Consider the following 463,113-nt stretch of genomic DNA (forward strand, 5'->3'; position numbering starts at 1 on the left):
CCTTGTGATATTAGGCTAACAAACGTATACTCACAAAAAATAATACGTTCTTAAAATCTGCCCTCATAACTTCATAAACAGTGTTATACCATCACTTTTTTTCTTTTTTGTGAAAAATCATTTCTATAGACCTACACATTTTACCTCACTGAAAATTTATCATTATTTCGCCCTATCCAAGATTTGATCTCCGGTATATTTAATCACTCATCGCGAAACGAACGGAAACTTACTTTATTTTATTTTCAGACTTTTGCGGACCACATTAATTCTTACTATCTATTGTTGTTTCTCGAAGCCAACTAACCTCACGCTTGTATGAGGAAACCTCCGCTGATTTAAAGAGTTGTTGTAATTTGACGCAACAGTGGGAAACGAGGTAACGTACGTGGTTTCCTCGTAATGACTATTGTGCAGTAATTCACTGTTGACAACACAATTTACTAAACTGTAATTTTAATAATAGACTCGATCGCTAGAATTTAGACCTTATTTAAAAAATACCTCATCTAACTTCGGACAATGCAGAGTCAGGAAGGAAATAAGTTTAGATTTATTCCCACACATATGTAGCCTATATTACAAGAACGGTCCGGAAAAATATACGGACAGTTGGCAGCCCTGTTTAAGGATGGTTGTCCTTCATGACGCCACATGATTTCTCAAGTGAAAATTCGAACACTTGGTTATTCGGGTGGAAAGTCAGCGGCTAAGCTACTATTTATGGTACTCACTTCCCTCTATTAATAATCTTTTTCCTCCGTGGCCTTCTTTTTAACCTGTTTAATGGAGCCTGTACTCGATTTGGCCCAGTTTTACGGCCGAATGCCATTCCGGAGGCCAACTTTATGTAGAGGGGTGAATTTACTATTCCGTGATACTGTGGTGGTTGGTAGAGTGATGTATTGCATGTAGCTGAAGAGAAGTGTAATATGACGAATTCAAACACCCAGTCCCCAAGACAGAAGAATTACCCATATTAAAAATCCTCGACCCGACCGGGAATCGAACCCCGGGACTTCCGAACCGTAGGCGCCTACGCTGACAGTTCAGCCAAGGAGCCGAGTAATGATAATAAAATATGGGCTGAGCTACCATGTTCAGAAGTTTATAGTTTTAACACTTTACTAATATACGATGAAGTTAGTAAATTGTACTAATTTACTAATATACTAGCGATCCACTTTCCGGCATGGTAAGTCATACTTTTTCACTGATGTATGCGGCGTCATTAAACGCAGCGTGGTTTTGAGGTCAGGTCGAAAGTCTCCTGCCCAGTAGTCTGTACTATCGCTTTCCATGTTGCATCGATCGTTATAGGAGTTGCAGTGCGATGCCTTTCATTCACCGTTATACGCTGTAGTTTTATTTCCTGTCGTGTTTCATTACAACAAAACCAGAGTGGATGCTCGCTCCATTCCCTTGTACAGGCTGGCCTGCAAGTAACTGCAGTAATCCCGCGTGGCATGTTACACATTTTAATTCTATCCAGCATGTTGGTAACTAGTCACAAAAGACCTAGAACTAAGGCTTTCTTTTCTGGTGGAACGCATCGGAACGGCGTTCCGGAACCTCTACATGGAAGTAGAAGTGAAAACGTTATAGATTCGTAAAAATACGTTTAAGCTTAACGAAACGAAAATATAGGCTATTTGAGATTCTCATGTAAAAGAACTCCTGCGCGACTAAATCTGGCACCTCGGCGTCTCAGAAAACCGTAAAAGTAGTTAGTGGGGGGTTCCCGCGCATAAGTATATTTCAGTCTGATTTGCTTTGAAATTGCTGAACATGGCAGAAACTCTTCCATCGTACGTGATATCGCAGATGGACTTTGTTCTTTCGATTCTCGAAACAGAACATTTTCCCACTTGGCGTCGACATCGGTCTGCGTACCTTGCAGGAAGAAAAACTAAGCACACTAGAAAAATATTCTCTGCTCAGTGAAAGGGACGCTATTCGAGCTTTCAGATATTGTCTGAAATGCAGAGAAAATGTCGAATGAAATGTGTAAGTTTCGGCGCACTGTGAATACAGTGCAGTAGCTATTTCTTTAAGTGAGTATTAAAAGGGATATTTCTAAATTAATCTTATTGTGACTCCAGAAAAGTCTTCCATGTTAGTGAAAACAGTAATCTAACTGTTGTTCGTAACAATTGTTGGACACCCTATAATTGTGTTTGACACCGAAATAAGACCCAGATACGAACTGAGGAGGATGGTGTCCTGTCTAAAGTCTGGAAGCTTTTTAAATTGAATGTTTTACTGCCTGAAAATAACGTATGTTGTTTAAAAATACAGCATTGCGGCTAGAACTGTCGAACATGCTACATTACTTACGGAGAGAAAGAAGTCTTCCCTTGTTTTTATTTGATTGAAAAAGTGGAGCTCACATACTTGAGAACAGCTGTTTACAGTATTACCGCTGCTATTCTATAGTTCTTAGAAATGGTTATCTCATTATTCCTAAGGTTTCAAATTAGTGTATTATACACAATTCCTGATGCTAATGCTTTCGCCTGCAGGCTGTTTCCAGAAGCCCAGTAATCAAGCAACAAACTACTTCTTGAGCAGCAGCGATCGTAAAACCGGTTAGACCTGAAGCCAGTTTAGTTTTTCTTCCATGGTAGAACTTTGGGATAATGACTTAGAACAAGAAAGTTCTCTCAGGGTCTCTTCGCTTTATTAAATTGTAGAGCAGCAGACACGGTCGCTGTGTGGCGCTTTAAGCCTGACGGATTTATGGGGCAGAGAAGCTCTGGCAACTGTTAATTGCATTGCTCCGCTCTATGCCTTGCGGTTACAGCCTTGTCCGAGCTTCACGCAATCAGACGAGCTGTGAGAGCTTTTGATATTCCCATTTCTCTTTAGAATGGGCTACAGGTATGCATGTCCTCACAATAAATCGTTCTACCATGTTACTATATCTTCTTCTTTATCGGTTTACCCTCCAGGTTCGGTTTTTCCCGCGAACTCAGCGAGGTATCCCACCTCTACCGCCTTAAGGGCAGTGTCCTGGAGCTTCAGACTCTGGGTCGGGGATACAGCCGGGGGGAATGACCAGTACCTCGCCCAGGCGGCCTCGTCCGCTATGCTGAACAGGGGCCTGAACGGGGGATGGGAAGATTGGAAGGGATAGACAAGGAAGAGGGAGGGAAGCGGCCGTGGCCTTTACGTACCATCCCGGCATTTTCCTGGAGAAGTGGGAAACCACGGAAAACCACTTCCAGGATGGCTGAGGTGGGAATCGAACCCACCTCTACACAGTTGATCTCCCGAGGCTGAGTGGACCCCGTTCAAGCCCTCGTATCATTTTTCAAATTTCATGGCAGACCCGGGAATCGAACCCGGACCTCCTGGGGTGGCAGTTAATCACACTAACCACTACACCACAGAGGCGGATGTTACTATATACTGTATATAAAATTCCCCTTCATTCATCAAGTCATTTACCGAATGAGTGGTGGCGCGGTGCGAGCCGTATAACTCTAAGCTTGCGTTCGAAAGGTGGTGGGCTCTAACTCCACTACGATTTTCATCTAGGCTGTAACTGAATTAAAACCACGTCCGGTTTCATGGCTAAATGGTTAGCGTGCTGATCTTTGGTCCAGGGGTCCCGAGTTTGACTCCCGGTCGGGTAAGGGATTTTAATTTTCATTAGTTAATTCCTGTGGCTGGGTGTTTGTGCCCTCTTCAGCATTAGATTTCATCACAAGTAGGGCCCCATCCCCACCGACGCGCAGGTCGCCTATACGGTGTCAACTCGAAAGACCTCCACCAGGCCTCTCCGGAGGCCACACGTCAGTATTATTTTTATTATTAAGACCACGGCGTAGTCCAAGCAATTTCCTGTCCTGTTGTCGCCGAAAACCTTTATGAGTTAGTTCTCCCAGTGAGTTGGCAGCGTGGTGTGGGTTGCATAGTTGTGAACTGGGCATTCGAGCCTTGCCATTGGCAGCCCTGAAAATGGTTTTCCGTGGTTTCACATTTTCACAGCAGGCAAATGCTGTACTTTAATTAAGGCCACGACTGCTTATTTCCATACCTAGCCCTTTCCTATCCCATCGTCGCCATAAGATCTATCTGTGTCGGTGCGACGTAAAGCGACTCGTCTAATGCATGCTCGTTCCCTCACTCCCCGTCAAAACACACACACACACACACACACACACACACACACAGAAGGATGTCACATCGTCGCCGAAAACCCATTTGAGTTAGTGCGACGTTAAACTGAAAGCCAAAAAATAGTAATATTGAAGTGATATATTTACCTCGTTACGGAAATACCTCAGCTTACAAGTAGGCCTACCGGATGTGGTTTCCTGCTTGTGTCTTTAACATTCCCTCCCTTGTAGCAGGAGACATCCTCTTGGCCCTCGTATGCATATCTACTCCTTTTCTTCCTTATGTTGTTGTCTAACGGTCAGCTTGTCGCCCAGTTAGCTTGGTTCGATTCCCTTCTCTGCCACGAACTGGTTTGCGGATTTGGTAAAGGCTGCACACAGTCTTGAGAATTAAATAATATTAAAGGGAAGGTTACATAAAATATTCCTCTTTGCTCTTCAAGACTTACAGTAGTTTTTAGTAGTTTTCAGTTTTAATACGAGATGAATGTAAAGTAGGACCTCTTTATTTCCAACCCGTTGTCTTCTTCCCCTGTGCGTTGGGAGATGCTGTAGAGTACTGTACACATGCACTATCCGCAATCAGTCGCAAGAGGTGATGAATGCTCCTGGGCTCTCAAACTGAGCGATAGCCACCACTGGAACGATAGCTGAATCTGGCATTGCTTGTCCTTACTTGTGCCAGAACCGGGCGAGTTGGCTGTGCAGTTAGGGGCGCGCAGTTTTGCGCTTGCATCCGAGAGATAGTGGGTTCGAAACCCACTCTCGGCAGCCCTGAAGATGGTTTTCCGTAGTTTCCCATTTTCACACCACGCAAATGCTGGGGTTGTACCTTACGTCGGTGCGACGTAAAAAAAAAAACAACTTGTGCCAGATTCCCCGCTTTCGTATTCCTCATCTAATATCTTTCGATGAACCCTTGTTTACTCAGCTTTGCAATGCTGTGGCAGTCATTTATTTTCACACCCTTCGTGACCCTTCCCTTTCTTTTGCCGATAACTTCATCTTCGGAGTGTCAGGCGTCTTCCATTTTCTCTTGTATTTATTTTTAATTAAAAGGGGATAGTTATCTAATTGTACTTCCCCTTTAACCCAGTTTGTCCTAACCTCCTAGTAGAGGGGTGAGTTATCTTGAGACATATTTTTGCTGATTGCTGGCAATGGATGACTAATCCCTGGTTTATGGTAAGCGAGAGTGCTTCTTATATGGAGATCCTAGGTTCGATTCTTGGGCATTTCGGGATTTTTACCTGGATCTGAGGGCTGGTTCGAGATCTATTCAGCCTGTGTGAGAACAATTGAGGGGCTATCTGACGGGGAGATTGCATCCCGGTAGAACGGCCGAGAGGTTTCTTCGCGCTGACCTCGCGTCATTTCGTCTACAGGCCTTCGAGCTGAGTAGCAGGTGCTTAGTAGGCCAAGACCCATCAAGGCTGTAACGCCATGGGGTTTGGTGGTGAGATTTTCTTCAACATTTGATGTTTAAATGTAAAAGGTCTGTTTGTTTCAGCCGTGTAAACCCTCTGTGGGTGGAGGACACAGACGAAGAATACACCCATGGTGTCCCCTACCTGGCGTAAGAGGCGACTAAACGAGGCGACCAAGGGATTATTGAACTAGAACCATGAAACTACTTTTGGTTAGAACCATCACGCGGGTAACACCATGGGTCGCCTTTACTTGCGAGTAGTACCACTATGTTAGCTACACAATAGGTTTGTGATTAGTAGCAGCAGAGAGTGGTTCGCTGTGGATTTACATCCTGTGATTAGTACCACTATATGAGGGACATCATGGGCTTTCGTTGCTTGTGATTAGTACCATTATGTGAGACAGTGAGAAACACCACGGGTCTGGGCGTTGGCCATGATTAATACCATTATATGAGCGACACCGTTGCGGCGCACAATGTTTGTGAGTAGTACCATAATGTGTGAAACACCGTGAGTTTATGCTACTTTTGATTAGTACCGCAAGATGAGAAATACTTTCCTAGCGATAAGTACTATCATGAGGGGCTGATGACCTGGATTTTGGACCCCTTTAGACAACTACCATCATTGATTCAGGATTGTGCTTTGGAAGCAATCCTTTGGTCAGTAATGCTATTGTTTTAAGATGGTTTCGGGGAAGGTGTGGCATTGCGGCTCTGATCCACTGATTGTTTTAAGTTCATAATCGTTGTTCATCGTCGTCTTTTTGAATTCTAGTCAGTGGATCTATTTTGGAATTATTTTTAATTTTCAGTATTGTGAGTTGGACCCGCTGATTATTTTTAAATTCATATTCATTCATTCGTTCTTCACGATCACCTTTTGAATTCTGGTCAGTGGATAAATTTCGGACTTTTTAATTGTCATTACATTTTGTCTCATTTCCTACATTAGGGGCCGATGACCTAGATGTTAGGCCCCTTTAAACAAAACAAGCATCATCATCAGCAGCAGCAGCATCAGCAGTGTAATATTCACTATTCTGCCTTATCCGTTGACTGAGAAATACAGCAGTAAATTTTGATTACAAAAAAATTATTCAGATTATCTGGGTTTGAAAAGATAATCACCGCTTTAGTTTTGTCCCCGGAATGAGAAATACACGCGCATAAGCTTCACACTCCATAACGTCGTACGTTGCCCACTTCTCTCTCTCTCTCTCTCTCTCTCTCTCTGTGTGTGTGTGTGTGTGTGTGTGTGTGTGTGTGTGTGTGTGTGTGTGTGTGTGTGTGTGTGTGTGAACGGGACTGTCGGCTATGATGTCCTAAGTTCCTTTCGTGAAATAACGACAAATTTTCCCCTTTCTTTCCAATATAATTATTTTCTTTGGGTAAGATAGTGAAGTTTGTTTTGTTGTTGCGTAATCTCTTCCGTAGTCCTTCTAGAATAGCTTCTACGTGTTATTCACACGTGTTGTTGATGACCTTGTAATTTTTCGTATTTCTTATCTAATCTTCAAGTGTGACGCCAATGTACAATTCCTTCGTCTTGTTAAAAGGTATGTCTTGCACTTCTTTTTTAAGACTGTCTGTTTTTAAACGCGGTTAAAGTTATCTCGTGCACAGGTTAGATAGAACTCGCAAACAAAAAAATACTGCGATAAATGACTTCCTTTCGCAGTTCATTTGAAGTGCTTGTCTCCGGGCCAGAAGTTCGTTCTGAATATGGCACTCCTGCTATTTTGTTCGTTTTTCGTATTTTCATTCCCTTTACTGATAACTGAAATAATATAAAATGAATTTGAATGCCCGAATGAAAATCTTTCTAGTTTCATGCGGGAGTTTATCTGTGCTATATTTTGACCCTCTAAAATGCGTGCCGGACTAAACATGTTTGTAATTTTTTTTTTTACTTAGAAAAGGTACAACTGCGTCTACAAATTATACGAATAACCCATTATCATAATTATGTCAAAACAAACTACTGTCTCTTCGGTGTTTCCGAAAAGCCACAGTTCAAGGAAAAGATGTGTTGGGATGATGGTTAAATCAAGAGAGACCGTCGTCGTTGTCTCATGAGTGTGGCCGACGCTTTCCGTTATGTAGTCTTACAGGACAGCTCAGTTCTTTGTTCGGACAAGCTGCAGGAAGTTGGCCAGCAAGCTTAGTGGTTCATTACTGGTGAAAGTCAAAGCGACTACCAAGCCAAATAATCACACAGCCATGAACTCTTCTTGTGCCGCAGTCATCTGTAAAAAGAAATCGTTCCTTAACTACTGTAATTGGAACTGTTGTTGTGCAGAAGACGAGTATCCTATTAATAGAATAATGGTCATCATCCTTGCGAATAAGCTCTTTTAAAAAGGGAATTTACTCGCTCTCTACTAGAGGGCATTCATCGATGCTGCACAGTGTGGCTGTGAAGACACGAGAGAGAATAAATCAACTGTGCGCATCTCGACACGGGGAGCAAACTTTTCTGACTGCGGTTTATCATACGTTTTCCCCTCCCATACTTCCTGTTGGAAAGGTACTTTATCCTAATACTTCACCTAGATAATACAAGCCTAAAAAATTTAAGTAATTGAGAATTATTTGAAACATTAATCTGATGAATGCATAATTTGGAGGGTTGATTTTAAATATAGTCAGCATTTTCCGTTGTCACATTAGGGATTTTCTGGACAGTAAATACGAGGATATGAGAAAAGGAGTATAAATAATATTTTTTGACTAAGGAAGCCTTTGGCCACCTTTAGGTATTCAGCCTTTCAACCCCCAGATCATGTAAGGTTTTGAAAGTCGAACAGACTTATTAAACTTCTGCACTCTATTTTGTCGATAAAATGAAATGGCGTATGGTTTTTAGTGCCGGGAGTACCCGAGGACATGTTCGGCTCGCCAGGTGCAGGTCTTTTGACTTGACACCCGTAGGCGACCTACGCGTCTGGATGAGGATGAAATGATGATGAAGACGACACATACACCCAGTCCCTGTGCCAGCGAAATTAACCAACGATGTTTAAAATTCCCGACCCTGCCGGGAATCGAACCCGGGACTCTGCGACCAAAGGCCAGCACGCTAACCATTTAGCCATGCAGCCGGACATTTTGTCGATAAGAACTCTCAAGAAAACGTTACGCTGTTATCCCTAAGGTAACTGTCGATAAAGAAGATTGCGACGTCGATGCTGGATTAAGGAATATGACTAGGTGCAGAAGTTTAATTAGTAAGTCTGTTCGACTTTTAAATCCTTACATGATCTGAGTTCAGACAGAAGTAAGCCAGATCAGTTTCTGTCTTTTTAGTTATAGGATGTTTTAGTACGAAAGGATCAAGGATTTTCCATCCTACTTATTGCTCATATACTCCTCATTACATTAGAATCAGCAGTAGCAAAAATCCGGCTCCATGGCTAAATGGTTAGCGTGCTGGCGTTTGTTCACAGGGGTCCAGGGTTCTATTCCCATCAGGGTCGGGAATTTTAACCATAATTGGTTAATTACCCTGGCACGGGGACTGGGTGTATGTGCCGTCTTCATCATAATTTCATCCTCATCATGACGCGCAGGTCGCCTACGGGTGTCAAGTCAAAAGAATCTCCGGAGGCCATACGCCATTGTTATTATTAGCAGTAGCAATTATTCAATTATATGGTTTTGACTATTCTAGCCACCCTTTATTGTAGAGAAGTAAATTATGGTAACATATTCAAATCACCATTATCACTTAGTTAACCCCAGTCCTTGACCCCTAACAGGAGCTATTGGAGCTGTAGCAACAACTATGGGGATAATCAAATGATTCCACCAATATAACTCCCTCCTATTCATGGGCCTAACTATATAATTCAATGATGACGAGATACCATACGTACCGCCCGGCTCCATGGCTGAGTGGTCTGTGCTTTGACCTTTGATCCTCGGGTTCCCCGGTTCAGTGCCTGGTTAGGTCGAGGGATTTCAGTCTTAAATCGTTAACTCTCAAAGACTCGGTGTTAATACTGTCCCAAGCTCACACACAACATTATTCTCACGGTAACACGGCAAACGCCGCCCACCTTGGTCGGAGGGTTTGACTATGAGTAGCCACACGAAATTACTGTAATATTACTTAATACATACAAAATGTTTCATATCCAGAAAAGCATTTCGATAATACCCTTTCGAATTTCACACAGAATCTCTTCTAGTACTTCTAAGTCACAAGATCAGCTAAAAACAGACTGCGTCACGGAGATAATATTTTTTAATAAAAAATAGTTGCTCATGGAAACATTAATGTTATTTATAGGATGTCTTTTTTGGGAGAAGGTGGGGGTGCATAATCGTAATCCATGCTAATATGAAAGAGATCAACCTGTGAATGTAATACCTTTAACTTTTCAGTTAATTATTTATGCTATGCAGTTTCAGATGGACGATAATCCAGCTGGAGTTGCTGTTAAGTAGAGTGTTTAATGGTTTATGTCTCTCTCTCTCTCTCTCTCTCCAAGGAGAACCTGTTGTGCTTGCCAGAGGCAGACTTTCCAGCCGACATCTCTGGCGTCATCTATCAACTCACCGCTCCTTCTCTTCTTCTGATAACATGTACTTAGTGAAATTATATCGCATTGCAAGCGGGAATTGGTGATTTATATCCTGGTGAATGATCTGGAGCCGTGATTTCGGCTTTGAATTTTAGTTTCAAAGTTTAGCTGATTATTGCTGATTATCTCTGCTACGGATTAGTTGATGTAGACTCCTGTGTTACGTGAGTCGGCATCGGTAGGCGAGTGTGTGTCTCGCCGATCTTGATGTTGCAGGCAGTTATTCGTCATGGAAGTAGCAGGTTCGTTCTCGGCTGCGCTCGGTGATATAAATGACGGTTTTCAAATTCCTCCAGAACTATCTTCGGCTTCCGTCACGTTAAAGAACTGCAAGATTTCTTGTACTACTTCCTGCCTTTTTGGCCAATTAAGGCGGGTTTACATTCGGGTAGTGTGTGGCTAACTTTCTATATAGTGATGATACAAGTAATAACGACGTCTGTATCCTCTCTGAGCATAGACAGGCAGAGGAGCTCGCGTGAGAGAGGGATGGGAGGGGCTTGTCTTGGAGAATACCACAGCTTTATTCATGAGGGTAAACCTATAATAAACTTATAATGTATATTTAATTACATTCTTTATGTATCCTACGAATGCGCTAGCTGCACAGTTACAGCATTGTATTAGCGTGGGAGTGAATCTTGTGGTCGAACGTTTCAAACAATGGATAGATGAAGCTCGGTCTTGGAAGTCACTTTTGAATGGCACAATGACAAACGGGGAAAAGGTCCTTTAAAGATTTGCAGGTTAAAATGTCGTCTTAAAATGTCGTCTTTTTCCTCCCCCTCCTCCTCCTTCATCTTCTTCTTCTATGTTCTTTACATCCCTTCAACTACGTTGGTGATTTTACTTTAATTCTCAAAACTGCCTTCCAACGAAGGTAGCCCCATATGACTCAGTATACTCAGTAACAGAAATTGTACAAAACAATATCAAATATTGGAACTCAGATGATTAAAAATTTGGCAGGATTACTTCAACACCGTCACTGCAATCTCATCTGTAAGACAGGATGGTGAATCAGATCTCTTCCTAAAATCTTAAAAAATCCTCGGTATGGCAACTCGAGCTCCCAATAGAAGATTATAGGAGACTATATAGTGCTGGGATTAAACCCTGAAAAAGTTTTTTGTATTTTTTTTAAATTTTTAATGCCAGTCACTGACTTTTCGTCACTTCTGAATAACAATCGAGTGTGTTGAAAATCGAAATTGAAACCTTGGTCTGCCGGTAGTGACTGTTTAATCAACTGTTCTTCTCAACCGAACGAGTAGACCTAAAGAATGTTCTCTGCACGGGCCATATAGGCTATATCGAGTTGATCCTAAACGCCATGAACAAAGGTGAGAAAAAAATGTTCCCTGAAACTCTGCCAAGACTACTATTATCCAGCTAGATGGCCTGAAGATATTGGAGTATCACGTCATCAGCGTGACGGCTTCCTAAGTTTTCTGAACCAGATCTCGTGTCTTCCTTTCAAATAACTTCACGTTAAACTCACTAGACTGAGTGAACCCCGTTCCAAATCCTTGGACGAGTCGGTTATCAAACCTGGGGCGCTGGGTTAGTAACATGCGCGCTACCCCTATAGTACGTGGTCGCTTAGACAGTATGGCGACTTCCTCAACGATGTCCTCCTGTGGGTGGGGGCGGAAGAATACATGCACGATATCTCAAGCTTGTCTTAAGAGGCGACAGAAAATGGGCTGAGTCTGAAGTTCGGGGCGTAGGTTCGCGAGCACGGTTCATTGTTTTACTACTTGCGTGTCTTTCCTTTCCTTTCCGACATCCTTGATTAACTTTTGTTGACCCTGATGGTATTACGTTTGCGCGGCCTAGGGAGAAATTCATTTTCATGTCCTTCTTGGTCCTTGTTTTTCTTTAGCCGATACATTCATTTTTCGAACTGTCGGACCTCTTCCAATTTTTCTTCCGATTGGTGTTACAAAGTAGTAGCCCAGTTGTACTTCCTCTTAAAACAATAATTGCCACCGCTCGTCAACGATGTACAGCGTCCATTAATTCCTCTTGGGTGTATTAATGCCAAACACACTTAGCCAGTCTCAAGTCTGGAGAGTGACTTGGCAACCTTCCTCTACGGAACATTCAGACACACTATCACATTCGCGCCGAATTCACATAGAGAGAAAAAATAAGTACCGGTATTCTCTCTGCCCTCCATCGCCGTTCTCTGAACCGAACCGAACCGAACCGAACCGAACCGAACGCTAGTCATTCAGACCAGGATCCAGACAGTGCGTCGATGGACGTAATAGAGTTTAATTGCGTCCAGTGATGCGAAAATAAGGGACGTACGGATAATGAGACGCGATATAGATCGGTGCAAGTGACATCCTTCCACAGGGCATGTCATGTCATGTCATGTCATGTCGGTCTTAGGCTCCCCAGGCTGAACCCTGGTCCGTGCATATCACTCGTAAATTGTAGTGAGGTGGCTAGATTCAAGAAATATCATATTGTTTGGAACAAATGCAGATGTTGAAAGGCGAGTTATGTGGGCAGCTCTTATCTTGTCTGAGGAAGGGAAGTGGGGGCGGATAAGTACATTTGGCCGCCAGCTGTTGAGATGCTGCTGCTTTGTCCTACTGACCTTGGCTGGCAGATCTCGTATGGGCGCGCTAGGATTTCTTAAGAAAATGATCAAGTGACGACCGCACATGAGCACGTCAGTCAAAGAACGTGTGTTCTACTACAGCACAGACAGTTGTTTCTTTTCTGGAGCATAATCGTTTTGTATGATGCAGTAATTTAATTATAACCACTGTCGTGCGCAGAATTTCGTCAATTGGTGGTGGTGTTGGTGGTGGTGGTGGTGGTGGTGGTGGTGGTAGGAGGTCGTTTTTGAGATTGGTTATTCAAATACAATTTATCGTACGCCTTAATTATGTCCTAAGACATTAACAGTGTGTTTAACTATATAATTAAACCTATATAGGTTGATATTGTTATTGTTGTTATTTGAGTCATCAGCTTTGATGCAGCGCCCATGCCACCCTATTCTGTGCTAACATTTTCATTTCTACGTAACAGCTATATCCTACATCTGCTCTAATATGCTTGTCTTGATCTTGGTAGACCTTGGTCTACCCCTACCGTTCTTACTGCCTACACTTCCTTCAAAAATCAACTTAAGATGTGTCCTATCATTTTCTCTTCTTCTCGTCAAATTTAGCCAAATCGATCTCCTCTCACCAATTCGATTCATTATCTCTTCATTCTTGATTCGATCTGTCCATTTCACCTTCAGCATTCTTCTGTAACACCACATTTCAAAAGCTTATATTCTCTGTTTTTTTCTGAGCTAATTATCATCCATGTTTCACTTCCATACAATGCCACGCTCCAGATGAAAGTCTTAAAGAACATCTTTCTAATTGCTATATCAATGTTCGAAGTGAGCAAATTTCTTTTCTTAAGAAAGGCCTATGCCTTTGCTGGCAGGATGCAGTGTTTACAGTGTACTATGTCTGATGGTATGGGCTAGAATAAATTTGTTAATTTCATTGACTTGTCTCAGTCTCATCCTTGGCTTTGACAATATGAAAGTGACCGAAGTATGAGTGATTCTAGTAATACCGTTCCTTATGCAGCCAGTCCCTGTTATGAATGGTGTGAAAATATTGCTCATAGGGTAGGTTGGTGCATGCATTTCAGTGAGCTTGGCAGACTGATATGTAATAGCAACATCTGGCTCAGTGAGGAAAGCAACGGGAAACTACCTCACTCCTCATTTCCCTAATATGCCCCTTCAGTGACTCCTAGGCTATCTATGACAGCTGTTGGTGGAGCTGTAGAGGATGAAATCAGCGTTCGGGCTGAATATCCAACATACAACAAGAAATCAATCAATCAATCAATACTGATCTGCATTTAGGGCAGTCGCCCAGGTGGCAGATTCCCTATCTGTTGCTTTCCTAGCCTTTTCCGAAATGATTTCAAAGAAATTGGAAATTTATTGAACATCTCCCTTGGTAAGTTATTCCAATCTCTAACTCCCCTTCCTATAAATGAATATTTGCCCCAGTTTGTCCTCTTGAATTCCAACTTTATCTTCATATTGTGATCTTTCCTACTTTTATAGACGCCATTCAAACCTATTCGTCTACTAATGTCATTCCACGCCATCTCTCCGCTGACACCTCGGAACATACCACTTAGTCGAGCAGCTCTCCTTCTTTCTCTCAATTCTTCCCAACCCAAACATTGCAACATTTTTGTAACGCTACTCTTTTGTCGGAAATCACCCAGAACAAATCGAGCTGCTTTTCTTTGGATTTTTTCCAGTTCTTGAATCAGGTAATCCTGGTGAGGGTCCCATACACTGGAACCATACTCTAGTTGGGGTCTTACCAGAGACTTATATGCACTCTCCTTTACATCCTTACTACAACCCCTAAACACCCTCATAACCATGTGCAGAGATCTGTACCCTTTATTTACAATCCCATTTATGTGATTACCCCAGTGAAGATCTTTCCTTATATTAACACCTAGATACTTACAATGATCCCCAAAAGGAACTTTCACCCCATCAACGCAGTAATTAAAACTGAGAGGACTTTTCCTATTTGTAAAACTCACAACCTGACTTTTAGCCCCATTTATCAACATACCATTGCCTGCTGTCCATCTCACAATATTTTCGAGGTCACGTTGCAGTTGCTCACAATCTTGTAACTTATTTATCACTCTATAGAGAATAACATCATCCGCAAAAAGCCTTAGCTCCGATTCCACTCCTTTACTCATATCATTTATATACATAAGAAAACATAAAGGTCCGATAACACTGCCCTGAGGAACTCCCCTCTCAACTATTACAGGGTCAGACAAAGCTTCACCTACTCTAACTCTCTGAGATCTATTTTCTAGAAATATAGCAACCCATTCAGTCACTCTTTTGTCTAGTCCAATTGCACTCATTTTTGCCAGTAGTCTCCCATGATCCACCCTATCAAATGCTTTAGACATGTCAATCGCGATACAGTCCATTTGACCTCCAGAATCCAAGATATCTGCTATATCTTGCTGGAATCCTACAAGTTGAGCTTCAGTGGAATAACCTTTCCTAAAACCGAATTGCCTTCTATCGAACCAGTTATTAATTTCACAAACATGTCTAATATAATCAGAAAGAATGCCTTCCCAAAGCTTACATACAATGCATGTCAAACTTACTGGCCTGTAATTTTCAGCTTTATGTCTATCACCCTTTCCTTTATACACAGGGGCTACTATAGCAACTCTCCATTCATCTGGTATAGCTTCTAGTTATTTAAGTACCCAAGTGACAATATTAATCTACTTCCTTTAAGACTTAATGCCCTAATCTAATATTTTCTGCATCATCTAACTTCGTTCGACTGCATTCCATTACTTTTGTTTTGGACTTATTTTAATTTTGTACTCGTTACTCAAGAGACTGTCCTTCTTAAGGTTTTATTTTGGAAAACGTTGTCATTTTGAAAGTGGAGTTTTGGGAATATAACCCCAGGCCTGACAACCATACAGCAGGATGGGTCTGACACATGCTCTTAATATTTGTAGAGATATATCTATTCCCCAGCAGAGGTCTCAGAGCAGCTACCCGTGACGTAGCTCGCTGTAAGGCCTGTTCTATGTTATGTCTCCAGGACAAACCACGGTCCATAATATTAATCCACTATAGTTAATTTAGTTGGTGGGACATAATTAATAGTAAGATAACCAAATTTAGGCCGACACTTGGTGAAAATAATTGCTTGAGTTTTTGTAGGATTTATTCACGCATACATAAATAGTGTCAGGGTGAATGGCCTCAACAGTTGAAGCGCTGGCCTTTTTAGCCTGAATGTTCGATCCCGGCTGAGGTATGGTCTTTGAAGGTGCTCATATACACCACCCTCCTGTTCATAGATGTACTGGCACGCAAAAGAACCTCGCGGGACATAATTCCATTTTCCACAATGGTGTGGCCAAACCAAATCAGCAGATTACGGGAGACGACTCCCTATCGGGGCGTAATGTATTAAACTCTGCGGTCACCACACGGGAACTCCCGATTTCCAAACACGAGGATGATCTCCACTCATTCTTCGGTCGTCAGCACAATTATTCAGTCGATGATACCTGCAAAGATAAAACTGGCGATATTTAGGAAACGGTCCGGTCGGTAGATGCAGAGTGGGTCTCGGGCCTTTAAGTGACCGCGGCTGGAACGTGGTCCAGCAGCTCTGCACTCTGACCGGCCAACCGAGCAGAGGAGGGGTGGCCACGCCTCTACCGTGGCTCTACGCCTCTGCATTCGGGAGACAGGACAGGGCTGGACCTCACGGCTGGCCCCAACCGTCGGCTGTCTTGAGAATGGTTTTCCATGGTTTTCCATTCTCCTGCAGTAAGGCGAATGCCGGGACAGTTCCTAGTATAGACCATGGTCGCCAACCTTCTACGAGTATCTCCTTCACCGTAACAAATCTCCCGGCCAGAGAGACAGCGTCACCGTCCAAGAGGCCCGGGGGGAGGAATGAAAACATTTTACTAGTAGTAGGAGGAGGAGGAAGAGTAGGAAACGGTTCACGATAGGACAAGACGGTTTGCGGCATGAACTTCTCGAAAAAAAGCAAGTGGGAAAATGATGTACCGGATGCCTGTAGTTACGGCGGCACGCCCGCCTCTCACCGCTGGGTTCCGTGGTTCAAATCCCGGTCATTCCATGTGAGATTTGTGCTGGACAAAGCGGAGGTGAAACAGGTTTTTCTCCGGGTACTCCGGTTTTCCCTGTCATCTTCATTCCAGCAACACTCTCCAATATTATTTCATTTCATCTGTCAGTCATTAATCTTCATTCCATTCCTGACCCGGTCATATGACTGGATACGGGTCGTAGATTTTCGTTTTCATGCCTATCGTTCTATTTAAAAGTTGATTTTAAGACGGGGGCGGAGGACTCACATGTGCCCTTGTGTTGGCCCACCCCCAAATATCCTATGTGGCCATTGTGGACTTAAAACACACCAGCCATTCCTATAACAATTCTGTCACCTGACTTTTGGCTCACCCTGAGGTATAATATATTTTTTGTTTGGTAAGATTTCAAACATATATTATGCCATTCCTTGAACAGGAGATGATTATCAAAATTATTTCGGATGCCTTCCTAGCTTCCAAGCTATCTCGGTTCTTCTGGAATTTTTATAGTTAGTGCATTATTTGTGAAGATTTGTATGGTATTGTCCATCGCATGGAATCTTCTTAAAATTGTACATTTTGGTGCCAAGCATTAAAGGGGTTCATTTTCAGTTTCGGGCTTGTCAAGATCTTGGGAATACAAATGTAACACATTTTGTTCAAATCTTTTTAATATCCTTGTTTTGCTAACTGCCACTTGAGCATGTATCAAAAACATGTATCAGTATTAACGCAAAAGTAATTTCAGTAGTAAGGAGTTAAACGATGTTATCAAACATATCACCTGAGAATATGAATTGATGGGACTGTTAATGTAAGATGATGACAACATGGTGGCGTTCTCGAAGAAAATAGCTCCGCCATTTACGGTATATGTAATGCGTGGCTACGAATCAAAACACAAATGTTGCAGAGTTCATGGCTCAAAATCCTCCCAGACTTCTTAGGCTGCACAAAAGATGATGTAAGGCGGACATAACGAAGATGGCCAACAACCAGGGAGGATTCGGAATCGAGGGATAGTTGAACACCGTATCTTGTGAACCCTGCTTTCAACTCATGACGTCATGTCTGACGAAGACATCACACACGAGGCTACAAACAATCCAGTCAAAGAAAAGGGTCGAATGAGGAGTGGGAAGAAGAGGCAATGATGACCGCACTGTGGCTGTGAGCATTAACACCCGATTGCAGTGTTGTGACACGTTACTTGAATGTATGAATCAACAAGACCTATTACAATGACATTTTGCGTGTAACGATGTTCGCAGGGTCGTAGTCATGGGGGGGGGGGGGGTTGTTACTGAGTGTTAGAACCCCCCCCCCCCCAATGGAATGTTTACAAAAAGGAAATAAACAGAAACTGACAATAAACTAAATAAATATTGAGAGATATAATTGTAGACACAGACCGCGCGTCTCGAAGGATTGTGGGTGGTTTGCCGGGCTGAGTGGCTCAGACGATTGAGGCGCTGGCCTTTTGACTCCAACTAGGCAGGTTCGATCCTAGTTCAATCCGGTGGGTGGTATTTGAAGGTGCTCGTATACGTCAGCTCCGCCTTTGCTGGCAGGACCTAGTGTTTACAGTGCACTATGTCTTCTGGTATAGGCTAGAGCAATTTTGTTACTTTCATAGATCTGTCTCTGTCTTATCCTTGGCTTTGACAATATGAAAGTGACTGAGGTTTGAGCGATGCTAGTAATGCCAATCCGTATGCAGCCAGTCCCTGCTATGAATGGTGTGAAAATGTTGCTTATAGGGTCGGTTGGTGTATGCATTTCAGTGGACTTGGCAGACTGATATGTAATAGCAACTCTGGCTCGGTGAGGAAAGCAACGGGAAACTACCTCACTCCTCATTTCCCTAGTACGCCTCTTCAGTGATGCCTAGGCCATCTGTGACAGCTGATGGCAGAGCTGTTGAGGATCCCACCAGTGGCATCGCTGACGGACTAAACATGCAGTACATACATACATACATACATACATACATACATACATACATACATACATACATACATACATACATACATATACGTCAGCCTTGTTTCGGTAGATTTACTGGCACGTAAAAGAACTCCTGCGGGACTAAATTCCGGCACCACGGCGTCTCCGAAAACCATAAAAGTAGTTCGTAGGACGTAAAGCAGTTAACATTATTATTATTGTGGGCGGAGCCCAGATCCATTAGAGCAATTTTAGCCCTTCGGACTTGTTGGCCTTGAGTGCACTTGCGACAATATTCATTAAGTGGACTGCATAATATGGTAAGTGGTGGTACTTACCGGATCTGTAATTCACTTATATTAATGCCCTTGTAATGACGAGTTTTACATGCATCTTCATTGTGTTCTACGATCATTTTGTAAATATACCCACCCCCCCCCCAAATCAGCCTATCCTGGCTATGCTATTGGTTGTTCAGCTTCTTGACTGAATGGTCAGCATAGTTACTCTGTTCACAGGGTTCCGTGTTCGATTTCCTTCCGAGCCGAGGATTTTAGGCGTTTAAGGATATTTCCTCTGGCTCGAGGGCTGGATGTTTGTGGTAATCTTAATTCACAAATCAATTTAATTTCCATGCAACACGTTTCAGTACCAACCATCACAGAAACACTCAGGAGCGTTAGGAAGGGCTTCGGATCGTAAAACTCAGCTTAATCCACAATAGTGTTGACCCCAGATAGTTAGGAGAATACGTAATATGGTGAGGAAATGTTAAATAAGTAAATAGTCCGTGCTTTACGATTTTTCGTGCATATCAGTGGCGTATACTGAGGGCTACCAAGGTTGTCGGTGAAGCTCTAACTTCAAATGAGAACGATATAAATCTAAACCACATTATATTGTAAGCTGTTGCATTTACAAAACATTAAAGCAATGAGATAAAACGTCGCTCCTATTTCTGAGAGCAAGGCATCGGGGAATGATATTGCAGCCCAGGCACTGCATCCTTCCCTCGCCTCACCTCGCGCTGCTTGCTGCTAAATGCCTGATATGTGCGGGGACCGGGGGGAATAGGTGTGCTAGGCTTCGTCCCGTCAGATCGCCACTGCTAAGGAAGGAGAGATAGCTCGAAGACTCGAAGTTCTCCAGAAGTTTCCGTATTGACTCATGCGTTCCTTATCTCACACTTCTGACTTAATTATACAGATAACAGAGTGCTGATATTTCACTCTCGTTTACTTTTACATCCTTGTAGAAGGACGCTGCAGGAGTAATATAGTTTTCTTTTTATAGGTAGATCTGCTAAAATGAAATGCAATCTTTCAAGTTTACTTTCTCTTTGGTTGGTTGGAATCGAACCTGTGATCATGGATCGGACACCACCACTGATCTCCCGAGGAAGCTAATAAACCAATGAACGATGGGTACGACTGCTGGTAATACTGTAAAATTCAAAATTTTAATTTAATAATAATAATAGCAATAATTATAATAATGTTGGTGCATGGCATCTGTATAGACTTGGTGGTGACCTACTGAGGAAGAAAGGAGTGACCAAGACGTGGCCAGGACCCACTCCTCAAGCCAGGGGAATTAAGAGAATTGAACCGGGCCCATCGGACCAAAGGCAAACATTCTATCCATTTCGCCACAAAGCCGGACTTTAATTTGCTAAACCTTAGGCTACCATCTCCTCTGATCAGACGTTGCGTATTGACAGTAACAGAGGACAGGGCAGTAGCTTGTGAAACGGCAGTAACAACACAGCAGGCTCCGTTTGCTATTAGCTGCAGCTCAGAACGCTTAGGGCTTGACATCCATTAAACAAACTGTCGAAAGCGGTATCCTAAGTCTAGTGGTAGCCCACGTCTTGTAAGCCACTGGTGCATGTTCTCCCCGTCATTACCCCGAACAACTGGGAGTTTACTGTATGAGCTTGGAATTACTTTCCACTGAAGCTGTTAGGTAACTTGAAGGTTCTCCTGAACTTTTGGTGAACCATAACTCTTCCTGTGTGTACATGTGCAATAAAAGCATGTAGTCGCGCTGTGTGTCTTCCTTTTGGAACAGGGTGCGCCTGGAACCACCGTAATTATTTCTTGCCAGCTCTGCTGCAACAGAGCACGATGGTCTTTCCCCTCTGTGCCCCGCATTCCCGCCCCGCCCCACAACCAGTCAGTCTCATTCCACTCTTTTTCTCTCTCTCCATCTCTACTGACATTCGGAAGCGACATCAAAGGGAAATAACAGGTCGAACTGGCTCCACACACAGACACACGTAGTGTAAGCTCATACCACTTTCCAAGGTTGCCATGGCAACGTCTCCGACCATGTGGAAGTTTTCGGTCGTGTGCGGAGTGTGGGGGCGAAGGGGAAGTTGAATCCAGCCAGCTAGTCTCCCCTTTCCATCCAAAACACTTCACCTCCCCTTTCCGCTCATCCCATATAACAGGCTCGCTTCCATTTACGTAAGCTTGCCCCTCTGTCTGTCTCACTCTCTCTTTCCCTCATCCCTGTCGGTTCGCAAGACTCTTTGCCTTGGAAACAGTTGCCTAGCAACCTCATGGATGGGTTGAGCTCTCCTTCCGCCATCCTCGCTACATCCACTTCACTCTCTTTTTTTTTTTTTACTGTCTTTGCAAACAAAACAAAGTGATAAGAAAGTGTTTTTCGCTCTCACTCCCTCTGCAGAGCGAGCAAGAAGGAAGTGGTGTCCCTATTTCCGTTCTTTGACAGCATGAAATGAACAGACTGAAGGTCAAGCATTCCTTCTTTTTTTTTTTTCTACGTGGTGTTTTATAAACTCTCCTCCCCTCTCTTGGTTTGTGTATGCATGCACTGTCTACCTCCGGAAAATTGACCTAATGAATTCTTGTTATAAGTCGTTAAAGCACCCTGGTTTTCGAAGGCGAATGGTGTAGAAGCAACCACAGCGTGATGAAATTGTTTGGAGGAACGAATGTGCTTGTGCCTCACCGGAAGCTTGTAGACAGTTTACTCAGGTAGAAATTAGCCTCCCTCGTGGTGTGATCATACCGTCTACAGTTAAATACTAGTCCCTTTGTGTTTTTCTTTTTCTTTTTCTCTTCGTTCTTATGAGTAGAAGAACCTCGCTCATTTGTACCGCATATATATTTCTGTGCTATAAATAGTACATTGAAGTAAATGCTTCAAGATTTTTGGTAGTTGTTTGGGTGATCTTTACCGTCGGACACTTCATATCACCACTGGGCATGTCAGCCATACTTAACGAAAGCAGAAACTTCTTTCCATTCCACTCACCCATATGAAATACCGCCTTTTCCTTCCGCTGCTTTTCCCACACACTGGTCGGGTTGCGTGTGTGCACTGTGTCGTACTTTAAGTTTGACGCTGTGTTACGGCAGGCTGCCCTTCCTAACTCCAACCCTGCCTGGAGGGACGTGTTCACTGTTACATGTTTCTCTCCCTTCCTCTCTCTCTCCGTGTGTATATGTGTGTGTATTGAGATAAACACAAATGCCCAGTTCCTGAGTTAGGAATTACCCAGACGCGGTGAAAATCCCCGACCTAGGCTAATCGGGGAATCGAACTGAAGGCCTCGACGCTGAACATTCAGCCAAGGAGCCGGACACATATATGAAATACAATATCTGTTGAAAAGGTCTTAAAAACACGGAAAAATTCCACTTCGCATTCGTAATTTTCTTTGTTACATGGAAAAAAACATAGAATCATGAATATGCTTTTGGGCTTGAAGACGACAGAGCGAGTTCATATCCATATTTCTATGCGGAAAAAATGTACCAGTCCGAAGTGCGAGTGTCGATAACAGAGTAGGCCCTACAGGAGTGTAGAGGTTCAATGAACTATTTTTCACCAAGCAAGTAGTTGCGCAGTTTGGGTCACGTAGCTAACAGCTTGCATTCGGGAGATAATGGGTTCGAGCCCCAATGTCAACAGCTCTGAAAATGGTTTTCCGTGATTTCCCATTTTCACACCAGGCAAATTCTGGGGATCTACGTTAAGGCCACGGCGGCCTTCTTTCCACTCCTAGCCCTTTCCTATCCCATCGTCGCCGTAAGACCTATCTGTATCGGTGCGACATCAAGCAACTTGTACAAAGATGTATATTTCATTATTCACAATATTTTTCATTATTACAATCGGTATTGAGTACCTCTTCCGACCAGATACAAGGAAGATGCATGGTACATAATTATATATATATATATATATATATATACGAATTGTCCGACTCTCATTGGCTGAATGGTCAGCGTTGAAGCCTTCAATTCACAGGGTCCTGGGTTCGATTCCCGGCCGGGTCGGAGATTTTAATCGCGTGTAATTAATTCTTCTAGCCCGGGAACTGGGTGTTTGTGTTTGTCCCAACACTTCCCTTTTCATATTCAGACACTACACTACCACCCGCCATAAAAGCACGCAATAGTTATTACATCCCTCCATATAGGGTTGGCGTCAGGAAGGGCATCCGGCCGTAAAACATGGCTAAGTCCACATGTCCGCCACAGTTCGCACCCGCGACCCTACAGATGTGGGAAAAGCGGAGGAAGAAGAAGACATATTTACATACAAATTATTTACAAAACTACCGATCATTCACATGGTGAATGTTCCTTGTCCGAAAATTTCCGGACGATGTGATAGGTGTATAACATGACTGCTTTTAGAATTTCTATGTAGTTGAGTGGGTGCAGATTGAGAATTGTTGCGGCTGTTACGCAATGTCTTTGGAATAATACCATTGTAGGCCATGATTCGTGGTACTGTGATAACCTTCTTGGCTCATCACATTGCTTAAATTTCCCCCGACAAATCAGTGCACTGTACATGAATACTTTCTCTGTGTGTGTTGCCTGCTAGTTGCGAGAACTAGGGCGTGCAATATCAATGATACAGTGAGGTATCCTTTATCTTATCAAGTACTACGATGTCTGGTCTCTAACATGGTATCGTCTTCTCAGTGATAATTAAGGTTCGGGTGTTAAGGAAAAGTCATTCTGTATTTCTTTCCTGGACTTATTTTATCCGAAGCTGAAAAATAACTGGGAATGATGAGTCCCTGTCCCCTTTTAAAGCAACTTTATGGTGCATATAAATGCAAATTTTAGGCATTTTTATTGTTTTGGTCGTATTTTGTTAATTTTAGTGATATAAGGTCATATTTGGTTATATTTTGAGCATTGTCATTCAAATCGAGGCGTTTTTAACGAGGTACATGTTATCTGCGTCGAGTTTCCAACACAGGATTTCAAAGTACTGTAGCAGGTTTAGAAGACGTGATTCCGAAAAAGTGATGCTGGACGAACGTACGCCGACAGATACCAAAAAGCCTTCTACTGTAATACTAGGACGAATAGAAACGTATAGTGTGACAGCTTGTGCTGGTGAAATGTTCTTACACTACGCGGCGCTGGTGTACATAGGTAGGGATCAGCTGTCTCTGAACATGTGTTTCTAAATAGGAATTTATGTGATTTGATTCGGAATTTATAGTTTAAATAAATGATTTGAAACTGTGTATTCATTACTGTGATGCTTCAGGATTGTGCATTGTGGTAACTGACTGATGACTGTGTTTATGTGCAAATTAAGATATACTGTTTCATATTTTGAAAGGAATCTGTGAAAAATGCGTAGGAAGTATTGTACAGTTAATAATTTTGTTGTTGTGGCGTACGGCTTTTAGTGTCGGGAGTATCCGAAGGCGACCTGCGCTTCGTGATGAGGATGAAATGATTCCCAGTGTCAGCGGAATTAACCGAGTGTCGGCTCGCCAGATGCACAAACAAAGGTGTTTGATCTAGTGATATTCCTGGGGGCCGTATATGATAAAGTTAATGACACCTAAAATGGACGGAACCCCTACAATAGCTACAATAAATGGTAGAACGAAGTGGAAGGTAAAGAATCGAGTAAGAGTAGCATTATCAACAGCGAATCCCCCCCCCCCCCCAAAGTCACTGTACTAGATCAATACCTAAATAGGGGAGAAGATTGCCAAGTCAACAGAGGCACCAGCATGAGCAATTTCGGAATTTGACTCCCATAGGCGACTTGCGCTTCGTGATGAGGATGAAATGATTCCCAGTGTCAGCGGACCATTCAGCCATGGAGCCGGGCACAGTTATTAATGACATAAGGACATTACTTTAGAAATTGGTCCGTCACTAACGTTATCAATATCTCAAACGTTTGTGCTTAGTTGCGCTAAGTGTTTTTCTAGTAATTCGCCACAAAAATGATTGCATATCAAACTCCGTAAGCCTAGCAATTATCAGTTATAACCTTATAAAAAAAAGATGTCATATGTTTAGTGTACATGCTGCGAAATATATACTATCGCAGTAAACACATTAAACCTTTGCAGGCTTGCTACATTATTCTTATAAATACGTATGTCATGCACATGTAATTGTTAAATAACTACTTAAGTTATATGTTAACATGCTCAGCTTAATCATGAATCTTACTAGTAACTTCCTCTGGAGATGTTTATTTCTCTTTATTGAGATGAATTACTGCTGATTATCAGCACTAACTTCGTGTTATCACCAGCACTAGATCATACAGAACCAGGCGAGTTGGCCGAGCGGTTAGGGTCGCGCAGCTGTGAGCTTGCATCCGGGAGATAGTGGGTTCGAACCCCACTGTTCGCAGCTCTGAAGATGGTTTTCTGTGGTTTCCCATTTTCACACCAGGCAAATGCTGGGGCTGTGCCTTAATTAAGGCCACGCCCGCTTCTTTCCTACTCCTAGGCCTCCCATCGTCGCCATAAGACCTATCTGTGTCGGTGCGACGTAAAGCATATAGCAAAAAAAAAAAAGGGTCATACAAAGCTAATACTAGAGGAGTGCAGTATGGAATAATCATGACTGGAAGGAACATCTGATTTAGTAGATTGGCGTTGACAAGGACATATTTTTACTATGATATGTCAGGGTAAATATAATGGAAGATTTGGAAAAATATGTGGGACAGCGTCACTGTCCCACTTTTTTACCATTAGTAATGAAACTGTCACAGTTTTGGCTAAGTTCGACGGTAAAATGCAGATCGCAGATACGACTTTAATCACTCAAAGGCAGATCTTCTTGTGGAGTAGCCTTTGAACGCTTGGATAACAGATTGGGATCCTTTGGGGTGAAAAAATATTTTTCAGTTGACTGACTGTCGCAACCCGGCTTTTTGCATGATAAATGTGTCTGCTATATTATTGCTAATTACTTGTTGGCAGGTGCAATGTTAGTAATACTCTAATACTTGCTACCTACCCCTAACATGCGTAAGTCATATTTTACTTATTGTTGCTAAGTAATGTCATTTGGAGCACAGACCACAAATCTCATTGGTCACGGGTGACCGATGAGTGATTGTAGCCCATCGACCTGTTACCACTAGTGTCTGAGTGTTATGAAGGGTGTTGGTCATAGGATCAGTCGTGCTGCAGTAGCAACTTCTGGTCCAATGAGGAATGCAATGACAAACTACCTCACTCCTCATCTTGCCTAGTACGCCTCATTTGGGCTCTACCATTGGTTTTTGCGGTTTCCCTATAGCTGCATGACTTTGGTGGATCTATCTGAGGATCCAACCAGCCTCTGGGCTGATGAACTAACAAACAACAGGTCATATTTAGATGGTGTTTTGGGCATATTTGCTTGCAAACTTCGTACTTCTTTAAGTCATACTTTCGAACCCTAGTGATAATACTTCTATCCCAGTAAAATCTACAGTACACATTTTCAAAGATTAACGCTTGTGTTTATATACGTCCAGTAAGGTATAATAATAATAATAATAATAATAATAATAATAATAATAATAATAATAAAATGGCGTATGGCTTTTAGTGCGGGGGTGTCTCGAGGACATGTTCGGCTCGCCAGGTGCAGGTCTTTCGATATGACTCCCGTAGGCGACCTGCGTGTCATGATGAGGATGAAATGATGATTTATTTTATTAATTGACTTTTGGTGGTACAACATTTGGTCATCTTCCATGTACAAGGAACACTCACTGCACACATACAAAAGTATAAACTGTCAGTGCAAAGTACATATAATAATGAAAACCAAATCGGTCACAGTCTTCAAGTAGAGAACACTACACTGAATCTCTCTTCCGGGAGAAGAGGGGGGAGAACAAACAAAACACAATACAAAACACAAAACACTGGCAACAATGCGAAGAGCACAAAGTCAAATTCTTATTTCCGCGGTTTTCAAAAAGCCTATCACAGCATTGAGAACTGAATTGTTTTCACCGTGCAACACCAATGCAGCGCTGGTCGGGAACGGCACTTGTAGATCAGATAGTTCAGATAAAAAGCGGTTTCGAGAAGCTTCAAAAAGGCCACACCCAAAATGTGGTTGAGATCTCCCCGCAAACTGACATCGACAGCGCGGTGAAGCCAAAACTCCTATACGATGGAGATGTGAAGGGAATGATCCATGACTGAGCCGCATTCGGATTACGGAAACCGTTAGACCTCGTGACCGATGAAACTTTAATACCATGGCTTAGGTGGGATTTTGGGTAGTACTAGAGCAGTACCTTTATGCAGTTGAGATGTTTCCCATTCCGTAGACCGTTTGTGAGGAATTTGTTGTCGAATAGTGGGAATAAAATCCATCCATGGGAGTTGCAGGGCTGTAAATAGCCCTTCCGATGCGCCACGTTTGGATAGAACGTCAGCTTTTTCATTGCCGAAAATTCCACTATGTCCTTTGACCCAAAGAAATGCTATGGAGCAACCTGAAGAATAGATGTCAAAAGTTCGCTCCGCGATGTCATACAAGTAACCATGCGTTTTGTAATTTCTTCATAACACTTTGGGAGTCCGTAATGATGAGAGCAGAATCGAATCGCTTGTTTTGACAAAAACAAAGTGCAGCACATATAGCTAAAATTTCCGCTGTATAAATAGAGGTTTCGGGTGGCAGTTTGAAGCTACCAGTTGACCAAGGGAGGAAGACAAAGCCAAGTAGTCTAGCACAAGTAGGTGGAAGCAGTACCAGACTCGCCTAGGAGTCCATGATCGCCAGCCTTCTCTCCTCAACGCGAAAACACGTGATTTCGAATTGATGTAAATTGCCTCAAAGGAACTGTTTTCTTTTTAAATATTGTCTATAAGTAAATTTCCTTACGATGGTGCACGTAAATAGCCTCTCATTTGCCTAGTACCTCGAATCCGCCACCGAATACTACTTGTTCATCCGCCGAAGTGACGTCTTGGCGGGCGACGTTTTAGTATTTGAATTCACAGGCTACATATCAGACGTCGCCTGCTCATCTTACGTGAAGTGAGGAGAACAATCGCCATCAGTTATACGCTCCACTACCAACCACTACGAATCATTATACACTGACCAGCAAAGTTAGTAGAGCACTTGAATTTTCAAAGGAAAAAGCATGTTAAATTTTGAAACATTTCTTTTACTATTTGCATTGATTATTTCAATGAAAACAATATCTAACTAACCAAGAGTAGCAATAACAGACAGATAACATTACTTAGATAATTTTTTCAAGAAAATAATCAGTGTAAATAATAAAACAAATGTTTCACAATTTAACATGTTTTTTTCTCTTAATTCAAGTGATCCATTAATTTCGCCGGTCAGATAATTTTCACTTCATACAAGTTCTTAAACAAGTTTAAACCTGAGAAAGAAAAATGATTAAATCTGTTTGGTGCAAAGAATTATTTTTTTTTCAAGTCAAATACTAGCACTTCGGGAAGACAAGATCACTCGACGTGAGTTAATAAGGGCTGTTTGTTTCAAATTCCTAACCTGTTTAAAGAAGTCGGTATTTACAGTATTTTAAACACATTTTATAGTAATTGCCACGTAAGGAAATACCCCAGAAAGTAAATATCGCCCCCCGATGCTCTTCTTTTCTCTTTTTTGTAATGGCTGATCACTGCTGCCAACCTGCCTGGTTACATATTAAAATCATCAGACATAACCATAACAAACTAACCTCAAACACCGATAATGAATGTTTCCCTACCCTAGTAAATGATAAAAGATAAGATGAAATAAATCAAGATAATTATGAATATCTCCTCAATGAGGAATTAAGGAAATAAACACACTTTCTCACTTAAATTATCTGTCTTTATTTTGATATACAGTAGGCGTACTATAACCATATTCTTGAAAAGAGGGGCGTGTTAAACGATGCAATTTATTTAATAAGTCTTTGCAGTGTGATTTTCGAAAGTTCCAGACATCCAGTGACTTCCCTTTCTTTTGCGCGAATATTTCCTTCTCTCTTCAATACCGGTAACCAGTAAGGAGAGAGATTATTGGGCATATTTTCAGCCAGCCGGCTGGTTATATCTTCAAGCTTATCAGGAAACATATAGGAATACTAATGTGCCAAGCTCCGTGAACGGAATTTAGGTCAGCTTTCAAGTTCACTGCGGATTTGAAAATAATAATGTTATAAGTTCTACTGCCAAAATTTCGTCCCGCAAGAGTTATTTCATGTACCGGTAGATCTAGACATGAGACTGACGTATTTGAGCACTTTCATCATTTCACACAAACTATGTTATTAAATGCATTATCCGAACATGCCAGAATCCTACTTACCTGGTATTAGCCAAATAGATTTACAATCCCACAGAAAAAGAAATTATGCTTTAAATATTCTCGCAAATGTATCACTAGTGACTTTAACGGCGATGCGGTGGCAACACGCACTTCACGCTAGAGCAGTGATTGAACGTTGCCAACGTGCCAGATTAACGGTAAATGTAAGACGTCGTATCGGCAGGTAGGGTCCCTAAACTGTATGGTTACCGACACTGAAAAAGACCCAACAGCAAGAAAAGTAACTATAAATCAATATCTTAATATTACAGGGGAGAAAGGGTAAGGTTGCACCCTTAGGGTACGTCCTTACACGGAGAGGACTATATGTTTTGCCAGGCTCAGGAGCTCGGACGGCAGAGCGCTGACCTTCTGAGCCCAACTTGGCAGGTTCGATCCTGTCTCAGTCCGATGGTATTTGAAGGTGTTCAAATACTTCAGCCTCATGTCAGCAAATTGATTGGCACGTTAACGAACTCCTGAGGGACAAAATTGCGGCACGTCGATGTCTCCGAAAACCGTAACAGTAGTTAGTGGGACGTAAATAACATTAACATGACATTTTATGTTTTGTGAACGAAGTTTCCTATGTCAATCTAACCACTTTTTCTATGCCATATAACATGACTTCATAATAGCTATCATACATATCACATTTTAAACATACACACACCTGGACCCTTGTCTGAGGTCGACCGTGAACCCTGCTATAAAGCAAGTATTTTATCCTAAAGCTATGTATGTGGGTTTTACCTTTATTATTATTGTTCTCTTTCGAGAATGAATGCTGTTCCCGTTCCAACTTTGGGATTGTCAGACGTCTGTTGAAATCCTCTGTGGCTAAAGCGTAACATGCCATCCACTTTTGCCGCTTCGTTGACGAGTTCACTTAATTGTTCTGTACTCACTTAAACCCCTTTCGATAATCGGATCAAGATTCCAGCTTAAGTAAAGCGGAGTTTCTGTATTTCAACGGTACGGCGACGGTACTTGCTAGAGTTTTTTTACATTTAAATGGATTATCTTATGGAATTATAACAACACTATTTTCTCTTTTTATCTTAGTACTTTCTGCCCGTTAAGTCATCAGCCTGGAGGCTGGTTGTTATTGGTTTTATGTTCCACTAACATGTTTACGGTTTTCGGAGACGGTGGAGTACCGGGATTTTGTCTCGCAAGAGATCTGAACGTGCCAGTAAATCTACCTTTAGCTTTAGGATAAAATACTTGCTTTATAGCAGGGTTCAAGGTCGACCTCAGGCAAGGGTCCAGGTGTGTGTATGTTAAAATGTGATATGTATGATAGCTATTATGAAGTCATGTTATATGGCATGGAAAAAGTGGTCAGCTTGACATAGAATAAAAATTCCTTCATAAAACATAAAATGTCATTTTAATGTTATTTACGTCCCTCTTAATTACTTTTACGGTTTTCGGAGACACCGAGGTGGGTATGTTTACGGTTATTTCTGCTTAATCTTTTCCATTTATCGACAGAATGGCATCTCACTGTTTTTTTTTTTTTCTACCTTTAACGGAAGAAGGTGATGTATTTTGTTGAGGGAGTACAGTTTTAGACACTTTCACCTGGCCGCGTAGAAAGCGAGTTCCGCCGTGTATTCGATAAGCATCATTAACCCAGTTTGTTCGCAGCCACGAAACTTTTTTCAAGGCTGCTGTTCTGGAGTGGAGACCAATATAAGAGTTGATAATGACTTTCACTCGCACTGCGATATGCACTCCATACTATAATAATAATAATAATAATAATAATAATAATAATAATAATAATAATAATAATAATAATAATAATAATAATAATAATAATACCGAGCAAGTGGCCGCGCGGTTTGGGTCACATAGCTATCAACTTGCATTTGGGAGATAATGAATTCGAATCCCATTATATGGTTTTCAGTGGTTTCCCATTTTCACACCAGGCTGTCCCTCAATTAAGGCCATGGTCGCTTCCTTCCCACTCCTAGCCCTTTCTTATCCCATCGTCGCCATAAGACCTGTGTCGGTGCTTTTTAATGCAGATTGGAAAAAAAGTTATTGGTCTTACGTTCTACTAACATGTTTACGGTTTTCGGAGACGGTGAGATGCCGGGATTTTGTCTCGCAAGAGTTCTGAACGTACCAGTAAATCTACCGATACGAGGCTGACCTATTTGAGCACCTTCACATATCACGGGACTGAGCCGGGATCGAACCCGCCAACTTGAGCTCAAAAGGCCAGTGTTCTACCGTCTGAGCTACTTAGCCTGGCGGAAAGCCATTCTCAGGGCAGCCGACGGTTGGGGCCATCAGTGAGGTCCAGCCCTTTCCCGATATGTAAGTCTTAAAGGAAGTGAAGACTCTTGGAAGAAATGGAAACAAGGAAAATTAAAGTTCTTTGCCAAAATTAAAATTCTTTGGCCACATATTGAGACACAACCTGTTTTTTGAAGATATAACTGAAGGTAAGACCCTGAGGACGAAAGAGCAAGACATAGACACAAGTACAGTATGGATGGTTTTCAAGAGTTACGGAGAACTGAAGAAAGCAGCAGGGAATAGTTAAGAATGGTTGCAGTGGCTGGGTGTAACCTGTAGTTAATTGTGATAACAGAATGTCAAACACTAAAAAAATACCATTGACAGATATTTTGCTGTATATTGTCTGTCTTTACATCTTCCAAAAAATCCAAAGATACCTTATAAACGTTTTAAAAATAAGCATTTAAGGGTTAACGCTTGTTATTGGCATCGTGTATCGCTGTACGTCTTTTCTCTTAATTTCATTTCGAAGGGAACGATTGTGGTCCATGAGAAAGGCGTCACCGTAGCATTCTTTTGTCGTAAACAAAATAACCTCCCTCCACCAAACCCCATGGTGCAACAGCCCCGAAGGGCCTTAGCCTAGGATGCGACTGCTGCTCAGCCCGCAGATTATTGTGTGTTAGTAGTTAGCGCGCTATTCATGGCTGGGGCCGTCAGGTAGCTTCTCAATTGTTTTCACGTAGGTTGAGTTGACCTGGCAATGAAATAGACCATTGCGAACAACTTAAAATATGGTCTTGTGTAGGTCCATACTTCTGTGTCTTGTGCTTAAAAAGTATTCAGCTATCCCGGTCTGCATTTTCGAAGAATAATAATGGTATGAAGAAAGCGATGAATTGCTTAATCTTCCAGGAAGGTCTATGAAATCCTCAGAATGTGTCACAGGATATAAACACCAGTCGGATGATTTGTTGGAGAATGGAAGGTGGCCAGATCTGTCGTTCAGTCGCGGAACAAGATGTTAAGGGCCGAGATTAAGGCATTCTTGGAGATCAAGGTGAACAGGTAATATAAGTAGTAATGAGGCACCCCGCAGTTTCTGGGAAGTCGACCTACTTGAGAACATGGCTTTATCAGGAGAGGAGAAAAACAAGTAGCAGTGCTAAGGAAATTCTTCCCAGAAACGACACTGAAAAGAGAAGGAACTACTACTATAATGTTTTCATTCCTCCCCTGAATGGGGAAGCGAGCCTCCTAGACGGTGACGCCGTCTCTCAGGCCGGGAGATTTGTTACGGTTAAGGAGATGCTCTGTGAAGGTGAGGGGTTTGGCGGCCGTGGTCTATAGTAGGAACTATCCCGGCATTCGCCTTAGTGCAGGAGAATGGAAAACCATTCTCAGGACAACGGACGGTTGGGGCCATCCGTGAGGTCCAGCATTTTCCCGTCTCCCGAATGCAGAGGCGTAGTGCCACGGTAAAGCCGCGGCCACCTCTCCCCAGCTCAGTTTGCTGGTCAGAGTGCAGAGCTGTTGGACCGCGGACCAGCCGTAGCCACTTGTGGGCCGAGACCCACTCTGTATCCACCGACGAAGAAAAGGAATATTGTGGATCTTTGAATTAAACAAAGAATTTTACGTTGAGGAAACTGAAATTCCACTGAAGTTGCAGACATGACGTTTATTTTATTTTATCTAGTACGTTTTATCCATCGGTCTTTTCTACTTTCTTTTGTAAGTGTCACGATAACGAAGAACAATGTTGTACTTTTTTCCGCTATTTTTAGACATTTCTCTTGAATTCTTCATCAGACGTAGAAAGGTCGTACCAAGTCCGAAAGACTAGCAATATTTTACTTTTCGATTGCTCCTAGGAATTATGTATTGATGTCCCACCTCAGTCGATTGTCACTTAAGAGTGCTTATATGCGAGAGACCCTTAACATTTGGCACGTTAAAGAACTCATTCTCGAGGTTATATATCAGCATCGCACCCTAAATTCTCTTTCATAACAGTTGAAGGGAAGTTAAACACATAATATTATATCGGTAAAAAATATTTTTTGCCGAACAGTTTGTGTCTGTAAAATGACGACGGAAAACATCGGAAGTTTTTGTCTAATTTCATGTTTTCTAGAATATTTTTAAAAATCGGAATATGTTCCGAAATTTTGGAGGATCTGGCAACACTGATGTAGATGATGAGACTAATATGGAGACGGGATACAAACACCCAGTCCCCGAACCAGAGGAAATAACCATACGCATTTAAAATCCCTGACTTCGCCGAGAATCGAACCAAGGGCCCTCTGAATAGTACGCTGACCACTCAGCCATTTTTTCACTAAATATTGCCTTAAATTTTATTAAACTCTAGAAATATATACTACCGGGTGAGTTGGCCGTGCGCGTAGAGGCGCGCGGCTGTGAGCTTGCATCCGGGAGATAGTAGGTTCGAATCCCACTATCGGCAGCCCTGAAGATGGTTTTCCGTGGTTTCCCATTTTCACACCAGGCGAATGCTGGGGCTGTACCTTAATTAAGGCCACGGCCGCTTCCTTCCAACTCCTAGGCCTTTCCTCTCCCATCGTCGCCATAAGACCTATCTGTGTCGGCGCGACGTAAAGCCCCTAGCAAAAAAAAAAAAAAAAAAAAAGAAATATATACTCCTTGATTTTTAATACCGTAATAACGTGTTTCTCCTGATAACTAAGCATACCACTCTCACTATTTGACCCTTTGAAGCGTTACTGCAGCTGTCGTGCTAGGTTTCGAACTGTCGACCTCATTTAAGAATCCACAGAGGTCTGCGACTGACAAACTCGTTCTTACGAGGAAGTTATCCAACAACCGGTTCTTGTCTCCCTCTTACAAAGACCCTTTATTGGTCTCCCTTGAATGAGTGAGAAAGTAGTTACCTACTTGCTTATGTTTGCACTTGGGGCATCTTCAACTCCTAGTCACATTAAAGAGGATGTACTGTAGAAAAATAATGGAGGTTGATCGATGGCTGGTATTCGTGCCGCTGACTATGTTTTAAGAGACAGGGAAATGACACAACCTTCATAAAATGCGAAGTTTCTGTTCTGTTCATTGTAAATATTATTCCGCTGTCCCATGTCGAATTGTTTTGCGCTAGTCTTCACTTTATTTATCTATGTCTTTATGTATTTGTCCAGTTCCTTGGCAGAATGAGTAACGTAGCGGCTTTTTGTTCAGAGGCCTCTGGATTCGATTTCCAGCTGGCATTTATTTATTTATTTATTTATTTATTTATTTATTTATTATTTATTTATTTATTTATTTATTTATTAGGCTTCTTGCTGTATGGTTAAAGTAACGGCCTCCTGTTCGGAGGGCCCTGGGTTCGATTCCCGACTGGGAATCTTAGCCGTGTTTGCTTAAATCTTCTAGATCGAGGAATGAGTGTTTGTGTTCGTTTTAATACGCACGTATTCATATAGTCGCCACATTACCAACCATTACAGTAACACAAAATGGCGGAATACATCTCTATGTAGAATTGATGTCCGAAAGAGCATCCGGCTGTAATACTGGACCAAGTCCACATGTGCGACACAGATCGCACCTGTGACCCCACCAGGGTGTAGGCGTTAAACCAATAATAATAATAATAATAATAATAATAATAATAATAATAATAATAATAATAATGAGGTGGAGGAGGAGGTGGAGGCAGTTGTGAAGGCATCACCTGTGATAAGTATTTCATTGTCTTTTCATTCATGTAACGATTGGACTCGTCCTGTTACGTCATTCTGCAGGTTGCATCAGTTCCTTGGAGAGAATTGTGCCAAATGCTGTGGACGATAGTTTCAGCTCCATGAAATATATTATTGAAAGCTTGCACATAATGAGACATCGGGCTATTCCTGGTAAATGGAACACATTCAAGACACATGGCGCGATAAATCAACAAGTCCATTATAAAGAATGCAGCGGGAGAGCAGGAGGAGGAGGAGAAAAAGAAAGAAACTTCTTCCAAGAAACTTGCGAGAAAAAATAAAATAAACCCAACTTCAAACGAGGAGAGTTGTGATACTGTTGGCGGAAGAAGTCACATACAACGCGCTCGGTCTGCTTCCTGCAAATCTTTCAGGCATGCACCCAACTAACAAGAAGTCGTCACGGCGTTCTGACATGACTGCCGCTTAGGGTGATGTTCGCAAGGTGGGCGTTTACTACACACACACACACACACACACACACACACACACACACACATTACATACATACATACATACATACATACATACATACATACATACATACATACATACATACATACATACATACATACATACATATGATACGAGGCTGACGTATTTGTGCACCTTCAAATACCACCGGGCTGAGCCAGGATCCAACATGCCAACGTGGACTCAGAAAGCCAGTGCTTATACAGTCTGAGCCACTTAAGCCGCCTCTCTCTTTCTCCTAGCGTGTATCCCGGCTAAATAATTAAAAACTGGGTTTAACTGTCATGGCCTTTGTCCTCCTCTTCTTCCCTTATCTTCCATGGTCTGTAATGTTGTTTACGGAATTCCTTCACCTGAAGATCGTTTTTCGTGGTTTCCCAATTCCACACCAAGTAAATACTAGGACTGAACCGTAATTAAAGCTACGGCTGCTTGTTTCCCAGTCCCATCGTCGCCCAAATTCCTAACTGAATCGGGGATATGTTAAAATACTAGCAGTAAATAAGTAATTAATAGCCAGAGGAAGTGTCACTGCAGAAGCATATTACGAATATCTTTTGCATCATATTCTGATGCTATAGAAGGATTCTCCTACCCGTTACTCGATGGGCTGCTGTCCAGTTAGGAATATGCATATGCGTATTTTATTTGGACCTTGGCGCACCGTTGTTGCTTTCTCAGCCTTGAAAACTAAATTGCCAGCTTCAGTTCCACTAGCAACCCAGCGATTAGCATCTCCCCTCTTTTTTGAAGCCAAGCCATTGTGTCATACATTAAAGAAATGATGACATGTAAACCAGATTAGATGAGTATTTTTGGTGCCAACGAGCCGTCCAATTTAGCTTGAGAACGGTGCCAAGTTAAATAAAGAAGCGGTGGAAGTGCACACCAGACACACTCCGTGCGTGCATGCGTGCTTACTGCTCCTGACTGCGAACCTCTTCTGTGGGATGGGTCGTCTCATTTCCTTGACATTTCCGAAACGGCAACGAACTTCCATTTTGAGAACTTGTCAGCTAACTAGGGGAGTCTACAGTGTGGTAGACACCGATTTTGTCGTGCATTCGTAAAGTTGATTACATAGGTACTGTACCCGCTCAAAGCCTGAGTCCCAACCAGCATTATTGCCTAAATGTTTTCAAGTCCCACGATTGGGTCTAACTATTATGTAATCCGTCCCTTAGTTGTGTGACATGATGTCGTCGCTAATGCATCAAAGTTCGTTTTTTTTTCTTTTTCAAAATTAAAGTCACACGTTGCTCAAGTATGATGCAATCAGCCCTTTTACGTTGGGCGCCATGATGTACCCGCTCAAAGCCTGAGTCCCAACCAGCATTTATCTCAGGGAGTGTTACGGTCCGAATCCATCGCAACTAATAAACAATAAAAATTATATATATAGATATAAGATCTCAAACTAAATGTAAGGGCGCCATCCAATCAGTACTACAGAGTTGAACGGGACACTCTAATCTTTAACTTTAGGGCTCATCATCAAACATACATATTATATATATATATATATATATATATATATATATATTCAGATCAAAGGAAAATTATGAAGGCTCCGTCCTAGGAATGGGGACGGATATTTAAAACAGTTCCAGGTTCTTGTTCTTGTAGAATAGTAAACCCTTGGTGACCGTTTAAATATCCGTCCCCATTCCTAGGACGGAGCCTTCATAATTTTCCTTTGATCTGAATATATATATATATAATATGTATGTTTTGTAAAGCAGCAGTATGGATTATATCGATGGATTATATCGAGTAACAATGTTCACATAAACATGTGTCCAATTTGCATTGTGTTTGGACTGACATCTCTGTATATGGTATTATAACAGCCACCTTACAAATATTAAGGACAAACAGATGTCTTAGTGATGCATTTAATGTATATTCGCTCCAAAAATGAGCGCTTGGTATTGTATTCTCCTCGCCTTTAATATTTTATCAAACTTAATTATTATCAAAATATAATTCACCTCCCATGCAGATACTAGAGTTGTGCACTGAGCGAATCTGAGCTCATTCCGTCAGATGATACCTCTCCACTTCTACTACTAATCTCATTTGGTCAGAGAACGAGCCTGCTACTAGAACGGAGAGAGACGCATGAATGAACGAGTCTGGACAGTTTCGAACCAGACTCATTCCTGCTCGACCGAACTGAGGGATATTTGTTCAGGTGCTGTGTGTGTATGAAAACGTAAACTCGAAATAAGATCACAGGGTCGGGATACCAGTCCGCTTAGTAGTTCGGTCATTGATCAGACAGGGAGTTTTTGCCTTATTTTTTCTTCACATTTGTCCATAACGAGCGTTATATACATGCAGTGATGGCCCAGAGAAGGAGGCTGTACACGCATGCACAGAAATGGTGTCCCGACATAAACAGTCAACACTGCACCACTCCAGTCCTGAAAAAGAGGGAAAGACACTGTGTGTATTGCAATACATCCACCACTGTGCCCATTTCAAGCTAACAGTCTTGTCAGTTTAAAGAGGTTTCACTCTCTGTGTAGGCTCTATATCTGTATTTTTGCTAGTGATTTAACAGCGTGCTAATACATCGAGGGTTTTCGCCGATGAAGGATAGCAAGATAGTGGCCATGGCCGTAATTAAAGTACAGCTCTAGCTAGCATTTGCCTGGTGTGAAAACGAGAAATCACGAAAAAACATATTAAGGGCTACCGATGGTGGGATCCAAGCCCACCATCTCTCGATTGAAAGATTACAGCTACGCGGCTCGAACCGTGTAGCAAACTCACTCGGTATTATATCAATTTATTGGAAAGACATAATGTTGAGGCCCTATACTGTACATATACAGTGTTATCTATCTATATATTAAAGGAGTTTACTAAATACAGCTTTGGCAAATCCGTCCGTCCGTTGTACTGGACCGATTTGCTTCATTTCTCTTCTGTTCTCTCCGGAATTACCTGTCGGTGAATCGTGAGACACTGATAGGTCTTTAAGTTCAGCCAACTTCGAGTAATCATAAAATCAGATCATTAAATGATCGCTCCAGTTATTGCAGACGAAGGCTTACCCTAACCCGCAATACATTCTGTACTTAGCAGGTTGCTAAGCGACCACTTTCATTAATATTCTGATATCCTTAGTAATGTTATTGCATACAGCCGTGTTTGATTACAACCTGTGAAGCCAGAGAGTATACACTTCCTCTGATGATGGAAGAATACTATTCTCTGTTAGATACTCTTTGATTCTCTGACCTTCCCCAGCATATGAATATACTCAACAGATGGCAGAACGTTTCTAATAACTTACATGCTGGAAGGATAAAACTGTCTACGTACGTACAGACGGAAAGGTATCAAGTCGAATAGCCATGTGTATGACCATTAATGAAGCGCAGGTACAAAAGCTTGACAAGTGGGTAGTCTACTTACTTGAACTAGTATTCAGTCACGACCTATGTTGCACTATCTCGGGCAAGATCGTTTGAAAATGTTCAGATCCAGATACGGCCCCAATGGTCGAAGCACTGAAAATAGTGAATGGAAAGAAGTATTATAAACTACATTACGAATGAATCAGTCATTATGTACCTGTATTAAACGTTCATAAAACTATTGGAAATGGTAGGCAAAACAATAAGACTGTGACAGGCATATCAAGACTACTTATCTGACCTATTTACAAGGAATGCTACGGAGCTGCACGGGTCCACTAGTATTTAATTACCGAGCTCCATAACTGCAGTCACCTAAGTGTGGTCAGTGTCCAGTATTCGGGAGATAGTGGGTTCGAGCCCCACTGTCGGCAGCCCTGAAGGTGGTCTTCCGTGGTTTCCCATTTTCACACCAGGCAGATGCTGAGGCTGTAACTTAGTTAAGGCCACGACCGCTTCCTTACCACTCGTAGTCCTTTCCTGTCCCATCGTCGCCGTAAGATATATCTGTGTCGGTGCGACGTAAAGCAGGTTGCAAAAAAAAAAAAAAAAAAAAGGATTTAATTATATTCCTCTTCAATTTGAAGAATGCTAGAGCTGTTTATGGGTAATATGTAGTAATGTAGAACTTTCTATCTTAAAATTAATTGCTATTTGTACGCGCAGTAAAGCGCGCGGATACCACTTGTATTACTTTAAATGCAAGGTTATTTTAGCTTGGGTGTATGAAATCAGCTCTCGACGTGGTAATATCCATACTAGGCGTGGTGTTCTCGTGCGAGTTAGCGCAGTAACTTATCGTATGACACAGTGCGTGAGCACAGGAAATGACCGACTTTTATTTTCGTCATTGAAGTTGTTAGTGCTGTAAACGTGTCATTAACCCTGACTCAGCCTGAGAGAGGCAGGTGCTTGACGCGCCATGGCTTGGCCTTGTCAAACACAAGTGCATGTGCAGGATGCTGATTCTTTTGTTTCTCTCTCTCTCGAGTTTTCTAGGACGATGCACTTTCAGGTATTGGATGAACACTCGCCTTGAGACTAGAAGATGCTGAGAAAGACGAGGTTGACCTTGTTCACCTTTCCCTTCACGTTTCTGCTCTAGGTAAAAGGCCAGTCTGATGGCGTTTTCAAGCGAGACAATGATCTGTGTATATGTGCTGTTCCATTTACAAGCTGCGGAGTAGTCATTATTTGGCCATTGCAATGAATGTGGTATTTAGTATTTTCTTTAATTTGCTTTATGTCGCACTGACACAGATATGTCTTATGGCGACGATGAGATAGGAAAGGGCTAGGAGTAAGAAGGAAGCGACGGTGGCCTTAATTGAGGTACAGCATGGTGGGAAAATGGGAAACCACGGAAAACAATTTTCAGGGCTCCCGACAGCATGGTTCGAGCGCACTATCCCCCGAATAATATAACTAAAATTCAAGTCAAGAGCTTAGGAAAAGTATCCTTCCGCACGTCCCCTGTTCCCCCTTCCGGCTGCGTTCTCCATCTCCCCACAACCAGCGTATCATTAACGCCGTGCGTCTATCTGACAAGTACATTCATTCTGAAATAGTGAAGCATCAAACGAAATCACTTCCTTTCACATAGCTGTACTTTGATTACGTACCATACCTATTTATTCCTTTATTGACCATGTAAAACTTGCAGATTACTGACGAATACAGCGGCAAGAGAAGCAAGGTTTATTTTTATTCCATAAAGCAATTTGTGTGAGGCACATGGAGACTTACAACATAAGTATACGATTCCGCTCTCGTGCAACGACTGTTAGTGGCAGTTTCTCACAGTTCAAAAAGCTGAAAAACCCACCCGTGAGTGGGATTACAAAATACAATGTTTCCAGGCATGTAAATATTGTAGTCTCGTCATTCGGAAGGTAAAAACGAACTCATGATCTCCTCATGACAAAATTTCTGAAGGTAGAGGGCGGTACAATTTATTATTATTATTATTATTATTATTATTATTATTATTATTATTATTATTATTATTATTATTATTATTATTATTATCGAATACGCCAAGGATCCTATTCCCACGCCGTGTTAAGGCCCTTCCTGTTTTATTTACGGAGAGTGCATAGTTTGAACTGAGCTGACACATCGACCTTTCGCTGGAGACTTGGATTTTCCGTGGAGTTTAAATTCCAAGCGAGCGGCGTAAACACTGTGCATAGAAACGCCGGTCAGCTGCGCAGCCTTTTTCACGTCTTCCACAGTCCATAGCGGATTGTAATCTCGTAGGCTACTGTAAACGTTTAAAACAATTTGGTTTAGATTTCCTACCTAATTTTTCTCCACTTTTGTTAACTTTAAAGTATTTCACAGGGGACTCAAGCGTCACAGCATCACACACGTCTCACTCACAGCTGGCAGCCATTATGAATACCGAACACGCTGTTGCAGCCAATAGTGACAACAGTTTATTTTGATCCATCTTCAACGTCGCACATATTATGCGAATATCAGCAGTGGAATGAATTCGAACAAAGCTTTACTAAATACACAGTGCAACAAGATATCAATATAATATTAAATTATTATTATTATTTTGGTACATACACCACTGAGAACAATAAATATTCATAGCCATCTACGTATGAAATATAAGAGTTGGTAACGAACCCGAATAACACACAATCTGTTATATATTTTCCATATTTATACAGGGCAAAATTTTTTAATTCGTCAAGTCAGTTCACCAGAGTATCTAACCAAACTGAAGAAAGCTCCTTACTTCAGGAACAAGTAACAAACCTAGAGAACTACTTGGCGCTGCGGAATCCTTTCACCGACCAGAAGTCTGACTAACATCAAAGGGACCGCTAAGGTCTTAAGTTGACTCTCAGTGTAGCTGGCAAGCTGATAACCACATGATCCAAACCGTGAAACCACTTACTCGGTAGTGTGGTATCTTCATAACCTGTGTTATTTTGGTATCTGGTTGTAATGTGTTTGAAATAGTGAACAAGAAGATACAAAGCAAAACAAGAAATCTCCATGGAGGTCCTTGGAGGTAAAGGCTTCCACTACTTGCAACTGCGGCTGTTAGTGGAATAGGGTGGTTAGCCCTATGCCCAGCCACATTTGCCTCCAGGAATTTACCTGGTGCTCATTTTTGTTGCAGACCGAGTAAACCTCGAAACCATGGGCCTCTCCAGATTTGGAAATCTGGTTTCTAAATGTTTAATCTTCCTGACGGGGAATAGAGCCCACCTCGTTTCGGGTGCACGGAGCTGATTTATCGCCTCGACGAGGCAACCCGTAATAAGAATAAAATGATTGCATTAAATATGGGGAGACTCATGGGAGCCAAACCTCCTATGGATGCGATTGCCAGACTACAAACTACCACTCCTTTTTCGTGGCCTTTTCCCAGTTGTCTGGAGTCGAACCTTTCTATGGATTAACTCAGTTTTACGGCCGGATTTACCCTTGTGAAGAGATATATTCGCTATTGCGACTTATGTTGATTAAATATTAGATGGAATAATTGTACTACTACTACTACAGTGCGATCCTCAGTCGAGTGGCGGTTTTTCCCTGTGCGTGTCTGGGTGAGTGGATGATGCATTAGCCGTCTAACCCATATAGTCGCCTTCGCCTAGTGATGTCACGGTCTCAGCTTGTCTGCAATCTGCCATAAGCTTCTGTACAGCATGATTGCTTCTTATACAGCAGTAACTGATCAGTATAGTGCGTTTCATGGCTCCTGAATTAATTGTTGAATAGCATGTGTTCGTGTGCTGTAAAATTTTAAATGCAGTTCACACGGAACAATTTAAGATTTATAAGGCTCAATAAATTGCAGGTAGTGAAGCGGCATACCATCACACGCTACAGCGTCTGTCTAGGGAGAGCATTTTTAACACTTATTGTAACGGGGTAAGTTTTATTGATTTTCTGTCTGTTTTTCAATTTGACTGTCCAGTAATCGAAGTTGGAAGTATCGAAGTATGGAAACGGTGTGACGGTGACACTCCTCTCGTTTGCCGACACGCGCCATGCAGGAGGACGGTAACTCATGCGGGACTTGCCCTTCGGAATGAGGAATTCCGGCTCTTTGGCTTAAAGCTTTGAGTAGTAGCCTTCGGCTCATACTGCCCTGTGTTCGATTCCCGGCTGGGCAGGGTTTTTAGCTGCGTCTGGTTAATTCCTCCAGTTCGGGAGCTGGGTGTTGAGATAGTCTTAATGCACACCTTCATTTACATATAATCGATCACACTGCCAACCAGCGAGCTAGAATATACTACATAGCGTGGCCATCACGCTACCATCTTTGAAGAAAGTTGAACTGGCGAACGCCGTGTCTTAAATGTACCTCATTAGGCGGAGCGCTGTATAAGCGAGTGCGGAACAGAGCGGGAAAATGAGACATTTTCACACAGATCTTATTCATTAGGTATGACAGTTTGAGATTATTTGAGTTGATGACGAAAATATCGGTTGGAAAGCGTAATTATTTGATGCGTGTAAGTTTTTGTTGAGCAGAGGTTCCTACAGAATCGCAATGTACTGTAACACAGAAGAAACAAAATGCGTAAGAATTTGTTTTTCTTGAAGCGATATATTGTTGAAGATGACTAAATCAATAATTGTTTTATCATCGTACAAGATTACGGATTAGGCTGCTTATCTAAACAGCCAAGAAAATTAAACACACTTTAATGAATTATCATCCATTTCAAAGGCAACCTTTCTACGTAACATTTTTATAACATAGACTGGAAATAAATTTTACAATAAAGAAATTGAATTTTATATTGATCTATTAACAGTCACATTTCTCGATTCGAAAAATCTTTCTCACTCACATGAACCGATACGTATTTTCCTAAGAAAAGTATTAATTTTGTGTACATTAGCCATATGGTTACTCCTTTCAGTTCTTGCGTAATAGCTCTGTACCTCTAGGACAGTCTCAATTAAAATGTTGCTTTAAGAGAAGTTTTGCCATGCTGGCGTAATGGGTTTCCTCACTGAACTTGGTAGCAGTAGATAACTTATCGTTACTGTTAAACCACTGCCCTGCAACTGACGAGAGAACTTCAGTCTGTAACTTTAACATAAGGTTTATGTTACATCTTCGCGATGTGACCCTTTTTTATTTTTGTTCTGAACACCTTTTCAGCCACATAACAATTTCACATCATCGTGGGCTGGATATAGAAACTATATGTTATATCTTTCTAGGCAATAAGTTCTTTCTTCTCTTCGGAATGCTGATCAAACATAACCTTCAGACAGTCGTGGCATTTTATTTTCTTTCTTACCCCACGGATGGCATTTCCTGGTATGTACTCAGCAACATTTTCAGATTACTTGGTGAATTACTCTTAATTTGTAGCACGCAATCATGATCAGTAGAGGTGCTGTAATCATTGATAAGAGAAGCATCCCTTCATGTAGATGGGTCAGTCTGTCCCCGTAAACACTTCAGTATGCTGATCTGATTTGCTCTGCATTGGGATTATTTCTATTTCCTCTCCTATTAGGTATGTATAAGAAAGGCTATCTAAATTGTCGATAATGCCTTGGACTGTTTACGTCTCCTATCATTAACTAAACACACGACTCCGTAGACAAACGGAACAAGGGTTGGACACACACACATAGTGTGCTCTTCAGTGTTCTGAACAGAGAGTACTTTGATGCTTGGGATACCACTTGGCTCTCTTCATGTTATTCACCCACTGCCTAGTCAGCTATTTGTCTTCTAGTGTGAATCTGTGACGAGAATTTGTACTTTACAGTGGGAAAAATTAAGATGATCTTTCAATATACATAGCCTTCTTTAGAAAAGAAATGAACTTACCTGAAATAAGATATAATGTTTGTTTTGCTCGAACAAAGCAAGAAAGAGAATGTAGGCATATTCACGCTATAGTACATCAAAGCAAACTACAAAATGATTTCTATTAACGATGAACTTGACACACATGTGAGATTACTCAAATACCTCGAGACAGCTGCTGTTGTTAGCTGGTAGTCTACATTTATATCATGGTGGCCGTAGTGTTCCTTGCCTCCGCCCGGAGCGCTAAAATCGAGCTGCTATAGCCACTCTGTGCATTATTGCCGCTATCCACTACAGAAACACACAATTTTGAATACATTCCTCTAAATAGAGTTGGCATCAGGAAAGGCATCTGGCCGGTAAATTGGATTGAATCTACTTATCACCTACCCCAGATACTTGGTAAGAAAAGATCAAAAAGGAAAAAAAGTTGTTCAGTATAATAATGAAAAGCTGACTAATTTTACTCAAATTCCAACATAGTGACATTGATATAATTTCTGTCCCCGTCTCTGCTGGTTTAATAGATATAAGGGCCTGAAACGGTGTGTAATCAGATCAGATAACATGGTTAAGAAGATGAATGAGTAAAACCTCCGCTCAAGCATTCTAGGCTGTTTTTTTCTTATAATAATCATGTTTCTCACTGCAATTCCAGGCTAACGACAGGATTGTATCCAACATACAGGTTAAACCCGCTGCGCGTCTAATCCTAACACAGATTTAACATGGACGTTCTCCAGTTCAGACTCTCGAACTGCACGGGCTATAGGGCTGACTTCATCTCCAACTAGTTCACGATATTGTTGACTGCGATATTCCTAGTCCCATTCTTGAAACAGCACCAACGGCGCAATAAAATACCGTCTACTTTTGGGGACGCAATGAATCCGACTCGTGTTTCAAAATAAAAGGAGAATAGTACTGTCTAGTTATCAATGTAAATTTTAGAAATGCAGCTTCTATCGGTCTGAAACTGCTAGGAGACAAGCATGTTTCATTCAATAAGAATGACATTCACGCAAACAACCATGCCGTGTCATAGCGTGAGTGTATATACTCATGATAGTTAATTCGTTTACTTGGTATTAGTCTTGTGCCATACGCATGATTACTTCTATCTGTGGTCTTGCCATGTTTAGCAATGTTAATTTTGTTAGTCTGTGCCTCTTTTCATTAGCTACCTGAATATCGGGACAGTCCCTCTTAGGTATAGTTCCTTTAGTAAGGGTAACATAAACCTGAGGTTTTAGAAGTAGTGAGAGTAGAACATTTCCTCCCCACTTTAGGTAGCCATGTGCACAAGTGATATCGGGACAGTTTTTCTGGATTGTTGTTGCATACAGTTGCGAGGGATAAATAATGTCTACGTAGAAGTATGAAGAAACAAGTTTTGTTTTTGTTTGTTCCACGATTTAGCACATCAGTATCATTTTTTACGACTTCGTTATATATCCCAGCAGGTTCTTACCTACAAAACTACACTGTCAGCCGCGCGGCACGGCGGTTCTAGTACATTAAGATGACAGCACTATCTCATCACCCCATGACGTCGTACTGAGGTCAGATTCTTGTTGCTAGAAACATTAGTCCTTCATCTTTAAAATGATACATTGAACACTGTCGTCACACGGGCTGTCTAGAAATGATTTCCATTTTGGAATAGTTCATGTTTATGAACCGCTCACCTGCCCAAGTTCAGTTCCAGAACATCAGAACGACACCAACTTTGAATCAGCTCGTTGTTGTTGTTTTTGTTATAACTTTCAAGTTTCTCCCCATAAGCAAAATCGCGTTTTTATCTAGTACCTTTTTTCGTTGTGATAAATGGCTAACGGTTATATTTTTTGACAGTTGTGTTGACAATTTGCGGCAAACTCTTTAAGTTAGTATTTTAATTGTTTGTATAGATTTTTGGCACGTCATTTAACTCGATTCACAAAATCAGGAGAAACCCGCTATTTCGGGGCGTATGACAACTTTATTCCCAATACTGCTTTCCTGTGCCAGCTATATCTGCGTGGATAAGACGGAAATAAGCTGTTCTTTATCGATTCACGTGTTTGGGTTTGAAAACGGTCTTGAGCGCACATGGATTGGCTGAATGACTTGAAGCAGTCGATCCGTCCCTCGTAGTACACATCCTCATTTACACACTTCTGTACTTTTGCATCCATCTCTTGGCACAGGCCAGAGTAAAGTGTAGCTTCCACCGAAGTCCCAGTCAACATCCATGGCTGTGACAATATGGAAGCTGCTGGGGTATGGGTAGTGCTGAGTAATGACTTTCGGAGCACGACTAGTGCATCTGAGTGTTATGAAAGGTGCTGCTCATAGGGTCAGTTGTGCTGCAATAGTACTTTCTGACCCAGCGAGGAAAGCAATGGCAAACTACCTCACTCCTCATCTTGCCTAGTACGCCTCATTTTGGTGCTGCCAACCGCATAACCTTTGGTGGTGCTATTTGAGGATCCAACCAGCCTCTGGGCTGTTGACCTAACAGACAGACAACCACCATAGAAACACGCTAATGTGAATATTCCCTCACCGAGCAAGTGGCTGCACGGTTTGTCCTCTGTCAGCATGCGTTCGGTAAGTTTCCCTCTAAACACGGTTAGCGTCAGGAAAGGCATCCGACCGCAAAACTAGGATTAAACATAACCTCCACTGCCGATCCCAAATAATTGGCAAAAAGGGAGCAGGTACGAATAGAAGTCTGTTCTAACTGTAAGTGGTGTTCCGAGTTTTCTCCTGCAGTTGCTCCTTTAGGTGCCGAAAGACAAAGTCACGGAGTCGTTGCATTTCAAAACCCTTTCGTCATCCACCGTCAGTGCGAAGGAACCGCCAACTTTCCTACTAACCGACAACGTTACTTAAACCGACATAAATTATTATTAAGCCCATTTTAAGCCTTCGCAAGGTACTTAGAGGCGTTTGTTTACCTTCATTTGTGCCCATATTTCTTATATCCTTTTGCTGTGAGCTGCTTTTCTTTCTGTGAGCAAGTTGTTCCTGTTGATTTTTTCGGCTACTCCTCTTGACCAACTTGCCATTTATACATTTTGACTTGACTACTCTTTCAATAAAATTCGACTGTTTGTTTGTTAAGTCTGTCAGGTTTCATTCTTTCGGTGTATCCGTAAAATTGTAATATGCGTTTCGTAATGTCACTATGAATATCTGTGTATTGCGTGGTTTCCTGTTTGTTTCCGAGTTCGCATTGTTCGCCTGTGAGTTTTGAGCATAGAATTGTTACGATGTGTTATTTCTTCTCATTGTTTCCATTTCACAGTGTGTGTGTGTTCTTGATCCTTAAAGACATTCTGGTTTAATGACCGTACTGTAATGTAATGTAATGTAATATTTGGAACTACATTTTTCTTTTAAATTAGGGGCTGCCTGACCGAGGCGGTAAAGGCGTGCTTGATTCGCCCGGAAGGACGTGGGTTCGAATCCCCGCCAGGAAGTCGTAAAATTTAAGAAATTAGATTTCCACTTCCGGAGGTGCATATGGCCCTGAGGTTCACTCAGCCTACACCAAAAATGAGTACCCCATCAAGTGCCGAGGTACCTTCCACCCCTCCAAGGGCCTTCATGGCCTGTATGGAGAAGACTTTGCTTTGCTTTATTTTTTAAAATTGTGCTCATTTTGGCTAAGTCGATATACTGTTTCCCTTTTTGGTTATTTTAGTTTTGTTTTGAAGCCGTTTTCCTGAATTGTTTCACTAAGCTAATACAATTATGGCAATAGTTTGATTTTGCCGTATTTTGTGACCATATATTTTGGTGTTTGTTGCAGGTAGTATATTCTAGTTGTTTTTTTCAAATGACATCTGGAGACTGTCCTTCTGCATTATTTCTTCTTCTTCCTCTTCTTATTATTAAGTAGTTACATGAGTTCTTGTTTCAAGGTACAGTACTTACAGAGGTTAGACAAGGCTGTATTCTTTTATCTTTGTTGTTCATAGTTTACATGGACCATCTGTTGAAAGGTATTATGTGGCAATTAGGTGAAAATGTAGTGAGCAGTTTGGCCTATGCCAATAACTTGGTCTTAATGGGAGATTTTGCTAAAAGCCTGCAGTCTAATATCTTGAAACTTGAAAATTGGTGCAATGAGCAGGTGTGTGATATGAAAATTTGCTTTTCCAAGACTAATGCGATGTCAGTAGGTAAAAAACCTAAAGGAATTTAATGTCAGGCTGGGAATACAAAGCTGGAACAGGTAGATCATTTCAAGTATTTAAGATGTGTGTTCTCCCAGGATAGTAGTATAATAAGGGAGATTAAATCAAGGTGCAGTAAAGCTAATGCAGTGAGCTCGCAGTTGCGATCAACAGTATTCTATGAGAGAGATTTCAGCTTCCGGACGAAACAATATTTTCACCGGTCTGTTTCCAGACCAACCTTGCTTTACGGGAGTGAAAGCTGGGGTGGACTCTGGATATCTTAGGCTATTCGTAAGTTAGAAGTAACATACCTTAAAGTACGAGAATGATCGCTGGTACAAACAGGTGGGAACAGGAATTATGAGATGAATGAACTCCATGGATGAAGCGGTACGTATTAACCGGCTTCAGTGGTGAGATCATGTGAAGGGAATGGAAGAGAATGTGTTACCTAGGACCATTGTGGACTCCGTAATGGAGGGTAAGAGAAGTATAGCGAGACCAAGACGACGAAGGATTAGACTCAGTTTCTAATTATTTAAGAGGTATAGAACTAAACGAGGCTACACAGCTAATTACAGAAAGAGAACATTATAGAGGTATTTGGTAAATTCACAGATGCTTGCTGACTGAACGTTGAAGGTCATAACAGTCTATAATTAAGTTGTGCGATCGGCGGGGGGGGGAGTACGAATGCAATCAAGTCCATGAGAACAACCGTCCTGAAATCGATCTCGCACAAACATAATACACTTGTCCGATAAGCCTTGTGGTTGTTAATTCTGTTGTGTGTGCATGTGTGTTCTGTGACCTCTTTTCTCGGTACTCATGTATAATTCTCTCTTGTTTCAGGTAAGTCGTGATCCACAAGATGGCCGACAGATACAAGGTGATGCCGTGTCCTGCTGCCACTTCACGGTAACGGACTACAAATAAGTATGATGCCGAATTAATGGAAAGTTATTGTAAAAGTGAATGCAGTGTCAAGGAGAACATAGCTATAGTGAAACTGGACCGTCACAAATGTATCTTTGATCTGTTAATGAGCCCGCTTTACAACACGCTGTTACCATGGTTTATGTAACAAGTCGTGCTTGGTAACCGAAGGTTTTTGTAAGTGGTGACCGTGAAGATTGTACTGTGTTAATACTTTCGTGCAATGTAATTTATACCTATCACACTTCGTGTTCAATAATAAATCAGGTTTTACCTTACAGGAAAGAGGTGTGAGATTATCGGTAGCGTGGTGAAAAAGTGTAACTGATGATTGTAATACGAGATGTGTTAAGCATGCCTATAGATCATCCCATGTTAAGAAAATAGTATTGCTCTTATGGCCCTACAATGAGTGAACACCCTCCCCCCTCTTAGACACCCATAATTCCTCGTGATTAAGGAATATTATACTGTACTTTATATTGTATTATGAGAGAAAGAAACAGGACGAGGCATTTCGTGAGTAAAGTAAGGGTGTATTCTGCCCGAAGGCAGGTCCGAACCTCCGCAGAGGTGTGCCTGAGCCGGAGTTTACGTACGGTAGGGTGTCCAGTTCCTTTCCGCTCCTCCATTCCCTATACCCCCCCCCCCCTCAACCAACAGCGCGTGGCAACCCATCCAAATCTTGACCACGCCCAATGTTGCTTATCTTCGGAGATCACACGGGATCCGGTGTTTGAACACGGCTACGGCCGTTGGCATTTTGTGAGTGAATAAAAGTAAATACTTAACATTCCCTGTTTTATATATACATTCGCAGGGAGGAAGCACAAAGGTGGGAATGCCATCGCTTTGTTGCCTTCCTTCATTTACTGGTACATGTAACGCGTTATCCGTCACGCTCCGAATCGCCGGCAGCTTGTCACTGTTGAAGAGAAGTCATCTGTGTGCGTTTTATCTTTCTTTCTAATATTCTCGTAGATGTTACTGAAGATTTTGATGCTATGGAGTGCAGCGATACATCACGTCTTGACTTGTACTGATGCAGAAATTCGCTGTGATTTTTTATCTTTGTCTGGTTTTCTTATTTAACTGTTGTTTCTTAACTGCATTTTATTTGTACCCCTTTTCACCACTTTTTTTTCTCAAGCGAATTTCATTTTTATAATTCTTTTCGTGGGCAATACGACGGCGCAGTAGTATTCGGTGTTGCCTGGGCAAATTTATTAGATGCAATTAAACATTATCGGTTGTCTGTTTCTGTACCCTAGATTTCAAGAAATATAATTTTCAGCTTCGTTTCTTCCTCCTTTCATTTTTAACTTACATTACCGAGTTTCACAAATATACTTACCACCGTTTTCCCGTGATGCTGTTGAGCAGAGCTGTTCGATTTGACAACTCTGTTGTCGTAAGAGCAACACTGTCTTCTTAACATGGAATGACCTTTTAGTCCTAATAAACATTGAGCGATGTCATTTAGGAGTTATAACCAATAATTCCTACTGTGGAAGTGAATCCAAATATCCGCGCTGGGTAGCTCATATGGTAGAGTGCTCAATCCCTGCTCAGACCGGTCGTATTTGAAGGGGCGCAGATATGCCAAATCGCGTCGGTAGATTTACTGGTACCCCTGCGGGACAAAATTACGGCATCTTGGCTTCTCCGAAAACCATAGAAGTAATGTAATGTAATTTATTTCGAGTTGACGACGTATAGACGACCTGCGTATCTGTAAGATGAATTCTAATGCTCAAGACGGCACAAACACCCAGCCCCGAGCCATAAGAATTAACTAAGGAAAAAAAAAACCGGAATTCTAATGCTTAAGACGGCACAAACACCCAGTCCCGAGCCATAAGAATTAACTAAGGAAAATAAAAAACCCGGAATTCTAATGCTTAAGACGGCACAAACACCCAGCCCCGAGCCATAAGAACTAACTGCGGGAAGTTAAAATCCCCGACCACGTCGGGAATCGAACCCGGGATCCCTTGGACTAAAGGCCAGGATGCTAACAATTTAGCCATGTAGCTGGACATAAAAGTAGTTAATGGATCGTAAAATAAATATTAGTTGATCAGGATGGCAAAGTGACCAAGACGACTTGGTACTGTATGTGGTAGTTCTGGATGCTCGCCTATCCAGGCACTGACCGCGCCCAGTGTTGCTTTTGGGATTGCAGCAGGACTGTACCGATTGGTATATGCAATGACTTGTATGATATGAATTAGTCGAATTTATATGCGTGCCGAGAGCCAGCGATGTGGAACTGTCTTATTTAAACCCAGCCGTGATAGAACCGCCTACCTAGAGAACAAAAGGACGACGACAAACTATGATATAGAAAACGCCCCCCCCCCCCCCCCTAGTCAACTGGAAATTCTGTGAATTACGTAAACTGTAAGCTTGCTTTCTTTTCATTGAGTAATGTGATGTATCTGTTGCTAAAAATTCAAGGTCTAGATTAGCAAGTACGTGATGAAAACACATGTGATAGGTGCTCACCGTGACCGTCGGGAAACTTGCTTGACCATAGTTAGCTGTTAAGTATTTTATATGTAGAAAGTGTTACGATTGCAACTCGTGTCACGTTGCCAAGTCTGGGAGCGGCAGGAGCTGCACCTTCCCCATCCGTGCGAAAATTGAGAATCTGCTATGCTCAGCACGCCTTTAAACTGAGGCAGATAAATTCTTTTTTAGCATATCAGGAGTGCCTTCCTGTAAAATAATAGGAATCTTATGTACGTGAATAAATTTGTATTCTACATTCTCAGAATAAGAGAACATAGAACGATATCACGGGGAAAATGTCGGGCATTAAATTAAATGTTAAGTGTTCGGGCCAAATGTGTAACAATTGATCTTCTTCTTCTTTTTCCTCCTTTCGCACACTTTGTGAGATCGCGGGTGAGAACTGTGTCGCAGATGTTGATTTGGCTCTGTTTACGATCGGATGCCCTTCCTGACGCCAGCCCTATGTGGAGGGATATAATCCACCTTGCGTGTTCCTATAGTTGTTGGTAGTGTGGTGCAGTTATGTAAATATGAACAGGAGAGTGTTGAGACAAACACAGAACGACAGTCCTCGAGCGAGAAACATTAATCACACGCGACTAAATCCCCGACTCGGCCGGGAATCGAACCCGGGACCCTCTGAATCGAAGGCCTCAACGCTAACCATTCAGCCAAGGAGTTAGACATAATAATAATAATAATAATAATAATAATAATAATAATAATAATTTATGTCAGCAATAGTCCTATATAGAATAACGGCCGAGTGCGGCTAGGTCGGCAATAATATCTCCTGCAAGCTGAAAGAACTCGGCAAGGTAACGCAGAGTGCTTTAAATCAAGATCCCGATTACTTTCATTGCTCATTCGAAATTTACACTGTAGTTATGCCAAGATTTTCTATATCCTGGAATTATATACTTTTGCACTTGGTAGAACAGAAGATTCTAGTAGTTCGTACTTGTAGATCATTCTGTTCATTGTTAATCAGCTTTTATAGGGGCTTCCTTATCGCGAGTCTCAACAGTTCGCCGCCGGAACTGATTTGTCCGCTGCTGACCCATCCACATTGTCGTCGCTGCGTTGCAGTTAGCAGTTATGATCTTTCTCTCGTATTATTGCCAACCTTCCCGCACTCGACCTTTATTGTGTCTGTTGCGGAAATAAAGTAATAATAATAATAATAATAATAATAATAATAATAATAATAATAATAATAATAATAATAATAATAGGCCAGATATTATTCTAATCGATAAATCAAAAAGATCCGCATCCCTTATAGAAATTGCTTGTCCAAATACCTCCAATCTGCAAACAACAATAGCCACAAAGATATCCAAATACACAGAACTGGCAATAGAAATACAACGCCTGTGGAAACTAGAATCAGTCACCACAGTTCCAATAGTAATATCATGTACCGGTGTTGTTCCAAAATGCTTGCACAGCTCTCTGGCCGCATTAAACCTGCATCATCACACATACGTAGAACTACAGAAAGCCACCCTCCTGAGCACTTGCCACATTGTGAAAAAGTTCCTAGGAACGACTTTTCCTCTGACTCACGCCAAACAGCATGAAGTTCCAGGCCGCAGTTCCAGTAATACTGAAGAACAGATTCCCAAAACAGGGACATAAGAAGTCTGAAGTTGTTTGTATTTATTGTATAAATGTATATGTTGTAATTATTTCTGTTGTAAATATTTGTACATATATCTATGTACCTGTAGTTTTATAATCAAGAGGGTGATTCCTTGCTTAGGCCGAGTCAGCCCATTATGTTACCGGCACAAGCCGAGCCTTCCTAAATTGATACTAATAATAATAATAATAATAATAATAATAATAATAATAATAATAATAATAATAATAATAATAATAATAATAATGCAATAAATACCAGTTGCTGATGACCGTGCAGTCCTTACTGCCTTCGGTGAAAGGGCAGCAGCATGACACGACTAACTACTGTTTTTTTTCAGTCTGCTTTACGTCGCACTGACGCAAGTAGGTCTTAAGGCGACGATGGGATAGGAAAAGGCTAGGAGTGGGAAACAAGTGACCGTGGCCTTAATTAAGGTAGAGCTCCGGCGTTTGTCTGATGTGAAAATGGAAAAGGACAGAAAACCATCTTCAGGCTATCAACAGTGGGGTTCGAACCCACTATCTCCCGAATGCAAGCTGATAGTTACGTGACCACACACGACTTACTCTGTGGTACTTGCTCAAGATTTTTTTTTTTAACAATCATTTCCTCTTAAAATGCTACTCGTACCACCACGACTGGTCGTGAAGGATGGTAGTTTGCTATCAATTTGTGTAGTTTATTGCTGAATTAGAGATTCGCAGTGGGAATGCCACGCCTCTATCGTGTTTCCACCCCGCAGGATACCGAAACATGTGGTGTACAAATGCAAACTGGAAAATACCATGTTTCACTAGTATCATCATTATTGTTATTACTACCTGACTTTCAGGAAGTATTCGCTGATAGTTGCGGACATTGAGTAACATGTTTCGTGTAGTTTTTTATGTACCTTAATTTTAAGCTAATATTCCGACTCCTACGGCATTTAACACATCCTGTCTCATAAACGGCTGTATATTTGCCTAGAAAGCGATTCATCTCGCATGCAGTGTTTGCATCTTTTTAGCAGAATGAGGAATTTGTAGTTGAAATTAGCAACGTCTACGTCGAGAACCTCATAGCACATTTCAGATAATAATAATAATAATAATAATAATAATAATAATAATAATAATAATAATAATAATAATAATAATAATTTAGTGAGTAATAAACACTCATGTGCTTCTCACAAAATGGGGGAACTGTATTCATTTGAAAGTACACAGCCGATCAATATCATTTTTAAATTATGTATGGCCTCATATGATGAGATCTGATGTTGAAGACACAAACACCCAGTCCCTGAGCCAGAGGATGGTGGTGGTGGTGGTGGTGGTTATTGTTTTAAGAGGAAGTACAGCTGGGCAACCATCCTCTATATAACACTAATCAGACGGAAAGTATGGAAGGGGTCCGACACTTCCAAAAATGAAGATATCGGCCAAAGGAAGACAAGGGCCACGAAGGGCGTGAAAATGAAAGACTTCCTAGCCCTCGCAAACCTAATAGCGTCGGGGTGTGAAAAGAACAAGAGTTGACCAAGGGAGGTCGGATAGGATAGATGAAAGTGAGGAGCCTGGTACAAGTAAGTGGAAGCAGTGCCAGGACTCAGCTGAGGGCCCCATGGTTGCCAACCCGCGTTCCAAATTTCAGAGCCTCTGAGGCCCTTTTTAGTCGCCTCTTACGACAGGCAGGGGATACGGTGGGTATTATTCTACCGCCCCCACCCACAGGGGGACGAGCCAAAGGAATTAACAAACTCAAGTTAAAATCCCCCGACCTGGCCGGAATTCGAACCTGGGTCCCTTTGCACCAAATCCCAGCATGCTAACTGGTTAACCGTGTAGCCGGCAGCTGATCAATGATTTTTATGTAGTAAAACTTACAGATAAGTGAACTATATTTTTTTAAAGTATTGTCAGCTTCAGCGTTTTATGAATACTAAAATATGTTAAGCATACACTATAAAATATGATTTTCATACAGCTTTAGTTGCTGAGTCTGGTGGTTACTGTCCGTCTGTTCCCAAGATAACGGGGTTCAATCACGGCTTAGATAGGTGGGGTTTGAAGGTGTTTAAATTTGATAACTCCGTGTCGTTGATTTTCAACACGTTTAGTAACTCCCACCGACAAAATTTCGACACACTGACGTCTGTTAAAATCTGAAAGAATTAAAGGGACAGTAAATAAATGTCATAGTTTTTCTTCAGAACGGGTTTTCGAGTTGTTAGGCTGTGTCGATTTTTTTATGTTAACTGATGTGTCACCAGCAAGTGAGGATGGCATCTTCAGAATTGGTGATCCAGCCTTTTTCAAAGAATGCATAAATAACTTTCGCCGACCTGAGTGACAAAGTCTTAAGTCCATCTGTTCTTAAGACCACATATCATATCTCGATTGAGGCCAGTGGCATTCAGAGTCACTAACCCCAACCCCATGGCACTACAGCCTGAAGGGCCTTGGCCTACCAAGCGAACACTGCTCACGACCTAAAATACGAAAACCCCTATTGAGATTGCTTTGCTGGCCATGACCTTAATAGGGATACGGCCCCAGCATTTGTTTGGTGTGAATTGTAGAAGCCTCGGAAAGCCATCTTCAAAGTTACCGATTTTTGGAATTGAATTTCGCCATTTACAGTATATTTATTTATTTATTTATTTATTTATTTATTTATTTATTTATTTATTTATTTATTTATGTCCCTTAAATAAATGCGCTAGAACTACATTTTGTTTTCTGCTCGTAAGTGTGGCCGAGGTTGAATAAGGGTGGAAGATTTCCTCAATCGCCCTCGGAAGAAACCTGAAGTTGAAGAGGGAAATAACCGACTACATTTTCATGAAAACTAGTTACTCGTTTCTGAGGTAACTTGTTTAAGTAATGAAAGCATAGGTATTGTTCTGTTATATTTGTTGTTGTTGTTGTTGTTGTTGACCAAAGCCGTTAGAAAAACAGCATTGGGAAGGTAGTTTGTTTATCGAGCAGAATGCCGTCGTTTCGCGTGTGCATTTCCTGCCTTACTGAGAAAAATGACCTACTCACTGCCATCATCAGTTGTGGAGCTGAAAGCGGTGGCTGTGACGGTGGTGATGTGAGAATGCCGGCGAGGTAGCGAACCGCGCAGTGCAGCAGCAGAAAGTGGTCAGGTTGCGTCACACCAACACCGCTGGGATTGAAATCAAGTTCAGACTTTCTCTCCATTGTATACAGAATGCTCCCCATCGCTCCTGTGCAGACACCATTTAACTATGCTATTTACGCGCCTTCACTTCAGAACTTACGACTACTGTAGACCGTAGATTCATATTTGAAGCATCTGAAATAGGCTCTGAAAATTACCAGTTAGGCACTAAAGATACAGCTTTAGGCTCCTTAGATACAAATGCAGGCGGAAAGTTGGATTTTACGCACGTAAAACGTTTATACCTCCTAAATATTGCGATAATTTTAATGATTCAATTAGTATTGAGAATCGACGCTTTCGAGATGACGTGCTATCGAAGAATGCTGCGAATATCATGGGTAGCAAGAAGAACGAATTACTCCATTCTGAAGGAGGTGAGGATGCACACGTCTACTGCAAGCATCTAAAGGTAAATATTGATCATTTTTGGCCATGTCATCCGGCAATATGACATCGCGAAGCATCTCATCCAGGGCAGAGCTGATGGAAGATGGCAGCTAAAGAGTTTGACGAATCTGCCACTTGAAAGTATAATGCACACAGCAGAAGAGCGTGATGAATGTCTACCCCTTAGTCCCGTTTCTTGATACGGGGTCGGGTATGAGGTGACATGAATGTACATAGGCCCTCCAGAAATTTTCCCCATTTATTTTCTTGTAAATTAAACGTATTTAGCCGGGAAATAGGAGCATGCATGACAGATCTATGACGTAGCAATCACATATCGGCCGCACAAGACCTGTCTGATGTCAGTAGCGCAGCAGCAGTGACTCGAAATGACGGCTCGTATTGTTTCTCCCGCCAGCTGCGAGGTTCGGTCTTTGATCAAGTTTCTACGGAAATTGCCGTGGGCCATTCAAAACAAGAGACGTGGAATGCTGAGTGCAGGTGTTGTGCTGATCCATGGCAATGCTCGCCCACATATGGCTCGGCGCTCTGCAATAGGAGTTCGGCTGGGAGGTGTTTGATCATCCACCGTACAGTCCTGAACTTGCTCCCAGTAACTTTCATCTTTTCTTGCATCTCAAGGAATTCCGTCAGCATTTTCACACGGACGAAGAGCTGAAGACGAATGTCACACGCTGGTTCCATTCCATTCTACGACACCGGCATAGAAAATTTGATCCCACGATATGACAAGTGTCTCAATTCTGGATGTGATTTTGTTCAAAAATAGCTCCAACATTGCTGTAATGGGTGTCAATAAAGTTTTTCAGGTATATACGTTGCCTTCTTTTTAAATAGGGCCGGGCTGAGTGGCTCAGACGGTTAAGGCGCTGGCCTTCTGACCCCAACTTGGCAGGTTCGATCCTGGCTCAGTCCGATGGTATTTGAAGGTGCTCAAATACGTCAGCCTCGTGTCGGTAGATTTACTGGCACGTGAAAGAACTCCTGCGGGACTAAATTCCGGCACCTCGGCGTCTCCGAAAACCGTAAAAGAGTAGTTAGTGGGACGTAAAACAAATAACGTTATTATTTTTAAATAGGGAAACTAAAGTATATGGCATGTTTTTACGGTCTGTTGCCCTTCCAGACGCCAACCTCGATTGAGGATCAAATGCAGATGAAGTGAATGATGGCGAATGGAATTGGGTAAGGAGGTGGAAGGGATCGGCTGTGGTCTAGGGATAGGAACTCTTTTGGTATTTACTACATAAAACCATTCTCAGGACAGACGACGGTGTGATTCGAACCTATTCGTCTCCCGAATGCAGAGTTTGGCTGCAAAGCCGTTACGCGTTACATGCGCGGCCACTCCGCCCGTTAGCAGGAGACCGTGATGCGTGGTGGAATATTGTTCATAGAATTGCGTAAAGGGTGACGATGGTCGGAATCGAATCGCGACGAAGAAGTAGATAGCTGTACAGAGTGTCTCAAAATTATAGGTACAAGCATCAGGGGTGAGTACAAAGCAGTTAAACAAGGAAAAATATCGTAATAAACATAGGTCGGAAAAACAACAGTTCCAAGATATGTTATAATCACATTACAAACGTTAGAACGTTGTTTATGCCTTATCTCCCAAATTGGATGTCAACAGCGCCTTGTGTTTGTAGCAGCATTTGAATCACACAACGTGAAGTCTCACTCCGCAGCACGTGTGGCGGGCGGTTCTCTTTCCGGCCTTCACGGACAGACGCCGTAGTTTGTGCAGGCTGAGAATAGGTCATGGAAGATCTACGCACTCATATCTCCTAAATAGGGAAGACATTTCAGTATGTTCTTATGGCATCGTGGGCCACATCTTAACTGTGCGCCGATTTCTCTGGCCTAAGGGTAAGTCCAAGATGCACGCTGGTTTTCTGAGTCAGACAGTCGGCGCTGAATGTCTGACTCCGAGTGGCAGGTGGGATGTGGCCATTATGAAAGCTGGTTGTCAGCGCAGACAGAGCTGCCACAAAAGAAAAGATATGAAATACAACTGATCAGTGTAGCATGAAACTAACAAGAGAACAGGCTGCAGCAAGTGACAATGTTACAACCAAGTTAAAACGAATGAGAAGTGATATACATCCAATAAATGAATTAAGATATATTTACGGGGAGTACAAACACCTTTTTCCACAGTTACTTGTCGACGAAAGCAGATTTTTGAATATTTCAGAATGAGTTCGGATACGTTTTGTTTTATTTTGTTAAAATTTTAACACAGGCTTACGAAGAACTGGGCAAATTACCACACTCAACACGAAAATCAACAGCCTGCGCGGCAGGTTGTCTGAAACCAGAATGAACGAATCATTCCGGTAAATATCTGAGTCAGACTACCAGTGCGCAGGCTTCCTGCGCGCAGGTGCATTATGGCCAGTCCCGCTTAAAAACACAGGACATACTTATGTCGACTCGGCGCCGACTGTCTGACTCAGAAAACCAGCGTGCATCTTGGACGTACCCTAAGACGGCACCACTGCCTATCTGAAATACTCGAACTCATACTAGCCGATGACGGGAATACTGTTGATCTCGTAATTTGCTGTATGTGCGAGAATGAATTAGTCAAGTGCATTTCAAACTGTCTGTTACTCAGGGAACGTTCCCTTTTGATGTGTCTGTGTCCATTTCGACTTAATAACATTTTTATTTCTTTTTAATTAATTTTCAAATTCTTCCCTTGAAAAAAAAAAGTGTTGTTTTACTTTCATTTTTCTTTCCACTTAATTTGTTCAGAGAGGATGGCTATCGAGTTGTGCTTCCACTTCAAACAACAATCACCACAACCTCTTACGTTGACATTATTCTATCGCAAGCTGTTTTTAACAAACTGTAATTGATATCGCTAGGTAACTGAAGGCACTAGTTAAATGCCAAAGTAATAAGTTCAGCGTGATGATGCAACCTCTCCCTGCGGGGGGCCTCGTGCTTCTAGTGCTCGATTACGCACTCTCAGTGAATATATACCATTCGCCACCAGTTACAATCGCTCCCAGTTTAAAATGTGTGACAGGTGACAATCGCCACACTCCCAGTCCATTAGCTGTTTAGACCTGGGTGTGACACAGTCCGGCTCCTTCCCTTGAGACAGTGAACGCTGGAATAACTACTGGAAATTCCACAGGATTGCACTTAACTGCTAGCCCCACTTCTTCTCATTTTCATAGTGTTCTCGTCATAATAACTTAGTGCATTCTAGTTGTGCTTGATATGAAAGTTTCAACGGGAAGCACTAACCTAACCTAACCTAACCTAACCTAAGAATCGGTTAGTTGTCCTGAACACATCTGATTGACTCGTATAGTCGGTGTAACACTTCCCCCGAATCTATCTGTCCTGCCGAACACTGTTGGATTTAAATAGTAAAGAAATATGGTGGGAAAAGCCCTCAGGAATACTCTTTAATGAGAATGCCCCTTCTGGGGGCGATTGTCCATGGTGAACAGCTGACCTGGACTGATAAACTGGGAGCGATTGACAGGACACCTTGCAGCGTCGTAGCAAGTGAACGCATCGAGCGATTTGAAAGAGTCCCGTCTGATTTTGTTCATACATAGGCAAAATAACATTGCAGCAAATACAAGTGCAGATTGTGAAGAAGTGACTGTGACAATGGGAACTATTTACCGATGTTCTGAAAAATCTGTGATTTGCCTGTTTAAATATCGGTTCCGATCAGTCATACGAGGTCCCATTATAATGCTCTCTCTAAGCCCAAGATGATGGTACCCCTACGGTTGCCCTATGACCTTCAACGGCAAAGTTATGCGGGTTCGAATATGTGAGCATTTCTTAATTTGCTTCATATCGACATCGGAATGAAAATTCTGAGCTATGATATGTGTATCATCGAATAGAGAATCTTACATTCAGCATAACAGTACCATTGCGGTAGACTTACGACAGTTAGGACGGAAGTTCCTAGTGTACAAAACTTTGTAAATTGAAACAAATGTTGTGAAACATAGGCTGCTACTGTACGCTCGAGCTTTCATACATATTCATTATAGACTGTTAGACTATCCCTTTCAGCGTTCAGTCTGCAAGCCTTTGTGAATTTACTAATCGCCACCGCAATCCTCGATTTGTGGTCTCGTTTAGTTCTATAGCTTTTATCTTTATATTATTAGAAACTGAGTCTAACCATCGTCGTCTTGGTCTCCCTTTACTCCTCTTACCCTCCATAAAAGAGTCCTAGGTATCCTATCCTCCTCTATTCGCCTCGCATGACCCTTCCACCGAAGCCGGTTTATGCGTACAGCTTCATCAGTCGAGTTCATTCCTAACTTAGACTTCATCTCCTTATTCCGAGTACCCTCTTGCCATTGTTCCCACATGTTTTACCAGCAATCATTTCCTACTGTCATGTCTGTTACTTCTAGCTTAAGAATAAGATATCATGAGTCCACCCAGCTTTCATTCCCGCAAAGTGAAGTTGGTCTAAAAGCAGACCGATGTAAAGACGGTTTCGTCCAGGAGCTAACTTCCTTCTTACAGAAAACTGTTGATCGCAACTGCGAGCACACTGCATTAGCTTTACTGTACCTTGATTCAATCTCACTTACTGTACTACCATTATGGAAGAACACACATCCTAAATACTTTAAATGATCTACCTGTTGCATCTTTGTATCCCCAAGCTGACATTCATTTCTATTGGATTTCTTACCTACTGACATCAATTTAGTCTTAGAAAGGTTAATTTTCGTACGGTACTCATTGCACCTATTTTTAAGTTCCAAGCTACTAGACAGCAGGCTTTCGGCACAATCTGCCATTAAGACCAACTCGTTAGCATAGGCCGAACTGCTTACTATATTTTCACCTAACTGAATCCCCCCCTGCCACTTAATACCTTTCAGCAGATGATCCCTGTAAACTCTGATCAACAAAGGTGAAATATTACAGCCTTGTCTAACCCCTGTAAGTATCTTGAAACAAGAACTCATTCTTCTGTCAGTTCTCACTGCAGCCCAATTGTCAACATAAACGCTTTTGATTGTTTTTAAAAATATAGTTTTAATTCCATAGGCCCCCAGTACGGCAAACATATTTTCCTTCAGTACTCTGCCATATGCCTTCTTTAAATTTACGGAAAACAGCGAGATAAATTGGGTTTTTAAATTATTATTATTATTATTATTATTATTATTATTATTATTATTATTATTATTATTATTATTATTATTATTATTATTATTATTATTATTATTATTGGCTTTTGGCCCCATCAGCCATAACAGACAGCCCAAAACATTAAAAATGGGCATGTCAGCACAACAGTGTATGCATACATATGATGCACACATGAAATAAATTACACAAAAAGCAGACAGAAAGTGTCACCTTGGGACAGTCTCTTTCACACCACACACTCCCTGGATGTTCTGACATTCACACTTCATGATTTGCACTTTTTGCTTTTATGTGACTAAAATCAGTACAGCTTTTTATTAAATGAGAGAGGTAAAAATACACAAATTATGTAAATCACTATTTTTTGAGAATTTTGGCTAAAATCACACCTTCTCTCTAGTTGACAGGAGAAAGAACTGGCACGCTTGTTGGAAATGGAGTTCCAATTTTAATAAATTTTTAGAGCATTGCTGTTCGTGCAACACTGTACTTTGCTAAATGAGTTCGAAATGAATAACGTCAATAACATAATAGCTGTAAATCTGTTAATCAGTTTTTATTTGTTTATTTTATTTAATTAACGTGACAGTTGCCTACTAAGATACGATTCGTCTCTCTCTCTGTAGTTATCATCGGTCACTTGTAAATAAAATTGTACTGAATTGACTGTTTTTCATTTCACCCATATACTTGCGCCGGACAACGTTGCAACGAAAATCTAGGGGACAGTTTCTATCCTGCCCCACTCTTTATTTTTTTTTTTTTTACAGTTTGCTTTACGTCGCACCCACACAGATAGGTCTTATGACGACGATGGATTAGGAAAGGCCTAGGAGTGGGAAAGAAGCGGCCGTGGCCTTAATTAAGGTACAGCCCCAGCATTTGCTTGGTGTGGAAATGGGAAACCACGGAAAAACAAGTTTCAGGTCTGCCGACGCTGGGGTTCGAACCCACTGTCTCTCGGATGCAAGCTCACAGCTAACCGTACGGCCAGCTCGCCCGGTTTTTTCTTTTTTTTTCTGAGAGGTGACAAACATCCATTTCTTGTATTGACAACACACGTAATATTAAGCAAGTTACGTCGCTGTTAATATTGTTATTATTTGAATGTATTATATCATCTGTAATTAGAGAATCAATAACACGGTTGATGATAAATAATCAAATCAAATCAAATCAAATCAAATCAAATCAAATCAAATCAAATCAAATCAAATCAAATCAAATCAAATCAAATCAAATCAAATCAAATCAAATCAAATCAAATCAAATCAAATCAAATCAAATCAAATCAAATCAAATCAAATCAAATCAAATCAAATCAAATCAAATCAAATCAAATCAAATCAAATCAAATCAAATCAAATCAAATCAAATCAAATCAAATCAAATCAAATCAAATCAAATCAAATCAAATCAAATCAAATCAAATCAAATCAAATCAAATCAAATCAAATCAAATCAAATCAAATCAAATCAAATCAAATCAAATCAAATCAAATCAAATCAAATCAAATCAAATCAAATCAAATCAAATCAAATCAAATCAAATCAAATCAAATCAAATCAAATCAAATCAAATCAAATCAAATCAAATCAAATCAAATCAAATCAAATCAAGGCTTAAAATGTTTCATCTCTAGTCTGTGGTGAATTTCTGTGAAACCTATCTGGTTACCGAGCTAGTGGCTGCGTGGTTTGGGTCACGAAGCTGTCAGCTTTCATTCGGGAGATAGTCGGTTCGAATCCCACTTTTGACAGCCCTGGAAATGGCCTTACGTGGCCACGGTCGCTTCCTTTCCGCTCCTAGCCCTTTCCTGTCTCATCGTCGCCGTAAAACCTATCTTTGTCTGTGCGACGTAACTAAATTATTATAATGTTAAAAATCTGTCTGGTAATCCCGTGTTAAATGCCCCAGTTATACAGTCTTCTTTAATTTCTTCTTGGCCTGTTCCCAATTACCGGGTTCGGCACTTTGTATGAATTTAGCCCAGTTTGATAGCCGAATGCCTTTCTGATGCCAAACCTATGTGGAGGAATATATTCTCAATTGCGTTTTTTCTTTGGTGGTTTGTAGTGTAATATGTTGAGTAAATGAAGATGAAGCACCCAGTTCTTGAGTTACAGCTGTTAAGATCCGCGCCCCAGCCGGTAGTCGAACCCAGGGCCCTCTGAAGCGAAGGCCATTCATTCTGACCATTCAGCCAAGTAGCCGGGCTTCAGTATTGTGCTTAGCAAAACGTGCACACTTCTATTCACGGTCTTCAAAATTTGCCGATTAACTTTGCTTGACAATCACATAATTTTGTTGTTTATCAGCGACGCTGTCAAGCGTGTCGCTGGAACTTGCTGTATGTCATTCAGTCGTGTCTAATGATAAATGTGATGGTCGAACCGCAGGTTGTGTTGAAATTCCTCAGTACTGATTGCGTCAGTGCTTTTTGGCCCGTTATCCCCATTCCACTCTTGCCGCTTGTCATCACGCTCTGTTTTTAGGTACTTGTTTTAAAATAGAATATTGTTCTTTTGGTTGGCCTTGGCCAGGGAGGTCGATGAATCCAATTACGCTTGGGCGGGGCTGGATAGCCTTCATGGGTTAATAACATAATGAAGCTCGCTAGCGCGCCCGCCTGCCTGTGTCACCGCGCTCTGTGTGACGGAAGTGCACTCTCCCACCTCGGTAACCTGTCACCTTTCAACAGCTTTTTCTTCTTGTACAGTGGTGATATCCAAGATGTAAAATGAGAGATCCAGTAGTCATTTCATCTGAATTATCTTTCATAAGGAGGGTGAACTATAGACCAGTGTATCGCAGCTTTAGTTAACCAAGGACCGAGCGAATTGACTGCGCGGTTCGGGCCCTTGCATTTGGAAGATGGTGGGTTCAAACCCTACTGTCGGCAGCCTTGAATATGGTTTTCAGAGACTTCCCATTTTGAGCCGGAAGAGCCCACCTGTGTGTTCTTGTGGTACCGAATTCAATCACACTATCACTGACAGAACAGAAGCGTGACTCATCGGAGAACACTACGTTCCGCCATTCCCTCATCCAAGTCGCTCTAGCCCGGCACCATGCCAGGCGTGCACGTCTATGCTGTGGAGTCAATGGTAGTCTTCTGAGCGGACGCCGGGAGTGCAGGCCTCCTTCAACCAATCGACGGGAAATTGTTCTGGTCGATATTGGAACAGCCAGGGTGTCTTGCACATGCTGAAGAATGGCGGTTGACGTGGCGTGCGGGGCTGCCACCGCTTGGCGGCGGATGCGCCGATCCTCGCGTGCTGACGTCACTCGGGCTGCGCCTGGACCCCTCGCACGTGCCACATGTCCCTGCGCCAACCATCTTCGCCACAGGCGCTGCACCGTGGACACATCCCTATGGGTATCGGCTGCGATTTGACGAAGCGACCAACCTGCCCTTCTCAGCCCGATCACCATACCCCTCGTAAAGTCGTCTGTCTGCTGGAAATGCGTCCGTTGACGGCGGCCTGGCATTCTTAGCTATACACGTGTCCTGTGGCACACGACAACACGTTCTACAATGACTGTCGGCTGAGAAATCACGGTACGAAGTGGGCCATTCGCCAACGCCGTGTCCCATTTATCGTTCGCTACGTGCGCAGCACAGCGGCGCATTTCACATCATGAGCATACCTCAGTGACGTCAGTCTACCCTGCAATTGGCATAAAGTTCTGACCACTCCTTCTTGGTGTTGCATTTGCTCTGTCAGTCAGTGTATTTACGAATAAATATGTTGGGGCCGGGCCCTTGTCTTGTAGGAAAAGAATATATTGGGCCGCAGTCTCTCAAAGATCGAGAACCGCTATTCTGAAACACCCCATTTCAATTATTTTTTTCTGTGCTAATAATAATAATAATAATAATAATAATAATAATAATAATAATAATAATAATAATAATAATAATAATCGTATGGCCTCAGCTGCCGTATGCAGACATTTCAATTTGACGCCATCTGGCTGTCTGCTCGTCAATTTCGACGTTCCGTTTTACTTTAGGCCCACTAGATAGCAGACCGAGTAAACCGAAATTCTGTTGGGCGTCCATGGCTGAGATTTAATGAATTTTGTCGGGTAAACATCAAACGTGTCACCAGATATCTTTTACATGCCGACATCGTACCACATGGAGTGTCGAATGAACTTTTTTCCGTCCTTCAAAAATCCGACTACCTCTGCCGGGTTTGAACCCGCTATCTTGTAGTTATTGTCTATAAAAGCTTCTCAGTTGTCGACATGTCTTCAAAAACATTGCTTATATACTAGTTTCCGTTTGAGATGAGGAAATGTATTTTCGTAAGAAAGCCTTTCCTTCCTTATATCCTCCGTATTTCAGTAATCGTGAGTTATTCTACTATTCAAGTAACAGAGTTCGTCAACCTCCTTTTTAAGACTTAATTTCCTAATATTTACTGCATCTCCTGATTTTGTTCAACTGCACTCCATTACCCTTCTTTGAGATTTCGCACGCTTATCTTATATCCTATCCTCATCATTGGGTCGGGACGGTAGAATTCCTCTAGAATATACCCTGCCTGTCGTAAAAGGCAACTAAAAGGGGAGCTAGGTGCTCTCAAATTGGGAGCGTGAGTCCCCATTGTTGGGCCATCCTTTTTTCCCTTCTGATTAGTGTTCAGAGAGGAAGGCTGCCCAGTTCTACTTCCTCTTAAAACAGTAATCACCACAACCACCTGCCTGAGTCTGGCGTTGCTTCCACTTTCCTGTGCCATTCTCCTCACGTGTCTTACCTCCCTTGGTCAACACTTGTTCTCTTCCGGACCCGAAGTGCGAGGCCTAGGGAGTTTTTCATCTTCACGGCCTTCGTGGCCCTTCCGTTTCTTTTGCCGATACCTTTTAGTTTTTCAAGTGTTGTACTCCTTCCATTTTCCCTCTGATTAGTGTTAAGAGTGAAAGGTCCGAGTCCTTGGCTGAATGGTCAGCATTGTGGCCTTCGGTTCAGAGAGTCCCGGTTCTATTCTCGGCAGGGTCGAGGATTTTAATCGCGTGTGATTAATTATTCTGGGTCGGGGACTAGCTGTTTGTGTTTGTCCCACTACTCTCCTCTTCATATTCAATCAATACACCTCACTACCGACCACCACAGAAGCACGCAATAGTGATTACATCCCTCCATATACTGTTGGCGTCAGGAAGGGCATCCGGCGGTAAACAGGGCCAAATCGGGCTGAGTGGCTCAGACGGTTGAGGCTCTGGCCTTCTAACCTCAGCTTGGCAAGTTCGATCCTGGCTCCGTGCGATGGTATTTGAAGGTGCTCAGATACGTCAGCGTCGTGTAGTTAGATTTACTGGCACGTAAAAGAACTTGTGGGGTACCAAATTCTGGCACCTCGGCGTCTCCGAAAACCGTAAAAGTAGTTATTGAGACGTAAAGCCAATAATATTATTATTAAAGCAGGGCCAAATATACATGTGTGACGAAGTTCGCATCCGGGACCCCACATGTTTGCGAAAACCGGTGGAATAAGTGTTAAGAGAGGAAAGTTGCTCAGTCATACTTCCCCTTAAAATACTTCGCTTAAGTGCGGCCAGTATTCGGGAGATAGTGGGTTCGAACACCACTGTCGGCAGCGCTGAAAATGGCTTTCCGTGGTTTCCCATTTTCACACCAGGCAAATGCTGGGGCTGTACCTTAATTAAGGCCACGACCGCTTCCTTCCCACTCCTAGCCCTTTCCTGTCCTATCGTCGCCATAAGACCTATCTGTGTCGGTGCTACATAAAGCAACTAGCAAAATATATATACGGTATATAGTTACCACCACCACCACCACCACTATTATTCAGTAATTTCTCCAGATTTTCTGCAGACTCAGATAACAATATCATGGGCAAATCTTGCAGTTTTGATTTCTTCTTCTTGAACTGTGATCGACTAGTTACGGTGCATGTTGTCTGGCAATGTGCCTGCTGCTCAGTTATCGGCCACTTCGATACTGCAGTACTTCATATCGTCAGGCTCCAGCCACAAATCTTCACTTGTCGACATAATTGGCTGCTGGATTGTATTTTATGTAGCACGACACAGTTGCGGCTTGTCATTGGTTTGGCAGGCTAGCCGGCGCCACACACCTGTCGTCCCTTTCACTGGCCGCGCCGCAGTATGTGCCCGCATCCTCTCTGCTACTGTTGGACCGACAGTTTGACAGTGCAGTTAGCAGGACCTTGTTTAAGGCGAGCCGTGAATTACATTTTGGCTATTTCCTTCAGAAATACCGTTTCTCATTTTGAGCTAAAACAATTCTGCCTCTTTCAAACAAATATAATTACTTTCACCCTACCACAATGCTCAGAGCTAAAAGCAGCCGGGAGATCATGGGTTCGAGCCCCACTGTCGGGCCCCCTGTGGGTGGGGGCGGTAGAATAACACCCACGGTATCGCCTACATGTCGTAAGAGACGACTAATAGGGGCCCGAGGGGCTCCAAACCTTGGAGCTTGGGTTGGCGACTATTGGGCTCTTAGCTGAGTCCTGGCATTGCTTCCACTTACTTGTGCCAGGCTCCTCATTTCAACTATCCTATTCGACCTCCCTTGGTCAACTATTGTTTTTTCCGACCCCGACGGTATTAGAACATTCGAAGCCTGGGGAGTCTTTCATTTTCCCGCCCTTCGTGGCCCTTGTCTTTCTTTGGCCGATACCTTCATTTTTCGAAGTGTCGGATCCCTTCCATTTTTCCCTCTGATTGGTTGCCTAATTGTACTTCCTCTTAAACAATAATCACCATCACCACACCACTGTCGGCAGCAGCCCTGAATATCGTTTTCCGTGGTTTCCCATTTTTGCACCAGGCAAATGATGGGGCTGTACCTTAATTAATGTCACGGGCGCTTCCTTCCCACTCGTAGGCCTAAGCCTTTCCTATCCCATCGTCGCCATAAGACCTATCTGTGTCGGTGAGACAAAAGACAAATTGTAATAAAAAAAAAAGCTAAAAGCGCCATATTTTCAGGAGGTGATCATGCTTTTAGAGAACAAGTCCACGTCTTCGGCTCACTTATATTTTTCAGCACTTCCTCATACACGAAATGCTTCCTTGCATCAATTTTCTATGAGACTTTCAAGAAATATTCCATTATGTACTGTATAAGAATTATAAGTTTCTGTACATATTTATGATTGAGTTAGTAAATATTACTACGGTTTTGCGTCTTAAAACAACAATGAACAAAGTTTTTTTTAAATTTTGTAAGGAAGACAAAATTGAAAATTTGTACCCCTACATTTCTTACCCGGCAATAAAAGATTAACTAAAATGAACGGTAAAATTAATGGATTTTCGTAGGAGAAATCATGTTAAATTGTGTAACATTTTATTATTTACATTGGTTATTTTCATGAAAAAATTATCAAAGTAACGCTATCTGTCTGTTATTGCTACCTTTAGATAATTATGTTCATGAAAATAAACAGTGTAACTATAAATAATAAAACAAATATTTAAGAACTGAACTTGCTTTTTCCTCTGAAAATTTGAGTGATCCATTAAAATTGCCGGTCAGTGTCTTAATTACATATGTGTCAAGTACCATTTGTCCAAATTTAATTTCAGAAAAAAAACTTGATGCATAGTAAAATGCAATAAAACATCCACATGTCAAAAACTAATTGACCAATATTTTCCAAATTTTGTGTGATTATTTCTCATAAGATTATATATTAGTGATTAAAATGTTGCAGTTGTAGCTAGAAAACTTTTGAAGTTCAGTTTATCATTATTATTCCATTTCAGGTCTACTCGAGTCATCTTCAGCCTTCTGTAGTGTGAACTTTAGACGTTAGACTACATCGAAAACCCATCATTCATTCTTCGTAAGATAAAAAACGTATGCTTACAACGCCGTGGATGACCATTCGTTTTCAGATGAGGCACATTTGTTAATTAAATATTTGTTGCACTGAAATGTGTTTCTTTATCTCCACCGTTTTGAGTGGCTCAGCGCTGGCTTTGTGAGCCTATTTGGCATGTTCTATCTTGGCTGAATCCGGCGCGGCGGTTTTCACGAAACTCAAATGGGTCAGTAGAGTTACCAACACGCAAAAGACCTGACGGACAGAAGTCCGGCACCTTGGCACCTCTGAAAACCATAAAATTGATTCAGGCGCCGTAATTTTTTAAAATGCTATTTGTTCGGGGCGTTAACCTATAGAGATCTTTTGCCCCTAAATGAAATTGAACCAACGGCACGTGGTGTTCCCAAGCGGTCACCCATCCCAGTACTGACCACGCCCATTGTTGCTTAACTGCGGTGATCGGATGAGATTCGTGGGCCGTAAATATTATTATTATTATTATTATTACTGTTATTATTATTATTATTATTATTATTATTATTATTATTATTATTATTATTATTATTACTGTTATTATTATTATTATTATTATTATTATTATTATTATTATTATTAAGGCTATTAGAGACCACAATAAGCAACATTTATACATTTTTAGAAGCTTTCTTTGCAGCCCAGTATCGTTGCATTCTCTCTGTGGCAGCCTGCCTCCTTTCTGCTGTTCATCACGAAAGCCGTTGAAGTTTTATTATTATTATTATTATTATTATTATTATTATTATTATTATTATTATTATTATTATTATTATTATTAATTAACACCCATTGCTTTTATCTGTTTTTATTTAAATGTGAAAAAGCTTCCCAGTCGTTCGAATGACTCGCTTCTCCCAATTAAGCAAACACCTTCAGATCCATTAAGTTGCATTTTTCCACCACTGTAACAACTTAACAATCCGTAAATCTATCTGTATAACACTGTATTTGTATATATTTCCTATCGGATACTATTATCCTTCTAGCACCCCTCTGCTTCGCAAAGTTCATCTGACCGGTAGTTGCTCATACATCGATTGTTATTGTGGATTATAAAACTACAGAGAATTGTCTTCGATAGGATACGTTATACTGGTTCACAATTTGAAATAAATTCCACCTAAAGTTTTTATAGAATTCCCTTTTATTGATCAGCAGGTCCCCCATATTCTGATTGAAGGATTACGTATCATTCATTCCTTTCACCCCCACAAGGCAATTAGTGGAACTAGAGCTTAAATGGGATGGGATAGGGTGCGGCTGACTTCAATCTTCCCTGCTGTTCCTCTTTTCAGAGCGCCCTGTAATAGCCTGTTTGAGGTTGTTAGTGTTCCAAGATGTAATTAATTGTTTTATGCTGCATGGAGCTAAGCTAAATCGTTTTTGTTGTATTTTTCTCGGAACAGCACGCATCTCTCCGTCGGAGCAACTTGTGTGGTTTTGAAGAATGGAGGGTGTTATTGTTCTTCATGGGTGCGGTTGTTTCGTGGGATTCAGTGTTATTAGTTCCTTTTGTAGCTAGTTCTGTAGTCTGGAGCCTATAGTAACGGACTACAAATGAATGAGTCACTTGTACTTCTTCCTATTGTCTTCCGTACATTTTACTTTCAGCCTTTTTTAGCCATGCAGTGGATTGGATTGGATTGAATTGAATTATGTGTATATATTATGCAATTTATTGCAGACTTTCATTGAGTCATAACATTTAAGAAACATGATTAAATAGTCATACATGTTTATGACGACACACACCCATGCCTATGGCCAGAGTCGAACTGGCAAACAGCTGTTCGTTCAGTTAAAAGGCCAACGCCTTATCGCGGAGCTGTTCTACCCTATCTTCCTATTGTTCAAAGTACTGTATAATTAACTACGGAATAGACATATTGGTCGATGTATCATAGTTGATGTTCTTGTATGCAGGTAATATCTTTAAACTTTCTTCGTTTCTAGAATATATATAGGCTAGTCCTGTTGATATTCTATATAACTCACTTTTTTTTTTTTTGCTATTTGTTTTACGTCGCATAGTCTGTTAGGTCTCACGGCGGCGATACACAGAAAACGGAAGCGATCGTGGCCTTAATTAAGGTACTGTTACCAAATTTGGCTGGTATGAAAATGGGTATGCACGGAAAACCATCTTCAGGGCTGCCAATATTTGGATTCAAACCCACCTTTTGCCGAATGCAGCCTTTATCACTGGCTCGATAATACTATAGCCAAATTAGAAGAGTTTCATTTTAAAGTGGTACAATTATTTCTTGCAACCGTATTTATCGTTAAGGTGTCAACGAACCAGTCAGAAACGAGCGAGTTGGCTGCACAGTTCGACCCCTATAGTTGTGAGCTTGCATTCTGGAGATAGTGGGTTCGACCCCTACCCACTGAATGTTGATATTGCATTTCGTAATGCTAGTTGAAGAGACCTACAGTATTTAAAAGCCACACGAAAACTACGTTCCACTAACTACTTTTACGGTTTTTCGGAGACGCCGTGGTGCTGAAATTTTGTCCCGAAGAAGTTCTTTTACATGCCAGTGAATCTACCGACACGAGGGTGGCGTATTTAAGCACCTTCAAATACCACCGGACTGAGCCAGGATTGAACCTGCCAAGTTGGGGTCCGAAGGCCAGCGCCTCAACCGCCTGAGCCACTCAGCCCGGCCAGACGAAAACTATCACTTACGGAGGAAATTAGCTTATGATACAGAAATTAACATTAGCATTAACAATAAGCTTGGAACTTAGCTCACCTGGTGGCCGTGATCGTTAAGGCGTTGAAGTCTAAAACGGTCTGACACCGTGGTTAGCCCGATCGAGTCCCGTTCGTCGAAAAGCATGTTTACCGTCAGAATGAACAATTTGCTTTGCGTCGCACGGACACAGTGTAGGTCTTATGGCGACGATGGAATAGGAAAGGCCTAGAAATGGCAAGGAAACGGTCGTGGCCTTTATTAAGGTACAGTCCCAGCATTTTCCCATCAGAATGTTAGTCGGCAGGTTAGAGGAGGTGGTGATATACAATTTATAATCACTGACGCTGTTGCTGGTGATTCGTCCGTCGATGGAGACGTTAAGCCTTGAGCGATCCCCTTGGTGCTGTTCGACAGGAGTAGGCTATGTGCCGTCACCGGGTTTCACCCTCTCCCGTCCTACCATCATATGTCATTAATTTCATCTCATTAACTCCTCTGATGAGGTTGACATCAGGAAGGGCATCCAGTCATATAAACCCACCACGACAGATTCATCTTACCTCAAACAAACAAACAAACAAACAAACAGACAAAAAGCTTGGATTATTTACAAAACTTCCCTCAGTTGACAAAGCATAATGAAACAAATGAACTTCTAATTTTGTTGATTACATTATTCTCATAATGTCTTTAAACTAGAATGATGAAATGGAACCTCGTAAAGTTAACAAAAACTTAGTTTGTAGTTCCGGAACCTCTAAATTAAACTGCTTCCAAAAATTCACAATAAGTTGAGGAATAGTCCCTCGAGCTCCTATCATTAATGTTTAACAGTACTACGGGAGAAAGGCAGCGAGTTGTCTTGAAAACCCAAATTGAAAGATTTCTTGTTCATCTGAATCGGATAGGGATTGAGGAAGACAAGGATTTGTCTAGAAAAATTTATCAAACAAGGATACATAGATAACTAAATAATACGGCTGAGGATATCGTCGCTGCAATACCTGCAGGGTGAGCAGCAGTCATCTTGGCAAGCCAAGACCTGTAATGGACTGTATGTACCCATAATAAACGTAATTCGCTTGTAAATGTTAGTTGGTATTACAAACACACGACACATACACGTAAGCATTGCCACAGTATCATAAGCGTAAAAAAAATCCGGGAATGACGGGAACTGTACAAGCGGGTAATCCATCAGTCTTACTACACATGCGCACACTCACCCTCTTCTCATTAAACTCACGTACACACCATGTTATATTGTATTTTGTTGCCGCTTTGTTATTTGTTGATTGCTTTAAACAGCGTGTACAAAAATGGAAACGTCGATAAATGTAAATTGTTTCCGATTATATGGTCCGATGGTGGATCGCTAAACATTTATTGGGAGTAAGGAGGAATAAAAATAGACGAATGGCTGAATTTTGTTTTAAATTCTCTACTGTGACGAGTTTGACTTCTTTCCACACTCAGAATTGAAAGGAAAATAACACTTTACGCTTCAGTAGCTACTTTCCTTACACTTTTATTTAGTCTCTGATTGGTTGAATTCCGGTTCGCTTTTCTGATTAATTCAAATTTCCTCTCGTATTGATTTTCTGTACTTCCCTCTATGTTTAGAATTTACCTGCTCGATGTTTGTCATTTGTTCACGTACTGTTCAATCGAATGTGCTGGTCACAGCCGCCTCAATCCTGCGTGATTTGGGTAGTGTCAGAATGTATAATACAACATTTAATTTAGGCTAAGGAAAATAGCTATAGTAGGGACGCAACAGCTACTAAAAAGGTAAGTTCATCCAACTCGTATATATACGTAACTATTTCCTGTCTGTATGCAGTCTGTAATATTTTTTTCTTTCTTCTATTTTTCTCTTTCTGAATTTACCTTCAGATCTGCGTGTACTGTGGAACAGTGCATTGCGAATTATCTTCTTTTATTTACAGTGACAAGTAATAAATTGTATGGTTGGGAAAATGGCGAAAATCCTGAAAATGTATTAAAATTTCCAATCGGGATATTATAAGAAGAATTGACACTTTCCTCTGGTGTGAATCGAATATATATATATACACAATGCTGGCGAATATGGTAGAAATCATTAGCGGCAGTGTTATTTCTATTACTTAAACTATACAGTTCAAAAAAATTAGGGGAACCTATTTTTGAACGTATGCCATGCTTTACAAAATAATACCTCACACCCAGGTATATACCAACTAAACCTTTATTCTTTATCGTTGAAGTATACAAAAGAACGTCGATGGATTCGTGTTCATTTTCAGAAGAAAAACGGAAATGTCCAAATAGGGGAGAAAACAAAGTGATAACAGTCCTCCAGGGTGGATTTGTATCACAGTTGGGGAGCTCCACGAGCATTTATCACAGCATGGCACCTACGTGGCATGCTCCGTATAAGTCGACAGTATCAGGTCCCATTCTTCAGTGAGAGTCTGTTCGAGATCTTGGAGAGTCTGTGGTGGAACAGGACGCCTACGAACACTTCTCTCAAGCCTATCCCACACATGCTCGATGGGATTAAGGTCGGGACTCACTGCTGGCCATTCCATCTCTTGAATGTCCAGTTCTCGCAAGACAGCTTTGGTGGTGCGCGCTACATGAGCCCTGGGTTTGTCGTGCATGAGTACGAATTCAGGCCAACACTGTATACAGCAACCAGCACATGCTGTAGCACTATCTGCTCGATGTAGCCCGCATCGGTAAGATTACCACGGACGACGACAAGATCCGTGCGGCCATCAATACTGACGCCACCCCACATGATCACAGAACCTTGTCCGAATCGGTCGCCTTCCTGGACAGCATTTGGTATGTACTGCTCACCACGGCGTCTCCATACATGTTGATGTCCATAATGCTGTGTCGGGGGGAATCTGGACTCGTCTGTGAACAACACAGGCGAAGTTGCCAGTTGACGTGGGTATGGGCAAACAGAAGGCGAGCTGCATTAAACGGGGCACTTGAACAGGACGTTTGGGTCGTAAGGACACCTGTTAACCTGTTCCTTACTATCTGGTCAGACATCGTGATTCCAGTGACCCTCCTGAGGTCTTGTTGCAATTCTCTGGCAGTTGCTGAACGACGCCGCAACGCACAGATGGTTAGATATCGGTCATCTTGGGCGTTGTCATGCGTGCACGACCTTGTCCAACCCTCCTTGTGAACTGGCCTGTCTCATTGTAGCGACTCCACAAGCGTTGAATAACTGACGGAGAGACATTGAGATCCGCAGCAATACGACGAAAAGTCCATCCTTCCTGGATCGTTACGATGTCTCATGGGATGTGCTGGTTTACGTACAATGTGCTCAAATGACCGCAGTAGTCTGTGTACCTCACAACGACACACGGACGCACCGCTGTTCACTTAGTTTAGAGTGTCACCTGACAGTTGAATGCATGGTTACGCCTGCAGATGGAGTATAACTTCTATTTGATATAGGCCCTACCCTGAGTAGCTAAGGTCTCAAGGAATGCTGTACAACCATTGGAACCCCATCTACCAAATTAACGTTCACATAGCAAACGTTACAAAACATGCATGGTCGTTCCACGTCGAAAGTTAATTTCAGAGTCAAAGACTTCAATGATGGTTTACAGTGTTCATTTAACTTTTTGTACATTACAGATCACGTGGCATGACCTATTAATTCTATCGTATTACGGGTACCTGTGTTATTTTATTTCAAGGCGCAATTAATCACATGTTTGCAGAATGGCGCGGAATAGTGCATAGTAGTTTTTCATTTTTCTAGGACCTTAGATCAATTTACAGTGATGACACACGAGTGGGAGAGAGCCTTGTTAATCATAAGGAGAAATTTCAAGTTATGTGATGTTCATAAAACGAAATTATAAGGATCTTATGTTATACGCGTTATTTGGATTGCCTATCTCCGAAAAAATAAGGGGCTGGTGAACGACCCGGTATATTGCGGGCGACCGTCATCAAATTAATTAGGAACCGGACCGGCTGCTTTGAGTGACTCCCGTTAGCTGCGCGGGAGGCAGGGGTAATGCGGGGACTACCGGTTCTAGTTTCGTCTCGCAAAGCAGTTTATTTGAGGTTTTAATTAGACCAACACCTGTGTTGAAAGTGAAGTGAGAACAAATGGAAAATAATAATAGGCCTAATTATTATATTCCACATCGAGTGTTTATTTACGTTTCGTATCTCTGTACAGGATCCGCTTATTATTCAAGAGAAATTCCCGACTTTCCAGTTCCAAGTCGTGGGTGGGATGGTTCATAGATTAGTGCAGTTGTCAAATTTCTTGGAACAGGAAATATTAATGATAAGAAGCGAAGAAGGTGACATTGCTAAGAGAAGAACATCTTGAAGACATTGGACAACGTTTGAAAAATTCTGCTAAGGAATACCTTAGCCATCTTTTTCAGCGCACGGGAATTTCGTACAGTTCCGTACAAAGGGCTAAGAAGTTACTTAAGCTAAAACCCTATAATGTACTTTGGAGCAAAGAAGTTAATCCAGGTAATCCAGTGTGTGGGATCAGGTTTAATGAATGGATTTTGCATAAAGTGCACGACGGAGAAATTGATCCCAATCTCATTCTTTTCTCAGACGAAGCGTGGTTTCACTTACGTGGTTACGTAAATTCTCAAAATAGCCGATATTAGACTGCCGAGAAATCTAATCTGCTCCATGACGACCTCTTCATGACAAGAAATTAGGGTGAGTACTTTTAAAGTGCATTCGAATTTATCAGGCAGTCATTCTAGCTTGCTCTCGTATTACCCGGTCGGCGGGAAGCGATAGCTTGCCGGCCGAGGTCTCAGCTTCACCTCAGCTGCGGTTCTGCTTTATTTGGATTAACCTGAAGGACAGAGCCTCTCAAACGCCTACAATCTCACGCGTGCAAAGGTTCTGTGCACTCTGCATCGGTCCTACTCGGCTCCGTTCGGACCAGCGTTTTGTCTCGGGGTGACTCGGCTAAGCTCGGCTCAACTCGACTGGGATTGTGGAGCGCTGCAGAGCGAGTGAGGAAGGGGGAAACAAGCGGAGCGAGAGAGACAGAGCTATTGCTCAAAAACGAGAAGTGGGGGATGGAGTCTGCCCTTTGGTCAACCTAGCGAAGTCGTCTTATGCACCTTGCGCCGCGCATTGCACCGGTGCATGCACCCTGAGAGGCCCTGCTGTAGGAACTTAGCCTATATACACTTTGCTAGGTTCCAGTTTGCTTTCACGCTTTCCTCTTTAATGTCTAATGTCCACTGTCACTAAAGGAATGTTGAGGGTTGTGCCAAAACATTTGAATCAAGTTCTTCTAGAAATAAATTTAGAAGAAGACTTATCTGCAGCCAGCGCTGTCATGTTTTTTAAGGTTTATTTTTGTAATTATCAATAAGAAGAGGTAGCCTACAGGTAAGAGCGCTCTGAGCACAGACTGTGTGGTATGACTGTCACGGTTAACAGTATCACTAGGGTATTCGAGTGTGAGATTCTTGCTTAGAGGATTATTCTACGATCTGAAACGTGCTATAGTTAGCAAACATTTTTGAGGCCACTGGTTCGATAACGATATCCAGCTCTTCCGACCATTTAAATTTTAGGAGCTAGTAAGTTTCACTGTACTATACAAAATAATATAACAGAAGAAACACGAGACGACAATGAACTTTCAGCTTTAGAAGATACTATAACAGCAGTCCAAACCAAACCCCATGGGAGTACAGCCTTGATGGACCTTGGCTTACCACCCCGAAGGTCTGCAGATTACGAGGTGACGTGTGGTCAGAGCAGTGATTCCTCTCGGCCATTATTCTTGGCTTTCCAGACGGGGGTCGCCATCTCACTGTCAGCTTCTCAGTTGTAATCACGTAGGCTGAGTGCATCTCAGACCAGCCCTCAGATACAGGTAAAATTCCTTGACCTAACCTGAATTGAACTCGGGGCCTCGATGTGAAAGGCAGGCAAGCTGCCGTTAGACCGCGGGGCCGGCTTATGACAGCAATAGAGATGGCAACCATTCTATATTAACACTGATCAGATGGGGGAAAAGTTAGAAGGTGCCCGACACTCCGAAAAATGAAATTACTGGCCAGAGAAAGGAAAAGGGCCACGAAAGGCGTGAAAACAAAAAACTCCCTAGGCTTCGAATGTGCTAATACCGTCGGAATCGGAAAAGAACAGGAGCTGGCCAAGGGAGGTCGGATAGGATGGATGAAAGTGAGGAGCTTGGTACAAGTAAATGGAAGAAATGCCGGGACTCGGCTAAGGTTCCCTTGTTCGCCATCCCACGCTCCCAACTTAAGAGGCCCTAGTGCCCCTTTTTAACAACAATAGACAAGCAAATGCTAAAACAGTAGATCACGCTACTGAATAGGGCAATATTATTTCATAACTGCTGAAAACAAGTTAAAGGGTAATCATTAAATCAGCTATTAGTAAAATAGTACAGACAATCTGGATGTAAGAGACTGTACCTGAACAGTGGAAGTAGGAATTTATATGTCGTATATATAAGAAAGCAATCCTGTTAGAACTTTCAAATTTTCGTGGAATCTGATTATTGAATAATTGATATAAACTCATTTGCAATATTCCTTATGGTCAACTACAACCATATACGGAAAGGTAGGTTCAGGAAAGGAAAATCTACGATTGACCACATCTAGACCATGAGACAGACTTCGGAACATTCGATCAGCACCCACAAACATTCAGCTATGCGACTTCCGAGTTAAATGAAAACTCGAACTGATACACAAGCAGAAAAGGGGAGAAATGTTTGGAATAGTCCCCAACGCTATATTCGTCACTCACGTAATGTAACCACATGGAAAACAGGTAATACAGGAATTCTGTATGTATATCTCTTTATGCTGTAAAATAGGGAGGTCTGACTTTGTATTGTGTGAGATGGCGCTGTCGTGAGGTGGGTGAGGGTGGAGTCGACGGGGTCAGTGACAGACGCGCAAACAGAAAATTAATGACCCGCCATTCTACCCGCGAGGACAGGAGATTCATTATGTATCCCTTTCAACAAAAACAACACGTGCAGGGACACTCGTCTGCAAAACTTTCAACCTGACGTGCCGAATATTTAAGAACCGGTTATACCGGCAATTTATATGAAGCTTTACAATCGTATACCTGTTATTTATAATTCTATAGTTCCTTCTTTTTTGTTGTTGTTTTGTTTGTGTATGTGCAAGGACGTGCTTTGAAGTCTGTGCTGGCAGGTGGAAATTCTTTATAAGAAGCAGTATTTAAATGTAACTGGCTCCTCGTTACGTTATTTGATTGCGGCTCGACAAAGGGCGCTCTTTTTAGTCCTTCTGATCTCTATGCTCTGCTGAGACTTGATTGCTATTCCTGAAACCAGTACTAAGAATTTTTGAAAGCTATTTTAGAATAACAAAGTACAATAAAATGTGTTAATATTTTGGTCTTCAAAGTCAGGGTTCTTCAAATATTCTATTATTGAGGTTATAAATATTCTGTTCCAAGTTTTTTATTTGATTGGCTTTACGTCGCACCGACACAGATAGGTCTTATCTCGACGATGGGATAAGAAAGGCAAGGAGTGGGAAGGAAGTGGCTGTGTCCTTAATAATAATAATAATAATAATAATAATAATAATAATAATAACAAGAGTACAACAAGCAATTCTATGGAAATAAAATATTACAAGGAACACTAGTTTAACATTCTAAATCCAGCATCATCATATGCAATTAATGTACAGCCCCAGCGTTTGCCTTGTGTGAAAATGAGAAACCATGCAAAACCATATTGATGGCTGCCGGCAGCGGGGTTCGAACCCACTATCTCCCGAATGCAAGCTCTCAGCTGCGCGCTTCTAATCGCACGACTAACTCGCTCAGTTTCAAGTTCTTAATTCCATTGTTCTTCACGAAATTTCACTCGTAATGGAGGTATTTGACTTTCGAGAATATTTTTCCTCAGCTCAAGTTCTACATGATAGTGTTATTCGTTTTACGTCTCACTAACCACTTTTATGCTTTTCAGAGACGCCGAGATGTCAGAATTTAGTCCTACAGGAGAATTTTTACGTGCCGGTAAAACTTCCGACCCGAAGCTGACGTACTTGAAAGGCTTGAATATCGCCGGACTGAACCGGGATCGAACACCTCAACTTGTGCTCAGAAAGCCAGTGCTCTGCTGTCTGAGCTATACATCTCGAAAATTTCACTACTGGAGAATCTGCTGCGTTGCTGTGCGATGTATTCAAAGCAACTTATTGTAACACTAGCGATTACAGGTGACTTCATTAAACGTGTTATTATTATTATTATTATTATTATTATTATTATTATTATTATTATCTGATCACTAGGCGTAATTTAAATGAGAAACGATGCCAATTTATACATTCTAGGCGGGAAACAAATCGATTATTCAGTCATACAAACCCTTTGAGTTTATGCCGAATGAAACAAAATAAACTGCTTTAAAAAATCTACAGGTTTTATTAAGAAACATTTGTTCGAATCATTAAAACTGCCATAAAATGTTGACATTTTGTGAAAATGTAGTTCTTGGTATTTTAAGTTAATCAATGTAATTGTATGGAATAATAACTATGTGTGTGGTTAAGTGTAAGAAAGGGCTAAGAGCCCTAACTTCGCCACAGAAAATAAAGGCTTTATCTATCTATCTATCTATCTATCTAAAATGTTTGGATTAACCGCCAGAAAATCGTAATAAAATATAAAAACCTATTTTTTTCTCCGGTGAGCTTCTGTTCTGTTGGAGCCCCATGATCTCAAAAAGTATCTGTTTTGAGGAAGTGAGGAACCTCTGGGTGAGAGAGAACAGTGAATTTTAAAAAATCATTTACTTGAAGTCGATCGTTAACTTTGTGCAGTTAATGTTGAGTCTGTCACATAGAATATGGTCAGGAGATTTAAACTTTGCTGCTCTTGGAAGACCGCGTATGTGTGTATGTGTGTGTGTATGTGCGATAAATAGCTAATAGCTACATTTGGTAGCGGACGTGCGAGCAGCTTGTTGCAATCCAGCTTCCATCCCGCTGGGAGTCCAGGGAAATGGCTGCTCATACATATGTATGAAGTACAGCAGTGGCCATATGATCGCAATCCACTACACCATCTTGTTCTGTGGCCATGGTCTGTTGGCTAGCTTCACTATTATTAATGAGATTCCGCTCCACTGCTGGAATGTCTACCTACTCTCACCACAGGTCTTATTAATTCCCGATAAAATTGTTCTGTTTATAATCTACGATTTGCAGAACACGTAGCTAATGACTGGAATAGCAAGTTTTTCTTCCCTTCTCTGACGTCGTTGGCTATATCCTCAGGCTGTGGCTCACACTGAATCTTGCCCTTCACTTTGTAATGTCATCAGATTAAAATTAAAAGTAGTACTTCTGAAAACGTTTCTTCTTTCTCTTTCCAGCAGAGATCTGACTGAACCTTGGCAGAAACCCTTCTCAAGAGGCTTGAAGCCTGTGAAGTTGACTGATGAGTACAAGCTGCATAGAGTAAGGCAGAAAATAATTTATTGAAACCCTTGTAAACGTGCAGAAAACAAGAAAAAAAAGGCGAATGCTCGATTATTTTGCTCCTGCAGCGGGACTCGCAATAATACAGCATATTGCACAGTAGTTAAAAGTGTAAGAGATGTTTCTTTTTGATGCACTTCAGAAATGTAGCTATCAGAAGAACTTAGCTAATCGAATATGGGAGAAGAAATCTCATGAATGTAGTACTGTATTGTTATTTGCTTGTTTGCCGGCTGTTCCTTGATTCCAAACAACCGTGGAAATGTTGTGTTGCAGAAGGAAAATATTGTTGTTTGTATTCCCCGAGTAGCGATTAGAGCTAGAAAGACGCCTGGGATTTTCTGCCACTATTTTTGATTCCCTTTCCCTCCTACTCCAAGACCAGACAGCTAGAATACTGTCCCTGAAATCACGTGGCTTTCCGTTATTTTATTATAGACACATGGTAGCTGTGTAACTTTCCAAGTGAAGGGAAGATGGAAGCAACTAGTGAAAGTTTCCCCAGGTGCGCCAAAGTAGTCTCATCATCATGGTACCTACAGTAGAGTTATGCTTCGGAGAAGTCGGTAGCTAAGGACATGTAAGAACTGCACGGATTGTGCTAACGCGGTTACAGTGCGAATCCCTGTAAAATAATTATTTCTTCAGTCTCTTCATAGCCTTTTCTGCTAGCTCGTTTACAGCACCCTGACAAATTAATTATTGCATCCAGTGTACAAAATCGGAATTTCGTCTCAAATTGGTTAATAGTTTGGGAAAGAGATTTCTTTTCTAGCATGGCTCAATACTCCTCCATTGCACATAATCTATCGCACCTTGGTGATTCTATCCTACAAAACAAAATTTTATTGTCTTCGTTCTTAAGTGCTGACTTTGTTTCGATTCCCAAGGAAGTAGCCGCGTCACCTCGTGCTAAAATTCTAAAGAGAGGCTATGACGTCCCACAAGGATCCTCCTCTGCGTATAAACATGATGTGTGCGCATGCGTACCGATAAATCACACGTTGTGCTTCTAGGCTCCGAGCACTGGACTACCGCACTAGTAGCAGTTTTTAGCACAAGCTGCCACTTATGTTATACCTTGACATTAAACAACTCAACAGTTTGATTGAAAAAGAAAAAAAAAAAGAAAAAGGAAGGAAACAATACAGAAATCATGAAGGAACTCATGCCTGTAAGGAAATACGTACAAAGCCTGCGAACAACAGTCAAGGCTTGCAGCATATGCTGTGTTTGTTTGTTTGTTTGTTTGTTTGTTTGTTTGTTTGTTTGTTTGTTTGTTTGTTTGTTTGTTTGTTTGTTCACATATTGAGCAGTGATACAGAATCGTGCTAATTTTTGTCCGAAATATTTCTCAGTGTTGATATATTTGATAATTTTGTTCGAAATATTTTTCTTTCTTTCTTTCCACTAGCAGAGATTGGATTTTAATTATTAGAGGTAACTAGCAGTATTCATTAAGCAAATAAAGTGGCATACGACTAAAATACAAATGAGCAAGCAATACAACTGCTTGAAAACTATGAAGTATAGTAAATGCAATTAGATTATAAAGAACTAAAAATACCTTATAACTTATTGTATGTGTGACGGAACACGACTTAACTGTACAGATACTGTATAGAAGTTACCTTCCCATAATAAAAATAAAATACATAACTTATTCAACTTACAGATGGCGCATAAAAAGTGCATCCTTTTATTATCGTAGCATCCTCATTATAAGTAACAGCGAAGTCGAAATCGACACGACTAAGTCTATGATTAAATTATTAACACTCATGGGACGAGTACAAAATGTTGTCTTGTAATATAAACAACCCTTTTAACAAGCGAAAATAAACCATTTTTTAATCTTTTACATTATGAAAACAAATAGTGTGTCGTGAAATCAAGTATGAAAAGTTTTGGTGAGATCTGCCGACACCCTCTGCTCGCAAAGAGCTTAGTTTAATGATGGTTCAAGGAGGTTCTCGTGTAGTTGCTGGAGACATATATATAGCTTCTTTTTAGTGTTATGTGCAGAGTTCTTCACTGAGATACCGCATTTTTCGTGGAAGTTGTAAGTATTCAGTCCAGTTGGTCGAACACAATTTATAATATAATATCTGTTAGGTCATCAGCTCAGTGGCTGATTGGATCCTCAAACAGTACTATCAGAGGCTAGGCGATTTTAGGGAAAGAGCAAAAAGCAATGGCAAAATTAGGCGTACTAAGCAAGATGAGAAGTGAGGTTGCCGTTGCTTTCCTCACTGGGCCAAAAAGTGATACTGTAACATAACTGACCCTATGAACAACATCTTTCATAACACTCAGACGCACTGGTCATGCTCCAAACGTGATTAATTGATTATTCACCACCACTACCCGTACCCCAGCAGCTTCCATACTGTCACAGCCATGGAGAGGACTGGGACTTCGGTGGAAGCTATACTGGCCTGTGCCAGGAGATGGATGCAAAAGTACTATAATATAATATAATATAATATAATATAATATAATATAATATAATATAATATAATATAATATAATATAATATAATATAATATAATATAATATAATATAATATAATATAATATAATATAATATAATATAATATAATATAATATAATTAAAACTTAAGAACTAAAACAATGTTATCAGAATAACATAAAACTAAACCCCATGGCCCAAGAGGGCTATGGCCTACCAAGCGACTGCTACTCAGCCCGAAGCCTGCAGAAGTCAGCACTTAACTGGCCGGGAATTAAACTCATATCCTTCGGCTAAGAAGTAGACACGTTACCACTACGCCACGAGACTGCATTTTCCACATGTCGCAGTGGGCTATTTTTTTTTACGTAGTATATAAGTTTATATAAGGTATTGTATTCATTAGTAGTGCTAGAATTGAGAAAGGTAGCATATCTGTACGCTTCAACGAGGTTATCCTCGCGTGAGAAAAGGAAGAACCTAGAAAACACGTCGCTTTCAGTTGCTGAGTCTGCATTCAAACCGCTGACTTAACGCAATGCAGTTCACGTTCTTTCTCATGAACTGTACAAGTCGGTACTTTAATTTGAATTCTCTAGACCTAGTCCATCACTGCAAAAAAAAAAAAAAAAAAAAAAAAAAAAAAAAAAAAAAAACGGGCTACTGGCGCCTGCAATATCCTTCATTGTGTGCGTGACCTTCGGAAAGAAACTGTTGTCCTCTGGGCAGGCTGAAGGAGCAGCCAGCCCTCTCCGCCTGGGGGGGACAATATTAAAAGAAGAGCGACCTTGATCTTCGTCAGACCGCAGTCCCTTCCTAGAAGTTCAAATGGATGAGTGCGTAGGTTGAGCTGTCGTCATTGTGTTGGATCTGTGTCTTGACCCGACTAGTATAATAGAACGATTTCCCAGTAGTCGATGAGATCACTGGTGTTAACTTCCCGGCACGAAGGTAGTGAAGGCGCAGAAGTGCTTTTGAAAACTAATGGGAGGCGTGGATAAACCAATGAAACTCGGTAAATTAATTTTTAATTTACATCCAAGATCGTCGCTTGCCTTCTGTCTTGCCTTGTAATATCAGGTGTAGAAGCCCGTACGTTTTACCTCGTAGAATATGACCTAAATAATATGTTTTCCTGATGTTGATGATGTTTGTCACCTCACGCTCAGCTCTAGCTCTACACTTCATTATTTGTTAGAAAATCTGTGTAGGGTATTCTGACCATTCTTCTATGTAACCACATTTCAAAGGCCTCTAATGATCTAATCTGTTCTGCGAGGAAGCTTTGACAGTCTAGGTCTCTACTTCATAAAGCAGTGTTGACCAGACGTGACATTTCAACAGCTTTTGCCTGAGTTTGAGATCTAGATCATCATCACAAAAGAATGACCTGTCTTTTGGAAAGATGATCTGGAGTTTACTTGAACCTGAACCTCGCATTGCGATTGCTGCCGCTCGCGAGCGGCAGCTGTGGGTTTGTTTGAGATCCCCGACCTACTTGGTCCTTTATCTCAATTTGATGTGAGGCCCTGAGGGCGTAGACTTTTGGTTTTGTTTGGTAAAATTCCAGTATTTCGAAGGATAGGAGAGGTGAAATGGATCGTTTGAAATGTGGTGGTGGCTTCGATTTGAGACTTCGGTAAAGAGGTTGTCAGTATTTAGGGAGGTGCTCGTGATGTGGTGTGGGATGCGACGTAGGGTGTTGTGGCATGCAGTATTGCTGGGTGGGGGATACTTGGTTTATGCGATATTGGTTAGTAGGAGAAGGAGACTTGTGCCAGGTTCCTCACTTTCATCTATCCTTTCCGACCTCGCTTGTTCACTCTTGCTCTTTTCCGACCCCAATGGTATTAGAATATTCGAGGCCTAGTTTTTCATTTTCACGCCATTCATGGCCCTTGTCTTTCAAATAGGACATATATTGCTAACATAGTTCTTTTATGTTAAAACATAAAACAGCCCAACAGTAAATATTTATGTAAGCCTATATCATTTCGAATTCTGATACTTGTGAAATTACGAAAAGTAAATATACCTAATCAGAAATTCATTCACTTGCAGTTATGTTTAAAGTATACTTATAACTTACGGAAGAAATTCGGGAGGGGTCTGGATCCCCTACTCCTATTCCTCCCATTGAATACGTGCATGCGCCTGATATTGTACTCAGACCAGTCGTGCGTAATCTTCTGCCACCTTGACTATTTCAAAGACTGCTGCTTTTTAGACCCAATAGTTGCTAATGCTGCCGTTAAAGTGCGCTATTCTTACAATGAACATTGAATGCCAATTTGTAAGGGCTCGAGGACCTCATTGGGAAACTTAGGAATGGTCGTAAGCTACACTTTAATAATGGGCCAATTTTAGTAAAATTCAGGTAACAGAACAGAGGTACCAGTACGAAATCATGTGCATAGTTCAATTGAAACGAAGATTTTAATTGCTTAAAACACCATTTTACAATTTCATAAAAGAGTGAAATTAAAAATAAATACTAGGCCTATTATACCTAGGACAACTGAGTTTGAAAGAAGAGCACCCTACAATGTAAGTTCATTTGAATTAATATTTGACAAATTACAAAAGGGAGAAAAATGCCTAAAGATAATCGGAAGTTAATAATGTAGTCAAAACAAAACTGAAAAGGACAATTTAGTGGGAATAGTGTGAAGGGAAGAATGATATACAGTTAAAAGAGCCTAAAATCCCAACAGTGCACTTCCAGGAGTACTGCCCTGAAAATATCTTCAAGTATGCAGCGCTGTGTACCAGCCAGTCCTACCAATGAGAGAAGAACGAAGAATTGAAACCGCTTCTTACAGCAATGGCAATTAAAGTATTTCTCGGTATTCATTGCATGCTTGCATAAAATGTCCGCAGTGAGGTTGGCATGGATCCATAGCCATTTTTATAATGGTTAAGACGTAGTACTCGCATTTGTGAGGGCTCATTTACCGACGAAGTTTGGATTTTATTTTTTCAAATAAAAAATAATCTATTCAGACCAAGTGAATACTTAAAAAAAACGGAAATACCGGTAATATTAAAGAATGGATTAGTTCTGACTTTGGTCTATAAAGGATTTTTGTTTGAGTCATCAGTCCGTAGACTGGTTTGATACAGCTCTCCATGCCACCCTATCCTGTGCTAACATTTTCATTTCTCCATAACTACTACATCCTATATCTGATCTAATCTACTTGTCATATTCGTCTACCCCTACCGTTCTTACCTCCTACACTTCCCTCAAAAATCAACTGTACAAAACCTGGGTGTCTTTAAGAAGTGTTTTATCATTCTATCTCTTCTTCTGGTCAAATTTAGCCAAATCGATCTCCTCTCACCAGTTCGATTCAGTATCTCTTTATTCGCGATTCGATCTACCTATCTGTAAAGGATAACAAAATTAATACATTTTTGAACGAGATATGAAATATTTTTTGTAAATTTTCTTCACACTTCGTAAAATGTTTTTTAAAAGCCCTCGCGGGCCTCAAAGTATGGCTTCGCGGGCCGCATACGGCCATTTGGAAACCGCTGATCTAAAGTGTTTCAAGCGTAAGAGCATGATAGAAGATCGTGATGTCGGATCATATCCGATATGCACTGACATGCCAAAAGTAATGGGATAAGGGTCTAGAATCGTGTCGGCCCCCCTCTAGCTCGACCCAACTCATCTTGGCATCGATTCCATAAGTGGAAGAAACGCCCGTGCAGAGATTCTGACCCATGCGGTTTGGATAGCTACCAACAGCTTCCTGCTATTTTTAGGTGCAGAGTCCTGGGTGTGAACAAACACAATCACCATAAACGCTTGACGTGATTCATATCAGGCGAATAAGGTGGCTACAGCAATCGTTGAAACTCCCCAGAACGCTCCTGGAACCATTTCCGGACAGCTTGGGCCTGATAATACGGTGCGTTATCCTGCTGCAATATTCCATTATTGAAGAGGTATGTGAAGTCCATGCAGAAAAGTAAAGGGGTCATCAAGCAGTTCAGTGTAGCAGGCACTGGTCAACGATCTGTTTAGGTGGATCAGCGCATCCAGCCCGTACCACGTGAACACACCTCGTACCACTGTGGAACTACCTACAGCATATATGATGTCTTGTTCACAATAGGGGTCCACGTCTTCATGGGGCTGCCGGTCCCGTGGTGTAGGGGTAGCGTGCCTGCCTCTTACCCGGAGCCCCCGGGTTCGATTCCCGGCCAGATCAGGGATTTTACCTGGACCTGAGGGCTGGTTCGAGGTCCACTCAGCCTACGTGATTAGAATTGAGGAGCTATCTGACGGTGAGATAGCGGCCCCGGCTTAGAAAGCCAAGAATATCGGTCGAAAGGATCTGTCGTGCTGCCCACACGACACCTCGTAATCTGCAGGCCTTCGGGCTGAGCAGCGGTCGCATGGTAGGCCAAAACCCTTCAAGGGCTGTAGTGCCATGGGGGGGGGTCCTTCATGGGTCCTGCGCCTTATCTGCACCAAGCTACATGTCGCCAATCCTCCAAGGTCCAGTTAGCAACGTCACCTGCTCAGGTGAGACGCTGTGTTCGGTGTCGTGGTGTTAACAGTGGCATTCTGGTAGGTCTTCTGCTCCCATATCCCACTGATGGTAAAAAATACGCTTGGTACCTCCTGCATTGAACGTGGATGTGATTTGAGTGAGTGTGGCTTCTGTGTTACCACGGATAATTCTGGACAGACGCTGCTAATCGCGATCATTAAGAATCTGTGGTCGTCCACTGCGGTGTTCACTGTTGGTGTTAATGCCTTCCACGAGGTATTCCCGATACACACGAGGCACCGTCGATCGAGGAACGTTTGTCGGCACAACTTCGACAGTGAAAAGTTCCATTCATCCGGCTCCCACAATCATGCTCCGTTCGAAAGACTATAATTAACGTCGCCTTGCCACGCCCAGCACAGGCGGTGTTTACACTCACTCGCGAGATCTCAGATCATACCTGGTACAGGTCTGGGCACTTCCGAGGTGTCACGACGCCACCTTTAAATACTGCCATCTCATGACTTCCGGCATGTCAGTGTATGAAGTCCGACTCGTTGGCTGAACGGTCAGCGTACTGGCCTTCGGTTCAGAGGGTCCCGGGTTCGATTTCCGGCCGGGTCGGGGATTTTAACCTTAATTGGTTAATTCCAATGGCACGGGGCTGGGTGTATGTGTTGTCTTCATCATCATTTCATCCTCATCACGACGCGCAGGTCGCCTACGGGAGTCGAATAGAAAGACCTGCACCTGGCGAGCCGAACCCTTCCTGGGATATCCCGGCACTAAAAGCCATACGACATTTCATTTTCAGTGTATGAACGCGAAAGGTTAAGGATGATAATAACTTGATAGTTTCGTTCGTGGAATCAGCACTAACCGCGTTTCATGGACATTTTTACATCGATAATTTTGAAACCGTACACCCGCGGCTGAGAGTTACAAAAACATTTAAAAAATCGAAATAATTTCTAGACAACACGTGCGATGGCAGTATTCAATGACACACAGCGGTGACCGGCCCATAAGGTCATACGGTCACGTGCCCTACTAATACACATAAGGAAGGCGAGTAGTACTTGTAGCAAGCGAAATCTGGCTACAGGATAGAGCGTGCAGTCATATATATCAGCTCCCGGTTACAACGCCTATGTGACCGTAGAGGAGACGTTTAGCCTGTTGAGTGCTACGCCCGTCTATATAACTTTTTCCCCCCCTTTTTCCTGTTAATTTTCAAAGGCTGCGTCTATCTCTGGCACCTCCTGCCATCTCTTGGACGTTATACCGTAATAGTTTAGTTTTGCCTTCAGCTCCCGGAAGTAAATAACAGAGATTTTTGTAGACGTCTGTCGTCTATAATCGGAGTTATTCTGTGATATACACAGATATGGCAAAACAACAAATTCTTCACGCCACGTTGCGATTTTTGATTTTTTTAAATCCTTTAACAGATTTGTTAAAATATGAAACGTTTCTACTTGTAAGTAAGGATCAACATGTTTTAGTTTAAAGAGTTTAGGAAATAATTTTACTTTGGGACGAATGTAGGCGAGAACTCGAGAGATCACATTTTAATTCTCTAAAAATAAATTCGATAACAGTGCAGTTTCTTTGCATTCATATTAAAATAGACCCAATATTTCTTCATATTTCAAGCCCATCGTCCCCGTGATAATTAAATAAATATGACTTCTAATTGCCTACTGCCATTTCTTGATGGATACAGTACTTTTGTATCCATCTCTTGGCACAGGCCAGAGTAAAGCGTAGCTTTCACCGAAGTCCCATTCTCATCCATGGCTGTGACAATATGGAAGCTGCTGGGGTATGGGTGGTGCTGAGTAAATGACATTCAGAGCACGACTAGTGCATCTGAGTGTTATGAAAGGTGTTGCTCATAGGGTCAGTCGTGCTGCAATAGTACTTTCTGACCCAGTGAGGAAAGCAGTGGCAAACTACCTCACTCCTCGTCTTGCCTAGTATGCCTCATTTTGGTGCTGCCATTGGTTTTCCTTATAACCGCATAACCTTTGGTGGTGCTATTTGAGGATCCAACCAGCCTCTGGGCTGATGACCTAACAGACAGACAGATGACTTCTAACTTCTCTTTACTCAGTATTGAGGCAGGAAATAGTGCCCAACACTTGAAAGGTCTCCGAATGATGCAGTTGGCTATGTTTCTTGGAGCTGTAACGAGCTGTAACTAGAGGAGCTCGGTCACGAGCAGACTGCGGTCGAGAAGGGTAACAGGAAGAAATGGAGGAATGAAAGTCACGCAGTTCATTCACTTGTATTTTCGAACGTGCTATTGTTGATAATAATAATATAAAAATACAAATTTACTACTGAGGAAAGAGAAACGTCTGTCCCTACATTAAAGATGACATTTCTGAGAAATTTAACGGCAACTGAGAAGTAGAACATCGCTGGCTATGCTCTCCGTAGAAAAGAGGATGGTCCAAGGAATTCCAGATTTCAATAAGCAAGCAATCAAGAGATTTGCTACAACTAAAGAAAGAAAGAAAGAAAGAAAGAAAGAAAGAAAGGTGGATCTGACATACAGTAAGTACGTATTAATGGTAAGGTAAGCCGAGATGTGCCCTGGCATATTATCCTTGAATGTTTATACTTGCATTTGTAAATATGTGTATGTAGTTTAGACATGGGCCTATTATCCATGTCTGTATTTAACTCATAACGTGCCCTCTTATATGAAACTTCACAAGCCACCACTGGACTGACAAATTTACACCGCAAGAAGTGTCTGACCTCGGCATGACATTGGGTGATGCAAGAGAACCTGCGGAGTGTTAACACGTCGTATGACGTGTCGTGTGATTCGTATTAGTGAGTTTTCTATACTAATATTATAAAGAGGAAAAATTTGTTTGTTTGTAACGAATAGACTCAAAAACTACTGAACCGATTTTAAAAATGTCTTCACCTATAGAAAGCTACATTGACAGGGAATAACATGGGCTCTATTTTATTTTCAAAACAATTCTAGGTGGGAGGCGGGGGTAGAGATATATAAAAATAATAGGCTAATATAGGCAAAAAATCGAATTTGTCGTATAAGGACGAGACAAAGCTCAATTTAATCCTCTTGACGCAAAGATCAAAACTCAGTAAGCCATACGGGCCCGAAAACCATGTTTTAAGGTCCTAAAACCAACCGTTACGGAGATATTGGCACCACACTGCCCCTGCTCTAGGAATCGGATAAAAGAAATGAACTGCCGTAACCATGGCAACGTCAGTTCCAGGATTCTAGAGCAGCGAGATTATGCATGTACGTTTGGGCATAGCTGCCAACCAAAATTTGTACACATAAGACTTACTATCTGGAAAAGGTATACTGTTGTGTAAGGCACTCATAGGACTCCTTTGGGCGGGGATGGAAAAGGGGTGCAGTATAAAAATCTTATCTTACTATATATAAAATGTGTGTGTGTGTGTGTGGGGGGGGGGGGGTAAATGACACATCTCCACCTAAACCACTGGAGCAATTTCAACTAAACTTGGTACACGTATTACTTACTATCGGGAGACGAGCACTGTAGGGGTAAGCCATCCCTAGCGCCCTTAAGGGAAGGGGGTCAGGGGGTTAGTCATAAAAATAATCGAGAATAGTGTCGAATTCATAGTTTTCGGGGTCGCTGAGTTGAAAAGTAATACTCCAGAATTTTTTACAGTCCAAGTTCAGTCCCCTTTTAGGTGGGGAGCGAATGGGGGGTGAGATATAGAAATAATTAAAAACAGTTTCGAATCCATAGATTTCAGGGTCTGTGAGATGAATAGTAATACTCCGAATTTTTTACAGGTCCAAGTGGGGGGTGAAGGGGTGAGATATAAAAATAATCTAAAAACTATATATAAAATGTTTCATTCTTCTTCTTCATCTTCTGCTTCTTACTATATATAAAAATGGATGTATGTGTGTGCGTGGGTGTGTAAATGACATCTCCTCCTAAACCACTGGAGCAATTTCACCAAACTTGGTACACTTATCAATTAGTATCAGGAGACAAACCGCGTGGGGGTAAGACACCCCTAGCACCCTTATGGAAGGGGCGAGGGGGGGTATAAAAATAATTTAGAATAGTATCGAATCCATAGTTTTCGTGGTCGCTGAAATGAATAGTGACACTCCGAGTTTTTTAAGTTCATGTTCCGCCTCCTTTGGAGTGAGGGTGAAGGGGGAGTGAGATATAAAAATAATCGAAAACAGTGTCGAATCTACAGTTTTCGGGGTCACTGAGATGAATGGTGATAATCCATTTTTATCCCTTAGGGGTGGGGGGCGAGAGGGGGGCAGTCTCATTGACAGTTGAAATCCTGTACATCGTATCTATAGTGCGACGGCTAAATACATATAGTTATAACTTATTAATTTTTGACAGGATAAAATACTTCCCAGTCGATTCGAGCTTCTATAAAGACGAAATTTTACTCGAAAATTAAATAATCTAAAACTTGAAAACAAACACATCTAAATAATTCTTAAACTATATTATAGATCGTAACATATCAATCTGCAAGTCAAAAAGTAATTATATAAAAATTCACTTCACACATAACTAACTGGTAATGCAAATCTAAAAGGGAAATATTCAGAAACTATCCGGGCAACGCCGGGTACTACAGCTAGTAGAATTATCAGATGAAAACATTCAAACACCGAGCGTCAAAAGACTAATCGGGTTAATCTCTAAGTAAAGGCGGCCGAGCGTCGTTCCGCGCTACTGGAGCCGCAGCGGAGGACTTCCGCTGCAACAGTGGTATAAAATGATGTGGAACTTGTGATCTTGAAGGTGTGAATTTGTTTAGAATTAAGAAATGTCAGGTAACATTTCAAGCCCATACTGACTACAGCAGATATTTCATTTTGACTATACCTATCACACCGTAGTGTTCTACGTCATTCATTACTTGCGTGACCCCGACACAACCCCGTTCGATTATTATTATTATTATTATTATTATTATTATTATTATTATTATTCTGTGCCCTGACGGGGTACAGGGCCTCTTCTGGTTAATGTATTCGATTAATGCATTTCGGCTGGTTGAAAGACCGTTTTTCTTTTCCTTTTATAGTATCCGGAAATTCCGAACTGGTTCATAAACTCTACTATGATCTGTGTAACAGGAATTTTATTTCTTCTTCCAAGTAAATCGTCCCGTTCTAACTAATGCGTGGGCTGGCTTGCACTGCAGCACCAATTACTGGAATTCTCAAGAGTACAACCTGCTCTCTCCATCTCTCTCCAGTTGTCAGACCGGCTCTTTTTCTCCCTCCTCCCTCTCCCTCTCTTCACTTCCTCTTCGCCCGGCGAGAGTGTTTTGTTCATGCGCTGTCGCTACCTCACTCCATGATGGCCATTGAATTTATATTAACGTCTTTAAAGAGACTCAAGAATGCGATAACAGAAAAGGAACTTTTCCTTTTTTTTCTCCTCTCCCGCTTAATTCAAGTTGCTGTGTCATTCCCATCCATATTTCTCTTTCGAGATAAAGAAGTTTTATCGTAAATTGCTTTTCAGGAAGTTTTAAAAAGATTGGACGTCTAGCGGGACTCATTCTGAATATAGCATTCTTTTTAGTCTCGTACTACTGTTATTAATTCATATGTTTAGCTCTTGGCGTTTTCGAACGTCGTGCATTATTATGGTTAAGGTGTAGTGGTGACAGCTGTAGTGTGACAATTCTTCAGTATAAGGTGTATATTTCTGACGTTCTTTTTTTATTTGACGGTCATTTAACTAACTTATTGACATTACGTGTTATTATACGTCACTGCTTAGATAGGTCACGCTGCTGATCGTCCTTGTCTACTTAAATATTAAGCAGCAGCGTACCATTCCGAACGTTCTCGGCAACTGAGAAATGTGAAGAAACACAACTGGAATTCTGCTTACGTCAAAAACGTTGTTTTGTTGCAATTACTACTTGAAACATTAATGGCGTCTGGTTGGTTGATTGAGTTTAGAACGCCATCATAGTCTAGACAAAACAGCTTAAGACTGCGAAACTTGAATTGGAACACAGTGTTGGATGAGGAATGTACCTACTGTGGGATGAATCTTTGTAGCGAGTTTTACGACCGGATGCCCTTCCTAACGTCAACCTCATCAGTGGTGTTAATGAGATGAAATGAATGACGTGATATATAAAAGTAGGAAAGGCTTACTCCTGTCGGATAGCATCAAGGGGTCGGCTCAAGGCTAACGTGTCCCTTCGACGGACAAATCACCGTTACCAGCGCCATTTGCCCTTACTCCATATGAACATTGTAGAGGTGTTTGGAATTGAATCCAGGCTTTTGGCACGCAATCTAGTGAATAGAAATTGTATACCACCACCTCTCCTACCTTGCCAGCCAACATTTTGATGGTGAAACTTTTGTTTTCGACCAACGAGACTCGAACCGGCTAAACACGGTGTCAGACCATACAGACTTGACGCCTTAATGATCATGACCACCAGGCGAGCCAATGTGGTAGAATGATAGAACAAAGTCGAGAAGAACCATACTTACACGTAACCAGCGCTGTAGTTGGATAATGGCAATTATTATTATTATTATTATTATTATTATTATTATTATTATTATTATTATTATTATTATTATTATTATTATTATTATTATTATTGAAGTAAACTGACCAAGCTGGGTTGTAAATGGCTCAGACGGAGCGTCTGAGTCCTATTTGGTGGGTTTGATTCCGGTTCACTCGGTGGTATTTGATTATTCCCAAATATACCAGCCCCTTGTAAGTATATTTACCGCTACGTAAAATAACTTTTGGGGGATCCAAATTCCGGCCTCTCGGTTAGTGGAACGTAAAACCAATAGCATTATTATCTGATCAGATAATCATTTAGTGTAAAATGAGTTACTTATTTCATTGAAGTTCTTAAGAACGTAGGTATGCACTTGAAGGGTAAAGGAGGCGAAGTCAATTTTTTCTTTCATCATTAGAATATTGATATAGCCTACTAGCCTGAACTGAAGCAAGAAATACCAAGTCGGTAACAAACATGTGGTCCTGGGGAGTTCTTGATTCTATTTTTTTTTATAGTCCAACATCAATCTCCACTGTAAAATTGTAGAGGTCAAGATCGGATAATCATTCTTTAGCAAATCGTAAAGGGTTAGCACAGTACAGTATTCGGGAAGGAGGAAAATTCCGGATCACAAGAAGCAGAGGAGAGAGTATTCGTTGTAATCCAAATTGTTTTGATACATGTTCTTGGTATCTCACGTGATCTTGGGCAATCGAATTACGAAAAACAAGCCCACCTACATGGCATTCGTAGATCTAGAAAAGGCAATCGATAACGTTGATTGGACCAAGCTATTTGAAATTCTGAAAGTGTTCGGGATCAGATACCGAGAAAGACAGATTATCGCATCTCGACCGTAGGAACACGAAATTTGTAATGAGTTATTTGATATTGAATTTCGTGGAAATTAATAATTTGGATTCCTAAGTATTATTCCTGTATACTTGTCTCTATGAGTCAGTTGCGGCTTAATAGGACCGCTTCTGGCGTACTACAGACGTGGGCTGGGTCAATTCCAGTGACGAATAAGGAGTTCTGGCTGCGCAAGTCGGCTCCTGGAAAGTTTCCTTTATGTTTCCTTATACCCTTATTCGCATATATCCATTAATTGCTTTTAACTTGTTGCCGCATAAGGAGGGGAAATTGAGTACAATATAGCTGTCTCATAAATTTTCCAGTCGAGTGTATACTAAAATGTACTCATGGGTTACTTGTTTGTAAGTGTGACCTTGATTTTTTTTTCCATACGACCTCTGGGAACGATATCCTTTCTTCTTTAGAGTCGCGTGAACAATTTTCCATATTCTGTATTGTACACGGTTTTGCTGACATTGTAGTGCTACGAAGCTCGATCGACTTCTTGCTATTCCAACAAATCTCTGAAGGTTTTTTTTTTTTTTTTTTAGAACTTCTGCTTTTATAACACTACTAATAAAAGATTGCCAACTTCCGTGAGTTTCTCTCTTGCTTCCTTAACATAAAGCGAAGTCTGTTCCTCTAAGTCTTCAGTCTGGTTAGATCCTCGAAATATACCACCTAATGTTACGCAGTTATACGGAAACCGCTAAAGCCGATGGCCATTGCTTTACGCACTGGGCCAGATGATTGGCCCCATGAGTAGCGTCTTTTACAACATACAGGCGCAATGGACGTGGCCCGAGTGTCAGTTCTCAAAACTAACCTTACCTCAGCAGCTTTTATACTGTCATGGGCGCAACCGTAAACGACACTCGAGACTTTGGTGGAAGATACATTTTGCTCCGGCCTGTACCAAAAGATTACGAGATGATCCGTGGTCAGAACGACGAACCTTATCGGCCGTACTTCTTGCTTTCTAGACCGGGACCGCTATCTCACCGTCAGATAGCTCCTCAATTGTTCTCACGTAAACAGAGTGGATATCGAAGCAGGCCTCAAATCCAGATAAAAATCTCTTAACTGACCGGGAATCGAATTCGGGGCCTCCAAGCAGGGAAGCTACCCCTGCACCCTGTGCCAGGAGACAGATGCAAAATAATTTATCCATCAAGTCAAAGCATAGTTACAGACTAATGAAAGGTAATTCATAATTGGATCGATGAAATGAAATGGCGTATGGCTTTTAGTGCCGGGAGTGTCCGAGGACATGTTCGGCTCGCCAGATGCAGGTCTTTCGATTTGACACCCGTAGGTGACCTGCGCGTCGTGATGAGGATGAAATGATGATGAAGACGACACATACACCCAGCCCCAGTGCCAGTGAAATTAACCAATGATGGTTAAAATTCCCGACCCTGCCGGGAATCGAACCCGGGACCCCTGTGACCAAAGGCCAGCACGCTAACCATTTAGCCATGGAGCCGGACATTGGATCGATGTACTCTCGCTATACATCTGGAGATTTTCGGTTCGGGTCCCGGTGGTACTGATAACAGGTGTTCTGTACTTAGTTTTACTACCTTTTTATGGATTGCTAGCAAAACCTTACGTCAAGTCCTTATGTGTTTTTATTCTGTATTGTGTATTCAGTAAATCACTTTGTTGTTGTTGTTGTTGTTGATTTATCTATCGAAGAATGAACAACGCAGTTAGGGAAGACAACAAAAACGACACAAGGTCGTTCTAGAGCAGTGGTTTCCAAATGGCGGCCCGCGGGCCGCATGTGGCTCGCGAAGCCATTTTTGCGACCCGTGAGAACACTGTAAGAAATAATGTGAAGGCAAGTCACAAAAATATTTATTAGCTCGTTCAGAAACGTATTAATTTTTATACACCTTATAGACCCAAGTCAGAACGAATTATTCTTTAATACTTGTTCCCCCTTATTCACTTGTTCTCAACAGATTATTACTTTTATTTTAAAAAACATTTAAAATCCAAATTTCAAGTAATAATATTGTTATTTTTGCGTCCTACTGACTACTTTTGATGGTTTTTGGAGACGCCGAGGTGTCGAAATTTTGTCCCGTAGGAGTTTTTTTTACGTGCCAGTAAATCTACCGACACGAGGCTGACGTATTTGAGCACCTTCAAATACCACCGGACTGAGCCAGAATCGAACCTGCCAAGCTGGTGCCAGAAGGCCAGCGCCTCAACTGTCTCAGCCACTCAGCCCGGCTCCAACTTTCACTGTTTTATGCAATTTTAAAATAATGTTGTAAGCAATTAAAATGATGAAATCTTCATTTAAATTGAACTATGCATATTATTTCATAATGGTGCTTCTGTACTATTTACAGAATTTTACGAAAACTGGCCTATTCAAGTGCGGCCCGCGAACATGACTAAAGTTTCCAAAATGGCCCTCGAGCCCTTACAAATTGGAATCCCCTGTTCTAGAGGCTGTTATCAAGAAGTGCCAAATTGACATCGACAAGCGGGAGATTGCAGCGTCTTTCAGAAGGGAATCAGACTTGACCAAGGGTGGTTGAATAGGAAAGATGAACGTGAAGAGCCCGGCTTTAGTAAATGCCAGGTAGTGGTGGCGATGATTATTGTTTTAAGAGGAAGTACAACTGGCTGCCATCCTCTATATAACATTACTCAGAGAGAAAAAAATGGAAGGTATCCGACACTTTGAAAAATGAAGGTATCGGCCAAAGGAAGACAAGGGCCACGAGGGACATTAAAATGAAAGACTCCCTAGGCTTCGCAACCTAATACCGTCGGGGTTAGAAAAGAAGAAGAGTGGACCAAAGGAACCGAATAGGATAGATGAAAGTGAGGAGCCTGGTACAAGTAAGTGGAAGCAATGCCAGGACCCAGCTCACCGGGCGAGTTGGCCGTGCAGTTAATGGCGCGCAGCTGTGAGCTTGCATCCGGGAGATACTGGGTTCGACCCCCACTGTCGGCAGCCCTGAAGATGGTATTCCGTGGTTTCCCATGTTCATACCAGGCAAATGCTGGGCCTGTACCTTAATGAAGGCTAGGGTCGCTTTCTTCCCACTTCTGGGCCTTTCCTATCCAATCGTTGCCGTAAGACGGTGCGACGTTAAGCCAGTTGTAAAAAAAAAGGACTCACATCAGGGCCCCGTGGTCACCAACACACGCTCCCAAGTTGGAAGCCCCTGGAGTCCCTTTTAGTCTCCTCTTACAACAGACGGGGTCTACCCTGGGTTTTATTCTACCGCGCCACCCCACAGGGGGAGCAATGCCAGGCTCGGCTAGAGGTCTCATCGTCCTCATCCGTGCTCTTAGATTGAAAACACCTGCTGTGGGGATTGCGCATTGCATTCACCTCCTACGACAGATACGGAATGCCATGAATGAATTCTGCCGCCCCCGCCCAAAAGGATGTCACATATTCCAGTCAGCCGTCCTACCCACTAATCCGGATCCCGCGTCTTGCGTGTTATCTTCCGGTTACTGTACTGCGTGCCAGCTCAACTGCTATGTGAATGGTTACACAAACAGTGTTGCAGTAATAAATAAGACCGCGATGGATGTATGTGCATCGTGACTTGGCGTGGGGCACGGAACAAGGTGGCCTCGCCTAGCACGACACGACATCATAGCGCCGTAACTCTTAATTTCCTCGCCCCTCCCCTCGCTCGCCCGCTCGTTGTTATCGTCTGATCCTGAATTAGGTCCATCCTACTCTCCCCTTCCTTCATTCCCCCCAGCGATTTGCATACAAAAGAGCTTGCCTCTGACTTTGCATTACATTGATCCTGTGACCAGCCGTTACCACGGCAACCGCCCGACTGCGACCAGGTGCGGTCACTGTCTGCTCGAGTACCAGCTGTGGGCTCATCCTAACGCAACTTGTCTTTTAATTGAGTATTCAAACTCATTAAACCAAGAAAAGTGTTTTGCCTGCTAATATTCCTTTTTATAACATTTGCGATTGATATTGTCTCACAGGTTCATAGACTAGTGTTGTGTTTGTTATGTTAAAGGAAAAACAGTATATCTATCACTCTCGGGACCACATTTTTACACAACCTCCTTGATAAATATATTTTTCAGTAGTACCCCATTCATACGCCAGTTTAGTGGTTTCCTCGTGCCGTCCACCCAGTTACCCTTATTTTGATGTTCAATCATAATGGTAACTTTGTAATCATCGTGTCTGTTGAGTCTTACAAGTGGTAAAATAAAATTGCGTATGGCTTTTAGTGTCGGCGGTGTCCGAGGACATGTTCGACTCGCCAGGTGCAGGTCTTTTGATTTGACTCCCGTAGGCGACCTGCGCGTCGTGATAAGGATGGAGTGATGATGAAGACGATACATACACCCAGCCCCGTGCCAGCGGAATTAACCAGTTATGGTTAAAATTCTCGACCCTGCCTGGAATCAAACTCGGGATCCCTGTGACCAAAGACCAGCACGCTAACCATTTAGCCATGGAGCCGGGCTATATGATGATGAATACACATCGAAAGCAATGTTTTCAGTATGTATCCTGCTGTATGTTTGGATCACTGTGAACTCTGCAGTTCCTGGTTATTCGGTGGTAGGGGCAGGGAGTAAGTATGGTACTGTATTTAATTACGTACAGGTTGATGTTGCTGATTGTTGTTTTTAGGGGTATCCCCTCTTCCATGCCATCAGTGAGCGTTCAGTGCAGTGGAGAACTTCCCTGTGTATGTCCCTTTCTGCGTAGATTACGTCTTCTTGCTAACCCTGGATGTCACTTTGTAACGTAGTAATGGCAATTTTCTGGTGCACTGCAGACTCATTTGTTCACTGGACCTCCCGTAATATCCGCAGCTACTTAGGCTGCGTGTTTAATTTACTCTTGTCTCACCCCTGCAACATTTGCCTACCCTATGTTTCAGTTACTGTTGCTCCAGGACAGTCTCCATTTTCCACTATTATGCATAAAACTTGTCCTTTTCTGCTGGTATGCCAGAGAAGTTTTAACTGCACTTTGATGGCGCACCCGGGAGTAAACATGGCTGCTCTTACGACGCTCCATAAAATGAACCTCGTTATTTAGCACGCTAGGCGAGTCACTTTTTCTCTGTCATTACGACTAATGTTGTTCAGCGTTTTAGAACGACTCATTGTGTAATGTTTAAGGGACATTAATATCGAAGTCACATGACAAAGATAGGACGGAAGATTCCGAGCCTAATATAATAATAATAATAATAATAATAATAATAATAATAATAATAATAATAATAATATTGGCTTCACATCCCACTAACTACTTTTAACGGTTTTGGGAGACGCCGGGGTGCCTAAATTTAGTCCCACAGGAGTTCTTTTAAGTGCCAGTAAATCTTCCGACACAAGGGTGACGTATTTGAGCACCTTCAAATACCCCGGACTGAGCCAAGGTGGAACCTGCAAAGTTGGGGTCAGAAAGCCAGCGCCTTAACCGTAGAATAAGGTCTTGCTTTCTGAGCCCAATTTGGCGGATTAAATCCCGCCTCAAATATTTGAAGGTGTTCGAATACGCAGGCCTCGTGTTGGTAGATTTACTGGCAAGAACTCTTGCGGGACAAAATTCCAGCATCTTGGCGCCTCCGAAAACCGTACCGTAAAATTTGTTAGCGGGACGTAACTTTATTTTATTATATGACCTAATTGATATATTTGAATTATAAATGTAAATTGTTAATAAGTTATGTGTAATATTTCATATTATTATTATTATGTCAGCGTCTTGACTTTCGGTTTCCGAGGCCCTGGATTCTATTCTCGGTCAAGTCAAGGGATTTTAATCTAAACGATTAATGTCCTTGATTCGGTGACTGTGTGTTGGTGTTGTCCCCAACAACTGATATATTACACACGGCATTAGTTTCCACCATACCAACACAACAGACGTCGTCCACCCTCCCAAGTGTAATTCTATTGTTTTATGATTCAAAATAGGTTCTGATGAGATGAATATCTTTTGCAAAAATTATTGGAAACGATTGTCTGAAAATTCATCTTATCTACATTCCTAAAGATACATAATTTATAGGCCAAAATCATAATTTATGTACCGTTATGCTAATGTGACACTTCTGGATGATGTTGCTTATCTGTAACATAATTTGAACAATAATACGTTTTATCTACTACAAATTCTTCATCAGCGTACATTATCGAAGTTATTAAACTGTGTGACCCTTCAGTGTTTTAAAATAAGATTACGGACGGAGTTTGAATGAACGTTAAAATAATCCTAGCAAATTGCACATGACAGATTGTGAAATACGTCAACGTTGATTAACGACGTAGCGGATTTTAGTCGTTAAGTATTCAATAGCTTTTACATCATCTTTATTTCGATAGCTCTCTTATATCTGATGGGACGCTGATTAAGAATTCGTGAAAGTATAAGCTGAAGAATGGGCCATTAATGAGGAAGACACTTACGTACGACCTTGCTGGCCTAATACCATTACGTTCGGGGCTGAACAAACGTTCACATTTTAAACTGGAACCGAGCTTGGTATATTATTGTACCGTAATATATTGATTTAATTTATTCTCGATACGTTGTTAGTACCGTAATAATTGACTTAATTTTTATCGTCTGACTGATTACTTCGGGTAGGATTGTGTGTTGAACTAATGAAGGGATCGTTATATAGAGGACTCTCCATTAATGTGGCTGTTTTAATGTTGAAAACAAAGTAGGGATCCCCATACTATGAAAAAACGTAAAATTAAGCAAATTCCTCATTGTGCCTTAAGTTGAAGGGCTAAATGCCCCGGAAAGGTGTGAGTCTTGGATAGATATATCAAACTAAAAAAAAAAAAAATCGAAAATCACTTCCGGCCTAAATGCAGTTCCGGAAAAACAGCCTAAGATTGCTTGTTTCTTTACTGGTTTTTCTTTTTTATTCAAATTCTAGCCAAATTAATCTATTTACATAATTCTTTTTGTAACGTGTTCCTTGGATCAATACCCTCAGGCGTTTTTTCTAATGTCTATACCGAATATAGTTATAAGGCGTTAAGTGAAACTCTGCATTAACTCACATTAGCGCTCGTAGTGGTGCTTAAGTGAAACAATGCATTGACTCACATTAGCGCTCGTAGTGGTAGAAACTGCCTGCTGTCATTTCTTGATGGATACCGTACTTTTGCATCCATCTCTTGGCACAGACCAGAGTAAAGTATAGCTTCCACCGAAGTCCCAGTCAACATCCATGGCTGTGACAATATGGAAGTTGCTGGGGTATGGGTAGTGCTGAGTAATGACATTCAGAGCATGACTAGTGCATCTGAATGTTATGAAAGGTGCTGCTCATAGGGTCAGTCGTGCTGCAATAGTACTTTCTGACCCAGTGAGGAAAGCAATGGCAAACTACCTCACTCCTCATCTTGCCTAGTACGCCTCATTTTGGTGCTGCCATTGGTTTTTGGGGTTTCCTTATAACCGCATAACCTTTGGTGGTGCTATTTGAGGATCCAACCAGCCTCTGGGCTGATGACCTAACAGACAGACAGTGGTAGAAAAAGGCAAACTGCTAATCTAATCGACCAATAACGATGATTAAGAAAAGGATTGTAATATTCATGAATAAATAAAGAATATATTCTCATACTTTATTATATTTTATTAACCTAAAATTCGTTGCTCATATCCCTAGGATGTCTTCAACATTGAGTTGCTTGCCTCAAGGGGTAGAACTGTGGATTTTTCATATTCCGTGTAAAAGTGTACCCTCAGCTGTTTAGGGTTAGGTAACGTAAGGTTACTTATATGTTTGAAACTTATCACTAGTTACGTAGATCCATTCATGGGAACGACTACATTGACTCTCGAAGTGGATGGACCTTAATGCTGGACCTTGCTGGCCCCAAATTCGAAATTGGTGAAGTTTACGGTGATCGTGACCGCTCTGTTATCATCCTGTAAGTTTTTCTCATACTTCACTGTACGATGAGCACAGCTGAATTATTTACAGTTAATACGTTAATACCAGGAATTGTTCTAAATTATATTGTAAGCGATATTCATCAAGAGCACTCTGAGTCAGCTGCTTAATTCCGGGAAAGCTGATTATGACCTGCGTGTTAGAGGGACAAGTGATGAAAGGCCGCCATTTTCTCTGTAAATCGTACGGCAGAGAACAAAGCAAACCCACACTGCGATAGTGTATTTATATGTTAAATGCGGGTATTGGCATGTACACGTGTTATGGCTAGTACTACGAATATGCATTGGAGTCCAATCGGAGAGATCGAAACAACGTTAAACCTCATTACTTGTAGCCAGGCTGACTAGCTCAGACGATAGAGGGCTGAAATTCTGAACTCGTGATAGTGGATTCCGATCTCGGCATTCCGCTGGTATTTGAAGGTGCTCAAATGTGTCAGCCTCGAGTTGGTAGATTTACCAGCACGTTAAAGAACTCCTATGGGACAAAATCTTGGCACCTCGGCGTCTCAGAGAAATGTTATTTTAGTTAATGAGACGTAAAACAATAAAAACAATAACATTATTGTAGCTATTATTATTATTATTATTATTATTATTATTATTATTATTATTATTATTATTATTATTATTATTATTATTATTATTATACATTTCGGACTTCGTGCTTGATGGTAAATTCCGCAAGTTATCAGAATTTTTTAAAAAGGAAAAAATTAATATAATATTGTTCTTTTTGTGAAGTCCAGCTCCTTGGCTGGATGATGAGCGTCGAGATATTCAGCTCAGAGGGTCCTGGATTCGATTCCCGGCCAGGTCGGGGATCCTAATCGCAGCGTCGTGCTGGTAGATTTACTGCCTCGTAAAATAACTTCTTTCGTACAAAATTCCGGCAGCTCGATGTCTCCGAAAAAAGTACACTGACTGCCAAAATTAATCGATCGCTTGAATTTGAAAGAAAAAATCATGTTAAATTGTGAAACATTTGTTTTATTATTTATATTGATTGTTTTCATGAAAAGTAATGTTATCTGTGTGTTATTGCTACACTTAGTTACTTCGATATTTTTTTTTCATGAAAATATTAAAACGAATGTTTTACAATTTAACATGCGTTTTCCTTTGAAGATTCAAGTGATCTATTACTTTTGGCAGTCAGTGTAGTTAGTGGGTTGTAATAAAACCCATAAAATAGCATCATTGATTGCATGTGTTAGTTAGTCTGCCATTAAGTCAGTCAGTCAGTAACCATTGATCTGTATTTAGGCTGTTGCCCGGGTGGCAGATTCCCTACCAATTGTTTACCAATTTTTTTCTTATTACACTAGTTGGAAATTTATCGAATGTATCGAACAGGTCAATAGCAATACAATCCATTTGACCTGAATCTTCCACTGTATATTAGACAACGCATGTTATCTTTGTTTTTTAACAATCTGTTTTACGTCGCACCGACGCAGATAGTTCTTATAGCGACGATGGGATAGGAGAGGCCTGGGAGTGGGAAGGAAGCGCCGTGGCCGTGATTAAGGAACATTTGCCTGGTGTGAAAATGAGAAATCACGGACAACCATCTTCAGGGGTGGCGACAGTGGGGTTCGAACCCACTATCTCACGGATGCAAGCTCACAGCTGCACGACCCTAACCGCACGGCCAACTCACCCGGTGCATGTTATCTTAATTTAATTATGGGTCGTTTCACATTTGTGATTTTCCTGAACCACACCATTATATTGTGCTGTATTAGACACCACGGCTGTCCGGTGTCCGGGATCACTGAGGTTCTTAATGCATGTAAAATGAGCCAAAAAGAACATCTAGACATTCTGTGCCATAATATGCTGTACGTGATACAAAACAATGTAGAAGCATTGTTGTGGAACATCCATGGCAGTGGTTCAGTGTGAAGCGGTGCTAACGGTACTTCGTACGTCTGCTGTTTATGTACGGCACGTAAAATAATGATCGGCAAAGTGGCACCGTCAGGCTGCGTGGTGTGGTTTTTTTTAACGTGCGGAGTGTTGGCAACGCTGGATGAGTGTGCAGCTGTCGGCGCCCCCGCATGTTTGCTGTGTCCCCCTCCCTCAACCGTAACTGCTTGTAAGATTTAGCATTAATGAAGCGGGAGCCTATAGAGTTCCGTAACTGAGCAAAGCTATTAATTTATTTTATTTCAAAAAAGCTCCTTATCTTACTGGAAACAAATCCTTTTATTCAGGGTGGCAGGAATTTGGCGGTTTAAAGATGCCAATAATAATAATAATAATAATAATAATAATAATAATAATAATAATAATAATAATAATAATAATAATAATAATAATAATATATTTCGACTGGCTACTTCTGGCTTTGATGTCTGCCCTGTACTTCTGCATGCGTTTCCGGTGTCGTTCTTTCCTCTCCTGCGTCCATGCTCCATGCTTTTCCTGTTACTAATTTTGACTTGTCTCGGAAACCCTGGAACGCTTGAAGTTTCTTCTTAAGTGGGACACGCTCCTGAATGTCATTACGTGTGATTCCCATTTCTTCAAGGTCTCTATCCACCTCAATGAACCAAGTCCCTTTAGTTCTCTTCTGCTGAAAGAAGGTAATGATGCTGTTGGCCAGTCATGTTTGGTGCATTATGTCACATGTCCATAAAAGGTATTCTTCTTTTTCGGATGGTTGTACGTGGGTGTATAGTTCGTCGTTATGCCGTCTTCTGTACTCCCCACTGTCTTTCACGGGACCTAAGATCCTTCTCAAATTCTTCCTTTCTTCGGCGTCCAGTTTCTCGATCAGGCCTTTATTCTGAAGCATATAAGACCGGGCGAGTTGGCCGTGTGGTTAGGGGGGCGCGGCTGTGGGCTTGCATCCGGGAGATAGTGGGTTCGAATCCCACTGTCGGCAGCCCTGAAGATAGTTTTCCGTGGTTTCCCATTTTCACACCAGGCAAATGCTGGGGCTGTACCTTAATAAGGCCACGGCCGCTTCCTTCCAACTCCTTCGCCTTTCTTATCCCATCGTCGCCATAAGACCTATCTGTGTCGGTGCGACGTAAAGCCACTAGCAGGAAAAAAAAAAGACCTATGGATGGATGACGCTACAGTAATGCCTCAGCTTTGCTTTGAAAGATATGGACCTTAATAATAATCATAATAATAATCATTGAAACTGTACTAACGAACCGGCTTCGAAGATGGCGGCCATTTGAGGCAAATGGAGGAGGATAGGTTATTTAGGAGAAGAATGTACTCTGCCATGGGGGGTAAGAGAAAAAGGGGGAGACCAAGACGAAGATTAGCCTCAGTTTTTAATGATTTAATGTTAGATTTGGAACTAAACGAGGCCGCAGAGATACTTGCATTATTAAGGGAGGCTTGCAGACAGAACGCTGGAAGGCCTAACAGTTTGTAATGAAGATTTACGTATGTATATTATTATTATTATTATTATTATTATTATTATTATTATTATTATTATTATTATTATTATTATTATTATTATTATTATTATTATTATTATTACACCATGGTGCAACAGCCCAGAAAGCCTGTAGATTTACGAGGTGTCGTGTGATCGGCACGACCAATGCTCTCGGACTTTATTCCTGACTTTCTAGACCGGGACCGCTATCTCACCGTCCTTAGTTTAGTTATAATCACGTTATAATCACGTAGGCTAAATGCACCTCGAACTAGCCTTCAAATCCAGGTAAAATCCCTGACCTGGCTTGAAAGTGAATCCGGAGTTTCCAAGTAAGAATAAGCCCACATGCGACTACGCAAAGTAGATATTTGTATGCGTTTGTGCATATTCCTTTGTGTCAGTATTTCTGTCATTCTGTTGCTGTGGGTTTCATTTCGCTCTTTGGTCCAAGTTCTTCCGGTCGTTTTCTTTGCTTAATCCTCTTGGTCAAATTTGTGAATTTTGGATCTAAAACTCTGTCCGGTTTAGTAGACTTACTGGTATGTGATGCCTGTCTATTTAAGGTAGTTTTTAATTTCACCGATCCATTTCATGGTATCTGCTTTGTCTAGGCTTCTGTTTTCGTAGACCGAGCTCGATAGCTGCAGTCGCTTAAGTGCGGCCATTATCCAGTAATCGGGAGATAGAGGGTTCGAGCCCCACTGTCGGCAGCACTGAAGATGGTTTTCCGTGGTTTCCCATTTTCACGCCAGGCAAATGCCGGGGTTGTACCTTAATTAAGGCCACGACCGCTTCCTTCCACTTCCTAGGCCTTTCCTATCCCATCGTCGCCATAAGACATATCTGTGTCGGTGCGACGTAAAGCAAATAGCAAAAAAAAAAAAAGTTTTCGTAGAATTCGAATATACATGTTACCGAGCGAGTTGGCCGTGCCTTTAGGGTTGCGTAGCTGTGAATTTGCATTCGGGAGATGGTGCGTTCGAATTCCGCCGTCGGCAGCCCTGAAAATGGTTTTCCGTAGTTTCCCATTTTCGCACTAGGCAATAATGCTGAGACTGTATCATACTTCCGGTCACGGGCGCTACCTTCCCATCCTTGCATCGCCGAAAACCTTCGATGTGTTAAAGTGACGTTAAACCACAAGTTAAAAAAGGGGGGGGGGGGCTTGTGTGTCAGTCAAGGTTCTTGTTTTTTTTTTTTTTGATGTGCCAGTAACGTTTTACTCTGTTTTTTCGAATGTCTATGAATGTTTGTGCATTGTTTGATTTCTTGTTCGAACCTACTACGCTGGGGTAGCAGGGGGAGAGGTGATACTCCCACGTGGCGCGTCCCAGAGAGTCCTAACCGACTTGCCGGCGAATGGAATGTGGTGATGCTGGAAATGTTAGGTTAGGAAATGAAGTCTTAAAAGAAGTAGATGAATATTGTTACTTAGGTAGTAAAATGACTAAGGCAGGAGTAAGGAGGACATAAAATGCAGACCAGCACAAACAAGGAAGCACTTTCTTAAGAAAATAGATTGGCTCACTTCGAACTTTCCTATAGGAATTAGAAATACCTTTTTGGAAGTTTCGTCTGGGGTGTCGTATTGTATGGAAGTGAAACATGGACGGTAATTAGCTCAGAAAGAAAGAAAATAGAAGCTTTTGTATGTGGTGTTACAGAAGAATGCTGAAGGCGAGATGGATAGATGGAATCACAAATTAAGAGGAACTGAATCGAATTGGTGAGAGGGGAACGATTTGGCGAAATGTGACTAGAAGAAGAGACAGACTGATTGAGCACATCTTAAGACAGTTCAGTTCATTTTTTAAGGAAGTGTAGGTGGTAAGAACGGCAGGGGTAGACCAAGGATTGAATATGACAAACAGATTAGAACAGATGTACGATTACCTAGAAAAAAGAAGGTTAGCACAGGATAGCGTGGCGTGGAGAGCTGCATCAAACCAGTCTATGAAGTGATGACCAAAACAACAGTAAAAAATAATATTTGCACAAACACTTTCTTAGGATACAAATCTCTACTGAAAATCTCACTCCACAAGCCAGCTTGGTCGGTAGGCATGCCAGATCACGTCAGTAGACCTCGTCATCCGTTTTTATGAGGGGTAGTGTCTAGTTTTATCGTGTTTAAAAATGAAGTTCTTTGTTTGTTTGTTTGTTTGTTTGTTTGTTTGTTTGTTTGTTTGTTTGTTTTCTTTTATCGCTAACTACGCTTTTACTTTTAACTATGTTTTTAGGCATGGTTTGAGAATGATTTCACTTCAAAGGCAATGTCTTATTCAGTTTTATTACATTTTAATGTATTTTTAAATTACAGTATGCTATATGAAAATAATGAATTGCGAATTAGATCCACTGATTATTTTAAATTCATAATCATTTTTAAAAATCCTGGTCCGTGGGTAAAATTTAATGATTATTTTATTCGTTTCATCTCGTACCATTGGGGGCTGATGACCTGTATGTATGTTAGGCCCCTTTAAATAAGCATCGTCATCGTCATTATGCTCTTGAATTTAGATTAGATTAGATGTATTATATTCTTTATTGGTGGTGAAGTTCGGGCTCTAGGCCCTCTGCACTTAACCACTTGTTACGAAAACATTATTAACATCCTGGAAGATAAACAATGCATAGTTTATAGTGATGTAATAATAATATGATAAAAATAACAATAAAATTCTAAAACTAACCCAAATACATAGTTATAGTCTAAGAACAACAAATTTGACCATTTGACCATTCACTCGTACGTTCATACCTTGGGCATCTCACAAGTTTGGCGAATCCAGAAAGAATCTTGGGGGCAATCCACCTTGAATGTCTTAAGGGAAGGGTTGTGTGTTGAGTGCGAACAGTCCAGATTGCGAACAAGGCAAAAACCGTCCAGATTCCGAACAATTAAATATACCCTGTCCAGATTGAGAACAAGAGATTATTGTTGACGTGAGATAGATAAAACAGATAGGGTCTACAATTTTCAAAACAGTCACATATGTAATTTTTGTTCTAGTAGTATTAACATTAACTGGTACATTGGGACGTTTTAGATAACCTGACCATATTTTTTAAAATGTTTTGCTTATTGGAAACGTTTAATAATTTATTTTGAGGTAATCTTTCCATTTAGAAGATTACCCTTTTATTGTATAACATAACTAGAGGGGTAGTTGTTTATGGTGGATTAGTGAGAGTTGTATTATTATTATTATTATTATTATTATTATTATTATTATTATTATTATTATTATTATTATTATTATTATTATTATTACTATTTGCTAGTGGCTTTACGTCGCACCGACACAGATAGGTCTTATGGCGACAATGGGATATAAAAGACCTAGGAGTTGGAAGGAAGCGGCCGTGGCCTTAATTAAGGTACAGCCCCAGCATTTGCCTGGTGTAAAAATGGGAAACCACTGAAAACCATCTTCAGGGCTGCCGACAGTGGGATGCGAACTCACCATTTCCCGGATGCAAGCTCACAGCCGCGCGCCCCTAACCACACGGCCAACTCGCCCGATATTATTATTATTATTATTATTATTATTATTATTATTATTATTATTATTATTATTATTATTATTATTATTATTATTATTATGCCAATGAAAGAAGTGAGAGGTTGCATCGGCAAGGCATTAGCCTTTAGAATATTGATTTATTATTATTATTATTATTATTATTATTATTATTATTATTATTATTATTATTATTATTATTATTATTATTATTATTATTATTATTATTATTATTATTATTACAAATAATACATAAGAAGTGAAATAGTCAGTTTATTTGGAAACAAGTGGGTTTTTCCTTACATGTTTTTAAACTTTTTTGTGTATTACCCAGTATTCCAATTGTGTGTACCAGAACTTGGTGTACCAACTGAGGGTTAATTTTTCTGCAGCCCGTCAAATTGGAACATTTCTAGTCAAGCGGGTTGGGCAACTTGGTATGTCCCACTTGTTCGCAATCTGGACTCATTAGTGTGTGTCAAACACAAATCATCCCCTTCAGGTACCCACTTGTTCGCAATTTGGACTGTTCGCAATCAGGACGACACCAAGGGAAGTCCTTCCCCTAATGTTGGCCGGGAGGGAATTCCATGTCCTGACAGCAGAGATTGCAAAAGAGTTGTTTTAAGTGGTAGTATGGTGTAAAGGTATGGATAGAGAGGAATCTGGTCATATACTGTGATGATGATTTGATGAGAGGAATTTAAAATTTGTAGAAAGTTAATTTGGTTTATCTGAAGAGAGTATTCTCTGGAGTAGAGATAATGAGAGTACCGGTAGTTTATGACGGTCTTTCTGTCCAAGCCATGACAATTTCCTATAATAAGGTATTTTACGACAATGATAAAGTAAATTGAAAATAAGTCTAATGCAGCTATTCAAAGCTCGGAAGTTATTATTGTGTTGAACTATGCTTATTGACACAGTGTCACGGTAGTCAAGGGTAGGCAAGACTAGGGAGCAAGCAAGTTGTATAGGGAAACGTTGAGTAACGTTTCAGTGTATAGAGGGATTGCGTTGTTTTGTTTTTGCTAGTGGCCTTTGCGTCGCACCGACACAGATAGGTCTTACGGCGACAATGGGATAGGAAAGACCTAGGAGTTGGAAGGAAGCGGCCGTGGCCTTAATTAAGGTACAGCCCCAACATTTGCCTGGTGTGAAAATGGGAAACCACGGAAAACCATCTTCAGGGCTGCCGACAGTGGGATTCGAACCCACTATCTACCGGATGCAAGCTCACAGCCGCGCCCCTAACCGCACGTCCAACTCGCTCGGATATCTTAGAAGTGAAGCTTCCACGGTGTGAAGAATTATATAATTTATTTTCCGGGTTGAACCGTGTTGTACTTGTACGCATATCACGTACAGTTTGCCGACGTTTCGAATACATTGCAGTATTCATTGTCAAGGCGACTGAAATACCCCTACTCGATCCGAGGTAATCAGTCTCCCAGGCAGAGTTACACTGCCTCTGCCTTACTCTGCCTGGGAGACTGATTACCTCGGATCGAGTAGGGGTATTTCAGTCGCCTTGACAATGAATACTGCAATGTATTCGAAACGTCGGCAAACTGTACGTGATATGCGTACAAGTACAACACGGTTCAACCCGGAAAATAAATTATATAATCGCTCGGATATATTTATATATATATATTTATTTATTTTTTTGCCAGCTACTTGTTACGTGTTGAGTCCTATTTAGCGCCTCGTTCATTACAACATCTGAGTTTGTCACGGACGTGCTGTAGAGTATGACGTCGTTATTTAGCATAATTGGAGGCACATAACCACGTTTTGGCAAATTCATTTTTTTCTGGTACAGATAATTATAAATCATGATTCATTTAGATTAAGCTGTTTTTATGAATGTAATTCCAGATAACTTGGTTTGTTACGATCTCCTGAGAGAGATTTATTTACGTGTAGCAGACAGGTATTCGCATTTACTTATACCTGTTCTGACCTGCCTCTCATTCGGTTGCTTAATAGCCGTACAATGTTGTATTTTTCCGTAGTACTCCTAGGAGTGCAGGTAGCAAGTAACGGTGTTTCCCACTCTTAGGTAGAGAGGTATTCATCTGGGATAATAGTTTACCAGAATAGGCCTTATATTTCACTTGCAGAGATAAATGAGCAAGATAGGCGAGGGTCGGTGAACTTGCGACATCGGTTCCAAGGAACATCCGGTCTTACTTTGAAACAAAAACAGAGATATTTGTTTGGGAACAGATGTATCATAGGAGTAGAACACAAACGCAACTTACAAATAGTGTGTCATACTTCGACAGAGTAATTCTGAGTTGCTGTAAACTTATAGGACGGTTTTTAATTTGAATAAGCTTTATTTCACCTTCCCCATAACTGGAAGTCAAAGCTTACAATAAAATTACTTTTAAGATATTAAATTATATTTTTAAAACACAAAAAATAATAGAGCTGTTACAGCTAAAAACCACATGCCTAAAACTTCACTAATGTATATGATATTCAGATGACATTAATAATAATAATAATAATAATAATAATAATAATAATAATGTGGGCTATTTTAACCAATTTCCGTGTTATTTTTTAGTATTTAAATGCGATAACTGAGTTATGAAACTCTTACGGTGCAAAATTCGTACTTCCCGGTGTGCAAAGATCGTTAGTACTTAGGACGGCCGGCAAATAAACAAATGAATAAATAAATAAATAAATACATTTTCTGAAAAATCTTCTGAAATATTTAAAACCTTGCTTCATTCGTGGTGAAGGGATAGTAAGCGTTTACCTGGAGACCAAAGTTTTGAATAATAATAACAATAATAATTTAGAGATGTCGATGTGCCGGCACTTTGTCCCGCAGGAATTTTCTATTTGCTGGCAAATCTATCAGTATGAAGCTGGCGTATTTGAGCAGCTTCAAATACCACCGGACTGACCCTGGATCGAACCCACCAACTTGCGCTCAGAAAGCCAGCGCTTTCCCATCTCTTTTTGCCAAAGGTTCGATTCCCGGATAGTTCAAGTAGTTTAATTCTGTGCTAATGGTTGAAGCGAGATTTGCTCCAAGTCGTGTAGTCAGTTGTTGATGTGACGTTGGACTTAATCTGGAAAGCCAAGCAATAGGCTGAAGAAGATGCGACCTGACTGACCACTTGTCGTTCATGTGACTGAACCGAAGTCTTCTTCGCAGGTCACATTAATGTGTCACGTGGTTAATCTGGATATCTGTCTATATAATTAACTATTACCTAGTCTTGTGCCTTATGTAAATTAATCCAGGTTAGTGCGAACGTTTTCTTTTTATATTCATGAAAAACGTTTTACTTGTCATGAGTTTAAACGAGTTACAGTAATACACTTTTCAGGAGGCCTCGCACGAGGGAAAAGGGGGCCCTGATGACAAACGAAGGTTAGAATCCGGTAGCACAACATTTAATGTGATAATTATGTACCTTATTGGAATTTTACGTTAATTTGATGATATCAGGACCTCCAGTTCTACGTAGAATTCTAATCACGGAGACGTGACTTCTAATTTCAAAACATTCACTTGATGAGGAACCAGGTATAAGAGCCCCATTTCCGGGACAGCATTATGGCTCCTCAGTGTCTGTAGCGCCGGGCTGAGTGGCTTAGACGGTTGAGGCGCTGGCCTTCTGTCCCCAACTTGCCAGGTTCGATCCTGGCTCAGTCCGGTGGTATTTGAAGTTGCTGAAATACGTCAGCCTCGTGTTAGAAGATTTAGAGGCACGTAAAAGAATTCCTGCGGGACAACATTACCGCACGTCGGCGTCTCCGAAAACCGTAAAAAGTAGTTAGTGGGACGTAAGGAACATTATTATTATTGAACCAATTGAATTAATCGAACCCGGACCAGAATGGCTGGAAGCTAATAAATTCAGATTCGCTGCTGTGGGGTATCATTTTGTAATAATTCCTGGAATATCTTGCTTGGTGGCACTCCGTGACGTAACTCGTCGCTGCATCAGGGAGTACGACGCGTGCCTTTGTTCGTTGCTCCCAGGGCCAAACATGTCCTAGAATTCATCTCAGTGTATCGTCATTCTTATCTCCGTGCTGTCCTAGAATGGAGTTCAAGTGAGAACATTAAGAAAAATTGCTGACTTGTGAGAGAGGGAGACGGAAGCACATTAAGTTTCGTCAGCGGATATGATCCCTCATGTAATCCTAAACTCCGCTAGCTTGGCGAAAGGAGCTATGACGGAAGCAGTGAAGCTTGCAGAACGCAACTACATATCACGTCTCGTTGGCAAGATTCGTCTCGACTGCCAAGTGCTGAGCGTGCGAAACACTTGGAAGGTGACGGCGCCTTGGCAGGGAGCCGGTGTCTCACCTCAGCCTTGTGAGCTCTCCCGGCTGTAGCGAACTTCATTTGATTTGTAGAGTGAGGAGTTCGTTCTAAATGCTTATTGCTTTCCTTTACAAACAATACACATTCTCCAGATTTAAATTCCTTTTAGTCATTCGTGCATAGAATACGTCCGAACCTTTGGTAAATGGTCACCGCACTGGTAGTCAGTTCAGTTGCCCGCGTGTTCGATTCCCGGCCGGGTTGGCGATTGCAACTTTGGTTAATTCGTCTAACTCGGAAACTGGGTGCTTATGTTCGTCTTCATACACACATTAATTTACGTACAACACATCACACTACAAATCACCACGGAAACACGCAATAGTGATTACTTCCCTCATCGAGCAACTTGACTAAGCGATTTGAATCACAAACTGTGGGCTTGCATTCGGGATATACTGGGTTCGAATGTCTGAAAATAGTATTCCGTGGTTTCGCATTTTTCACCGGGCAAATGCTTGGGGTTGTACCTTAAGTAAGGCTACGGTAGCTTCTTTTTCTATGCCATCGGTGAGGAAAGCAACAGGAACTACCTTCCTCTTCACTTCCCAGTTATGCCTTTTCAGTGACACCTAGGTCATTTATTCTAGCTGATGGGGAAGCTGTTAATCTGCTTAGTATCCAATCAGCCTTTGCGCTGAGTGCTCAGTATACCTTACATCTTAGCAATTCTCTAATGTTAATAATATTACTAAAATATTCAATATACTGGGCGAGTTGGCCGTGCGGTTAGGAGCGCGCAGCTGTGAGCTTACATCCGGGAGATACAGTAGTGGGTTCGAATCTCACTGTCGGCAACCGTGAAGATAGTTTCCCATTTTCACACCAGGAAAATGCTGAGGCCGTACCTTAAGGCCACGGCCGCCTCCTTCCAACTCCTAGCACTTTCCTATCCCACCGTCGCAAAAAAAAAAAAAAAAAACCACATTACATTCAGCCAGGCAGTTTCTGCGCACACCATTTTAGAACCGCTTTTCTAAGTATTAGCATAGTAGAGGATGGTACTTAGTGGCTGCTAACTGTTTACTGGCGAGGCTGTGAACCGAGTGGGATTCGACATGCCTCTGTAGTAAGTAAATGAGTAAGTACTGTAATTAATTAAGTAAAATGACACACCTGATCGTTGCCTTCTATTCAAGTTCGGTAACTACTGAGACGTCAGCTAGTGACATTGCAAACAACAGATACATCAAAGACGGCTACTTCCTGCCAGTAAATACATTATTATAAATCGCTGTGTTGGCATTGTTCACCTTTGTCCGCCTCCATGGCTAAATGTTTAGCATGGTAGTCTGTTGTCCATTGGGTTTCGGGTTATTCCCGGTGGGGTCGGGGATTTTTTAACTTCCATTAGCTAATTCGTATGGTTCGGGGGCTGGGTATGCATCGTCTTCTGTATTAGAATTCACCCTCACAGACACGCAGGTCGCCTGTACGGCGTCAAGTCGAAAAGATCTGCACCAGGCTTCTCCGGAGGCCATACGCCCTTATTTTTACTTTGTCCGTTCTTGTATACAAGAAGTGATCCCTTTTAAACAATACATAATTTCTCCCTCATACGAAAATCAAGGCATGAATATTGTCGATGGACACTTCCGTTTCTTCCAATATTTGTATGGCCTTGATGGGATGCAAGTAGGGTCTACGGTAGTTGCGTGTTCTCTTGGTCCCCCTCCAGCATTATACTGGGAGAGTGGGCGGTCGATAATATCTTCCCGGGAGATCCTTGCTAGGGATTGTGCGACGCGGAAGGTCTCGACGTGAATGACCGGGTTTCCCCGCCCAACTCACCACCTGACAGCTCCCGCCTGAGTTGTGTCGAGGGGGTTGATAGCAGCTGCGCCCTCAGGAGTAGGCTACTGTACACATTACAATACAACTTGCTGCTGCTCCCCCTGCCGCAGACTATCCCCTCTAACGTTCACAATGCTATGTGAAATCCGAGCCATTGTTACCGCCTACATATTAAAGATGCATCAGGAGATAAAATTCTAATAAATATTTCTTATCCAGGAACGTAAATTTTAAGGGTTCTCCGTTATGCTCTAGAAGGGTGAGAATAGTGGCTCTTCGCCCTGTTGACTCAGATTCGATTTTCAGCTTGATGGACTGGAGAATGTTGTACTTTAAAAAAAAAATGCTATTTGTTCGGGGCGTCGACGTAGAGATATCTTTTGCCCCTACTTGCATCATATGTGAGGAAATGGCGGAAGTTGAATTTGAGGAGCAGTCAGTCCCCAGGACAGAGATATTAATCATTTACAATTAAAAACCCTTGACCCGGCCGGGAATCGAGCCCGGGGCCGCCGGGTGACAGGCGGACGCGTTGCCCCCTACACCGCGGGGCCGGACGTGTTGTACTTACCATAGCCTCGTATAAGTAGCTGAGAAGAGGAAAGGTTTTACGGTCATCAAGTAAGTTGTTCTCCCTTAATGAGAGGCTTTCCAGGTATGAACATAGAGTGCTCAAATAAATGTTTTTCACATTCCGGTTAGGTTTACTTTTTATTGTGCTGCGTTTATGTACGTACACTATACAAGTTGTGTCTAAAAAGGTACGATGAATGGACCGAAATCGCAATGCAACGTGCGGTAACACTGCGAGCATGCGCATGTGAATAGAGAAGCGCCACGTTTGGTTGAAGACACCGAGCTGAAGCAGGTTAGTCTACTGCGGCCAGTCGAGCGTAGTGCGTGTAAAGACGCGTGTCATAGAGCAAAGGAGCAAATCACAAATATAAAATTTGATTAGAGATTGGGAAAAACGGCGACGGAGGTGCATGCGATGTTGGTGCAAATGCAAGTGTACGGAACAGAAGTCGTAAGTAGAAAACATGTTTACGGCTGGTCGCTTTCGCGATAGACAGAAAATTCTTGATTATGCGCCACGTCCGGGTTGACTGTCAACAAGCAGACATGCAGAAAACATCGAGCAAGTGCGACAGTTGCTGACACAAAATCGGCGCCTGTCTCTGTGAATTGGGGAGTAGCAAGGACAGTGTGAATACCATCATTCACAACAATTTGGGTAAGTGGAAGATCTGTTCTTCATTTTTGTGTTGCGCACATTGATTGACGAGCAGAATGCAATACGGATTTGCTGGAGATTTCATTGTCCCGAGAGAGAGCGATCCATCTTTCTTGAAAACCATCATCAATGGTGATGAAAACTGGCCCTACCATTTCGATCCAGAGACCAAGCGACAATCAGTGGCATGGTATTCACCGAGTTCCCCATGTACCAAAAAGACATCAAGGCACTGTTGATCGCTTTTTTTCGACAGCAGTGGCAAGACCCACCAGGAATTCGTACCGGAGGGTGAAAGTGTTCGCGCCGCATTTAACGAGAACGTTCGGAAACGATTGCTGCTACGTATCCGACGGGTAGAAGAGTTGCGTAAAGGATTTACTACGTCTCCAGTAGTCGAAGTTGCCCAATCGTCTACTGTACTCGACACGAAGAAAGGATAAAGACTGAAGGGAGTGTGAAAGAAAGTGGTTTGGCAACCTCTCTACACCAAACAAGGATCACTTAGAACTCGTTAACTCAACAGGATGCAAGCGATCACTGCTGGCTTCCAACTCGCTTTTAGGAACTGAGGCCGTCATGTTTTGTCCCCAAGTATAGTGGTGAATCTAGTGTCGAGAAAGTGAGGTACTGAAAAGTGTTGTTAGACATGTAGGATAGTGATACTGAAGATGGAGAACTGTGTAAAAGTAATGTATAGTAAAAGAGGTCGGACACTCCTACTTTATAAAGACTTTACATTCGGACATTATAGGAAAGTGAAATCTACTGGTGAACAGGGTTGGAGATGCTCAAAGAAGTACTGTAATACCAACATTTTTACACTGGGAAGTGATCCTGTTTTGTCTAGGCGCGTGGCAAATCACACTCATGATCCATCTTGAGAAGAGTACAAACGTCTGCTCAGGTTAAGTACCAAAGACTGACAGGAAATCCAAAGAAAGACAAGTATTCATCCAGAAGAAAATAGTGCTATGACAAAATGATGAAATGGACAGATTGCACTTTTTGAAGTGTGTTTGGTACAAAGTTTCGTACAACGCTTAAATGTTACCGTTGGCTTAAAAATATCTTCTGAATAAAAGTACTTGCAATTGACGATCGGTATTATATGGCTTACTGATGTGTTGGGGGGAGTGGTCTGGAGAATATCACAGGTCTGCTGCTAGTTCCGGAGTGCGTGTGCTGGCGGTAAGGGCAGTTTTGGGCAAGTTGCGGAGTTCATGTGAGAGTACTGAACACACGTAAAACGAGACAATTGCTTGCTTTCATCTCTCACCGGACCGGGTTACAAGGAACACTTAGGAACGTGGAGACTTTCCCCGTATATTGGTAATGAATAGTAACGTGACTAGTTGTGAGAAATTTCCTGTCCGTTGGCTGTGCCCGTTCAGGCGAGAGAATGATCGAACACAGACAAAGCTGAAAGACATTCCGAGGCTATTGAAGCAGTCCTGGATGTGTGTGTGTGTGTGTGTGTGTGTGTGTGTGTGTGTGTGTGTGTGTGTGTGGAAATGAGATAGTAGAAATTGTGTTGTTGGGTATTCAGCCCGAAGGCTGGTTTTATCCTCTGCAGCCCCGCCAACAGCTGTCATAAATAGCCTAGGCGTCACTGAAGAGGCGTACTAGGGAAATGAGGAGTGAGGTAGTTTCCCGTTGCTTTCCTCACCGAGCCAGCCGTTGCTATTACATACCAGTCTGCCAAGCCCACTGAAATGCATGTACCAACCTACCCTATGAGCAATATTTTCACACCATTCATAACAGGGACTGGCTGCATAAGGAATGGTATTACTAGCATCACTCATACCTCAGTCACTTTCATATTGTCAAAGCCAGGGATGAGACTGAGACAGGTCAATGAAAGTAACAAATTTGATATAGCCCACACCAGAAGACATAGTGCACTGTAAACACTACGTCCCGCCAGCAAAGGCTTTAGTAGAAATGATATGTAAGTTGTTTAATTTTTGCCAACAACTCTCTGCCGTGATAATGGAAGCTCTCGGGAAATTATAGATCGAAATTCGGTATATTGAGAGAGAGGGAGAGAGAGAGAGAGAAGGCTTGCATTTGGGAGATATTCGAACCTCGCTGTCAGCACGTCTGAAGATGGTTTTCTGTAGTTTCCCATTTTCACGCCAGAAAAATGCCGGGACTGTACCTTAATTAAAGCCAATTCACACATGTCACGCGACTATGTGCTGTAATTTAATATTAATTTCCAGATATGTTCCGTAATACAGCTTACATTTGTATGTAATAGCGAAAGGTGTGGGGGAAACGAAGTCATGCCCCCATGGTTCGGCTCCGTGGCTATGATCACGATATCAGCAGTCATATGAAACTACAAACTTAATTGTTTGGATGAAGGCGCAGCTAGTATGTTGTCTACAAAAAATGGTAGCCTACGTACGTCGCACTATTTTATCGTTTAAACTGTCACAGTGCTATGGTCAACTTCCTTGATTCCGACCGTTGTTAGTTCCTAGGTTACTTGCGAGCGAATCAGAGCATGCCGCCTTCCTGATAGGGACCACTTTTACTCTCACAGGTAACACGCTGCACGAGGCTAAACGATGCAACACACAGAAACACGTCAAACTATCTAGGTACTTAGTAAAAACAACATCCAACATCCACTGTTTAATATTACATATAAAACTTGTAAGGTTTTTGTTACGCGTTACATTTTGAGTCATCCCGTAAAATCTACACAGTTACCACTTCATCATTAGTGTTATAACTTCAGTTTCTTTCTTAGGCACTACCTACATTTCCTCATTCCACCTCGTTCGTGTACAGGGCGAGTTGGCCGTGCGGTTAGAGGCGCGCAGTTGTGAGCTTGCATCCGGGAGAGAGTGGGTTCGAGCCCCACTCTCGGCAGCTCTGAAGATGGTTTTCCGTGGTCTCCCATTTCCACACCAGGTTTTTTTTGGGGGGGGGCGAAGAAATGGAGAGTCCCAGGGCGAAAACTGTGCCCTTTTACTCATCTGTTTCCAAGGAATAGCCGATGAGCCGAAAAATCTCAATCATTGCACTGGCGGGGGTAAAAGCGATCTGTCTTGTAGGTGGAGTGCCTACAAGTCAGAGGAGAAAACCCCTTCGCTACAATAATTTGGAAAAATATACTTGCAATATTTAGTGGCGGTGAAGAGGAAGGAGCCTTCTTAACAAACGGCACTTTTCAGGGTGTAATTTAGAGCTATTTAATGGATTGGAGGTTTAAAATTTGGAAAAGGCCGAAAATATTTTCAGGGCGGATCGTATAAGAGCCAAGGGCCCCGGTACTTACATCGAGTATTAGGCTTCTTGGTCCTTATGACCCGCTTTAGTAGCGAGATGCCCTGATCGGTGGACTGGGCTTGGAGTATTCTAGCCTTGGTCATCTTGGTTAGCTTGTTTATCTGAGTTCCAATAGTCGGAATGCGGACTTCTGTGCGTATCTTCCTATTAGATCTCAGAATGGGGGCTCTTGTCATTTTTCTCAGAATTTTATTTTGGAATATTTCTAATTTGGAAAGTGGTCGCTTCCTTCCAACTCCTAGCCCTTTCCTATCCAATCTCCGGCCGCCATAAGACCTATCTGTGTCGGTGCGACGTAAAGCAACTTAAAAAAAGACCTTGTCTCCCGTTTAGCAACCATTCGAGATTTGTCTGAAGAAATGTACCGTAGAATAGGTTTGTTTAACGAGAACCAACCTTTGTTGCGACGTTAACTGCTGCCCTTGATACAACGTGACATATAATTGTTATTTCCTCTTGAAATGGAAAATAAGTTTTACAAACGTTTATTGATTATTTCTCACAATTTTTTCTGAGGTACGATGCCAGAGAATGAAGCTGACATACATTCCTGTTCTCGATCTGTTCACATCTTGAAGTGTGTCCAGCAATTGCTCCCTACTTATTGCTCTGAACTGAAGCCGAAAATAAGCTGAAATTCTATTTGGAAACTGACCTAACCAACATATCCCAAATAATTACGATGATATGAAGTTTTAATACAGCATCCTCGTTAGCTTCTCGTACGATTGATTGACATGCCGTACTTAAAGCAGCATTCGATCAGTTTCACGAAGTAATGTTTCTACCTCTGTTATTTCTTTATTAATAGTTCTCTGTTCAAACAAGTTCCTGCGCGTTTAACAATTTAAACGTTCTAACTTCACTGCTCGGTCAAAATGGCTTTATGCTGTTTTGTAACAGTCGAGTATTCCGGTGTCTTTGACCTTATTCATTATGATGAACCAGTGTTGTTCCGCGTCTCGCAGAAGTTTTCTCGTTAACAAGAAATCACAGATGGAATTTCAGAGAAGCAGATGTGCGCGCCTGTGCGCTGTATCTGCCGAGGCGCGTATGATGTGTTGCTTGTATTCTGACGATCGATGTTACCGGGTTGGCGGGCGCTTGCGTGCCACAATGTGGGCCAGGGACCGCCTAGGGTCACTCACCCGCACGCCACAACGGTACTCCCACCTCCGTACGTTGTTAAGCCTGAAGGGGAAGGTCGTCGCTTCTCAACTCAGAGCCTCTTTCAGAACACTACTGAGATTGTGCCTGTCTTAAACTTTTCTTATTTCTGTAAATATACCAGGTCTGAGAAGCTTGTTTAATTGTTTGATTTACCTTTTTTCGCCGCGATTGCATCTATTTACCCCTGCTCGTTGTCACAAATAGAAAATACTGATTAGAATCTAAAGGTAACCAAATATTTTTTTAAAATGCTAATTACATTTTAAGACGCTTATTACATAGTATCAGAAGCTTCCGTGGCTCAAGCGACAGCGCGCCGGTCTCTCACCGCTGGGTTCCGTGGTTCAAATCCCGGTCAGTCCATGTGAGATTTGTGCTGGACAAAGCGGAGGCGGGACACTTTTTCTCCGGGCACTCCGGTTTTCCGTGTCACCTTTCATTCAAGCAACACTCTCCAATCTCATTTCATTTCATTAATCATTCATTAATCATTCCCCTAGAGGAGTGCGACAGGCTTCGGCAGCCGGCACAATTCCTATCCTCGTCGCTAGAAGGGGATTTAATTCATTCCATTCCTGACCCTGTCAAATGACTGGAAACAGGCTGTGGATTTTCATTACATAGCATCACATGTTATTGAAGAGCCTCCGTGACTCAGGCGGCAGCGCGCCGGCCTCTCACCGCTGGGTTCCGTAGTTCAAATCCCGATCACTCCATGGGAGATTTGTGCTGGACCACGTGGGGGTGGGACAGGTGTTTCTCCGGGTACTCCGGTTTTCCCTGTCACCTTTCATTCCAGCATCACTCTCCAATATAATTTCATTTAATCTGTCAGTCATTAATCATTGCCCCAGGGGAGTGCGACAGGCTTCGGCAACCGGCACAATTCCTATCCTCGCCGCGAGATGGGGTCTTGATTCATTCCATTCCTGACCCGGTCGAATGACTGGAAGCAGGCTGATGAATTTCATTTTCGCTGTTATTGAGAATATTATTGTTTCATGTAATTTACCAAGCTTGCAAAATCAGGCGTATATTGTGACGTTGCCTGTATCAAGGAATTTCCCGCACGCAGCTCCGTTAAGCTGGAGCACTGTTTTGTTTTGATTAGTTTCAAGTTTGAAAATATTGATTCATACAAATGTATTGATCCAAAGTAAGAATATATAATTTCACTGCATTTCTTAATATAGTTATATTTCTCTCGGGAAAATATCTTTCCAAAATTCTTCTCCTGTTAACTGGGCCTTTAAGAACGGATCACGCCGAAGATTTGTCTCATTCTCATGAGAGGAGGCATTATCTATGAAAAATGTGATGCTGATTTTATAACTTCACCATTCAGTGTAAAGTTCAACTGGTATTTACTGTGGATAGTGCTGAAGTGCTGTTCTAAATCCCTCCCTTTTTAGGTACCTATTGCCTCAGAGACCTTAAAAATAAGGCAGTAAATAACATGCTCTCCCACTCTTCATGAAAATATAAGTCTTTTTAGAAGTACTCGTTTTTTATATCACTAAATACAACAATCTCTGTTATTATGTTTACCAGGCTTAGTACGAATGTCATGCATGTAAGAGTTATACTGTAAATTATTCGATTTTCGGTTATTTGAATATTTCTCTCTCACGAAACGTTTAGCGATCAACCAGAAGTAATGCCGCAACTGACGGATCGATCGCGATCGATATGTTGGCCAAGCCTGGTAAATACCACACAATTATTTCCAAAAATAGTTCATAGATTAGGCCTACACCCGCATGTTACTAATTTGATCTTGATTCCTTATCTATATTATTTATGTATGATTTCGAATTAGTGTTTTGGAGACTGCGTAGTCTAGAGTGTGTAAAGACGTGGTTGATTTAATCCGAAAGACGTGGGTCAAACTCCCATCAGGAAGTGGAGAAAATTAAGACGATACTTCCACTTGTGGGAAGCATATTACCGTGGATTTAAGTCGGCCTTCATCTTAGTTCCTGGGAATAAATGTGGTTAGATGTAGAGCTAATCATCCTGATTAAGGCCATGGCCGCTTCCTTCCAATTCCTAGGGCTTTCCTATCCCATCGTCGCCGTAAGACATATCTGTGTCGGTGCGACGTAAAGCAAATAGCAAATAGCAAAAAAAAAAAAATCATCCTGACTCACACAGTCCGAGAGTTATGAACAGTAGAAACCTCCCATTCCTGGTGGACCTGTGACTACGATTTTTTTTTCAATGCCAAGTTTGTGTCAGTTCGAACCGGGACACTCGGGTTGGCAGCCAAGTGTCCATATAACCGGACCAAAGCTGCCCTCTCCCCCCCTTTGCTCTGAATTAAATTCGCATTTATTTACTTGATAATAAATTGATTTTTTGTTAAGAATGGAATATGTCATGAATCTTGAACTCAGGAGCTTTCGAATACTTGGATGGAGTTGAGCAATAGCGAATATGTGAGGCTTTTCACCAATGTGCCCCCACTTAGAATCCCAGAGAATGCATGTGAGAATTTTAAATATGAATATTCACGTCCTTTGTGGTTTGGTTTGGATTCCCCGTTTAACTGGAGGTTATGTAGCTATGGTCACGATATCAACACGCACATAAAACTATAAGGGCCGCTTCACATTAGGCGACAAGAGTCGTCGACCAGAATCGGCTACAGAGTAGCTCAGGTGAATTCCGTATCGCCTGGCGGTAGCTGGCCGCGCTACTTAACCGCCTTCCCCGGCCTAGTGCCAGTTTTCATAATGAGTTCTCAGGCAGAGGAGTGTCTCTTGCTGCTCTTATTATTGTAGTAGAAAAGAAGAAGGAAAGCTTCGTAGGTTCCATTCACATCCTATATTGAAAGATCGTTTGGAAAAATGACTTTTCTGTATGGAGACGGACACTTGCGCTCCTTGAAATCAAAGATTAAAACCCTACTTGGGCTTGTGGCCCGAAGATGCAGAGGCTAATCCCACACTACTGAGGTGACTAGATGGACAAGTTACAATTAACAACAGTGAAAACAGTTACAAAATCGTAGTCACGTCAAGATTAATTGAAGGGGAATTCGAGAGGGTAACGCACTCTCTATCCCCGGTTTTCAGTTAAGTACTCTTGACTTAATTGAACTTTTACACGAGAAGGAGACAAATTTACATTTTAGGAAATTGACGGTTACATAGTTAAAGATTGAGAACCTACCCCTCGAGTCAGCTTGCGGAGATAACTACTGAGATAGAAAAATGGTGGCCATTACCTTTGCTGATCTGCCTGCCGATGGATGAGGACGCCGCCTCCTCTCTTAAGACACACAGTCAATAACGCGACGATCAATAAGACAAATTAGCTCGAAAGGGCGTCAGCTTTTATACCCGAGAGGGAGGTTCGAGAAGGCTCTGGACTAAAACCAGACACACCCTCTCATTTTATTGATAGATAAAATATTTACAAAATAATTATAATTGGCTGAAAAATAAATACACAAAATTTCTGATTGGCCAGAATCCAAAGTTGGTGGGATAAGTAAGAAGTGTTGCAAATCTTGAAGTATCGAAAACAAAGAAAGTCCATTCAGTTCAGAAAACCTATAAACACAAATTTTTAAAAATTTCTAGTTGTTCTATTTTGCACCAGAGTTTGAGTTTGTTTTTTAATGGGGACATGTATGGAGGAAAGTCCCAACTTCTTGAAATAGCAGTTGTAAACTTTGTGTTAGATAGCGTTCTTCCAGGCGCTTCATTGAAATGCACGGGGTTGAGGTGTACCTCCCGGTACAATAATAATAATAATAATAATAATAATAATAATAATAATAATAATAATAATCATCATCATCATCATCATTCGGGAATCGATCCCAGGATCCTCTGGACCGAAGGACGCTGTGTTGAGCGTACAGCCAAACGAGTCGAACAGCAAAATCTCAGTTATATTGTACATGTAATAAACGTGATATCGCTTATATATGTACAGGTAATTATTTAATTACAAATCTCGTTTCCCTGGGACGTTCCTTCTTTAAAGTCGCTGAAAAACTGACATTACTTCATACTATGTTTTTCTTTTCTCAACTTCATTACTATGGCCTACTCGTCACAGTTTAAGTTCCAGATGGACGCTGCTCAATTTGTATAATTAAATCATTCATACTGAATGTGGTTAGCGTAATTAGGTGCCACCCCCGGAGGCTCGGGTTAGATTCCCCGCTCTGCCACGAAATTTTAAGTGATACGAGGGCTGGGACGGGGTCCACTCAGCCTCGGGAGGTCAACTGAGTAGAGGTGGGTTCGATTCCCACCTCAGCCATCCTCGAAGTGGTTTTTCGTGGTTTCCCACTTCTCCTCCAGGCAAGTACCTCACTTAAGGCCACGACCGCTTCCTTCCCTCTTCCTTACCTATCCCTTCCAATCTTCCCATCCCCCGACAAGACCCCTGTTCAGCATAGCAGGTGAGGCCGCCTGGGCGCGGTGCTGGTCCTCCTCCCCAGTTGTATCTCCGACCCTAAGTGTCACGCTCCAGTACACTGTCCTTGAGACGGTAGATGTGGGATCCCTCGCTGAGCCCGAGAGAAAAACCAACCCTGCAGGGAAACAGATTAAGAAAGAAAGAAGAAACAAAGACATACTGAATAAAATATATTTATTTAGTACAGTTTATAATCTCCTGAAACGGAATACGTAACGAGAAGGTTGAAATGCACAATGACACTGAAAGGTGTTCTGAGTGGAACGCAGCTGGAGGCGAGTAGCAGGGCTACGGTACACAGTCGCCTAGTGCGAAGACTCCAATACAAACCAATGGTTCACCAGCTGTCGCCAGCCGTGGTTTCGGAATCTGCCTCGGCGAGCGATAGCGGGAGTGAGCTACTGCTAGGTCGGTCGGTAGCTCGGCTACTGAATAGCCTAGTGTGAAGGGCACCTCTAACGTTCTTACCTCCTACATTTCTCTCAAAAACTAAATGAACAAGTCCTGAGTGTCTTCAGATGTATTATATCAATCGATGTCTTCTTCAGGTCACCCTTTCTCTAAGTCGTTCTCCTATGTGGGAGGCTTTTAGTGCCGGGAGTGTCCGAGGACAGGTTCGGCTCGCCAGATGCACGTCTTTTGATTTGACGCTCGTAGCCGAGCTGCGCGTCGTGATGAGGATGAAATGATGATGATGAAGACGACACATACACCCAGCCCCCATGTCAGTGAAATTATGGTTAAAATTCCCGACCCTGCCGGGAATCGAACCCGGGACCCCTGTGACCAAAGGCCAGCATGCTAACCATTTAGCAATGAAGCCGGACTCCTCTGTGGGAAATATCGCGGAAAGGATATGAACCTATAACGAAGCAGCTTCCTCCTCCTCCTTCCCTTCCCCTACTCAGCTTCCGCTTGATTCACCATATAATTGGGTAAACGTAGTAGAGTAGCGACAGTGTCGCATTAGCTGCGGCCATCACGATGGAAGTTGGCGCTGTGCATATTGTTCTATCAGCACAGCGCAGGTGCCGCTGACCCGAAGAGAACAGCGTGTGATGAATATCACTGTCATAATTGCTAGCGTCATTTCATTAATTTCCACTGAGTTCAGAACGTCACATGCTAATGACGCTGCCATGCTTGACCTAGTATCGACCAGACTGGCACACTGGTGCAAATTTATCCTCCCTACATCATCAGGATGAGGCATTTGCACTTAGTAATGAGATTTAGGAACGAATCCTGGACTAAAAGCTCTTGCTGGGTTATCCTTAATGGTTCCCCTAATGGCTGGGAATTAAACATCGGGATTTTAAGTATCGTATCAGACTGGCGAATGAAGAGAATTTGACCTTGATCAGTAGTAATGCATTGTAAAACGCGACCTATTATCATATTTTATTTTAATGAAAACCATACAACAGAGAACATGTCTCCAATTACAGTATACTTTACAAATTTAAAATATAGCAGTGCATATTCTAAATGATTGTATTCATGATGATGATCACGGTAATGAGATTAGGTTAATGACAGTGAGAAATAAAGAGATGAATTTAATGATGACAAGGATGGTAACCTCCTGTTATAATCACTACTAACCTAATTGGTGTATAAATGATCAAATTTGTAAATTGCTATATAATTGATCAAATTTGAAACTGTTACTAGTGCCTAAATTATGAGCCTGAGCTGATGAAGAAAATGCTGCTTGTTGCAGCCGAAATCTAGCTCCATATTGTTCACGGCCATCCTGTTATACTTTTGTGAAGTGGTGAGTTATTGTGACTAGCTGTTTTCACATTTTCACAGTGGAACGTAAATGAAACTCGTGTTTTCTTCTGTGGGACATTGATTTAATAATGAAAGAAAGTACAACTGTGTACATAAATATCATATCGCATAAATTTGTACGTGATTTAAAATATTTGAACTGGGCATGTATGAGCAGACGCTCGTAGCTTACATTAAAAGGAAATTCACCATGTTTTCTCATGTGCTCGTATAAGAATGTTAGGAAACATTTCTGGCCTTTTTTATTATTTCGATACCTTTATTGTTACATGGGTTCCATATAACAGTAGTGTATTCAAGTCTAGAGCGTACTAATGTATTTTAGAGTGTAATAATTGTTGTTATTCCTTAAAATGGTTTTACATTACGCATGACGAATCCTAGCATTTTATAAGCGCTGTTAGCTGTTATTTCAATATGACTTCGAAATATTAACTTGGCGTCGAATAATATACCAAGGTCATTATAGTTTATGGACTTTCTTCAACTTCTCCCCTAACCTTGAGTAAGTAACATTTATCGGCACTTTAGCTCTCGAGAAAAAACGGGTTACACACTTAGTAATATTGAATTTTAGGTTGTTTTGTCTTTTTTTTTACGCTCCATTCGCAGATGTTATGTGTCGCGTTGTAGAAGATGACAACCCTCTATTGTTGAAATACGTCTGTAAAATTTCAGATCATCTGCATAAAGTAAACATATGGAATGTCTTATACTGGTACTTGCTTTTAAAACTAGCAAGGGCTTGGGTTGTGCCTGACATATTTCAGTGAAACTTGAAACTTGAGTGAATGTATTATTAAATGGAACGTAAATGAAATGTCCTAATGTATTATTAATAATAATATTAATGATTATTCGTTTTCCGTAAAATCAATGATAGTGTTATAATTAATTGTTAAAATGTTGTTTAGAGGGTCGAAGGTGTTAGCTGCTGATGACGAACATGACCTTGCGTATGCACTGTAGAATTAATTCTCTTTGAATATAACAGAAAATACTTTATACCGAAAATTAAATTTTTGTCAGCACGAACATAATTTTACTCTCTGCAAATCTATTTTATTAACATGTACAGTATATGAATACAGTTGAACCTCATTTATACGTTATTCACTTCTACGTTTTTCGCAGAAGTTAACTTAGCGTCGAATAATATACTAAGGTCATTATAGTTTATGACAACTTCCCCCCTAACCTTGAGTAAGTACCTTAGTACATTAGATCCGAAGATTGGGGTTGGGGGGTGTTACCATATTTTTGGGTGTGTTGTATAAAATCCACAATCGTGTATCAAGGGCCGTATTCTTTGGATCATTATCCTGCATGAATACATAATTACACCCAGAAGTCCCATTTTTTCGGCACTAGATGCTAGATGTTTCTTCGAAATTTCAATATAGTATTTACAGTCCATCTTTCCATTTATGAATTCTAAGGAACCTACTCCAGCTGAGCTCATGCACCTCCAAACCATTAAAAACCTCCACCATGCTTCATTGAAGGAAGCAGATTTTTTTCTTCGAGTTCTGTGTTCTTTTTCCTCCACACCTTTTTTCCATGTTCTTGAACATAGTGAATTTACTTTCACCCGTAAATATAACTCGATCCCAGAATGCTAGAGAAGTATATTTATAGTCTGTAGCATATTGTAGTCTTTTCTTCCTATTTGCTGAGGTGATTAAAGGTTTTCGCCTGGCATTTCTACAATGGTACCCATTCGTATATAAAAACTTTTGAATTGTGGAAGCACAGATATTAAGTTTTAAATCATTTCCTAGTTCAGACCTCAGATTTGCAGCACTGATTCTAGGATTTTTCTTAACTTTGCTCAGGATTAGTCTTTTAATTCGATCGTCTAGTTTGCATGGACGTCCACATCTACGTGAATTTTTAAAGATTTTCTCTCACCGACATGTTTCGCGAAATACTGAAACATAGAAAAGTAGTGAAATGTCTAGCGGCCTATGGGCAATGCGTCAAAAACAAAACAACATTGCTTAACGTTTAAGGTGTACGAGTACTTTTTCGCATGATTGTATCTATGTCGGTGTGACGTAAAGCAAATTGTAAAAAAAGAAAAATCTCATTAATGTCACATTTGTCTGGTTCCCAGGAACGCAACATATTAATTTACTTACTCATGTATACGTTACACTCTCCTGAGGATATGAGAGTCACAGAGAGAAAAGTGACATCTAATCTCATCGAATTCAGTAAGCGGACTCTTTGGAGATAACCTTTTTGGCACTACCTGCGGATAAAAGGGTTGCCGCCGACAATGCGCTTAGCGGGGCGACAGTAGATGCCGACGCTCCGCGTATTCGTGGAACGTGGAACGCATTATCGCTGCGCACGTGTATATAACTGACTGGTGTATGATTGTTTGGAAAAAATTAACCATTTTTTGAAGCAGTGTAAAGCACCGGGTACTCTGCTTGTATGTAAGTACTGTAAGTACAGTACTTTAATCATTGCTGTGTTTGTTTCATTTGTTGCATTCTTATACGGTAGTTTGAGAAGAAATGTAGTAAGTTAACGCAGTTTCATTTCCATGAAAAAATTCACTTGCACGTTTTTTTCATTTATACATTATTTTAGCCGTCTCCCTTTGAAAACATATAACAGGTTCATCTGTATATCAAAATATGATGGAAGCTACATGACATCTTGGTCATCTGTAGGCTGTCCGATGTAAACGTGCTTAAGTTCTTGATGTTTTAACTTAATAGTCATCTTACCAAGGCTTCATTGCAATTGGTCTGATTCAACCTAAGTAGTTCCCTTTCTCGAACTTTTTATCTGTGTACCCTGCTGCCGGGTGGAGTGACTCAGAAGGAAGAGTACTGCCCTTCTGAACCCCATGTTGGCGGGTTCGATCATATCTCAGTTTGATGTCATTTAACCCTTTAGTTGTTATGTGGGATGCTCACAACATCCCAGCATTACTATTTGTTATGTTGTAAAGTTACTAAGTTGGCTATGCTGGTGGCGGGCTCAGTACCTTCTTATAGTGATGGGAATATCGAATGTTTCTAACTATCGGTAGACTACCGATTGTGAAGCGTGACTGACTATCGAATGAAAACCTTCGATAGTTTTCATTCGGTTTGAAATCGGTTATAAAGTACCCTAGTAGTTTTGTACTGCGGTAGTACTAGTAACTAGTAATAGGTCATTTGCTAGTAACTACCGAAATGTGGATTGTTGTATTACACTACCGATTTTTATAGCGTGTTTCTGTTGTTTGTGTTGATATAAGCGGAAATACTGAGACTAGTTACAAACGTTACACACACAATGTTCGAGTGAAGTGATTGGAAACTGAAATACCTTGGTCTATAAAGTAAGATAAAATGACCCGATTAAAGTAATTGTGGTCATTATGTTTCATTTTGAATAAAATGCATTTTTGTGTCCCTAATCACAAGTTAATGAATGTAAGATAACTCTTCATAAAATAACAAATGTTAGGTAATTTCAAACGAAGGTTAGGTTTACACCTTATTGTATTAATAATGATACCACATATTAAAGTAATGTGAATACAGCAAGCTAAACTAAATGAAAAGACACCATGTTTTCCTATGATAGGACCAAGTAATAGTGCATAATTATATTAATTTTAAAATAATTCCATTCATTTAAGGTTAATGTTCAATCATAAGAGGTTCATGGTTAGTATATGGGAAGTATTTATAAAAACCATAACATGATTATCTATTCATAAAGTGCACAATAATAAAATTGCACTTATCATTATACAACTTTGAGTCAGATATCTATTCATTTATAATAAATGACTGACTTCACTCCATAACGAAAGAGGAGGCCGATTTCAGCGCTGACTAGTGGAAACAATTGGAATTTGCGATCCGAATGAAAAACCGAATGCAAACGGAAACAATTGGTTGTAACGGTAGTTGACGACTATCGAATAATTTGGTAGTTTTCATTCGATAGTCCCGTCACTACTTCTTACCGAACATTGTCATTTGAAAGCAGCTCATTGTTCGCCATAAAAACAAACTATTTGAATACTATAAACTTTTATTGACACTGGGTTGCTGTATACACCCCACCTAACAAGTTGTGTAATATCTTTGTTGGCAAAGTCGTTTTTAAATTATAAAGCCAATTCAGTGTGGAAGCTTTGTTTGCCTTGGCATGTCTTCCGAAAAGGAGCAACAACGTATAAGGAGAATGCTTGAAGAAGAAACTGAAGATTCATGGGGCGATTCAGATTTTCAAGATTCAGATGATGGTGAGTGGGTTGATTGTGAACTTTGTGAGCATTTGTCTGAAAGTGAGCAATCGAATGAAAGTGCGGCTAATGAGGGTGAAACGAGTTTATCGTCCGTTATGTTTATTTAGGAGTGACGGAATTTATGCTTGGAATGGACAGAAAAATTAAGTGGTTACGAAATATTAGGATGAACAATAACGTACGCACCAGGTCACAGAATATCATAACACATTTACCAGGTACTAGATTGCAAGCTAAAGTTGCTAAAACACCACACGATTGTTTTAGTGTATTCATGAACGATGTTATAATCAGAACAATCACTCAATGTACAAATATATATATATATTGAAAAAATCGGGGTAGTTACGTTACTCAATAGAGTGCTTGCCGCAAAACAGATTAAATGGAAATTAGATCATTCTTGGGATTACTGATCATAGCTGGGTCCGACCGAGCAGCAAAGTTAAATTTGAAGGATTTACTTTCTACAAATGGCCTAGGAGTAGAAATATTCCACACTAGCATGTCACTGACAAGATTTTTATTTCTTTTGAGATATGTAAGGTTTGACGATGTAAGTGATCGTGCACAGCGTAGAGAACTGGATAAATTAGCTGCGATCAGAGAACTGTTTACAGAGAACTGTCAAAAGTTTTACTGCCTTGGAGAATACACATGCATTGATGAACAGCTTGTACCGTTTAGGAGGAAATGACTCTTCCGGCAATACCTATGGAGCAAACCAACCAAATATGGGGCGGAGAACTGTCAAAAGTTTTACTGCCTTGGAGAATACACATGCATTGATGAACAGCTTGTACCGTTTAGGAGGAAATGACTCTTCCGGCAATACCTGTGGAGCAAACCAACCAAATATGGCACCAAGATTCTAACACTATGATGCGAGAACTTGGTGTACATCATCCATGGAAATTTACAGCTGAAAACAGCCCGATAGTGCTTGAATCTCTAATTCAGCTAAAGATGTCGTCCTCAGGCTCACAGAGCATATCTATGGTACAGGCAGGAATATCACGGCTGATAACTGGTTTACCAGCATACCGCTAGCAGAAGAACTACTAAAGAAAAGACTAACGCTTGTGGGCACCATGAAAAAAAAAAAAAAAACACCTCAATTGCCGAAGACACTGACTGATATCAAGGAAAGAGAAATTTACAGCACTGAATTTGCACACTCTAACGACATCACATGGTTATCGTACGTTCCCAAGAAAGGCAAGAATGTTGTGATGATATCAACCATGCACCCTCATTCATCAGACATTGACCCCTCTACCGGAAACCAGAAGAAACCAGTAATAAACAGATTTTACAACATCACAAAGAGTGGAGTAGACACGGTGGACAAGATGTCAGATACTTGCATTCAGGAAGGAAATCTCAGAGATGGCCAATGGCTATATTTTTCCGGATAATCGACCTAGCATGAATCAATGCGCAAGTGATTTTTGTGGCTATTAATCCTGATTCCACCATTGAAAGGCGATAATTTCCTTCGTCAGTTAGGCCAAGAACTTTTGAAACCTCAAGTTGCGAAGAGAGCACTGTCAACCTCAGTTCCAAAGTTAATTCGGCTGAGGGCAACCAAAGTGTCTGATACAAGCATAGTACCACCAGCTTCCGCAATATGAGAACCGTTGAAAAGGAAGATGCACTGTTTGTCCCAGGAAGTCGGACAAGAAAAACCATACACTTCTGCTACAGATGTCAACAGTTCATGTGCCTGAATCATATGGAGAGTATATGCCGCATGTGCTGCAATGATCCTTCCTCTGATGACACTGATGACTGTTAAAATTTTAGTAATGGTTTCGTGACAGAAGTGTATTGAAAATTCAATATAATCTTTACATTAGCGAGTAATTTTTACATTAACTTTGGTACTAAAGACAGAAAGTTTCCTATTTGCGTTAAAGATGTTCAGTTTCTTTGAAAATTTATCTTTGTAACACAGAATACTTTTAAAATTGTGTTGTTTTATGAAAGTGTGTATGTTTAGGTTTGTAAAAAACAAAACCGAACTTTCTTAAGAAATTAGCCAACGCAAAATGCTTAAAATAGCAACATGTTGAAACAAGCAGCTAAAAATATATCTTCCAAAGGTTTATATTCTTTGTTAATTAATTTATTGTTGTGAGGTTATGCAAACCGACTTAAAAGGATGTGGATAGTATGCAAATTAAGTAAGAAATTTGCTGAAAAATGTATGTCCGAGATACCCCAGCACAACTAAGGGTGATCTCAGCACCCCACCCCACTTACGTAATTTTTAACCACCTAACAACTTAAAGGTGCTCATATACGCCTCTGAGGTCCTCATCTAGTTAATTTAGGACGTGGCAGGCTCGTGGAGTCGTGATCTAGGACATCGTTCATTTTGTTCCTACTGACTTCTGTTTCATCATCATCATTATTATTATTATTATTATTATTGAGTTCCGGCCTTCTAAGGACCACGTTACAGTTTCAATTCTTCCTCCTTAGTTGTTCTTTCCTTTTTCTTCCAGTATTCTTTCATTGTTTCACTGTGCTTCTTTTTCCTGTCTTCAGTCCACTTTGTGGCTGCTTTGTTTTCCTTCCTCCCTTGGAATCCTTCCATTTGTAAGACTTTCTTCCTAAAAATCTTTCTTTCCAATAATTCTTCTTCTCGTATGTTGTTCCTTTCCAGGTCTTTCTCGACTTCTTGAATCGAGGTGGTGGTTGATTTCTTTTCTCAAAGGTACTTGCAGATTCGTTTAGTTATTCTATTGCCATCCATTCTAAAAAAATTTCCAAGAAATAGCAATCTCCTTTTTCTTATTGTTTCTGATATGTTTTCTATGTTCTGGTAAATTTCATTGTTACTTCTTAATTTCCAAAACTCTGCAATTCTTAGAGGACCTAATATTTTCCTTATAATTCTTCTTTCTAATATTTCTAATTTATCAAGCTTGTAGTTCAGTGCTAGACATTCGCTGACATACAGATATTCTGGTTTCACTACTGTGTTGTAGTGCTTTATTTTAAGTTTTGTTGATAAGCACTTTTTGTTGTAAGTATTCTTAGTTACACCGTAAGCTTTTTGCATCTTTTGTATCCTCTTCTCTATAGCAGATTTTTCTAAACCATTTTCTTGAATTGTCTCACCCAAATATTTTAATTTCTTTACCTTTTCTATTTGACCAATATCCGTTACTAAAAACTGTGGGGCACTTTTTATATTCGTCAAAAGATTCTCAAGCCTGTCTTGTTGGCTGTCTTTTCAAGGAGATTAACTTGCATGGCTGCATCTGTAAGGCTTTATTATTATTATTATTATTATTATTATTATTATTATTATTATTATTATTATTATTATTATTATTATTATTATTATGTGTGATGACATGTTCCTCATTCTATCCAAAGATAATTCACCAGTTTCCAGTTTCTCCCATTCGTAGCTTCTTGTTTTAGTTCGCAATACGTCAACTTCCTACCAGTTTTGAGATCATCTGGTATCCGTATCCTCGTTCTTTCTATTCCTCTCTTTCCTTCAACCCGACCGTCAATAATATAATTCAGTAATCCATTCCTTCGCATAACATGCCCCATCCAATTGACTTTTCTTCGTAAAATCTCTTGCAAAATGCTCTTTGCTTGTTGAATTTCAACGGGACTTTTTCTGTTCCTATTCTGCTTGTTTCGGAGTAAAAATTTATCGAAATTTTAAAGACATTTCTGTCTTTCCAGCCTTTTTTTAATTTGCTTTATCTTAAAACATCATTCATAATTTCATTCCTTTCTTCCGGTAATCATCTGGGGTAGTGATTAAATTTGTCATCATTATTTCATCGCGGTTGCTCGAGTGTGAATTTGTGCCGAGACTTCTAGAGAGGTAGAGAATAAACAGGAAAGAGAGCGATCAAAATAAAGGTAATGGAGCAAAACAAGTTACTGGTAACTAGTTGCATAGGTAAGTAGGTCAATAAGAAATACTAGATTTTACTATAAATGGTACGTTTGTTAGAATGCTGAGTCCAAGTTTGTAATGATGATAATTATGATAATGATGATGATGGTGGTGGTGGTAATAATTAACAAGCTGGCGTGGTTTGCTGTTGCTATGAGTGTATTACGTTAGCTGGCCTGGCGTTGGCAACGCGAATGGCAGTGAATCGTGAGTAGCAGGTTTAAGAGTGCAGAAGAGAAAGGCAAGACCACGTCTCGCTTATTAGAATACGAGGCCTTACTCTTCCTGGTATTCAACAAGTTCCGTCCTGTCAATGGCATATTAGGACGTAAATTGCAGATTATTACATTGCCTCTTCTTTTTGAGAATACCAGCTTTTATACTTTTATGAAAAAATAAAGAAAATTGTCTCTCCTATTTGTAAAACATTTTATTAGTCCCTCTTATTATGAAACATCACAACTTCATGTTCCACTGTAATCACAACAGCATGCCATTGGAAGAAAAATAATAGATTGCGACTCTTCCGATCGTTGTTAATTAACATGGACATGATTACATTCCAGTTGTTTCAAAGGGGTGTCCACGAACCTACTACGGTGGCGTAGCAGGGGGAGAGGTGATACTCCCACGTGGCGCGTCCCAGGTGGCGGATAGGGGGGTCCTAACCGGCTTGCCGGCGGACTTGAGGGAAATAAAATACCTCTCGCGGACCAAACACACTACCCACTGCGGGTGGGGGACGCACATGTAGAATACACCCGCGGTATCCCCTGCCTGTCGTAAGAGACGACTAAAAGGGGCGACCAAGGGCTGACTGAATTAGAACCATGAAACTAATTTTGAATCGTACCATCACGCGGGGAACACCATAGGTTGCCTGTACTTGCGAGTAGTACCACTAAATTCGGTACGAAATAGGTTTGTGATTAGTAGCACTAAAAGCCTGGCCTGGTGGATTCCAGTACCCGTGCGTTGTATCCATGTGTGCAACACCGCGGGTCTGGGCGTAGCCTGTGAGTTGTACCACTATATGAGCAGCACCGTGGGTCTGCGTTGCCTGTGATTAGTACCCACTATGTGAGGAACACCACGGGAATACCGGCGCCCGTGTTTAGTACACCTAGGTGGGGAACCTTCTCGGTTTGCGTTGACTCTGAGTTGGGCCATTGTGTGAGACACACCATAGGTCTGCGTTACTTGTACGTATTGCAATACTTGTGAGTAGTACCATCTTTTGTGGAACACCGTGAGTCTTCGCTACTTCTGATTAATACCCCAACATGACACATACCCTGGTTCTATTTTACTCGCGACATGTACCATTCTGTGGGGCCTTAGACGTGGATTTTGCACCCCCTTTAGACACCAAGCATCATTGTGCTTTATAAGTGGTTCCTTGGTCGGTAATGTTATTTTCGATCTGTATTGAGTCCGATCCACTGGTTTTTGTTTGTTTGTTTTGTGTTTTGTTGAGTTCCTGTCCATCCATTCATTCTTCATGCCATATTTTTATTTTATTTTGGTCAGTGGATGCCTTTGCAATTTTTGTTCTTTCATTTCGTACCATTAGGGGACGATGACCTTTGATGTTAGGCCCCTTAAAACAACAAGCATCATCATCATCATCATCATCATCATCATCATCAAAGGGGTGTTGTAAGGTGATCACACTGGTCAGAAATCAGTTTTTTGATATATATTATATTGTACCGACGGATACAGTAGGTCTTAGGCTGATATTACACTATCAAATAAATTGTTAAAGATATTTTGTAAACTATTTTGTGCGAGTTAACTTTTATTAAAGATTGTAACATACAGTCATTGCATCATTTATCTGCATAAAATATTTCATAGTGCAGTAAAAATGGATGAAGGACAGTTGAGTGCATTTTTGGCCACTATTAGTTTTTACTTAAATTATATTGACAAGAGTACACCACATGTAGTTCTACATCTGTCTGCTTTTTCATAGTACTAGTTTAAAACCCACAAGGTTTTAGGTTATCTCATGTGGCTTATCAGTGAAAGAAGTTGCTTTCAGTAATCAAAATTAACTGAATTGGAAGAAATATAGTGTATAATCCAAAGATTATGTTCAGTTTCGGTTTTTCAGCCAAATGTTGGCTACGTAATCCATTCAGTTTCTATTTTACATCTAAAACTGTGTATCCATCCTGAATAGTATTTATCGCCTTCTCTATGTGTAAATACACTTGCAGTCTTAAATGTCTATTTTTTATATTCCTGGTGCCTTGTGTTGTAAAACATTTTAATCATTTCATACTCGAAATAAACAGCTTACTTGTAGCAACATTCGAACTGAACTTTCGATCCGCCATTTTGGATGTAACAAGTCAAATCGTTTGCAAAAGATAGTACGAAGCTCATGCCTTTTATCAAAGAAATTTTATAAAAAGACATTATAGTAAATAAAGAACATCAGTTTTAATCTTTACTATAGTCTGCAAGATATTTTGTCCTCTTTGCACATATTATTACATGATACTTCCCACAGCTCTGTCCACATAGCACACAGTTGCATTCTTCGTTTGGTTCTAGCATATTTTGTGGCGGAACCCATGGATTGCTGCTCTGTTGTAACGTGTCTCTGGCTCTTGTACTCCTTTTTCCAGCTGTCATCCATCATGGCTGAAGTACTGTAGAACTGTAGTCATATCTCTTTTTTCTTCCTTTCTCGGATATTGATCAGTTCCTGATAGGGCCTTGTGTATAGAAACCAGTGCTGTAGCCTGATGTCTTCTACAAAGTAAGTCTCGTTCATGAGTTCGTATACCATTGCGCTGTTTTCCCGACTCCTAATATTCGTTTCATGAATATCGTCTTGACCTTTTCTATTTTTTCAAGTCACTTATCTTCAGTTTTTCCCAGACGATTTCAATGCCATATGTTGCGACTGGCGCCACGTCCATTTTAATAACTGCATTGCTGTGTTTGTTGATAGATTGGCAATGTTTGGGATATTGTATGAGACTCTGGTAGCTGCTGTTGCTCCCTCCTGGATATGCATACCAAAAATTGTCTGAAGCGAACTCCAAGATATGTATAATGTCCTACTACCTGTAGAGGTTGTATAGAATTATACCATCGTCAGCCGTTGTTTTTCCACCGTTTTTCCACATTTGTACTGTCTTGTAGGGTGCTCCTTCCCTTTATGAAACCAAACCGACATTCCGGGATGCTTCCTTCAACGGTTGCTAGTAATCGTTTGTTTGTAATCCATGTCATTTACTCTTGCCCAAGTCTCTAATTTGTGTAGTGCATTTTAAACACCCTCTTTGTTCTTCGATCCTATCACCATGTCGTCTGCATATAGAACTATTTCTGCTGTTGAGTTTTTTTCTATGATGCTTGTTACATCAGCTATATAGATGTTAAACAGTGTGGGGCTCAAAGGGTTACCTTGCAGGACTCCGTTCGTTTGTAAGATTTTCTCGGAGATTTCGACATTGTTGTATATCTGGATGACGTTTCGTTGGGGGCAGGATTCAATTATTGCTCTCACTATAGAATTTCTCTCAACAGTCATTTGCTTCAGTTTTCCAGTAAGTTTTTCTCTATTCACTGAGTCAAACGCTTTCTTGAAGTCAACAAACACTGCATAGTATTTTCCTACTGGTTGTCTCAGGGTGTCTTCTATTTGATCCAGTAAATATTTTACAGCTTGTAGGGTGCTCCTTCCCTTTATGAAACCAAACCGACATTCCGGGATGCTTCCTTCAACGGTTGGTAGTAATCGTTTGTTGAGTATCGTCGTGAAGACTTTAAAGGAGGTGTTTTCCAGCGCCACTCCTCTGAATGAGTCCGGGGATGTCTTCTCTCCTTTACCTTTGTAGGCCTAGATAATCTTGAGCGTTGCTGTCGCCCAACTTACTGGGATTTTTCCTGTCTGCAAACACTTGTTCATCAGGTCTGTCCATAGTTATTCCATGTTATCGAGGGAGTCTTTGAGATGTTCCATGTATATATTATCTGGGTCTGCCGCTTTCTTACTTTTTCTTCTGGTGATTGAGTTCCCTATTAGTTATTAATTCAAAATTATATATGGGCTCTATCTCTTCCATGTCATATGCTTGGTTTTTATTTTGTTTATTCAGTATCCTCGGAAAGTATCCTCCATTACACTGTCATATATTTTACTAAAGATCTTTAATAAATTTCTTTGATAAACTTAGTGTAATGCCAGCCTTACAGCGACGATAGGATAGGGAAGGGAAAGAAGTGACCGTGGCCTTAATTAAAGTACAGCCCCAGCATGTGCCTGTTGCGAAATTGGGAAAGCACAGAAAACCGTTTTCACGGCTACTGACAATGGGATTCGAACCCACTATCTTCCAAATGCAAGCTGACGGCTACGTGACCCAAACCGCGTAGCCAACTTCGCTTGGTGAACTACTGTCTATTTTTATTCGTCTGTTGTAGGTGCAAGTGAGAATTTCTCAGTGTGTAGCGCTATCTTGTGCTTCATAAACAAATAAATAGAGACCGAAAAAAGCAGTCGAGGATGAATTGGAGAGCTACTTTTGACCTAGTATATGGGCTGATGACTTAACCACTTTTTAAATGCTAAATTCTCAGATCTGTTGTCTTCATAAAAGCTCTGAGAAACAGTGAAGAGGTGCTTCATTGTTTTATCTATATAGGCGTGTGGGTGATAATGGGATTATATTTTAATTTTAATTACAGCTTATCATTAGCCAGAAGGCTGGACGTACGTCATCACCCTATCTTCTCGTTTCCGTATCATGAATGAACCTTGTGGAATTTTATGGCAACGAAAACTCAGTGTTGTTGATGTTGCTAACTGATACTGTTATCAATGCCGTGAGATTTGCGGAGCTTATTAGAGAAGAACTGTGATTCATATCTCGTTTCCTCTCAGATAAGAAGGAAAGATGATACCTGATAAAGGACCTCGTATGTAAATAGCGTTTAGAGGATATTTTGTAATTGAAGTAGGCCTACTTCAATTATGTACATGATGATCGAGCAGAGCCGTATTACCACTTAACGTTTTGAAGAATCCGCCATGTGTTGGTGAATTTTATTAACCAATATTGTGTTATCCACTTGATCAATAGATGGAGTGTTAACTGTACGGATTTATTGACTCGATTTCTTCTTGGTATTGATAGTGTGTGCCAGACTTCATAACCTTGGATGGTTTAGTATAGAGACTGGAAAAAACACACAAATGAGCTGCTGAAAATTTCTAGCCAGACTGAGTGATTCTGACGATATACGTTGACTCTCTGAGTCCGTGTTGGCGGGTTCGATCCCGGCTCAGTCTGTTGGTATTTGAAAGTGCTCAAATGCGCCAGCCTCACGTTGTTAGATATACTGGCACACAAAACAAGATTCTGGCACCTTCGCATCTCTGAAAACCGTAAACGTTGGTAGTGGGACATAAAACAATAACAGGTTTATTATTATTTATTGAAAAGTTATAAGATGCCGAGTACAAACATGACGTAATTAATGAGTACATAATGATGGAGAGTTCGTGGTTAGATAATACATGGAGGTTTTCAAACATAAAGTAAAATATATTTGACAAAATTTGTAAAAAAAAAAAAAAAAAATGATATAACGATCGTTAAAACTTTCCTACTTAAAACTAGTTTACCAAATATCATGAGTGCAGTCTTCCTTGTACCTACATGCTATGGGTAATAGCTGTAAAAATATAATTCATGTCACATGAGTCGTTTCGGGGTTAACCCTTCCGATAATGAAGTGAACTTGCAGTCTTAAAAAACATCGCAAGGAATAAACTATCATAAAAATTAACCAAGTATTGTAATCAGTAACTAATAAGCTAATAACAATCTACAGTGTTCATTCATTGCACATGCCAAATTTTGTCCACCTAGAATAAGTATATTTGTCGAAAGTATGATGGCAGAAATAGTTATTTTCCACTACTTCAGTATGGTCTTCATGGACAGGAACTCTTAATTAAGGTACAACATGTGCCTGGTGTAAAAGTGACGAAACATGGAAACGCATCTTCATTGCTGCCGACAGTACCTCTCGAACGCAAGCTTTCAGCTACGTGACCCAAACTCCAAAGCCAACTCGCTCGATATTATTTTATAACACTTTCCCTATAAAAAGGGTGTACATCTGTGATTTCAGAACCTGTTTAAATGATAACGTTCGCTACAAATTGCCCTCTATCATGCTTGTCACTTTCTTAACATTTTATCGGCAAAAGAGTGTAGGCCTGTTTGACAATAATGTTAAGTTATATTTAAAGAGTACGTCAATAACAAGAAACTGGTAAGGTTCAAATAAGAGTATGGTTACGGTGTATGGGACCCTCGCCAGGGTTACATGATTTGAAAGCTGGAAAAGATCCAATCGAAAGCAGATTATTATTATTTTTTAAATTCGTCTTACGCCACATCGTCGCGGACATGTGTCATGGCAGCGATGGGGTAGGACAGAGCTAGGGCTGAGAATGAAACGACCGTGGTCTTAATTAAGGTTTAACACCAACATTCGCGTTGTGTGAAAATGGGAAACCAGAGCAAAACATGTTTAGGGCTCCTGACAATCAATGGCGTTCGAACACACCATCAGCACGACGGAGCGGTATATTGCGAACTGTCAGTGGAGAGATGGCGTAGAATTATACTAGTTGTCGAATAAGCTTGAAAGGATTTTTTAAAAGTAGCAAGGATCATAATATGAAGATAAAGTTGGAATTTATGAGGATAAATTGGAGCAAATATTCATTTATAGAAAGAGGAATTTGAGTAATTTGTCAAGGGAGATATTCGATAAGTTGTCAACTTCTTTGAAATCACGTAAGAAAAGACTAGATAAGTAACTGCTAGAGAATCTGGCACGTGGCCGACTGCCCTAAATGCAGATCAGTGGTGATTTGATTGATTGATTGATTGATTGATTGATTGATTGATTGATTGATTGATTGATTGATTGATTGATTGATTGATTGATTGATTGATTGATTGATTGATATCATTGCGAAAGACGCGTTGTACAAAGTGTGACGCTGATTCTTGCATACAAAAGTAATGTATGCTCAGTCTTTCTTTTTCCCAGAAAGCGTACATACCACGAGGACTACAAATCCTACAGTCCGTGTGTGTTAATGTATTCGAGGAATTTACTGGAATTAAGTCATTCAAACTAACGGACAGTTGTAATAAATATGTTGAAAGGCGTCAGTCAATTTTCGAGTAGAATGTTACAGAGCTAGTTAATACAAACAGTGACAAATGCATGTTATAAAATGTCATACTTCATGTATTCTCTAAGAAAAACATCAAATATTCTTCTTTATAACGGATAATTTTCAGGTGAATAGATACAAAGTTTAAAAAAAAAAAAGAACATGTTTTGTAACGTCTGGTATGTGAACGTTAATTTGGTAGATGGGATTCCAATGGTCGTACAGCATACCTTGAGACCTTACCTACCCAGGGTATGTCAAATCGAATTTATACTCCATCTGTAGGCGTAGTCATGCAGTAAACTGTCAGGTGACCCCTCAAAACAAAGTGAATAGCGGTGCGTCCCTGTGTCGTTGTGAGGTACACAGACTACTGCGGTCATTTGAGCACGTTGTACGTCAATCAGCACACCCCATCAGGCATCTTAACGAGGTTCTAGTCGCAAGAGCCCTCACTTTGATCCAGGAAGGACGGGCTTTTCGTCGTGTTGTTGTGGATCTATGTCTCTCCGTCAGTTGTTCACCGCTTGTGGAATCGCTACAATGAGACAGGCCGGTTCACAAGGAGGGTTGGACAAGGTCGTGGACGCATGACAACCCCACAGGATGACCGATATCTGATCATCTGTGCGTTGCGGCGAAGTTCAGCAACTGCCAGAGAACTGCAACAAGACCTCAGGAGGGTCACTGGAGTCACGGTGTCTGACCAGACAGTATGCCCCGTTTAACGCGGCAACATCGCTCAGCTCGCCTTCTGTTTGCTCGTACCCACGTCAGCTGGCAACTTCGAAAATGGAGACCTGTGTTGTTCACAGACGAGTCCAGATTTCCCCTGACACAGCGTGTATGGAGACGCCGTGGTGAGCAGTACATACCAAATGTTGTCCAGGAAGGCGACTGATTCGGACAAAGTTCTGTGATGATGTGGAGTGGCATCAGTAATGATGGCCTACGGATCTTGTCGTCCGTAGTAATCTTACCGCTGCGGTGTACATCGAGCAGATACTCTTACAGCATGTGTTAGTTCGCTGCATACGGTGTTGGATCTGACTTCGTACTCATGCATGACAATGCCAGGGCGCATGTGGCGCGCATCACCAGAGCTGTCTTGCGAGAAGTGGACATTCAAGAGATGGAATGGCCAGCAGTGAGTCCCGACCTTAATCCCATCGAGCATGTGTGGGATAGGCTTGACAGAAGTGTTTGTGGGCTTCCTGTTCCACTATAGACTCTCCAAGACCTCGAAAAGGCTCTCATTGAAGAATGGGACCTGATACCGCAACGTGACCTCCGTCGACTTATACGGAGCATGCCACGTAGGTGCCAATCTGTGATAAATGCTCGTGGAGGACATACACCATACTGAAGCTCTCCAACTGTGATAAAAATCTACCCTGGAGGACTGTTGTCACTTTGTTTTCGTCCCTATTTGGACATTTTCCGTTTGTGTTCTGAAAATGAACACGAATCCATCGATGTTCTTTTGTATAGATCAACGATAAATAATAATAATAATAATAATAATAATAATAATAATAATAATAATAATGTTATTTGCTTTACGTCCCACTAACTACTTTTGAAAGTCTTCGGAGACGCCGAGGTGCCGGAATTTAGTCCCGCAGGAGTTCTTTTACGTGCCAGTAAATCTACCGACACGGGGCTGTCGTATCTGAGCACCTTCAAATACCACCGGACTGAGCCAGGATCGAACCTGCCAAGTTGGGGTTAGAAGGCCAGCGCCTTAACCGTCTGAGCCACTCAGCCCGGCGAATAATAAAGGTTTAGTTGGTAATATACTTGGGTGTGAGGTTTTGTTTTGTGGAGCATGGCATACGTTCAAAAACATCTTCCCCTAATTTTTTTTTGAACTGTGTATTTAGGACTTGAATGACCTTTAATTATATTTCATCCTAGATAAAACGACAGAGTATAAAACTGTATCCACGTTTTCAAGTTGTTGATAAGTTATCTCACCGCACACGATAACAACAGGTGATAATCTACCTCAGACCTGAAACTTCGCACTTTATCGACATCTCTCAATACAGTTACTATGTTTCAGGATTATCAAATTTAAATTTTACCGGCATTCTTTTGTTGTTATGTGTTTAGTTTTCTTTTATTATTACTTAATTACTGGAATATGCCTTTTCAGTAAATAATAATAATAATAATAATAATAATAATAATAATAATAATAATAATAATACTGTTTCTGGTTTTACGTCTCAGGCTCTGGAAGCCAGTAAGGGCTCATCAGGTCTGAACCGCTGAGGGATATAATAACTAGGGTTCGGAAGTTTATGGCCTAAAGAAGTACAAAATATGCAAGCAGATATGACGTAAAATCTAGCTAAATATGGCCTTTAAAGAAAGGTAAAATATGTCTTAATCGTTTTATGGGTGGGTATCAAGTATTCGATTATTACTGACATTAAACGTGTCAAAATGTGATTAGCATTAATACAGCAGACGCATTTAATCATGCGAACTGATAGAGCTGCAATAGGTACGTTAAAACTTTATGCATTCATTCACTGATAATAATAAATAATGTTATTGGCATTACGTCTCGCTAACTACTTTTACGGTTTTTGGAGACGCCGAGATGCCGTAATTTAATCCAGCGGGAGTTCTTTTACGTAAATCTACCGACACGAGGTTGAAGTATTTGAGCACCTTCAAATACTACAGGACCGAGCCAGGATCCAACGTGACTCAGCCCGGCCAATGCATTCAGTCTCATAGACCCGAGGCGGAGTTCTGTTTTCCTATATTTATAAAGTCGAAGTATTAGCACGCATTTTTCTTAAGTAAACTTGTGCCCTGCTACGGAAGTAGTGCATCTCTTTTCAGACACACTTCCAAAGGAACCGTTACGCTACGAAGGAGTTCTGTACATTTTGGTATCTGTCGTCGTACGTTCGTACAGCATCTTTTTCCCGGAATATTGCCTTGTAAAGCTGCCGCCAGTCTTTTTCTGGGAAAGAAAGAAAAAGTACATCTTCTACTGTATTTGAAAACCCTGTGCTTGAAATTCGACGCAATTAGCATGTACCTTGTTTAAAACAGCGCTCAATTTAGACAAAAATGCTCAAAATACAACCAAACATGACCTTATACAGGGTCTTTATTTATGCTTGGCAAGGACTTTCTCGCTCGACCTTGGCCGCCAGTGACGGTTCAGTTGCCGGCTACCGCGCGTGCGTATGTACGGTAGAATACGGTGCTCAAAATCATCACCATGCATTTTACTCACCATTTTTACAGTTTATGCTGAAAAGGTTCCCCATGCGCTGCCAAACATAATCGGCGTCTTCTAATGAAGTTTTCGGTTACTCTACCAAGTTCTTCAGCACTGATGGATGCAATTGCAGTTCTTATATTGTCTTTAAGTTTGGTGTGTGAGGGTTGTTCCCGAAAACTACATTTTTTAACATTCCCCACAAATAAAAATCACATGTCGTTAAATCTGGGCTACGATGGGGCCACAGACTTTTACTTATGATCTTCGTACCAAGCAGGCTTCAGTAAGGAGATAACGACTTTTATGTCTATTTTTATTGTTTACTGAACTTGTGCGTTTGAATCTCTTGGCCAGTTGTTTTATTGTCCGATTGATATTAATGGGTCTCCATGGAAATTTCGCTCGAAACTTTTGTCTTGTCCTAGCGCACGATTTTCTGCACTTAATGTAAGTATTGTGCAGATATACACGTTCACGTAAGGAATATTTCACATACTTTAACAGCACTATACACAATTACAATAAAACACTATACAATACATCATCATACAGTACGCAGTAGCTTCATTGAACACCCTCCTATCTCGGAGCTCAGCTCTCAGCAACTGTAGGAAGTGCCGGAAACCGCGCGCGCCTTCGGCCGGTAGCGGTCTGTCATCAGCGGCCAAGGTCGAGCTAGAAAGTCCTTGCCAAACATAAATAAAGACCCTGTGTTACTAAGAGGAGCATAATAAGACCTAAACAATAAAATAAATATGCAACATAAAATTGCTGTAAACGAGGTCAGGGACCTATCATTCAGTTATTTTTCAGATTTGGGGTAAAATTAGTTCAGGTAAGAAATATTACTTTTCGTTAACATCCCAATCTTAATAATACATTGCCTGACAAAAAGAAAAAAGTTAAGCACCCAGAAGGAGTGGTCCAGTATTATCCCATTTCGGTATACATACATACCGTTAATGTGTGAGTAAAATGACAAGATTTACAAGGATCTGTAATGTGTAGAGCGTCCACCAGAGTGCATTCGTGATGGCACTGTCCTGTTGTTAAGTTGTTACCAGTCAACTGCTGTGAGTCAGACAGTTAAGCAAGACGTGCAGAGAGGAGTACGTACAGTACGAACCACCCGCGATGCCCCGCGGACGCGTTAGATAGCCTGTCCAGCATTTGACAGAGGTCGCATTGTGGGATTGCATGAGGCTGGTTGGTCGTATCGTGCAATTGCCAGGCATGTGGGCCATTCAGATGTCACAGTGGCTCGATATTGGACTCAGTGGGTACATGAGGACACCCAGTCACGTTGTGCAAGTTCGGGTCGACAAAGAAACACCACCCCGAGGGAGTACCGTCGTATGGTGCGCCAAGCATTGTAGGATCCCATAACTTCGGCACCCGCCATCCGTGAGCATGCACTGGAGACTCTACAACATCCTGTTACCGAGCTCGATAGCTGTAGTCGCTTAAGTGCGGCCAGTATCCAGTATTCGGGAAATAGTAGGTTCGAACCCCACTGTCGGCAGCCCTGAAAATGGTTTTCCGTGGTTTCCCATTTTCACACCAGGCAAATGTGGGGCTGTACCTTAATTAAGGCCACGGCCGCTTCTTTCCCACTGCTAGCCCTTCCCTGTCCCATCGTCGCCATAAGATCTATCTGTGTCGGTGCGACATAAAGCAAACTAGCCTCCTTTCCATTCCTAGCCCTTTCTCATCCTTGAGTCGTCGAAAACCTTCAGTGTGTCCTTAAACCACTAGCTAATAATAATAATAATAATAATAACAATAATAATAATCCTCAGGGAAATCTTAGGACCAAAATGCGAAAATGGAATCTGAATGAAAAAAGAAATGAAATTCAGTCTATCAAGTTACTAATAAAATCACAGATACAATCAGGAAACGGCGATTACAAATGTATGGTCACTTATATAGAATGGGTAGTAGCAGGCTTACAAAGAAAATTTTAACTTAGTTTTATCAGTGAAAAATTACAATAGGCTAAAAGAAATCAGTAAAGATCTAAATTAAATTGGCATTAATGAAGAAACCATTCAAGATAGAATACAATTCAGAACTTTAATTCACAAACACAAATTTTCTGTAAGGCCCACCCTATTAAATTCGGGATGGACTAAACAAAGTAAAACCGGGCGAGTTGGCCGTGCGCGTAGAGGCGCGCGGCTGTGAAGCTTGCATCCGGGAGATAGTAGGTTCGAATCCCACTATCGGCAGCCCTGAAAATGATTTTCCGTGGTTTCCCATTTTCACTCCAGGCAAATGCTGGGGCTGTACCTTAATTAAGGCCACGGCCGCTTCCTTCCAACTCCTAGGCCTTTCCTATCCCATCGTCGCCATAAGACCTATCTGTGTCGGTGCGACGTAAAGCCCATAGCAAAAAAAAAAAACATAGTAAAAAGGAACATAGAGAGAGGATGAGGAGATATTGGGAAGAGAAGAAGAAAAAAAGTGGTGAAATGTTCAAACGCGTTCCTTAGTTGGGCATAACGAATCAGTGATAATAATAATAATAATAATAATAATAATAATAATAATACTTCGTTGAAATATTGATAGTTTCGTCTTTGTTTGTGGTAGAAGAAATGTTTCAGTTCTCCTATACAGCATGTAAGCTGGAATATTCCCTGCCCAAGGAACAAAATATCGAAGATCTATCATGATGTCCTTTCATACATTTCATCGACAGTAGCAGCTGAGTGGCCCATTGTAAGCTCTAATGGCTGCAGTGTAATGTCGCTTGGGGTAATTAGGTGTAAGCCACAAAACCTTTATGTAATGTGTCACTGCTATACGTCTGCCCGTATTGTAACATTGCAGACATGCGATGGCCCCATTATGAATTGAACCCTGCTAAAATGGTTACTGATGTATGGTCTCTTTTGTTACAGGTAAGAAGTTGCTGTCGTTCATCAGGTACGGAGCTTACGAAACCTTCAGTAAGTTCGATAATAGGTAACTAACTTTAAAGGATTGCACTTTAATCTCACACTGCGTTAGATTGAGGATTACTACCGGATGCATGGCTCATAAGAAAATTAAAACATTACGATCATGTTCTAAATTAAAGATGAAGAATCCGTTCACTGTTTTTCTTGGGAATGCACTGTATCTCCTTCCTTTGTTTCTTTATCGTTGCACGGTATTTGAGTCATTGTTTAGAAAGCTAAATGTTCATGGAATTTACTATAATGATGTTGCTCGATGCTTGGACTAAAGCGATTATTTACCGCACAGATTTCTGTAAAATTACATTTGTATATTGTAGTCTTGTAAACTTCAGATGTGCACGCTGTATAAACAGTGACTACCTTGTTATTTTGCCCTTCCTCGTGGAACTCCCAATATGCAAGACATATAAGGCAGCTAAATCTTTCTTTGCCTGAGGTTCCTATCTTTTACTTGTCTTTTCTCCCTTCCCTTGGTAAGCTTTTGCTTTTTTTTTTTTTTCCTCCTCGATGTCATTAGGATTACAAAATCTAGAGTATATTTCCATTTTACTGCCACCCACCTTTTTTCACTCCAACCGGGCTGAGTAACTCGACAGTACATGCTGTCTTCTGACAAGTGAGCTCATGTGGCCCAGTCTTATGTCGGCACTTAAAAGAACTTCTGCGGGACAAAATTCCAGTACCTCTTCCTTACTGAAAACCGTGTCCGACTCGTTGGCTGGATGGTCAGCGTACTGGCCTTCGGTTCAGAGGGTACCGGGTTCGATTCCCAGCCGGGTCGGGGGTTTTAACCTTCATTGGTTAATTCCAATGGCCCGGGGGCTGGGTGTTTGTGCTGTCCCCAACATCCCTGCAACTCACACGCCACACACAGCACTATCCTCCACCACAATAACACGCAGTTACCTACACATGGCAGATGCCGCCCACCCTCATCGGAGGGGCTGTCTTATAAGGGCCGCACTCGGCTAGGAATAGCCACACGAAATTAAATTACTGAAAACCGTAGAAGAGGTTAGTGGGAAGCAAAACTGACTACCTTTCTACCGCGCTAAGCTCCCTTAGTCAAATAATTACATTTTCGTGAGTATCTCAGAATTAACTCGTAGACAGTCAAAATGACGTCAGTTTAAAATGCGGTCACGTGGGAGAGAAAGCCATAATTATTATTATTATAGCAACGATCACTGACTATTCCTCTGATTTATATATAATATCTCGTGAATACCCTTCTCGACATGGAAGTAAATAAATATACATAAATTAATCTCTATAGTTCAGATGCTAATGAGGTGTACATTATTATTGGAACGGCTAGTAGAGTTGCCACACGCGAATGAGAGCAATCAACCAAATGGTTTTGCGGCGCGGAGCACCCTGTTTCCACATTCACTCGGTACACACGAAGATTGAATGGTTTATTGACCGATTGGCTCGCAAAGCATTCATGACCCTCACACAGTTCTCCCTCTCGCAGCAAGCATGCATCTCGTCGTCAACACTTTTCGATCAATAAAGGAGGGGGAACGACCCTTCCGGAAATATAGAAACTTCTCCTTTAACGTATGGTGCAGTTGTTAGACTCATAGTTCGCTCACGTGTAGTCGTAAGGCTGTATCATAACTTTACTTCCGTTAACCGCGCTGCTAATTATAACTGGCATTCATAAAACTATTATTTTAATTGGATGTTCATGAATCCAAATGTTCATTCCCTGTTGAACTCAAAATTAAATTTAGAATTCGATTACGTTTCTGAATTGCATTAGCATTGTTTATTATCAGACTACTCTCGCAACGTATAGATGAATCATACTGTTACGAATAATACGCCGACTGCCTCATTAGACTAATTTAATCTGGGATGGCCCAATCAATACGCAGACATACACACACATAGTCAATTATATTTGACAATGATTGACAGCATTTCACTAATTAGTGGCTATGTACAAAACACTCTTGTTCTCACAGCGGGTAGCTGGTAGTATTTACCTGGAACGGGCGATCCTTCCGTAATATTGATTGACAGGTCTCACCTTTCACATGGCTTCGCACGCAGTATTCACTCCACTCAGCAGCTCCATGCAGAAAGGTTCGAACACCGGTTTGTTGACTGTCACAACGCACTACTGCCCTTCATTTGGCTCGACTCCAGACAAGGCCGATAACTCACATAACTCACGTGACTGCCACACACGCTGAGCTTCTCAACACATATCACTGGGTAACACCAGGGTTCGGTGAGAATGCGGACGTTTTGGTTTCGCCTTCCGGAAATTCCACGGAGACAACAGACGAAAAGCATAATACAGTGAGAGGCCGTTACATGTCCTCAGGCCGGCCGGGAGGTTCCCGGCCTGACTTACTCATTTCTTCCAGGAAATACCGAAGGTGGCTGCAGCATAACTGACAGTCGCATGAGCACGTAACAGTACGATTAAGAATGACGATTTTCTTCATTCCTGTATATCCATCTCATTAACTGTTCGCTCAGTTTTCTTATTATCTCAAAACATGTGTAACCCCCCCCCCCCCCCCTCCCGCAAAAAAAAAAGAACATCGAAAGCATGGTACTGTATTTTCCTCGCTTTTAATATTTGATCAGAATTTTAGTTATTGTTAAAATATAATTTAGCTTCCATGTAAATATAAACCCTGTGTATACCCGCATCTAACATTAAATCTATAGGTACAGTTGTTTCTGAGAAAAGCTTACCTGCGAGGAACTTGCTCAATACCATGGGTCAGTGTCTTTCCGAGTGACTGTACATTGTGTGTATTGCGAAAGAACAAACTTCTCATTCAGTTATTGTTACTTTTGTTATTAGATCATAGATATTAAAAATAGAATGCGTTACTTGAATTCTGTAGTCTAGGAATTTGAAAGCTAATGTTTTTAGCGTAACTTGGTGAATTCGGGCTCTAATGTGTATGGAATGATGCAGCTCGGAAGCCTGGGAGACTATATGCAAGCGGCGAGAAAATGGATACCGTATTACTGAACAAAATGAGAACATCAGCAGATTATATTGAAGTTAAACATGATCAAATATATTAAATTCACATTTACAAACATTTAAGTCTCTGAGGAAGTTACGTGTTTGTTTGTTTGTTTGTTTGTTTTAAAAATTATCGTTAGTAATTTACGAAGGCTTTCTAGCTTTCATTTTAGACCTTCAAATTTATGCGACTAGTATAATGATACTGATACTAGAATAGTTTCCACCGGAAATTCTGACCGTTTGTATTTTATTGCTCTTTTCTACATCCACTTTCATCTCATTACAAACAGGAAATTCGCTTTAGAATTTTAGTGAACGAGAAGATTTTTGCATGTGCATGGTAAAATAAACTAATTTATATTTGTTTGAAAGGGTCGACAGATGTTTTGTTTCTTGTTACATTTTTCATGACACTGCGTCCTTTACAATGCTAATGATGCTATAGCTAACAGTTGTTCATCGTACAACTCTGTGTATTAGACCTACTTTTGAGTACAGTATATTAACATATACCACACGATTTAAAAATATTCACCCCTCATGTGACCCAACTGGGAATATAGTCTTCCTTGACCTCGAACCGAACTGGTATATTCACGTTTGGTTAAGATGTGAGTCACTGTTACTCCCAGCACAACTGGAAGTTACCTTTCATTATTATTATTTATTATTATTCTTCCCCTGCCCCTCCCATTCCGGTTTAGGTAAGCACAATTTTACTTTCTCCACTTTAAAGCCAATAAAGCCTGAGATTTGATCTCGGGGTCGTGCTGGAAATGGACTGAACATATTCGGCTACCGGATCTGTTAGTGCTAGATTACTGGTTTCCGTGCGACCTCACCTTGGAATTCTCTCCCTACTGACATAGAAAAGCCGTTGTCTAGGGATCTGCCAGCCTAACTCGTTTCGAACAAGTTAAACTAGCATGGGCAGGTGCCAGAGGGAATGGCTTTCAATTTTAGACTGCGAAGAGGGGCGATTAGAGGATAGTAAATGGACCAACGGAGCGATTCTTGAGGAAACAAAAGAGAGTTATTCAGCTGAGTCGAGCGAGTCCGATTTGTCTTCCTTGCTCTCATTTTAGCTTCGTCGATGTATTTCGAAAGCTTTTTTTCCTCTGTTTACTTGGCCAAGTCGTTCCATTTTATAATGCTTCACTGTCCTGCCTAAAGAAACGTGTCTTTTTATAAAGAACTGTTGTTATTGTAGAAATTACAGTGATAAAATAATCGAATTAGTAATGTTTGTCATTTCGTTCAAGGCAGTAAAAGTGTTCGTCAGTTCGTTTCCCAGTCAGGAAGTCGAAGAATTGAAAAACAAGATTTCTACTTTTGCAGAGGCACATGACACTGAAGATTGACTCATTCGGCACTAAAATGAGTTTTAGGTTAAGAATTACTTATGCACTAGCCACGTCGTTACTTAGTAAATAAATTTCTTGCTCATTTTGCTCTGATTTGGCTAGTGGAAGGCAGTAAAGAAGAATTCATCCTGTAGTTCAAAGATGAAGCCGTTTTTTATTTTCTGTAAAACATTGCAATCGTTTCGATGCTCATTTAACTATTTTTAATCCTAAGAAATTCCGTTGTTTTACTTATCAACTAGCCATTTACTTATTTGAGTAACACTTCATTATGATCGAGGAGTAGTTGATTATGTATAATATTAAACTATCATAATTACCGACAACATCCACGCCCGGGGCTAGACTCGAACCAGCAACCAAGCGCGAGCTGCGTCGGTAGGCCAGTTTCAAGCATTGAAACATGAATATCAGTATGTAGCATTCATTTTACGCAAGGGTGGATACAAAAACAAAAATTGACATGAATTAATATTGCCGAACCCAGTTAACTGGGAAAAGGCCATTCATTTCCCCTGTGGGTAGAGTCAAAGGATGCATTAATATGTAGCCCTTGCATGTCGTAAGAGGCTACTAAAAGGGGAGAAGACAAAAAATCCGTAGTCGTCATGTACTAAGCCCAAAAATATATCCAGGATTCTACGCTTTTCCATGTATCGGACAAAAAGTACGAGTGGGAAAATGAAAATCCACAGCCTGTTTCCAGTCATTCGATTGGGTCAGGAATGGAATGAATGAAGCCCCCATCTAGCGGCGAGGATAGGAATTGTGCCAGCTGCCGAAGGCTGTCGCACTCCTCTGGGGCAATTATTAATGAATGACAGATGAAATGAAATTATATTGGAGTGTGTTGATGGAATGAAATATGACAGGGAAAACCGGAGTACCCGAGGAAAAACCTGTCCCACCTCCACTTTGTCCAGCACAAATCTCATGTGGAGTGACCGGGATTTGAACCACGGAACCCAGCGGTGAGAGGCCGGTGCGCTGCTGCCTGAGCCACGGAGGCTTTCGTACGAATGGGAATATGCATAAAAACTTATCACATAAACGTTTAAATTGGTTACTAGTTATAGACGGGTCGTGAAAGCATCATTGGCAACATTGGTAACTAATTACACCTGCACTACTGAAAATCACTAGATTTCTGCTGTAAATGATACTTTATTTTGTAAATGCTGTATTTTTCCACGAAGCAATTGTGACCCGTTGTGCGGAGAAGGACCTAAAGTAGGATTTTTCATTTTTGAGATTTTTGTGGTTCTAAAACTGGCAAAGATACTGAGTGGCTGCTTTTTTATTTTTACATTTCTGCTTCTAAGTGTAAATCCTCGTAAAATATTGATTATTGGCTGTTGCTATCAAGAAAACTGTATTTTGAGAAAAATAAATTACAGCTTTCATTCATTTCCTTACCAACTGTACAAAGTTTTCATGACATCCAATGGCAAAAACTCGAATTACTGTGTAACGTAGTTTGTTAAGAAGACCCGTAGTAGCGCAAGAAGTCAAAACATAGAAATGCAATTTTACACTTTTGTTCACCCCTGCTGTAAAATTTCCTTTGTTGAGGCGCTGGCCTTCCGACCGCAACTTGGCAGGCTGAATCCTGGCTCAGTCCGGTGGTATTTGAAGGTGCTCGTAAACGTTAGCCTCGTGTCGGTAGATTTACTGGCACGTAAAAGAACTCCTGCCGGACTAAATTCTGGCACCTCGGCGTCTCTGGAAACCGTAAAAGTAGTTAGTGGAACGTAAAGCAGATAACATTTTATTATTATTATTATTATTATTATTATTATTATTATTATTATTATTATTATTATTATTATTATTATTATTATTATTATTAAATTTTCTTTACCGACTTCAGGTTCCTTTCCGCGTAACAGGTCACGATTTTAATTGTTTCTTCAATTTCTCTTCCCCAGAGCTGTGAACTGATAAATCAACTTGACTTCCAACAGAAACAGTTATTTTACAACATTCCGCATAAATTTGAGTTCCGGCACCTCGGCCAAGAAGAAGAAGACCAAGGATGAGATAGGTTCTGCAAGAAGCCCTGGGGAAGCTTCGGACAGGGGCGACACTGTACGATACCTGGAAGTTATATAAGAATGTAAATAACCGTTGACATCAATGGACTGTTAATCTGTTTATAATTATAATGATGGTGATTGAGTTTAATACAATAAATTGCACCAGTTGTTGAAAAAAACGAGAGAGAAGTGCCTCCGTTGGTACGGCCATGTCCAGCGTGCGGCGTCTGGTACGGTTGTCAATTCCATCCTCAATTTCGGTGTCGAATGTCAGTGTTCCACAGAGCGAGCAAAGCAGCAAAGACCGCGTAAAGTTACGTTCGTTGATCCTAAAAGTGGACTCTGCCTTAACGGGATAACGTTAGAAGAAGAAGAATAAGAATAAGAAGTGACCATTGCCAGGTGTCGGTGTTATTTTTCGATTTTAAGAAATTAGAAATAAGTAACCGGAAGTCAGGCTGAATAGCTCAGATGGAAGAGCACTAGCTTTCTGAGCCTAAGTTCGCGGGTTCGATCCCGGCTCCATCCGGTAGTTTTTGAAAGTTCTGATAAGCCAGTCTCGTGTCGTTAGATTTACCGGAAGGTAAAAGAACTGCAGCGGGACAGAACTCTGGCACCTGGGCGTCTCCGAAAAGTAGTTGGTTGGATGTAAAACCAATGACATGTTTAATTAACCGGAAACCAGCTGCTTTCTTGTTTTTCGTGAATAAGGTAATGTCTTTCAGTACTCTACTTGTGCGGACGAGACAAGCAGCAGTCTTGTATTGCTATCGTCGGTATGTTGAAGTCCATGTGCTAAGCAAGTGTGCGTGACAGTCTGCCGAGCTGCACTTGACACTGCGCGGGGCTCGGATCTCGTTGTCATGAATAAAGCAGGCGCGGGTAATTACCCCAGGTTCTCTCCGGCTAGCATTGGCCGCGCTCCAGCCGCCTGCATCACACTTTCACTATAGTTGACCAGCCTCTTCCAGCAGGAGTCTTCAGGCTCTGAGTCAACATCAGAACCCTCCGTACAGTCTATGTCTAGTCACTTTGGAAGAGTGTATTTGGCTCTTTGAGGGCTGTACTGTTTAACTAGCATTGTTGTTGCCCCATGCCACAGGGTACAAAGATTGCAACTGTATCCTCAACAGCCCCATATATCAAGTCCGCCATATAACTTGTGGTATATGGAATTAATTGGACCTAGGATTGGGAAGAAAGTGGACATGGCTTGTATGTTAGGCCCCACCACCAACAGAAGTAAAGCGGCGATTCATAGGAATGAGAATGTAGAAAGGTCAAGAGTGCTATTTCCTCAGTTCCGGATCCTCTTCTTCATCTTCACATACCATCTTCTTTAGAAGATTAGTTGTGTTCTGTGGATACTGCTGCACGGAAAAGTTCTCCTGTGTTCCTCTGGTACTAGTTCCTCAGGTTCTTAAGCCATGAAGTTCTTCCGATGTATGGGTGGAGCCTTGCACGGATGCGGTTATCCACGGATATCCGCGAAGTTAGTGTCTTGGCGGATGCAAACTGTATGGCAGTGCGGGTAATTTTGCTGATAATGTATAAATAATGAAGTTTATTGATTTTCACTCAGGTATATTTTTGCTTGTGGTTGGGCGACCCTCGACATCGATGTGGAAAAAGAGGCTTGAGACCATAAAGCGGTAAATCTGACCTCTTCTGCCCACAGTTAGTGAAAGGAAGGAACAAAGGTTCCGAAAGACAACCGCTCAATACGACGGTAATTATCGCGAGAGAAAATTCCTCATAAACGTGACTGTAGCGGGTCTCACGCCAAGTATCAGACCTATTGTATTATGTTAACAGATCTACTCGTTTCCATACCTTCGGTGTAATATAGTTAGTTACAATATCCACGGATAACCATTCGCGGATGAGGATGATGAACGAAGTGCGGATGCGGATAATATTTTGGGCATCCACGCAGGGCTGTATGTATGTATGTGATCCACACCAGGATTACTCGATACGTGAACTGGAGGAGATCAAAAGGAAAACAGCACTATTTCTTCTGGGTGATTTCCGATAAAAGAGTAGTGTTACGAAAATGTTGCAAATTTTGGGCTGAGGACTAAGCGGTCTGTTCAGCGTTGCCAGTGAAGAGACCAGTAGACGAATAAACGTGTGTGGAGCTTTTAAAAGTAGAAAATATATTATGAAGATAAAGTTCAAGAGGAAAAATCGGGGCAGATATTCATTTATAGGAAGAGGTATTAGGTATTGGAATCATTTACCAAGTTCCTTGAAATAATTTAGAAAGATACGAAGTAAACAATTTATAGGGAATCTGCTACCTAGGGGACAGTCCTAAATGCAGATTAATTATGATTGATTAATCTTTTTCGCTCACATTCCCGATGTCCTATTTTCTCTTGCATCACCAGTTCGATCCGCATCACGTGTCCAAAATATTCAGTCTTCCGTCTTTAGATAGCAATGCCTCTCTCTTTTTAGTAGGTTATCCATGAAGAGTAAGCGGTTCTCCACCGATCAAGCTGTTCCAGATGCTGTGGAAGGGTAGTTCAACCTGCAACCAGCGTCCGTCATTGTGAAAGGTGTAGAGAAACGTGTCCCGCATTCGGACAGGTATCTGAACGGTGGGGGTGATTATCTGTAGACTCTCTGAAACTGTCATCAGTATGCCGTCGTTTTGATATAGTGTATGTTGTCCATTACATATAATGTAAGTTTCTGGACACCAGTCTATGTTTCAATAGTACAGCACTACTATTTTCCCGGGATTCCAAGCGTGGCCACTTTCCTGAGAAGCCAGGAACGATGCAACGATTATCACACCCTCTCAAGCAGATTCACTACCTCGCCTCCCATTGTTGAAGTGGTTTACAATCGTTGCCCCATTTCATATTCTGGCAAATGCTGGAATAATACCTTTTTCATACCACCTCCATTACCAAATTCTAGCGTACCTGCTTATTCAGATACAAAACTCTGGAGCTGCTACCACTGACATACAGATTACCAGAAAGAGTTGCTGTAATATCGGGCCATTAAATACAATCTACTACGCACGTAAAATGAAACAACAGTGATGTATATTGACCAACCGAGAAGGACTTGTTAAGATAGTTGTGTGACGATTAAATCTGCGTTTTATCAGTTGGAACTCCGTTAACATTCCTTACATAATTTCCAGTCAGTTAAGTGTTACATGCAGCCAACGCCTCGTACAGAGGTGTCTGATAGGCAACCAGTTAATTGAGGAGTATCATTTTCAGGTGAATTAACTCACTGTCTGATGTAAGTTTAGGAAACTGCACCGTTCAGAGACCAGAGTTTGTAATCCCCAAACTTACAGCAGATATCATTTGTGCGATTATTCTATTGCCTTGATTTTTTTACGTCGCACCGACACAGATAAGACCGTATAGGAGTAGGAAGGAAGCGTCCGCGACCTTGATTAAGGTACAGTCCCAGTATTTTCCTGGTGTAAAAATGGAAAACCATCTTCAGGGTTGCCGACGGTGGGTTTCGAGCCCACTATTCGCCGAATCCATGCTGATAGCTACCTTTGATTATAACTGAGGGCTCACTGCATTAGTTTTGCTGCACCTAGATTCAATCTCACTTACTGTTCTGCCATCCTGGGAGAATACACATCCTAAATACTTGAAATGACCTACCTGTTCCAGTTTTATATTCCTGACCCAGCATTCCTCTTAGGTTTCTTGCCTACTGACATCATTTTAGTCTTGGAACTGCAAATGTTCATATCATACTCACTGCTCCTCTTTTCAAGTTCCAAGATATTGCAGGCTTTCAGCACAGTCTGCCATTAACACCAAGTCGTCGGCATTGGCCACAGCCATCTTGATATAGAAGCCTGCTACCAAGAGTTGTGACGTCACACGAGACTTTTCATCGTAATATGGCGAAAGAAACGCAATAATAAGCCCATAAACACATAATATTGAAAACAACTGTATCAAACGAAATTACATACAAATATGTGCACTTAAGGTACAGCTATTACATATTGTAAAATGTTCAAATGAAGGCTACTCCTCTGGATTGTACAGTGAAGGTCACTATGGGGATTGTTATCTCTCAAAATAATGGCATTGTTTTATGCTTGTTTGAGCACATTGTATTGTTATTAATTATTCAAGAATAGTTGTTAAAAGTTTCCCAAAATATGACAAATCTTGGACACAACACTCATTAATTCTACACCAACCGGGCGAGTTGGCCGTGCGCGTAGAGGCGCGCGGCTGTGAGCTTGCATCCGGGAGATAGTAGGTTCGAATCCACACTATCGGCAGCCCTGAAAATGGTTTTCCGTGGTTTCCCATTTTCACACCAGGCAAATGCTGGGGCTGTACCTTAATTAAGGCCACGGCCGCTTCCTTCCAACTCCTAGACCTTTCCTATCCCATCGTCGCCATAAGACCTATCTGTGTCGGCGCGACGTAAAGCCCATAGCAAAAAAAAAAATCTACACCACACACCCACGCTTGCCACAGAAATTGGCCTCTCGATAGCTGCAGTCGCTTAAGTGCGGCCAGTATCCAGTATTCGGAAGATAGTAGGTTCGAACTCCACTGTCGGCAGCCCTGAAAATGGTTTTCCGTGGTTTCCCATTTTCACACCAGGCAAATGCTGGGGCTGTACCTTAATTAAGGCCACGGCCGCTTCCTTTCCACTCCTAGCCCTTCCCTGTCCCATCGTCGCCATAAGACCTATCTGTGTCGGTGCGACGTAAAGCAACTAGCAAAAAAAAGAAATTGGCCATGTTCTTCAACTTTCATTTTCAAAATATTAAAAGAAAAATCACTATGCTTTCCACTGTATTGTGATATAAATAACGGCTGCCCAGGAAATATTGTTGGCACAGCATCGTCACTTAATTTTGGCTTTCCCCTGGGCACAATTGAAACGGAACCGTCTGATCTTTTCGCTGTGTCTACCGGAATTTTTTGATTTTTAGAAAAATGTTCGACACAGACATATAGGCCTACTGGGTTCAAAATTAGCTCGGTGTATAACATGAAGCCATTTATCTCGCTTCTCCTTATCGCTTGGACACGCAAATGTTGAGATTGCCCCTTCTTTATTTGAAGGGTAGTTAGCACACTACACGATCGTCCCATATTCCAAAAAGGGGCTTATACTTGCACATTATAATACTAATCATAATTAAATAATGAAATGTTAAACTTAAAAGTAATTAGACAATAATAGTTCAGTAGGTTTACCTAATTTATCACATAACCTAGAAATGATTCCTAACATCAGGCTGCTCAAATTATATTGCTGTAGTAGCAAACACATACTCTTGCTGAAAATACATCTTTTACTGAAGCTTTCTCGTACAGTTATCATTTGCAAACATCAACGAACAGCTCTAATAATGTTGAAATAACAATAACGTGCTACCAAACCACCATGAAAACAATATTCATGCCTCCATATCGAAGCACTAAAAGTGTGACGTCATCCCTATGGAACTGTCCAGTATAGCAGGCCGGAACTACCTATCGAGATGGCCATGCATTGGCCAAACTAGATTTCCACCCAAGTGAATTCCTCCCGCCTATTTTACACATTTCAGTAAATGTACTATGCATCTTATGAACAACAAAGGTGGAAGATTACAGACTTTTCTAACCCCTGTTACTACTTTAAACCAAAAACTCGCTTTACCATTAGTTCTCACCGCTCAATTTTCAAAGTAAATGCTTATGATTGTCTGTAATAAGTACGGTCAACATCTTTCCCCTTGGTACTCTGCAAGTAACTACAGTATGTAACTCTCTATTCCTCTCGTAACATTTTTCACTTACTTGACGTATACTTAAAATCTGGTCTTGACAGCCCATCTGTGATCTGAAACTGCACTCTTCTTCTTATTCTTCTTCTTTTCTTCTTCTACTTGTTTCCTGGCCGTATATGTACCGGTTACGTCTCAAAACTCACGAGTCTCATAACTCACGGGCTATACTTAAATACTATCAAAACTCACGACTACAAACTGGTGGCTAAAGTAAAGATTCTAAAGAGTCTCAGAATTCACGAATCCGGACAGCAGGTGCTTGCGATGACTGCAGGAGGAATGAGGTGCGCGGTGACTCACGCTTCCCTTCAATCCATGTTTTTCCACCGACTTATGGCAGTCACCCAGGTATCAGATTGCCTATCAGTTGTTTATCTAGTCTTTTCTTAAATCATTTAAGAGCCCCTGGGACCCCTTTTTAGTCGCCTCTTACGACAGGCAGGGGATGCTGTGGAAGTTATTCTGCCACCTCAATCCAAAGGGGAAAAATAATGGTTAGTGAATGAAAGAGGCCGAGGTGTATTATTATCATTATTTTAAAAATATTTTTCTGTTGTCTTAAAGCTAATATGTATTTTTTCCCTTTCACATACATTTTATAATACTGACATGTGGCCTCCGGAGAGTTACATTTTAGAGTTGACGCCGTATAGGCGACCTGCACGTCTGTGAGGATGAGGCCCTACCTAAGATGAAGAATAATGCTGAAGACGGCACGAACACCCAGTCCCCGAGTCATGTGAATTAAATAATGCTAACCATTTATGCATGCAGCCGGACGACATACAATTAAAGTAGGTATATTTCCCGCTACTTCCGGAGGTGCATATGGCCCTGAGGTTCACTCAGCCTACACCAAAAATGAGTGCCAAGTTAATTCCTGGGGGCAAAGGCGGCCGGGCGTGGAGCTAACAACTCCACCCCATCAAGTGCCGAGGTTACGGATAGTGGAAGCTTTTACTTTCCACCCGTCCAAGGGCCTTCATGGCCTGTACGGAAATGACTTTACTTTGCTTTTTCTTCTTTTTATATATTGCCCGCTGCTAGTTAAAAGAAACTGCCAGTTGGTAGTACTGGGGCTTAGTTCCATTATTCGGCCAGAAGGCGTCATTTACTGCAATAAGGAATTTTATTTAGAGATATTAGAGATCAATCAATCAATCAATCAATCAATCAATCAATCAATCAATCAATCAATCAATCAATCAATCAATCAATCAATCAATCAATCTTCTAAAGGCTAATGCCTTGTCGATGCAACTACTCTCTTCTTTCATTGGCTGTTCGTTTCAGTTCCATGTAATTGTCACAACATAACCTCTTCTTGTTGTCATCCAAATACTTCATCCTAGGTCTTCCTCTTCGTTTCTTTCCCAGCACTTTCACTTCAAGAATGTCAGTGATGAAAGTGTTGTGTCTGATGACATGTCCAATAAATTTTAATTTTCTGTTTTCCATTTCCTTTAATAATCTTCTCTCTTCTTTAACTTCCCTTAAGATTTCCAGGTTGATTTTTCTTTCCGTCCAACTCGTTCTGGTCATTTTCCGCCATATCTACATTTCAGCAGCTTCAAGTCGATTCTTTTCTAATTTACCCAGAGCCCAACTCTCACTTCTATACTGCAGTGTATTCCATACAAATGATTTTGCAAAGGATTTTCTGACATCTATATTCATGTGTGTGCTGATTAAAATGTTTTTCTTATCATAAATGCCTGTTTTGCCAATGCTATTCTTCTCTTTACTTCCAGGAAGCATCTGTTATACTCTGTTATCAATTATCATACTACCAAGATAACAGAATTATTTCACCTGATCGATTCTGAAGTCATCAATTTTTATATTGGTTTTAATTGCTTACATATTTTCCCGTACTATCATTACTTTCGTTTTCCGTTTGTTTACTTTTAATTTCCATAGTTTACGAGTGTCTGAGAGGACTTGCAGCATTCTATTCATTTATTTTTCTGAGTCTGCAGATTGCCTATCAGTTGTTTATCTAGTCTTTTCTTAAATCATTTAAGAGCCCCTGGGGGCCCCTTTTTAGTCGCCTCTTACGACAGGCAGGGGATGCTGTGGAAGTTATCTGATACAATGTATCCTGTCACAGTTGACTTTCATTCCCTGTGTCTTCTCCTTCATGATCTGAATAGCTTCCTCAAATGAACATACTAAATAAATACGGTGATATGGGACAACCTTGTCTAACTATTTTTCTAATCTTGGACTCTTCTTCTACCTGATTAATGATTATTTTTGTGCTTTGATTCAGATACAGTTAATTAATCTTTCTTATATCCTTCCAGTCCAATCCAGTCCAGTCCTATTTTCCTCATATTTCTAAACAGTAGTTCCCAATTCACACTGTCAAAAGCTTTATGTCAATGAAGGTAATATACAGTAAGTTGTTCTATTCATTTCCATCCTTCTCTCCAATAACATGCGAAAGGCCAGAATTGCTCCTCTTGTTCCTCTGCCTTCTCTAAGTCCAAATTGGTCTTCTCCAACATACTTATATACTTTTCCTTTTATTCTGTTCTTAACTATGTGAATGAGTATCTTGGAGGCATGTGTTAATATTGATAGTGTTCTATAATTGGTGGAGTTAACTGCCCTTCCTATTTTAGGTAGTGTAATGGTGCTGCATTGTGTGAAGTCTTCTGGCACGATTCCTCTTTCGTAGCATTCGTTTATTACTCTGAATAATTGGTCTTTCACGTTGTTACCTAAAATCTTCAGTAATTCTGCTGTAATGTCATCAACACCGGTTGCTTTTCCTTCTTTCAGACTCCGAAGGACATGTTCAAATTCATGTCTAATGATTGGAGGACCTTGCGTTTCTCTTCCACACTCAATGATGTCTTCAATTAGATTATTTTCATTCTTGAAGTCCTTATCATCGTACAGTTCTTCTGTGTATTATTTCCAGCGAGCACAAATCTTATCGTTGTCTACCAGTAATATTCCTTCTTTATTTTTTACTACTGCAGATTTGGTTCTATTTTTGTACTGAAGGGCACTGATTTTCTTATAAACTTGATCCTGTTTTCCCTTTTTTATATCTTCTTCTATTACTTCAGCAATGCTTTTGGTCCATTTCTCTTTTTCTTCTGTCCATTTGGTTGTGATGTGATTTTTAATCCTTTTGTAGTCATCTACATTGTTTTCCTTCCCGAGCTTATTCGTTTCTTGAATTAGGTTTAGTATCTCTTCTGTTATCCAAGGTTTTCTGGGCTCCAATTTCCTTTTTCCTAACAGCTCATTTGTTGCTTCAATTATCCTCATCTTGATGTTATTCCATTGCATTGGCTCATCACTTCCATTATCTACTTTATTGGTTCGTTCTTCAAAAGCTACCTTTGTTGTTGCTTCTTTCAGTCCTTCTACGCTCCACTACTTTTCGGTAGGTCTCTTGGTTCTTTCAAATCTATTATTGAACTTGGCTAACAGAAGTGTATGGTCACTATCTATATCAGGAGCTGGATAGCTGTGGCATGATTTTATCTAACTGAAATCGTCTTTTGTCTGGCGCCTCCCACGTGTACCTTCTTCTAAGAGGAACTTCAAATAATGTGTTTGTAATAACCATATAATTTTGACTGCGAAAATGTACGAAAGTTTCACCTCTTTCATTTGTTTCCCCCAGACCAAAATTTCCTACTGTCTTATTGCCTGTATGGGATCCCACTATTGCATTAAAATAGCCCATTATTGCGACATTATCTTTTTCTTTAGTTAGTTTTGATAATTCTTCAGTATCTTCATACATAGTCTCCACTTCTTCCATGTCATGAGCCGATGTTGGGAAATATGTTTGAATTATTACCAAGTTCACAGGTGCTCTATTAATTTTTACCATCATTAACCGGTCGTTGACATGGTAGGTACTGCAAATATTATTTGACCATTTTCCTCTTATTATAAGTGCCACTCCATGCTTTGCTCTTTTCTCTCCACCACTATATAAATTACTCTAAACTCATCGCTGTAGAAGTCTCCATTTCCTTCCCATCTTGTCTCGCATATAACTACTGTAATATATCTGTCTCATTCTTCCTCATCTGGTTTTTCACTTCATCTATTTTTCCTGCATTCAATAGCGTTCGTACATTCCATGTTCCCATCTTCATGGCAGTTTTAGAGGGATTTCGCTTGCTAATGACCTGAGAAGCCCTCTTATCTCTCCTGGGGGTTCCGAAATCCATGATCAGCAGTTAACGTTTCCTCATTAATGTCAGCTTCCATGATTGCATTCTGCTTGGGATATCCTTAGGATCTTTAATGGAGTGGTTTCCCGTTGCCTTCTCCATTCTAGCCGTTGACCCATATGTATAGGTTCATCCGACTTGAGGGGCAATTTCTCACCCCAATGTCAAGAGAGTGCCCTGACCTCAATTCGTTCATCCACCCTCGGAGGGGGCTGTTGACGACATTGAGGGGGTGGGCACTTATACCGGTGGCCACTCAGTCCCCTCCCAGTCGCCTTTTACGACAGGCAGAGGTTACCGTGGGTGAATTCTAACCATACCTTCCAAAAATGAACTGTAGAGTAGACACGATCAATAAAATATTCTAAAATATGTATTTTTGATTAGTAGTATCACTTTATGAGAGATGGCAATTTACATTTCTTTATGTTTAATGCTATTTGCAAGAGATGGAGTTTTACATTTTGAGGATTTATCAGGGACCTGAAGAACCAATATAAGCGAAAAGCAGTAGACCTCACCAGCAGTCCTCAGTATTATCTGAAATGCAACTCTCTATTACGTGACAAAAATTTTCGGCGACCAAATACCTAGCACCCTTGGGAATACGAAATAACATATGTATATTATTCTTACAAGAAGCCAGTTCCTCATAAAAAGAATCATGTGATGTCGTTATCGTACCATCTCCTTTAATAGGCTTATCGGGATGATTTTGGGACCAGTGAATACGAAGACCTGTCGTACCTTAACAAATTTATCGCAGAGAGGACAGTTTTATTAACTCAGCGCCAACTACGCAAGAAATTAGCGAATTTCTTAGTAATTTGCACGATGGACACATCCACGAGTCAGCAGTGGTGGTAAGAACCTGAATTTTCACATTTAGAGATCAAGACTGTTAATTCACTCATTTAGTTTCAACATTTGGAGATTCATTTGGAAAAAGGCGTAGTTCTATTTTTGTAAGCGTTCATCTATTCGCTTATTTCAGTCAATTATCTATCCAACACACTTAAACCGAAAAATGTATCCATGACGCATACAATTATTCTGCGCGATATAACTGAATGATATTTGAAACTCATTCGATGTTTTGATTTGATTATTATTTCGATTATTTAAATAATCGGATGGAAGTTATTCGATTATTAATAGTACTCCATTATCGCATCACTAATAGGGTATATATTTATCCATTCAAAGAAGAACTGGCCCTGCTCGTGAGTTTTGAGACTGGCCCAGGTAGAGAAGCTTACTCTTACTAATCCTCTTCGTGGAATTCGTGAGTTTTAAGACTCGTGACTCGTGAGTTTTGAGACGGCACGTATGTACCCATAGAACGACCAGTCCCGAGCTCACTTAGGGTCGACTCATCTGGTTCGGAGAAAGAATGTCCGACGTTCTTGCACCATTTTACAGCACTTCATTTCCATGCTGCCATAGGACGCCCTCTTCCTATCTTCGGCTCTTCCATGGCAAGAGCAAGAGCTTTCTATACTATATTAAATTGTGTTCATTTCTTATTCGTACGTGACCATACCAGCAGAGCTGTTTTATCCTCCATCTGAAACTTCACTCCATTCAAGAAATATGTTAACTTATTACGAAAGATAATGGCACAGAACGAACTATTCAAAGGTCCGCTCATTTTTTGTTAAAACGCCGGACTGAATAGATCAGGCGATAGAGCGCTGGTCTTCTGAGCTCAAGTTGGCGGGTTCGATCCCGGCTTAGCCCGGTGGTATTTGAAAGTGCTCAGATATGTTAGGCTCGTGTCAGTAGATTTACAGGCGCGTAAAAGAACTCCAGGCGAACAAAATTCCGGCACCTCGCTGTCTCCGAAAATCGTTAAAGTACGGTAGTTAGTGGGATGTAAAACGGTTATTATTATTGTTGCCAGTGATGCTTTCACGGCCCGTACTTATAGACATGATAATAGGCTTTTGAGCTTATGCCGTGTCAAGAAAATAAGGTGAAATTCTCCACGTTTCGAGAGAACTGTGGAGAATTTCACCTTATTTTCTTGACACAGCATAGGCCTAAACGCATATTATCAGTTATTATTATTATTATTATTATTATTATTATTATTATTATTATTATTTTGCTAGGGGCTTTACGTCGCACCGACACAGATAGGTCTTGTGGCGACGATGGGATAGGAAAGGCCTAGGAGTTGGAAGGAAGCGGCCGTGGCCTTAATTAAGGTACAGCCCCAGCATTTGCCTGGTGTGAAAATGGGAAACCACGGAAAACCATCTTCAGGGCTGCCGATAGTGGGATTCGAACCTACTATCTCCCGGATGCAAGCTCACGGCCGCGTGCCTCTACGCGCACGGCCAACTCGCCCGGTATTATTATTATTATTATTATTATTATTATTATTATTATTATTATTATTATTATTATTATTATTATTATTATTATTATTATTATTATATGTCCCAGTAACATCCAATGAGCTATGGATAGTCATTAAAACTTCAACATTATTGATTGCTACTCTTCTTGCAGTTATTTCTGTAGCAAAATATTTGGTTTTAAAAATGTTGAGCAAGTTTGTTTGTTATACGCGCATCTTGTAAAGTAGCCGTCACGGAACGTAAACTTCCGGCTAGTTTGTTGAATTATCCCACTCTTCTTCGTGAAGTGTGGCGTTAATATTTATTTTTAACAAAGTTCGACTCGGTCAGTGAAACGAAGCGAACTCCTCTGTGGAACTTGTTTGGAACTGGGAAGTTGAGACCTTGGGAGTTGTAACACAGCGTTCTTCTTGGAGACTTACTTGTGTATAGTTGAAGTTAGCTACTTGTTACAAGTTGTTCAGTTATTTATAATCTTGAAATTCTTGAAGTTATGCTCATTTGTTGGAGCAAGTAAGAAGTGTTAGACTACATTAGCTTTTAAATCTAAAACTTTTGGCACGTTTTTAAAAAATCTCATTGAAAGTGTGCAATAGTAATCGTTTAATACTCATTCATTTAATTGACTCATTTAATCTGTTTCGTCCATTCATACCTTTTCGTGTCATATAATGTAACCCCCTGTGGGTGGGGGACGCAGACGAAGAATACACCCACGGTATCCCCTGCCTGTCGTAAGAGGCGACTAAAAGGGGCAACCAAGGAATGATTGGGTTAGAACCATGAAACTACTTGTGATTAGTACCACCACGCGGGGAACACCATGGGTCGCTATTACTTGAGCGTAGTACCACTATGTTAGGTACCAAATAGGTTTTTGATTAGTAGCAATAAGGAGCACCGTGCGGTCAGGCTTTTACGGTTCCTGTGAATAGTACACTTATGTGATGAAAACCATAGGTTTGCGTTGCCTGTAAATGGCGCCGTCATGTGTGAAACACCATAGGTCTGTATTACATGTTCGAATTTCATTACCTGTGAGTAGTACCATAATGTGTGGAATACCGCGAGTCTACGATACTTTTGATTAGTACCGGGCTATGTCAAATACCATGGTTCTACTTTCCAAACGATAAGTAACATTATGAGAGTCCGATGACCTGTATTTTGGACCCCTTTAGCTTGCAAGCATCATCGATTCATTATTGAGCTATAGAAGCAGTCCCTTGGTCAGTATTACTATCGTTTTCCGTCAGTTTCTGAGACCGAGGCATTGCGGGTCGTCTCCACTGATTGTTTTAATTTCGTATCCATCCGTTCATTTTTCGTCCTCACGCTTTGAATTCTGGTCAGTGGAGGATTTTTGATTTTGATTTTGTCATTGCATTTCGTCTCATTTCGTACCATCAGGGGCCGATGACCTAGATGTTAGGCCCCTTAAAACAACAAGCATCATCATCATCATCATCATCATCATCATCATATAATGTAGTCCCTAGAGACCACCGGTTTAATGTATGTATGTATGTATGTATGTATGTATGTATGTATGTATGTATGTATGTATGTATGTATGTATGTATGTATGTATGTATGTATGTATGTATGTATGTATGTATGTATGTATGTATGTATGTAGTGGTCTTTTTGTAGGAGAAAAGGTGCCGGTATTCACCATGTAGGTGCTGCATATACTCCGATGTACCCTCATCGACACCATCCACTCCTTTCTCCCGCAGAAGCTTTTTTTTTTCTTGCGTTTTGTCCAACGTTCTAGCCAATCATTTTAAAAATCTGCTTCCTTTTGACCCCTTGGATGTTCGATCTTCGTGATCCTATTCACCACCTGTATTTTCGGTGCTAGTTTTGTGTTTTTCAGGATCACAAGTATTTTTGGCAATTTCTCCTTATTTAACCTTCCTTATTTTACTCTTTGTCATTATGTAACTACTGTTTTACTTATTTCGAACAATGATTGCACTGTTTTTACTTAGAATAGATTAATTCAAAATGTACGTGAACTAGAATGGTTATCTGATACTGGAAACAATCGGAAATGAATACAACTTCTTGTTTCCGGCCGCATTACCAACCTATGAAGACTATAAAACATATAAGCATGGTACCAACTTGTGGAGAATCAAAACTGGAAATTCAATTCGTGAAAACAGTGCCATCTAATGGAATATTCATGACACATTTCTCTGTTAATTACCGCCGTCTCAGTCCTATACTGCCTGTTCTATACGAGGCTTTTTGCGAATAGGCTGTGATAGAATTTGTCCTTTAGATGGCAGGCATAGACGCACAAAGTTCTTAATGCATTATTATGACAACAGCCTACAAAACACTATGCAGTATAGTCATATAATGTTCAATGAAGCTCGTAAATTACATCAGCAATATTAAATATCGGTAATATTGCCTGTAGGAAGTCGTAGTTGGACTCTTCATGTCACAATTTAAAGATTTTCCTGGACGAAGGCTTGGAGTGGTAGGCGGCTAATTTTTTTGTGTTCTTGGCAACGCGATACCGGTTAATAATAGAGGTCTTACGAATTTGTTTAGGATAATACCACTAACAGTTTGCTGATATTCTTTGACCTCTCGCTGTAACAGAACACATTCTGAAAGAGAAGAAGTAGCAAGTCCTCGTATTATGCTCGTACGTTTGAAGGACTTCCGACAGTAGGGCACAGCAGCTTCAACGAACTCCTGCAGATGCTTCATCAGAGCAACAAAATATGGTTTTTGGTATCGAAGTCCTCCTCTGTCCTGATGCATCCATTTAGTGGTGTCGATGCTCTAGGCAGTGAGATGTTGCTAAAGTAAATATCACACTTCGTTCTCTCTTCAACAGCACGAACCAAGTACCCGCAAATTAAGATTTGATCTTCTGTTTCTAGATTGACTGGAACATTATCATTTGGATATTTGAGGATGTCCAAAATGTCTAAACATGAAGACGTTTGTTTTGTGATTGTACGTCATAATTCTTATAACAAAGAATCCACTATCCTCCCCGGCTTTGATCACCTTCTGAAATAAGGTGTAAAGCTATAGATGCGAAAGTAATCTGAGGATATCCAACTAGGTTCCTTTATTAGGTCCTTACCTAGATATAGCCTACAGCCACTTTTAATTTCCTTCTAGACAGTATTTCACGGAATTGTATCTCTTCTGGCTGCGAACCACCTTGCCGAGATTTACAAAATGGTACACAACAGTTGAATATTTCGGGGAAAGAATCTGAAGTTCCAGTTCTACAGAAAAATATAACTTGCACAAACGGAAGGAAACAAGTACACTTTTAAAGAACTTTTAAAATAGCTATAAGCATGACATGATTAATTCTTTTCACAGTTCTATACAAAATATCATTCTACAAACGGACGTGAACATAAACGTTTACTCATTGTACGAAATAACTCAGATTTTCACACACATGCATGCATCAATAACACAATGCTACACCAACACTGACGGCGGAGATTGTGCGTCTACGACTGCACTCTTACGGCGACTTGAAAAATTATTGGTATTCGCGTCTTCCTGTGTTTACTTAGGGGCATAGAGCAGGCAGTAGATCGAGACGGCGGTGCTGTTAATAAATGGTAATTCTTTTGTAAAGAATTGTAAAGTTACCGGTCAAATTTAGCCAAATCGATCTCTTCTCAGCAATTAAATTCAGGATCTCTTAATTCGTGATTCATTCTACCCACCTCACCTTCATCATTCTTCTATAACACCACATTTCAAAAGCTTCTATTCTCTTTCTTTCTGAGCTAGTTCTCGTCCATGTTTCACTTCCATATAGTATCACGCTCCAGATGAAAGCCTTCAAAAACATTTTTGTAATTCCTGTATCAATGTTCGAAGTGGGCAAATTTATTTTCTTAATAAAGGCCTTCATTGCTTCTACTAGTCTGCATTTTATATCCTCCTTACTTCTGCAATCGTTGGTTATTTTAATGCCCAACTAACAATATTCGTCTACTTCCTTTAACACTTCATTTCCTAATATAATATTTCCTGCGTCTCCGTACTTCGCTCGACTACACTCCATTACTTTTATTTTGAGATTATTTATTTTTATCTTGTTCTCTTTCCCCAAGACTCTGTCTGTACCATTCAGCAATTTCTCCAGATCTTCTGCAGACTTAGATAAAAATAACAATATCATTGGCAAATCTCAGAGTTTTTGTTTCCTCTCCTTCGATTGTGATTCCCTTTCCAAATTCCTCTTTGATTTCCTTTACCGCCTGTTCCCTATGAACAATGAATCAAGTAATTTATTATGTAATCTTAAGTAGGACTAGAATAAAGGAATAATGAATGATTATCAATATGTCGCTATTTACATATCTACCTCACAAATCACACTATTGAAGCTTTTAATAAGCATTTTTTGAAAAGTATTAAAGCGACATTTAAGCGATGGGGCAAGATCTATTTTGCGAAATAAAACGAAAAAATATTTCCTTTTCGTGGAATCGTAAGTTATATAAAAATCATGCTTCTACGAATAACCTTGATAATGGTACCGCTGTCGGTTGTGAGATCCGGAGGCGGACACTTTACCACCAGTCCTCAGAGAAAGCCTCTGGAACTAATCAACAATAACATTACACTAATTGATTATTGTTAATTGGCGTGTGCTCTATCCTTCTGCCCTCAGCCACCTCTGCTAGATAACGTCGCTGTTGCAATTGTACAAAAACAAATCCATCAACGACGGATGTAGCAGTAATTGTTAGTCGATACTCTGTATAAAGGATTCGCCAAAAAAATGTATACGCACTTCAACAAAAACATTTGTATTCACCTTGAGATGCACTGCAGTTCAGTTTAGTTCCAACAAGTTTCCCATACCTGTATAGCTGAAGTGATTGCCGTTAGCAAACCTGATTATAACGGCAAGCAATTGATTGAGCAACCTCAGTCGAAGTGTTTGTGAGGATTACTGTTCGTGGCCTAGTATAATTTCTTTACGAATGTTCCCTAGCCTACCTGGTTTTCTGCCATACACATCATCCTCTTAAATCTGGTGTCTGTAGTGGGAACTCTAATGTACCTCTTCGTCCTATACTGAGTTTGAACTTCAGCGACTTTTCACACTTGATAACCACTTAAAAATGTAATTTCTTCCTAAAACATCAACCGTGCTCCGGCTATCTTATTTCACTATCATACGTCACGTGATATTACAGCCAGCTCTTGAGAAAACCACGCTGGATATTATAATATTATAATTCAATTCAACGTCTGCAATACACAAATACCATCCGTTAAAGTGTGTAGATGTGTGTGTTTTTTGGTAGGCCCTGTATTATAGATTCCTTATAATTAAGCTTAAATCACTGTATTCATAGCGGTAATTGTGTTTTACAATAATTAGTTCGGGTTTTCTTTTTCATTCAAGGGTTACAAAACCATTCTTATGTATGAATTTTTTTATCATTATCTCTCAGTTCGAGAATGAAATATTCTTGGAAATTATCCTTGTTCCTCAATCTTAGTGCAAGTTCTAATCCGAGAATAATTTTGTTTGATTCACAGTTTGTATTGTTGGCTAGAAACGATATTTTACTAGGACTTTCTACCTACTTCCCATTTTATTTATTGAAGGACTCCGGTATGACTTCTATAGAAAATTGTCCCTCGATTATGGTAGCGTCATCGGCTTCAAGATCCAAAGGCCGCAAAACGTTTACTGTCTTTGACCCTCACTTCCAGAAACTTGACTGTATGCCATAAATTCCTGTTTGTGTTCTGGTAGTGTTGTTTGATCAGGATATACCGGTATATGATGATTTCATAGAGAGAGAAATACTCACTAGCATGGTAATCGAAAGTTAAGCTCCCTATGAACCACTCTGGGAACTAGTATAAAGCGTGTAATTTATGTTCAGTAATTCCGTTTCCATGACTTTGGTTGCACGAAAGTTGTTTTGAAACCATCCTGTGTTGCTTAGAGATCAAAATATCTTGTACTTGTCAGTTGTATTCAGCAATATTACTGGTGAGTAACTGGAAATAAGTTTCTATTTTGTACACATTAGAACACACGCTTATTCTTCCTCTTGGCTTCTTACCAAATACCTTGAGGTAGGCAACACATGTGGATTTGGTCCATTTTTATGACTGTGTAGAGAAGTTTTCAGTGTTTCTGTAGTGGTTGATAGTGTGGTATGTTTTGTGTTTCTGTATGTCAGTCAGGTCATCAGCTTGGAGGCTCAAATAGCACGACCGAAGGTTATGCAGTTGCAAGGAAATTGCAAAAACTGACAACGGTGCCTTGTTGTTTATGTATCAACCCACAGGAAAATATACCGTAAGTGGCTAGACGTAGTTTTACAGGATAGTGAAGAGGCGATTGTCGACTCAGTAGGCTATTATCAGTTTTAGAATGTGGTGTCATCTGATATTCTGAATCTTGAAATACGTAAAGAATTGAGAATAGTATTTCAAGAAAAGCAGAAAAGAACTGAAGTTTTCCTAAAACAGATGGTTGCATAGAAGTATGACTTTTCTATAAATAGGGTTTTAAAAATAGGTCCACTCCCTGTTTCCAGTCATTCGACCGGGTCAGGAATGGAATGAATGAAGCTCCCCATCTTGCGGCGAGGATAGGAATTGTGCCAGCTGCCGAAGGCTGTCGCACTCCACTGGGGCAATGACTAATAACTGATGGATGAAATGAAATAATAACGGAGTGTGTTGCTTGAATGAATGATGGGAGGGAAAACCAGAGTACCCGGTAAAAAACCTGTCCCGCCTCCGCTTTGTCCAGTACGAATCTCACATGGAGTGACCGGGATTTGAACCACGGAACCCAACGGTGAGAGGCCAGCGCCGCCTGAAGCACGGAGTATCTAAGTAGAGTTTTCATAAGCTCAAATTTTAAATACATTCATTTATTGAACTAGAACCCTACTTGTGTTGTTTTGGATTGTACTATCCAGGTCCTGATTACTTCGCAATTTATTTATTAATTTTTTAATTTTTTAAAATATTTTTTACGATTTGCTTTACGTCGCACCAACAGAGATAGATCTTATGGCGACGATTGCATAGGAAAGGGCTAGGAGTGAGAAGGAAGTGGCCATGGCCTTAATTAAGGTACAGTCCCAGCATTTGCTTGGTGTGAAAATGGGAAACCACGAAAAACTATCTTCAGGGCTGGCGATACTGGGGTTCGAACCAACTTTCTCCCGGATGCAAGCTTACAGTTACCCGTCCCTAACCGAACGGCCAACTCGCCCGGTCGCATGTTTTTAGGAACATTCTTTGTTGACATTTAAATGTTCGTTAGATTAGTTATATTGTCCTTTGTGACCTAGCGAATAACAAGGCATGTGAATTCCAAGGTCCCGCATTTTCTAGACCTCCCATGGTGAAGATGAAGGTCATGCGATCGATCAGCTCTTGACCTCGGACAGCCTTAATTGCCTATGCGAATGAAGGAAATCTTTACGTAAATAGACCGGTACACAGGTACAGTGTTGGGGACCCTATTTGATGCTTTTGGTTGTGAATATCATATTTTATTCTTTGGGCAACCGCATTTTGCGGATATGTCGCAATAATTAATTTAATGTTTTGGTTTTACATCTCACTATCGAATTTGTCCCATTGGAGTTTTTTTTTTTTTTTTTTTTTCGTGCTAGAGCATCCGCTGACACGCGGCTGGCGTAATTGTGTATTATATGTTGTGTCCTCAGCCTGAAGACAGGTTGGATCCTCAGCAGCCCCATCTTCAGCTGTCACTGAGGAGGTGTACTTAGAAAATGAAGAGTGACGTAGTTCCCCGTTGCTTTCCCCAATCAGCCGAATGGTGCTATTACACTGAAATGTACACTCCAATCGACTCTACATGCGACATCCATACACCATTCATAACAGGGACTGACTGCATAAGAAATACCATTACCTAGTATCGCTCATACCTCATTAATGTTCATTATAGACATATTCAGTTTGAGACCGAAACAGGTCAATGAAAGTAATAAATATGTTCTAGCCCACACCAGGTGACATACTGCATTGTTAACACTGTCTCGTCAGAAATAGATCTAGTCTGCTGCGTATTGATCACCTAGTACCACAAGAATCCGCCGGAATCGAACGCGCAACTTAGACTCAAAAGGCAGCGCTCTATTATCTGAGACACTTTGTTGGGGATTCGAAAATTCGAAATGAATAGATAAAGACACTACTTTCCACGAGTTACATATCTTTGGATATCCTCCTGTTATGTATGATCTGAGCGGTAGCCATTTGTAAATCATGTAGTCAAGTAATGAAAATGATAGAAAACAGTACGTAAGGTGTATGGTAATTTATCCCCAATATATTCCCAACACACTGGGCCCTGCACATCCTAAAATTAAAATAAGTTTTATTTATTACTTAAGACAGTTTATCCTGATAGTTGTTATCGCCCTGTCGTTTCGGCTAGTTACGGGGTATGTATGCATGATTTACTGTATGTTGAGTCCACAGCTCCCAAGTTGGCTCGATTCCCAACAGCTCCGTTATCAGCTGTAAGGTATAGCCAAAGTATCGCTGAAGAAGCGTACCAGGGATATGAGAAATGAGGTAGTTTCCTGTTGCTTTCCTCACTGAACCAGAAGGTTCGTATCATTTTCTATTTGTTTAACGTCGCACCGACATCGATAGGTCTTATGGCGACGATGGGAGAGGAAAGGCCTAGGAATGACAAGGAAGCGGCTGTGGCCTTAATTAAGGTACAGCCCCAGCATTTGCCTGGTGTGAAAATGGGAAACCATGGGAACCATCTTCAGGGCTGCCGACAGTGGGGTTCGAACCCACTATCTCCAGGATGCGGGCTCCTAACTGCACGGCCAACTCGCCCGGTGGTTCGTATCATTCTGCCAAGCCCAGTGAAATACACACACCAACCGACCCTATAACCGACTCCTTAACACAGTTCATAACAGGGACTAGCTGAACAGGAAATGGTATTACTATCATTGCTCATTCTTCGGTTTATGAGATACAGAATAAAGAACAAGCCGTCGTGTTGCTCCAGGACTTGAGGGCCAATTGATTACGACTGCCTACCTTACTACGACCGTCAATAATTGGCTACACGTGAGTAAACCCTGTTTTAATTTCTCAGAGTCAGGGATCAAACTCGGTCCTTTGTTACGGCAGGTGTTCATTTCGGTCACCGTGTCGTGTGGTGGAGTCGCTCGTAACATATTCTTCCACTGAGTCAACGTTCTCGCCTGTCTTCCTTCTGTTTACTTGGCCGGATAAAAATAATACTTGAAGTCTTGTGTCATGGGCGATCACTGCAGTGTGTGAGTCAACATTTTCTGTGGACGTCAATGATATGTAGATAACTCTCTGTTTCTCTATTTATTTGCTCAAGAATGAACAAGAAGATAGTATGATTGATTGCCGACTTGCAAACATCAGTCTCATTCTCTTGAATTATGTAATAATGTTTGAGATGACGATAACTACGTATACAGATGGGCTATATAAAGATCCTAGCAACAGAATCGTGTCTATTGTATCGGTTAGTGACTTTCTGCATTTCGATTATTATGGGGAAAGTTCGGCTCCATGGCTAAATGGTTAGTGTGCTGGCCTTTGGTCACAGGGGTCCCGGGTTTGATTCCCGGCAGGGTCGGGATTTTAACCGTAATTGGTTAATTCCTCTGACACGGGGACTGGGTGTATGTGTCGTCTTTATCATCATTTCATCCTCATCACGATGCGCAAGTCGCGTACGGGCGTCAAATCAGAAGACCTGCACCTGGCGAGCCGAAGTCCTCGGACACCTCCCGGCACTAAAAGCCATACGCCATTTCATTTTGTTTCATTATCGTTATAAAGAAAATTCCGTAGAAAGTATCCAGCATGAGATCACTCGCACATACACCTGTAGGCTCCACAGAGGCCAATGATGATGCATTAACCGCATCCTATGACGGAGATACAGTAAATTAATTAGATAAAAATAAGTTCCTCTCTTTCCAAAGGAAATATAACTCCTTACGTCGAGTGGAAAAAAATAACAAACATGCGTGTCTGAACGAAAACTAGCTCCTGTGAAGAGAACCTATTCCTGTCTTTATGCAGAACATATTCTTAATAATATTAAGTCATCAGCTGTTTCTCTACCTTACACAATAATCTCACTGTTTCACCTCACTTCCGGCGCATAAATTCACCGTCTGCCTTGTAGTGAGATGCATCATGAAGCATACACCATGGCGTATTGTCAATAAAACCAACGCCATCCAAAACAATATACAGATACTCACATATATATTCGGTCACTCTGATTTTTCACACACTTTTATTGGGTAGTTATTCTTACACTATAATGATAACGTATAATACAACGAATCATGTAGGAAAACATAATAAAAAGTTATACATTGTGATGTAGGTCAAACTCTTCTGACAGTCATTAGTACGCCCTCTGTCGTACATTAAATAAAAGCAATAATTCCAGTGCCATCTCAAAAATATTCAGCCACTACACAAATAAACAACATAAACTCGCATAATTCACAACACTGCTACACACTCAGTACTCTGTTGGTCCACCTTGATGTTTTAGGACCTATTCCAGTCGATTCGGCATACTGACGATAACTTTCTTGATATAATCAGGGCTTAATGCCGTCCATTCTTGTAGCAGTCTCCTTTTCAAGTCTGTGAGGCAACGTGGCCGTCGCAATTGCAGAGCTGCCTTCATTCGACTCCACACATTCTCGATGGGGTTCAGGTCGAGTGATTGGGTGGTTTCAAAACCTTCAGGCAGTTGTACAGCAGCCACTACCTGACGAGTTACAACTTGAGTTTGGGGTCGTTATCTTGGTAGAACTGGAAAGTACGCTGTGTACCAGATTGTTCCGCAAATTGTCACTTTTTTTAGGTTAGCCTTTTTTTGTCAAAGTATGTTCAGTGAAGCTCAGTGCACCAACCCCGTTCGATGCAACACATCCCTACACCATTGCATTTCCTCCACCATTTTTTACCGTTGCTTGTAAATTGCTTGTTCTCAGTTCCTCGTGACGTTTTCGCCACACCAATTGCTTTCCATCGGACCCGATGGCGTTGAACTTTGACTCCTCAACAAATAACACATCCTCCCACCAAGCACTAGGTTTGCTTACATAGGTTTTTGCAAACTCTCGACGCTTGTTTTTATTTACCGCAGTAATGTATGGTTTCCTACTAGCTCTTCTCCGAAGGAACTCGTTTCGGGGCACTAATTTTTGGATTTCGTTTCCCATTCCGAAGCACAAACCGCTCAGCGTTCTTGGTATGTCCGTCTGGGGAACTGAATCAATTCTGTCTTCATGTTTGAATCGTCTTAATATATCTCCAATTGTTGTTCTGCTTATGTTAAGCATCTGCGATATCTTTCTATGCGAATTACCTCGAGCATGATGGAATATCACTTGCTGGCGTTCTTCAAACGTGGTATTGTGTTGTGTTTTGCTCCCCATTTGATACCAGTCCGCAACACTGCAGAAAATGATTTCGGCACGACGTATCTTACGGCACCACATTACTGGACTGAACGTTTTGCAACGCTATCTGCCCTGTCTCTGTCAATGAACACAGCGGCAATCTCGGCCTTTTGGGGTGACCGAATATATTTGAGGCGTGTCATTTCACCCATGTGCACCATGTCCTTTCTTTTACAGCATGCTGTACCTCAATATTACGTGATTCCTCTTCGGCCTAAGCAACCACATGTAGTTCCATTATTTGGACACATTTGTTTTCACATTGTGCTCATAGTTGCGTTATTGTCATAACTTTTTCGCGGATTTTATCAGTGGCCGAATATTTGTGGGAGTGACTGAAATTATTATTCTGTCACTGTGTACAGAAGGATTGGTTATATTGACGTTACAAAATACATAACTGCGGCGACAACTTGTCATCAAGCAGGATAATCACTAGCATGTCTGTCTGCATTCACTATTTAACGAGGTGTCGTTCAGGGACGGTCGCATTGAATTTGCTGTTGCTTATCAGAAAGAAGTGAGTCCTCAGGTTAGCTAATCCTTATTAACTATCCTCAGGCGACTTATGAGCGGTGGAATCATGGGAGATAATAGTTGGAGAACGGTGGAGTATATTGGAGAGTGGTGTTGCTTGTTGTTGTTTCTTGCAAGGGACTTGGAACACCTTGGTCCATAAGCTTGAGTAGCTTACTTTCTGTATGTGTAAAGAGTAATAGCCTGTTTTGTTATGGTCCGTGTACATGGAATTAAAATTTGACAGGGAATAATTATGACACATACCGCAGATGCTGGTGTAATGATGAGATAAATGTGAAATTATTCAAAGGGATAAATGCCTATTTGTGCATTTTCACTATTTTTTCTTTCATAATAAAAAAAGTTGTGATTTTTCTATTGCTGATACTTACGCATTGCATCCTATTTGGGGAGAAAGGGATTATATTCACATCCAAAGCAGACAAGTTTACGTAATCTCCTTTCGCACGTCAGATGTCGATGTGTGAGATGGAGAAGAAAAAAGGGCCTCGAAGATCTTTATTTCTCTGCAATATTTTGAGGATTTACCAAAATCTCGGGACAGAAGATTTACCTGATATTCTTCCAAACGAAGACAGAGATCAAGTAGAAACGTTTTAAAAGCTGCCTGATTTCCATTGTTAACATTTGAAAAAGAAGCACCAATCCAGAAAGGAGTGAGGCAAGTCTGTAGTTTTTCCCCCTCCTTTTCAGTATTTATATAGAACAGGCAGTAAAGGAAATCAAAGAGGAATTTGGAAAGGGAATCGCAATCCAAGCAGAGGAAATAAAAACTCTGAAATTTGCCGATGACATTGCTATTTCATTTGAGACTGCAGGAGATCTAGAGAAAGTGCTGTATGGTATGAACAGAGTCTTGGATAAGAAGTACAAGATGAAAATAAGTAAGTCCAAAACGAGAGTAATGGAGTGCAGTCGAACGGGTTGTGTCCCATTTGCGATCACAGCAAAAGTTGTCCCATTTGCGATCACTTCCATTACAGTGGGAAACAAGAATGTGAAGAAAGACCAGTTCGTGTCCCATTTGCGACCACTGTCAAATTATCAGCAGCCTATCAGGGTTTTCCAACGTCCATGCAGTAGGGGGACTGCTAATTAAGACGTACTCCACACAACCTCTCTCTTGAAGGTTTTTTGAGGTAATATTAGTCTATAGTTTTTAACATACTGAAATTATTCCAGCCGTAGACATCCATGGTTGATGTAGCTTTTATTGTTATGTTGTTATGTGCGTACGACATGCAGGTCATTGAGACGAAGAAAGGCAAGCTTTGTGCTTTATATGATGGATACTTTTACATTAATTTGCGGAAAAGTCAGGGATGATTGATGACATGGGTTTTTTATCGCTGGCTTTACGTCACACCGACACAGATAGGTCTTATGGCGACAGTGGGATAGGAAAGGGCTAGGAGTGGGAAGGAAGCGACCGTGGCCTTACTTAAGGTACAGCCCCAGCATTTGCTTGTTGTGACAATAGGAAACCACGGAAAACCATCTTCAAGGCTACCTACAATGGGATTCGAACCCACTATTTCCCGAATGCAATCTCATCTTTTCGCGCTATCATTACAGAATTCTCATTTCTTCAACTTATTTTAATCTAAACATTTTCTTAACATTAAGTTCTGGAATCTTGTACATCTAATCCGAGCGTACAGACAAAAATTATCATTTTATTTATATACAGTAGGTGAAAGCAGGCTGAGTGGCCGCGCGTTTTAACGCGCTTTGGCTATGGCGCCAAGCATTCGGGAAACACGTGGGTTCGAACTCCACCGTCTATCAGTCACTACTCAACTGCATTTAGGGCAGTCGCCCAGGTGGCAGATTCCCTATCTGTTGCTTTCCTAACTTTTCCTTGAATGATTTCAAAGAAATTGGAAATTTATTGAACATCTCCTTTGGTAAGTTATTCCAATCCCTAACTCCCCTTCCTATAAACGAATATTTGATCCAATTTCCAACTTTATCTTCATATTGTGACCTTTACTACTTTCAAAGACATCGCTCAAACTTATTCGTCTACTAATGTCATTCCACGTCATCTCTCCACTGACAACTAAGAACATACCACTTAGTTGAGAAGCTCATCATCTTTCTCCCAAGTCTTCCCAACCCAAACTTTGCAACGCTTTTGTAGTGCTACTCTTTTTGTTGTAAATCACCCAGAACAAATCTAGCTGTTTTTCTTTGGATTTCTTCCAGTTCTTGAATCAAGTAATCCTGAAGAAGGTCCCATATACTGGAACCATACTCTATTTGGGGTCTTACCAGATACTTCTATGCCCTCTCCTTTACATCCTTACTACAACCCCTGAACACCCTCATAACCATGTGCAGAGATCTGTACCCTTTATTTACAATCCCGTTAATGCGATTACCCCAATGAAGATCTTTCCTTGTATTAACACCCAGGTACTTACTGGGTTCCTTATAAAGAACTTTCACCCCATCAACGCAGTAATTAAAACTGAGAGGACTTGTCCTGACATTTAACCCCGTTTTATCACCATTGTCCATGAACATTTGAAAATTGCCATCCTAGCATTTGCCTATAGTTTGGTTAGATGAACATCGCTGAGTGGCTCAGCTGGTAGAAGCTCTGTCTTGTGAGCCCAAGGTGGCGGGTTCGAACCCGGTTCAGTCCGATGGTATTTTAAAGGTAATGAATTCCTAGGGACAAAATTCGGGCACCTCGGCGTCTACGAAAACCCTAAATGTAGTTAATAGGACGCAATACAAACAGCATTATTATTAAAGGTAATATTCACTCGTGTGTATGTCTGTGGTGGTGGATAGTGTTGAGTATGAAGAGATGCATTGTGGATGTTTACCCATTCTCCAAGTGCGAGGTATTAAACCAAGCACGACCGGCCAGAACCCTCTGAACCGTGACGTTGGCCACTCAGCCAAGAAGCTGTTCTCTCTGTTCTGCTGTGTTTATTTGTATATAATTTAGAATGAAATGGTCGTGGATATTTGAATGTTGCTATCACAGCATTTGCCTATACAGTAGTTGAATTAGGTGAAAATTATTTCAAGGATAGAAATCAAGGAATTCGAGTTCACCTGTATCCGAAGGTCATGGGGTACTTGTCATACAGGCTGGCTTATTTAACGCCTGATGTACTCTGATAGGTAGTTTTTAATTTATTTTCATAGCCTAGCGTAACGATCCATGACCACAACGATAGCTTGCTACAAGATATGCGGCTGCTACGTGCTCTTGTGACACCAGTTATCACAATACTAGTGTAGTGTGGTTCGACCAAGGTCACCTTGTCCACGATTTCCCAGCACGCAGGACGATCAGCTTCTCCTCGAGCCGACGGAAAATAACGCAGCTTCCCTTGTGTTGTTAATGTATGTATGTTTGTGTATGTGAAACTTCGACCTCCGGCTTCTGACGTCATAAGCTCATTGGATTTATCCTAGAAGCGCGCGGTGCGGCCTATGTTTATACATGACTCGATCGCGGGTTCTGGAAGTGTTCCAGATTGCTCTTCACCGCTCTACAACACGCCTGCGTGTCTGTGGCATGGCGTTAACTATCTTGCTACAAACTTTACGATCTGTGAACAGGAGAGGGAATCCTTGCAACTTCTGCGTATATTTTGATAGGACGAGAACTAGTCGAGACAGCTTCTTCCAGCACTTTGGAATGTTGAAGTGTATGCTGCGGAAACATGGATTAAATTCGAGAGTTATTTCACACTAGTTAGTGTATTTCTTCGGTGTAATAATTTCTGAATATACACGATGTTCCCAAAAACGTAGGAAGTGATGCACGCCCCCACCCCCTCAAGAAAAAACCAACAAAACGTTCTAATGAACAATATAATAATGTAATAATGTTATTTGCTTTACGTCCCACTAACTACTTTTACGGTTTTCGGAGACGCCGAGGTACCGGAATTTAATCCCGCAGGAGTTCTTTAACGTGCCAGTAAATCTACCGACATGAGGCTGATGTATTTGAGCACCTTCAAATACCGCCGGACTGAGCCAGGATCGAACCTGCCAAGTAGTGGCCAGAAGGCCACCGCGTCAACCGTTTGAGCCACTCAGCCCGAATCCAATGAACATACATCATATGGTCGCTCATTTACGTGTTGTGATTGTCTTTGTTATCAGGTGGGATGGAGGAGATATTTCATATTAAGTTATCGTATAACTGAATTTCTTCTTCTTCTTCTTCTTCATCATCATCATCATCATCATCATCATCAGCGTTTGTCCCGCAGTGTGGCAAGGTCCACCTTCCTGTTTTTGTTCCTCCACTTGGCACGATCATTTATGCCTGGTCGGGGTGTAGACGTATGATCTTCAGGTCATTACGAAGGATGTCAAGCCATCCTTGCTTTGGTCTTCCTGCTGACCATCTTCCCGCAACTTCCATGGTCAAACAAACCTCTTTCTGAGACAAATGTGCTGTCTGCTCGAAGCACGTGTCCGTACAATCTTAATCGGCTTTCCCTTATCGTCTCTGTGATTGGTGCAATTCCATATCTGCGACGGATGTCATCATCAGTTTCAGTTTCAGGCCCATGTCCAGCGAAGCATTCCGGTTTCCATAACAACAAGTCGATGTTCTACTCCTTTGTTGCAGGCCAACACTCTGCACCATATAGTGCAACTGGACTGATGACAGATATTTTTTAAATTTAGTTACGTATATTTATTTAGGATCAACAATAGCATAACGCCGAATTACAAAGATCCGAGATAGTTACAAGAATTACTAATCTAAAATGAAAGATTTACATTTACAAAGAACACCAATATACGCAATAAAAACTGTACAGTCCTATATATACATGTTTGCATAAACAACGACATAAACAAAGAAAAGTACACTTAAATACAAGAGAAGAAACAGGGAAGAACAAGAAGGAAAATTAAGTTGTATGAGAATATCATGACAGAAGGAAGGATACGATAGAAAGGTATCTAGGTTCTTGTTGATAGATAAGGTATTAAACATTACTGAAATACGTACAGAAAAGGAGCTTTGGGTGAGAGGAAGCCGGGAATAAGGAATATCGAAGAGTGCCTTCGTTCTGGTACTGCAGGATGAGACGAGGAGGGGGAATAACGAATTTTGACTTTAACCGCTCAGGAATATTCTTGTCACAGAGCACACCATTATAACTTAATCTATCTATGTATATGTAAAGTAACTTGTCCTGACTGACTGACTGACTGACTGACTGACTGACTGACTGACTGACTGACTGATTCATCATCGCCGAGCCAAAACTACTGGACATAAAGAAATGAAATTTTGAGGATACATTCATAATAAGATGTAGGTGCTCGCTAAGAGAGGATTTTTGGATATTCCGTCTCTGAGGGGGTGAAAGTTTAAAATGAGTGTATCTATATCTCAAAACGTTAAAGGTTTACAGATATAAAAATTGGTATTTAGAATCTTCCTTAAAAATAAGGAAACACGTATTTTTTTTTTTTGTTTTCGGAAAATCAGAATGGGAGGGGTGAAAAAGAGTGAAATAGTGGTTGAATGCCTTTAATGAGGATACCGGTACTTATATCTCAGAAACTGAACATATTACAGACCTGAAAATTGGTACTTTAGATCTCTTTTAAAAATAAAGAAACACGTATTTTTTTGTTTTTGGAAACTCCAATTAATGGGAGGGTGAAAAGGGGGGTGAATTTTTAAAATTGGTGTATCTATATCTCAAAACTTTGAAAGTTTACAGATGTAAAAATTGGTATTTAGATTCTTCATTAAAAATAAAGAATCACGTATTTTTTTGTTTTCGGAAAATCCCAATAGGAAGGGTGAAAAGGGGTGCAAAATTGTTCGAATGCCTTTAATGAGGATATTTATATCTCAGAAGCTGAAGATATTACAGACCTAAAAATTGGTGTTGGGGAGCTCCTTTAAAAATAAAGAAACACGTATCTTTTTGTTTCCGGAAAATCCAATTATTGGGGGGTGAAAAGGGGGTGAATTTTTAAAATGAGTGTATCTATATCTCAAAACTTTTAAAGTTTATAGATGTAAAAATTGGTATTTAGAATCTCCTTTAAAAGTAAAGAAACGTGTATTATTTTGTTTTCGGAAAATCCTAATAGGAAGGGTGGAAAAGGGTGAAAAAGGGGTTGAATGCCTTAAATGAGGCTACTTATATTTCAGAACATGAAGATATTACAGACCTGAAAATTGGTGTTTGAGATCTCCTTTAAAAATAACGAAACACGTATTTTTTGTTTTTGGAAAATCCAATTAATGGGGGGTGAAAAGGGGGTGAATTTTTAAAATGAGTGTATCTATATCTCAAAACTTCTAAAGTTTATAGATGTAATAATTTGTATTTAGAATCTCCTTTAAAAATAAAGAAACAAGTATTTTTTGTTTTCGGAAAATCCCAATAGGAAGGGTGGAAAAGGGTGAAAAAGGGGTTGAATGCCTTTAATGAGGCTACTTATATTTCAGAACCCGAAGATATTACTGACCTGAAATTGGTATTTGGGATCTACTTTACAAATAAAGAAACAGGTATTTTTTTGTTTTTAGAAAATCCAAATAATGGGGGGTGAAAAGGGGGGTGAATTTTTAAAATGAGTGTGTCTACATCTTAAAACTTTAAATGTTTTTAAAGATGTAAAAATTGGTATTTAGAATCTCCTTTAAAAATAAAGGAACATGTATTTTTTTTCTGTAAATCCCAATAGGAGGGGTTAAAAGGGTGAACAATAGGTTGAATGCCTTTAATGAGGATACATATATCTCAGAAACTGAAGATATTACAGAACTCAAAATTTTTATATGGAATCTCCTTTAAAAATAAAGAAACACGTATTTTTTGTTTTTGGAAAATCCAATTAATGGCGGTTAAACAGGAGTGACAAATAGGGGTGAATTTTTTGAAAGACTATATCTACAGAATATCTGAGAAACGTAAAATGTTACAGAGGTAAAAAGTAGGTATTTGGAATCTCCTGTAAATGTAAAGAAACATAGGTGATTTGTTTTTGGAAACTCCACTTTAAAATGAGAATTTCTACAGTATATCTCAAAAAACTTAACATGTTACAGAAGTGAAAAATGGTATTTTTATCTCTATTAAAAATAAAGAAACGTGTACTTTTAGTTTTCGGAAATACCACTTGGGTGGAGGGGGTAGTTAATAATGACTGAAAATGGTGTTGAATTCTTTTAATTAGGCTACTGATATCTCAAAAATGAAGATGTTACAGACGTGAAATTTGATATTTGGAATCTGCTCTAAAAGTAAAGAAACACGTATTCTCGGAAAATCCAATGAAGGGGGGGGGGGGGATTAAAGAATTGAAAATTTAATTGACTTATTTGTATGAGAATACATAAGCTAATAAAAACTAAAGTTGTTACAGACGTGAAAATTGGTATTTGGATCTCCTTTAAAAACAAAGAAAAAGAAAAACGCGTTTTGGGGGAAACCATCTTGGGGGTGGGGGGGGGGCTGGAGTGAAAAGGAGTTGAATTCCTTTCGTGAGGATAAACTGAAAAAGTTAGAGTCGTGATATTTGGTATTTAGAAGATCCTTTACTATTAAAGAAACAAGTATTTTTTGCTGGAAAATGCACTTGGTTGGGTGGGGAGGGGGAGGAGTGTGAAAGGAAGTGAAAAAAGTTAATTATTTTTATGGGTATACTTATATCTCAAAACTGAAGGTAATAGACGTGACCACATTGGTGTTTGGAATCTCCTTTAAACATAAAGAAGCACGCCATCTTTTCATTCCTTTTTGGGGGGTAAATAGACTTAACGGCGGTGGGGTGTCAAGGAGGGGAGACCAATTGATTTTACTGTTCGCAATGTACTTACAAGGAGCCTCCGTTGCTCAGGCGGCCTCTCACAGCTGGGTTGCGTGGTTCAAATCCCGGTCATTCCATGTGACATTCGTGCTGGACAAAACGGAGGCGGGACAGGTTTTTCTCCGGATACTCAGGTTTTCCCTGTCATCATTCATTCCAGCAACACTGTCCAGTATCAATTCATTTCATTTGTCATTTAATAATCATTGCCCCAGAGAAGTGCGACAGGCTTCGGCAGCCGGAACAATTCCTATTGTCGCCGCTAGACGGGGGCTTTATTCATTCCATTCCTGACCCTGTCGAATGACTGGAAACAGGCTGTAGATTTTCGATGTACTTATTCTGATCATAAACCGATCATTTCTAATCTTTACTGGGTTCGTTTTCAAGAACCACCTTTTCCTTCGGAGAACGTTCATAGATTACAGTAGATTCTCCTGGCATATAAATAAACATTTAAACACATTTGAAATAAACGATAGGAAAGAGATTGACCGTCCAATTGTTCACCTCTATAATAAGGTCAATAATGCACGGGAGTATGTCATTCGTATCGCCAGAAATCCCGCACACTTGCCTTGGATCGTCGTCAAATGTGCGGATCCCGCTGGAAACGGGTCCTGGACGGGTAATGACTAAGAATGCAGTCCGGCCGCGGGTTCAGTACCGCCAAGGCACCCAAGAAGACACCACGCCGTATCTCCTGAAGGATTTGATCCATATTAAAAATGCTTATAGGAAAAGATGGCAAAGATTTAGGGACCCAACTGACCGGGTGGAATACCTGGACCTAGCCGGGAAGTACGAAATCGATTGCTGGAAAGAAAGATTGAAAAATGGGAGGAAACTTGCCGTAATCTATTAGAAAACGAGTCAGATCGCGAATTCTGGCGGATTCTCGCAGTAAACGAGTCAGATCGCGAATTTCGGCGGATTATATATCTACAACAATAAGCATTCAATTATAAATTTCAGTATAATACCGTAGCGAAGCACGGGTATCTTGCTAGTTTACCATATAATAATGAGTTCGATGATATCTACTCTTCCTCCATGGCCAAAATAATGTAAGGATCTCTCATTTTTAACGTCATGCACGATTTCTAACAATATTCGAAAACATGCTCTTCAGTAGCCGAAGAAACACCAGACTTGTGGCACATTTTGTACACTTCTTGTACACAAACATGGCTACAGCTGCTCGAAATAGGATGTGCCAGGTAAGAATAGAACCAATAAGTGCAGTACAGTTTTGGAATATCTGTAACTCATAATAGGACGCACATTCATAGGAATGTGTCGTACTGTTTTGGTATGTAGCCTATCATACACGCCCCGATTATTTCCCACACTCGCAGTTCGAGTCTGCGTGTAAGAATCCATCCCTCCCCCTTTCCCTTTTCCACGGAGCGATTTACCTACGCGGTGAGGAGAGCAAATCGCTTGCATTCGGTAGGTGGTGGGTTCTACCGTCCACTGTCGGCAGCCCTGAAGATGGTTGTACTGGGGTTGTACCTTAAGGCAACGGTCGCTTCCTTCGTAATCCTATCCCATCGTCACCATAAGACCCGTTTGTGGTGGTGCGACGTAAAACATATAAAAATAACTTTCAATCCCTCAGTGCTAGCAACTACAAATACCGTAGGAACGAATGATGTGACCGTACAAAAATATAAAATTTAATAAATGGACATCAGTAAGATAAACATCCACAAAATATAAATTTAAAATTGAATTAGCATTTTTGCTATTTGCTTTACGTCGCTCCGATACAGACAGGTCTTATGGCGACGATGACACGGGAAAGGCCTAGGAGGGGAAAGGAAGTGGTCGTGACCTTAATTAAGGTACAGCCCCACCATTTGCCTGGTGTGAAAATGGGTAACCATGGAAAACTATCATCAGGGCTGCCGACAGTGGGGTTCGAACCCACTCTCTCCCGGATGCAAACTCACATCTGCGTGACCCTAATCGCACGACTAACTCGTCCGGTAAAAAATAGCCTTTAGCAATGGACATAGACTATTACGCAAGATTAACAGGGACGCGAGATCTCCGGACGAGAGCGAAATACTGTATCAACAAAACAAGTCAAAGCCAATTTTATATTAAAAACTTTTCCTTAAAATACAAAATATATCATTATAATTTATCTTTTGACGATTATGTTTGTAAATTATCACTGCTAACCGACAAGGTCAATTTGTAAGTTTTGAAAGATATTGCTCTTTTATCATTCTAACTTGAATATTAAAGTCGTTCACCTATCATTGCATGTGTGCTTACAGAGTAACATTATCGCGAGTTCGCTGTCGGCATATCAAGCAACATAGCTTGATATACACTGCCTGACAAAATAATTAAGCACCCAGAAGAAATGGTCGGATGTCAATGTAACTTCGTACATGTACACACCGTTGGCGGTTATGTAAATGATTGAAGTTGTGTGGCAGGTAGAACGGGCGCTAGAGTGCATTAGTGTTGTTCATGTTTTGGTAGGATATAAAAGGGGCGTGAACAACGTCAGATGTTGAGTGATCACTGTGAAGGACACGGAGATGTCGTGTACTCGTGTGGGACTACGTTAGCAGCACCTGAGAGAGGTTGAAAGGGGCCTCATTGTGGGTATCCATTTGGCCGGTAGATCGAATAATGCAATATCCAGATTTGTGGGGCATTCGGATGTGGCAGTGGCGTGATGTTGGACTGCATGGGAATGTGAGGGCAGGCATACTCGTCTAGGTTCCGGTCGACCACGTCCGACCACCACAAGGGAGGATCGCCCCTTCAGTCTTTGCCTGCCATTCGAGAAGAAGTACTGGACTCCCTGTAACATTCTGTGTCATACCGTGCCATTTGTCGGAAAATAGCTGCAGTCGGTCTAGGGAATTACTGTACCATGCGTAGGCTGCCGTTATCACAATAACATAAACGGCTGCGTTCGGAATGGTGCCGTGACCGGGAAACGTGGACTGCTGATGAATGGCATCGGATTGTGTTCAGCGATGAATCGCGGTTCTGCACCACCCCAGATGACCATCGTCTGCGAGTATGATGGCGACCCGTGGAGAGGTTCCATTCTTCCAATGTTTTGGAGAGGCACAGCGGTGTTTCTCCTGGCGTCATGGTGTGGGGAGTCATCTGATATTACTTCCGGTCACGGCTGGTAGTGATTGAGGAACTCTGACGGCACAACGGTACATCACGGACATCCTGCATCCTCGCGTGTTACCTCTCATGCGACAGTATCGTAGTGCCATTTTTCAACAGGATAATACTCGTCCACACATGCCACGTGTCTCTATGAACTGTATGTGTGATGTTGAGGTACTCCCTTGGTCAGCAAGATCCCCAGATCTGTCACCGATAGAACATTTGTGGGACCAGCTCGGACGTCAACTCCGTCCCAATACCAGTATCCAGGATAACAAGCTCCAGTTACGACGGTTGTGAGCCAGCTTGTCTCAGGAGAGGACACGACGGGGCTTTATGACACCCTTCCCAATCGAATCAGTGCATCCATCTAGGCCAGATGGGGTGCAAGATCATGCTGATGAGTGAGTTCGTACTGCCAAGTTCTTTATAAATTTTACTCGATTTTGTAATCGCATACCCTCTCAACACCTGAAATTTCATTTCCTCTTTCTCTTCTGAGTGCTTCAATTTCTTAGTTACTTGCTCTTTCGTAAGCCTCCCAGCGGGAGTACATTTTTTCCGACAGTCATAACTTCACTTTACAAACCATGGGTGGCCGTCTCCACAGCAGATGATGATGAATTTGAATACAATAACTATTATTTATACTTATTTGATATTATAATATTGTTCAATAAGCTGGTGACAAGGAGTGTCGAGATAGTAGTCTATTAACGGTGTGCCCACATTGTGATTGGGAAACAGGAACTGTGTCGCCTTGCAGTTGCGATAACTCATTTCCGGGTTGGCTACGTCTATGCTGCGCTTCCCGTGCCATAAGCTTGTTCTGCCGTAAAATAAATTACACAGTGAAATAGAAGGTTCGTTTGAGTCTGAAGGTTACTGTGCATGTGGACTTGTTTGCTTGCACATGGAAAGAGAAACATTCCGGAGATAAGGTTATCAGCTCGATAACAAGGCTAGGGAGTCAACACTCTTCCTTTGTACCATGTTCATGCTCGACTTCCTTCCTTGTCTGAACTGTAATGGTCCCTCACATTAAGAGAAGGCTCGCATTGATTCACCATTGACTTTTACACTTCTGAGCGTTCTGCCTGTGATCGAACTATGCGCCTCCACGATTCTTTTATCGCAGCAAGTAGCATTGTGATTCCATCTACTTCTACGTCTTTTACCGTGGAATTAGCTGCGTAGTGTTGTGTTCAAGGTCGCCGGTTCGACCGTACTTTGGCGGATTACTGAAGGCCAGAAATTGCATAGCATGTATAGTCGGACATGTGAAGGGCGTGAAAAAGTCCGTTCTCGCCACTGCATACCGTACGATGTTGGCATGTAAAGAGACATTTAGTGTTCATCCGGTAAAATTAATTAAAACTCATCCAACACAGATCCGTATCTCTGCCATCTGGTTGAGTCAAACGGAACGTCGAAATACATGCAGACAGTCTAGATGGCATCAGGTCAAAATAATAATAATAATAATAATAATAATAATAATAATAATAATAATAATAATAATAACAATGGAGTGTGGCCTCCGAAGAGGCCTGGTGCAGGTCTTCCGAGTTGACTCCGTATAGGCGACCTGCGCGTCTAGGAGAATGGGGCCCTACTTATGATGAGTTCTAGTGATGACGACGTAATCGTAATTAACCAATGAAGGTTAAAATACCCAACCCGGCCTGGAATCGAACCCGGGACCCTCTGGACCAAAGGCCAGCACTCTGACCATGTAGCCATGCAGCCAGACTGCTATTGACGTCAGAAAAGTTGGATGGCGCAGCCACGCGGTAGAATTTTGAAGCTGCAACATAGTGACTGGTGAGATTTATTTACATGGCGAAGCATTGACGTCGTGATGGAAACAGAAAGAAAATTGTCAAATTTGAGGAGGTACTGCTCTGTATACGGTTGCAAATCGTATAAAACGGATGCGAAATCTGTTCACTACTTTCCTGTACAAAAAGTTCAGAGAGAAAGATGGGTTTCCGCGCTGTCAATTGGAAAACGCGTTACGCGATATATGACAGTGTGCAGTCTGCATTCTTGTGAAGACGACTTCTTTCCACAGCGTAGGTATCGGTACTGTTTATTGTACTCATTGATACTTATTGTCTCTAATTTGTATTCACAAAGATTTAGCTACATCAAAAATACTGATAAACTTGTAGCCTAATACTTCTGTGCCGCACATAGAATGTAATCCGCTCTTTGTAAACTTCTTCATATGTGTAACAGCAGACAGTAAATTAACTATCTACATGTGAGTAATATCTTTAACTGGTAGTAATTAAGCGCTGCATTTAAATTGCCTAACAATGAAAGGAAATATGTAGTATTTTTCCATCATAAATTAACTTTTTTTTGCTATTTGTTTGACGTCACACCGACTCAGATAGGTCTTATGGCGACGATGGGAAAGGAAAGGTCTAGGAATGGGAAGGAAGCGGCCGTGGCCTTAATTAAGGTACAGCCCCAGCATTTGCCTGGTGTGAAAATGGGAAACCACGGAAAACCACCTTCAGGGCTGCCGACAGTGGGGTTCGAACCCACTATCTCCCGGATGCGAGCTCGCAGCTTTACGATCCTAACCGCACGGCCAACTCGCCCGGTCATCTTAAATTAGAAGCCATAACCTAATTATTTTGTAGAATTGGACAAACCAAGTATTCTTCAACCCCAAACAGCTGTGACTGTAGAGGTTATAGTACTCTTAAATTATAATTTTCCAACTTTGGTCTGCATATTCTGTAGGTAGTTATAATTTTTATACTTATTATTGTCGGTTCTAAGTTCTAAATTTTGTGCTGATGGTAAAAATGGAAGAACATTAAGTTAATGTGGGCTGTTCCAACACAAGCCTGTATAAAGCCTAGGATTTATTTGCTTTACAACATTTACTTAGTAGAATTATTATTTTCTTTCTTCCCCAAGATTAACTCCCCCGTCACGTGGCTAAGGCTTTGGCATGGACCAAATCAACAAGAAATTACTCCATAACCTCTAATAGTGGAAAATTACAGTAGCTTAACTGTTAAGGTGAATCAGCGTGTCAACGGTAACATTTCTCTGACAAACCCGCTTTATATATACAGTTGCACTTCACATTTTCACCTCCTTGTTCAAGACAACATTAACTTTGTGCGGTTTTGAATCGATGTGGGATGATTGTAAAGACAACGCTACAACACCAGTTTCATCTTCTGTTTCAAACTTTTTACCTACACATATCGAGTAATTACGCTTGAATATTTCTTCCCCTTCTACTAACGGACGCGTGAAATCTCCGACAACTCTCAACAGTCGCGCATACGACACCAAAGACATTTTGAACACTTAATAAATCCTACAGACGCACACCCGATCACTGTCATGTTTACTTCCCGTCACTATCTCGCCGCCATATTGGAAACAGATGACCGTAAGCTCCTCCCCCGTTTCGGACGTCAATTGAGTGTGTCTCATAGTCCTATTTTGGCCATATGTTGTAGTAGAGTATCCTCATTTGGGTTGCTGGAGCTGACCTTAGTGGCGCAGTCGATTAGTTTCTGTCAAAAAGAAAGTTGCCACTGACGTTAACTGGCATTTTATAATGTTTGAATGCGAGAACTCAAGTCATTGGTTTCTGGCACCTGAAATAACTCTTGCCAGGCAAACTTCCAACACTCCGACGACTGTTAAGACCCGCTAGCAGTAAGATCGGACGTTAAACAAGTTACGTTATTATTACATTCACTCTCTCCTTTAAGATTTCTCTTCTGACCCTGAAGCTTTGACTACGCGAATAGTACTTCTTTCCTCATATTTAGCTTTACCTCAAGGCTGTTTCTTCTTATCTTGACATCTTCAGTGAGTTAGAACCCTTACAGGCTTGTTCTTAGAAATTGCTGGAAATTGACTCCACTAATTCAAATTTGAATCAATGACCAAACCTTTCTTGGATAGCATCAGATTGGAGGAAATTGCTGTTCAGGGTATATTTATTATTACAATGTAAAATTTCTACCGTTTAGCCTTAATTTTTCCCCCACATTAAACAAATTATTTAATTTTGCCTCCTGAAAGAACACAAAATACTTTCCTTCCTTTTTACGAATTTTTATTTATTTATTTATTTATTTATTTATTTATTTATTTATTTATTTATTTATTTATTTATTTCAGTGCAACTTGGACTTGAACACCAACAAGTCATTAAAGTAAATATAGATCAAGTGTAGTTTATCTAAGTTTATCTAATCATTAATTAACGGACCTACGTCAAAGAAGTGTAATAATAATAATAATAATAATAATAATAATAATAATAATAATAATAATGTTATTTGCTTTACGTCCCACTAACTACTTTTTCGGTCTTCGGAGACGCCGAGGTGCCGGAATTTAGTCCCGCAGGAGTTCTTTTACGTGCCAGTAAATCTACCGACACGAGGCTGTCGTATTTGAGCACCTTCAAATACCACCGGACTGAGCCAGGATCGAACCTGCCAAGTTGGGGTTAGAAGGCCAGCGCCTTAATCGTCTGAGCCACTCAGCCCGGCTCAAAGAAGTATTTATGGGATATACAGTATATTCGTAAATTATAAATAATTTTGTGACATTCTTTGGTGGGATTATCTTTAATATTGTATATTATAAAAATCTAACTGCAAGTATTAATTATGTTGGTGATCATCCACGATCATTCATTAAAAATAAATGGATAAATATTAATAAAACTGTTCCTTGTAAACGAAGAAAAACATCCATTCTGTTGTAATATACAGTATGTCCTAATTATGTTATATAATAATATTATGGCATTTATTTATCTATAAAAGCCTATTGCAATGTCAGACACGCCACATTCGCAAGCTGCTGTTTATATATCATTTTATTTTCTTTAAAAAATTAATTCGACTTTCTGGCTGGGAATCGATCCCAAGTTCTTCCTGGTGAACCAAGCTGCCTTTTCCGCCTCGGTTAGACAGTGCTCGTAAGTATATTGTAGACTATTCATTTAATTGTGAACTAGATGTTAGTACCAAGTAGCAGATCACAGACGAGTGTGAGTATGACTTGTAATGTACAAGCAGTAGTAACCTTCTTGATCATTATCGTTATGTTGAAACAGACATCAGACAAACATTTCTTTGATTTTCTGGGCTCTATAGGAAATCTGTGATAGACAGTAATTTAACTAATTTAAAATTTCCTAAAGGACGAAGAGTACGGATAAGGAGGAAATAAAAAAAGAATCGTTCCTAAAATATTAAGCAGCTGACAGTTTCTCCTTTTGTAACAGTGGCAGTAACTCAGCCATTAGTTCTCGGAAACGCTGCCATTATCTTATCAAAAGAGGGTAGCCAGAATTGTATGTTACAATCCCATGGAAGTTATGCTCAGTATTTCCAACTTCTTAGCTTGGCCGGGTGTAGCTTACTCTATAGTGAGTGGTTTCCGTAATAGTATGGAGTATTTTAAAGACCGTATTATTCTCAATACTGCCTTGCCAGAGTCTATAAAATAATGAGGGGGCGAGTCGGCTAGCAGAGTGACTAAAATTGTCCATAAACGTACATACCATATGCAATTAAATGCAAGCATAAATAATCACGTATGAGTGTCATGCAATTATCTGATTAATTGATAAAACATTTTCATGAATATTAATCAGCTCGTTAGGATTTACGTGTTTTATTTAATGCACATTTGACTGATGACGTAATGTGAGCTTCTGGCGCAACACTAATATCCACAAACTTCCGCTGGCCTCCTAATATATGCAAAACGCAGCGATTCCCGACCGGGCTCCGCGACGCCGTGTTAGGAGTTCCCCGAAGTTACATAAAATATTTTAAGAACAGTCATGAAATGCAACCGATGTCTTTCTGTGACGGATTTGCTGCTGTCGGTAAAGAAATGCATTTCCTACGATCTTGCAGATAAAGTTTTAGAACTTACTAGTCCAATTCTCTACGTCTTATTTATGCGAATTTTATCTTATTTATTTATGTGCTTGATGGATGGTTAAAATTAAACAACGAAATTGTATTTTGTCCGTAAAAGAACTATTACGTGTTATCCTATTAAAGTTGCAGCCAAGAAGAGACAAGCTGCTATAGATGGTCAGTGGCCAATGGTAACAATAGAGACAAGTCCAAATATCACACTGAACTGTTTATGTTAACAGAATTACGCAAATTAACTTTTTACTTTTTTAACTGAAAGTGAAACTTAAAAAATACTTTGCATCTCTTTATCAGGAATGCTTTCGTATTAAATATAAAAATGCTGCTTTTCTGAATAACAGTTTCGCAAGCAGTAAAATTAAAGTGTATGTCTTTCTCTGAAGAGTATTAAAGAGAAATGTTCTAAAATTATATTGAAAATACGCGAATTGCAATTTAATTAATCATATTTCTAGGATTCCCTGAAAAGCAAAATAAAACAAAACTGGTACGGACGGGGGAGAGATTGTCCTGCCGAGTTTTCGTCGTGACGACGATACTCGGCTCAAGTCTGACTTAAGGTGAAATGAAAGACACATTAGATAGTCAATTCAGTCAGTGGTATTTACAATTGGCCAATGATAACAATGGAGAGAGACGAATGTCGTAGTGGGCAGTTAGCACGCCAATAAATAAATTAATAAATAAATAAATAAATAAATAAATAAATAAATAAATAAATAAATAAATAAATGGTGAACAGAAAACTGGAGCCCATCACAGATTATGGAAGAAGAGAATCTCTTTTTCTTTTTTGGTCACATTATGAGGACACCAGAAACCAGATTACCGAGAAAGATTAGAGAGAAACTCCGGAATCTGAAACAAGAAGTAGCATGGATTAAGGAAATTAGAGAGCATATCGAAGAACTAGAAATAACTCTGGATGATTTGCAAAACAAAAACAGAAAATTTGAAGAAACTGAAAAACATAAACATAAGATTTAAACCACAAATAGGAAAACGAAACACAGTGAAAAGAGTATTTATAGTAGAGGAGCGACAGAAACGATCAGAACGAATGAGAAGCTACTAGGCAATTCGGAAAGAAAACCTATCAAAGAAGATGACCAGAAAATGGTTTACGGAAGTGGTCGATTGAGGCCGTAAAAGCAGAAAAATAAATAAATAAATAAATAAATAAATAAATAAAGTCACGTAAAGACACGGGTAGCTAATTATATAGCCCGATCATATGCTGTTTCAGTGTATTTGCTAATCTACAAAATGTTTGTACCGTGTAACCGTGCAGCTCACTTGCTTGGTATTAGGTCGTGTTAGGCACTGGGAAATGCTTCTAGGAGCACTTAATGGAGGGGGTTAGTTAAATAATTTCAGGACAAGAGGTGTGAAATTAGAGGAGACCGCAGAGCTTTGATTATAAGATTATTTAGGTGATTAGTTCTTTCACAGATGTTTGCAAACTGAACAGTGAAATGAATAAGGGGTGTGGAGACGTCATGACATCTGCTGGTCGTGCACATTATAGTACATCTTCTTCTTTTTCTACCACTTCTCCCACACCTGTGGGGTCGCGGGTGCGAGCTGTGTAGCACATGTGGATTTGGCCCTGTTTTACGGCCGGATGCTCATCCTGACGCCAACCCTATATGGAGGGATGCAATCACTATTGCGTGTTTCTGTGGTGGTTGGCAGTGTAGTGTGATGTATGAATATGAAGAGGAAAGTGTTGGGACAAACACAGTCACCCAGTCCCCGGGCCAGAAGAATCAATAGGAGGCGATTAAAATCCCCCACCCGGCAGGGAATTTACCCCGGGACCCTCTGAACCGAAGGCCTCAACGCTGACCATTCAGGCAATGAGTCGGACTGCACATTTTAGCACATGCCATGTAGAATGTTATGTTTCAGATATGGACGGTGCGGAGTAATGACTTTCAGAGCACGACTAGAGAGTTTTATGTTGCGAAGGTTGTTACTTATAAGGTTGGCCGAAAGGAACCTATAAAAAAGACCTAAAATATCGGAGAAAATACCTAAAAACTGGCAAGGACCTAAAAATGCTATCCAAATCCATTAATAATTTTTGTTTTAATTGCATATTAAATGAAGGAATATAATGTTTGCCAAATTATTGTGGTATGCAACATACAGTGCAGAAATATATGAGTGAAATACTTCTTCCTTCAGATAGTATATATATATGTGTGTGTTTCGATAATTTTAGAAAAGGAATTCCATGTTTGTTTAAAAAAAGTATTTGCAAAATTTAGAATAGAATATATTTTCCACCTACAATTAATTCAGCCAACCCGCAATGGACACCCTGGAGAAAGAAATTCAAATTAATATAACTGGCGTAATATTTAGCTTAATCACATTAGGTTTACAGAAAATGGAATTCGAAAACCTTACCTCAGTTGTCTTTGCAGTATATCACAATAGTCATCTCCAGGTTCTTACGTGTAAAGTGTCGTTGGTGTTCAGACAGCACGTTGCGAAACATGGAGAAACGTATTACCACATCAACTTGAATCAAGTGAGATCTTCCTCTTCAAAAACACTCGCATCAAAATTTTCTCCTTTCATTATTTCACTTATGTTGCATATAATTTGATACCAGTGGTTCTTTTCAAGCGCTAGTTTATTTGTTCATTTCATTTCCTCTCTTTTCAGATATGGTTAAAATATATACAGTAATTATGTATTTAATAGAGAAAAGATGTTTAAGAGGCGATGAATGAACTAATGATGATTTGAATTGAGAATGGCCAGGAAAATGTAGTCGAAAGAAGATGAAGAGGCAAAACAAATCCGTTAACATCTAAAAAAAGGCTAAATAGGACCAATGAGGCAAAAAACGCCGAAAAGGAAAAAAAAGGACAAATAAAACCCACTATTTTCTGGTCTACAATGACCCAGAATGAACATATATTATGTTGGGCCTCGTCTTCGGACACTGGAGAAAGAAAGGGGTTTTCCTCCACTTCCGAGCCCTACTTATAATTCTGGTCATGCTGCAGAAGTATTTTCTGGCCCAGCCAGGAAAGCAATGGCAAACTACATCAGTCATCATCATGCGCAGTACATCTCATTATGGCACCGCACAGCCATTGTTTTTCTACGGTTTGTGTATAACACAATTTGCGGTGGTGCTGTTTGAGGGTGACCCTCTACCTGATATCGCTTCTCCCCCTCTCCGTTGGCCTCTGATAACAGAGAACCAACGCCCCCCCCCCCCCCCAACATTCGCCCTACTAAGGGCACCATCCGCCCCGCAAGGGGCGCAGGCCATATACTGGTCAGTTCGATCCCCTACAAGATTCCACTCTTCACCACATCCGTTATGTTACCAACAACTTAGATTTATGAAATAGCACTCAAGGCCTAAACGGTCGACGGGCTATAATCCCTCACTGGTCCCTAGGGACCTCTGAGTATAGTGGTCTCTCAAAGGGATTAGTGTGGCAATAGCGTCGTGCCGAGGTGCGTGCATTAAATGCGGTCACGTGAGCTGTAACGACGTTATTAACAAATGTGTCCAAACAGGATCAACCTGCTATTATTCTTTTCTTGGCTGTCGAAGGACAAACACCGGTGGAAATCCATCGGAGAATGAAGACTGTGTATGGGGGGCAGCACGTCTGTCGAAAACCACCGTTGCGGAATGGTGCACCAAGTTCCGTGCGGATCGGGTTTCGACACGGGACGCCGATCGATCTGGGAGCCCAGGCTCATCCATTACGGATAACAACAACTCAAGTTGGAAACATTCGAACACCCGCCCTATAGTCCTGACTTCTCCCCATGCGATTATCATGCCATCGGTCCACTAAAAAAGTTCTTGAAGCGTCAACCCTTCCTGTCATACGAGGATTTGCAGCAGGCGATTACGGACATCTTCACACGGCAGGACAAGGTGTTTTACCACACGGGGATCTTCAACCTGGTGCGTCGATGGGATGAGTGCCTCAGTGTCTACGACGATTTTGCCTGATTGACATCCCGATTTAGGACTGTACGGCCATTGAACGGAAACATTTTGATCGTCCCTTACATCTCTAACATCTACAGTATTATGATTAGCACTGAAATATTAGCCAGAAGTTCCTTGCTGCCCTTGTTTCTCCTTTTTGAAACTCGTGTATATTGGCCATATTTCTACAAGTTTCCTTCAGTACGTGTACACGGTATTTGACCATTTTTATTTTCTTATCCGCCATGATCTAGAGTAAGCACTGTAATTTACCACTTAATTGGACCAGTTTCGATTCCTGGATGGTTTGAGAGACGAGTGTTATCCCATTTCAGTTATAGGTGAAAGATGGTATCTAACATTTTGGTACCGAGGAAGTTGGCCGTAGCTGTGAGCTTGCACTCGGGAGACGGTGTCTTCGAATCCTCCCGTCGCTAACCCTGAAGATGGTTTTTCCGTAGTTTCCCGTTTTCACACCAGGCAAATGCTGGGGTTGCACCTTAATAATAAAGCCACAACCGCTTCTTTCCCAATCCTAGCCCTTTTCCATCCTTGCGTCGCTGATAACCTTCAATGCATTATGCAACGTTAAACTACTAGGAATAAAAAAAACCGGTCGAAACACAGAGAATATGGGGCCTCACATAAAGCAACATCAGTCGTTTTTTTGTGATGCTGATTTTTAGCGATGCCTCGCTTATCGCACGAGTCGAGTCGTTCAGCGACTATCTTGTACATAGGTCATGACTTCTTTGTCATTCAAAATCGTGATATTTGAATTGTCAGTTTAAATATTACGTAATTAGAAACATGAATGCGACCAGAGCTCTAGTCTTATCTTGCCAACATCATCTATCTAAATAAATACAATTATAATTTTGTCTGTATACTTCATATCTGTAGAGTCCTATTGGTTTCACGTTGCACCGAGTCAGACTAATCTTACAAGAATTACGGTACAGCCCCATCATTTACGTGTTGTGAAAATTGACAATAAATAACTTAAGTCTAACCTAAAAATCCGTACGTAATTTGGACTGTGCTTCTCGTACTCTGAAATACGAATACTGCCGGAGGTAATATAATATACTACATATTATATGCCTTAATTGTCTTACTTGTGAAGTGTTATTTCAGGAATTGTTTTTCCGATGCATGCAACCGTACGCACAACACGACGACATTATAGTAGCTATACCATAAACTTAATACGGAGACACTATTTTATCTATGCGGGGGATTCTCACTCGCCCGATCGCCTGCGCTGCGAGCCTGTCTCCCACCAAGCACTTTATCGTAATGCTGCCAACGCGTGTTTTCGCACAAGATTTCCTGTACTTTATGAAGGCATTATGTGTATACACACGCTCACGCAATGAAAATGGCATTGTAACAACACACTGAGCTCTAAATACGTGAACACTTGACTAAACTGAATCAGTGATAAAGCTCTCAGCAGACTGCATAGGAGGGGAGTTTGTGGTGCCGAGAAGCGCTTAACGGCAAATTGCTTGGCGGGAGGCAGGCTCGCAGCGCAGGCGACCGGGCGAGTGAGAATCCCCCGCATAGATAAAATGATGTCCTGTATCCCTTTTAAGTTCCAGTTTCGTACTGTGGCGACGTCTGAAAATTCTCGCCATTACAGTCTACGTTAACTTGATTCACTTCAATGAACTAGGATGGTTTTGACTGTCAAATAGGCCTACAACTCGTCTTCTCGCGCCGTCCTATGGCCACGCCCCCTATGTACTTCACTGTCATTGGACTTCACTCTCGGATCTCTCTGTATTCTTTACTTCCTGCATATGATACACGAATCCCCACGCATACATATGTCTTATAATGGCATCAAGCGTTACTGATAAGTCACTAACACGAATTAAAAAATAGTTGGTTACTCTTTTCACGAAATATGTATGTATTGTGTATTCAGCCCGAAGGCTGGTTTGATCCTCCACAGCTACGCCAACAGCTGCCATAGATAGCCGAGGTGTCACTAAAAAGACATACTAGGAAAATGAGTGAGGCAGTTTCCCGTTGCTTTCCTCACTGAGCCAGAAGTTGCTATTACACATCAATGTGCCAAGCCCACTGAAATGCATGCACCAACCGACCCTATGAGCAATATTTTCACACCATTCATAGCAGGGACTGGCTGCATAAGGAATGGTATTACTAGCATCGCTCATACCTCGGTTACTTTCATGTTGCCAAAGCCAAGGATGAGACTGAGACTGGTCAATGAAAGTAACATTTATTCTAGCCCATACAAGAAGACATAGTGCACGGTAAACACTACATCTTGCCAGCAAAGGCATTCACGAATATGACTTCCATTTTAATCCACCTAGAACTAGCCGGCAATTGTTTTTATGTGAGAAGGATTGACCGAGTTGATATTCTGTCACAATCGATCAACTTAAGGCTTTTAATACTAATTGTAATTTATATTTCATGTTTCTGTTCTCTTTGCGTGTCTTAGGCTACTTAAGTCGAAGATCACATTTTAGTAAGAATGGTTTACAGTATGTATCTTCCCGACCCCTGCATTTTACTTTGTCCTTGAATGGTATAATGTGGTAGGCATTACCATGCGGAACACATCACACTTCTCTAGTCATTTGCTGCTTGTTTGCGTGCCTTGTATTCGTAATGTAGGCATTGTGCTTATGCGCTTGCTTGTTACACAGGACTCGTCAAGGTTATTGTACACCAGGCAGCACATTGATAGCGTTACTCCCATTTGTGATGGCCCACGACATGATCCCAATAATAGACCGCCTTGACCTACGTTAGTCAGGGAACTAAATTGACTTTCTCGAGTACAAGGATGTGATACATTAAAATAGAAGTCTGTTGGAAATGGTGGTGGAAACTAACTTTGTTAGTCAACATTATGTTATACTGTCGGCCTGGCTGCATAGCGTAGTTTGTTAGGCGTTCGTCTTCTGTGCTAAAGGTTGTGGAATCGAATCCTGATAGTCATTGAACACTTAAGATTGCTTGAATGTTAGACTCGTGTCAACAAAATTACTGGCTCTATATTCCGCACGGCCTTACTTCTAAATTGAAGTTTCGCAAAACAAATGAGCATCGCCTTCCCTCTGTTGCCAGCGCGCTACGCCTGCGAGAAGAGCTGATGCAATATGACCGCGGTAAACAGCCCTTTTAAATTGTAATACAGTACTCAGTAATACGAATGAATATGGATTGAAAACAAATTCACAAGAACTACACTTTCTAACAATATCTGGCACTAAAATAAAAAAGAATAACAATAAAAAAGAATGAGGAAATAACACATCACTAACGGCTAATGGCTGGCACAGAAAGGAGGTTATGGCCTACAAAGTGAACACTCCATTGATCTCAGAGTCACTGGAACCCTCCAACAATATGAAAAACACGCTAAACATTGAAGGAAAATGCAAAAGATCGCGAACCGTACCGAACAGCATACACGCTGAACGAGATAGGTTAACCACGTGGCGAATGTAAATATTAGAGTTGGCTACTAGGTTTCAAGATCGTGCTCTGCCGATATAAATCGATATGAATGACAGCTTGGGATTGGTTGGATGTCTATGCTTCAGCGCATAACCATCAGACAGAGCCAAAATCTGCTAAAACATCAATTTAGAAGTAGAGTCGTACGGAGCTTAGAAAGGGTCTCTTTTCAGGCCAGTAGTCTGGGATTCCGATACAAACTATTTCTAGTTGAAATTACGTTAAGCGCATATTATTATTATTATTATTATTATTATTATTATTATTATTATTATTATTTGCTAGTAGTTTAACGTCGCACTAACACATCGAAGGTTCTCGACGACGCAAGAATGCGGAAGTGATAGGATTGGGAAGGTAGCGGCTGTAGCCTTAAGCTGTGCCTGGTGTGAAAGTGGGAAATCACGGAAAACCATCTTTAGGACTGCCGACAATGGGACTCGAACCCACCATCTCCCGAATCCAAGCTCACAGTTACACGACTCTCGCCACACTGCCAACTTGCTCGATATTATTATTATTATTATTATTATTATTATTATTATTATTATTATTATTATTATTATTATTATTATTATTATTATTGTCTGTAGTTGTTCATAGTTTTCAAAAACATCGATTATTTTATAAACTGGAACAAGTCCTGACTGGATTTTTAACTTGATGATGTTCCCTTTGTTTTTCCTATTATCCTATGGGCCCTATTCTTGAGGGAAAACCGCGTGATTGTTGCTATTTATTGACACAGGTCAGACTAAAATGTATCTTGTGAGTCAGGGTGTTACTCGTGTTGTCAGCAAATAAATACGGGACAACTCACAGGCAGCCATTTGTTCACTGCTGAGTGACCTTAAAGTACTTAGGCAAGCGTCCCGGAGGAGTGCGTGCTTCAGATGAACGCTATTCGGTCATAAATAATTACATTTATGGGCAATCTTTGGAACCCCAGTGTTAAGTGAAAGGGTAAATAGAATATGAAAATCTGCTATTGAAAAAAGGTAATACTAGAGGTGTGATATTTTATTGATAGGGATCAACGTCTCCAGGTGTACTGGTCGTAGAATGTTTCAGGAGGAATAGTAAATATTTCGGCAGATGGTAGTATGGACTACTTCAATTACAAAAGAAACACGTGTCCGATGTGGAATTACAGCTGTTTGTATGAAACTGCCTGCAAAAATTATTAAAGACACGCAAAGGCTTATTGATGTATTTATCGATGCAAGAACCCTATATAAATTGCAATGACTTATTTATGTAAAAACCTTAAATAATATGTAACGGTTCAACACAAATGACTTATCGATGCTTTTATTGTTCACAAACTTACGTCCACACACATTGGACACATGTTGGTATGAAATAGTCCATAGTTCTGCCGCGCGACACTCTGTATACTTCAGGTTGGAGGATGATATTAAAAGGCTGGTGTAATTTGTCGCCCCCGCCCCCCAACCTCTCTCTCTCTCTCTCTCTCTCTCTCTCTGCCCGTCACGCAGATGATGCAAGTTGGTACATCCAGTGCATGTTGTTTACTTTTCGTTTGACCGTAATGAACTTGTGCGGTATTTCGTTTGGTTTTTTTTTTTTGTTTTTTTTTTTTTTCCTTATTAGGAAGATTTAACGTGACTCGGAACAGGTCCTGGCCAGCCCTATAAATATTGAGCAATGGACGTGAGCAAGCTGATAATCTCTTTGACTTAACTAACCGTGTTATCTCTTCCTTCGTGATGTGACGTGTTTGTCTGCGATAGCGGGAGGCATTTGCTGTTGTGGTCTGATGACCGTACGCTGATACTCTGTGACCCACGTTCTTTGATAAAACGGTGCAAAGTTCGTCACGGCCAAGTATGCCCATTCGTAGGCACTATAAAGTGTGAGCAAAAATAAGAATAAGGCATACCATCACTCATATGGGTAATGAATGGTCTTGAATATATTGTTCACACCTATATACATAAAATTCTAATTTTGTCTGCGCACTTCAGTTGGCCTCATACTTCGCTCTTATCTCTCATAAGAGAGAGAACTCACGACCTGTTTCTTTTTGTAACGACATCGTGGGAAAAGTGCTTAATATAATTTTCTGGAATCTCGATGTATAAGTCAGTGATAGCCGAATGATGCAGTAGGATATACAAGGTGAAAGTGAATTTGTGTGAAATAATTTCGAGACATATAACAACACACATTAAAACATTTTCATAAAAACATGATCCTTAAAATGCCTAATTTTTGAGCAGTTCAGAAGTTTATTCTTGCATTGATTCTTGATGACCATTCAAATAACATGGCTTTCATGTTGTATATGAGATATGTTTTCCTCAGATTGTCATTTGTTTGGTTGGTGGTTTACAGATGATTTGCAGTGACAAAAATATATTCAGATAGTAAAATGACAGATATCCGCTTCATTTATGGACTCTCAGATGGGAATGCATCACGAGGACATGGACATTATGCTGAAATATTATGTATCCCAGTTGGTAGTTAGGCTACCTTGTGCAAGAACATTTTCACGCGTTCACCAGCGTTTGGGAGAGACGCACATATATTTGAGACGAATTATTTTGGAAGACGGAGAGAGGTACGAAACTGTGTGTTTGAGGAACGCATTCTTCGTAAAGTGGACGAAAATACATCAGATAGTACAAGGAGAATTACATTAAGGGTAGGAGTTGGTCACATTTCTGTTCACGATATTCTCCATAAAAAGCTTCTGTACCTTTCTAACCTTCAGTGGGTGCAAGGATATATCGCAACAGATTTTCGACCGCGATGAACATTCTGCAAACGCATACTGCTGCAGGCTTGTTTTACCCGCGACAATGTCTTAACTATCATAACAATCACATCTGAGATTCTGAAACCCCTAAACAATACTCCAGGACAAGCAGCAAGACAGGATCAGTCGAAACGTCTGGATCGTCTTATCGGTCCCTATTTCTTACATAAACGCCTGGCAGGAGCCAGATATCGGCGGTTTCTCCGAAAGGAATTGCACCATTTATCCACCAAATATGGTAACTGCACGATGGCTCTCTAACTAATCTGAGCGTTCGTAATTTGAATCGCTGGATTGGTCGAGGGGGATTCATTGAATGACCCGTCCGATCGCCAGATTTAAATACAATGGATTTTTATTTCTGGAGATATTTGAAGTCCATTGCTAATGTAACTCTTGTACGCTGTGTTGACTTTCTGAGAGGCCCGCCTCCGTAGCGAAAAGGTTAGTGTTATTAGCTGCGCAATGCAAACCTAACACCTGCTATAAAATTTATCACAGATAAATTAGCGCCATACATACGGCATAGCCTATTGCACACTCAAAAGCAATATCTGGCAAGGCTAAATAAAGCCATATGCTGTATATTGTATAAAATCGCTGCGTCAGCCCTGCCACGGAAGAAGACAATCAAGCCCCCAGTCAAATATATCAAACATTAATACGTAACAACTAATTCACATCTTTCAACCCAAATTATTACTTAAAATCATAAACTAACAAACACTCATTACCTAAAACACCGCATAATTACTATTAAAAAATAATGACCGAGAGAGGAGCGCTTAAGCGCACCGGTATCGGTAGCTCCCAAACGACCTATCTCTTCGGAGATACGTGACTCATACGGATGACCAGGGCCGTCTTTGGGGGCCCGGGTTCGATTCCCGGTACTGCCAGAAATTTGAGAATTTGCAGGAGGGCTGGTATATGGTGAATTGGTACATGCAGCTTACCTCCATTGGGGGTGTGCCTGAAAAGAGCTGCACCACCTCGGTATGAGGACTCGAGTTTACTTTTTACTTTCTGAGAGAGCGTATCCTCAACGGACTTAAACAAATACGCAACTCTCCGGGCATGGAATGCATCTTGGTGAAGGCCACTTGTAATATGTTTTCTTAAATTAACGTACTTAGTAGGAGAGCACCATTTGACTTTTCTAGCTTTTTTTTGTTAGCAATAAAGTAGCGTAATCATTAAACTAAGCAGTCTTCACATGATGGTTGTTTTATGTTTTGTTATAAGGAATATAGCCCCAAAATATTTTACACCAATATACAGTTGCAATATTAAGATGATCATAATAGTAAATAACCAATTTTTCCGTCATTATTGGCTGCGTCGAAAACCTGCACATACTATAAGTTGTACAAATTTAATTTAAAATGATTTTTGAAAGCGCTTTTACCGTTTTGGGAATACTAGCTGAAATATTCGTAATTATTCTATTTTCCACAAATTTTCAATTACCGCTGCATTCGGAAATAATGGTTCTATATAAAAAGTTGTAATATTATGAATAGAGCCGTCTGGAGAACTGCCGTAGACCAATCGATGGATTGAATAATTAAGAAGAATATAAGAAATTGTAATAGCCTTCGTAGCTCAGGCGGCAGCGCGCCGACCTCTCACCGCTGGATACCGTGGTTCAAATCCCGGTCACTCCATATGAGATTTGTGCTGGACAAAGTGGAGGCGGGACAGGTTTTTTTCCGGGTACTCTGGTTTTCTCTGTCATCTTTCATTCCAGCAACACTCTCCACTATCATTTCATTTCATCTGTCAGTCATTAATCATTGCCCCAGAGGAGTGCGACAGGCCTCGGCAGCCGGCACAACTCCTATCCTCATTCATCCCATCCCTGACCCGGTCATTGACTGGAAAACAGGTTATAGGTTTTCATTTTCATAAGAAGTTGTAATAATATTATGATACATCTAAGTTCCAGTATTTTATATCAGGAATGTTTTTATTTTACAAGATATAATAATGGAAATATTCATGAATCGTTGAGATTTTTATTACGAATTCTATCAACGGCGAGCATCGCTGACGAGGAACTATCGTTCGTCACGTCAAGAACAACTAGCAGTAGTCATTATTGTTGTTTTAAGCTGAATGACCGCGAGCTCATTGATCACGCCTCTGGAATGATTGGAAGTGAAAGGGTTCTACTGTTCATAGCCTCGGCTGAAGGTGGTAGTGTGTGTTTAGTCCAGTGTCCGGCCGCCTTTGTCACCAGGAGTTCATCTGGTACTCATTTCTCAGTGAACCCGAAGATCATGTACAGTACATCTCTGGAAGTAGAGTTTTAAATTCTAAATTTTTCCTCTTCTTAGCGGGAAATTGAATCAACTTCCTTCCAGGAGAACAGGTTTACTTAATGGTCATTGTTCAGAACTTTTCGGTGATAATCACAGATGTATACCTGCCTCGATAAAACAGGCTCCACCCCAATAATAATAATAATAATAATAATAATAATTATAATAATAATAATAATAATAATAATAATTTAAATGTCTTTTTTAGCTACTACCTCCACATTTTGCACTCTTCGATTGTCAACTCTCTGCTCAAGATTACCTACATCTTCATTATAGACTGTAATGACTTTCAGCGCTCAGACTGCAAGTTTCAGTGATTTACTAAGTTCCTCGTCAAACCTGTATTTGCACCAAGCTTTATGGTCTCGTTTAATTCGACACCTTTTATCATTAAGTCATTAAAAAGTGTCTAACTGTCTTCGGCTTGGTCTCGCTCTACTTCTTTTACCCTTCATTTCGTAGGTTACTTATCCTCCTTTTGCCTCACACGACGCCACCACGGAAGCTGGTTAATACTTGCGGTTTCATCCATCGAGTTTGTTCCTAATATAGCCTTTATCTCCTCATTGCAAAAATGCAAACTCGTGTCCGCCCTTCTACCTTTCTTCTCACCTGTTAGTACCAACAATTATTCTCGCTTTCATGTGAGTTGCTTCTAACTTACAAATAAGATATCCTGAGTGCAGCCAGCTTTCACTCCCGTACAGCAAGGCCGCAGTCTGAAAACAGAACAATGCAAAGTTCGTTTCGTCCGATAACTGATATCTTTCATAGAGAATACACAAGATTCAGTCCTCTAACCTTGAACTGCGGTACTTAGTTGAGTAGTGATAGGAAGTGGAAGTGATGGCGATGTTAAACTCTTTTTGAGCCGGGCTGAGTGGCTCAGACTGTTAAGGCGCTGGCCTTCTGACCCCAACTTGGCAGGTTCGATCCTGGCTCAGTCCGGTGGCATTTGAAGGTGCTCAAATACGTCAGCCTCGTGTCGGTAGATTTGCTGGCACGTAAAAGAACTCCTGCGGGACTAAATTCCGGCACCTCGGCGTTTCCGAAAACCGTAAAAAGAGTAGTCAGTGGGACGTAAAACAAATAGCATTATTAAACTCTTTTTGATGTGGACATTTCCTTTTAGCCTCTATTTTGGCCGGTTATTAATGTTAAGAGATGATGTGAGGTCATCATAGGGATTACAACAACTTTGCTTTTAAAAGAGAAAGAAAACCTGTCCGAATGAAAATGTAGACAGAGTGGTCAGGTGGGTAGTGCGGCGAAGCAACTTCCCGTATTGATTTTGTACTGGGGTATTACTGGTTTTACAACAGCCTATTTTTGATCACTACCGAACAGGTGAAAGTTTAGGTCCATCACCTGCACCTTGGAGACTTCCGTTTCCCGTTTGAAGTTCCATTATAACAGTAGTAATAATTATCGCCCCACTTCGAGTCTCTTTGTCAGCTGGGCTGAGTGACTCAGGCAGTTGAGTGCTGGTCTCCTGAGCGTAAAGTGGCGGGGTTGATCCCAGTTCAGACCGGCTGTATTTGAAGGTGCTGAAGTACGCCAGCCTCGTGTTGACAGATTTACTGATACATAAAATAACTCATTCCGGACAAAACTCCGGCATCGTGGCATCTCTGAAAATCATTAAGTTAATAATAATAATAATAATAATAATAATAATAATAATAATAATAATAATGCCAAGCTGAATGGCTTGAACGGTTACAACGCTGGCTTTCTGAGCCCAAGTTGTCAGGTTCGATCCTGGTTCAGTCCGGTAGTACGTGAAAATGCTCAGATACGTCAGCCTCATGCTTGTGGATTTACCGGCACGTAAATGAACCGCGGAAAAAATCCAGCGCACCGGCATCTCCGAAAACCGTGGAAGTGGTTACTGGGACGTAAAACTAATAACATAATAATAATAATAATAATAATAATAATAATAATAATAATAATAATAATAATAATAGACGACTCTTTGTCAACTCTGGTTTCTATTTGATTAATTACGTCTCTCCTCTCACATCGTAGGGTTATTATTTAATATCCCAATATACGCCAGCGAGTTGAAACTGAGCCAGCGCTTGGAAACAACACTTTTCGTGTATCTTTTGATTGGTGAGGATGACTTAATAGTTCTTTTCAGAAGTCCAGAATGCATAACTCACGGCGTGTCTGAAAGAAAAACAAAGCTCTTTCTTTGTATGAAATAGTATACATCTTGTGTCCCTGGTCTATATCTCAGTATGCAGTGACACATATGCATGAGACTTCAGTGCAAATTATTGTAGCAGAATGTTCCGTTTTCACGATATGATTCTGTTATTCCAGTAATATTCTTTTACATTTCAAACGTGCTTATCCAATATATATATATATACAAGTAAAGCTGATTGCTATTCAAGATGAGAGTTTCTAAGAAGTCCGTATGACTCACACAATTCAATTGTATTATAAAAGAAATATTCGTTTTTGGCATTCGTAGCCTAGTGAAATTAAACTAAGGTTGATAATTAGGCACAGGCCTGGAACTAGGCACGCATCCTCTAGCGTTCATCGTCATCCATCCTTCGTCATGTGTACGGAGATTCATTCACCGCAGAAGCTGAGTGGCGCAGTTTTTCCTTGTTAGTCTTACGGAAGGCTACTGGCTCCCACTGGACCCCGTGACCCCTTAAAGGCCTGAGTGGGATTAGGGTAAGGAGGGGAAACCACCCACAATTTTAGCTAACCAAGATATTTAGTTGGACCCTTCCAGAGCACTAGGCCAAAATTAAACTTAAATATTTGAGCGCGACGCAGCAGCTGCATTCTTTGCATTCGACCATGCATACGTATAAATCACAATAAGAATAGGGTCTTACAATTTAGAACGTACGAAATAACACATACATTCATTCACATTCGTTGCCAGGATACAATCAAAATCAAACGGTTGCGCATTGGCGCTTTCTACACTTCGATCTTAGCCAAGAAGCAGAGACTTGTTACTTTCCACATCGCTGTCTCTTCCTTTTGTTTGAATCATTATTCGATAGACTAGTTGATCCTGTCCTTTGCTAACTTTTCATCTTTGCATTACTGTCCTGACCCTTCCATTTCCTTCATCGATGCCCTGATTTTTTGAAAGGGGAGGACATCTTCCATTTTTGCTCTGTGTTTAGTGTTAAGTTGTACTTCCTATAAAAACAATCTCCATCATCAATCTTTAAAAAAAAACATTTCGGCGAAGAATTCGAGCACTCATGGGTCTCTTTGAAATTAAACATTAAGCACCATTATTATTATTTCTCCCTCGGGCTGTTTTCGTTTGATATTCGGCACAGTCGATGGCAAAAGTGTTGAAGTGAAATCTGCATGTTCACGTCTTTTAAGCTCCTGTAAAATGAGACACTCAGATAGCAGATGTACCTACATCTAAGACAGGAACATACTACTGTACAAATAAGAAAACACATGTCTGTGATGGCTGCATTAAAGCAGTGTAACGTCAGGACTGAAAACTTAGAAATCTCTATTTTCCTTACTGCTTTAGTTGTGTCATCTTGTTACCAGCATATATCTCAATATTTATGTCATGGCAAGTCTTAAACAGCGCTTCAGGCAATATACTGATTTACTTACAGTTAATGATTGACTCGTTTGATTCTCATTGACATTTTTGAAGTGCTGTAATCAAGGTGTGGCACGTTATCATCGAATTCCTACCTTATCTAGTAGAAATGAATAATTCATTTCACTTCAGACGTCTTATCAATTGATGGAGACATTGGTAAATTCGATGTCTATCGATCTAGATAACATCAGGTAAATACTACTGGCCAGCAGAGGCATTGCCTGCCGATATGCAACTTTTAACTTGGGCAGGGTGTCTTAACCTCGAGCCCATGGGCATTTTAGGGATTCGTGGATGAGCTTCATGGGTCCGTGAGGACGTTAAATAAAATGTTAACGTGACCAGCAGAATGGCATCTGAGAAACTGTTGTTAAACGGTAAACATTTATCAAAACAAAAAGTTGAAATCGATTGTATGAGACTGTTCACAAGACAAACGCGTCATACCTGTCGCATGTTTGGAGGAAAGCTGTCTGCATCAGTGGTATTCAAACTTTTTGGTTGGCGTACCCCCAAAATACAATTGTTTTAGCCTCGTACTCCCTGAAGTACGAGTATATTGCGATTATACCAGAAATAACAAAATGATTGTTGCTGGATGCCAAATACCTAATATTAACTATAATCATCATGATCATTTTCCATAGCTTATCCCGTTTGCTCAGGTTGCCGGCATGCAGTGAGGCATGAAAGAGTTGTGGCTTGGGATGTAAGGTCGCATACCCTTCCTGACACCACGGAGCAACACCCGGAATCAAACCAAGGTCGCCAGGATGACAGGCAAGCAGCAGCTAAGCCGCTACACCATTCTGTTCCCCGATAACAACAATAATGTATTGTATATATGTTGTCCATAGGAGTAAAGTTTACAGAAGAAGCCCGAAACTGAGCGGCGAGCAATGGCCAAAGAATTGTTCCTGCCATTTTCAGTGCTTAATGATAGCCCAATCATTCGACTATTGGAGTCTTCCATTCAATTCTCAAGGAACACGGCAAGCCTTCACAAGGCAAATGGAGAAACGTGGTTTTCTCGTAAGTGGAATTACGAGGTTTTCATTGCTTAACAACGATATATAAACAAGTATAATTAGTAATGCAATGATTACTATTGTACTATATGCACTGCTACTAAAGTGCGGCCAGTATCCAGTATTCGAGAGATAGTGGGTTCGAACTCCACTGTCGGCAGCCCGGAATATGGTTTTCCTTGGTTTCCCATTTTCACACCAGGAAAATGCTGGGGCTGTAACTTAATTAAGGTCACGGCTGCTTCCTTCTCCCTCCTATCCCTTACCTGTCCCTACGTCGCCATAAGACTTATCTGTATTGGTGCAATGTAAAGCAACTTGTGAAAAAGAAAAGAAAAAAGAAAAACAACAGCACAGTACTGATACTTGAACTATTTGAACATCCATAAATAAAGGAATGTTCTTAGTATCAAGTTGACGGCGACGGTACGATGCTTCTGTTCGATTGTGCAGAGCTATACATCGTTGCTAGGACAAGAGTATTAGAGAGACCAGTTTGGAGTGCGGAACCCTTAAAAAGCAGGAACCAGTTGAACAGGTACATACAAGTCAAGTATGTACATCAAGGAGCCTTTGCTGTCGGTAAAATAGAGGGGTCTTTACAGTATGTTTTATAATTCAGGGGAGTGGACCTGGAGGATTTCTAATTATTATAAAATTCAACATGAAGGTGTCGCATAAATATCTTGGTCATATATAATCTATAATCTATATATATAAAATAAGAGTTTTGTCTGTACATTGCTCAGAATTTGAAAATAATGGTATTTCTGTATCGGTCATGTCCATAGTAACAAGAAACTGCACTTTTTACTTTTCCGTAATTTCTGTCTGTCTGTCTGTCTGTCTGTCTGTCTGTCTGTCTGTCTGTCTGTCTGTCTGTCTGTCTGTCTGTCTGTCTGTCTGTCTGTCTGTCTGTACACGCATCACTAGAAAACGGCTGAAGAGAATTTAATGAAAATTGGTATGTAAAGTCGGGGGATGAGCCGCTACAATCTAGGCTATAAATCATTTTACTCACTCTGAGTGAAATGGTAGTTTAGGGGAAGGCCTAAAATTTAATTCTCAAATATTTATTTTATTAGTGGTCCTGTCGGTAAATACTACATAACGAAAGTTATATATAATTCAATTTCTGATCATTTATGTCATACATTGTTACCGTAACGGCTTCGATAATACAGATATTCATCAATTTGTATTTTTGTTGCCAAGTCCACATCAACGCCGAGCCACGAGAAAATGGGTTAACAGAATTTAATGAAAATCGGTATATGGAGTCGGGGAATAAGAAACTACAGTCTAAGTTGTAAACAATTTCATTCACCCTGGAAGAAATTGTAGTTTAGGGGAAGGTGCTTAAAATTTCATTTTTAAATACCCATGTTATTGGTCCTACCGAAAAGTACTTCATAAGTTATAGAGAATACAATTTCCGATCATCTATGTTTTATTCAGTTTTACCGTACCCACTATGATAAGAGTGGTGTTTTCAGAGTCGGAGGAAAACTAAATGTGGAGGTCTACAATATTGAAAGTGCATAACAATGATCAACAATAACATTACATTGACCATTGTTTGTTGTGATGTTCTTTGTCTCTTATGCTGCTGCTCAACTCAAATAGATGGGATTACTGCTGCGTACGTTACAGACTGGTTCATCAGAGTATTCCAGCTATTCGATCCCTACACTTAAGGCAAACGCTCACTTAGTAGTATTAGTATGACCTGGTCTAGGATTACAATTTAGAACTAATCCAAATTATAGCACCACAATTCACGAAATAACTCAAAATTCAACCCTGACAAGAGCCGTTTCTTAAGGAAAGCTTCTTCCTCTTCACTTTTATTAAATTCTACATGCATTTCATTCCAAATTAGCAGTGAGGTGGGGTTTCTCCTCTGGCTTGAAGGAAAAATTTGTCTCCAAGTCAGATAGATTTTCCGCCGCCTGCGTAGTGAACTGAGATTTTCCGACTCAACGGGTACTCCTATTAAACAGATTAGTAAGAGGGCATAGTTTTTGCCCTGGGAGTCTCCACTATTCGACACCCCCACTCGGCCGAAGATAAGACGAAGTGTGTTCACGGATCACGGCTCTCTGCGGCTTGGCCATTCCAGCTCTGGAACTTTGAGCTGTTAGATCGGCAGAGAAAATGTGTGGTTTTTCATTTGATCGAGTATTTCATATAAAAGCATTGCTTTTAATCGCGCCATTCATACTGACGTCATTGTAATGACCTATGTTCATTTCAGTTGGGGAAACTACTCAGACAGTCTTTCTGAGGATGTAAAAAGGCAGGTGGAGAGTGAGTGTCTGTCATTAAAATGAAAACTCCTCAACCTGATTGTGACTGATGGTAGGCAAGGTGGCCTACCCTTACAATGAAAATTCCCTAACCCAGTCTTCATATGAGAAAAAACGTTTGGTGACTTCCCCGTCGTGTTTCTAGGGTAACGTTAAGTGCTACGCAATTTAATATAATCTTGCTCACAACGTGTACACTACCTAACCTAGAATACTGTATACAATGTAGAATTCCGTAGCGAAGCACGGGTACATCAGCTAGTACGTGCTAAAGATAACTTATATTGCGTACCGCTGTACGAGAAGAAAAAGCACTCTCTTTGTGGTGAGTACTCTACAGACAAAACACTGCTCGCCCTGTTATTTGTCACTAACTGCTTGTTCAGATCGATGGTTGTAGATATGCGGGCAACATAATGGTACAAAAAAAACATGTCTTAACGTCCTTTGAACTGTTTTTTTGGTCGTTGGAGCATTTGTATTAAAATTAAGTGTAAATTCATTTAATCTATTTTAATTTTAGTACGGTACCTGGTTTACCGAGCTTCGCTCGGGATCTTTGTGAACTTTTATTTATAATTGATGAACAGTGATAAAGGATCATGAAAACAAAATACAGTAATTCATATAAATCACTTACTACTACTACTACTAAACGTTTTCTTTCCTCCCCTGAAGTGGGAGGCGGGCCTCCTAGACTGACGCCGTCTCTCAGGCCAGGCAGAAGATTTATATCGGTGAAGGAGATGTGCAGAGAAGGTGGCCGTTTTGTATACCAGGAACTGTCCTGGCATTCGCCTTAGTGCAGGAAAATGGAAAACCACTGAAAACCATTCTCAGGACAGCCGATGGTGGGGACCAAACCCTCTCCGTCTTCCGAATACGGTGGTGTAGAGCCACGGTAGAGCCGTGGCCAGCCCTCTTCTGCTCGGTTGGCCGGTCGGAATGCAGAGTTGTCGGACCACCAACCAGCCATGGTCACTTGTGGGCCTAGACCCACTTTGCATCCGCCGACCTAAATCACATTTTGTTTCCATTAGAAAACTCCCATGTGTTACAATGAAAGAAGGTAGACAGTAAAACGCTACTGTCTAGCACTGACATCCTGATAATAGTTTACATCAGAAAACCGGCATCTGTTGCTCGGCATTTACATTTCTTGAAATAATCGGAATCGTTTGAGCCGTTTGCGAGAATTCTAGTACATTTATTATGTTGTCGCTAAGTTGGCCAAGATTCGTTACAAAATCGCCACCTGCTGTTCGGTAGTATTAACTTCCTAAATCGCTACAGTCTAGTTGACTTCATAATAAAATGATACATGTCGCTGTCACGCTGTAAAAAAAAAAAAAAAAAAAAAAAAAAAAAACTCATGTGAATGCCTGAAAATTAATTTTCCCGAAAATGAGACCCTGACAGATCGATTTCTAGACCTAGTCCCTTGTCTATGATTTCAATCGAAATCGTTAGAACCGTTTTCGAGAAAGCTAATAGCGAATTGCTCCATTATTAGTATAGGTTTGTGCAAAATGTCATGGAAGTCCCCCGAGCGTTTTAGCCTTGATACCGTGTGTGTGTAAATAAGTCCCAAATATTATGTCAGCTTAGTCGGAAGTTTAGCTGAGGAAACGCTTCGCTATCTATCTGTATAAATGAATTAAGTAAATGAATTCATTAATTGAATTTATTTTCTAAGATTTTTCGTGTGATACTTTATTTGTATGTCATATGTTGATAATCTTCTAATTTTACCCCTTTAAACAATCACCATGTGGATATCCTAAACAGGCAGCTTATATCGCTTTTTTTTTTTTCTCCAAGTTCATTGGTAGTACTACTGGCATCTTATTTATGAATGTACTGACAGTAATAATCGATTCTGATTTAAAATTGGCCCTATAACAAATTGCAACCCTACTTCCTAATATATGTATTTGTTTTAATTTTATACTTTGCGAAATAACACTTGATCTGATCATCGACAGCATAATTTATTTGGTATGTTCTTACTGAACTGTTACTTTCCATATATCCAGACACTTTCTTACGACACTACTATCTCCATACACAATCCAAATTCTGTGCTCCATGTGATGTACTTTACACCAGCACGATGGAAATAGCAACATCTCGGTCCTGTATCTCTGACTTGTCTGAGCTTGTCAGGCTGACATTAGTGAAAACAAATGGTCGTATCCTGACGGTTCATTTCGTGATTTTTTTAGTATTTCTGTGTCCGACTCGTCTGAATGGTCAGCGTACTGGCCTTCGGTTCAGAGGCTCTCGGGTTCGATTCCCGGCCTGTCGGGGATTTTAACCTTCATTGGTTAATTCTAGTGGCCCGGGGCCTGGGTGTTTGTGCTGTCCCCAACATCCCTGCAATTCACACACCACAAACCTTGACAAACTGGTAGCACTTCCATTCCTCTACAGACCGTTTTGTATAATTGAGAACATTTGGTTGATAGGTTGGCGTGTCAGTGGCATATTTATAGTATAGCAAACGTCGAAGCCGCCGTTAACATGTGCTCATTAAATTTATTACAACGACATGTCTAAAAGATTAATCCGTTGCCGTGTTTGACCTAGACCTTTACTAGTTCTGCTTTTTCCATGCTCCAGGTGATGTCCTATACATCGGTACGGTAGAAATACCAACATGCCGGCCCTTTGTTTTTAGTTTTGTCGTCTGCGCATTATGTGAGGAATTCAGCTCCATCTGAGTGTCAAGACTTCATTCATAGAACGTCCCTCACTGTGGGGAAGGGGTTGACACTGTAGCTTCCTGGCCTTACGAGTTTCAGAGACCAAAACGGGACGCATTCGGCCACAAGTAAGAAAAATATAATATGTTAAAATCCCCCTCTCGACTATCGTAGAAGTGATTTTTCGTGGTGTCCCTCTTCAAATCTGGACGAATATTCGGGAATTGGTGCCTAACACACTATAGTTGACGGTCGACTTCTTGCAATCCTTGTCACAATCTGTTACAAATATGCACACTATTACCGATAGATTAACGCAAGGGACACAGGACTGTTGACCACTTTGTTCCAAGCCTCAGCAAGTATAGACGTTGAAAAAGTAATCCTCTTTTCAAAAAATATTAATTCGTTCCGTGTATCATATTTTTGTTCCGTTCCTATCCAAGGAATATAGAAATGTGAGACGTAACGGCGCGTATCATGGTCCTAGGAGTGTTTGGTATTGTTTTCAGTTGCTTATGCCGTGCTTCTCTTTTCTTTCTCTTGTTAACCCTTCCAGCCTGATTTTATTTGGTCAACTCTTGGTTTTCTTCAGCTTCGGATATCCGAGGATTCTTTCATTGCCCGAAATTCCATGACTATTCCCTTTTTGTAAACTTACAACTTTGGGGGGTGGGGGGTAAAATCCTCCTATTTCCTACTCCTGTGTTTTGTTCGATAGACGTGACTTACGGGTTGAGTATCGGAATTCCACATCTTCAGAGTATATCCTATGTTAGTGTAGAAAGAATATACCTGCAGGAGCTCATGCCTGATTAGCTCAAGGTTTGACGATCTTGAGGGAATTCTAAACGGTGTTTGTTGTGTCTGTTGATTCTCTTGGCCTTTTCTTTTTTTCGGAGTCCTGTCTTGTAACTTTCTGATACCCGAAGGCAATATTTTTTCTTCTCCCTGTTTCTTCTTTAGATAGGTTATAACCGTAAATCCTGCGGACAATAGCCGATGTGAAGATCCCTTAAAATAACAATCCTAGTCATCAAGAACCCCTCGTATTGATTGATAAATATATTTGTTTAATAATCACTAATATTTAGCTAACTTCTCCGTAAAGATCTTTACGATTTCAATCTTGGGGGCCGAGCTGAGTGTTTCAAACAGTAGTGTGCCATGGCTTCTGAGCCCAAGTAGGCTCACTCCGGTGACATTTAAAGGTACTCAAATACGTCAGCTTCTTATCGGTAGTTAGTGGGACGCAAAACAACAGTTTTATATGTACATCAAAATCTTCCGAATCATTGGCTTAATGGTCAGCAATGAGGCCTTCGGTTCAGAGGGTCCAGGGTTCGATTCCCAACCGGGTCGGGTGTGATTAATTTTTCTGGCTCGGAGACTGGGTATTTGTGTTTGTCCTAACACACTCATCTTCATATTCAGATAACGCTGTACACTACCAACCACCACAGAAACACGCTATAGTGACTACAACCCTCAATATAGGGTTGGTGTCAGGAAGGGCATCCGGCCGTAAAACAGGGCCAAATCACATGTGCGACACAGTTCGCACCCGTGACCCCACAGATGTGGGGAAAACGGTAGTAGTAGTAGTAGTAGTAGTAGTAGTAGTATTAGTAGTAGTACATTAAAATCACCAATTATTGAATTCGTGTATATCGCCGTTCCCTGTTTGTCTGCCTCATTGATGTTCTGTGACTAGTTACGTTCTCTGTGTTTGTTGAGCTGCGTGTTATTTTTACCTCTCTGTGATAGTACATCGCTGGTTTGAATGAGATGTTAGGGTTGAGCCCGAGATACGAGTTACGAACCTCGACCTCGGTGTATTTGACCGGTCATCTAGAGTAGGCTAATTCCCTAAAGTCGCCTGCGTTACGGGAAAAAATTGAATTGCAAAACGTGTAACATCGTGCGCGAGACTTCTCTGTTGAACGTTGTATTTCTTCTTCTCTTCCTGTTTCCACTTCTTTTCCCATACCCTGGTTGATCGTGCTCGCGGATTGTGTTGCACATGTTTCATGGGCAGAATGGAGCGATGTATTCACTATTACGTGTTTATATGGTGTTGCTTGTGTAATGTGTATATGAAGATATATGTATTAAAGAAAATATTTTCCGCGGTTTCCTATTTTCACACCAGGCAAATGCCGGGGCTGTACCTTAATTAAGGCCACGGCCGCTTCCTTCCACTTCCTAGGCCTGTTCTCTCCCATCGTCACCATAAGACATATCTGTGTCAGTACGACGTAAAGCAAAATAGCAAAAAAAAAAAAAAAATTAATATCCAGTCTCAGATTTAGAGGAATTAACCAGACATGGCTAAAATTGCAGACTCGGCTGGGAATCGAACTCAAGACCCTCTGAACCTGCTGGCCAAGGAGCCGGGCTCTGTTGAGCGTTATATTCTGTTCCGTCCTATATTTGTGACTCGTGGTTTGCATTTCATAAATCTTGCAGATCTGTCGAAAATTATGAGTTTTCAAAACACATTTAATTCAAAACCGAAGTGTAACACTGTATCTAGATTTACAGTACCGTATGTCGTTTTTACACCTGGGAGATTGGAAGCGACCACATTATAGCTGTTGGCAGACTGGCCATATCGTCTGTAGAAAATCAGACAGGTGTATGAATATTCATAAGAAGTATCGCGTGATCACGATGGAAGGTTATCTGCGTTATGTAGCTCTGCAGTAACGGGGAGAGCTATAATTTGCCGTGTTCCCCCACGAGGCTAGGACCTGGAGGTATTTGGAGACTGTATAATAAATAGCTGTTCCTTCCCCAGCTCCCTTCCAGTGCCTGCACGGCGAGCGGGTGTCTTGACCTATCCGTTTACATAATGAAGGTCTTTTTATGGCCGTCATTAAATGTGTTTGTATCTCGGACTGAAAGCTCTTTCACTTCCCCAGCTATTCATTAGGCGGCGACTGAACACTGAGCGTAGGGAAGACCACATGGAATGGCTTAGGAATCCTCTCCACAGTGTAGCTGATAATATGGATGACCTACTTTCTGTGTAATTTCAACTTAAATCTCTTCTTCCGAATGTGGCCTCTCCGTGTACTTGTTTTATTGCCGTGTTTGTATGGTAGCGAAGAATGGGGCATTGTTCTCTCTATCAGCGGCTCGCATTCTTCAGACAGGGACATTAAACTGATTATATGGTGCTTACTTATTATGTAATGTGCAATTTATGTAGAGCCGAGGAACTCGCAGGTGAAAACAATACACTGCAGAGGCGTTCGTCGGACAAAGAGCATGCGCCGCCCGCTTCTAATACTTGGGTAAGTTTTTATGAGTTTCAGGGAGCTTTCAACAAAAGCACCCCAGGTTGTCGCTCACAATCCCTTATTCATCTCGTCAGAGAGAACACAGCTCGATACTCCTTCTGCCGGGCTGAGTGGCTCAGGCGGTTGAGGCGCTGGCCTTCTGCCCTCAACTTGGCAGGTTCGATCCTGACTCAGTCCGGTGGTATTTGAAGGTGCTCAGATACGTCCGCCGCGTGTCGGTATATTTACCAGTACGTAAATAATTCCTGCGGGACAAAATTCCAGTACCTTGACGTCTCCGAAAACCGTCAAAGTAGTTAGTGAGACGTAAAGCCAATATATCCTAACATTATTGATACCACTTCTTCTTCTTCCTGACCTTTTCCCAGTTTATTACGGTCGGGGCATGATGTGGATTGGGCCCAGTTTTACGGCCTGACCCCTCTCCAGATGTTACCCCTACGAGAAGCTATGTATTAGTATTTTGTATTTCTCTGATAGTTGTGTGGTGTGTACGTATATAGATGAAGAGAAGTGTATTAAGGCGAACACAAATATCCAGTTCCCTAGTCAGAGGAATTAACCATACATACGCAGTTAAAAATCTCCGGTCCGCTGGGAGTCGAACCCGAGACCCTTTGACCGAAAGCCAGTACGCTGACCATTCAGCTTGGAGCCGGAGAGGACACATTTTGGCGCTATAACAAAGAAATAAATAGAACTCGTGAATTCAATAACTGTCCCAACACCACGATACTAAATTATTTTATTTTCAAAAGAGAAGTAAACGTACATAACAGAAAACCGTCCATAGGAATAACATTAAAATTTATTCATACCAGTGAGTAGTAAACTGTCAACATTACTTGTGCAAGTGTTGAAATGTGAATGTTTTTTTTATTCTCGGGCCATGGACACCTCTTTATCCTTGATTACGAGTTTTTATAGAACATCTAGCAAATGTTCTTCTAAAATTGAATACACTACGTTCCCTGTCACTCTAGTAACATCAAATTTGGTTTCAACAAGCACCATCCAACCATGATACCTCACCATTCTGACTACTTTTCGCTTCATTTTTTCAACAATGCCATGAATTACAGAACAAGCTTCACTATTATTCATATCATCACTGGCGGCCTTCTTTCATCATTCAAGAAAGAAGAACGCAGGACTTGCGCATATGATGCGAAGCTCTAGTTATTTCAAAATTGTCCCAATTCCTTACATTGGGATGCCATATCAGCATCTCTTCATTATAGATATGGAATATTATGCCTTTCAGCGTTTACTCGGCAAGCCTCTGTGCATTAACTGTGCGCCTCCACAATCGTCTACTTGTTAACTACGTCCATGGCCGCGTTTAGGTTCCTGGTTCGCAGGTTCTTGAAATGTACACAAAATTATGAACAATTTTAAACAGCTGTATGCGTTAGGATGTTTTTGTATGTGTAAATACACGTGATCTAAGCGTTGCTATTCGTATGTGCCATAAAACTGATTTAAGAAAAAGTAACGTGGGACGTTTTTAAATTCACAAGTTCAGATGAATAGTCAACCTCCTCTTCCCCAAACATGCGTGTCATAAGAATACCAGGATGACTAAAGAGAGGTTCGGTTTCAAGTATCAAGATAAATATTTATCTAGCATGCATCAGACCAATTCTGCTGTATGGTTGTGAGGCCTGGGGCTATATTGCTAAAACTCCTCTTTCAAAATTACATTTTTTTCAAAAAAAGACTCTTATAATGATGACCAAAGCACCAATAAGGAAGATACGAAATGAACGTATTCCGACTGTTAGATCTCAGATTAACAAAATAGTCAGGATGACCAAAGCTACAATCCTCCTAAGTCAGTCAACTGACTCTGGCATCCTACTCTTAAAACGGGTTGTAAGAACCAAGAAGCCCAACACTCGTTAAAAAGAAAAAAAGTGGTTATCTCTCGGTGGCTATACAAATCTTGCACTTCTTCACATTTGGAAATGTTGAGGTGGTGTGTGGTCAGCATGTCAGTGACTCTGTCACTGTCAGTTTAGTTTACTTGACGGGGACCACTTCCTTCCGGATCATATTGTTACCGATTTTCCTCACGAGGCTAAGGAAACTCTGCTCCAGATTCCCAAACAGGGATAAAATGTGCAAAAAGCTGCAGCTAGAAGCAGTTTGGTACGCAGTACGAGATTTTTTTATCGCTCCATCAAAATCGAACTAATTCAGTTGAAGCCTCAGCCACCTTCCAGTTTTAAGATGATGTCAGCAGGTGAGAGCTGTCGCACACGTCTAATAATCATGAACTGAAATTGGTATGAAATTAATGAATGGGAGATCCGGGATGAAGCCTCTGCTTTGGCTTCCACTGAAAGTTTTGAAGTGGAATGCAGCGGAGCGAGTTTGACGTTTAATTGTCTAAACAATAGATTCCAAAATTTTCCAGCTTACATTATTACAAACCTTTTTTCTCAGAACGTAGGGCCTATAGGCTATTTGAAAAAAAATATAGAATAAGTGAGATGTTTTCCAAATTCACAGTAATACAGCAACTAATTTTAACAAAAACTCGGATATGTGGTTAAAATAAAAATATACATTGAAATATAAAAATAATCGTACGTCAACAAAATATAAATATCAAGCTGCTACTTTCAATCCAAAGTGTTGGTCTGGAGATAAATATAAATAAATATGTAAATCAACTAAGAGGCCTGTTGGGAGAATGGGTTGGAAGGGGATAACGAAACAAAGTGTACATTATGTGACCACAAAAAAAAGATATATTGGACGTCCGATGAAAAGATGGACCGAGACCGTAACGGACCATATGGTCTGATATAATGAATTCTTATACATAGAAACAACTCTTATTCTTAGCAGCCATTTTTTGTTTGTTTTTAATTTCACAAGAACACAGGTCATCAGTGGTATGGATCACAAGTTGTAATGCCATACATATCTATTAATTTGTCTATTTATCAGGTCACGTGTTTCTGCTCCCCACCCCCCTCAGTTTAGGAAGCTCTGCTATAAACACATAAACACAGCACATTTCCTAAAAAGTTGTACTTTTTACTATCGCATATTATGTGGTCCTTCGAAGCTCAGGGTGATGGTGATAAAAATGCTCTCATCCCGCGTATTGTCGCAGTAACAACGATGACATCAACATGCATGAAAGATTGGCTGTGTCATCTGAAGGCTCGATGTAAGCTAAAGTTGCCTAAACCCCTAAGCTTAACTAAACTAAAAAAGTGTGCTGTTTCTCTGTATTCTCTACGCTCGCAGCAGAAAAATGCTGGAATAGTACTTTATTTCAGAACACTCGGTATCTTTCCCATTCTTAGCCACAATTATGGGTGCCCGTCGGTGCCTATTATGAAAGATAACGGAATTTTTACTGAAGGTCGAATTCAATATTCCCAGCCCTACAATCATCTCATTGTATTGGCTAATATCTTCGAAGCGTTTAGCAGAAGAATGACGCAACCAGAGCAGATGTGGAACGTGACGTGCGAATTTATTTACAAGCCCAGAGAGAGGCAAGCCCGAGGCAGCTAGTCACGGCTTGTAATTTTAATAGAGTGATATTACTTTTTTTTTTTTAATTATGAAACTTTCGTGATGATCATTTTGCACGGATTGTGGTAAGCCTGAACGAGTGATTATTAACTGTCCAAGTTAACTCAGTTGTATCGTACCGGAACAATATACAGTATTATCCGACCAAACACATTCAGCCAGTTTTCAGTCCCCTGCTCCGGTACTCTTCGGACGGATCTTATACTACTACGAACGTGGCTCATTCTAAATATACCAGTGGCGTACGCAAAATTTCGTCTTAAGGGGAGGAGGCATTTTAAGACTGGTTATTCAAATACTATTTACTGATATTTTAATTATGTTTCCTCCTCCTCCTCATCCTTCTCCTACTACTACTACTGTTCGAATTTCGAAGTTTTATTGCGTTTTAAAATGATGTACTAACAATTTAACGATCGTAAATTTTACTTCTAGTTTCCCCTGACTTTTCAGTAGCTTTGGGCCCTTTAGCGCCCTTGAAGTTGCCCTTTTAGAAATTCGAGGACAATTATGAAAATTTAACAAGGACAATTTTTGGTGTAAGAAAACCACTACACAGGCCGACGCACTTTCACTCCGCACAACAGACCACAGACTATGTCATTGATCAATGTTCACGTAATCATGGCACCTGGCCTGAGTGTAATCTATTTCGTGATTTTTCGCAAATATATTTTCAGACCCTATTCCCTGTGAGAATGATTGTGCAAAATTTCGTAACATATTGATAAACGGTTTAGACGTGACGTCGTTTCAGATGACAGACGTAATTTAATTTGCATATAAAGAGATTGATTTGTGTGTCAATCAAACCCGTAACGCAACCTCACATCTTATTGCGTACGCTACTAAAACGTAGCCTGTACATGAACGAGTCTTCTAACCCAAAGCTCTTAGTTTACTCAGGATGGATAAAAAAAATACGACAATTTCATTTGGTCATCACCATTACTACGAGAACACATACTGCGGAGATCTTTCCGTCGTTAGAGTCAATTATCACTAAACTGGCTGCAACATGTGACATGACAAATGCTTTCTGACGTCTTATAACTGTTACTTTTCATGTTACAGTTAGCTGAAAGCAGGTCGCACTTCAAGTCTAGGACATTGGCCCGCTCGCTTTTCTTTTGTTGTCATATTGCCAGAGGAATTCCTGGTGACTTACTTCGATCACGTCGTTCATGTGGAAGACCTACTGTAGTTGTTCGGACTCTTCAGTGCAAACATCGCCCGTGACTGTAATGTAGCAAGTGTTCCGCTCATTTATTGGGTAGTTTTTTCTTTCCATAGGAGCGGTATTGTTTACATTTTAATGCTCACAACACGGTCCGGTAGTTTCTACGGTGAGCACTTTTGCTGATTATTTTTTTAATTCTCAGATGTATACGCTGCTAGTAGGTCTTCAACATTTTATTGCACGGCTTCTGTGAATCTCCCTAGTCTAATTTCTCGGATTATCTTGTAATTCTGTTTACACTATGATGCAACAGATCTTCAATTGTGTTATTTTCCTGTTTGAACGAATTTAGCTCACTAGCTATTTGGTGGTGGTTATTGCCCTAAGAACGGGTGACAATGCTATCATTAGCGTAGACTACCTGATGCATGTAAATAATGTCCGTACAAGTATAATTATTCGAATGCTATGTTGGGAATTGAAATAGGATACCATTTATCGGCAATTAATGAACTTTTTATTATTTTTGTTATTCTGATTTTACGTCAGTATTAATTTCCTCCCCTGTGAACCATGTGAACTTGCCGCGTTGGGGAGGCTTGTGCGTTCCAATGAAGCAGGTAGTCGAGTCGTACGTGCAACCATATTTGATTGGTATCTGTCGATTTGTCGAGAGATCTGACTAACGGATGGTTAATCGAAAGGGAAAGTTGCAAGGGCAGCAGTCTGGATGATTACATGATATACATACATTTAAAAAAGCCAAAGTCATCTCCGTACAGGCCATGAAGGCCCTTCGATTGGTGGAAGGTAAAGGCTTCCACTATTCGTAACCTCGGCACTTGATGGGGTAGAGTGGTTAGCTCTACGCCCGGCCGCCTTTGCCCCCAGGAATTAACCTGGTACTGTAGGCTGAGTGAACCTCAGGGCCATGTGCACCTCCGGAAGTGGAAATTTCGTTTCTTAAATTGTTTACGACTTCCTGACGGGGATTCGAACCCACGTCCTTCCGGGTGAACCGAGCATGCCTTTACCGCCTCAGCCAGGCAGCCCCTGATATACATATAACCTTGTAATAATATTTAACATGACTTAACTGTGTTGGTAGTGTAACACGACTGAAAGCAGCGGGAAACTACAGCCATAACTACCTCGCGAGGCCGTACAACTCTCTCCTTATGAATAAATGATGTACTAATGATGGCTTTCTCCCGGGTAAAATATTCCGGAGTCCCCCATTCCAACATTTTGGTGGTCGGAGCGTGAAATGTTGGTAGTTTGAATCGTTGTGATAGGTTAGAGAATCTGGAAAAGGAAATGGATAGACTAAAGTTAGATGTAGTTGATATAAGTGAACTACGTTGGTAGAAGAGCAGGATTTTTGGTTAGGCGAGTACAGACTTATCAGCGCAAACTCAAACATTGGAAATGCAGGAGTTGGTTTAATAATGAAAAAGAAAATAGGGCAGCGGGTAAGCTTCTAAGACCAACATAGTGAACTGATTATTGTTGTCAAGAGACACTTGCCAATGCCCATAACAAAAATTGCAGACCTATGTGCTTACTAGTTCAGTAGTTGATGATGAACTGGAAAAAGAACATTTAATACAATATGTAAAAAGAGAAGAGAATCAGAGTCGAATTTTGATGGGAGACTGGAATGCAGTGGTAGGCCAAGAAAAGGTGAAACAATTGGAGCATATGGACTGGGATAAATGAACGAAGGAGTAAGTCAGACGGATGGTAGATATCTGCACCGATCATAATTTAGCGCTTGCTAATATTTTGTTCAAACACTATAAACAGCAGCTGTATACGTGGACAAGACCTGGAGACACTAAAATGTATCAAATAGACTTAATTATAATTAGGCAAAGATTCAGAAACCAGGTGTTGGATTGCAAGAACTTCCCAGGAGCAGACACGGACTCTGACCACAACTTAGTGGTCATGTCATGCCGTGTAAAGTTCAAGAAAGGAAGGAATGGAAGGTGGTGGGATCTAGACAAGTTGGAGGGAAGTAGAGTGAGGGATTGGTTCAAGGAACATGTTGCAGAATTAAATGAAAAGGCTGAAGGAAACACAATAGGTAAAGAGTGGACAGTCATGAAGAATTAGATCTGTGGGGCTGCTGAAGAAAAGTTAGGCAAGAACAAGTAAGTATCAGTGGATAACTCGGGAGATACTAGACCTGATTGACGGTTTGTGGTGAGTACAAGAATGCAAAAAAAAAAAAAAAAAAAGAAAGAAAAAAAAAAGAGGAGGGCAGAAAAGAATACCGGCGATTGAAGAATTTCGTTGATAGAAAGTGCAAGGCAACTAAGGTAGAATGGCTGAACGTGAAGTTAAAGTTGAAGTTAAAACTTTATATGGTTGTAGAAAAGGCAGATGCTGCGTACAGGAAAATTAAGAAAACATCTGGAGAAAGGAAAACTAGGTGTATGCATATTAAGAGCTCTGGTGGAAAACCACTTCTAGGGAAAGAAAACAAGGCAGAAAGATGGCAGGAACATATTCAACAGCTGTATCAAGGGAAAGGAGTAGGTAAAATTATGGAACAAGAAGAGGCTGTTAGTGTTGAAAGGGGAGATCCAATTTTACGTCAGAATTCGACAGAACTTTGAGAGTCCTTAATAGGAAAAACACCTGGATTTGATGGTATGCCCTCAGAATTACTGACTGCCTTAGGAGAAACCAGCATGGTGAGGTTGTTCCATTTATGATACAGGAGAAGTGCCATCCGATTTTAGATAGAATTCCCAAGAAAATAGTCGCTGACAAGTGCAAAAACTACCGCGCCATTAGTTTAGTATCTCATGCGTGCAAAATTTTAATACAATGTTATTTAAAGAAGAATGGAAAGACACATTGAAACTGTGTTGGGAGAAGATCAGTTTGACTTTAGAAGAAATACCGGTACACGTGAAGCAATCCTGAGTTTTCTCTGATATAAGAGGATCGAATTAAGGAAGACAAGCCCACGCACGTGGCATTCGTAGATCTAGAAAAGGTATTCGTTAAAGTTCATCGGACTAAGCTACAACTCGATCGGCCACGTTACCTAAGGACGTTCAGAAACAGACATACTGTATAACGTGGAAAAATAGCCCCAAATTCTGTACACCAACATTCATAAAAGGCATTATCATGCAAGTTAATATTATATATGCGCCTAAGTCAGAAGAAAAGTCATATTATGCAATATTAAACGTCCAAATACTCGCCATTAAGTGCAAAATCTTCAAAATATGCATTATGCATGAAATTTCTCCTAAAAAGGTCAAAACTTGCATAAAGAGCGGTCATTTGGAATCGTTAAGCCATAAAATGAATATCTGCAAAGTTTGAGAAGTGTTACCAGCTTATTTAAAAACATGCATTTGCATGGAAATCCGGGCTCTAGTGATAACTTAAAAGCAAAACAAAAAACAAATTTGTCATAATGACTCCCAACTGTATGTCTGTGTGTGGCTCAAGCGATTTGTTTCTCTCTAAAAGCTAAAAGTGAACCGTTGCACTGCGATGTTGCCAGACTACACTGTTTACACTTCGCTCTCAGGAACATCTCTCTTGGGAAGAAGGCAGGCAGGCAGGCAGAGAGAGAGAGAGAGAGAGAGAGAGAGAGAGAGAGAGAGAGAGAGAGAGAGAAGGAAGGAGTTGAGGCGCTTTGCTAATTGGTCATGCATACGTGGAACCTTAATGAAAGCTAATTCCGTTGACGTTCCTAGTTCTTTTATTGACCTTCAGCTTACATAACCTTGTTTTGAAACCCAACTGTCATTTGAGTGAATTTAATCAGTTCATCTATGCTAATAGGGACTTAGCAGTGTTTATTATCTCGGAATGGGTCTAATTCATTCTGGCTATTGATGCAGTACCTGGCAAAGCTAACAGTTAAAACAGTGCTCAAATTACGAGGGCTATGCCGAAAGTTTTTAGCAGAGTGTGAGAAAAAAAAATTATTTGCGGAACAACAATTACAACTTTTCAAAATACTCTCCATTAGCATGTATATATTTTGCCATTCTCTGAAACCACTTAGAAAACGTTTCAGTCCAAGCTTCTTTCGGGATGTCACTTAGTGCACTCTCGTACAGTGCAATAGCCTCTTCATCTGACGAAAACCGCTGCCCACGTATTTTTTCCTTGGTCTTAGTCCATTGTTCTGGCAGCCCTGTGTGCAGATGCATTGTCGCGATGCAGCAGAAGGTGCCTACTCTTGGACTTTGGGTGCTGTGACCTCCAAGTGGAGAGGACTTTGGGAAGACAGTCATTCACATACCATTCAGCATTGACTGTACGACGTGTGTCCAAGGTCACAGAGGTGAGACGCCTTATTTTCGTAAAAAAAAAGTCGCCACCATCTTCTTTCCGGAGCTCCGACTTCGTCGAACTTTTGTGGGTGGTTCCTCCCCTGGAAAGCACTACACAGAAGACTATCTCTTCGTTTCAGGGTCATAATGGTAGACCCATGTTTCATCACCCGTGACGATATTGTAGGTGTCTTCAGACTGCCCTCCATTGAATTTTTCTAGCATGAAATGACACCAGTCCACTCTCTCCTCCTTTTGGCTTTCTGTCAGGGAATGTGGCACCCAACGGGCACATCTCTTGGTAAGGCCTAAATAATCGTGAACGATGGTCTGCGCTACTCTTGACCCAATATTTAAGGTACCTTCAATGTCACAAAATGTAAGATGTGGATCTGCTTTGATCATTTCCCTTACAGCATCAATGTTTTCTTGAGTCACAGCTGTTGCTGGGCGACCGGGACGAGGTTCATCTTCAATTGATTGCCGACCCCTTGAAAACTCGCGAAACCATTTGGCTCTAGAAGGGGCAGCCTCACCAAAAAATGCACAGCAAAGAAGAATGGCATTCTTCGACACTTAATTTATTTTTATAATCATAAAAATCATTGCTCGCAAATCGCGGCACGACAGATCCATCTTGCACCGTGTCTGACTCGGCACTGCCTGTGCTTTCTTCCCTCGCTGTGGAGGAGCTACTGCTAGGAGGGGTTGCGCGCGCATGTTCCAAGGTCGAAAAACATCGCTCTTTCATATGAAAATAATCCCATTGTCCTCAGAATTACGGTTTACGCGCTGCTAAAAACTTTGGGCATAACCTTCGTATATTTCTAGGAATCATGCGTTTTTGTACAATATTGGATAAGTACTGGAACTGTACCTTACTTAAGGTTACGGCCGCTTCATTCCCATTCCTAGGCCGTTCCTGCCCCATCGTCGCCATAAGACCTATCTGTGTCGGTGCGACGTAAGGCAAAAGAAAAAAACAGTGGAAGAAAATGGATTTGCAATTCCTATACTGAATATCATCTTGTATTATTGTGTCTGTAATTATCAGTTGTAGGCCTATCTTTATTTCCTCACCTATCACGTTTGATCCTTAGAATGACGTGTAAACTGTGCAACACTTGGAATTTTCCAGCATAATACAATTCCAAACATTTCTGTGATTTTAGAACCATAGCTTACTTCGCTAACTTTGTAAAATAAAACATTTCTGACGTGGTTCGCAATGGGCTCTGGCAAATGATACGTAACCATCCTGTCCTTGCTCTGCAGATGAGTTCATTGGCAGATGTTACAACTTAAACAAGCTGAATACGAGGTGCTCACACTTCCTTGTTGTCCACCATTGAATTCGCTAGTGATCGACTCCACTCTAGGCCCGTCTGTCACGTCTTTCCATCCGAGCTTGCCGACGGTGACCTTCGTCATCACGGCAGTTGACTCTGGTAGTGATGGTGGTAATTGTGGCGGTATTTCGTAGAAAGCCCAGCACCTGCACAACTTCGGAGATGGAATGACCCATAAGTCTGTCACCGATAATCTGACCGCAATCAAATGCGTAGAGATCTCCTGTCATGCCCAACCTGTGGTCGGCTGTTACACGACCACTAAGAGGTCTGACGATTTCACAGTTACGTGCTAGGCCGTAGTATTACATTTATTGGGCCAACTACTACAGCCCCATTTAGGCGAAATGGCATCTGCTGTATCTCTAGTTTCATTGCTCATCATTGCTTATTTGCTGTGATATCGTGCTTCAATTTTCTTCAGTATTACATTTAGGTAACTATGTTATTCTCATGAATCCGACAACCTACATATTTGTAGACTGCAGCCGCAAGAGTTTATATCCAAAATTAAACATTTTTCCGTGCGGATTTATTTCACTGTATAAGTTATGATTTATTTTATATTTATGCACTTTTATTATCATTATTTAATGCTGGTAGAAACAGATGGGAACAATGACAGGAGGATACTCGGAATGAGGAAATAAAGGCTGTTAGGAATGAACTCGATGGACGAAGCTGTACGCATAAACCGGTTTCGTTGGTGGGGTCATGTGAGACGAATGGAGGAGGCTAGGTTACCTTGGAAAATAATTGTCTCTTATGGAGGGTAAGAGGGGTAGAGGGAGACTCAGTTTCCAATGATTTAAAGATAAGCGATATAGAACTATAAACGAAGCCACAGTACTAGTTACAAATAGAAGATTATGGCGGCGATTAGGAAATCACAAAGGCTTGCAGACTGAATGCTGAAAACAATCTATAATGAAGACGTATGTATGTATGTATGTATGTATGTATGTATGTATGTATGTATGTATGTATGTATGTATGTATGTATGTACTTAAATACTTCTGTAGTTATTCATTATTGGCCGTGCGCGTAGAGGCGCGCGGCTGTGAGCTTGCATCCGGGAGATAGTAGGTTCGAATCCCACTATCGGCAGCCCTGAAGATGGTTTTCCGTGGTTTCCCATTTTCACACCAGGCAAATGCTGGGGCTGTACCTTAATTAAGGCCACGGCCGCTTCCTTCCAACTCCTAGGCCTTTCCTATCCCATCGTCGCCATAAGACCTATCTGTGTCGGTGCGACGTAAAGCCCCTAGCAAAAAAAAAAGTTATTCATTATATATGAGAAATAAATACAATTCGAGCTCCAGATTCTCTCGAGATAAAATTCTGAGGCTCACGTTATATTACTACAGATAATCTGACAATCTACCGAGGAGGTTTCTCAGTGCGTTGTGGTACGACCAGTTATGGTTGGTAGCTCTGTTCTCGGACCATCTTCGAAATGTTTTCCCATGGTTTTCAATTTTCAACTCCGGTAAATGCTGGGATGGTACATTTCTCAAGGCCACGGCCGCTTCCTTCCCATTCCTAGCCCGAACAATTACACCTACACTCATGCAGTAGTAGACTACATGTAGTTCACCGGGAAACGCAGCTACAGAACTGGCGAGCCGAACATGTCCTCGGCCACTCCCGGCACTAAAAGACATACACTAAAAAATATACATACATACATATATAAAGAAAACGTTGTTGCGTAGCGCTTCTAAACCAGTTTCCTTCAGCTGAAGTTTCAATGTCTGTTATTTAGAATATTTTATGTTGACTCTTTTGTAATGTCCTTGGGAAATCTTCCCTGCAATGCAGCGAAACAAATTATCTTTGCATTTTAGTGACCCCATTAACATCTGGTTCTCCTCTACCCTGAATGTTATAAACAGCTTCGCCTTACGACCTACATATTTCGTTGAGACGAGTTCTACAAACTCGGTGTATTTCCTGGCCTGATTCGTGGGATTATGCTCGTTGTGATGGTCCTTCGTAACCCTCTCGATTTCTGACGTAACGAGTTTTAAATCCCTCTTAGACTGCTTGCCATTGACTTCATTTACATTCCAAAAACTTCCAGACTGAAGATCTTGTAACAGAACCCTAGTGTCTACATTTATTGTTAATATATTCATTTAGTCTTAGTAACCATTAACAACAAAGCCAAATCTTGAAGTGTTCGTTAATAATAATAATAATAATAATAATAATAATAATAATAATAATAATAATCGCAGGCAACTTAGGATCCAGAGTCCGATACACCATTACTGATCCACAGAGGGAGCCGGTGTTCATTGTTTAACAGTTTTAAAAATGTGTTACAAATGTTGTAGATTTTAAAACCTAGAAAAATAAAAGTCAGTAAATTTATTATTGGTGCTTTAAAGAATCCCTTTCAGAATTATATTCCGGCATTCCAGCGTCTGGCGTCTGTCAGTTCTGTTACAATTCAGAAGGGCGTTAAGTACAAATCAACCCGTCATTATAAAAACCACAATAATGCATACAACTTTAGCTTTGATCCACCGAGCTCGATAGCTGGAGTTGCATAAATGTGGCCAGTGTCCAGTATTCGGGAGATAGTGGGTTTGAACCCCGCTGTCGGCAGCTCTGAAGATGGTTTACTGTGGTTACCCATTTTCACACCAGGCAAATGCTGGGGCTGTACCGTATTAAGGCAACGACTGCTTCCTTCCCACTCCTAGTCTTTTCCTGTCCCATCGTCGCCATAAGACCTATCTGTGTCGGTGCGACGTAAAACAACTTAAAAAACTTTGATCTATGATGGTAATGATGGTAATCCCAACGGAGGACTTAAACCCTCATTTGATATTTCCGGTCAGTGGTTAACGTTTTCCCGTTATGATACATCTTCTCAATAATGATGAAATCGGTTGCTGGATATTATAATTTGACAGTTAATGTCTGACTTATAATCAGTTACATCAAAAAGGCAAGTTGTATCGGATCGTATCACGTCTTCCGTACGTACAACCGGCTCTAACCGACCTACTTAACAGATCAGAAATACCTTCTTTGCCAATCTACTGTTACTCATTTCCTGACGTTCGTTCCAAGTTATTAGCAGATAAAATTTTCGGATAGTTATACTCCGTAGTGTAGGGGTAGCGTGCTTGCCTCTTACCCGGAGGCCCCGGGTTCGATTCCCGGCCAAGTCAGGTATTTTTACCTGGACCTGAGGGCTGGTTCGAAGTCCACTCAGCCTACGTTATTAGAATTGAGGAGCTATCTGACGGTGAGATAACGGACCCGGTCTAGAAAGCCAAGAATAATGGCCGAGAGAATTCGTCGTGCTGATCACACGACACCTCGTAATCTGCAGGCCTTTGGGCTGAACAGCGGTCGCTTGGTAGACCAAGGCCCTTCAAGGGCTGTAGTGCCATGGGGGGGGGGTATATCTAGAAAACGAACCTGAACACGTTCCTACAAATTCTCAAGTTTTGCCAACACGTAAGACAAATTCTGTGAGAATGGAAATTGTGGTACGAAATATCCAGAAACAGTGGAGGGGGTAAAATGAGAAAGAAGCGGAATATCACTAATACTTCACTAATGCTTCAGAATGCATTTTCGAGCCACAGTGATTACAAACATCTCGTGCATGTGTTTATTATATAATTATGTATATTCAGAATGAAGAATGAATTCTGGCTAGATGTATTCGGGTATCACGGTAAGCTAATAACGTTATGCTGGTTGGTAGAGGGATGTTCACTGAGCGAGCTGTCTGGCTGGCTGAACGGTTCGGCCGTGAAATTGTTAGCTTGTATTCCGGAGATAGTGGGTTCGAATCCCACTGTCAGCGCCCTGGAAAAGGTTTTCTGTAGTTTCCGATTTTTACGCCAGAAAAGGTCACCGTAATTCAGGGCACGGTTACTTTCTTCCCAGTATTAGTCCTCTCCTTTCCCATAGTCCACGTAAGCCTTGTCTTAGTCGATGTGACGTAAAACCCATAACAAGAATAAGAAAACTGGTATTTTGCCAGAGGAGTGTTTCATAAAGCATCGAATGATGCCGAGTATAGATTCTGTAATTATTAGGTGATTTTACTCTCCTACCTCACCTGGGTCAGCCATGCAGGTTGGTGACTCGGGTAAGAACTACAGTATGTCTTAGTCTCATTCTGACCACAGATGTTACAAGTCATCTGGTGAGAGACATTTTACTATAAAACGATTTCTGTAAGATGACGGGCTTACAAAATCGTTAAATATTCTTCACATATTCCTTACATTAAACTAATAGCATATTACTATGCGCGGACTGACATTTGCAAGGTTCCCCAAGCTTCCGTGCTGCTCACAGGAGAACTTGAAGATCACGCTGTCTGTTCGTCTAGACTAATATTTGTTCTGGTTTGAACAAGGATTGGAAACCTGAAAGGTAACTCTTTGTCTTGCTCAACCAACATGCGTGTTAAAAAATAAACAACACGAGTCAACACAGCCTCAATGGAATTAGATATGATGTGTTTGTAGACATGAGACGGAGATATGTGCAGCTGGCAGTGTCACCAGTGTCTTCGTTGTTAGTATAACATTACAGTGAAATTAACTTTCAGGTTTAGTCCATATGCGACCAATTGGCGATATACAAGCCGTCGAAGTAAATTGTGAGGGAAGAGAGAATACCAACAAACAATATTCAAGGATTTTTTTTTTTTTTTTTTTTTTTTTTTTTTTTTTTTTTTTTTTTTTTTTTTTTTTTTTTGCTAGTTGCTTTACGTCGCACCGACACAGATAGGTCTTATGGCGACGAATTCAAGGAATAAAACGACAGTGCTGTTATGTACATTTGTAAAAGAACCTCAAGTCAGTATCACAATACTGTGATGTTTCAGTGATCTCTTTAAATTCAATAAACGTATAATGTTTAATAATTACTAGCTGTTACCCGCAGCTTCGCTCGCTTGAATTTCGTAATTTGATAAAAGTAATCGTTCCTCGGTGTTGTTCTAAGACTTTATCAGAAAACCCTTAATGTATAAAAATTTGCCGAAAAATCGAGTTTAATTTACTCCTGAAGCTCTTTGTAAACCACGTTTGTGGCATTACGTTTATTTCCTTTATTTTTAAAGAAGATTCTAAGTACCAAATTTCACGACTGTAATATCTTCAGTTTTTGAGATATGTATAAGTATCCTCATAACCTATTTTTCGGTTTATTTCACCCCCCTTAAAGTGGATTTTCCGAAAACAAAAAAATACATGTTTCTTTATTTTTAAATGAGATTCTAAATACCAAAATTCACCTCTTTAAACTGTTACGTTTTTGAGATATAGCCTAGGTATACTCATTTTAAAAATTCGCCCCTCTTCACCTCCTTGTGTATGTTGGGTATTCAGCCCGAAGGCTGGTTTTATCTTCCACAGCTCCGCCAACAGCTGTCATAGATAGCTTAGGTGTCACTGAAGAGGCGTACTAGAGAAATGAAGAGTGAAGTAGTTTCCCCTTTGCTTTCCTCACCGGACCAGAAGTCGCTGTTACATATCAGTCTGCCAAGCCCATTGAAATGCATGCACCAACCGACCCTATGATCGATATTTTCACACTATTCATAACAGGGACAGGCTGCGTAAGGAATGGTATTACTAGCATCGCTCATACCTCAGTCACTTTCATATTGTCAGACATGGATGAGAGATTGAGACACGTCAATGAAAGTAACAAATTTATTCTAGCCCATACCAGAAGACATAGTGCACCGTAAACTCTACATCTTGCCAGAAAGGTATTTTACCTCCTTAGTGATGGAATATACCGAGCTCGATAGCTGCAGTCGCCTAAGTGCGGCCAGTATCCAGTATTCGGGAGATAGTAGGTTTGAACCCCACTGTCGGCAGCCCTGAAAATGGTTTTCCGTGGTTTCCCATTTTCACACCAGGCAAATGCTGGGGCTGTACCTTAAATAAGGCCACGGCCGCTTCCTTCCCACTCCTAGCCCTTTCCTGTCCCATCGTCGCCATAAGACCTATCTGTGTCGGTGCGACGTAAAACAACTAGCGAAAAAAAAAAGTGATGGAATATACAAAAATCCTTTCTTAGTGAGCACGTACACTGTAATATAAATCTATTTCCAAAATTTAATTTCTTTATGTCTAGTAGTTATGATGAATCAGTCAGTCAGGATAGTCGATTTGGTTTGTCTCAGGATTGATGATCGTAGAACTTGTTGGAGAAAAAAAAACCGGCGGAAAATACTACGCTGATTTACCAACGTGATTATTTACAAAATTTGTAGAATTCGTGGGTATTTACAAAATTTGTAGAATTGTAGAATCCTGGACTCGGGATATGGACGAGTTCGAATCTCAATGTCAGCCATCCCCGATTTTTTTCCCCGTCCTTTCCTGTACTTTATTCCAAGAAATGGCTCCCATGCTAACTTTCTGAACGCCTCATCCACTTCCTTTCCAATGCTAGCGCAAGCTAGTTGCAGTTCCTTGCACGAATACGGGAATCGGTAATATATAAATGTAACTATCCGGCAGAAATCACTGCCACATTTAAGGTCACAGATCTTTTGACCACGATGTTCTAGCTTCTTAACATGAAGCAACGGTTCGTTTTATTATCACACGGTTATTTATTTGTACTTCCTATAATGAGAGGCTGCCTAAATCTGACGAAGTATACCGTATCATAGCACTTAAATATTGAATGTTTGTTTAAACATGAAGAGTTTTCTGAAGTTATTCCTTCTCGTATGCAGTACTATAGAGGTGATTTCTAACAGTTTGGACGGAGCATTTAATGACCAAGACGGCTAACTACTGGTGATTAAAGAAATTTGAAAGTGTTCGTTTCTCAGTTACACGGCAGCAATAATAAAAAAAAGATAAATGTAACTTTCTCAGCTACACGGAAAACATAGAATCCAAACCAAACCCCATGGCGCAACAGGCCAGAAGGGCCATGGCCTACCAGGCGACCGCTGCTCAGCCCGAAGGCCTGCAGATTATGAGGTGTCATGTGGTCAGCACGAGGAATCTTCTCGGCCGTTATTCTTGGCTCTCTAGACCAGGGCCGCCATCTCACTGTCAGATAGCTCCTCAATTGTAATCACGTAGGCTGAGTGGACCTCGAACCAGCCCTCAGATCCAGGTAAAAATCGCTGACCTGGCCGGGAATCGAATCCGGGGCCTCCGGCTAAGGGGCAGGCACGCTAACCCTACTACACCGTGGGGCCGGCTAAACATAGAATCATGGTTATGTTTTCGGGCTTAGAAAACGAGAGAGCGGGTACGATTCTTTGGTTGTTCCATCATTAGTAGCCTTTTAGGGGGTACATTCCACACACAGGGAAGATAAGGAGTTCCGATAAATCGAAATAGATATGTAGCATCATGATCTACGTCCAACAATATGGCAGCTAATCGAGCACACAATACTCCCATGTCATGTCACAAGATAGCCTCACTTATCAAGATCTACGTCTGTCAAAACAAGTCGCTGATTTAGCCCACAATTTTATGGCCATAAATATCCGCAAGATGATAAAAATTCGGTGACGTTACCGTACGTAAGACGAAACGCCAGCCAGACAGAGGAAACTGTATTCATACCTACTGTATACAGAAGGCTGAGTTCTGGCACGCGGTAATAACGTGAGGAAGGTGACGAAGTCTTACTATAGATGATAACGAACCCTGGTTGTCTGCTTACCACGGTCTCGAATTTCTGTCCACGTAAAATTATCTACGCTAGATTGATGATGCTATTTCCAGACAGACCCCAGACCAAAAACATGTCCATGTTAAAAAGGCACTCTGCATTATGTATTATTTTCAGTAAAATTCAACTACATTTGGTAATACGTATTCATTTGGCCTAGTGTGCGAGCTACATTAGCATAATTCTCAATAGCCTATTTATTTTACTTTAAAATTAAACAAATTCTATTTAGCAGAATTTATGATGATAACTTGGGCTTTCCTGGCCTTTTCTCAATAATTTGGATTAAGCCCAGTTTTACGACCGAATGTCCTTCCTGGCACCAACACTATTTCTCATGTTTCGTGCCTCCACGCACTTTACTATCAACGGAAGCTTCTCAGGCTGTGTTAAAAATATCGCCTTGTTCCTGCATTCATGTTTTGAAATCGTAGCCCGGTTTATGTCTGAGAATGAGTGCCTATCGAATTCCGTTATCTGTTAAGGTTTCTATCTCTTTTTGTAGGCGTATGAAAGAGAAACTTCTAACCTGTCTCGCTGGTGTAGCCGACCGTGATCTCAAGAAGAGGGTCTTCGACATTCCTTTTTTCTCTCGATAGCCCCAAGATCCCTTCTTCCCACCTGCCGTGCCCTTGAGCCTGCAGCACAATGCTTTTCCCGTGCCACGTACAGCTACTTTTTTTAAAACATAGAAACACCGAAGATGCTGGACTGGAGAAGAATGCTGTCGGAAAGAGAGAATAAGGATGAATGAATGATATAGCTTAGCCTGGAATTGTACAGTATTGCGTGGCTAGCAAGTTTGTCACGGAGACCATTTATGCCCAGGCTGTAGTCACGAAAACTAGCTGGGTGCGGCAGAAATGCATATCTAATTCACATCTTCAAATTATTTAGTAAGCATGATGGCAAACATCGAGGAGAGGAAGTAGGATGTGTTGAAACCAGGCGCGCATATTTACCAGCAGCTCGGCCCTGTAAGACATTTGAACAGTCACCATGACCTTCAGTCAACGAGCTCGCATCCTAATTGATGTGGACATGGGTTCGTATGCCATGTTGTATAATCTTGACTGCATTCTACAACTTTTTCGCTCCTTTTAATAGAAGTATAACCCATAAAGCGCGAAAAGGGCGAAAAAAATAAGTTATAACAAAACATGGTATTCGCCCTGTTGTGAAAAGTGACATTTCCACTCAGTGGCGTACGTACAGTCTAGTCAAGTGTGTGTGTGTGTACGTCATTTTTCAGGACTAGTCGTTTATATGCAATTTACCAGTACCTATTGTAATTGTTTCCTTCCACTCCTAGGTCTGAAATACACCGATTAATATATTTGAAATAAACTGTTTGGCTGAATGAAACTCACAAAGATGAAGACAACATGGTGTTGAATTCACACTCTATGAAGATTTCATATATATTGCTCCATTCCACTTTAGCCTATTATTGTGCTGAATATAGTTGTTTATAACAAGTTCAGGTACTTGGTGAAATTGAGGTAGGCGTATATACTTCCGCCGGCCCCGTGATGTAGGGGTAGCGTGCCTGCCTCTTACCCGGAGGCACCGGGTTCGATTCCCAGTCATGTCAGGGATTTTTACCTGAACATGAGGGCTGGTTCGAGGTCCACTCAGCCTACGTGATTAGAACTGAGGAGCTATCTGACGGTGAGATAGCGGCCCCGGTCTTGGAAACCAAGAATAACGGCCGAGAGGATTCGTCGTGTTGACCACACGACACCTCGTAATCTGCAGGCCTTCGGGCTGAGCAGCGGTCGCTTGGTAGGCCAAGGCCCTTCAAGGGCTGTAGTATCATGGGGTTTGGTTTGGTTTGCTCTATATACTTCCGTCACCAAACACGGGGAATCACAATGCAGTGGGCGAAATTGTTGCTGCTATTATTATTATTATTATTATTATTATTATTATTATTATTATTATTATTATTATTATTATTATTATTATTATTATTATTATTATTATTATTATTATTTAGTGCGTGGTCAGCAAATGCAGACAATGTGTCATGGGTAGGTGGAACACTGAAGAATTCTCAGAACGCATCTTCTACTATCTGCGCCCTTTTTGGTGATAGATTTGTGTACGGGTGAGGAGTAAGGAGGGAACACTTCCGGTTCCGTTAGTACTGCCAACAGAACGGAAATGAAATCTCGAATGAATCGATAATATGATCGATCGACATGAATTTTCTTAATATTTGTTATTTTAAGCCAGCAACTGTGTCACACACACATTATAAAACATTTCTCGATGAGAATCTTATTCCTAGAGTGAATTCTATAGTTTGGCTTTGCTGTGTAAATAACAACAGTACTAGTACGTAAAGTGTACGCCAGACGTCGCAGAGCGATGAATAAGCGATTAATAGTTTGTGTTTCAAAGATTGCCAGTACGAATCTCGAAGATTGCCGAGGTCGACCGCTTCAGCACTAGAGTGTAAATCTATCGCTAAAAAGTGCGCAGATAGTACTTTAGCCGGTGACAAAATTGGCAGCCATTGCAGAATCATGATCATCATAAACATGTTTAAAACCAGTTTTACAAATTTTTTAAAAAACTTATTGATTGTCGCTTAAAATTAGAAAGTCATATCGCGACATTCATAATTATACGTAAAGGATAATTACATTGATTTACAAATGTTTTTGTACCAATATTGCCCTAAACGAAGTCGACGACCTGTTATTTATCACTGCACCGGAGAACAGTTTTTGTACTGAAATATGCGTCGCTGTTTCGAAGTCTAGCTGTACTAAGTTAGGTGCAAAGTCAAATCTTAAAGATGAAGCAAAACACCCTATGTTGCCACCTTTCTGCCTTAATTTATTACTCACGGAAGTCGTCGCTTAATTGTTAGTCCACACCAAAGTTAGTAAACAATGTTAACGAAAGACAGTTAATAAACAATGTTAATGAAAACATTTCTCCACATGTTAATAAACTTTTGTTAACAAACTACTTCAACATTGTGACAACACCACAATAGCTGTTTGTGAGGTTACAATTGATAGGTACAGGAAGAAGTAAAATACTTACAGCTACAGCTTTCATTATTTTAGTGAGTACAATTAGAGAAAAGCGCAGGCGCGAAGTGTGGCAAAGAAAAAATACTGGAAAGGCGAGTAGAATTAAGTTTGGAAAGAACACTTAGGTCAGAACTTTTAATTCATGGTGCAGCAGGTTTTCAAAATTCTCTTGAGAATGCCCCCACGCGACTTTCAGTTCTTGTTGACAGTAATTGGATCTGAAATTGCAAGTAATGCTACAGGTTATCGGAAAGCCGGCTCCACTAATGACAGGCTTTTTAAAAAAAAATATAGATAGGCTATAACTTTAAAGATTCCTAGCAACTGGTGAAATTTCACTTATATACCTATATACCTTAAAACCATTTTTACAATTCTTTTTGTACCAATTTTTCTCTAAATGAAATCGACGAGCTTTTATTTATCACTGCACCGGAGTACACTTTTTGTACTGAAATATGCTTCGCTATTTCGAAGTCTAGCTGTTCTAAGTTAGGTGCAAAGTCAAATCTTAAAGATGAAGCCGTATCAAGAGTATAACAACAAGCAGTTTCAGTTATTGTTTCTGAGGTGTTTATACAACAGTATCAAGGAATTAGTAAAGGTACGAAATAAAACAATCTTAATTTAACCTATCTAGTTATGGGAGGTTGGGTTATTCAGCGAGGAGCGAAGCTGGAAATGAAACTACTTATAACACAGCAAAAAGAATATCATACAAAATTAAAGGTACTGTATATTAGAACTTTCGCTTGTGATTTGATAGTCAGTTCTTAGAAGAAATAAAAATCATCGTATTCCGCGCTACGACTCTTGAGTGCCATAATTGCGTCCTTGCGCATGTGCGAACCGAAATGTTAACGAAAATACGAAATGTTAATGAAAAGTTTCATTCACAAAATGAACACGCTATTTGTTTAACATACAAAAATGTTCATGCACATTGTTCATTAACGGTGTTTATTAACAAAGTTGACGAAAACGTCTTGGTGTGGACGCACCTTTAGACAATATATCTTAAAGCCGACAAGGACGGTTTTCCTTCGCTAGTAGAGTTATAACTTTTTAATGGTGTTTCGCTCCTTCGGTATATGTTTAAAAAATGTAACGTATGCAATTGACGTGGATGCTCTTTGTATTTCTTTCCAGCTTCCATCTGTGTCAATAACAAAGATAAAGCTGCATAAAGCACGTCGCTTCTTATATTTCTGGTCGTGTCAGCTCTGCTCTTATGGACAGGAAGCAGCATGACTAGCGTGAGAGAGGATTCAGTAGCAGCGGGCATCACCCCCTTATACGTAGTCACTCGTCTTTCCATTGTTTGAAACTAGGACTCTTCTCCTACGAATACCAGTGATGTGGTGGTTCATTGATGGTATGTGTTTAGCCTTAAAACAACACGCACTATCCACGAAGGAAGATCGTCCAGTCCCTACGAATATTTGAGGCATCCGAAAAGCATTAAGTTACTTAGCATTACCATATTTCAAAACATTGGGATGGCTACGCATAAATAAACGAAGGAATTTTCACCTAATGACACTTGTTTACCAAGTGCTCTCGACGAACACTCCTACTTACCTCTCTTCTAATTTTCGTTTCCTTTCCTCATTCCATGAAATTAGTACCCGTTCTGGTTCCCTACTTGAAATTCCACTAAGTCGAACGAATTCCTACAATCATTCCTTTTTAGTTTCTGCATCGAGACTCTGGAATACAGTCCCAATGGACATTTGGCACCTTACTTCGTCTCATAAATTCAAATCTGCCTGCCGGAAGTTTTTCCTGGGAACATAAAACTGAGTTGTGTGAGTCATTGTGTGCATGTTGTGTGAATGGGTTTTCTTCATTTATTATTATTATTATTATTATTATTATTATTATTATTATTATTGTCACACTAATTTATGTACTGATATGTAGGCTTAACTTAGAATTATCTGTCCGTAGTATTATTTCGTTTTAGAATTTCTGTGTCTTACGTTTATGTTTACATTTTTAAGTTTTATTGTTTATAGTGGTTAAGTGTAAGAGAGGGCCGTGAGCCCTAACTTCGCCACAAATGTAAGTCAGGAATAAATAAATAAATAATAAATAAATAGTCAAACGAGTTTGGTTTCTCTGAATGGTCTTCGAACGCATTGGAAGGGAGAACCATGAGAGACTTTGTGGTCGCCTACCCTGTATTCACTGGTATTCAGTTATAGTGTGTGTATACAACCCTTGTTCCGTTTCTTTGCGAGGTCGGATATGAAATGGGATGAATCTTCGTAATGAGTTTTTACGACCGGATGCCCTTCTTGACGTCAGTATCATCAGAGGAGTTAATGAGATGAAATGAATTACGTGTTATATAGTAGTAGGAAGGGAGAGGATGAAACCGGCATATAACCTACTCTAGTCGAATATCGCCAAGGGGTCTGTTCAAAACTTCGACGTCTTCATCCGACGGGTGAATCACCATAAACAGCGTTATATGCTCTCAATCCATATGAACACTGCGGAGAGGTTCGAAATTGAAACCGGGCTCTTGGCACGCAATCTAGTGATTAGAAATGGCATACCACCACCTCTCCTACCATGCTGGCCAGCATTTTGATGGTGATTTTTTTTAACCCTCGGGACTCGAACCGGCTAACGACTGTATCAGACTATATAGACTTCACGCTTTAACGATCATGGTCACCAGGCGGGCGTATTCAGTTATACAGTAAGTTTACTTAATCATGTTGAAGACAAGCAACAGATTATGCGAGTTGGCTATGCGGTTCGGTCCGTGTAACTGTCAGTTTGCGTTCAGGAGATAAAGTGCAGTACTTCGAAATCATTCGCATCCCGAATACTTTGTTCAGCCTTCGTAAGGGAGCCACTCTTGTTAAGCGAGTAACTTCGTAGGCGTATTCATACGGAACGCCGCATATGCATATTTCCTCTCCCCATCATTTACTGTTGGTGAAAGCTGGTTTGGCAGGTTTTCATTTCATGTTCACTGAACATTAAGATACTTGGTTGTATCCGCGATCAGATTCCAATAGTTTTATGATGTGATTGTTAAAGGGCAGTGTTTGGGAGGTTTTTTTTTTTTTTTTTTTTAAATCACGGCGTTTAGCTTTAAGTAGTCAACATTTACAGAGATCATTTCTCATCCTTCCGTTAACTTGCTTTCTGCTCTCGGCATTACATGGATAGTATAGCATTTGTTGATAATAGTTTTGTAAATATAAGAGCTCGGCCATATGATTTATTTCATTATCAGAATAGCCTGAATTATAAATTTGTCCGGTAACGCTTGGTGCAGTACAGATTGTCACTGATAAACCCATATACCGCTATCTACTTGGCTGAATGGTCAGCGCACTATGTAGGCCAAAACCGTATGTTTACGTTTTGGTGCGGTGCTCACCATACTGTGAATGCACGGGAAAGATTGTCATGGTCTGAATTTATGTGTGATTGATGAAAGAGGTTCGGTTTCACAGATTCATCTGTTTTGGCCTACTCAGCACGACATTCTGAAACATTTGATTCCAGGCGTATTGTTTTCTTTCTGAAGTTTTCCTCCTGAGTAATACAACTGCAAGATGAAACTGTGGAACATTACAGGACGAAACAGTGAGCATATACGTCTGGCCCTACTAGTGAGACAGTTCAAGCATTGGATTTGAACTGAGGTATGTGTTCGAGGGAAGCCAGGGTATTATTCTGTAGTACTAATTGTTTTAAAACTGCGTAGGGTTAAAAAAATGTTTACATGCTTTCTTGTGGTTACAGCGTGCAGTGTTTAAAGAGTCGTCTGCGAACTGCTTGTAAAAATATTTACTCGGGATAGGAGAACTCGGAAGCATTTTAAATCCCGTCAGAAATCACAAAGCTTATTATTGCAGTGGATCAGTAATTCAGAACTTTATTTCATACATGGGAGTTTCATGCATCGAATGTCTTGGCACTTAAAACAGAAAAGGAATAATTCATGTTTACCATGGAAATGACTTGATGTGTGGAACTGGAGAGTGTATTCGGCCGTCGCCACCTTGGCGCTGCGGTCGCTTCACTTGTTGCTGCGCTCGCTGGCAGCGCCTCGTTCAGTCCTTTGTGTGACGCGAGCTGTGGTGTATGTGTAGTGAGAGCCGTATTCTGACTGTGCGTGTTGGTGTAACTTGTTCAAGGTCGTATTTTGTGTATTTTTCAATCCACCGCAGCATCTGGTAAGGAAAACATCCTCCCTCAAGCAAGTGTTGTGTTGTGTGTATCTTCCGTTTATCGATGAATGAAGATAGATTTGTGGTTGTGAAAGTGAAGTACTACTACTTCTGGTCCCAATGTAGTTCATGGGACTATAAGGTGAACGAATAGTTCCGTCTTTGGCGTAAAAGTGAGTGTTATTTCCTTACAGGATTTGGATATATAGTGTGTTAAGTGACGTGTTTTTTTCTGTGATTCCTCTCTGGATGTGGCCACACTTCAGCTCGGGAGTGTAACTATGTCTCAGAATTATTTTTTAGAGCACTGCCTTGATATAGTCTTACCATTATTAATGACATTGTTTTCTGTGCGTATATTTTTCTTTGGTTTACTTCACCTAACCTTGGGAGTTATTTTGCGTGACGTTGACAATTTATATTGTGTTCTTCATTGCTGGCTGTGATAAGACTTAGGAAGAGGAAAATTTTGTCGTTTGCGTTTTGCGGAGTTTAAATATTGCACATCTTTCGTTAGTGTTGTATTTGCTCTATCGTAAATTATGACCACGATCTTCCTTCAGTGTAAGAAAAGAATCATGATTACTTTTTTAGTCGGCTGTGCGACTCGCGAAAGTATTCTGGAGATGCTTGACAATTATTGTGTGTTTGTGTAAAATTCCGTCGTCATTCATTGTACATGCCAATTGGCCGCAGGTGGGAGAAGGGACGAAGTGATAATTCTGTGGGGGAGTAATCCAGAGAGAGGAATGTAGTCTTGTTTCCTCCCTCACCCCGCTTGGCAGACTGTAGCCTGGGGCGGCTATTATTAGCTGGGTCCGGAGGGGAGATGCTGCCCTCCCGCTGCCCTTGTCTTCCTGATTTACGACCCGCCTGGCGCAGCAGGCAGCAGTTCGCCTCGCCGTGGCATTTGGCTGCGCTATCTCTTTTTCCCTCCCCTTCCCCTCCCTGCTTCAAACCCTGCTGTATCTTTTTTGTTTGTCGTTTCTATAACCCGAATCTGGGTCGCCGATCTTACATTCTGCTATGCGGAGGAGCGTCTGTTGATTGATTAAAGCTATTTGGGACTTGTTTGAAAATGTCAGTGATCCATTTCGTAATTTATACGAGATATTCGGGATATTTTTTCCTTCACTACGATATTCAGCAAAACTATCTTGACCTGTCATTGTTGTCATTAATGACCTTGGAAGATACCCGTTACAGGTTTATGGCGAGTAAACCCTTTTTCCGTGCAGTTCAGAGTTTCGCGCATACATCCACTGAATTGCATTAACTTTTTACGAGCGTGAAAGCGACTACGTCATTGACTCTAGTTATGCTTTGATACTTTTTGTTCTTCTTATTGTCTCTGTCAGCGAACTATGACCGGAGGCTATTATTCACGTCCATATCGAGATGACTTCACTTATTGCGACACTGGCGTGCGTACAGTTCAGGGAGTGGGGTTACAATATATGGAAATAATTTCGGGATACTACAGCTTTACGATATTCTTTCGGATACTCTTAACTTATGCTTTTTTAAAATTTCGTTAGTCTTTACATTCTGTTCTAAATTCACTCAGCCAGGGAATTCTTGATGGTTGAGTTTTATCATTGTTATTCAGACATGGTTTCTGGTTTTGATATTTTCCTGTCGGAGCATTGGAAAGTGTGGTTTCTGGATGCCTTTCTCGATATTTTACTTTTTGCTTAATCGCAGTTGTTAATATCGCGTCCCATTTTGCAGATTATTATTATTATTATTATTATTATTATTATTATTATTATTAACTATCTGCTGTACGTTGCACCGACTTGGATAGGTCTTATGGCGACGATGGTACAGGAAAGGACTAGGAGTGGGAAGGAAGCGGCCGTGGCCTTAATTAAGGTGCAGCCCCAACATTTGCCTGGTGTGAAAATAGGAAACCATCTTCAGGGATTCGAACCCACTGTATCCCGAATGCAAGCTCACAGCTGCGCGCCCCTAACCGCCAGACCAACTAGCTCGGTGTTTCGAAATCTGGTTGCAGTTTTCTTCTGATGTATGTTAACTTGAGTTTTGCATTAATTTATTTTAGCCAGGCCTCTTCAGTTACGTATAGTTTCTGGACGAGGACTAAACTGAATTGTATACTCGCCCGAAAGCCAGCTCATTGCATACCGGAAACAGCTTTGTGTAAGTTTCCTGCTATTTCTCTTTTCTTAATGCTCTCTGTTCTACAGATCAAAAGTTCTACTTGGATGGGCTGTTTATCTATGATACGTGTTCTAAAAAAAAAAAAAAAATTCTCCATTGATATGCTCTTATCGATGAATTTGACATTGAATTGAGGTCACGGAGATTTTTTTTTTTTTTTTTGCCTGATCGTTTCTTCCGACCGTGGTATCCTGCATCTGAAATAGCGCGGGCTGTGCCGAGTAGCTCCGACGGAGAACGCTGGCCTGACTACACATTAACAGGTTCGGTATTGGCTCAGTTCGGTGGTAGGCATATGAAAGTGATTAAATGTATCAGTCTCGTGTCGATGGATTACCGTTACCGTCACTTAAAATAATTCTTATGAGACAGAATCGCATCGCCTCGGCGTCTCTGAGAACCGTAAAAGTAGTTATTGGGACGTAAGACATGTAACATTATGAAACAGAAAGGGATTTCGTTGTACTACATTCATAGCATGCCACCAGGTTGACGGCACTTCACCAAAGGGGAATCCTGAGGCTGAGTATACTTGACAAATACAGTAGTTGGCATATTTGTTTGACATGTTCCAGCAGACAAAGATACGAAACTTAACTCTTGCAAGGGCTAACCATGCCTAGTGCTGCTTAACTTCTATGATATGACTCACTTCACTGGGTCTGAACGATTTTGACATACGGTAGGTCTCGTACAGTAAGAATTTTCGATGATTCATGATGCGGTCAGTTAATTGGTTTTTGTTAATGTACGGAAGTTCGTAAGAAAAACCAGATCTCTTGGTCAGTGGAACTATATTCTGACGACCTAGGGACACAGCACGAATGGGATGAGTTAAACATTATTGCCATGTGTTACTGTGAACCCTGGCCTCAAATTCTTAGTTGCCGCGTAGACTCGTATCAAAATTTACTTTCCTCACTTTTCTCTTGGGCAACTCGTGCTCCTTTCGTACGCTGGCAGTATATTAGGTTTGTAAAACGTGAGGAGACTTGTATTTTCACGCCGTTCCCTTTCTTTTGTACACGTTCTTTCACTGCCATTTTTTTATGAGAGTAGGAAGATTTGTTTGTGATTGATACTCCCCCCTCCAATGATCTGATCTGTTTATATTGTCAGGTTGCCGGTGAATAGCTCAGGTGGTTGAGCGTTAGCCTTGTGGGCCTAACTTGGCAGGTTCAATTCTTGCATATTTCGGTCGTATTTAAGGCGCTCAAATATGTCAGCCTCGTGATTTACTAGCACGTAAAAGAACTACAGCGGAGAGTATTCCGGCGTCTCCTAGTTGGGCGTAAAAACAATATTATTACGGAAGTTATTGAAGAACACCATTTAGAGGAAAAGTTTTTAAAGTACTGCGTCAATGACCGCAATAATTACGTAACGTTGAGCATCTGTAGGTGTTGTTTGCTATATAACTTTTTTCAGGCAGGGCATTCGTTGATTGTTTATGAGCATGGAACTTCTCTCCTTTTATCACATACAGTACAATGCACGATAATAACATTTCGTTCATGACTCGGGGATTCATATTTTAGATTAGATTTTACTTGGCAGCACTACAGTAGTAGGTGTGCTACGGATGTTTGGGTTCATTTACTCTATACATGGATTATTGACCCGTCTTTTCCTGTCTTTGTTCAGTTCTTTGTAGCTTGAGCGCAAAATGCTAATGGTTACGCTCATAATTTCCCATTGCTCTCATCCGCTGACCTCAATATTGTTTCGTACATTTCAGTAGTTTGAACTCACGTAGGTATGATATACAGTAGTGGGTACGCGTAGAGCTGTTCTAAACCTGACTTGCTTCCGGCTGCTCATTTAGTTTCGTTGCTTGTTGCCCTTTCGTGTATGAGATGTAAATGGAAATTTTGAAGTACGAGATGTTCTAAGATTATCGGGCATATTTCACTAAGTGGTGGTGCAGTGTGGCGGGGAGCTAAACTTATATCCAGTTAATTTACTGCCAATGGGAGTACAGCTTCGTACAGGTTCAGGTCATCGTATACTTTCATACTTAATGTTGCACGAGATCTTGCTGCAGTGCTATTTTCTTGGGACAGTATGTGATTCACGTTCCAGGCCTCTTGCTTTAAGTTCCAAGACACGTATTCCTTACTGGAGAGGTGGCGGACCAGAACCATGACCGGACTGTTAATTTAACTGGCAAGTTGTGACCCTATTGTTTTCTAATATCTATATTTTGTTGGTTGTAAATCGTCTTTGTATTGCAGTTTACTAGGAGAGGTCTAGTAAGATTGTCCGTACTCTTAAATGTAGGTCGCCTGATGAGGTAATACAGTTGACGGCAAGATGGCGTCTACTTGGAGATTGAGAGGTCAAGAGCATGCGGTGGGATGGGAACGGGTCGTGTTTTACTAGTCTGGGTCGGGGAACCGGTTTCACCATAGAGCTGGTTCTGCAAGATTCTCTCTCCCCCACTCTCTCATGCATAATTCATGCATCCCGTCATGGCTGCGACAATTTATCAGCAGCGAGTGGGCAACTCTAGGGCTGCGCATGGCTCCAAATCAGATCTGTTGTTCAGCTCCGTCCTTCTTTTTCGTCGTGTTAAGAGTCCCTACTTGTTAAACCTGTTCGGAATAATTGTGAGTGGAAATCTAGTCCGGTCAGAATTGTTACCTCCCCTGCTGAATATATTCTGGATTAATGTGGAGGAGGAGGTTGGATCATTCACTGGCTTGTTCTGGCACTTCGCCAGTTTGGCTTACATTCAAACAGAGACACTTCTCTGGAATAACAGTCCAATCCTACTTACACTGTGCTAGAGGCTAATAAAAGGGATTTATTTATATATATATATATATATATTGTGCCATGGTTTTTGTATCGATGATGGATGGTGTAAATTACTGTATGCTATCGATTTACTTACTTGGGTCCCTTTTCACATTTTTTTAAAAAGTAATGTGTTTTTATGAGGTGCGAAGGGTTGACTCCTTTATTGAGAGGCCGATAATCAGTTATTGGCCCTTAAGATAATGATGACTTTATATTTATTTACTTACCTAATACTCATCGTAAACAATGGTGGTAGTGGGTACTGTTTGACCTTCGGTTTGGTCTTCATCCTAGTTTTTCGAATTGTGTTTGAGTGACTTATTCCTTGTGAAATCGAAACGATAACATTGTTCCGTATATCCTATTACTTGAAGCAGTAAACACTCTTTTCTTACATGGTTAACGCACGGAGAGCGAAGGTTCAGATCTCATGTCCTCATTCGTCCGCTCCTGCATCTCCTCATTGATAATCAACACGCATATATTGCCTTTTTTTTTTTTGTGGGTTTTACTCTGCTGATTAGACTTCCTTTTTGTTAACTGCTAGTGATTTGTGATCATCGCACATTTACGATTCTGTGTGTCTGGTTTGTAGGAGGATAATGGGCGTTTCCAAATATAGTAACTTCTCGTGTGCTGTATTGTTTGTGGGTCTTTCCGAGTTGGTAATGAGATACTCTTGCTGTCTACCACCGAAAATCAAGAGATGGAATATTACCGTTGTGTTCGCTACCAAGACTGTTGGTCGACAGTGTGCATTATGTAATGTTAAACTTTCCTTGCTGTAGTATGGTTCTGGATGTACTCAGTGGAATTCGTAAGACTGTTCATCTTATTTTGTTGTCACATGTAGCCGGGGAGTCTGCGTTTTTCTGGAAAACCGAGCAAGTTTGCCGTGCGGTTAGGGGCGCGCAGCTGTGACCTTGCATTCGGGAGATAGTGGGTTCGAACCTCACTGTCGGCAACCCTCAAGATGGTTTTCCGTAATTTCCCATTTTCACAACAGGCAAATGCTGGGGCTATACGTCAAGGCCACGGCTGCTTCCTTCCCCACTCGTAGTCCTTTCCTGTCCCATCGTCGCCATAAGATTATCTGTGTCTGTGCGATGTAAAGACAATTGTCACATTTTCTCGGAAAAATGACCCTATGATGTTATTCTCCGATCGTTGAACCTAGGCAGGTTTCATATGTAACTGGGTGCCAGTGTTGTTAGAAATGAGGTCGATATTAATTACAGAGCTGTCGTAATGTTATTACGGGAGCGTCCTGACCCTCTGATAATTGGCAGGGCGCAACGACACAATCATTGAGATACGGCAATGGTATTCCACCTTTTTTTCTTCACGTTCCCCCAGATGCACTTTTACGCTCATGTTTGCACCCGTGGAGTTAATTATTTCGCATGGGTAGCGTGCCTGCCTCTTACCCGGAGGCCCCGTGTTCGATTCCCGGCCAGGCCAGGGATTTTTACCTGGATCTGAGGACTGTTTCGAGGTCCACTCAGCCTACGTGATTACAGTTGAGAAGCTCTCTGACGGTGAGATAGCGGCCCCGGTATAGAAAGCCAGTTGATGTTTCCATTCCATTATTACAGTATGGCAGGGATGCAGAAATCCCGAGCGCCAGGTCGCTGCGGCGACTGTTTTTGCTCCTGGCGCCTAAGTTTTCATTCCCCCCCCAAATGGATAAAAGGTCTCCCTTAACATATGGCATGAAGTCATTTAACAAGCTTAAAACCACACTACGATCTTCTCGAAATACATAAATGCGAGACCAAAGAGAATGTATATTTTTTCTGCACAAGACCATCGATGTATTGCGATGAACTTAGAGTTAGCACTAATGATAGTGGATAGTCGATATGCACGACGCAGTTGGCCCTCGTCTGTTACAGCAGCACAGCCTTTGGTGGATGAATTGAGAACTAATTGCTTCATAGTCACATGTAGTCGAAAGTACAGCGACTCTGTGGTGGTATGAGTTCAAAGGTTTTGGAAGAGAAAAACAATTGTTTGAACTGTTGGAGTTGGCAAGCAGTGACAGATTTCCTATTCCAGGACAGCTACTATCTGTGAGCGAGGGTGTAGTCAGATGAACCTTAGAGCAGGCAGATTCAGACGTTATGTATGATTTGATTATGTACGGTATAATATTATTGATTCTGCGAGGACTGTGGACCAGTGTTTTTTTTTTTTTTTTTTTTTTTTTTTTTTTTTTTTAGTAACAAGACCGCAAAGCACATCCATGGTCACAAACGAACGTGCGATAGGTAGATCATTAGGCTATTCAGTAAAATTTCAAGTCTATGGTCTGTATCTTCTGAATTTTGTAAAACGAAGCTGACAGTAGCATTTACAGTTAATAGTTTTACTGTAGTTCTTTAGTTTAATATTTCTGGACTGTTTAAATGCTAAAACTATAAAAAAAAAAGTAATATTGTGGTCGACGCTAAGTAGCGCAACTCGATTATTTATAGATATCAGGTTGGTGGGATATTTACTGGCTCCTAAACTTTTGGGTTGGCTCCTCAATTCAGAGAATTTTCTGCACCCCTGCAGAATGGTGGTGAATTCATTGGGTACTCTGTAGGGTAAACAATTCAGATATAGTTAACATGTTGGCCTTTGGTCCGAGGGGTCCCGGGTTCGATTCTTTGTCGGATCAGGGATTTTAACCTTAATTCCTCTAGCTCGGGGACTGGGTGTTCGTGCCATCTTCAGCATTAGAATTAATCTTTGTTAGGTCGCGCCTATAAGACCTGCATCAGGCCTCTCGGGAAGCCATACACCATTGTTATTATTAAGTTGACATGCTGTGATCTCTTCTTTAGTCCACGCTCCTCTGAGACTACTTAAGTAGTGGCCGTTACTTCTAGTAGCAATGCACCTTCGATCGTTTGGAAATAATAATAATAACGCTGTTTGTTTTCTTTCCTTCCATTTGCTGTAGAGTTTTAAAAGACGTTGTAGTACTTTTAACGCTCTGGAAGACAGTGGGCGCATTCGAACTTCGGGTTGACACTGACCTTCGTCAGCTTCGAACCCACGATTTTAGGAATAGAAAAACTACTAACAGACTGCGTCACCAAGGTCGGGTAAAGTGGTTGAATCTAACTGTTGGCGAGTCTTTTGTTTCGGTTGGGGATATACAGTACTTAATTTGGCTGTTGAATGTGATTGCTACTTTAACTTCCTGGCAACTAAGAGCGATCGATTGTGTTCGATTTGGCAGATATGGGGGTGTTGGTAGGGCCACGACAGATAACTGAATATGCTTTCTTATTGCTGGATGTGTTGGTGTGCTGGCTTGTTTACGGACGTACACTTATCGAATCGAAATATAACTCGTATTCATCGGTACTCAATCTATGGCGCGGATGTGTAAGTGTTACCTTGTCGTCTTCGTTTGTGTGTGTGTGTGTGTGTGTGTGTGTGTGTAGCAATTTGGTCTCTTTTCTTGCAACAGTAGTAATGTGGATGACCTTGATTGATGTGATCCTGTTAAACATGTGCATTATGCACATAGGCCTTTGGGGTGTCATTGGTTGCGAATACAGTACTTAACTATAAATGTCCCCTTTATTGCATTTGAATTCTATGTCGCGTGATGATCTTGTTTCCCGTATATGCAGGTTGTGCACATTTTATTAAGTGGAAACATGTAGGGTCACCGAGATGTTTGGAACAGTGCTATCACTACATATTTTTATTGGTTATGAGGGAAGGTTGTTGTTGACTTCTCACTCGGTCACGGATAAGTCTTACGTGAGAGGTCAGGAAATGGACCTTCATGCCTTCCCTGCAGTATAGTAATCATGGCAGTGTATTATTTCTTGTTTATATATCCGAAGGATAATGCCGTTCTGTGGTGTTACTGATCTGGAAGTGCTCTTTTGTTATGACCGGACAGATTGACTTAGACAGTAGAGTCCGAGTTGGAGCCTTCGATCCTCGATTATTACTTTCATTATGCTCTTTGTGTCTTCTGACAGTATAATAATATTTCAGTTCTGTCATACGGTTGTACGGTCTTTTTAGATTCCTTTTTATCGGGTGTCAGAGGTACAATTTACTGTTTGCGCTGGTTAGTGACTTTTCTTTCAGGTGTTTCTCTTTTTAATTTGGAACACTACGCAATCATCTGTTATCAGAGACTGTATTGAGTTTATAGTACCCTTCCTTGCTAACAGTTTTTGTTCTCAACGTAGTGTTTTTTTGCTAATGATGAAATGTCGCAATAACACATTAAAGGATTTCGGCCATGCAAGGGTGGGGAAAGTTAGGATTGGGAAGCAAGTGGTCGAGTTCTTAATTAAGGTATTCAACCTTGACCTTTTTCTGGTGTGAAAATGTGAAACCATTTTCAGGGCTGCCGACGGCGGGATTCGAACCCACCACCTCCCGCACGGCCAAGTCTTTCGTTAGCGCACTGTGTTCTTGTTCTTATTCCTTAATTTAAGAGCGCACTTTTATAGCCTGCCTTTCACAGTTTTTCATTGGATACCGAATGGCCTCACGCTTCAGTGAATATGCTCTTCCCCGTGTAGTTATGTCTGGAATTTGCCATGGCGCAGTGTTTGAACTCCCCCATTTATGACACTTAGATTAGACTGACTTATTCTCTTCAACACTGTTGGCACGCACGACTTTGTTCGCATACTTCCGTTGCAACATTTGTATTAAGGCTCGCCGCTCAGGTGCCAAATGTCGAGGTGAAAGTTCTGGCAACCAGTTCGTTATGTAAGTGGCGTACTGATGTGAAGCCTAGATCCCAGTATTGTTTTATTGTTTCATTAGTATTCCATATTAATTGAAAGAATTTGCATAACCATAATTGAGATCTGGGTTTTATTCTTCTCAATGGTCTTTATTTGTTTATATGTCTTGTTTGACTATGGTTGGATGTCGTCGTAAAAGAAAACCTGTGTCCCAACAACCCCGAAGGCCTGCAGGTCAATTGTGTTTCAAGTGGTTCACATCCTATAACCCCAGATTTTCTGTTCCATTATGCGTGTGGTAGCTCTGTGCTGCACCTTCTGAGTATTCTGCTAATTTTGAGTATGCTTTCAGCCTGTGAAACTCTTGGGATTGCATCTGTGTTAGTTTTGCTAACTGTAGTGGAGGTTGTATCCCACATGATCGCCACGACGAATGCTCTCCGCTGTTATTCTTGGCTTTCTAGACCGGGGCTACTATATCACAGTTGGATAGCTATTCGATTGTAATCATATAGGTTGAGTTGACTTCACCAGCTCTCTCTTCCAATTAAACATCCCTAACCTGGTCAGGAATCAAACCCTGGTTTTTCGAGTAAGGTGCAGACACACTACCCCTACACTGGAGGGACAGGATAGGATTTATTGCTTACGTTTTATTCCACTAGTTTGTAGGAAAAAGGAAGGCATTAACGACGCTCAGAATGAACCAATAGACAGTACTATCGATTGCGAAAGTGGAAGCGACAGTTACTGATTGTTAAGTTATTGGTTACCTGCCTAGCCGGGCCTCGTATTGCTGGAAAGTGAATTGGAGCAATTAAATTGGCTTGTGATGATGATTATTATTAAATGTGCAGTGTTTAAATCTCACTCGGTGGTTTCCTTTCATACTAAACCACATAAGAAAGGCAAGTGGAAAGTGGATCTAGGCGTACCTTGTGTGTAAAATATTTTAGATGCACCAGTTGAGAGTTAATTTAGCTGCGTCTTTTCTTACTTTTTTCACTGAGGACCGACAAGCTGTTGTATTTTAAAGCGTTTCTGGCGTTCGAAATAATGTTTCTTTCGTTGCTTTCCCATCCTACTCTAACGTTTTTTTTTGGAAACACGTCGGGCCTGCTCGATTCATCAGTGCGTCCAATTTTCCTGGAGTTTTAATTTTTTTAATTTACTGTTGCAGTGCTCACTTCATTGTGAGTGAGTGACATTTCGGTATTAGTAATGCCCAGTGTATTTGTTGATTGTTTTCTGACGCCTTGAAATTCAAATTCATTTTTAATATTGAAGAATTTCCAATGCACTTTGACAGCGTGCCCGCTTTTGCCTCTTGGATGTGATTTCTTTTTGTACAGCGACTTGCGTTTACTAGAAAAAGAAAGCCATTGTTTGTTATAGCGACTGAGCAATACTGTATAAGGAGGATCTGGGTTGAGAGGAGATTGGTGGGAAATAGTTTCTTCTTTGTACCTTAATTACTGTGCATTAACCAACTTCACTGTGGTTACTGAGCTTCGTTGCTATGCGATTTTTGGAACATTTTGTATCTATCTGTAGTATCATAGGCCTACTATAATAATGGCATGTGGTCTCCGGAGAGGTCTGGTGCCGCCGTATAAACGACCTGCGCGTCTGTGAGGATGGAGCCCTACATTAGATGAATTGTAATGCTGGAGACGGCACAGACACCCAGCCCTGAGCCATAGGAATTAACTAACGCCGAGGTGCTAGAATCGAATCTGCCAATTTGAGTTCAGAAGGCCAGCGCTCCAACTACTCATCCCAGTTGTGCTAGTTTCTTTCGTGTCAATCCGAGTTCACATAGAATGGTTGATTATGACGTGCATAACCGCCACACTGCGTCCTGTTCGTATTGATTCTGGATATTCCTTTATGAAGGATTTGTACGAATGAATTATGGCACCCTGTTGGATGTTATAGTTTTAAAGAAAAAGAGATGGGTATATTTCCATACTGTTTTATCTCGGTTATGTTGCGCATTGACTAGGCTAATCCTATCATTGAGTTTTAAGAAACGGGTCTGATAAGATAAAACTGGTTTCCTTTCTCGGCTTTTTAATGATAGCTAGACAATAGGCTATTGTCATTCTGGTTTACAAGAACATTCGCAGTGTGTGCCAGTTCCATTTCCTCCTTACTTCTAGTATTGATGCACGTAAACTGTCTTATTCATACATGTTAGTCATGTAAGAGTTTTTTAGGCTAGGCTATTTGCTTTACGTCGCACCGACGCAGAGAGGTCTTGTGGCGACGACGGGATAGGAAAGGCCGAGGATTGGGAAGGAAGCGGCCGTGGCCTTAATTAAGGTACAGCCCCAGCATTTGCCTGGTGTGAAAATGGAAAACCACGGAAAACCATCTTCAGGGCTGCCGACAGTGGGGTTCGAACCCACTATCTCCCGATTACAGGATACTGGCCGCACTTAAGCGGCTGCAGCTATCGAGCTCGGTGAGAGTTTTTTTAAATCACATAATTGTCATGCAAAATATGTCTAGCTTACCCCCGTTTTGAAAAATCTTGTCTTTGACTGCGAAATTAATTTCTTCATGGTTGGGATGTGTTATTCATTTCGGATTTCTGGTGAAAGTACGATCTGAGACTACACCGAAGGTACCTTTATTGCGGCTACTGTACACACAGCATCAAAGTTTCTTGTATATTTTCTAGTTAAACAATTGAATGATACATATGCCTGCCTTGCCAACCCTTCGTATTAATAATTGAAGGGTAGTTCCAGTTCCCTCAATGAATGTACTGGGGCAGAGAAAAAAGAAGACTCTTGGGAGATGGGTGGTGGTGATTATTGTTTTAAGAGGAAGTACAACTAGGCAACCATCCTCTATATAACACTAATCAGAGAGAAAAATGGAAGGGATCCGACACTTCGAAAAATGAAGATATCGGCCAAAAAAGACAAGGGCCACGAAGGGCGTGAAAATGAAAGACTCCCTAGCCCTCGCAAACCTAATAGCGTAGGGGTCGGAAAAGAACAAGAGTTGACCAAGAGAGGTCGGATAGGATAGATGTAAGTGGAAGCAATACCAGGACTCAGCTAAGGGCCCCGTGGTCGCCAACCCACGCTCCAAAGTTCAGAACCCGTGAGGCCCCTTTTAGTCGCCTCTTACGACAGGCAGGGTATACCGTGGTGTTATTCTACCCCCACCCACCCACAGGGGGAAGGGAGATGGGTGCATGAGAATCCTAGGCCTCTCACAACTATTACCATCGAGGTAGAAAGTAGGTAGGAGTTCGACTGGGCACGTCATGTCCGAATGACGACTCAATGAGTTTGATACAAGGAAGATCGGACAGTGTCACAATACCAGATACTGCTGGACCGTAAATTGTCAAGCAAATGGGGACGCTGATCTTTGAATTTACAATATATTAGTAGCATCTTTTCAAATGAAGATCTATGGGAGGAAGCAGGTTAGCAGCTAACTGAAATCCAGATAAAGGAGAGCAAGTGGCGTTGGATAGGCCACATTCGTAAGGAATCCCATTAGGGCCACTCTCCCTCCAGGTATTCGAAAACGTGGCCGTCCGATGAAGACTTGGAAAAAGGCGATTGAGGAGGAGTGCGTAGGAATAGGAAAGAGTTAGATTGAAGTGAGCGAGGAGACTGGTTAATGACTACTAGATGGAAGTGCTCCAAGAAGAGCAATGAAGTTATGTAAGTGGTATCTGCTTGGTAGGGGCGGTGCGTGGTACTGTTGTACGGTTGCACAACTCCCAAGAATTTTGCACTTCATTTGTAGTCTTCTAATGTTTTAGTTTAATAAACCTAACATGTATTCGAAAACATGTTAAAATCAACCATCTTCGGTCGTTCGCTGTGCTAATACTTCGTAACGGACCAACAAACGCTGCTGGCTTCGAATCAAACTCAGGGGGTTGGCTTTCCTACGTCAACTCCTTAGCCGACAGCGCGGCGCAATGTACCTCAGCAGAGACGAACCTAAGTCTGCATAGCATCAGATAGCATGCTCGCCAATATCGGTCTCGGGAGTTGCACTAGACTAGCAAGTCTCCTACCGAGAAACAGTTCCATATGTCCCCGTTAGATTGCGCGGAGATTGATTCATTCCTACTTTCCTCTCACAAAGGCAATTCATTTCCATTTTTTAATTTACAAATGTCATTTACGTTGCACCGACGCAGATAGGTCTTACGGCGACGATGGAATAAGAAAGGGCTAGGAAGCGACCGTGGATTTAATTAAGGCATAGCCACAGCATTTGCCTGGTGTGAAAATGGGAAACCGCAGAAAACCATCTTCAGGGCTTCCGACAGTGGTGCTTGAACCCACTATATCCCGAATGCAAGCTCAGAGCTACGCGACCCTGACCGCACGGCCAACTTAATGGGTAATTTCTTTCCCACGCCATACCAGCCCACACACTTCAAGTATCCTTGCAATAAGTCATTGATCGTGTACGGGACAAGGCACTGTTTTATTCTCAGACTTGACAATTATTCGTGTGAAACGCATCTTTGATTTACTTACTGTACGTCGGCAGCTTCCGTACTGTCGCAGCCCTGAGTGACACAGACATCAGTGGAAGCTTTCTTTTGCACTGGTCTGTATCTGGACATAGATGCAAAAATACTGCACCCATCGAGAAATGGTTACTGTCGGTACAGGTTATCTGTTAACATAGAAGGGGGTCATTATAAAGAAATAGATAATATTATTGTACACTAAAAAAACAAATATCGCAGGCCTATTCTCTTCTTTTTTTAAAGGTTCATCACTGATGTCAACTTGACTAGTTACATATTGAAATCACGAGACATAACCATCAACAAACTACCTTCAATGTAAGTATCAATAATGGAGATTCCCTTGCCCAAATAAGTGATCAATCAGGATATTCGTAATTTGGTCGGTTTTCAAGCTTAGTGAGGAATTAATAAAATACACACACTCACTCAATTTAATGTTATATATTTCTGCCTTTATTTTGGTATACGCATTACTATAACCGTATTCTTCGTTGTTTGCCTGGTGTAAACAATTTAGTTCTCTCCTTGAAATTTGCCATTACTTGTCGGACTTACGTGAAACCACGCTGTAATAATACACACAAGCATATATATTACATTGTGCACATGCTGTAAGCCAATAAGAATACACGGATGCTAATTGTGCAAACCATTCCTAAGTCGTGACAATACAAGGTGAGGTTGATAACAAAACTTCCGTCCATTTCAACTGAACTGAGGTAATGTTACTTTCCTTTTCGGAGGAGTTCTTGCAGATTTTTCTTGCTCCTTACACATCCTAATTTAAATTGGAACACGCCACAATTGTACTTACGTGGTATTCCCCAAACAGATTTACCGTCCTACAGAGAAAGAAAATATGCTTTACTTATACCCGCTTAGAATGTAACACTATTGATTTTCTCAATACAGCAGTAGCAATACATAAACAGACGTGCCAACTCTTCCGATTTATGGTAGACTCTCTATTTCTGATCCTTACTCCCTCTTTCCTGATCGCAGAGACTTATCTCCCGATTTAGAGAACAGATTTAGTAATCCTGTATATTTTTGAAAATCCCAGGTTTTTCCTCTTTCTTTAAGTACCTGGTGAGAATTGATGTTCAGTGAGCACTGGCAAGACGGATGTAATCAGCTGGTGGTGTTCTTTAATATGACAGAATCTCTAACGTAATGCTTTTTATTTTATCATTTCCACGTAACATTGCCAAACGTGACACTATGTTTAGCATATTTACAAGGACAAAAACTCAATTCAGATCAAAGCTTCTCGAAAAAGATTTTTTTTGCTATTTTGCTTAACGTCGCACCGACACAGATAGGTTTTATGGCGACGATGGGATAGGAAAGGCCTAGGAATGGGAAGGAAGCGGCCGTGGCCTTAATTAAGCCCCGGCATTTGCCTGGTGTGAAAATGGGAAACCACGGAAAACCATCTTCAGGGCTGCCTACAGTGGGGCTCAAACCCACTATCTCGTCGCCATAAGACCTATCTGTGTCGGTGCGACGTAAAGCCCTTAGCAAAAAAAAAAAAACCACTATCTCCCGATTACTGGGTACTGGCCGCACTTAAGCGACTGCATCTATCGAGCTCGGTAAAAATAATTCTGAAAAAATAAACCGTAAAAATCGTTCAACGAAACCTGTGCTTTGAGTATAAATCTAGTCGAGAAATTTATGAAGAGGCCTAAGGCAGTTACAATGAAGAGTCATGTGTTCTAACACTCAGAAGCAGACAGTATTTCAGTATTTATAAATCAATGACTTAATTATTAAGAGTAATTACCTAATTGAGTAGTATATTGTCTTAAATATTTTCAGAGTTACGTTATTAATGATGTGTCGTAACATATCGGTACATGCCGCAAAAAACCTCCGAACTTTTTACTTTTGAAAGTTGGCACGTCTGCATAAATCTCGCAAGTCACGTAAAAGACCTTGACTATGTAGTGCCAACGTGCAAGATTAACAGTAACTGTAAGACGTATCGGCAAGTAGGATCCCTAAACTGTATGGTTAGCGATACTGAATCGAACCCAACAGTTAGAAAATAAGTATAAATAACTGCCTTCAGTTTTAACAGGACCGAGCTCTATAGCTGCAGTCGCTTAAGTGCGGCCAGTATCCAGTAATCGGGAGATAGTGGGTTCGAGCCTCACTGGCTGCAGCCCTGAAGATGGTTTTCCGTGGTTTCCCATTTTCACACCAGGCAGATGCCGGGGCTGTACCTTAATTAAGGCCACGGCCGATTCCTTCCCATTCCTAGGCCTTTCCTCTCCCATAGTTGCCGTAAGACATATCTGTGTCGGTGCGACGTAAAGCAAATAGCAAAAAAAAAAAAAAAAAAAAAAAGTTTTAACAGGGGAGAAAGAGTGAGGTTGTACCCTTAGTGAAGCTTACATGGCAGATGTTGAAACTATTGTTTAAAATTGCTTAAAATAACTAAATACTCCGTAAATAGCCGGATATTTCTAATGCGTCCCTGTTGTAAGAGTGCAGAATTCTACATCCTGTCCACACTTGTTGAGACTCTTCGGTTTGTATTTGTTTGAAACACGTGACGCGTGCCCGATAAAATCTACGGTACTGAGTCAGTCTTGGAGTCGGCAATTACAGTACGTTCGAGACATGCTATTCGTAGAGTAATTAAACTGGAGCTCCGTGCACTGTGTGAGTGTATGTGGGCAAGTTGGCCAGAACAACCTCCCTAGCACTAGCACGTGCATCTGATATATGCCTGCCGTGCTGCCTTGTTTCCACAAGGGAGTTGTAACGAGCCTGCATACTGAAAAGTCTGCTAGACTATCTCCATATCACGATTGCAACTTTGAGAGTTATGTCTGGGCGTTGTCTGCTCATTGATATTCCCTATATTGCCGGTCCCTGTACAAGATCAGCGTATATCGCGGCTCCTCGCTAATATAGTTATATAAGGGTTGGGATATTAATGCACTCCTACTACATTCCAACAAAGTATTGTGTTAAATTTGCCAGCAGTACTAGTGGCAGTTGCTTTATAAAATATGAACTACGCTCTTACAAACGTCGTGTGTCCATTTCATTAATTCTGCGTTGCAGTGTGCAATAGCCAACTCTCTGTCGTGCAAGTTCCTGCTCAGGGTGCGGAACAGTACATTGTTCGTAGAGTTGGGTAGCATTTACCTGGGCTGTTGGAATAACATTATTATTTAGCTTCGTATTAACAGAAATAAGGAGTGAGGTTCCCAGAATGTAGCTAATTGTAAATATAGCAGATGACAGTCACTAGAGTTGTGAACGACTCAAATTATAATTATAGTATGCTGTTCCTTCATATGTTCATTATTCTTGGTTTGTAGGTTGTTAGTTTTCTCTGTAACCTTGGGAGTTGGTTGCGCGGTTTGATTGGCATAACCGTGAGCTTCTATTGGGCAGATGGTGTGTTAGAACCCCATTATCGGCAGCCTTGAAGGTGGTTTTCCGTATTTTCCCATTTTCACACCATTGTCGCCGAAAGACCTATGTCAAAAATATTTTCTCTGGTTTTCTTAATTGTTCAGAAACAGATTGCACCGTGTTCTCTTTACTGCTCTCAAAAATAATTTGGCGAAATTCAACCGGCATTATCACAATAGAAGGGGTATTGTAGCTACGAATAATAGCACCCGCATGCTCGTGCTATATTTACACTGAGCTCTGGTGTTTTGTCTTTCTTGTACGATAATTTGACAACTTCTATGATGGGAATGTACTGCGACGGCTAGAGTATAATAATAATAATAACAACAATGCTATTTGTCAATGCGTCCCTCTAACTACTTTGACAGTTTTCGGAAACACCGAGGTGCCGGAATTTTGTCCCGAAGAAGTTCTTTTATGTGCCAATAAATCTACCGACACGGGGCTGACGTATTTGAGCACCTTGAAAGACCACCGGATCGAGCAGGATCGAACCTGTTGGGGCCCCAGCCACTCAGCCCGGCGACGGCTGGAGCGTAAGTTTTCTGGGACCTTGGAATTTTAACTTTTGAAATCATATTTATTCTAGATGTAGGGGCTCGAACATATTAGGGTGTTCGGAATGACGGGATTATGTAATTCTTACATATAATGGAATGCTATACCCATGGAGGGAGATTTCTGTTTCGACTGTAGATTGTAATTGGAAACTTGTATTATGCCTTCCTTGTCTTGGCTGTTCACTGGACGTAACTGATTGTTAAGCAGTTCTTCGCCCGATAAACCTAACCTGTTACCGAATAATTTCATTGTGTCGACGCTAGAAAAATGCACAGAGATGCCAAATATGTCCGATGGTGCCATCTTCCCCACCCCCACCCCAGAAAGATAGAAGGGATAGTGGGTTCGAACCCCACTGTCGGTTGCCTTGAATATGGTTTACGTGGTTTCCTATTTTCACACTAGGCAAGTGCTGGCTGGGACTGTACCTTAATTAAAGCCATGACCTCTTCATTTCCACTCCTAGCCCTTTCCTATCCCATCGTTGCGGTGAGACCTATCTGTGTCGGTGCGACGTGAAGTAACTTGTTAAAAAAAAAAAGACTAATGGCAGACACCATAGTATATTTTTTTTCCGTCCTGGCCAAAAGTTGGGAAGATTCCTGTATGGTCGTTCATAAAAAGTTTACGGCATCTCCAGTATTGACAGCACTCGTCGAGTGGACATTATCTCCTTCGACGAAAAGACAAAGAAAAACGGGTGTATAATCGACCCGACCATCAGATTCGAAATAGAGGCAGCATAGTCAATAGAAATCGGCAAAGGGAGAATCCGTGTATCCCGTAATATCTAAATAAATACCGACTCGAATACTTTCGAGTTGTGGGACTTTCGGTCGGAGTCAGGGACAGGATTGCTCTCCTTTTTTCGACTTTTGCAACAGACTTACGATCATCGATGTTATCAACACCGTCGCCCCCACAGCGCTAAAGGAATCAAAATACTGAGCCATCATCTACATGCATCCTCGTGTTCACAACGCGCTGCAAGGCATTACTCTTTCTCTTTAATATTTATATTTCACCTGTTTTCGTAATCGCTGTAGCTGTTAATAAACTTGCTGTACTTTTCTGGATCCTTGCGGTCACCTGTGATTTCTTACAGATTAATACACCAACTTTGTTCCGAATAATGTCAGTATCTGATGTACTCCAGAGCGTCGTCTGATTTTCAAAAGTAAGAATGGGTGTATACGATTTAAAAAATAAATAGTTATATGTACCAGTAATGCTTGTTTAAAACGTACTCTGTTTTTACTGATCTTCAGTTTACGTGTATGTTATTGTTCTTTGGATTTAATCATTGGTTTTGGTTGGGAAGCGTTTCTGTTTACTGAAGGAAGAAGAAGAGAAAGCTCTAACTGGTATCGTGTATGCAGTAAGTAAGTAGTTCGTGTGACTCATTTGTTGTGCGTTACATAATCTCTAGGATTCACTTTATTTACTAGGGAGTGAGTGTTGTGGCATGATAGTAATGTGTTCTCTCGCTGGCGATGTCGACCTTAACAGCTCGCTGATATCGTGCCAGAATTACATTCCTTTGCGTGCCAACTTCTAGCAATGCGTCAGAAGCTTCAAGTGGGTTCCGCCTTTACGCATGGGATTAACCCGGCTGTCTTTTAAAAGTTTATTTTCTCTTCTTCCTTGTCCTGTCTTTCTTCAGTCTATCACTCTCGTCCCTACTCCCCTCCGGTAATTCCCTTCCAGTGGCATGTTCGATGATTGCTAGAAGAATAGATAATTATACTAGAATGGGGGAGTTGGTTCGATGTCCTTGAGCTTAGCTAGCTCTCATACGGGAACCCATGGAAGGGAGGTATGCGGGCGTAAGCGTCCGGTCACGACTGGCAGAGGTGTTACTGTACCATCCGAAGGTCAACTGGTTTTATCACTTGGTCTAAGGAATTCGAAAATGATTATACTTTCTTTGTTTTTCGCTATTTGGACTGTAATAAAAGACAAGTAAAATGTTGATATAGGAAGATTATTTCTTAATTTATTGTTTTCCTTTCGACTTCTTGGCGTATCGCATGAGACAGCCTCTTCATTTTTCATTTGGACACTAAAATACTTCCGCTAGTGATTACAAGATTGAGGTTTTAGATTTCCGTCAACACTTTTAAAAATTTGAGCCTAAATTCTCCTGCTTCATTGTCTAAATCACCGCAATAAGTAGGCCTACAGAAAGAGAGAATTTCACTTATGTAAAGTTAGCGGTTAACCTGTGAAGCAATTTTTGTTTTGTTTCATAGTTGTAGTGTCACGATAGTTCCACTCCTTGAATTGATCGACGTTTTAATTGAATTGATGCCCAGGCCAATTATTGTAGGAAAATGCTAAATCCGTCGAGGAAAGGTGATGTTGTTTTTAATATGCAGTTTTAGTATTGTCACTTGTAAAGTGAAGAGAACCCGTTCAGTCTCACCAGTCACCTGGATCCCACTGTCTTAGACATAGTAGATGTGCTGCTTGGCCAGAGTTGTGTAAGAAAGAGAATCGTCGTCGAGATCGGAAAAAATTGACATTGACGAAGGGAGGAGTGATGGAAATACTGTAACAGTAAATATGAGCTAGGAACATGTCAGTGGAATGGCATATTGGCCCACACGTGGCGTAGTTGGCATACACCAGGTCAGAACTTTCGACATCTTCTTTGATGTAGATATGAATGATATCGGCATATGAGAAGGGATTCCGCTCTTACAATAGCTTATTCACAGGGGCTTGTAGACTGAACACAAAAGTTCTTAAAGAGCCACTATTAAAATATTGTATCTTCTTATTATAATGATAGTCCGTGAATATAGAATTCCTATTCCAGCTAAGGGAAATTATGTAAATGAAATGTGCTTTGTTGTACTGATTAGGCTTGAATCACAATAAAGTAATTATGATTACGTTCTTGCGTTGTAAGGTTTTAGGGTTGATTTAGTTGAGGCTTTTAAGAATATCCTCCCCTGCATGTGGAGCACTATCATGCTCCAGTTTTCGGGTCGTGATTCTTCCGGGTCGTTATAGGTCTTGTTCACATTCCTGGGCCAAGATTTTGCTAGCTCACAGGACCAGCCTTGGCAGTCGACATGCTAATGGCTGGATGACGTCATAACTACTACCTGGGTCTCCACCCACCCGCGAAATTAGTTGCAGTCCTTGAAAGCATCGCCACCTTTCACAATTCAAGTAGCTAAGGTAAGTTCTACCATTACTAGGCCTACAAGAATTACGGTAGTTAGGCCAGATTCTAAGAGAAGGGCAGTAAGTGATACTAATGCTTTGTTACCTAGTTGCTTCTGTGAATCATATCTGCAGTGTTTTTATTCGTTGCTGTGTTGGGCAACCGTTTACAGCAGTGTAATGTCATGTATGTCTTACAAATAAATGTAAGATGGAAGCCGAATTGTCTCTAAAACTTCGTTGGTATTATTTCTGGTGTTAAAATGCCTCTGTTAATGCTGGGAGGATATAATTTCTCAGTTCATAGCGTGCTTCGCTATCTAGTTCTACTAAACAAATGCAAAGATCTCGTTAATCCTGAAACAATATAATCCTGTCTGGAAATTTATGAACATGGTTCTAAAATAGAATCGGCTATCATCACTTTGGAGCCTGATCAAGGAAGAAGTATGTTGTGTATGGTGATGGTATGGGCATGCATTGCGAAAGGCAAAGCAGAATACTTCAGAGACAATAAATAAAATTATTCCTCATCGTAATCGACCGATTTGGCTTTTTTTTTTTTCTATTTGCTTGACGTCGCACCGACACAGGTAGGTCTTATGGCGACGATGATGGATTTGGCTTTTAGGCGACTCCATGACATTTCAATGTTCTGATTACGGCACGGAAGCAGAACTGTGCTGATTGGTTTCTAAGTCAGATTGTGTGTCAGTTTTTTGTGATCGGCTCTGTACAAGTCACCTTGGGGTCTTTAATATGCCATCATATACCACATTATCATAGTTTTGCCCGCTGCTCAAAATTCGAATACATGTGCCGGGATTGAACTCTCATAATAAACCACGATTTATTTTATCCAGCAAACTGCCTCTGTGGATGTGTATAATGTGGAATATTGACTGCCTTCTTCCAAGATGAATGAAATGTTATGGTATAAATTTTAAAGTGACTTAATAACTTCGAAGTTAATTTATTTAATACACCGTAATTAATGTTGAAAGAACTATTAATATGTTTGTTTCATCAGATTTCTATAGTTTTTCGGGGAAGGGCAGTTTGAAATGTTTTTGAAGGTGAATTTGACGCACAAAAATAGCCCTACTGTTGCAGCTATTTATCTAATTCATATCTTTTTGAGAGGAATCTACTGGAACTAACACTCTTTTTTTTGTGTAAAGTGTTTGTCCAGCAAGGAAAGATGTTGAAACATTTCGAATTCATAAGTTTAGGATCTCGCAGAGACATTTCGAAGTGGAATAGGCTGCTCAGATCAGTTTTATTTCTAGTGGTTTAACGTCGCACTAACACATTGAAGGTTTTTCGGCGCCCCATCTTCAGAGCTGTCGACTGCGGAATTCGAACCCACCATCTCCCGAATGCAAATTCACAGCTACGCGACCCTAACCGCACGGCCGACTCGCTCGGTGGCTTGTGAAAGACGTCCTACAGGCTGTAATCGAAATGCTTCTTGACATTCCATTACCAGTTTAGGGGAGGAAATTAATGTTAGTGAGAACAAGGTCATGAACTGTACTAGACAAAAGTAAACCAGATTGAAAAATTTATGTCACAACAAGTTCGTGGAGCAACTTAGGTGGGGCATTTTGAATGCTTGGGACTCTGTAAACAGCTGATGAGAAAGCGGTCTCTGAAGTTTAAACTAAAATCCAGTTACCAGATAACCTGTGTTACAGCATCAACAGCATTATAAGCAAAAGAGGAAAGGGAACCTGAGAATCTGCTTGGCAGTTTACCTCCTCTCCCAGCTCTTGCAAAGTTAGACATAGCCTAATAAAGTTATGGTACAACCAAATGGCCTAAAAGTGAATTTCTTTCCCTCTCTCTTGAATATAGTTCCACTGAATTCATCCTTTACACATTGCTCAAATGGTAATGTAACAAAAAAAGAGGTCAGTACATTCTGGGTTCGAATTCGGGTTTCAGTAACTGAAGAAGGCTATTCTGAACAGGCTTGCGCTCCCTTGCTCCTCACAAATACAGGTATACCTATCCTATTCTGTGGCTACAGAACACACTAGAGCCGGTCAGGAATTTTTTCTTGGACTTATATTTTGAAAAAGAAGGTACACTGGCAACGCCGTACCATATATTCCAAAGGAGTTTATGGAGATATAATGCGCCACTGGAACCACATTTCTGCATGCATTCTTTAACGACATTGGTTATATTGCTCTTCTTTCCTAGAATTCAGAGAGTGAAATAAAAATAATTCTTTAAAAAAAATTAGCCATACTCAGATGACTGCGGGATCTTCTTTTATAGTATGTGTTGAAGTGTGGTAATCTTCGGAATATTTGTGGCCATTTTAATAATACTGATGGTGACAATACTACTAACAACGATCATGCCATGTGCTAACTCAATCTTATTGACACAAGTCACGGACTTCAACTCACGTACGGTATATGCTAAGGAATGCGTTGCTGTAATATGAAATACAATTAATATAAAGCGTTTTTCTGACTTAAATATCGAATCTCCTTTGAATCAGGTGAGCATCTACTTGTAAGCAAATTAAACTCTACAGGTTCATTTTTTGCTTATCATGACTGTGTTCCGTTGAATATTTTTGTAAAGATGTATAGTGGAGTCAATTGTTCAATACGTGTAGCATACACAAAACATGGTGACGGGCTACGTGAATTTACGTGAAGTACAGCTGTAAGCTTATCTTTCAGGAGTCTTAACTCTTGTTTAACCTATATTTTTATTCGTGCCCAACCAAAGACAGCATTTTTCCCCTTATTTACCAACATGGTTGAGAGGAAGTGGCTTGCTGCTGTTGTCATCTGTTCAACTACACAGATAATACTTGTTTTGGGGATAACTTCAGGGTGTTTTGCTGATCAAGACGTGGAATTTGAACGTTTTTTGACTTTTCATTAAGGAATTGAGAGATTCGATTATGTGCTCATCCAGTCTCTCTTACAGATCCGGTAGTAGTACAGTAAATTATTGATTGTCCGTAAAATCGCGAATCGTAGGAATTGTATTGACAGTAAAGGCTTTTCAGTGGTATTAATGCACTTTAATAGGAACAGTTCTATTTACGTAGGTCTACCGTTCTACAGTGGATTCGGTGTGAAAAAGAAAATCACGTTTCGGTTACTTTCCACTTGTATACTGTTCCTTGATAATTATTGATTGAAATTGCTGAAAATGTTCGTAATAAATGGGGCCCGAATTTTGATGACCTAGTAAATGACCTATAGTATAGAACCTACAAATGAAAAATGGCCCTAAAACAGTATAAACACTACCCAGACATGGAATGAAGTTACTCGTTTAGTCTTTTTTTATACAGTTCTGAAATAACCTTATTAATAATATATTCCCGTTCTTTCTCAAGTATCTCTTCCAGTAAATATCACTGGGTACCTCCATGTTATCGTTACAATAGCATCCCATGGCTGAAAGCTAACGCGGTATCGGATTACTGCTCTCAGCTCTGTAGTGCTCAGTACGTACCTTATTATCCGCAGCAGTGGTTTACGAAGGTAAAGTACCGTCGGACCGAGCAAGTTGATTGCCAGTCCCAGAGTAACTCCTCTCAGTCGCAGCTTATGACAGATAGGGTGCGTGTATTCTACTGCCCCCGCCCACAGAGGATATTCACTCAGACATCAGTCAAACCGACTACAGAGGAATAGGAGTAGCAGTAAGTTATCAGTGGTCACGTTGCAGGCTTGAAATGAAGCCAATTTTGGCTTGCATACGGTACCAATTTTGACGTTCCACACCAGAATGTGTGATTTAAATGCACACATTCCGGCGAACAATCCAGTGACAGGGCCCGATACAGTTAAGCAATATCGGGCGTGGTCAGGGTTTGGATGGGTCACCATCTAGGCTCGGCCCTTGCCGCTAGTCCCTAATTTTTTTTTAGAAATACTAACACAGCCATGGCACACAACGTGCAACGTAACATTTTTCACCCTTTTCGCACTTAACCGTAAATCACGAAACAAGAAAATTTCACCATTTTTATTATTATTATTATTAGCATCTATATACTTATTTTCACAAACAGGCGAGCAGAGGAGCGAGATAAGCGACACCGGTACTGGCACCGTAAAGGCCCCCTCGGGGGTGTCGAACTGAACTATAGGGGAAGTGCAGGGATATGGTTCCTGAGTTAATTTGACGCAGGACACAACAACACTTTCGTCTTGTTAATGCTGATCTTCCTATCACACATTCGGTTATCACATCCGACCTAGTTCGTATAATTTTTCTTATCTCAAATATGATGAACTCTAGATTCAGCGGTTCCCGACGTATTGGACTTTGATTTAACGGACATAATTCCACAAATTCATTGAGTTCCGTTATTTTAAAATTTCCTCTTGAATTTCGTGAAACTTTGAAGCTGGCCGTTGATAACTGCAGTGAGAACGACATTGCACAACTCCGTGTAAAGGAATCGCATTTTATCGGATAATTATTAAAACGGCCATATTTAAGTGTACTGGGCGGGTTCTTTCTTCCAGCCTTTCCTTTGTCCCCTCGCATGCCTAGCAAGAATATAGCGATGTTTATTATTATGAGTTTCGCATATGTCATTGTTTCGTGTAGTTATCGTGGTGTGTAGCCAGTACGATAGGTTAATCAATGGTGGCTTTTAATTGTTTTCCTTTCCGAGTGTTTGGGCGAGTTAATGTACGACCCGTGCCCTTTCCGACGCTGCTAATAATCGCCGGGTTGTGACCTAAATCATAACTGGGATATTTAAAATTGTACTCTCGTTGTCTAATGTTAATGTGATCATGCGAATTACCATATCTGCGACGACGCATTTGTTTCTGTTTCTGGATCACTGAAATCTTTTTGCCAACCGCGTTTTTAAAGATAGTGTAGGTTCGTGGTCACATCTAGTTCGTGAATCATCATGGGCCACGGTTGACTGACCTAGTAGTGGTTCTGAGAGTCGGAATACCGGTTGCTATGGAATACTGGGTGCATCTTGGACATACTGTATTCCGAGTCGTGGCCCTCCTTGTGCTCTCCGTTGGTCCAGTAATGGTTAGAGTGGAGACACTCCCTCGGACTGTGGGACTGTGTGCAAGTATGGTAACATCCCGTCCTACTTCACAGAAATTTACCGACCTCAGAATGCTTTAAGCAAGCCTCGGGCGTGTGGAAATGAAGGAATCCTGCTTCCATTTGTTAGGACATGGACTCCTTGGAAACAGCTTGAAACGAGGCCACTGAGCTAGTTGCATATACAGGGTTGTGGAAGTGCTTAGTTTTTTAAATAAATTGGCTTTCGGTCCGATCGCCCATTTAGCCAGCTACAATTTTGTTTATTTCTTATTAATTATGAATCGACTCTTTGAATGTTGTATGTTTCTTATTAATCATTGATAAAATGAACTTATACATTTTAAGACAGACACAAACACCCAGCCCCCGAGCCGGGGATATTAAACGGGCGAAGTTAAAATCCCCGACCTGTCCGGGAATCGAACCCGGGGCCCCTTGAACCAAAGGCCAGCACGCTAAAAGTGCTTAGTTAATCACAGAGACTTGGAGACGCAGCTCTGGAAGGTATAACAGTGTACCTGTTCACTTCCATTTCAGTATTAATAATGCACCTTTGCTTTAACCGAGATGTCGACAACTTTCTAGAGCAACTAACTTGACCGTAGTTGTACGTGGTAAGGCGCCTGAGGTGATACGTGTGGTGGCGATCGTGGATTACATTCACCGGATGTCGTTGAGCGCAGCATTACGGCGCACAATGTAGACAAATTGCAGAATCTTCATATTCACTCTCCAGGAACTCCTGTTCGCGAAATGGACGACTTGTTCCTCAAGTTTCAACGTTTCGGTCTCCTTCTTTAAGTCATTTTCATTTCGTGTTTTTCCCTCCAGCCATAACTGATCTACCAGTCTAGCCGCCTTGGTAAACTCCTTTTTCGTATATTCTCTTTTGCTTTGTTGAATGAACATAACGTTTGAATTCATTGAAACGTCTGTGGTACCATTCATTAACTTCATGCGATGCATAAATACATGGCTAGATGAGTGATTCAGAAGAAGAATCGCAGGAAGGTTTACATCTTTTATAACTTTTTAAATGTTCATTGGTGGAAGTTTCCCCCTGTGGGTGGGTATTATAGAGTACATCCACTATTTCTCCCAACTGTCATAAAGTGCAACTAAAATAGGTAATCTCCAGCGACTCTGATTCCCGTTGGTCGAAAAAGAAAATCACCATCAGAATGTTGGCCGGTAGGATAGGGGGAGGGAGTGGTATACAATACCAAATCACAAGATTGCGTGCCAAAAGCCTGGACTCAATTCCAAACCTCTCCACAGTGCTCATATGGAGTGAGGGCATATGACTCTTGATGATTCGTCCGTCGGATGGTGACGTTAAAGCGTTGAGCAAGACTTATTCGACAGAAGTAGGTTATGTGCCGGCACCGGGTTCCATCCTCTCCCTTCCTACTATAATATATCTCGTCATTCATTTCATCTCATTAACTCCTCTGATGAGGTTGACGTCAGGAAGGGCATCCGGTCAGTAAACACGCCACGATAGATTCATCTCGCCCCATACCCGACCCCGTAGAGAAACGAAACAGGGGTCGGACAAACACGAACTCCAGGGACTTTGATATTGGGAGTATCAGTTGGCGCCCGTGGGGCACTTTGCTTTCACTTCCTTGCGAAAGTCTCCATCTTACCTACCTGACCTCCCTTGGTCAGTTCTCATTCTCTTCCGACTCGAATGGTATTAGGTTTGCGAGGTCTTTGGAGTTTTTCATTTTTCATGCCTTTTGTGTCACTTCCCTTCCCTTTGCCGACGCATTCATTCTTCCATGGATTTGACCTCTTTCTTCTCTTCTAATTAGTTTTAGGAGAGGCAGGTTGTACATCCTCTTAAAACAATGATCACTACCACCACCACTTGGTGGAACATTCTACTTTCACAGTGCTCACTTGGTGGGGTAGCCGGTCTGTATTTTTACATCTTGAGTTACAGTGGTACCAAACATATCTTAAACTTAGCATGCGTACGGGAATTTATCTTCTGTGAAATTGAAACCAGTAGTTGTCTCAGTCTCATCCTTGGCTTTGACGAAAGTAACTTGAGTTAGGAGTGGTACTAAGAATGCCATTCCTTATGCATTCAGTCCTTGTTAAAAATGGTGTGAAAATGTCACTCATAGGGCTTGGCAATCTTAATATGTAATAGCAATTTATGATTCGGTGAGAAAAACAGTGGGGAACTACCTCATTTCTCATGTCATAGTATGTCTCTCCAGTGACGCCTAGGCCATCTGCTGTATGACAGCTGATGGTGGAAATGTTGAGGACCAAACCGGCCTTCGCGCTGAATATTCATTATACGTAAGCCTGCATACATAGCTGTACGACACTCACGAGAGTAAATGTTCGTAATTACAAAAGCCGTAGAATTTTATCTGTGTTTGATGGTGCCCCCTACAGATTTTATAATGTTTCGTCCGGACCCTGTTTACTTGGAGCAGTCGAATGTGAAGTACAGTAGTTTTAACAATTTTTTTTTCATCGCCGCCATTGTGAGGGTATCGTCCGTGGTAAGCCGGTGCCATAAGCTCAGAAGAGGAAACTTGTTTTGCTGCAAGTTGAGCAGTCTTGTCACGCTGTCCCATATAACGGGTCATTCCTGCTGCCGCTAGGCTTCAAGTCTGTCATGTTTCAGTAGTGAGACTTGACCCTTTTTTTATGCATCTGTTATTTTGTAGTATAATACCTGCGGCCTATATTCGACAGTGGGATTTGTATCAGCCTCGAGCGTAGTTTGTTACTTTAGAGTTCCATGTTTTAGTTGTTCTTGGTCAGCTTGTTTTCTCTTGTAAGTCAGCAATGTCGGTTATCTGTATAGTGTTGAGATTTACCATTGTAAATGCAACTGAAGTTCTCTCAACATTCGGAAAATAGAACTGTTCGTTAGTTCTTTTTTTAACTGAATTTGCTAACATGTGTTTTTTAAATAAAGAGGTTGAACACAATGGTGTGCTTTGAACGGATTTTCTTTAACATTCATGTATGCTATGTATGTACAATATCCAACCCATGTCCCGTTTCTCTACGGAGTCGTGTATGAAGTGAAAGGAGTCTTCGTAGCAAGTTATTATGATAGGATGCCCTCCCTGTCGTCATCCACATCAGAGGAGTTGAATGACGGCACACAGCCTACTCCTGTCGAATAGCACCACGGGGTCTGCTCAAGTCGCCATCCGACGGATGAATCACCATCAGTAGCGTCATATGTCCTCACTCCATATGAGCGCCATGGAGATGTTTGGAATTTAATCCATGCTTTTGGCACGCAATATAGTGATTATATATTGTATTACCATCGCTCCTCTTACCTTGCCGGCCAACATTCGGATGGTGACGTTTTTTTACCAACGGGACTCGAATAGGCTAACCACGGCGTCAGATCACGTAGACTTCACGCTTTAACGAGGCGGCCTTATTTCCTTTGACGTTCCTCAAACTCTAATATTCCCTGAATTTTTAAGTTACCGGTAGCCCCTAGATTAAAAGGTACGTATTTTCTAGTAAAATGTCTATCATTGTGATCCAGTTCTTACACAGTAGTCAGATAAGGCCTTGCTGAGAATTCAATTTTCTTAAACTTGATCATTTCGAGTTTGTCATTGTTTCGTAACTGGAGTTGCCACTTAAACACTTGATCGTGAGAGCGTAGTTGCATGAAGAAAACAGCTTCGTGCAATTGATTGCAAGTATTCCCTCGGATAATGTATTCTCTTTGTCTAAGACACCAAGTCGAGTAATCCGTGGATTGAGGACATCGCACTTGAAGGTAACATGTCGCATGATTAGTACCGTTAACATTCGAATTCTTGCATCTGTCATTTCCAAGACTGATATATCTGGAAAAGAGAATTTCCAAAATAAGTTCTAAAGGAATGATTTGGAAGATGTAAGTGCAATAGAAGCTGCCTCGCCGATGTGATAAGTGTGTTCACCTGGAAGGACATGTGTTCGATTTCCTGTCATGAAATAATATAGGGCCTATATGTGTATACGAGATATCCGTTTCTGTAGAGGCCCATAGCTTCTCTCCTCCCGCACCAAAAATGATGACCAGGTCAACTTCTGGGGGACAAAAGCGGGCGGTCTTCGAGCTAACCACCCTATACCAATTACTGCCCAGGTTACGGATATTGAAAACTTTGTCTTCCACTCCTCCAAGGACCAGCGTAGAGATGGCTTTTGGAAGGGAGAAAAACAGTTGTATTATCAGCTCTTCGTAATGCAAATCATAAGAGAAAATCGAAGAGTTTAGACTCCTCGAAGTACGAGGGGTATTGGCCAAAGAACCACCATAAAATGCCGAAAAATGAAATATCTGTGGTTTGTTATCATGGCTACCGCGGCTCCAGTCCTGGCTTATTCATGTGAGAATTTTGGACTGAAATATCATATCCCTGTGGTTTGATTGCTTGTAAAACTGCCGGTCCTCTGGCTATTCTAAAAACACTAAAATACCCTACAAGCTTGTTTTTATGTAACTAATGTTAACACGAAGGAAATATGAAAAGGAAAAACCGGGCGCAAGTTGTTTTCTGTTGTTCATTGTCAGTTGGGCAATAAGGAGTTGTTATTGTTGTTGTTTGAGTCATCAGTCCATATACTGGTTTCATGCAGCTCTCCATCCCATCCTATCCTGTGCTAACCTCTTCATTTCTACGTAACTTTTGCATCCTACATTACTCTAATCTGCTTGTCATATTCATACCTTGGTCTACCCCTACCGTTCTTACCACCTACACTTCCTTCAAAAACCGACTGAACAAGTCCTGGGTGTCTTAAGATGTGTCCTATCATTCTATCGCTTCTTCTCGTCAAATTGCGCCAAATTGATCTCCTCTCACCAGTTCGATTCAGTATCTCGTCATTCGTGATTCGATCTATCCATCTCACCTTCAGCATTCTTCTGTAACACTACATTTCAAAAGCTTCTATTCTCTTTCTTTCTGAGCTAGTTATCGTCCATATTTCACTTCCATACAATGCCACGCTCCACACGAAAGTCTTCAAAAATATCTTTCTAATTCCTATATCAATGTCTGAAGTGAGCAAATTTCTTTTCTTAAGAAAGCTCTTCCTTGCTTGTGCTAGTCTGCATTTTATTTCCTCCTTACTTCTGCCTTCGTTAGTTATTTTACTACCCAAGTAACAGTATTCATCTACTTCCTTTAAGATTTCATTTCCTAATCTAATATTTCCTGCATCACCTGCCTTCGTTCGACTACACTCCATTACTTTTGTTTTGGACTTATTTATTTTCATCTTGTACTCCTCACCCAAGACTTCATCCATACCATTCAGCAGCTTCTCGAGATCTTCTGCAGTCTCAGATAAAATAACAATATCATCGGCAAATCTCAAGGTTTTGATTTCCTCTCCTTGGATTGTGATTCCCTTTCCAAGTACCTCTTTGATTTCCTTTACTGCCTGTTCTATGTAAACACTGAAAAGGAGTGGGGACAAAATGGAGCCAGGCCTCACTCCTTTCTGGATTGCTGCTTCTTTTTCAAAGCCCTCGATTCTTATCACTGCAGACTGATTTTATACAGATTGTAGATAATTCTTCGTTCTCGGTATCTGATCCCAATCACCTTCAGAATCTTAAATAACTTGGTCCAATCAACATTATCGAATGCCTTTTCTAGCTCTACGAATGCCATGTGCGGGGGCTTGTCCTTGATTCGATCCTCTAAGATCAGACATAAAGTCAGTATTGCTATCACGTGTTCCTACATTTCTTCTGAAGCCAAATTGATATTCTCCCAACTCAGCTTCAACTTGTTTTTCCATTCTTCTGTAAATAATACGTGTTAAAATTTTGCAGGCATGAGAAATGGTGCGGTAGTTTTCACACCTGTCAGCACCGGCTTTCTTGGGAATAGGTATAACAACAATCTGCCGAAAATCGGATGGGACTTCTCCTGTCTCATACATCTTACACACCTTGCCATGCTGGTTTCTCCTAAGGCAGTCATAATTCAGAGGGAATGTCATCAACTCCAGGCGCCTTGTTCCTATTCAGGTCGCTCATAGCTCTGTCAAACTCTGACTTCAAAATTGGGTCTCCCATTTCATCAGCATCAACAGCCTCTTCTTGTTCCAGATCCAAATTATCTACATCTTTACCTTGATACAACTGTTGGATATGTTCTTGCCATCTTTCTGCTTTGTCTTATTTCCACAGAAGTGGCTTTCCATCTGAGCTCTTAATATTCATACACCTAGATTTCCTTTCTCTAAAGGTCTCCTTGATTTTCCTGCATGCAGCATCTACCTTTCCCAGGACCGTACAACCTTCGACATCCTTGCACTTCTCCTTCAGCCATTCTTCCTTAGCTACCTTGCACTTTCTATCCACTTGATTCTTTAGTCGCCTGTATTCTTTTCAGTCCTCTTCATTTCTAGAATTCTTGTATTTTCGTCGTTCATCAATCAGGTCTAGTATTTCCTGAGTTATCCACAGATTCTTAGTTGATCTTTTCTTCCTTCCTTCCTTCCTTCCTTCCTTCCTTCCTTCCTAACATTTCTTCAGCAGCCTTCTGACTTCATTTTTCATAACTATCCACTCTTCCCCTATTGTGCTTCCTTCAGCCTTTTCATTTAGCCCTTTTGCAACATGTTCCCTGAAACAATCCCTCACACTCTTTTCGTTCAACTTGTCTACATCCCATCTTTCCTTTCTTCAATTTCTTCAACTTCAGATGGCATTTCATGACCAACAAGTTGTGGTCAGAGTCCACGTCTGCTCCTGGGAAAGTTTCGCAATCCAACACCTGGTTTCTGAATCTCTGCCTAATCATAATGAAGTCTATTTGATACCTTCCAGTGCCTGCAGGTCTCGTTCACGTATACTGCCGTCGTTTGTGGTGTATGAACCAAGTATTGGCAAGGACTAAATTATGATCAATGCAGAATTCAATCAGCCGACTTCCTCTTTCGTTCCTTTGTCCCAATCCGAATTCTCCTACTGTATTACCTTCTCTTCCTTGGCCTACCACTGCATTGCAGTCTCCCATCCCAATTAGATTTTAGTCACCTGCACTATTGTGGTGGGCATTGGTTTGTTGTCTATTTTGACGACAATAATTCTTTCACTATGCTGGTCGTAGTAGCTTACCCGCTGCCCTATTTTCTTATTCATTATTAAACCAACTCCTGCATTTCCCCTGTTTGATTTTGTCTTGAAATTTCGGTTAGTCGCCTTGCCAAAAATCCTGTTCTTCCTTCCAACGTACTTCACTTATACCAACTACATCTAACTTTAGTTTATCCTTCTCCCTTTTCAGATTCTCTAACCTACCACAACGATTCAAACTTCTAACATTCCACGCTCCGACTCGCAGAATGTCAGTATCCATCTTCCTGATGATCGCCCCCTCTGGTGTACTCCCCACCCGGAGATCCGAATGGGGGACTAGTTTACCTCCGGAATATTTTACCCGGGAGGAAGCCATCATCAGTACATCATTCATACAGAGAGAGCTGCATGTCCTCGGGAGTTAGTTACGTCTGTAGTTTCCCGTTGCTTTCAGCCGTGTAGCAGTATCAACACAGCTAAGCCATATTGAGTATTATTACAAGGCCATATCAGTCAATCATCTAGACTGTCGCCCTTGCAACTTCCGAAAGGCTGCTACCCCCCTTTCGATGAACCATTCCTTATTCTGGTCTCTCAACAGATACCCATCCGATATGGTTGCACCTGCGGCTCGGCTATGTGCTTCATTGGGACACGCAAGCCTCCCCACCGCGGCAAGGTCACATGGTTCGCAGGGTAAGGAGTTACAGTCATTAATCTTCTCGTTGACTTACAATTTTCTGCAGAATGTGGTACTTGCAACACACGCATTTTCCACAATATGAAATAACCACTAGATTATAACACACTAGTTTTTATTCGATTCGTGTTGCTTATATTCTGTTACTTTTGACAGTATCCGTTTATTATTCACGTCTGTAGGACGTCATTTTAAGACAATGTTTTTTAAAACAATAGTTGCTGATAATGAGATGGGGGACGATTCGGTGCACTGATGCGTCCATCATTCTTGAATAATAAGGCACGTTTTTGTAATTTTGTTTATGAAGTTCCTCAGTTATTTTACCTTACTTTTTTTGCTGCCATATCTGGTGGAACGTAACAGTATTGACTTGGGCATAATTAATTTTAAGTCACATACAGCAAGATATGTGTCTTGCACCCAGAATAACGGAAAGAGAAATCGAAAATAGCATGTCGAATGTATCTCTGACATTCAACTATTTTGAAATATCGATACTTCCCTCTTCTTTCTATCCCGTTTCTCGTCGCTGGCTATAAAATATAGAGTTGGCTGATATAAACCTACCGAGCTCGATAGCTGTAGTCGCTTAAGTGCGGCCAGTATCCAGTAATCGGGAGATAGTTGGTTCGAGTCCCACTATCGGCAGCCTTGAAGGTGGTTTTCCTGGTTTCCCGTTTTCACACCAGGCAAATGCCGGGGCTGTACCATAATAAAGGCCACGGCCGCTTCCTTCCAACTCGTAGGCCTTTCCTATCCCATCGTCGCCATAAGACCTATCTGTGTCAGTGCGACGTAAAGCAAATAGAAAAAAAAGTAGATATAAACCTATGAGCAGAGTTAATCCAGCAGACATCTTAGGTACGAGGGAACTACGAACGTTGCAATACAAAATTTCAGGACAGGTACGGCAATGTATTTTCATTTTAGAAGGAGAAAAGCACGTTATGCACAAGATATGTATGCGTATTAAATTATCTTGAAATAAATTATGATCATGCAAATATAGCCTACTGTGATTGAGTGAAAAAACGGAAACAATAATTAAGTTGTAGGCCTGTGTCGGAGTCAACTACACAGTAATTAAGAGTGTCCATAGATTGTAGATCTTTTAAATTAAAAACTAATGGATTGAAAAGGCGTAAACGAAATATATATATATATGTGTGTGTGTGTGTGTGTGTGTGTGTGTGTGTGTGTGTGATTTTTTCCAGGGAGACCAGAACGGAACCTCGGTAAGATAAATGTGTCAGGGTTCAGTCGCACCAACCTGACTGACTTTCACTGCCCCGCGGTGCAACTCATTGCGATTTCAAGGTTTGACGAGCCTCGTGAGCTGACGTCAGATAAACGCTTACTACTTTGTCACGTTCTGATGAAAGAACAGGATTTCTTGTTTTTTTTTTTTAATGACTGTACATAGCGTAACGAAATGCAACTACCATGACGGAAAACAGGAGAAATAAAAGGCAGATAATTGACATGAAACAATCTCTGTCCCTATGTTGTTCTTTGTAGGCATAATGTATCACTTGCACTCCGGCCGTAAGAGATAAAGGTACTTCAAGATATAGCATTTTTTAAAAGGAAAACTGCTTAGAATTTCATAGGGACCTTCTTATAAATGGCAAATTGTCATCGCTGAGTTAAACTGATCTTACTGACAAGTTCTTCTCTTGGTCAGTTGTCTGTTAGGTCATTAGCCCAGAGGCTGGTTGGATCCTCAAATAGCACCACCAAAGGTTATGCGGTTATAAGGAAACCCCAAAAACCAATGGCAGCACCAAAATGAGGCGTACTAGGCAAGAAGAGGAGTGAGGTAGTTTACCATTGCTTTCCTCACTGGGTCAGAAAGTACTATGGCAGCACGAATGACCCTATGAGCAGCACAGTTCATAACACTCAGATGCACTAGTCGTGCTCTGAATGTCATTACTCAGCACTACCCATACCCCAGCAGCTTCCATATTGTCACAGCCATGGATGTTGACTGGGACTTCGGTGGAAGCTACACTTTACTGTATCCATCAAGAAATGACAGCAGGCACCTTGGTCAGTTATAGTATGTAAATATAAATTGTCTTTTTTTTTTTTACAATTGGCTTTACGTCGCACCGACACAGGTAGGTCTTATGGCGACGATGAGATAGGAAAGGGCTAGGAGTGAGAAGGAAGTGGCCCTGGCCTTAATTAAGGTACAGCCCCAGCATTTGTCTGGTGTGAAAATGGTAAACCACGGAAAAGCATCTTCAGGGCTGCCGACAGTGGGGTTCGAACCGACTGTTTCCCGGATGCAAGCTCACAGCTCCGCGCCCCTAACCGAACGCCAACTCTCACGGTAATTATTGTCTCACATTGATAGCTTACTGTTGTTCCAAGGATTCCAAGTAGTAGACCTTCCGGAACATGTGCAACTACAGAATTCTCTGGAGTTTCCGATTTCCCTATGTTATTTCGGCTCACGATCAGTGAAATTCACCACATGGTGTTGAACTTATATGGTGGAATTTTCCTTTGGAGAAAATTTGTAGGTAAAATGTAAGCTCGTGTTCTCGTCCCGAGATGCTACGTATTTTTTTCAGACACACTCCCAATGGAGGTGAGCTGCACGTACCATTTTTAACCATATAGCAGCCATCCTGCCGTTTTTAAATCTGACAGTAGGTACCGAGAATCGAACCCGGGCCATCAAGAACGGTAGCTAATAGAGCTAACTGTTACGCTGTGGAGGCAGTTAATAGATAATAGGTAATTCATCCCTCCTCAAATTGCAAACCAGATTGAGATGTTCTGATTCCTTGAACATTTTTGAGAGTGAAAAAGAATTGATTATGGAGGTTGCCGGAGTCGAAGAAAAAAAAAGTCTGGCGCAGTACGAGACTATATTAAAAGCCTTTTACTGCTGTATACGGTTACTTTGAAATATTTCGCCGAGCGTTTCACAGTTTTAGCGTGAGTGGATTCGAAGTAGTTTATTCGAGCACGGAATATCGCGCTAGTAGCTTAACCAATCATTCTGACAGTTGGTATATCTCGCTATCACCCCTGGCAAATATAGGATGAAATAATTTTCATTGTAGCCATATGACTGAACTTTTCCTGTCCTAGGCTGCAAGTAATTTCAGTTGCACGCTCTGGAGCTATAATAACAGAAAATTAGATACCTTGAATTTATGGAGCTCTCGACCAAGCTCTCCGAAGTGGTCGAACTGAAGTCGTAACATCCGGATGTTACTATGAAGGACATTAGCAATATATTGTTCGTTTACATTTCGGATCCGGGCTCGTACAAGTGGGATATTTAAAACGGATTCCATTTAAAATAGGTGGTCCTGTGGCTATGATCGTGATATTAACATCAAAATGGTAAGCCTGTTTACTCTCCGTTGAGTCAGATATTTTAATGCACTTTCCACAAAAACAGTGCTTCAGCTGTCATGTGATGTTCAGCAATCCCGTGAGACGTTATAGAAATCACTGATTTGCTTAACTGGTAATTAAGATCTGGGTTGTTAAATTGCTGTAAATGTATCCATCGTAGAGAATCGATTGCAGGGAATGTTAACTTCAGGATACGCCACAGAGAGTATATTCGAGTAGAATTGACTGTAACTCGTGAAGAAGGAACGGATCTGAGAGGATGTCATGAAGATATTCGTATGGCATTTGGAATGGAGTCCAGTCGGAGACAATAGTAGGCCTGATGTATTTTATAATTTATTCATTGCTATGTTCAGTTTTATTCGATGCTATTCCGTTGAATAAACCCATGTACCTTTTTTATTTCCAAACTGGACGCTTAATATTGTCACTTCATGGATATGTCAATTAGTGCCCAATGGAAGTAACGAGCAGCGGATATGTTCATCACCATTGTGAATTTTCGTTTAACCTCTAATCGGCTTGGCCATCGTGTATTAATTCTCAGGTGGTTGGATTTTTGTATAGATATTGTTTCCAATTTAAATCCCAGAAAATATTGGAATGGTCTCGTTTTCAAAAAGCCATGGGTGCATCTTTCTTTTCTCCGTGCTATATCACTGACACAAAGAAGAGGAGATCTTGAGTGTTGCACGTGTAGTCCTGCCTCTTAAGGTGTTATGACATACAGGTCATAAGTAGAACCACGTAGACTAGACCAGCAACGCAGCTGACGCATCACCGCCGCACAACACGAATAGTTTCTCATATTGAGTAAGTACACGGGTCGTACAACACTAAAATGAAACAACAGAAACATTTTCAGGGAGTGGCAGATTCTTTGTCCTCGATTTACAGTGCAGTCAGTGTTTCTTTTTTGTCTCGGGTTATGCAATACGATAATCAGAGGAGAATATTTTTATCACTCATTGCTTGCTGTGGGGGTTATTATATACCAGTGATCTTTCAGAACATGATTTGAGATTTATTTCCTTGTAACTATAATTTTTGAATGAATTGTGTACTTTATTGGTAGTGAAACCTTATTCAGGCCTGCTTGCCTGTCTATTTGATCACCTGACCTCTACGGTACACAGCGATTTAACTTTTCATGAGACAATCCTTTTGCGGGAATCAGTGAATAAGGAAAGAAGAATGCCGCCACTTGCACTTAGAATACTGTCTCACCAACTTTCGGGAGCACACTTCTAAGACCTATTATAAGGGGTGCTTCCCTAGCCACGTTTTGAAAGCACTGTTTCACCAAATTTCGGTACCACTCTCTTTCCTCCTACTGCGACTTGATGGTTGTAACATGGATTTGAAAAGCTAGGAACCTAGCTCTTTTTCTGCGTCCTTTTGTTGGTCCAGCGTTGTTTCGTTTGGGGTTTCGCTGTTTATAGTTTTTTTTCATTTTCGACTTGCAACCTTTCTAAGATTGGTATTCTTCAGAAGTTAATAACAGATAATCGTTAAAAAATCCATTAAAACGGCAATACTGGTGGTACTATTACTACGACTACTACTACCGGACTAGTAGTAGTGCCTCTCTATGGGGCTGATCGTTGGTGAGACGTATAGCGGACCACTTATTTGCTCATGGATTATGTCTATAAAATTCCTTACTGTAGAGTGCTTCGGACTCAGAAGTTATGTTTCAGGGACCTCTCTTTCCGCCCATTTGGGTGGTCTTGATCGAACATTCTCCTTGATACGTTACTCCAACCCTTACTCCTCGTCCTATAAATTAATATTTGGCCCAGTTTTTCATCTTGAATTCCAACTTTATCTTCATATTATGATCTCTCCTGCTTTCAAATGAAGATGTTTTTCCGTGGTTTCCCATTTTCACACCAGGCAAATGCTGGGGCTGTATCTTAATTAAGGCCACGGCCGCTTCCTTCCCATTCCTAAGCCTTTCCTATCCCATCGTCGCCATAATACCTATCTGTGTCGGTGCGACCTAAAGCAACTAGCCTATTTTCAAAAGCTCCACTCATATTTATTCGTCTACTAATATCATTCCCCGCCATCTCTTTGCTAACAGCTCGGGACATACCACTTAGTCGAGCATCTCCGTCTCCTTAACTCCCTAGTCTTCCCAACTCAAAGTTTTCAACATTTTTGTTACATGCTGTTTCGCCGGAAATTGCCAAGAATTCGGATCTTTTCCACTTCTCGTATCAAGTAGTTCTGGCGTGGGTCCCGTAAGCTGGGACTATACTCAAATTGGGGTCTTACCAGAAATTTATATGCCCTCTCCTTTGATTTCGCATAAAGCTATAGGTCGTGAGGTGAATGACAAGATTTGAGGTCGCATTTTTTCGTTCTTTCTTCAGTTGCGATGGTGGCGATGAACTCGTCATCAATCGACCAATTAAACTATTAAGCAATTTATGTCAGTAAGGGTATTGAATTTAAGGGGTTTGGAGTTTTTCTTTTCATTCAGCTTGTGATGCCATTGGTTCTTTAGTGGAACATTTCAGTCTGAAAGCACTGGGATCTTAGTGTTCCGTACATTCCTGTAACAGGAAGTCGGAGCTGATCTTAATGTGATGTGACGAGTTGTGGGAAATTTCCTCTTGGCTATCGACGTGATTGGCAAATCATGATGACAGCTATAAACAGAGGAGCTATCTGAAAACTACTTAATGTTATACATCGTTAGCGGAAGGCCCCTGGCGTTATTTGGTAACCCGTGTTTGATGAACGGAATATGGCCACATTTTCTGAAGTTTGGTATGTTTATTCAGAAATAATAGGAAAATCATCAGTATTCTGCTTAGACAAGACACAATAAATAACAATGAAAACTGTGATTTTAAAATATGTTGTTTGGTACCTAGACCTTCAGACGATTGTGAACTGTCAAACGGTACTGACTTACACGCAGTCTGAGTGGTGCTGGCGATTGCGTGTTGTAAGCTCATGATCACATGTTCGATTCCAGTGTAGAAGAATTAGGTTTGTACGTACTTGAATACACTAACGTGTGTTAATTTGTAGGACCTACTCCCGTTATACATACGTCTCCTTGAGGACAGGTGTTTCAGATTCATTAGCCTCATTTCCCTCATAATTCGTTCTTTTGCGTTGTATAGGATGATTTTTATCCATGATCAAAGTTGCTCAGATTGTTAAAGCTTTACCTAATGTGTAGGTGACCATGGACTCGGGAGACAGGTGTGATTCTCAACGTCGGTTGTGCGAGTCCTGGCAAGGCCTTCGTGATATACAGGCCGTACTGTAGCTCTGATGACGTCACGCTTTGGGTGGGAATTGGAGGCCATACGCATGCGGTCCGCTTGAATAACACACTCGTTTAAATTAGTTAAGAAACTGTTAACACCTTATAAAACAAAAAACTATTCATAAATATTTGTTAGTTCTGACATACAATGCATCTCCTTCCCCGTAATGTTCTATTTCTCGCGTATATCCATTCGTTTCCTTGAGTACAGGCTAACACTTTGAAACATATTCTTGCGATTTCTGTTCATTTTCTAGTCAACTGGAACATTCACATCATACACGCTGATAGAAAACAAACAACCCATTAGCAGTACAATATACTACAAATGTAAATTATTTCTGAACCACCAATTCAATACATGCAAGAAAGATAACGAGTATAACCTCCAACAATAACAAAACATTTTCTGTCACTGTCATGAAATTCAGTTATTGTTTTAAAAATATAGATTTTTAAATAGCAAATAATGCTTATACAATTATTTTCATGGAATAACCCTGTTGCATTGCCTATTATATGACATTTGATAGGAAAATCTCAGCAGTGTTATTTCACAGTACATTTCTACCTAAAAAGGTAAAATGAATAAATTGGACTTGAATTTCCGAATACACTGAATTCAAGTAAGCCATAAATCTGATTCCATAAATATAAATCTAATGTTCCGCATTTTTTTGACATAATACGAAATTTTAACTCACCATCTGGACGAGACACACTTATTTCCCTCAGAATTTAGTCTTCAGGAAAGTGGTGTGGTGATTAACTATTGATTTCTGCCTAGGAATAGCCTTCTTCCCTAACCTAACTCTTTCTTCATCAGAAGGAAAAACAGATACTGGAGTGTGCTCTCCTCATTTAATTTTGGCTTTGCAGCCAGGCACACAGCAACTCTTAGCATGGTGATTTCTCTCTCTGGCAAGCTTAATTCAATTATACACACATCGTAGTTCATAATAAAACGCTGACCGAGCTCGATAGCTGCAGTCGCTTAAGTGCGGCCAGTATCCAGTATTCGGGAGATAGTAGGTTCGAACCCCACTGTCGGCAGCCCTGAAAATGGTTTTCCGTGGTTTCCCATTTTCACACCAGGCTGTACCTTAATTAAGGCCACGGCCGCTTCCTTCCCACTCCTAGCCCTTCCCTGTCCCAGAGTCGCCATAAGACCTATCTGTGTTGGTGCGACGTAAAGCAACTAGCAAAAAAAAAAAAAAAAAAAAAACGCTGAATGCACTAACTCAACTCATATTACAGTATGGATATAACATTACACAAACTTCAAAATTAAAACACTGCAGAGCGATATTCTTAACATACAGCCTCACACGAATACACGCTAACACTAAGTTTTCTTCACTAATTCAGTCGGTAACGACTCAGTCTGATGTATATCTGAGTAAACATGAGGCCAACGTTAAAAATTTCAATAAAACAGCGAAGAATTCACATGTAACCCAACTAACTCACGTGCTAAACTTCCCCCCTAACGATCAGCTGATTACTTTCCCGTGCTTGCTACAATACGGCCTGTACTTCACGAAGGCAGTGGTCCTGGTTGTCCATATTTCTCCCATTCCAATTGTAGGAAAATGCTCGAATGGAATTTTTAAAAGGACTCGGCTACTTCCTTCTCAGTCTGAAGCCAGTTAATTGTCAATGTATCCCAGAATTGACACCCCTGATCAAATCAAGGCCCACAATAAATAAACTAGACTGATTATAACATCATCTGCCTTTTATGTCCCCCGCCCATCTTTAACCATCGAGGTCTTAAGTTCCTGCTGCTGTGTTGGTAGTGGTAAGAGAACACATCCGGAGTATCCCTTTCCTGGGCAAAATAAGTTCCTGTACATCATCTCTAGGCGACAGCCAAATAAGCTCTGCCCGATTACTGAGAATAATCCCTTTTTATTATTTTCTGCTTAGTAAGTGTCTAATGTTCCGGTTCGTTCTTTCTCTGTAGGTATGTGGTAATGAGATTTCACTTTTCTTTTTAACGGTTCTGAAACACGAATTGCTGGGCTGAGTAGCTCAGGAGTTAGAACCTTCTGAGTCCAGCTTGACAGGTTCAGTTCAAATACGTCTGCCTCGTGTCAGAAGATTTACTGGCGCGTAAAATAATTCCTGCGGGCTAGTATTCCGGCTCCTCGGCGTGCCCGAAAACCGTGAAAATGTACGAGTTAGTGCACCGTTAAACGAATATCTATTGAAACTAATTCTTCTGAAGCTAACCTCATTTATTGTTTCTAAAGTAAGGTACTTAAAAAAAAAAAGGAAGAAATTAAAGAAAGCCATTTCGGTACGTCATGAAGACCAGCGGAAGCTTGAAATAAAGCTTCTACTATCGACACTGAATGAGATAGAGTGGTTAGTTCTGTGTCTGGTCGCCTTTCCTATCACCTAGACATTAGCCTGGTGCTAATTTCCAGTAAAGAAAAGAAGTCGTGTCCTCCCGAGGTGGTACAACTCTTTTCGGTGACACTTCCAATGGAAGCGAGCTGCGTAGATCCTGGGAAATTTCAGAAGTTATTCTGATTTTTTAAAGATATTCCCGAAGATCATATTGCCTTGAAAATGGGTGCTTTAGTATGAATCAATGTGCTTTCACATGTCAACTCTCTTAAAATACCAGTTGACTACGCTGAGATATCAGCACGAGAGTTATCACGTCATTCCTCAGGACTGTTGAGAAATACAAAATCCACCATCCTGCTAGGCGTTGAGTTCCCACGTCTGAATGGGAATGGTATCTTAAAGACCGGGAAGAAAAGAGTAAACAAATTAATTTAACGAGTGAAAGTGATGCAATGAATTATTTCGCTGAGTCAGTTAAAATATTACTTATTTGAAGCTAAACCATGGACACTGTACATCTCCCGATATTTTGACTTCGATCTTAATAAATTATTTTTAGATCTGGCAACTCAGCAGCCAACTCCCTTTTAAATAGCAGCAACAGCTAATCTCCATTTCCTGTACAATAGCTTAAGTGGAATGCAATTTAATTTACTGTTTTGTCGTTCGAAGTGCTTTAAAAATATTTTCTTATACACAGGTACAACTTTTAATTACCAAGACGTATTTAATGATGGCTGTGCAGTAGTTTTCCACTCTTGTGGTGTAATCACGTAGTATTAATAATTCGAGGTTACGGAGCCCGCAGCCTGAAGGAAATGAACGTTGATGGCATTCGTTCGCTGCATGAGTGACAAATACTGCTGATAATGCCAGCAATGAGCATGACCTAGTGCACTGGGGTAAGCTGCCGGCGTTCTTTCTCTGTTAGTTACAAACATATTAATGCCAAGTGATAATGGAGATGACGTCAAGCCTATTGTAGTAACTCCACTTGCGTGGTCTCTTAATGACTTACGTGTGTGTCACAGAATAACACATCCTATAAAAGCGTGTCGTGTTTTCTCTATTCGTATCACCAAGTTATGATTGCTTGATCCGTGTTAATGCTGTTTTAGGGATTTAGAACTTTGTGGCCAGTTGCTCTCTGAACTTATTGCGAATTGCGTCAGGTGGCTCGTGATGCCTGCTCAGTTGTTTAATGTCTCTTCAATTGAACACTTCATTGCATCGTATAATCCAGGGCTGGACACATTCCAGGTACACATTCGCCATGACGACGAAAATAAATGAATAATATGAATGAATGAATTAAAACATTTCGTTTCCTTAGGAAAGTAGTATTGTTGCAATTCTGTAAACGTCAATAGCTTCTTAGAAAGATGATTCAGTAAATCTACTGGAAAGTAAGGTATGATCTTTATTATAAACAGATGGTATGAATCACCTAATGATCGATACGAATGGCCCTGGCTTAGAAGATTCTGTGCCGACGAAATCAACAGAGCGCAGGTATTTTCTAACAAAGGAAGAAGCTAATGAGAAGGAAGTGATGACGGCTGGAAGTCGTACGGTTGAACTAGTTCATAGGCTGCTATAGATAGATATAGCAAGTACTTTTTTATGCCTGCCTCGTAAGAAAGTTTTTTGCTGGCTCCTAAATTTCTTTCTGATTCTACCAGCCCTGTTATAATTGGATAAACGTCAATTCTAAGTGTTTCTTTTATTTAGTGACTTGGTATGTGAACATCGTCAGTTCTGGCGCTTCTCTTTCTGCATCGGACGGCGCGCTTTTTATCTGTAGGTATCGGAGGGTGTGGGAGTTCCCTCCGAACTAAATAAATGGAACTAGTTTGGATTGTGGATAACTACTAATACAGGGTATTGAATATTTGTGCCATACGAATCAAAACACTGGATCTGGCGTAGACATTGTTGTTTGTGCTCGTAGCGTGAAATCATACCATATTGCCGTCTGTTTTGAATACCTATCCTTCTTTCCTGATCGATAAAGGAGATTCGGAGGGGAAACAAGTTCCAGGAGGTGATTTCACCAGGCGAAATACTGTAATATTTCTTGGAAGATGGGGTTGTATTTGGGAGATTCCCCCTTTTAAGGCTTGTCGTCTCTTGCTTTTTCCTGGATCCTGAGTTGATGTTGATCATTGAAACCTAAAACTCTTCGTTTGTCTTGCTGGTTTTTACTTCTTTTTTTAAGGGAATATATCAGAGCACATTATGATATTTATGACATGTGGGACCGATAGACCATATAAATTATTTACTCCTTTTTTGAATTGATAACTTTTACTAGTTGCTTTACGTCGCACCGACACAGATAGGTCTTACGGCGACGATGGGACTGGAAAGGCTTAGGAATGGGAAGGAAGCGGCCGTGGCCTTAATTAAGGTACAGCCCCAGCATTTGCCTGGTGTGAAAATGGGAAACCACGAAAAACCATCTTCAGGGCTGCGGACAGTGGGGTTCGAACCCACTATATCCCGGATGTGAGCTCACAGCTGTGCGCTACTAACCGCACGGCCAACTCGCCCGGTGATAACTTGTATAATGGTTTTTGGTGGATTTTCCACTTAAACCAAACCTCATGGCACTACAGCCCTTGAAGGGCCTTGGCCTACCAAGCGACCGCTGCTCAGCCCGAAAGCCTGCAAATTACGGGGTGTCGTGTGGTCAGCACGACGAATCCTCTCGGCCGTTATTCTTGGCTTTCGAGACCGGGGCCGCCATCTCACAGTTAGATAGCTCCTCAATTCTAATCACGTAGGCTGACCTGGCCGGGAATCGAACCCGGGGCCTCCGGGTAAGAGGCAGGCACGCTACCTCTACACCACGGCGCCGGCGATTTTCCACTTACATAGTGAAAATATTAAATACTATGTAGGCTATAATAAAAGTTGCCTGGTGTGAAAATAGGAAACCACGGAAAACCACCTTCAGGGCTGCCGATAGGGGGATTCGAACCCACTGTCTCCCTGATGCAAGCTCACAGCCGCGCGCCCTTAACCGCACGACCAACTCGCCTGGTGATTTAAAGGTTTTAAGAGAAATTTGCTTCACTCTCCCTTCTGACTAATCTGAGTTGGGAATAACTCCCTTCTTCTTTTAAACCACTCTGGTTTTTTGTTGTTGTTCTCGTAATTGGATGGTTTTTCGCCCTTCCCATCAATCTGCCTGTATCTCTGTCCGTCTATTATGGTATTGTTGGGAAATGTCATTACTTTCATCATTGCCATGTGCACGGACATTTTTTCTTGATAAATAATGTTTTGTGAAAAGGTGCTATGACTTTGGCGGCTGAGCGTGCCCTTCATTTGTCCTTCCTGAAGCGCTGCCGGCGGCCGAGAGAAGCAGTATAATTTTCTCTACTTCTGTCTCTGTCTTCCCCTTCATTCCTTTCTCCGCTCGCCCCACTCCGTGTACTGTGTTCCCAGACATTATCTTGTCTCGCCCGGATACACAGCCTTGCGAGCGGGCACTCACACTTCCTGGCCCGACCGATTCCCCTCTCCCCGTCCATTCTTCATCAGTCCGTGCGCCGTTGCCAAGTTACTTGTTTTGTTGTTGATTAGTGTTTATTTTGTAACGCGTGACATGCATCTTGAATGGTTCTTAATCACGATAGCCTAATGGCACTTGTACTATCCATATCTTACTGCTGATAATGGAGCATGCCTCACGCCTGTCAATGACCGAACCCGTTAGATGGTGTTCCCATTTATAGCCTACTACTAATAATCCTGCTCTTCACCTTGTATGAGAAAGTATTGTGTTTAAATACACTGAGAAAAAAAATGAGCATTTTAAATTTAGCTCATTATGATTCCATTTGTAACATTTCTCAGTAGGGATCCCCAATCTACGGTAAACGTAAAATTAAGCAATTTTCTTAATTGAGCTGAAAGTTGAAGGGCTAGAGGGCCCCGGAGGGTTTCAAATTGCGAGTCTTGAATAGCCCTATCAATCTAGAAACACATAATTCGAAAATCACTTCGGCCTAAATGCAGTTCCGGAAAAGCAGCCTAAAATCGCTTGTTTCTTTACTCGTTCTCTTCTTTGATTCAAATCCTAGGCACATTAAATTATTTTCATAATTCTTACTGTAATGTGTTCCTTGGTTCAATACCCTCAGGCGTTTTTGGATTTTTTGAAAAATGTCCACACCGAATCTAGTTATAAGGGATTAAGTGAAATTCTGCATTGATTCACATTAGCGCTCGTAGGTAGAAAAAGGCAAACTGCTAATCTAATCGACCAGATGACGATGATTAAGAAAAGGATTGTAATTTTTAGGAATAAGTAAAGAATATATTCTCATACTTATTTAGATAACGTAGCTCATATCCCTAGGATGTTTTCACCATTGAGTTGCTTACCTTGAAGTGTTAGATATGTGGATTTTTGGGTACATTTATTAATTTTCCAACAACTTGCTATGGCACTCCTTGTATTCAAAGGTCATTTTGAATCCACATCTTACCCTAGGGTTTGAATATGTAAATCCATACCAGTTAATCATAACACATGAATTTGACCAGCACTTTTCTTGAATTATTTTAATTAATTTTTTATGTGGGTTTTCTGCATTGACACTCAGTGGCTCTGTCAGATGATGACGTTAGCCCCACTCTGGCTTGTACACATCCTACAACCTTGTGGACATGCTGCGGGTTATGGTCATCAGTCTCTCTTAAGCGATACGAACCCATTGCTGACGTAACATCTCTCAGAGTTAATCGATGTTCTCAAAACACGGTGACGAACGTTTTTACCAATTATGTCCCAATCTTGCTGAATTGGATTGAGATCGGAACTGCGTGTTTGCCAATCTAGTGCCTGAATCCCCACATCGCGCAAGTACTGCGTCAAAATCCGTGCCACGTGGGGACGAGAATAGTCATGTATGAGTTCAATATTTTCCTCAATAAATGGAGCAAAATCATGATCCTAGAGAATTTCCAAAATGTACCGGTGTGCATTCATGGTCGCGTTCTCCACGAAAACCATCTCTGTCGAGACTGATGCCAGCCAATACCATGACGGAACCATCCTGGAATACCATCCTTGAAGAGAAGGTGCAAGGTGAATACCTCTCCAATCCTCCTTCGTAGCCGTCCTCCGACATCAGGTGATCTTCGACTGAGTCTTGACTCATCTGTAAAGATAACAGCTTCCCATTGCTCGCCAATCCACTTATATGCTGACGAGCGAAATAAAGGCGTGTTTGCCGATGTTCCTGGGTTAACGAGGGACCCGTGGCTGGTCTTCCAGAGGTGAAATGTGCTTCTTCTAATCTCTTCTCACACTGACACCTGTTCCAATTGATTTCGAGCTTTTACGGGAAAGATCACAACATGAAGATAAAGTTGGAATTCAAGAGGACAAACTGGGGCAAATATTTATTTATAAGAAGACGAGTTAGGGATTGGAATAACTTACCAAGGGAGATGTTCAATAAATGTCCAATTTCTTCGAAATCATTTAAGAAAAGGCTAGGAAATCTGTCACCTGGGCGACTGTCCTAAATGCAGATCAGTAATGATTGATTGTTTAGTTGTGATTTATTGATGTCACCTCCTATATTTGGGCATTATCCTTGCAACCAACAATCTTTATATACTCCTGACTGAATTCTTCAGCGTTTAGAAAATCCTCACTTACACACTCCCCTTGTTCGTTAATGATTCCTGGAATGCCCTTGGAACCTCTTTCTGCCTTAAAGTGCCTATACATACCCTTCCATTTTTCACTAAAATTTCTATGACTGCCAATTATATTTGCTATCGTGTTATCCTTAGCTGACTTCTTTGCTAGATTGAATTTCCTAGTAAGTTCCTTCGATTTCTCCTTACTTCCACAGCCATTTCTAACTCTATTTCTTTCCAGTCTGCACCTCTTTCTTAGTCTATTTCTCTGTTATAATAAACTGGATTTTACCATTCCCTACCACGTTTAAAGCTACAAACCTGTTTTCACATTCCTCAACAATTGCTTTAAACCCATCCCAAAGTCTGTTTACATTTTTATTTACCGTTTTCCACCGCTCATAGTTACTTTTTAAAAACTGCCTTATGCCTGCTTTGTCAGCCATATGGTTCTGCCTAATAGTCCTACTTTTAAGACCTTCCTATCACATTTATTTTTAACTACGACAGAAATAGCTTCGTGATCACTAATAGAGGAAGAGTGCCATATATGGAATACCTTTTTATTTTATTAAAAATGACGAACTCAATTTTGACTTTTTAAAATTCTAAATGCATGTCACATTGATACGATATGTCTACTTTAGAGCAACTTATTTTCAATCTGATTTAACACTTCATATATTTGCAAATTACAAAATAGAATAGAAACTGCACTTTTCTTGTTCTAAAAAAAAGTGTTCCTAATATGGAATACTATAATTCTACTTGTAAGCCTCTTGTTTTAATGAATGTTTATGGACTACATGTTTGAAATAAGAAACTCATGAACAGAATTTAAAATACAAGATCATTATTTGCAATATTCACACACGAATATGTCACCTTCTGCACTTGAACACTCGGTATGCACTCCAAACACTGAATCCATTTCTCACCGCTTCTATCTCGGGAATATTTGCCGTTACAGTAGAAGCATGTAGCATCTTCATCACTCGGGTCCACTTTTCCATGTTCCTCTATATCAAGATCAGATGATTCATCGCTTCTTCTTCTTCTTCTTTTCCTACCGCTTTTCCCACACCTGTGGGGTCGCGGGTGCGATCTGTGTCGCACATGTGGATTTGGCCCTGTTTTACGGCCGGATGCCCTTCCTGACGCCAACCCTATATGGAGGGATGTAATCACTATTGCGTGTTTCTGTGGTGGTTGGTAGTGTAGTGTGTTGTGTGAATATGAGGAGGAGAGTGTTGGGACGGACACAAACACCCAGTCCCCAAGCCAGAAGAATTAATCAGAAGCGATTAAAATCCCCGACCCGGCCGGGAATCGAACCCGGGACCCTCTGAACCGAAGGTCAGTACGCTGACCATTCAGCCAACGAGTCGGACAGATGATTCATCGCTTATACTGATTAATTCTTCATCCGAAGAGGAACTGTCATCTCTTGTTCTCTTACTTCCCTTTCGCGTAGGCTTAGCTCTGCTCAAACCACTGCACGAAGGTTGACTGAGTTCTTGAGCTATTCTTGCCGCAGTTCTAGGTCTAGCTTTCTTTGAGGCCAATGAGTGGGACCTAGTTCGACTCAGTATATTTTCATCTACGGTATCTACTCATTTGATCACATAATCTTTCCTGCAGCACTACATTTCAAAGATCCATGTTTTCTTCGGAGAAGTGTAACGAATGAGTGATGTCGTCATTGGCTTCCCACCACGGTGACCCTGGATTAGGTCCCGATCAATACACGTGGGTACCGTATTTAAATGAAATTTCATGGCACTGTAGTCCGTAAAACTGGCAGTGAACTTGGTTTTGTACCCTATTTTTCCTGTCCTTACTGCATTGATAGCTTGCTGCATGTCTACTTCCTTCCACTTCTTCCGTACTTTCCCCTCCGAATTGTCCTTCTGACTGGCCATGGTTCTGAAGGAAAGAAAAACTGCCTATAGATAGTCCAAAAATCTGGTCCGAAATATGGAATACTATTCCATAATTGGAACACCACAGTATTCCATATTAGGCACACAGCCACATTTAATTTCCATCTTACAAATTACGTATGTTAGTTCATCAAATAGATTTGACCACTGCGTGGTTTGTATAGTTAATTCACCCTCTATGCACAGCTAACAAGAGTTTTAAAATTTAGGTAAGATCTGGTTTGTAAAGGACTGCAATTCTTACCTTCCCAAAACTTCTTAGATGCTGAAAATCACTCGGTCGACTGTCACGGACAGAGAATACAGCTCAAGTGACTTCCCTCAACTTACCCCCACAGAGCCCTTCCTTGTGCATCTTTCTACCTGCTCCTTGCAGCTCTGCCACGTTTAACTTAGCGAATATTGGGGTATTCCATATTAGGAGCATATTCCATATTTGGCACTCTTCCTCTATAATCTATTACTTCGGTTTCTTTATAGAGCTTATCTGTTTTTAAAAGCTCCACGTCCAGTATATTCTTCCCCCTAGTTGGTCCCATCACTTTCTGAATCAGCTGTCCTTTCCATATTAACTTTTTTGCCTTTTGTTGGTCATGCTCCCTATCGTTCGCATTACTTTCCCAATTGATATTTGGTAAATTGAGATCTGCTGCTACAGTCAGATTCCTGTCCATGTCGTTTCCCACATAGTTGATTATCTTATCAAATAATTCTGAATCAGCGTCAGCGCTTCCTTTTCCCGTTTTGTACACTCCAAAGACATCAATTTGCCTAGCTTTAGACATGAGCTGTACACCTAGAATTTTATGTTTGTCATATTTAACGTTTTCGTAGCTTACAAATTCTTCTTTCACCAGAATGAACACTCCCCCTCCTACCATTCCTATCCTATATCTTCGATACACACTCCAGTTCCGTGAGAAAATTTCTGTAACCGTTATGTACCGTAATTTCTCAGCCATGATTCAACTCCTATTACAATATCTGGCAGGTATGGGTCTATTAAATTACTTAATTATATTCCTTTCTTTACAGTACTTATAGAGTTCAACACTAACATTTTTATGTCATCCCTACTTGACTTCCAGATCCCTTTACCGTTATCACCGCTCCCTAGACCACCCCATTTCCCTGAATGTACCTCCCTATAACACTTCTAAACAAGTTTCCTAATTTATACGTACCATTGCGGTTTAAGTGAAGGCCAGCAGAGCGCAGATCCCTATGTCCTACCCATCGATTAGGATCTAGAAATCTCACCTCCACTCAATAGTCTCTTTTAAATCCCCAATCACCTTTCAGTCAGTATCCCTCCTACACAGTATTCCACTGTTAACAATCTCCGCTTCCTTAAACTTCACCCATGCTGCATTTACCAGATCCCACACATCCCCAACTATGTTGGTACTTATACCATACATACTGGAGCCATTGGCATTATTGCAAATATTCTATAATCAGGGCACTGACAACAGGGGATATTGTGGAGTGGGATGTCTAAGTTCTCACAGGAGATGCTTTCACCAGAAAAATGCCTGGGAACAATCAGGAAATACTTGCATTACACTTTATGCTGATGAAATATTTTTCCTGGGTGTTTTTTTTTTCCTTTCTCAGTGTATTTATTATACCTCAGGGTGATTTTAGAGCACAATAAACTTCCATCGCTCGACATTGACATTTATGATACAGTATCGTGATTTCTATTATAACCTTTCCTGGTCAATCACTTTTTAAATTTCTGGACATTTCAGTCATGCCGTCTGAATTAGTTCGTAAGGTTACCCTCCCTGTTTGGGGGTGGGAGAATATATCAACAGCATCCCTTGCCTGTCGTAGGGCTACCCCGGGGCTGTTAGCTTTGGAACGTGGGTTGGTGACCATGGGGTCCCTAACTGAACCTGGCATTGTTTTCACTGGTGCCAGTCTCCTAACATTCACCTCATCTATCCGACCTCACTTAGTCAACTCTTGTTTTCTTCCGACGCCGATGGTATCAGGTTTGTGTGGCTTTGGGAGTGTCTCATATTCACGCCCTTCCCGTTCGTTTTCCGATCTTCATTCTTCGAAGTGTTGGGACTCTTCTTTTTTCCATCTAATTGGTATTAAGTGAAGATGGTTCCCCAGTCGTACTCCCTTAAATCATCAATCATCACCACCATCATTCCTAAGCACATGGTATAAATACACACCGCGATGCCAGGAATCTAAGTACTTTGATAATAGCTTTGTTCGTGCAGCAGTACGAAACTATCCCAAACGGTCAGGCGCATGCGCACATGTACTTTCCTCTATTTGGAGCGTTCGTGCAGCCGGAATTTGGTATTCTGTCCGCTCATTTATTATTAATATTTTATTAATACAACTTCCCCCATGAGAAGGCTGCCACAAGGACAAAGTGTCGGCTGTTCTTGCAAGCGTGGGTTCCAGTTTCGTACAGTTTGAGAACAGTCAACAGAATTCGGGGATTGTTTTCGGATTCCTAATTGAGGCATGTGCATCAGCTCCCGTCACGCGTAGTTCACAAAGCTAAGACCTTATAAATAAAATTGTTCCATATTTTACTTGAAAAGAAGATTCCTTAACGGCGGTATTCTTAAATACATTCTTAATTAAATGTAGCAATCGCGCATTCTGTTTAAGTAACCTACATGAACGTTTATTTTATTTACTGAATAAAGGGCACCTGAGTCGAGGTTCTTAACGGTGCAGTACCTATAGTACATATCGGTTTCCTTAATTTTAAAAAATCACGAAAAAACACATGGGAACAGTCAACATAAGTAAGTTTAGGTATTGTGGATGAACTAGATACATTTAAATGATCTGTGTATATTTTCAGATGCCAGACATTAGTTTTCTGAGTGACTCCAGTGAATCTTCAACTGATGAGGACAATCTAGATTTATTTGATGATATTAATCTGAATGAAGCAAGGCGGAAGAATGAATATAATTGTATTGTATTATAAATAAATATTAATTCATCCTTGCATCGTATTAATGACACCGATTGAGCTATTAATACTATACTGTAAAAATTGGTAGAAATGACATACTGTAATTTAAACTTCAAAATTAGTTAATGTATTCGTACCTCGCATGTTGCGTGCAAATATTCCTGCTATTCAGTCCGAATGAGTGATATATTTACTATAAAATATTACGTTTAGTAGAACACAACCTCAATCAATCAATCAATCAATCAAATCAAATATAAATTAATTGGGAATTGTGCTGACATCTAACGGCAATATTTATTACTACCTGGTCGTTCGCGCAGGAAATAATCGAAAACAGTTTCCAACTGTTCCTAATCCGCGCAGGCGCTCTTGTACAAATCACTTGTTGCTTGTTGTTTAAAGGGGCCTAACATATAAGGTTACAGGCCCTAAACAAATCAGAAACTATCTCAGATTTGCTGCATGAACAAAGCTAATCTCTTCATTGCGCAGTTTGTTCAGAAATGACAGTGGTTGTGTAATATATTGTTTTACAGTAATTATAACACAGACTGCAATTTCTAGGTCCTCAGTTGTTCAGTTGGATAAGTTCTACACTTCAGTATTCAAAATGATTCGATTCCCTTTCATCCCGACTTTTTTTCAGAATGTTTAAATTGGACTAATCCGGCGTAAAAAGTTCTCGTCGATTAACTACCGCAGATACTCGTAATTTCCTGACATTGTGCAGTTTACCGTACCGGGTGGATGTGCAAGTGTGGCTAACTAACGTTCATATTGTCAGCGAACGTACAGTACTGTATTTTGCTGAACGTTGAAATGACTGGTAGAAATGGGCTATTGCCTTTATGACTTGCAATTTGAAATAAAAATGATGCATCGTGAACACTGTTCTCTTGTTGAGTTCTATGTTGCTTCCGCTTGTGACAAAGTCCTTCTGTCTTTCATCTTTCCTCTCTGACCTCCCTCTATCATGCTTATTCATTTCCGAAATTTACAGTATTTCATTTGTTACGCCTAGAAATCTCTTTTCCCGCCTTAGTTTTCTCCCTCGCTTCATTCTCTTTCACAATCTGCTTTACGTCGCACCGATACAGATAGGTCTTGGAAGTAAACGGCCGTGGCCTTATTTAAGGTACAGCCTGGTGTGAAAATGGTAAACCACGGAAAACCATCGTCAGGGCTGCCGATAGTGAGGTTCGAACCCACTATCTTCCGAATTTAAGCTCACAGTTTCGCACCCTTAACCGCACGGCCAACTCCCTCGGTAGGCCTACCTCGCATTACTAGATACCGTAATTTTTCGACGGGACGAAACTTTCTACTCTTCTTCCTTCTATTAATGGCATTTTGTGCTGATAACCTGGTATTGACCCTTAAACCAATATTGAAAGGGATACTGAGCGAGACTTAGGTCTTGTTGCTTCTCGGAGCGTGTTTTTATTTATAGTTATACCGGTTGTAGTGGTTTTATTGTCCCACTTCCCGCGGATTTACCAGCTCTGTATCAAGTCGCAGCTTCCGCTCGACTGATGGCTATGCTCAACAGCTCATACTAGTGCACCTGTGTTGTCCTCCGGAAGGGTTCATTCCTGATCATCACAACGTCGTGTGTACAAAGAACGTCAGTCAGTTCATATATTTACTCCGTGAACCTTCGCTATCAGCGGATTAGTTGTGATTAATTTTGAAGGGCGTTACATCAAATACTAATGCCTCGTTAATGCGTGGGAATAATATTTGGTGTTTCTGGGTAGAGAAGGTGAAAAACTGTGAAATGTCTCGTAAGAAAAAGCACGCTGGGCAACGTTGTCTGTCGAATTGGAAGTAATCGCAGGAGATATTTAACTGTGAATATAAACGTGGGCACCCTAAAGTCATATTTCAGTGTTTTTTAATTCTATGTATCTTGAAACATATTTTGTCCACACGTTAACAATAAATCCAGTCTTTTGAGTAGGTACTAGCAATAACATAAGCTTACATATCAAGCTGTTTTGTTGAATTACTAAACGACTTCCCTTTTCTTACTTAAACACAGATACTTCCTACAGTATTGTAAAGCTCTATCGATCGTAATAGACATTTGAACTTTGAACGAAGGAGACTTATTTTTTATGCTGAAGGTACGAGGATCTAATCCCGGCGCATCAGTAGGTTTTTAAGAATCGTTATATTTCAGAAATCCACTTCAGTTCACTTTTCTGAACATTTACGGACTCAAGACAAAACTTACGTATTCTGGCGTCTCTTGAAAATGCATGGCCGTCTAAAAGTACGTTCACATACACATTATTTTTATTGGGAACGTTTGTACTTAGTTTTGAGATGAGGCATCACGACACTGTGCACGGTTTGGCCTCTAATGAAACAAGCACATTGGGCAACGTAGTCTGTCGAATTGAAAGTAATCAGCTGTATGATTACAGTAGCCTGGCGGATGAATTGCGGCCATTGCTCCGTGTGCAAATCGATTCGCTTTCGTTTCGCGCCAATTGCAGCTAGCACGAGTCGTCGTCATTTAGCATGCATTTAACAATGGCATGGAAGATCTTGAAGAACTGGAAGTCACAAACTTTCGTTATACTGTGTATATAGACCGTGCTTGAGGTAGACATCGAAGCGCTCTCATTGCGAAAATGGTGACTGTGTAATAGCGCAAAACAGCTATTTTCAGGAGCTTACACGATTGTGCTGTTAAAGATTCAGAACTTTTGACTGTCGAGAGCCACGAACTTGTTAAGTATTGGTTTGTAATTATGTACACGAAATTAGGAACCATGAACTCGAGCCAAATAATTGGGATGAACTAATTTTCAAATAAACCTATTACTTGCGCTGATGTCATGTTGATGATGATTTACACATATCAGCAGAAGTTCGGAATATCAGCATAATGATGTGAAACTAACAACCCTTACGTTCGAGATGATTTGAGTAGGGCTGTTAGGTGTTTGGTATGATTATGCTCTTGTAAAATACTAGTTGTGTAATGACTTGAATAGGCTACATTTACGGTACTACCCCAAATTTTTGTTTAATTATGTACTTCCTATCCACATCACTGCCGTGATATAATAATTTAGTGTAAATCGCCACACATATTTTAGAAAGGTATAATTCCGTTATATTTCACGGTGTAGTTTATAAACGTTGCTAAAAGCATTTCCAGGAATACACGAATATGTCTACGCTTAACGGAGATGACTCATTTCTTTCCTTCTTGTATAACGAGCATCTCTGTTCCCGTGGTTAATTCCACTCTGATCTGACAAATATATGTCGAAAGTACGAAAATCCCGTCCAATAATCACAGGTCTTGATAGACAGAATCGAGACAAAAGAAGAATATAAACCAACGTTCTAACTGGCAATATTCATTAACAGCCACTGACTGAACGTAATTTAATACAGTCTTGCAACCATAAATTATCAGGCGGGAGCCTCAGTGGTCGTTCAGCTGGGTGTCAGTTCTGGTTTTAGACAGAGAGATAGGAACAATGGGTTTTTGCAACTTAATTGCAGTATAAGTCATCGAGGGGACATCTTGCGAGGGAATTTAAGGGACGTTCGGTCCGCCAACTCTAGTCTAAAACGGTATTACGTTTGGCTACTTGCTCTAGTAGTACATACGACAGCACTGTTTTTACTTACGCAGATTAAATGAAATATTTGGATTACCCTCGGATTATTGAGTTCTTCAAAATAGCTTAAACCGAGCAAGTGGCGGTGTGGTTTGGGTCACATAGCTGTGAGCTTGAATTTGAGAGATAGTGGGTTCGAACCCCACTGTCGGCAGCCCTGAAGATGGTTTTCTATGGTTTCCCATTTCACACCAGACACATGCAGGGGTGTACCTTAATTAAGTCCACGCTCGTTTCCTTCCATCCTAGGCCTTTCATATCCCATCGTTGGTCGCCATAAGATCTATCTGTGTCGGTGCGAAGTAAAGTAAATTGAAAAGAAAGGTTTAACCAAGGGTTCAGTTCATCAGGATTGAACAATTGTAAAACTGTTTCTACTTCTGTACCGTAATGAATAAGAAATACAGTACCATCATTGGAAGTTTCAACGTGAGTAACAGTCTCACGCTTTCCTTTGTGCTCTACAACAAGCCACGAAAGACTACGGGATCATAACCTGTGCGAGGGATACTATACATTGAACGTGGGCTCCCTTAGGGTAATAGTAGTATAGGCAAAGCCATATAATTATAGGCCTACACATAATCATTCAACTGAATTTGAATATGTCAGCAGGTATGTTTATGGATAAATTTCAAAATAGTTGGGGATCTGTCGATTTCGAATAAAAGTAGATACATTTACGAATATCAACGATGCAGTTAAAATAGTCCTTAAGATCCAGGGACTAAAATGGCTAACATGTTTCCACCTCCACTAACATTTAAAATAGCTTACGTGTAAGTTCGTTACTTGCCTTTGCTAACGGGACCTACTGTTTACATTGCACTATGTCTTCTGGTATGGGCTAGAGCAATTTTGTTACTTTCATTGATCTGTCTCAGCTTTATTCTTGGCTTTGACAAAATGAAAGTGACTGAGGTATGAGTGATGCTAGTAATGCCATTCCTTCTGCAGCCAGTCCCTGCTATGAATGGTGTGAAAATATTGCTCATAGGGTCGGTTGGTGCATGCATTTCAGTGGGCTTGGCAGACTGATATATGTAATAGCAACTTCTGGCTCGGTGAGGAAAGCAGTGGGAAACTACCTCACTCCTCATTTCCCTAGTACGCCTCTTCAGTGATGCCTAGGCCATCTATGACAGCTGATGGCGGAGCTGTTGAAGATCCAACCGGTCTTCGGGCAAGTAACAAGTTCGTTACCTACAAAAGTCGAATTTCAGTAGTAGGTTACGAATGCAAATTATAGTCTGTATTTTCACTTAAAGCAAAAGCAAATTAGTTCGAAATGCGGAGAATAATGACATGTACCGCTGTTCCACTTTTCGTACCTCTTTTTTTATGTCCATGCTGTCTATGGTTTACATTCCCTGTGTGATAATAAATAAGGAATGTATCCATGCTAGCCAGTATCACTGGGTAAATCAACATCTAGTGCGATATAAAAATTCTGCACTCTCAAATGATTCTTGGTTGAAGTAATTTGTCGGTTTCTGTTATAACATCAGGTAGTAATATAACACTATGTTTGAAGTAATCTATACATTCTCCATATTCTGCACCCCAGCCTGCAAAAATCATATAATCAGCTGATTATGCACGCTGGTGGGAAGTGGCGTCCTAAGAGGCCAACCTTGTTTATAGTTTCACGTTAACGGCATGTGACGGGTTACAGTGGCATTACAAGCGGAGAAGAATATGTTTTCCAGTTAACCCATAAGTAGAGCCCTGCACGGATGCGGTTATCCGCGAAGTTAATATCTTGGTGGATACAAAATGTATGGCAGTGAGGATAATTTTGCTGATCATTTCTAAATAATGACGTTTATTGATTTTCACTCCGGTATACTCTTGTTTTTGCTTGTGGTTTAGGCGACCCTTGACAGTAGTATGAGAGGATTGTGATATATAAAGAGCTTTGAGACCATAAAGCCGTAAATCTGACCGAAGCCTAACTGGCTCCTGCCCACAATTAATGGAATGAAGAAACAAAGGTCAATACGTCTTAGTCGTCGCAAGAGAATATTCCTCATAAACCTGTGGCTGTAGCGGTTCTGGTGCCAGGTGCCAGGCCTACACCTTGGATGTAATACACTGTAGTTAAATACGTATTTTGTATATCCGCGCAGGGCTCTACCCATAAGGCTGAGATAAATATTTTAGTCATAATAAGGTAATATACTTCGAGTGATCAAAGATGCGATAGTCCGGTACATAAAGCCATTCTTTTAGACATTGGAACGATCTGTTCCAATAGATTTTAATATAACTGAAAATATATATTCCCCCTAGAGCATGATGCTATTTTAAAAAGAATGGTAGTAGTAAGGTATACGGATTAAAATTCATTATTATTTTGTTGATTCTGGAATTATTATAGGTGAATATCTTTAGTGAGCTTCGTTGTGGTTGTAGTTAATTTGTTGGGAAGGGCATTTTTAGTTGATGTATTATAATTTGCCAGTTAACGTACGCCTATAACCAGGAGTTATTTTCAGGAAAATGTTATTGGATGGAATTACTTTTGATAAAAAGCCGAGGGGATGAGATTTGACGGTGGTGTTGGTTGTTTACATGTCTTGAGTGAACTTTTTTTTGGGTGCTCTGCCGTGACTGTTTCTCGGTTTGGATGCTGAGCGGAAATTCGTCATACATATTTTCAAGCCGTAGTGGTCGACTGTCAGTGCGGTAGTTGATGGTGTTTAGTTTTACGTACCCCTTGTTTCCACCTTCTCTTTGTTAAACTTGAGAGGAAATCATGAACTCCGGCTGAATCTAGCAGCATACATTCCTTTTTCTTTTTTCAATCTCCTTTCTTTTATCTTTCAACTCTGGTCAACTCTTATTCCCTCCGACGACACCTTTGCCCTGTTGAATTTACCCGAAACCCTCATTCATAATCCACTCAGAAACTTGCCTCTTCCGCCTTATTTCAAGAGCTGAGGCTAATACTTTGGTTGTTATCCCTTTAAAATAACAACCATCACCACCTCCACTCTCTAGTGGAAACGGATAGTCATGTATTTATGTAGATTCCATACTAAGTATTTTTAAATAATTTAGTTGTGTGACACATTTTCATGATGATGAACAGTATTCAATAGAAGTCGTAAACTTGATGCAGTCCTAACATAGTTTTTTCTTATGTTTCAGACCGTGGGTATAGGACCCGGAGGCGTAAAATCGAACCTCGTGGCACAGCTCCAAGTCAAGAAGACGTTGAAAACAAAGGCAATAAGAAACGTACCACTTGTGGGAGTCGCGCGTCCCGCAAGAAAGTACTTGAAGAACCGAACAGTAGTGGCGGTAAGTTAAGGCGTCAGGTACAGGTGCGAGTTGAAGATTGCCTGCAGCGTGTCGTGTGCAAAAAGGAGGCAGGACCTGTGGAGCCACCGCCGCCTCCCCCCAAATCTGAGCCTGAACCTGACCCTGATCCTGGACCTCGATCTGAAGAACCTGAGCCTGAACAGGCTGAAGGAGAGGTTGTGGCCTCATCACCTCAGCACTCGCCGTGTGTTGATGTAAATGCATCAGTAATTATTAGTGAGGAGGTCGTGCTTAGAACGCCCGAAGAGCCTTCTTTGCTTGAAGAGAACAGCAGTAGTAGTGTGGTATTAATTTCCAGTGAGGACAAATCGACCTGTGACGTCGATAAAAATGAAGAAAAGTGCAACATTAGTACGGCCGTGCAAGAAGAAGTGTCTGAACCGTCGGTGATTGTGCCGGTCGAAGAGGAAGACCGCCGTAGTGATAGTGACGTGTGTGAAGTTACGATCAGGACTCAGGACCTGGAGGAGGAGGAAGTTCAAGCGTTGAGTAGTGACGATTGTGTGATTATCGGGGCCCGACGGACCGACTGTGACAGCCCCACCAAGGCCGAAATTGAGCCGCCAGTGCCCGAGTGCTCCAGCCAGGACGACGATGACGTACCGCTGTCCTCGTCCTCGCCTTTCAGTAGGATGGAGCTCACTAGCGACTCCTCAACAACCGCGCTTTTGCGCTTCCCGGACGACCGCTCTGATTCAGGAGTGAGCTCGCTGCGCTCCGGAAGTTGCGCGAGCGGCGATGAGCGGTCGGGATCACGATCCAGTGCGCTAAGTAGTTCTGACGAGCCTCAAACTCAGCAGACTCAGTTACCGACTAATAGGTCACCCTTGTTTATACCAGCGTCCTCTTCTTCATCGTCTTCTTCGTCTTCGTCGTCATCGGGTAGTAACAGCGGAGGAATTACAACATTGGACAGTAAATTGAGTGCTCCGCCTCAAGAACCGGTGCGTGTTTGGAGGGACCCCAATCTCTTACTCGTGTCCGAACCTCAAGTGCGACATATAAACAGTGTTCAGCATCAGAGTTTGCTCATGTCACATCCCGCGGCGCCCGCCAGTGCGGCACCCTCTCCGGCCGCAGCCGCCGCGGCGCATTACCCGCCGCCTCCACCGCCGCTACTCAGCCCCCATCCGCTGCATCATCATCCGCACCCCGCTGTGGCGCATCATCTCCCACCCCCAGGTCTCTACCCGCAGTTGCCGGAGATGTTGTGGAAGCAACGCTATGCTCCACTGCCCGTTGGTACTCATTTGCTGGCTCCAGCACACCCGGCGCATCCTGCTGCTGAGGAGTTACTGGAACGTGAGAGAGCTTACGCCCAGGATCGTGATCGCCACGAACGACTGATGAGGTAAGCCCTTCTAACTTGGCCTACAATGATTTGGTCGGATGCATGAATATATCTTTGAAAATGAAGTCCTTCCTTTAATATCAGTGTCATTTTCTCAAGACGTTTTGGTCTGACAATGAAAACTTTATGCAGTAATCTTATCTATGGAATCAATGTTTGCGGATGTTCGTATATTTTGTAATCGTAGTTGTAGACCCTTGCAATGTTTTCTCCTTTGCGATCGTCAGATTTTCTACTCTCCAAACGACCGAAGCAAAGTCAACTTTTCGGTTGCAGTACATATGAACCTGGAAGTCTTAGCTTTGAGCTCTGTAAGGTTAAATTGTAGCCTGTAACCTCGTACTCCAGAGGGTTGAAACTCTCGGTCAAACCTTTTGATGGGTTGATGAGGTAAACTTCAATTTAGTCACAAATCTTTAATTATTCTGCATCATCGTGCCATATTTACTATATCTCCGAATGGATTCTATTGTTTTCGATATCCTATTACAGAAAGAGAGCCGAATGTTACACGACGTACATTTGCTAATTAGAGTAAACTTGGCAAATATGGGCACTAAGGTAATATGGGCAGAATTAAGAAATTGTTCATATTTCACCCAATGGTAGCGAGTGGAAGAATGCGCTCTGCTAGGTTGGTGATCCTGAAGTGTCATGGCTGCTCAGTGTGTTAAAGGCTGTCTTCTACTGTGCTAACAGAAGCTGAAAAGAACATGTTTTGAGGTAAGTAGACCAGCCTACCCTTCCAAAATCTAGCTGTTATGATAACTCAGTTAATTAACTTAAGGCACTACACGCAAAATAAGTTTATATTTCTAGAAATGTAATTACAGGTAGCTTTCAAGGTTAGTGTAGGGTATGTTGTAGCGAGAGGACACGCGCTTGGGAGTTAGTTCTTTCCCGGTAATGCCAACTTCTGAAATGTGGCACTAAGGCAAAAATGGGCAGTGAAATTGTAGGTAATATAGGCATCATCAAATTACATTGTATTTACGTGACGGGCTCTTGGATAGAATTATTTTTTATTTCTACTGTAATCTTTACGTGTTAATGTTGATCTATGAATATAGCATGTACCTACAACGTATTTTGCAAAAACTAAATAATTTTTATTTTATTTTCTTCCAGATGATGATGCAAAATGAGAATGAACGTGCGGGTATCCGCCAGAAATGGGATAAAGAGGATATGTCGCGTGATGTAATAGCTGTAAGAAATGGCGATTGTAATCAGTTACAAGCATCTAGAACTTCCAATGTGCCTAGACAAACTTTGCAGCGGTATTTGTCAAAAGATGAATTCAAGGTGCCGAGACACGGCCGGAAACCAGAAATGGGAACTGAGGCAGAGACCGAGTTAGAATATAACCTGATTTTGCGTCAAAAATATGTGTTTGGGCTTACTAGGACGGAACTAAGGTGTCTGGCTTTTTACTTCATGGAAAGACTTGGTTTTAATCACCGATTTAATAAAGCCAGCAAAATGGCAGGGTGGGAATGGATGTATTCATTTCTAAAGAGATATCCAAGACTCACTGTTCGAAAAGAAGAGAATATCTCTATAAATCGGGCATTAGGAATGAATAGACTTAGTGTAGGGATTTTTTTTAAAATTCTTGAGCAAAGGATGAAGGATTTGAATCTGCTAAACAAATCGGCCAGAATATTTAATGCCGACGAGTCAGGACTCCAAATGAACACGAGGGGTGGCCATGTTGTATGTGAAAAAGGAAAAAAGAATATCCACTCAATCACTCCTAAAGAAAAGGGAGAAACGGTGACAGTTCTTGCATGCTGTAATGCCATTGGTAGCTTCATGCCACCCACTGACATTTTTAAAGGAAAAAGGCAGTATGCAGAATATCAGGCAGAACTTCCACCCGGCAGTTTTGTATACACTAGTGCTAGTGGCTACATAAACACTGATATATTCTATGATTTCATCAAGAATTTTATCTCCTTCATCATAAATCTTGCTGCTCCTGCAGTACTTGTCGTTGACGGCCATGATTCTCACAGTAGAAATTTGGAAATGCTTCAGCACTGTGTTGATAGTGGTCTATCGCTGTTGTGCCTGCCTCCTCATACTACTCATTGGTTGCAGCCAACAGACAGGTCATTCTTCAAACCACTGAAGAAATGTTACTACTAAGAAGCGTCTGTGTTTGTGCGGCACCATGGTCGCTCATTTACGAAAACTGAATTCTGTTCAATACTGCGCAAGGCTTGGATGAAATCGGCTACGGCTGGAAATGCTATAAATGGCTTCCAAGCAACCGGAATTTGGCCTCTAAATATGGCTGAGATACCAGACAGTGCTTACATAGGTGACACACTGTCCGACAGTGGTGAAACTTTGATGCAAACCATCGATGAAATGCCTACTGAAGCACTGCCTGGCCCATCATCTAAATCTCATCCTGTACCACTATCACGTTCTATACCTGGACCGTCCTCTGGTTCCCCACCTAGAATAACCTCACAATATAGGTCTACGCTTGACTCGTCCTCCCACTCTAACCCTGGACCATCCTCTCTTCCTAAATCTGTCCCATCCTCGCCGCCAGTGAGAGCAGCAGTCATTTTTAAGGAAATTAGTCCAGTTTCAAGACTGAAGATGACGACTAGTAACCGGGGAAGACGTAAGTGTTCTGCAAGGTAACTTACAAATGAAAAAAATCTGGCTTCAGTGCAGAAAAGAGCCAGGCCTATCGCAGGATCCAGTAGAGGAGGTTTAGCCGCAAAGCGTAAAGCCATAAGGAGCAAGACAGTTTCCTGTATTTGACCTCTGTGTAAGGGGAATTATTATGATGAGAATGAAGGGCAGAAGTGGGCTAAGTGTTGTGGTTCATGTGCAGAGTGGTTCCATGAGGAGTGCGTAGAATTGGAAGGCGATTCTTTCTATTGTGATGAGTGTAGTTAAAAACAACTTTTGTCAATATTTATGACTCAGAGTGCTCTCTTGTGATTATTTCTGTTAGATTAATCCTTTTACTTTTCATATTACACACAATTTTGACCAGTTTTATGTTACTTACATTTTCTAATTCACTACAATTTTTCCTAGTTGATAACTTAATAATGTCATTAGTTCTACTTCCTTGGTAGCATTTGTTCATGATCGGTGTTAAATTATAATATATATTTACCCTTATTTCATATATGTATGTTCAATACAACCACCTTGTTGTAATACAAAATGAATGTAACTATGTCAGTGGCTCTGATTATGATTTAAATACTCGTGCCCATATTCCTTTAAGAGTTGGGCAAATATGGGCAATTGCAAGGTTTGCCGTGAAGCTGCACAGTACGTAAGTCACTATGGGATAGAGGCTGGTTAAAGCTTTATTAGAATGGAAATGATTGTAAGTTTTCAAGGATTTCTTACCAGGAAAATGGAAGTTGTTTTAGTGCTCATTTTCTTCAGATATATCTTATGGTGCCCATATTTGCCAAGTTTACCCTACCATTAATATGAATGTGCGTGACGATTTTGTGGTGGTAAGTTTTTCCTCCTATACTTTGTAACATTGACATAAAGAGGGTCACAAAATTTTGTAGGATAAAATGATCGGCGTAAAAAAGGCATAAAGTCTTCGTTCTGTCTGTTAGAGCGAAATATTTATAATTCCATTCTTCACGGAGGTAATGTACGGTATAGCTTGACTTGGGACGCATAACCAGGAGCGCGCCACTTCCCACTCCACCTTCAAACAATCGTCCGCCATCAGTTACGAGAAAGGGTACAAAAATTTCTTAGTGATCCCCTTTCTGTTCCTCAAATTGTGAAAAACAACTACTACTACTATTACTATACTTGGGGACAAAACATGACGGCCTTAGTTCTTGAAAGCCAGCAATTACCCTGCACCCTCCTAAGTTAAGGAGTGAACGGGCGGGTTGGCCGTGCGGTTAGGGTCGCGCAGAAGTGAGCTTTCATCCGGGAGATAGTGGGTTCGAACCCCACTGTCGGCAGCCCTCAAGAGGGTTTTCCGTGGTTTCCCATTTTCACACCAGGCAAATGCTGGGGCTGTACCTTAATTAAGGCCACGCGCAATCCCACTTCTAGGCCTTTCCTGTCGCATCGTCGCCATAAGACGTACCTGTGTCGGCGCGACGTAAAGCAAATAGCAAAAAAAGTTAAGGAGGTCTAAGTGATCCTTGTTTGGTGTGGAGAGGTTGCCAAACCACTTTCTTCCCCACTGTCTTCAATCGTTACCCATTCTTCATGTGGAGTGCAGGAGACGATTTCACAACTCAGCCTATAGTAGACATCCTACTGGGCTGTCGCTGAAGAGTAGTTGTGTGAGGCGAGGTCGTCATGTTTTGTCCCGAAGTATACTACTACAAATGTGGTGGTGTTTTGAACCCCCTCACCCTCGAATTTCATTGTGGTTATCTGTTTAATGCGATAAACCCTGGTGGTGTCATGTGTGTGAACTATGTCGGAACTAGGGACTTGACCCAGTTTTACGGCCGGATGTGAATACGCGCTATTGTGAATATGTGTGTGAAGAAGAGTGTCAAACAGTCAACGAACTCAAACAGGGGAATTAACCATGTGTGATTAAAATCCCCGACTCATCCGGTATTCGAATTCGGGACCCTCTGTATCGAAGACCTCGATGCTGACCGTTCAGCGAAGCCGGCCATTCCTCAATTATGAAACAGTGGGATTTATTTGGAAAGCAGCACGGACCAGCAGATTTTCGAGGTGCCGGTCACTGAGTGTTGATAAGTATTTTCACACTGCCCATTAGAGAAAGTGTTTTTCACACGCATGCGTTGACCTGAACACGCAACAGTATCGGAGACTCAGGGCTTGTAGTATAGTGAGGAGGCAGGAGGGTGGCAGACTATTCTGAACGGTACCAGTAACACATTCCAGGATGCCTGGATTTCCAACCATCCTTGAACGTGCCGTGAAGTGTGGTGGTATTTTGAACACCCCAGCCCTCGAATTTCATTGTGGATATCTGTTCGACACGGTAACCTGAATCATGACCTGTTAACATTGCCACCCACGACTCGCATTGCTGGCGAAACTTTTCAGACATTGCAAAAGTCACGTCCTTGAAACTTTGCACCGCTGCGATGTGAGTTTCACGCTTAGAAATACTCTCTTCATCGCATAATTAACCTACATAGGTCTGCACGTATGATTTAAGACCCCACAGGAAGAAATTCCTAGTCTTAATTCCTTGAATATATTCGAAAAATGTATTCATTCTCCTCGTTGATTTGCCTTGTTAAATAAATGTGTGATTACATATGAAAGGGAGTATTTTCCTTTAAGCACAGAATATTTAGAGGCCCACCTCAAATCTACAGGTCCACTTCGCTTGCCTGATTTACTGCTATACCGCGGCCGGCGTGATTTCTCGAGGAATCAGTTTTGAATGTGTTAAGTTGTTTCAAGCCAATCAGTTTTCTCGAACCAAGTCTCTCGCATCAGTCTAGGCCTAAAATTTATTTCACTCTTTGTTAGGCCTACGTGGGTTACTTTCGATTGGAGTCACCTGTATGCTTTTCACCTGGTCATTGGTGATTATGTATTCGCTTTATCAGAAACGCTAACGTGTGGCACATTTACTTCTCATGCCCTGCTACAGCAGTCCGTGCTTTCTACACATTTCAAAAAAGTTAGGGGAACATGTTTTTAACGTCTGGTATGTGAACGTTAATTTCGTAGATGGGGTTCCATTGGTCGTACGGGATAACTTGAGACCTTAGCTACTCAGGGTATGTCAAATCGAAGTTATACTCCATCTGTAGGCGTAGCCATACATTAGACTGTCAGGCGACCCCCCAAAACAAAGTGAATAGCGGTGCATCCGTGTGTCGTTGTGAGGTATACAGACTACTGCGGTCATGTGAGCACGTTGTACGTGAACTAGCACATCCCATGAGACATCTTAACGAGGTTCAAGGTACAAAGGCCGTCACTTTGATCCAGGAAGGATGGGCTTTTCGTCGTGTTGCTGTGTTCTCAATGTCTCTCCGTCAGTTATTCAACGCTTGTGGAATTGCTACAGTGAGACAGGCCAGTTCACAAGGAGGGTTGGACAAGGTCGTGGACGCATGGCAACTGCCAGAGAACTGCAGGAAGACCTCAGGAGGGTCACTGGAGTCACGGTGTCTGACCAGACAGTAAGGAACAGGTTAAGAGAATTGTCCTTACGACCCAGACGTCCTGTTCGAGTGCCCCGTTTAACGAGCTCGCCTTCTGTTTGCCCGTACCCACGTCAACTGGCATCTTCGCCAATGGAGACCTGTGTTGTTCACAGACGAGTCCAGATTTTCACTGACACAGTGTGAGGGGCGTCATCGTGTATGGAGACGCCATGGTGAGCAGTACATGCCCAATATTGTCCAGGAAGGCGACCGATTCGGACAAGGTTCTGTGATGATGTGGGGTGGCATCAGTATTGATGGCCGTACGGATCTTGTCGTCCGTGGTAATCTTACCGCTGCGGGGTACATCGAGCAGATACTGCTACAGCATGTGTTGGTTGCTGCAAACGGTGCTGGCCCTGAATTCGTACTCGTGCACGACAATGTCAGGGCTCATGTAGCGCGCATCAACAGAGCTGTCTTGCGAGAACTGGACATTCAAGGGATTGAATGGTCAGCAGTGAGTCCTGACCTTAATCCCATCGAGCATGTGTGGGATAGGCTTGAGAGAAGTGTTCGTGGGCGTCCTGTCCCACCACAGACTCTCCAAGACCTCGAACAGGCTCTCATTGAAGAATGGGACCTAATACCGCAACGTGACCTCAGCTGACTTATACGGAACATGTCACGTTGGTGCAAAGCTGTGATAAATGCTCGTGGAGGACATACACCATACTGAAGCTCTCTGTGATAAAAATCTACCCTGGAGGACTGTTATCACTTTGTTTTCGCCCCTATTTGGACATTTCCTTTTGTGTTCTGAAAATGAACACGAATCCATCGATGTTCTTTTGTATAGTTGAACGGTAAAGAATAAAGATTTAGTTGGTGATATACCTGGGTGTGAGGTATTGGTTTGTGAAGCATGGCATACGTTCAAAAACATGTTCCCCTCTTTTTTTTTAACTGTGCATTTCGTCGGAAATCTTTCTCGTCTCTTCCCAAAGACGGACAGAATGTTTGTTTGATGTAACATGCCACTGGTTTCTGAAACGAACCCATTATACGTACAGTCGGAAACACCACGAACCTACTACGCTGGCGTAGCAGGTGGAGAGGTGATACTATCACGTGGCGCGTCGCAGGTGGCGGATATGGGGGTCCTAACCGGTTTGCCGGCGGACTTGAGGGAAGTAAAATACCTCTCGCGGACCAAACACACTACCCCCCTGCGGGTGGGGGACGCACATGTAGAATACACCCGCGGTATCCCATGCCTGTCGTAAGAGGCGACTAAAAGGTGCCCAAGGGGCTCTCAACTTGGGAGTGTGGATTGGCGACCACGGGGTCCTTAACTGAGTCTTGGCATTGCTTCCACTTACTTCTGCCAGGCTCCTCACTTTCGTCTATCCTGTCCGACCTCCCTTGGTCAACTCTTGTTCTTTTCCGACCCCGACGGTGTTAGAGCATTCGAGGCCTAGGGAGTCTTTCATTTTCCCGCCCTTCGTGGCCCTTGCCTTTCTTTGTCCGAAACTTCATTTTTCGAAGTGACGGATCCCTTCTTTTTCTTCTTTTCTCTCTCTCTCTCTCTCTCTACCCCCTGTGGGTGGGGGACGCAGAAGGAAAATACATCCACGGTATCCTTTGCCTGTCGTGAGAGGCGACTAAAAGGGGCGACCAATGGATGATTGTCTTAGAACCATGAAACTACTTTTGATTAGTACCATCACGCGGGTAACACTATGGGTCGCCTTTACTTGGGAGTAGTACCACTATTAGGTACGAAACAGGTTTGTGCTTAGTAGTAGCAGAGGGTGTGGACTGTGGGTTTCCAGTACCCGTGAGTCATAACCATGTGAGCAACACCACGGGTCTGGGCGTTGCCTGTGATTAGTACCACTATATGAGCGACACCGTGAGTCTGCGTTGTCTGTGATTAGTATTCACTATGTGAGGAACACAACGGGAATACCGGTGCCCGTGATTAGTACACCTAGGTGAGGAATCCCATCGGTTTGCGTTGGCTATGAGTGGCGCCATTGTGTGAGAAACACCATAGGTCAGCGTTACCTGTACAACGTACAATACTTGTTAGTAGTACCATCATGTGTGGAAACACCGTGAGTCTTCGCTCATTTTGATTAGTACCCCAACATGACACATACCATGGTTCTACTTTACTAGCGATAAGTACCATTCTGAGGGGCCTTTAACCTGGATTTTGGACCCCTTTTGACATCAAGCATCCTCGATTCAGGATTGTGCTTTAGAAGTGGTCCCTTGGTCAGCAATTCTATTATTTATGATAGTTTTTTGAGTCAGATCCACTAATAATAAATAATAATAATAATCGTATGGCCTCAGCTACCGTGTGCAGACATTTCGATTTGACGCCACCTGGCTGTCTGCTCGTCAATTTCGACGTTCCGTTTTACTCTAGGCCCACTAGATGGCAGACAGAGTAAACCGGATCTCTTTTGGGCGTCTACGGCTGAGATTTAATTAATTTTGTCGGGTAAATACCAAATGTATCACCAGAGATCTTTTACATGCCGACATCGTACGACATGGAGTGTCGAGTGAACTTTTTTCCGCCCTTCAAAAATCCGACTACCTCTTCCGGGTTTGAACCCGCTATCTTGGGATCCGGAGGCCGACACTCTACCACGGATCCACTGATTGTTTTAAATTCATGTCCATCCATTCATTTTTCATGACAACTTTTTATTTTGGTCAGTGGATGATTTTGAACTTTTACTTTGTCATTTCATTTCGTACCATTAGGGGCCGATGACCTCAATGTTAGGCCCCTTTAAACAACAAGCATTATCATCATCATCATCATCATCATCATCATCATCATCATCAGTCGGAAACAAAGGTCTACATACACCCCATTATTCCATAATTTCCTTCTTGTTTTCATACTAGCACTTGTGAGTCCTCCCAGACAATGAATAGGCCCTACTTCTATCCTTCATTTCAGATTGATGGAAGGCAGAAAGTATGGAGAAAACATTCTGAAGGCCTCAAGAAAGAAAAATCTTGTTCCACCATTAAAACATGCGTGTGGGAACGTTGTTTTAGATTGCATATCTGGTGCTGGGGTAGGCAATTTAGTGTTTGTTGAAAAGAGAACGATATATTTAAGGAAAATCTGAAACAGTCTGGTACTTTGCTATCTTGCTTTACGTCGCACCGACACAGATAGATTTTACGGCGACGATGGGATAGGAAAGGACTAGGACTGGGAAGGAAGCGGTCGTAGCCTTAGTTAGGGTACAGCCCCACGATTTGCCTGGTGTGAAAATGGGAAATCACGGAAAACCATATTTGGGGCTGCCGACAGTGGGGTTCGAACCCGCTATCTCCCGGATGCGAAAAGGTACTTTGAAATGGGGACGTTGCAGTGTTACAGTAATAAACCTTTGTACAGGCTTCGACAAGAAAATGCTAGTATGGGGGTGATAGAATTCACCCACAGTATCCGCAGACTGTAAGAGACGATTAAAAGGTGTGCGGTTCTTGGGTTGGCGACCATGGGGTTCGTACCTAAGTTTGGCATTGCTTTCACTTATTTGTGCAAGCTTCCTCACTTTTAACTTTCCTATCTGACATCTTTTGGTCTACTCTAGTTCCCATCCGACCCCGACTTATTGACAGTTACGAAACATAGGTTGTTTTTAATTTTCATTTCCTGGCCCTTCCATTTCCTTCATCGATGCCCTGATTTTTTGAAACGGGAGGGCATCTCTATTGTGACACTGTGTTGACTGAAATTACCTGCGACAGTAACAAGAAACTGGACCGGAGCCTGAATAGCTGCGTAAGATATATATTTAATCTGCGATATGATGCTCATATATCACCATATTATAAGGAATTGTCGTGGCTTCGAGCGCACCAGCGCCGTGAATTTCACATGTTATCACCATTCTGCACAAAATACTTTCCACTAATACTCCCTACTGTCTTTCTTCACCTTTTTCTTACCTCTCGTCATATGACCACAATACGAGATCTGGCTCCTCTCTTACCATACCTCTAAACCGCACTGCTGCTTACAACCGCCCCTTCATTATCTCTGCATCCAGGGCATTGAATTTGCTACCTGCGAACATTAGGGACAATCCCTCTCGTCGCAAGTTTAAAGTGGCGTGCGGCGAGTATTTGTTGAGTAGATCCTGCTGACTTGCTGCATAATTGTTGCGTGAATGAAAGAATGAATGGGATGAATGAACGGATTATTGCAGTTAAGTGTATTTTACTTTGTGTATTTTAAAACTAAGGATTCTTTTATTGTCATTTTTAATCTTCTTACTATTGTTTTTGCTATTAATATTATTTGTGTTATTTGTATTTGTAAGTACTGTATAAGTTATGTACATGTATACTCTTCTATTACCGGGGGAGTTGGCCGTGCGTGTAGAGGCGCGCGGCTGTGAGCTTGCATCCGGGAGATAGTAGGTTCGAATCCCACTATCGGCAGCCCTGAAGATGGTTTTCCGTGGTTTCCCATTTTCACACCAGGCAAATGCTGGGGCTGTACCTTAATTAAGGCCACGGCCGCTTCCTTCCAACTCTTAGGCCTTTCCTATCCCATCGTCGCCATAAGACCTATCTGTGTCGGTGCGACGTAAAGCCCCTAGCAAAAAAAAAAAAAAAAAAAACTCTTCTATTGGTTAAGTGTAAGAGAGGGCCTTGAGCCCTAACTTCGCCACCAATAAATGCATTACCTATCTATCTATATATCTATCTATCTATAATTTTTTCTCTGTGTTAAATGTTGTTATACTTCCTCCAAAAAGCAATCACCATCATCAAGCTTAAAAGAATCATTTCGGCGCAGAATTCGAGCACTCATGGGTCTCTTAGAAATCTCTAATAAAATTATTATTATTATTATTATTATTATTATTATTATTATTATTCGACGCTGCTACTCATTATGGTAGCAGAAGTACATTAGTAGTGCATATTGTATCTGTATCTTCAGTATAATAATGACGTATGGCTCCCGGAGAAACCTGGTGCAGGTCTTTCTCTAGTAGACGACGTATTGGCGACCTGCATGTTTGTGAGGATGGGGCCCTACCTAAGATGATTTCTTATGTTAAGACATCACAAATATCCAGCCCCCGAGCCAGACGAATTAACCAATTAAAGTTAAAATCCGTGACCCGGCCTGGAACCGAAGAGGGCATGCTTAACAGTTGAGCCATGGAGCTGGGCTGCATGCTCATTGGTTTCTTGTGATTACTGTAATTTTTCGGCTCGTCCTAAGTTTTGCAACACTAGTCCCTCGGAGCATGGGCATGGTTGTTCGAACGTAATGAAAATGCAACGAGGTGGCTCTCTTAATCATCTTAGTATTATTTCCTCATCAAATATGGTATGGCATGACTATGACTTGACGGGTGTACCCCGCTAGGGATCTTGTACGAGGTGTTCTTTTTAAGTTAGTACCGATTTTTTCAAAGAAACGCAACATTGTTTTGAAACAATTTTATTTTATTTGTATTCTACACACATTGAACTACTACTCCACACACTCATTACCGTTTTTAAAGCTCTTGTCATAGCGGGGTACCAATTTTTACATGCCTTCGTCGTAGAACGACGCCACCCTGTGATGAGAGCCATTTAATGTAGGGAGAGACGGTATCGTGTACGCACGCACCAAATCATCTCTGACGACAAAACGTTCCCCGCTCTATGTGACTTCATGCACATGTTTGCGACCTTCATCGAACATTCGAATCCATTTTCTCACCATTCCTTCCGTCATTGTTCACTTTCACCATACGCCTCACATAATTTGCGATGAATATCCGCTGGTTTAATGTTTCATGTATTCAAGAAAGGTATCGCGGAATGTGTCTCACAGTCGTTGGATTGATCCATTGTTCTGAACATATTAAACATACACTACAAGATGGCCACACTGTGTGAATGTTTCCAGTGTAGCATGTGGTGTGTCACCAGATGAAGGGAGCCATTGTATATGTTTAACATCCTAACCGCAGCACTGTACATGAAATATACGGAAACGGTTCTTACTAAAAACGCCCCGCATAATTGTGAGAAGTTTAATATTACTCGTGTAGTTGGGCATTCTGGCTAGGTCAAGGGTGACTTTTAGGCCATGCTCGGCATTATTTATTTCGATTTCATCAAATTTTTAAGTGGTGCTGCACTAATTTAACCGATTAGATACTGTGCGTAGTTACAAGGCATCTCTCCTCTGGGTTTTATTTCTCGCTGTACGTTATGAAAACAAATACAACATTTCGAAGTGGCAGAAAAGTTGGTTGAAATAAAAATAAAATGCGTTAATGAAAATCCACAGCCTGTTTCCAGTCGTTCGACCCAATTAGCGGCGAGGATAGGAATTGTGCCGGCTGCCGAAGCCTGTCGCTCTCCTCTGGGGCAGTGCTGAATGAATGACAGATGAAATGAAATGCTATTGGAGAGTGTTGCTGGAATTATGACGGGGGAAAACCGGAGTACGCGGAGAAAAACCTATCCCGCCTCCGCTTTGTCCAGCACAAATCTCACATAGAGTGACCGGGATTTGAACCACGGAATCCAGCGGTGAGAAGCCGGTGCGCTGCCGCCTGATCCACGGAGGCTCCAAAATAAAAATAAAATGCGTTAATATAGAGCATTAAAAAGCAGCGAAAGTACCGTGATTTTATGTCTGGATTAAGCTGTTGTAAGTATTGTGACTTAAAGTTATTTAAAACTAAGTTGCGTTTCATTGACGATGAGAATAGGCATTTGGGATGAAATCCTCAACTTAGTAATTATTATTTTATTCTACATTTCGCCAGGGACTAGGGTAATGGAACGTTTACATCATATCCCTGCTGTTTGGAGAAAGTATGGGGCCGTGTAAATGTAGGCTATTCATTTACAGTTTATGACGTTCCATTTCCTTTTCGCACAACTTCCAGCGTCGATATTATTTCTGATACCTTGTAAACAGCAGTCTGTTTACATATACTGTATCTACGTAGAATCTCTCCTTCGTCCATTAGATTTCGTGGTCTTGGGCTACGTCTCCAAATGATTAACCGAGGTGCGATTCCCTACTCTTGACCCAAATTGAAAACTGGTTCGAGGGTCTAGTATACATCATACTAAACAGAATGTCAGGCGTCACACATTCATAAGTTTCCGGGACTGTTGACTATGATGCCTCAAGCTCGGCAAATGAAACAGTTCTTCATGCACTGATATTTTTAAACGTAGAAACAAAAAAGGTTTGCGTGGCCAGACTGTCACTGACAGGTGCTTTTGGCGTCGCGTGCGCATGTTCATGTCCTCTCTCCCGCACGAAGCTGGCGCCCGGAACATTCCCTCTTCTCATACCCTACCTGTTTCTTCTATACTGGACAGCTGTCGTGACTCTTGCGAAACGGATCACTAGTGGATACTCTCTCTCTCGCGCTCTCTCTCGCTTTCTCTCTCTCTCTCTGTCTCCTACCTTTCACCGTCGCATGTCTCTTTCATGTCTCTCTTTCTCACTCTGCGGGGCCAACGCCAGAGCATCTGGTCATGCTGTATTGAAACGCGAAGCAAAGGTTACTTGTGAAAATGTCTTGATTCTCTCTCTTTTCTTCCTCGAAGTATGGCTTGACATGGATTCTCGATGGAAAGTTGGAGTCAGCCAAGAGCGAAGTACTGCATCTCGGTTTTGTCTCTGTTTTTACCTGAAAAGTTCGTATTGTACACCTTCCGTAAGGGCGTCGCTAATGGAGAGTTATGCAATAGAAATACGTGACCTTACGCTATCGCAGCTTATGTTATGCAGTAGTCGGGGAAATAAATGCACATATCTAATCGGAACTTGTTTGTACTTACTGCGTGATAACAGCTTTCTTTTTTATTTTTACACTCTGCTGTATTACTTTCCTAATTGATATTAATTTTATACAAAAGAAAAATGTTGAAATGCAATTGTTTATATGATGTGTAGTGTGTTTTAAGAGAAATAGTTGGTATTTCGGGAGGCAGTAGTATGAACTATTACAAGTACCAAAGGTCAAATATGTGCCAAATGTGCAGTGGGTGTAGAATTACAGCTGTTTGCATGGCGCGGATAAGAATAACCTCGCAAAAATAATTATTAAAAAGAGAGACACATTACTTATTGTTGAATACATTGACCCCGAAACCCTACATAACGTGCACTAGTTCAAACCGAAGTATGTGTTACTGATGAAAAAATCTTGCAGACTGTGCAAAAGATCAACACAAATGACGAACGGTATCGATGCATTTATGGAAGCATAATCCTATGTCTTTTCGAACAGATTACTGTACTACGCAACAGTACTACCATCTACTTCAATGCAATTTTCAGCTGTCTCGTCAGATTTCGTCTTTGTTTTCTTTCATAAGGACAGAACTATGCATAATGCGAGCGAACAATTTGTCTCCTGTGTTTGCCTTTTCTCTCCAGACTTCGCTTTTCATCCATCCTCAAAGACAAAAATCCAAATGACTTAGATTTGTGGATCAATATACACACTGAAAAAAGATGCAGAACACCAATTAATGTTATCTTCGATATAAAGAAACTGAAAAGATATCATTACGAACGGTACTCCGACTTTTCTACATCAAAATTCTCCCCCATAGCCTCTTACCAGATACATAACTATGGCCGTACCTCACTCCCGCAAAGACAGCTCAGAACAGATAAGTATTTACTGGCCAGCATTGACTTTTTCAACCTAGCACACGCACCAGCATATGTAGCATTCATTGGGGAAAGAGAGAGAGAAAAGCAGAAGCTATAGACCCAGACTTCCATGACACTCCGGCTATGAACACGAATGGAAGAAATCAAACTTCCGACTTACGGCATGTCTTTACAGGGACATTTTCATGTTTCCTTGTGTGTACCATATAAAGAGCTGTAATTCTACACGCATTGTAGATTGGTCACGTGTTTTGTCCACACTATTGCCTGTCGACATATTTTGTATTCCTCCTGAAATATCCGGTATACTCATTGTGGACTACAAGACACTTCCTTGTACAGCACCCCGAATTTTATTTTTACGAATTAATATAAGTTTCCATTTATTCCTTTTCAGGCATCCAAGTCTTGTTGCAATAACTTTTACTTCTTTGAAAATATAGTAGACCCGCTGGAGACCGTATCCTTGGTTGGATAACGAAATTATCGTTTAAACTGTCAGTATTAAATTGAAGGACCTATCCAGCATTTTATAGTTCTATATTAACAAATATTTCACCATGTTTTGAACATTATTTCTAAACAAATTAGGCTTTGTTTAAAAACACTAATTATTGTACATTTATAAATTATTTAAACACGGAACAGCGTGATTGTCTGCTATGATGCATAATATCAGGTCCAATTCGTGGCCCAACAGTGCACTTTTCATTTCACAATACAGTCACTTCAAGTTTATTATTATTATTTTTTTTTTTTGCTATGGGCTTTACGTCGCACCGACACAGATAGGTCTTATGGCGACGATGGGATAGGAAAGGCCTAGGAGTTGGAAGGAAGCGGCTGTGGCCTTAATTAAGCATTTGCCTGGTGTGAAAATGGGAAACCACGGAAAACCATCTTCAGGGCTGCCAATAGTGGGATTCGAACCTACTATCTCCCGGATTCAAGCTCACAACCGCGTCACTTAAAGTAAACGTAATAAATTCTGTCATTAAACTATAAACAACTACAGTATCGATAAAATGAACTAAATGTAACTGAATTTACCCAGATCAATCTGTGGTGATTTTTGCTTTTTCTTGACCTATGGTTTTTTGAAGGCAGTTTAACGTCATTGTCTCATTAGCATAACGTCGATAACAGATTATTTTTGTTTAACGGCCGTAGGAAACCGGAAGTGACATTCACGGGATCGGCCGGTTCAGAGTGCGTCTATTGTGAGAGATACATCGTTTTGTACTTTTCACATCCATCACTTTCCTACAGTCTCATTTTCCCAACGTATCCCAATGTTAACTGAACTGTTCGGATCCATTGTAAAACGCCATTCCCAATTGACTAGCTGAAATGAATCCAGAATGTACACACTGCAGGCGTGAAAGTTCAGGACAGATGACTAGCAATTCGAGGTTTAGTGAGTAGAAACTGAAGACGGTCTCCTATAGTATTAGAAATTATATTGGTCAAAGCTTAGCAGTGCAGTGGGTACAATTTATGGTAGCGACCTTATTCTCTATCAGTATCTTTATGCTACAGTCCGACTCGTTGGCTGAATGGTCAGCGTACTGGCCTTCGGTTTCAGAGGGTCCCGGGTTCGATTCCCGGCCGGGTCGGGGATTTTAATCGCTTCTGATTAATTCTTCTGGCTCGGGGACTGGGTGTATATGTCCGTCCCAACACTCTCCTCATCATCTTCAGACAACATACTACACTACCAACCACCACAGAAACACGCAATAGTGCTTACATCCCTCCATAGAGGGTTGGCGTCAGGAAGGGCATCCGGCCGTAAAACAGGGCCAAATCCACATGTGCGACACAGTTCGCACCCGCGACCCCACAGGTGTGGGAAAAGCGGCAGGAAAAGAAGAAAGTATCTTTATGCTACAAGTGCAACTTACAGGATAACTAGATACAAGGCAAAAGCACGGTATATCGATGAGATCAGATCATTCGCGGGGACTAGGCTAAATGATTACAGCTGATCATGGATCGTGAACTATGGATGAGCAGGCGCTGCTTCTGGCATCCATTCGGTCATACAGATGGCGAATACTGTCTTGGGATAAATTATTAAATTATTCCCCGCCTGTTCGACCTGTTCACGTAGTTCTGCAAGAGTTGTAATAATAATAATAATAATAATAATAATAATAATAATAATAATAATAATAATAATAATAATAATAATGGTGTATGTTCAGTCCTCAGCCGAAGGGCTGGCTAGATCCTCAACAGCTCCACCATCAGCTGTCATAGATAGCCTAGGCATCACTGAAGAGGCGTACTAGGGAAATGAGGAGTGAGGTAGTTTCCCGTTGCTTTCCTCACCGAGCCAGAAGTTGCTATTACATGTCTGCCAAGCCCACTGAAATGTATGCACCAACCGACCCTTTGAGCAACATTTTCCCACCATTTGTAGCAGGGACTGGCTGCATAAAGAATTACTAGCATCGCTCATACATCAGTCACTTTCATATTGTCAAAGCAATTGTCAGGACTCTAGCCCATACCAGAAGATATAGTGCACTGTAAACGCTAGGTATAGCCAGCAAAGGCATAATAAGTAAACTGATTTCTCTTCAGCACGAAAAAAATGAAACACAAAAGTAAATATTGATCACGTGTGCATAATTATTGTGTGGCGAGACGACTGACCTTGGAGGTATGAGCAGAGGCCTGTGGCAGAATGAGACCGAAAGCCACCAGTGGCAGTTTTCGATAACACTGTATTAAACGGCGTTATGAATGATATTTTTGTGAATCTCTCTTGCGTAAGATTTCTTTTCTTAAATTAGGGTTGTTTATAGTCGCTTTAACTCCAAGGTCTCATAGCGACTCTTCCATATGATTCCAGAATAATAATAATAATAATAATAATAATAATAATAATAATAATAATAATAATAATAATAATAATAATATTGTAATTAGATTTTGGAGTGCAAGCCAGTGTCACTTCCATTTCCTTAGGTATGTTGTGTTGTTGGCACTAATGGTCATACAGTTGACATTCTGAGATGATATGCTTGACAGTGAGAGAGCAGTTACATTTACTGCAGGTGGGAGGTTGTTTCTTTTTTCTAAGAAATATTTGTGGGTGATCTTTTTTTTTTTTTTTTTTGCTAGGGGCTTTACGTCGCACCGACACAGATAGGTCTTATGGCGACGATGGGATAGGAAAGGACTAGGAGTTGGAAGGAAGCGGCCGTGGCCTTAATTAAGGTACATCCCCAGCATTTGCTTGGTGTGAAAATGGGTGGGTGATCTTCGTGTGTCCTATCCTTAGACGGGAGATTAAGACTTGTTCTCACCGGGCGAGTTGGCCGTGCGCGTAGAGGCGCGCGGCTGTGAGCTTGCATCCGGGAGATAGTAGGTTCGAATCCCACTATCGGCAGCCCTGAAGATGGTTTTCCGTGGTTTCCCATTTTCACACCAGGCAAATGCTGGGGCTGTACCTTAATTAAGGCCACGGCCGCTTCCTTCCAACTCCTAGGCCTTTCCTATCCCATCGTCGCCATAAGACCTATCTGTGTCGGTGCGACGTAAAGCCCCTAGCAAAAAAAAAAAAGACTTGTTCATGTCGGGTGAGATTTTGGAGAGGATATATTCTCGGAGATACCATTTTAATTTTTTTGAGGTTGCTAATGGAAGTTTTAAGCCAGTTCATTTTCCATTGTTCGTGTAGCTTGATTTTGATATAAGCGATGATATCGGAATGTGGCGTGGCTATTTGACGGTCGTTGATAGGAAGACTAGTAGCGTTTGCTGCTTGATCAGCTGATTCGTTGCCTGGTATTCTTCTGTGAGATGGTATCCACATAAAAATAACACTTTTTCCTGCAATCTTAATCTTGTGGTACAGCATTTGAATTTCTTTAACACGGAGGTGTGTTGTTGATGAGTTTTGTATTGAAGTTAATGCACTTTTAGAATCAGAGAATATTATGAATGAGTTATTGTAGCTTGCTTTTGAAATATGAATCGTGGCCTGTTTAAGAGCATACAGTTCACTTGAATATTTCTTTAGGCAGATGTATCTGCTTAAAACACACCTTGTGAATGTGAAGCCCTAGCTTTGTTAACATTCTTGACTTTCGGGAGTCTCTATTGATTAAAGTGAACTCTCTAATAACATCCGTGCTAGGGACACCGCAGAAGGTTTCTATAACTTGTTTAATTATATTAGGTCATGGTTTTCCCCCATTTCAACCATCTTAAAGTGTCAGTCGAATGTGCCTTATTTTGAAACGCAGGAGAGCTCGTAACCAACTAAGATATACATTTATCGTGTTGTCAGCTATATGTTATTGAAACATGTACCATTATTCTTCTTCTTACTTCCTAGGTAGTGTCTACCGGTGTATCGCTGATGCTGGAGGAAATTCGAATTTTTAAAAATGTAAATTAACACATTAAAATGTGTGTATGCCTTTGCTGACGAGGTTAGTGTTTGCAGTGCACTAGATCCTCCGGCACCTTTGGCTTTGATAGTTAGAAAGTGACTGAGGTATGAGCATTGCTAGTATACATTTCTTATGCAGCCAGTCCCTGTTATAAACGATGTGAAAATGTCGCTTGTAAAGTCAGTTGGTGCTTACGTATAAGTGAACTTGGCAAATTGATATGTTAAATAGCAACTACCGGTTCGGTAAGGAAAGCAACGGGAAACTACTCCACTCCTCATTTCCTTTTTACGCCTCTTCAGTGAGCCCAGGCCATTTATGACAGCTGATGGCGGAGCTGTTGAGGATCCGACCAGCCTTCAGGCTGACTACTCAACATACAGTATGTGTTAACGGCCCATCCATCGCTGTAGATATTTCAAGTCTGCCACGATTGCTATTTCCTGCAACTGGTTATGACTATACCCGCAGTCAAGCAAATATATATATATACATACATATTAAGGACAAAGACCACATCGATGCCTTTGAGATGTGGTGTTGGTGTAGAATGCTACGTGTAGCTTGGACCGAAAGAAGAACAAATGAGTCCATCATTAAAGAGCTGATGATAGTGGAACGTCTCTCTACACGTGTCGGTGAAAGAATACTTCAGTTCCTTGGACCCTATCTTAAGGAGGGATGGAGACAACCTGGAAGAGTCTATCACAGAAGGCAAAATAGAAGGCAGAAGACCACGTGGAAGGACAGCAAGCAGGTGGCTAGATTAGGCTAGGAAGGTAACTGGCCCTCCTCTTCTGAACGTCCTTAAAAAAGCTGAAGATCTAGTTGGATGGCGACACTTTGTGAAGCATGTAACTTTCTAGAGACAAAACAGTGGGGTCACGACACTCAGTAATGAGTAATACGACTGATGATGATAACATTCTACTCTTGAACTTTTTAAAAACTGCACTCCGCATTCGCTTCAGTTTTCAGTTTAGTTCAGTCTAGGAGCAGTCCCAACCATTCGTTTCTGTTGCTCTGGATTTATTGGGATTTGGTGTCTCTTTCAAGTAGGGTGTTCTAATATTTGGCATGCCACCCAACATTCTTACTGGCTTGGCAGATGGTTGGATTGTGTCGACCATCAGTGGGGGGAGGGTAGCTCTTCAAATAGCAGGTGTTGGAATGTAAAGAAATCTGTTAACCAGTCCGGTTCCAGCCATTTGCTTCCTCGTGACTGCTGCAAAGCCATTGACCCCAATGTTTTTCTATTTTGTGGTAACATCATCTAAGAATGTTAATTAGAGTTTCTTTGCGCTCAAAGCTTGGTGGGCGCTTGTGTTAGTTTTTTATTGGCAAGATTTCAGTGTTGACCTATGCCAAGAAGAAAAACGCTTATTTGTTAATTGGAACCAATTAATGGAATGTTTCTGCTTTGTTTCGCAACAACGGTGTAATAAATGTAAGCAAACAAAACCGCTACACGAGGAAGTGGTCGTTGTGTGTATCCTGTTTCGGGCTTTCACTCTACGGCCATCTTTCGAATACCACACCATGTTGTCCTATATAGATTATTTAATTAAACTCAATGGCATATCAAAAATATAATCGAGTTTATCTATATACTCTAGTAAGCTTTGAAGAAATTAACTAGGTGAAGCGCACTCCAAATGTACTGTATGAGGTTTGTGAGCAACATGTTTCAAATGTAATTTCTGGCTGACTAAGGGAGGTCACAGCTATGCATAATTCTGGAAGTTGATGCACGAAAAATATCAACGGATGCTTGTCGGAGGTGTGAGGTACAGCCCCAGCATTTGCCTGGTATGAAAACGGAAAATCACTGCAAACCATATTCAGGGCTGCCGACGTTATGTAACTAAATATTACTTGCATGTATGTATATATTTATGTATGTATGTATGTATGTATGTATGTATGTATGTATGTATGTATGTATGTATGTATGTATGTATGTATGTATGTCATATAAACCATTATGATCTTCGAATTATGGTTGGTTAATTTGCTGCCATTTCTTGATGGATACAGTACTTTTGTATCCATCTCTTGGCACAGGCCAGAGTAAAGTGTAGCTTCCACCGAAATCCCAGTCTCATCCATGGCTGTGACAATATGGAAGCTGCTGGGGTATGGGTGATGCTGAGTAATGACATTCAGAGCACGACTAGTGCATGAGTGTTATGAAAGGTGTTGCTCATATGGTCAGTCGTGCTACAATAGCACTTTCTGACCCAGTGAGGAAAGCAATGGCAAACTACCTCACTCCTCGACTTGCCTAGTACGCCTCATTTTGGTGCTGCCATTGGTTTTTGCGGTTTCCTTATAACCGCATAACCTTTGGTGGTGCTATTTGAGGATCCAACCAGCCTCTGGGCTGATGACCTAACAGACAGACAATTGGGTTAGAAAGATTAAAAGAAAATCCTAGGTGATCAGTAGCAATGGCAGCCTTACAATTGATTTATTGCTTCTCACATGATTGTTCAGTTGCTACTTAATGAGTGACTTATTGATTCATAATATCGGAAGTGGAATTAATTACGAAACATTCAGTAGCTTTGTATAATAATTTCCCTGCTATTGATAACTTACGTCCCTGTTAAACTTACTGTTAAAAGAACAACAGTGATACGTTCGTATGTATATTGAATACATAGTTGAGATATTATGAGCGTAATACGCTTTAAAAAAAAAAAATGCTATATGTTCGGGGCGTCGATCTAGGAAGATCTTTTGCCCCTACTTGCACTATATGTGAGGAACCTGCGTATATTATGTAAATGGCGTAAGTGTAAAGTGTTGAATGTGAGGAAAGGAACGTTAAGGACGACACAAACACTCAGTTCCCAGGCCAGGCCAGGGATATTAATAATTTACAATTAAAAACCCTTGACCCAGCCGGGAATCGAACCCGGGGCCGCCGGGTGACAGGCAGACGCGTTGCCCCCTACACTGCGGGGCCGGACCTTGGTGATCCTTACTTCATTTAACTGGCAACTTTTTAAACGTGCCGGGTTATGTTGTGCCGATGTGTGCATTGATTTGTTTGCCGCCCGGTCAGTAGTGTGTGGTGTCGCCATCTGTGATGAGCTGAAAGAACTCTCGTACTGAAGATTGTAGTTACGGCGGGATCTGCTAGATGGCAGCAGCCGCGGAACGTGCAGAAGGGTGCAGAACATTGTGCTTCTGCAGTCTCCCGGAAATTGGCAGTCGCTTTTAAGAATCAGTTCGTGTCTGTATAATACATCATCATTTATGATGTTATTGCCATACGTTTCAGTTTAGAAATTCGGTGTATTATTTGTTGTATCTGAACAAAAGAGTGCATTTTCCTTTTAAAGACACAATTGATTTTATATCTGTATGGGTGTAAGTAGTGACACGGCCTGGACTCTTAGTAGTACGAAAAAAGTATGACCTCACAACTTCATATTGTGTAATGTCAATAATCTCATTAAAATGAAAATCAGGAGTTTAATAACAGAAGTCCGCTGTCAATCCTGTAGTATAGTCAGTACAGGCCAAAATAGACCCATTTATTAGTTTTTAATTAAAAAAAACTGTTACTTGTTCGGGGCGTCGACCTAGAAAGATCTTATGCCCCACTTGCACCATATGTTATGAACCTGCGTGTATTCGGAAATTGCTGAAGTGTAAAGTGTTGAATGTGAGGAAAGGAAGGCCAGGGATATTAATCATTTACAATTAAAAACCCCCTGACCCGGCCGCGAATCGAACCCGGGGCCGCCGGTTGACAGGTGGACGCGATGCTCCCTATACCGCGGGACCAGACTGAAGTAGACCATAGAAGTGGTCAAATGAATACATTTTCAGTGTCATTAATACATGATCTTTCTAATCTCTGCAGCGTGGGAAAATTATGTTAATGGCCGCATTGTATCCGATCATAATCTATCCGAACAGTAACGCAAGAAATTTTGCATAGGCTATATGTGTAGGAAAGTCCCAGCCGACGTCGTCTCGCAAAAGGGAATCTTTGAGATCCCATATAAAACGCATAGCACCGGGCGAGTTGGCTGTGCGGTTAGGGGCGTGTAGCTGTGAGCTTGCATCCGGGAAACAGTGGGTTGGAACCGCACTGTCGGCAACCCTGAAGATGGTTTTCCGTGATTTCCCATTTCCATACCAGGCAAATGGTGGGGTTGTACCTTGATTAAGACCGTGGTCGCTTCCTTCCCACTCCTAAGCCTTTACTGTCCCATTGTCGCCATAAGACCTATATTTGTCATGTGACGTAAAGCCCATTGTCAAAAACAAAAAACAAAAAAACAAAAAAAACCGCATACCTCTGTTTTCTGTACCGTGTCGTGGCGACTTGGCTGCTAACTTTGCAGATTGCCCTCAAACACAGTCATAACCGTCCATAGATAACATGTTAGTGATCAATCTCATATTCCTGCTAGCCTGTTCCAGGACAAGAATTTCCTCCATTGCTGCTCGAGATCTATATTTTGTCGTCCACATTGTTAAAATTTCTTTGATTTTTGGTAAACGGCGACATGAAAATAAGTCAGGATGTCCTTCTACTGCACACTATTTGGAATATTCATTGGCTTTGTCAGTCCCCTTGAACCCTTATACAACTTCTTATCTTGTTCATTGTCAAACTCTATGTCCTTGTTGTTTTTCTGACGATTTAAGTTCTCTTACTGTTACGGCATCGTCTAACCGTCCCTATTTATGCTACGATATTCAGCTTTGTAATCAGTAAACCCATAATTGTATTATTGTTAACTGAGACACTATGATGTGCCATTGTTTGCAGTCTGTAAAACAGAATTGCATCAACATTTGGGGAGGTGATTACTACCCGTGTCAGCATTTGTGTGGTTGGGTGTGTCTTTATGTTGAGTTGAGTGTTCTGTCAAACTGCAGTTTACATTCAAGAGTCATACTGCGTGTGAATTCCCATGAAATAAAATATTATTCTTTGTTGCATAGTACGGAAACCCTACTGACAACACAGTTTCATAACCGTTCTGATTTGTTTCCTACGTGAGACTGGTGGAAACCTGTCATTCAAGGTTATCCACTTGCAACGAGCTTCGGCTTTGTGTTCTTTGTACATAAAGAAGTCTGTGCAGAAATTTTGAACGGATGTTCCAATATACTTTGTACCTATATTTTTCTTCATTAGACGGCGATTTCGTTTACTTTATCGGCTGATTTTTTATTTTGTTGGAATATCCAGTCATTATTCAAGGATACTATTGTTTCAGATGCACATGAAGCATGTGAGGCTATTGTTTTATTTTGCTATAGCTTTTGCATTTGATGCACTCCAGAACTTCACATTCGTTCCTCAACTGCTAGTTATTAGGATACTAAAGGTTATGGTTTAGCTATTTATTTATTTATTTATTTATTTATTTTATTTTTTTTTTTGTCTGGTTTACTTTTTCAAATGGCACAATTCTGTGTGTTGGTTGGAGTGAGAGTGTTACTGAGGTTAAAAGATTCTGTTTGAATTTAGATGAGAGATTGCTTTTTAGGCTTTTTAGTGCCCTGTAATTTTGAAATATAAGTGCCCCCACGCATCGCAGGTCGCATGGATATGGAAGAAATCAATTTTCTGCAACTTGCCGCATTTCACACATGTTTCACGTCTCCGATCTCTCTATTCCTCGCGTTGCTTTTAGAGTTTATTCTTATGCCGGTGGTTTAACGTCGTACTAGTAACACATCGAAGTTTTCAGCGACGCAAGGATGGGAAAGTGCTAGGACTGGAAAGGTAGCGCTGACTTGACTGCCGACGGCGGGATTCGAACCCATCATCTCCCGAATGCAAGCTCACAACTCTGTGGCCTTAATTTCACGGCCTACTCGCTCGGTGCTTTTGGATTGATGAGCGATTTCTTATGGTAAATCGAAGTGGTCACGTATTATTCAATTTGCTCCTTGTTAACACGCTACGGCTATGGAGCCAAGCTCTGCATTCGGGAGACGAGTGGGTTCGACGCCCACCGTCTGCTGTCTTGAGAATGGTTTTCTGTAGTTTCCCATTTTCACTTCCAGGCAAATGCCGGGACAGTTCCTATTTATAGGCTAGATCAGACCCCTTCCATTTGCTTACCCAGTTTCATTCGCTATCATCTGTATTAGCTCCTCAAATGAGGCTGGTGGCAGGATGGGCATCCGGCCGTAAAACATACCATCTCACCTTTTCCCCGACTCCGTAGCTTTTTAGGAGACGTGGCTAAGCGATAGACATACATACATACATACATACATACATACATACATATCCCTAGCTCATTATCTTTGCGTCTGATAGGTTGTAGACAAAGCGGCAGCGCATGTTTCACTTAACTCATGCGTTTGTCTCATGAAACCGGTGGTAGAAACACGTCATACTACTCAATGGAATGTAGACGTCTGACTAATGTGCTGGCCTGAGTCATTTTCTACATGGGGTTACTCGGAAACCAGATGGCTTCTATCTCCTAAACTTTTGTGGTTGTTGACAAAATCTGACGCTTTGAAATGTTAAGCATACTATAGGAATGAAACTAATGTTCGCTGTAATGCTAATAGAATAAACCAATCCAGACACTTAGCAGAACTTTTTCTATTCGATACTTTTATTTTAATTTCACGATGAACTGGATTGGGTGTGTGTGTTGATGATATGATTGGATTTCAGTTTCGTATTGACGTTAGCCTTTGTAAGAAAATTCAGTGTTTTCACGACTGTGACGTACTTCTTTATTTCTCGAGGAAAAGGGACAACCTTGTCATGCCACTGTCGTAAACTACAACCTCTGTCTTCATCTAAGTTGATTTTTAGTGGTATTGTGGTGGATTTCGTTCAATTACTTACTGGAAACAGGTTCGTTCTTGTTGGCAACGATGCGATTTAAAGCTAATGCAGTCTCCTAGCGTCGTAATATTTATCCCATTCTTTCGCTGCTGGCTTCAACTTGAAGTTTTCATGACATACACATGGAAGGACTGGATGAACCTTAGAGGATATGTTTGGTTCCAGCGCATTAGATAACATACTTTCAAAGTACAATATATAGTGTAACGACCCCTCTGAATATACTGGGATTTCAAATAACTCAAGCTCAACAGGATGTCGGTGTTCACTGGGGCGTTTTTGAAAGCAGTTGTTGGTTCTTTACACCTATACCACGTAAATAATAATGTAAATTTCAAAATTGCATGAAACATCTTATTCTAGCGTTCTCCACAACTGTAGAAATAGATAACCATTCCTATAAACGCCTGCTATGGGGCTTGCTCATTGACGAACCCGAAATAGCTTATTCACTTTAGAACACCAGAACTTAATCCTTGTCGGCACTTGGCAGATTGAAGAGGGAAGAGTGATAGTGCAAGTATAGAAAATGCTTTCTAAGAATGGAAGTAGATATAGCAGGAATATTTTTCCACTCCACTTATCGAAAAACACGTAGCCTATCTTGGTAATGCAGCGAATTCTCATCCCTTATGCCTATTCAGGCAGTGATGGCAGCATAATTTTTCTCAGGCATTGTAGCGCTGGTGAGTATGGCATTATTGAATAATAAAAAGCTTATTCGGTTTTGTTGGAATCTGTATACAGGCATCGGAATAATATTGCATTTCGCATTATCAGCGCAGACAGCATTCGTGTAACTTGCTGATTTTCATATACTTCAGAAGGCCATTCACATCAGTCTGACCTGTTACTATATATCCCATGTCTGTATTTCTAGTGCCCGGTGTATTTGGCGGGTTTTCACGTCACGTGTTGTGACAGCCAATAATAATGTATGGCAGGCATGCGAACGACCATTCCGCACGGTTAGTGGAAGTGTATTACTTTAACGGCAAGGAACAAATATCTAAGTTAATTGATTTGAGAAGAAAGTTTGTTGTTAGAGACTTATATGCTGCTGTGGATGACGGGGTGAGTTACTTAGTTTCCAATTTCGATAAAAATCCTCTCTCTAATCTTTCGGTACGGATGCAGTATATTGTTTTGTAAATTCTATTAACTTCACGCTGATAATATTTCCCCTTTTTATTACTTGTCCACCCTCATTTCGAAAATCTATGCATGTGTCCTTTCATGGTTGTACTTACATCGAGTGAGAAGCTGAAATTGCTCGTAGGAATTATTTAGTTTTTTTAACTGTGTTCCTTTTTCAGTCCGTTTGTTGCCCGATGGCGTAATATAGCCTAGTTCTCACTATTGGTGATTATTTTCTTTCTTTTCTTAAATGGCAGTGGCTATTTCGTCCTATTTCTTTTTTCTCATTCTTTGCGTTCATGTCTCCATTTGTTGCCACATTTTCGTTTGTACTTCGTTGGTGGGGGAGCATTATGGATTTTTGTGTTGGAACTATATAGTGAGTATTAGATATAGAATATGGTATTCATGATGTTGTTCCCAAAGAATTCCTTTCGCTAGCCTGAACTTGGCTGGGTTGTGATGTAGTTGACCGTGACACACTAATGTTTCTGTGTTTACACCCGAGTCATGACAGAAATTTTGTATCTTGTCATTAGCAGAGGGTTTATAAACTCTTCTTGTTTTAAATTATATCCTCTTCAAGAATATAATTATATATATAACAGGATTGCTTCTGTATGAATTTTGGTTGTTATCGTCGAATGAGTATCTACCTCCGTACATTTGAGCACTATGGCCAAAGTATGTGTCATAAAGGAATTCTATTCTTCTTGCCTTTGGGATAAAATATCACGTCCCTATCGTTCAGATTCCACGCGAGTCTGTTGGTCCCGTGGTCTATGATCACGTAAAACTTCACGTTGACAATTCGTTCTTCATGTCATGGAATATTATAGATGTTGGTTCATCTTATGAATCTAACTTCTTTCCCCCCATTTATGTGTGTCAGACGCGCTCTCTTTGGCCAGTTGTTCTCTTCCGAATTAATATAAGGCCGGCGAGCCCAGGCAGTCTTTCATTTGCAGGCCTTTCTTGGTTCTTCTCACCGTAGTCTGAAAAGTCTGAACTTATTTTCATATATTTTTAGTGTTTAGAGGAACTGATAAATTATCACTTCGAATCCTGGTCTCTTATAGAATTGTCATTTGATAACAAGCTTATATTCCGATAACTTCTGGCCTTATGTCCTGGACCTCTCGTTATTTTTATCGTCACATTTTCACAGAAGTCGAGTGATGTTTTTCCTATCACATCTGAATGATTACTTCGGAACTTGTTTGTTTACACGTGCGATGAGATTGTGTAAATATTTGCCTGTTTGCATGGAGGTATTTACTTGGTTTCCGAAGTCGTCTTATAATGTTGGTTTTACATTCTATTAAGTACTACGGTTTTCGGAGACATTGTCCTTCGGTGTTATTCTATTACTCAGTGTATACAGTGACCTGTTTTAATTCTTCCTAGGAAGCAGATTGTTTCTTGTCTTTTTCCCTTTCCAACACATACCTAGCTGTTCCTGGCAACGGGAGACCTTTGTGTGTACAGTGAATTTGTAAAATACATGGCGGAAAGTGGTGTAAATATCTAAGTGAACAAGTGTGTGTATTTCAGTTTTTTGCTCTATTCTAGGCCCTTTATGTCATTCTGTATGTATTTATTTTGTTGTCCAGTTGTTTTCTCTTTTCTGTAACATTTTAATCATTGTACATTGTTGATGGCTCAATGTCCTGTGGGTGAATGCCATAGTAAAAAAAAAAATATATCTTGTTATTGTATGCTCCAACGTATTTGCATACTGACTGCTCTATCTGAATGGTTCACGATGGTTTAGACGTCAATCCCCACATCGAGTTTCTAACCTGAGCACGACAATACTTCCAAGTACTTAATTATAAAGCGTATACTTTCTTTCAGTTCGGTACGTCTTCTGGAAACGAGCTATTTTGAGCCGACGGTGGAGAGGTATCCAGGACACGTATGTAACATACTATATATAGTTTCCGAAACTTCTAATGCATATTCTCTTCGTTGTTCTTTTCCTGAACGATTCTGAAGTTGATTTCCTTGATTCCGGGACGGGTTCTCTGATCTATCTTGTCCCTGTCATATTTTCTTAATAGTGTCATCCTGATAGGTACCGGTGCCATTCTTTCCTTATTCCGTTTAATTTAATTTTCGTCGAGGACCGATGGTCTAGATGTTAGGCCCCTTTAAATAACAAGCATTATCATCAATTTTAATCCTGATCAGTCGACGTCAGTCAATATCTTCATCACAGAGAACACCAAATTAACCATGATGAAGCAACTGCTACTCTAATCTTGATTCTTATCACCACTCTTTTAGCGTACCCGTACGTATGCTGTTACTACTATTCCCAGTGTATTATACGTTTTCGTCTCCCTGTCCTTTGATAATAATATATCTTCATATCTCGCTAGAGTTAAGTACTTTTTTTTTTTTTTTTTTTTTTTTTTTAATCATGAACTGACTGAAGCAACCAGTTGCAGTACCGAACCCTAGCGAAACTGTCAGGTCCTCTTAAATATTGGGCAGGGATGGGTTTGTACGATTTTGCTTTTAACAGTTTTGTTGTTTTGTAGGCAGAAGATGACACATTAGCTTGTACGGAGAGACGCGATAGGAATTTTGTTGGAGTTCTTTCCAAGAGAGCTCCTATTTCGTCAAGCTTTTCCTCTGTTAAAACAGTTCGTCTCCTGCGCGATTTCTTGTTAAGAATGTACCCGGTGGTGCGGAACTTCTTTACTAATGTACGTACCGTACTCCTATGGGGAGGGAGGATGCCAGGAAATTTGCGAATGAATCAAAAGCGACACTGTATAAGAAGAATGCTTCGCATAGCACAATACAATGAATACACTTTGTTCTACTGTATACATCATTCGTTAAATACACGATTCTTTTTATATTCCTGCAGAAACGACGCTATTTTAAAGCGAACACATTGAACACGCTACCAGTACCACAGGTGTTAAACTAAACGATTCCTGTGAAGCAATGGTTATCGCTACCGTACTGCATTAGATCATCTTAGCCGGTCATGAAGCAATATATCTCTCGGCAAATGAGTCACGTGGCCGCGCTATCGCCTTCCGTGCATGTTCCCCTGACACACGGAGCGAGAAAAAACAAAAACAAAAAAACCTGTATTTGGCTAACTATGGTTATTCATTCTGCTTCTCCCTTGGTACTTAGTACTGTTGGAAAACAAGTTATTTTCTTCAATTTCTTGCTGGCTGATGAGATTCTGACTGAGGACGTTGGCTTTTAACCTAACCCAATGGCACTACAACCCTGAAGGGCCTTGGCCTACTAAACGACCGCTGCTCAGCCCGAAGGCCTGCAGATTACGAGGTGTCGTGTGATCAACACGACTAATCCTCTCGGCCGTTATTCTTGGCTTTCTAGACCGGGGCTGCTATCTCACTGTCAGATAGCTCCTAAATTGTAGTCACATAGTCTGATTGGACCTCGAACCAGCCCTCAGATCCAGGTAAAAATACCTGACCTATCCGGGAATCGAACCTGGAGCCTCCGGGTAAGAGGCAGGCACGTTACCCCTTTTCAGAGTGTTTAAAGGCGACGTCAACATATCCTTGGCTTCCGGCACGTTAAACAACTCCTGCGGAATAAAATTCCGCCATCGTTATTTTTAGTACTTTTAGTACTTTATGTACAGTTGTATTAGTTCATTTTAGCTGCCTGTGGAGACTACCTCCGGTCGATTACGGGTATATCAGTCGTCTTGATGAGTAATACTCAAATGTATTCGAAACGTATATAAGATACATAAAATTACGACACGGTCTAACCCGGACAAAATATATTATAGAAGTTCTCCGCGACGCTTTGAACTTCCTTGTAGTGTTATTTACACCCGACCAGTACTTCCTGCAATCGTCTCTTATTCTCAATTACCCGTTGTTAATATGCGGGATGTTTGGCAGTGGGACAGGGTGTACGCCTGAAATATTTTTGCAGATACAGTTTATTGTTCAGGACGCACACAATTCCGTGATACGTTATTCCTTACCTCTTTGATGTATCTTGTTAAGCATGGTACAAAACGTTGCGCCATCACTGTCAGACAAGAAAAAGAGGTGGATAAAGACAGTGGCAAAAATGCCCCTTGTTTTCCCGAATTTTTTATAATAATCGATATTTTTGTAACAGGTGCTAAAATATTGGACGACATATTTTGGAAGCTTACTACTTCAGTTATATTTATACCATTGAACATTAAATGAAAAATCCACAGCCTGTTTCCAGTCATTCGACCGGGTCAGGAATGGAATGAATGAAGCCCTCATCTAGCGGCGAGGATAGGAATTGTACCGGCTGCCGAAGCCTGTTGCACTTCTCTGGGGCAATGATTAATGGCTGGCATATGAATTGAAATGTTACTGGAATGAAAGACGACAGGGAAAACCGGAGTACCCGGAGGAAGCCTGTCCCGCCACCGCTTTGTCCGGCACAAATCTCACATGGAGTGACCAGAATTTGAACCATATAACCCAGGGGTGAGAGACCGGCGCGCTGCCGCCGGAGCCACGAAGACACTGTTAAACATTAAATAAGGTGAATAAATTTACTTTGTACTTTTTGAAGAAGTTCCTTGTTTCCAACTAGTGTTAGTTCTGTATGTAGCATTGTAGACATGACTAGCCTCGCACCTGTCTTTGTTGGTTTAAGTCACGACTTGGCCCAGGCAGCACCAGCATTCTGAGTACATTTTATCTGTTTGCTTGTCAGTATTGTTAAGGACATTGTTACATTGCTTTGTGGTTTGGGTAGGATGCGGTGGGTCGTAGCTATTTCGAAGTTCTGTTAGAGGTCACGCGACATCACTCGGCTAGTCATTTGATGTAGCGAAAGGCAGCCTGTATACAGCACTGGCTGGACCGGTTTAAAATCTGTGTGCTGTAGAAAGCATTCTTATGGCAACGATGATCTGAGCTTAACGATAAAGTGTCACAATAATTGGGAACTATTATGTTCATTAATCTATTTGTGCACAATGTGTTATGTTTTAAGAGCCATAATAATAATAATAATAATTTCGTGTGGCTATTACTAGCCGAGTGCAGCCCTTGTAAGGCAGACCCTCCGACGAGGGTGGGCGGCATCTGCCATGTGTAGGTAACTGCGTGTTATTGTGGTGGAGGATAGTGTTATGTGTGGTGTGTGAGTTGCAGGGATGTTGGGGACAGCACAAACACACAGCCCCCGGGCCATTGGAATTAACCAATTAAGGTTAAAATCCCCGACCCGGCCGGGAATCGAACCCGGGACCCTCTGAACCGAAGGCCAGTACGCTTACCATTCAGCCAACGAGTCGGACTTTAAGAGCCATTGTAATGCTATACTTAAAATTCGCCGTATATCCTCTTTCCCAAAGGCAAACTAATTACAGATTGAGTATTGTCTGAAGATATTGTCGGCTGTGAGTAAGATTCTGCGGTATAGCAATTCATAAGCGACTTATAATGTTTTGAGTAAGCAAATTTTATCTCTGGTTAATCTTTCATTTTATGTATTTTTATTCTTTTAAATAATAATAATAATAATAATAATAATAATAATAATAATAATAATAATAATAATGAGCAACATCGGCAACGAATGAAGGAACACTGGGCAAAGATCCAAGCCCAGAAAAGACTTCTGAAATAACGTTGCCCTTAGTAGGCCGATACGAACCAATAATAATAATAATAATAATAATAATAATAATAATAATAATAATAATAATAATAATGTTTTTACGACCCACTAACTACTATTATGGTTTTCGGAGACGCCGAGGTGCTGGAATATATCCCCGCAGAAAGTCTTTTACCTGCCAATAAATCTACCGAGACTGGGTTGACGTTTGAGTACATTCTAATACCACCGGACTGAGCCAGGATCGAAGCTGCCAACTCGGACTCGGGAAGTCAGTGCCTTAACCGTCTGAGCCACTCAGCCCAGTTAACAGACAAGCGTTAGTAATAATAATGTTACGTTTTCAGAGCCTAATTTTCGATATTAAGAGTCATAAGACTGAGGAAATTTCCCCTGAATAATCCTGCTTGTGAATATGCTGGTAAGTCTCTCGTATTTGACCACCTTCAGATGTTAACCGATTATGCCGGGATTCAGTCCTGCAACCTTGAGAACAGGCAGCGAGCGCTTGAACCAGCTGAACTACTCAACCAGGCGGTCTTTCGTCCAGCACTTTTTGCCGCACCTTGTTATACCAGATAACGTTAGTCATTCATAATATATGACGAAATGAGGGGAATATTGGCTACAATCGTATTTAATTTCACAGTGCAGTGTATCTGATTGGTTTTATATCTTTACGAATGCAGTATGTTTTTTTTTTTTTTTCCATCCGTTTCTTCCTCTGAAGTCCCAATCTCATTTTATGGCGCCGTCATCGGCTTTCCTGTAACTGCATAGCATTTGGTGATGTTGTTTTGAGGATTCATCCAACCTCTGGGCTAATGACTTACTGTAGCAGACGCCCGGACATAATGCCATGTAGTAACACGACCTGCGTTTGGAGAAAATTGTTTTTATTCCATTGTCTCCAGATTGACTTAGCGCATTATTGTATTTTAAACTTACTGCCATGTTAGAATTCGCATTTATTCCCGGGTATGCAGTCATATTAGAATTAACATTTATTCCCGGGTATCGTAAGTACAATGCAGTTATGCGAAACTACTGAGTTGACTTAAAATACACTTCCCTGCTCTCTGCAGGTCATCGCGTGTCTAACCAGCTATATGTCGGCAACCTTGAAGCGAAGCAATGCATAACAGCACAAATATAAACAGTGCTTAATGAGCAGTTTGACATTTTTTAGCACTTAAGCACAATACTCTAGGACTTTAGGATTCAGTGCATGATTGTTTTGGTCTCTCCAAATTTGCTTTTGTTCAAGAAAGGTTCTTGGAGGAAGTAAAATCTTCGTTTGCGTGGTACATCCAGAAATCCACATATTGAACTGTTCATAGAAAAAGCTAATACAAGGATAAATGCAGTAACGAAGTATGGTCCCGAGGAGTTGTAGTATCTCTTAATATGCAGGCCTTCGGGCTGAGCAGCGGTCGCTCGGTAAGCCATGGCCCTTCGCGGCTGTTGCACAATGGGGTTTGATTTGCAAGATAGCATACTTCGGCTTTGCATTGTTCACCCTGGAAATAAATATGTATGCTACTAAGGTATATTGGTCATTGATTCCACCTACCTATGGTCGACATGAAATGGAATCTCTTCCTGTAGTTGTTCGACAAACATTTATTTCTTGTATTGTCAAACTATTTATTTAGTAAATTTTGTTGGTTTATTTGGAGTGTTGCGTCGGGATTGGAAAGTAAAGAGAGTTGACCAAGAGAGGTCGGATGTGATAGATGAAAATTAGGAGCCTGGTACAAGCAAGTGGAAGCGGTGCCACGTTAAGAGACCACGGGACCACTTTAGTCGCCTCTAAAGACAGGCAGGGCGTACCGCGGGTGTTATTTTACCGTTTCCACCCACGGGCCGATGACCGTGATGTTTGTCCCCTTAAAACAACGATCATCATCAGCATAATAAAGTTTTGTCTTTAACTGTTGCTATAACTAATAATAATAATAATAATAATAATAATAATAATATTTACTTTTCGTCCTACTAACTACATTTACGGTTTTCGGAGACGCCGAGGTGCCGGAATTTTGTCCCTTCGGAGTTCTTTTACGTGCCAGTAAATCTACCGACATGAAGTTGACGTATTTGAGCACCTTCATATACCACCAGATTGAACCAGGATCGAACCTGCCAAGTTGGGGTCTAAGCCACTCAGCCTGGCGTTGCTATAACTAATTTATTTATAATTGTTATTGAAATGCCCCATCAACATGCCTCTTTTTGTTTATAGCTGATAACAACTTAACCCGTGATCCACGCTTCTGGGACATTTCGTACCACGGACATTTCGTACCACCGGACATTTCATACCACTCGACCGGCTGATTACCTGAGAAGTGTCAGCTAATGACTTTAAAATATTGACATTCCGCACCACTTGAAAGAATGTGAAGTATTGGGAACTAAAAACGATATCCTGGTGAATGTATTCATTTGTATATCCATTGTCCACTACTGGAGCAGAAACCTCCGCACGGTGTGACCTTCCGTCGGGCGCAAGTGATCTGATAGGCACATGTGTTAATTCTTATCTCGTATTCGTCATTCGCGGGTACCTATCTACTTCCACCTCTCAGTAGTTTTTGTTTCCACGTAACCTTCAAGCCCATATCGGCCAGTTCATCAGAATCTTTTATTTTACTTACTTGATAATGAAATAATGCAGTAGTTTATAAATATTCACAATAATAGTAATATCTATCCTTACGCTGGTCTGGTACATTGGACCCGAACACGATTTCTATTTCTATTGTTACAGGGTTTATTCCCGTTGTGAGGAAATACTATTTTTTTTAAAGAAATGTTTTAAATTATATTTGTTTCTGATTTCTAAATTGTGTCTGTGACTCGTTGGCTGAACGGTCAGCGTACTAGCCTTCGGTTCAGAGGGTCCCGGGTTCGATTCCCGGCCGGGTCGGGGATTTTAACCTTAATTGGTTAATTCCAATGGCACGGGGGTTGGGTGTATGTGTTGTCTTCATCATAATTTCATCCTCATCACGACGCGCAGGTCACCTACGGGTGTCGAATAGAAAGACCTGCACCTGGCGAGCCGAACCCGTCGTGGGATATCCCGGCACTAAAAAAGCCATACGACATTTCATTGTGTCTGTAAGGTTCATTACGCCCGCTGGCGTGGAAATGAAATTCCAATTTGACGCCAAGTGGTGCAGATTGGCTTGGCGTAAATATTTGGGGATTACGGGAAAACCGTTCGCAGGTAGATAACGACCGAGTGGTACGAAATGTCCTCAAAAATCAAGTGGTATGGAATGTCCGGACACCGTTTCCACAACCCTTCTGTTACCTTATCTACCTCAACCAATTTTGCAGTACCTCCATGCACATTTCCATAGGATATTTTCCTTAATACATATCGTATTAGAAGTGAATGGTATCGTTATTTTCTTGCTTTATGTGCAACAGAAATAATGTCTATTTTAACTTTAATCATTTTCTGATGGAATTCGGTCGTCTTTTCGCCAAGGCGGCTGCTTTCGATTCTGGCCAAAGCTTGTGGTTTTTGGAAATAAAAAATCACGAACCTACGATTCGGATTTCACGTTAAAGCTTGCCATCCTTTAATTTAATTCGACTGCTTGTTATGTGAGTCATGCCTTGTACTCTTCCTTTAAAATCGTGTCAGTTCCGTGCATTGACTTACATACTATTGACTTGTTATTAGCATATGCTTCTTTTGTACGTCATTTCACAATTAATTTTTAGCTGGTAGGAAATCTTCAGTTTGGGTTTCCGGGATATTATCATATGCAATGTTTTTGTTGTTGACAGGCCGATATAGATAGTATCGTAGCGCTGCTCCTCATTTGTGGTGGGTGGGCTTGCGAGCATGCGATGGCGGGGAATGCGAAACTGTTTGCGTGTCGAATTCCGATCTACATGTGACTCAGCACTACCGTACCACTCTTGTTCTTGTTTATTGATTGACCAATATTCAGACATTTTCTGATTACTTTTATTATTCTTTACCATACTTTCACCTACACCTGAATGTGTGAAAATTTTGCTTTGAGGTAATGCTTTGTCACTGTAAGGGTGATTGTTATGCCATTCAGGAGGTTCTTGCAGGAGACACGTTAGCCGGTTCTATGTTGTTGTGTTCCTTGTCACGGGGGACGTGGCAACATCGCCGTGCCGCCGCGGCTGACGAGCTCCTGAGCAGCCATCTTGAATAACGATCCATCTGTGCGGGGAAGCGTAGCTAGCCGATAGAGCGGTGTTGCAGTGCAAGGCAGGGGCGGGTGCGGCATGCCGTCCGACAGTCCTTACGTCTATCAAGGTGACTCAACGGGTCTCAGTCACCCGAGCGCTTAGCGTTGAGTGAGACGTCTTTACTGTGATGCCGACCAGTCAAGCAGTAGTGTTTGGCGTGGCACTATGGTGCTTTGTGTGTGTTGGTGACTGAAAAGTGACCTTGGAGTTTACACTGACTTACCCGAAACGGCAGCTGTTCGGAATTACTGTTACCTATTTGGTGCGTGCGTGGCATTGTTGAGAACAAAGCAACCTAGTGACGTTTTCTATGTTCTCTTTTTCGAACTTATGCATAATAAGGAAACGATTGTAGTGTGATGTTTCGTATGGTAGCGATATTGAACTTAAGCCACGGCGGTATGGCTTTGTTATCCGCTATCATCCATGCAAGTGGATCCAGTCGGCGTGATGCAGGAAGAGTAAAGTAGCACGAGCTTCGACCCACGCTTTCACCGCTACATTTTCTGTAGTGGGTCTGTTCCAAGAACAGTGTGCTCCATCAGGGTGATATCTTGTGCAACAGTGATACCATAACAAGATCAGTCATGCAAACAACGTAAGCATTGCGATTTATAGTTCGAGCGTTAATTCTTTACCTTTCAAGTAATCATGCATGACCGGAAGTGAATGTCAGATTTTTTCTAAAATGCCATTCATCTCAGCTTGCAGTTCTCTTTCAAACTTAGCACGATGAAGCTTTTGGAATAAGGGCGGCAGCTTAAATAATTATACTTCCCACAGACGTACTCAGCTACTAGTGATAACGTGCTGTTGTAACACAAATTCTCTAATTACTTTCTAGTATAATCGAGTGCATTAGTTACAAATTGTCAGATAAACGTTTAAAGGTATTTTCATTTCAGTGAGGAGCATTTCCATTCTTTTTGAAGGAAAGTCATATTATACTGTAAATTATTGGTTTCATTTATGTCGTGGGGAGTGAATACGGAGGGAGTAATTAATTGCTAATTCGAAGAACATCAGGTTTCCAGAGGAGGAGAACTATATACTCTATTCTTCCTCCACCCCTCCTTCCGCCTTTGTCGGCTCGAGCATTCATAATGCCCTCTGGTCTTGCGATTTTTTTTTTTGCACTAGGAAGAGCATATGAATTCTGAAATCATCCAGATGCTTTAAACTCATTCATGTTTAAGAATATGATAGTTTTGGCTTTCTAGTTACTCTAAATGTAATTGACAATATTCTCATTATTTATTAGTGATATTTACGTGGATTTCGTGTTTACTGTGGTAATTAATCTTGATTTTCAAAAGTATTTTCGGTTTAAATTTTCTCGTACCAATGCTTGTGGGCTTCCTCATGTATAATCAACTTCTAATGTATTTGGTGGCATAACAAGCTCTTTTTTCGATCGAAGATGGCGCTCCACCCCCATACATTGTCCTTGACGGTATATAGGGCCTAGCTGGGAAAGACTTGAGACTATTTTGTCCGTCATCCAGTTGGTTCAGAACTTATTCTCATTATTTTGTTGCTATTGCCTTATCGTTTATTTTTCGATCCCGTGCTGTAGTAGTAGTAACAGTACTTGATGCTGGTGTTTTCTTTATGCTCTTCTCCTTTTCCTCGGGTAGATAATATCGATCGATTCATTTATCCACTATGTAGTTACATTTGTGAGTTGTTTCTTTTGGCTAATCCATTGACAGTTGACAACTGAAATGTTCTGAGTAAGTTCTTCTGAGAACATTTACATTTTGCTGGCTTCTGATACAAAAACATATTTTTTAAAATGAAATGAAATGAAATGGCGTATGGCTTTTAGTGCCGGGAGTGTCCGAGGACAAGTTCGGCTCGCCAGATGCAGGTCTTTTGATTTGACCCCCGTTGGCGACCTGCGCGTCATGATGAGGATGAAATGATGACACATACACCCAGCCCCCGTGTAAGCGAAATTAACCAATTATGGTTAAAATTCCCGATCCTGCCGGGAATCGAACCCGGGACCCCTGTGACCAATGGCCAGCACGCTAACCATTTAGCCATGGAGCCGGACAGTAAATAATCTGAGATATCTGATAATATGAGAGCTAAATATCCACGCATTAAAGGACCTCTCCTCATTCAAGGTGGATTTTTTAATAACAGTCCTTACGTCATGCTTGGTTATAACAATGAGTACATGGTAGTGAAAGGAAAAGGAAAGAACAGAAGAGGGATGCGATTTAATTACCTGATTGTGAAGTAGCGGTTCCGGCTTGGTTGTGATGAGATTTTCATGGCTCGTTCCGATATACCGTACATGAGGAACAGGCTGTATCGTCTTTTTTGCTGTGGCTTGAATTCGAATCGAAATTTTCGGATGTACAGCTATGAAATAAGCGTGTTCAGAAGTCTTCTCTTCGCGGCAAGCTTCGTAAAATACCGTGCAGCTCAGGTGATGGAATGAACTCTTTCTCTCCCAGGGGCAGTAAATCCACCGTCAGTTGTCCTTTCAGTGACGGATGTACAGTATTCTGACTGCCTGTTGAGTCGGGGGAGTAAGAGGTGCGCAAAGCGAAGTGAAGAGCTATGCTCGTTTGTATAATACAACCGGGCGGGCATTGGATACCCCTGCCACTCTTGTAACCTCACATATATTTCCATTGTTAATTTAATGAAACTTTTCTTGTCCGCATTCAGTGAGATTTTCTTGTTTTAATGCGAATGTATCTGTCACTCATCTGAACACACTCCGTAAGAGTTACACATGGAACATAATGTATACTGGCATGTTGAATGGTTTTCAACAATGTTAAACGCAGAACTTTGATTTTAGTAAGCATATCCATATTCGTACAAGCACATTTGGAGTATCAGATGAAGGGTCCTACTATCCGTGTAGATTGAGTGAACTTCTGGAGCACATCCCTCTCCAAGAGGTGGACACTACATTTCTCAATTTTTCGACTTAATGACGGAAAATCGAACCCACGTTCTTTCAGGTGAACCAATCTCGGCGCGGCAGCTCCTTCAGTTTGATTGTTCATGTAACATATTTTTACTGAGGAATGGCAATTAATTTAGACAATTCATTTCTGGATCACGAATTGTGAAGATGCCATTCGCACTTGTGGGGAAACATTATAAGTTTGAGATGGCCTAACATCCCGAAATCCCAGCGTAGAGATTGCTTAATAGCCGGCATGAAAGTTTTGTTCTTCAATAACTATTGATTATACCATTATTACCTGGTCTTAATCCTCATCTGCATGGCAGTTATTCATTCCAGCTTTTCGTTAGAAACGACGCTGTAGTGTGATGAATTGATTCCAGGCATATCCTTCAAAAAAGTAATAAATTGCAATTTGGAAATTAATTGCAAACATCTTCCAAAAATGAAACATATGGAATGATTTCACACAGAGCAAGTGGCTGTGCGGTTTGGGTCACGTAGCTATCAACTTGCATTCGGGAGATTGTGGGTTCGGACCCCGCTATCGGCAGCCTTGAAAATAAATTTCCGTAGTTTCTCATTTAAACACCAGGCACATGTTGGGGCTGTACCTTAATTAAGGCCACGGTCGCTTCCTCCCCACTCCTAACCCTTTTTTAAAAATCTCATCGTCGCCATAAGACCTGTGTGTCGGTGCGAGGAAAAACAGTTATAAACAAAAGGAAAGTAATGATTTTTCAGAGCCAGATACTGTGTTAATTCGAACTGTAACATCAACGGCAACCTTTATTCTGAACATGCAGTAAAAAGAGAGATTTTTCGGAGTCAGGACTTCAGTTACAATCGGGCGCAAGGAATTTTCTTCAGCTCTTCTCCAGAACATTGTTTTGTGTTGCATTTCGATCAACTGAAAATTCGCATGACACACTTAACTCGGGGGCGGGGTCGTAAGTTCTTCCATGGCTTTATTCCCGCGGTTGCGAACTGTGTAGGACATGCGGACTTAGCCCTGTTTTACGGCCGGATGCCCTTCATAAATATTAGAGCCGGGCTGAGTGACTCAGACGGTTGAGGCGCGGGCCTTCTGACCCCATCTTGGGAGGTGGTATCTGAAGGTGCCCGGATACGTCAGCCTCGTGTCGGAAGATTTACTGATTTACTGGCACGTAAAATAACTCGTGCGAGACCAAATTTCGGCAGCTCGGCGTCTCCGATATTATTACATCATCATCTATTAGAATCAATAGGAAGCTCTTCTTTGTTCAGTTACATATCCTCAGCTTCTCAGTAAGGCATTAGCGGTTCATATCCTTATTTATGCCTGTAAGATTTTCTAATTAGAAAGTTAGCATTCCATTGGTTCAGATTTAGCACAATGTTGTGGACCCCTTGCCATCTCATGATGTTAAAGATGTTCTCTGTAGTTGATAGCCTTTCCAGGGAGTCAGACTCCTTACATCTCGTTAATATCCATCATATTCTTCTGTCAGTCACACAGTTCGTAATTCAAAAACACTGTTTCCGCTGGTGTAGAGATGTATGTCGTAAGTAGATGTAGTTTTATCATCAGAAGTCTTAAGGTCTTAACTCTCTCCGTTAAGGAGATATTCTCATTTCACTTTGGTGTACAGAGTCATCAGAGTGTCTGGAAAGTCACTTCTTTAAGGAGCCCCACTGTGGATCATCGGAGAATACCGGATCCCAAGATGGCAGGTTCAAACCCCGCAGATTTTTGAAGGGCGGAGAGAAGTCCATTCCGCACTGCATGTAGTACGATGTCGGCATGTAAAATGTGACTAGATCTCTGGTGACACATTTAGTGTTTACTCAAAATTAAAACCCAGCTATGGATAGCTCAACAGATAACCATTTCTCCTTAGTAAAACCGAACATTGACATTGACATGCAGGCAGAGTAGATGGCGTCAGGTAAAAATCCCTGCATGCTATTGCTGAGGTCATACGAGTATTATAATTGTTATTATTTTTCTTCTGAAACCTTGAATGCAAGAGGCCTGTGTTTCTGGGTGTATCTATATATAAAATAAGAGTTTTGTCTGTACATTGCTCAGAATTTGAAAAGAATGGTATTTCTGTATCGATCATGTCCACAGTAACAAGAAAATGCAGTTTTTACTTTTCCGTAATTTCTGTCTGTCTGTATGTATGTACACGCATCACGAGAAAACGGCTGAAGAGAATTTAATAAAAATCGGTATGTAGAGTCGGGGGGTGAGCTGCTACAATCTAGGCTATAAATTATTTTATTCACACTGAGTGAAATTGTAGTTTAGGGGAAGGCCTAAAATTCAATTCTCAAATATTTATATTATATTTTTAGTGGTCATATCGATAAATACTACATAACTAACGTTATATAGAATTAAATTTCTGATCATTTATGCCTTATGAATTTTTACCGTACTGGCTATAACACAGATACTCATTAATTTGGATTTTTGTTGCTAAGTCCATATCAACGCCAAGCCCCGACAAAATGGGTAAACTGAATTTAATAAAAATCGGTATATAGAGTTGGGGAATAAGAAACTACAGTTTCAGCTATAAACAATGTTATTCACCCTGGGTGAAATGGTAGTTTAGGGGAAGGCACCTAAAATTTAATTTTTAAATACCTATGTTCTTGGTCTTATGGAAAAGTACTACATAACAAAAGTTATAGAGAATATTATTTCCGATCATTTATGTTTTATTCAGTTTCACTGTACCGACTATGATAAGAGTGGTATTTCAGAACTGGAAGGCAATTAATAATGTGAAGGCCTACAAAATCAAAAGCGCGTAACATAGATCAACAATAACATTACACTGACTGTTGTTTGTTGCAATGTTCTTTGTGTCTTATGCTGACATTCAACTCCGATAGATGGGATTACTGCTGCGTACCGAGTATAACAGCCTAACTGAATATTGGTGGGGAAATAGCTGAGGAGTTAGATAACTTTCTTCTTTAGCATGCCAATCCTCTGGTTCATACATTTTCTGATACTGCTGGTACGTAACACGCTGGTTCATCATAGTGTGCCAGCTATTCGATACCTACTCTGACGCGCTGTTTTGAATGAGTAGTGTGCGCACTTAAGTCATGGCTCAGTTAGTAGTAGTAGTAGGAGTAGTAGTATGAACTGGTCTGGAATTACAATTTAGCCCTATTCCAAATTATAGTACCACAATTCACTAAATAACTCAAAATTCAACCCTGAAAAGAGCCGTTTCTTAGGAAAAGCTTCTTCCTCTTCACTTTCATTAAATCTACATTAATTTTATTCCAAATTAGCAGCAAAGATGTGGTTTCTTCTCTGGCCTGGAGGAAAAATTGCCTCCACGTCAGATAGTTCTTTCCCCCGCCAGTGTAGTGAATTGAGATTTTCCGACTCATCGGGCACTCCCAGGAAACAGATACTGGTAAGTAAACGTGCATAGTTTTTGCCCTGGGACTATCCACTATTTGAACCCCCCCCCCCCCCCCCCCCCCGCCAAAAAAAAGGACGAAGGTTGTTCACGGATCACGGATGTCTGCGTCTTGGTCATTCCAGCTCTGTAGCTTTGGACTGTTAGTTCGGCAGCATAGTACTGTTCGTTAAAAGTGAGAAAATGTGTGGTTTTTCATTTGATCGAGTATTTCATATGAAGGCATTGCTTTTAATCACGCCATTCCTACTGATGTCATTGTAATGACCCATGTTCATTTCAGTTGGGAAAACCACTGAGAGAGTCTTTCTGAGAATCTATAAAGGCAGGCGGAGAGTGAGTGTCTGCCATTATAATGAAAATCCCCAACCTGATTGAGAATGACGGTAGGCAAGCTGGCTTACCATTACAATGAAAATTCCCTAACCCAGTCTTCATATGAGAAAAGACGTTGGGGACTTGCCTGTCGTGCTTCTAGGGCAAATTTAAGAGCTATGCAACTTAATAGGAATTTCCAATAATCCTCCTCCCTCCCTGCTTTTACTGCTATTTGCTACCTGCTGAAAATAGACTAACACTGAGAAATATTCCTTCCACAAAAAGACACACCTATCTGTAGCAGTAGTAATACTGCACATGGAACTTGTATACAGATACTGTAGAATTCTGTGGAATGACAAAAGTATGACTTTTAAGGCAAATTAAATGCCTCTCAATTTCCTTCAGAAGACTTACACATAGTTAGAAATCAGAATAAAGTTCATAGAACAAATATGGTTGTCATAGAAATCTGCCCCTTAAACATGATATTTCATTTAGACAATTTGTACAGTCCATGAAAAGGATACAACTTGGTTCATAGACTAGGTTATAAACGTTTTTTTTTTAAAAATCAAAATCGGCTTTCAGCATATTAGGTTGCATTACATACGTGTATTATGTGTTGAAGAGATGTTATGTACAGAACAAATATGACCTAAATCACCATAGCTCAGTGGTTGAGCAACCAATGCAAAATTGGGAGTTTGTGGGTTCGGATCCCATTGGTGTCTGGTTGGCCATTTTTGTTCTGTTCTTAACATGTACTACATGCACGTAACATGACCTAATATGTTGAAAGTCGATTTTGATTACAATGCAGTCGTGAATATTCAATATTCATTAAATGTTTTTTCATTGCTTTTGGCTTGAGAAAGTCATCTGTAACATTTATTGTGGGAGAGAATCAAGTGTGTGATTAGCAGCTATGTAGTATTACAAAACTTTGGTTTATATCTGATGGTTTCTTCACCTAATAAACATCTCATATTACAAGGTTTCATCATATAATCATTGTACTCATGCCATGATGTCATCGGGCACTTTCTTATGTCTCAAACATTCCCATATATGCCTGCGTGGTACATGGTCATATGCTTTCTCGATGTCCAGAAAAACACTTCTCATAGAGCATTCTGGTTGCAAAAATAACTATTGAAGAAAGATAAATTACTGAAGAATTTCTTTGTTGATTTTGGAACTGTCTGTAATTGTATGGGGAGTTTCATTCATTCATTGGATGGAAAAATTTATCCTGCTTCTGTAATTTGAACCATTGAAAGTTGACTGGCCTGTTTCTCAATTTATACATTTAAGTAATTTAGATAAATATTTTAAAATAAAAATTTCCAGTATATATTTCATAATTACAATATCTTTCTTGTGATTACCTTCAACACCATAAAATTTGGTACCTTTTGTCAGTTAATTTTTTAATTCTATGTTTTAGGGAACGTCGTGAATTAGAGGCTCGAGAACTGGAGAAACAGCATAAGGAACGGGAGAAGGAGAGGTTGGAACGTGAGAAACTAGAAAGGGAGAAGCAGATGGAGCGTGAGCGAGAAAGATTGGAGCGGGAACAGGAACGTGAACGCTTGGAAAAACAACGTGCTACAGAACAGGCTGTTCACAAACATTTTGAGGAGTCTCTTCGCCTAGCACAACAAAAGGTATTGTACTGTTATTAACTCTCAGGCATGGGTGCTAGAATAGGATATCAGCATCATCATCATTTCTTTGCTCCAGCAAGCTGGGTGCAGTTGTGTACGAGCCTCCTCCTGTTTGTCCTATTCATCCACAGATGCTGCTCATATATTGTGATGCCAGCTCACATCTCTAATTTCAAGGTCCTTCAATATCTTTTTCCCAAAATCACGAGGTCTTCCTCTTGGTCTCTTCTCGGGAACATTGTGGTCAAAGTATGTTCGAGGAGTCCTGTTAGGGTTCATTCTTTTCATATGACCATACCATTGCAATCTCTTCACTTCTAGAGTCTCCAGCAAGCTTCTTTCCAATCCGAGCGTTTGCCGGATATCCACATTTCTAATTTTATCCATTTTTGTTTCTTGTAGACAAGAACAGAGGAACTTCATTTCTGTTGCCTGAAGACGACTCTTTGTTGGTCCAGTAAGTGTTGTTGCTTCCAGGCCATACGTCAATATAGGTACTAGATATACAGTATTTTGTACAAGCAGATCTTGAAAACTAACGGAAATGTTTCATCCCAAAGTATTTGACGTACAGCATGATAGAATTTGGAAGGTTTCTGTATTCTGTTGCTAATCTTTTGATGTATGGTATTGTCTGATGACAGAACACTACCTAAATACTGGAAGTTGTCTACAATATCCATCTCCTCATCTCCAATTCTTAGATGAACTGTTGGAGAGTTTCTACTCATCACCGAGCCAACTGTCTTCGTTTTGCTGATTTTGAGACCAAAGGTTGTAAAAGTTTCATGCCAGAGATCTAGTCTAATTTGTACTTCTGCTTCTGTCTCGCCCCATACCATTACATCATCATCAAAAACCAAGGCATTAGTTGTTGGATCCTTTCTTTTAACCGCTTTTAAAACTTCATCCATTATGATTATGAAGAAAAGTGGTGAAAGACAACTTCATTGCTGGACTCCACTCTTCATTTCGAACCAACCTGACCTTCCATCCTGGATCTGGACACAACACTTGGTTTCATCATATAATCATTGTACTCATGCTATGATGTCATCAGGCACTTTCTTATGTCTCAAACATTCCCATATATTCCTGCGTGGTACATGGTCATATGCTTTCTCGATGTCCAGAAAAACACTTCTCATAGAGCATAGGGCATTCTGGTTGCAAAAATGAGGTCTATAGTTGATCTATTAGGTCTAAATCCATGTTGTTCCTCCTCAAGTGTAGGTTCAACATATTTTCTAATCCTGCTCTCAAGGATGGATTTGTAGATTTTGAGGCCATGTGACAGCAGAGTTATACCTCTGTAGTTGGTACATTTCTTTTTATCACCTTTTTTCAACGATGGGAAGATGACTCCTTGCTTCCAGTCATTGGGTATTACATTCTCTTTCCAGATTCTATTTAGTACCCTGTACATCCACTATTGTCCAACCTCTCCTAGTGCTTTGATCATCTCAACACTTAATTATCTGATCCAGTTGATGTGTTGTTTTTCAGCTTAGGTATTGCTGTCTCTACTTCCAACCATGTCAGACTAGTGGTATTTGTGCTGCCAAAATCATAAGGTTCGTTGTCTAATGGAATGACATTTTCATAACAGTTCAGCATTCAAAGTGCCTTTGAAACTCTTGTAATATTTTGGTCTTATCCCTAGTCACCTACAGATTGGATAGATTTATTTTGAATTCTTCTATTCATAACAGTACTGTATAAGAGTTTTTTTATTTCCATCCTGCATTATTTTGGTAGCCAGATCTTCCTTGCATTTCTGCTTTTCAGCTACAATCAACTGTTTGACCTGTAATTTTTTCTTTCTGTAAAGTGACAGCTTCTCCTCCATTTCATGTTGATCTCCCAGTGTTCTTGCTTGATATAACTTCTTGCGAGGTTTCTGTCATTGATAGCCTTTTTAACATAATCATTCCACCAGGCAGTTTCCTTAGGTTTTCTTATTTGACTCTGTTGTCTACATGTTTTTTCTTTAGAGTATCCCACTAGAATAGCATAACCAGTAAGAAATGCAGTTTGTGTGGTCACCTGCATTGTAGATGTCTTTTTCTCCCTAAAAGATATCTCCAATTTCGAAGAGATACAATTTGTCAAATGTTTCAGAAATAGGTTTACCATACATGACTCATGCTACATCCTAATTTTGTGGGTATGGTCTGTAGTCCTGTTTATTGTTTTGTTACCATATGTTATATTTCATCACTCTAAAAGCCAGACCAACTCCAAAACTATATTTGTTTAAAACTGCTCACTCTACCAAAAGTTAATGTGACTGATCTTGATAGCTGCAGTCGCTTAAGTGTGACCAGTATCCAGTATTCGGGAGATAGCAGGTTCAAACCCCACTGTCGGCAGCCCTGAAGATGGTTTTCCGTGGTTTCCTATTTTCACACCACGCAAATGCTGGGGCTGTACATTAATTAAGGCCACGGCCACTTCCTTCCCACTTCTAGCCCATTCCTGTCCCATCGTCACCATAAGACCTATCTGTGTCGGTGCAACGTAAAGCAAGTTGTATAAAAAAAAGTTATGAAGGTGTGAATGAAGTACACAAAGACAGGGTATAATGAAAGGAATTATATTTATATAATTTTTCCTGCAAAACAGGTTTATCAAGGTTTTTTTGCTTTGCGGAAAGCTTAGAAACGCCAAGGCGAGTAAATTAACAAGTATTGGAACTTCCGTAAGGCTCCGTAGTCCAGAGAAGTTAGTTGCAATAACAGTTGAAAGAGCAGTGTTGTGTAGGCACGACTCACTTGTGATGTCTTGAACATCGCAGAATGTATATAAAATTATCAGACTGTGTAATTAATTGGAAAGATGTATATATTTAATTTATTGTGGGCCATTCCAAGTGATTATGCTTTTATATAGGGATTTTAGTCATCTATTTCACATTATCACCTCATTTCTTTGTATCATGGCAATAACAAAAAATGAACGAGTTAAGTTTTGAGTAAGTTATTACAATATCACCCGTATTAATAGCTTGCAGTAAATTTCCATTAGCCCGAGGTCAGGCAACTGGACACACCATTCTAATTTTAGCCCTTTACCAGGAAAAGAACATAATCGAGATTGAAGAATTTCTTAGTCCCCTCCATATTCTGAAGAGACCGTTAGAAATTTTTAACTCCTACTTTTCGAACTTTGCTACATGACGCTTACGAAATGCACAAACTTTCAACCTATGTGCATGAACGTTACAAAACAAGATAATGGATATACAGCAATGGAAAGAAGATGGGATAGAATGTCACATGTTACTGGATCATGTGATATGGTAGAAGGAAGGAGATTTTGGAGCCTATATGCATCCAGGACAAGAGCTCGAGAGCATCTGAATACCTCAACGTCGGAAGGTTGTAATACAAGAACATCTTAACATCTCAGCTGCTGAACGTCTTAGCGCCTGGTGGTCATGATGATAGAGGAAGGAGGTCTTACGCGTCTTACTTATTATACGAGGTAACAAGAGGAGGTTTAGTTTACAAGTTCACTACACATCTGAGTAGAGCACTACTCAAAGTTGCTCTCATTGAGAACTGGCTATCTCATTGACGAGACATAAGGTTAGCAGGAGACCGGTTTTTGACTTGTCTGGAACAAGAGATAATTTGGTTATATCTTTAGTTACACTGCATTTCTGTAATAGGGAAGAATACAAGTGTATTCTCTCCATGAACGCAACCGTAGGTGGTTTTGATATTGAAATTAGGGATCATTACCGCATTATGTAATGAGTATTGTAGGAAGGGTTAAGGTCAGGAAAGTCGTCCAATTAGTGGGCAATGCATGAATCGGAAATAGGACTGGTACTTGCAACAGCAACTGGTACAATGGTAGCACGAGAGGATCATCAAACAACAGCTCCTACATCGAACGTGTCCAGATACCAGAATCTGCAAATGGTGAGCTAATGGCATAAATTACTGCAAGTCTCCACGTATCAGTTCATTTTATTAAATTTTCGAAACAGACTTTCAACGTATTAGGTCGTGTTACGTACATGTAGTACGTGTTGAAGAGATTTTAAGTACGGAACAAAAATGGCCAGCCGAACACCAGTGGGATCCGAACCCACAACCTCCCGACTTCGCGTCGGTTGCTCTACCAATTGAGCTATGGTGGCCTAGGCCATCTTTGTTCTCTTTGAAAGGATCTGAGCTACAGGTCTGGCACTGCTGTTAGCACACTGTAGAGTGCGTTTAACTCGCCCGTTGTGGGGCATGTCAATGAATATTGAATTTTCATGACCACAGTGCCAGACCTGTAGCTCAGATCCTTTCAAACAGAACAAAGATGGCCTAGGCCCCCATAGCTCAACTGGTAGAGCAACCGACGCAAAATCGGGAAGTTGTGGGTTCGGATCCCACTGGTGTCCGGCTGGCCATTTTTGTTCTGTACTTAACATCTCTTCAACACGTACTACATGTACGTAACACGACCTAATACATTGAAAGTCTGTTTCGATTACAATGCGGTCGTGAAAATTCATTATTACATATTATTTCATTGTTTTTCTTTTGTGTCCGTAAGTTCAGTTTTTGTAAATAAACCGTCACGTTTGTCATCCTAATAAATTATTTTTTAAATTTGTACTTTCAAAATTCTTATTAACAATCCTTTATTTCCTAGTTTAAATGTACTTAATTGTTCGTGTTCTGTCACCCCACCTCTGGGAGTATCTAGAGTCTCATTATTTATTTATTTTAATTATCAACTATCGTCTTCAAGCCATAAGTATGAAGGCTGGTGCCCAAGGGATATTGTTTATGGAGAGGGAAATGAGCGAGTATTTATTTATATTAAAATTAAGGTGACCTGGCACGTCACACACTGTATGATATTATTTGCATGTGAACAGAGTGTTATTAAATGCAGTCAGCATCATGCCAAGCTGTTTTGTGTCAGGTTATAAATCTTAAGGCACATTAATCCTAAGGTTTTTTTAAAGATGAATGTTTGACAATGCAGCTTTTTAGCACGTCAGTTGTGATAATTCAGGTGTTTTATAGAGCACTCGGTGTGCATGGCTCCGAAAACAGATGGACCTGCAATATTTACATGAGATATGAACAGCATTTTCAATGCTATGGATTTGAAATTGCCAATTGAGCGGGCTCCAAGTTGATGACAAGTGTCAAAACACACTGAAAAAGTCTGCGAAGTTATCCAACATAGTGATAACAGTTGAAGCTACTGTAACTCTAGGAGTCACCATCAAGAGCATACAATAGATTTGACCAACTTCCTTTGGTCTTATACGGGGCTTAATCAGTGATGATCAACCTACATCTATTTTTTAAAATCTTAATTTGTGTCGCCCGATATAGGCTAGTACCATGAAAGGAATTCGCTCACAGTTCACTGCTATTGCCCACAAGCTGCCTTCACACAAAAGATAAGATCAGTGGCACGGGATGAGAGATGGTGAAGTCTGGAGGTAAAGTGAATTATTCATGAACAGATAAGGAACACTGTTTCACTGACAGATATTAAACCAGGCCAAGTCCATAGATTTGTCCATTAATGATAACAGTTCAGCTAGAACAGGCAATAATCAAGTGTATTATGTATGTGGCTGCTGATTCATAGAACAGCAAACAAAATTGTACTGAGTGATGAGTATGTGTGAAATTATTAGAATATGATTTTGAAATTCAGCGTTCCCTCCAAATTACGGGTCTTTGGCCATAGAGACTCATTGTCTAAAATATCCTATATTAGCCTTCTGTGATGTGCTGAAACGTGTAGACGCTACAATGGAAGAAAATCTATAAAGGAGAAGACCCGTTGTGGGGTGATATATTTTCAGGCTGTGTGGGTATGACACATGACTTCAAGTGTTTCAAAATTCGTGCTACCGGGCGAGTTGGCCATGCGGTTAGAGCTGAAGATGGTTTTCCGTGGTTTCCCATTTTCACACCAGGCAAATGCTGGGGCTGTACCTTAATTAAGGCCACGGCCGCTTCCTTCCAACTCCTAGGCCTTTTCTATCCCATCGTCGCTACAAGACCTATCTGTGTCAATGCGACGTAAAACCACAAAAAAAAAAAAAAAAATTGTGCTCTTCAAAGAATCATCCCCTATTATATTTACCCAAAATGGTATTTCATTACATTTACCCCAGATTTATTTTTTGGGTGAAGGGAAATATCAAGAGAGGCAAAGTCGAGGTCATCTTCTAAAGCAACAAGGAAAGTAATTAAAGTTTCTTTCCAACTGGAGATGATCATTTTTGATAATTGTGAGTGTTCTGCATTGCATTTTTTAGCTATTTCTTTCTGCAAACAGTACTGCAGTGCGTTATAATGTGCATCCAATAACAGGCACATTAAACTGTATTTCAGTTATGTGAAGAAGTCTAGCAGTATAGCACCAACAAGCTCCAGGTCCAGCTGTTTCATATTATGCTGTGAAGTCGTGTTAAGACGAACTGACACTAGCACTGCCTTGCAGTGGTAACACTGAACTATGTGAGTTACAACACTATACATTCGCCCTGGAAAGGCTAATTCAGCTAATACCCATAGAAGGAAAGTATTCTTGGTTCCAATAGCTATTCCAAATATTCTACTCAGGATTGTTTCTCTTCTTATTAGTGGCTTTTCCAGCACAATGCACTGGAGACCTCTCAAAGGTCAAGAGTTCAGGCGACTTTTTCTTCATTCCTCTTTGTTTCCTATTGTTCCAATTTGTCGTTCTATATTCGATGGTATGTCATAAAGTAGATTTCCCTATTTTATTATTCAGGTCCAAAGGAATGGAGCTCTCTACTAAATCTGCTAGTTTGTAGTCCCATTGACAAGTGGTGCCAAGCTGGGTAAGTTTGTGAAACAGAACATAGAAACAGTGGTGCAGCAACTGTTTCAAGATCGTTGTGCCAAGTACTGATTAAAGTGGTAACAGGAAGAGGTACATGTCTGTTCAATAATTGCAGAAATAGTGCTGTGTATTTGCTGATGGTCTAACAGTTGTGAAAGGTCAAGATCAGAGTGGCAGTCTATCAATATCAGACACATTCGTTAATGCCATTGATGAACAGTGGACCTGTATAGGACACAGTATTTTAGTGACAAATTGAAGGATGAAGTGGTGAATTGATTCTCCAAGTAGGGTTCGATATCCTTTTGTCAGAGAAGAGATTCAACTTATTGTATTCTATGACAAATGCTTTATTAACTACTAAGCAAGTTGGCCAAGCGGTTAGGGTCTCTTAGCTGTTAGTTTGCATTCGGGAGATGGTGGGTTCGAATCCCACTGCCGGCAACCTCGAAGATAGTTTTTCGTGGTTACCTGCTTTCACACCGGGAAAATGCTAAAACCATACTTTAAGCCTATGGCCACTATCTATTACACATCCCTGCACTACCCCATCTTGGCACACTGTAAACTTTTGTGCGACGTTAAACCACTAGCAGCAGCAACAACTTTTAATAACTCTTGACGACTGTCGAAAAACGAGTAGAACAAACTTAACAGGGGGTGGGTGTCTTTATTTTGACTGTCTGTTTACTACAAAAAGATAGGGAGGCTTATTTTGAGATTTACTTTTGTATCTTAACCACCTGTAATCAGAGCATACTTGATGACTTAATTCATGTTCAAATAGATAGATTCATTAACCACCATCAGGCTATTTCCAATTACAGATGGCATACTACACCTAGAATCTATTCCCTACAACTAACTTATTATTCACATCTATTACATCAGTTACCGAGAAATGACACAGTACTGTATTACGCGAAGTAATTGGCGGTTTTTCATTCTTTGAACAAACAGTAGACCTTTGTTTTCTCGTTGTGAGATGTTTAATTCCCTTTAGTAGTGGTAGTTTTGTGGAACAGCATTCAGATGGACTTTTCTAACACATCATCACCGTTTCCAAGATACCAAGCCCTTCTGTATGCAGTATATTGGCCCCTTGATACTTTCACCATCACCTCCTTCTTCGTCTGTTTCATAGTCCATAGCATCCTGTATCTCCTGGACATATTATATCTTCATTTGAGGTTTGAAAACAGGGGGGAGCTATAAAGTGGTCAGAAGCATTTAAATGCGAATGTGAAACATAGTTTGAAATTTTATTTGCATCACCATGACACATATACTGTCTCAGTTTTAGCATTCTCTTGGGCAAAGAGGTAACTGTAGTCTGTCAGTGTGAAAACACAACTGAAACAAGGGTAGTCTACGATAGGATCCACAACAATGACCTCTATATTTCTTCCAGAAAACAGTCGAGCCGTGTATGAAAGTTGAAAGGCATTCGACCCGTGATTGAAAAGTTACTTGTTTTATAAATGTGTGAGCTGTTCGTGCACCACCCTGAAGAAAGCTGCTGTAATTTTTTTATTCTCTTGACGTGATTGTTGATTTCTGACCAGTTAATGAAAATACACAGCCTGTTTCCAATCATTCGACCGGGTCAGGAATGGCGGGAATGGGAATTGTGCCGGCTGCCGAAGCCTGTCACACCCCTCTGGGGCAAAGATTAATGAATGATAGATGGGATGAAATGATATTGGAGAGTGTTGCTGGAATGAAAGATGACAGGAGAAACCAGAGTACCCAGAGAAAAACCTGTCCTGCCTCGCTTTGTCCAGCACAAACCTCGCATGGAGTGATCGGGATTTGAACAACGGAACCCAGCGGTGAAAGGCCGGTGCGTTGCCACCTGAACCACGGAGGCTTCTCTGACCAGTTAATATAATTTTTTAAATATTTGTCTTGGTAAGTCAAAGATAACAACCTTACACTTTAAATTTATGTTTTACTAGCTGGCTTCCCTCGTAAGGATTTCGTAATTTGATAAAAATTACTTGTTCCTCGGTACTGCACCAAGACATTATCTCTAAATCTCTAAAGTATAAAAACTTGCCAAAAAATTGCAATTTATTTACCCCACAATCTCTTTGTAAACCACGTTTGTGGCATTGCCTTCTGGGGCTAATATGTCCAGGCTACTGGCAGACCTAAATCTGGAACATTCAACATGGTATGTGAAAAAATTTTCTTTATTTCTGAAAGAGATTCCAAATACCAATTTTCACGTCTGTAACATCTTAAGTTTTTGAGAGATAAGTATCCTCATAAAGAGAATTCAACTCCTTCTTCACGTATTTCCGATCTCCAGCTTCAGTTGATTTTTCGAAAACAAAAAGTATGTGTTTCTTTATTTTTAAAGGAGACTACAAATACACATTTTCATGTCTGTAACATGTTAAGTTTATGAGATATACTGTAGATATACTCCTTGGCTGAGTGGTCAGTGTTGGGGTGTTTGGTTTACAGGGTTCCGGGCTGGGTCAGGTTCTTTATTCGCGTGTAGTTAATTCTTCTGGGCTCGGGGACAGGTTGTTTGTGTTTGTCCCAACACTCTCCTGTTCGTATTCACTCAACACACCACATTACCAACCACAACAGCAACACACAATAGTAATTACATCCCTACACATAGGGTTGCCATCAGGAAGGGCATCCAGCTGTTAAACAGGGTCAAATCCACATGTGTGATACAGTTCGCACCCGCAACCCCATGGGTGTGGGAAAAGCAGTAGAAGAAGAAGATACTTATTTTTAAAATTCACTCTCTTTTTAATTCCTTTCACCCCCTTAGGTGGATTTTCCAAAAAAAGTGTGTTCATTTATTTTTAAAGGCGATTCCAACTACTAGTTTTAACGCCTGGGACATCTTCAGTTTTGGAGATATATGTATTGTCATATAAAGAATTCAACTCCTTCCTCACTTCTTTTCACCCCACCCCTTAAGTGGATTTTCTGAAAACAAAAATTTGTGTTCTTTTATTTTTAAAGGAGAATCCAAATACCAATTTTCATGTCTCTTAACATGTTAGGTTTTTGTGATATATTGTAGATAATTTCACTGTTGTAGAATCCTGGAGCTGACGTTGCCATGGTTACAGCAGTTCATTTCTTTATCCAATTCCTAGAGAAGGGATAGTGTGATGCCAATATCTTCATAATGGTTGATTTTGGGGCCTTAAAACATGGTTTTCGGGCCCATAGGGTTTACTGAGTTTTTGTTCTTTGTGTCAAGGGGGTTAAATTGAGCATTGTCTCATCCTTTTACAACAAATTTGATATTTTGCCTATATTAGCCTATTATTTTTATATCATCCCCCGTGCTCCCCCCCCCCCCTCGAATTGTTTTGAAAATAAAATAAACCCATGTCCCCCAGGGATAATGAATATTTACATTAGTAAAATAAATTTTAGAGTCGGTCCAGTAGTTCCTGAGATTAGCCATGACATACAAACAAACTTTTACCTCTTTATATGTTATAGTATAGTATAGATTATATTATTATTATAGGCCTACTACTTCTTTCTGTAGATTAATTGTGTTAACAAGCTGTGTTATTAGCTTGGTGAAATGTGACTACCTAGGGAAAGTTTGAACTATACACTCCTGACTGAATCTGAAGGGAACAAGGAAACTAAAACAGAACTAGTGAATTATTGTTATATGACCATCTTAGGAAGAAGAATATGGATTAAGTGGCTGAATGTCAGTATTGTGGTAGCTTTGTTTCATGTGTATGGGAAGATACAGGTTATTTCTTTTTTGTTTTCCAAGACTGTGTCTGCATCCCTGTAACTCTGAGCTTGTTGGGAATATATAGGCCTCTTATCATATTTGGAGAAAAAAAAAATGGTAGAGATATACAGTGTTGTCTTTGATAAGGAGTTACTCTAATGATAAGTTAAGTATACAGATTGTATGGGTATTTATGAGAATTACTTTGCTCTTTTACCAGTTGTCTTCTGGTTTGCAATCTTTCTGATCCCATTCCTTGTGTAGGTTTTGTCAGGCAAATATAATGATTACTTAAATGATTTAGACCTTCTCTTCATCCATTCCCATGAAAGTACGGTAATCCTTAAAAAAATGTTTATACTCTGTTTCTTTCTTTCGAATACTTGATGCATAGTTTATTCCCAATATTTGTTCATATTTAAATAGTATATTGTACTGTATACATTTAGGCCCAACCCTTGTCCCGATTGAGGCTCTCGCCTTGTGACCCGAACTTGGCAGGGTCGATCGTGGCTCAGTCCGGTGGTATTTGAAGGTACTCAAATACGTTAGCCTCGTGTCGGTATATTTACTGGTACGTAAAAGAACTCCTGCGGGACTAAATTCCGGCACCTCGGCGTCTCCGAAAACCGTAAAAGTAGTTAGTGGGACGTAAAGCCAATAACATTATTATTACTCCTGTCGAATGGCATCATATCCGACCCTGTAGGGAAACGGGACAAAGATATGATATACATGCATTTCGGTATTCTAATCGCCTTCTCTATTTCAGCTGTATCAATAAAGCTTCCAACCGAAATAAATAATAATAATAATGAAGATGATGATGATGGCGTGCATGTCTTTCGTATAGGCGTACTGCGCGACTATGAGGATGGGGCCTTACCTATGATGCATTCTATTGCTGATGACGACATGCATGCCCAGCCCCCGAGCCACTGGAATTAACCAGTGAATCGAACCCGGGACCCTCTGGACCATAGGTCAACACGCTGACCATTCATCCATGCAGCCGGACTGCTTCCAAGTTCAAGTGTTTGATTAGTAGGAATTTCGGGTATATCCAATATTCTTAAGTAATCTCTCCTTGCATCAAACCCAAACAATAATAATAATAATAATAATAATAATAATAATAATAATAATAATAATAATAATAATAATACCGATATTAATAATAATCATCTCTCATTCTATTTTTATATACACACTATTTGGGATTGTATTTAGCTAGAGTAAGAAATTACCATTCTTTAAGGACCTCTGTCGTTCTTCATTTTGTCTATTAATAAACTGATGCTATTTCTATGTAATAAAAGTACTTCTGCTACACTGTCTTCTAAGTGACCTGGGCCGAATTACATAGCAGCTATCATTTTGTATGAGCTGATGCCGTTTCTGTGAATTTTTAAAAAAAAATGTGCTTTTGCTACTCAACACTGTCTTCCAAGTGACCTAGGCAGAATCACACAGCAGCTACCTCAGCAAATTCTCTGCAACTGACGTACTGAATGTTAGCATGTACTAGCTACAGGGCCGGTGGTGTTGCTTCATCATTCGAGTCTGGTGGCTGCGAAGGTCAGCGAGAAAGAATGAGCGTCGTTTGACGAACACGTGCGCTCTGTTCTTGTTGGCGTAAGAAAATTTCCGACTGTTTTGTTGTAGCACAAAAATTGACTCTTGATTATGTTCGATGTTTTTCCTTGATTATGTTGGATGTTTTTTCTATGCTTTGTATGAGAAGCTGTCCCTTGAAAAAATGTGACTATTTTTACTGGCTTCTACAAAATGAACGCAATACGGGGAATTTGCGGTAAATAAAGTGGTGATCTACAGAAATTTGAAGATGGCTATTTTTGATGTTTTAACCGAAGAGGGGACTTGCTGCCTTTTCTTGATATTTTATACTATTGTATAAATATGTTACTGTACATCTACTGTCCCACGAAGGTTGATCTCTGCGATCCGGAAAATTATTATTAAATGATACTTTATATTATTTCAGTTTTAACTAGATAATATTGCCAGTTGAAAGCAAAATAATTATTAGGAGGCTTTTCTGCTCATGTCTCGTTGAAAAAGAGTTCTGCTGTATCGAAAGAGAGTCCTTGACAATTTATATAAGAACACTCTAAATGCCATTGGTGAAAATCACCTTCATAAAATGAAATGGCGTATGGCTTTTAGTGCCGGGTGTGTCCGAGGACATGCTCGGTTCGCCAGGTGCAGGTCTTTCAATTTGACGCCCGTGATGAAATGATGATGAAGACAATACATACACCCAGCCCCCGTGCCAGCGAAATTAACCAATGATGGTTACAATTCCTGACCCTGCCGGGAATCGAACCCGGGACCCCTGTGACCAAAGGCCAGCATGCTAACCATTTAGCCATGGAGCCGGACATCTCCTTCATTGTAATAATATATCGTTATGGTTACGTGCCAGATGCGACCCGGCCATTATCGTGCCAATAGCGACCGAGCGGATAAGCATCGTGCCGCATGCGACCCATCAATCACTTACAGTTGATCTGCATTAAGGGCTGTCACCTAGTGGCAGATTGCTTATAAGTAGCTAACTTGGTCTTTTCTAAAATAAAGGTCTGACACCATTGTTAGCAGGTTCGAGTGCCGTTGGTCGAAAGAAAAATATAATAATGTTGCTGGCTTTACGTCCCAGTAACTATTTTTATGGTTTAAGGAGACGCCGAGGTGCCGAATTTAGTCCTGCAGGACTTATTTTACGTGCCAGTAAATCCACCGACACAAAGCTTACGTATTTGAGCGCGTGCAAATACCACCGGACTGAGCAAGGATCGAACCTGCCAAGTCTGAGTCGGAAGACCAGCATCTCAACCGTCTGAGCCACTTAGCCTGGATGAAAAAAAAAATCACCATCAGAATGTCAGCCTGCAGGGCAGGAAAGTTGGTGGTAGACAGTTTCTAATCACTAGATTGCATGCGAAAAGCCGGGATTCAAATCCAAACCTTTTTGCAGTGTTCAAATGGAGTGAGGGGATATGATACTGTTGATGGTGATTCGGCCATCGGATGGCGACGTAAAGCATTGAGCAGACCCCTTGGTATTATTCGAAACCGGGTTTCATCTCTCCCTACTTCATTATCATAATCCCACATCCAGACGCGCAGGCCGCCCAAGGGGGTCAGGTAGAAAGACCTGCACCAGGCGGGCAAGGAATGGGAATGGGAAGGAAGCGGCCCTGGTCTTAAAGTACAGCCCCAGCATTTGCCTGGTGTGAAAATGGGAAACCACGGAAAACCATCTACAGGGCTGCCGACAGTGGGATTCGAACGCACTATCTCCCGGAAGCAAGCTCAGGGCCGCGCGCCTCTAACCGCATGGCCAACACGCCCGGTGGGAAAATAAATAAACGCATCACCATGTTTCGTGTTGTAAAACTAGTTTCCCCCAGAAGTGTTATGTAAAGTAGGGGTAGTAGCTGCTTATAGGACTTATTGAAATGGCATTGCACTTCGTTTAGCTTACCTTATCTTGGGTGATGACACAACTTATCAAATGATAATTTGTTTGTCAACGCCGGTCGCATCCGGCACGGTTACAGATTATGCGGTCGCTAGTGGCACGGGTCGCATGCGGCACGGTCGCATCTGGCACGCCACCATCGTGATTACTTTATTGGAGCATTGCGTTTGTGTGTAAGAGCTTGTACGCCTACGCCGGCAAATTGATCGCGTTTTGTTTCCCGCTGCCAACCATATTTACGTCACAGCTTCCTCGCACACAAAGCCAACTGGTGTTGCCAATACATGCTTTAACTTTTGGATATGCTAGGACTTCAGACACCTGCTTGAAGTTCCAACATACAGGGTAATTCTGTTTAATTATTATATACGGGACGTGACTCATTGGCTGAATGGTCAGCGTTGAGGCCTTCGGTTCAGAGGGTCCCGGGTTCGATTCCCGACCGGGTTGGGGATTTTAATCGCCTCTGATTCATTCCTCTGGCACGGGGACTGGGTGTTTGTGTATGCCCCAACACTTTCCTCTTCATATTCACACTACACTACCAACCACCACAGAAACAGTGATTACATCCCATATACGGTTGTCATCAGGAAGGGCATCCGGCTGTAAAACAGGGCCAAATCCACATGTGCGACACAGTTCGCACCCGCGACCCCACAGGTGTGGGAAAAGCGGTTAGAAAAAGAAGAATGATATACGGGACGTGGAATGCGGTAACATGAACCGAGACAACGAAAGATAACTGGTGCTTGGATTAATGGCATCGTCCACTGTTGGAATCAAAGCGTTTTTACAGTATTGTTCATTTTTAAAATGGGGAGGTGGGATCTTGGATAGTGCAGCAGAGAGCAGGGTGTCACTTTTATCACTAGCAAAAGGAGCGCGTTCAAACTACAGTAATTTGATTTAGCTGCTCTTATAAACCTTGGATGTATGTATGTTGGGTTTTCAGCCCGAAGGCTGGTTTGATCCCCTACAGTTCCACCAACAGCTGTCATAGATAGCCTAGGTGTCACTGAAGAGGCATACTAGGGAAGTGAGGAGTGAGGTAGTTTCCCGTTGCTTTCCTCACTGAGCCAGAAGTTGCTATTGCATATCAGTCTGCCAAGCCCACTGAAATGCATGCACCAACCGACCCTATGAGCGATATTTTCACACCATTCAGAACAGGGACTGGCTGCATAAGGAATGGCATTACTGGCATCACTCATACCTCGGTCACTTTCATATTGTCAAAGCCAAGGATGAGACTGAGACAGGTCAATGAAAGTAACAAATTTATTCTAGCCCATACCAGAAGACATAGTGCACTGTAAACACTACATCCTGCCAGCAAAGGCAGAAATGGATATCGATGAGTTAATGAGGGCTGTTTTCGTTAGTAATGTTCGTGTGGGACCGGAAGGACGCACACCACCACAATCTCTGTGTTTTAGGTAAGTTTCGGGGTGAAGTTGCTGCAGAAATGAAAACGGGAAGTATGTTCAGGCCTATATAGAGATACAAAATTACTGTAGTATTTCTTCAATGATTTTTTACGTGCCATGAATGTAAGATATCTCAATACAATAACAAAGGACAAGCTCGTCTGATTTACTTGGGTTTTTATGAGTTGAAAATTCGTAATGTTCCAAATCGTGCGACAATAACAGGTAGTTGTATATATTTATGAGACAGGAGTTATTTGAAGTCACCACATGCATTTAATGTAATTCCGTAACATATTGTATATAGAATACTCATTGTTTAATGATTACGCTATACAGCATCTACACAAGCGCTTACTATTATTAACGAACTTTAAACGATGGGCATTGAAATCTCTTAAGCGCACTTGCTGATCGAGCAATTTTAAATTGCGCTTATTTACTAATGTGTATGTATTTTAATTGTTTATTGCTAAGCAAGGATGAACTAAAATGGTTTAAAATGTAACAGAATACTACTTCTAACGGTATTATTACAATAGTTACAAAAAATCGTCTCCTGGTCACGAGGTGGTGCAGTTCTTTCCAGGTACACCGTCAGTGGCAGTGAGCTGTATGTACCGTTTCGACAACATATCAGCCCTCTTGCCAATCTTTAATTTCTGGCGTTTCGAAAATCGAACCCGGTCCCCCGAGGACGTTAGCTAATAGTGTTAACTGTTACACTACGGACATGAACATTACTGTAGTAAAGACTTATTAATGTTAGAGTTACACTTTTAAGATACTTAGCCTATGTTTGCTTTTTCCCCCCTTTTTTCTTTTCGGTAACACATTCAGGCTTCTCATATAATCTTTCTCGCCAGGCTGTTTAGTCACTGACAGATATGTGCACGAAGAAACACAGGAACGTAGTTCGTAATAGAATATTCTAACTTGCCCTAAAACAGCCCAAAACTCCGAAATCAGATAAGTATTCGCTTTACAATTAATTGCAAGAATTTAATATTCCTCACCAGGCTCTTCCTTCGTTGACAGATATATACGCGAAGAAACATTCGAATGCTGGAAATTAGGGTTTGTCCACTTCGGAAGTAGTCTTTGTTGTTTACTACTTGACTGCGAAGGCTTTGGGACGCACTGCTGCTCCACCATGAACAGCAATCTTTTTCATCGGCGCGTTGATTATAAAATACTTTGCTGGCTGCTTTGCTCCCCCCTCCACAATGTTCTTAACCTTTAAACTATTCAGTAATCACGCACTGATGCTCATCCAATGCTATTCCAGATAGCGCGTTTGCACAGCAGCTTTCAGGGAGATAACTTTAATATACCGTAATTTAAAGTTTTAATGATATGAAGAGGAAATGCTTTTTTCCATAGACAATGGCATCAGTGTAAGGTGTAATTCTGTATATACACAGTAATCTATCACAAATATTGGTATATTCAAGTCAGTTGGTGTTCCATTCTGTGCTTAACCTTGTGCACGTTCTAGTTCTGTTCTCATTTATGTTTACTTTTGATCTTCCTTCATTCTCTGTTTAAAATAAATTCGAATTCCTTTGCTGGGCTAAATGGCAGACGATTGAGGTGCTGGCCTTCTGATACCAGTTTGGCAGGTTCAATCCTGGCTCAGTCCAGTGGTATTCAGAGGTGCTCAGATACATCAGCCTCATGTCAGTAGATTTACTGGCACGTAAAAGAGCTCTTGCAGGACTAAATTCCGGCACTTCGGCTTCTCCGGAAATCGTAAAAATAGTTAGTGGGACGTAAAATTAATAACATCATTTATTAAATAAATAAATAAATGAATAAATAAATATTTCTGAATTAAAACCACTTTATGTTAATGAGTCTGTAACAAAAAAGCCGAGCTTTCAGCTATTTCATTGGCTTTCATCATGGCAAAGCATATGCAGGTCAGAGGGTGTTGTGAGTTAATAACTCCCCTCCCGACCACCACAGCACAGCGCGACTATCCCTGATACTGTAATCGCCACGTTCGTTGAATTTCTATGCTTACTGCCAGCAGCACGTGATTAAGATGTTGTATAGCCTTGTCCATTACTTTCATTTTTCCTCCTCATCCATAATTGACAGTTTCCCTATTACAGTTTGATTTGCTTCTACAAGTCATACAAAGATCAGTCTTGGGTTTCTGAACTACTATGTTACCGCAAAATGTACGCCAGATGGGATACCAGGACGAGAGTGATACAAGAATTTTCTCTAATGATTTACAACTGTCAGAGTATAATGTATGAACGTACTTCTTCGACATGCTGGTTGCGAGAAGCATGAGATCATTTCTTCGTTTTGTAAGGATCCGGCCTGGTATGACAAGTGCATTTTGTTCACTGCAGTTATTCATAAAGTCGACTGCATGTTTACGATCATCAAAAGGAATATATTTTATCTGAGAAGTTTTTAATAAGTTTTGGTGAATTTTTAGGCTGCACTCCTTCATTATTGAATTGTTCATTAAAATTGTTAGCCTCTTACAGCCACAAGCGAATACAAATTGAAAAAAATGACACACCTCCTGCCCTCTGAAGTGATAAATATGCAAGTTTCTTTCCTCTCATATTTTTTCTCTTAGTAGCTGTCGTCATTGGCTGGTTTCGTACTAATGCATTCATCGCACACTTCTCCACAGTATGAAATACACTTAAAGACTGCAACAGTACATCAGTATCGGAAATGTTTGGAGCAGACAGGATGTTTATGAAACCTATTACTTTTATTAAAAGTGCCCAGCTAGGATTTATTTATCATTTATGCTCGCGCAGCTTTTTAAATTTTTTTATTTGCTGGCTGCTTTACGTCGCACCGACACAGGTTGTGTTCACAAAATACTACTCTCCAACTCCAAGTAAATTCAGAGTTCACTCTATCCGTTCACAAAAGTAAAAAGTTAACTCTACAAAGTGTTCAGAAAATGCATTCGAGTTAACTCAGAGTATACTCTTTTTACTCCGTGTAAATAGGTATATGAACTCGCGAGAGAAACTTTGCTGATTGAGGACCTGAGATACAATCTTGTTTTACCAGGAGGCGCAGCATACAATAACCTGTTGCATAAACTAAAAGAAAAAAAGAGGGACATTTGGGAAGACTTCTACTCAGCGGAGGCCATGACGGGTCGGAAATGGATGGAAACGGGCTACCAACTGAGACACATAGTTACGAGATTGCCTGTGCACGGATTCCACTTCAAGATGTGTAAAACCAAAGCTTTTCACGAACCGAACATAAACTGTGTGTGACCATGTATGTGAAAGATATATCTAGAAGTGTTCTTCGAGGTCCTATTCGGTTAGTGAATTTATTAAGGACTAACACTTACGCAGAGCGCATTAGACGCCACGCTGTTTTATCTAATTGTTATCCTCTATGGAAGTGAAACATGGACGATAACTAGCTCAGAAAGAAAGAGAATAGAAGCTTTTGAAATGTGGTGTTACAGAGAATGTTGAAGGTGAGATGGATAGATCGAATCACGAATGAAGAGATACTGAATCGAATTGGTGAGAGGAGATCGATTTGGCTAAATTTGACGAGAAGAAGAGATAGAATGATGGGACACATCTTAAGACACCCAGGACTTGTTCAGTTGGTTTTTGAAGGAACTGTAGGTGGTAAGAACGCTAGGGGTAGACCAAGGTATGAATATGACAAGCAGATTAGAGCAGATGTAGGATGCAATACTTACGTAGAAATGAAAAGGTTAGCACAGGATAGGGTGGCATGGAGAACTGCATCAAACCAGTCTATGGACTGATGACTCAAACAACAACACATCCTCTATGCACATTGTGCGCAATAAATTTATTATTAAATAGGTGGGTAGATTTAACTCGACATGCGCAGTAATGCATTCATTGGTGGCGGTGAAAAATATTGGCATGGCAATGAAATCAAATTATTTTCTAGTTGTTGACAAAGAAGGGCGTTATGTATTGAATAAAGTAGATATTTTTGTTTAAAACAGGAAAAATTACACGATTGAATTTTTATAAGCATACTCATGTTATGAATGATCAGCTTGTTACTGCTTATAATTCCTGGTCACTAATCAATATTTAATGCATTTATTTAATCTGCTGTATGTACAAAAATAAGACTTTACAAGCAAAAATACATCTTATGAATTCTCGACATCGGGTTTCTCCTTTCTTTCTTTTTTCTTTGTGTTATTTCTTTTGTCTCTTGTCTTTCACTGCCTTCTAAAATCTGCTACAAGCTGATTTATTAACCTCAACTTTCTAAGATTTCCTTGGTAAATGTATAATACGTAACTCTTTTATTTTAGATGACCTTCTGAGTGAGGCCATTTAAATATATGACCATAAATACCACACGGTGCATTTATAACTCTCACGAAACGGATCTGTACGAATCAAGTGGTCGTCGCTCAAACGATGCCTCCAAAATAGGGAAGAAAGAGCTATTGCAGAAGGTATCTTACCCAAACTTGGATTGCATGCGAAATCATCCCAACGATATACCAAACCAGTTTAATTTCCGTTCATTGTTCAATCCTGCGTTTATTTCAAATTTCTCCCATGCGAACATAACCTGTGGATCTAGAAAGGCTAGAATAGCGCTTTTTAACCAAAATGTGATCTCTTCTGTAGCTATTGTCTCATCTCTCATAACTGAGAGACCTTTCTCAGAAAGTGAATCTGCAGACTCAAATTCCAATGTTGAGCACTTCCTTCAGCTTCCCAGTGAACCAAGTCGTGAAAGACTCACAAAAAGCAGAAGAGACACTTCCGCGATGTACCACACCCCTCCCGAGCAGCGACAGTAAGAGGAAAGACCTAGCAAGGTTGATGTTGACTTACTGATTCCTGGACCTTCAGGTGTTATAAAGTTAGATAATGATTGGATTATGTGTCATATGCAAAAAATCGTATGATTATGATTCAAAACGCAAAACTGGGGCAAATTGGATTCGCCCCATTTCTCTTCGGGATGGGGAGGAGAAACTCGTTACTGACACTTGTTGTAAAGTCAACAGCGTCATATGCCCTCACTACATAGGACCACCGCGGAGAATTTTGGAATTGAATCCAGGCTTTTGGCGCGCTATCTAATGATTAGAAATTGTAAACTACCACCTCTCCTACCCTGCCGGCTAACATTCTATGATGAATTTTTTTCGACCAACGGGATTCGAACCGGTCGACTAGGGTGTCAGATCATATAGACTTTGCGCCTTAACGATCATAGCCATCAGGCGGGCTATAATATAATAAAATCTCTACTTAGTATAAAACTAAGTCCTCGATTCTGTGTGTGTTTGTCTGTGCCCTGTCTGTGACGTCTAATGATGAATCACTGGATGGATTTTGATGCGGTTTCCACCATTGTATTAAGAATTTCTTGAGAAAGGCTTATGCGTAGTAACGTTCATCTATGACCAAAAGTAGCCGAGCAGTGAAGCAAGTCGAAGAAAGAAACAGCCGTTCATGCGCCTTTTTAGCTTACGCTTGCTAAACCGTTAAAAGATAGTCTGTACTATGAGGATAAAGTCCGCTACAGCATACGTCCATCCGTCCAAGGTAACTACACTACTGTAAGGGTTTTTATGGTACAGTAACGATTTTAGTGAAGCAAGCCGAAGAAAAAACGTCCGTCTGCGACGCATATATATATATCTTACACACAACCCACTACAATTGTTTCTATGTTTGCAGAATAAACTCCGTCAGATTTCGAAACAACTTTTTAAATTTCGTTCCTTATCAAAATAAATTTATTATTCCCCTCAAGTAATTAGTGTAGAATAAAATGTAATTTACAGAATGTTATTTTCGTCCATACTTTTGAAGGTATCGTCGTTTTATTTTTTTCGCGCAATCTCCGTTCTGAACAATTCAAGTGACCTGTTTCAAGGCGACTTCCTCTTTTGGTGGGTAGGGGGAAGGGGGGTTCTTACGTCGCGAGCCAGCATTCGTTGAATATGTTACGATACAATAATTACTTGTTTTCCAGTGATTTTTCGTCATCCATATATACTCTGTGATAACCCATCATGCCGAGACGGAAAGCGAATATAGGTCGTAGTACATTGCATTTGAAAAAGTGCGTTTATCACGTAACAGTGAAACTGGCCACGTACCTAATCTACACCTGCCAAAGTTACGCAGTGGGCCGCGATTGGTAGTGAACATTTTGAAAAAAAAAAAACCCGTTTGATTTATTAAATCTACTGGCTTTGGCCCAGGAGAAACCTGCCATAGGACAGGTTCAAGTACAGTAATGAAATGGCGTATGACTTTTAGTGCCGGGAGTGTCCGAGGACATATTCGGCTCGCCAGGTGCAGGTCTTGTGATTTGACGCTTATAGGCGACCTTCGCGTCGTGATGAGGATGAAATGATGATGAAGACAACCCCTGTGCCAGCGGCATTAACCAATGATGGTTAAAATATCTGACCCTCTCGGGAATCGAACTCGGGACCGTGTGACCAAAGGCCAGCACGCTAACCATTTAGCCATGGAGCCGAATTCAAGTATAGTACTCAGCATACTCAGCAGTCGATAATGAAGCTGTTCGTTACCGTACATAATAATATTTCTAAATTACCGGTATTTACATTCTTCCGGCTTATTTAGAAAGTGGAGTTGCCTAATATGTCGCCACGTACCTAATCTACACCCGCCAAAGTAACGCAGTGGGACGCGATTGGTAGTGAAAATTTTGAAGAAGGAAAAAAAAAAAAATCCCGTTTGATTTATTCAGTCTACTAGCTGTGGCCCAGGAGAAACGGTCTGAATAACGGCAATCCCTACAGTATACTCGCTTCAAATTTGCTCTATGCTTTCAAACGAGCGCAATTCCCGGCAAGTCTACTTTGACATAAACGAAGCGCCAGGCTCAGGCACTTAACGTGGCTGGAGTTGTTCTCAGTGGAGAATGTTTTTGTCATGGACAGCTTTACGTGTCCCTTTTTCGTGTTACGTCAGAACGAAATCTTTTCGTGTTCATTACTGGAGGAAAAACTATCAATGTCTTAAACAAGCCTACCGTATTGCCAACTGCCCCCGTGTGAAGCCGTGGCGGGGTAGCTAGTAGCTATAATATAATCGTATGGCCTCAGCTACAGTGATGCAGACCTGAAGTGGTGCCTTTTAGGTAATCTGATTGTGTTGCTATCTAATAATGAAAGCGGAATTCTACTGGGAGGGATACTACGGCTGAGTTAATTTAATTTTGTCGGGTGATACTGAGTGCGCCTCCTCAGATATGTAACATGCCAACGACATGGAGTGCCAAGATTTTTGACCGCCGTTTAGGGATCGAGTCGGTGAACTTGGGACCATGAGTCGGACACTTTACCACGGATCCACCAAAGCAGTTTATTGCATACTGCAACTGTATGTTTTATCATCTCAGAGGCTGGTTGGATCCTCAAATAGTACCACCAGAAATTATGGGAAACTGGCAAAAATTGATGGCGGTGCTAAAATGAGGCGTACTAGGCAAGATGAGGAATAAGGTAGTTCGTCATTGCTTTCCTCACTGGGTCAGTATGACTGACAGTATAAGTGAAACCTTTTATAACACTCAGGCGCTCAAGTCGTGCTACGAATATCTTTACCGAGTCCATAACTGCCACACCCATAAATTAGATTCGGACTTCCGTGGAAGCTGTATTTTGCTCTGGCTGTACCAAGAGAGGTCTTTCGAGTTGACGTCTCATAGGCGACCTGCGCGTCTGTGAAGATGGGACCCTACCGACGATGAATTCTAATGCAGAAGACGGCACAAACACACCCAGCCCCCGATCGATAGAAATTAACCAATGAAAATTAAAATGCCTGCCCCGGCTGGGAATCGAATCCGGGACCACCTTGGACCAAAGGCCAACACGTTAACCATTTAGCCATGGAGCCGGACAAGAAACAATTTGCATCTGCCACGGAATGGCAACAGGCGGATACTGCGACAGAGTAAGTGAAACTAAAACGTAAAGACTGGAACCTTCATCAGTTAAAATAATTTCTTTGCAACTATTTAGATAAAATTAAATAAGTAATGTAGTACAGTGGGTCTTCTACGTCGGTGCTCAAGTTCAATTACGACTACGGCAGTTATAAATTGTATCATAATATAAATTAATAAAACATTCAAAACAGCTAAAGAGGCATAACAACGGAATTATCACCGCGATTACTGTATTAAGTGATTTTAGAAGAGCTGGTTCCCGATCTCACGTCGTAACATACGGGAAGGAGGCGTTATCTATCTTTCGGTTGTCAAGCGTTTGCGATGGGGATTTAATATGTTGAATTGTGAAAACAGGACGATGTGATGCTTCCACTTTCCGTTATCCCTCTCTATGTTATGAGGTTTAAGATATCAAAGCAAACCCTGTTGACACAAAAATGAACATAGTCCCTCGTTAACTTATTTCAAACGTATTTTAAATTAAACTTTTGCAGAATTAATTATTATTAATCGAATAACTTAATAACAATGTTCAGTTAACGAGCAGTCTTATCAGATGCCAGGGTGGCGAAATTTCGTCTCATTGGGATTCTTCAACGTGTGAGAAGCCAAGGATACTGAGTTGTCACATTTCTCCGTCTCAACCGCTGTTGAACCCAGTATCTCAGGAACAAGGCCGATTGCCGATTGCGTCACCGAGATCGCGACGAAATAAGAAAACTAGCTGCTGTTATAATTACGCAGTAAATTCCTTAATGTGTATGCAGATTCCAGATAACTAACTTGGAAAGTTAAATATTCAATAATATTAATAATAACGTTATTGGCTTTACGTCCCACTAACTACTAATAAGGTTTTGGGAGACGCCGAGGTGCCGGAATTTAGTCCCGCATGGGTTCTTGTACGTGCCAGTAAATTACCAACACGAGGCTGACGTATTTGAGCACCTTCAAATACCACCGGACTGAGCCAGGATCGAACTTGCCTAGTTGGGATCAGAAGGCCAAGGCCACAACAGTCTGTGCCACTCAGCCCGGCTTGGAAAGTTGAACTATGTAATGGTTTAATGACAATGAGTCATCACCAAGTTTCCTGTAACATTCTTAAGAACTGGTAATCGAACCTCTAAAATACGTGTTTGTATGTATTCGTAATACCATTGTGGGGATAAATTACAATGGACGTTATGTGAAGGAGCTATCAGTAAAGGATTAATGGGGAGGTAGATGTAGATTTTCAGTGAGGAAGTCGGGGGAACTTGCTTACGTTTTAAAGATTAAGTTATTCCAGGAAGATACATTTTGAGCTCTGGATACTAACTAGTTTTGTTCAGAAGCTCGCGTTTGCGAGCTTCCACTTGACGATATTGTTTTCGGTATTGTAATGAAAATCGGAAATTCACGTTGCTAACCGTATAGTTCCAAGTGTTTATCTGAAATGTGTCGCTCTTATTTCCCGTTCCGGCCTCATTTGACCAGAATTCCTTTTCAGATATTATCTTGCGTTTGTTCATGGGTATGCTCCTATTTTACTTTCGTAATGTATGCGTTATTTCTCTTTGTAACTCAGATTTAGATATTATTCAATTTCCAAGGCTTGGATTGCTTTACGCCTGATAACTTGTTCTCATCCTCCTGGTGTTAAAGAAGCAATTGGTGATTTTTGTTTCATGGGGCCATACGACGTAATTATCAACCTCAAAATGACCAATATACGGCAATCTTTCTGGAGTTCGTATCTGAATTTACGCAGGGATTTAGGATGGTGACATGATTCTTGCAGTTAGTTGCTGGAAGTGGTTCGTTTCTTTAAAGTGAAACCAAATGGCATCTAAAGTTCGATTACATTGCAAAGGATTATTTAATTCGATTTTTCCCGTTCATGGAATGGCGACGAGTGAGAGAAAGATGACGCTTGTATCGAACTGTTCACCGGGCCCACTGGTTGGTTCAGTGCGCTTATTCTGGATGAACCTTGCGCAGCGTAGTTGCCAGTACAGTTTACCGCCATTTTCTTGCATTCACTTGACGGGAAACCCTGTGGCAGCAGGCTAGGATCAAGGTAGTTTTGACGACACCTGCAGACTGATATTGGCCCTGAACACACACTAGCTTACAGCAAAAGAGAGGTTAGATTGACAACCTTTTCAGTAGGATAAGTGGAAAGGAAGTTCGTTAGTTACTGTAAATAATTTGTGTAGAAGGAGGTTATTGTCCAAAATAAGAAAATGTATATTTTCATTGTTGCCTTTAAATCTGGTTAGTAGGTTTCATAATCTTCATAATCATAATCATCCTTGCAAGATTTCGGCTACCGTTTACGTTAAAAAAGTACAGTTTTTTCTCTACATTTGCCTGACTCCATTATGCTCTTGTAATACTAGATTCCGCGTTGCCCTACTTGTAATCTGCATAGTAGAGCGATAGCATATTGCGAAGTTTTACTTAGCAGTTGGAGCGAGTGAGCCGTAACCACTTTTATAATGCTCGTTCAAGTGTATACACAATCAGTGCGTTCTTGCTCGACCACGTGCTTTTCTCGGAAGTCTGAACTCATCTAGGATGTGATATTTACAAGATCTGGGCAGGATATAACTTTCAAATTCACATTTGGTTCGATCCCCTTTAATCTCTGGTTGTTAATGTCATTTGCGTTATTCTGAGGTTGTGTATATTGTATTTTTAGATTGCATCTGGCAACAGCGTTGCAGTCTGACCGGGTTACATTAGTTGGGTGTAGTGAGTGGCAAGGCCGCGCTTGTGCTGCTATCTCTTGCGGAGGAAGCTTCGCTTCGTTCCGTTCATTTGCAGTTGAGGTGTAGTCTTGTTTAGATGTGTTGGTCGCGTGATTGTATTATCGATGCAATCGGATGCTGCAAGAAAATAAATCCAGGTATGTAGTATATTTTTCTCCGAAAACAATACGACCTAGTTATATAGGGTTGAAAATAATAGTGCTGTGTTAAAACTTCTTGGAAGTAGATGCGAAATGTTTCTTTACATTTTATCTTCGGCATGTGAGCGCGTTTTTAGTTAATTCAGGAAGTTGTTGAGGAAATATCTTCTGAAAAGCATTATGAATTTAGGAACCACGTAGGGTATAGATAGTGAAAATATTTGAATTTGTACGGTATCGGAGTAGTTATATATCGAGTCCGTCTAGGAATATACTGGTGTCAGCAAATTGCAATTTAGTGTGTACGTGATGCCACTAGGAACCGCTATGGCGAACAGGGATTGCTTTTGCGTGTCTTACGTTTTTATTTGGATGTAAAGTTGGTCTGAATCGCTGTGCACGTTTCTCATTTTGTGTTTTTACTGCATATCGTGAGGAATATATCGGCAGTATTTAGATTTCTGCCTCGCCCGTTATGCAGTATTATTGTTTCGTCGTTTACATTGAAATGTATTACAATGGTGCAATATTACAATATTTAATCGTGCATCAACATGTACATTTTTATTTGTTTAAATAGACCATAAATTCCCACCCGTTCGTAGAATGGGATCTTCCTGCTGGATTGACTCCTTGCGTCGCCGTCTACCATTCCGGCTATCGATTAATACACAATGGAGTAGGATATGGGAAAAAAAAAAGAAACGGGGAATATACTTTGATTAGAGAAGATAAATATCACTCTGTCTAGTACATATCACAGGATCGTGTTCAATAGCTAGGTCTACCTCCCCAGACGGTCTTCGTAAACGTAACTGCTGCTATCATATTTTCATATAGGCCTGGTTGCATGCCCAGTGTTGCAGCTGCCTAGATGCCGCTGCAGGGGGACATGGTTCGTCCGTGAAAGCTGGAGTTGGAGTATGTCTTTGCCCTTGTCTAGTTGCATGGATCCTTTTTGTTTGTGGGTAATGTTTCGTATGGCGAAGTTTCAGTTAATTTTTTCTAGAAGCAATGGGACTTACATTATAAGTTGTCTGGTTACGTATTACTTTTTGTTGTTGCATCTCTGTTTTGGTTACATTCATTGTTTTCTTTTTACCCCACAAATTTTCCTACAAGCCAAGCTTTAGTTTTCACCAGGTAGGCTGGCCGTAGGTCCAGCCAAATCGGCACGATTTTATATCACATAGCCGCATGGAATTTGCTGATGGTATTCCAGATATGTCATTGATGACGAGTCAATATAACAGCAGCTATTCTGTCGGTCAACACCTTGTTGGATTTCTCAGTAGTCTTCGCTTCACTAGCAGCCGGCTGAGTGGCTCAGACTGTTGAGGCTCTGGCCTTCTGACCCCAACTAGGCAGGTTCGATCCTGGCCCAGTCCGGTGGTGTTTGAAAGTGGTCATATACGTCAGCCTCGTGTCGGTAGATTGACTGACACGTACAAGAATTCCTGCGGGACAACATTCAGACACCTCGGCGTCTCTGGAAACCGTCAAAGTAGTTGTTGGGACGTACAAACAATGGCATTCTTCGCTAGCAATCATCAGTAGATCCAGGCAAATATCCATTCGTATGGCAAATACCTGCTCAGTATATGGAGCTGATATTGCTCCCACAAGCATGTTTCCTCACTGCATCTTTCTTATTCGACCTCTCTCAGCACAGCACGTCTTTTCTTCCGAACGGGACGGTATTACGGTTACGAAACAGGAGTTTTCGGGTTGCGTGCATATTTCTTTTTTCCCGTTCCCCGTGTTCTTCAAGGAGAGGTACGAGAGGACGTTTATCTCGATGCATTCTGGGGATAGTGGGTTCGAATTTCACCTTTGACGGCTCTAAAGACGGTTTCTCATTTTTACACCAGGTAAATTTCGGCGCTGTACCTTTATTTCAGCAGCTACTAGTTCTTTCCAATTCTGTGGCGTTGTAAACATCTTAAAACTGCCCTGAATGTACAGCATGCCCTTGAAATAATCACCTCGTAGCACTACAGCATAAACCAAAAACTAAATTATCCACGCTAATTGATTTATTTCATGTATGAATTATTGTAAGATGTGTTATTCTGTGGTTCAGAATGTGGTTGGTGTCTTTAATGCTCATCGTTGACTCCATGGTTGCTTGGGGCCAATTATAAGTGAACAGCACATTTGAAAATTTCATCAAATTTTACCTTCAGCCCAAAATGACCATAAGAAACTGCTGATTGAGGTACCAACTGCTTTCTTTCCTCTCGATCATGTGAACAAGCCATTTTTTTGCAGCACAGTCATTGCATTTCAAGAACTTATGTAGGGAATTTTTGAAAAATTGTTTGCAACTCTAGATGAACTGAGTCATTAGTTCATATGCCTACCAATGTTGATGTTCTTATGTTACTTGAGATGCATAGCCTAGCAACTTTAGCTCTGGAAAGTTTTTTTTTTGCTAGTGGCTTTACGTCTTACGGTGACGATGGGATGGGAAAGGGCCAGGAGTAGAAAGGAAGCGGCCGTGGCCTTAATTAATGTACAGCCCCATCATTTGCCTGGTGTGAAAATGGGGAACCGTGGAAAACAATCTTCAGGGCTGCCGACAGTGGGATTCAAACCCACTATCTCCTGGATGCAACCTCACAGCTGCGTGCCCCTGACCGCACGGTCAACTCGCCTGGTAACACTTTGGAAATGCAAAGGCATGCTGACATGGGGTGCTGGCAGGTAGCCTATCAGTTCTTTGGGTACTGTTTGCACAACCACATTTTACATAATTGACTGTCATCTTTGGAAAGATTAGTCTTAAAGGTTATCCACCACAGAATTTGGTTATTATATTAATCACCTTTTTACTTTCTAACATGGACGTAAGCTTTTCTTCAGGAAGAATCTAAAGCATTACCTGAATTATGATGTATTTGTACATTACCAAAAATAATTGGTTGAAATTACGCAGCCTTCGAGTGTAGTCTTCATAATGGTTCCAGAAGCGAGTATTATCAAGTCATCTTGGTAGCAACTCCTAGACAGATGAATAAAACATTTATATGAAACTTCTCAGTCATTCTAGAAAAACCTGACAACAGTGTTTGCATATAGTTTCTGCATTTTAGCTGTACTGCCCTTTAAATTTTCATTACCATCTGAAAGGAATATCAGCATCAGACATGCGAACATTCCCTCCCCATTTGAGAGGAGACAAGTTTTTCGTCCTTTCTCTCGCTCTGCAGATTGCAGAGAGCCATTTCCCAATTTTTATAGATCACTGAAATCACATTAGGGAGAGGGTATAGTTTATTGTAATCCTTCCTCATATTTAGAAACATGCAGTTTACAAAAATATAAGTTAAAGCTTAATTTAAAAACACGCAGTAGAGAATAAAGTGTCAGGAGAACATCATTAACCTAAATTTAATACTTGGTTCGAAATTGTCAGAAACTGTTAGTCAGCTATCAGACAGATGCGCACATTCAAATTCGCATTCGTAGTAGCGTTCATCATAGTTCCTGACTGGTAATGTGGTGTTCGTACAAGGTTTTCAAACTGTTGGAAACCATCAGCAAACCGTGTGAACAGTTTCTGATCTTGGACGAAAAACTTTCAGTCAGCGAGTCAGAATATGTGTGTGCGAGCGTATACCCTGTGCCATCTGTGTTGGTTTCATAACTGACCTGAGAGTTATTTCATGTCTGTGATTAGTTGCTCAAGTAACCTACAAAATAAGTAAAATTTACCAGATATACAAATAAAAATATAACCCTACATTTGTATTTAAGAATATACATTTTAGACTTCCAACTAATACTATTTAGCCATTCAAGTCATCCATTTTCAAACCTTAAGTTTAAAAAAAAATCCAAATATCTGAAGCTCACATATACAAAAGACTTTGGCTCTAAACAGCTGGCAGTCTCCAGCCACTTACGTTCGTAGTGGAAATTAGTTGTCACGTTTCAAACTAGTTGCCAACCGCGCATGCACATATGGGCGATAAATCAAACTATCACAGATTCGTTCTGTGAACAAACTTATTGAACACAGAAAGAATTGCCTGACACTATCTCCCAATTTTGACAGCAAATTTAGTATTCTTGTGTAATGAAATTTGCATGCTGCTTATTGTTTCAGTATCAGGGGAGAATAGCAGTGTTTAGTGGGCATTGTCAGTACAGGCAGATGATATCAGTTGGTGGTGTTCTTAATTATGACAGAATCTCAAATGCATTGCTTCTTGCTTTAGTATTTTAACGTAGCAGTGCACACAGTGAGACCATTGTTTGCTCGGTTAGAATGACAGAAACACGGTTCAGACCATTGCTTCCTACCTTAAAATTTGTTCAGCAAGGTTTTGTCCAAAAAAAGTTCAGAGTTTCTGAAAAGGCCTAAGATAGTTATGATGAGTTGTATATATTATGCACAGGTATTAGTAGTATTTTAGTACTTATGTTGAACTGATGCGTTACATCATCATTACAGGTTGTGGCTAGTTATATCATCGTTACTGGTCATGATATGTAAAAATTTGAATTTTGCAAATTGGCATATCTGCAGCAGCGATGATCTGAAGTGTGTTTAAGCAGTCAGCCCACATTGGAGATAGGCCTATATATAGGACTTGATTCCCGTAGAGGACCTGAAATATTTGTCCCAAATGAGTAAATTGATGGCCAGACAGGCATCAATTTTTGGTAATGAGACAGTCTCTCATAGTGCATCGGCACTGCCGGTGGCTCCAAATAGCCTATGCACTGGCCTCCATGGTATGCGCTAGCCATGTGTCTCGGTGAGTGTGCTATTTACCAACTGATGGGCCCGACTTAGCACACTGGGGCGAAATGCTGGCAACCAGGAATGAGTTAGCTGGAAAATTTATAATGTCCAATTACGGACCATTTATATTGGCATGGGCCTAGGCTGTATAGTCGTAGTGTGAAACCTAACACCACAAAGCAACATATGATTGCATATTTATGGGAGAATTATCTGTACATTGTTTTACATAGTCATTGCTTTAAAAATACAGGAAAACATCCATTAACTGAACTGTTGTTTTAACAGATTTTTTATAATTTGAAAGTTGCACTGTGTTTGTTAAATTAAAACATATGTACTGTATACAGTACGCTCGTGTTATAGATTATTTTCAATTTCAACTGCTTGGGGCAAAATATATGCTATCCAGTCTGTTGTCAGATTGCATTACATTTTGTGGAACAAAATAAGTTGTCACTGGCAGATATCCTCCTCATAAAAGGATGGCATGACAAAAATTGAATTTGAACAAAAAACAAAAGAAAATTTTTGGATCTTTGCATAAAGAAGTATTGAATAATTATCATTTAGTATCAACTAAATTCATTATATCAACAGCTTAAAAAATAGGTATGCATCAGGTTTTTAAGGAACTGTTAACTTTTGAGCTAGTTTAAACTCTTAAAGTGGGTATACATGTATTATACAAAAATTTGCATATTCATAATGGTATCAGTCCTGTTTATTTTGATTCACCCTGCAGTTCACTGTTGAAACAATTTCTTATAAAGTAACATTGACTTTCTTGTTAAAAGAGTTGTTAAAATTATTCTTTAAATTTTACTTCTACTGTTAACATGACTTTAATACTTTCAGCGAACTACTATGTGCTGGAATCTCATCAATAGCCTTCCTCCACCACGTGCATCTGGACCTGAGGAGGACAGAAAACGTGCGGACCATGATGCAGCTGCTGCTGCTGCTCACCAACAACGCTTGTTGGTGTCTGAACGCTTACGCCAAGAAAATAGGGACAGGCAGTCGTATTATCCACCTGGGGTATGTTTCCTTAGTACCTCCCAATTAGCTTAGCTTCAACATACTGTAATGCCGGGCTGAGTGGCTCAGGCATTTGAGGCTCTGGCCTTCTGACCCTAGCTTGGCAGGTTCAATCCTGACTCAGTCTGGTGGTATTTGAAGATGCTCAAATATGTCAGCCTTGTGTCGGTAGATTTATTAACATTACATACTGTAAGGTTAACAGTAAATTGAAGTGTTGTTTTTGGAGTATTTATTATGTCATGAAGTATGATAGTATGGTTGCATAGTTGATCAGTGAAAGTATATTTTTTGGGCGAGCTCACATTTTCAGGTGTAGTTCTTACTGGGATGTGAACTCCACAGTTGAGTTATTGTCTCAGTGAGGTACCGTATAATCCTGAATACCACCCGCCACTGAATAAGACCCGCACCCTAAATTCGAGACGGCAAAATACAAAAAAAATAAAAAATAAAGTAACTTGCATACCTATTTAATTTTCTTAAAATATACCACAAATATAAATTCAAACAGCTTACAAATAATACAATCATCACAAATCGTAAATAAAATCGGTCCAATATTCTGATCATTCACAATTCACGGTCATCCGAAGTTTCACCCTAGGAACTTTCGTCCCTGGCATCTTTTCACGAATAGTCCAAACTACCGTCCGCTGAATATAAAATTCCACATTGGACACTAGATCGTTGGGAATGCGCGCCCATGCATGTCTTGATCCAACTAGATATTAGTCCCATTTCAGGCCTCTTCACTCGTCCATTTGGTGTTAACACGTGATCACCATCAGACATCCATTCGGTGTACAGTGTACATTGCAGTTTTGAAAGGCCGGTTCACGTACACATCCAACTGCTGTAGAATAGAAACAAGTCCTCCGGGAATTATCGCAAGATGTATATAGGAAAATTGTTAATATTTATTTCCACGTATTCAATAAATATAAATATTTTCCTATATACATTTTATGACACTTTAAATACGGACGAAAAATGAATTTCATCACTTGTAATTATCGCAAGATCGGTTCTTCCTTTCATCATATCTTTTACGGTGTCAGTTGTATGTCCTTGGTAACTGTCCAACACAAGTATGTTTCGTTTTTGTAACAGAGCTCCCGGGCGACGTTGCCAAACACACTTCGCCCAGTCCTCAGCTAACGCACTGTCCATCCAGCCGGACTAGTGTTCTAACAATAACACCGGATGGCAAGTTTCCTTTCGGAAGTGTTTTCCTTTTCAGAACCACATATGGAGGGAATTTAGTTCCATCCGCTAATACGCACAACATTATAACCAAACAACTTTTCGTTACCACCTATTCTGATGGTTACACTTTTAGAACGCTTCGTATCCTCTGTATTTTCCAACGGCATTTCAAAATAAACTGGTGTCTGGTCAGCATTCCCAATTTGCGATAGCAAATAAGAATTTTGCTTCCTCAAATGAATAATATGGCGCTGAAAGGCCGTTAATTTTTCTTCATATGCCCCAGGGAGACATTGTTCAATAGACGTACATCTCCGAATGCACAATCCCTTCCTCTGATAGAAATTTCGGATCCATCCGCGGCTTGCAGTAAAACCTTGTGTTTTGAGATCTCTAGTGCTTTCAGTTGACACATTTCACTAGAAACCACCCCGGTGAAAGTCTAATGGGGCTTATGGTTCCAATCTGTAGCTAGCTTCAGGTAGTTTCCGTCCCCGATTTTAGATGGCGCTGGAGGTCATTCACAACGTGTAGATAGATGTAGACAGGTTCTGTAAATGGTATGCAAGTAGGCATGAAATTAGCAATATTAATAATTAAAGGCAGTTTGCCTCGAAGTGAAGTATTTAAAGTTTAACCTCAATCAGTGGGCACTTCTGACAAAGAATTAGTCGTATCACATGAAGTATTATGGAGACTATATTGTTGGATTGCATTGAATCTGACTACCCAATTGATTTTGAGCGACAATTCCAAGTGGCCATGTGCTTGTGCTGTAAAACTTTGTTCCTTGTGCTTCTTTATTAGAAATATATCTTTGCCAGTCCCCCTGAAATCCTGTATTTCCTGTTTGAGTACACCTCAGGGGCTGAGCTCAAAGCTGAATGGTTGTATTAATGTAGATCTATATATTTCCTGTCTCAGTGCATTTTATTCTGTTATCTTTATTTTTTTATGTGGTACTTGGATATTGATGTGATACCCCATTCTCTTGCATATGGTTGCATACGATGTGCTCTGCTGTCTTGCTTTTGAATGGATTTCTTATATCAGCTTTGTGTTAATGTGTCATTCATTCATTTGAAGTTAAAGATGCTTTCAGGTGAGAGGTTATGTTCTTATTAACATAGTATGCCATACGAACTAGGGGTATCAGATCATTATTTACAACATAGTAAGTACTTGGAAATAAAAATATATGAATTACAATGTTTTGGGCATGGTAGTAGAACTGTATTATAATCAACAGGGGTAGGGTGAGGGGCAAGGGAAAGGAGGGGAGAGGGGAGCTGTAAGCATAACTGGATGTGCGTCATTGCGCCGGATGTTACTTCGCTGCGCTTCGCAGAAAGGTATTGCACAAAATGCCCACTCTGGCGCTATCTCTGATCGGGGACTGAAAGTACTAGCGTCTAGTGGCGTGGTACTGAAATTCATTATTGAGTTACATCCCTATTCTATCCTCTTTGCTAGAAACACCATATCCTAACTCACGTTTTTCTGTCACAAATTTGTGGAGTTGTTCTTCAATTTCCGGAAACACGGCACTGCCCGTGGAATGCTCTGCGATCGCCGCTACTTTCTAGAAGTTTTTCCTTCCACCAATCACGAATATAAGATTCATCAATATTCTACTTTCTGCCAATGGCACGATTTCCGTATATTTCAGCTTCGCTTACAAGTTTCTCACGCACATTTAATGACCGCAGACGCCGTTTTGAATCCATTACTTACTATCGAAACAGCACTTTCACAGGACAGATACGGAACTCGAATGTGAGCGAGGTAGACTTTCGTAACAAACAGTCTCGACTCTCGCAAAGTACGATATCCCTAGAGATCAGCTATTCGTGCACCCAGCATGCCAGCAACACTTGTGAAAAAATGACGATCGAGCATCCGCAGCAGCGGCTTTCATACTTGCCGCATATTCACTCATGTTCTTTGATTTACCGTATTTCATTACCTTACCATTTCACGTTTACATGCCACTGTAACCATATTGAGAAAAAAATCAATCTTTTTTTCTAGAACGCAACTAGAACTTGTGAAAGTTTAGATTTTATAATTCCACCTTTACAATACTGTAATTGTCTTTATTACAAAGATTACATTAAATTACACTCGTGAAACATGTTTCGTCCTCTTATAGGACATCTTCAGTCATAAATACAAATACATAACATTAAAATAAGTAAATGCAAAGTCTTTGTATACTGTGACGCGGCGTGATAGCGTCTTGTCAATCTTCAGTGTTAAAATGGTGCGGTGTGAACATGATGAAGCATGAAAGTCCAATTAAAATCATATGTAAAAACTGTTGTTCAAAACAACTTGTCAATTATAAAACTCCGTACCAAGGTGTAAGAAGCTAGTACCTAAAAATTTTTTCTTTACTTTTGAATCGAAATGCCCTTCCATAACGCTGGATGTTTTTCTGTTACTCCTTGGCCTATATTCTTTACCTGGAGTCATAGTAGGCCAGAACATGTAATGGATTTTCTTGAATAGACAGTCTAGATGGTAAATATTGTCTTTTTCACATGGTAAGATGTTTTCAATTTAATTGGTTTATATGTTTTTTTTATGGGGTTGTTAGTGTTCTGAATTTCACCATGGTCACTGCATATAGCTGCTTTTACTGGTGTCTGACTCCCTCTCTTTTAGCCATTATCCTGTAGGTTCAGCTTGGTAGCATTGTTCAACTACGTGAATTAACCAATAACTTTGAAAGAAATTGTAAATTGTATTGATAGATATTAAGCGAGAAATGTGTTGACTCTTCTAGTCGGTCTTAATAATATCATTATTCTTCTTCTACACAGGTGCAGCGTCAGCCGGCTGTGAGTAAAGGAGAGTATCCACCACCAGCTCACAGCAGAGTCACCGGAGTGAAATCGGAAAAGGCTTCCTCTGGGCACACAGCATTACCGAAGGCAGAACCAAATATAAATTTATTTAGTTATCCAGCATATCAACCGCAAGGATTTCTATCTCACGATACCAGCAAGGTCAAACCTGAACCATTAAAAGGTTCCTCTTCTAGTTTGTCTACGCTAATGGGTGGAAAAAGTGTTGGTGCATCAATGGGACTTGATAGAGACAGAGAAATGTTGCCAAATCCACCCCCACTTATGAGTGATCTCAAAAACTCTGTTATTGTTAAGAACGAGGGGAAAAGTCCCCACCACCACGATTCTTCAAAGGTGCCACCATCACATTCCCCAAGTCCGAAACTTAGGGTCGGTGACATGATTTCTTCTCAGTCATCTCACTATCTCCCAGCTACATCTTTGTCGCAACATAAATCTGGTGCAGTGTATGAATACCGCAGTCCCAGCCAGTCTCCTCATCATCTTGCTGCTCGTCACACACCTAGTCCACATCATAGTATAGGCATGGAACCACAGAATCTAGCCAGCGTGGGGAAAGTTCATCAAAGAACGCCGAGTCAGCAGTCAAGTCCGCACGGTCATCCACATCGACAGTCTCCCCATCATATTCAACAGCAGCCTCCACATCCATCTCCTCCTGATCAAAGGTATTCAGGAAGTGGAACACCTGGATCTTTGGCATATGGAAAAGGTGCAACTGTAAGTTCGTATCCCTATCCTGCTCCAACTGGTCTCGTTACGACCGCTCCTCATTACGCCGGTGGCAGTGTAACGGCTGGTCCAAAACCAAAAGTGAGTAGTCCAGCACCTCCACATATCTATGGCCAACCCGGTACAGGGCTAGCGAAAGGCATTACCACTGGAACTCCTGTGTGTCGTGCTCAAGACTCTAACGTGAACTCCTGTCCTTTGCCCCTAACTTCTAAAGCGCCACTTACATCATCGGTATCACCTTCTCCCTATCAGCAGATGTCGCATCATCATCCAACTCCCCAACAGGCCAGTACTGGTCCTCCTCCACCCGCACACAGTAGCCGTACGAGTGTGGTTGGGGAACACAGAGGCATGTATGACCTGAGAGTTTATCCTGGAGCAGGCATAGTAGGTGGTCCAGGAAGTAAATCACAACTCCAAGGCTCCTCCCCTCCTGCTTCTGCTGCACCTTTACCCACATCCCGCACATCTCCTTTGCCCTTGCAGATGCATCACCCTCTTCCTGTTCACCATTCTAATATGGCTTCTGTGTATCAAACACAGACCCAACCTCTCGATTTAGGTGTATCTTCCGATAGAAGTGGTAGTCGAGACGAGATGCCTGGCTCTCCCAAACGTAAGGGTGTTCCAATGCATCATAGTCCTGGAGGTGTGACTAGCATGGATGCAAGCAAGAAGCGTCGCAGTGAACCTAACGTTTCTCAACATCAAACATCTCAGCAAAATGTACAAACACTTTCTCAACCACTATTGGCTCGAGTTAGTGAACCAAGTCCTTTAATTGCTAGTGCTGCCACTACAATAACTACAGTAGTAAATACTGCTGCGTATTGCACACCGGCTATGACCATGATGGTACCTGTTCCTCACGAAACAACTGCTACAACAACATTGACTACAAGCCCTTATCCTGTTCCTGCAAGGACGGGTTCAGCCGATGGTTCCAGACCGAGCAGTGCGGGCAGTGGGTCGGGAAGTGCTTCGCTCTTTCCTGTGGGCAATAATGTTTCTCAGCAGCAGCACAGTCCTGCACCTCTTGCCCCTCCTGCAAGCTGTAGTAGCCCTGGTTTAATGTTACAACAAAGTACTAATGTATCCAACACTCCTGTAAAACCTCCTAGCAGTGCAGATTCTGAGAAGTCTAATAGCCCTGGACCAGCACGTCCCACTACTGCAAGCAGTTATCCTGTTCATAAATTAAAGAAAGCTTGGCTTCAGAGGCATTCTGGGGAAGATGGGGTTGGAAGCACAGCAGGTGTTGTGGGCAGTGGGAGTTGTGTTACACTCCCTCTGACACTATCAAATTCAGGAAATGGTAACTCCTCTGGAGGGAGTAAAGACAGTATAAATAGTAGCAGTACAAATTCATTGTCATCCCTTCAAAATATTGGTTCTATGGCTGTTTCAAGTATTCCTAAAGGGAAACAGGGACCTGTTGGGGCAAAATCCAACAATCGAAAAGGTGCTAGCGGCAAAGAGTCAGGTGTGTTAGTTACTATTAATGGTCATGCTTCAGATTCCAAGATAACACTTGATGATTCTACTAGCTCCGATCCTGAGCGTGAAATCAAGTCTCCTCCGAAACGAAAACCCAAGCTGAAGCGTAAGAAGAATGCAAGGAAAGCTCTTGTAGAAGAACTAAAGAAAAAAAAAGGACCCGCAGCAGCAGTTGCTAGTGAAAGTGGTAGTGAGAGTGAAAAAGAGAGCTGTAGTGAGAAGGACTCGGACAGTGGAGCAAGCACAAACCAGAGTACTTTAGGTAAAAAGACTGCTAATGGAAGTGGAGGGAACACTGGTGCAGGTAGTGGCACCAGTGGTAAGGAGCCCCGCAAACGAGGACGAAGACCAAAATCATCAAAAAACGATCGAGGCGAGGAGCCGCGGCAAAAAAAGTCTCGCGATGATCCGCCGGCTCCGCAGCGCAATCCATTTCGCAAGCCCCCAATTAGTCAACTGAAGAAGACTGGTGAAAGCTTCCTGCAGGATGGTCCCTGCCATGAGGTTGCCCCCAAACTTGCCAAGTGTCGTGAATGCAGATGGACTCCAAACCAACGTTCCCGGAACCAGCCCAACATCTTCTGCAGATTTTATGCCTTCAGACGTCTGAGGTATACCAAGAATGGTCAACTTGCCATTGCTGGGTTTTCTGATCCGCATAAGGATGCATCCGAGGTACGTCATGATTTTGAATAGTGTTGTTCTTACGTAATTATTTTGTGGTATTTTGCTTTGGTTTTATGTATTTCAACTTATTCATCTAGTCTCATTTACAGGAAGACTTAAAGTTATGGCTACCCCGTCCTGATAGTCCGCCAGCAGATCTAGATATTCAAATGTCCAGATTCCTTTTGAGCCAAGTTGGAGATCAGTTTTGTGACCTCCTCAAGCAAGAAGAGGAATCTGTATCAATACACATGTCGGAAGGTTGGTGTGTTATGGAAGTTTTGTTGTGATCTTGTGATCTGCGCATGCCACAGAATTGCATTTAGCGAATAATTTAAGCCATTGCTGGACAAGTGGCAGCTGTGTTAAAATAGTTGTCATGTAACACATTACGTGATTGTCCCTATTAAGTCTTTCGAATGAAAGTAATAATTTTTGATAGGCAGCTGCCAGCACAGCAACATGCTGAGCGATTTGATAATTGTCTATATTGTTAAATCAAAAGCAAAATAAACAGTATTTCCCTTTATCCAAATGCAACAAGGTTGGGCCAATTAAGTTTTATGCTATCACTCTAGCACTTACGTTTCCTGAGGTACACTGTCATTTCAGTACAGGTTTTGTTGCTTTGTGATGTTACTAAATAAGACCTTTAATTGGGACTGTCCCTTGATTTGTTTTTCCATATCCATTCTTTCTTCAGACATTGTTTAATATGTGCAGAAGGTTTCGAGTACTGTTCATTCCCTGCCAACTGTGGTAGTTCAGTTCAGCTTGTTACCACCAAATAACTTGGTTAGTCATTGGTCTTATGTTCCCGAAGGAATTTTTGATCCCAGTCAAGGTTAGTACCATTTTAAGGAGTTCAGTGACTTTTGTTGGGCTTGGCTTTTGGCAAATGAAAGAACTTCTGAAGAAGAAAAAATGGTACTTTCGATTGTTCGAGAGTTAGGAGTTTGCATAGATGTTGCATGGGTAAATTTTTTTGTCGTTCTGCTGTTTTCCCCTCTTTTATTTTATATTTTTTTCATGTATCTTCAATGTTCTCCCCGGAAATTTTCATCAGCGCGTGGCAGGAATGAGTTGCCAGATGGGGAATGCTATGTAAAGAATGAATATGATAAAATTTCAATTTATTATCCTCAGGGCATTAATAATAATCATCATGATCGTATGACCTTTGCTACAATGTGCGAGCATTTTAATTTGACGCCATCTGGCTACTTGCTGGCGAACTTTTGACATTCCTTTTAACTCTAGGCCTTCTGCATGCCAGAGTAAACGAAATTTCTCTTGGGCGTCTATGACTGAGTTTTAGTGAATTTTATCGTCTATGTCTTGGGATAAATAAATAATAAAATAATATGTCTTGGGATCCGGAGACTGACACTCTACCACTGATACAAAGAGGGCATTCACGGTAATATCAGACAGGTAAACATTAACAGCAAATTTGAACTGTTGGCGTGTTATCATGAACAAGACGTACAGAGTTCAGTGAAACCTCGTTAGTGCATTCCTCATTTTCATGTTTTCCTGCTTAGCACGTCGTAAATTCAAAGTCCCAATTCTCAATGTATTAAATCTATATAAAAATACCTCACTTATCACGTCACGAATTATTGCTATTACCACTTAGTAGGATACATTTTCCCTAGCACTGAAAATGTTATGTCATCTCTTGTGGAAGGAACGTGATTTCCAACTCGGATAAGAGCCCTCGCCGCAGTTGCGTGATAACTGGAAAAGGCCTCGAATTCTTGAACTTCACAGGATAAATTTCACCTTTGGGAAGCAAGCCATTAGACTCAGAAATGCTCAGTTTTGCTTGCCGGTTAGCAATGAAACTGCTGAATAACACAATGAGCATGTTTGTGCTTGTATTTTGCATTCCATTCAGAAGTTAGAAATGTATTTCGCGTTTAGTGGTACAGTGACTGGTAGCAAACATGTGGAATGTAATCGTGTGAAGTTGACCACATTTGTCTTTGTGATAGCCTAGTTATGGATACGGAAAATGTCATACAATTCCTTACCAATGAGGACAAAAGTTTGCCGGCAAGCCGACTGGCATCTACATCGTTAAGCGCGCAGAGCTGGCGGAATGTTGAAACTCGCACCTTCCAGTTTTGACTCGATTATTCGAATCAATTTTAGTCAGCCGAAGTTTAGTTCGTTTCAAAACGGCGGCCAAAGTAATTCTGTTGCAGTCTCGCATGGCCATGTAAGTGTGTGACCAGAAAAATGTGTAATAACCCATTGGTCTTAAATAAAAGCCTTTTTCTAACATTTTTTTAGAAAGAGTGTGATCTGCAATAATACTTATTATCATGAGAATTGTCTTGCAATTTTTATGGGTCTTGTTCAAATGTTTTCATATTTGTTTGATGTTTTCAACACTTTTCAGTGTACAAATATTATGTTATAAGCCTTAGGGGAATAAGTTCTCATCTTTGCTCTCGTGCTTTTTCTCCTCTTTAATACTCCTTTCTCATCGAGTTGCACTGTACCCGTGGATATAAGACATAAAATCCCCTTATGCCGAAAAAATCTTATCTAGTGTTTTCATGTGTGTTGGAAAGTTTTTATTTGTGTATTCAGTAGTGCGTTTTCTCGCTTAACACGTTCATTTTTCTTGCTCCCTGTACAAAACTTCTTAAGGAAGTTTCAATGTATTTTGAACTTCTAGCTTTCTACTGCTTGTTCATAACTTTGTAACAGTGGGACTTAACCACTCCGTTGCTGTGGAGCGTCATAAAAGTTTGTGTTGTCATGCGGAATATATTGCTCGCATGTAATTCCACGCCAATCCACACATCACTCATACACGGCACTATAGTTGAGCTAAACGTTTAAATTCTGATGTAATTGATACAGTTATGCTGACATAATGATTTATTATTGAAATTTTATCATAAGTCAGAGAGCTTATATGATAAAGTACCCAAGAGTACGAAATTAACATTATATAAAGAGTGTTTCATACCAGTGTAACAAAAGGACTAGAAACGCTGGTAACTGATAAAAGACAAGATAGTAAGATCCAAACAGTAAAAATGAAATTTTTAAGAACATTGGTTGAAAAGACAAGAAGAGATAGAATTCAGAATATTAAAATCAGAGAAGAGCTAAATATAGAATCATTAGTACAGAACATACAGAAAGCAAGACAGATGGTTCGGACATGTAAAAGGAATGGGAAAGGAACCAGTTGGAAGACCGAGAAGGTGGATGGATCAGATTTGGAGGGACATTAGATAATCTGGATTGGATGTGGCGGAAGTAATGGAGTAGGAAAAGTGGAAGGACAGACAGGAGTGGAGGCTGCTTGTTAACCACACCCGGGCGACTGGAATGGGACATTGATTATTATTATTATTATTATTATTATTATTATTATTATTATTATTGAAATACAGTTTTAAAGTATTTATGTTCTAATTTGGAGCATCCAATGACTCAAACATGTATTAACCCTACCCTGCATGATCTCTTATTTTCTCTTTATTTTAACCTAGACATGCATAATCTAATCCAGAGTAAGGGAATAGTTTACAAGTTCTTAAAGTGGTTTTGAGAGAGTTATAGCATGAAAACCCACATACGACTAATTAGTCCCACCATGCACAGACGACATATTTGTTTTCAAGGTCCATTTCTCATTTTCAGTTTCATCACTTGAGATGAAAGTTCTCTATTCCTCTCCACAAACCATGTGTTCTTTATTATCAGGTCATGTAAAGGCAGTTTTGAATTAAGAGTCTGAATTTCTGTAATGGGACCGACATTGTTCTTAGATATCTTTCTAAAAGTGTTTTTTTGAGAGTCCACCTTTTCATTACATTGTTTTTTATTAATTTACATAAATATTTTTCATTATTCTTATGTCTTAACTCTTTCGCTGTGCTATTTTTCAACAGAACACTTAAAGAAAAATGTAATTATTTTTTCATTTTCCAAATGAACTGAAACTTTATTTTTTTTCAAGGTCAGTGACATTCAACACCATTGCACCATTTTTTAACTCAACTTTCGCAAACTAGCAGTGACATTTGACCTTGAAACACACATTACTGTGATACATCTCCGAACACGGAACTGGACACATTGCAGGCTGTCCTGGGCATTTCTTACAAAAAAATACTGTCTGTTTTCTCTTGCACAGTCCCTTTCTTTTCTTTGAACATTTTTCTGGTAATATGGAACAAGCAACACAATTATGTTTGCAACTCTTGTCCTGCTGCTCCCCAAGAAAGTGCCTCTCCGTCAGGCGCGCTTGAGGTATGTAATCGGAAGTTCTTCCTCGTTTCGCTGGCTGACTTCGCTGATACTCTCGTAGAAGTCCCATTATGGCAGAATTTCTGAAGTCAGGAGCACTAATTGGCTTTTTTTTAAAGCTGTGTTATTAAATGGGCCTTTATTGAAGAAGCGCGCGGAAATTATAGCAGGAAAGTACCAAGTAGACAAAAGTCGACTTGCGCAGCGAAAGTGTTTCTTGTACACCCTCTCCTTTACATCCTTAATACAATCTCTAAATACTCATAACAATGTGAAGAGATCTGAATATTTATGCCACTAATGTAATTACCCCAATGAAGATCATTCCTTCGCTCTCCTTGCTCTTTCTGTCCCATTGTACATACAGCAGTCCCATTGAGGTACATTCTTCTTGTCAACATGGTAATTAAAACTGAAGGGACTTTTCGTATTGGTGAAACTTGCAACCTTTTCACCCTTTTTTATCAGCATACCATTGTCTGCCATCTATTTCACAACTTCGTCAAAGTCGTCTTGGAGTTTCTGACAATCCTGTAACTTACTTATTGCTCTATACATTATAAAATTGTGCCCCTTCCATTAACCCTTTCCGGCCCTTAGCGCCCGACTGTTCATTTAGCCTTCCGGTCCTTAGCGCCCGAAAGCGCCCGGCTGCATTATCTGCATTCGTCTGCGATCTGTGAGATAGTTTTTTATTTTTCTCTTCAGTGAAGTGTTTATAAGGCATTTATGAACACGCAGTGCAATCTACAAGTCTTAGGAAATAAAGGAAGAGCGATAATCTGTCTTGACGTTGCCTAGGCAACGGTCTTGAACTTCCCCGAGCGCGGGTCAGCTGTTTCGTTCGTGAACATGGCGAGATTGAATATCGCGTATATTGAAACTGAGCTGAATATGGGCGAAAAAAGTGACACAGAATCCTTGACTAGGGGTGCAGGTGAATTTTTAATGAGTGAATAATATATCAACGAAGATAATTTTAGTGATAACAGTGATATGAATGAAATGAATATCGATAACTCGGACCTGATGGCGATGCCACGGCAATTCAGGTAACAAATATTACGTTTCGTTACTCCGAATGATTAAATGGATGATGTTGAACCTGCGCATAATTCGGAAAGAGTATTAGGGGAAATATTGTTTTTTTTTTATGTATGTTAGGAGGAGAAAAAACTATTCAGTGAAATAGCCTATTACGCATATAACATTGTAGCATTCAAACAGTCGCATTGCGGTAAAATAAAAACAGAATGGGAAGACACTTGCCCAGATGAAATAAAATCTTATATACATGGGCATCATTCTACTTCCAGAAGCATGTGATTATTGGATTTGAGGGATTCAGACAACATAGGAATGTGACAAATGCAGACACTCTGTGTCGAGTATCACCAGGAGGGGGGGGGCTGAAGAACACATTATGACTCAATAGTGATGGTATATTGTCTAATGTTAATTGAAAATTTGAATTCATTGTGATCAATAGTTTTTACTGTATTTAACTTTATCTGAAACAATACGGACCGTTTCAGTTTTTGCTAAATAAGAGGTTGAAACCTGGGGATAAGCGGAGTGAAAATGCGGGCGGGAAAGGGTTAAGTAGCTTTCTGCTTCTTATTCAGTTAAACTAATTTTCAGTGTGGCTTACATTACATTTATGCAGTGCTTTCTTTTTATTCTAAGGCAAAAGGTGACTGTACTTGCCGAAATTTCTTCATAAACTGAATCTAAAACTTTGTTCATATCTTCAAATATACTGTGATGTACCACTTTTAAAGGTACTGATTTTACTACTCGCCCACTCTGAAGATATTTTCACATCCATTTAGTTTTTTGCTCCTTAAGTTGTAAAATATTTGCACACCTTACAACCTAGCATTATATTTTTTGCAGGTCAGAATCATTTCCCTCTTGAACTGCAGTAAGTCTATTGTTACTTGCAATGTTTTCTTCACATTTACTTAATTCGCCGATACAAAATAGTGGGGTATTATATTCATTTCACTATAACTTGTGAAACAAGTGCATTCATTGCTCTGATTGACTCGCTTGCCTTGGCAGGAAAAGAACCCACAAGTGTTTTATCCTTTTGAAATTATGTAAAAACAATGAAAGCAGTGAAATTTAAAAATACATTAACCCCAGATTAACTATGGTTGTTGACTATTTACTAGTTATTTGCTGCTACGTTGACATTAATGGCACTTGGTGCGATACGGATGCCGATATATGGTCCTTGACAAGAACATTTTTTTGCCGGAAGGTGAGTAAACCTAATTGGTTGTATTCCAGTAACCAAAAATGTGGAAGGATAAGAAAGAGCAAGACATACATGATTTCTTTCTTTAACTTGCGATATGACACAACATAGTTAATAGGACAAGCAGTAGAATGGCAGTTTACAGAAACTTCAATCCTGTACTTTTGCGCATTATATCTATAGAAACGAGACAAAAACCATACACGAACACTTCATCGGAAATGGAATAGGAATATACCAATTCGGTACCGCCACCAGAAAAGCACTGCATTTATTTAATGGGCATTGTGGTATGGTAACATTGACATTCCACACCACCACCTCAACAACATTGCTTTGAGGAAAGATCAGCGTTTGTTTGGTTATGATTGATGTATGAAAGCGTATAACATGTGATTCTGCAAGTAAGACTGTGAAAGCGTTATCTTCTTGGTTATGCTGGAGAGTTCTGTATAGATTGTGTATGGTTTCCTTCACAGAAAATATGGGAGTGATAGCATAGGCTGAAAATTTTGATTGTAATCAATTCTAATATATTGGTGGTGAATCTAGGGGGATAAGTTGGAATATATATATTTGTGAAGCTTATATAAGAAAGAGAGAAATATTAATCTAAAAGCAGTATTTATGCAAGATGATGTAAATGTAAAGGGTGGAACATATACATTCTGATATTTCTGTCCAGATTATATGCAGAATGCCTGTGGACAGTCCAAGGTCAGTTAGATTTTGGAAGAAAAAAAAAAACCTCTGAAATAAGTTAGGATTATTTAACTCGTTAGATGCTTCAGCTCGTCTATCTTCTTTACATACAAAAATTAAAAGGGATTTAGAAGAGTAATAATGTGTTTAAATTTTAAAGAGTTTGTTAGTTCCCTCAACACTTCATTGGGACGTATAAGGCGTAGGAGTTTTTTCATTTTCCCTTCTCATTCTTTGACCTGTTTTACGAGGATTTTGAACGGTTAATTTAACTTTGTTAAAATGGTAACCAGTCTGAAATTTGGGCTGGGTGGGAAATTCGAATAATTGATACAATTGGGGGTCTAAGCCTATTTTGATGTGAACTTTTAAACTAGGATTAATTCAAATAATCTTAAACATAAAAAATACTATAGCCTTTTTATTTCATATAAGATTAGGCATATTTTGAAATGTATGTATCATTTGAAATATGTAAATTTGTATGTTTCTTCCAGATAAGACTATAGCTTGGAAACGAGTTGTTAAAGGCGTGAGAGAGATGTGTGATGTATGTGAGACAACACTATTCAATTTCCATTGGGTGTGTGGCAAATGTGGATTTGCAGTATGCATAGACTGTTACAAGGTGAGTAGTTAGAACTAGAATTTAGACTAGGGTGAGGCATTGTTAACAACTTTAAGTGTTTGGTTTGAGAAGTCTATACAATTCTTGAAATAAAGTTATGTGTAGATTAATGTGACGGAGACATAGTTGCACTGAATTAGGAATAATTATGCTGCATTATTCCTATTCATGTTTTAATTTTTTTAAATCATTGCCTTTTAATTTATAGGGTCGGAAGAATGGTACTATTCGTATTTGGGGTGAACCAGGGAAGGACAGAGATGATTTCTCTTGGTTATTGTGTACAAACCGTCAGGCTCACGAGCAGGAGAAGTTAATGTTAACCCAGATAATAGCTAGTGATTCTTTAATGAAACTGGGGCGACGTGCTCATGAAATAAGAGCTTTGTGTGGTGTACCTCAGTATTGTGGTTGTCCCATGAGCAAAGAAGTGGCACAACTTAAACCTACTAATGGTATATGCAAAGTAAGTAATTTGAAGTAAAATACAGTTGGAGTTATTGTGATAAACTTAAATCTGTCTTCTTAATCTACAGTATATGTTCTTCCGTTTGTTAGAATTGTCTTATTTTATCCTGTAGGATCTGTTGAAAAGCCTTGTAAAATCTGAGCCACTGAATGGAATTCTGAAGGTAGATAAAAAGGAAAAGGATGGAGACTTGTTGGATAAGGACAAGAAGATCAGTGCTGCTAATGGTGCTGTTATTAAACAAGAAGACAAGAATTCTCCTTTAAGTTGGCTTGCTGATGTAGCATTATCTAATGAAGACAAGAAGGATTGTGATGTAAGTATTCTGCTGTTCGATGAATTTATTTTTGAATGGTATTCCATGATTAGGTAGTTTATTCAGTGAACAAATCTAGAAATTAAGTGGCTTTTGATAAACCTCACGTTGATTCTTTGCCCAGCCCTTTATCTAATTACAGTACTTCAGGTCACCACTAGATGGGCCCAGATGCCTCTCTTGGTGTCAACCTTATATGGGGGATGTATTCACTGTTGTGCATTGTATGGTGGTCTGTGGTGTGTTATATGTAAAGGAATATTTGTGCCAATACAAAAAAGTACATTCTGTTCCCAAGCTAGAGCAATTAACCATACATGGCTAAAATCTCTCAGGCTGGGAATCGAACGTAGGATCCTCTGAACTTGAAGACCACTCTGACTTCAGCCAAGCCGCCAGGCAGAGATTTTCACATAAACCAGGAACAAAACATTCCTTCATGGTAATTTATTGACCCATTGGCTTACTTTGACTTGTGCCTCACGCACGTCATTGTGCGGGCGCCGAGATCATTTGAGATGAATGTAACCGGCCAGGTTTTCTGTTCTCACTACTAGAAGGTGGGACGAGTTTACTAACATGTTTAATAGCGGTATGTATACTCTTAGAAGTACGATCTTCTTCGTAAATAATAATTGCATATTGCTTCTGTGCATCTCCATTAGTCTACATATCATTAGGTGTATTCACTACCCTGCTTACTGATTGGGCGACAAAGTCTTCACGTGGGTACGACTGGTATTCATGCTAATTGGGTAGTTGTTGTGATACGTTAGACGATCATAATATTTGATCAGAGTTAAAGTTGCGGCTGTAATAATGATACCACGAGTGGGAAAGATAATGCGTTTTAGGCCTGTTGTCGATGTACATGTACGTAATGACAGCGTACGACAATGTTCAAATATGACCACTGTGGTTTTTAGAACTTTGCATTTATATGTCAAATTTCTTTTAGGATAACCAACAGTTTAAAAGAATCAACTTCATTACCTAGAGTGTTACTCTGTTTGAGACAAACATTTTACTGCTCCTTCTCAAGCACCTCACATCATGAAAATTCACCTATTGTAAAAATGTGTGAAGTATATAACAGAATATCTTCAGACATCAGGCAAATAGATTTTGCTTCATCACTTCCTTTATTTAAAAAATGTTAAAACAATATTTACACCAAAACGAATAATTTATTGGAGGAAATTAATTCAGCACTGAAATATTTTGTATGTAATGCCACTATTATTTTTCCAACTTATGTGTTTTGTGTATTTACTACTATGAGTATTTTTCTTTTTTTTTTCTATGCTAATTTGTTTTCTCTCCTTTAACTTTGATTTTTTATGTTTTGAAAATGTTTAAATTATTCTTAATTTAGTCATGGCAATCTTGGTTTAATTGTTACATATGGTTTTGTACATATAGGTACCATTTATATATTGAATGTATTTTGTACCATCCATTGTAATTGGGGATATACCCTGTTAGGGATGTATTAATGAATAAATAAGTTAATATTTCAAATGTAAAACAGAACAAAGTGTACTTAGTGAGATATTGCGTGACAACTTCTTGTCTGGGTGAATGGTTAGCATATTGGTCTTTGGTTCAGAGGGACCTGGGGTTGATTCCTGTCGGGGCTGGGGATTTTAGCCTTGCCTGGTTAATTCCTCTAGCTTGGGGGTTGGGTGTTTGTGTTCATCTTATAACTTTATCCATTACACTACATACTTCACACAATAGCAAATACATTCCTTCACATAGGGTTTTATTAACATTAACCTTTTGACGACTGCACACAGCATATGCCGTGCAATAATGACGTCCACATCAGAGTACGTATTTGACCAGTAAACAACCTCTGGGGAATTTTAAAAAAATTACAATGAATTTACTTATTACAACTTGGGAGACTTTGAGAGACACGAAAATGCATTATAGAGAAAACTCTCATTTTAAAACTTTTTAAATGTACGATACTGTTCAAAGCAAGGATGAATGCAGAGAGCGACTTCACAAGTGGAATACTTGTAGCTCGTTTCTTTCCTCTTCTGTCCTGATCGGGTAGTGTGTTTGCACATGTAGCATTGCCTGAGAAGTTCACGCTTATTTCATTCGCTTTGTGGGATTGTCTTAATAAATTGGTGACCTTTGAGGTGTGACTGATCTTGTGTCCCACCTCCAAACGGGCGTGCTACATTCCTTCCTTTGTTTTTGCAGTAAAGTGTTTTCTCAAGCAGTTGTCGAAAATATATTCAGTTATATTTATGAAAACCGAGAATATTTACAGTTACGAAAGGCACAAACAGCTATCTGAATCGGCGGCAAACGTAACACTTCTGTACCCTGTAGACTAACGGCACGCCAAACTCTTACACTGTAGGGAGTATACGCATTTCCATCAGAGACCACCACCATACAGAACTAGGATTTGCACAGCAACACTTCGAATAACTGGAAAAGTTACCGCCGCCAGATTCCATATTACGTCAGTAATTAAGTTCTTAGTACTAACCTAAAACGACAAATGCATGCACACTCTGTTGACTGTCCTTATGTACTAGTCAACAGGTCAATCACCTGCGAGTTCTTCAGTTATGTTCGTAGAATTGAATTTGAAGTTAATTTTTATATATTAATTTCTTAATGGGGTAAAATATCATTACCTGAAGTAACAAGATTTTCTGGTCTTTGCTAATTAACCCATTGAGCCCTGCACATTTGTTGGATTGAAACTGCATTGGCGCTGGGATTATATTGGAGGAAATATAGTGTCAATTCATGTCGTGAGAAATTTCTTACTTATTCTTATTTAAATATACATGAAAACAAAAGGCTTTCATACCACAAACTGCGGAACAAGGAATACAGTAAAACATTTTTATTAGCATCACGGGTCCGTACTCAGTCCGCCTGCTGACCTGTAGCACGGTCTTCTTTTTGCATTTCCTCTTCGATTTCCACATCTATTTGTTCTTCAGGAGCATTGCTCACACTGGTACTAATATTATTACTAATTTCACTGAAAAAAATACATTCCTAATCATCATTACTTCCTAAAAGGGGTTATATATCGATAAATGTCAGTTCTATACTGGCAGCCATCTTGTTTACAAGCGAATCGTAAAGTCGAGAGATAGCCCACTTCAAACTAATATTACCAAGCACACTATCGATATATATTAGCAAAGAGCATATAACATTGCAAAGACAGAATCCCTACACAAATCACAAATGCAACCCACTCTGCCATCTCTTGAGGAAAAGTTGAATTACGTAGTAAAATGAGACAACGGAACAGTTCCGTGGTCTGGCATTTGGTCCACCGAGACGAAGCACGGAACGGTTCCGTGGCTCGGGCCCAATGAGTTAACTTATATTTTATTTTTTGTGAGAATATGGTTCAAGAAATACCACTAAATTTTATTTTAACCCTTTATTGGTCAGTGGCTAAATATTTAGCCACATGAATTTTTCCTGAGTGATCAAATTTTATTTTTTATTAGAAGAACATATATCTGTAACACGGGTAACTGTTAGTTGGATGTCATTTGATTTGATATTGTTTTTTCATAAAACTCTTTGAAACGAACTTCAGAACCTGGTGGCTAAATATTTAGCTACTGTTCATTTCTACTGACAATAGGTTGGTGGCTAAATATGTGCACTGTTAGCTATTGGGTTCACATGGGTTATTGGCAATAGTTAAAAATCATTATACTTCCATGAAATGATGAATATCGGGATATAATATAGCAATCACTCCAGAAACAATATATAGTAACAAACTGAGAATATATACATGTGATACTGCTAGGTATGCAAGAACTCAGTGTCTAAATATTTAGCCACTTTCATCCCTAATGGCAGCACAGTGCTGAAAATGAGACACAGAACAGAAAGTGGCCAAATATTAAGGCACTGAATGTCTGCAGATGCCACCAAATTCAATAGGCTCAATATCAATGGCTTCTGTCAAGCATATTCAACTTTATTGAAGTGTCTAAATATTTAGCAACTGTTAATGTACAAAAACTAAACATAAAATAATGTGAGCTTTAAAGGGTTAAGAAACAAAATATCTCACCGAGGAAAAAATTCAAATAGGCCCTCCCAAGTTAATGTCCCGCCACAAAACATTCCTGAAAAGGAATAGTGTTATGTGCAAGTATTAAAAGAAGGAACCTGTTCTGATAAGACATTAATATTCTATTCATTGTCATAATAATTTTCAAACTCTGTTTCCCGGGTGTGGTGTACAAATGTCCGCCATCTTTCCTGTCTGCATTTACATCCAACGCTTGTTTGCTTTGAAAGCAGCATTCATTTACCTCCTTGAGTTGCCTTGATAAGCCTAACACTGCTGAGGGTTTTCTGTCAGAGTATTCTCCCTTAGTCCTTGGCCATGCTAGAAAGTAATGCTTGTTTACGTCCAGTACTCTTGTTATCCAGATCTGTTGCCAGGACAACTCGATTCTTCTGTCAGTCTTTGGTGATACAGTGGTTAATCTCGCTATAACCTCCCTACCAACTGAATAAGCAACACACATTCCGTTCCGAATTAGGTTGTTGGATTTTGCATTTGTAGCACTCGTGAATTATTCTGTAAAATTTGATCCTGTCATTTCGATAATGCAAGACACTTCTAGTGACAGTACTCAGTCCATTGATAAGACCGTTGATCATCCCACAGTCATCTACCTGCTGTGATAAATACTATCACTGCTTCTTCTAATTGCAATCCTATTTAATACCAAGGAACACATATCCTATGAACTAGCCTGTGAGTTTTGGCGTTAGTGGTGATACAAAATACCGTATGTATGCAAATAATCTCAAGTTTTCTTTTTGTGTTGGTTTAGCTTTATATTGAGAACTGTGAATACTACAGTAAAATACATGATAAAATATAAAACGTCTCGTTACATGGAATGTAAATATTCAAAATATGGTGTCTGGTCTGCATTACCATATTGCAAGAGTAAATGTGTAGCACAAACCCATAGCAAACCTGTGGGAATTCCCAATCTCTTCTTCATAATTGGTTGGGATATGTTATGCAATGAAAGTTTTCCTACAAAAACTTCAGTTATTTAGTTATGAAACATGTGCAAACCATCCGTGGTTAGTCTCAACACACATGATTTTGGTTTAGCGTTCACCTGACACTTTTACCAGTTGTCATCACACGTACAGGCAGTCTCTTTTTGAGTCACATATTTGCATACTTCGTTTCAGATTTTTCGAAACATTTCTTTCTTCCCTGTGAAATGCCTGGGGATTACAGTGTCTGATCATGATGAACTTCACTTTTCCTCCAGTCACGTACCGCAATGCTTGTCCGTGTCATGCTCTCTTTGTGCAGGATTATTACCACTTTGCTCTACCTCTTCAGTAATTTTGAATTTATCTTTAGCCATGAACGACTTAACGAGAAATCTCACCAGCTGTTACTTGAACTGCCGCCACGCAAATTACCTGGTTTGTATACAGCGTGCTTCTCGCTCGTAGCAAGAACAAGTTGCTGACAAAAAGGGCGGAAAAGTACCAACTTTCCGATTTCTGTATATAAGGAGCACTACAACCTTGACGCACCACATTTTGCTGCCAAATTTGGAAAACAATTGCAGAGATGACTTCCATGACCTTGACCTTAAGCATTTGTAGCTGAAGGTGGTCAGATGTTGCACTTGTTAAGCATGTTAAAGGTGGAAGATATAAACGATTCCATTTATAGGAATTAATTATTCGAGATCGATACAGAATCAAAACTGGAATTCATCCATCGTAATTGTGATTGTGTTTATACAGTATGCTCATTATACTACATTCTGTAGGATTTGTGTGTGATGTTTAGGGGTTTGTAAGTGGGGCTAAAAAGAAACAATCAAAATGACTTTTGCAGGGGAAATTTTAATGGTTATCTACAAAGTAAACAAACATTTTTATAAAAGCACTGTATTCTATTGTATACATAAGATAGAGGGTGAAAATATTTATCTTTAGTTATTGCGTGTTCAATAAACAAATACTTCTCAGGTCTGTGCATATAAGCTAATTGTAGTTCTTAAACCCTTGTGCTAGGTTAGCTCCAAAGCCAATCATATCATATGTATGTATAAATCCAAGGAGATTAATTTTCAATTTCTTGGTTTAGGAATCCGGCTGCAGTTCTGATTCAGATGAAGACAAAGATGGCAACTATTCAACTTTAAGAGAGCTTCTAATCCGTCCGTCACATAAACCCAATGGTAGTGGGAGCCGTTCGGCATCACCTTCTACAAACAACTCCACAAGCTCATCAGGCAACTTGAACAATCCAGTCAAAATACCAAAGAAGGCTCGCTTGGAAGCACTTGATGCTGTTATTTCTAGTGTAATAGAGTGTTCGAATGTGACTGAACAGCATTGTGAGCAGGATGACAAACCTCAGCTGGAACTGAAACACTTCATTAGGCGTTACCAGCGGGTTCAGAAAGGCAGAGATCCATTACCAATACGCATAATGACCTTGACTGAAAGTAAGTCTCTCTACCCTGATGTTCCACACTCTTGGCTCTGTGATGGAAAATTGCTGAGGCTTATTGATCCCAATTACTCTGGAAATTACAGAATTTTCCAGGTAAGTTACCATATAAATAATTGGGGAAGAGAGGATTTTTGTATTATTGAATTTAATTCTTTGCATAATACAGCAGAGTTAAATATTACTTTATAAAAAATTGTTCATTATGTTATGAGTGTAATGGACTTGGGTTCATTATCCTGGTGCAGCTGACTTCTTACTTATGTTTGATAGTTGCTAGTAATTTGTAGCAGAGAATTTCCATGTCGGTATGAAAATTAATTCATATTTGTGTTCCTACTTCCTTTTAGGACCAGTGGAAACGAGGTCAACCTGTTATTGTGTCTGATGTGGCAAAGAACTTGGATATGACTTTGTGGCACCCTGAATCTTTCTCGCGGGATTTTGGTGATGTTAAAAATGATCTCATCAATTGTATGACTGGGAACTTGGTACCTAAGCAACCGATGAGGAAGTTCTGGGAAGGATTTGACAATTACTCAAGGAGATTAAAAGATGACCGTGGTAATCCTATGCTTTTGAAGTTGAAAGATTGGCCGCCGGGAGATGATTTTGCAGAGATGCTGCCCTCACGTTTTACTGATCTGATGCGTGTACTGCCACTGTTGGAGTACACACATCGTACTGGCCGCTTGAACCTTGCTAGTCGTCTTCCCGAGTGTTTTGTTCGCCCAGATCTTGGACCTAAGATGTACAATGCTTATGGATCTGCTTTATATCCTTCAAAGGGAACTACAAATCTTCATTTAGATATTTCTGATGCAGTCAATGTGATGGTGTACGTGGGAATACCAAAAGACAGTGACAATGATGAACATATCAAAGGTGAGGGAGATAATGTTAATTTACCCACATCCATTCATTCACCTATCCCTGTCCTATTCAAACATTATACGCTTAAAGGGAATTAAGACAGGAAATCATCTGCCATTCAATACAGTAGTAAAATGAAATGCCTAAAATATTTCATGTTTATCATCCAGAACTCATTTGCAACAAGTTAATACTCTTTAAAAAAACTCTATGAAGACTTGAATCTGACTTGCTGAAATATTTTTTAAAAGTATATTCTTTAAAAAAATGTCATCTATAGTCATTTTATTTTTGTGTTGAATGGTGGATGGTTTCCCTCTTTCACTCCTAAAACAGTGTCGGTATGAATTGAGTGTGAAGTTCCTTACATATGATTATAACTTTAACTCATGGTGTCAGAAAGTCCCACATAGTTCTTCAAAATATGACCATGAAGAACTTGTGTGTAAGAACTGGAATTCAAAGGCTTCAATCTTCATTTTTGTAAAATGATTATTTTGTATGGTAGGGCAAGCAAGAAGGAAGTTTGAGTATACTTCAGATCTGAAGATTTATAGCATGATTTTTCTTTATAGGGACTAGATAAGGACACGTTTCTGGTTGTAATTAAACATGCCATGTCATCAGCATGTTGTATTTATTGGGAGTTCGTGAACAAGCTTGCGTACCTCTGTGGTACTCTGACTCTGGCGAAGCTCATATGCCAACCAGCATGCATTAACCCTTTTAGTACCAGTTGCTTATTGGTAGTATATGTGAAGAATACCAAAGTGAAAACTTTCTTATTGTTGAAGATATGCCTGTGAAAGTTTTATTTATACTAGAAAATGAGCTGCTTAGTAAGTTTACTAAGTCGCATAAATGTTAACCGTACAACATATAAAAATTATTTTTGTGAATATCAAAATGGAAATTCAAAATTGAGAGAGAGAAACCATTCTAAATTTGAATTACACACTAATGAACATGTCTGCAGCTACATTCTGTTGGTTTATTCCTTGGAAAGTTTATCTTGGGCACTATAGTTTCTAATTTTGTAAAAAAAAAAAAAAAAATCACAAACTATATATAGGATGATAGGGTGGAATGATGATGGGTACTATTCTAAATAAGGTGGAAAATATTCAGAATTAATATATTGCAGAAAATCATAGTACCAAACCAAGGAATTTGTCTTGAATTAGTTGGCCAACGTACAATTCCCCTTCTTCCAATAATATTGCCACACACTATTCTGTTACAGTAACATGTCTCCATTGTCAAGCTGTTCAATGAGGTAGCAGTTGCTTAAGAGTAGAGTGGACCTGATTTGCGTACCTGGTTTGTTTCTTACACAAAATAATGTGAAAAATAAGTTGAAATACTGGACAGGCTGTCCATCAGCGGGAGGAGCAAGTTGAGGACTCTTTGTTTCATGATACTGTGAGGAAGGTTCGAACAGATTGTCACTTTCAAGTGAATCTTCATCAAACCCTTTATTATGCCTACTGGCATTGTTATTACTGTCTACAATGCCTTCGTTTGTGTTGCTCTCCCAATCTGTAAAATAGTCATTTTCACTATTGGCAGTACTGAGGAATGTCATCACTACTATTTAACTTCCCGTCTCAGAAATGTCACGTTTACCATTACAGCATGACCCTGATACCTTCATCAAACTAATTGTAGTCAACACTGGCACAGAATCTATGAATATACCTGGCTGAATTGTCGTTCTCTTAACACATCCTGCGCGGCTGAGGCAGTTTTCAGCCAATTTCCTACTCACGATCTTGCATGGTGTAAAATATTATTGGGTGCTTTGCAAAAATCCTATCTCCTTAAATTGATTGGCGCAATAGTTGCAGGTGATATACGAACTACAGGACGTGCATATTTTTCATTTGCTTTGTTCTGCTATCTGCAAGAAACCTGAAAACCACCAGCAGATAAAAACTGCTTTCTTAAGGAGCATCATTGTCTTCCTGGCAATTTATGCTAGTGTGCTGTGGAACTCTTTTGAACTGTCTGATATTCTACGAGTTAAAGCTTAGTCACTCCATGTTGGTTCATAGACAGTACTCTGTACTCCAACACAGCTGTTCTGTTGGGCCACTGGCGACAGCCAACACTGCTGTCATACCAGTCCAGCTCCTGAATTCAGACTCTCGCTCCAACACTGATGTGTCTGTTCACTGCCAGCCTCCTCCTTACAGCTTGGATGACGAGTAGTGGAATATTTGTGATATGGCTAGAGACGGAACATTCTCAGAAAGCGCATTGGGAAACCTGACAAAGAGAGTAGGCAAAAAGATCGGCTATGCCCTCAAGCCGGGAGCTCCCAGTTGACTCATTAGCCCCTTTCAGAAAGTATTGGAACAGGGAACAGGGCTGGCACGTAACATTCATCATCGGTTTGTCCTTCCAGCCAGCTGGGTTGGGTGTTTGAAAACGAGCATCTTCCAAAGGTGCCTATTCAAAAAGATTTTATTGTCCATGACAGATTCCCAATTCCATCCTCTTCCCTCCAGGTCTTTCCTCAGTTGGTCCATCCGTCTTCTTCTTGCTCTTCTACCTGTTATTCTCTTTTCCAAATAAGCGCATGGTAACCTTGTGCTATTCATTCGCTTAACGTGCCCAACCCATTTAAGTCTAGATGAAATAATCTTTCCTCCATCGATTCATATAACCTTTAAATGCATGATTTTTAGAATTTTCCATAAAATTAATTACTGTATAATCTGGAATACCACCCGCCACCGAATAAGACCTGCACCCTTATTTTGAAAGAACAAAATTTAAAGAAAAAGTGAAGTCAAAATTATTTACAATCTTTACTAACACACATTAAATGATTAGAAAACACAAATAAAAGTATCTAAACAAACATTTCCAGAACGATATTGAACGAGTTTATTCTTCGTGATGATCGGTTCCAACTTCGGAACTTTCATCACCACCATCCCTCAAAATGTCATCGCTGCCATCCATAGCATTAGAAATGCTACATTTCCTGAAGCTCTTCCGTATGAGGTCTCCAGGAATACGATTCCATTCTGTCAAAATCCAGGAACACAACAGCTGAACTTCCAGGTGCTGAATGCGACCAGTTTGCGTTGGTGTGTGATTATCAGCCGCCATCCATTCTGTATAGAGCTGTTTCAAGGCTGCTTTAAATGGACGGTTCACGCAGACACCCAGTGGCTGTAGCATAGAAGTCATCCCGCTCGGAATGACTGCTAAGTCTGTTTTCCAATCCTTCATAAGATTCTTCACAGCGTCTGTGTGGCTGTGGTAACTGTCAAGAACAAGCAAGCTCTATTGTCCCAACAATGCACAAGGGCGACGTTGCCAGACACACTTTACCCAGTCTTGCACAAGTGAATTAATTGTCCATCGAGCCGGAGTTCTGAGATCTGACGATAACACCTGTGGGTAGATTTTTAGGAAGCGTCTTTTGCTTGAGAACAATGTACGGCGGCAATTTGGTTCCGTCGGCGAGAATACACGTTACCGTACACCGTTGTTTTCCATTACCACCTGTTCTAATGGTAACACTTTTCGCACCCTTAACATTCACAGTCCTGTTCCTCTGGCATTTCAAAGTAGACTGGTGTCCGATCTGCATTGCCAATTTGGGAAAGCAAATGTCAAACTCACGACCACACGGTTGTGCTACCGAGGCTGCGACCTGAATTATGTGGTGCTGAAACGACAATAACTTCTTATCGTAGGCACCAGGAAGGCGCTGTGAAATTGAGGTATGCCTTCGTACGCTCAATCCATTCTTTTATAAAAATTACAAACCCATCCTCGGCTTGCCTTAAACCCTTCCGATGAAAGTTCCTTTCCGATCTCTAATGCCGACACATTTCGGTTGACACACCATATCCCAATTCCTGCCTTTCTGTCACAACTTAGGTTTTTTTTTCAATTTCTGTAAACTATACACTCAGTCCACGAAAAGCTCTACGATCACCACTACATGTTAATAGCACATTTTTCTTTCTCCAGTTGCGAATACATGACTCGTCAATATCGTATTTCCTACCGGCGGCACGATTTCCAATAATTTCGGCTTCCCAAACTGCTTTCAGTTTCTCACTTGCAGTAAAAGATCGCAAATGCTTGGTGGAATTCATGTTGATACTCGGAGAATGCACGTGAGACTGACGCCAAGCGCAGAAGTAGCGTATACCGAGAGCAGAGAGAGCATTTTTGCCAAGCCGCGCTGGCGGTGATGCCCGATTTACGTGCATTTGGAAAGGTAAATTTCCCAAAATTTTAATTAAGACCCACGTCCAATTTTGGAAGAGATGTTTTCGAAAAAACAGTGTGGGTGGTATTTGAGATTATACGGTAATTAAAAGCATATAATAGCTCAGAATCAGAGAAAAATAATTAACATTCCTTCCAAAACAGCACAATACAACACATAACCGCATAGCTCGCATACAATCTGTTAACCGCCAATTTAAAACCAAACAGCAATTGTATTACAAAACTATTTTTCTACAAGGAAGACAACACAGGTACACAGTTGGCTTTGAGCTATACGTGCTTTGAAATATGATGTAGATCTGCATTTAGGGTTAAACCTAGGTTAGATTGGATCTCATCATTTTTCACGTGATCAAGTCGTGCCTTTTGGAGGGCAGTTCTAAGAAATTTCATTTCACAAGCTTGATCCGTACTACAATCCTTTGATGTTAGTATGCAATTTTCTAGGGAATATGAAAGGACGGGAATGAAATATGACTTGTACAGGATCATTTTTGTTCTTTGTGGGACCTTCTCATTCCATAGTAGGTATTTAACTATATTGTAAAAGTTAGAGCCATTCCTTACTTTATGTCTATCTCAGCTCTATTATTACTAGCCATTATGCTTCCTAAATATCTTAATTTGTGTACTACTTCAACTTGGTGGTCCTATAGTTTTATGTTGCATTCTGTATTGTGTGTGCTGATTTTCATTGCTACTGCTTTTGATGGGTTCAATTTCATTCCATAATCATCAAATTTCTTACACCATGCATTCAGATTATTTTACACTCCCTCCTCTGTTTCATATATTGCTACATCTGCAAACACTAGAGCCTGAAGATCTTTATTGCTTTTTCATTTAGTTCTTTTAAAATGGTATCCATAACTGCTATGAATAGAAGAGGTGATAAGGCACTTCCCTGTTCTCCTTTGGTTGTATTGAACTATTCAAAGACCATCTCCAATACTGACACAGCTTTTGCAATTAGCATTTGGATTGTCCTAGTAAGGTACTCTGGTACACAAAGTTTTGTATGGCTTTTCCAAATAGTTGACCCAGGAACATTATCATATGCCTTTTCAAGGTCCATAAACACAATAATTACGTCTTTCCCTCTTTCCCAGTGTTTCTCTGCCAACATCCTCAAAGCATATATCAGATCTGTTGTGCTTCTTCCAGCCCTAAAGTCATGTTGTTTCGCTTTTAAGATAGGCTGTAGTACATCCCTTACTCTGGCTTCAATGGTCTCCATAATTTTAACTTTTACTTCTACTCCCTTTCTTAAAGATGGGAACTATCATTCCTTTCATCCAATCTTCAGGTATTTAGTCATCCATATTTTTCTTAGAACTCTACACAGCCACTGTATTCCTGGTGGCCCGGCAGCTTTAATGATGTCAGCTGTAACTCCATCAGCTCCTGCTGACTTAACCACTTCTCATCTTATGGAGAGCTTGCTCTACTTTTGTCCATGTAATTGGGATATCCTCTATTGTTTTCTGTCCTACATCCTCAACAGAGATCTTGTTAGGGCCATTTAGGAGCTTGTTAAAATACTGGTCCATTGTATCTCTTTCATATTGCAAACTATACTCCAATCTGCTGTCTCCAGAGCTGTAATTGCTTCTTTATCTGATGTTTTACCGTTTACTATTCCATATATCATTTTCATATTCCCTTTACTGTCTTCTTCCAGTTTAGTTGTAAATTCTTCCCATCTTTTATCTTTTTCTTCCCATACAATTCTCTTGACTTCCAACTTCCTGTATCTATTCTTTCGCCATCTCTTTGAATTGTCTATTCAGTCGCTGTTGATGCTTCTGTCAGACCTAACCACATCAAGTGCTTTTTTTTTTTTTTTTTTTGGCTTTATGCCTTTTCATTATGGCTTCTTTCACTTTATCATTCCACCAAGATGTTCTTTTCTCTCTTAACTCTTCTGCTTGTTCTTCCACATATTTTATCTGTGCTACCAACCAGACTGTTCTTAAAATCACTCCATTCTTCATTACCTTTCTTTGTGTCTGTTATAGATATTTTAGCTCTGATTTCCTCTTGAAACTGCTGTTTGACTTCCAGATCTTTAAATTTCCAGTCTTTAATTTGTGATTTTTTTCCGTCTTGTTTACTTAAATGATAGGTTTGTTGACTCTTAGGTCTGCAATGAGGAGTCTATGGTCACTATCAAGGGTCTCACTAGGTATCACTTTTACGTTGTGCACCTTTTCTCCACTTGGCCTTTCTGTGACGGTAAGGTTTATCACTGATCTCTGCTGACCATCCCCGCTGTATCTTGTTATCTTGTGGGTATCCCGTAACATTATTAGTAATAATTCTTATCAGTAGCCTATGTAATTGTTCCTGCATATTTGTTTGAGCTACACTCTTCATTTTGTGAGCAATATACCACAAGTATCCCCTTTATTTTCAAGGAATAATAAGACAGTTACCCATGAAATCACAAAATTAAAGAAAACTGGATTTGTTGATTAATTCCATAGCTAACCTATTTTCATTGCATAACTTTTCTCATTTGATCAGTTACAGATATTTCGCACTGCACAGTTGAAATTTGTTTGAAAAGTGCAGCATCTTCTCGAGTTAACGTACACCTCATAGTATGAGATAAATTTCAGCTGCAGCGAGTTTGATGTCTTTCATTTTTAAAATCCTAATGAGGTGCAAAAGTAATTTTATATTGAATTAAAAACTAGATTTGGTATGTTGGTGCAGTGAATTCAACTCTAATAATTAGGCTAATGTTATCTTTTACCTGTTTCAGAGGCTTTCCGAGCGATTGACGAGGCTGGTTGCGATATTTTGACTAGGCGACGTGTTCGTGAGAAAGGTGAACTTCCTGGTGCTTTATGGCACATATACAACGCTCGTGATGCTGACAAGATCAGGGACATGTTGAATAAGGTAGCAATTGAACGAGGAGCTCGTCTTGAACCACACCACGACCCTATTCATGACCAGAGCTGGTACCTGGATGGTCCTCTTAGAGAGCGACTCTATGCAGAGTATGGTGTGGATGGTTATGCTATCGTCCAGTGTCTGGGAGATGCAGTCTTCATCCCTGCTGGTGCACCACATCAGGTTTGTATTGTACTCTTCAGATGCCTAACCTGACATGCATGGTTTTGTTTGCAAATTAATAAGCTTGCTGTGATGAAAATTTATATTACTGACCCGTGATGGTTTTTTTTGAGCTTTTTAACCGTCTGATGCAAGTTTGTTACCAGTATTCATTGCTAGATAGTTTTTTGAATTGTCATGTGCATTTCACTTAACCTGAATGAAGATTTAAATTTGGTAACGAACTGATTTGTTTTAAAAAAAAATTATTTTAGGTCCTAATGTAATGGAATGGTACAAGTGTTTACCTTTGAAACCGCTCGTTGAAGAGAATAAATGGTATATTCCTATCGGTGGTGAATAGGCCAATTGGCATAATCCTACCGGATTTTCAAATTGAGTTTGTGTTAATCAAGTACAGTAAAACCTCGTTAATTCAAAAGCGTTGGGATGCAAAAAATCGGACTTCGAATTATGTGATTTCGAATTAACCGCAAACTTGTAGTTCAGATATGCCAACCCTTGCCGCGTCACAAAATATTAAGACCTGTTACTGCATGCCATTAACAATACACAGTTTAAACCTTTCAAATGCCATAGAAAAAACTATTTCTAAAATGTATCCAAGATGCATTTACAGCATTCAAATAACACACTTGGACAACTCACTGACAAATATAAACTCGCGCAACGAAAGAAAAAAAGCATGATTCAAAGACGGGAAGAAATTCATGCTGGCTCCCCAGTGCAAGTCTTATTCATTGAATTACTGTACTGTATGCATTTTAGATGTCTTGTACTTTCACAGAAAGTAGGTACCAGATGTCCTCAAAACATCGTGGCTTATCGAACTTCTCTATGATGAGAGGAGAAAGTCTCGCTTCAGTCTGCATTAGAATTTTACAACACAGTATAGTGACTCTATCCTTGTACGATTTCCCGCTATGGTACTTCTCTCAAAATTCTTCTTGTAATTTCTGCGTCACAAAGTATTCTTAGACCCATTAATGCATGCAATCACCTTGATTCACAGTTTAAAACTTTCAAATGCCATGGAAAAAGCTATTTCCAAAAAGTATCCAACAAGGTGTATTTACATTATTCAAATAATGCACTTGGATAAATCACTGGCAAACATAACCTTACACAACGAAAGAAAAACACATACGATTCAAAGACGAGAACAAATTATGCTGGCTCCGTTGTGCAAATTGTGCAAATGCTTTATTTTTTGGTTTACTGTACTGTTCACAATTCTTAGATGCCTTGTACTAGCACTGAAGTGCTAGACGCCCTAAAAACATCGTAGCTTGTCGAATTTTGCTATGACGAGGAAAGAAAGTGTCTCGCTTCCATGTGCGTTGCAACACAGTACAATGACCCCCACCCTTGTACTATTTCACGGCTGGCACTCTCCTTTAAAACCAAGTCCATTTGTATTTGGGCTCGGCATTAGAAATAAATACCCAGTTTCATGGGCATTTACAATATTGCTCGGTGCGTATTCTACGTCTCTGCACACTGCCTGCTACGCGATATTGTGGTGTTCCTTAAAATGCTAAATACAAAAGAATTATGATTTTACTCAAATTTAGCAAATATGAAGCACACTGTAGACGCACCAAAGTGGGTGAAAGTACGGGAAACGGCCCCCAGCAGGTTCCGGAAGACTCATTCAATCATGACTGGATAAATTTTGATTTTAAATTACTCTGAAAAATACTAACTTTTTAAAATGTTCGGCAGTTTTGAATTAAAAGTCTGAATTTCGGTAATGGGGACCAACACTGTTCTTCGAATTACGAATTATCCGTATTTCAAATTAAACTGTTTAAATAACCCCCAAAACCATACTTCATGTTTCTGGGAACAGGGGCTGCTTCGAATTAGGCGGGATTTTGAATTGACAGATTTCAAATTATCGAGGTTCTGCTGTATCAGTCTCGGATGCTATTTTCTGGCTATAACACAAAAGTTCAAAAGTATGGCGATTGACATTTCAACAGAACCCTCAACGCCTTTCTTCAATGCAAAAAAAAAAGTTGATGGCGTAACCCAACATGACGTAAAGCAAGCCACTTGGCGTAACAGTATAGAAATTTGTGTTTTATAGTAGTTTTCTTACTATTAAGGGTCATTCTTTCACATAATAAACAACTTAACATTATTGTTATTATTTATTCCAATTAGTGAAACCTAAAATATACATTGTTGTAACCAGCTTTGAAGTTCTATCAGTCCCAGTCAAATGGCGTAACGCCCACATTTCATGTTAAAGAAATAATTTCAAGAAACTGTAGGATCCCACACCATATATTCCAGTAGACTACAATTTTAGATATATATATTATAGAATTACAATAAACAACAATTACAATAGATCAATACCTGTAGTGAGGTGCAGACTGCTTTTTTGTCTCTTGAAAAATGTGCTTTTTGTGGCTGACGCCAGTTGGCCTGTTCACCATCGATATGGTCTCAGATGCTATTTTCTGACTATAACAGAAAAGTTCACAAGTATGATTGACATTTCAGTATTTGTAACTTACATTACTACAGTGTTTTAATGTTACTGTATTTTTATGAATAGAACTCTCTTTAATTGTTGTGTTGTGGTAGAATGATCAAAGGGATGAACGGCAAGTGTATTGCAAGAATAAAAATTTCTCCTGGACAAAATGATAGTTGCCAATCAGGAGTTTGGTTATTGTCATACGTTATATATCCTCCTGAGACCTGAATTTTTTTGTTACAAGTATATTGTGACTTATCAAATTATCTTTTATTGATCTATGAATGTTCCACAACACCACCTTATACATTAGCATACCATTTCAATACAATATAATACACATTTTTGTAATGTCCTCAATTGAGCACGTTAGGTCACGAGTCTCAAAAATGTCTTGCCTGTCAAGATGGTTTTAGAATCATCTTATAAGAAAAATTGTGCTTATTACACTAACATTAAGTAAGCAATCGATTGCTGGGAGTGGAATTTAACAAAGCAATTTCTGTCCTCTGTAAGACATAGGTATACATTACATTTCATACATTTCACACGGCTCTTCCTGGCACATCACTCATTTCTGCAACGATTTGGAAAACTCTGGTCTTTTACTTCTGGAAGATGTTTTGCTCCCTTCATTCTATAATGTACAGTTTGAAGCTTTTGAATCTTTCTCTTAGGTATACAATATACTTCACTTGAATCATCACTTGATTCTTCTGAGCTGCACCCAGAACTGATCAGTTCTTGAATGAGTTCTGAATCTTGGGTAATGTAAACTTCCCATCATAAGTCCCACTCCAATAAACTTCTTCAGTTCAGATTTTGTTACTGCCAAACATTTTCCCTTTTCCTGTTCACTTCTTATGTTTGCATTAACTGTAAGACTATCAATGGTTGAGTGCCTTATATATCATGTGAAGTACTGTAGTGGTCTCCAATCCTTATGAGTTTTGGCTTCTGTAAATTGTTCATCACGGATAGGTATGTCAGAAGAAAATGATTCACTTCGCCTCTATTCTCCACTTCTTTTTTGCTGGCATTTCTGGTGATGGTACTGAGTTGACAATGTCACTTTCTGCTTGTTCTAAGCCTTCACTTCTTCCATTAAATTTATCTCCAGGCACTCATCACCTTCCTCCTGCTGCTCTTCTTCAGTCATTTCTTCATCAAAATTAACTAAATTATTCACAGTATCATCCTGCTCCAGGTCACTGTCAAAATCTGACACCTCTCCACTCTTAGGGTCGTATTAACGTGACTTTGACTTCGACTTACGTAAGTTCGCTTAGTTGAGTTTTTGTGGAAGTCTGTTTCATAAACGCAACTTTTACAAAGTAAACTCTGGCGTAAGTAGACTTTGGTAAGTTATGATGTGAAGAATTATATATGACGTTGGCAATGAAAACAATTGAAGAGCAGTGTAGCATCTCCCATCACTCAATGTTTTTTCTTAATAAAGAGGTAGAAGAAGAATTCAACTGTTTCCTGCGTTATAGATCGCATTGGATTCTAACCTCAATCCAATCCAGTTAATACAGAAAAAAATTGCCTTCAACAACTACGAAAGGGAGGTGTTACTAGAACTAGTGAAAGAGAAGAAAGATATAGCTGAAAACAAAATCAATAAACTTCATCTCGTGGTTGGCTATGCCCTGATAATTGAAACTAAAAATCCCTTTCCTATCACGGAAAACCTCAGCATGGTTGCCACCTGGACTTATTATAGGTACATGGGTGCAATCAATAGCTCCAACCACTCCAGGGAATCGGGATCTTTCATACACATGTCGCGCATTATTTCGACATTCAGCTTCATTTGGGAACGAAACAAACTGTGGTCTCTTTCGGGCGGTCAGGAACAAACTGTGGTCTCTTTCGGGCGGTCAGGATCGATATTCGATATTCTTTTGATTATGCTACATACTGAGGGCTGGCTTACTCCTCGTAAATCAGGGGAATCAATTTGGAAGTTGCCTGAAAACAATGGAAGTGTGGAAGACCATAAGAATGTATTAATCTGTGCTGATCATCCCTTAACCTAAATAGATAAGACGATGAGTAGAAAGTGCAAAAACTTTGCGCTATAGTAACAATAATTTTACTCTTACCTGTAGCGTAATATCTTAACGACCGGGCGATTTGTCAGTGTGGTTAGGGGCGTGCGGCTGAGAGCTTGCATCCGGGAGATAGTGGGTTTGAACCCCACTGTTGGCAGCCTTGAAGATGGTTTCCTGTGGTTTCCCATTTTCACACCAGGCAAATGCTGGTGGGGGCCTGTACCTTAATTAAGGCCACGGCCGCTTTCTTCCCATTCTTTGGTCTTTCCTATCCCATCGTTGCCATAAGACCTATTTGTGTCGATGTGACGTAAAGTTAAAAAAAATAATCTTAACGAAATTAGCAACTGTATTATTCAAGGTATGGGTGATCCTCGATTATTATATTTCTGTAATTCATTTTAAAACATGGTTAGTACATCTAATACTGTACGTTTGTCAAATCTATATCGTTTTCTGAACTCATTATCTGTATTAAATTCAACTGGGTTCCGTGCATCTCTTTATAACACGTCGAGGATTAGGCACAACGTACCGAATAATTTCCTGGATCTCTTCAATTTCGTCTACAAAATTAACTACACCAGCAATATCTGCCATTTTATTATTTTTCTGATCTCAGAGTCTACTTAAGTACGGAACATCGGCGACTTGGACGTAAAGTCGCCTTCTAAGTCTAAGTCAGTCTCGTTCATGAATACGACCCTTAATGATGTAGACTATCTCACCTGCACTGAGCAGATTGTAACCTAAAATTTAAAAAAATTAAAAATGTTCAAACTACACATATTTTCATGATTTCCTAATATTAAGTTACAAGTTACATCTACTTCCATTAATTAGACAAAAATTGTATTCTATTGCTTTGACAGACAAAAGTTAAACATCTCATTCAGGAATTACTGTGCATTAACCTAATGTCCACAATTGAACACATTTTAGTTTTCACTTAATATCATTAATCACAATGTTAAATTAACTTTAACCCAGCAGTAAATACACACAAATGATTGTAATTACCGTATTTACGCGAATAATCCCCGCACCCTAACTTAAGGTAGGCTTATTTTGAAATAAAAGAAATGGCAACATTGACGCAAATAAAACCCGCACCCTAATTTCGTGCCCCAAATTTTAAAAAAAAAATGTGCGGGTATTATTCGCGTAAATACGGTACACTTGTTCGAATTATTTAGGATTTATTACCTCCGATTTTACGTGTTGCCATTTTCACGCCACTCACACTTCACATCGACCAAAGAATACTGCAAATACAAGCAGTGCATTAAAAATATACCAGATGTCAGCCCTGAATGTCCTCTTCTGATCACAACCAGTCTTGGTGCATTAGTAAATATATAATTTCTGAGGTTCGCAATAACAAAGTCCTCAATTGTAGACAGTTGTTGTTATAGGGCAGGTCTCAAGAGGGTAAGTTGCTTGAATGTGTTATTTTAACAAGTTTTGAAGCACGGAGATGCATGTGTTCAATCTTGATTATGTAGCATATTTTTTTATATGCGTCGACTGTTCCGGAATTTGAATGATGGACAATTTGTTGAGACTGTATAGTTTGACCACATAATTAGAATGCTGGTGTGTTTTGAAGCTATTAACATTTTTAATATTCTTATTCGAGCATTTTGAAAAATGTTAACTATGTTTTGTTTTGCAGGTACGCAATCTTCATAATTGCATCAAGGTTGCTGAGGACTTTGTTTCGCCTGAGAATGTTTCTCACTGTTTCCACCTCACTCAAGAATTCCGTGACCTGTCGGATACACATTCCAACCATGAGGACAAACTTCAGATAAAGAACATTATATATCATGCTGTGAAGGATTCTCTCTCGGTGCTATCTAAGTTGGCTGGTGGACTGGAGGATGGGACATCTGGGACGAGTGCTGGAGCAGATGGGGGTAGCAGTGGTGGGACTCCCTGCGAGACCCCTTCCTCTAATGGAAACAATGAAGACAGCAATGGTGCAAGCAATAGCAGTCCAAATGTTGAAGAAGCTGAAGTGAAGAAAGACCCAGTTACATGAGCTCGTAAATGAATGTACCTTTTCGTTAAAAGTACTCAAACGCTTGCAATGTGTAGCTGATCCAACTTAATTATGAAAGAGATATTTGGATGCCTGAAGTTTAACAGCATATTTTGCTGTGTTATTAGGCATTGTTTCTTGTGATACCCAGTAGCAGACGTACTTAGTACAAATTGCTGCCATTATCAAAATGGCATGAAGTTAAATAGCATGGAATCAGATTCTGTGCAGACTCCTAGTTAGTCTGACTGAGGCTAAAATTAGCATGATGTTTAGATGTTGACCGCCAAGAAATTGGCACGTGGATGATCCTTAAAGGGACATGTAATGAATGCTCCAGACGTAAATCCTGAGCGAAGAAGGATGAAGCAGTCAGTGAAGTGAATGGTAGGATTATATATTGTAGATAGACGATTGAAGAACATAAACGATCTCGCAGCAAATAATGAACAGTGCTTGGTGCAGTGTGCAATCCCCACAGTTTTATTCTTAATAATTGTCGATCTAGGGGTTTTATCCCCATTTGTTGTATAAAGGCAGCTCGTGCCACGAATAAATATATGTTTATGTACCAGCCGATAATTTAAATGATTCTATTCTTACTATTCCTATTACTATTGATGTATTGTAGATGATGCAATGATTTTAGAGATGAGCTCTTGAGTAGTTTTTGTATCATCTAGTTGTAAGCTTAGACCAGCAAGTCAGGGCTGCCTTTTTGCTGCACGCAGGTGGCATATTCTTTGTACAATTCTGTCCGTTTTTTCACGTTTCAAAAACTCAACATTTCTAGGTGGGACATAATTTTAAAAAAGTGCCAATGTGAGAATGGTGGACATGAAACTATCAGAATCTTACGAACATTTTATTGGTATGTGGAAGATTCCTTTAATTTTTCGTAATTGAAAGCCACACTTTACTTCATAGAGAAGCTTTCTATTTAACCAAAGCCATTAGGAACTGGAAAATGAGTTCCTCAGTGTGACCTAGTATTACTGCGACCTTGGTTACAAATTTTGGGTGGTGGAATTGCGCAGTTTCCTTGATCTCAGTTCTTGTGTCGAGCAAACAACGATTTACGAGTGATTTACTGTAATTTTGTCTAAACCTTCCCAAACGAGGATTAATAATGCCTACGTACTGTGCATTGGGGCCTCTGTGTATATGGTGTCTTTAAGTACCAGTATTTTATTACTGTGACAAGTGATAACTTTGTTCCAGTTGACTTCATCTTTGTACATTATTAAATAGTCATATTAATTGTTTTTGTCTTTGCCTCCAGAGTGTACTGTTTTTTATCCCAGTCTACATTTCTTAATTGTTGTATTGGGACAAATTAATTAATTTATTCTGCTTTATTTGAGGGGGGGAGGGGGCAATTATAAACTTGTTAGTGTTGTACAGTTCATAGTGTTATGTTTCAACTGTTGTGGCATTAGTTCACAAATTGGTTTATAGAGACCAGCCCTGGTCCAGTCTTTGTACAGTACACTTGTATTGATGTTTTCTGTCACCCTGTGGGGTTGAGTAAATTTTTTGTACTGTGTAAATGTAAGAAGATGACAGTTTGAATAAGAAAACGTTTATATTATGGAAGTTGACAATTTTATTGTATAATTGGAACTCTATTATTACCCTGTCCAAATAATATTAATTGGAGTGTTCATAAAAGGGCTCAGTGGCTTGTATGATGTAACACAAATTGATTAGGTTGATACATAAGACCGTTGATGGAAGAGATGTCTGTGACCAGTCTCAAGAGCTTTGAGTATTGAGGGCATGGTTATTGTGCTTCCCCATAAAACAATACAACCACAAACTTTTAATTGCATCAATGAGATTAAAAGTCTTTTATGAGTGAAAGTATTGTGAAATAGCTTCCACCACCTACAGCAGATTTGCTTTGGTTTAGTGTGTTAATTGGTGTAGTTGAGGAATATATCCCAGTTCATGGCAAGCACAGAGGATTTGGGTTTTGAGAGGTTAAATGTAACTACATATGTGAACAGAGTTCAAAGTAGCATTTCTGGGTTCAGAAGAAAGTTCTGTGGAGCAGTCGGTATGAAAGTTCCCAAAAACAAAACAGGAAAGCCAATATTCAGAAACTTATAAAATGGCTGTTGAAAATAAATTTCACTTTTTTTGTAAAAACAATTCTGTGAAGGTGGTGGTAATTTTTTTAAGGCGAGGTACGAGATAATCATAGGAGAGAAAGAGAGATCCTTGGCCTGATGACTTAGCTATTAGGCCCCTTTAAACGTCATTGAAAGAGATCAGACTTTGATGAATGGTAGTTTCACTAAAAGAGCTGTAAAAAAGGTGTCTAAAGAGAAAATCCCCTTGGCTTCTCGGAATTGACCAAGTGAGGTCAGAGAGGCAAGATGAATGTGAGAAGTCTGGAACATGCAAGTGGAAGCAATGCTGGATTCGGCTAATGACTGTGGTTGTGAAGTTCAGAGCTGCAGAGTTTTCTGTTTCTATAAAGCGTTGCAACCTTATAATTGCAGTACAGCGTAGATGGAGCGCGCTGTTGCAAAATTGGCTCGTGAAGATCACGCTCGTGTGACTCAAACAGGGCGTCACAGTTCCACATTTTTCGTTTGTAATTTTAAGTTCATTTATAAATTGAAATTTGTAGGATGGTAAAATAAATGCAACATATCTTAATCATGTCGTTGCTCCCAGGCATTGGACGTACACCTATCATTTCTGGAAGGCCTGATGTTCTTGCTTCGGATGAACCGGGTTCAGGAGATGAACTTGATGATCCGGATGATGGTCTTATTAAAAACTGTTCGTCGACATTGCCCTGTAATTAGTCTCCTTTCCACAAATCTCTCATTTTTCTTTATTTCGTTCACGTAATTTGCCCAATTGTTCACCGTAATGTTCTTATACGCTGCGGTTAGTAAATTTTCCATATTTTTCTTGAATGATACGTTATATCGGATGTAGTTTTTCACCAGGGGTCACACCATCTCGGTAGGGTTTAACTCGCAGTGATAAGACGGGAGATGGAGAATGTGCCGCTTTAGCCATTTCGTCTATTCTCTGCTTATCATACACGGCCGTATGCTGAGAAACAATGTGCAACAATTCTTGCTAGAGCATCCAGTCCTCAAGATATTTCTTTTTTATGTTACCACTGTAGGGTATCTTTTCGCCAAGAAGCCACTGGCAAAAGTTCCAACTTACGGGAATAAGCGGCATTATCCAGCATGATCACCGCACCTTCGGGAGTGTTTGGCAACAGTTGTGACGAAAACCACTTCTCCAGTCATTTCTTCGTGTGCGTCCGCCGTGTTTTTTTGGCATGAAAATGTTAGTTCAGCATTTGGAACAAAACCATGTTCATTACTCGCGTGGACTAAGGCTAATCGCGGTCCTCTGCATTTCAATGGTCCGCATGGACTAAGGCTAATGGCGGCCTGCTGTGTACTTTTCACTGTCGTATCCTTCCATTCTTTTGTCACTGCCCAATAGTTGCCCACCATTCATCTGTGTAAATTATAGCTTTATTTTGTGTCCATAAATGTTTTATCTCCCTGAGATATCTCTGCCTCCAATGAACGATTTCATCGGTTTCAATGAAAGCTGCTTTATTACCCCATCCTAAATTACGGAAGACTATATCGTGTAAGGAGCGATAAAACGTAGTTTTGGAAAATTGTGGCAAAGAATCTTCTCCATTTACCCGACTCAATCACGTTCAATGTCGGTATGTTAGCAAATAACGAACCACCAGACGCACCCCACTTTGCAAACTTTCATCATGTTTAATTTTCCTTGCATTTTTTGGCGGGAGTTTGCAAAGGACTATGTGTGTTTTCCTTCCTTGTAGCAGATTGTTCTTTCAGAACAACCTTTAACTTTAGCTGTTTCACTGACTGTGCTACTCACATTCATAGTCTTTAAAAAATATTCCAGGACACTCATAATATTCAGTTTTCCCCTGAGTTTACCAACGGAATTTTTTCTTTTTAATTTGACGATCCATTGTACATCCTTCTTCACTTTTTCTTCGAACTAAGAACACAATCCACTTGTCCTCAAGAACTATACATTTATCACTGATCTTTATTTAATCATTCTTATAATACTGATTAAATGAACACCACTGCACACGACTGTATATTTAAACGCTCACTGTTTGGGATATCCCTACTGCTGAGTCACTCGTGAAATGTAAACAAATGAGACTTTCTCCCTGGCATAAATGAATAGATAAGCGAGACAAGGACTTGAGGTATGATTTAAAACTAACTTCAATATCCGAAGACCGTATGCGACAGACGGTACTACCTGCGACTGTCTGACCGAGGGTTGGGCGGCCGACACCAAACCCGACAAACTAGGGGAAGACAAACAGCCACGGGTGGAGTTGTTTTCCCCTAGAAGGTTTGATGAGACCCTTGTGTAGGAAATGACACACAAATTCATCAGCTGCTGCCTTGCAGTGAGGTAGGGGACTGCCAAAGGCTAAGGGAGAATACCCCTGACAGAAAATCCCCAGCGGTGTTATGCTTAGCAAGTCAACTGAAGGGTTATATCGATCGCTTTCAATTACAAAACGAGCCTCAGAACGCAAAAATACAGGGTAGACACATCTGCAACGTATATGTTAATGAAAGAATTAAGTTGAACATCTCTTAACAAGTGTGTAGTGACAGTAGTCCAGATGTATGCCCTAGTGATGGGCAGTCTGAGACGAGGTCTCGAGACTTTCGCAGGCACTATTTCTCGCGAGAAATTTCGAGAGAACTCGAGAGCGTTGTCCCCGCATTGTGCGGCGAGCAGTGTGTCGAAGGCCTACAGGTAGTCGAAGCTGAATGTTGTTTGTGCCGAGTATGCGAATAGCCAACCACGGGCCTTCTCAATTTCGTAAATACGTGTCAACAAGCGACGAGGGCGTTCTTTTCTGCCGTTATAAAGGAAACGCATTCTGGCATTGTATGCACTGGTAGGTACACGACTGCTACTGTAGGTACACGTACCTGAATACTAGAGGCGTGCATTATTCGAAATCGAGACGAGGCAAGATGCGCCTTGCTGCATATGCAACCACCATTACGCACGAGTGGAATGTGTAATTTAAAATGCTTCAGTTGCTCAAATTCTTTCGACAGGTAGGTGTACATCGTTATCAGACCCCACATTCAATAACATATGACCACTGCTTGTGTTTACCGATATTTTGGTGACGAAGGAAATAATTCCTTACAATGTTATAGAGTATTTGCGTCATAATTAGGTACTTCGATATTATGACGGTGCAATGTGAAATTGTGTCTAGTTGTACGCGACAACTTGAAGACGATGTCTGAAACGCAACGTAAGTCGTGGATGTCGGTTGTTTTGCAGAGATGTCGCATAGCACAGCCCGCTGTGTTGCTTATTGAAAAGAAGTAAAATACGTCTGCAGAAATACTTCCGGGATGATCGGACACTTAACAAACGCATAATATCAATGAGGAGGAATCGTCGCAGAACACCTCCGGCCCGGTCTGAATCACAAGAAGCTACCCTGCCGACGATTGTGAGGCATCCAGGTAGGTTTACAACCTAATAACAATTATTAAATTATACGGGTTATTCAGCTAAGAAGTCCACCTGACATACATTACTCGTGAACAGTTTAAGATATTGACATTCTGTCTTCACTTTCGTTAATGTTATTAAGAAGCTTATAGTTCAACATGCAGGGTTTTCCTAGGCTTTTGGCAAAATTTGTCGTCACACACGTTTCCATATGCTGATGATAACTATCAAGTTTACAGTCGTAGTTACTGGTACGTCGCACAGCTTGCACTACGGGAGGATCGGTCTCGAGATTCTCGCGAGAGTCTCAAGATATGCGACGTCAGTCTCGAGCGAGAGCGTTGCCCATCACTAGTATAGACTGGCTGAAACGAAGAGGAAAAAGAACAATTCCGAACTGATTTAGAAGAAGCTATAGATAAAGAGAGTAAAATATCAGAGTAATGAGAGATCTAAATGCTCACGTTGGATCAGGTAGGCTTGGATATGAAAATGTACTAGGTGCACATGGTTATGGAGACAGGAACCCAGAAGGAGAAAGTCTTCTAGATCTATGTCTAAGGAATAGCTTGAGAATAAACCACAGTTGGTTTCAGAAGCAGCTAAGTCATAAACTAAGAAGATACAGTTGGAATGGAGATACTAAAACTCTGATAGATTATTTTATATCAGACAGTGAAGCAGGAGAGACCATATGTGATGTCAGAGTTATACCGAGTGAAAGCCTGGACAGTGACCACAGACTTCTCCTCGCAACAATAAAGCACATTGAAATTTATAGACCTCAGAAATACAGGAAACCAAAAATGAAGACATGGAAGCTAAGGGAGGCAGAGAAACAAGTTGGAATACACAAAAATGTGACCAATAAATTACCATCAGATGCATTACAGGAAGGCAACATCGAGTGGACTAGATTCAAAGAAAGCATTGTCGGAGCTGCAGTAGAAGTTTGTGGTAAAACTAATAGCAAAATGAAGGCATAAGAAACTCCTTGGTGGAACGATCGGGTGAAGATTGCTGTGAAAGCGAAAAATGAAACCAGGAAAGCCAGAGACAAAGAAATGCAATAAGGAAGTCAAGGAAATGAATCTAGAGTAAACAAATTGCAGCAGAAATACAGAGATCAGAAGCTACGAGTAAAGAAAATTGTGGCCGAAGAAAAACAAAGCTTGGACTGATTTCGCAGGTAAACTAGAGCAAGACAGCAAGGCTAATTCTAAACTACTTTACCGAACAATACGAAATATAAGAAGAGACAATGAATACATAACTGCAATAGAGGAACCAGATGGTAACTACCGATCTCGTTAGAATACTGTTAGAAAAGCATTGGGAGAAGGGCAAAGACTTAACACTAGTGTTTTTGGATCTCGAAAAAGCATTTGATAGTGTTCCAAGGAAGACTACATGGGAATGCTTAAGAAAGAAAAATGTACCCAAAGGGCTTATCCAGAAAGTTAAAATGCTTTACGAAGACAGCTGCAGTTGCGTACAGATAGGAAACGGTAATTCTGATTGGTTCCAAACCACTAAAGGAATGCAACAAGGCAGTACCCTTCCGCCCTTACTTTCTATCACTGTCATGGGTGAGGTCATGAAAGAAATTAAGCAGAACAATATGGACATCAATGCATTTGCAGTTGATGTAGTAATTTGGCGAAATACAGAGAAGGAAGTCCAAGAGAGGTTGAACACCTGGAATGAACATTTGAAAGCACACGAATTAACAATAAATAAATCGAAAACTGTTACTATGTCTGTCAACAGGCAGAAGAAGAAAGGAAAAATAATGCTGAAAGGTACACAGCTGGAAACAGTAGACCAATATAAATATCTTGGATGCTTCATTTCAAGTGATAACAGAAAACAGCATGAGATTAACAACCGCATTAAAAAATCAGCTCAGTTTTACCATCAAGTTCGGAACCTCCTCTGGAACGAACAAGTTCCCTTAAGATCTAAGCAAATTCTATTCCAATCATTCTTCACCCCCATAATAATATATGGCCTAGAAACCTGCACAACAACCCAACAAGTGGATAGCAAACTACAGGCCCCAGAAATGTACTACGAACTATGGTACAGAAGACAAAAAGGGACAGGGTAAGGAATGAAAGAATAAGGGGGAAGCTGGTGTGTACCCATCCCTGAATGAAAAAGTGACAAGGGCCCATTTGAAATGGTTTGGCCATCTCAAACGAATGGACGATAGGACAGAAAAACAATGGCTACACACAGTTGTGGCCGGAAAACGACCAAGTGAAAGAGGACATAAGAACAAGAGGAGTCAGCTGGGATGTCGTCTTGAGAGAAGAGTGGTACATGGACAGACAGAAGTGGAGAGTGCTCGTAAACCACACCCGGGCAACTGGAGTGGAAAACTGATGATGATGATCCGAAGACCGTTTGATTCGCTTTAACCACGCCATGCCAAGTCAATAGCAAAGACTGTGGCCAGCGACTGACTTCTTCGTGTACACTTTTCTGCCTTTGTTCTTTGAACTACGGAACGTTTCTTTTTAATTTGACGATCCATTGCACATCCTTCTGCACTTTTTCTTCGAACTAAGATCCCCACACACGGGCACGAACTCGCAAACCACGCAAACGAAATACATTCGCCCTCAAGAATTGTACATACGTCACTGATATGTATTTAATCACTATTATACATACTACCAGTGGCGGCGCGTTCTATATGTTCAGTGGTTCAGTGAACCCCCTAGAAATAGATAAGTCTAGGTAAAATGATTTATCAGAGCCTATTCCTTAAATTTGCTCTGTATATCAGCGCGCGTAGCGGTATTTTTGACATCAACACTCGGTTGGTCTCCGGAACCAGCGAAGAGGTTCAATTTCAGGTCTGAACGCGCGGGGCCGTGAGACGTAAGGAAGGTGCGCATGGCGAGGGGCTGTGAGGAGCAGGGAAAACATAGCCCAGGAAAATCTGGCAACTGGACCAGCGATAGACACGAGTTACATCGAGCAGTTCCGAAATTAGCCGAAGCATTGTCAGAGCGCGCGGTTAAAATTTGCCGTATGTGGTAGGTTTTGAAGGGATTTTAATTTGGCGATTTTGCCATTCTGATGTAATTAACCGCAATGAGCCAGAATATTTTGCTAACTACAGTTTGTATAGCATCAATAGGCGTAAGTAGCATAAGTTTATGTAATCAAATGAAACTTTTCATTAGTAATACGTGTTTTATGAAAAGTAAACAGCAAAATACGTCAACAAATAAATAACAGTAGTCTGCCTAACACGTTCTTGAAGTTATTCCTACGTAAGCAACGTCTTCAAAATGAGGGGAAATTGGATCAGCTTAAAGTAATTGCACCTCATATCCTCTGCCTTTCATTCTTCATTGTTTTGGTAACTTCTTCAAGCTGTAGCCGTGTCTCTGCAAAGCAAAGTCATGTTTCTAATCAAGCAATGTCACTATTTTACATATATGTAAACATCAAGTAACAGTAATAATCTGAACACCTTATTTTCCACAGCAGTGAACCCCCAGACGTTTTATCCACGCGCCGCCACTGCATACTACTGTCAAAATGAGCACTGCACTGCATGCTACTGTCTGGAAATGTTAAAAGCGCATGTTTGGGAGATCACTACCAGTACTTCAGACAGTCAGCCAACAGAGTCACGTGCAAAACCAAAATTGTACTTAGCCTATTCATTCGTGTACTTACCAATGCATGCAATGCCAGAATGCGTATCCTTTATAATTATACTGCGTCAGAATAGGCCTTGGTAGAAATGAACGCCCTAGTCTCTTGTTGACACACATTTACGGAATGAAGAAGGCGCGTGGTTTGCTATTCGCATACTTGGCACAAACAGCATTCATCTCCAACTACCTGTAGGCCTACAAAACGCTGCTTGCCACACAATGTGGGGACAACGCTCTCGAAATTTCTTGCGAGAAATAGTGCCTGCGCTAGTCTCGAAGTCTCGAGACCTTGTCTCAGACTGCTCATCACTATTTTATAGCCACGAAAAGCAAGTGGGGGTGAGGTGTATGTGTCCAATATGCAATAACCTCCCATTTCGTGTAGTGACTTTGGGCTGTAAAGAACTATAAGTTGTAAATGTGTGTACACAGTTCTTCAATAAATTAAGATTGTATTTAGAGTTTACTGGCCACTTTCGTTAGAAGGGAGCATTTCTAAATTTAAGAAAAGGCATTAAATGGTCTCTATACACTGTAAATATAATCAATCAGTTTTATTTACTCTTTGATCAAGTAATTAATTTCATCTCGTTAATTGCTCTGAGTAGTTTGACGTCAGGAAGGGCATCAGGTCTACAAAGTTTCATCTCGGTTCATATTCAACCCCGTGGAGAAGTTGGACATAGTTTTATTTATCGTATTATGCAATATTAACACAAAAGAAGAACTTTTTGCCAGTAGTTTGTCAGTTGAGCAGTAGGCCTATCACACAAACCTAACCACCTTCGTTTGAATTATAGCAGTCTGTGCTGTGAGCTTCCCTGCTACTGGTAGTCTAGTCATTCCAAATGTCATCTGCACTGCCATAGAGTTCCCAGTCTTTTTGAAACCATTTGCAATAGTTTTGTAACAAGTCCAAAGAGTGAGAATCTATTCACAGATGATTTCTAGTGATGGTATTTTTAATCTCCCAACTGGCGAGTAGCAGAAGTTATTTCTTGAGAATAAAGCCGTGCTGTATAAAGTATGCCAACCCACCAGCTGGTCACTTTGGATAGTCTGAGCATATGTTAGGAGTTGTATTTCAATATACAGGGTGAAGCGAAATTCGCGCACTTGGGCGTCGCAGCGTGACTCCTCACATGCCAGCAATAAAAAATAAAAATGTACCTCACAGAAGTTCGTCCTGCGAGTATATCCGGGAGAAAAAGTTCGTTGAAGAGTGGCAATCTGGCAAAACTGTAACCACATGTAGGGTAACTACCTCTGTCAGCACGTATTATACATGCTGTACAGTTAGTGCAGTGGATAGAGCTTTGGGTTAGCATGTAGGAGGTCGAGGGTTCGATCCTGGGTTGAGGCGTGTTTTTTATTTGCTAATACTGTAAGAGCCTCCGTGGCTCAGACGGCAGCGTGTCGGCCTCTCACCGCTAGATACCGTGGTTCAAATCCCGGCCATTCCATGCGAGATTTGTGCTGGACAAAGCGGAGGCGGGACAGGTTTTTCTCCGGGTACTCCGGTTTTCCCTGTCATCTGTCATTCCAGCAACACTCTTCATTCTCATTTCGTAGCATCTATCATTCATTAATATATCACTGGGAGTGGCGACCCCATCGTAATAATAGCCTATATATGATGCATTCATTACATCCCTGACCCGGTCAATGACTGGAAAACAGGTTGTAGGTTTTCATTCATTACATACTGTAACACAGTAAGACACCGTTTCTTAGGTCACATCTACTCTACATTTACAAAATTTAGTAACGCTGTAACACATCTAGTTTGATTAAGTGGTGCGAATAAATTCACGCCCACGACGTGGAAAGGGCGTCTTTCAAAGCTGACCAATGAAAACAAATGTTCGTCCATTTCTAGGATCGTAATATGTAAGTGCAAATTTTTTCTAGAGAACCCGCTGCAATCGCTGTTGACGATTAAGATGCCAGATTCCATACCACCTGGACTACATTTACGAAATAAAAAACATACACCTCAACCCAGGATCGACCTCTCGATCTCCTGCATGTTAACCCAAAACAATATCCACTGCTCCAACTGTACAGCACAACTAGTAAGTGCTGACAGAGGTAGTTACCATACATGTGGTTACAGTGTTGCCAGATTGCCACTCTTTAACGACCTTTTTCTCTCGGATATACTCGCAGGATGAACATTTGTGAGAGACATTTTTTTATTGCTGGCATGTGAGGAGTCACGCTGCGGTGCCCGAGTGCGCGAATTTCGCTTCACGCTGTATAATACTTACACTGTAAACAGATTTATACTTGAAAAAGACTCAATTTAAAAAGAATGGCATCATCAGTGTTCCCAACTCTAGCAATCTGGAGTCTTTTTGAAGTATTTAGTGACAGAATTTCAAAGATGCCATTTAGAGAAAATTCTGGCCAATTTGAATTTGACTTGATAAATTTGGTGAGCCATGTTTTCATCACTAGCATAACACTATGCATTTTAAGTGTGGAGATTGAGTTCGTATTATTTTCAAAAGACTTTTCAGAGACAAATCCTCCAACCCACACATTTCCTGTAAAGGAATGGAGAAATAAGGTAATTTTGATTTCGCTGTGTTGAGGTTGAAGAGTTGACTATATTTGGTTCACTTTTCATTTGATTATTTCCAAAGCATATATGTGATTGCCTCATTCATTCAAATGGAGTTTCGAACAAATACTATAATTGAATAAATTGAAATATTATTTTGTATTTGATGTATTCCACCATTGGTATATATTTTGTTTGTGGATATCCTCAGGGTTTGGTTCTGGATGGGAAATTATGTTCTGATAATTAAAATTTAAATCAAACCCCATTGTGCAACAGCCCCGAAGGGCCTTGGCCTACCAAGCGACCACTGCTCGCTAAAAGGCCTAGAGATTGGCAGATGCAAGGTGGTGTGTGGTCACAACTATGGATCTTGTAATCACGTAGGCTGAGTGGACCTTGAACTAGCCCTCAGATTAAGGGAAAAGTTCCTGACCTGGTCAGGAATCGAACCCAGAGCTTCTGGGTATGAGGCAAGCACACTACCTGTACACCACAGAATTAAAATTAAGTCTGATCAAATATTAAATGCAAGGAACATAAAAATGCCATGCCCTCATTCATTTTTTGAGTGACTATACAATAATTCAAAATCTGAGGATACATCTTCTACTTGACAAATGCATATTTTCCATACTCTCAAAGGTAATCATAAACTGCAAAATGTCCTTAATACTAAACAGTTCAATGGCTATCTAAACAATAATGAGGTGAAGTGCACTATTCCCATTATTGTTTATCACCATCATGGATGACATAATGAAGAACATCAAGAAAATCTCTGCTGAACTAAATGCAGTGGCCTTTGCTGATGATGATATGATCCGGGGAGAAACTGAGGAACAAGTACAGTCGAGACTCAATGAATGGAAGGTTTAAGTTCCAGGAGTTCAATCTGGAGATAAGCGAACTCAAAACAGTAGTGATGGCAATAAACAGAGAGGGACGACCAGCGAACATCATGCTAGGAAACTATCCACTAGAAAGTGTAAAAGCTTTACATACCTCGGCAATGTAATATCACGAGATACACTAGCCACAAAGGAGGTGGCAAATAGAGTGCAGAAGAGCTCTCACTTTTACCAGCAAGTACGAACACTCCACTGGGATCCTAAAGTACCAACAATATCAAAGCTGGCGATGTTCAATCAGTACTTCATACCAATCTTAACCTATAGTATTGAAACTTGCACCCTCACTAAGAAAGACTCATCAGGGTTGCAGGCATCCGAGATAAGGTTTCTTAGGTCCACAATTCAAAAAACCAAACTGGACGAATTGAGGAATGATGTGGTTAGGAAGGAAGCTGGGATTATTACATCATTGTTAGATCGGATCAGCATATCCAGACTGAGGTGGTTTGGGCATGTAATGAGGATGGAGCCAACAAGGACAGCATATGTTAACTTGGAGCGACGAAACGGATGGTAGGAAGACCAAGAACCCACTGAATGGACATCGTAAAGATGGACATTGCAGATCGGGGAAGGACACTGGAGGACGTAATTAACAACAGAACATATCTCGATAAGACAGAATGGAAATGGCTCATCATCAGTACCCAGGAAACTGGAACTAAAATGATGATGATTATTATTCTAATATATCCCCTGCATGATGGCTGTTAATATAATGTATTTGGTAGTATTACACGTGACAGAGCTCGATAGCTGCAGTCGCTTAAGTGCGGCCAGTATCCAGTGTTCGGGAGATTGCGGGTTCGAACCCCACTTCGACGGTCCTGAAGATGGTTTTCCGTGGTTTCCCATTTTCACACCAGGTAAATGCTAGGGCTGTACCTTAATTAAGGCCATGGACGCTTCCTTCCCACTCCTAGCCCTTTCCTATCCCATCGTCGCCATAAGACCTATCTGTGTCGGTGCGACGTAAAGCAACTTGTAAAAAAAAAAAAAAAAAGTATTGCACATGATTGTAGAATGGCCAACATTGCATTTCAATTGTGATCAAATTTTGTGGAAACTTTATTTTGCTATTTGCTTTACGTCGCACCGACACAGGTAGGTCTTACGTCGACGATGGGACAGGAAAGGAATGGGAAGGAAGTGGCCATGGCCCCAGCATTTGCCTGGTGTAAAATGGGAAACCACGGAAAACCATCTTCAGGGCTGCCGACAGTGGGGTTCGAACCCACTATCTGCCGGGTGCGAGCTCACAGCTGCGCGTCCCTAACCGCACGACCAACTTGCACGGTTCTGTGGAAACTATTATGCTGAAGATGTCCGATGCCTAGTGCATCACACTGTGTATAGAAATAAGTTTGCTTACAGTCGCTTTCCTGTATACAGATAAAACCCAGTAGGGGCGAATATGCTTTTTATCACTTTCTTCATGAAGGACTGATAATCAGTAGCAGCGATGAAGGGGTGGGGGTGGGGGGAGTTGCTCCCCACTTTGTGGAGACATTAATTTTTTTATTTCATTTTAGCTGAAAAAAAAGGAATTGCAGGAATTATTGAAAAAAGTCATTTGTACAAGCCCTGTTGTCCTATCAGCTAATTGTTTTCTTTATTTTCTTTCATTATTAACAAGATTATTAGCGGAAGTACAAAATTATCGTTCGTCGCGGCTAACCGATTTGTATAGCGCCACGGCAAGTAATGGAGACTTTGTCTGTGCTATGAAGAAGGGTGGCAGGAGTATATATATATAAAGTAACTTGTCCTGACTGACGGATTCATCATCGCCGAGCCAAAACGACATAAAGAAATAAGGGTACATTTATATTACAATGTAGGCGTTCGCTAAGGGAGGATTTTTGGATATTCCGCCGCTAAGGGGGTGAAAAGGGGGGTGAATTTTTTAAATAAGTGTATCTATATCTCAAAACTTTAGAAGTTTACAGATCTAAAAATTGGTATTTAGATTCTATTCTAAAAATAAAGAAACACGTATTTTTTTTGTTTTCGGAAAATCCCAATAGGAGGAGTGAAAAAGGTTGGAAAACGGGTTGAATGCCTTTAATGAGGATACTTACATCTCAGAAACTGAAGACAATACAGATCTGAAAATTTGTATTTGGGATCTCCTTTAAAAAAGGAACGCGTATTTTTTTAAGTTTTTGGAAAATCCAATTAATGGGGGGGTGAATTTTTAAAATGAGTGTATCTATATCTCAAAACTTTAAATGTTTACAGATGTAAAAATTGGTATTTAGAATCTCCTTTAAAAATAAAGAAACACGTATGTTTTTGTTTTCGAAGAAACCAATAGGAGGAGTGAAAAGGGTGAAAAATGGGTTGAATGCCTTTAATCAGGATACTTATATCTCAGAAACTGACGATATTACAGACATGAAAATTTGTATTTGGGATCTCCTATAAAATAAAGGAACACGTATTTTTTGTATTTGGTAAATCCAATTAAAGGGGGGATGATATTTTTAAATAAGTGTATCTATATCTCAAAACTTTAAAAGTTTACGGATGTAAAAATTGGTATTTAGAATCTCCTTTAAAAATAAAGAAACAGCTATTATTTGTTTTCGGAAAATCCCAATAGGAGGGATGAAAAAGGGTGAAGAAGCGGTTAAATGCCTTTAATGAAGATACTTACATCTCAAAAACTGAAGATATTACACACCTGAAAATTGGTATTTGGGATCTCACTTAAAAACAAAGAAACACGTATTTTTTGTTTTCGGAAAATCCAATTAATAGGGGTTAAACGGGAACGACAAATTCGGGTGAATTTTTAGAAAGATTATAACTACAGTGTATCTCAGAAACGTAAAATGTTACAGACGTAAAACTGCTATTTGGAAACTCCTGTAAATGTAAAGAAACATAGGTGATTTGTTTTTGGAAACTCCACTTAAGGGGAACTAAAAAGAGGGTGAGATTTTAAAATGATCATTTCTACAGTATATCTCAAAAACGTAATATTTGACAGAAGTTAAAAATTGTATTTTATACTCTATTACAAATAATGAAACGCGTATTTTTTGTTTTCGGAAAAACCGTTTGGGGGGGGGGTGGTAGGAGTGAATGAAAAAGGGGTTGAATTCTTTTGATTAGGATACTGATATCTCAAAAACTGAAGATTTTACAGACGCGAAATTTGGTATTTGAAATCTCCTTTAAATTAAAGAAATACGTAGTTTTGTTTTCGGAAATCCACTTAAAGGGGGGAGGTTAATTGAAAAAATAGTTGAAATAATTTTATGAAGATACTATTATAAAAAAACAAAAGATTTTGCAGACGTGAACATTGGTATTTGGAATCTGCTTGAAAAATAAACACGTATTCTCGGAAAATCCAATGAAAGGGCAGAAGGGGGGCGGAGGTAAAACAATTGAAAAATTAATTGAATTAATTGCATGTGGATACGTACATCTAATACAAACTAAAGATGTTACAGACGTGAAAATTGGTATTTGTATCTCCTTTAAAAACAAAGAAAAACGCGCTTTTGGGGGAAATCATCTTGGGAGGTGGGTGTGAAAAGGATTTTAATTCCTTTTATGAGGACACATCTCAAAAACTGAAGATGGTAGAGTCGTGATAATTGGTAATTAGAAGAACCTTTACTATTAAAGAAACAAGTATTTTTTGCCGGAAAATTCACTTCGGGGGGGGGGGAGTGTGAAAGGAAGTGAAAAAAGTTAATTGCTTTTATGGGGATACTCATATCTCAAAACTGAAGGCAACAGGCGTGGAATATCTCCTTTAAACATAAAGATACGCGCCTCTTTATTCTTGCGGGGGGGAGGTAAATCAAATTAACTTCGGTGTGGCGAAAAAATAGTTGAGACCAATTGATTTTACTGTTCATAATGTGCTTATTTTGATCATAAACCGATCATTTTTAATCTTTCCGGGGTTCGTTTCCAAGAGCCATCTTTTCCTTTGGAAAACTTAGTTAGATCACTGTAGATTCTCCTAGCATATAAATGAAAATTTAAAAACATTTGAAATAAACGATAGGAATGATATTGACCGTGCAATTGTCCACATCTATAATAAGGTCAATGATGATTGCCGGAAATCCGGCGCACTTGCCTACGCGCGGCAATGGTGCTGGTCACATTGTAGGTAATGACAATGGCAGCAGATGTAATTTACGGGCAAGTAGCGGTCTCGCATCTTGCTGTGAGGTCAAGAACATCAATAATAATAATAATAATAATAATAATAATAATAATAATAATAATAATAATAATAACCTGAATTCAACTAATATCACCCACCCTAATAATAATAATGTTCTGGACCGTCATCAAAATGTGCGAACCGCGCTGGAAACAGGTCCTGGACGGGTAATGACTACTAATGCAGTCCGGCCGCGAGTTCAGTACCGCCAGTGCATCCAAGACGACATCACGCCGGATCTCCTCAAGGATTTGATCCATATTAAATATGCTTACAGGAAAAGATGGCAAAGATTTAGGGACCCAACTGAATGGGTGGAATACCTGGACGTAGCCCGAAAAGTACAAAATCGATTGCTGGAAAGAAAGATTGAAAAATGGGAGGAACTTTGCCGTAATCTCTCAGAAAACGAGTCAGATCGCGAATTTCAGCGGATTATATAGAAACGTTAAGCATTTATTTATAAATTTCAGTATAATACCGTAGCGAAGCACGGGTATCTTGCTAGTATATATATATTTGCCAAGATCATTGACACTGAGGTATGAATAATTATATATGTTACGGCCTTTCCGTGGACATAGAGGTGTAAGAAGGTGCGGGCACGAATGGGTGTACAGAGAAAAAATCAAATCTCAATTCAAAACTCTAAAATTTGAAATTTTATTTCTTTCTTTTTTTTCCCTCAATTCATATCTAAATGAACAACACAAAATAACAGTTGAAAAGACAAAAAGGCAAACTCATCTCTAGAAACAGTAGTTATTGGCAATCTAAGAACAATCAGGTACAATAGACATTATTTTTAAGAGATAAGTTTGGTAGCTTAAGTGTTACACTATTTAAAAGAGCACTACTGCTCCATTCAATAATTACAAGCCAGGAGAAGGGGCTCCAAAATTTACAACATTCCAGTCTCTCCAAGGCCCAATTCTCTATTTGTGTGCATGTGTAAGAAAAGGGACCACTTCTTGGTCAACAGTTCACGAAAGAATTGTAAAAAAAAAAAAAACACTCAAGGGAGTAAAATGTTGAATTTTCTTTTTTGATACCTATGTATTGCTTAGACAGTCATCTACTCACTGGGTGAATATAAAAGCACTCTGACAATAATCACTGCTAAAGCATGAGGTTTAATACTAAGAAAAGGGGCCACTTTTTGCATCATAAGCAAGGCTCCACACACTCACTCGCGCTCATAGCTGTGCGATATTAAGATGATTCTGATATCTTATGATAAAAAAAACCCTAGCTGGGCACTTTTAAGGTATTAGGTTTCGTAAACATTCTGTCTGCTCCAAACATTTCCGATACCGGTACAGTCTTTCAGTGTATTTCATACTGTGGACAAATGTGTGATGAATGCATTAGTACGAAACCAGCCAATAACAACAGCTACTAAGAGAAAAAATTGACAGGTAAGAAACTTGCACAATTTATAACTTAAGAGGGCAGGAGGTGTGTCAGTCATTCTTTCAATTTGTATTCGCTTGTGGCTCTAAGAGGCTAAAAAAATTAAAGGAACAATTCAAGAAAGAAGGGGTACAGCCAAAAAATTTACCAAAACTTATTAAAGACTTCTCGGATGAAATATATTCCTTTTGATGATCGTAAACATGCAGTCGACAAAATGTACTTATCATGCCAGGCTGGATTCCTACAAAACGAAGAAGTGATCTCATGCTTCTCCCAACCAACAAAATCTAAGAAGTATTTTAATACACTGACTGACAGAGCAAATGCAACACCAAGAAGGAGTGGTCAGAACTTTATGCCAATTGCAGGGTAGACTGACGTCACTGAGGTATGCTCATGATGTGAAATGCGCCGCTGTGCTGCGCACGTAGCGAACGATAAATGGGACACGGCGTTGGCGAATGGCCCATTCCGTACCGTGATTTCTCAGCTGATAATCATTGTAGAACGTGTTGTCGTGTGCTACAGGACACGTGTATAGCTAAGAATGCCAGGCCGCCGTCAACGGAGGCATTTCCAGCAGACAGACGACTTTACGAGGGGTATGGTGATCGGGCTGAGAAGGGCAGGTTGGTCGCTTCGTCAAATCGCAGCCGATACCCATAGGGATGTGTCCACGGTGCAGCGCCTGTGGCCAAGATGGTTGGCGCAGGGACATGTGGCACGTGCGAGGGGTCCAGGCGCAGCCTGAGTGACGCCAGCACGCGAGGATCGGCGCATCCGCCGCCAAGCGGTGGCAGCCCCGCACGCCACGTCAACCGCCATTCTTCAGCATGTGCAAGACACCCTGGCTGTTCCAATATCGACGAGAACAATTTCCCGTCGATTGGTTGAAGGAGACCTGCACTCCCGGCGTCCGCTCAGAAGACTACCATTGACTCCACAGCATAGACGTGCACGCCTGGCATGGTGCCGGGCTAGAGCGACTTGGATGAGGGAATGGCGGAACGTCGTGTTCTCCGATGAGTCACGCTTCTGTTCTGTCAGTGATAGTCACCGCAGACGAGTGTGGCGTCGGCGTGGAGAAAGGTCAAATCCGGCAGTAACTGTGGAGCGCCCTACCGCTAGACAACGCGGCATCATGGTTTGGGGCGCTATTGCGTATGATTCCACGTCACCTCTAGTGCGTATTCAAGGCACGTTAAATGCCCACCGCTACGTGCAGCATGTGCTGCGGCCGGTGGCACTCCCGTACCTTCAGGGGCTGCCCAATGCTCTGTTTCAGCAGGATAATGACCGTCCACACACTGCTCGCATATCCCAACAGGCTCTACGAGGTGTACAGATGCTTCCGTGGCCAGCGTACTCTCCGGACCTCTCACCAATCGAACACGTGTGGGATCTCATTGGACGCCGTTTGCAAACTCTGCCCCAGCCTCGTACGGACGACCAACTGTGGCAAATGGTTGACAGAGAATGGAGAACCATCCCTCAGGACACCATTCGCACTCTTATTGACTCTGTACCTCGACGTGTTTCTGCGTGCATCGCCGCTCGCGGTGGTCCTACATTCTACTGAGTCGATGCCGTGCGCATTGTGTAACCTGCATATCGGTTTGAAATAAACATCAATTATTCTCCTGTGCCGTCTCTGTTTTTCCCCAACTTTCATCCCTTTCGAACCACTCCTCCTTGGTGTTGCATTGTCTCTGTCAGTCAGTGTACATTATACTGTGATAGTTGTAAATCATTAGAGAGAATTCTTGTATTACGCTTATTCTGGTATCCCATCTGGCATACATTTTGCAGTAACACAGTAGTTGTCTGGCCCCGCGGTGTAGGGGGCAACGCGTCCGCCTGTCACCCGGCGGCCCCGGGTTCGATTCCCGGCCGGGTCAGGGGTTTTTAATTGTAAATGATTAATATCCCCGGCCTGGGGACTGGGTATTTGTGTTGTCCTACACTTGCGCAATTCCAATTACACGCAGGTTCATATCATATGGTACAAGTAGGGGCAAACGATCTCTATAGGTCGACGCCCCGAACAAATAGCTTAAAAAAATAGTAGTTCAGAAACCCAAGACTGATCTTTGTATGACTTGTAGAAGCAATTAAACTGTAATGGGGAAACTGTCAATTATGGATGAAGATGGAGAAGGCTATACAACATCTTAATCACATCTAAGCAGAGTGGACTGCTTATGAAAACACCATATATGAAAAACACCATAGACAGTCCGGCTCCATGGCTAACTGGTTAGCGTGGTTCGATTCCCGGCAGGGTCGGGAATTTTAACCATCATTGGTTAATTTCGCTGGCACGGGGGCTGGATGTATGTGTTGTCTTCATCATCATTTCATCCTCATCACGACGCGCAGGTCGCCTACGGGAGTCAAATAGAAAGACCTGTACCTGGCGAGCCGAACATGTCCTCGGACACTTCCGGCACTAAAAGCCATACGCCATTTTTTTACCATAGACAATTTATTGTAGACAAGGGATTAGACAACTGGTAACTCCATTGTCTCTTGGGCCACATAGCTGTAACACATACAAAGGCACAATGCATTATAGTTTTGATTTTTCCCAACAGGTGCACTTACCATATGATCCACAACAAGTTGGACCCATTTTCTTTCTTACATGCTACGAAGTGGGTCTCTTTGGTGTAGCGTGTGAACCATTTAACAAATTTGTTTTGTACATTATTCCAGAAGCTTGTATTGCGGGTAAAGGAGTAAATGCTGTCTTATCTCTTGTACATCACTTGGAACATTTTTCAGTAGGTGAGGAGCATTTAGAATTCCATGCTGATAACTGTGTTGGGCAAAATATAATCATCTTAATGAGATACCTCATGTGGAGAGTTATGGCAGGAAAGAACAGCAGTTGATAAAATTTCATTTTTGCCTTTGGGACACACGAAATTTCAACCTGCTTTGTGTTTTGGTGGTTTCAAGAGAGCATTCCAGAAAAATGAAATATGGAAGATGTAATTAATGTCGCCCGTAAAAGTTGTCAAGTTTCTAGCTCTATTATTCCTGTCGCTGTTGGCACAGAATCCGGAAATGTAACAATTCCTACTTATGACTGGCAAAACAAGTTCCTTGCTGGAATGAAAAGCATTCCAAAAATAACCCAGATACATCACTTTGTGTAGGCCTATATGACAGAGCACCCTGGTGTAGTGTTGACAAAGAAATCCATGGTTTCTGATGAAGTACCCTACATCGTACTTCCATAAGACCAACCGCCTGGCTTCAGTGATCTTCCACAAGTCATCCAATCTCAAGGAATTAGCATCGATGTACAGATGTATCTCCATGAAAAAAATAGTCCCTTCGTATCAGAAGATAAGAAAGATATGCTATTGCTGTAACATCTTTCCCTGCTCCAACAACGCCGCCACCAACCACCTCAAGTGAAAATCGTACGGAACAGGCTTCTGTTTCTCCTCCTCTGCCAATAGTTACACCATCATCATCTTCAAAAAGTACAACGCCTAAAAATACAAGTAAGGCTCAGAAGAGAAAACCTCCAACTCCGAGAAAATTCTCCCCAAAGAAGAGGTCTCAATCCAGCTGCAGCTACTGTGGAGAGGCAGGACATCGGGACCAGACGGTGAAAGGGAATGTAATATGGCCAAAACGCAGGCTTCAGCATGAATAACTGGTTTTCCTGTCTCATGCTGGCTGTGATTAATAATCATTAAGGTATGTGATAATTTTTGTAAAGTACAGTAGTTTTTGCAATTAGTTGTCTTCAGTGTCCATCTGTAAGTCATAAAACCTCAGAGACTTAGCATCGATAGATAGATCTCTACGGAAAAATTAGACCGTTAATAATATCTGTTAGTAACTTTCGAAAAAAAAAAATCTGTCAGAATACCGGTGAACTTGAAAATGTAAACGTCAGCGTAACTTCCAAATAGTTTAGAACTTATTTGTGTCACAAAGTAATAAAAAAATTTAAACAGCTCTACTGAAAGGTTATGAAATCTTATGTTGTAACATTACATGCTAATTTAAGGCCTTAATTTCTTTCGGAAGCATTCAATTCAACTACATGATATTAGTTACATATTATGGAACACTACAGTACCTTTATCTCAATACCCGACATGTGGTCCCTTTTCATTTGCACGCACACATTTTTACATTAGATTAAATATAAACAGTTTTCACTGTCTTACTCACTCGACAGTGGTGGTGGTGATTATTGTTTTAAGAGGAAGTACAACTAGGCAACCATCCTCTATATAACACTAATCAGAGAGAAAAAAGGAAGGGATCCGACACTTCGAAAAATGAAGATATCGACCAAAGTAAGACAAGGGCCACGAAGGGCGTGAAAACGAAAGATTCCCTAGCCCTCGCAAAGCTAATAGCGTCGGGGTCGGAAAAGAACAAGAGTTGACCGAAGGCGGTCAGATAGGAAAGATGAAAGTGAGGAGCCTGGCACAAGTAAGTGGAAGCAATGCCAGGACTCAGCTAAGGGCCCCGTGGTCGCCAACCCACGCTACAAAGTTCAGAGCCTCTGGGGCCCCTTTTAGTCGCCTCTTACGACAGGCAGGGGATACCGTGGGTGTTATTCTACCGCCCCCACCCACAGGGGGGTACTCACTCGACAGCCTAAGTTACATTTAAATAGGAAAGATAAACTTTAACAGAGGCAAAAGTGTCCATTCCACATGGCCTTAGTGAAAAAGAAAAGATTTAATATATTGGCCGTAAACCCAAATTGTTAGGAGGCGACTCTTGCACTCCTTTGAAATTCACATGAAAATTCTTAAAAGCCCTATGTGGGCTTATGGCCTTAAGTTACAGAGGTGACTAGATGGAGAGAAAATTATAAATTACAAAAGGAAGAGCTTCGTGGCCCTTGTCTTCCATTGGCCGATAACTTCATTTTTCGAAATGTCGGATCCCTTCCATTTTTTCTCTCGGATTAATGTTATATAGAGGATGGTTGCCTAGTTGTACTTCCTCTTAAAACAATAATCACCACCACCACCATCAGTATCACAGTCTGCACGGTTACTAGGTAACGTTGCGTCAGGCATATTATTGAAATACATATTTTTATGATCATTTTATTTTCCCAAAGGGAAAGTTTATAACGTTTTATTGGGCGGGGTGAGTGGGATGAACACAACCAAAACAATGTGGAGATTGGTTAATTAATTAATCAACGAATTTCATTATAAATTGTTGTGCCTTTCAAGTTAAATATACAAGAGTCTACGAATTATTAAGGGAAATTATAGGTCTAATCCTCGATTCTAAATTATTGTAGTTCTATGACTTTCTCTTCTTCTGTCGCCGTCTCGTACCCTGAAGCAGAGTTTAACAGATCTCTTTGGTACCATCTATTTACCTTGTACGATCCAATCCATTAGTCTCCCACGTCCGAGTGAGCTGGCTTGCCATTTCTGGTCGTGTAGTACAGTAGCTTCTTCTTCTTCTTCTTCTCCTTTCAGTCCGGTGGTATTTGAAGGTGCTCAAATATATCAGCCTCATGTCGGTCGATTTATAGGTACATAAAAAACTCCAGTGAGACCAAATCATGGCAATTCGGCGTCTCCGAAAACCGAAAAAAGTAATTAGTGGGAAGTAAAAACAATAACATTATTATTTATTATCTTCTTCTTTCTTGGCCGTTTTCCCAGTCCTCACTTCAATTCCAAATTGATATTCATACTGTATTTTGATCTTTCCTACTTTTAAAAACTCAAGTTTATACGTCCAAAATCATTCATTTCCGTCGGTAATCTGCGATGATCTACCCTATCGAAAGCCTTAGACAGTTCATCGCCTTCTGCTATGCGTATAAGATAGGTCAATATTGATACGGACCATTTAAAATACTAACTCTGCTATATCTTGCTGGAATCCTGCAACTTTAGCCACTCTGGAATAACTTTCCTAAGCCCGAAACGCCTTCTTTCAAGCCAGTTAATACTTTCGCAAACGTGTCTAATATAATCAGAAAGAATGCTTTCCCAGTGCTTACATGTAACACGCATCAAGCTGACTGACCTATAATTATTCGCTATGTTTATCACCCTTTCCTTTGTACACTTGAGCTACTATAGCAACTCTCCATTCATTTGGTATAAATCCTTCATTCAAACAGTAATCAAATCACATTTTTCTATTTGTTTTACGTCACACTGACATAGACAGATCTTATGGTGACGATGGGAGAGGACAGGACTAGGACTGGGAAGGAAGTGACAGTGGCCCCAGCATTAAACATTGTTTCTTAATAAGCTGAAGAACCGCATGGTCACTAGTCCCTTATGATGAGGAGGATAATGAAATTGACTGTCTAAATGAAAGAAAAACGTGAAGGAACCATTCCTTAAAGATTGAGGAAAAAAGGAATTATAAAAGAGGGTGTTGGAAGCGTTAGCCTCGAATGTTCTAATATCACCGAGCCAGAAATAAATAAATAAATAAATAAATAAATAAATAAATAAATAAATAAATAAATAAATATAATCATCTTCAATGGTCTACGACCCTAAAACTTTTCAAAAATAGCATTTCACTGTCTGGCTATTGTTGCTAGCTGAGATGTGTTTTATTTCTTCTGTTGTCATTCATCTACACTAGATAGGCCTAGTATTACAAAGATTAAGCCGTCAACGATGGAGTTTTTGTATTACCGGTAATTATCTTACCTATTCCACTCGTTTGTATTTTTCATTTTGTTTCTTGTTAATTTTGTGAAAAGCTATTACTCATCATTATCATCTTATTGTAAGTGTTCTGTTTCTATATAACAACTGAATGTCTATCTTCTTCCTCTTCTTCTTCCCAAAGTTTTCCCGCTGGTGCAGGGTCCGCTGTTCTAATATTGGCTCGCCATTACAATGTACATAGATATAATAGTTTAGTATGTACATTGCTCAGAGTTTAAAAACAATGGTATTTCTTTATCGGATGTGTCCACAGTAACAAGGAAATTCACTTTTTAATTTTCCGCCATCGGTGTTTGTATGTGAATCACCTGATGTTGAAAGGGGACTTCTGACAATTTTTAGTTTTTACGGGAGAAGGAAAGAAACTCTCTAGGTGATGGAAAATTTTGATCTATGTTTTACGCTTCTGCCTCTACTAACGCATACTTCATTGCACGAAAATACAAAATCCAGTTCAGATGACAGATGTTAGTATTGCAGAAGTCCCCTTGATACATCTAATGGAGTGAACTTTGGAACTTTGAATGCCAACTTTCACATAAAACCCACAAATACAGTAATTACAAAGTGTATTGTTATTGCTTTTGAAATATGTATAAAGACAATTTTCAGTATGAACACTGAACCATTACTTAACTCATGGTAGTAGTAATATGAAAATGAAGTACAATATTAATGCAAGAATCATTGCAACACAGAAAGCAATAATTCCAATAATAGCAATTCAATGTAATGAAAAATGCAAAAACAACACTGATATTATGTACAAAGAGTACAGTTTGCTCTTGGTCACAATCACTGAAACACAGAACACCGAACTATCCACCATACCGCTCGTCTTGGGTTTCCTGTCTGATTGGATAGGCAAGAACTCCACGAAAGTAGTTCAGGTGTTCGTGAGTGATAAATTTTAGCATTTTTATAATGTCATTTATTTTACTTGCCATAATTGGTCTCCTAGTGATTGCTCGTTGAGTGAATAGACTCAAATTTTGCTGGGTATTTCTCAGTTGAATGAATGCTCGACTAAGCCATTGACGACAGGTTTTACCAGCAGTACTCTTGAACTGGAGCTATTGCATGTCAACTGATGGTACTGAGATAGTTTAAATTACATTTTCGGTGCTCTCCGCACATTTCTGCCATACGAATCAACACTTAGACAGGTCTTCTTGTAATACTGACAGTACCAGTTACTGAAATCGAACACCAATGTCATGATGTGGTGTTATTATTACAAATCTACTAAGATTCGTAGATGCGCCTTTGATAGTAACAACATAATCATCCAATGTATAAAGGCTCTCAACTTGCCTCAGAGCTCTCTTAATGACAGCAAAATCCCTGCCATATAGCATGAAAGAGTGACCTCGTAAAGGGTAAATAATCTCCGCCGATTGAAACCTTTCGAGTTCAACCAGTGCCATAATAAATCGACGTATTGCCTGGTTCTTGTTTTGCCCAGTGCAGTTATCGGCAAAAATTAGAACTCGTTTGACGTCGGGATGAATGAAGGTATCGATATAGTGTTGGAGATGCGAGCAAATATCGTTAGCTCCGGTCCCACCCTCACCTTCATGGTAAACGTAGCAAGTCATTTTTGCCTGATTTCAAGTCATGTACCTCAAAGGTGTTGACTGTAAGTTGCCTGAAATAGTACAAATCTTGCACAGGTGTGACATTCGATATAAAATCGATACATATTGCATGTATTGCATGTGATTGGCCATCCAAAGATTCAGATTGTTTCAAAACAGTATAAAATCGCTTCCTTTCTCGTTTGTGAACCATAAGTTCAGCTTGTGTAGCCTTCTTAGCAGCATTACCCAACTCATTACCGGTACTGTTTATTTTCACTCCTAGTTCCTCACATTTTGAACAGGCGTCCTCGTGGTGCTGTCCAAACTTTAAATCAAAAATTTTCTTGAAGTAAAGATAAAAACTAGTATACGACACTTTGCCTTTGTGGTGTGGAAATGTTTTGTTGAAGAGTTAAAACATTATTTTGACGTTCAATAACGAACTTAAGCAACGGTGGTGTATAGTGCCCGATTTCACGCAGAAAGGAAGGAATATGCGCATTCATATCAGCTACCAAATTAGCTGGAAGGAAATTATTGGCAGTTTTACCCCTCTTATCTTGTGGGACATCGTTATTCAATAGTACGGTAATTTTGAAATCCTTTCCATTCAATTCTTTGTAATTGCATAGGCTACACAGCCAGAAACGCTGTTTTACAAACACCTGCTTTCTTCACACCACATTATAATGCTTGACAGAAACTGCTTTTGGACACTTGTTAATGTCTGAAGACAATCTTCTTTTAGGAATATCCACCTCAAAACTTTTTGGAGGAATATACCTTGCTCATCTTTCGTTTTCAGTTCAAAGAAGAAATGAAGCATACCTTCTTTTTTCTTCTGTTGTCCATGAATCGAGTAAGTTGGCAGTTTTGCACCTGAAGCAAAGTACGATAAATTCCGTTACTGAAATGTTTATCATCATGCTATGTTATGCTATACTATTATCGTCAATGAATACAATCAAATTGTATCAGAAAAAATTTACATACCTCTTAGGGAGGTGGAAGTAAATACATTCTCTCGAACTTACCCACAAAATGTAGCAATAATCTTGGCAGGTACAGATTCGCCTTTGCTGTTTTGAAAAGCTTTCCAAGAAAGCCTAGCCATCTTTCGGATATTGCGAGGGTAAATATGAGAATTAACCAGTGGCGTGCAGTGAACATATTCATTACCCCAGCTGCAAAAACTTAAAAAATATATATATATAATCGTAGCCCCACTACACTCTCTAAAGTCAACATTACCATTTTATAAGGTTGCGTTTTTCGTGGAAAGGTCTACCTGAGAAAGATCTTTCAATAATATTTTCAATCACACGCTCGCACATACTTCCAAATTGATATCCACGGCAGTGACGACACGATCATAACTTAATCTATAGCAGATTTTAAACAATATCCTTACAGTTTCATCCGGTAACGCTTCGTGATAGTAGTCATGGTTTTCACAAAAATACACTGGGGCTAACTATTTGTTTTTTACTTAAAAAGCCTAATCTATATTAATAAGCAAAATTGAACTGGTATTTTACCGTCGCTAAAGTTTTATAGTTTCACTCGCATACTGAGTGTACGTGCATCAACGACAAACGAGGGAAAATATTTGTCACGACGTATTACACACATTATATTCATGGAGAATGCCACAGAACTCGAGAAACCTTCACCTGTAATCCAAGAGGAACACTACAAAAATTCACTATATACCACCATCACAGACAACCAAATACAAAATTATTTTACTTCGCGCTTAACTCTGCGTTCATTCTGGGCAACCTAAATATTTTTCTACGGCTATAGGAACACATACTCTACACGGACCATCAATGAATTGCTCGAAGAAACTGTATGCATGCCGAAAACCAAGACTAAAATATTGAACCCTGTAGGTACTTCGTAGGATACCAACCTTCCTTACCTATTAGCAAATCGGTCTGAGATCATTATCTTGGGTCGTCTACGGGATCTTCGTCACTTGCTTAGGTAAGAGGCGGGTTTCAGTAATTTAAACTATCTACTAAATAAGAAGAATCGAGTCAAAGGAATGGATGTTTTATTGACCATTGACGATCAAATAAAAAACTTGTGACATTTTACCATCTCTAAACAACGAACTCAGTCTTGTCCGTTAAAAATAACAATAATAGCGACAATGAGAGATACTGGCTTTGGAGACTTTAACTCAACTACCTGAGGGGCATCCTTACTAGAAACCACTGTCTTAAGTTAAGAGTGAAATAAAGAAATTCTGGAGATCCCTAAGATCGATTTCCATGTGAGACTGCATGTACCATCATAATGATTCGTGATAATCCAGCCCCCGTAGCACGAGCTCTGGACTCTTGGTATAATTAAGACAGTCCAATCGGCATGTGCCACACAATGGTTGTACGGCATGGACCCTTGATTGAATCGATGTGACCTGCGACTATGTCATGGACCGACATCTAACTTTGTAATTTACGTTAAAGTGATTGTGGATGATGACCGCAAGGAAAATAATGCTATAATGGCAAATGGCCCTAATCTAAGTCACTGAGGTTGATGACCCTATGACCATCCAAATTTCTAAGTTGAAGGCTGAACACAATTAAGTTACAGTAGTTGATGACCATGGTTTCCACGTTAATAAATCCCCAGCAATCTGATGTTCAACGAAACAAAATCGAAATAATAACAACAAAAAATGCCCACAACACTTGTGGCAGTAAAATCCCTTTGCCATTGGACATGTACCCTTAATTGTTACATTAATGAGTTGAGATTTCTCAGCAAATAAAACCAAGATTTCCAGAATACATTTTCAACTTAGTCACTTGGTTTTAAGCTAATTCTCAAAATGCGATTTCACTGACGTTAATAACTTAATAAATGAAGTAATCTCACACCTAATTAACAACACATTTTATCTACCCCGGACGAATGGTTTCTTTAAAACCCCTAATTATTAATTAAAGTATTTTGTTTTATTGCTCGTGCTTTCTTCATTGCCGCTGAAAAACATTTACATTGCCATAATTTCCAGTACTATTTATTTATTTCATGACGTCACCCAACAAGCTTACCTTAACACTAACAATTATTAAGAAACTAGCTTGGATAATCCTAACATTATATCCTACAATCTGCATAAATTAACACACAACGCAAAATAAACAAATCCGTGTCACATAACTTCGTGACACTCAAATACAACTTTGTATACCCTCAAATGGTATCAGACAACATTACTACCGATTCTCACATTTTGACATCCCTGAAAATGGTTATTTCCAATAAATCATATCATCGTCTCATTTCCGCCGCTTCCAAAAATGAATGAAATTCTCTACTAAAACGAGTCTCTTCTAAAGAACAAAATCTAATTCCAAACATTTTACTACAAGCGACAAATCTCAGTTACAGTTAGTTGATTCTAGTAGCGAGCTAAATCGACTACTTAATATCTGGACGGAGTAACGGGAACGCGAGCGTCTCTTCGTTATCTCGAGACGAAACACATGTTATTCGTATTTAACCTGCTTCAAAATGAAAGGAAAGAAACCTTGCCTCGCTGGCAATTCACATGAAATATAATTCTTGAGCCACATAGATTATGCGAAAACATTTACTTTAAGACGTCACTCAAATATTCTTATCCATCACGGTCCTACGGTTTCAAGTGGAATCCTAATTATGGATTGACCCTATTCCCATCCCAATAAATTACACATAAATAACTCCTCGGGTTTCCTACACTGAACATCCCGGCATCAATACTACAGGATTTCAACAACCTGATCCGTAATCCTTCCTTTCTATTCCTTTTCGCAAGACTTGAAACACTCGCTAACACAAATTCCCGACACGGCAATAATATGGAATATCTCTCTTGGGTGACCCACAATGCTATTACATAAAACACTCTTTGACAACTAACCATCTCTCCCCGCATATTTGAGCTAATATTTCCAAACCGAAACTCACAACTTGACTTACACAAATTTTACCGTTATTTTCCTACCATCCATTCTACACAGATATCAACAGACTTTGGAGCAGCAATCCCTTGTAACCAATTTTATCGGTCTCGCCTCGTAACTTCCCTCGATACAAATTTACGTCGCCTAACACAATGGTGTGCCTTCACGCCAGCTTTAACTGAATAACCACGAATTACAGAACGCTTACATGAATTTCATCTTTACATCGAACAGAATTTTATGACAAATTAATATCTTAACTTTGACAAACCACAAATATAGAAAATAAACGTACGGAAATGATACTTTACTTTAGACATTATATTCGTTTCTCAACCATCAAAATCCACTACTCTACAACACTTCACACGCTATTTTCGCGACTTTTCCGATTATCCAAGAAACATAAAACAAATAACCGTTTGTCATATTCCTCTGACATTTTGACGAAATAAAGGGGTGTCCAAAATGCGTCATAGATACTCACACAAGAAAAACAGTGGCATCATGGAATAAATAAAAGTATTTTAGAAAGGTGGTAATTCACATACCTGTATTCGTACGTCATCTTCCATTTTTACAGATTCACCAGCCTCTCAATCTTTTTATTTAGCCATCTCGACAGATAGTGGCTTTACGAAATATATTTTACCTTTTATTTTAATTTTATCTACATTCACCTGGAAATAATGACAAACAAAAATGCCCTTCACACGTTTCCTTCCTTGCACGGACCGAACACGTCTGTCGAACACCGACCCGCACACACAATATTTTAGAATAATACAATTGTATTTACAACTTCAATTGCAGGAATTGCAGGATCGCGGCATTAGAATGACTGTCTGTTACCTGACCCTGAAAACCGACGTGATGATTCCTCACTTGGAATACTGTCGATTACTTTTATCAGAAAAATAATTTGACTGGCTGATTTTGTTATGCAACTTTCGGCAATTGCCGACTTCAACCCTATTACGCAACATTTTAAATCGTAGTTCATAGAATGTTTTCGATTCCGTACTTTTTAAAACCTATCTCCACTTGGAGATTATATTACAGCCACCTTCGGCCAAAACCTATCTTATCGTCGCCAAAAGACCTATCTGTGTCGTTGCGACGTAAAGCCACTAGCAAAAAAACCTACCTTCCCTTGGGACTTAGCCTTTCAAACGCTGGTTTATAAAGTTACTCTAAAATACGTGGACTCGCCTCGAATTCACTGGACACAATGCGAGATTGCAAATGACGCACCGTTCTTTTGTACTATTAACTGCCACTCTCATGCCACTTTCATTTACCGCCAAATTTTTACAGACACCTTTTCTACTCCATAAAAATGTACTGAAGACAGGTCTCGATGTAACACATAGTTGTTTATTTTAGTAGCAGTGTAATTGATAAGCATTTAAGGATTTCTCTTAACCCACTGAATTGATAAATTACGTCATAAGACAGGCACTATATTTGGTCGATGTAACAGAGTTTGAACGAACAGGCGCGTCTTTTGACAAATTTCCTTCTGAAGCTATTTAGCGGTCTAGAATCTGTATCATTAATGACAAAATTGTTTCACTTATAATTTCCTAACGTTTACTACGGCAGTTTCGTCGCAAATTCTTCTTAAAATGTACTTTTTATTAGCACAAGTAGTCCAACATATCCATGCTCCTTTTACACGTGCGGGTGACGTAATTTCTTTAGTGTGAGAATGAGAAACACCAACTGTTTCTCCACGTGCCGTTTCTGGTCAGGGATTAAAAAAATATATGTAGAGCTCCTGACTTGTAATTTATATGCAACCTCATGTAATGACTTTAGGACTCTGGTTCCTTATGACACAAAGGTCATGGGTTCAATACATATGTGATAAAATTTAAGTTTTCAGCAAAAATTATGCAAAATACAATCTCAAGTGAACTACATATCATGAAAGTAACATTTTCGAATTACAATGTGATATTTTGGTATTAGTTTTCATTGCTGTTTACAGCTATGCTAAAGTAACTGTTGCTAGATGCAATCAAATTGCAATTCCTCTACGTACAAATTGTAAAACGAACAGACTGAACAAAACTGCCCGGACCATTTCCGTGCAGAGTGACATTAGGCTACACACAACTCTCGTTTTACCGTAATCGGCTTAACCGCGATATCACAAACACTGAAATTGCACGAGTGTTAGGAAAATGAATGAAATGGCGTATGGATTTTAATGCTGGAGTGTCCGAGGACATGTTGTACCGACTCGCTGGCTGAATGGTCAGCGTACTAGCCTTCGGTTCAGAGGGTCCCGGGTTCGATTCCCGGCCGGGTCGAGGATTTTAATCGCTTCTTATTAATTCTTCTGGCTCGGGAACTGTGCGTTTGTGTCCGTCTCAACACTCTCCTCTTCATAGTCACACAACACACTACACTACCAACCACCACAGAAAAATACAATTGTGATTACATCCCTCCATATAGGGTTGGCGGAAGGAAGGGTATCCGGCCGTAAAACAGGGTCAAATTCACATGTGCGACGCATTTCGTACCCGCGACCCCACATTAATTTGATTCCCGTAAGCGACCTGCGCATCGTGATGAAATAATGATGAAGACAACACATACACCCAGCCCCCGTACTAGCGAATTTAACCAATGATGATTAACATTCCAGACCCTGCCGGGAATCGAACCCGGAACCCATGTGACCAAATGCCAGCACGCTAACCATTTATCCATGGAGCCGGGTGTTAGGAGTTCCAGTAATACAAGCACAACAAACGGTTACGCATGGGGCTGCCTTGGCAAAGGTCGAGTCATTGCTGGAGCACATCGAGGTCGAGGATGATGCTCTCATCACCGAAAAACTTGTTTTGAGAAACTTGAGAAGCAAAATAAAGAAAAAAGTGCTTCTCAGCACAAAAGCAGAAAACCATGACTAATTATTTTCAGAAAGAGTAAAGTTAGGTAGTCTGAATATTTTTCCTTGACTTATTAGTTTCCACGAAAAGTGCTGTTTATTTTTACATGTATTAATAGTGCTAAGTGCTACTTTCACTGCAACGTATTGGGTAAGTTAATAAAAAACAATACAGTAGTATCATTTTAACTGTACTTTCAGTACACCTGTTCTATTTTTAAATTTTTGCGGGTTAACAGCGATTTTACTTATCCGGGAAGCCTTAACCCTACATTGTCCCGGTTAATCGAGAGTTCAGTGTACTGTATTATCTGCGCACTTTTTAGTGATAGATTTACACCCTAGTACTGAATCGGTCGACTTCGGTTATCTTCGAGATTCGTATTGGCAACCTTTGAAACACAAACTAAGAATCGCTTATCATCGCTGTGCGACATCTGGCGTACACTTTAAGTACTCGTACTGTTGTTGTTTACACAGCAAAGCCAAACTATAGAATTCATGCTAGGAACACGTTTCGCATCGGGAAATGTTAGATAGTATTATATATTGTGTGTGTGACACAGTTGCTGGCGTAAGATAATAAAGGTTTAGAAAATTCATATCGATCGGTCATATTATCGATTCAATTCAGATTTTATTTCCACGCAGTTGGCAGTACTACGGAACCAGCAGTGCTCCCTTCTTACTCCTCAATTGAGTACAAAAATCTATCACTAAAAAGTGCGCGTACAGTATATATATTTGCGAGGTGTCAGCGGGGCCCGCCAGCATTGCAAGCCTGCAGGCCCTAACGTTACGCCCCTGTGTCCGTTACTTCCAAATTAATAAGATATCCTGAGTTAACCCAGCTTCCACTGCTTACTAGCGTTTACAGTCTTGAAATTACTGAAGGAAATCGGGTGCCCGCCCCGCGGTGTAGGGTTAGCGTGCCTGCCTCTTAAGGCCGGTCTCCACTGATTAACATTAACACCAACATGTTAAATTTAACATGTTACAATTGATATGTATATTGTGATTGTGTCTTCCAATTGACTTTGCATGTTAACTCAGAATGTTGAGGTTAACACTTTTAACATGTTGGCGTGTTTTCCGCTCCAAGTGGAAAACATGTCAAGTCAATTCGTTGTTCGTGAGATGTTGGCACAGCTTCGGCAACTTCCTTTCCGGTTCCATGTCAACAGATAGCCAAATGATGCAAACGACCTGCTTCTCGTGAAGTAGGATTATAGTTACAACACTCCGCAACACTCATTCTCTTTGTTATAAGCTACAAATACAGTACTGGTACCGATACGCGCACGTGTGTCGTTCTCTGTGCACTATACTAAAATTTATAGTAGTCAGAAATGGAGTGGAGCAAGATTACTTTGGCCTTGTTTATGAGATGTCTCATAAAAGGAATGCAGGGATAAAGCGAAGAAAGCCGACATTTTACAGGAATTCTAAATTATCCTTCATTGTTCCTGCGAATTCATTGATAAAAAACCTAGCGTCCCTCCGCTCCCAGTACAGTCGAGTATTGGAAAAAAAAAATCATAAGTTGGGTGCGGGAGCGGACGAAGTTTATACTTCAAACTGGTTTGCTTTGGAAGCAATGAGAAGGATGAGGGGAGGAAATGTGTCTAATAAAACTGCATTTCTAAGTCATAACAAGAAGCAACAGTGGCAATAACTAAGGGCGAAATCATCTTTATCTGAGTCCATTGTCCTTATTTGAAAATACTAGACACCACCTAAATGTATAACCACAGATTGTTATGATGAACTATTTAGGGCCTATATATAAACAAAGAAAGTCAAGTTTAACATGTTTATTAAGTGTGGACACAATGTTAAATGAAACAGTATTCAACATTTAACATTCAACATGTTGATGGTGGCACCAGTTAACATTTAACACTCTTAACATTAAACATGTTG

General features: G+C 40.7%; 1 protein-coding gene across 1 annotated transcript; it reads left to right on the forward strand.

The window, feature by feature from the left end:
* Positions 1 to 134,784: 134,784 nt before the first annotated feature.
* Kdm3 (Lysine demethylase 3) lies at positions 134,785 to 429,317 on the forward strand. Its single transcript, XM_068229839.1, has 16 exons — positions 134,785 to 134,881; positions 152,200 to 152,263; positions 225,504 to 225,588; positions 304,685 to 304,799; positions 311,602 to 313,126; positions 358,362 to 358,581; positions 390,571 to 390,753; positions 394,788 to 397,742; positions 397,844 to 397,994; positions 405,474 to 405,604; positions 405,813 to 406,070; positions 406,186 to 406,389; positions 412,544 to 413,008; positions 413,263 to 413,797; positions 420,813 to 421,129; positions 427,353 to 429,317. Exons 1-16 carry the CDS (start codon positions 134,785 to 134,787, stop codon positions 427,719 to 427,721), a joined length of 7,674 nt encoding a protein of 2,557 aa, XP_068085940.1. The 3' UTR covers positions 427,722 to 429,317.
* Positions 429,318 to 463,113: the final 33,796 nt, after the last annotated feature.

This window comes from Anabrus simplex, chromosome 1 (assembly GCF_040414725.1).
Source record: "Anabrus simplex isolate iqAnaSimp1 chromosome 1, ASM4041472v1, whole genome shotgun sequence".
NCBI lineage: Eukaryota > Metazoa > Arthropoda > Insecta > Orthoptera > Tettigoniidae > Anabrus > Anabrus simplex.

Excerpts from the sequence above, each read along its gene's own strand:
- Kdm3 (XM_068229839.1), top strand. The coding sequence starts at position 134,785 with ATGTCTTCCGAAAAGGAGCAACAACGTATAAGGAGAATGCTTGAAGAA. Across the intron at positions 358,582-390,570 it reads TTCGCCTAGCACAACAAAAG|CGAACTACTATGTGCTGGAA; the intron begins GTATTGTACTGT and ends TAATACTTTCAG. Across the intron at positions 413,009-413,262 it reads GAAATTACAGAATTTTCCAG|GACCAGTGGAAACGAGGTCA; the intron begins GTAAGTTACCAT and ends ACTTCCTTTTAG.